This window comes from Bombyx mori, chromosome 3 (genome assembly GCF_030269925.1).
Source record: "Bombyx mori chromosome 3, ASM3026992v2".
Lineage (NCBI taxonomy): Eukaryota > Metazoa > Arthropoda > Insecta > Lepidoptera > Bombycidae > Bombyx > Bombyx mori.
The window spans coordinates 13,415,721-13,974,077 of NC_085109.1; the positions used below are offsets into that span (position 1 = coordinate 13,415,721).

Sequence of the window (558,357 nt, forward strand, 5' to 3'; positions counted from 1 at the left end):
TCCGACTTTTTATTTTATTAATATAACTAGCGACCCGCCCTCGCTTCGCTTCGGAAACATTAAAACACACATGAAACCAAAAAAATAAAATAAAATAAAAATTAAAAAAAGTAGCCTATGTTCATCAGGGACAATGTCGGCTTCTAATGGAAAAATAATTTTTCAAATCGGTCCAGTAGTTTCGGAGCCTATTCGAAACAAACAAACAAACAAATCTTTCCTCTTTATAATATTAGTATAGATATAGATATAGATAATAACGAAAATATTCATTCATCCACATTTTCAAACATTCATGCACTTAATCAAAATTCGTCTTAAATTTTTTTGGTTCTTGGCTATAATTTTTTATTTTGTAAGCGGTAAATAGTATGTTACTTGACTTATTTAGGTTTTTGACTATATTCTCATATTTATTGTTTCTATTGATTTAGTTTTTAGGAATACTGCTACGCGCTGGGCTTCGTAATAAATAAAAATTCTACCGAAGTACAGATTCACACTCTATTTATTAACACTTAAAACCCTTACAGAAAATACTTTACAACTCGTAAATCACTTCTTCCGCTTCGGACTCTAGGTGAACCGTTCGCTGATTCGCTTCGAGTAGTTCCGATTACTAACTGCCTTTGTTATTTTTTTTTTTCTGCCTAAACTGCTAGCCTTGTGAGGCTATTCTGAGCTCACGGGGCTCAAACCTGACGACGTTGCTGTACGTGTGTTTCCGATATTTGATAATAGATGGCGTTGTACTTCTCGAGTGTTCTAGATTTTACTAGTTCGTTTCTGCTATTCAACGATAGATGGCGTTGCCCTTACCGGCGTAACAGTACGTTACCAAAGTTATTTATTGGCTCATGGGCAATCTACAAATATAGATATGTGTTACAATGCGATCGTATTATTTTATTACGGGAAAATAGGCATATGCCTGAACCGCGTAGGTATTAAAAAAAAGTGTAAATCCTTCAAACCTAAAATTCTTTAGGTATTTAGAAGGAGCACCAGTTAGTGACGTCACGGGTCTCGGGGAATTAATGTCGCTAGCTTCTCAAAAGAACAATGTGGAAGTACAGTCAAAGGGAGCTTTTTGCGACAAAGCTTTTGCCTCTTACAAGGTAAGACAGTTGATTTATTAACGGAGATGTGGCGTTTAGCGATAATAGTTTTCATAAATAGCGTATTGTGAAATTTGGTGTTCAATTATTAAGAGTTGGCTGGTTCGATTTACGAATACAATATTCGAGTGACATTGACAGAATCAGTCAGCTCTATTGGTGTCATTCAAGGTAAGGATGTACGGTGTGATGTGCACGGACTCCGGTATTTACTTAAGACTAAGCAAGACGTGAGTTCATTCACCCGTCTGTGCAATAAAAAGTAAAATAAAACACTCGGTGGAAAAGCTGTTACTGCATCCATTTAGAAAAATAGTTTGTTAATACACCGACCTACCAATAGTAATGTGCAAATTCATTCAATGGCAGCAGTGGCAAGGGCAAAGCCAAGCCGCTTTTTCCCCTACCTTTGTTGATAGCCTTGAAAGGTTATATCAGCGTTGTAGGTGAGCTCTCGGGGCTCAAGCCGGAGGTGTTGCTAATACTGGCCTTAGCAAGAGCAGTGCTTCGCGGAATCTACCACGGGATCGAAAACGCGACCCACTGAGAAGATCCGGCGAGAAACTCAGTGGGCTGGGCACAAGCCTCATTTAAAGAAGAACATGTCATAGCGCTCTGGAAACTCCGTGAAGGGGAGCATATTCCAAAACCGGCTTTTTCATTCAAGCTCATTGAATTCTCGCTAAGATCTCATTAATTGTGGTCAGCGAAAATGAAACCTTTGAACATATAATCGCTGCCGCTTACGGATGTGCTCACGCCTGAACTTGCCTGTAACGTTGCGTACTCATGTAGTGTTCACCTCGGAAGCTCAGACTGAAGTTTTAACTTACCGTAAGTAGTGTCAAGTCGGTATCGATGTTCTTTTGTGAGATTTACTGCGCGCGTTCAAACTTTTGATTGCCGAACTTTCGAAAGTTTTCTTAGGCTCCATTAAAATTTGGATGATATTTCCATTTTTAACATCATTTAAGATGTGACTGAATGAATCTGGAAAAACGGAAAATTTGGACATGGAATCATTTGAAAATTATTTTTTTTTTTTTTTTTTTTTTTTTTTTTTATTGCCTTTGTAGGCAGACGGGCATACGGCCCACCTGATGGTGAGTGGTTACCGTCGCCCATGGACTTCAGCAATGCCAGGGGCAGAGCCGAGCCGCTGCCTACCGCTTAATACTCTCCACAAGCCTCGTTTGAAGAAGGACATGTCATAGCGCTCGGGAAACACCGTGGAGGGGAGCTCATTCCATAGCCGGATGGTACGTGGCAAAAAAGATCTCTGGAAACGCACTGTGGATGACCGCAGTGGCTCCAGGTAGTATGGATGAACTCTACTCCGGTGGCGGGCGGTGCGATGGTAAAAACGAGATGCTGGTATCATCTCGAACAATTCCTCAGAGCACTCCCCATGGAACATACGGTACAAAATACAGAGGGAACTGAAGTCCCTCCGCAGACCCAGAGGCTCCAAACGATCCGAGAGAATGGGATTATCGACAATCCGAACGGCCCTCCTCTGTATGGAGTCAAATGGAAGAAGCTGGTATTTGGGAGCCCAATTCCGGCAATTTGGACAGAGCGTCTATCGGGATAGCTTCTTCATACCTACGACAAAAAAAATACATGCGAACTTATTTGTAGGGAAACATTGTGTTAGTTTGTAAGTCAATTTCCTAAATTGCCTAATTTGCATATTATTATAACATAAAAGTGTTCCTATTGTTTAACTGTCAATTTTAACCCATATTCTTTTTTTTAAGGTAGTTAGATACTCCTTATGTCGGCCAACCTCTTCCCTGTCCATTATAAGGTTTGATTTAGGGTCGGCTTGCCTATTTCTACAATCTATGTGGTTTACGCCATAGTACGGTACACTTAAATTATACTCCAAATATAAATCGGATATAATGTTAGAAAAATAAAATAGGCAATTATAGTCTACTGTTGTCTACAATTACTAGTAGATGTCTACTGTATAACTAATGTGAACACCACACGGCATGCGATTATTTCACGTCATCCTACTCTTTAATCCAGATAGTAATTTTCTTGTAACGGGAACTGCATTACAAGAAAATCTTCTCAAACCTAATCGCTTTATCGGGAAATGTGTTCAATTGAATGACTTTGTGATCGTCGTTAGATGACATAGTTTAAACAAGATGCCGTCAGTACGATTAATCAGTTGACATGAAATGATAGGAGTTCAGATGATATGCGATAATCTCAGTAAAATGGTGGTTATTTACAGGGACTTTTTCAGTGGACTTTTTGGAAGATCCCGAGAAGCTACGTCCAGCGGCTTTGTTTCATTTTCCCACATTTGTGCACTTTCACAGATACTAAACAGTTAGTAAATCAACATTATTACTTAATTGAACCTAAAAAAACACTAATTAGACAAAATATTATGATAAAATTTATTGGCGGTAGGACCTCTTGTGAGTCCGCACGGGTAGGTACTACCAGCTTGTTTATTTCTGCCGTGAAGCAGTAATGCGTTTCGGTTTGAAGGGTGCGGTAGCCGTTGTAACTATACTGAGACCTTAGAACTCATATCTCAAGGTGGGTGGCGGCATTTACGTTGTGGATGTCTCTGGGCTGCGGTAACCACTTTACACCAGGTGGGCTGTGAGCTCGTGCACCCATCAATGCAATGAAAAAATCACACAGCTTCGCTCTTCGCGTTCCCGCCCAAAAGTTAATTCGGAATAGACAAAATAACATAAGAAATTATGCCATATATAAACTAAACTATTCAGACATTAATTTTTTTATGAATTTAAATTTTTTTGCAATCTTTAAACACCAACCTTATTTGTATTCATCACGTATTTTCTATTTATATTAAGCATAACTCCAGTTGACTACGAAATTTAACTGATCGTGGGCGTGAATGGAAGTTTTATGCCGACGTCGAGTTTATTTTGTCCAAACTAGTACATTTAACCATCTGATAGTGACATGGACTGTGCTATTGCTTTAGCAAAGTAAACGCGAGCGCCGGTCCTTTGACGGGGAGTGGCCCCTGTTTGTATTGGCCCGGCCACTCGTGGGAAAAGCACTGGAAATTATATTAACTTCAATACTTTATGTCTTGGTCCGCGTGTGATATATTTATTAATGTGATTATCCTGACCGGACTGTGTGCTGTGTTGTTCTAAACGCTGAGGTCACCTTCCGTAGAAAAGTCCATAAGAATATCGCCGCTTACTTTGAGATACGAGGTGTGGTTTTTATCGTTTAACTAGAAAATGATGACAACTAAAACTTTGATAGCTTAATTTTAATTCACGTTTTTTTGTCTTTGTCTATGCGCACAAAAACTACCAAAAAAAAAGAAATCGGTCAACGAGCACTACTGCAACCGCACCGACACTTCTCTCGCAGCAACCTTACGAACAACACCTGTGTACCTGTATATTAACACGGCCGCGCGGCCGTTATTTCAAATATACTTTGGAAGGAAAAATAAAACATTCATTTCGTCTGTACACCACTGCTTGCCTCCTCTTCCTCGCCAACAGTCTTCATTATATTATTAGACGTTTCCAATACTTAACAGTGACCACGAAGGTCACGGACGACTGGAGTGTTTGTTATTCATCAACATTTGCATATTTTGCTAACTACCGTCTAATCTATATATATATAAATGAATTGCTGTTCGTTAGTCTCGCTAAAACTCGATAACGGCTGGACCGATTTGGCTAATTTTGGTCTTGAATAATTTGTGGAAGTCCAGAAAAGGTTTAAAAGGTAGATAAATATGAAAATACTCGGAATTAAATAAAAATAACAATTTTGTTTTTCCTTTGATGTGTCCCCGTCGGACGGATTCCTTTTGTTTGTTTAAAGTTTATTTTATACAAAAGTTTAGGTCTTTTATTTATCGATTGAGGCACTACGAAGTCTGCCGGGTCAGTTAGTGTTTGATAAAAATTACTTTTAGACTTTTACGTTTCATTTCACACAGAACTAACCAACAGTGTATTGAGTTCTGGCAGTTTGCTTCTCAGTTAAAACTATATTTACTTATTTGTTTAGTTGCAACAAAGTGATCATCAATACAAAACAAACAAACAAACTGACAAAAGTATATGGCAGACGTCACCTCAATTAAAGGTGCAATCGACAGTGCGTTGACAACAAAATAAAAAATAAATATTACTAAAACTTGATTACATTTGATTACTTATGATTAATATATATTTAGTTGGGAAATGATCCGCGGCAAATTTTTCCTGTAAGTTAAAACTATATGATAGATATGACGTATAATGTAATGCCAATTAAAAATAGATAATAGTTTAAAAAACCTAACAAAATACGTTTTTATAGAAAATCAAACTAAAAAATAGAAAATAAATTTTAATAAATTCGAATTAAAAATAGTGTAAGAAAAAATTATTTTATTGTAAAAAAAGCGTGGGATGCTGTTCAGGATATTATCAAAATAGCCCTTCTACTCATATCTGTTCATAAAATATTTATAACTACTGATACCATGCACTACACGCTTTTTTTACAATAAATTCATTTTTTATTACACCATTTTTAATTCAAATTTATTAAAATTTATTTCCTATTTTTAGTTAGATTTTCTATAAAAGCGTATTTTATTAGTTTTTTAAACTATTATTTTTCATTTTTGAGTTGAATTTCAATTTTTTTAATTTTTTTTTATTGTTTTTTTTTCAATTTTGTTTTTTAATATCGAATTGTCATCGGTCCTTAATAAGTATACCAAATTTCGAGTTAATCCGACGTTTTGAAGGGGCTCAAAATAATGTTCCAAGATTCCATTACATACATACGTCTGAAGCTAATAAAAGCGTATTAAAAAAAGCTTAAACCGTAAGAGTAGTTTTAATTACGTCGCTTAAAGAAATAACTATTACAAACTCCTGCGCGACCCTAACCATACGTCCTTTAACTTTTGAAGTGCAGATTAAATACTTATCTAACTTACTTATACTTATATAAACTATACTTATACTTATCCTTATCGCTCTCCTCCCAGTGTTATCGTGGAATCTGTATTTACGGCGTCGCCTTATCAGCCTGCCGCGGCATGTGATAGACTGATAGATCGCTCTTATTTTTGTTGTTGTAGTGGCGCCATTGTTTATACTTATGTATTACAAGCCTTACTCATCCGCTTCGCTGGGCATTTAAAATTAACATTTTTATTTATTGTCATTATTATTAGGGAGTCCAACACTCATATAAATATTAGCCTATCCATTAAGCACATGTGTTTTCTACATGGATACCAAGTTATAAGTCAATCGGATGCACGGTTCAGTAGTTATAAGGGAACATCCGTAAAAACCACTGTAGATTTATATATTAGACTAGCGACCCGCCCTCGCTTCGCTTCGGAAACATTAAAACACACTTGAAACCAAAAAAAAAATAAAAAAAAAATAAAAAAAAGTAGTCTATGTTCATCAGGGACAATGTCGGCTTCTAATGGAAAAAGAATTTTTCAAATCGGTCCAGTAGTTTCGGAGCCTATTCGAAACAAACAAACAAACAAATCTTTCCTCTTCATAATATTAGTATAGATATATCAAAAGAAAATTCATCAATTCACTTTAATTTTTAAACTTTTATCGAAGTATTCGAAAGCTAAGCTGCGGAGTACTTTGCAAAAAAAATATAGCTTTTTCAAATAAAGCTACTTTTACGTTTTAACTGTCTTTACGTTATTCTTACAGTTTTCTTTGTCACGGACGACTAGAGGGGACTAGTCTAAGAACTTGCGAACATCGAAGAAAGCTCTAAGGTTGAGCAGGTGGGCTCTCCTACCCGCGAGAAACTAGAATATCCCCTTTGAGAATAGGTAGGTTAGAAGCAAAAGAAGAAAATAAAATAAACTCTTTGTTGCAACATAGCGGTAAGCAGCGGCTTGGCTCTGACCTCGGCATTACTGAAGTCCATGGGCGACGGTAACCACTCACCATCAGGTGCGCCGTTTGCTCGTCTGCCAACACGGGCAATAAAAAAAAACTTTCCTCCCCTATGATCCCAAAATTTTCCCTCGTTTAAATAATCATTAACTCTAATTACATGTATACGATTTATCAAACGGGCCCCAGGTGCGGGTTCCGCGCGTCTAATAAATCGCCACGGCCAATGCGGTACCCTAATTACGGGGAGCCTTTGAATCGAGGGTGTTGATGTATGGTGAAAGCGCGTGCGCCCGCGACAGATGGCAAGAAAAAAATGGGTGCTGCTCAATAGGCGTGACGCAAAGTATAGATGAAACCTTTTTTTTTAATCTAAGTCTATTACGTCCCTGATTATTGGTATTTTTAGCCCAAACTTCAACGACCCTTTACCATTGTAATAATTATTATCCGAGTAAAAAAAAGCATTATAAATTATCCTATTAAATAGCAGGTCATAACTATGGGTTCCAGTAAGCATTTACCATCAAACGAGCCCACAACTCAATACATATTAATAAATTACTTGTGAGGGTTACAAGTCTCAATAATGTTACGCCGGTAAGAGTAACGCCATCTATCGCCGAATAGTCGAACGAATATCGAAGGATCTAGTAGCGTCTAGAACGACGAGAAGTACAACGCCATCTATTGCCAGATAGCGGAAACACAAAACCCCAAATGTCTGGAATATTCTCGATAATTCTAGGGATGTGGCTATAAAACGTTGCAGAGATGGCACGCAGTCAGTCAGTAATCGGAACTACTCGAAGTGAAACAGCGAACGAATCACCTGAAGCGAAACGGAAGAAGCGAATTGAGAGTATTTAAGTTTTTTAAGTATTGAACAGTTTTGATTTGTACTTCGGTATAGATTTTTTATTTATCCCGAACACCAGAGCGTAACAATAACAAAACAAATAGATATTATTGTTTCGCAGTTCAAAACACGAGTACACTTAAAACATCACTTAATACACACAAAAAACATTTAAAAAAAAAACAATCTCGAAATAGTGCTCCCCTGAACAATGCACCAGCCGGATACGGTCGCCATTCTAAAAACCTAAAATAGAAACAATTGTGACGCTTACACATTAACGTATATTGTATTTATATTTAGAAGAATCCATTAGTACGGAAACATTTTAACTTAAAATCTCCGAATGAATGTCGTTATAGACAGCCATAGGCCTTGAATTATCAACGCAACTAGATTCACTTTCTACTTATGAACGAAATTGACTATTTTAATTTGATTTGTGTCTGTAAAAACAAACTCACGCTGTTTCAGCGAGGAATCCAGGCTTTTTTTATTTTTTTATTACTTAGGTGGGTGGGCGATCTCACGGCCATCCTGATGTGAACTGTTTATCGGAGCCCATAGATATCTACTACGTAACTGTCGTCTTTCACCTCGAGATAAGAGTTCTAAGGTCTCCGTTTTTACAGTACAACGACTGCCCCATTCTACAAAGCGAAACGCATTACTACTTCACGGCAGAAATAGGCGGGGCGGTGGTACCTACGCCGTACTTACGCGGGCTGTGTGTAGACATAATACTGACTGATCGGCTGCGAATCGTGGGCTCGGTTCTCGTATTGGACAAACATTCCCGATCCTGCCGACCGAATGGTAAACAGTCGACGTCGCCCTAAATATGTTATTTTGGATCCCTCCTATCCACTAACGGTGCTTTTAGGTATCTCAAGTACCGGCCATCGTTTTCGTCGAAGCTTGTGACGAAGGACTTGGCGAGTTTTTTTTTTTATGATTGGTAGTTACTGGTGGCCCGAAGGCCTTTCCAGTTTCACCAGGACAGGTGGGCGAGCAAAAGCTCAGCCAAGAAGGGCGGGATTTGCTAACAACTGCCCGAGCGCCTCCGAAGGAGACCTAACATCTCAAGAGCAATTGCTTCGCGAATGAATCTACTACCGGATCGGAATCGCGACCCGCTGAGAAGATTCAGCGAGAAACTCAGCGGGCTGATGCATGGGTTAGGTTGCACGTCGACCTCTTTGTCGAGTTCGACGAGTAAGGTTACCTGGATCCCTAAGCCTGCTCCTAGTATTAGAGCTGAAGGCATCTAATGCAAAGGTTATTGGATCTGATGGATCCGTAAGGACGTGTGCTTGGCGAGTAAATTAACCTACAGATACAGCCCACTGAGTCACGCGCCGGATTTTCTCCGTGGGTCACGTTTCCGATCCGGTGGTAAATTCTGCGAAGCACTGCTCTTGCTGGGGTTAGTGTTAGCAACGTCGTCAGATCTGAGCCTCGTGAACTCATCTACTTGTTAGGGTTACGCTGAAATGGCCTCTCAAGGACATCACCTTTATTTTGGTGTTTAATATAAATTTAAACGTGTATAAGTAAATACGTCTCTGATTCCCATAGTACAGAGATTCCCGGTTTGGTGCCAAATGACTACGATCTAGGGATTGTCCCTCATTATTTATATCATTATATCAAGAAATGCGGATACCGTAATCCTCCGTATTCTGCCGCAAAGCACTCACCAATCCCAAAATGAAATAGCCCTTATCAATTTCAAATAAACAATATAATTGATCGACAGTTCGACCACAAAATCGGTACAGATTTTTGCAAATTAGTACAAAATTGATGGTGTCGGTCAACAAATACTGCCAATGTTTGGGCCGTATGAGTATTGTTGAATGGGAAATTTCACCCTTGTCACAAGGGAGTACAAATTAAGGCACGTGTCGACACATCCGGTTTGTTTGTGTGCCTGTAAGTCACGATGATTGACGTTCAGAGTTCGCCCCACGTTCGGTTGTTATGTTTTAATTCGAATTTCTAATAGAAAGGGTGCGCGACTGAACGAAAAAAAAAGGGATTGAATGTCAATTATTTTTGGTTGAAGGGCCCGGTATTTGCTTTAGGTTATTGGAAATGAAAAATACATGTTTGGTTGTATGAGGCGGAGCTTCGATTACAAACTCAACATCATTTTTATCGGAACTATGAATGTAAGTTTCTTCGAGAGCATCCTGCACTAATTTTTGAAGTAATCTACATACCTAGAAGTAATCTTCCTGCCTCATTATTAATCTACCTACGTCGACCAGTCTGGAATCGATCAGGTCGTGTTCAGTAAGATTTACATTTTGATACGTGGATGTACACGGCGATTATTTCAGTCATCTTTTTCTTGAATTCATCTTCAGTCATCAGTTTCTCTTTCATTAGATGAGTGTGATTTGTTTTAGTAACGCTTCGAGTTTGACTCGAAATGAATGAAGAATAAATGGAATAAATGGTGTTAGGCGTAAGCTTTAGGCGCGTTTAGCGATTCTTAATATTCAAAAGTATTATAATAGTGGTGTTTTGTAGGGGCCTCGAAAATGGGAGGAAATGTCACCGGGTGAAATCTCTTAGTGGAACGACGGTCAAAATGTCACTCGGACTTTGTGTAATATGAGATAACTTGGAAAATGTCGTTAGTGCGATTCAGGTTTTTGTCAAAAATCTTCTTTTTTTATTTTGGAGGGATTACTGGTGGCCCGGAGGCCTTTCCAGTTTCACCAAGACAGGTGGGCAAGCAAAGGCTCATCCAGGAGGGGTGGGATTTAATAACAGTAGCCCGAACGCCTCTAAAGAAGACCTATCAACTTAAGGGCAGCTGCTTCGAGAATGAATCTAATACCGAATGAATCGCGACCCGTCGAGAAGATCCGGCGAGCAACTCAGTGGGCTGATGCTTTGGTTAGGTTGCACGAGTACGGTTACCAGGTTCCCTAAATCTGCTCCTAGTGCTAGAGCTGAAGGCGTCTAGGGGGTTATTGGGTTATTGGATTTGATGGATCCGTAAAGACGTGTCTAGGGCACCGACGGTGACTGGCTCCTGCGTGATCAGGATTCGGGGAGTAGTCAGCTGTGGCAATTTCATAAATTTTAAGTACAATTAATTTTAAAATTTACACAGGCATCAAGGACCGATGAAAATACAATGCTTTTATTAATTCTCTCTCATATCGTGACCAGTATCAAGAAGATTAAAATAATTAATTATTATTTCGGTATGCTGTTTAAGCGTGCTTATTTAGTTTTAATATTACGCTTAATATTACAAATTTCTCGAGTGTGCAGTTAAATCACTACACTTTTCGGTTCAACGAAAACGGTCCACTGAAATATTTTTTTTTTATTTATTTTTTATGTGCCTATCTGCGATCAGTCCTGGACTATGAGCAGATCCGTTGCGTGTGCCATCGCGTCGAAGAGGCTCCTCACCAGGAGACTCCTCATTAATCACTATCTGTCACCAACTCCCTGTATATCATGACGTTTCAGTCGTTTAATGTAACTGACTTTTGTCAACTCATTAGCTAGGGTGTTTGGGTGGTTTTCCAGCCGAGTTCTGTACTTAGTCCCTGTCAACCTTATCTCTTCCTTAACAGTTCTCATGTTCATGGCTTCATGGATCTCAGTGTTTGTCACAAACCATGGTACGTTTGCTATGGTTCTCAAGATGCCATTCTGCATTCTTTGCATGATATTTAAACTGGAGTCGCATGCACTTCCCCACAGTTGCAATCCATACGTCCATATTGGCTTCAGGATCATTTTGTAGATTAGGAGCTTATTGTCAGTGGAAAGCTTCGAGTTACGTGCCATCAACCAGTAAATGTTTTTGAACCGCATGTTTAGCTCATCTCGTTTTGATTGGATGTGTTTTTTCCATGTCAGTCTTTTGTCCAGGTGCATACCGAGGTATCTGACTGTATCACATTGTGGCAGGGTGATATCGCACATTTTTACCGATGCGCAGCTTCCTTTCCTAAGCGTAAATGTTATGTGGACGGATTTTGTAGTATTAGCCTTTATTCGCCATTTCTGGAGCCATTCAGTCACTTTGTCAAGGTTGTTCTGTAAGGTAGCAGAGGCAACAGCTGGGTCCGTGCTGCTTGCAAGTAGTGCTGTGTCGTCCGCAAATGTAGCTGTGGTAACGCCTTGTGTTTCAGGAAGGTCAGCAGTATATATGGTGTACAAGACGGGTCCCAGAACAGTACCCTGTGGGACTCCCGCCATTATATCGTGAATATTTGATAGCTCTCCGTCTTCTCTCACCTGGAAAATTCTATCTATCAGGTATGATTTCATCAGTGGATAGTAACTATGGGGTAAGAATGCCTTTATTTTGTATAGTAGGCCTTTATGCCACACCTTATCGAACGCAGCCTGGATGTCCAGAAACACGGCAGAGCAGTATTCTTTGTTTTCAAGGGATGATCGAATTTTTTCACAGACCCTATGCACTTGTTCTATGGTAGAGTGCTGTTGTCGAAAACCGAATTGATGTCTGGGTACAATTTTGTTTTCATTGAGTATGGGTAATATTCTACTCAAGAGAATCCTCTCAAACATCTTGGACAGCACAGGCAACAGGCTTATGGGTCTGTATGATGTGGGTTCTTCCGGGGGCTTTCCAGGCTTGTGAACCATTGTCACTATGGATACTTTCCATAATCTGGGAAAATGTTGCACTCTAAGCACACTATTGAAGAGAGTAACCAGGAAGACCAATGCCTTTTTGGGAAGCTCTGTGACAATTTCTTTGGTGATGAGGTCGAATCCAGGGGCTTTTTTTTTTTGTAATTTAATTATGGTCCTTTTCAGCTCCTGTATCGTAACTGGCCTTGGTGGGGTGGAGAGTTGCAGGTCTTGCTGCAGTGTACTTTCAACTGCATTTTCAAACTCCACATTATTGCTATCATTTGGCTTGAAGATGTTGGCTAGATGTTCTCCAAACATGTTCGCTTTCTCTGTACTTGTCCTAGTCCATCCAGAAACAGTTTTAATGGGACATTTGTATTGTTGTGGTCTGACCAGTGCCTTTGTAAATTTCCAGAGTGAATGGTCCGTTGATTTTGTGGCCGTTAGGTTTTCCAGATTATTTTGTAGCGTGGCATTATTCACATTGTCTATTAGGTTTTTCAGTTCTCTAATAGCTCTGTTAAGTGCAACCACTGAAATATAAAAAAAATATTGAAAGATGTGGTGTCGTGGGACACCAGGTAGGAACGAAGTTCCTTCGGCTAATGTAGAATCGACACAATTTGCAAAAAAAGAAATGGTGCTCAATTTTATGTAGGTTTTCTTGATTTGTCTCTTAAATTTTGCTGATTAGTTTTTATTTAAATACGGGAAAGTATTTAGGAAATTCAGTATTTTAGGAAATAATAAATTACGTAAAATAAAAAAAATAGTAATTCAAATTATCAATTAAAATAACAAAATATATCTCTTTATTTTTGGTTGACAACATAAAATTACATAGAAATAGAAATAGAAATAATTACTAAATAGATAGAGAAGGGATTAGAGAACGAAAAGAAAGAAGGAGAAAGAGAAAGGTATTATACACTACTCGCTTGTGTATGCGACTGTCGCGCCGGCGCACGTCTCATTTAACGGTTTTATTCCACGCACTTTTTTCCGCGGATTTTTTCGGACCACGGATTACGGTTTTACTATCACATTTTTTTCAGTTCGGTCGCGCAGCAAAATCCCTATCCCCTCCAAGCCTGCCGTAAGGAACTTCGTTCCAATAACCAATATTTTACTATCAACATTTTACTCTATTTGAAGAGGTCGTGGCCTAAAGGTTGATACGTCCAGTGCATTCGTATCTTGCGATGCACCGCTGTTCGAATCCCGCAGGCGGGTACCAATTTTTCTAATGAGATACGTATTTAACAAATGTTCACGATTGATAATAAAAATCAAACCCGTAAAATTATAATTTGCGTAATTATTGGCGGTAGGACATCTTGTGAGTCCGCACGGGTAGGTACCACTACCCCGCCTATAAAATAAGAAAACACCAACCTACGAACAGTCGTTCAAGTACGGACATAAATCAATTACTCCTCATAAAACATTGTACGCTGCATGGAACGCTAAAACAATGCGCCGGAACCCAAAAACAAAGAATAAACCCATAAATTATGACACCGTCAATATTAGCGTATCGAGTTCGGTTCGGTTTTCATATTATAGCTCACAATTTACGAGCACCGATCGGCGTTAAACAGAGACTATTTCTTTCGTTTGTAAATAGAAATGGGAACTGTTTCTTGGTGCATTAGATGAGTTTACGAGGTCCCGTTTGGAGTCGAGTTTTTTTAATTTTTAAGTCGGGTGGACGAGCTTACGGTCCTCCGGTAAGTTAACGGAGCCCATAGAAAACTACAATGTAACTGCCGCCATCCACCTTGAGATATGAGTTCTAATGTCTCAGTGCTTAAAGTACAACGGCTGCCCTTCGAACCGAAACGCATTACTGGCAGAAATAGACAGGGTGGTGGTATCTACCCGTGCGCACTCACAAGACGTCGTACCACCAGTAATTACGCAAATTAATATTTGCGGGTTTGATTTTTATAACACGATGTTATTCCTTCACCGTGGAAGTCAATCGAGAACATTTGTTGAGTACGTATTTCATTAGAAAATTGGTACCAGCCTGGGATTCGAACACCGGTGCATCGCTCAACCCGAAAGCACCGTCTTATCCTTTAGGCCATGACGACTTCAACACAGACATTCAGTTGTTAAAATACTCGTCACACGACTGAAGTTGTCAGACAGTCCAAAAGTCCACAGTCCAAAGGCATCTTCATATAAAATTTAACCGAAATAAGTCTACAATACCAACGCCCCTACGTTTGACCGTTCACAGGAAGCGAGTAACTGCAGCCGACAAGGCAAGTCCATTAGACGCATCGTGTACTGCACAGAGGTGTAATGTTTGTAAATAAATGCTTGACTCGGATTCTGTGTTACCAATTTAGTAAGGTTTACGACTTTTTGACTTTAAACTTCTCATATATGTAGAAATTAATAATAATAATTATAATAAAAATAATTATAATGTACACAGTAAGCTTGCAAGTGGTAAAGCGTAAGAGGTTGCACGGGTGAGTACCATTAACTCGTATGTGTCGTATAGGAGATGTATGTGCCTTGAATAACGTCAAGGTAGACGTTTTTCAAATTTCCATTCTGCTACGAAATAAAGAATTAATTGAAATAAAAAAAAAAATTAGCGGTGTCGTGGGACACCGGATAGGAACGGTGTTCCTTATTATAAAAATTTTAATTTTAAGTTCTATTCGAGGTATAAAGAAAATGATTATTCGGGTGTACATTTTTATTATGATTTTTACATTTATAAAAAAAAAAACGACATTACAAAGTTATCAACTTTGTTTTATTCACAATGATTTATAAAAAATATATAATAGTAACATACAAAGAAATAGCTATTTATATGAATAATAATAATAACCGTCATCACGTAGATTATACATTAGACACTGTATAGCCATCATACTGAGACTACACATAAATAATAAAAATCTTACGTTACGGACGTTTTTTCCCTGTTAGGGTACCCCTCCGCATCGTCCCATAAGGAACTTCGTTCCAAAAACATACTAAAACAAAACAGTGCTATATTTTCGCTGTACGTACAAAAGAAGCAAGACTTTTATTTACTCAGCGCCGTGCATAACACTATATTATTATAGCTCTAATGCATGAACGGCATCTGTTTGTTGATACTACTCATGCATCCCTAATCGTACGAATGTAATATTATGTCCTGACTTTCCCTGAACGAATTAAAACTAATTACGCGATTGAATCTTAAATTTTTTATTGTCGTCGCTAGCCTTGAGAGGCTATTTCAGCTTCACCCTAACGTTTGTAGGTGAGCTAACTGGGCTCAAACCGGAGAGTTGCTAACACTGACCCTAACAAGAGCAGTGCTTCGCAGAATCTACCACCGGATCGGAAACGTGACCCACTGAGAAGATCCGGCGAGAAACTCAGTGGGCTGTGTCTATGGGTAGTGGTCTCACAGTCGTCTGTGATAAGTAGTTTTAACGATGTCTGCTTCTTGCAAAAACCGACAAAAATAGTTCCCTGATGTTCTAAGAATATATTTAGAAGGTCTCAAGTAAATCGGATACACCAATGTTGTAACGTTAGCGAAAGTATGGGTGTCAGACGAGAATATGGTATTGGTTTCAGGTAGTTATCCATCCAAGTAATCCGCATCTGATATTCCTGAACTTCGAGCTTTATTGATCAAAGACTTCGAGGATCTGATGAAAGTCTGAGTTTTGATTGCGGTATGAATATTGGTAACTGACTTTATAATTGTTGCACGAAAAATAATAATAATTGGTTGTTTGTTTATTAAGTCTATCACGGTCTACTTGGTGTCGAGTGGTCATTGGAGCTCACAGTCATCCCAACCTATCGAGAGACATAAGTTCGAAGCTCAATTTTATTGTAAGATGGCTGTGGCAGAAATAGGAAGGACTGTGGTAATTCCGTGTGGAGATTAAACCTTAGAATAAAGCTTCTTTTTTTGCACCTGGTGCTAAGTGGTTACTGGAGCCCATAGACGTCTACAACGTAAATGCGCCACCCACCTTGAGATATAAGTTCTAAGGTCTTAAGTATAGTTACAACGGCTGCCTCGCCCTTCAAACCGAAACGCATTATTGTTTCACGGTAGAAACAGGCAGGGTGGTGGTACCTACCCGCGCGGACGCTCGAGAGGTCCTACCACCAGTAAATTGGTGTCTGTATTAGTTAGGCTCAAAGACTTGTATTACAAATATTTTTCTCCCCTCTCAGGTGGCTTACACATGAGCAGATGTCCTGAACTTGTGTTGTGAGAATATAATGGGTTGATTAACTTTTAGTTAAGTGAACTCTGTGTGTGTTTGTGTAGGCTGTGTGGATAAGTTTGAATTATTAGGTGTTTAAATTAAATGCGGCTTACGGCATAGTGAGAAGTCATTCTTCTGTTTAGTCGTAATCTAAATCATAAAGATAATTTGCTACTGCGTATTTAGATTGGGTCTGTATGTTTTCCATACGTATTCGCTGGTAGTCTAAGAGGATATTCCAGCGAGAATTGATTGAACCGATTGAATGAGATGATTGGTTGAGAATTGATTGATGATGAATTGCTGAGAATTGATGATTGATTGGTTGAATTGATCAACCTGAGAGAATTTGCTAACACTAGCCCTAGCAAGAGCAGTGCTTCGTAGAGTCTACCACCGGATGGGAATTGCGACGTGAGAAGATCCGGCGAGAAACTGAACTGTATCTATAGGAGGGTTATAACTAGAAGGGACAAATCGTCTGCATTACTGAGTCGAGCGGAGTACCGAACAATGATTTATTCAGTACTCTTGTCAGCTATTTATGTGTTCACAAGCTTTTGCCCGCGACTCCGTCCGCGCGGGATAGTTACTTTGGTATAACGCTAAATTTTACACCCCCACTTCATTTACGTAGAAAGTGAAAATATTTTTGAATTATATTAGAATGTTAAGGAAGCTATTTAAACCCCTATTTTGAAACATTATTTATTGGTGCTCTGCTTGTATTGGTCTTAGCGTAATGTTATATAGCCTATAGCCTTCCTCAGTAAATGGGCTATCTAAAACTGAAATAATTTTTCAAATCGGACCAGTAGTTCTTGAGATTAGCGCGTTCAAACAAACAAAAACTCTTCCGCTTTATAATATAATAGGCGGCCCGCCCTCGCTTCGCTTCGGAAACTGTAATTTATTATTGATTTCTCCACTATTTAATGGATGTTATTATACATATAAACCTTCCTCTCCAATCACTCTATCTATTAAAAAAAAACGCATCAAAATCCGTTGCGAAGTTTTAAAGATTTAAACATAGGGATATAGGGACAGAGAAAGCGACTTTGTTTTATACTATGTAGTGAAGTATAGATAATAATGACGATGACGCATGATGCTGATGGTTTCTCTGCATATTCTAGCCGAAGGCCGAGAGTATCATTACGTCCCTTTGAAAAACCTATAAAAACAAGAAACGTATTCCACACTCATTCCCCTGATATGATCTAAGTATTCTCATATTATAATGTGATATATAGAACCATGCTTACTCGTTCAAATCGCGTGTAATTTGTATTCAACATACCGTTTGACCTCGTGTCGTGAATAAATTTATTCTATAACATGTATGAACACTCGATTTAAGGCCAGAATTGGTTTGAGGAAAAGGTAATTTATGTAAAATATTTCAAGTTTAGCGGAAAATGCCTCAAATACTTGAATTTCGAGGTTCCTTCGGTTGTCAGAGCAGCCAGTTATCAAGTGCACATTCCACTTTTTTTTATTGCCCTTGTAGGCTGACCAGCACACAGCCCACCTGATGGTGAATGGTTACAGTCGCCCATGGACTTCAACAATGCCAGTGACAGAGCCAAGCCGCTGCCTACCGTTAAGTACTCTCCACAGGCATCGTTTGACGAAGGACATGTCATAACGCTCGAAAAACACCGTGGAGGGGAGCTCATTCCAAAGCCGGATGGTACGTGGCAAAAAAGATCTCTGGGAACGCAGTGTGGATGAAACGCAGTGGCTCCAGGTATTATGGATGAACTCTACTCCGGTAGCGGGCGGTGCGATGGTACAAACGAGATGATGGAATCATCTCAAACACGTCGAATTCCAATTCAAAATATCGGTCCCAAGTTAAGCCTTCCTTCTATGTGCGGTTGCCAGAAATACACAGACATCGATACCTAAATAAACTTCATTAGATTACGCCGGCGACAGGAAATGTAACCCAAGCTTAGCTGAACCGCTGTCGTCAGTTTAATGTCTCATTAAGAGTTTGCAATTGTGAGCGTTCCTGCTGGTGAGGCCCGATAAGAGGATTCATGTTTTGATAAATCTGCCGCAAGGACATCATTCCAGTGCGAACAGCAGATCAAATGTCTTTAGAGCCAGGGATCATGGGTGATACTGACGCTAAGACATAAATAGGCTCCATTATATGGCAAAAAAAAAACAATCTGCAAAAGGATTTAGTTTATATTGTAAAACGGAATTGTTTACACATTTGTTACCGCATTGCACGTCTTTGTCAGTTTTTACCTGATGTTAAGGATTATGACTTGAATTTCGCCACCCATTCCGACGGTCGCCTTACCCTACGAACCAGAATGCACAAGACCACACAAAATTTGTGATTTCCGAACATCATTTCAATACGATGTTTTTTTTATTTATTGCTTAGATGGGTGGACGAGCTCACAGTCCACCTGGTTTTAAGTGGTCACTGGATTCCTTCACCGCGGAAGTCAATCGTGAACATTTGTTGAGTACGTATTTCATTAGAAAAATTGGTACCCGCCTGAGATTCGAACACCGGTGCTCAACACGAATGCACCGGACGTCTTATCCTTTAGGCTACGACTACTTTGATTTTCATGTTTACGTAATAATACGGTATTTAAACTGTGGTCTCAGTGAGGAATATTTGTTCTAGTAAAATAAGCGTGTATTTCAGTTCAGGGTACGTCTCTGAGAGAAACGACAAAGGAGACATCCTCCACCGAGCCGGTGATATTGCTCGGTAGACCGACGCTCTAAATGTTATCGTTCGGAACTTGCATATATATATAAACTCATATTGAAAATCTCGTTGGCGCGATTCAAGCATCTGTCCAATATATTATATACATACTTATCTTCTATCCTTTTTTTCCTACCTAGGTTGATAGCCTTGAGAGCTATTTCAGCTTCTCTAACCGGGAGTGTTGCTAACACTGTCTCTAGCAAGAGTAGCGCTTTGCAGAATCTACCACCAGATCGAAAACGCGACCCACTGAGAAGAACCGGCGAGAAACTCAGTGGGCTGTTTCTATGGGTTGATTCACTCGTCGAGCCCTTCGTCGCAAGCGATGGGTTCGACGGGGACGGTGATTGGTGCTTGTGGTACCTAAAAGCACCGTTAATGGATCGGGAGAATCCGTAATGAAGTGTTTGGCGACGTCAACTGGTTACCATTCGCTTTAGAGGATCGGGTATGTAATTTCCGGCGGCCACGACACGGTTTTCATGTCGTGCCGCCTTCTCGAAGTGGCGCAATCATGCTGACTAGATACTTACTGACTGAGTCAAGCTCCAGGTCATCATGGAGATCCACGTTCCTTAGGAACCATGGTGCTCCGACGGCTATCCTGCAAATCTGACCTATGATAGTTACCGCCAACCAAATTCTAGAGTATACACTTGAAACAACAAAACAATCAGTTCAAACTTTAGCAAGTGAGCTTCGCGTCTTTAGGGTCGTGCCCAGAATAAAAATGAGTAGTTTTCTCGGTATGAACTACATACTTGACCACACATATTATCGAATTATTAAAAGTGCCGCCTTCATAACTATTAATACTGCGCTGCGCGGACGTGATCTGAAAGTTTAGTGGTCGTTCATGTCAAAGACATGCTGATGTTTCTCACCGGCGTGATCCGAGTGAGTTTCGTATAAGTATTGCGAAGCATTCAGTCCCCGAATCGGTTATTACGTATCTTACGGGTATTTTATATATTTTACTGGTAGTAGGACCTCTTGTAAGTCCGCACGGGTAGGTACCACCACCCTGCCTATTTCTGCCGTGAAGCAGTAATGCGTTTCGGTTTGAAGGGTGGGGCAGCCGTTTTAACTATACTGAGACCTTAGAACTTGTATCTCAAGGTGGGTTGCGTATTTACTATGGGCTCAAGTAATCACTTAACATCAGGTGGGCTGTGAGCTCGTCCATCCATCTAAGCAATAAAAAAAAAAACTAGTATGCTCACGAAAGTTTTCCACGATGAAAAAGTTAGCCATTTTAACAGAAGCTGTAATATCTATATGTTAATACGTGAAGCAAAAACTTTGTATCCCTTTTTACGAAAATTGCGCGGACGGAGGAGTATGAAATTTCCCACACTTATAGAGAATATAGAGAAGGAGTGCAGAATGTTAATATTTTTTTAAATTATGCAAAAAAAAACCATTAAATCAATAAATAAAAACATTACACATACTACCATGTATTTGACTCACACACGCATGCATACTATTTGTTTATTGTCAAACTTTTCTTACCGATTGCTTATAGTCTGTGGTCGAATTGGGAGTAAATTAAATATTAATTGTCTCAATTAATATTTGTCTGAAATGTAGTCTTAGCGAAATCTGTGATTATCGAAGTATGAACCTCAATAATGTTCAAACTTATAATTTCAATTAATTAAAGTCGAATTTCGACTACCGGGGGGTTTTTATAAATTTGCGTACCTAATTGCCGGTGGTGAATACGTACAGTTATTCTGTTTGCTTTTGCCGCGAAGTATGTTTCGGCTTTCATGACGAGTCTATTCAAAGGACTCTCAGTAAAAGTACATGAGCTCTTCTGCATGACAATAAAATAAATAGCACGCAAACATTACAATCAATGAAATATATTCGTAAAATTTGTAATTTAAAGAATTAACAAAATTTGTATACGATTTATTTATTATTGTTTAACTGGTCCGCACCGAATTTTTTGCGTTAGGTCATAAAGTGCTCTGAGAAGACACCTGACAGCGTAAGAGCATATTGATGGCGCGGCTGAACGAATGGCCATACAAAAAAACGGTCTAGAAAGAGGGTAGACCGATTTAAGTGTTCCTAAGATCCTACCCGCAATCTCCAGTTTACCCACGATCATTGCGCTTGTAACAGCCTTATGTAGATTAAATAACACAACTTAGTGAATGTCTTTATAACTAAAGAGACACACAACGAAGTGTAGTTTGAACAACTTGCTCTGTTCTATAAAAGGGTCAGTTTCTCCATGACGCCGGCGTCCAAACGCCATATAAAGATAAGATTTCTGTGCAGCTTAGAAAGAAACAAATCGATCGAGAATATTTTGCGTCAAGCGTCAGGAACTCTTGCAAGGAAAGTTCTGCGATGATTTGTGTAATGTGTGAACCGTTAATACTCGTTGCAAATATTTGAGAGTGATCTAGTTCTTTCTGTATGTGGTATCGCGTGTTCCACTTTATTATGCGTATCATAAGCGCACGTGTAATTATAAGTGTGGCTATCTGTGTGTATTGTATAATGTATGTGCATATTAATGCTTTGTGATAATGTCATTTGGATGTTGTTTTTTTTTCAAAGTTTTACGGTATTTGAAGATCTAATTTTTTCTATAAATGCTTACAACAAATGTTTACGTTTTGAAAAACGGATGAAGTAAAAGAAATCCCAGAGAAGAAATAGAAAAAGTCCGTCCGTTTATGGCACGTGGCTATGAATATATTTATTGCCCTTGTAGGCAGAGGAGCATGCGGTTAACCTGATGGTGAGTGGTTACGTTACCGTCGCTTTTGGACGTCAGCAATGCCAGGGGCAGAGCCAAGCCGCGGCTTACCGAAATATATGGTCGAAGTGCTCCAAGCAATTGTTTCATCGCTCCGCCCGCTTCCGAAGAAATTATGCGTTGTCTATACTAATATTATAAAGGGGAAAGATTTGTTTGTTTGTTGAAACTACTGAACCGATTTGAAAAATTATTCACTGTTTGGAAGCTACACTATTCCCGAGTGGCAGAGGCTATAGTAATATTTTTTGAAAAAAATTAGGGATCCTTACTAAAACTCCAATAATGTAACCCAAGGTGTAAAAAAATACCTAAAATATTCTATGCATCGCGTGCCTTGCGAAAACTATTGATGATAGAATAAAATAATGTACTACAACTTTGTAGACCACATTATTATTTACAAAAAATGTTACGACAGCATATGTCTAACTATTATAGTTATGCGGCAATAAGTGTTCTTTTATTTAAACATATAAAACAACGTTAAATATCATTGAGATTTTTGTTAAAGACCCGAGCGGAGCCGGAGCGGGCCGCTTGTGTCTTATAAAGTTGTATAGGCGTTTTTAAGTGAAATTGGTATTTGAGTTCATTTAACACGAAAGTCACATCTGTCCGCGTATACAAAAATAAATTAATTAGGTAAGTAATTGATTTGCGTTGCACAATCTCGCAAAAGCTATATTAAACCCATCTGTCGTGCACGACATGTGTTAACAATGTTATTAATTAAATTATTTCTGAGTGTTCACCCCAGTTCAGTCATTATTCGACGTGGTTCATTTATTTTTAATTAGCTAATTTATCTGTAACGGCCCGTGGCTTAATTGTTTTTCTTGTTTTATATTTAAATACCAAAATGTGGAAGCCTAGTTTCGCCGTGTCTATCAGTCTCTGATAAAACTCAAATAGTCTGTAATTGTGAACTTATTGTGATGAATAATAATTGATAAACAAATTTATATATGTTTTCATATGTATATATTTATTATATGTATATCTATATATTTATGTATATGTATTTATTTAAGTACGAGTATTTGTATCTATAAATATTATGTATGTTATATATACACATATTATGTTTAAGTAATATCACCTTCACACTGCACCTACCAAACTTCATCTCTGCACTCCCCTAAGGTAGACTGTTAGAGAATGCCTATGGCATTAAGTCCGCCTTTATAATTTCTAGTATAAGAAGTTATAAATAAATAAATAAATAAAAAATAATAGATGAGGTTTTAGATCATTAATAAAAAAGTATCCTTTTTTGTATCACTGTTTCCGTGAAAGAACTTCAATTTTTATTGACCAAATAATGGTAAATGTATTTGTACTGGGCGTGGTTCAGTCAAGTGTCCAGATACTCGGACACTTGGTCACTCCATCTTTTTTGGCGCCGACCTCTGGATCGTCTTCCATCCACTTTACCCATCACTATGAGTCTCTCCAGGTTGTCAGAGGGTTTTCTGGCTAATTGGCTAAAATACTGGAGCATTCTATGCGTATGGTGGATAGCCTCTGGTTATTTTTTAGCTGGTTGGGAGCGTTCGTCCGGAAAACCATCCAAGGGATGCGCAACATGCGCCGCCAGCACCACATCTCAAACGCGTCTATGCATTGTCTGTCAGACTCTTTTAAGGTCCAGGTCTCAGCGCCATACAAAAAGATTAGGAAACCGGCCCTAAACACGTCATTACGGATCCTCCCGATCCATTAACGGTGCTTTAAGGTACCACAAGCACCGGTCACCGTCCACGTCAAACCCATCGTTTGCGATGAAGGGCTCGACGAGTAAATTAACCCATAGACACAGCCCACTGAGTTTCTCGCCGGATCTCCTCAGTGGGTCGCGTTTCCGATCCGGTGGTAGATTCTGCGAAGCACTGCTCTTGCTGGGGCCAGTGTTAGCAACACTCCCGGCTTGGGTCCCGTGAGCTCACCTATGACTATCAGCATAGTTAGGATAAAAAAAAGGAAAATGAACGTCTCAAAAATTTGCACTCTTCTTGAGTATGTTCCGATCCTGATATTAGCTCATGTGACCATTAAACACGAAGATGGACAGTGGGCTTGTCTCCTTATGCACAACAATAGCATCCAGTTATTTGTATCTTTATTCAGCAAGTCTGGACAGGTTTGTAACAAACAAGAAAGTGCGTAAGAACGTTCTCAGAGTCAGATGGAAGCGAGCGATCACGAGTCAATGAATAAACTATATCAATTACAAAAAAGGTCTGTTCTACTTGTTGCTGTGTATTTTAACAATTAAATTAGCTAATTTTTAATTATGTTTGCGAGAGACAAAGCTATTGTTGAGTTTTATTTTTATGTTTACTTCGATTCGCCGTCATGTTGGCAACTTATCGATCGAAACTTGATGTAATGAACTGTTGTGTTTGCAATCGCCCGCACGTCTCCTGGTGTCAAACAAAGTAAATTTCATTTTTGTTCATTTAAAATTTCTTGAATAAATAAATCTTCTCACTCGTTTGCACTCTTCGCAGAGTGGTCGTGCTCAGTTCAGTGAATAAAAATATGTAGAGACACATAAATTTTACGTAATATTTAAGGAATCCCACTTACGCGACTTTGTGAGACTGGAATAAAATTTTACCAATATGTGTTAGGAAATTGTGTTTTTCAATCTAAAAATTACGAGCTCACTGCTCTCGTAATGCTAAGTGATTATCGCAGCGTATAGACATCACAACGTAATTCCGCCACCCATCTTGAAATTTAAGGCATGACCTCTCTATTACGCAACATTTTCACGGATTTGATTTTTATTAAACGATATTATTTCCTTCATCGTGGAAAACGTTCATGAGCGATTCGTAGGCAAAGAGTTCGACAAGGACTGTGATTGGTAAGGACGACGATCGTAATTTTTTTATTTTTATTGCTTAGATGTGTTACCGAGCTCACAGCCCACCTAGTCTTAAATGGTTACTGGAGCCCATTGAAATCTACAACGTAAATGCGCCACACACCTTGAGATTTAAGTTCTGAGGTCTCAAGTATAGTTACAACGGCTGCCCCACCCTTCAAACCGAAACACATTACTGCTTCACGGCAGAAATAGGCGGGGCGGTGGTACCTACCTGTGCAGAGTCACAAGAGGTCCTACCACCAGTAAATACGCAAATTATAATTTTGCGGGTTTGGTTTTTATTACACCATGTTATTCCTTCACCGTAGAAGTCAATCGTGAACATTTATTAAGTACGTATTTCATTAGAAAAATTTGTACCCGCCTGCGGGATTAGACCCCGGTGCATCGCTAGTTACGAATGCACCGAACGTCTTATCCTTTAGGCCACGACGAATAACTAACCATATTAGAAAAATTACATCTATATATTGATACCTGAAACAAAAACTTTGTACCCCTTATTACGAAAATTGCGCAGACGGAGGAGTATGAAATATCCCACACTTTTAGTTTATATAGATAAGGAATGCAGAATGCTAATACATATTTTTTTTTAATTATGCATAAAAATGCTTTAAATCAATAATAAAAACATTACACACACTACCACGTATTTGACACACACACTCGACACACATATAATATAAGTCTTTGACAATAGACCCTTAATAACGTTCAAACTTACAAGTAAAATTAATTATAGTCGAATTTCGACTACCGGCCACAGGGCGACCACTAGTTATAATAAAATGATGTCAATGATCGTTCAAAGATAAAGGCATATTATGCATATAGCCTTTTCCGGATAAAAATGTTCCAAATAACTCAGCAAGCTCTGAGTCAATTTAGTTATTATATCGACGCTTGAAAGGCAAACGTGACTAAGCGACAATAACTGCTCTGTACATAAATGATAGGCAATAACCATATTCGATGCGCAAAAAAAATATATTTCTAGGTCTATTAAAATCATTTCAATCCTACAGCCACTAGCTAGATTCTACTACAGCTAGATTCGTTAAAATATTTTTTTCTTCAGGTATTTCAACTTTAAATTAGTCTACTGTAAAGTTCACGCATTGTCGCTTAGTCAAGTTTGCCTTTCAAGCGTCGATATGCAATGGAAAATTACCTTTTAAAATTAGAGGAGCGAAGATAAGCTTCATTCGTTTAACTAGTTATTTTATAACAACTTATACCACGCACAAAATAACTGTTCTCAGTCTAACACCTATTATAATGCTTTAGGTACTAAATTAATAACATGTCAAGTAGCTTGACAAGAAAGCAATAATACACACCTCCTCATTGAGACGAACAACGCTGCTCAGTACAGAACCGATCTACTGAATCATGTTGTTAAGAACAGTAACGTAAGAATGATTTGAGCGAAGAAAAAAGTTTTTTTTTTATTTATTATTATTTCTATATGGGTGGACGAGCTCACAGCCCACCTGGTGTTAAGTGGTTACTGGAGCCCATAGACATCTACGACGTAAATGCGCCACCCACCTTGAGATATAAGTTCTAAGGTCTCAAGTATAGTTTTGATGTAGATCCTTAAGTCCAAGCTTAATTACGACATATACTATAAAATGAGTGCCAATGCCAATGCTAAACACATGCTTCAGATATGGTAGAGTGGTTATAACCTTACCAAACAATATCGGAAAGTACATCGCTGTCTGTAATGGTCGGCTAGTTACGCCGCAACGAAATATTTGGTTTAAAGCTCTGTTTTCTTTGCAACAGTGTATTATTTTGTACCACGCGGAGAAAAAGTATATCTATATGATTATTTGCCGCTAAAAAGTACTTATTATCATAATATGATTTATACCGAGTGTTGATTGGTTGATTTACGTATTTATAGTTAAAGAATTGCTACACTTTTACAAAATGGCTTTCTTTAATTTATTCATATTAATATACATATTATATATCTTTGTGCGTGCTAGTCTCTAAGGAATCCAAATCTAAACGAACGTAATGTCCAGCAAGGCTCTACAAAATTGTAAATAGCAGATCGTTCCTTCAAATGCAAAAATTTAACATACTGCATCTCCCTGCATAGGGTAAGAAAGCAAAGCGTATTAATATATAAGTTGAGACAGACAGACAGCGCTTGCAATAACGAACGCTTTGATAGTCTCTCAGGAACAGATGTTTGTATTCCTGAATTATCTTGATAAATGCTGTTCACTGCATCCACGTTGTGTATAAATAAACACTTGAATACCGCCGGAAGTACAAAGGAATTGTCACCTAAGAATTATTTACATTGATGTACTTATCGTTCATTTTATTAAGTCAGCTGTAGTGAGCTTAGATTTTAATAGACAGTTTTGTTCATGAAAAACTATCATAGGTTCTTGGGTGAAATTTGAAAACTACTAATTTCATTGTAGAGTAAACGCATATGCGCTGAGCGATTTATTACTTAAGCGATACCAATTGACTTGGGACAGCGTTTGAAAAATAACGTCGTAACATATTTTCTTCGCGTGTGTCAGAATATTTTAAAATGTTCTTTAATATAAGCATCCTTAAGGTCTTTAATATATACATCCTTACTGCCATACGTACATGACATACGGAAAGGAGAATAAAAATAATTCCATCATTTTGAGCCACTTGTCCACAGTCTTTACCATACTGGTGACCTCGCATGGGTAGGCACCACCTCCGTGCCCATTTCTGCTGTGCAGCAGTAAGGCGTTTGGGTTTGACGGATGGGGCAGCCGTTGTATTGTAAAAATTGAGACTTTACAAACTCACGTCTCAAGTTTAATGGCGGCATTTGCGGTTGTTGATGTCTATGAGCTCTGGTAATCACTTAACACCAGGTTGTCCGTGAGCTCGTCCATCCATCTCAGCAAAAAATATTGCAACCGAACGTAAACCGACGGCAGAATCACTTTTCTCATCTACGCCGTTAAGACAGATGTATCATGACCATACACACCATTAGCACTCACCAATAGTTCTACTAATCAAATCAAAACTATAACATAACACTGATCCTGTAAACTGAAGCCGTCGAGGGTTAATTAAATCGATCTCATCTCATTTACTCGGAGGACAAAGGCTTGAATCCCTTTCAAGGACGGAGACCCGATATTCTCCGTCGAATACCGAACTATACGTAACTATCAAACAATACCGTAACTGATTGACTATGAGACAACATGAGGACAAGTGAATTAACCTGGAAAGCTTAAAGGAAATGCGCCTAGAATATATTATGTAGTTTTTTTTTTCATTCGGAAAATAAATTGATTATGAAAGTGTTTCTATTTTGTAAATAATGTTATAGAGAGTCAGTAGATAGTAACTAGAGAAAACAAACTTTTCTCTAGTTCCGTTTAGAATAACTGAACCAATTTGAGTTTCCTTATTACGTAAATAAATTAGTTCGTTCTATATTAACATTATCTAGAGTTAACTTAATGGATTACGACTATATAACGATTGTAACGTAGGAACTTTACTGACTTGTCTATATATTAATACGTGAAGCAAAAACTTTGTATCCCTTTTTAAGAAAATTGCGTGGACGGAGGAGGATGAAATTTCCCACACTTATAGAGAATATAGAGAATGCTAATATTGTTGCTATGCACAACGCTAATAATTTTTAAAAATAATACATAAAAGATACATTAAATCAATAAAGAAAACATTACACACACTACATACCATGTATTTGATGCACACACGCATGCCTACTATTTATTGTCAAACTTTTGTTCTTGACGTCTGTGGTCAAATTTGTTTGTCTTTGTTAATATTTTTTATAGTGTAGTCTTGGCGCAATTTGTGATTATAGAAGTATAATATACAATCATAATAGTGTACAAACTTACAATTCCAATTAGTTATAGTCGAATTTCGACTACTGCGGGTCCTCTAGTAATAAGAAATAGATTTTTTATTATTTAGCGAAAAAGTAAATGTAGAAATGTAAAACCATAAGCAGAGTGAAAATATATTCAGAGATTAATTAGCTTACATCTCGGTGATGGGGAGCTTGTTAAGCAAAAAAAGATTTACAAAATCGATCATAGCATCATCATCAGCATCATATTGTAAGCTCAACATGCGAAATAGAGAGAGGAAACTATACTTGAGACCTTAGAACTTATATCTCAAGGTGGGTGGCGCATTTACATTGTGGATGTCTATGGGCTCCAGTAACCACTTAACACCAGGCGGGCTGTGAGCTCGTCCACCTATCTAAGATCTAAAAAAAATAAAAAAAGGAAGAGAGAAATTTCCACTACACTTCCATGTTTCGTGAGGAAACCAATATCATGAAACTAACCCCAGAGTTTTCCAACAATTTCTGAATAAAATATAGAGTACAAAAAAAAAAGAATCATAAGAAACATTCATACTTCTCAATTCGACTGTATGTTTTTTTTATGTTTGTTACCTCATAACTTTTGACTGGGTGAATCGATTTTGATGATTCTTTTTTTATTAGAAAGCTGACGCTTCCCGTGTGGTCCCATTTCTCCAATGTGGTCCAATTTAGTCCACTTGGTATCTATGAGAAAACCACATAAGTCTTAAATTTGCATTAAGTACGTGCGCGACAAATAGATGAATAACTCAATATCACGCCAACCGATTTCGATGATTATTGTTTTTAGTGTATATTAATTTGTTTTGGAATTAAAAAAAAATCTAGTTGAAGTCGGTTTTTGTTAAAGCATATCTATTTACAATTATATACACATACATTTTTTAATTTTTTTATTTCCCTTGTAGGCAGACGAGCATACGGCCCACCTGATGGTGAGTGGTTACCGTCGCCCATGGACTTCAGCAATGCCAGGGGCAGAGCCAAGCCGCTGCCTACCTAAAACACTTAGCTACATATATACGAGAAAAGTTTCAGGAAAACTGACAACAGAAATGACATATGCAAGCCTGTGTGTTGGTTCAAATAAACTTTATTATCACAAAAATAGCAATTAATATTCATCGATCCATAACTACATCAGGTTATTGAACCGTATATTATTGACCGCAAATAACAAAGGGGGTGGACAGAGCCCACGTGTTTTGAAGCACGTGCCACTTATGCATTATAATTACATCCTGTATGTATATTTTGTTTGTTGTCATTTATTAATGTGGGAGTCAATAATGAATAGTTTTTATTCGAATGTCAATGACCCATATCATATTTTGTTGATATCGTTCGGTTAGTACAAGGTTCAAATGCTAAATGCTGGTGTATGCTGTGAATGGTATAGTGAAAGGGTCACAAGAAGCGCTACTGGCTAAATGGAAGGTAGCTAAGTGTGTTAGGTAGGCAGCGGCTCGGTTCTGCCCCTGGCATTGCTGAAATCCATGGGCGACGGTAACCACTCACCATCAGGTGGGCCGTGTGCTCGTCTACCTACAAGTCCAATAAAAAAAATAAAAAACCTCCCATGTGAGAGTTCGTTAGTTTGAGACTGCCAGAGTATGCTCGTAAGTGGTCAAGACTTGGATCTGGTCTGCACTATTTCAAAAAGGACAGGCGAGGTAAACCTTTATTTCGTTGGCACCGTGGCTGCCTCACCCTTTGATAAGAAACGATTAAGTACTTTTTGGGAGAAATAAAGATTTTGCATAACTGCACTTTTCACTCATGAAGATAACCAAACCAAACCGTGTGGCGTGTAAGGGAGTAACTAGAAGCATATTAACTAGGACGCCAGGAAAATAGCTAAGGACATTGTTAAAGAATTGTATTTGTTAAATTGTTAAAGAACTGTATCATCATTATCCTGCCCTTCTCCCAGTCACCTGGGGTCGGCGCAACATGTTTTCTCCTTCCATACTCTTCTATCATATACCATTTCTTCGCTCACTCCCCTCTTACCCATATCGTCTTTCACACAATCTATCCATTTCTTCTTAGCTCTACCTCTTCCTCTATATTCTTCCACATTCATAGTTAACACTATCTTACCAACCTCATTTTCATTTCGTTAAAGAACTGTATATTAGTACTAATTTTTTAATGTCCGCTTTGAAAGGCATAACGACATATTGAGATTTCGGGCTTGTAATTCAAGAGGGACTAATAAAGTATTCACTTTGCGTTGTCTATGGGTTCGGGCGTGCTCTTAAGGGTCCTTATCCAACTGAAGCAATATAATGTAGTGTGATTAAGGGTCTTCGATCAGAATTGAATCGGGCGAGATTGTTTTCCTCTTTATATTAGTATAGAAAATCTTGTTGGCGCGGAAAAGCTTAAAGTATTGTTACGCCAATAAGAGTAACGCCATCTGTCGTCGAATAGCTGAAACGAATAGCAAAAGTGCAGTACAGTCGAAACCACTCGAGAAATGCAACGCCATCTATTATCATATAGCGGAAACATATATCGAAACGATTCGACTTATCGGGAATGTTCTCGATAATTTTAGAGTTGTCGTGCCAACTATAAAAGAGGTGCAGAAATGACACGAAGGCAATTAGTAATCGGATCTAGTCGAAGCGGAAGAAATGAATTACGAATTGTAAAGTATTCTGTAAATGTGTTATTTTTTTATTATTTTTTATTGCTTAGATGGGTGGACGAGCTCACAGCCCACCTGGTGTTAAGTGGTTACTGGAGCCCATAGACATCCACAACGTAAATGCGCCACCCACCTTGAGATACAAGTTCTAAGGTCTCAAGTATAGTTACAACGGCTGCCCCACCCTTCAAACCGAAACGCATTACTGCTTCACGGCAGAAATAGGCAGGGTGGCGGTACCCACCCGCGCGGACTCACAAGAGGTACTACCACCAGTATAAGTTGTTAAGTGTTAAATAGAGATTTAATTTGTACCTCGGCGGATGTTTTATTTATCCCAAGCCCCAGCGCATAACAGTATCTACAATAGTAATTTCTATCTACAATGGGATACTACAAAGGGCAGATTTTTACACATTGCGATTTTTTATTCCGTAGTCTGTCGGACTTTTAGTGTTGGTAAAAACTTATATACCTATATATTCAGACGAGGTATGTTTGATTGTTGACGTTTTTTTTTTTCTTTATAGTTGTGTTAATATATTGCTTCGTGTCTTGAAAATACGTGCTGCGGTATAATCTGTGTCCTTTAGTTCGATTTTCAAGTACTGGTTTTATTTTTCAAAAGAACCATTTTCAAAAAGTACATTGTCTAAAAAACTAAAGTGTTCGTAATTTGACTTCCCTTCTGTCAAGGCCGTATAGGATCCGAGCGACTTACGCATTCACCAAATAAGAATGGTTCCTTATCTGTCAGGGGATAACGGAATCGATCAGGGAATGACTCCGCGTTCCTACATCACATCACTAGGCAAGTACGCTACAGATAATATAATTAGTAACTTTTTGGCGGGAACGCGAGGAGTGAAGTTGTGTGATTTGTTTTATTTTGTCTATTTAGTGTTACTTCAGGTTTAAATGTGTAAAAACGGTGGTTTATTAACTGTTCAATATCTGTAAAAGTGAACAAATGTGGGAAAATGAAACAAAGCTGGACGTAGCTTCTCGGGATCCTCCAAAAAGTCCACTGATAAAATCTAAGTAAATGACCACCATTTTACTGAGATTATATTTCATCCCATATCATCTCATTTCATCCCAGTTGCTTAATGTCTCAAATTAATCATCTTCATTTCATTTTATTTCACTCCATATTATCATTTTTCATAAAAATAAGGATATCAATTAAAATAACACATGACCATAAAGTCTTAGTTACCGGGTCATAAAATCCCTTAAAAAAATAATAATAATATAATTAAGAGTTTTGCAGTTAGGAAAAAATAGAATTTTGTCATCACAGGAATAAATGCGGAATTTAAGGTATATTTTTAAACATGTTTGTACATAAGAAAAGTGACAAAGCTTTACATCTTTTACGTAGACTTCGAACACAAAGGAATAACGTATGGTATTTAATTATGATAGACAGTATTTTTATTTGAACTATTACAGTTGGTAGGTCATATTGTGAGTCTGTGAGTCTACATGGGTACCAACATATTACCTGCTACGCCAGCACATACGAATAAGACTTCAACACAATGCGTAGATTAGTCACCACTGAGTTTGAATTCTTGACGATCCGGTGGTCATCCGTGAAAATAATCTTAGTGGACGTTATCATTAACTCCAAACGCTAGGTAACCCGATTCCCATTCACATTCAAATAAGCCTTTAGTAAATCATTTGATATTGGCTCGGTTACCGCTAAACCCTTTCCATTGAATGCCTACCGCGTCCTATTTACATAAAGATAGATAGATAACCTCGTTCGTCTAGTGGCTAATGAGTGGGTCCGACTTTAATTCTCGGTCATAATTGATATCGCACTAGGGTTTCTGGGTGAATATCTTCTTATCTCGTATTTTTCTGACACCCCGCGGAATAACTTCCTTGGCCGGGGCCTTGAATAAGAAACGGTTTTTGAACCGTAAGCTCATTTAGCATTGGCGTAATTTGGGACACGCTGGAAAAAAAAGACGACAGTAAAGAGAAATAAACAGATGCATCTATAGGATTTAATATACGAGAGAGCAAGATAATAGGGTTTTCATGTCCTCAATTCGTTTTTTTTTTTTGGTAGGGTTGAACCCGAGCGGGTTAGCACCAATTTATTTTGTGAGAGCGTCCATTTGTCGTTAGGATTGGCTAACCTGGGCAGTGGCAATCTCATTATGACGCTACCAGGCTACATAGATAACACACATAAATTTGTTATAAGCAACTCAAGCACTCAACAAAAATGTTTACGGGCCTCGGTCACTAGATGGCTTCGCTTCGATTAGTTTCTCATTGCTCCTGTAGATGGCAGTAGCATATTAACTTTCCTATATTTTATTTTTAAAGAAGGATTTTGTAAATTTTCAAACACCACAAATTGATAAAATTTAGTCAATTTGTTTATATAACAAATAAATACTTGTATGATATATTTTATTTTTATTTTTTGTGTTTAGTTATAAAATAATTAAATGCCTAAGACACTTTTAACAACTTTAACAGCATATCATTTTAGGGACATCCGCTACAAGATGTCGATAGTTTCTATAAATTTTTTTTCTATTCTATCAGCCCATGGACGTCCACTGCTGGACATAGGCCTTCTCCAAGCCTCGCCACAAAGACTGGTCCTGCGCTACTTGCGCGAACCTCAATAGGTCGTCGGCCCAGCTTGTGGGAGGCCTACCCACGCTACGTCTTCCAGTACACGGTCGCCACTCAAGAACCTTCTGGCCCCAACGGTCATCCGTTCCGCGAGCAATGTGTCCTGCCCACTGCCACTTCAGTATCGCAATCCTTTGGGCTATGTCGGTTACCGTGATTTTCCTGCGAATCTCCTCATCTCTGATTTGATCTCGCAAGGAAACTCCGAGTATAGCCCTCTCCATTGCTCTTTGGGTGACCTTGAGCCTTCTCATAAGGCCCATTGTGAGCGAACACGTCTCAGTGCCATATGTCATCACTGGCACACACTGGTCAAAGACTTTCGTCTTGAGACACTGTGGTATTTGTGATGAGAAGATTTTACGTAGCTTTCCGTATTCTATAATATAATATACGAATATTCTTTGATAATTCATTCACGATTCAGGCGGTTCGATTGTGGAATGCTCTGTCAGATGCAGTGAGAAGTGCTCCAACTTTAAACTGCTTTAAAAGAATAATGATGGAACATTTCTTGTCTGCTTAGTGTTGTTTGTTTATATCATTATCATTTATTATTTCCATACTGTTCATTTATTGTTTATGTGTATGTAAGTATATTAGTAGGTATGTAAGTATATATATTGGTATATACATCAAATAGCTATTTCACATTATATGTAAACGGTATATATCATTTTATTGAATGTATATATGTCGGCGCGTGTTTTTATAAACCATTAGTTCATGACTAATAAAGATGGGACGACAAACAACACGTGCAAGCATTCATCGAAAACAACACGTGCAAGATAAGAGTCGTAAACAACATCGTCCCACTACGATACCTTGCTATAAAAACGCTCCGTTGTTGTCTCTCGAGCTCGCCACTTCGATAAAGCGGCACGACACGAGAACCCTCTCATCGTGGCCGCCGGTAACTACATTCCCGATCCTGCGGACAGAATGGAAAGCAGTCGACGTCGCCCAAAACACGTCATCTCGGATCCTCCCGATCCACTAACGGTGCTTCTAGGTACTTCAAGCACCGGTTACCGTTCTCGTCGAACGCGTCGCTTGCGACGAAGGGCTCGACGAGTAAATTAACTCTCAGACACAGCCCACTGAGTTTTTCGCCGGATCTTCTCAGTGGGTCGCGTTTCCGATCCGGTGGTAGATTCTGCGAAGCACGGCTCTTGCTAGGGTTCGTGTTAGCATCGTCGTCAGGTTTGAGCCCCGTGAGCTCACCTACAAACGTTAGGGTTACGCTGGAATAGCCTCTCAAGGCTACCAGCTTAGGTAGGAAAAAAAAAAAAAAAACTCGAGCTCAGAAGCGAGCGAGTCGCCGTGTCGGACGGAACGCTCCTGCGTGATATACGCTCTGAGTTAATATTTCTGGTTTTATTGACTTGCGAAGACCACCCGCTTACCATGTCGCTACCCGAAAGTGGAAATACTCCAACATATACATATTTTCTATATTAATGTATTGTCAATAGTACTTCGAAACATACCTGCCATGCCTTTATATTTTTCAAAATTTCTGTAAATTAAACCGTAAGAGACCGCTTTTAGCGATAAAACCGCCTATTGTACAAATGTATTCAGATTTTTGACTGTTTTTGAATGTAAATTGTGTTTTGGTGTGCAATAAAGTGTATTCTCTCTCTCTCTCTCGCTCTCTCTATACAAATATAATTAAATATTTCTCGATATAACGTTTCATATATCGTTTCTGAGGTTTACTTCCAAATAACGTAATTAAATTGTATTAATGAATTAAATAATGGACGCTACGTTCTTATATTAAATTGATATTAATGTTGCTAATTAAAACTTCTATTCAAGGACTTAAATAGACTAAGAACTAGGTCGGTATCTCACTAAAAATATATTATTACCTTAATATAGGACAGACTTTGCCGACACAAAGACATGCCGTTTTACTTTGGCAAGACGTCTGCTAAATTAGCGTTACGTCAATTACGTGAGAAAAATAATTAATTTCACAAGCGTGCTTAATATTTATAACGATATACTGCGATCTTATAAGCTTAGTAGTGAGAACATTACAAAGTTATTTTTCGCGATCATTAGATCTTCAAAAGAAGTCGATGTGGAGGACAGCTTCCACCGCATCAGACTGTCCCCCGATCTTAGGAATCTCTTAAGAGTTAGGAACGCGGCAATCCGGGCCTACGATCGTCTTCCCACGCATTCAAACCGGATTCGGATGCGTCGTCTACAACGCGAAGTCCACTCCCGCTTAAGCGACGCGCGTAACGATAATTGGCATAGTTATTTAGAACAACTCGCGCCCTCCCACCAAGCATACTGGCGACTAGCTAGGACTCTCAAATCCGAAACTACCGCTACTATGCCTCCCCTCGTACGCCCTTCAGGCCAACCACCGGCATTCGATGACGATGACAAGGCTGAGCTGCTGGCCGATGCACTGCAAGAGCAGTGCACCACCAGCACTCAACACGCGGACCCCGAACACACCGAGTTAGTCGACAGGGAGGTCGAGCGCAGAGCTTCCTTGGCGCCCTCGGACGCGTTACCCCCCATTACCACTGACGAAGTTAGAGACGCGATCCACAACCTCCAACCTAGGAAGGCACCCGGCTCCGACGGCATCCGCAACCGCGCGCTAAAACTTTTGCCAGTCCAACTGATAGCAATGTTGGCTACAATTTTAAATGCCGCTATGACGCACTGCATCTTTCCCGCGGTGTGGAAAGAAGCGGACGTTATCGGTATACATAAGCCGGGCAAACCGACAAACGAAACTTCTAGTTACCGTCCGATTAGTCTCCTCCCGACGATAGGAAAAATTTACGAACGGCTCCTTAGGAAACGCCTCTGGGATTTTGTTACCGCGAACAAAATTCTCATAGACGAACAGTTCGGATTCCGCTCTAAACACTCGTACGTACAACAAGTGCACCGCCTCACGGAGCACATCCTGATAGGACTAAATAGGCGTAAACAAATCCCGACCGGCGCCCTCTTCTTCGACATCGCGAAGGCGTTCGACAAAGTCTGGCACAACGGTTTAATTTATAAACTGTACAACATGGGAGTGCCAGACAGACTCGTGCTCATCATACGAGACTTCTTGTCGAACCGTTCGTTTCGATATCGAGTAGAGGGAACTCGTTCTCGTCCCCGTCAACTGACTGCCGGAGTCCCGCAAGGCTCGGCGCTGTCCCCGTTATTATTTAGTTTGTATATCAATGATATACCCCGGTCTCCGGAGACCCATGTAGCGCTCTTCGCCGATGACACGGCTATCTACTACTCGTGTAGGAAGATGTCGCTGCTTCATCGGCGACTCCAGATCGCAGTAGCCACCATGGGACAGTGGTTCCGGAAGTGGCGAATTGACATCAACCCCACGAAAAGCGCAGCGGTGCTCTTCAAAAGGGGTCGCCCTCCGAACATCACTTCGAGCATCCCACTCCGTAGTAGGCGCGCAAACACCTCCCCCGTTAGTCCCATCACTCTCTTTGGCCAGCCCATAGGTCTCGAAGGTCAAATATCTAGGCGTCACCCTCGACAGAGGGATGACATTCCGTCCCCATATAAAAACGGTACGCGACCGCGCCGCGTTTATTCTAGGACGACTCTATCCAATGCTTTGTAGATTTTTTTTTTTTTTTTTTTTTTTTTTTTTTTTTTTTTTTTTTTTTTTTTTTATTGCTTAGATGAGTGGACGAGCTCACAGCCCACCTGGTGTTAAGTGGTTACTGGAGCCCATAGACATCTACAACGTAAATGCGCCACCCATCTGTAGTCGAAGCAAACTGTCCCTTCGCAATAAGGTAACTCTCTACAAAACTTGTATACGCCCCGTCATGACGTATGCAAGCGTAGTGTTCGCTCACGCAGCCCGCACCCACTTGAAATCCCTTCAGGTTATTCAATCACGATTCTGCAGGATAGCCGTCGGAGCGCCTTGGTTCCTTAGGAACGTGGATCTCCACGATGACCTGGAGCTCGACTCATTTAGTAAGTATCTACAGCCGGCATCGCTGCGCCATTTTGAGAAGGCGGCACGACATGAGAACCCTCTCATCGTAGCCGCTGGAAATTACATACCCGACCCAGTAGACCGAATGGTAAACCGTCGACGTCGCCCAAAGCACGTCATTACGGATCCTCCTGATCCATTAACGGTGCTTTTAGGCACCACAAGCACCGGTCACCATCCTCGTCGAACCCGTCGCTTGCGACGAAGGGCTCGACGAGCGAACTAACCCATAGACACAGCCCACTGAGTTTCTCGCCGGATCTTCTCAGTGGGTCGCGTTTCCGATCCGGTGGTAGATTCTGCGAAGCACTGCTCTTGCTAGGGTCAGTGTTAGCAACACTCCGGTTGAGCCCCGCGAGCTCACCTACTAGCTCGGTTAATCTATAATAACCCCTCAAGGTTACTAGAATACGTAGGAAAAAAAAAAGACGTAAGTTAAATTATTCGTGAAAGTAACCCTCTTTAACAAAAACGACCGTTAAATCAAAGTTATTTGAGACGTCATTTGTCTCTGAGTGCTGCACGACAATTGGGGTGGTTTTTTTTTGTTCCAGCCGTGGGGTGGTGGGACGTGAATGCAGATGGTACGCCCTTAATCACGTTGTTTGTTATTTTCGGGTCTTTATGTTTGTTTATTTTTGTATGTTTTCTTAGATTAATTGAGGAAGAACTTTTTATTTATTAAAAACCTTTTTTATGATTGAGGAATTACTGGTGGCTCGGAGGCCTTTCCAGTTTTACCAAGACAGGTGGGCGAGCAAGGGCTCAAACAGAAGGGTTGGGACTTGCTAACAGCTACCCGAGCGCCTCCAAAGGAGACCTAACAACTCAAAACCAGCTGCTTCGCGAATGAATCTACTACCGGATCGGAGTCGCGACCCGCTGAGAGGATCTGGCGAGAAACTAATCGGGCTGATGTTTAGGTTAGGTTAATAATGATCTGTAAACGACTCATTTATACACTGATCAACCTCAAGCTAGTGCTAGTGTAAGCTAGTGCAAGGTATTTCCCATATCTTACGCAGTAATATAGTAGTAACCTTATTTTGTAAGTATCCTCCTTGCCTTTATCGCTGGTATCCTCTTTGTGGGCAGTGCAACCAGTCCTCTTTTTCCGTTGAGGCCTATCATGTGTTATCTTATAGTTTTCCAGTCCATCCAAGTAATTTTAAAGACGCCCCCTTATTTTCTAAGCATCTTGCCTGTTCCAGCCTTTCTTTTTTTTACCTATTCGTTGGTGGCCTAGAGGCCTATTCCAGCCAAACCGGGACGGGACCGTTCTGCTTTGAAGAGGATAGCCTTTTTATATAATACTATATCATCTCCCGCGACCGGACCAGAGTTCATACAAACTATAACCGCTTAGTTCATCCTCATCATGTTACGTTTCCAGAGATCTTTTTTTAACAGGAACTATCCGACTCTGGAGCGAATACCCCTCTACGGTGTTTCTCCAGGTGCTCTGACATGCCCTTCTTCAGGCGAAGTTCGTAGAGAGTCTTCAGCAGTAGCAGCAGCTTGACCCTGGTATTCCTGATGTTCATGATCGACGGTGACTACTTACAGTATGGAATATGACTTTTGATCGCAATCATATACAGAATACGGAGTTCCAGTAAATTTAAAGTGACTTTGCGAACTCGTTATCAGACCCTCGGACCGTTATTTCACCCGTCATAAAGAACATGCGAGCAATAAAATTACAAACGTAAATTCAAAAAAAAACACATAGATACAAAAGATGCTTTTTTAATCTGAATAGCTGAAAACCATCATCTATTAACACCTCACCCATGATACTCTTTGTCGTCTAAAAACGAAATTCGAAGAACAGTCGTTTCCTCTATACCAATAAAGGCGATATTGGCTTAATTGACATCACAAATATATGCCCATTTTGCCCCAGATACGTGTTTCATCGCGACACTCCATTGTCACATCGGCGGTTCATTCTTGAAAAGTGCTCAAGTGTTAAAAGATCTGGGTATTATGTACTGTTTGTTATTTTAGATAATTTTTGTGTTTGGGAGGTCGTTCTAATAGCCGTACGTCAATAAAGAAATCTTTTTATCTTCTTTATCGAAATGGTGCTGAGAACAAATTTTCATTTTAGTTCAATTAGTGTTTTTATAATTTCACGACCGGTTGTTAAGAAGACACAGGTATAAGACTCGATCTTGTTACTGTTGCTACTGTGATGTTGATGATATTTGTCCTATCCTTTTCTATTACATCAGATGGTGAGCTTATTAGTTGAGACGTGAAGTACAAGAGAACTTCCGTGCTTTTCAGGCCATAGTTCTTGAAGATGAGATGGTCGGACCAACTTGTGCTTACAATACGCCCATTTGAAATTTTGGAACTTGGTATTATTACGTGGCTACCGGAGCCAGTCGATAAATATCCTTGGGCCCGCGGTCTGCTTCCAATATCTTTAGACCGTCAAGTCCTACATATCCCGCGTGCCCCCTAGGCGCGGATACCTTGTTAGGAGTTCGGCCCTCGACCCAAAAGGCCCATTTATGTATATCAGTAACATAAATGTTAATCTATACTACTATTATAAAGAGGAAAGATTTGTTTGTTTCGAATAGGCTCCGAAACTACTGGACCGATTTGAAAAATTATTTTTCCATTAGATGCCGACATTGTCCCTGATGAACATAGGCTACTTTTTTTATTATTTTTTTTGTTGGTTTCATGTGTGTTTTAATGTTTCCGAAGCGAAGCGAGGGCGGGTCGCTAGTAAGTTATATAAAAGCCCATATACCACCTCGAGACATGAGTTCTATGTCTCAATTTTACAGTACAACGTCTGCTTTACCCTTCAACCGAAGCGCATTACTATTTCACGGCAGAAATAGGCATAGTGGTCTGTGAGATGTAATTTAGTAGGTAACTAATTCTTATCATGAGTACTGGTGGAGTGTATTAGGCTTGGTACCACCATCCTGCAGCGGTCCAAACACGCGTTCTGGTTTGAGGAAGTAGGCATACATGTTGTAGTTTTGTACAGAACTGCGGTAACTGATTTGTCGCCTGTAAAATTGTAAAATGGTCAGGACCGCTATTTGATAAAAAAAATCACCCTCTATGTCGGAACACAAAAGCGCTAAGGGATTTTGAAAGGGATTAAATTTTGAAAGTACGAAGCCCTTATTTACGGTTCTTAATACCCCGCTTATGGTAATTTTATGGACTCCGTTCTATTATATTTCAATTATATGTGTATTTTGACTGAACGCTTTCAAAAAGATTTAAGGATTAGAATGTTGATTTCATTCACTTGGTTGAATGACTATCGTCTTATTTTAAACTGTTTAACCCATAGATACAATCCATTGAGTTTCTGGTCGGATCTTTTCAGTGGGTCGCGATTTCGATATGGTAGTAGATTCTACGAAGTACTAAGGGCTCGTGTTAGCAAATTCTCTCAGGTTGAACCTCTGAGCTCACCTATCAGGCTACCAGCGAATAGGTAGGGAAAGCAGTCGACTGAGTTTCTCGACGGATCTTCTCAGTGGGTCGCGATTCCGATGCAGTGGTAGATTCTGCGAAGCACTGCTCTTGCTAGGACTAGTGTTAGCAAATTCTCTCAGATTGAGCCCATGAGCTCATCTACCCGAACGCATCAATCAGGCTACCAGTAAATAGATAGGATTTTTTTATTATTATTTATGCGTGGATAATATATTTGCAAATTCCATTGTGTGTTGTAATATTAATGTAAATTTATTTATTTTTATAGAAATCAAGTTTGTATGAATAGAGGAAGTTATGTGCGTTCTGAAACCATATATCGCAGTGTGATGAAACTTGCTACAGTTGTTGTTGGTAATCCAGATAAGACTTCTGTCGTGGTACCATCATCGTGAAATACATGACCCTAGTGTGAATTCAAGAAATGAATATCTCTTTTTTTATGTCTTAGATGGGTGGACCAGCTCACAGACCACATAGTGTTAAGTGGTTATTGGAGCCCATAGACATGTACAACCTAAATGCGTCACCCACCTTGAGATATGAGTTCTAAGGTCTCAGTATAGTTACAACGGCCGCCCCATCCTTCAAACCGAAACGCATTATTGCTTCACGGCAGAAATAGGCAGGGCGGTGCTATCTACCCGTGCGGACACACAAGAGGTCCTACCACCAGTAAGAATTCTAGCATTCCAGTGTCTAAATCAATTAGCAAGTCACATACGTGTGCCTATCTTTGTTTATTTGTATTACTTGCTTGAGATGATACTGTTGTCTCCTGATCGCACCTCCCGCCATCAGAGCAGAGTTCGTCCTCCCTAGAAACGCTTTATTGATCCACAGTGTGTTTCTGGATTTTTTAGGCCATATGTCATCTGGTAATAAAACGAAATTTCTTCCACGGTGATTCCTGAGTAGCATGACGTGTCCTTCTTTAAAAGAGATCTAAGGATGGTAATCGCGAGGAAGCGGCTTAGTTGTACCCCTGGCGTTGATGACGTCAACGAGTGACGGTGACCCCTCAACAACAGTTTTTTTTTTTTATTGCCTTTGTAGGCAGACGAGCATACGGCCCACCTGATGGTGAGTGGTTACCGTCGCCCATGGACTTCAGCAATGCCAAGGGCAGAGCCAAGCCGCTGCCTACCGCTGGACTGTAAGCTCTTATATCCACACACATTTATTTTATTTTTAAGCTTATGTTTGAAATTAGCTTAATTATATTCTCCCTTGACGTATGGAGTCGAAGTCTTTGTTTTTTTGTAATGTATACATATTTAAAGGTATTAATGTTTCGCAGTAGTATTAAACAAGATAATAACGCGAATCAAGAATTACGTAATTACATTTTGTGGTATTGTTTTTTTGGTAATACGGTAATCTTTCCTCGTGTAAGATTTTCAATTCGTATTTTTTTAAGCTAGAGGCCCCGCAGTAGTCGAAATTCGACTATAATCGAATTGGAATTATAAGTTTGTACACTATTATGATTGTATTTTATACTTCTATAATTACAAATTTCGCCAAGACTACACTATAAAAATATTAACAAAGGCAAACAATATTTAATCTATTCTCAATTTGACAACAGACTCCAAGAACAAAAGTTTGACAATAAATAGTATGCATGCGTGTATGCGTCAAATACATGGTAGGTAGTGTGTGTAAGGTTTTCTTTGATTTAAAGTATCTTTTAAAAAAATATTAGCATTATGCACTTCTTCTCTATATTTTCTGTAAGTGTGGAAAATTTCATACTCCGTCCGCGCAATTTTCGTAAAAAGGTATACAAAGTTTTTGCTTCACGTATTAATATATAGATACATAATCTACTTAAATTGTTTTACTAATAACAGAAAAATTGTGATGTTGTTGTATAAAATATTGGAAAAAAAAGTACAAAAAGGATTAAGGTCACGACCGTGACAGGACTCGAACCTGCAATCTTCGGATCCGAAGTCCGACGCCTTATCCATTAGGCCACACGGTCACAACAGCCTATGCTGAAAAAGAACTACATTTTCACTTGAAAGTTACATTAAAAACTTCATATTCACATGCAGATTTGCTATTGTTATTAGTTTAGATCGACGGATTAGCTCACGGCCCACTTGATGTTAAGCAGCTATCGCAGCTCATAAGTACCGCATTGTGAGACAAGATTGAAGTCTCAACTGCATTGATCCAAAGGATGCCCCAATCTTCAAAACCAGAGCACATAGCTGTTTTGTGGCACACACTGGGAGTCTGTACCTAGCCATACGCAAATTTGAGACCTTTCGGATCCATTCAATCCACTCTCGGTCTCTTCCTCAGTTGCGATTCCAATGCCGTGGTAGATTCAGCGAAGCTAGGGAAGATTTTAGCAAACTCTTCCAGGCTGAGTCCCATGAGCTCATCTACCTGTCTACGTGACTAGAATTAGCCCCCTAGGCTATCGGCGAATAGGTGGGGGAAAATACTATTTACTATCACGCGTGGATAATATACCTATATTTACATAATATGTTGTGTGTTATTATCATGTAACAATGTTGTATGAAAAGAGAACGTTCTTTTTTTATTGCTTAGATATGTGAACAAGCTCATAGCCCACCTGGTGTTAAGTGGTTATTGGAGCCCATAGACATCTACAACGTAAATGCGCCACCCACCTTGAGATATAAGTTCTAAGGTCTCAAGTATTACAACGGCTGCCCCACACTTTAAGCCGAAACGCATTACTGCTTCACGGCAGAAATAGGCAGGTTTGTGGTACCTACCCGTGCGGACTCATATCTTGTTGTGTGCGTTCTGAAGCTTGCTACAGTTGCTATTGGCACACCAGAGCCATGGACGTCACAGTGTCACAGTGAGAGTCACTGTGACGCCAGAATAGCCCCGCGAGGCTATTGACGCATAGGTAGAAAAAAAGCAAATTTATAGTTTTTACGGATGAATTATTTTTTATACAATGTTTTTCCATAACGTCAAAGTCTTTTGCGAATGCTTATTAAGTGAATCTGTTCTTAGAATAATTGGTACACGCCTATGGTTACAGTAGCCGCATGATACAAGTGAAGGCGTTTTTATCCATATCGCCATAACGTATAAATACTAAATAGAGCTAATAGGTACTAATACATACTTGACTTATTAGCACTTATTCAAGTTTAAATTACGCAATAAATATGTCGCATACGTAAAAATGATTCGTAGCTGTTTGGCTATTTAAGTGCGTTTCGGCGTGGACCCAATATGTCTACGGTTCGGCGCCGGCTACCGTGTTACGGCGCGGCGCCGCCATCGTTGACACGGCGCGGCGTCGTGCCGTGTACGGTGCCGCAGCAACGGCACACCATCGCTTCCAATACAGTTTCTGTCTTAACATGGATCGCGAAAGACGTATTATTCTGCTCCTTTTGCTAATTTTGATATTATAGGTTATCTTTATTTTTTATTGCTTAGATGGGTGGACGAGCTCACAGCCCACCTGATGTTAAGTGGTTACTGGAGCCCATAGACATCTACAGCATAAATGCGCCACCCACCTTGAGATATAAGTTCTAAGGTCTCAAGTATAGTGACAACGACTGCCCCACCCTTCAAACCGAAACGCAATACTGCTTCACGGCAGAAATAAGTCAGGGTGGTGGTACCTACCCGCGCGGACTCACAAGAGGTCCTACCACCAGTAATTACGCAAATTATAATGTTGCGGGTTTGATTTTTATTACACGATGTTATTCCTTCACCGTGGAAGTCAATCGTGAACATTTGTTAAGTACATATTTCATTAGAAAAATTGGTACCCGCCTGCGAGAATCGAACACCGGTGCATCGCTCAACACGAATACACCGGACGTCTTATCCTTTAGGCCACGACGACTTCCGATCTAATCTATTTGATACTAGCTGACCCGGCATGCTAAGACAGAAACTGTATTGGAAACGATGGTGTGCCGGTGCGGTGCACCGTACACCGCACCGTGCCACGGCACGACGCTGCACCGTGTCAATGACATTGATATTTGTTATTGACATGTGTCCATGCCCATTAACAATATCGAGGGCTGAAGGGCTATTTGATTTAAGCGACGTTTCGCTTAATAAGCGACATTAATCTTTGTAATTAAAGGTCCGTTTTATTTGGTATTAGCGTCAACAGTTCGATGTTTTTAATTGAATTTCAATTAAGCTTATTTCATTCAAATAGCTGAAGAAGTTTTTTTGATTATCTTGTTTTTCCAAATTTTAAACTTTAAATGACTCTCCTATAAAGTTCACTATTCACTATTCCTATAAAGTTCCTATCACCTTTCGAATTATATTATAATTTGGTACTATAACGGAACGTAATTTCCGAACGTGCGATACCGCCCCCGCCGCCGCCTTACCGCCCGCTGAGACAGAGCTCTCTGAGCGCGAAAACACACGCCCTCAGCGCGCGCGACGACGACCAGTAAAATATTGCGAGTCTTAGTTTAACTGTACGATTCTCAACTCATTTTGTATTTATGTTAGTTATTGTGTCGCTTTATATATTAAAACCTCATACCAAATCAGTGTAAACATTATTTCTATATCATCTTCGCCAACAGCCCGGAACAACGAACTCACACGAAAACTCACAAAAGCCCGCTAGTCGGACTTGTAGTGTTAAAAATGGCGCCCGAACGTTTAGCTGTGAAGTGATATTTATAAGAAATTATTGTGCCTGCATGAACGATTTGTGTTTTCCTGACTTTACCGACTAAACCGTCCTCAAATAATGCCGCCAAAGAAGATGCCGAATTCCGAGGAGCGCGACGCGAGAGCCGCGTCGCCGCCCCACGCGCCGTCGAGTGACGCGCCGCCCGCCAGTGTTTGCTTCCGCCCGGAAGACATCACCATGCTGATCGACACCCTTCAACGAACGCAGCTAGACGCGTTCCGGGAGCTGTTAGATAGCGTCAGGCAGTCGGCGACTCCTACATTCGACCATCGGCCCGCCAACAACTTCAGCCGCTGCAAATCTGTATTCAGCGGACGCGCAGACGAGTCAGTAGAAGGTTTTATCGACGCAATAGAATCGTACAGAGACGCCGCCAATGTTCCCGATGACGTAGCCGTAAAAGGCATCTCCATGTTGCTTACACACACCGCCGCTACCTGGTGGCAGGGTATCAAGCATCAAGTTTCTACATGGGAAGACGTCATCTCAAATCTACGAAGTGCTTTTGGTGATCGCCGCCCACCCCACAGAATTTATGTCGACCTATTCGCAGACGGCCAGCAGCCTATGGAGAAAACCGACCTGTTTGTCGCCAGGGCTCGAGCACTCCTCGCGAAGCTACCTCGAGGCGACCTATGTGAAAAAGTGGAGCTCGATATGATATACGGATTACTGCATCATAAAATTCATAAACGCCTTCGTAGAGAGGAAATCACCAGTTTCAATGTTCTCCTGCAAAAAGCACGAAGTATTGAGGATTCTACGAAAGAAGCGCATACTTCAAACGCCGTCGCCGAGACATCAAAGGGTGCCGCCGCCGCCGCCGCCCGCGCTCGACTCGAGCCGCCGCGTCCTGCAACGCAGCGTGTACCTACGGCCGCTGTAGAAGTTTCCCCGCGCCAACCTTCGTCAGGCGATAACGCCGATGCCACTCCGACCGCCGAAAAACCCGAGAAACGTCGATACTGTGTTTATTGTAAAAGTTACGGTCATACGCGTGATCAGTGTCGTAAATTGTTATTAAAACAAACCGCGAATGACAGTAATGACAACGTAGTTAGTAAAGTAAATAATATTAAATGTTACGGTTGCGGCGCGAGCGGAGTCATACGTTCTAATTGTTCCAAATGTAGTTCAAATTTTAGCGCGATCGATTTTATTCAAATACCGCGAACGCGATCGCGAGGTACAACGACCGCTGAGACATCAGCTGTTGGTAAGCCGTCCGCCCAGGTGAGTAATTTGGCAAGTTTACCTATGGTTTTTACTGGGGCTGTACCTGACTTGTGTTTATCCAGTAGTGTTCATACCGAGCGCCCAAATTATGTTCATTCATCGCTACACACTGCTCAGCCAAGTTTGGTATCATGTAATAATGTAAGTACACCCCCCGTAAATAATAATTTTGCCCGTAAATGTAATGTAAACTCGCCCCATAAACGTGTTGATAAACAAATTGTTTCAAATTTGCCGCGTTCCGATGATACGCCTTTGTTTACATACTTATCTCGTCCTGTTAAGCAGGGGGAGTGTTTTAACCGCACTCATGTACCTAGCGAATTGAAATCAGTATCTCCTAGGGAATTTTGTGTTAATCAGTGCGTCGTAAATAATAGACATAAATGGAAAACGAAACGTTCTCATCAGTGTCCATCACGTGGTCCGTTACCAACTAGGGCGACCATGATTTTTTCAGGACAAAACCAGAAATTCGATAATAAAAGTAGGGTGACCAAAATTTTTTCAGGACACAACCTGGAAAGTTGTGCACCGGTTAAAGGGACCACAAATTTTAATTGTGATAGTTTTGTCACCTTTTCGTCTGTAACTTCTTCGCAAAATGGCAACGCGCGACGACCTATTTTAGGTATAGAGATTTTAGGAATCCGAGGTAGGGGTTTAATCGACACCGCAGCCAAGCGAACTGTTGCCGGTTCTTCACTTTACGCCCTACTGCAACAGCATAATCAACCTTTTGTGCGTAGTTCTATGCGTGTTAAGCTCGCCGAGGGTTCAATGCAAACACGACAAATGCTGACAACGACACTTGACGTGAAGTTATTACCGTGTAAGATGATTCTCACAGAATTCGTCGTATTTCCGGACGCCCAGGATAATGACACATTATTGGGTGTAGATTTTTTAGTAGCAGCTGGTTTAGCCATTGACTTCGATACTTCGACATGGCGCTACCAAGGTTCTGAACGAGTTTTTCCATTGGAGTTCGAGTATCCCAGTGACCTCACGCCTTGTTCTGCTGCTGATTTCTTAAGAGAAGACGAGGGAACTATGCTGTGTCCTCCCGAGCGTGACCGCCTAGCTACTCTTCTGCAGTGCAACGAGGATATCTTCAGACCAGGGGGAGACCCAACGCCGTACGCTGAACATCGTATTGATACAGGAGACCATGCGCCCATCTCAGTCCCGCCGTATCGCCTCACACCTGCACGTAGAGATGTCATGAAAACTGAACTTGACAAAATGCTTGCGGATGGTATTATTGAGGAATGCGAGTCTGCATGGACCTCTCCTGCTGTCTTAGTTCCCAAGAAGGATAACGGCATCCGATTTTGTGTCGACTATCGAAAGTTAAATGCTGTCACTAAAACTGATAATTATCCACTTCCGCTCATAGACGAGCTTTTGCAGCTGACGAAGCGTCATTGTTTTATGACTTCAATAGACCTAAAGGCTGGCTATTGGCAAGTCCAGGTGCGCCCAGCTGATCGCGATAAAACTGCATTTATAACGCCGTTTGGGACGTTCCGTTTCACGCGAATGCCATTCGGATTGAAGAACGCACCGTCCACGTTCCAACGTTTGATCGATCGGTTCCGTTCTGGCTCTAGTTTACAAGGTATTGTACTGCTGGCTTATTTGGACGATTTATTAATTATTTCTGAGGATTTTGAAAGCCATCTGGAGGACCTACGAAAAGTATTTGAACGTCTGCGTCTATTCGGTTTAAGGGCCAATCGTGCTAAGTGCTTCTTTGCTCGTCCAGAGATTAATTACCTGGGCCACGTGATAACCCCTGAAGGTATCAAGCCGGATCCCTCTAAGGTCGACGCAGTCCTACAAATGGCTAGCCCTAGAAATTTGAAACATATAAAGTCATTTTTACAGACGTGTTCATGGTTCAGAAAGTTTATACCAAATTTTTCGCAAGTAGCCCAACCATTAACTAAACTCACTCGTAAAAACGAGTCATGGAGATGGGATAGTCAGCAGCAAGAAGCATTCCAGTGTCTAAAGGATAGGTTGACTTCGGCACCCATATTAGTTCAAGCAGACTATAATAAGCCTTTTGTGTTGCGGACAGACGCTAGCAACTATGCCTTAGGGGCTGTGTTGTTGCAAGGTGAGGGCATTGACGAAAAACCCATCGAGTACGCCAGTCGATTGTTGATTCCAGCTGAGAAAAATTATACCACCACCGAGAAGGAGGCTTTAGCGGTTGTTTGGGCAACCGATAAGTTCCGTGGTTATTTGGATGGACATCCGGTTTATGTAAAAAGTGACCATCAGCCTCTCAAGTGGCTCTTAACTCTCAAGACGCCCAATGGACGTCTCATCAGATGGGCGATGAAATTGCAAGCCCTGGATATTCACTACGAATACACGCCTGGTAAGGCCAATGTTGTGGCTGACACTCTTAGCCGTCCTCAGTGCGATGATGCCATCCTTGACAGTTGTGATGTCTGCAATGTTATCGTCGATTTACCACGTATAAGTTCCGCCGATTTACGTAAAGAGCAGTTGGATGACCCAGAGGTTGCCAAAATCATCACTAGTCTTGAAGACCCCGAACCGGTCAGCACTCAATGGTTGGATAGAGGGTACCTTATGAACCAAGGTGTTTTATACCGTTATCTTCCAGATTCGGATAGTGATCAACCTCAGCTCGTGGTGCCCATTACTATGCGTGAGAAGATTTTGCAAGAATTTCATGACGCTCCCACAGCCGGCCACCAAGAAGTGGAGCGGACCTTTAATCGGATCAGTCATAATTATTATTTCGTTGGCATGCGCAAGTATATTGCAGATTACCTCAAGAATTGTGAAGAGTGCCAGCGTTACAAGGCATCCAATCAAAAGCCTTTTGGACTCCTACAGACACCAGTCCTCAATCAGCGTGGAGAAGTACTCGCCATCGATCTCTTCGGACCCTTACCGGAAGGCGAGCGTGGCGAGAAATGGGTACTACTAGTTGAAGACACCGCCACCAGGTGGGTGGAATTGTTCGCTCTGACAGAAGCCACTGCTGAAATTTGTGCGCCCGTACTCATTAATGAATACTTCCTTCGATATGGTTTCCCACGCCGTATTATCTCAGACAACGGTGTCCAATTTATTTCCGCCACCATGCAACAATGCATGTTTATTCTTGGCATCAAGCAAAACCTCATTCCTTTATATCATCCAGAAGCAAATCCTGCTGAAAGGAAGAACCGGGACCTACGTACTCAGCTCTCGATATTGGTCAAAAATGAGCACCGATCATGGCCTAAATTTTTGTCTTCCGTGCGATTTTCCATGAATAGTGCCACGTGTGCCACGACAGGTGCCAGTCCCGCTCAGGTTATGTTTGCCAGAGAAATGCGTACCCCATTCGACGCGCAGCGTGATTTAAGGGGCATACTAGATAAAGAGAATTTCCTTCCTCAAATTACTCCGTATCTCCGTAGATTTTTAGATAATTGGGATTCAATTAGAGATAGGGCTGAACATCATCAGGATGATAGGAAGTTGCAATCCGATAAAAGTCGATTATCTGGTCCCAGTTACCAAGTAGGTGATCTAGTCCTTCTCTCTACGCACTTGTTAAGTGATGCCGCCAAAGGTAGAACGAAGAAGTTCATGCCTAAGCGTGACGGACCCTACCAGATTAGTAATATCGTTAGTCCTACTACCTATGAGGTTACTGATTTGAATTCGCAGGTTTTAGGGAAATTTCATGCTTCTCATTTGAAGCCGTATCATAATCAAACCGGTCAGGTCTCAGCTCCAGTACAGCCTCGACGCCTGCGTGGACGGCCCCGTCTTGTTGTTTCTGCCGAGCCACTAACGAGGCGTTCTAGTGACTCGGAGGGGGAGGATATAACGGAACGTAATTTCCGAACGTGCGATACCGCCCCCGCCGCCGCCTTACCGCCCGCTGAGACAGAGCTCTCTGAGCGCGAAAACACACGCCCTCAGCGCGCGCGACGACGACCAGTAAAATATTGCGAGTCTTAGTTTAACTGTACGATTCTCAACACATTTTGTATTTTATGTTAATCATTGTGTCGCTTTTATATTAAAACCTCATACCAAATCAGCGTAAACATTATTTCTATATCATCTTCGCCAACAGCCCGGAACAACGAACTCACGAAAATTCACAAAAGTCCCGCCAGTCGGACTTGTAGTGTTAAAGTACCCAATATTTGCAAGTGAACTGATCCGTTGTTAATTTGTTGAATGTGTCTCCAATTAAAAGCCCCCAATGTTATATATAGAGAAATATTATTCTTATTTTGATGCCAAATTGCTACAAGTTTGCGCGTTATAATTTAAAAATTAATTCAATCGATCAGCACGCAAATCGATTGAGTAGGTAATAATTAAAAACAAATAGGTTAATTGAAATGTACGTTGCACGCGGTATATCATTTTAACAGTCGCATTAACATCGTGTTCACGCGCCATTGCAACGTTCAATTGTCCGCCATTACGCTATTACGTGATCGAAGCGTACACAAAATGGCCGGCACTTGAATGCGCGGGAAATTATACCCTAATTTACTTCGTTAATGAAACGTTTCAAGGCTTTGTGTTTTAATATATTTCTCTATTAATAATTGATGAATACCAAATTTTGTTATTTATTCGTTCATTTTTATATAGGCAGAATGAAATGTATACTGATATGATATATTATGATCATGACCTGATGTTAAGCAGTTTCTTATTGGAGGTCATACACATTAATATATACACATAAATACTTTTCTACGTAAATACGTAGTTATAAAAAGGTATTCACTGACGTTTTAAAAGATCTACCCCAACAGTGGACGTCTATGAGCCGGTAGGAAGTACCTAGTCAGGTCATAAATTCTGTCACATGTTTAATGTAAAATAATTGAAACAAGTTTATTCATTATGTAACCATTCATATACCAAAATGAACTTAACAAAACATAGATTCTTATGACACTAAAGTTTATTCAAAATGACCTCCGTGATTTTGAATACAGGCCTTCAATCTGCGCGGCCAGTCGTCTATCGCAGCACGAACGAGGTCCATGTCAATATCGGCGGCTGCCTTAATCAAAGATGTCTTGAGTGACTCCAAATTGGGATGAGGCTTTGAGCACGCCTTTTCCTCCAAGTGTTGCCATATCTTGTAATCTAACGGATTCAAATCTGGACTGGAGGAGGGCCAGTCTTCGTGCCGGATGAAGTCGATTTCACGCGCCGCCAGCCAATCTTGTGTGCTCTTCGCTCTATGAGCTGGCGCCGAATCTTATTGGAATACCCAGTGCCTGTTATTGAACATGGTATGAGAAACAGGTTCCACAAGGTTCGTCAGGACTTTATTTTGATACACAACTGCATTCGTTTTTACTCCTTTCTCACAAAAATGTACCTCTGTTAAGCCCCAATAAGAAACTCCCAACCATACCATGAGCGAGGATGGAAAATGACCTCGTTGGACACGCGGAATACGGTTGCTCGCTTCTTCACTACTGTGTGCGTACACCTTATCATTTTGTTTGTTGTAGCTCTCTTCTACGGTAAACATTTTTTCATCCGAAAAAAGAATTTCCCGATATTTTTTTCCCGCGTACCGCTTCAACAAAGCGCGGCATCTCTTCAGTCTCAGGTCCATTAGACGAGCATTCAAACGATGTCCTGTTTTTCTTCGATATGCCCGAAGCCCTAAGTCTTCATTTAACACCCTTTTCACCGTGGTTCTGCTTAACCCCATCTGAAGGGCCAACAGTTTCTGCTTACGTTTGGGATTTCTTTGAATTCGCGCCTTCACAGCTTTTATCACTGCTGGAGTCCTAACAGACCGAGGGCGACCACTTCTTGACCTGTCATCTACACTAGAGTCTTCATTGTATCGTTTGATGGTACGATAAACGAATCTTATGGTTATATTAAAATTTTTCAGTATGTTAAAAATTTGAATTGGCGCGTAACTGCAACGATGCAACGCAATAACTGCAACACTGTCTTCTTTAAGCGTCCACTCCATATTTAAAAATTAGTAAAAATTCTAAAAGTATACGTAGTTATTTTCATGAACAATTCGAAATTCGAATTCAATAAACTTTTTTGTGGCCAGCATTCCAAAAGAAAAGTTTTTACTGTGTGACAATACTTATGACCTGACTAGGTATATTTCAATAAAATTAATTGTCATTTACTCCTTTTTGACGTAGAAAAACTAGCAGCCTGTCTAGACTTCACAGCTTGTATGACTTGGAATCCATCATCAGTGAGCGTCTGAAGATCCCCGGCCATGTTGATATAAATGTTCAGTTTTAGTTGAATAACTATTTACGTTGATATATAAGCCGTCGAAATTTTAAGGCATTAGTCAAAACACATGTTTTATGACGAGGCATTAAAGTTGATTTGTCCCTAATTTTATGTTTTGGCAGTTCAACGATAAATTTTTATTGTTTTGTGCACGGCTTGTTAGACATGCGATGGCCGACCACACGTGAAGTATTTGTACATCTGATGTATATACTTTTAATACTATATACATAATTATGAACTGACTGATTAAAATAATCATTTTGTGTCCTGACCATTAAAATTTAGAATTAGATGTATAGATGTAAAACAACCTTTTAGCCAAGACTTTTTAAAATGGTTGGAGTAGGAGGTTAGTAGGTGGTAGGGCGTCTTGTGAGCCGGCATAGGTAGGTATGATCACCTTGCCTATTTTTGCACCGAAGGAGTAATGCATTTCGGTTCAAATTGTGGAGCAGCCACTGTTATTTTTTTTTTATTGCTTTGGTGGGTGGACGCGCCCACAGCCCACCTGGTGTTAAGTGGGTACTGGAGCCCATAGACATCCACAACGTAAATGCGCCACCCACCTTGAGATATAATTTCCAAGGTCTCAAGTGTAGTTACCACTAAACAGTGTTAGCCCTAAACACGTCATTACGAATCCTCCCGATCCATTAACGGTGCTTTTAGGTACTACAAGCACCAGTCATCGTCCTCATCGAACCCGTCGCTTGCGACGAAGAGCTCGACGAGTGAATTAGCTCATAGACACAGCCCACTGAGTTTCTCGCCGGATCTGCTCAGTGGGTCGCGTTTCCGATCAGGTGGTAGATTCTGCGAAGCACTGCTCTTGCTAGCAACACTCCCGGTTAGAGTCCCGTGAGCTCACCTAAACGTCAATTAGTAAAAAAAAGCTATGTTATAAAAACTGAAATTTGCGCCGGTGGCGGAATTTACGTCTTTGATGTCTACGGGTCTGATAACCACTTAACACCAGGTAAACTGTGAACTTGTTCACTCATCTAAGCAATAAAATCAGATTTCGTTTCTACACGATACTTGTAAGAAAGGGTTTGGTATGTATTGACTTAGACAAATTAGTATCTCTTGGCCAGATATGAAATCTAGGATATTTGCATTTGTTGGGCTCCAGTTGACCACGATTCCAAAAGAAAATTTTTTGTTTACCTCTAACCTTTTCATCGACAAACTCCGATTTGCGAGAGAATGTGGCGAGCGCGGAAATGACATTAAATGAATATAGAAAATTCGTGATGGTTTTTAAAAACATGTATTTTCTCCTAACTCCTCTACGCTTGCAGATAATCATTTATCGAATCAAAACGAGTCATTCAATAGCTCCGCAGTACCGAATCCACCCATACATCCTAAAACTGCACCAAAAACCATTCATTACCAGCGCGACTTCCTCAACGGTCGAAACTGGAACGAATTTCACAATCATTCATTTTACGACAGCGAATCGTAAGTAAAAATGGTACAGTCGTATTTTCATTAAGCCGTTTCTGTGATGATATCGTAAACTTTACAACATTCACCCACAGAAGCTCGTAAAACATATTAAATGTTCGACTTTCCTTTCTTTGGTTTTTATTGTGTGTGTATGTTTGAAGAAAGTCTTCTTTATTATTTATCTAAGTAGCCAAATTTTGATTAATGTTCGTGTTATTTAAATGTAAATACAGTTTATGATGAGTGGTTTGTGGGACGATACGATGCTCAATCCCAGGCTAACTCAAGAGTTACCAGGCTAGGAAATTGCGAGAAATATTATACCATTTTACAATTGTTTTATGTCAAATAACAACGTTGATTCCGGACGGTCTCTAAGCAAGTCGTCGTTGTCTAAAGAACAAGATAGTGCATTCGTATGAAGCGATGCACCGGTGTTCGAATCCCGCAGGCGGGTACCAAAATTTTCAAATGAAATACGTACTTAACAAATGTTCACGACTGACTTCAACGGTGAAGGAATAACATCGTGTAATAAAAATCAAACCCGCAAAATTATAATTTGCGTAATTACTGGTGGTAGGACCTCTCGTGAGTCTGCACGGGTGGGTAACACCACCCTTCCTATTTCTGCCGTAAAGCAGTAATGCGTTTCGGTTTGAAGGGTGGGGCAGCCGCTGTAACTATACTTGAGACCTTAGAACTTATATCTCAAGCAGGGTGGCGCATTTACATTGTAGATGTCTATGGGCTCCGGTAACCACTTTCTCGTGAGTCTGCACGGGAAGGTACCACCACCCTGCCTATTTCTGCCGTAAAGCAGTAATGTGTTTCGGTTTGAAGGGTGGGGCAGCCGTTGTAACTATACTTAAGACCTCAGAACTTATATCTCAAGCAGGGTGGCACATTTACATTGTAGATGTCTATGGGCTCCGGTAACCACTTAACACCAGGTGGGCTGTGAGCTCGTGCACCCGTATAGGCAATTAAAAAAAAAACTGTGGAAGGACTTTACAGGAGGATACCGATATCCTCTTGATAAATTTCCTCCCTCATTGTCATTCGGCATAGATTAGCTTTTCTTGGGCCAGTGTCTTAAAAGTCTTTCGTTTTCGAAGTGCGGTATCAAGACGCGAAGAATAAAAAAAAGCGACATTAAAAAGAGACAAACCTTTCTGAGTTTTAGTCTACAAGACACTGAGTTAGAATGCTGCTGTGTAATTTTCAAACATGTTTGTTCATATACCATGTACCTAGCTTGTAGGTACATATTATGTCTTCAAACTTTAAGGAGAACTAGATATATCATATCTTAATCGATTGTGGAGAATCTCAGACTATTCGTTGGTGTAGATAGAGAGACAAGTGTAAGATGTTCCTGATATTAAGCGGTTATATGAGGCAATATTTTTTTTTATTGCTTATGTAGGTAGATGAGCTCACAGCCCACCTGTAACGTAAATGCGCCACCCACCTTGAGATATAAGTTATAAGGTCTCAAGTATAGTTACAACGGCTGCCCCGCCCTTCAAACTGAAACGTATTACTGCAGAAATAGGCAGGCAATATACTCATATGTACATTGTTGCGGGCATATCACAACGTACCTTAAAACATGTCAGCGAGACTACTAACATAATACAGACTTTGGCCATATCTTTGCAGAATTTCCCAGATTTAACGCAGTAATCGAAGGAAACAATAGATTATTTTAATGTAATAATAGTTATTTTCTTTGAATCTACTTGTAAGTATCTCTTTGTAGTTAAAAGTCAATTTAATTTGGTATTACATAATATCAACAATTCTATATTTTTAATTGAACTTATATTAAGTTTACCCCATTCAAATCGCTGAAGAAGTTTATTTGTTATGATATTTTTTCCAAATTTTTATACTTTAAATGGCTCTTGTGTAAAGTTGCAAAAATGTCGCTAACGTATTATCTAGTGTATCATGACATGTATCTAAATGGACTTGATCCAGTTGGTACGAGTTATTGAATACAACAAAATAACCTATTACCTAAATCTTGTAATCAATCAGTTGGTAAGAAAGCAAAGGGCGGGGTCTTCACGACGAGACACGTTGTGATTGATGCGTCGTATTAAAACGTCACTACGTACACTGATGACAGGATTGTAACAATCTTTCAAGTTGTAATTTTTATTTAAAGAGTTTAACAGCTTACATGGCTATTAACATTAACGTGGCTCTGGTAATTGCGATTATTTGGGTACTAATTATTTGAAACTATCGTATAAGAATTTTTTTATGATTGAGGGATTACTAGTGGCCCGAAGACCTTCAAGTTTCACAAGGACAGGTAGGCCAGCAAGGGCTCGGACCGGACTTGTCGCTGCCGACTGTCGTGGCTGCGATGCTCGGCAGCGATGAGTCCTGGAAGGCGATGCTCGACTTCTGCGAGTGCACCATCTCGCAGAAGGAGGCGGCGGAACGAGAGAGGGAGAGCTCATCCCTCTCCGCACCTATCCGTCGCCGCCGAGCCGGGGGCCGCAGAAGGGCTTTTGTCCGACTTCGGCCCCTGTAAGAGGCGAACTCCCCCCGGTGAAGGTCAAGGGGCGACCTGAGGGGGTGAGGCCGCGCGGCGCGCTACCAGCACTCTAGCGCGCTGCCATGGAGTAAATAGAGCGACCGGTCGACGGTGTATCGCGTCCCGACCCGGCAGGCTGGTTCTGGTCCAGCGGGGTATTCCGGGACACCAGCGGCACCGTCTGGGCGGCCCGACGGGCTGCCGTACCGAGACGGCCGACGTTTCAGAGCCTTCGATTCGCCTCGAAGGCTCCGTCGGCTGGGCGTCCTTGGGGTGAGCCGCGCCGTCTGGTTGTAGTGTTGACCGCGGTAACCCCCCTACCTCATCCGGGTTCTGACCTCGGAGGGGATCGGACGTCGGGTGTAAGAGTGCAGGGGAGTCGTTTAGTGGGTGGGCCCTAAAATCCTTGGTCCCGCGGTCTGCTCATAACACCATGCAGATCGTAGAGTCTCACATACCCCGCGCGCCCCTTTTGCGCGGGGACCTCGTAGGAGGTTCGGCCCTCTACCCGAAAAAAAAAAAAAAAAAAAAGGCCAGCAAGGGCTCAGCTAGGAGGAGTGTGATTTGCTAACAGGTACTCGAGCGCCTCCAAAGGGGACCTAACAGCTCAAGAGTAGCTGCTACGCGAATGAATCTACTACCGGATTGCGACCCGCTGAGAAGAACCGGCGAGAAACTCGGCGGGCTGAGTTTAGAGCTAAAGATGTCTAATGCAAGGGCTATTGGATCCGATGGATCCGTAAGGACGTGACTAGGCACTAGTGACTGGGAGAAGGGCAGGATAATGATGATGATGATGATGACTTTATTTGAATTTGTTTATTGAAAACAAACTTCTAATCTTTCTCGGGAAATTCAAAATGATATCCATACATAAGCTATCAAGTATGCTAAAATCAAGGCTCTGTAAGTAGTCTACTCTGCTAGTACTGGGTTTGGCGCGTAAATATTCGCAGTAGAGTATATGGGGCGATCATCAAGCATTTTCAACAAAGCACTTTGCCTGGCTGGACGTGAAATGATACAACTGAGTATATTTACTTACAACACACTTCGATATATGTACGTATCGTTTTAACACTTCAATTCGAATTCATATTTCGGCGTGCAACCAATTTATTTCATTGAAAGCTCGGCCATATTTCAACTGAAAAAAGGCTCCGCTTTCGGATCGACTGGCAGGCTTTGTTCATCCCCTTTTGTGTAGCTAGCTACCATCCATGGTTTTGTTTGGGATATTTACGGCTTTTAAGTAAAGAATAAAATTTAGCGATCGAAATTTTCATTTTTGCCGTGATTAGAATTCCGTGGACGGCCAAGAGGACAAATAAATCTATCCTGGATCAGCTTCGCATCCGAGTCAGGCTCTCGACAATCTGTTACCAGAAGATCCTCAGCTACTTCGGTTATATTGCCCGCCGACAGTCAGATAACTTGGACAAAGTGATTGTGACGGGCAAAGTAGAAGGAAAGAGACCCCGCGGCCGATTACCTAGCCGTTGGTGTGATCAAGTAACCGCTCTAACTGGGTTGCCAGTCGCAACCGCCATTCGAGCAGCTGAGGACCGGACGAGATGGAAACAGCTCACGAGACAGGCAACAGTCAAGTTTCAAGGACACGACCTTCAGCAATGAAGAAAGCGACGAAGAAGAAGAAGAAGTTGTGTTATTATCACGTTTTATGTATTCTTGTTCCTTCAAGTGACAGATAGTACAAGACTTTTTAATGCATTTTACGAGGCTATGTCTATGAAGTAGTTACTGGAGTCTATAGACATTTACAACGTAAATGCGCCACCCACCTTGAGATATAAGTTCTAAGGTCTCAGTATAGTTGCAACGGCTGCTCCACCCTTCAAACCGAAACGCATTACTGCTTCATGGCAGAAATAGGCAGGGTGATGGTACATACCCGTGCGGACTCACAAGACCGACTACCACCAGTAATTACGCCACTTCTCCCTTATATTTACGTGAGCGATTCTCTTTCATTCGTTCTCCTGATGCTCCATGTAGGTCCAACCAACGTTCTGTCTTGTTATTCCCTTCCCACAAAACCAGTTTCTATTCTCACTCCTTTACTGTGCACGCAGTCAGACTGTGGAATTCGTTGCCGGCTGACATCCGAGTTTGCAAGTCTGTTTCTGTTTTTAAATACAAGGTCAAACAATTTTATCTCTCATCAACCGAATGATCATGGTTCTATACTCTTCGCTTATACGAGTGTTACTGTGTTACTTATAATATTTGCTATGTGTATGTGCTATAATTCTCATGTTGTATTTGTTATTGTAGTTATGTGTTATTTGTTCTACACACACTTATCACTTTTTATTATTATTCTCATTATCCTCTCGCAGGTCTGCTGGAAGAGATTTCTCAAAGAAATAAGCAGTGCCTTTGTACATAATTTTCCTATCACTCTGTACTGTGTCTTGTTTTCTGTGTGTACATAAATAAATAAATAAATACGCAAATTATAATTTTACGGATTTGATTTTTATTACACGATGTTTTATTCCTTCACCGTGGAAGTAAATCGTGAACATTTGTTAAGTACGTATTTCATTAGAAAAATTGGTACCCGCCTGCGGGACTCGAACACCGGTTCATCGCTCGATACGAATGCACCGGACGTCTTATCCTTTAGGCCATCCTTATATATGCCAAAGCAGGCTCAGAAGTCTTAATGGGCTGATAGGACCAGATACGCTCTGCTCTCAACATCTCAGTCCACGCGGCCGAGGATAAGCTGGACTGGCGCTGGATAGTCTAGCTATTCAGGGAGACCATGACCCTAAGCATTGAGGATTATCACCGCAAGAAGAAGAGCTCCCAACACAATAAAATGAAGACTTCCACCCCAAATCTAAAGGGTGGTCTCATTCGCGATATACCCTTGATTAGATAATAATTTTTGACCGTCCTCCTCCTTCAGTCGATCGCTCATTGCTGAGCATCGTGATGCGCCCGCCTAAGACCTTTTTTGTAATTTGTAGCCACTTATGTCGATCAGTGGCACAGTGAAGTGCGCGGCTCAACCTCATGTCCAGATACTCAGACACTTGGTTACTCCATCTTTTTCGGCTCCGACCTCTGGATCGTCTTCCATTCACTTTACCCGTCACTACATACTTTTTGACCGTACATAAAGCTTAAAAAAGGACAAACATAAAGGCAGGCTCCCTTTCTTAGTACGTTTAACTTTTATATTCATCCCATTTTATATTTAATTGAAACCCTGACGGCCGATAAATAAACCGGAATAATTTCACAAAGGACCGTCCAAATAAACGTTGAGTTACGAAATCGTTTTTGTTTCAAATTTTCAATTATTTAAAGAATTTCGAACCAAAATAGGTCCTAACAGATTCAAGGAGAGAAAAGGATTATTTTCGATCGGTACTATTGCCATTTACCGGTGGTAGTAGAACCTCTTGTGAATGCGCGCGTGTGCGTACCACCACCTGGCCTATTTCTGTCGTGAAGCACTAATGCGTTTCGGTTTGAAGGGCGCGGCAGCCGTTGTAACTACACTTGAGACCTTAGAACTTATATCTCAAGTTGGGTGGCGCATTTACGTTGTAGATGTCTATGGGCTCCATAAACCACTTAACATCAGGTGGGCTGTGAGGTCGCCCACTAATCAAAACAATAAAAAAAACCTGTATTACTCTTCAAACTAGAACCAATGAATGTTTCGCAATATCCCTAACAGCAGAAAATGGCATTTGATTGTAGCAACGCTCAGAGAACGTTGCTGTCAATTCTCCAGTGAATCTCTTACTCACTTTACGATCCCCACAGCACATGAAGGCCTGGCGTCACATCACACAGCTAAAACTGGATCATTAGCAAACGGTTCGTAAGCTCGTTGACAAAATTAATATTTAAATACGTACCAAAACACTCAAATCAAAATCAATAGAAAACAGGAAGATGTCTCTTGACCGTATGAAAGACGAGGGGCGAACGGAATACATAGGTTCAAAACTGAATACAGATGTTCTTATTATAATGAACACTAAAACCTTTGATCCACGAGGATAATTAGAAAAAAAAGATGTGCTAAATTTATCAAAGAGCATTTGCGCGTTGTATTCTTTCAGTCATTTTTTGTTAGTTTTGTGCGGCACTCATGATGCTTGAGACTCGTAGTCATAGAACCTTTTGTTTCACTTGAGGCTCAAAATCACAGGTATACAGAAATAGCGCTATATATTATATCGACTGGTGAAAGGCTATTTCGCTTAAGCGAAATTTTAGCGTCATTACAGGAGAGCCATTTATGTATAAAATTTGGAAAAATATCGTAACAAAGACACTTCTTTTATCATTTATATTAATGTTCAATGTTAAAGTTTAATTATAAACATCAAATTGTTGATACTAATATCAAATAAAAGGTATCTTTAATTACAAAGAAAAAGGCGGCGTATTAAGCGAAATATTTCTTAAATCAAATTAGCCTTTACCCCTAGATATAGTTTACTAGCGATCCGCCTGGCTTCGCTTGGGAAATAGCGCATGCAATGTAAAGAATTTTAGGTAATTTTTTTACACATTGGGTTTCATTATTGGAGTTTCAGTAAGGACCTCTAATTTTTTTGAAAATGTAATAAAGATAGCCTATGTTAACCGGGGATACCGTAGCTTTCCAACAGTGAAAGAATTTTTTAAATCGGTTCAGTAGTTTCGGAGCCTATTCAATACAAACAAACAAATCTTACCTCTTTATAATATTAGTATAGATAATTTTATAACATTATTTGTTATAGAGTGCTCTGAGGAACGGTGTGAGATGATTCCGTTATGTCGTTTTTAAAATTGAACCACCCACCATCGAAGCACAGTTCATCAATACTACTTCCATAGACACCCACTGAGTTTCACGCCGGATCTTGTTAGTGGGTCGCGATTCCGATCCGGTGGTAGATTCAACGAAGCACTACTATAGCTAGAGCTACTGTTAGCAATTATTTTCAGGTTGAATGAGTCGCGAGCTTACCTAGCAATCCGCGCGTAGTTGGTATAGTTCCTTAAGCTACCAAAGATTACGTAGCTAAAAAAAAAAAAAAACATACTGACTATTTAGAAACTCTACGTTCATCCACTATGCGTTTCCAGAGATGTTTTGTGCCACGTACAATCAATGGGACTACGTTATCGCTTACAACGTTAAGACGTCGACTGTAAAAGCGTTGCAGAGATGATATGAAGTTAGTTAGTAATCGGATCTACTCAAACTTTATTTTTTATTTTTTATTGCAGTGATGGTTGGATGAGCTCACGGACCACGTGATGTTAAGTGGTTACCGGAGCCCATAAACATCTAGAGCGTAAATGCCGCCACCCACCTTGAGATATGAGTTCTAAGGTTACAGCGGCTGCCCGCCCTTCAAACCGAAACGCATTACTGCTTCGCGGCCTAAATAGGCAGGGTACCTACCCGTGCGGACTCACAAGACGTTCAGTAATTACGCAAATTATAATTCGGTGTAATTATGAATAAAATATTTTTTTGTGTATCTCAGGAATGTGGACAAGATAGGACTATCATAACAAATTACATTATCATACTGCACAATTGCCTTGTGTGTGGATTGCCAAAGTGTAGGATAGTGATTGTTTAAATTCATATTATGGTAAATATGGTAGTGTCGACAATTGTTGTTTTTTTATATTGTTGGTTATCAATATGTGTAATTTTCAGATGCCTGATGAAGGTCTAATAAAAGACCGAAACGTTGCAAAAATAATAATGTAATTTGTTATGATAGTCCTATCTTGTCCACATTCCTGAGATACACAAAAAAATATTTTATAATAATTATGGACGAAAATATTGATAATAGTAATTATCAATATTTCGGTGAAAGTTTTATTTTATCTGGAACCCCAGCACGTAACAATACTAAAGTAGCTTGAGGCAGCGTAAATGCCACGACACAATAAGAATTCTCGTCAATCGCTCCAAGCGCTCACCGGTAACCCAGTAATAAACTCCAAACACACAATTGCGATGTGGAAGCAAAACCAAACAGAATCAATTCGCCACGACTGGCATTTAGACACGGGCGAAGCACGAACGTACTGTGTAAGAAGGGCTTAATAAATACTTTCACTTTTGGGTTCACTTGTCGATGATTTTGTGTTTTTTTATTCCTTTGAATACCGTGTTGTAGGTCACCGGTACCCTACGCGGCGCACTGAAGTAACTATGTTGATCTATGTTACTAAGGCGCCGGTATATCTAGTAGACTTTGGGAAAGACGAATCCGAATAATCTTAATGAATCTATTTATAGGAGATGTAAAAGATTAAAGCACTCATTAAAAAAAATAATTACATGTGTGCAATTCACACGTGGTAGAAGTGAAACCTTCCAAAATTAAAATACAATTATCCTAAACGTCTTAAGTATATATAAAATTTTGTCATTAGTAAATAATTGTAAGGTAGCGCCCTCTATGAATTGATATTTTAATTTCACGTATAATCCTAAATTAAAATTCACTACAAGAGCTTTCATACACACGTTAGTATTAAAAAATCTCACAGATGGCGCTGTATTAAATAGTATGTATATTTCTGTCTCATTCTTTGCTGGCTTCATCCTACACATTTTTGTATTTGTGTCTCTTACCTGTCGTTTTTTCCGTTGCATCCGGTTTGAAATCACAACGATTCTAAAGAAGTTTTCACTTCAACAAAAAATGTGCGAAATCAGGCAATCCAAGCGCCACGTAGGTCATCGATGACCTGTATAGCTGTTAAAGGGTTATGGTACCCCAACCGGTAGCTGTGGACCGAATGGTAAACAGTCGACGTCACCCAAAACACGTAATTACGGATCCTCCTGATCCACTAACGGTGCTTTTTTGCGAGGGAGAGCTCTTCTTCCCTCTCGGCGCCGTGCCGCCGCCGTCGGGCCGGGGGTCGGAGGAGGGCGTTTGTCCAGCTCCAGCCCCTATGAGGAGGCAGTCTCCTCCCGGTGATGGTCACGGGGCGACCTAAGGGGGTTGAGGCTGCGCCGCACGCTACCGTCACTCTAGCGCGCTGGCACCAGGAGGACGGGACGGCGCGTCGGCGGCTGCGGACTGCGATGCAGTCCGCATTTTCGTCGTCGCTGTCGTCGCCGAACATACTGTTGAAGAGCAACCCGGTCGGCGGTGTATCGCGTTCCGACCCGGCAGGCTGGTTCTGGCCCAGCGGGGTATCCCGGAACACCAGCGGCACCGCCCGGGCGGCCTGGTAGGGCCGCCGTACCGCGGAGACTGACGTCGTTGGTCGTCGACTATCGCCTCGACGACCCGTCGGTCGGGCGTCCTCGGGGTGGCGCCGCGTGTCTGGTTGTAGTGTTGACCGCGGGAACCCCCCTACTCTGAACGGGTTCTGACCCCGGACGGAGATCGGACGTCGGGTGTAAGAGTGCAGGGGAGTCGTTTAGTGGGTGGGCCCTAAAATCCTTGGGCCCGCGATCTGCTCTCAACACCTGCAGATCGTTGAGTCTCACATACCCCGCGCGCCCCCTAGGTGCGGGGACCTCGTAGGAGGTTCGGCCCCCGGCCCGAGAAAAAAAAAAAAAAAAAAAAAAAAAAAAAAACCCCAACCGGTAGCTGCGGACCGAATGGTAAACAGTCGACGTCGCCCAAAACACGTAATTACGGATCCTCCTGATCCACTAACGGTGCTTTTTTGCGACGAATGGTTCGGCGAGTAAATTAACCCACAGACACAACCCACTGAGCTTCTCACCGGATCTTCTTAGTGGGTCGCGTTTCCGATCCGGTGGTAGATTCTGCGAAGCACGGCTCTTGCTAGGGTCCGTGTTAGCAACAACGTCAGGTTTGATCCCCGTGAGATCACCTACTAGTTAAGGTTACGCTGATATGGTCTCTTTAGTGTAGGAACTTAATGTACTGTACTTAACTATTTCATCATTATCTCTTTATGCATACGTAGTTTTCATGGAGAGAGTTTTTATTTATGAATTTATTAACAGACTTCGACAGCCACTCATAACATTACCACTGTACTACAGGCAATGTTTCTCTATTCACCTATCAAGGTTCTAACTCAGCTCGATGATATGCCCTCAGCACTTTCGCATGTCTATTCAAAGAGACTAATGGGACCCCCCTTTAGTCAGCAACATGACTGTGTTATTGGTATTTTCGAAGTCTACCTGGCCTAAAGGATAAGACGTCCAGCGCATTCGTGTTGACGGGTACAATTTTTTTTTATAAAATACGTAGGTACTAAACAAATGTTCACGATTGACTTCCACGGTGAAGGAATAGCATCGTGTAATAAAAATCAAACCCGCAAAATTATTATTTGTGTAATTACTGGTGGTAGGACCTCTTGGGGGACCGCGCGGGTAGGTACTACCGCCCTGCCTATTTATGCCGTGAAGCAGTAATGCGTTTAGGCTCGAAGGGTAGGGCAGCCGTTGTAAATATACTGAGACCTTAGAACTTATATCTCAAGGTGAGTGGCGCGTTTCCGTGGTAGATGGGCTCGTCCATCCATCTAAGAAAAAAAAATTTTTTGTTGGTATCCAATGAGTACATATTAAGAATCTAGTGGATTCACTTTTCTGTGTAAGATAAAAATATAAACATTTCTTATTAACAGAATAATAGAGATAAAATAAGTTTTAAACACTCAATTATTGAAAACAGTTATTCGGAAGTCTAAAAATGAACACTTGCCTTATATTTATGATTCAGATACCGTTTGTTAGTCTATAAAACGTAATTAATTTTGTAGTATCGTAAATGTTCCGTATTTAGAAGTGAACATACAAAACTTAGCTGTTACCAAACATTAATAGCTTAATTTGAATGTTTAAAATGTTGTGCGCCACGCGTGACCGTACGGAGTGTGGCCTAAGTCAATTACTTTAGCGTGCTGGGGAAAATTGCACATTACTTTATTTAAAAAAAAAAAAAAATTTGTTTTTATTCAACATAAATGAATGTAGGTAGATACTTGTTGAACGTCAAAAGAACTACCGCCAATTCAAAAGAACTAGCCTCCGTCCTGAGAAGAATTGGAAAGAAACTCAGCGGGCATGTCTTTTTTTTTAATATTAGATTATTTTTTTAATATTAGATTATTTTTTAATATTAGTTTTTTTTTTAATATTAGATTTTTTTTAAATATTCTTCATTTCGTTAGAAACCAAAATTACTTCAAATTTCATAAAAAGCTGGCACTACGCCGTCACCTTGTACTTACAATCGCCCATTTAAATACGATTTAAGTGTACGAGGTTTGTAACGAGTTATTTTAGCTGTAATTCGATTTGAATTCAAATTATTGAAAGTTTCTTATCGTTATTATTTTATAAACAAACCAGGTTTCGTTTTTAGCTGTGTTTTAAAACCAGACATTTCATTTTTTTTATGTATTATGTATAGTAATAAGCAGAAGTGCGACCTATCTTACATCAATAATGCCGCAGACACTGCTAAGGTAGTGCCTACAATATTTCTTCATGTAATACTTTTTTTAGTGCCACAATTGTACTGTAAAAACCTTAGCACACATGTCTCGAGGTGGGTGGCGGCATTTACGTTGTAGATGTCTATGGGCTCCGGTAACCACTTAACACCAGCTGGAGTGTGAGCTCGTCCACCCAACTAAGCAATAAAAAAAGGGAAGCTTATTCTAATCGGTGTTATTTAATAGTCTTTAATATTTAAATTATGATGACTCAAACATCTAAAATTATACCTTTGACATTTCTTCTAATTTAATAGATTCGCTTATACATAGTATTGTCACATCATACTATCCGTTTATTTCTGAAGTACAGCTACACGGCTTTTTAATATACTATATGAGTCGACTATTATCAAAGCCGGCAATGTGACTTTTGGACAATTATTGGTAAATCAGAAAAACGAATTATTGACTTTGTATTCCATTGGCAGTCACAAAACTCTTCTGAACGACATCTTAGATAAATAACAGGTTAAGTATTAACCTTTATTTAATGCAGGTTTTGAACTGTATTCTTTGAAGGAGACGATTATATTCAAATCAATCTGTATTGACATATCAATAACTTTTTTTGTCCAAATGCACAGATTGCCACCTTTGATAATAGACGACTCATATATTGCACTATAACGAATTGGTTAGTAGGGATCATAGTGGATGTCACGAAGTGAATTTCACAGTACATAGCTTTAAAGTTTAATACTAACGGCTTGGCGTTAGAAATTAGTAGGATGTTGCTACCAGCGTGAGCCTACAGTTTGACCTATCATTAGTATAATAAGCGCTTCAGTTTGTAAAGTCGCATACAGTAATTGAAACTTCTTTGACATATGTAGACAAGGAACGATGTCTATGGACTGTGTTAAACAATTTAGGAGGGTAGAGAGCTCGCCTTATTGATTAATATTGATTTCACTAATGACATTTCAGGTGTCATTTTTAATAGCTTATTCTTATAACTTGGTCCACACACTGATGCATAGGGATAGAGGAAGGTGAAATGCACAAAATTATCATACTATAACGCTATTGTCCCGACACGACTGTTATGGGCAAATGCATCCGTTTTCCTAATACGTAGGCCGAAGCGTACTTTTTTTAACAAGAATATATTTTTTTACTAAAATAAAATGAAAATCTTATTACTGGATAACTAATTGTATTTGGATCTAGAGATGCTATCGTACCCGAGTCCAATCTAAAAATTATTTTGAAAAGAAAATAGAGAATATTATTTATTTTAAGGGAATTTTATGTATATACTCTTACTAGAGTCTAGAGTATATCACTCTTAGTAGAGTGCTAATGGTTCGATACTGCATCCTCTTTATATCCATTATAATAATAATAATAATAATATTTTATTCAAGCCTCTTAAAATGCAAACACGTACAAGAATTCTTAACACTAGTATAATAATATACATAGCTTTTTTATGAGGTATACGATAACAATATTCCCTGACTTTTATGCTAGGAAAACCTGTGTTACAAAAGTCAGTGGTTCAGTGCTAGGTCACCTTGTGTTTCGTTTTAGTGAATAAGAGAGTTGATCTTACTTAGAGGATCTTGCACTGATAAGTCTTACCTACTAGACCTCGCGTAGTTCAAATAGCCTTGTAGACTATAAAAGATTAGGTAAGGGAAAAAAAGATAAGTATGTGATCCCGAGATATTGCTACGTCATTTATTTTTCGCGGTACCAGTATTTTCTCAATAATTATCATCTCCTCTCTAAAGTTTTCCTCTTTGTCCCTAATTAGTAAATTAGGGACAAAGAGGAATAGCTAATTTTCATGGGCCCACGATGCACCAGGTGTATATATACCACCTTGGTCATCACCCTACCTATTTTTATCCCAAAGGATTCATGCGTAGGTAGGAAAAGCGTATAACTATTATTACGTCTTCTCACATTCATCTCACGCGACACGGTTGGCGACGATATTCACTGTATGATATCTGCGGACTCATGTAATATTACATTATACAAATGCAATTTAGTTTTCGACTTGAAATATCACTTTTTGATTTTTTTATTGCCCTTGTAGGCAGACGAGCATACGGCCCACCTGATGGTGAGTGCTTACCGTCGCCCATGGATTTCAGCAATGCCAGGGGCAGAGCCAAGCCGCTGCCTACCGCTTAATAGTGTCCACAAGCCTCGTTTGAAGAAGGACATGTCATAGCGCTCGGGAAACACCGTGGAGGGGAGCTCATTCAATAGCCGGATCCATCAGCTGATCTGCCTTTGCCACGGATGACAATAAATAAACAAATGCTTGAATTTGTGTTCACCCTATTGGTTTTACTAATTCATTTGTAATGTATATTGCGTATGGACATACTATGAACTTAAAATCAGTATGTGACAGAGACACAGTATTACAAATATTTTTCAATAATTTTCATCAATATTTTAGTGATCGAGAATTGTAAAGCTTTTTTAACACAGCAAAAAATCTATTCAGAAAACAGATTACAATTACTTTTGGTAGGATGTCTTGTCAGTTCGCACGAGTAGATACCACCACCCTGCCTATTTCTGACGTGAAATAGTAACGCGTTTCGTTTTGTAGGGTAGGGCAGCTGTTGTGCTGTAAAAACTGAGACATTAGAACTCAAGTCTCAAGTTGGGCGGCGACATTTATGTGGTTGATGTCTATGGGCTCCGGTGACACTAAACACCAGGTGGGCCTTGAGCTCGTCCTCCCATATTAGCAATAAAAAAAGGATCTAATATAATTCCTATTAATTCCACACATAAACACATTCCTCTTCCTTTTTTTTTTATTTTTTATTGCTTAGATGTGTGGACGAGCTCTCAGCCCACCTGGTCTTAAGTGGTTACTGGAGCCCATAGAAACCTACGACGTAAATGCGCCACCCACCTTACATAGCCTAGTTTGGTAAGAACCTAACGTATGCCTTTAGATGTTCGTTTAGGTATACAAATGTTCACGATTGACTTCCACGGCGAAGGAATAACATCGTGTAATAAAAATCAAACCCGCAAAATTATAATTTGCGTAATTACTGGTGGACCTCTTGTGAGTCCGCGCGAATAGGTACGACCACCCTGCCTATTCCAGCCGTGAAGCAGTAATGCGTTTCGGTTTGAAGGGTGGGGCAGCCGTTGCAACTATACTTGAGAACTTAGAACTTATGTCTCAAGGTGGGTGCGCATGTACTCCAGTAACCACTTAACACCAGGTGGGCTATGAGCTCGTCCACCCATCTAAGCAAAAAAATAATAATATAATTTAGGGAAGCTCTTACGTATTACTTTCTTTAATTAGGTTATTCATATATTACGCTGATATACCACGTGCTCCCACTTCTACAGTACCCAAACTACCCACGCATCAATTTTCGGTTAGTTCGTCCGTAAGATCACAACTAATATCAATCGTTTTAGATTCTTTGTAAACATGTTTTTAGATTTGATTAAAACATTTCTCAAATACGGACAGACGTCGGCTGCAGGAAATATCTGCGCGACGGAGCTTCCGAAGATTTCCAGACACGTCAAATATGTCCGCATCGAACCGTAGTATGCCCGCGCGCTCTATTGTCTACGGTAGACGACCTCACCTCATTCAGCTTTATTGAATTTCTTTTATAGTTCTACTTTTGCTAAAGGTTTATATATTTTAAAAAAAAATCCACCAAAGTACAACTAAAAACTGTGTTCAACATTTACAACACTTAAAACACTCAACTGAAATTTTAAAATTCTCAATTCGCTTCTTCCGCTTCGCTTCAGGTGATCCTTTCGCTGCTTCGCTTCAAATAGTTCCGATTACTGACTGCGTGCCATCACTGCAACGCTTTTAAAGTCGAGACGTAATCTCTAGAACCATCGAGAATATTCGACAAAAGCCTTGTATTGTGTGTTTCCGCTATGTGACAATAGATGGCGTTGTACTTCTCGAGCGTTCTAGATGCTACTAGATCCTTCGATATTCGTTCGACTATTTGGTGATAGATGGCGTTACTGTTACCGGCGTAACAATAATACTATGGAGATTTGGATCGGGCGTCTTATATTGGTTGATGCCATACATCTCGTGATACTCCTAGTATATTTTTGTCCCTAGCTAATTGCTGATAGTCTAAGGGGCTATTTCAGTTACGCATGGTTCGCTAGGTCAGCCCGTGAGAACTTGCTAACACTGGCCCTATAAAAACTCAATCAGTTTCTCGCCGGATTTTCTCAGTGGTTTACGATTCCGATCCAAAGGTAGATTTCTGCGAAGCCCTACGCTGATGAGAGCGGTGAGGGAGTCGTGGAGAGCCGAGAAGCACCGAGCAGGAATAGGCAGGGTGGTAGTACCTACCTACCTGTGCGGATTCACAAGACATCCTACCATCATAAATGCTTAAACTTTTCCCATTGAAAACTCTGATGTAGACCGTAGCGTCAAAGTTTTTTGATAGTAATTTTTTTAATACAAGTCAAGCCATCAATAATCCGGAACATAAATCTCGATCGAGTTGAAAACCTTTGTCCGTCCAAACGGATATAAACAATAAATTTATGGGCTTTGTTACCGGCGATGGTTTTATCGTTGTTAATGTCATTGTTGAGATGGATGTTTCAATTTATCTGAGTAGTCGCGACCTTTTGTAACTGGACATGGAAAAATATTGGCGTACTTGGATCGTCTGGCTGGTTGAGTGACTTGACTTCTGCACCACGGGTCCGGCTTCTATTCCCCTAGTATTTTGCGAATTATATCGTTTGTTTTAGCAGGATCGTAGTTATTTTAATACAATTAGATTTCCACTTGATTTCTAAAGATGGATTTTTTTTATTGTCCGCGTACGCAGACGAGCGTACGGCCCACCTCATGGTGGATGGTTACCGTCGCCCATGGACTCCAGCAACGCCAGGGGCAGAGCCAAGCCGCTGCCTAAATACTATTTAGTAGTAGTGTTGTTGCTTCAGTAACTTAGCATCAACCTTATGAAAGACTAGCTGTACCCGTCCGCTTCGTTGAGCATTTAAAATTAACATTATTATTTCTCACCCCCACAAAGATTCTCATCATTAACGCCCCCGCAACTGGTGTAGGGAGTCCAACACTCATATAAATATTAGCCTATCCATTAATTACATGTACTTTCTACACGGATACCAAGTTTCAAGTCAATCGGATGCATGGTTCAGTAGTTATAACGGAACATCCGTAAAAACCACTGTAGATTTATATGAGTGTATTAGTGTAGAAGAGATCAGCCATGACCAACTTGAAGTTAGCTAGTTTGCTTACTTAATTACTCATTTTATTTGAAAATAGGTTTTAGGATTCATAAAAAATGCCTTCCTTTAATATCTCAGCAAACGCGACGTCAATACACGAAATTCAGTGCACTCAGCGACTCGCCGGTTTGTTCAGTATATCTAATAACGTTGCAGACATCTGTACAGTCCGTGTGCTTCTGTAGACTCGGATGCGACTCGTATAAATAGATTTTTGGTAGAAAATACAAGCGTTAGCGAGTAATGGTGACGTAATATTTGACAGAGTGAAGTTGTTAAAACATGTATTCTTTATTCCCCAATCCGCCTAAATTTTGAGGATTGAACCAATTTTTTTACGCGTCCGGTGCGGATCAAACTGAAAAGAGAAAATGAGTTAAATTATTTGTGGTTACATCTAGTGCCTTTTGTGTACTGACAGATGGCTATAATAAAGCCGCTGTCCACGCTATTTATGCAATAAATGCTCATCTATGCAATAAAAAAACCTACTGCACTAGCTTTGATTAGATAGAATATAGACATACAGTCCACTTTATTCAATGTGGTCACCGTTATTTAGAAACACAATAGAACTGCAGCCAATAATATACTAATAGTTATAGTAGCCCCTTATGCTACAAACAAATAGGTAGGGAAAAAACCATATCGCCAAGGTAGTTCAGCTTTGACAATTCGTAAATATAATCGCTCGAATGTCATAACATAAACCACAAGCCGTAGTCTGTAATGCGATTTAGGAGCGCGATAACTTGGTCGGTGCGAGAAAGAATTATATATGTCGAGCTTCTGTACATGAATTTACATGTTTCTTCCATACAAAATGTCAGTTCATGAATAATTTTACGAACGCGTTAAACGTATGAAAAATTCACTTAATTTCATTATGAAGAATAGCTCTCTCTCTTCTCAGCTATTTATCCCACATTGTGGTGGGGTCAGCTTTCCTGACTTTACTCCTCCACTTCACTCTGTCTTCGATATCCTCGTCAGCAACATTGCATTCTCTCTTGTCCTTCAGCACTACGTCCCTCCACCTTGTCTTGGGTCTACCTCTAGGTCTCCGACCGGGGAGGTCGAGCAGTAGCGCCAAATTTCCGACGTAGTCAAGCGGCTTCTTTTTCACGTGACCATACCATCTCAGCCTACTCTACTGCATCTTGTCGGCGATGTCCCGTACATTTAGACTTCCACGCACGTACTCGTTGTGGATTTTATTGAGCCTAGTCACGCCGCACATCCACCTCAGCATCTTCATTTCAGCAACTTGAATGGTACGCACGTTCCTTTTGGTTGCCGCCCATGTTTCGCTGCCATACATAAGAACAGGCCTTATTATGGTCTTATAAATGAATGTCATTATGAAGAATAGCGAAGAAATAAAATCTTTTTGCACTTGATATGTGGGCGAATTCACAGCCCGGCTGCTGTTGTGTGACTACTGAAGTAAATAGACACGACAATTGGAATTTCATTTATTACATTGCATTGCATTGCATTGACGTGTGAAACTATTTCGATGAAATTAATGGAATGTCTTCAGATTAACCGACTGGGTGATCCTATGTAGCTTAGTAGCGGTCGGTTCTAAGCTAAATCAAAGCTCTTCAAGCTTCACGCTTGTCAGGCGTGAGTGGTTGCTAAATGGATTATTTTTCCTGCTACTGAAAACAAGCTGTTGCGATGGATGTGTGGAGTTACAAGAATGCATAGAATACGGAATGAATATGTTAGAGGAAGTCTGAAAGTGGCACCTGTGATAGAGAAGCTGAGAAGTGCGCGTTTGCGATGGTATGGACATGTGATGAGGCGAAATGAAAATGAGGTTGGTTAGAGAATGTTAACTATGAATGTGGAAGGACATAGAGGAAGAGGTAGACCTAAGAAAAAATGTATGGATTGCGTGAAAGACGATATGGGTAAGAAATGGTATATGATAGAAGAGTATGGAAGGAGAAAACATGTTGCGCCGACCCCAGGTGACTAGGAGAAGGGCAGGATAATGATAATGATGACTGAAAACAAGCTGCTATAAGAAAAGAAAAAAAACTACATAAAGAATAGTGATTTTTAGGTTCAGCAGCATCTTTCTTCACGTTACAAGCATTTAATCTTAAACTCGACGATACCTATTTTGTAGAATCAGCGGAACCCTTAACATCGGTGTCAGATGGACTTCTGCCTTTTGGGCGGTAACGATGCTTTAGTAATGCGCTGACTCGTACATTCATACTTAAAAAATATAGTTAAACAAGAAATGATATCTATAAGACAAGTGCTGTACTCATAGTGAGTAGCACTGAAAATTCGTAGGTATACCTTTTAAGCTCAAAAATGGTGTCTTCAGGATCCGGTAATTAACTATGAATACTGTTACGCGGGTAAGAGTAACGCCATCCATCGCCCAATAGCCGAAAATAATATCAAAGGATCTAGTAACGCTTAGAGTGCTCGAGAAGTACAGCGCCATCAATTGTCAGATAGCGGAAACACACACATCGAAAATACTCCACTTGTGAGGAATATTCTCGAGGATTCTAGAGATGTCGTATCGACTATAAAAGCGTTGCAGAGATGGCACTCGAAGCGAAACAGCGAACGGATCATCTGAAGCGGAAGAAGTAAATTGTGAATATTAAAGTGTTTGTAGAGTGTTTTAAGTGTTCTAAGTGCTAATACAGCGTTAACTTGTAATTCGGTAGAATTTTATTTATCCCGAACTCCAGCGCGTAAGAATACTAATTTAGATCTAAAATAAAATAAAAATGATTATCGAATAAACTGTAAATTGGTTTTAATTATGAGCGACGTTTACAAGCGAACTTCATAACAAAACAATCAGCTATGACTAAAATCTAAGCCCACGCGTCAAGTCGGGGTCGCTAACAAAAATAAAGTGATTGTATCGTACATGAATATTGCATTAGCCGCACGTTTGACGAGCTGCGTTTTAGGTTTTAGTTTAATAAAAATACAGTGTAAGTAAATTGTCAGTCGTCTTAATTATATTTTACAGCGCGCTAAGTTTTCCCCTACCTATTTACTGGTAGCCTAAAGGGCTATTCCAGCTACGCATGGACGGGCAGGAGAGCTTATGGGCTCAACCTGAGAGAATTCACTAACACTGGTTCTAACAAGCGCAGTGCTTCGGAGGATCTACCACCGGATCGGACCCACTGGGAAAATCCGGCGAGAAACTCAGTGGGCTGTGTTTATGCGTTAGTTCGCTCGTCGAACTCTTCGACTAGGGTCAGTATTTTAGGGGAGGGTGATGGGAGAGATGTGCTCCACACTAAACGCTTCACTCTTGCCTTTTCATGAGTTCTGTTTCATGCGAGGCTCGGACGTGGGTTGTTGAGCGACAGGAGGTTTTAGTGGGTTCGACTCAGACATACCCCGCCCGCCATCCCCAGTGGAGGGTGGGAGTCCGGCGATTTCCTCCAGACAAAAAAAAAGGGTCAGTATTAGTTAATACTATGCAATAGAAACTTAGACCTCGAGATTCAAAACGGATTGTGGCTCATTCGGCGGTTCACGTTACGATGTACACAAATTCTTATAGCAACTGCATGAAGTTTTTAAGTCGTCGTGGCCTAAAGGATAAGACGTCCGGTGCATTCGTATCGAGCGATGCACTGGTGTTCGAATCTCGCTGGCGGGTACCAATTTTTCTAATGAAATACGTACTCAACAAATGTTCACGATTGACTTCCACGGTGTAGGAATAACATCGTGTAATAAAAATCAAACCCGCAAAATTATAATTTGCGTAATTACTAGTGGTAGGACCTCTTGTGAGTCCGCACGAGTAGGTATTACTGCCCTGCCTATTTATGCCGTGAAGCAGTAATGCGTTTCGGTTTGAAGGGTGGGGCAGCCGTTGTGACTATACTGAGACCTTAGAACTATATCTCAAGGTGTGTGGCGCATTTACGTTGTAGATGTCTATGGGCTCCAGTAACCACTTAACACCAGGTGGGCTGTGAGCTCGTCCACAAATCTAAGCAATAAAAAATAAACAAAAAATGAGCTAGTTCATCCGACTATGCAATACTATATGTCGGAGACGGTCATTAGTTTAGTAGCTAAACGAGACGCAGTTAATACTGTCCCTATTGCGGTGAGTGTACGGAATTCTCCGTGACAGATAGTACTGCTCTATGTGATCGTTATCATTCACGATTGACATTTAATTAGTTCAGTCTCCATTTTTATAGTTCATTTAAATCACTGGGTTACGATCAGTGATTATTTATTAGTAATAAATTCATATGTGCTATACTTCGGTTACATTCATGATGTCTGAGTCTTAACCCGACATATACATAAAAAGACAACAAAGTCCAAGGGGGCGACACTTAACCGATACGCCTTATTAAAATAAATATAAAAATCAACATTTCTCCAACGTTAACTTACTGCGAAATATATGGACTATGTCAGTTTTGTGTTAGCTGATTTCTAAATGAAGATGCCTTCGTAAAGTTGTTCTCTTCGTTAAAAGCTAAAAGTTGAAATGATTCATTGTTTTTTTGATATTGGTTGCATTATTACATAGATGTTGCAGGCTAGGTTCACTCGATATTACTTATAGATAATTATGATATTATGACTAGGAAATTTTCCACGGATTGCGTGTACCTAAACTACTTAACACTCTCCTTATTTAGAAGCGTTTGATGAACCCTTATTCTTGTATATTGACACTGTTTTTATACGAAATCGAAGTTTCAGTAGTACTACGATTATCCGACCAATCAAAACAGAACGCTGTGAAAATGAATGCTTAGCAACCGATCGGATAAATGATTTCTATTCGTGTGAACTCACAAATACTCCTTACCACTGCTTGTTACGCATATTTAAGTACAATGCAAATACGATTTTTAGTACACGATGCTACTCCTTTATCGTAGAAGTCGTTCATCAAGTAAGAGCATATTATTTTATCATTATATATTATTATTGAAGTCGTCGTGGTCTAAAAGATAAGACGTCCGGTGCTTTCGTGTTGAAGCGATGCACCGGTGTTCGAATCCCGCAGGCGGGTACCAATTTTTCTAATGAAATACGTACTCAACAAATGTTCACGATTGTCTTCCACGATAAAGAAATAACATTGTGTAATAAAAATCAAACACGCAAAATTATAATTTGCGTAATTACTGGTGAGAGGACCTCTTGTGAGTCCGTACGTGTAGGTATCATCGCCCTGCCTATTTCTGTCGTGAAGCAGTAATGCGTTTCGGTTTGAAGGGTGGGGCAGCTGTTGTAACCATACTGAGACCTTAGAATTTATATCTCAAGGTGGGTGGCGTCATTTACGTTGTAGATGTCTATGGGCTCCAGTAACCACTTAACACCAGGCGGGCTGTGAGCTAGTCCACACATCGAAGCAATAAAAAAAAGTAGAAGTCGTTCACTAGGTAAGAGCATATCACCTTATCAAACTTAGTTCCTGTTAGAATTTGGGCACTGGTAGAGTTACACTGGTGAGTACAGTGGGTGTCTTATCTTTTAGGATGGATGTTTTTCGTTTCCCTCTGCTAGAAAACCAATACAGCTCCCTCCCACGTTCTCCTGATCTGATTTTTTCCAAGATCTTGCAAGCTGAAGCTGTATCAGATCACTTTTTCTGGGTTGCCAAAACTCAATGGTAAATTGACCGAAAATCAGAGCTATATGCCCTTAAATCTTAATAAAATTTATAAATAGTGAAGAACACGAAATCAAGATGGAGGAAGACATGATAAGGGCGTTACTGAGATCCCGTAACGTAAAGTGAATTATCCACGTCTTGGGCCAACAAGGGAATCCGAAAAGCGTCGTTGAAATTTAATGTTCTATCTGTTGTTGGTGACTTATTTCAGTTACTTGTTTACTCAGATAGAAAAGTAGTGTCCGCGTTCGGGACAAATAATAAGTCGGTTTGTGGAACTGATGTTATATATTAATTTTAATCTCATAATAATTTAAAACATAATAAAATTATGTGGTGTCGTGGGACACCAGGTAGGAACGAAGTTCCTTCGGCTAATGTAGAATCGACACAAATTGCAAAAAAAATCGTGCTCAATTTTATGTAGGTTTTCTTGATTTTTCTCTTAAATTTTGCTGATTAGTTTTTATTTAAGTACAAGAAAGTATTTAGGAAATTCAGTATTTTAGGAAATAATAAATTACTTAAAATAAAAAACATCGTAATTCAAATTATCAACTAAAATAACAAAATATGTCTCTTTATTTTTGTTTGACAACATAAAATTACATAGAAATAGAAAAATAGAAATAAAAATAATTACAAAAAAAGTTTATTATTACTATTCTTTTGTATTGTGTTTCTCGAAATACTTAAGATATTTCGGTATAATGAAGATCACGGGCCTAAGCCAAGTGAGCTTCATTTTCTACTTGCAGAATATTTAGGTCTTCCTGCAAGAATTGACGGACTATACGGCATGTGTTTAATATTGCGGCTTTTTGCATGGTCATGTACGTGTTCTCTGCTATGTCTAATATTTTTAAAGATTGGAGTAGGTGTTTAGGTATAACGCCTGTACTGGATAGCACCAGAGGTACAATGTAGACTTTGTTCATTTTCCAGATTCTTAAAATTTCTTCCTTTAATTCTGTATATTTATTTACTTTTTCAGCTATTGATTTCTGTATATTATTGGTGTTAGGAACGGCTATGTCTATTAAATGCACTACTTTATTTATTTTATCAATTAGAGTTATATCTGGCCTATTATTGTGTATAGTTTTGTCAGTTAGTATGGCTCTGTCGAAGTACATCTTGTGCGTGGCGCCCTCCAGCACAGGTTTTGGGGCGTATTGGTAATATGGTTTCAGTGTGCTTTCTAATAATTTATGTTTCAGAGCTAACCTTTGGTGAACTATGTGAGCTACCTGATTGTGCCTATGTGTGTAATCGGTTTGTGTGAGTGTCGGACAAGCACTTGTTATATGTTGGATGGTTTCGGAATGACGATTACATTTTCTGCATTTATCATTTTGTAAATTAGGGTCTTTGATTATGAATTTTCTATAATTTTTTGTATTTATTACTTGATCCTGAATTGCGACCATAAAACCCTCAGTTTCTGGAAATAAATATCCTAATTTAAGCCATTTGTTTGAAGCTTCTGTATCAATGTGATTTTGTTCTAGATCATGTATGTGCCTGCCGTGAAGTTCCTTCTTACGCCATCTATCTATTTTTTCTGTTTCAAGATCTTTTGCTGATTTATATTTTATGTATTTTTGTTTCAGATTTAGTGGTGTATATCTATCGTCTAATTCTTCAATAGCTTTGTGTATAGTACTAGTATCAGATTTTTTATTAAAGAACTCGCGCAGATTTTTTAACTAATTGTGCCATAGTATTTTTAAATCTATCAGTCCTCTTCCACCTTTCTCTCTTTTTACTGTCATTCGCTCTATTGCTGATTTTGGATGTAGGTAATTATGTTTTGTTAAAGTAGTTCTGGTTTTTATTTCTAAACGATTTATGTCGGTTTCTGTCCATTTAATAATGCCAAAGGAATACGTCAGAATCGGTATAGCGTATGTATTTATAGCTTTAATTAGATTCTTTTAATTTTATTATAAGTAATTCTTATTAATTAGTCTCGTCATCAAATTCTATTGCTGAAACTATTGGCTTGTGGTAACTAAAATATGATACATATTATGTTTGTGATTCTATTTTATGCAAATACCTCGAATAAACTAATACTTACGTATTTAATTCTTTTGCACTGAATAATTTCCCACTATTATCACTGTCAATTGCATTCAAGTCACTTGTTGGTTCACTTGCCATTGTTACTATATTTATTATTTTGACGATTTGAAATTATATGAAAATAAACGTGGCTACTCACGAGTAAAATGTATCTATAATGTGAGTATTCGACACGTGCTTGTCCATGAATTCATGAGTATATACTATGCATTGGCGGGGTGGAGTGGTAATAGAAAGAGAATGGATGAGAGAACGAAAAGAAAGAGGGAGAAAGAGAAAGGTATTATACACTACTCGCTTGTGTATGCGACTGTCGCGCCTGCGCACGTCTCATTTAACGGTTTTATTCCACGCACTTTTTTCCACGGATCTTTTCTTACGGTTTTACTATCACATTTTTTTCAGTTCGGTCGCGCAGCAAAATCCCTATCCCCTCCAAGCCTGCCGTAAGGAACTTCGTTCCAAAAAAATAGAAAATTAATAAAAGGGGCGCCAAAGTCGTGAGTGATTGAAAAATGCACAGATAATATAAAAAAATTAGCATATGCGTTTCATTTCACGCTGTGTAAATCTTAAACTTCTAAGTACTCTGTATTTCTTTAAGGTTCGATGAGTTGTTGCTACATTGTTTTAATTAATTATACTCCAAGCTCGATTGTTTTAAGCCTCATTTAATAATATCCACTCTCAAGTGGAATTTACCACACTTACCTATCTCTAGTTTTAAAACATCATATGTAAACTCAGAGTTGACGTGCAATCTCTAAATATTCTCATTGCAGATCTGCAATAGTATTACATACATTAGGGTGTCGAGAGGCCGGGCTGCGTTATGATAATCGCCTTATCGTTGCCGCCGCTGACTACTCCCCGAATCCTGATCACGCAGGAGCCAGTCACCGTCGACGCCCTAGACACGTCCTTACGGATCCATCAGATCCAATAATAACCTTTGCCTTAGACGCCTTCAGCTCTAACACTAGGAGCAGGCCAAGGGACCCCGGTAAACGTACTCGTCGAACTCGGCAAAGAGTTCGACGTGCAATCTAACCCATGCATCAGCCCACTGAATTTCTCGCCGGATCTTCTCAGCGAGTCGGAATTCCGATCTGGTAGCAGATTCATTCGCGAAGCAGCTACTCTTGAATTGTTAGGTCTCCTTTGGAGGCGCTTGGGTAGCTGTTAGCAAATCCCACCCCTCCTGGCTGAGCTCTTTCTCGCCCACCGACCCTGGTAAAACTGGAAAGGCCTCAGGGCCACCAGTAATCTCTCAAACATAAAAAAGCCGGGCTCTCGCATAATATGGTTGTTGATACATGAAATCTTTAGTACAGGAATCCTTTGCGCTGAACTTAAGAAAACCTTAAAATATCGTAGGCCTTAAGATCAACTTATCGCTATTTAAATTTTACTGACGCTTAATATTTTTTTTTTAATTACTTAAATTACTTAAACATTTTTATATTACAATAACAGTTAGTGATTTAGAGTCAATGGGTTAGTGAATGACCACCGCGTGTGACCGTTGTCAACAAGACAATAGAATTACTTGACATTCGTCCGCCATGACAAAATTAAATGCAACTGCATTCGGTGTTACCCGCTCTGAATTAAAATTATTTTTTTTTTTTTTTTTTTTTTTATTGCTTAGATGGGTGGACGAGCTCACAGCCCACCTGGTGTTAAGTGGTTACTGGAGCCCATAGACATCCACAACGTAAATGCGCCACCCACCTTGAGATAGAAGTTCTAAGGTCTCAAGTATAGTTACAACGGCTGCCCCACCCTTCAAACCGAAACGCATTACTGCTTCACGGCAGAAATAGGCAGAGTGGTGGTACCTACCCGCGCGGACTCACAAGAGGTCCTACCACCAGTAAAGATCATCATTATCATTTAGTCTCTTAGCGATGAGAACGCCTATTGTACTTTTTGTTGTTTAAATCGGCGCAAAATTAACTACTAAGTTACTTAGTTAACTAAGATTAGTTAAAGTTAGCTGTATTCTTAACATTGACGTTGTTGGTTAACTATTGTAAGTCCAACACGTGTAAGCAATTGCTTAAGACGGTGTTCCTAAAAATTCGTGAGTAAGCTTACCCGCACTTTCTACTATAAATACGAGTGACTATTGTCGTACAAATACCTTGCGGCCCTAGCAGTCGAACCGAGACACGTCCTTACGGATCCATCAGATCCAATAACCTTTGCATTAGACGCCTTCAGCTCTAAGACTAGGAGCAGGCTTAGGGACCTCGGTAACCGTACTCGTCGAACTCGACAAAGAGTTCGCCGTGCAACCTAACCCATGAATCAGCTCGCTGAGTTTCTCGCCGGATCTTCTCAGCGGGTCGCGATTCCGATCCGGTAGTAGATTCATTCGCGAAGCAGCTACTCTTGAGCTGTTGGGTCACCTTCGTAGGCGCTCGGGTAGCTGTTGGCAAGTCCCACCCCTCCTGGCTGAGCCTTTGCTCGCCCACCTGTCCTGGTGAAACTGGAAAGGCCTCTGGGTCACCAGTAATCCTTCAATCATAAAAAAAAGTCGAACCTAGCGGAGCTATCTGTTGTTATCGCCCTAAACACCTATCTTAAATAATATTTTGTGGCTTCAGTTTCGGTAGGACTTATTACAGAGCCGCACGTGTAGGTTTCAGTATCCTACTTATATCTGCCTCGAAGCGGTCGATTGTTTGAGAGCGAAACAGAAACAAACAGCGGTTTTAAAATACAATTAGGATTACGACTTTATGTCTTATATCGACCGGTCCTTGTCGTTCCGGCAGGAATATTTTTTTATTTTTTTTTATTGCTTAGATGGGTGGACGAGCTCACAGCCCACCTGGTGTTAAGTGGTTACTGGGGCCCATAGACATCTAGAATGTAAATGCGCCACCCACCTTGAGATATAAGTTCTAAGGTCTCAGTATAGTTACAACGGCTACCCCACCCTTCAAACCGAAACGCATTACTGCTTCATGGCAGAAAAAGGCAGGGCGGCGGTACCTTCCCGTGCGGACTCACAAGAGGTCCTACCACCATATTAAAAAACTTCTGTTTTTGTTATACTACATTATTTTATCTCTACTGTATGTATCGTTAAAATATCGATAGGACAGTTTGTTTGTTGAACCATCCAATCTACGTAATGCCATACATATTGTATGGGCTCGTAAGTTCCCCAGGGCTTGCAACTTCTGTATTATAAATTATGTAGAAATCTTGATATTATAAATGTGAATGTTTTAATGTTTGTTACTTTATCACGCAGGATCTGTCTACTGAGCGAATTCACTATGCGGTTGAAATTACTCACCAAGATAAGTTATTTAACATGCATGATACTATACTGTTGTAAAAGCCATGGCCCTGGCAACACCGAATATATCTGCTGAATAAATTTAACGAATAAAATTAACGGCCGTCTGGTGTAGTGGTAAGTGACATGGTCACTACACAAGGGGGTCGCGGGTTCGAATCCTGCCAGGGGAAGATATTTGTATGATAAATATAAATGTCTTTTCCAGGGTTATGGATGTATATTAAATATGTGTATGTGTATAATAAAAAATCGTACATTTATTTCCGTTATCTGGTACCTGTAACACAAGTTCTTTACGAACTTATCACGGGACCAGTTAACGTGGCGTGATTGTTTTAAAAAAAATGTATTAGAATTTTCGCTGGTTGATAATATTATTAACAATGGAACTATAAATAAACTGACAAAGAGTGGCATATTATATTCGTACATATCTTTTTTCCGGGAATTTTAAACATCTAACTAAGTAATTTAACTTTCATGAAAACGCGGCGTATGTTTAGTATAATTTATGTTTCCTGAAACTCCTGAGTTTGAATAAAAAAAAATCAATTTCATATTTCGATAGCAGAATCTCTGTCCTATTCAATGATAGGCAGACATCGTAATCCATAAAACAATCCAAACAATAATTCTTCTAATCCTGAAAAAGTTTAGAGTTCGCGACCTGATCTCATAAATTTATCCGTAATTGCCAACCCTAAGCTCACACATTTTATAATACTCAAGAGTACAGTTGTGTATGCTTCGAGCAAAATTTTTCGGGGCATAATATGATAAAAGGATTTTTGGGCCTGACGGAAAATGACAGCTAGCTTGAATTACGCTTATAGTTAAGTAAGTTTGTTAGTTTTTATTTCATTATTTTGCTGCATAAACAGGTAAATTCTTTAAAGGCCTTCTTGATGTAAAGTGTATACTTAAAAATCGAAGCCGGCTGAGGCCCAACTATAATTTCGCATGGCCACTTTATTCAGCCCTGAACACGTCATTACGGATCCTCCCGATCCATTAACAGTGCTTTTAGGTACCTCAAGCACCGGTAACCGTCCTCGCTGAATCCGTCGCTTGCGACGAAGGGCTGGATCGACAAGTAAATTAACCAATAGAAACAGCCCCAGTTTCTCGCCGGATCTTCTCAGCGGGTCGCGTTTCCAATCCGGTGGTAGATTCTGCGAAGCACTGATCTTGCTGGAGCCAGTGTTAGCAATACTCCCGGTTTGAGCCCCGTGAGCTCACCTACTAGCTCGGTTAATCTAGAATAACCCCTCGAGGTTACTAGAACAGGTAGAAAAAAAAACTATTCAGAGACTTTTTTGTTCAGGCGGAAATAATTGCACTTCCGCATACGTGTGGGAGACAGAATAAGTACTCTGCATACAGGCATGTTGGAACCGTTGGAGTAGAACCGACTAAGCTTCTTTGTTGCTTAATAATCTGCTGGGCACGCTAGGCAGACGTCATCAGAAAAGTAGCAGGCATTCAATGGCTGCAAGTGACACAGAATAGAAAATACTGGTCACCTCTGGAGGAGGCCTTTACCTTTCGTAAGAGAGGGTTCTTGCTAACAAAACGATATTAAAGTATAAATCGAATTAGTGAAAATTCTGGATACACAATGTTCTTTCTTTCTAATTTTACCATGTAAAAACTAGAAATAAAAGGCTTTTTATTTTATTTAGTAATCCGCATTTGAGCCTCAGGTGAACTCACTCGAGGTAGTGACTGGGGGAATGAGGTACTAACTGCGTGAAACGTATATCTCTCCGCTACGCTGTAGTCACTGGACGTCAAATTGCTAGCACTTGGTACCTCTACTACAGAGTCTAATAGTCGACGAGCTATCCGAAGCTTATCCAGAATGCGCTGCCAACTCATTTTACCGGATACCTTTTCGGGTAGAAGGGCGAACCTCATACGAGGTGTCCGCACCTAGGAGGCGCGTGCTATATGACTTGACGGCAGCAGATGCTGGGAGCAGACCGCGGGCCTCAGAATGTTTTTAAGGATACCCTAGGAGAGTAATAGTGCAGGTCTGGGAGTGTAGTCATTCGTCAACCGGTAGCTCTTTTGAAGGACACGTTTTTATATCAGACCGTTTCCTTGGGTTTCCTTCACTAGGTCCTAAGCTTGCATAGAGAAGGGGCCCAAAATACTTAGGGAACCAGGATTCGGGTAAGATTCCTATTCTAGTTTTTGTCTCGATGGAAATGATTTGTTTTGGAGAGAGAAAGGCGATCTCTCTCATGCCGCGCCAGCTGCTTCAGGAAAATGGTGTAGTTGAGCATCGCGAGATAGGACTTATTGCTCGGCGTCTTCTTCTTCTATCGATCAAGGACACAGCGCCGTTACTTCTACGCGGGCATGGAAATAATTCGTATACCTTATTTCTATGGGCGATGCAAGGACTTAGATTGGAAAGATAGGTTAACATTTTTCAGTTCTTGGGCTTTAACCTTTTTCTTAGTCTGCGAAATTATCGAATAAAAACAAATCGAATTGCACAATCTAGTTCATACAGATTTCCAATAGGGAAAATCGACATCAACATAATCAAAGGGCAAAATAAATGATAAAAACGCGTTGCATAACAACTACCATCTCAATGCAACCACGCTCTATTGAATTCAATACTATTCAAGGATGTCACTAATTTTTTTATTCGAACAAAAACATGATTATTCGAACGTCAATAAAGGTCAGCTAATAACCCTGACGGTTGACAGTGCTGCTTCAAGTCTCGCGTTTGTAGCTCGTGTGAAAATAATGTTACAGTTCAACGAAAATTTCCTGCTGCTTCTCTTGGGAGTGGTAGCCCTAAGTCGTGGCCTTTATATTGTAAAAGGTAGGTTTATTAATATTTACTACTAAAAATGAAACATCATATTTAATGTAAAAACAAAGTCTTGGCATATGTATATAGAGCGAAGTGAATTTATTCAATTCTTTTCTTATAAATCGGTAAATTGTCAAGGATTTTTTCAATTTTTTTGTCTCTACACTTCCCCGCTTCTATACAAGGACCTTTGCTGTATGAACGAACTAGGCCCTTACTGAAAACAATGAAAACAAAATTTAATTTAATTTCATGTTTTTTTTTTATTGCCTAGATGTGTGAACGTGCTCACAGCCCACCTGGTGTTAAGTGGTTACTGAAACCCATAGACATCTACAACGTAAATGCGCCACACACCTTGAGATATAAATTCTAAGGTCTCAGTATAGTTACAACGGCTGCCCCACCCTTCAAACCGAAACGCATTACTGCAATGCATTAACAAAATGCTCAAAGGACGCACAGACTGACTAGAAACATATTGTTCATAGCAGCAAGATGTCGTAGATACATTAAAGGTAGGCGACATTATACATTACAACTATTATGGCATTTTGTTGAATTTTTAAATCACCTTTACGAAAAATACCAAAAATAATAATTTGTTTCAAGAGAAATTACTGTTGAACAAGGAACAGGAACAACCTGCAAAAAATCTGGAAGGAAGTTACTACAAGGAAGTTACTGGTGTTAGGAAGCTCTACTGGTGGTAGTATTGCTTGTGAGTCCGTATGAGTAGGTACCACCGCTCTGACTGTTTCTGCCGTGAAGCAGTAATGCGTTTCGGTTTGAACGGTGGGGCAGCCGTTGTACTTTAAAAACTGAGACTCTCATGTCTTGAGGTAGGTGGCGTCTTTTACGTTTACGGTAATCACTTAAAACCAGGTGTGCCGGGAGCTCGTTCACCAATTTAAAGAAAATAAAATAATAAAAAATTACGTATTGCAATTATGTATTCTTTTGGAAAACCGCATACTTACATTACGTATGGTCGTATTGTATGAAAATATTCAATCTAGGAACAATTATTATGTAAGGCGATATCTATGGCCCCGGTAACAACTTTGCACCAATGAGGTCAAGAGCTTGTTAATATGCAATTAAAAAAATTAGGAAGGAAAAGCTACGTCAGATGTGTTAAGGTAATGCTGTAGCGGTGGATATAGGTGAACATGGCTTTTTCTACTTAAGCTAATGGCCTTGATAGGCTTTATCAGCGTAACCAAGCGAGTTGCTAACACTGACCCTAGCAAGAGCAGCGCAGAACCTACCACCGGATCGGAAATGCGACCCACTGAGAAGATCGGGCGAGAAACTCAGGGCTAGGGCCTGGCTGCTAACAATTGTTGAGTCTGGACCAACTGTTATAAGTATATAACCCTCTGAGCTAACAACGACTCGTCGAAGTGAACAAAATGTATTATTACTCGCAGTAACAGCCGTCGACGCAATGCTTGAACTTCTTTGACAATGTTCTAGTTCTTTCCATTTTGCTTGACGAGGTCCAACACGTGTACTCTTCATAGAACTGACACGGCTTGTACACTTCGTTTGTGCCGCATTTATTTACTGATGAAATCATTAAGGGATATTAAGATTTTTCAAGCCATTCTGTTTCGATTCTGTTTTATAAAAGGGCTTTAGGAGGAAATAGGAAAGGATTTTAGAATAGTTTGACGTCGTCGCGGCCTAAAAGATAAGACGTCCGGGGTATTCGTGTTGAGTGATACATCGGTGTTCGAATCCCGCAGGCGGGTACCAAATTTTCTAATGAATTACGTACTCAACGATTGACTTCGACGGTGAAGGAATAACATCGTGTAATAAAAATCAAGCTCGCAAAAATTGAAATTTGCGTAATAACTGGTGGTAGGACGTCTTGTAAGCCCGCATGGGTAAAAAAAAACACCACACCGCTTATTTGTGTCGTGAAGCCGTAATACGCTCTGATTTGAAGGGTGGGGCAGCTGACGTGTTCTAAAAACTAAGACTTAGAACTCATATCTATTTCATGTCTATTCATCATGGCGGTATTTACATTGTTGATGTCCATGGGCTTCGGTAACCACTTAGCACCAGGTGGGTCGTGAGCTTATCCACCCGTCTAAACAAAAATATTAAATTAAGATTCTTTAATTAAGACTCTCATAATGTGTTGGAAAGTAAAGTTTCTAATTTAAAAAAAAACGCGTGTGGCACTCTGGGACTGCCGCGGTAAAGCTATTGCATAGCATTTTTTATCAACTTATGCAATTATAATTAGATAATAATAATATAATATTAAAATAATAATATAAACACTCATAAGCTAGACTGCGCGAGAGAAATGGACAAACTTTTCATGATGCGCATGCAACAAGCGTGTGAATATGTTGTTAGGTTTTATTTTCGTTACGGAATTTCTTGATTCGTTCAAAGCCAAAGTAAAAGCTATGCAATAGCTTAAAAACCGGTTCTGGGTCGTTCGTTTTCAGACCAAGCGACAAGAGATCTTGCGAAAAAATCTGTAAGCAATTAGGACTTACTCAATGCGGTGCCCTCAATTAACTTAGATGCAAACGAGGAGAACAAAACGATTCCCCACAAAACCTTCATTTTGCAGCGTAATTATCGCTAGTCGATACAAAACCTTGTAATTGAAATAAACTCATAAAACATTCGAACTGTTATAGCAATCGTAGCCTACTGGAATTTTTCATGGCCGTCACAATTAATCACGCTTAGTGATTTTAAACGGAGGGAATATAGCGATTCTCCCATTATTATTTGTTGTCCTGAAGTGCCAATTGATTTTTTTGCAAGTTTTGCGTGGGTCACAAATGCATGTGGTGAAACAATTATTTTAAAAGGGATTTTATTGGCATAGCAAAAAAAACGCGACCCGCACTAGGTTCTATCGATAATACAGACAAGTGTGCAATGGCTGCCCCGCCCTTCAAATCGGAACGGATTACTGCTTCGCTTAAAAAATTTGCAGGGTAGTGGTACCTACCCGTGCGGGCTCACGACCCACTTGGTAAAGTGGTTCCCGAAGCCCATGGACTTGAGACATGAGTTCTAAAGTCTCAGTTTTTATAACATGTCAGCTGCCCCACCCTTCATATCAGGACGGCACAAATAACCGGAGTGGTGGTATGTATCCATGCTGGTTTACAAGACGTCTTACCACCAGTGAACACGCAAATTAGATCTTTTGTAGGTTGATTTTTATTACACCATGCTATTCCTGCAACGTGGAAGTGATTCGCGAACATGGGTTAAACACGAAAATCATTATAAGCATTAGAACCTGTCTGTTGGGTTTTTAAAACCGGCAAAGTCACATCGCTCAATGTGAATGCATCAGGCGTCTTATCCATAAAGCCACGACGACTTTAAAATCTCGCCGAAACTGGCTCGCTAATTCTTAACGCGAAGGGCTTAACGGCCTTCCGTATTTTAAATAGCTGCTATTAAAACTAACGATTACTGAAGTGTTAAGTTATCGGTTAATTACACGCTTTATTATTCAGACATTACGTTGTTTTGTGTTGTTGATTTAAACAAGAGATAAGATTCATTCTTGCTTTTCCGTGACAAACAAAAGTGTATAGTGTAGTGAATATCTTCTTATATATATATATTGTTACGCGCTGGGCTTCGGGATAAATCTGCCGAAGTAAAACTGTATTAGTAGTACGTAGAACACTTAAAACACTTCACAAATACTTTAAAATTCTCGATTCGCTTCTTCCGCTTCGCTTCAGGTGATCCGTTCGCTGTTTCACTTCGTGTAGTTCCGATTACTGAATGACTGCGTGCCATCTCTGCAAGGCTTTTATAGTCGGGACGAAATCCCTAGAAACGTCGAGAATATTCCACAAAAGTCGAGTATTGTTTGTTTCCGCTATCTGACAATAGATGGCGTTGTACTTCTCGAGCGTTCTAGATGCTACTAGATCCTTCGATATTCGTTCGGCTATTCGGCGATAGATGGCGTTACCCTTACCGACATAACAATAAATTTTAATCATGAAATGTTGTGTTTTTCTTTATTTTTAATTTGGGTACTGCCTAAGAACTTTTTTTATGGTTTTTTTTTATTTTGAGTCCCCAATAGCTCTACTATGAGGTGTTTCAGGATTATCCACTCTTTCTGGGACACCCTGTATATACCAAACGTACACATAAGTGCCAATGTTCCTGCAAAGCTTAAAGAAAGGTAGATAAGCTAATTTTAAACGACTTTAATTATTTTTTCTTCTATATCTTTATTAGACGAATGTCCTCCAAACGAAGAGTATTTGCTGTGCGGGTCTGCGTGTCCGTTCAACTGCAGCTCCCCCTCAGGCCCCGTGGTCTGTTCCGATGACTGCGTCGAGGGCTGCTTCTGCAAGTCAGGGTTCCTGAGGAACGAGAACGGCACCTGTGTCGGGGTCGATCAGTGTATTGGCGGTCAGTATTTTTTTCAAAGAATAAACGTGCCTTCTAAGGGTCTGCGTTTGGGACGGCGGGATGGATGTAATGTGCTCTGCGTCAACCCTGTCCCGCCGTCTCAATAGCCCCGACTGGGCTCCGGCCTGGTCCGGGGTAGGGCGCCGGCTGTGAGCGGCAAGAGTTTTTAGTGAGGTTCAACTCCCACATACCTCACCTGCCACGCGGGTGGGGATCCGGCGATTTTCTCCTGTGGATAAAAGGGTCTACGTTCCCGCTTGATGAATTTGGCAGTCGTTGTAGTATAGAACTAATACATACAACTCATGTCTCAAGGGAGGTGACGGCATTGAAACTGAATGTATATAGGCTCTGGCAACTCCTTAACACCAGGTGGACATTGAGCGCTTAACCGAGAGCGGTCACTCGTCAAAAGGCACTCAAGTGTTAGTAGTAGTGGTCGTAGTCGTAGTCGTAGTCGTAGTAATAGTCGTAGTCGTAGTCGTAGTCATAGTAGTAGTCGTAGTAGTAGTTGTAATAGTAGCCGTAGCAGTAGCATTAGCAGTAACAATAGTGGTGGTGGTGGTAGTAGTAGTAGTAGTAGTAGTAGTAGTAGTAGTAGTAGTAGTAGTAGTAGTAGTAGTAGTAGTAGTAGTAGTAGTGGTGGTGGTGGTAGTAGTAGTAGTAGTAGTAGTAGTAGTAGTATAGTAGTAGTAGTGGTAGTAGTAGTAGTAGTAGTGGTAGTAGTAGTAGTAGTAGTAGTAGTAGTAGTAGTAGTAGTAGTAGTAGTAGTAGTAGTAGTAGTAGTAGTAGTAGTAGTAGTAGTAGTAGTAGTAGTAGTAGTAGTAGTAGTAGTAGTAGTAGTAGTAGTAGTAGTAGTAGTAGTAGTAGTAGTAGTAGTAGTAGTAGTAGTAGTAGTAGTAGTAGTAGTAGTAGTAGTAGTAGTAGTAGTAGTAGTAGTAGTAGTAGTAGTAGTAGTAGTAGTAGTAGTAGTAGTAGTAGTAGTAGTAGTAGTAGTAGTAGTAGTAGTAGTAGTAGTAGTAGTAGTAGTAGTAGTAGTAGTAGTAGTAGTAGTAGTAGTAGTAGTAGTAGTAGTAGTAGTTTTTTTTTAAATCTCATGCAACTAACAAGTTCATTAGCTTGTTTTTTTATTTATTGCTTAGGTGGGTGGACGAGCTCACAGCCCACCTGGTGTTAAGTGGTTACTGGAGCCCAGAATAGTTACAACGGCTGCCCCACCCTTCAAACCCAAACGCATTACTACTTCACGTCAGAAATAGTCAGGGTAGTGGTACCTACCCGTGCGGACTCACAAGACGTCCTACCACCAGTAAAGTTAGCAGGGGATTTTGAGTTCGTGCCTCGAGCTAAAAGGTTAGGTTCGAAGATGGATTCGCGTTGAAGTTTGACGTTACCTGACATTTGACATCAACAATCGTGGCCATAAACCAAGCCTCTCTATTTCAGAGCAATGTCTAAACGAGAATGAAGTCTACGACATTTGTAACGCGTCCTGCGAGCCGACTTGTGCTGATCCCGAACCGATCTGTACCAAAATCTGCGCCGGAGGCTGTATCTGTGCCGACGGACTCCTCAGAAACGACGCCGGCGATTGCGTCAGCATCGACAAGTGTCCCGGAGGAAACTCAACCGATCCGGGCTTCTTGAATAAATATTTGGAAGTTATTAACAAAATTTTGCAAGTGTGAGTTTTCTTGTGAATTTGGATTCTCAGGCGGACAGCGCGGCTGGTGTTAGGTAGTTTACGTCAAAAATTGATTGCAGTCGCGTGTGCTTGTAAAGGGACGCTTCATAGAAATTCGATTGTAGGAGGCCGCCATTGTCCATGGTTCTTCATCGCTCGACAATCTCTTCCAGACAACCATCAGGTGGAAAAGAATCTTATGGAAACGTACACGCGGTGTACCAATCAATTGAAATTTATACTTACACACACACACACACATACATACATATACATACACAAATTCCTTACATATCTCTATATATAAAAATGAATTGCTGTTCGTTAGTCTCGCTAAAACTCGAGAACGGCTGGACCGATTTGACTAATTTTGGTCTTGAATTATTCGTGGAAGTCCAGGGAAGGTTTAAAAGGTTTAATTATATAAAAACAAACAATTTTGTTTTTCCTTTGATGTGCCCCCTTGATGTGTCTTTTATTTATCGATTGAGGCACTACGAAGTCTGCCGGGTCAGCTAGTATACAATAAGAATAAAGAATTTACATATAAAACATACTTAAAAAGTTTCTGTTCAGATTTAAAGCTTTAGCTTCAAGAGGGGCGGCGGCTTTTACGTTATGATACCTATAGACTAGAGTTACAGCTAAACACCAAACATCAAGTCAGTTGTGAACTCGTCCACCCAAAACAATCCTTGCTGCGTATCTATGAAAGCATTTGGAAAAACTGAAAACATTTGTAGAAAACATATTCAGGCAAAAAATTGTGGCAAATTTTTGACATGCTTAATGCGTTCGTAAACTGCTTATCCAACTGTGACGAAGCTTCGTATAGTTGATGGTGCTTCAGGAAACATTTCTGTCATAGTACCACATGGCGTGGGTGGAACTTCCATAACAGTGTGCTTAGTGCGAGTTTTTTAACGTTCTCGATAGCGTAAAAGTTAACTCAAATTTGTATGGAGTTGGAACGTTTGCCTATGTTTGCCGCTAGGGGCGCTGTTCCAACTGCATACAAAGCACACAGAAGGTGGCCAAGTTTCATTAGTTTAAGGTCTGTGTAAGCGTAAATATTACGAAAGGAAATCTAGGATGTCAACATTTTGTTTCAAGTTTCAATGTATTTGCGTAACATTTAGCATAGTCTAATAAATTGTAATAATTATTTAGGGTTTGCTTGGAAAATTGGTTTATCGCTAACGCCATCTAGTGGCTGGGTAAGGAAACAAAGAAAATGTATGAAATCAAAGTAGGTAATATAAACTTAGTTTTAATTAAGATAATAATATTATATAGTTATACAATTTATTTTAATATAACATTGAGTAAATAAGTAAAAATAAACATTGAAATCGCGAGCCAGTTTTGGTTGAGTTTAATTCCGTTGTTCGTCATTGGAAGAGAAATAATATTTTTGATCTGAAACAAAAAAATGTATTAAAAATTCGTCATTCAAAGTGCCTAACATTGTTTTCAAGTATTTCCCAACTTTCTTTGAAAATAAATAAAAAAATATCCTGTAATAGTTACACGATCTTTAACACTAGATAAATCTACGCATTAGCAATATTCCCTAGCAACATTAGTTAAAAAATTACCAAATTTTTATTAAAATTTAATCAAGAACATATTTATGGTATTGTCAAGCTTAATAAAGATTTTATTTAAAATAACTAAAAAAAACTTAATTCAATGCATTTATCGCCATCTGTAATAAACTATACTAACCAAAATTATTGAATAAAAATTGGAAGTTAGTTTATAAAAAACCTAATAGATGGCGCTGGCATAAAGTTTTCAATGGTTAATTTCTCCTAAGCCCGAATCCCATTCACTGACCTAAGCCCCACTAGACACTTGCGTCACCTTTCTATACTCCTCCTCCCTGATGCCATACGTCAAGTAGGAGTACGCCAAGAAGTCCGAATGATTCGAGACCAGCTGGAACGCCACAGACTTTGACCCACTTTGTCCTCTGATGAGGTTGAAATCCACTTCACCCAAGGCGTCTACTGTTGCTGTAACTTCTAAATATGAGATCACGAAGCCTTTCTGAAAATATTAATGAAGTTAATACAAAACTATTTTAAATAACATATCACAAGCTTCTCTTTCGCAATGTTATATACTAGATAGAGAGCATCACTACATAGTATAAAACAAAGTCGCTTTTTCTGTCCCTATATCTGTCTGTCCCTATGTATGCTTAAATCTTTAAAACTACGCAAACGGATTTTGATGCGGTTTTTTTAATAGATAGAGTGATTGAAGAGGAAGGTTTATATGTATAATAACATCCATTAAATAGTGGAGAAATCAATAATAAATTACAGTTTCCGAAGCGAAGCGAGGGCCGGTCGCTAGTTATAAATAAATAAGTTTAGAAGAATTAAGTTATTCCAAGATCCCCTTTACTACAACACATTTCGCTTTGAGATGTGAGGTCGATGGTTCAGTTTTAAAGTACAACGGCTACTTAAGGTAGTGACGAAAAACACACGAACAGTGATATTAGATGGACTAATATTGAACTCAGTATAAGGGACAACGGACATCTGCCATTGCAATTGAGGTTCCCTCTTCAATTCTCACTATATGAATGGACTGCCAAACTATTTTGGGCAAGGACCCCTTTTCCGAAGTGAATTGATGACTTAGATTTCCATTCGCATATTACTTTACAAATCCTATCTAACTTTGTGCTTGGTAAGTCCATCGTGCGTATAAATTGAATATCCCCTTGGTACCGGTACTTGGGAATCTTTGAAGAAGCTGACCTAAAATCTAGGTCAGTTAATATGATCACAAAATTCTTACCTTGACTGTCGCGTTGACTGTGACGTAGAAAGGATCATAGTTGTTCCTGTGTCTGAACCTGTCAGATCCACCCGTCATCGGTAGCGAATCTATAATTAGTTAATCATTGTTTATAATTTCAAACAGTAGACGTAAAGAAACAGTATACGTATGTCGTATCACTCTTGTCAGAGCGGTCGTGGTCGTTTTTTTTTTTTATTGCATGGATAGGTGGACGAGCTCACAGTCCACCTGGTGTTGAGTGGTTACTGAAGCCCATAGACATCCACAATGCGCCACACACCTTGAGATATAAGTTCTAAGGTCTCAAGTATAGTTAGTTACAACGGCTGCCCCACCCTTCAAACCGAAACGCATTACTGCTTCACGGCAGAAATAGGCAGGTGGTACCTATACGCGCGGACTCACAAGAGGTCCTGCCATCAGTAAAAAATCATCGTCGTCGTTCAGCATCATTGCTGTGGGCAGATGTTATGCGCCTCACGTGCAATCGCCACTCCTCGCGGTTTGTGGTGAGCCTGGTACACTCATGCAAACAGCCGCCAACTGCCGACTTGATCTGATCGGTCCATTGCATGGGCGATCTTCCACGCGGTCTGGTGCCTTCTACTTTGCCCTGAACAGTAGATGTAGTTATTACTTGTCTACCTATTCGCTGGTAGTTTAAGAAGCTATTCTAGTTACGTGCCCGGTGGGTGAGCTCACGGGTTCAGCTTGAGAGAATTTGCTAACACTAGCCCTAGCAAGAGCAGTGCTTCGCAGAATCTACCACCAGATCCGAATGAGACGACCCGGCGATAAACTCAGTGGGCTTAAGTTATAGTGTGTGGATAGAACACACAACAGCTGATTCATCCTTCGACAATACTCACTACTTTTTAGCCAGTGGATAGTATCATATTAACACTATACGCTCGTTTAAGCGAATGAATTTGATTATTTAAAAATTTAACGAAATAAAAGGTTAGGACAATAATGCCACATCGCCTTGACTTTAATAGTCGTTGATTCCGCCGAGCTATTCCCATCGAATTACTTCTAAAAGTGTAGACGAAGATTGTAACTTTTGATTGACTGTGAAAATTTTCTCTTTTTTCCTTTTTGTAACTAATCATAGGATTGCTCCGAGCTTTCTAAGCTTTTGCTTCGAGAATGATTTAATATTAATAAGTTTCTATATTACAACATTACAGGCAGTAATCCTGTCGCAATTAACTTTCGAAGATTACTTTATGTTTTAAGAGGCTGATAGTTTTTTTTATTTATTTCATTGCATATATGGGTGGACGAGCTCACGGCCCACCTAGCGTTAAGTGGTTAACGGAGCTCCTAGACTTCGACGACGTAAATGCCGCCCATCCACCTTCAGACCTGAGTTGTAAAGCCTTAGCCTTAGCCTATATTTATATAGCCTATTTTTATAGGCCAACGGCTGCTTCACCCTTCGAGCCGATACGTATTACTGCTCCACGGCTGAAATAGGCAGGGCGGTGGTAGTACTTACCCATACTGGCTCACAAGACGTCCTACCACCAGTAAAATTTTCATAATTATCAAGCATCAAAATAAAACTGTTTTTAAGTTAACTGTAGGTATAGACACGACTTTAACACTGATTCAAAAGACAGTTTTCACTGTGAGAACGATCGACAGGAAACCCTGGATTCACATATTGACATTGCGAGGTACTGGTGTGTATCGGTGTCAATAATCAACTGACACCAGATGAGCTTGGAGTTACCAACACATACCAGACTCCGAATACTAATCACGCTTAGCAAAGGAAGTAACTGAATTGGAATCGAATCCGTCCTAAGGCCAGCAAAGAATTTGCGGGCTTGAGAAACGGAACTTGGTTTACAGTTCTGGGTTGAGGTCGTGTATCAAGATGGGCGGCAGACACGTAACACCAGGTCGGATTTGGGTCTTGAACAAAATAGAAACATTACTCACTGTCATACTCTATTCCGATCTTGAACTTCTTCGTCTCGAACAGCTGGGGGAAACTGACCACCCCGACGATCACCGTCCCCAGCAGAAGACAGCTCGCGTACATTATACGTGCGTATATCTGACTACTTCGGTAGGAAGCTGCGTAGCGAATGCGTCTTATCTCAACAGTTTTCACGTTCGATAACTTCAACCCGAGATTGTGATTGAGTCATTGGTACTTACTGCTTTTGATAAATTTAATTGTGGTTACTTTTGATATTTGTGAAAAAAAAAACACTATTTATTTTTTATTGTTTATATGGGTGGACGAGATCACAGTCATCTGGTATTAAGTGGTTACTGGAGCCCATAGACATCTACAACGTAAATGCCCCACCCATCTTGAGATATAAGTTCTAAGGTCTCAAGTATAGCTACAACGGCTGCCCCACCCTTCAAACCGAAACGCATTACTGCTTCACGGCAGAAATAGACAGGGTTGTGGTGCCTGCCCGAGCGTACTCCTGGTCCTACCACTAGTAAGTAGTATAATTCTTAGTATATCACACACTAGTAAAATTCTTCGCTGTTTATAGCTATATGAAAAATATTTGTAAAGTATGAAAAATATCGATTTCTTGAAACTACTGGCGCTCCTACCTATTATTGATGTTACTATTTGGGAAATGTTTCTTGAGGTGCAAACTGCCATTGTACCAAGCATCGTATTCTGATGAAAGACTTAGGAACGCGTTGAGGATAAACAGTCAACATAGGAACATTGATTTTTATTGATAAAGAAATATCTGTAGGCTATATTCTCACAGTCGTCGAAAACAAAGATAGGTATTTTGTTATTTCTGAAATAAATACATTTAGAAAAACACATTTGGCATGTTTTAATTAGCTCTAATGCTTGTGTTATGACTAATTATGTACACTAATATTGTTCTTTTTCGGTTAATTAGATAAATAATAGAAGTTATTGAACCAAAATAAAGACACCGCGCTGAAATTCATATCCACAAAGCAAGTCTCATCATCACAAGTTTCTTGACCTCTAGATGGTGCCGTGAGTGTTCACGATTTTTCTTTGTTTTAGATCTGGAACTTTCTAATGGTCTTCCGCCGAACTTTACAGTCAAGGTTACCAAGTTAATGTAAGTCAATAAAGCAGAACAGAGCGATCTCTTAAACTGTGTTTTTATTAAGGAATTTTATCAATATTTCAAGATAAAATCCTCTTATCAGATGTAGCATTGAAAATGAAACGAAATGATTTCGTCATTCGTTCGATAAAACTATTATTATCTTTGCAACTGTTATTGCATGGTTCTTTTTATATATTTCGATTGTATTGTGTTGGATTTTTTTTGCTAAATCTATATATATATGTCGCCGCAACGATTTTTAGAAACTTGATTTTAAGTTTATTCATTATAAAATTATTGTTTAAATTATTTGATGACGATTTGTTGATTTGTGAACAATGTTGCAATGTCAATGTCGTTAATAATTAGGCGTTGTATTACTACGAGGCCGAATTCCTTTAACTACTTCCATTTTTTTTAAAATGGTGGTAGTCAAATTTATTGTGATTGGTCAATTCTAAGACATGAATTACTTTCGCTGATAGATTATTTTAGTGCTAATATTTTAAAATCAATTGTAATAAAATCAAATCAATTTAACAAAGTAAAACTGCATCGATTACCTTAATAATTATTTTGTAAAAATATTGTGGGTAAGACTAAATGTTATGATGTTGAACAAATGGTATAAAAAGGGAGTGAACTGCGTCACACCGGCACTTTTGCTCCAGCTCTCGGAAAGGAAACATTGTGAGTACAATCTATGTCGGTTTGCATTTAAAAATGTTTAACTAGGTAATTCTTGTGAGTTCATAATTAAAAGTTGTGAAATAATTATGACTTGCTTCTCATTAGTAAAATTCATTTGCATACCTTCCTTCCAAGCCACGATTTAGTGGTTTGTATTTCATGTAAATTACATACATTGAAATCACGTCTTCCCTTTTATTTACACCCATAACCTCATTTTATTCGACATATATATAAAAGAAAGTCGTGTTAGTTACACTATTTATAACTCAAGAACGGCTGAACTGATTTGGCTGAAAATTGGTGGGGAGGTAGCTTAGGATCAGAAAAAGGACATAGGATACTTTTTATCACGTTTCTGTGGGATGTGACATAAAATGTGGTATAACAAAACGCAACAGATATGGAATAACAAAACGCAACTGACAGCTAAACGTAATGTAGTTTATGGTTAATTATAGTAGAATTTTGAAGTTGACCGGTTGATGTGTTTATTTCGAGTTTCGATTAGCTTAATGTGCCGAGATAGGTAATCATTAAGAAAGCCATGGCCGCGACCAACACGATCAAATCTTTCCCGACGAAACCGTAATGTAACTAGGATTTGAAACTTTGCGAGTGAAAATAATGAAGAAGAACAAGAAAATATAATAATAATAACTAAAATACATGGCCAATAAAGAATCATTAAAATACTTGCTTTTTTAATTCACATTAATTATCAAAAAAAAAAATTGACCTTGATCAAAAGTCTGCTCATTTATTGCCTCTAAGTCGGAACAAAGTTCGCCGGGTTCGCTAGTTTATAAATAGTTTGGAGATTCTTGGTAAAAGCATGTTAATTATGAGAGGTAATTATGAGAGGTCAGTAGGCAGCGGCTTGGCTCTGCTCCTGGCATTGCTGAAGTCCATGGGCGACGGTAACCACTTACCATCAGGTGGGCCGTACGCTCGTCTGCCTACAAAGGCAATAAAAAAAAAAGTTTTTATTGTCACTTATGAACATTTTAGCGAGATTTCTCTCAATTTTAATGTACAACAATTGCCCTAATCCTCAAACTTGAAGACATGACGATATAGCCAATTAAAACATTAAGTGTGAAATATGATAAGCGCAAAATTTTCGCGCGCTTTTCGTGTCTACCACAGATTATATTTGTGGGGTAGTGAACGATGGCTGTACCTTATGTAGGTATTTGCCTAAACACCACTGAATTAGCTTTGTTATTTTAGTTGTTTATTTAAACATACGCAGACCGACTTAATGAATACATTGCGAATATTATAATTAACAAACGCACGGCGCTTACTGTCTGTAGACATTGACAAGGGTTCTATTTCGAACTAAAGCATTCTATGTACATATGATATGCAAATTAGAAGTTCAATTAGAGGTGTATGTTTATTAATGTTCGTCGCTCTGTTTTAGTGGTTAATTGTCCAGATTATTGTTCAATGAGGTACAGGTTCGATAACCGATGAGAGTCACAGCCCACCTGATGTTAAGTGTTTACCGGAGCCCATAAACATCCACAACGTAAATGCGCCATCCACCTTGAGATTTAAGTTCTAAGGTATCAGTATAGTTACAGCGGCTGCCCCACTCTTCAAGCCGAAACGCATTACTGCTTTACGGCAGAAATAGGCAGGGTGGTGGTACCTACCCGTGCGGACTCACAAGAGGTCCTACCACCAGTAAATACGCAAATTATAATTTAGTGGGTTTCATTTTTTATTACACGATGTTATTCCTTCACCGTGGAAATCAATCGTGAACATTTGTTGAGGACGTATTTCATTACAAAAATTGGTACCCGCCTGAGATTCGAACACCGTTACATCGCTTAACACGAATGCACCGGACGTCTTATCCGTTAAGCCACGACGACTACTTAGAGGTATATGTTTATTAATTAATGTTCGTCGTTCTGGTTTAGTGGTTAATTATTGTTCAATGAGGTAAAGGTTTGATAACCAACCAGAGTCACCATCCATTGTCGGGTGGATCTAGTTTTGAATCTGCGTTTTCTGGAAAACAATGAATGTTTTCCGTTAAGAATTTTTTCAATTGCTTATTTACTGTTAAATCTGATGTCGAAGTCACTTTTGTATTATATAGTGATTGTTTCGTCTTTGAAATCCGATCATATCAGCTTCGCGACAGAACTAGGCGAGATGGGAAGGAATTAGGGGAGATTTTTTAAGACATTTTAACGAGGCTATGCCTGACCTGTATTAAGTAGGTACCGGGGTCAAAGTACATGATAACATTTTTTTTATTGCTTTGATTGGTGGACGAGTTCATGGCCCACCTAGTGTGAAGTGGTTACCGGAGCCCATAGACATCTACCACGTAAATGCCGTCACCCACCTTGAGACATGAGTTTTAGGGTCTCATTTTTAACAGTAGAACAATACTTAAACATACACCATTGTCAGTGGTAAACCAGGGTGTCAGGAGTACTTGTTATAAATTAATGTACATCTTTGGGTTTCCAAGTGTGACACTAAACACCTCAGATCCAAGTACTTGATGCTTCACGTAGCTCAAACACAAAACACTTTCTCGTATATTTTGTTTTGAAGGGTACATACAGACCCACCCTTGCCGGGTACGTATCACCCCCGAAGGGTTCTTCGGAATTTACGTTAACGGTACGTAATTTTTCATTAAAGTGACGTGAGGGTAATGTAGAGTTTTTGGGTTCGAATAAGTAGAGACACATTGGCTTAACAAATACGCGGTTTGGTTGATTTTGTCACATTCCTCAATCAGGATTGCATCGAAATGCATGGGTGGAAGAGCTCACGGCCCACCTGGTGATAAGTGGTTACCGGAGCCCATAGACATCTACAACGTAAATGCCGCCACCCACCTTGAAATAAGAGTTCTAAGGTCTCACTATAGTTAGAACGGCTGTCCCACCATTCAAACCGAAACGCATTACTGATTCACGGCGGAAATAGGCAGGGTGATGGTACCCACCCGCGCGGACTCTCAACAGTTCCTACCAACAGTAAATAGTATCACCGTGTTCCCATCGTAACGCAATCGTTGCTTCTTTGTAAAGATCGGTAGGATGGCACGCAAATAAATGAGTATTATGCCATATAAATGGCGAAGGAAACGCAGCGTGGAAAAGTTTATTTAATACACACCGAAAATACTCACAGCTCGTTTCTAACCTTCAACGTATTGACTCACGGATTGTATTTTAGAAGATCTCATTTTAAAAAAAACTAAATATTAATTGAAGCTGTTTTTTTGTTGTTGATGAATTCCATCGATGTTGCCGCGGTATTGGTTGGATGTGAAATTTTAAATGGAACTTGCAATTTAGAATAGAAATACGTAGGACATGACCTCTGCTGTTTTATAAGGGGATTTAATTGAATCGTGTGGTTAGTGCGAGTTTTTTAACGTTCTCGATCAGGTAAAAGTTAACCACGTTTGGTAAAAGCTTGCCACGTACCATCTGGCTATGGAATGAGCTCCCCTCCGCGGTGTTTCCCGAGCGCTATGAGATGTCCTTCTTCAAACGAGGCCTGAGGAGAGTATTAAGCGGTAGGCAGCGGGTTGGCTCTACCCCTGGCATTGGTGAAGTCCATGGGCGACGGTAACCACTCACTATCAGGTGGGCCGTATGCTCGACTGCCTACAAGGGCAATAAAAAAAAAAAAAGTTGGATACCCTTTCTGTATGACCAAAGGTTCATCTAGTAATTTATACCAATAACAAAAAATACACGCCGTGTATTCATGTCCTTGATATTTAAAAAAAAAAGCGAAAACATGGGCTCTTCTAGTATTCCAGGCAATAAAACAGACAACATCACGACAAAAGAAAATAAACACAGATCCGACACTAACCAAGATTTAAGAAGTATTGACTGAATAAAATGCGCGCCGACGTCTTCCTTGTTCTGTTCAAATGTATGTAATCTATATAGGTATTAATACGTGAAGCAAAAACTTTGTAGCACTTTTTACAAAAATTGCGCGGACAGAGGAGTATGAAATTTCACACACTTATATAGAATACAGAGAAGGAGTGCACAATGCTAATATTTTTTTTAAATAATGCATAAAATATACTTTAAATCAATAAAGAAAACATTACACACACTACCATGTATTTGACACAACACATACATAAAAATATACTCTTTGTTTACTGTCAATTGGGAAACTATTGTTACTAGAGGTCCAGCAGTAGTCGAAATCGACTATAATTAATTGGAATTTTAAGTTTGTACACTATTATGATTGTATTTTATACTTCTATAATCACAAATTTCGCCAAGGCTACACTATAAAAAAATTTAATAAAGACAAACAATATATTTCATCTATTCTCAATTTGACCACAAACGTCAAGAATAAAAGTTTGACAATACTATTATGCATGCGTGTGTGCGTCAAATACATGGTATGTAGTGTGTGTAATGTTTTCTTTATTGATTTAATGTCTCTTTTATGCATTATTTAAAAAAAATATTAGCATTGTGCACTTCTTCTCTATATTCTCTATAAGTGTGGGAAATTTCATAATCCTCCGTCCGCGCAATTTTCGTAAAAAGGGATACAAAGTTTTTGCTTCACGTATTAATATATAGATAAGAGAAACGTGTTGGTAGTTTGGTTGTCAATTCAAGAACACAAACCGCCTTGTCAAAACTAAGTTACTCGGATAAATTACAGAAGTTCCTGGGTAATCTGAAACTATAACTTGCCTCGCAAACGTTGTTCGGATCGTTTCGAGCCTCTGGGTTTTGCACCGTGCTTTCCATGGGAAGTGCTCTAAGGAATTATTTAAGACCAGTTTTTGCCCGCGACTTCATCCGCGTTGAATAGTTACTTTGGTATAACGCTAAATTTTACCCACCTCTTCATTTACGTAGAAGTAAATGCTACGGTAGGCAGCGGCTTGGCTCTGCCCCTGGCATTGCTGAAGTCCATGGGCGACGGTAACCACTCACCATCAGGTGGGCCGTATGCTCGTCTGCCTACAAGGGCAATAAAAAAAAAGTAAGTGTGTTTTTGAATAATAGAATGTTAAGGAGCTATTTAAGGTACCAAAATCATGCTTTTTAGCCAACTTAAAAAGAGGAGGTTATTAGCTCCGTTCGTGTTGGTTTTAGCGTGATGCTATATAGCCTATAACTTTCCTCAATAAATGGGCTATCTGATACTGAAAGAATTTTTCAAATCGGACCAGTAGTTCCTGAGATTAGCGCGTTCGAACAAACAAACTCTTCAGCTTTATAATATTAGTATAGATAATTCTGTCATCTCCGTTTTCTTATCTCACCGCCCGCCGAGAGAGTAAAGTTTTTTAACACTATCTAGCTGCTTTATTCCTCCTCCGTGCTTTTCTAGATATCATTTCTGTGACGTACCATCTGATTCTGAAAATAATTGTCCTCCACGGCTAGGTGTTCTGAAAGTACTATGACATGTCCTTCTTCAAATGAGGTACAATGAGAGTCTTTTTTAACGGAAAGTTAATAGAATCTATCATCGTTGTACAAAATGTAACTGTCTCAGCTTCAATATACTTTAAACAATCACATGTTGGTCTATCATGGTGTAAATTGTTGTTCTGACTAAATTCCTGTCAATTATCTATAAGATATTCGAGACATTGATTCCGTAGATAAACCATCGGGAGCGTTTTTAAAAGCTATTAATTTTATAAACTTACTAGCTGACCCGGCAAACGTTGTTTTGCCATATATAAGATTTCTAGTGAATTAATAGTGTAGAAAAAAAAAAAAACTTATTGTAAGTGTGTAAGGATGTGGTAAATGAGTGAAAGAGGCATGTAGCGCTGTGAATGATGAGGGAATATAAAAATAACAAAACCTCATTGAACCACATAATGCCTGATTATAAAAAAAAAATGTCCTAGAAATAAAAAATAAATATTATAGGTGGACAAGCCTTATCACTTTGGGGTGTGAAAAATAGATAGTAGCCGATTCTCAGACCTACTGAACATGCATATAAAATTTCATAAAAATCTGTCAAACCGTTTCAGAGGAGTATGGTAACTAACATCGTGACACGAGAAATTTATATATTAGATTAAATATTTATATTTACTAGAGGTCCCGCAGTAGTCGAAATTCGACTATAATTAATTGGAATTGTAAGTTTGTACACTATTATGATTGTATTTTATACTTCTATAATCACAAATTTCGCCAAGACTACACTATAAAAAAATATTAATAAAGACAAACAATATTAAATCTATTCTCAATTTGACCACAGACGTCAAGAACAAAAGTTTGACAATAAATAGTATGCATGCGTGTGTGCGTCAAATACATGGTATGTAGTGTGTGTAATGTATTCTTTATTGATTTAATGTATCTTTTATGCATTATTTTAAAAAAGTATTAGCATTGTGCACTTCTTCTCTATATTCTCTATAAGTGTGGAAAATTTCATACTCCTCCGTCCGCGCAATTTTCGTAAAAAGGGATACAAAGTTTTGGCTTCACGTATTAATATATAGATATTATACGGGACCGGCATGATGTCGAAGTTCATTTATACGACTGAAGTTACTTCACGATTTCCACAATCGTTAACCGCCAAAACAATCTCTTAAAACGTTTGGGTAAGAGCACAATTTTGACGAGAATCAACTAAACAAACCTACGAGTGTAGACGAGAGTTCCCGTTTTTGTGATACAATATTTTTTAAAATTTCTCTGCTCTTATTTCTTTCGCAAAAGGCTTCACAATATAACACAACGGCCGTCTGGTGTAGTGGTAAGTGACATGGTCACTACACAAGGGGATCGCGGGTTCGAATCCCGCCAAGGGAAGATATTTGTATGATAAATATAAATGTCTTTTCCAGGGTTATGGATGTATATTAAATATATCTGGTACCTGTAACACAAGATCTTTACGAACTTAGCACGGGACCAGTTAACGTGGCGTGATTGTTAGTTAATATTTATTTATAAAAAATAAAAAAAACTCCATACCAAGATATAGTTCAGTCTCATTCTTTGTACGAGTCTTTAGAGTCTGCTGGAATTCAAGCAACCCTAATTTAGCCTTCATCTCGATTCGCTAATAAAAACCCAATTAAGATAATGCAGTCATTTATTCCCTCGTTACATTCATTTGAAAAAAAGTATTGCCTTTGTCTTTTGTTGGAATGAAACAAAGGCTAATATACAGGGACGTCTTAAACTAGGATGGGGCCCTTGGGCACACAAGAATTTGAGGCCCTTTTGGAATGTAAAAAAAGCGAATTATAGTAACATTTTTTTACTGAGTGAGACCATTTATTATAGGTAATCAAATACAATATGATATAATATGTCATTTATGATATTAGAATGCTGCTGGTTTTTTGGTTACGATTTCGATAACGGTTTCTTTCGGGATTTCTGTTGAGCAAAATCTTCTATTATAGGCATAGTATATGCCTTGTTAATACCTTCTGATTACTGATTTGCGAAAAAAGTGTAATGTGCCCGACAAAAATGTTTTGAGAATAAACGTGTGAGAAAAATTGTCGGTCTTTCGGGGCCCCCTGAGAATGGGGGCCCTGGGCACGGGCCCCGTGTGCCCTTATGGTAAAGACGGTATTGCTAATATAGAGTAGCGATAGTATGGCAGTGAATGTCAATATTAGATTAGTACGTGACCATCTAAAGCTGTGGTTTGGATCGTCACACCACGACTCTATGAGAACAGTGACTGTTTTCGGCACCAACTAAAGTTTCAAATTCGGATATTTATAATTTCGTATCGAAATGAGCATATAGGGGCTTGCTTAGTATTTTTGAATCCACATTCAATGCTATAATTTAATTTAATTTCTAACACAGGAGAGGTGTGTTTTGCTAACAGCTGGTGGTAGGACCACTTGTGAGTCCGCGCGGGTGGGTACCACCGCCCTGCCTATTTCTGCCGTGAAGCAGTAATGCGTTTCGGTTTGAAGGGTGGGGCAGCCGTTGTAACTATACTGAGACCTTAGAACTTATATCTCAAGGTGGGTGGCGCATTTATGTTGTAGATGTCTATGGGCTCCAGTAACTACTTAACACTAGGTGGGCTGTGAGCTCGTTTAGCCATCTAAACAAAAAAAAAAGAAACCTAACTGCTCAAGGACAGCTGCTTTGGGAATACATCTATCTACTTCTTCTTATCAGCCCACATACGTCCACTGCTGGACATAGGCCTCCCCCAAGCCTCGCCACAAAGACCGGTCCTGCACTGCTTGCATCCAGCGGATTCCCGCGAACCTCAATAGATCGTCGGTTCATTTTGTGGGAGGCCTACCCACGCTACGTCTTACTACATTTACTACCAGGTCGGAATTGCGACTCGCTAAGAAGATCCGGCGAGAAACTCAGCGGACTGATGTTTAGGCTAGGCTTCTTTGCCAAGCTCGACGAGTACGGCTGAAAGCGTCTAATGCTAAAATTATTGGATCTGAAGGACCCGTAAAGACGTGTCTAGGTCATTAATTCATATGTAGAGTTTTTAAGAATAAGGCAGATGATTGTTTTTATTTTTATATTTATAGATGTGTTTTTCTCTCGGTTCGCTTGGCTGATATTACAACGTGAATAAAGGCTCTGAATAAAATCGAGACATGAGTTCAAATTTTCAATTTAATTTACAAAAGTTCTTCCCCCACCAATCAAATCAGAAGGCACGACTGCTTTGCCGCAAAAATAGGCCAGATGGGAAACAAATGCCTTCATACCAGTATATCTTCATTCTTTATTCAAGTTGTTGAGATAGCCCTTTAGACATAGATTCTGAAATGTAATCAAAACAGTAAAACATATTAACAGAGTTGGTATGAAAAATATCTCATGTGATTTTTAAGTTAAAAAATTTTCGTCTTTCGTTGCTTTCCTCAAAGTGCTCTTTCGCATGACAAAGCTGTCTCATCATCATTATCCTGCCTTTCTCCCAGTCACCTGGGGTCGGCGCAACATGTTTTCTTCTTCCATACTCTTCTATCATATACCATTTCTTCGCTCACTCCCTTCTTACCCATATCGTCTTTCACACAATCCATCCATTTCTTCTTAGGTCTACCTCTTTCTCTATATCCTTCCACATTCATAGTTAACATTCTCTTACCAACCTCATTTTCATTTCATCTCACCATATGTCCATACCATCCCAATGTATGACAAAGCTGTCTATCTTAACTATTAATTTTCAGTTGACTAGTTACAGTTTGTTGGACAACATTAATTACATTAACAATAATTTCTGGAAGTATTTCAAGTAATGTTTTTAAGGAGTGTGGGGATTACGATTATTTTAAATTTTTGTTACATTACTAGATGTAATCGTTGATGGTTTTAAGACTGTAAATTTTTATTGTTATCGATTTAAAAGTTTTCTCTCGAGAAAAATCTCTCGTTGTCAAGGTCGGGAGCGAGATCGTAAAATCGATTTTCTTTATCGATTTCAGCATCCCGAATTAGTTACGATACTATTTTTGTATGTTTCCGCGAGTGTGTTTACTTGTATGTGGAAGGTTATGGAGTGTATGAATTCGATTTTGAAATGGTTGCTTTGGACACAAATTATATTCGTATTTTAGTTGCGAGTGAGCGAATAGTAGCTGGTGAATGTATTAAAAAAAACGCGCTTTGATAGTTCTATAAACTAAATAATTCAAATACTGTCCCGATAAGCGTAAATCGAAATATTATAATAAAATGATTGTACAGTCTTCGATGATTTCATACGTGTGAAAATTAAAAGAATGTAAACACAAGAACAAAAAAAAACAATATTTTTGTGTGTCTATTTCTTACGGCGAATCTCCAAAGCCGCTGGGACTGAGATTAGAGATATTTAGCTACAAATTGCCTGCAATTAAAGAAAAGACCACCATGCTCAAATAAATCCGATGTTTGAACCGTAACAACTCAAGATTACATTTCCTTACGTTAAATCAGAAAGAAAAAAAAAAATATTTTTATTCTATTTTTGCTTTTAAAACGCTCGGATTGACAATGCTCACATCCAACGCTCTCATTCGTTGAATTCTCTAAAACAAACATTCGAAATACAAAATTTCTAACAGCCAGCAATTCCAATATTGAAAAATAAAAGCGAAAATTCATTCAATTTTGAATTCGAAATAAACTTCAAATTTGGAACACAAGCGGTCCATCATAGTTCTGGAATTGGTTGAAAGGCGCAAGGAGGTCAACTGCAGTGCAGGCCACAGGTGGGGATGCTGATGCCAACCCCTCAGTATCGGAGTTCCAGCCTTCGGGGTCGGACGTGTCGATCGGGCGTAACTTTGTTACACGCGCGCCAAAATACGACACGATTTTTTTTTCAATTATTATTTTGTTCATCTGTGATTGTGCCAGTGCTGTGATTTACTCAAATGATTGTGTCGTAGTGATCGTTCATGAGCCGGTATGGATGGTGAAAACCGTATCATCTTGAATGTTGGCGGTATAAGGTGAACCTTAGAAAAATTTTGATGTATTATTAAAAGTAGCTTCATTAAAAGTATTATTAAAACTTGCTTTTAATACCAGATAAATTTATCCCTCTTGTTTCCTTATCTTATTTATTGTCAATGGTTTTGTTATTAGAATTATACTTATTGATAATAAAGCACGTGTGAACTTAAATAAAACTTATAGTGTAAGATATTTAGTGAGGTCTCCTGAAATATTTTTAACCATCCTGAGTAATATATTAAACTAATGTTAAGTTAACGCGCTTAAAGTGATAAGTTAGCAGAGCATTTACTGCCACAAAATGTGTTTATTTCGTAATTTGCCAAATCCTACTCTAGTTTTGTATTTCACGTAAAGCACACAAGGGTAGAGCTCGCTCTACATTTTTCTCTATGTAATAATTATGTCCGATTTTCTACTCGTGATATAAGATTATTTTCATAGCGCACTGTATAGTTGTAGACGTAATTAATATTTCGGTTTAATCTCGCTTTTTTCTACTCTTATTTCACCAATTTGAGGTGAAAAAAAAAAATAACTTTCAATAAAAGATGTGACTGCTTATTTAATATCCGGAATCCTCTTTTCGAGAAGATGACATCTGAAGACACGTTCATCTCTATTATTACTGTAATATCAATAAATACGTTTTTATGTTTCAAATCTTTTAAAAAATCGGAAATTATATTTAAAGAAATGAATAGATTGTGATCACAATTTCAAGATTCAACTGTTAAATTAAAGGTAATGATATACTGGTTCTATACCTATCTTCTTCTTCTTCTATATATATAAAAATAAATTGCTGTTCGTTAGTCTCGCTAAAACTCGAGAACGGCTGGACCGATTTAGCTAATTTTGGTCTTGAATTATTTGTGGAAGTCCAGAGAAGGTTTAAAAGGTAGATAAATATGAAAATGCTCGGAAATAAATAAAAATAACAATTTTGTTTTCCCTTTGATGTGTCCCCCGTCGGACGGATTCCTTTTGTTTGTTTTAAGTTTATTTTATACAAAATTTTAGAGGTCTTTTATTTATCGATTGAGGCACTACAAAGTCTGCCGGGTCAGCTAGTATTGTATATTTCTTTCTATCATTATGAGTTGTAATATCCGAGAAAAGTTTTAACAATAAGTTAGTAAAGAAAAACTGGTGGTGGTTAACTAATCAGCATGGTAGCTTTCTTGTTGTTTACTTTCGCTAACAAACCAGTAAACAGGTTACACGCGACGGTCGATCGTGCTATTGACAATGTTAATTGTGGGCAGGTCATGAACACCAAAAAAAAAAGGTCATCAATTATCAATGAGTGTGAATGAATTGATAAATTTTCATATCAGTCAATTGTGGTAGGGTTTTTTTTTATCTACAAATTCGCATTCTTTCTTTCACAAAGCTATGCGGTTTGAAGCATAGAACAAACATATTACAATATTTGAGATATCATTCCCATCAAACTCAAGTTGAGAATTACTCTGATCCTATGGATTCCAGTGGCCCCTTAAAACCATATACATGGTCGTGCATTTATCGATTTCACTAACAATCGTTTCCACTCTTGTATTTTTCAGCCAAACAAATATTCAAATTGATGCATATGTCGGCAGCGAAAATAGTTCGAATTCACAATATGCGGGCCGGCAGTCAGAATGTCAAGTCTCAAACTAGGTCGGAGCTAGTATTTGGGTTTTTAGATTTATTAATTGCTTTTGGCTTAATTAAATAATAACAAAAAAATAAAGGGGGTTGGCATAATTTATTCCTTCTCTAACTTAAGCAATGGTCTTATAAGTCTAATTTTAGTATTTATTGGCATAAATTGTAAGATCATTGTCAGAGATGCAGAAAATTTTAAGGATTGTAAAATCTTTGGTTTTAATTCAGTCAGTAGACGTGATTTGCATTTTTTTTATTGCTTATATGGTTGGACGAGCTCACAACCTACCTGGTGTTAAGTGGTTACTGGAGCCTATAGACATCTACAACGTAAATGCGCCACCCACCTTGAGATACAAGTACTAAGATCTCACTATAGCTACAACAGCTGCCCCACCCTTCAAACCGAAACGCATTACTGCTTCACGACAGAAATAGGCAAAGTGGTAGTACCTACCCGGACGGACTCACAAGAGGTCCCACCACCAGTAATTACGCAAATTATAATTTTGCGGGTTTTATTTTCATTACACGATATTATTCCTTCATCGTGGAAGTCAATCGTGAACATTTGTTGAGTACGTATTTCATTAGAAAAATTGGTACCCGACTGCGGGATTCGAACACTACCACTTACCTACCACAGGTCCTACTACCAGTATGTTTGCGACAATGTTCAATAACGAAACTGGAGAGGAATTGTTTTACGTAAATGAATTGAAGACTTGTTGTATGGTAGAATTTCGATTATGGAATACTAGTACTTAAAAATCTAAAATCTGCTCAGTGGCGTGCAATTGCAGAGGCCTATGTCTAGTGGTGAACTCCTCTCATCATATAGGCTGATGATGTGATGTGTTTAAAAATCAGTTGAGATTTTTTATTTTTTAATTGTTTCTTGGTCTAATGCGCATTCTTGAACCTTTCGATTCGTGATGTTCGATTTAACCTCGGAGCCTGGAATCGTGTAGGTATTTCTGCGTGTCCAGTTACTAATCTGAAAGTTTCTATAACTGTTTTGAGAGGCCTTGAACCCGGTCGACGTCAGAACTAATGTTCAGTTTTCCTAACCAGTATCCTACGTATCCATACGTTTCAGACTTTTCTCGAACAATTATTCCAGATCTTCTCTCGATATATCTAGCTCGATCTTTGTGTTGTATAAGTGATTAGTCATTAGGACCAATGTATTTTCTTATGAGGGTTGATTTCATAGAGATATTGACTTGGATTTGTGTGTCCTATAACGCGGAAGTTGTTTATAGGTATAGGCTGTAAATAGGTAAATGACGCTATGTAAAAAAATCAAGTCTGGAAACATATAGTCCTTCTTTATTCTTTATTATATACATAGTTAATATAATATAGTAATTGCGAAAAGTAATAAAATGACGAGCTTAACTCAACAATTGAGTTATCTACCAGCTAACCGTTCATAAAGAAGGAAAGCTTTACATGAGTGGGTAGAAGAGTAAAATCTAATCAATTAACTTATTGATACAATACACAATAACAATAATAAAAATAAAAAAACACTAATACATAATACATAAGACTATATACATACACAATTACACACATAATTAACATAAACATATACATACATGTACATATATAATGAAATATACACGAACATATATAACGAAATACATATATAATGGAATATAGATACATAAGTCGCGAAGTGCTTACAGGCAAATTAAAACTTTTCTCTACCTATTCGCTAGTTATCTAAGGGACTAAGCTTCCAGCTTTGTGCGGATGGCTAAATGGGCTTACGGGCCTACCTGAAAGAATTTGCTAACAATAACCCTAGCTAGAGCAGTACTTCGTAGGATCTTTTTTTTATTACTGAGATGGGTGGACGAGCTCACAGCCTGGTGTGAAGTGGTTACTGGAGCCCATGGACATCTGTCACGTAAATGCGCCACCCACTTTGAGGTATAAGTTCTAAGGTCTCAGTATAGTTACAACGGCAAACCCACCCTTCAAACCGAAACGCATTACTGCTTCACGGCAGAAATAGGCGAGGTGGTGGTACCTACCCGTGCGGACTCGCAAGAGGTCCTACCACCAGGAAATCTACCGCCGGATCGTATTAGCGACCCATTGAGAAGATCCGGCGAGAAATCCAGTTGGCTGTGTCTATGGGTTGGTTGCCTCGTCGAACTCTTCGTCTTAATCGATAAGTTTGATGAGGATGGTGATCGGTGGTTCAAGAGTCTAAAATTACCGAGAGTGAATACGGGGGATTCGATAAGACATGTATCTGAAGACGGTGGCCTTTCGTTGCCCCGTCCGTCGCCTGGGTCAGACTTACTTACTGGGATGCACTTACGTTATGATGTGTATGGGCTCAGATAGTAACGGAATTTTTCACTTGTATAAAAAAAACCTACCTTAAGACATGAGGTTAAAGACCCAATTGCGTTGCATAATGGTTGTAACGCCAATAAAACTAGAACGCATATTTTCTCATTATGTATGTATCTTTAAACATATGGATATGTGCTGACATGATCCTTCGCCTAAAATGTTGCTCTTCGAGATTGGGACGAGACTACGTTATGCCCATTATTGCCATGATATTTGTCCTTGAAATGTATATATGAATTTAGTACGAATTCGTCTCTGTATACATATTTTGTTTCTAAAATAAGAAGTTTTCCGTCTGTCTGTCTACAAAAACGACTGCCAAAATTTTCAGATTTGTTTTTCTCCCTCAAAAATAATGGTGGGTATTATTTATCATCGTGTAATCCCAAAGGCTTACTCCCACGTGTCCAGCTCGCAGTAGTATGATCCAGCGATTAAAACACCCCGTAAAATAAAGTATGCTACAACCAAATGAATAAATAAAAACCTAATTGCCAAAAATGTATTTCTTGTTTTATATTTTATTTCTATGTTGCACAGTTAAGAGAAACTGTGTGAGTAGCTAACGTAGAACTGTGGTTTCCCACTATAACTCCCAGTGCAATAAACTGGACGATTTGAGGTTATAATCAAACGTTATTTAAAGATCCTGACCTTTTAGAAGACCTTTAACCCTTTCTGGTAGTTCTATTGTCGGGACATCAATTTTTGTTTGCTTACGCTTCCTAGTTTTTCAGAAGCGTTTTATGTGCCTTAGAAATTTTGTCGAGCGCGTCCGAGAAATCTCCCAAAATACGAAAATTGATAAGTCAAGATGGGCTCATAGATAAGACGCCCGGTGCATTCGTATCGAGCGATGCTATTGTGCTAGTAAATTCCGCTGCTAATTACCATTTTTTTAATTGAATTTTCTTCAACCGACATTCGCGAATGACTTCAGCGGCGAAGGAATAACAGCGTGTAATAAAAATGAAGCCCGCAAAAAATGTAATTTGCGTAATAACTGGTGGTAAAGCGCTTTGTGAGCCCACATAGGTACAAGCCTCGCCAGTGCAGTCTTCTGCAGAACTAGGATTAAGAACTCGTGTCTCAAGTTTGGTGACGATATTTAAGTTGTTAATGTCTATTGTCTACGGTAACCATTTAATACCAGGTGCACCATGAGCACCATCCGTCTAAGCAAAAAAAGCCCATCAGTTTTATCAGCATTGTCAATACAGATTACGCATTACGAAATTCCCCTCTCCTCGAAGGCATTTAAAATATTCAATGTATCCGAGCCGCTAAATGCGAGGCTATAAATGAATTTACGTAGTTCTTGCCTTAGAGCTCACGTGTCGACATTTTATTACGTCCCCCGGGAGGTCGCCGTTTCCCGAGGATATATAAAAGGACCTTCCCAGTCGAGAGACACCGCGCGAATCTATTTTAAGATTTTATATTAAAGAAAAATTATACACAGCCGTTTGACTTTCGTGATTATTTTTAAGTTTTAATGCGGAATCGGTTCATTCATACGGAAGTCCGGAGACGCGGTTAATTAATAGTGAGCTCTGATTACCGCTAAACAAAAATACAGACAAACAAACAACGGGTACTGCCCCAATACCATAACGATTAACACTGCCGTTTCACAGGGTTCGATGCTCTCCCCCACGATTCCCATCCATGACAGCGTGGAGGATCCGTGGTACCTACATCTTTTTTTTTTGCCCTTGTAGACAGAAAAGCATACGGCCTACCTGACTGTGAGTGGTTACCTTCGCCAGGGGCAGATCCAATCCGCAGCCTCCCGTTAAGTACTCTCCACAAGTCTCGTTTGAAGAAGGACATGCTATAACACTCGAGAAACACCGTGGAGGGGGGGAGCTCATTCCAAAGCCGGATGATACGTGGCCAAAAATATCCCTGGAAACGGAGTGTAGATGAACACAGTGGCTCCAGGTAGTATGGATGTACTCTACTCCGGTGGCGGGCGGTGCGATGGTAAAAACGAGATGATTGTATCAATCAATTTAAGGTTGAATTTTCCAAAAATCGAAGACGAATGTCCCGTTAACAATGAATATAATATGGGCTCGCAATTTAAAATCAATTGCGATTAAAATCAATCTATCCTTTAAAAAGAATTAAAAAAAATATCGATTTTCGAAATCTTTCCAATGAAACTCCAGTTCATCAATTGAAACGATAATAAAAAATCGATAATTGAAGTTTGCGTCAATGAGATTTTATTAGCATCTCGTTTCTTGGTCAACGTGGGGTTAAGGAAATCGAATTGGTGATCTTTCGATGGAAAAACGAACTTTGCGCTATTACTAGATGGTTTATTGTGGCATAAATGTCAGGAGTTTCGGAGGAAATGTCGTGTGGTCTAACTGCTGAGCGACCAGCGGACGTGTTTTCAGTATTCTGTGGTGCTATATGATGATGCTGATTTTTTTATTTGGTCGACTTATTCGATTGGTAGTTTCTTTTTGTACAGCTAATGTTACAATGATAAAAACAAGTTAAATAACTCTTTGAGTGTCTATGACCAGAGTGCTTTTTTGTCTTTTGGATGAATGAACTATCTCATGGAGCATTTAGTGTTGAGCGGTTACCAGAGAAGATATATGTACATCAAAATTGTCAATGCCATCACTCACCTTGAGACATGAGGTCTATGGTCTACGTTTTTATAGTACAAAGGCTGCCCATCAGTCAAACCGAAACGCATTACTGCTTTGCAGAAATAATTTGTTACTTGGTTTTAAATCATACTTTAATATTAGGCATCTATAAAATGATTTATTACCTAATTAAAAAACCTACACATGAATGACAGAGATTTTTAGAAAAAAGTAAACCCGAACTAATATTCACCCGGTACAAAATTGAATATAAAAACCTAAAAAATCGAGGTTAATCGTTTTCGCGAAAGCTCAAAGCTAAAGCCTTCAAGGCCATTGTGCCCAAAAAATCTTGCTCGTCTTTGACGTCATCAAAGATTGATTGAACGTCGTGACTTTTAACGGCCCGAATCCACTACCATTACTGGATATTAGCTTTTTATGAGCTTAAGCCCACGACAATTGTATATTATAAAACATGGATTTTTTTAACAAAACGTATGAATCTAAGGATGCGCTTTTTTAGATTCTACTCACAGCAAGTTTCACCATATTTAATGTATTTAAAAAAAATACTAATTTTGTAGAATATCGAGTTTACGGGATCCCCGATGGTAAGCGGTTGCTTATGGACCTAAACAATTCCAGGTGCACAGCCAAGTCGAAAATTACTAATTATTTTACAGATTGAATAATCTAAGACAATCTTTAGGTTACAAGTCACACCGGCTGATCGTAGTTAATGAATACTGAAAGAATATAAGCAGATTTCAAGTAAAAAATGTGTCGAACAAGATAGTGGGTTCGGCATAAATCAAATTCTAGCGCAGGGGTTCGGGATAAATCAAATTCTACCGAAGTACAAATTAAAAACTGTATTCAATACTAAAAACACTTTAAAATTCTCAATTCGCTTCTTTCGCTTCGCTTCAGGTGAAGCGTTCGCTGTTTCGCTTCGAGTAGTTCCGATTACTAACTGACTGCGTGCCATTTCTGCAACGCTTTTACAATTGAGACGAAATCCCTAGAATCTTCGAGAATAATCCACAAAAGTCTAGTATTGTGTGTTTCCACTATCTGACAATAGATGGCGTTATACTTCTTGAGTGTTCTAGATGCTAATAGATCCTTCGATATTCGTTCGATTATTCGGTGATAGATGGCATTACTCTAACCGGCGTAACAATAGTAACAAATATGTCGGTCTGAACCTGTATGCTTAGAACAATTTTTTCCCAAAACAAAGTTTTCGATCCTTCATCTTTGACTGACTCCGTGGTGTATCAATTAGCGCCCTTGACTGTTACGCCGATGGTCGTGGGTTCAATTCCCATATCGCGCAAACATTGTGTGATGAACAAGTTTGTTTGTTCTTTGTCTGGCTGTTTATTATGTATATACGTATATATTTAAAGATATATAAGTATGTATCTCAGTCTCTAGTACCTATAACACAAAGAATCTAAAATTAGGGCCGAGTAAAAAAAAAGTGTGCTGTCGTGGGAACCCGGATAGGAATGAAGTTCCTTATTATAAAAATATATATTTTTTTAAGTTCAATTCGAGGTATAAAGAAAATAATTAGTCGGGTACTATGATTTTTTTATTGATAAAAATAAAACAAAACTACTTTACAAAGTTATCAACTTTATTTTATTCACAATGATTTATGAAAAATATATAATCATAATATACAAAGACACAGCAGTAATAACCGTCATCACGTAGACTATACATTAGACAATGTATAGCCATCATACTAAGACTGTACATAAATAATAAAAATCTTACGTTACGGACGTTTTTTCCCGGTTAGGGTACCCCTCCGCATCGTCCCATAAGAAACTTCGTTCCAAAAACTTGCGTAGCCTTATTTAGACGTCTTTGAACTATTTTTATATTCTTAAATGACGTATAGAAACGCGAAGATCTTCGAACACATGGAATTAAACGTGATATCAATTTTAATTTCGCCACATTGCGGCTGTATCGCTTCGCATTAGGCCGTCATCGGGTACATCAAACACATTGTTTGTTCTATTCAAGTTTATTTAAAGATTTCCTCCACTGAATGCTAGACTGTCGAGCGTTTTTAGCTGATTGCTGACGAGAGCAGAGTGTAACTGGTGTCACGTGTGTAGAGCCTTTGAAAAGCTGACTTGATGTCTCAGTTTTGGTGAAAATACGTAAGATTTTGAATTAAATTGCGGCTTAAACGTTTATAAGGTCATTGTCAAATTTGGTTGAAACATTTATCTTTTACAATTTCCAGTATTTTAAGCTTTAAGTGGTGTGGTTTAACTCTCACGTGTGTGTACCACCCTTCCCTTTTCTTCCATGAGTCATTATTCTGTAAAAACGGAGACTTAAAAATCATGTCTTAAGATGGGCGACGACATTTATGTGGTTGATGTCTATGGGCTCCGGTGACCACTTAACACCAGATATACCATGTGCTCATCCACTCGTCTTAGCAGTAAATAAAAAATAGTCATTTGTAAGTTTCTATGACGGTTAAAAGCGTTTTTTTTTTTAAATTATAACGTATTCGTGAAATTTTATCGCTTAGCTAGACTATGTGCACAGGCCGATTCGCTGCCAATTTGTGTTCAACCTAGGAATAACACAACCGAGAGTGGGCGATAAAATCAACCAACTTGTAAAAGTTTTTCTTGTTAATTTTTAATCAATACAACATAAACTAGACAATTTAAAATTTTACTGTTTTCAATTACGAATACAACATAAACTAGACAATTTAAAATTTAACTGTTTTTTTTTTATTGCTTTTTTTATTTTATTGCTTAGATGGGTGGACGAGCTCACAGCCCACCTGGTGTTAAGTGCTTACTAGAACCGATAGACATCTACAACGTAAATGCGCCACCCACCTTGAGATATAAGTTCTAAGGTCTCAGTATAGTTACAACGGCTGCTCCACCCTTCAAACCGAAACGCATTACTGCTTCACGGCAGAAATAGGTAGGGTGGTGGTACCTACCCGCGCGGACTCACAAGAGGTCCTACCACCAGTACAGTTTTCAATTAAGAGGTTAGAGTTGTCGTTGAATACATTTAATGTTGTGTTTTTAAATTATCTCTATATACTAATGTAGAATTGGGATCGTGGAGCATAAAATAAGACTATATAGGTATATCACGGTTGCACTTATATTGTTCTTTTCCAAAATCTTATTTATTTATAATAATAAAAAAATACTGCCACTTTTTACGCCTTGCTCATTAAATCGCCTTCGCCATCTTGCTTTTCTCTGTCATTATCTTTCCCTTTCTTATAGTTCTCTCTCTCACTCACATCTTAACGCTCCGTTCCACATAATTTTTATACGTTCCGTTCTCACCAATCATACACTAATAAGCTATATACGACATACTAGGCGTTCCGATTTTCCCATTTCGCAGGGTTTCCCAAATCCGTGTTTTTTTTTAATTTTTCATTCAAATAAAATTAAATACATTACATTCCTTCCGAGCTTCTGTAACTCTTTGGTTTGTAATCAGATGTACCCTTTGCCTAGGTGACGTCGCTTACTGTTTTTTAACGTGTTTTTAAATAACGACTCTAAATAAGGATTTATTCTTGCAACACTAAAGCGACAATAACATGTACAATAACATACGAACGCACTGACGTCAACAGTGGTCCTAAAAAGTTAATCTTTTACTTTCTTTGACTTTCTTAGTACTCTTTGGCGCCCGGTTTTGATTTAGGGATTCTGAATGGGAAGCAGCGGGCTCTGTTGACGGGAACTTATTGACAGGGCGTATTATGTTTATTGTTATATTAATTTTTAGCGTAATTAAATAAATAAATAAATAAATAAATACTTAATGATAACCACGCCACTGGAAATCTATTGGAGAGGCCTGTGTTCAGCAGTGGACGGCGATAGGCTGAAATGATGATGATGATGATGAACCACGCCACGTTAACTGGTCCCGTGCTAAGTTCGTAAAGAACTTGTGTTACAGGTACCAGATAACAGAAATAAATGTAAGATTTTTATTGTACACGTACATATGTTTAATATTTAATATACATCGATAACCCTGGAAAAGACATTTATATTTATCATACAAATATCTTCCCTTGGCGGGATTCGAACCCGCGACCCCCTTGTGTAGTGACCATGTCACTTACCACTACACTAGACGGCCGTTAATTATTTTTATTACACAATTTTTTTCCTTCACCGCGGAAGTCATTACTGAAAATTTTGTTAGCTACGTACGTTATGTATTTCATCAGAAAAATCGATATTTGCCTTCAGGGTTCGAACACCGGGCGACTACTTCCTTGTAAGGGAAAATGTGTACGGTTCACCTAATAGAGACTGATTGCAATAGCTCGCAGATAATAGCAATACCAAAATCATTAAGAAGAAAATAAAAAAGAAAACTACTCCAATTATCCAAACGTGGTTCGAATTGGGACGTGTCAGTGGCGAACCAAACATGTGGTCATTCTTCATTATTAAGGTTTAACCGCAAACGTTTTTGCAATTTAGAATTTCCAATTTCGTGTTTTCAATCATGCGTGTACTAACCCAGCCAACTTAATAAAAAAATATTGATGATAAGGGATTAAAAAAACTTCAGAGGTGTCAAGGGACACCCGGATGGAACGAAGTTCCTTTCGATTAATTAGTGAAGGAATTGTAATTTTTTTTTAAGTTATAATAATAAATTACGGCATTATGAAGAAGAAAAAAACAATACTATGCTAAATTACTATTGTTGAAACGCTATCTCGAGAAACTGTACTCATTACACGGACCAATCGGATACGAGCAATGTCACGCGATAAGCGCCTACACGTTGATTGGTCAGAATGACGGATGTAAAAAGTGTCGTGACAACTTTTCGTAAGAATTTTTTCCGTCTAGCCCCCTTTCACAACGCGCGATAAGGAACTTCGTTCCAAAAATTAATAAATAACTCGGAACAAATCACGCACGGTCATCCGCCCCTAAATTAAGATTTCCTGTATTACAGTCACCATAGACTGACTATATTAAATATATGCATATTTATATACGTTTAAATATATATTATTATGTTGGTGTAACGTCACTATTTAGTTAACTAAAAATAGTTAAAGTAAACTGTTTCCTTAATGTTACGTATGTCAACAACTGCTTAAGATGGTATTAAAGATAAATCATGATTGAGCTACTCCCACTTTCTACTATAAGTACAAGTGACTATTGTCGCACAAAACATTCCGACTCGAGCAGCCGACTGAAGCGGAGCTCTGTGTATTCATCGTTATACACTCGAAATAAAATAACGCAATTCATTGGAAAAGTGAGTCTTAATTACTGTCACTATGGAAGGCAATATAGGCCTGAAGGCATGATAATGATGAAGAGAACGGCGTCATAGACGCTGACGTCATCATTTTAAAAACACCATGCAACCAGCAATCTCTGTCATATACATTAGATAATAAAAACCCAGAAAAAGAGCAACCAAACCTGTTTGCCGATGTGGGAATCGAACCTACGACCCTCAGCGCATCCGTAAGGAGCGCTAGCTACTACACCACCAAGTAAGACATTTAAACGACTTAACTCGTCCTAAAATTTAAACTAGTCTTTCGATATTGCTCTACAACATAAATTATTTTTATTTGCTTTCTATTGCTATTGCGCTTTCACATTACAATATCGCGGTCTGTATAATGTCCATGTGCCTAGCCCCCTTTATTATGGTGGCTGGTAGAATTCACATTGCGATATATATAGGTTACGCTAACCACTTATGATAGCGCGGGAAATGAATAGATCAAACTCCCAAATATACATATTTTTTTTTGCAAATTTGTGTTTCCCGGACAAGCTCACTAAAAATGTAACACTCATTACTTCTAATGGAAGCTCATATAATTTGAGGTATGTTTTATTTTTACAGCTACTGAATGCTAATTGTGTTACGTCAGTAGCTGTCTGGTATTTAGGCCTTACCGAGTAGTTATTCATATGAGGTATCAATGGATGGCTGTTAGTGCCTTTACCATAATATTATGTTGTGAAGATTTTACTGCTTGCTTCGAGAGGAGTATTCTTTTGATTGGTCTTTTACCTTCTACATTGACAGATATATTGGCCTTTATCTACGAATACAGAAAGTTAAAGTATTTTATACCTTTTTCAATAAATATATGCATCCATGGGATCGATGGATCTCTACCAGCGCAGTGGTAGTTTCTCAATGCTTTTTTTGAAAAGCATGTTGTACTGAGCTGTAGAAGTTTTCCTAACTTCGGAAAAAGAGGTAATTTGTCGGTACAAGGTCTGGTGAGTACTACAGATGACGCAAAACTTCGGACCTCTTGAAGTTAGAACCCATCTGTGCTATATGATATCGAGCGTTCTCGTGTAAGAACAGCAGGGGCGATTGACCACTCCCCTTCTTCCTCTCAGGAGGCGCCGGAGTCCAACATAGCCCGGTCCGTTACCCCCCTCGACAGGGTATCCGTAAATGGATTCCGCAGCGATAAAAAAAAGGGCGATTGACCAATGCTGACCGGAGATTCGAAAGCTTCTCCATCATTGCGTCCAGTTCCTCACAATGCACATCAGGAGTAGCGCTGGTGCAAATTGGTAAGAAACTGTGATGAACTATAACGGCAATAGACCATCAAAACAGTGACTATGATATTTTGAGGGGCAGCTTTTCATTTGGGGCCTTACCTAGGTCCTGTGACTCAGCGTTTAACCAACATGATGACCGGTTACGATTATCAAAAAGAATCTTTTTTTATTGCAAGTGACAAATCGGTTCAAAATCCCTTCGTTTCTGCGTCTGTGAAGCAATCTAAAGCATTTTAAATTTACCGTTTTGACGCGAATCGCCCAGTATTGTTTTAACTTTGAAAGCTAAAACAATATTAGCAATTAAAAGCTGCTTCCAACTGTGATAGATTGAGTATCGTCAGCTTCCACTATCGTATGTCAATCTTTGTTGTTGACTTTAGTTTTAGGGCGACCACAGGGCCATTTTTTAGATCAAAATTTCCATGTCGGAAGCTTTCATTCGTTTGCAATGTTTACATCGCACACGTCATTAATGTGAGCAGTTTGTGCGGCATTGCTACCGCGACTGAACAAGTATTCAATACTTACTAGTCTTTTTATCGTGTCCATATTGATAAAAAAAGATACAAGTGTAGTGATAACCAAAACATTTATTTATTCGGTACTTGAACCATTGTACCATGGTTCACTTGCGGACTAAATAATAATAATAATAATAATGGTTGGTTCGAAGTAAGTATCAGTTGAATGGAATATTTGAAATGTATTCAAATGATAATTACTTTTAATAAATGTATCTTTTTTATTTGATTGGTTTTGTTAATTTTAAGTATGTTTCAATGATACCATTTTTTTAAATTTTTTTTATTGCCTAGATATGTGGACGAGCTCACAGCCCACCTGGTCTTAAGTGGTTACTGGAACCCATAGACATCTACAACGTAAATGCGCCACACACCTTGAGATATAAGTTCTAAAGTCTCAGTATAGTTACAACGGCTGCCCCACCTTTCAAACCGAAAAGCATCACTGCTAATTATAATAATTATAATAATTACAATTTACACATGTGGACTTGTTGTTGTCTGTAATAAAATAATTCATTCATTCATTCATTCATCAATAAACAAATGACTGAATTGGAAAATATAGCTCCATATTTTTCAAAATAAAATTCATTTGAATTTAAAATTTATTGCCAGCCATACATAAATTACGTTTCAAATAATTCCGGTCACGGCCAGTAGTATTCTGAAATGGCAATTTCATAGTAGCGAATTGTTACCACAAAAGAGTTCAGTTAGTATGAGGCTTTGCATATATCTAACATCATCACACGAAGCTCGCCCCATACTTTGAATAATAGTAAATAGTTCTAAAGGCGTCAATTTTATTTCCTCCTACTTCGCTGCGTTCATGAAAATAAATCGCGTTTCATTACTGAGAAAAGCCGTGTTACTTTTTTAACACTACTGCGAATGAAGAATACAAAAAAAAATAAACATTCGTTTTATTAATATTAAATAAACGGGAATTCACACGAGATATTTGACTTTAAAAGTTCTGAAGAAGTGATACAAAAATATAAAACGGACACGGCCGGGCCAAGGTCTTGAAGTTAGGGCTGCCGATGCAATTAAAATCTTTTATTCATGTTTTAAAATTAAAATTAAAATAAAATTACCGGTGGTAGGACCTCTTGTGAGTCCGCACGGGTAGGTACCACCGCCCTGCCTATTTCTGCCGTGAAGCAGTAATGCGTTTCGGTTTGAAGGGTGGGGCAGTAGTTGTAACTATGCTGAGACCTTAGAACTTATATCACAACGTGGGTGACGCATTTACGTTGTAGATGTCTATGGGCTCCACTTAAGATGAGGTGGGCTGTGAGTTCGTCCACCCATATAAGCAACAAAAAAATATAAAAAAAATTTATTACCGACGAAGGCAGACAAAAATGCGGATAATCTAATAAAACTCTCGGAACACTATGCTAAGGGCACAGCTAAACATTTGTCTACAGATTTTTCTGAAGAGCCCATCTTAAATAATAATAATAATAGAGCCCTTTATTCGGAAAACAGATATAAAATTAAGTTTCTTATATTACTGCACTTATACTGATATATGTATATATATATGTATTTTAGAAAATTAAAATTGGTGTATTTGGTGCTTGTTTACTCTCTGTAAGTCCGTTTGCCAGTTGGCAAAGGCCTCCTCTAACCTACTCCATTCTGATCTCTCTCTGGCTACTCTACTCCATGTTATGCCCGCAACCTGCCTGATATCATCGTCCCATCTTTTTTGTTGCCTGCCTCTTTTCCTCTTGCCTTCCCTTGGGTACCAATGTGTAGTTATTTTGCTCCATTTTTCTTTTCCTCTGACCATGTGTCCCGCCCACTTCCATTTTAGCCTTTTTATTTTTAGAGTTACGTCTTGTGTCTTAGTATTTTTCCTAATGTTAGTGTTTCTTATTTTATCCTTCCTTTTTACTCCTATCATGCTTCTTTCCATTGCTCGTTGGCAAATAGCAATTCTATTGGTTATGTTTTTTGTTAAGGCCCATGTTTGGCTTCCATACATTAAAATTGGTAGAATGCAAACATTGAATAGTTTGCCTTTTGTTCCTATATGAAGGTTTTTATCTTTCATTATTTCTCTCAGATCCCAATACCTCTTCCAACTGTTTGCAATTCTTCTTTTGATCTCTTTGTTTATATTATCTTTAGGTGATATCAGCTGTCCGAGGTATATATATTCTTCGACATAGGTAATTTCTGACTTGCCTACATTTATGCTGCTTTTGGTTCCGTTGGTCATTACTTTTGTTTTTTCGGGATTTAATTTTAGTCCTACTTTTTCACTCTCCGAGGCTAGTTCGTTTAACATTCTATTTAGGTCTCCCGGTGTTTTTGCGAATAACACAATGTCATCGGCAAATCTTAAGTGTGTTAGTGTGCGGCCGTCTATATTTAAACCCAGATTCTCCCAATCAAGGCTCCTGAAGATCATTTCCAAAACAGAGGAGAAAAGTTTTGGAGAGAGAGGATCTCCTTGTCTTACTCCTTTTTGTATCTTAAACGAATCTCCTTTCTTTTCTAGCTGAATGCACGCCGAGCTGTTTTTGTAAACATTTCTAATCAATCTTATATATTTTTGTTCTATTCCTTGTTCTCTTAACGCCTCCCAGATGTTTGCATGTATTAATGAGTCAAATGCTTTGGTGTAATCGACAAATGCTAGATAGTATATGAGTTGATATTCTGTATATTTTTCAATGATTTGCCTAACAGCATGGATATGATCAAGTACTGAGTAGTTTCTTCTAAAACCTGCTTGTTCTATTGGCTGTTGCTCGTCGAGTTTGCCCTCCATTCGCTTGAGCAAGATCTTTGCAAATATTTTGTACAGGTTGGACATTAAACTTATGGGTCGGTAGTTTCCAATATCGTACTGATCACCTTTTTTGTACAGAAGGATTATATTGGATTTAGTCCATTGCTGGGGAATCGTTTCTGTGTTGATGATATCGTTGAAGATTTCTTTGAGAATAGGTGTTATTGTTTGTTTCGCTTGTTTTAGTACTTCGTTACTTATTCTGTCGGGTCCTGGAGCTTTATTGTCTATTTGAGTTTCTATAGCGAATTCTATTTCATCCTGTATGATGCTGGGCACGGATGAGAATTCCAACAACTCTATTTCTTTTTCCTCTATGTTGTTTTCATATAATTTCTTGTAGTAAGATCTAGCAATTCCTAATATTCCTTGCCTTCGATTTTCCTTCAAGCTATTACTATCTTTCATCTGTACGATCCAGTCCTTTTTGTTTGATAATTCCTTATGTGCCTTTTTTATACCTCCTGTTTGTAAAATGTGTCTCTCTATTGTTTCCATTCTTTTTTGAGTTCTATCTTTTCTAATACTTTCTTTAATTTCTTTGCTGAGTTTTGCTATTTGCTTTCGATTATCGTTACTATTTTTTTCTTTAATTAAGTTAGCTCTTTGTTTGAGAAGGTTGATTGTTTTGGTAGTCATCCACTTGTTAGATAGGTCTTTGTTATTAGTCCCTTGTTGAATAGCTGCTTTGATTGCTCCTTCTAACCAGTCGTATTTTTCTTGCACCTCCATGTTTGTTGTCTCTTTTTTGTAATCTATAAGTTTTGTCATTACAGAGTTGGCTATTTGGGATATTTGGTATTTGGTAGGTTTTGTGTTCATCATATTGTTTCTTGGTCTTGAGTTTTTTGGCGGGGTTGTCGTTAGTTCTGCTCGAATAATTCGATGGTTTGTATTGAAGTTGAAATTGCTTATAACTTTCATGTTAGAGAAGTATCTACTTTTATTAGACATTATAAAATCTATTTGGTTTTTTGTTTTCCCGTCTGGTGATGACCAGGTCCACATCTTACTTTCTTTCTTCTTGAACACTGTGTTTAAGATTCTCAAGCCATTCTCCTGTGCAAAGTTTACAAGTCTTTCTCCGTTTCTGCTTCTGGCCTTTTTTCCATACACAAATGGTCCCAAGACTGTGTCTTCTTCTGGTTGTCGTTCTCCAATTTGGCCATTGAAGTCTCCTATCACAACAAGGTTTTTGTAAGCATAGTCTTGGATTGTTTTATTTAGGTCTAGGTAGAATGACTCTATTGATACTGTATCGGATTGTTCCGTGGGTGAGTATACTTGTATGATAGTCCATGGATCTTTGTACCCAGGTAGCTTAAGATTCATCAGTGCTATGCGTTCTGATACTCCTATAAAGCTCTCAACATAGTTTGTGAGGTATTTTTTTATAATAAAACCAACTCCATACTGACCTGGGGTCGTTCCTATATGGTATAGAAGGAAGTCTGGATGGGAAATAATTCTTTCTCCCATTCGCCTTACCTCACTCAGGCCGACAATGTCCCATTTAATCTGTTTCAACGCATATACTAGTTCTGTAAGGCTTTCATCGTTTTTCAGTGTAAGTACATTGAGGGCTGCAATATAAATTTTTGATTTCGTGTAGCTGTTTTCGCAATTGATTTCTTGTGTTATTGGGGGGTTGTGGTTCCTATCCCCCACCAATCGGCTTGGGGTAGATCTAATATTTGGGGTTGCAGTATCTAATTTTTGTTTTATTGTTAGAGGGTGATGGTCTAATCCTCCCTCGGTGACCAGCCGTCTTGGGAGTATTTGATTTTGTTGTTTTAGCTGTGACGTATTTAGTTGTAGTTCAAATAAATGTTGACTTGGATTGTTTGTTGTTGTCGGTTGTAATCCTCCGGTTCTTGATGGAGTATTAGTTTTTGTTTGTGTTTTTTTTCTGAAAAGGAGTGTGATCTCTGTCGTAAGTATTGAAAAGCATCTATTTTGTGCATCTTCGTATTTGTTGCAATTGGGTTGCCAGGACTTGGAGTTTCAGATCTTTTCCTTTTTTCTGTGTCTTTTTTGCTGTCGCCGGAATTTTTGTTTTTATTTCCTTTCTTGGCTAGAAGTACTTCCTTTGGTAGATCGTGCGTGATGTATATGTCAGCTTTCAATTTCTTTTTATTTTTCAAAATCTGGATTTTCCTCTGTAGGCTCGTGGTAGCAAGCAAAATTGGTCTAGTTTTGCCATCTCTGGATCCTTTTTTCCCTAGTCTCTGAAGTATGTTAATATCTTCTGTTTTAATTTCCACTTCGATTCCGCGCAATGTTGATTTTACAAGGTTACTTAGATCTTCGAATTTTTCATCATTTTCTTCAGGTAAGCCATGAATTAATATATTGTTTTTCCTGGTAATAGACGCGAGGGTAAGAATCTTTTTGTTTAATGTCTCAACTTCCTGCTTCAGTTTTTCGTTCTCCTCTATGATCGGTTTTATTTTTTCGTCGACTTGGTGTAATATGGCTGCAGTTATATTTTCCGTAATTGTAGCAGTTTGCAAGTTCAATTGTTCCGTCATTTTAGATAAAAGCAGTGACATCTCAGGTGACAACGACATTTTTATGTGAAACGAAACGTAAAGTTGAGCGGAATTTGAAACTAGTTTCTGAACGTAATGTTGTTTTTTTTTTTTTTTTTCTTTTTCTTAAATTGGTATCGCTGTTGCGGGTAGTAGCACAATTTGTCGCTTTGACAGATCTCGAACAATGTTAACTAGATTTTGAGTACAGGATTTATCACTTTTTAAATGTGTTTTTAAGTTCACTATGATTCATAACGATGAACACACGTTCCATAAATATTTGGTGTTGCACTATTTAAAGGTGGGCTTATTATTTCTCACTGATTTTCACTTGTTTATCGGGAGTGTTTAGCAAACGTCTAGCGTACAAGACAACCGGAACCGGATTTAGCGACTGGTAATCGTAAGATAAGACGCCCGGTGTACTCAAAGCATGCGAAGCGATTATCCCGGTGTATATGTCACTCAGGCAGCTAATATTCTTTCTTAATAAATACATACGTATGAAAAACGTGGTAATGAATGACTTTCAAGATGAAGAACTAACACAATTATTTTGATCTACAGTCTTAAAAAAAAATTATAATCATTATTAATTACTATATTGCTTATTATTAGCAAGAAGCAGTAGTGATTTTGAAGGATGGTCCAATCTTGCTTTGTAGACATTGTTCACTGTCACTTTTAATGTCTAATGTCTTAATATATCAAGACATTGGAGTCATTCACGTTTATGGGTTCCTGGTGAGAATTCAACGAGAGATCGATGGAGATTACTTGTTGTCCATCAAGAGCAAAAACAATTGGATGAAAAATAAAATAAAAAATTGAAATGCTGTAACAACTGGAGTCATAGTAATAAAGACTTCTCGACAACCGCGTAAAAGTTAAACCGATTAAAACCAAGCAAACCCGCAAAATTATAATTTGCGTAATAACTGGTTGTAGTACCTCTCGTGAGTCCGCGCGGGTAGGTACCACCACCCTGCCTATTACTGCTGTTAAGCAGTAATGCGTTTCGGTTTGAAGGGTGGGGCAGCCGTTGTAACTAACTATACTTGAGACCTTAGAACTTATATCTCAAGGTGTGTGGCGCATTGTGGATGTCTATGGGCTTCAGTAACCACTTAACACTAGGTGGACTGTGAGCTCGTCCACCTATCCAAGCATTAAAAAAAAGTTGAATAATATTTTTTCTCGTCAGAACCAACCCTGCGTCCGAATGTAAAGCGAAATACTTTTTTTTTTAGACGAGCGAACTATGAGGTAAACATGAACAAGAACTGAAAAGGATGACTCTTTTCAAAATATCCGTCTGTATTAATTTCATTTTTGAATTTTAATTTTAAGATCTTACAGAATCGGGCTTTAGAGATTTTTAACGTGCTCATCATCCCGCTGACTTTTCCTTTTCAGTTACTTATACAGCTTTAGTTCTTCTCATTAGTTGTATACTCTTCCATTTAATGTGCCATAGAGGCATTTAGGGTTGTGTCGGGAAGAATACAGAAGCATGTTTGTGAAAAATTGTATTTTTGAACAATCTACCACTAGTCAATGAATAAGTAATCAAGCTAAAAAATTAAGTTTGTAAGTCAGCTTTAGTAGAAAAGCTCTATCATGCAACGTTCATTTCTGAGATAGAATTTCTATTCAAAACAAAAACTAGTCAACATATTCCAACGCACGTAAAACAGCACAACTATCATACTCTCTGGGTAGTTTTCCACAGAGACTTGAATAGACTAGACGCCCTTATGAATCAAATAATAATTTCTCTTTGTCTAAAAGAAATTAAAACATGCATCTGCTTTTTAATTGAATTCTTTTGCACGGATTTTTTCCTTTTTTTAAAAAATGCGAGTAGCGCAGGGCTGCTCATTATGACGAACTTTGGAGGAGGCTTTTGTCTAGCAGTGGACGCCTGTGAGCTGATGATGAGTATATTTAAAACAAATTACTGGTGGTAGGACCACTTGTGAGTCCGCGCGGGTGGGTACCACCACCCTGTCTATTTCTGCCGTGAACCAGTAATGCATTTCGGTTTGAAGGGTGGGGCAGCCGTTGTATCTATACTTGAGACTTTAGAACTTATATCTCAAGGTAGGTGGCCCATTTACGTTGTAGATGTCTATGGGTTCCAGTATCCACTTAACACCAGGTGGGCTGTGAGCTCGTCCACCCATCTAAGCAATAAAAAAAAACTAGTCGTAAATCGCCCTCACACTCGTTCCTTTTGAATCTACGTGAAATATTTATTATTTATGATTTTCATATTAGTTTTACAAAAAAAAAAAACGTCAAATGAATTTAACGCTCTCATAATATAAGAATATTGAGCTGAGTTCCAGACAGTACTTAGGATTCAGCTCACGAACAGAACCTTCAGAGGATAAGAAATACTATAATTCCGATTGATTTGCCAACGGTACGTCCTCAGAGTATTGACTAACTCCGAAAGGACAACTAAATATTCAAATTTATATAATTAACTATTATTGATGGTCGATATATTAAAATAATAAGATGATAATCACTACATAGTATAAAACAAAGTCGCTTTCTTTGTCCCTATGTATGCTTAAATCTTTAAAACTACGCAACGGATTTTGTTGCGGTTTTTTTAATAGATAGAGTGATTGAAGAGGAAGGTTTATTATGTATAATAACATCCATTAAATAGTGGAGAAATCAATAATAAATTACAGTTTCCAAAGCGAAGCGAGGGCGGGTCGCTAGTTTTAAATAATGATTTAGGTAACCTTGTACTTTTGGTTGCCAATGATATTATTGATTCAGTGTCAATTATTTTTAACAAATTCTAGAAAGTCTAGAGAGACCACATTTTATAGTTATAGTAGGTACTGATGCACTTTTTTTTCCAGGTGGAAGGGCTCGATCAGGTTATGCATAGTAATATAGCATAAAGGACCTTTCGAGGTCAAAAGTCAGGCCGAAATCAGTCGTCAGGATCTTTCAAGTTATGATGAGATGAACTGGCATCAAACACCGCTCAACGTTAAGAAAATGACTAATTCAAAAGATCACAAAGTCGAAACTGCTTTCATTTTCCTCCGTTTTCAGTTTAAATTATAAATGTTATGGGCTGCGGTAGTCCTTAAGCCATTTACTTATCTGAATGAGTACTGATTAATAAATGAGTGTAAATAAGTATTGGCATAACATAAACTTGCCAATGTCCATGATTACATAACGTTCTCAATGGTTTACCGAAGTCAAGTTTCGTTGTTTTCTCGATGCTCTGATTTCCCTCGAGTACACCTGGAGATTCATTTGGTGTTACCAGTGTGTATTTTTATTATGCTTTTTCTTATATATCATATTATTTCTGGAGAGGCTTCTTGTTGTTTGATCTTCCTGATATAATTTGGTTAAGTGGGCTAACGATGCTGGAGCTTGATATTACAGTCTTAGACCGGTATTTACGTCCACCCAAATATTGTTCAAGTATCAAGTGAGTGCTAACTTGGGGTTTGAGGTCACACTTTGAAGTTGCACGTTCGCCGCGTTCACTGGATGTACATAGAAGTAACTTAAATTTTACCTATGAAACATAGCAGAAATTGAGATAGGAATAAGGGTAGTCCCAACAAACGGATGGGTATGTGATGATGGTGATGGGTGATGGAGGAGCAGCATTGGTAGATTAGGCACGCTGGGGGCGTACATGGTTAATGAACGTACTAATATGATATTGTAATTTAATTATTGTAATGCAATATTCGAATATGGAAAAGTGAAATTTAAAATTTTACTTTTGAATACATTAACTGGAGTTACAGACCAGCTTATTCACCATTGGCGATTATGACTATTGGTTGATTATGAGATTTTAAGGATTTTAAGGTCAGAAGATCATGAAAGATTAGCGATTCGAGATACGGATATGCGACTCTTGTCACATTCAGATTCTTCGCCTAAGGCTTAAGCGAAGAAACTGAATGTGACAAGGGGTCCTAAGCCTTTCGTGCTTCTTCTTAATTACCTCCATCTTCCCAAATTCTTCCTAGCCCACATTCATTTTACAGACCTTATGACTTAATCCAAGTCCGTATACTATGGGATTATGGTATACTCGTCTATTACTTTTGCTGCAAATTTTTCATGTGTTTCAGTCTGAAGAGAAGCGAAGAATAATTGTTTATCAGTGGCTATCATAGAATAGTAGTGATCAGAAGTAACTTAGACGGAACAAAACCTTGCAACTCATGTTGCTCAAGACGTTGATATTGCAGGGTTTTCTTGAAATACTTCTTAGAGAAATTTAAGCTTTTGCCCGTTAAATTCATTGACAGCTACCACTACACGGGATTTGTTGACCATCATTGATTAAACATCACTATTTTAGACAAGTTTATTGTCCGGTTTTTTTACTTATTAAGGAAGGATTACTGGTGGCCCAAAGGCCTTTCCAGTTTCACCAGGACAGGTGGGCAAACAGAAGCTCAGCTAGGACTATTCTCCTGATGTCATAGTTGACTAAAAGTAAGAAAAGTTGACACTGGTTAATCTTTTAAGCCGTATGTGCCCAAAATAAATTAGAATCTCTTATCATAATTCAATCTGAAGCGTTTCCTGTAAAAACCTTAAGAGTACATCTTATTATCGAATTTAAGGAGAGCTTCCAAGTCTGTCAGTCTGCTCCGTTTGAAGGTTCCCAATAAAGTGGCTGCTACAAATTGAGGTGTATTTTCAAAAGCACTTACCAAAAACCGTTTGTACTTAGCTGACTTGAATAGACCACGCTCAAGGTATTTCTATGAATTGGCTTTTTAATAATAAGAGATTATGGGAAAAATGGAGGTCTGTGCGAAAAGTAGATTGGCGTTTCTCAGTGCGAGAAGGATACTTCATTAACTTATCATGATAGAAATAATGGAAGTGTTACTAATAGCTTTACTTAATCTTTCACAATACCATAAATATTTCAGATGAAACTGTCGATAGCGTTGACTAATCAAAACAGGTTTTAATATTACCATGGACTTTCTCTTGAGCATTTATGAACGAATTCATAATAGGTAAACATGAGCAAGTTGACTTGATCTTCGAACGTTAATTAATCATTATACTGGTGGTAGGACCTCTTGTGAGTCCGGGCGGGTAGGTACCACCACCCTGCCTAATTCTGCCGTGAAGCAGTAATGCGTTTCGGTTTGAAGGGTAGGGCAGCCGTTGTAACTATATTGAGATCTTAGAATTTATATCTCAAGGTGGGTGGCGCATTTACGTTGTAGATGTCCATGGGCTCCTGTAACCACTTAACACCAGGTGGGCTGTGAGCTCGTCAACCTATCTAAGCAATAAAAAAAATTATAACCCTAATCATCAGTTAACTCAAAGTATCGTCTATGATCACGAACACTAAAGTATTGGAAAAGTCATAAATCAATTAATTTAATAACAAAAAAAAAACGCGTAATTAAACTGTAAAAGCAATTTAAATTTAAATTTTAAATTTAGATACCAGTTCCATCCAGATTCAGCTCTGATTATTCGAGCAACCTTTCTCAGTGTACTTCGTCGAGATACTCCTACCACTTCTCCGAAGTCCACCTGAAGTAATGAAACTCTCACTTGAAGTCGTCGTGGCCTAAAGGATAAAGACGTCCGGTGCATTCGTATTGAGCGATGCACCGGTATTCGAATCCCAGGCGGGTACCAATTTTTCTAATGAAATACGTACTCAACAAATGTTCACGATTGACTTCCACGATGTAGGAATAACACCGTGTAATAAAAATCAAACCAGCAAAATTATAATTTGCGTAATTACTGGTGCTAGGACCTCTTGTGAGCCTGCTTAGACAGGTACCACCACCCTGCCTATTTCTGCCGTGAAGCAGTAATGCGTATCGGTTTGAAGGCGAGCAGCCGTTGTAACTATACTTGAGACCTTAGAACTTATATCTCAAGGTGGGTGGCGCATTTACGTATTTACGTCCTATAGGTATATGGACTCCAGTAACCACTTAACACCAGGTGGGCTGTGAGCTCGTCTACCATCTAAGCAATAAAAAACAACCTCGTTTCCAACCAATTTAGTCCACTATTATTTAGATTAAGTAGATATGGGTGAAAAGGTTTTTTGCATGGTCATAAGTTGAGCTGAAAGTAGATTTTGTTTTTAGATACGAGACTTACAAGGCGACCTTGAAGAAGATCCCCGCGACGCGACTGTCCCGGCTGACGGAGGCGCTCGCCAACTACGACCCGGTGCTCAACGAGTATTTCTTCGACCGGCACCCAGGGGTCTTTGCCCAAGTCCTCAACTACTACAGGTAACGGTAATTTATGTAAGGAAAACCAGTTGCTACATTCTTAAATCTACTTCTTATTGACTCTAGTAGATCTTTTGACGTAACAACGTCTTATAATTCGATGGATCCGACTGCACGCACGAAAAAACATGACTCATGTGGCGTTACCTCGCTCTAAGGCGTTCCTTTTAAGACTTGAAGTGCAAGCGAGAGCGCGCAACGAGCGACAAAGAGGCACAACCGGCCTCCGCTTTCGGCAGCGTTCGACATCTGTCTCTCTCCTACTTGAGTGAGCGATGCATCCGCGTGGACAGCTGCTATACAATAATACATTTACATGTTTTCGCCAAGTATGAAGTTCAGTGACAAGTGAATGTGGTGTCAATTGTTTATAGCAACGATAATTGCGATAATTGAAAAATGAAACCATTCCATCAGTATTTTCTTATGACGTTGTCACGTTCAACTATCGTCAGTAAACCGACTTTACAGACAACCGATTTATTTATTGCTTAGATGGGTGGACGAGCTTATAGCCCACCTGGTGTTAAGTGGTTACTGGAGCCCAAAGACAGATATAAGTTCTAAGGTCTCAAGTATAGTTACAACGGCTGCCCCACCATTCAAACCGAAACGCATTACTGGTTCACGGCAGAAATAGGTAGGGTGGTGGTACCTACCCGCGCGGACTCACAAGTGGTCCTACCACCAATAAAATGATTAATGTGTGTAGGGACCACAAATATCCCTATAGCAACTAATAATAATATGTATGTGTTAGCGATAATTATATTGCAGTGATGCTACCATCAGTCTCGGGATTGTCGGGCTGTCGATAGCACGTTAGGTTGTAATCCCAATATACGTTAGTCACTTAACTGAACACGTGTCTTATTAATCCTTGCCCGATATAGAGTCTCAACATCATCATTGTCCTGCCCTTCTCCCACCTGGGGTCGGCGCAACATGTTTTCTCCTTCCATACTCTTCTATCATATACCATTTCTTCGCTCACTCCCCTCCTACCCATATCGTCTTTCACACAATCCATCCATTTCTTCTTAGGTCTACCTCTTCCTCTAAATCCTTCCACATTCATAGTTAACACTCTCTTAACAACCTCATTTTCATTCCGTCTCATCACATGTCCATACCATCCCAAACGTGCACTCCTCAGCTTCTCTGTCACAGGTGCCACTTTCAGACTTCCTCTAACATATTCATTACGTATTCTATCCATTCTCGTTACTCCACACATCCATCGCAACATTCGCATCTCGGCGGCATGCAATCGCCTTTCATCCGCCACTTTCGTTGTCCAACAAGCAACGATATAAAGACTCAACATGTGTATGAAATGAGATTACCATGGCCTTTATGAACAGAATACTTAGGTACGATTGGTGAAAACTCGATCATGGTCACTCACACGCTAACCATTCCTTAGACATAAGGCTGAACCTTTGAATGGTCTATAACGGCTGTCTTATCTTTTTTAACGGGAATGAATGCTTCGCGGTAGAAATATGCAGGATAGTGGTACCCATTCGTGCAGGAGTACAATGCGCCCCGTCTATATATTTAAAAATGGATTGCTGTTGGTTAGTCCCGCTAAAACTCTTTTTTATTTTTATTGCTTAGATGAGTGGACGAGCTCACAGACCACCTGGTGTTAAGTGGTTACTGGAACCCATTGACATCTACGACATAAATGCGCCACGCACCTTGAGATATAAGTTCTAAGGTCTCAGTAGAGTTACAACGGCTGCCCCATCCTTCAAACCGAAACGCATTACTGCTTTACGGCTGAAATAGGCAGGGAGGTGGTGGTACCTACCCGTGCGGACTCACAAGAGGTCCGACCACTAGTAATTCCACCAGTAATTCGAGAACGACTGGACCGATTTGGCTAATTTTGGTCTTGAATTATTTATCGAAGTCCAGAGAAGGCTTAAAAGGTAGATAAATATGAAAATTCTCGGAGTTAAATAAAGTTTAGGTCTTTTATTTATCGATTGAGGCACTACGAAGTCTGCCAGGTCAGCTAGTCACCAATAAATACACCTTGCCTATTTCTGCCGTCAAGCAGTAATGCATTTCGGTTTGAAGGGGGGAAAGCAGCCGTTGTACTGTAAAAACTGAGACCTTAGAACTCATGTCTCAAGGTGAGTGGCGGCATTTAAGTTGCAGATGTCTTTGGGTTTTTAACCACTTAAAATCAGGTAGGCCGTGAGCTCGTCCACCCATTTAAGCACAAAAAAATCGCTGCTGCTCATCCCCCGATGAATTCCTTGTCGCCTTTTACGACACCCGGGATAAGAGATGAGGTGATGATATTTTATAACTTGCATCACTAAGTGTGAACCGGAAATGTGTCAAGTGTGTTATGAAGCTACCAAAAATACACTAATTTAAACAGTATTCCGGACGATAGTATTCTATTAAATACTTTTACATCAGTTTACTCACGGAACTAATGGAAAAATGTACGTTGTCTTGCTCAAGAGATGATCTAAACAAGCATTCGTTTGCCTGTGATCACGATACAACGTATTGTGAAACAAAAATAGTATATTGAGAGAGAGAGAGAGAGAGAGAGAGAGAGAGAGAGAGAGAGAGAGAGAGAGAGAGAGAGAGAGAGAGAGAGAGAACTTTATTGCACACCAAAACACATAAAATCAGAAAACAGTCAACAAGCAGATACGTTTGTGGAATAGGCGGTCTTATCGCTAAAAGCGATCTCTTCCAGACAACCGTTTATTATTTTTATTATTTTATTTTTTTATTCGAAAGAGACTTGTATGAGGAGTATTAAGGGTAGGCAGCGGCTTGGCTCTGTCCCTGGCATTGCTGAAGTCCATGGACGACGGTAACCACTCACCATCAGGTGGGCCGTATGCTCGTCTGCCTACAAGGGCAATTAAAAAAACTCGAAAGTCTGGACAGATAAAGATACAGCAGGTATGTTGCGGTGTACTATTAACAACACATTATTAAAGAAAATACATACATATTTCTCCTTATAGAGCAACTCAATTTGTGCTATAGTTTTACTAGGCTAAGCTGTATTTTGATGTAAATAAAATAATACGTTATAAAACAATATTTAAAGCTATACCACTTTTACCACTACTACTTTTTACTACCACTTTTTTTATGTTTTTTTATTTCAATATTCCAAAATACTTTTATATTTCTAACTAGCGACCGGCCTTGCTTCGCTTCGGAAGCTGTAATTTATTATTGATTTCTCCACTATTTAATGGATGTTAATATACATATAAACGTTCCTCTTCAATCAGTCTATCTATTAAAAAAACCGCATCAAAATCCGTTGCGTAGTTTTAAAGATTTAAGCATACATAGGGACAGACAGATATAGGGACAGAGAAAGCGACTTTGTTTTATACTATGTAGTGATGTTCCTTCTTCTAATATTTCTATATTCAACATTCCATTTATGTCACCTTTATAAAATATTAACCTCTTTTAAGATAAATCGTATAGATGTTACATTGATGTATATATATATATATATATACCGTTCTAGCACATTGATGTGGCTTCAGAGTTATCACGAACGTGGATGGGAACGTGACCCAGCAGCAACGAATATTGCGACAAACTTGCAATACGTGGAGCCCTAGACTTTGTTCTGTCAAAATATCATTATTTCCATTACCTACTCACCATGCAACTGTTATCAATATCGGCACATAAAACATTATGTCGTCGTGGCCTAAAGGATAAGACGTCCGGTGCATTCGTGACGAGCGATGCACCGGTGTTCGAATCCCGCAGGCGGGTACCAATTTTTCTAATGAAATACGTATTCAACAAATGTTCACGATTGACTTCCACGGTGAAGGAATAACATCGTGTAATCAAAATCAAACCCGCAAAATTTATAATTTGCGTAATTGCTGGTGGTAGGACCTGAGTCCGCACGGCTAGATACCACCACCATGCCTATTTCTGCCGTGAAGCAATAATGCATTTCAGTTTGAAGGGTGGGCCAGCCGTTGTAACTATACTGTGACCTTAGAACTTATATCTCAAGGTGGGTGGCGCATTTACGTTGTAGACGTCTATGAGCTCCATTAACCACTTAACATCAGGTGGGCTGTGAGCTCGTCCACCAATCTAAGCAATAAAAAAAAAAGAATTTAAATGATTGATTGAACTTGACTTGTACATCAGTCGGAATTACGTTCACAACTGAACCTTCTATTGAACTTCACATCCGATTGGCATAATTCAGTTATTGAAAATTCCTGTGGAGACCAATCGAAAGAATATTGAAGAATTCTACCGGACGAAAATCTAATATTCGACTCTAAACCAAACGCCATACGAACGAGAATCATTTAAATATTTTTTGCAGAATTGAACTCGGAATAAACTGAAGGGAAGTTGAGCTTTTGTACTGAAGACTAAGCTCTTTTGTGTTCTATAATGATTCGAGATCCCATTTCTACTGAATTATCTGGTCAGAAATATTCTTTAGTGGCATCGTCTATTAAAGAAACTACATTATTTTCTAAAGTATGATTCTGTTTAACTCACAAACGCGAAAATTACCATATTAGTACGTGAATTAGTAATAAAATAAATAAATTAATTACGTAATTTTGGTTTTTGTTAAGGGATGCTATTTATTGCTTTATCACGGAAATTGCTCATTGTCACGTCTTAGGATATATTTATATATCTATATATACATGAAGCAAAAACTTTGTATCCCTTTTTACGAAAATTGCGCGGACGGAGGAGTATGAAATTTCCCACACTTATGGAGAATATAGAGAAGGAGTGCCGAATGCTAATATTTTTTTTTAAATTGTGCCTAAAAAATACATTAAATCAATAAAAATAATACACATTACCATGTATTTGACGCACACGCGCATGCATACTATTTATTTATTGTCAAACTTATGTTCTTGACGTCTGTGGTCAAATTGAGAATAGATTAAATATTGTTTGTCTTTGTTAATATTTTTCTATAGTGTAGCCTTGGCGAAATTTGTAATTATAGAAGTAAAATAGTATTTGAAAATAGCATAATAATAGTGTACGAACTTACAATTTCAATTAATTATAGTCGAATTTCAACTACTGTGCGACCACTAGTATGTATTTAAAAATCGTAGTACATAATGTTTCAGTTTAAAATTAACTTAATCATTTATCGAGGTTTTTATGTTAAGCAATTAACGCACTCTAGAGACGCAGTTAGGTGATGAATTTTTTTTATACAAAAAAATTCCTTAAAATTTTTATAAATTGTAAATACTTATTTACTGCACGAGCCATTATTTTGACATTGTTAATGTCGCGCCCTTTTATAAACGAGACGAGTGAAATAGGATTATATTTTCTCCCTAGTAATGGTTCGCTGTCAGCTAAACTCATAAATGAGATAAGCTCACCTTTGTACGATGAGATATTCTTTTAAATATGTATATCGTAAAGTATGATAAAATATTCACGTGACGCTTTAGAACAAATATAAATCAGCATATTTTTTTCTAATTTTAATTATATTTAAACTTAATATTATAAAGCTGAAGAGTTTGTTTGTTTGAACGCGCTAATCTCAGGAACTACTGGTACGATTTGAAAAATTCTTTCAGTATTAGATAGCCCATTCATTGAGGAAGGCTATATGCTATATAACATCACGCTAAGACCAATACAAGCGGAGCACCAACAAATAATGTTTCAAAATCGGGTTTCACTAAAGTAATGTATGACAGAATTGTTACCCTTTAAAAGATCTAAAAAAAAGTCCGCGACAGCATATTATGTCTATATGTTAAGGTTGGCTCACTATAACGTTTTTTATGCTAACCAAATTTGTTCTAAAATAAAGCATTATTGTGAACTATTCCACGCGGACGAAGTCGCGGGCAAAAGGTAGTATCTTATATTAATTAAAATACGTTATGTCGATGAATGTGCTTCTGCCTTATCTGGACTTGAACGATTATCGGAATCCATGGTCTCAATCTTTGAATCCTATTGTGTAACTATCTATCTAACTATCAATGCTGCCTCTCACAGAAGATGTAGCAGCAGGAGTCCTAATCTGCCCAAGCGTCCACTGAACTATCCAATTTCTTAATTTAACGTACCGTCATCAGAAGGAAGAATCCACGATGCATTCGAAAAGTCTGTTGAAAAGTTTGTTTATACATTACAAATTTATATTACATACAAACAGACACGTAAACATATTTAACGGTAGCAAACACACCACGCCAAGCAGTACATGTAAATGAAACGCATACAAGTAAATAAAGCGGGTTGTTTCAGTAAACCTTTAATAGGTTAGAGCACGAATCATTCGAACTTAAGGAAATTAAGACAATTTTTTTTAAGCTATTGCGTAGCTTTTATCGCGGGCTTTGAGCGCGGCGACCGAATCAAGAAATTCCTTAACGAAAATAAAACCTAACACTCCTACTGCACCTACCATGTGGCGTTCAACACATTCACACATTGCGCTTGTGTAGTGTTTGTGAATAAGCACGCGGCGTGACGTCGCACTGCATGCGCATCATGAAAAGTCTGCCCATCTTTCTCTCGGGCGGTCTAGCTTATGAGTGTGAAGGGGACAGTTAATGTTTTGCTTTTGTTAAAGTTCGTAATTATGGGTCTTATTTTATTATTGTTTCAATATTAAATTATTATTGTCTAATTATAATTGCATAAGTTGATAAAAAATGCTATGCAATAGCTTTACCGCGGCAGTCTCCGAGTGCCACACGTTTTTTTAAATCCTATCTCATCGTGACGAATTTGATTTACTTTTTTTCCTACTTATGCTGATAGCCTTGAGAGGCTATATCAGCGTTACTCTAGTGTGTAGGTGAGCTCTCGGGGCTCAAATCGTAGATGTTGCTAACACTGGCCTAGCAAGAGCAGCGCTTCGCAGAATCTACCACCGGATCGGAAACGCGATCCACTAAGAAGCTCCAGTGGTTACAATCATTCTGTTTTTTCTGCAATCACGCATCCCAGTTTAAGGAGTAGAATAATCATCATTAAATCTAATTAAACTTGGATTCCGTGTCCCACAACGCATGACAGTAATAACACGTTGTGTTGTCTATTCGAATCCGATTATAACATAATGTCTACTCAAATAGATCAGCCAGCACAAAATAAGATAGGCAACGTTTCCACATTAAGACTTAACACTAACTGAACCATGTTTCCCAAATAATGACCCAAAAATATCACAAGTTCACATTTTACGTACCACGAATTCTATGTAACAAGCTTTTTAATGTGTAGATTCGGTCACAAGACGTGTAAATATTATCGCCAATAAAACCGTATCGTCGGTTGGTTTTATGCTCTGTTTAATCTGTATCGTTTTTATTACGTCTACTGTTTACCTTCATTATTGGATTTAAGGTTAATTAGAAATACGTGAACGGCTTGCCTTCGTCTTGTTAACTATAAAGTACTTTTTGTTTTGTTTCTTGCTACTTAAAAAAGGCAAGACAAAATCTTTTCTCGTTTGCTATATTCTATTAAATATAATATGGATTATATTTTTATATTGTTCGATCAAGCTAGCGATGGAAGATGAACTAGGGGAAAGATTAGGTAAGTATATGGATTAAAAATTAGACAAATGATTTAGTTGGAGCATCAGTAAGGTTAGGTAGGTAAATGGATTAAAAATTCGATAAATGATTCAGTTGGAGGATCAGTAAGTTTCAGTAGATAAATGGATTAAAATTTTGATAAATGTTTTAGTTAGAGCATCAGTAAGGTTTAGTAGGTAAATGGATAAAAAATTAGACAAATGAATGAGTTGGAGCATCAGTAAGGTTAGGTACCGATTTTGAAACATTATTTATTGGTGCTCTTATTTTAGCGTGATTTTATATAGCCTATAGCCTTTCTCAATAAATGGGCTATCTAACACTGAAATAATTTTTCAAATCGGACCAGTAGTTCCTGAGATAAGCGCGTTCAAAAAAACAAACTCTTCAGCTTTATAATATTAGTATAGATTAGTTTGAAGTTGATGGAAAGTGTTAAGTCGAGTTTGTCGGTGTTGAAGCTTTTGTTCTTATGCAACCGCATTATCAGAGCTTAGTTCGTCCGTAGCATCTAGAATCACTGGGTATAGCTTACTTTCCTCCTCCTCGCGTCGTCTTCCTCATTACTGAGGGTCGTGACTCCCCCGCTGCATCAGTTTCTTCCGTACGATTTCCCTCCATCTGCTGCGATCCTTAGCTTCATAAAGGGCATTAGCTTAGCATAGCTTACTTTAAGAGATCGTTTATGCTCTGCACGATCAAGTTCTGAAATAAACTTTTCTCCAAATCGGTGTGTTTGACATGTTGTTTTTTCCAACCAAATTCAAAGAGCGATTTCAGCAGTAGAGATCTGCTTGGCTGTTCCTTTGGCATTACCAATGTCTATAAACGATAACTATCACTCAATTCCATCATCATGCACACCTTCATGCGTGATGAAAACAGATCTTGTATATACTTTATTTACTCGATAAATAAAAGACCTAAACTTTATTTAATTCCCAGAATTTTCATATTTATCTACCTTTTAAACCTTCCCTGGACTTCGATAAATAATTCAAGATTCGGTCCAGTCGTTCTCGAATTACTGGTGGAATTACTAGTGGTAGGACCTCTTATGAGTACCTAGCCGTGCGGACTCACAAGAGGTCCTACCACCAGTAATTACGCAAATCATAATTTTGCGGGTATGATTTTTATTACACGATGCTATTCCTTCACCGTGGAAGTCAATCGTGAACATTTGTTGAGTACGTATTTCATTAGAAAAATTGGTACCCGCCTGCGGGATTCGAACACCGGTGCATCGCTCAACACGAATGCGCCGGACGTCTTATCCTTTAGGCCACGACTGCTTCTTCGTACAGTTCAGATGCGGCTATGATCTCAGTCGTAATTTTCTGCGTTTATTTTGCGAATAAACTCTGTCTCGGATTAGTCGCCAGCTCACGTCATAGTTGCTTCTTAAGATGGCTGCCATTTAAATTGCGAATCCGCTTCACCGAGTATTTAATGTATAATTCATAAGGGGAACAAATGTTCGGACATAACACGGGTACGTTATGTCAAGCAGCAAATTTCTTTTGATGATCTTAAACGTAAATGCCATGCTATGTTTTAATTTAAAAATAATAATATGGATATGGAGTATGGATGGATAGTAAGACAATAATAAGACATTTTGTGTACTTGGATAGTGTAACGAGTTTATAGAGGTAACGGCAGGTAGTGAAACTACAAAAAAAAATGTATGAAGACCTTTTTTTAATTATTTTATTGATTAGTGGACGAGATCACGGCCTACCAGGTGTTAAGTGGTTACCGGAACCCATAGACATTGACGACGTAAATGCCGCTACCCATCTTGAGATCTGAGTTCTATGCGACTTTGGAGCTGTCCTTTATTATAACATAACATATGAAGACGATAGATTCCGCATGTTAGTTTTATTATAAAAATAAATATAAATAAAATAATAAGCCTTTTATTTCCTGCTAAAATACAAAGTAAATAGGTATACATATAATAATTTTAATAATTTTAATATTCTTCACTTATGTTTGGCAGGAACCCATTAAACATGGTGAAGGCCTCCTCCAAGTCCTTCCATTTGGTTCTATTTTGGGCTACCTGTATCCATCGAGGGCCAGAGATAGCTTTTATATCATCCTCCCATTTTGATATCGGGCGACCCTTTTTTCTTTTCCCTTGTGGCCCTTCCCATGCAGTTATTCTTGCAGTCCATCTCTGGTCCTTAAGTCTGGCAAGTTAGTTTTATTATTTATATTTAATTTTACGTTGTGATATTTACTACTATATGTAAGGAATAAGTAGTCATATAAACAGCTTTTGTTAATGGAAATGGTTGTACGACGTCAACAATGATTAGATGGCGGTTTTAATTAATTATCTTCGGTTTTTTTAAATTTTTAAACTATAAAATTTTAATATACTTTTGATGAATACACCTTGGGCCCGATGATTTTCAACAAATCAAGCTTGTATTGATGTAAAATAATTGGAACCGCGCCGAAATCTCGTCCCAATGTATATTGTAAGCGAAATTTAAACGAGAAAAACACTTAAGTAAAATTTTACGCATATTTCGTCCCGCAAAAACGTAAGTAAATTAGAGCTGTTTGTTGCTGACGCAAAAAACTCAAGTTGAGCCTTCATTGTACAAAATGCTGTATATTTTTCTTTCAATTCTGTAAATTTTATTCAGTATTTCCCACAGACACAGCCCACTGAGTTTCTCGCCGGATCTTCTCAGTGGGTCGCGTTTCGGATCCGGTGGTAGATTCTGCGAAGCACTACTCTTGCTAGGGCCAGTGTTAGCGTCACTCCGGTTTCAGCCCCGTGAGCTTACCTACTAGTTAAGGTTACGCTGAAATTGCCTCTTAAGCTTAGGTAGGAAAAAAAAAAACAGTATTTATTTATTGTACTCTGTAGGGTGGGATTGGTTGGACATGTGTCACCTTTTGATCTAGCACCTGGTGGTATTAGGCAAGGTCCCTCCAGGTCGCGCAGATCTCCCTAAAGGTAGACCGACCAAGCCAAGGCTGCAATAAAATTGCCTACACGTAAGTACCAGACGCGTAATCAAAAGGGAGAAGTGGCAGTGGGCACTGAACGGTGGTTTATTGGTGGTAGGACCTCTTGTGAGTCCGCACGAGTACCACCACCCTGCCTATTTCTGCCGTGAAGCAGTAATGCTTTTCGGTTTGAAGGGTGGGGCAGCCGTTGTAACTATAATTGGGACCTTAGAGCTTATATCTCAAGGTGGGTGGCACATTTACGCTGTGGATGTCTATGGGCTCCAGTAACCACTTACCACCAGGTGGGCTGTGAGCTCGTCCACCCATCTAAGCAATAAATAAAAAAAAATTCTACAAGTTCTTTCTATACTTATTTTATTCAATAGAGGCAGGGATCAGAAGAATAATGTTAGATCGATAAAGATAGAGGTATAGAAATTAGAAAAAAACCTAAACACGTTTGGCGAGATAGAACGAGACATAAAAATATTTCATTATGAAGAACCAGCCTTGTGATTTTTGCACATAAAATAACTTTACAGCCCCCGAAACCCACAGATTGAGGTCTGTGGCAGTAAAAGTTATAAATCAGACCGTCTCAACAATTCCCACGAGGGTTCATTCCTGTTAGGGTGACCATCAATCTAAGCTAACTTATAAAGAAACACGTTATCTCCTATTACCAAGAAATTCGATTGGGGGTAAAGTACTTTAACTATATATTGGTGAAGGTATGTAGAAAGATCTATAAAAAATGTGTGACAAATATGTATTAAAATTTATATAGCATCTCGTAATAAATTAGGTATGTGGCTCGCAAGTATTTATTTCATTATCTTTAATGACATTAATTTCTTTTAAATAACTAATAATTACTTATGGAAAAAAGTTATATAATATTTATCAAGCAATGGAATATTCAAGTTTTGTGAACTCGCAATTCAAATATTATCGGTGGTCGGCCATGCGACACGAGACTACGCCGCCGCGTTTTGGTAAAATTTTAATTGTTACACTGCAGTGCATAAAGCATGTGTAATTTTGGATTGGTATTTTAATATGCTACCTTAGAAAATGCTAGCTACTGGGTCGTTTTCAATTTTGCGGCCAAAAAAGTAACGATTTCATGATTTTAAACTTACTCTAATTTTCCATTTTTTTTTTTGTTTTTAGTCATGTTCTGAATAAAAAAATGTTTCATCACAGAGTATTAAGCGGTAGGTAGCAGCTTGGCTCTGCCCCTGGCATTGCTGAAGTCCATGGGCGACGGTAACCATTCAACATCAAGTGGGCCGTATGCTCGTTTGCCTACAAGGGCAATCAAAAAATATCACAATGAAGTCAATCACTCATTTATTGATAATATTATTAATGTTCATTAATATTTTTCATTTTACGCATTTGATAACGCCAACACGGATAACAATTTAAATAGAAACTTTTTTTTTAAGTTTAGAAATCGTACTTCTTTTGTTTTTAATAATGTTCTAATATCCAGTTAGTTTTCCTTCATTATTGCATTATATACTAATTGGATTTGCTGAAATTCAAACCGCATTACTAGAAAAATAGCAAAACAGTTAGAATTTGAATTTCGAACCAGCGATACGAATGAGATTTGGGGTAGTTATAAATGTAGGTATAAGTCCTAATTTAGTAGTATTTACGAATATATAGTTATAGGACTATATATTCTACTATAGCTGGGAGCTACTAGCTACTATCTACTATAGATAGGACCACGTGCCTGTTGTCATGACAACAAATTTACTGTACTTATAATGACGGTAACATTGAGGTTATGAGAACTAAATCAAATAACTCGCTTTTGGCCCCAAATTTGAAAACGACCCTACTAGAGAAGTATCGTCACCGTTGTACTAAGTTTAGAGATATTGTATGCAAGGATATGTAAAAAATTGTCTGTTTTATACGATTACATCCAAAATGAAGCTAAATGTTTTCAGTTTTTCTGTATGTATTTGAATTTCGTTCTCCACTTTAACTTTATTACTGGTGGTAGGACCTCTTGTGAGTCTGCGCGGGTAGGTACCACCGCCCTGGCTATTTCTGCCGTGAAGGCGTAATGCGTTTCGGTTTGAAGGGTGGGGCAGCCGTTGTAACTATACTTGAGACTTTAGAACTTATATCTCAGGGTAGGTGGCCCATTTACGTTGTAGATGTCCATGGGCTCCAGTAACCACTTAACACCAGGTGGGCTGTGAGCTCGACCACCCATCTAAGCAATAAAAAAAAAACTTTTATGAACACACAAACACGTCATGTTTGAACACAAACAGATTGGAGTTAGTGAATAATTGTTACATTTCAAGTCTAATGATTGCAGAATCAGTTTTAAGTTAAATCTATTATAATTATTTAATCCTTCAATCTAATGTAGCTTTAAATTAGAATACCTTAAAGTTTTAATTAAAATACTCATTAAAATTTTGAACTTTAAGTTTTGATCAGAACTTTAAAAGTTTGCCACTTCATAAATTCTCAATTTTAACTTTCTTATTAATCTTATAATAGTCTACGTGGAGTTTTTTTTCGAATAATTTTTGGAATTTAAAAAATGTATTAAGTTCCATAAAGTTTTTTGTAATAGCTAAGCTAACAATGGATTATTAATCGTTTTTTCATCGAATTTAAGATTTTTTACGGAATCTACATGGTATTTGAATTACGTGGTTTGAATTCTGTGGTCCATGGTATTTAAATTATGATGTGTTACATAGTACCCAAATCTTTTTGTCACAAGTTTAAAAAAACACAGAACTGTTTGAATTTTTTTTTATGTCTTAGATAGGTGGACGAGCTCACGGCGCACCTGGTGTTAAGTGGTTACCACAGCCCATATACATCCACAACGTAAATGCCGTCACCCACCTTGAGATATAACGGCTGCTATAAAATTGGTACTTTGCTTGCGGGATTCGAACATCGATGCATCGCTCGATACGAATGCACCGGACGTCTTATCCATTAGGCCACGACGACTTCAAATGCCCATTAATGTCCGGTTTACTTCTATGTCGCCACTTAGACATTTTTTATAAGCATCCCTAAGCTACTAGTGCGTGGACGTATTTATTTCTACACGTACGTCGGCACGAGAGCAATACCAATATTAAAAGAAGAAAATAATTCTAAGAGGGTCCACGAAAAACGTTGTTACACCACCAGACCCCGATACAGAAAATGGGCTCTGTCTAAATAAATTTAGAATTTACGTCACCCGAACAAGCCAGCTCCACTTAGGACCTTTTCGATTTACGACGCGAAACCGAAATTATGGCCGTTATGTTGGTACGAGGTTTTTGTTCTTTTTGTAAACGAATTGTGCAGTGTGCCAAATTTCGAAATTCGAAAATATAGGGAATGAGGCGTTCGCTCCTGGCTTTTTCACTTTTCATTATTATTAAAAAAAAAATAATTGTATTTTTGGAATGAAGTTCCTTACGGCAGGCTTGGAGGAGATAGGGATTTTGCTGCGCGATCGAACTGAAAAAAATGTGATAGTAAAAACCGTAAGAAAAAGTCCGTGGAATAAGGCCTTGTTTTCTGCACAGCGATATTTCACAGCGCGATTTTTTTCTCGTAATTCTTTTTTTTTTTTTTATACATGGAACTTCGTTCCTATCCGGTGTCCCACGACACCACACATCTTTTTTTGACCTGTTTTTTCGTTTATTGTAACTTTTTTTACTTATTTAAAAAAAAATATTGTAAATATTTTTACTTATTTAAAAAAAAAAAAAATTGAGAAAAAACAATAAAAAAAGCCCGCTGAGTTTGTTTCGCCGGTTCTTCTCAGGACTGTAGCTTTTTTTGGAACCGGTGGCAGAGTTAACATTGTTATTTATATTTTGACATTCAACAAGTGCGTTATACTGACATCTAAGTTGAAATAAATGATTTTGAATTTGAATTTGAATTTGAATATAATATGTCGGGTTAAGACTCAGACATCAGGAATGTAACCGAGATATAGCACATAGGAATTTATTACTAATAAATGAGGCTGTCAACACTAAAACGGCCTAACCCACAATTTTTCATAATCATACTTATATTAGGTATATTGCAATTTATCTAAATTATAATAAAATTAGGTACATAACCGGCCTATCCATAGTTTCACCCATAGATGACGGATGACTTTGTAAAAATTAATATTGCTTGCGCGTATTGTTCGTTTGCCTACTCAAATTCGTGAAAACTTAAGCCTCATTGCTCCACAATAACTATGGTAAGCTTGGGCCATTTTTGCGTTGACGGCCTCAAATGATCATTGATCTTAACCCAGTAATTTAAATTAACTATAAAAGTGGAGATTGATCTAATTAAATGACAATCGTGAGTGATCGTGAGTCTTACTTTGTTGGGTGGACGAGCTCACAGCCCACCTGGTTTTAAGTGGTTACTGGAGCCCATAGACATCTACAACGTAAATGCGCCACACGCCTTGAGATATAAGTTCTAAGATCTCAGTATAGTTACAACGGCTGCCCTACCCTTCAAACTCATTACTGCTTCACGGCAGAAATAGGCAGGGCGGTGGTACCTACCCGCGCGGACTCACAAGAGGTCCTACCACCAGTATAATTATAGTCCATAGTCAATTTCATCTACATTGAGACCACTAGTTAGCATAAAAGCCTATCTTAAAATAAGTGAATATAACTTCAAAGCCATATTTATTCATACTACGGTTCATCGGCGGATCCAGGGGGGTCATGGGGGTCATGACCCCCCCCTGAGCTAGTTCCAGGACTTGAACTAACTTGGACTAATTGAGGAACATCATGATTTATTTATTATCTATTGTTATCAAAATTAAATTATAAGTTCTTAACTTGCCCACGACTATGTGACCCCCTCCTGGCGCCAAAGCTGGATCCGCCCTTGCTACGGTTAAATACAACAATACTGTGAGGTTTCCAAAAAAAACATTGGGTTCTATTGAACGAATCTATAGATTATTTGTGTGGTTATCTGTTACGGACAGACGTCCCGAAACAAAGCCATTTGTGTACAATAGACAGAGAAGGTCAAGCGACAGAGAGATTACAAGTTCGAATCTAATCTTAATATTTAAAAAAAAAGACATTAAAACTAATTTTACGGTTTAATCTCGCATTTTTTAAATTGTCATTGTTTCCGACGTTTCGGATACTTTACATTTTTCATGATCACGGATGATTAAGGTGTTATATTATGTCGACATATGAATATTGTACTAGCTGTCGTCTATAACAATAATTATATTACAACAAATTTTCTTTTCATTTCATTTTTCTTCTTCTTAGTCGAATACTTCGTGGTCATGGCCTTGAAACAGTTTGTTTTTTATAATGCACCGCCATCTGTTCCTATCTGCAGCTGAGTGCAGAGCATCGTGCACTGTGGTATCAAGAGCTGCACGAATCTGGTCCGTCCAACGGGTTAGGCTCCTGCCTCTTGGTCGCTTGCCCTCGACCTTTCCAGTGACCACAAATTTCTCCAAGTTAGAGAAATAGGCGGGGTGGTGGTACTTACCCGTGTGGACTCACAAGACGTCCTACCACCAGTAAAAGTATCGCGCAGGTTCATGCTTTCAAGTTCAAGCTTGGGTAGCATAAGGCAAAAATGAACTGTGGACCTGTGATGCGTTTATTACATACGTACATATATCAATATGTGTACTGTATTATACATAAATAAGCTTCTGGCATAGCCTAAAGTAATTATAGGCGTGAATAAGTCTTTTTTTTAGAAAACCTTAAAAACGTGTCTCGAACGTGCTACCCTCATTAACACAGTCAAAAAGTCACCGAGAGCTTTCAAAGCTCCAATAATTTAGTACAAATGAAACGAACCGGAACTTTGCGAGTCTCAAGAGTCGCGTGAAAGTACAAGAAAGAAAAGCTTTTTAATGTTGAACTTTAAGACTTTAATTCCGGTTACAAACGATAATGAGGCTTTGATGATTGTCGGAAAGTTTGCTGTCTTATTGATTGTTAAAAGCCTGTTAATATTATTGACAAGGCAACGAGCATGAGGGAAAGGTTGTTTTAGGATTTTACTGGTGATAGGCCGTCTTACACTACAAATTGCAATAGATGGAGATAGATCATAACGGCTGCAGTATCTATATATTAATACGTGATCGACGCAAGGAGGAAGAGGAGGAGGGCTGTGAGCTCGCGCAATTATCCTGGCAGCTTCAAAATGGCTTGAGAGGTAGAATAGCCCTTATATATCGAGGTTGCGACCTTTTGACTCACAGTGGGTGCTATCATTCAAGTTCTAATATCTTTGAGCTCCACTAACTACTTAATACCAAATGGGTTTTTTATTATTATTAAATTCTTTATTTCAGATTATCATCCATATAAATGTTAGTAGCAGTGATTCCTTAAAAATAAGTTATTGAGGACACAGTTGAAGTCGTCGTGGCCGAAAGGATAAGACGTCAGGTGCATTCGTATATGCATTCGTATGCAACGGTGTTCGAATCCCGCAGGCGGGTACCAATTTTTCTAATGAAATACGTACTTAACAATTGTTCACGATTCACTTCCACGGTGAAGGAATAGCATCGTGTAATAAAAATCAAACCCGCAAAATTATAATTTGTGTAATTACTGGTGATAGGACCTCTTGTGAGTCCGCACGGGTAGGTACCACCACCCCACCTATTTCTGCCGTGAAGCAGTAATGCGTTTCGGTTTGAAGGGTGGGGCAGCCGTTGTAACTATACTGAGACCTTAGAACTTATGTCTCAAGGTGTGTGGCGCATTTACGTCGTAGAAGTCTATGGGTTCCAGTAACCACTTAACACCAGGTGGGCTGTGAGCTCGTCCACATATTTAGGCAATAAAAAAATAAAAAAATCAGTAATAAAAGAAAACAACAACATCCATACTAAATACGATTGCAATAGCTTAGCATGGCTTAGCACCTGGCATGCTCATTTACACAAATGAAGATTATAATTTGAAAAAACCTAATTAAGAGCTCTTATAGTTTCTTTATAATAGCAAGTTCTCCTCAAAACCATTTAATCAAACATGAATTCCTGTAAGCTGTGTATATGTAAGGTTAACTTGAATTTTCTCAAATATTTCGACGCCTCCAATGAACACTACTCTAACTCAACATTTTGAAATTTTCTTTTTTCGCGCAAATCGCTTCACTATTTTAAAAGTATTACCAAATTCATTATTAATGGGGTTCGAAGCAAGAGTAAATCAGCTAGTTACACAAGAAAAAACCATAAAATCTTTATTATTGCAGATACATTTATCAACTTTTTTCGTTTAAACTCTCCTCCTGTAAACCTACGAATTTAGAGTTAAAGTAGTGTCCATTGGAGGCATCGATTTCTGAGCTACCGAATCGGAATCAGCTACGGATAGAGAGAATTCAATTAGCAACCGTCAAAACTTTAGTAAAAGGCGATAAACGGTTTATCTCGCCTCCGGTCAAACTGAAGAACGACTAACTTTAATTCAGAATGCCGACTCCATTGACAATAACAAGGCTTGACAACGTTAGAGAAGTCAGCGTCCACCACCCCGCCTGTTTCTACCGTGAAACAGTAAAATGTTTTGGTTTGAAAGTGGCACAGCTGCTGTACCTGTATTTTTGATGTATAATGTTAATGTACCATATTGTTGATCTATAATAATAATAATATTAATTTTAAATCCTCGATACTGCACGCATTGTGAGGAGGTTTCTCACTCTGGAGTCCTAACCACTGGTGGCTTGTGTCGTAGACACCGCCATCAGCGGCAATCTATTTTTATATAGTGTTTTTTAAAAATTGTATTTTTCATATCTTTATTAAAAAATATTATGTAACTAATAAGATTTTAAATAAATATAAATAAATAACAATAATAAACATTTATTCTAAACATAACACAACCAATCATTATCTGAGCTTAGAATAACAACAATAATAAAAACAATGGAATACATATATTAAATTATAAAAAATTACAATTGCAATGCACAATTACAACACGGAATAGTTAAAATTGATGTTTTCGAAATTAATTTGCATATTCAGAAGATATACTTTTAAATTTGCTTTAAAAGAACTTTTAAGTTCTCTGGTGCCGGATAGGTGGAGGAATATATTGTTCCAAGATTTAGAAGCCAAATCATGTAATTATATTGTTGATGTCTAAGAAGAGCTCCGGTTACTACTAAACTCCTAATAGCCGGAGAGCTCTTTGGTCTATCTAAGCTATAAATAAAAAAAAACATTAAAATAGTCCACGAACAGGAAGATTAGAAACTTATCTAACTTATAAATAATAGTAAGCGGTCATCGATGGCTTAGAAATGTCTGAGGCATACATAATTCGCTAAGACAGGACAGTTTTCAAAATTAGTTTAAAGATTTCACAGCACTTGAAGAATACTGTGAAGGTGGGTTAATTGCAGACTTAGGTGGTCATCATCATCATGTCAGCCTGACCACTGTCCATTGTTGAACATGAGCCTATCCAAGTATGGAGGTATTTAGCCTACTGTACCACGCTGGCTAGACGGATTAGTACAGGGTTTAATTTCGAGTTTTCCTTCTTTTGCTCTGATGTCTTGTGCATATTCCCTTAGTCAGTTCTTACGACTCCCTGCGATAGTATAGGGGTGGTGACACATTGTATTCTTACCCCGTCACTACACGGCCACGATTTATTAGGTGGTATGTCGGAAAAATTATAACTTCCAACCCAGTACTTCGAAATGATAGGGATGAATTCTGCTATCGGGATGTATTATTAGATTGTACAAGTAAAAAGAAGATTATGGTACTACGTATCCATCAATCCAATCAAACCAAAATCAACAAACATACTTTGTAAGTCCTAATGGAAAGGTTTCGAATAAAAATAATAAATAAGGAGATACTTCATGAAGGGATCTCAATATTGAAAATCCCGATATTTTAATTAATTGAGATTTGTTTTTATTTGTGAATATTGAAGAGAAATTCACAGAAAACTGTTCATATTTTACATCAACATCTAATCTGATTGCTTCGTCCCAATCATTTTATATCTTATTGAGGAAGGAGCGCGAATGCCTATTTTCATTACCACCAGTAAATGCTAATAAACTTAATAATAGCATTAAGATAATGTTGTCGACTGTCCGGAAAATCTATCAGCTACCTTTGACGACACCCACGGAAAAGGGTGTGGTGGTGCTATTCTAAATCAAAACACATCATTCTCTTATTTTTATCTGTCTTTATTAAACCAGAAATATATATGTTTTATTGTACTTTTTATTATTTTATAAGCGATGATTGAGTTTTATCAAACAGGAGACTCTATCGTGAATTTCATAATCGAAGGACGAGAAATTGAATTGTGAATCAATATTAACAAGATTATATTTATTTCACGAGTGGATAGAATTTCATTTATTTGAGTCACTTGTATATTCTTAGTTGATTTAGATAAGTGAATGTATTCAATTTCAGATATAATCTAGAGATAGTGAAAGAACGGAAGATCTCATTGCCACTTGGTGTTAAGTAGGTACCCGAGTCCATAGACTAAATTGGAATTATGGCAGCCATTATTTAATATATTACAAATAAGACTCACATTGCAATGTCTATGGCGGTGATAATCACGATAATGCTCGAAGGATCATCCATTATATCCACCTGAAACCCAACGGCTAATTTCGGGTAGTCAGCGTACCGAAACGTGGCATAAATAACAGTTGACATTCACAGCTGGATGGCGGAGATAGCAAAAAATGACAAAATTAAATTTATTGGGAGAGTCAATAAAAAGTTATTTACGTCGGTCGTTGCTAATTATTGAGGTTGGCTGCGGGATATGCAACTGATATGAATGGGGACGTACTCAGGATATATTGCTACAGATGCTCATTCTGTACCTTGGTCTATCGGACGTCATATACGCCTAATACTGGTGGTGGGACCTCTTGTGAGTCCGCACGGGTAGGTACCACCACCCCGCCTATTTCTGCCGTGAAGCAGTAATGCGTTTCGGTTTGAAGGGTGGGGTAGCCGTTGTAACTATACTGAGACCTTAGAACTTATATCTCAAGGTGTATGGCACATTTACGTTGTAGATGTCTATGGGCTCCAGTAACCACTTAACACCAGGTGGGCTGTGTGCTCGTCCACTCATCTAAGCAATAAAAAATAATAATAATAGAAATAAGCTTGCCATATCTTATACTCTATTTTCTTTTATAGCACATAGCTGCTTTACGCCAAATCAGATAGTTTTCAGTAAACCTTCGGTAAATATTATCTATAAGTCTTATTTGGAGTTCAAGGAAATTTTAAACGTCAGGAATCTTTATGTTTTTCATGACAAAGTTATTCCAATTAAGCAACCTGGAATCCAACACTGCAATTTAAATGACTTTTATTCGACCAAGCGGAAAAGTTGGGTTCGTAGCCGGATGAGAGGGGCGTTAGGGTTCACATCAGGTTCAGGGGATATTAATTCCTTAAAATGGGATTAAGTATTGGAAATTTTAAAATGCAATATTTAAAGGAAAGCTAATTTTTCTTTTTCCTACGTAAGTTGATAGCCTTGAGAGGCTATTTCAGTGTAACCTGAACTAGTAGGTGAGCTCACGGGGCTCAAACCGGAGTGATGCTAACACTGACCCTAACAAGAGCAGTGCTTCGCAGAATCTACCACCGGATCGGAAACGCGACCCACTGAGAAGATCCGGCGAGAAACTCAGTGGGCTGTGTCTATGGGTTGATTCGCTCGCCAAGTCCTTCGTCGCAAGTGACGGGTTCGACAAGGACGGTGACCGGTGCTTTTGGTATCTAAAAGCACCGTTAATGGATCGGGAGGATCCGTAATGACGGAAAGCTAAGGAATTTATTCGGTGTATGAATGTATTGAATGAATTCTACAAGGGTCCGTTAAAAACTAAGACTTAGTCGAACTAGAACAATTAATTTTATTAAGATTATACCAGAATACGCAAATTGATTAGTGAATAATTTTCGTTGTACGTAGCGAAATTCTTAAAAAAAGGATTTCTCTGATGATGATTTCTCTCTCATTCACAAAATCATGAAACTAAGAAATGTAAGTCAGATATGAATCATTCAGAGAGAGCCAGTATATTTTTGGTACTGAATAAATTGATTTTGCGACAGACTATTCACGGACGGGGATATGCAAGAGATAATAAGTATATGTATATATATTTTTTAATACAAATTATTGAGTTATTGATATAGATAGCTTATTATTAAGCTAGTCAGAGCTCGGATCCTGATTAGCCCAAAATTATTTTTTCAGTTTATTTTCGCATTTAAAAGCCAGATGTTTGATATTGTTCAAGTAATTTAATCAGTTAGATCGGTATTACAATGTAAATTACTTCAGACTTTGCCTGTCTTTTGCATTCTTAAAACTAATAAATTGTGTTTGTTTCATGGCAAACATAGGTAGAACAGTGTTACATATCCATTCCATCTATACATACCTTATCAAAAGTAATTACGTAAATCTTAAAAAAAAAATTTTTATTCCTTCAGAATAAAAGTTTTTTGTGTATACTTATTTCTTGGGAAACATTTGTTACTTGTTTGCTAGGTTTCCATTTCAGCATAGTTTTATTGAACCGGGTGCTCTTTAAACCACGAATGTTTGAAATCCTTTACCATGAAATTAACGTTCATATAAAACTCTAAACATGTTCACAGTGCTCACGATTGGAAGACTCGCGGTATGGGTAGCACAATCTCATTTTACAGAGATAGATAAAATATAAGTTAAGCTAAATTTCCAGAAAACTCAAATACGTCATAAAGAACTGGTCAAGAAACTATATATACCCTTTTCTTGATTTACGTTGATTGAGCCACTCTCGCATACCCCTATCCATATTTCCTCGGCGGCGAGCCTGATCGAATTTATGGAATACGAACTGATAGTTATGTTCACGACAAAAGCGAATATTGTTTATTTATTGAGCTTGTTACAAAATATTTGTCCTTGCTTTATGCCCAAATCTTTTATAGGTCATGTTTTACTTGGTGCAAAGAGGATAATAATAATAATAAAGCTTTCTTTATTCCACACAAAAATACTTAAATACAAACAAATTGAACATACATTAATGTTTTTTTTATTATTATTATTAATTTTAATATTATTTACATTATTTCTGTATGGACCCCCTTCGGGTAAAAGCCTCCTCTAAGGTACACCAACCACTTCTTCTAGTCCTAGGCGGTGTTCAGCCAATCTTTACCAGCCACTGTTATAATTTCGTCTACCCACCCCCGTAAAGAGGATACCAGCTTATATGTGTACACTTAAGTGATCCTCCCATTATGAGACCGGAGGCCTCTGTGTATTGTTTGACGGTTGTTCAATTGTGTAAACTAAAATATTTGACCCGGTACTTAGCACTGTGGTTGTATAATACGCTTCGATACGTCTATTGACGATTCGCTGTTTCTTTGTTTAGTAGTAGAATAAACAAACAAACAGAGCTTCGCATTTTAGTATAATATATTGTTAAGCGCTGGGGTTCGGGATAAATAATTATTCCACCAAAGTTTTAAGTTGTAAAACTGTATTTATCACTTCAAACACATACAGAACACTTTAAAATTCTTAATTCACTTCTTCCGTTTCGCTTCAGGTGATCTGTTCGCTGTTTCGCTTCGTGTAGTTCCGATTACTACTGACTGCGTGCCATCTCTGCAACTCTTTTATAATCGATACGACCCTACAATTATCGAGAATATTCCACACAAGTCGAGTATGGTGTGTTTCAGGTATCGGACAATCGATGGCGTTCTACTTCTCGATCTTTCTTGACCTTACGAGTTCCTTTGATATTCGTTTCGGCTATTCGGCAATAGATGGCGTTTCTCTTGCCAGCGTAACAATATCAAAACTAAAATTTGTCGTACCTTTCATAGACCCTATAAACGTTTCATTAGAGGTCATTCATGATAATCCTCAAACCCAAGACTCTCTCTTGTTTCAGAACGGGAAAGCTACATTATCCTACGAATGTGTGCGGTCCACTCTTTGAAGAGGAGCTGGAGTTCTGGGGGCTGGACTCCAACCAGGTGGAGCCATGCTGCTGGTCTACTTACAGCATACACAGGGACACGCAAGTAAGTCCTCGTGTCGTGGTTTTATTTACTATACACACGCAAACAGGATCACGTGTCGTTTTGCGTTGGTAGATTGATTAATCCATACAAAATCAGTTTGGGTTACGCTCAACAAAATAATATGATCTGTGAATTCGTTTGCTCATGGATGCTAAAAGCTAAATTTAAGCGTATTTATTTGTTATGTGAATTTGTTAATATATTCCTTTGAATGTGTATATGTGTTTGTGTATATATGATGTATACCTAGTCTTGCCATAAATACTGAGACAAAGGAAAAAACAAAAATTTCTATTGCGAATAACATTTATTACTTTTACAGTGTGTTAGTTTAATACATAAATATAAAACAATTTAAAGTATAAAAAGCTTATTCGAAAGGGTCTCCATTGGCTGCAATACAGTCCTTTAAACGTTGAGGCCAGTTATCAATAGAAGCACGCACTCTTTCCATGAGAAAATTTTTCACTGCCAATCGTACGAATTGTTTTAGGGACTCCAAATTATCATGGCGTTTAGAGCAAGCCGTACTCTCTAAAACTGATCATAAATCATAATCCAGCGGATTAAGATCGGGACTAGACGACGGCCAGTCTTCAGTTCTGATGAAGTCCGAAACGTTCGTTTCCAACCAAGACTGCGTAGACCGAGCTTTATGACCTGGCGCCGAGTCTTGCTGGAAGGACCATTTTTGATTATTGAACATGGTGTTCTTAAAGGACTTCACTACCTTCTCAAGAATGGTAACTTGATACACTTGTGCCGATGTTTTGATACCTTTTTCACAAAAGTATGGCTCATTCACTCCTTCATAGTTAATACCCCACCAAACCGTCACTGAAGTCGGATAGTGCCCACGTTGCACTCTGTCTACTAATTGGGAAGCTTCCTTAGAGCTTTGAGCATGAATACGGTCATTTTGTTTGTTAAAATGTTGCTCAATTGTAAAAAAATTCTCATCCGTAAACAAAATTTTTCTATGACCTCACTTTGTGTACCACTTCAGTAGTTGTTTCGATTTTACCACCCTATTCTCTTTTAAATTATAAGTTAAGAAATAGCCAGTACGTCTCTTACAGGCTGCAAGTCCTAAGTCATCTTTTAAAATACGCGACATGGTTCTAGGTGCTATCTTCATCTCCCGAGATAAAATGTTTTGCTTTCGGATAGGATTTCTTCTAATTCTTTCCCTTACTGCTTTGACTATCTTTTTCGTACGAGCACTACGTGGACGGCCAGATCTTTTTCTGTCACAAACAGAGGAGGTCTCATTGCATATTTTAATAGCCCGGTATACAAACATTTTACTAATACCAAGCGTATGGAGAGTTTTAAAAATTGCATTTGGCTCCATACCTACTTTGTGTAATGCAATCACAGCGATTCGGTTCTCTTTATCACCCCACTCCATTTTAATATCGCAAAATATTGTACAATGTATTGGCGCCAAAATGAGAAAACTCAATGAGCAATCATATGAAAATGACAGATTCCAAATTCAAATGTAATATTTTGTTTATTTTTAATTGTAACAGTATTTATGGCCAGACTAAGTATATACCTAGTCAGGTCATAAATTCTGTCACATGTTTAACGTAAAATAATTGAAACAAGTTTATTCATTATGTAACCATTCATATACCAAAATGAACTTAATAAAACATAGATTCTTATGACACTAAAGTTTATTCAAAATGACCTCCGTGATTTTGAATACAGGCCTTCAATCTGCGCGGCCAGTCGTCTATCGCAGCACGAACGAGGTCCATGTCAATATCGGCGGCTGCCTTAATCAAGGATGTCTTGAGTGACTCCAAATTGGGATGAGGCTTTGAGCACACCTTTTTCTCCAAGTGTTGCCATATCTTGTAATCTAACGGATTCAAATCTGGACTGGAGGAGGGCTAGTCTTCGTGCCGGATGAAGTCTATTTCACGCGCCGCCAGCCAGTCTTGTGTGCTCTTCGCTCTACGAGCTGGCGCCGAACCTTGTTGGAATACCCAGTGCCTGTTATTGAACATGGTTTGGGAAACAGGTTCCACAAGGTTCGTCAGGACTGTATTTTGATACACAACTGCATTCGTTTTTACACCATTCTCACAAAAATGTACCTCTGTTAAGCCCCAATAAGAAACTCCCAACCATACCATGAGCGAGGATGGAAAATGACCTCGTTGGACACGCGGAATACGGTTGCTCGCTTCTTCACTACTGTGTGCGTACACCTTATCATTTTGTTTGTTGTAGCTCTCTTCTACGGTAAAAATTTTTTCATCCGAAAAGAGAATTTCCCGATATTTTTTTCCCGCGTACCGCTTCAACAAAGCGCGGCATCTCTTCAGTCTCAGGTCCATTAGACGAGCATTCAAACGATGTCCTGTTTTTCTTCGATATGCCCGAAGCCCTAAGTCTTCATTTAACACCCTTTTCACCGTGGTTCTGCTTAACCCCATCTGAAGGGCCAACAGTTTCTGCTTACGTTTGGGATTTCTTTGAATTCGCGCCTTCACAGCTTTTATCACTGCTGGAGTCCTAACAGACCGAGGGCGACCACTTCTTGACCTGTCATCTACACTAGAGTCTTCATTGTATCGTTTGATGGTACGATAAACGAATCTTTTGGTTATATTCAAATTTTTCAGTATGTTAAAAATTTGAATTGGCGCGTAACCGCAACGATGCAACGCAATAACTGCAACACGGTCTTCTTTAAGCGTCCACTCCATATTTAAAAATGAGTAAAATTCTAAAAGTATACATTTTTATTTTCATGAACAATTCGAAATTCGAATTCAATAAACTTTTTTGTGGCCAGCATTCTAAAAGAAAAGTTTTTACTGTGTGACAATACTTATGACCTGACTAGGTATATATTTACAGTTACGTATGTTATATTATATATGTTTTTGTGTATGTACGTATTTGTAATTTAATATAAATTTCAAATGAACGAATTTGAAATGAATTGAATACGCTATTACTATGGACTGGTGATGTGAAAGTATTTTACTTGAAAGAGAGATCGCAAACTCAGTGATTATTAAGCATTATACGTTTTCATAATATTTTATAACTATATCGGAGACGGTCATTAGTTTGATAGCTAAATGAAACGCAGAACGATTCCCGAGAGATGGCAGCACGATTGCGGTATCGTCGGAACTCGGCTAACTTCGTGCCACGACAGAGCCGAGCCGATGGAGGCGCGTAGACGCCATAGCACTTACCAACCAGTCTTCTTGAAGAGCGGTGCCTCCGTCCTAAGAACTGTTAATCATTTTCGTTAACTAACGTCAAGAGAAGATTTCTGAATTGTTCTAAGACAACAAAAGTGTTTGTTGTATTCAATTTTCTCTTAGCTCGATCACCCTATTCGCCCCTACGATATCTGACAATGGTGTTAATAATTGTGACTTCTTCGAAAAATATATTATCGTTTCCGCTTATTCTATAGCCCGTCTTCTGTATCAGCTGGAACAACCTCACGATCGTAATGTTGATATGCATAACTTCCATCTCAGCGATTCGACATTTACACTTATCTGCTGCGATGACGTCATAATCTACACAGGCGAGCTTTGTAGGATTTCGTTAATGACAGTAAGGCGCAGTCATTCCGTGACCGCGATCAGTATATAAGATCTTTTGAGTTCTCGTGTTTATTTTTACGTATTTTTTATTTTTATTTTATACTTATTTAGTATTTAAGTATTATATTTGTGCTTTTTTATTGCTTAGACGGGTGAACGAGAACTTGGTGTTAAGTGATTATTGGAGTCCATAGACATCAACAACGCAATTCCGATCTAAATCAAACCGGAACGTGTAACTGCTAAGAAATAGATGGGGTGACACCCACCCGTGCCAATAAGCTTTTTTTTTCTATCCTACCTATACTGATAGCCTTGAGAAGCTATTTCAGCTTTGCCTTGACGTGTAGGTGAGCTTACGGAGCTCGAATCGGAAGTGTTGTTATAACTGGCCCTAGCAAGAGCAGTGCTTCGCAGAATCTACCGCCGGATCGGAAACGCGACCCACTGAGAAGATCCGGCGAGAAACTCAGTGGGCTGTGTCTGTTGGTTAATTTACTCGCCGAACCCTTCGCTTGCGAGTACGGTGACCGGTGCTTTAGGTACCTAAAAGCACCGTTAATGGATCGGGAGGATCCGTAATGACGTGTTTAGGGCGACGTCGACTGTTTATCATTCGGTCCACAGGATCGGGAAAAAGTTTTATATGTTTACGTGTTCGTATCGATTTTTTGAAATTTCTGTGACTTTAATTAAATATATGTACCTATCATTTGTAAGCCTTTTACGAGAATTCATCACTTTCGATTTTATTCTGATATTCCTCTCACGAGTCTGCTGGAAGAGATTTCATGTGTATAATAAATAAATCGGTTCTACACACATACATTTTTATTAAAATTTTACTTGAAATTTTTTCCATTAATGCATATTAGATATATGTATTTGGGCCACTTTAAGATCCTGTTGTCGAGACATATAACTAATATCTCATTTGATATTGGTTTAGAAATTTTATTTCATACTAGCTGACCGGGCAGACTTCGTAGTGCCTCAATCGGGAAATAAAATACCTAAATTTTTGCATAAAATAAACTTAAAAAAAAACAAAAGGGAACCGTCCGACAGGGGACACATCAAAGAAAAAACCAAATTGTTTGTTTTTATATAATTCCGAGCATTTTCATATTTATTCACCTTTTAAACCTTCTCTGGACTTCCACGAATGATTCAAGACCAAAATTAGCCAAATCGGTCAAGCCGTTCTCGAGTTTTAACGAGACTAACAAACAGCAATTAATTTTTATATATAGAGATTAAAAATTTAATCTATAACGCATTTGTGCCGTCAAAGCTGATGTTCTTCTGAGTTGTAATTCTGTAATTTCGACGACACATATTAGATTTTAATGTGGCATTTATGTCTTATAATAAAATTACACATCATTACGTAATAAAATGTCTATTTGCAATCTATATTTTTTATTGCCCTTGTAAGCAGACGAGCATACGGCCCACCCGATGGTGAGTGGTTACCGTTAATTAGTGGTTAATATAATATTATATCATATCTTCAATCCGTCTTCATGGTAAGATATTTTTAGCGATTGCGGCAAACGTTCATAATACGGTGTCACCATTTACCAGTTACCATTTACTGCTATATAGATAAACTAGTATGTAATAAAATAAAATAAAGTTGTCTGTAATGTCGATTTACGGACTATAGTTTTACGAGATAACGTCAGTAGCGGAACTATTTGAACGGCTAGCTCTGTAGTCACGTGAGAACAAAGATACCTAAATGTGCACAACCCAACGCTTGGGTCGATCGTGTCTCTCTATCGCTTGTTCCTCGCTCTCGCTTGCACGCTCAAGCGTAACGTGACACTTTTTCGTGCATACAGCTGGTGTTCATCGTTTTACAAGACGTGGATACTTTTCTTGTCAAAACGAGGATATTTTTCTTGATTTAAAATTGTCCATGTAGCACTGCTAATGTACTCGAAAACTATTGATTAAGTAACTATCAATTAGCATAATATAAAGGTGTGGTGAGTCTATAAACAAAAAAAAACTTCAGAGTTGTCAAGGGACACCCGGATGGAACGAAGTTCCTTTCGATTAATTAGTGAAGGAATTGTAATTTTTTTTAAGTTATAATAATAAATTACGGCATTATGAAGAAGAAAAAAACAATACTATGAACTAAATTACTATTGTTGAAACGCTATCTCGAGAAACTGTACTCATTACGCGGACCAATCGGATACGAGCAATGTCACGCGATAAGCGCCTACACGTTGATTGGTCAGAATGACGGATCTAAAAAGTGTCGTGACAACTTTTCGTAAGAATTTTTTCCGTCTAGCCCCCTTTCACAACGCGCGATAAGGAACTTCGTTCCAAAAAGAGTAGTTAGTTTAAGGCTTAAGTTACCAAAATAAGGGATTAAAAAAATAAAGGTTTAAGCTATTTAAACATATAAATTTATTCAATTCCAAATCTCCCGCTATTTTAGGGGCCATACAACTAAAATAAACCATAATAGACAAATGCTTCCGTTGTAACCGCGCTCGTAACTCGCTCCGCTTGTGATGTTACGAGCTGTCGCGTTTTTATTGTTCTTTTATCTAGCTCGCTGTACTGTTTTATAGCGTTTAGCGTTCGTCACGCTTATGAAATTATTTTTTATAGACTGAACAGGTTGTGGTTACAATGAGGCCACGATAACATAAGTGAAGAGATAAAAAAAAAACAATTACCTTCAATATTTTTTATTAACTGTGTAAGTCTTTGGAGACTTTATAATTGCTTTATTACTAACGATTTCATTTCTCTGCCACTGTTTTTGGGGTAGACGAAGTTTGTATGAATATTGAGCCTCACAGAAAAATATATTATTAAAAATCAGAGAAGATTAAAATGATCTAACTTTTTACGTTCAATTTAAAAGGGTACTTATAAATCGGTGTCACATATTCCCATACAAAGTCTATATATCGAGAGGTCAAAAGCTATTTTTTTTAAGCGACATTTTTGCAACTTTACAGAAGGGCTATTTAAAATTTAAAATTTGGAAAAAATATTTATAACAAAAAAACTTCTTAAGCTATTGGAATGGGGTATTTTTTTATTTTTGGAGTTTACTCCTTTAGAATCGATTTACATATATAGGCCCGGGGTATGAAAATTATGGGGACCAAAATCGTACTAGCATGTCACACGAAATGCGTTATGCGCCTGATTGGCTCCTGATTGCGTGATGCGTGCGCGCGCCAATCAGGAGCCAACGCGCGGCCGCGTTATCGCAGGTGACGCCGGGCTGCTGCGCCGGCAGTCCGCCACAAAGCCTCGTACTGATCGCGCGTTTCTCTCATTATTGTATTTTCATATATTTGTTAGTCGTTTGTTTTGTGTCTCGTTAATTTGTTAATAATCTGTAGTGTATCGTGTTGTCGTAATATAGAACTATTTCTCGTATTGTTTCGTTTAATTTTTTATATCCAGTAAACTCCAGTCGTGCGTCGGAGCGGACACACACACTTTTTTTATTTTGTTTATTGCTTTTTTAGGCCGACGAGCATAAGGCCCACCTGATGGGGAGTGGTTACCGTCGCCCATGGACTTCAGCAATGCCAGGGGCAGAGCCAAGCCGCTGCCTACCGCAAATCTTAATTGCAGTTGATCTCTTGCCTTCCACGCGGCCTAGGACTACCGGTCTCTATTTATTGTTGTTACTTCGTCCTAATATCATGAGCAGAAAAAGCAGGATAACAATTAATCAATTATTAGTTCAGGTTGTAGATTCAGAGTTTTTATGTTTTGTATCTACTAGAGGTTTTTACTGGTGGTAGGACCTCTTGTGAGTCCGCACGGGTAGGTACCACCGCCCCGCCTACTTCTGCCGTGAAGCAGTAATGCGTTTCGGTTTGAAGGGTGGGGCAGCCGTTGTGACTATACTGAGACCTTAGAACTATATCTCAAGGTGTGTGGCGCATTTACGTTATAGATGTCTATGGGCTCCAGTAACCACTTAACACCAGGTGGGCTGTGAGCTCGTCCGCACATCTCAGCAATAAAAAGAAAAAAAAAAAAGGTCCCGCAGTAGTCGAAATTCGACTATAATTAATTCGAATTGTAAGTTTGTGCACTACTATGATTGTATTTTATACTTCTATAATTACAAATTTCGCCACGGCTACTCTATAAAAAAATATTGATAAAGAAAAACAATATTTAATCAAATTTCAATTTGACCACAGACGTCACGAACAAAAGTTTGACAATAAATAGTATGCATGCGTGTGTGCGTCAAATACATGGTATGTAGTGTGTGTAATGTTTTATTTATTGATTTAATGTATCTTTTATGCATTATTTAAAAAAAAATATTAGCATTGTGCACTTCTTCTCTATATTCTCTATAAGTGTGGAAAATTTCATACACCTCCGTCCGCGCAATTTTCGTAAAAAGGGATACAAAGTTTTTGCTTCACGTATTAATATATCTAATCTATAGTAACTTATTTTATTTGTTTTAATGACAAGCTCACGTATCATTTGATGTCAAACGGTAGCCGGAGTACGCGGAGGTCACTAATTGAAAAGTGCGATACAATCCCACTGATACAATACGCTGATACTTCCTAAGCACAGAGATTCTCTTTCCAGTCACGTCACCACGGAGCAACTCTTCATGTATTTTATCATACAGTAAAAAACATGTCTACTATATTAGAGTTAAATAATTAATCGGACGAATCCACGAGGCACGTCTAGTTAATTTTGAAATTGAGTGAGTATTTTTCGCCGCCAAAATATTTCAGTTTGCTTAGCTTAAAACCAGAATGATATCCGTAGTAACGAAATAATCTCAACCGTAAGACTAAAAAATAAAGTTGAAATTAGATTGGCAAGACGATGAAAGCAATGTTTTTCATTATGTGCGATTTACATAATGCATTAGGGATTGTCACTCGATTATCAGCTGTAATGAATTTCAGATTAAGATTGCATTCGCTTGGTATTAAGTTGATGGACTTACTGAATATTTATCACTATTATTTAATCAGATGCTTTCTTAATATATTATACTTGGAAAAACGGAAAAATAATTTGTCGAAAATATCTTCTGTTAGTGAGAAGCGTAATTATTAATGCTTGGGAGTAATTTTATTTATTTATTTATACTTTATTGCAGTTTTTTTTAAACCATAACTTTTCGGTAGTAAGAATTACTTATAATCTATGTTAGTAACTTAAAAAATCTAACACTTAACTTTCATTATATACATTTTATATAATTAAATTTGTTTTTTTTTTCTTATAAGTGCCTGCTGCAAAGGCTATTAATCAGCAGTCTCCCTGTTTTTATTCATTTAATTAGTTTCAGTTTTTGTTTTCTTTATTGGTCTATACATACGATAAGATGATCTCACAGTCCACACACCGTCCACACAGAGTCCACTTACTCCTAAGTGGTTATACACATGAGGTCGAAGCTTAAATTGATAGTCCGTAGGACGTGTTGTGAGTCCGTACGGGTAGGTACACCACCCTGCTTATTTCTGTCGTGAAGCAGAAATGCGTTTCGGTTTGAAAGGTGGGGCAGCCGTTGCACTGTAAAAACTGAGATCTTAGAACCCATATCTCGAGGTGGGTGGCGGCATTTACGTTATAGATGTCTATGGGTTCCGGTGACCACTTAACATCAAGTGGGTCATGAGATTGTCCAGCTATCTAAGCAAAAAAATAAATAAAAAAAAACAGGTCTGTGTTGTTTTAATCTTGTGACAAAAAAATTGTTGTCAAACGCTCCTAGTTCTACACACTGAATACGCTAAACTTAAAATATAAAATTCTAAATTGTTTCTTTAGTTACATCTACGTTTATGAGCTACTTTGTGAGGGTGACTTGTGATTCGCTAATTTGTGGTTCGCTAGTGTGTAAATTTTGTAAACATGTTCATTAATGTTTTCCGATGATGTAGGAATAACACCGAGTTAGAGAAAATAAGGTACGTGCTGTAGTAGGGCCCACACATGTACTTTTTTTAATTTTTTTATTGCTTAGATGGGTGGACGAGCTTACAGCCTACCTGGTGTTAAATTGTTACTGGAGTCCATAGACATCTACAACGTAAATGCCGCCACCTCGAGATATGGGTTCTAAGATCTCAGTATACCTACAACGGCTGCCCCACCCTTCAAACCGAAACGCATCACTGCATTAAACTCTAAGATGTTTGAGTCCGTGATGCGATATCTTAGCAGAACAAAGAAACACTTAACCTCCTCACCTACCCTAGGAAAGTAATAGTACCATAACATATTTAGTAGTAATAAGTAGTAATAATAAGATATCCGCGGTGTACTCGTTATTGTCTCGCACGTGTTTTTCCTGTATCCATAACAGGAGAGAATAATCTGAACGTGTATTGGCCCAATATGGAAGGTATTTTTCTTTATACATTTAAATATACTAGCTTTATTGCAGCTTCCCCTCCGTGAATTACATTTTGTATCGCATGAGCGAACACAACTTCTTGTTTTATTTTATTTATTTATTTGGAAGTTTTTATTTATTTATTAAGCTATTGCATAGTTTTTATCGCGGGCCTTGAGCGCGGCGACCGAATCATGAAATTCCGTAACGACAAAAACCTAACACCCCTCACCCCGCCTACCATGTAGCTCGCGTTCAACACATTCACAAGTTGCGCTTGTGTAGTGTTTGTGAATAAGCGCGTGGCGTGACGTCACACTGCAAAGTCTGCCCATCTCTCTCTCGCCCGGTCTAGCTTATGAGTGTAAAGGGGACAGTTAATGATTTGCTTTTATTAATGTTTAATATAGCCTGGTCTTGTTTTATTATTGCTTTAATATTAAATTATCATTGTCTAATTATAATTGCATAAGTTGATAAAAAATGCTATGCTTTACCGCGGCAGTTCCCGAGTGCCACACGTTTTTTTTTTGAGAGTTCGACACGCGAGGTAGCCCAAAGCCACAACACACTGAGTTTCTCGCCGGAATCTTCTCAGTGGGTCGCGATTCCGATACGGTGGTAGGTTCTGCGAAGTACTGCTCTTGCTGTGATTACTGTTAGTAAATTATCTTAGCGAATACGTTTAAAAGAAATAGAGGTACTTTCGTATTTCAAATAAGGACGATTATGAAACCTCATTTGGTATACCGCCACACAGCTTGACACAGAAGATGAAAAACAATAAAGATATATACGGAATTACAATACGCTGAGCCACAAGTCAAAATCGCCAAATGTATCGCCACACATCACTTAGTCGTAATATACAAACTTATTGAGTAATTTGTCATCCTTTTATAAGATTATATATGAAAATCATAATTCTTAATCATTGTTATTAGTCACTTAGTCAATTAGTCACTTACTCATGGACAAGAGTCCATACGAACCGTTAAAAACAATAAGTCCATTGAACGCATTAAAACTGTACCCAACTATTCGGGCTAAGTATCCAAAAAGCACCGAACTTGAGTATTATCGCCAAAGTTAAGTCAATATGGCCTAAATCTTAAGTACTGGGTGAAGCTACGATCAAGGTTCATGGCTTAAATCCATTTAGGGCACCGATTTAAAGCGAAGGACTTAATAACCCTTGAAGTTTTTTTTTGCTTAAATGGGTGGATTATTTCACGGCCAACCTAGTTCAAAGTCTCAGTATAGTACAACAGCTGCCTCTCCCTTCAAACCGAATCGCATTACTACTTCACGGCAAAAATAGGTCGGGTAGTGCTACCCACCCAAGTGGACTCACCAGACGGCCACCATCAATGGTTACGCAAATTATAATTTTGCGGGTTTGATTTTTATCACACGATGTTATTTCTTCATCGTGGAAGTCTATCGTTAACATTTGTTAAGTACGTATTTCATTGGAAAATTTGTTACCCGCCGGATTCGAACATTGGCGCATCGCAAGATAGAATGCACCGGACGTCTTATCCTTTAAGCCACGACGACTTCGAGTGGAAACGTCAAGTTTCTTGCTACCTGATGCTATGTTGCACGAAACATATGATAAAAGACTCGTTTTTATTGTATACTAGCGGACCCGGCGAACTTTGTTTTAACCGCTTAACGGTTTGTTTCAAACACATCAACCAGTGAACTTCCAAATTCTACTATAATTAACACAATTAACCATAGAATATATTACGTTTAGCTGTCAGTTGCGTTTTGTTATAGTTACCACGATTTATGTCAAGTCCCACGGGAATGTGATAAAAAGTATCCTATGTCCTTCTCCTGGTTCTTATCTACCTCCTCACCAATTTTCAGCCAAATCAGTTCAGTCGTTCTTGAGTTATAAATAGTGTAACTAACACGACTTTCTTTTATATATATAGATTTGGATGTACCAACATTCCCATCTCGAAGTATGATTATCTCATAATACAATTTCAGAGAGAACATTCAATCTCTATAAAAATATAGGGAAAGGCATTATTAGGTTTTCAATTAGCTGACACTGCTGAATTAATAAGCAACCTAATGGGAACACTAGCTAGATACAATAAACGCGTTCCCAAAATTAGCACTTGCGATCACGTCCATAACTAGAATCTGTACGGAATATAGAAAAATTGGAACTTGCTCCAAGATCGAACCACGAAATAGTCAAGTAAGAAGGCACGTATGACACTACCTGGCCGCGGATATAAGCATTGCATTATCCTTTATACATGAGAACCGAGAGGGGATAGGAAGCGCAATATTGCGACAAGTATTTAAAAAAAAATCAAACACATTTCTATAATCAAATCGTAAGATATGTAAAACGAATTTTCGTCTTTGATTAATGGATAATAACTTATGTTCATACGAATCAAGCGATGCTACTATCCCGGTATTTAAATCCCGCAAGCTGGTACCGATCTTTATGATCGAATACGCATTTAGCAAATATTCACGAATGACTTTCACGATGAAAGAATGACATCGTGTAATTAAAAGAATCCCGAAAAAATTGAATTAGTGTAATAACAACGGGTTTGGTGGTTTTATCAGCCCGAACGGGTCGGCATCACTGCCAATTTTTGCCGTGAAGCAGTAATGCATTTCGATTTGTAGGGCCCCCTGTTGTAATGTAGAATTGAGACTTAGAATTCATGTTTCAAGGTGGGTAGCGGCATTTACACTGTTGTATCTATGAGCTCTGGTAACATCTTAAAAGCAGGTGAGTCCTGGGCTCTTTCATTCGTCTAAGCGATAAAAAAGGATATGAAATCAAACTTCAAACGAATTTATTTGGGAAAATATATAGAAGTATGTATAAGAGGTCTCGACCAAATCGAATAATTCGCAGCACGAAATAATTTACCGAAAGACGAACGAAGGATGTTTAATCATATCCTCAAATATTACGTTATGAGTGTAGCAATAAAACACCACTCAAATATGGAGGTAATAATACTCTTCGGCCTTTCGAAGGGAATTATGTTTTTCTGAAAGTACCCAGTTTTATTTACCATATAAGTACAGGGAGGTAGCAGAGTAATTTCGCTATGGGATAAGAAAATGTTTTCTTTTAAAATGTGTTTTCAATCCTTTAGAGACGAACAGTCGAGTTGCAAGCTGAGGATATCGAAAATAATAACAAACGTGTGGCACTCGGGAACTGCCGCGGTAAAGCTATTGCATAGTATTTTTTATCAACTTATGCAATTATAATTAGACAATGATAATTTAATAATAAAACAAGACCAGGCTATATTAAACATTGATAAAAGCAAAACCTTAACTGTCCCCTTCACAATCGTAAGCTAGACCGCGCGAGAGAGAGATAGGCAGACTTTTCATGATGCGCATGCAGTGTGACGTCACGCCACGCGCTTAATCACAAACACTACACAAGCCCAACGTGTGAATGTGTTGAACGCGAGCTACATGGTAGGCGGAGTGAGGGGTGTAAGGTTTTTTTCGTTACGGAATTTCATGATTCGGTCGATTTATCGCGCTCAAGGCCCGCTATAAAAGCTAAAAATGCAATAGCTTAAAAATTTTTCTTTTAAAATCTGGTCTCATTGGTTTAGAGACGAATAGTCGAGTTGCAAGCTGACGATATCTAAAATAAGAATAGTTTTTTGTAAATCAAAAGATTCGGGTTATGCGATATTCAAAATCACGCAAGCGTGTGCCAATTTTTTATCAACTATATTTTTAATACGTATTTTACGAACAAATTCTACGATGAAAGAATAAGATTGTGTTATTAAAAGTAAACCACATTATATTCCGCGTCGCTTATGATATTTAAGCGTTACCAATATGATTGCAATTAGCATGATTCGTAGCTCAGTTTTTTACCTTTAATTAAGATTTTTAAGAAAAATGATCTAGTAGGCTGTGAAACTGTTTTGAATTTATGATAATTTCATTCTATCCCAATGTCAGATTTGATTTCAAACGCACATCAGCACCGAAATAGATCAAAGCGAACACGAATGTATCAGAATTGAATACTCAGTTGTCGTGTTTATACTATCTTCCAGCTTTAGACACTGGACGGGTAAGTGACGGGCGTGCTTTCGCTTGAAAGATGCGTAATCTTTCTTGGGAATCCAAGGCAGAATAATAATATACAGATGTGAAATAAATGGAAACAAAGAAAAGTCGGTTATCGTGTTCCATGATGATGGAGATTTTTGAGTCATTCACTATCAAGGATCATCCAGGCTATCGTTTCCCCAGGATTATCCTTGAACTATAAGCTGGAAGGCTTTGAAATAAAAGTTTTTTGATTTTGCAGACAAACTACAGTAGCTAATTCTTAAGGTTATTATATTTATGAGCTTTGATGTGAACTCTCCTTCTTCTCGCTTCGGTTTCCTCGGTGCTGAGAGTCGTGACCACCTCCTCGCAACAAGAGCTTATTGTGGATCACTCTGTGTCACTTATTCCTATCGGCCGCCAAGTGTAAAGCATCGTGAACTGTGATGTCGAGAGTAGTGCGGATCTGGTCAGTCCAACGTGGTGGGTCTCTACTTCGAAGTGTTTTTCCGTCCATTTTAATCTATATATATATAAAAATGAATTGCTGTTCGTTAGTCTTGCTAAAACTCGAGAACGGCTGAACTGAATTGGCTAGTTTTGGTCTTGAATTATTTGTGGAAGTCCAGAGAAGGTTTAAAAGGTAGATAAATATGAAAAGGTTCGGAATCAAATAAAAATAACAATTTTGTTTTTCCTTTGACGTGTCCCCCGTCGGACGGATTCCTTTTGTTTGTTTTAAGTTTAGTTTTATACAAAAGTTTAGGTCTTTTATTTATCGATTGAGGCACTACGAAGTCTGCCGGGTCAGCTAGTAAGATAATAATTATCAGTAAGCAATAATACAGCCGATATCTGTTATATCGGCTGTATTATATAATCCACTAACAGACGAATAAATCAACGTTTATTTACGAACAATAAAGATTCTAAACCCAACTTCTGGGCGTCTAAAACCAGTGTATAGTGTTTACAGACAAAATTTATAACAAACGTTCGATAAAGCAATTCTTAAACATTCAATTAATGAAATGAAATGCATCGTTCGTATTTATGTATGTTGAATATGGAGCATTAATCACGTCTATACAGCGCGCGGGGGAAATAAAATTCATGGATTCAGACATTTTTATATTTTCGTTGCAGTCAATTTAATATTAGGTAAATAGTTGTAGTTTTGAATTTATGAATACACTTGAAGTTAGCGAAACGAAATGAGCACGTGCAGTAAATTCGAAGTTTCTATTCACATATGAATTGGTGATCAATTTTAAAAGAGCATTGAATTTGAAAATTTATTCTTTTAAAGCTTTAAAGATAAACAAAAGTAAGACAATAAATAAAATTATACAGCCCTTCAAAACAACTTTGTTGCAGTTTTATTTTCGAGCTTAAAAATATGTATGAAATTACCTCGCGTATAAGCTGGCATATTATTCATACATTGTGTTACCTTATGAATAAATAACTTACTGTAGCATTAGTCTCTGCTTCTAGGATTGATTATACAATTGAGTCTTCAACCCCTGTACCAAGGTGAGTGGTGGCACTCTCAATACCTCTGTTTATTTACTTTTTATCAATTGAAAAGAACTTTCAGTTCATTTCTAATGGAGTATGTTCAGAATAACGACACCATCACAGCGATATACAAAGTTTTATTTATTTATTCATATGTGGTCTAAAGTCTAATCTACTTGGTGGTATATTGTCACCGCTCAGAGACATCAGCATTGTCAGCCCAGCCAAACCGACACCTCACGCTGTAGCCTCTTCTCAAAAAATGTCCACTGGGAACGCACTTCTAATAACTGCCATGGGTCCAGGTATTTTTTTTTCCTACCTAAGCTGAGAGCCTTGAGAGGTTATATCAGCGTAGTTAACTAGTAGGTGAGCTCACGGGGCTCAAACCTGACGACGTTGCTAACACGAACCCTAGCAAGAGCCGTACTTCGCAGAATCTACCACCGGATCGCAAACACGACCCACTGAGAAGATCCGGCGAGAAACTTAGTGGGCTGTGTCTGAGGGTTAATTTACTCGTCGAGCCCTTCGTCGCAAGCGACGGGTTCAACGAGAACGATGACCGGACCAGGTAATAAGGAACAAGGTCTGTGGTCGTGCGATATTAAAAGCAGATTCCAGAAACAGATTCCACGCGCCATTAAACTGAACAATGATGAGTGGCAGCACTTATATAATAATAATTATGTATGTTCTCCCATTGTGTGGTGTACCTACGCGTACTGTGGTCGTTTACTTTGTTCAGTAAACAAAACAACTCGAACATTCAAACACAAACAAAGTTTTTCATCTAACATTTGGGACAGTAATTAAATTTGCATTTGTTATGAAATGGAAATTTTCACGTTTATTATTATTGAAGCAAATGGACTGACAAGTTCACGGTCTACACAGTTAACGAATACACCACCAGGGAATCGGATAGCCAAACATAATTGTCGTAAAAGACAAATAAATGGATATGGAGGAATCTGTCTCAAGCAATCCACAGTGCTTCTGATTTCTAAGCCGTAGATTTTAGGTAGATTTTTGTTACTGGCTCAACAGTTTTAAAAATACTTTTAACACAAAGTTAACAGGCATACATTTATCTGTCTTATTTAGTTAGTGACATTGGAACGAATTTGACATGACACTGCTATTTCAGGATTTTTTTTGTCACAGGTATTGCTGTGAAATCAATTTCCATCTAGAGTGTTCCCAGAATACCCTAAAATAGAATCTTCTACGGTAGTTAGTAATGAGTCCGCATGGGAACTTGACTTGTCACCATCAAGGTAGGGCCATCAGCTTTTGGAGAAATAAAAATTACAAAAAGACGTAGTCAGTGTTAACCGAAAAACTGTCCTAAGCCTTAACCGATATATATACACAATTGATACTCCAATAAACTCCACTATTGGGATTGATTTAAGTATTATCAGAATCATAGAAACAGTTAGATATGTAGGTTAGTTACAGAATAAATAATGCGCCAATGGATAGTAATAATTTGGGTCATATCCGAGAATAATCTCAGCAGGTTAGGAGTCTGTTAGCTTGGCTGTCACTGTGTGAATTTTGAACAGGGCTAATGGATTCCTAAATTGAATAAGAGGTAGTTTCCATTTTAGATTTTAATTGAAATAGACTGATTTATGGCACGGCAGGCATAGACACAGCGCATGGCAAAGTATTTATTGAATATTTAGTTACTCGTTTTATTGAAAATTTGTTTTGCTAAAGGTTTGCAGGTGCTTTTAAAGTTGCAAATGCTCATGAAGATTTTAAAAGTTGGTTAATTTTCATTGTTTAAAAGGAGCCGATGAGCTCTTGGCCAACCTGATTATAAACGGTTACTAAAAGTTGTCTTTGGACATTTTTTTTTTCCTAACTGAGCTGATGGTCTTTAGAGCCCATGTCAGCGTAACCGTAGGTGAGCTCACGGAATTCAAAGCTGACGATGTTGCTTACACCAAGAGCCATGCTTTGTAGAATCTACCACCGGATCGGAAACGCGACACAGTGAGAAGATCCGGCGAGAAACTCAGTGGGCTGTATCTGTGGGTGGATATTGTTATTGTTCTCTAAGCCATCGTACGAAAATGATTTGTGGAACAAATAGTAAATATGGCATCGGTCCGTTTAGTATCAATATTTGCTTGACCATGAGAAAAATTGTCCTTGTTGGGGGGTACATAATCTAAATGACAACTAACTATCTCAAGGTAGGGGGGCGGAATTTAAGTTGTAGGTGTCTATGAGCTCCGGCAAACACTTAACACCAGGTGAGCTGTGAGCTCGTCCACCTATCTATGCAATAAAAATAAATAATTGTAAATATACATGCTTTAACAAAAACCGACTTTAAATAGAAAAAAAAAAATCCAAAGCAAATTAATATACACTAAAAACAATAATCATCGAAATCGGTTGGCGGGATATTCAGTTATTGAGTTATTCATTTATTTGTCGTGCACGTACTTAATGCAAATTTAAGACTTATATGGTTTTCTTAAGGATACCATTATTAGAACTGGACTAAATTAAAATAGGACCACACGGGAAGCGTCAGTTTTCTAATAAAAAAAAGAATCATCAAAGTTAATTCACCCAGTCAAAAGTTATGAGGTAACAAACATAAAAAAAAGATGTGGTGTCGTGGGACACCAGGTAGGAACGAAGTTTCTTCGGCTAATGTAGAATCGACACAATTTGCAAAAAAAAAAAATTCGTGCTCAATTTTATGTAGGTTTTCTTGATTTTTCTCTTAAATTTTGCTGATTAGTTTTTATTTAAGTATAGAAAAGTATTTAGGAAATTCAGTATTTTAGGAAATAATAAATTACGTAAAATAGAAAGAGAATGGATGAGAGAACGAAAAGAAAGAGGGAGAAAGAGAAAGATATTATACACTACTCGCTTGTGTATGCGACTGTCGCGCCTGCGCACGTCTCATTTAACGGTTTTATTCCACGCACTTTTTTCCACGGATTTTTTCTTACGGTTTTACTATCACATTTTTTTCAGTTCGGTCGCGCAGCAAAATCCCTATCCCCTCCAAGCCTGCCGTAATGAACTTCGTTCCAAAAATACAGTCGAATTGGGAATCACCTCCTTTTTTGAAGTCGTAAAAAAAACTATCTGGCCATTAATCACAAAACACGATAATATGGTCTATATACTCAAACGCAGAACTTCGGGGTACTTATTGTGTGTGCGAAATTCGCTGTGTATCTATTTGTTAACTATTCCCTTCGAGCCCGGAGCGATTTTGACCCTCTACACTTACATTGTTTCAGTTTGAAGATTGCCTAAATCAATATAAGCATATTGTTTAGCTTGAATTGGTCTTGTCTGGGACTGAATATTGTGGTGTGTAATAATTGAATTTATTAATATTGAATCACATATTATTTTATTAAGTTATTAATCGTATGTGTCTTCTGTTATAGTTTCTATTATAGAGATCAGAGGAATAGGCAGTATAAAATCCATTTAGTAGTAAAAAAGTTAACGATGTTTTAAAGTTCACAACAAGTATAATTAATCGTTCTAACTAGTTATTCACGAGTTGTACGCGCTAGGGTTCGGGATAAATAAAATTCTACCGTATTACAAATTAACACTGAATTTATCACTTAGAACACCCACAGAACATTTTAAAATTCTCAGTTCACTTCTTCCGCTTCGCTTCAGTTGATCCGTTCGCTGTTTCGCTTCGAGTAGTTCCGATTACTAACTAACTGCGTGCCATCTTTGCAACGCTTTTATAGCCGAGATAAAATCCCTAGAATCGTCGAGAATATTCCACACAAGTCGAGTATTGTGTTTTCGCTATCTGACAATAGATGGCGTTGTACTTCCCGAGCGTTCTAGGTGCTACTAGATCCTTCGATATTCGTTCGGCTATTCGGCGATATATGGTGTTACTGTTACCGGCTTAACAATATTATAAGAATGAAATGGCTTTAAAAAAATTGTGGTTTTAATGCAGTTTATGATTTCCACCGTTTCAAATATTCTCACACATGAACACACAGAAGCTTGCATTATGCGAACCATCGTTTAACTCTAAATATGTTTTACGGCGTTTATTTTTCTTAACACAGAACTAATAGTGTCTCGAAGTCTGTATGTCTGACCCTCACTTGCGTCATGTCTGATGACAAGTTTTGATGTATGAAATATCCTTCTTACTGGTGGTAGGATGCCTTGTGAGTCCGCACGAGCAGTGACCATCGCCCTGCCTATTTCTGCCGTGAAGCAGTAATGCTTTTCGGTTTGAAAGGTAAGGCAGGCAATAACTAATGTCTCACGTTGTAAATATCTATGGGCTCCGTAACTACTTAACATCAGGTAGACCGTAAGCTCGTCCAACCATTACCAACGTAATAAAAAAAAACAAAAAAAAACACTGTCTCTTCCTGCGCTCGTCGTAAAAGCTTATAAGGTATTCAGGGGGACATGAGCAGGAATCTTCTCTCTATTATATCTGTATACGGTATCACATTTACTGGTAGGACGGACATGTAGATACGGCCGTCCTGTGTTTCTACCGTGAGATATTCATGCGTTCCATAGTTAAGGGTGGTACAATCACAATAGAGCATAAATTTATACCTCATGTCACGTTGTGATATTTATGAGCTCTGTGACCGTTGCCGAATTAAGGCAAAAGAAAAATCTCAAGCACGTTGTATGCGGACACAATCGCTTCGAATCAGGCCGTCGTGGAGTCGAGATTTTGATTTGATATTGGGCGGAATATTAGATGGTATCAGGAAGGAAATGAATGTGGTTATCGAGTACAAGAACAATTTGTTTTCAAAAATAATAGTTATAAATGTTTTTTGTAAAATAGAATTTTATGAATACTAGTGGTCCCGCAGTAGTCGAAATTCGACTATAATTAATTGAAATTATAAGTTTAAACATTATTATGGTCTTATTGTTACAGATTTCGCCAAGACTACACTATAGACAAAACTCGTAATATTGAAGATAAACAATACTAACTAACATATTTTCAATTTGACTATAGATTTTAAGCAATAACAGAAGTTTGACAATAAACAAAGAGTATGTGTGTGTGTCAAATACATGGTAGTTTGTGTAATGTTTTCTTTATTGATTTAATGTATTTTTAATCCATAATTTAAAAAAATATATTAGCATTCTGTACTTCTTCTCTATATTCTCTATAAGTGTGGAAAATTTCATACTCCTCCGTCCACCTATTAATATATAGGTTGTTCCTCAAGACAAATGTAACGGACTGGGCGAATTGCAACCGAGGACTCTTTAATTGTCGTTATTGAGCATCACGTCTGCGATGTTTAGCTCGCGAGTGTTCCCGGGCATGTATGAGGCAGCTCTCCCTCCACAAACTCGTCACCTTTGATCCAATCAGAAAAGAACCCTTCTACATTAAGTATTTCGAAGCCTTTAAGTATATCAGCTTGAGGACCGCCGAGGGTGGCACAGGAAAACTACGTATATGTTATTACGAAGCGTATTTTTCCCGTCAAACCCCTCGACGAAGAGCTTGGCGAGTAAATTAACTCACAGACACAGCCTGCTGGTGTTCTCGCCAGACCTGCTCAGTGTGTCGCGTTTCCGATCCCTTGGTAAATTCTGCGATGCACTGCTCTTGCTAGGCCTAGTGTTAGCAACGTCCTCAGGTTAGAGCCCCGTGAGCTCACCTAGGTACTTGCCCGGTTACGCTGGCATATCTAGGTTACCAGCTTAGGTAAAAAAAACGTATAATGTGAATGATTAAAGGTATTTAAATTATATTTTAATTAACTTCGATCTCAGGTTCATAGTGAAGAGTATTATTTGTTTTTCCTTGCTTCTGATTAACTCCAGCAAGCAATATATAAATATATGTATATGTATCTATGTAATTTAAAACAATGGATGCCTTTTATGTTGGCTCTCTCTTGTTCAAAACTATCCTTGTTTATATTAGGAAGAATAAATACGGTTTTCGCTCGATTCGATTTGATTATAAATTACGTGTCTTGATTTCGTTTATTGTTTAACGGATGTTGAAATTGTCGAAGGTCTGTTCTAAAATAAATCACGGCTATGAGAAGAACTAGGGGAACTAGTTTACATACAGCGGACCCCGGGCCCAGGGATGGTATTTAGGGACCTAACCACTAAACGATTCCCTTGCACTTTCACCCAAGAGTCCGATCCTTCGAGGTCAGAGCCCGGCGATGGTAAGTGGATTACCGCGGTTATATGTAGGATTGTTAAGAATGGAACGTATGAAAAGAGTGTCAAGATATGAGTGAGAGAAAACGGTATGAAAGGGAAAAGAGAATGACAGACAGAGTGACAGGGAAAAAAAAGATGGCGAAGATGGTTGAATGAACAAGGCGTAAAAGGTGTCAGTTGATTTTTAACTATTATGATAAATGAGATTTTAGAAAAGGAAAATAAAAGCGTGGTCAGCAGTGGAATAATTTTGTTTTATGTGCTAAGATCCCAATTCTACATATTATATGTATGAAGTGTCAGCCCTAGCTATTTTATCTTCTTTCTGGTGTCATATTGTATAGAAGATTAAAAATGGCATTTGCCCTAAATTCGATTGGTCTAAAATTCGATATTCTCCGAGCACAATGACCGACGAAATTAATGAAATTTTAAGGATTCCACTTAATGTCATTTGGATGCGTAAGAGAAAAAAATCATTTCGAGTTTCTTACGTCTGTCTATACATTTCTTGACAGCGGCTTTTTTAGGAACTAATGATAGAACGTAGAATGAACGTAATGATTCATTACTTTTTTTTTTTATTGCTTAGATGTGTAGACGAGCTCACAGCCCACCTGGTGTTAAGTAGTTACAGGAGCCCATAGACATCTACAACGTAGACGCGCCACCCACCTTGAGATACAAGTTCCAAAACCTCAGTATAGTTACAACGGCTGCCCCACCCTTCAAACCGAAACGCATTACTGCTTCACGGCAGAAAAAGGCAGGGCGGTGGTACCTATCCGCGCGGACTCACAAGTGGTCCTACCACCAGTACTTTGCCAGTTATAAAATGTTTTTTCTTCTTCTTCTTCCAGTTCCTTCTTCAGCTTTCTATATTCATTTTTATCAGCAGCCAGCTGGAACAGCTGTTCGACGGAGGCAATACCGGTCCACTCCCGGAAAAATGTTTCACTACTAGTAATTAAATTTTTTTTATTAGTTTAATAATTCGTATTCGTATGTCGTATCACTCTTGTTAGAGCAGTCGTGGTCGTCGTCCAGCATCATTGCTGTGGGCAGATGTTATGCGCCTCACGAGCAATCACCACTCCTGTCGGTTTGTGGTGAGCCTGGTACATTCATGCAAACAGCCGCCAACTGCTGACTTGATCTGATCGATCTCATGGGCGACCTTCCACGCGGTCTGGTGCCTTCTACTTTGCCCTGAACGACAAGACGCTCTATGGAGCTATTTATTATTAAAGAATACATTAATGATTACTTCATCGGTGTTGTTACCGTCCAACGTTGACAGTGACCAAGTTCAGAACCAAACACCATACAGCTAAGGTATTGTGTCCAAATTGATTTAAAAGTGGCGTCTCAAAGCAATGGTTTATGTAAAGAAAGGGAGGTTTATTGTAGAGAACTTATCAATTGAAATTGTTAATTGTATTTAAAGACGGATTTCGAAGTAATCAAAATTGGGTGTTACGTTACGCGCTTCTTAATTAGTGACCCGATCGTTTTTCTTACGTAAAGATATCAGGGGCTTTGTATAAATTGGTTTCCATGTTAATTAACACCGCTTATCATGGTAAAACCTGTGAACTTTGTTCGAATGTTACTTAATTTTTTGATTGTGTAATTTGGACGGACGAACTGATGGTTGGACCTCTTGAGAGTCCACACGGGTAGGTACCACAACCTTGGCTATTTCTGCCGTGAAGCAATAATCCGTTTCGGTTTGAAGGGTGGAGCAGACGTTGTAACTATACTGAGGCCTTAGAACTTATATCTCAAGGTGGGTGGCGCATTTACGTTGTAGATGCATATGGGCTCTAGTAACCACTTAACACCAGGTGGGCTGTGAGCTCGTCTACTCATCAAAACAATAAAAAAAAAGTCATTTGTCCTTAGAGAGAAAAAAGTTAAACTATTGCTCAATAAGCTTACCGAGTGTATCCGAGTCCAATTATGAATCAAAAATCTCTTCGCACACCAACAAACGAAAAAAAACCACATTCCTCTTCTTAAGCATGCGCTAACGAACAATAAAAGGGACCAGAATCGAACCGAACGCCATCTGCTAATGGAAGACGTTGATTTACAAACGGACCGAGCCCTTCGGACCTTTGTTCACGGTCAGCTGAATTTGACCCTCCGACACGGAAAATCTTAAGGCCCATACACATAGAAATATTTTCTTGGAGCCACGCCTATATTGGAAAGTAACGATCGAAAGAATTCAAGCGATCATCGTGAAAGCGTACAGAAAAAAAGACAGGCTACCATTTAAAAATACCATATACTTACTTATACTTTTCTTTCCACAAAAACACGAGCGAAGCCTTGTGTAAAGGCTCATATATAGTTATAAGAACTGGGAGAAAATATTGATAAATGATAATCTTAGAAGCTGTTATTGTGCTTATGTGTTACTCCAGCTACTCCGGACGGATAGGTGTGCTCACGGGCTCAACCTGAGATAATTTATTGATACTAGCAAGAGCAGTGATTCGCAGAGTCTACCAGCGGATCGAAATCGTGACCCACCGAGAAGATTTGTGGAGAAACTCAGTGGATTAATATAGAGACACAGATGCAATAGATGATAAGAGAACAGTCTTCAAACGAGACGCGATCTTCAGAAATGAAGATGACGACTTGGAAGAATAAGAAGAATAGCGCAACGATAACGTCGGAGTCCTCGATCTGTTGTGTGATGGCTTTCTTGTCTTTCAAACTACAATACGTGGTTTATTTCTGGCAAATAACGTGTAGAACAGTGGTACTTACCTATACCACATAATTTACTACTAGTAAATCGCTGTATGGTAGTATAATATAATAAATACCTGAAGAACGTTTTTGACTAGTCATTTACGAAACCCAGACGAAAAGATAAGCCTTAAAGTGTAAAATAACATTACATGCTACGCAACTGGAAAGCCAATTATCGTATCTTGATATCTCTCGATTCATCCGAGGCTGAAGGTAATAATCTGATCTGAGTGCTCGTGTACCAAATCCCGGCCAGTATTCCTGGCCGCATCGTTTTAGGGCCTGTTTGTGTAAGCCTGCCTTTATATTTGAGAAAAATATTAGTCAGGTGCCTCCAGTCAGGGATACAATACAAGATTTAGGTCCTCGGAGAGCATTTTTATGGGTTTTCTTGGAAAAGACGAAAACAAAGCCGTTTTTGCATTAAGATATGCCATCAGAATAAGCTTATAAAATATGAGCGACTAGCCGACTCATCAAATTATAAGTTTTTGTTGTTTGTTTGCATTGAAAAGCATGACCGGATTCTAAAAGGATTTTATATTTACCTAAGCTTCAAAAAAGCTTAAAAACTGCCGTTACGTTTCAGAAGTTGTTGACTAAGCGCAGCGTGATTGCAGTAGTGTGTTGAAATCCATGCCATGAACATTAACACTGCACAGAAACACTGTTTACCACCACAGCATATGAAGTCTTCTGCTGCCGTGGGCACTCTGATATCGCTAAAAGTAACGCACTTTCAACCCATTTGAGTGGATAGATATTAATAATTATTCACTTATGTAATTATCGGTAGTGCGTATTATGACCTAGAGAATGGTATTACAACTTTTTCTATAACATGGAAATACAGTAGTGATGACGGCATCTAGGTTGATATTGACCCATGTATGCCATAAAGAAACCTTGTCAGAACGCTTATTACGCAGTACATTGAAGCGAACAGAAAACGATTTTCCATTCGATTAGGCCTAACAAAATATTACCATAAATCATCAAAGCAGGCCTTTACTATTTCAATAATTCGAAAGTCAACCGACCTTGGCATTCAGATTACAAACGAACGGAACCACGCTTTTGCAACCCGGTCCTTTGCTAATTGGGCGATTTTTGAACGAACATAATAATTTTTGCCGTCGACAATCAAAGTGATAAGTACACCAATGTGGAATGCCTCAGAAATACCCCAAAGAAGCAGCCGTCTTAGCTAATTGTTTTTAGGGTTTCTCAAAATTCAAAATTTTCAAAGACTGGTTTTAATTCGGTAGGCATCGGCTTGGCTCTGCCCCTGGTATTGCTAAAGCCCATGGGCGACGGTAACCACTCACCATCAGGTGGGCCGCATTCTCGTCTGCCTACAAGGACAATAATTTTTTTTTTTGTTTTGTTTTTAACGCTCTGATAATATTAAATAATCGCACGTTTTTTACTGCTTTCGTATTAAATGATATTGCTTCTGCAATATGGTAGAAGATGCTACCTTGATTAATAATAGCATGTTTTGATTTAACTTAAAGGGTTTTTCTAGCTTAGCGCTAGATATTACTAAAAGAGATTCATCCGTATTTTGATCCTATTTATAATGGTTTTCGGGATATGTCACTTGTTTTGGTAATTATCAGTATTGCTATGGCACAGATATTTGGAGAACAGGCAAGGTTATTAATACTGCTCCATACATTTATGGAGACTTTACGATGACTAGTCGAGGTATTACTATGATGTTTGGTCATTACTTTGCTCACTGGTTAAATGTCCCTTGCGTTGTCTCTTCATCTACTCCGGTTGGTAAGGCTGCTGGCTAACTAGAGTTGTAGACTGTGTTCAGTTGCGTTACCATTTGGTCTCAAAAAACTTGAATTTAGGACAATGTCTAGCAGTGGATGTCTATGGGCTGAAATGTAGATAGAAACTTGATTTTTTATTTTTTTTATTGCTTCGAATGTTGGACGAGCTCACAGCCTACCCGGTGTTAAGTGGTTACTGGAGCCCATAGACATCCACAACATAAATGCGCTACCCACCTTGAGATATAAGTTCTAAGGTCTCACGTAGTTACAACGGCTGCCCCACTCTTCAAACCGAAACGCATTACTGCTTCACGGCAGAAATAGGTAGAGTGGTGGTACCCACCCGCGTGGACTCACAAGAGGTCCTACCACCAGTAATTATGCAAATTAAAATTTTGCGGGTTTCATTTTTATTACACTATGTTATCCTTCACCGTGGAAATCAATCGTGAACATTAAATTTGTTGAGTACGTATTTCATTAGAAAAATTGGTACTCGCCTGAGATTCGAACACCAGTGCATCGCTCAACATGAATGCACTGGACGTCTTATCCGTTAGGCCACGACGACTTCGAATTTATCTATATCGTTTTAAAGTCAGTCGCATTTATAATCATTATTACATGTCAGATCACATTTAAAAAGTCTATTATTGCTATTAACTGCGACAGCGTTTGTCTTCATTAAATCAATGCCTTTCACAGACCTCGTTGATATTTTAGAAAATGAGATATTTCAGATGACTAGAGTTATGTCATTTATATTGTCATTTAGTAATTTGTATGAATACTAGTGGTCCCCCGGTAATCGAAATTCGTCTATAATTAATTGAAATTATAAGTTTGTACACTATTATGATTTTGTTGTGGAAGCCTATTATACTACTGTAATCATTAATCACAGATTTCGCCAAGACTACACTTTATACAAACATTAATAAAGACAAACAATGTTTAATATATTCTCAATTTGATCACAATAAATAAATAGTATGCACGCGTGGTGTGTGTAAAATACATGGTAGTGTGTGTAATGTTTTTTTTATTGATTTAATGTATTTTTATTCATAATTTAATAAAAATATTAACATTCTGAACTACTTCTCTATATTCTCCATAAGTGTGGGAAATTTCATACTTCTCCGTTCGCGCAATTTTCGTTAAAAGGGTATAAGGTGTTGCGTCGGAGGGATATATTTGTAATCAAACCAACGAGCGTCCGAATAATACTCCTCTTTATTTGATACACACTTAGTTTATATAGGATTACACTTACGATTACATTAGGTAGGTTAACATAGATTATATGGGAATGTTTAATACATCACATCACCGTACCTAAAGAAAAAGAAAAAAAATTACAGTTTTTTTTTTTTTTTTGTTTATGTATTGAACTTAAAATTAATATAGGAATTACATGTCTAGTGATTAATAAGAAAAAATAACTAATTAATTAATAAGAAAAATACAAAATAAGTGCATTTTTATAATAAGGTTTTGTGCGATTCTTATGAATTATGTCTTTTTTTCCATATTTGTTTATAATTTCTACGTTTGGTGGTATATCTTTTACTACTATATATGGACCAGTATACACGTTATCTAATTTGTTGCTAGGTATTTCATTTTTAACAAGTATTAAATCATTTTCCTTATAAGTTATTGGATTAATATTTTGATCGTATCTAATTTTTCTACTAACTTTACTATTTAATAAATTATTTCTTGCCTCTTTTTGAGAAAGTTGCAACCGGTATTTTAGTTCACAGGGATAATTTTCAAAATTATATAATGGTTCTAAGTCTTTTGATAAATTACTGGGTAGAGAACATTTCTTACCGAATACCAATTCATATGGGGTAAAACCTGTTTCTGAGTGAACTGTCGTGTTGTAGGCGAAAGACCAAAAAGAAATCCACTTACTCCATAATTCGGGATGGTTATCAGTTTGAATGCGTAAAAATGCATTCAAGTTTTTGTGTGTCACCTCCAGTGCTCCTAGCGACTGATGATGATAAGCTGTAGAGTTTAGTTGTCTAATATTAAGTAATTTACAAACCTCCTGGAATATTTCTGATAGAAATTCTTTTCCCCTGTCTGTTGCAATTTCTGTCGGAACTCCATATCTAAGAATAAAATTATTAACAAATGTTTTTGCCACTTCCTCAGATTTTTTAGATACTAATGGATAGGCTTCCACATATTTTGTTAATTCACATTGCAACGTTAATGCGTACGTAAAATTATTGCTATCGGTCTGTAAAGGTCCAACAAGATCTAAATAGATTTTTTCAAAAGCAGTATTTGCTGTGCTACTTATAATCATTGGCTCTTTCTTTGGTATTGAATATTTTTGTCGTTGACATTTGTCACAACATTTTACAAATTTTTGAACATCGTTGTCCATACCAGGCCAATAATAATATTTTTTAATATTATTTGACATACGTCTCATACCAGCATGGCCACTACTCGGTAAGAGATGAAAGTCATTTAATATAACTCGTCTGTCGTCCTTATTATCAACTCGATCTACATCACTTAATATGCATAACCGCGGTCCTACTCTTTTATTATTCTCTTTTATCTCTTCTAATAGTTTCTTAACAAAAATGTTATTATCTTTATTTTTCAATATGTATATCTCTTCTAACTTTAACGAATTGCAAAATGCATCTAATTCTCTCACAAATGCGTCTCGCGTCATTTGCGATTGAGAGTTTAGAAATTTTACATAAATAGTTTTCTCATTATCCACATAACAAAATATCTTATTTTCATTTGATATCTTTCCCATTTTCCTTAATTTATCTAATTTACCTGCATTAATAAATCTTAATTCAACTGATTCCTTTGGTTTAATATGAGTATTCACGGCTCTCGGTTGATCAGGCCTCGAGTCTGTGTTTACTATATCTACCGCAGAATCAGGTTTATTTAGTTTTTTCGCTTGTGCTCTAGTCATTACGTTTACTACACTCTCATGCATTTCTTTTAAATCGTCTATAGTGATCCTTGACAGCGCATCTGCAGCTACATTGTCAGATCCCTTAACATATTCTACCTCAAAATTATATTCTTCTAATGTTAATCTAAATTTCATGAGCCTACTTGAAGGATCTTTCATATTGAATAGATAAACTAAAGGCTTATGATCCGTGCGTACCTTAAAAGGTCGGCCATACAAGTACGGTCGAAAATATTTTAGAGCCCAAACTATCGCGAGTAGTTCTTTCTCAATAATTGGGTAATTTCTTTCTCCTTTATTTAAACTTCTACTAGCATAAGCTATTGGTCGACCATTTTCATTTGATAAGATTATTCCCAATGCGTTTTTTGAAGCATCAGTTTGTACAATAAATTTATTTTTTAAAGAAAAATCAGGGTAGTCTAATACAGGTGGGGATGTTAATTTTTGTTTTAATGTTTCAAATGATTTCTGACATTCACTATTCCATTCAAAGGGCACACCTTTTCTTGTTAACATATTTAAAGGATATGTAATTTCTGCAAATTTTGGAATAAACTTTCTGTAATAGTTTGTAAAAGCTACGAATCTTTTTATTTCATCGATACTTTTAGGACATGGATAGTTTTTTACTGTGTCTATTTTCTGAGGATCAGGCCTTATGCCTTCACTTGAAATAACGTGTCCTAGATACAAAATCTGTTTTCTTAAGAAATCACATTTAGCAGGATTCAATTTCAAATTAACGTTCCGCAATCTTTCGAAAACGTCTTGTAAATTTTTATTATGTATTTCTAGATTTCTGCCAAAACAAATTAAATCATCGCAATAAATTAAACATTTGTCGTAAGTGAGACCCGCTAGAGCTATATTCATCATGCGAGAAAAGGAACTTGGACTCGTTTTTAATCCCATAGGCATCCGAGTCATTTGGTATTGTCCAGAATAGAATGAAGTGAATTTTCGACTATTCTCTTCTAATTTAACATTATAGTAGCCTTGATGTAAATCCAAATGAGTGAAATATATACTACCAGACAAGGATTCTAAAATGTCTGTAATATCAGGTAATGGGAATTTATCATCTTCTATACAATTGTTCAGTTTTCTATAGTCAATTACTAATCTCCATTCACTATTTTGCATTGAACTAGATTTTTTAGGTACCAGTAATATCGGACTCGACCAATCGCTTTTGCTAGGCTCTATTATTCCTTCATTTAACATTTTATCTATTTGAGATTTCACCTCATCTTTTTGAGATATAGGTAAACGGTATTGTTTTGAAAAAATAGGAATCGTATTAGGTTTAATAGAAATAGTATGTGTATAAATATCTGTAGTAGTGAGTTTGTCTCCCGGTAAATGGAATATATCCGCATACTTTGCACAAATATTTTCGATCGTATTTTGTTCTTCTTTATTTAAATGTGTCATTTTCATTAAAGGTAATAATGTTTTGACTCTATCTGAATTATTTTTTGTTTTACTGAATGAACAAATATCAAAATGACAAAGCTTTTCTATATTCGCTTCTAAATCCGTTAATGATACATTATTTTCTGTGACATTTAGTATTCGAATTGGTATTAACCCATTTTTAGGAGTAGCTATGGAGCTGGCTAAGTATACGCCTTCTTTTATTAAATCTCTTTTGATGAAACTACGCAGTCTTCTATCATATTTGTACGAATATAATGTACGGATTCTGATCTAGCAGGAATATTGAAAACAACTTTACATTCATTTACTAATGGCAAAGAAATTGGTATTTGACCGATGAAAAGTGTTAAAATGTTTTTGTAGAAGTCTAATTGAGCTTTGTATTTGTTTAAAAATTCACGACCTAAAATTCCACTCGCCTTAATTGGTAGGCTATTAAATAAATAAAACTTGTGGCTTATATTTCGATCACCCACAGTCAAAGGTAAATAAACGTATCCTATTGCTTGGACTGTGCCTCCTAATCCATTTATGTTTATGTTCTCTTTATGGATTGGAATGTTATATTCAAGCGCATCACTGTAATTGTACGCCGATAATGACGCACCCGAGTCTACTAGAAAATAATGTACTTTTCCACGACCTAACGATGAATTTAACGAAATGAAACAGTTACTATCACTAGCTAAAATCATATTATTTCTATTGGTCACGAAAAAACTGATTAGATGATGATACTTGGGGTTCCGTTTCAGTACTTTGCGCAGACTCATTTATCGTATTAACGTTGTGACTTCGCGGACCTTGATATTTGGTATTGTTGAAACGAAAATTACCTCTTTGTTGTCTGTAGCCATCAGCTCTGCCTCTAGACCATGTTCCTCGAGTATTGTAATAGTTTGTATAACCTTGGTTACGTGGCTGTCCCCTGAACGGTCTGCCACGACCTCCACGTTGTCCTCTGTAGGTAGAACTACGGCCTCTGCTCTGATTGAAATTATTAAAAGGTTTTTTATACATACCCAAAATTTCTCCAGACGTCGCAGCTGTAGAAGTCTCCTCGTCTTGAGCAGCTTGAACGGCATCTTTAAGCGAGCTATAATTCCTAGCTGACATAATTGTACTCAGCCTACGATTTCTTAAGCCATCGGCAAATCGTTTTATTGCTATTTTTTCATTATGTGGTTTTAAAATATTATAACACTGTTCATTGCCATCGGCTTGAGAAATTGTAAGGTCCACAAATAATTTTGTGATTTCTCTCCCATAATCTTCAATAGACGCCTCATTTTGTCTAATTGTTTGTAATTTATTTTGTATCGCAGTTGCAGATTTCTTTGATAATAAAACATTTTTCATGTCAATAATTAAGTCATTAACTGAACCATAGTTTAATTTCAACATTAATTTTGCTTCCTGAGACAGTCTACTTTTCAACACAAATTTTATTAAATTTTGTTTGCATGCATTATCCTTTAATATACAATCATAATATTCAATATTATCAATTAATTGTTTAGTGTTCTCCACCTCATTAGTCATAACTGGTAACAAGTTAAGAGCGGTCTTTAAATCAAACGAAGACATTTCGGAAACAGCTTCGGACTGAGCGTAATCACACAATAAAATAATATCCTTATGCAGCTCTAAAAATAAATGACAATAATTTTCTATTAATAATATATCTTCTTTCTGATAATATTGATGTTTAACTGCGTTATTAAAATCAATTAACCAATTTTCATACTGCTTATAAATTACAGCAACCTCTTTTAATTTATTTTTAATTAAATTAACTTTTTCGGTCCTTCTCTGTGGTCCCAATTTAATTAAGTAAATTCTTATTTTCTTTAAGTCTTCATAAAGTGTTAAAATAATATCCATAACTTACCACCATAACGCCAATAATAAAAATAACTAAGTATCCGTAATACATATTAAACATTAGTTTCGGTTTTAAATTATAATACGCAGAAATATCACTTATAGTCCCAAGGTTGTTTTAAGTTGGTTTCCAAAGCAATGATCTCTTATTGCATTCTTCAAAGTTTATAATCACGGGTCGCGATGCAATATTTTATTACAACTTCGATATCAGATTTAGTTAATTTATTTAAATATTGTTATTTCACATTTACTTTTAGCTTGCACTTTTTTTTTTCACTTTACACTTTTATTAATTTTACGCACTTTTTTTTTTTTTTTTACCGCACAATTGTATTTTTTTTTTTCGCTCGAAATCATTTCATTCATTATTGCTTAAACTTCTTGATCAAATTTGAACTTCTCCTCTGGTCTCGGAATTCGGGGTTGGTACTGACGACGAAAAATCGATCTTTGGTACTGACGACGAAAAATCGATCTTCTCGTAGCTGAACGGCTTATCTCTTTTACATGCCATTTTTTGTATAATTTGTATACAAAGTACAATGCACGATCAGTGTCTCTTCTTTAGAGTTTTGGGCACCCATTGTCAAAATTATTTATTATAACGCGTGATATGACAAAATAATAAAGTTTCATTGCATTCATTGTCACAACATTGAACAAAAGTTTTAATAGTCTTACATTCGCGGCGCGCAAGATGACTCCGTCGGCAGGGTCGCCATATAAGGTGTTGCGTCGGAGGGATATATTTGTAATCAAACCAACGAGCGTCCGAATAATACTCCTCTTTATTTGATACACACTTAGTTTATATAGGATTACACTTACGATTACATTAGGTAGGTTAACATAGATTATATGGGAATGTTTAATACATCACAAGGGGTTTTTTTTTGGTCAGGAGGAAATCGCCGGACTTCCGCCCTCCACTGGGGATGAAGGGCGGGGCATATCAGAGTTGAACTGACTAAAACCTCCTGTCGCTCAACAACCAACGTCCAAACCTCGCATGAGACAGAACTCATGAAGAGGCAGAGGGGGGCGCACATCTCTCCCATCACCCTCCCCCATCGTTAAAAGGGGTACAAAGTTTTTGCTTCACGTATTAATATATACATAGATACTTATTGTTGGCATTAAAATGTTCGATAAGTAGCAAACCAGTCGTTTCAACAAATTAGTTTTCGTAAAAGTGAATTTCATTCCAAGGCATGTCAGGATTCCACAAGTATCCAATAAAAGCATTCCACTATAGCTTTATACTCTCAACTATAAAGCCCCTAATATCCTTTAGCGCAGGGCAAAACATTTTATTTCCCGCAATAAAAAAACTATAATGGTATCGTATGAAATATCCATCAAAGCTGCTCCACCAAAGAATAGGAGAAGTAGTTTTTAAGAAAAATCCTCACATAGCCTAGCATTCCATTGTAGGGTTGGTACTTGAATTACTTAAAAATGGATTTAAAAAAAACAGTACCTGGTATTTTTTTATTGGCTTTCTGGCAGATGAATAACTTAAAGACAAAGTCGCTGTATTAGCATTTCAATATATTGGCATCAAACAGGCTCAACAACTATGATGAAAGAGTCAAAGATCACGTTGGAGCCCTAACTTTCTTTTTCCGAATCTTCTAAGAAGCTTGTCCTTAATTTCCATGAATTCGTCTACCTTAGCGAAACCTTAAGTGTCTTCTTTTTTTTACACCGGAGCTTTCAAGTTTTGCTTTTAGGCTGACAGCGTCGATAGTTTTTGAAGAAATTTTGTTCAGTTGGGTATCTAGTGGATAGCCTCATTTGTTGTTATTATATGGGCCTGACTACCATACAAAAGTGTTTGACCTTAATTCCCGGTGAGAAGGAACAATTTGTGTTAAAAATGGCGTCTGTTTTTTTTGGTAAGGGCTTTACCGATAGCACATAAATAAATAAAATCCTGGTTTGAGGTTACTGAACGTGGCACGATCGTAGACCTCATGTCTGAAGGCAGTTGGCGCTTCTAATATCTATGAGCTCCGGTAATTAATTAACATCAGATTGAGGGCGTGCTTGACGGCCTCTCTAAGCCTTAAAAAATGTATTTAAGACGTCATCAACAATACTAAGTTATATCTCAGAATATGGTATCAACAAAATAAAATTCACATTAAAATGAACGACAAATTTATATTTATTCGAATTCCTCTTATTAAAAATAGAAATAGAAAACTCTATAAAATAGAAACAAAATAAAGAGGACTTGGACGTCAAATTTAATGGGTTAACAAAGAATTTTTTGAATAAAACATCAGCACCAAAAATAATATTTGTCCCGAATCATATGTATAATAATGTAAGGATTTCGCGTAAACCGCCCAAACGCCATCCCCAATAATGTTGGAGCAAGCTTCGAATATCACCCTAGCGGTCGAACTTATGTTCTGATATATGAAACCCGAATATGTTACGAATTCAAATGAGTTTCAAAATCTCTGTGTTTATTGTGACGTCCTATTCAAATGAGATGAAAATTCAAGAATATTTATTTGTAGCTAAAATCGCAATAAAGACAAAAACAGGCTAAATAATCTAGGCAAACTTTCTCAGTTTTAATTGTAAATGTACCTTCCATATATTGCTTTTTGTTTCATAAAACATTTGGTGAATAAGTCGGAATTCATGAAGAACAAAACGATCTGGACCAAATAGGTAAACATACATTTTGGTGTATAGCTAACTGCGAACATACTCAAAGATAGATTTAGTCGTCGTGGCCTAAAGGATAAGACGTCCGGTGCATTCCCGTTGAGCGATGCATCGGTGTTCGAATCTCAGGCGGGTACCAATTTTTCTGATGAAATACGTACTCAACAAATGTTCACGATTGACAAAAATAATAATTTAAGGTAGGTAGACAAAGGTGCTATTTTTACTAAGCATGAACCGTTAGCTCACGGGTTCAATCTGAAAGAAATGCTAACACTGACCCCAGAAAGAGCAGCGATTCGTAGAATCTACCACCAAATCGGAAACGCAACGCATTCAGAGCTCCTCACAAAGATTTATTTATTCCGTATTTTTTGCATCCACAGGAAATCCAAGAATACATAATATGAATTTGTTACTGGTACTTACTTATATATTAAGTTAGTTTAAAACTATGGGGAATCCATTGATATCTTGACAACATTATGAACATTATGGAACATTTTGGACTTAGTTACAATTTAAGTTTTTGGCAGCCATTTTGTAACCGATTTAAACAAAAATCCACAAGAGAAATGAGGTTCATCTGTCAGTCAGCAATTGACACTTAATACCACGGGTGACTGTGCTTTTCAATGGACACATCAACTTGATTTATTTTTTGCTTAATTATCTGCCAGCCCCTTCGAGAGGCTGTTCTGGCTTAAAGAGTTATTCGGGACTAAGAAGTCTGCTAACATGCTGCCCTAGCAATAAAACTGGTGGTAGGACCTCTTGTGAGTCCGCACGGGTTGGTATCACCACCCTGCCTATTTCTGCCGTGAAGCAGTGATGCGTTTCGGTTTGAAAGGGTGGGGCAGCCGTTGTAACTATACTGAGATCTTAGAACTTGTATCTCAAGGTGAGTGGCGCATTTACGTTGTAGTTGTCTATGGGCTCCAGTAACCACTTAACACCAGGTGGGCTGTGAGCTCGTCCACCCATCTAAACAATAAAAAAAAACAAATCGGAACCGCAACGAATTCAGGGCTCTTCACAAGGGACCTGGAGGCGGAGGCGCTCGCTGCCGATTACCGGTGGCGTAGCGACCTTCGCTCTAGGGGGGAAGGGCGCCCCGGCGAAGGTGTAGTTCGAGCGCGGAGGCTCCACTCTCGGCGGTCCGTGCTGGAGGCGTGGTCTCGCCGCTTGGCGGACCCGTCGGCCGGCCTCCGAACCGTCGAGGCGGTCCGCCCGGTTCTCGCGGACTGGGTGGGCCGCGACCGCGGATGCCTCACCTTCCGGCTAACGCAGATGCTTACCGGCCATGGTTGTTTCGGCCGGTACTTGCACAAGATAGCCGGAAGGGAACCGACGGCGCAGTGCCACCACTGCGCGGACCGCGACGAGGAAGACACAGCGGAACATACATTGGCGCGTTGCTCTGGATTCGACGAGCAACGCGCCGCCCTCGTCGCGGTCATAGGAGAGGACCTCTCGCTGCCGCGCGTCGTGGCTACGATGCTCGGCAGCGACGCGTCCTGGAAGGCGATGCTCGACTTCTGCGAGTCCACCATCTCGCAGAAGGAGGCGGCGGAGCGAGAGAGGGATAGCTCTTCCCTCTCCGCACCGATCCGTCGCCGTCGAGCCGGGGGCCGGAGGCGGGAATACGCCCGTACGTCCCGGCCCCTGTAGGTGGCGGTCTCCCCCCGGTGAAGGTCAAGGGGCGACCTGAGGGGGTGAGGCCGCGCGGCGCGCTACCAGCACTCTAGCGCGCTGCCGTGGAGTGAATAGAGCGACCGGTCGACGGTGTATCGCGTCCCGACCCGGCAGGCTGGTTCTGGTCCAGCGGGGTATTCCGGGACACCAGCGGCACCGTCTGGGCGGCCCGACGGGCTGCCGTACCGAGACGGCCGACGTTTCAGAGCCTTCGATTCGCCTCGAAGGCTCCGTCGGCTGGGCGTCCTTGGGGTGAGCCGCGCCGTCTGGTTGTAGTGTTGACCGCGGTAGCCCCCCTACCTCATCCGGGTTCTGACCTCGGAGGGGATCGGACGTCGGGTGTAAGAGTGCAGGGGAGTCGTTTAGTGGGTGGGTCCTAAAATCCTTGGGCCCGCGGTCTGCTCACAACACCATGCAGATCGTTGAGTCTCACATACCCCGCGCGCCCCTTTTGCGCGGGGACCTCGTAGGAGGTTCGGCCCTCTACCCGAAAAAAAAAAAAAAAAAAGGGCTCTTCACAAAGATTTCTCTATTCCTTGTTTTTTGCATCCACCGGTAATCCAAGTAGGTATACATACGAATTCGTTTGCATATGAATTTGTTACTGGTACTCATATTACGTTAGCTTACTCGTAAAACTATGGGGAATCCATTAATATCTTGACAAACATTATGAACAATTACATTTTCGACGTAGTTATAATTTCAATTTTTGCGGCCACTTTATTTAGACAATAAAAACCAATAGAGAAATGAGGCTCATCTGCCAGCCAGCAACTACCACTTAATACCACGGGTCATTGTGTATTTCAATGGACAATTTATTTTTTGCTTAATTATCTGCCAGCGTCTTCGAGAGGCTATTCTGGGTTAAGGAGTTATTCTGGACTAAGAAGTTTGCTAGCATGCTGCCCTAGCATGAACATGCAGTTTTCCACTGAATCTACCACTGGATCGGAGTCATAACCCACTGAAAAATCCAGTGGGCTTATTAACTAATGTTAAATCATTACCTGAGTTCACACACAACGAATAATTTTCCAATAAAGAACAGATTTTCTCACATTCGCAACGAGAAGTGTTATTATACAATTGTGAACAAAAAACAATTTGAAACGAAGGATCTTTGTCACAATCCCTTTGTCATGTAGGCTAGAATGGAAATAATCTCACAGGATAAAAATATATTACCGCAAAAAACGTAGACGTTTAATTTTTTTTTACTATATTATTTCATAATTTTTTTTTAGAAAACTTAAAAATACCAAATCTTTTTACACAAAGAAATTAAATTCTATTGAGAATATACAAGAACTCGTAACTTAATAGTCGGCATCGCTGGGCTGATATGATGATATGATTCATCCGACCGATTTCGGCCATGGCGACCAATTTGACTCCTATCCGTCGATTTGGCGCTCGTGCGCTCGAAGATGGCTTAAATAGCCTATCTTCGCGGCAAAACTCCTTGCGCATTGAGGGCACGTAAGCACGCCGTTCTCATAATTATAGGTTATGGCAGCAGGTGGGCGGGCCTTCAACTGGTCGCGTTTGTAATCAAGGTCAGCTTTACGCTGATCCTCGAACTCACGTACTTTGCTGTTCACCATCCTGCGCCATTCTGGCCGTTGTGTAGCCAAGCGCTCCCATTGAGAGGGCTCTATATCACATCTCTTCATGTGTCGTTTCACGACATCCTTGTACCGCAGGAGTTCACAGGACAGAGGATCACTGGGCTAATGAGGCTGTAAAGTAATTATTTAATCTCCTTTCACTCCACCTTATCCCACTTGGTGGGGTCGGCACAGCGAATTTTTCTATTCCATTCTTCTCTATCAGCCGTCATCTCAACACTCACTCCTGTTTCTCTCATATCTTCATTCACACACTCCATCCATGTCTTGTTCGGTCGACCTCTTCCCCTCCACCTTGCACTACCATTTCCATACATTTCCTAGTCACATGCATTCCCTCTCTACGAATCACATGTTCATACCACGCAAACATGCTTATTGAGAAATAAACGTTTTTAAGAATTAATACTATCGTGGATTAGATTTAGTCACGCCAAACGACTGAGTATTATATTATGTCGAGAAAGAGAATAATACGGTATTGTCTTGGAGGGACATGTGATCACGTAAATAGCTCAGAGGGTTGACCTCCTCCGGCGGCTGCTATTCTTGGATACGACCTAAATGAACCTGACTCAGTATTGCTAATTTTTATGAACACCTAAATATTACGTATGCTAGAATGACACTAACAATAAACTGCGTCATTCTGTGGGTGTAATAATCCGTATCCTTGGCAATTCTTTGTTAGCTATTTGATTATTATAGTTAGAAATTCATTTAATGAGCAACCGTTGCCTATACTCAGGCGTATGTAGGAGAAAAACGTGTAAATAGAACTTTCAAGAGAACCTTCAAGCGTGTAACAAAAGTTCATGAAGCTTGGTTCAATGGCCAATAGCGATAAGGAAACTGAAGTCTTGCGTTGTTTTTTGGCTACATTATCAGCGATGTGTCCGATCGGTAGCTCTTGAAATGAATATGGACCAAGTAAGGGTAAGAATGAACAGAAATGAGTGACACCAAAACAATATAACCACGATACCATAGTATTAAAGATGCTTAGAAACTCCATAGTTCAAAATCTTTACAAATCGATCAAATCGTTATAATTATATAGTTATAAACGGTCAAATTAAATCAATGTTAAAATAGATGCGAACAAAATAAAATTTATTAAATAATGTAATTATTTTTTTTGCCAGTAAACACTACTAATTAACTTTTCATTAATAAAAAACGAACAACTACAAAATCATTAAATTAATTAACTAAATAAAATTTTCCTCAAACAGCACCCCCATGTAACTGGTGTTACTGGTGGTAGGACCTCTTATGAGTCCGCACGGGTAGGTTAGGTGCCACCACCCTGCCTATTTCTGCCGTAATGCGTTTCGATTTGAAGGGTGAGGCAGCCGCTGTAAATATACTGAGACCTTAGAACTCGTATCTCAAGGTAGGTGGCAGCATTTGTAGATGTCTATGGAATCCGGTAACCATTTAAATCCAGGAGGGCAGTGTGCTCGTCCGCCCATCTATGAAAAAAAAATATACGAGTATCTGCCCGAGCCTCTATCTCATGGTATATTTAGAACCAGAGCGATTTAAATTGGAGCATACCATATAACATACCATACAGAAAACATAACACATCGTAACCGCTTGCTTAGTTCGTCAACCGCTCACCTAACTCATAACCTAAATAGCTAGAAATCAGTTCGGGGGAGATCCACTTAAAATAGCTACAGTCGCGATACTATCCTACCTGTTATTCCTCGATGTATTGATGACTCGACATTTCGATAGAGATAATTCAATCACAATCGTGTTCGGCTAATGGGTTTGTGTCTGTTTTAGTAAAATACTGAATTATTTGTCTAATATTTAACGTCGCTTATCAGACTGCATACTACGGAGGAATATTTTTTTGAGGATTTTTATATCTCTCCCCCCGTCCCAGTGCTATCTGAATCTATTGACATTATTGAATCCCATTTGAATTGGATGACATCATATTGTGAATACCACTTTCAAACGATTTTTAATCTATAAAACAGCTAATCCATCCTTCAAACCGAAATTCGTTACGTCTTCGCAGACTGGTGGTAGCATCTCTTGTACTGGTGGTAGGAGTCTTGTGAGTCCGCAAGGGTAGGTATCACCATCCTGCCTATTTTTGCCGTGAAGCCGTAATGCGTTTCGGCTTGAAGGGTGGGGCAGCCGTTGTAACTATACTTGAGACCTTAGAACTTATATCTCAAGGTGGGTGGCGCATTAACGTTGTAGATGTCTATGGGCTTCCGTAACCGTAGCTGAGAGCTCGTCCACCCAACAAAGCAATAAAAAAAAAGTACACTTGTGGGCTCTACTACAGCACGTAACTTATTTTCTCTTCCTGAGTATTATTCCTACATCATCGGAAAACATTAATGAACATGTTTACAAAATTTACACACTAGCGAACCACAAATTAGCGAATCACAAGTCACCCTCACAAATTAATTAGCTCATAAAAGTAGATGTAACTAAACAAACAAGTTTGAAATTTATATTTTAAGCTTAGCGTTTTCAGTGAGTAGACCTATAAGTAGCGTTTGACAGCAATTCTTTTTGTAAAAAAAATCTAGTTGACCTACTGACTCTTTTTTCGACTGTCATTTTGGACCTTAAACTTGTGCTTGAGTTTTTGCGATAAGATACTACAGGCTCGTCGATATCGTTTAAAAAGGCTGTTTTATCTCTAATTTATCGATGGCTTTGAGATGTATCACTGCAATTTAGCGTAAAGTAATATGGATATGTAGGGTTACTTATCGTCAAGAGATGGTATCGAAATGACTGAATTCTGAGATGAAATGCGATTAAAATTTGGTTGAAGTGAAGGAATGTTTGGAGTAAATTTCTAAATGGGGTTGAGTGAATTTAGTTCATGAGGTCCAAGGACGAGCTCGCATTTAAACTCCGTAGAGAGGCTTGTTGGCCAGGGTATGGTATAAGGGAGCTATTTAGTCGAAAGAGTGTACTGTTCACACGATTCCTAAAAACACAATAAATGACAATGTAATTAAGAAAAAATAATTTCGACCTTGAAGACACAGAATCTTGGGCATTAGTTGTGATGCTACGTAATGTGGAGGCCTTCGATATTGATCGAAGGTGGAGGCCGATAAAAATAGTTCTAGCAAGGTATTGATTGAGCCCTGATCCCGAAAATCAACCTGGAAAAAATAGCAATTTGGATTTAAAAAAAAGCCCATATTTTAACCCCTTCATGATAACATTCATATCGTTTCCTTTATGAGCGGGTATGACGTCAGAACTTACCCCATTTTTATTCTCACCACAGTTCTTTTATTTGTGTTTAAAGAAATCTACTGAAAATTCTTGGCTTTTTTACATTTCAGGCGGAAATTTGATTAGCAGAAGTTTACTCTCGAAAAATTATAAGGCTCTTTATTAGAATTTTTTTTTCTTTTAATTCAACTTCGATGTGAATTTATGAATCAAATAAACTGTCGCTTAATGTAATAAAGCTCTCAAAGCCCCGGAAGCGCTCACTGTCAAACGTAATTTAATCATAAAATTATTTTTCTACTTTGCATATTTTCGTCAGTACATTTTATTTTGATGATTCGCTGTTTTGTAAATTATCTTCGGTATTATTATTTCTAATCTAATATAATATCATACTGCCGTCATTCTTTTGTTCCCTTGTAATTACAGCTGTTCTATCGTTTTAAATTAACCTGGAACTAGGAGTCAAATTATTATTAATTAGCAGAAATAAATTTGCATAGTGTGTGGATAATATTCTGACAGTACAATACCTATTCGTTAGATATATTATAACTACTTCTCAATCTTTCGTGTATAGCAATAGTCATATTTTTGTTGCTGACTCTACTTATTGATGTCTTTTTGTTGTGTTTATTTGGTGTTTCAATTCTAAGTGTATAAATAACTTAAGAGAAAATCCAAACTTAAGGACGTTGAATGTTGATATCATTGTATCTCATTTAAAGCTATCGAATATTGCTAATATGATATCCTAATCCCAACAAAAAATTGGGTTCTATTCCAGAAGAACGTGGAACAGTGGAACGCGAGTAGTTTCAAGAAATCTATGGATTTCATACATTTAGGGATAGCGGTGCATGACCGGATTATAGCAGACTCACGTCCTTGCGGATCCATCAGATCTAATAACCTTTGCATTAGACGCCCTCAGTTCTAGCACTAGGAGCAGGCTTAGAGACCCCGGAAACCGTACTCGTCGAACTCGTCAGCCCGATGAGTTTCTCGCCGGATCTTCTCTGCGGGTCACGATTCCGATCCGGTAGTAGATTCATTCGCGAAACAGCTACTCTTGAGTCGTTAGGTCTCCTTTGGAGACGCTCGGGTAGCTGTTAGCACCCCTCCTGGCTGAGCCTTTGCTCGCCCACGTGCCCTGGTAAAACTAAAAATGCCTCCGGGACACGAGTGATTTCTCAAACACAAAAAAAATCTAGTAGACTGGATTCTAGATTAGTATCACATTAACCTTATTAGAACTTGGTGCTTAGAGGCAGTCTTGTAACGATATCCATTAAAATAATCAAGCTTTTAGAAGGCAGAGTTTTTTTGGCTAATATACTCGAAAAGCCAGCCCTTAAAATAAAATAGCTAAATATAAATGTACATAAAGAGAAATACGGGAGGTTAACCAAAAGTGGTCAAGATTTTAAGGTATCTTTCTGAGGGAACGAAGTAGACAAGTTGGAATGAAACACGAGTACTTTCGTCAACAACTTTTTTGTTCAAACAAAACATATTTAATAAGTCCACTGCACGTTTTTGTTTACGAAAGTTTTATTTTACGGGTACATTGGGTAGGTATTTAAGGAAAATTCCTTGTTAAAATACTTTTGTAGATTCAACTGCTTAATCGACTAGTGATTTGCGGAATTTTCAGTTTAGTAAGGCAGGAGTTGTAAAGCCTCAAGAGTCGGTTCCCTAGGTCACCAAGAGCCAAGGCCAAACCCGGCCATGGACGCCGTCCGGGCCGGGTGCAGTGTCCTTCGCGCACATTTTGCGCACGGCCACACGGAGCTCCACCATCCGGCATCGACACATCACAGATGCAACGCATCGTGTCCCGGAACCACCCTGCCTCGCCCTCGACCTCGACTGGGTGTGGACGCATGGGCGCCCACACCGCCACCGTAGAGGCTTCCATGAGGAGCTCCTTATTCAGGCACTTCAGTGCCCACTTGGGGAATGATCGGGGCGCACCACGTGCGTGGTCCCCGTGGACATCTGCGACTGATCCATACTACCTAGAATCACTGCGTTCATCCAAAGTGCGTTTCCTGACATACTTTTTGCCACGTACCATATATGGCTTTGACATGAGCTCCCCTCTACCACGTTTCCCGAGCGCTATGACATGCCCTTCTTCAAATGAGGTTTGTGGAAAGTACTTAGCGGTAGGCAGCGGCTTGGCTCTGCCCTGGTATTACTAACGTCCATGAGCAACGGTAACCACTCACCATTAGATGAGCCGTATGGTCGTCTGCCTACAAGGGCAATCAAAAAAATACAATATTTCTTGTAGCGTTCTAAACAAATTTCGAATACTCAAAGTTAACAGATACAAGAATTATGTAAAGCTTATGAAAATTTGTAGCTCTGGCGTTACGATTAATTATTAACAATTTCAACTTCAAGTTGAGTTACGTTGAGAACTCGGTTGATTAGGAACGGAGATACCAATCATAATTATCACTTGAAATGACAGAATATTCATTAAGCTTATTGTGGAAAAACGAAATGGTTTTTTCCCGGAAACCTTTTTTTTTAGATTAAAGGATAATGATCATAGCACATACAAAACGTGAGGCCCTGGCTTCGGTTATTGCATCCCGTTATCCTTTTATTATATCCATAGGATCCAAATTCCGGGTGGTAAAAATACAGGCACGTCGAAAACCCTCACGGGTGATTAGCACCCTCCTTCTTATACCCCCGCCATGCAGTCATGCGTTCTAGTGTGAAGGGTAGGCCAGACAAAGGAAATTACAAATTGAGAATTTATTTATGTATCAAACAGGAGATAAACGTCTATGTTTCTTATTGGTAGGTGGTAAGGTTACGAACCCACACTGGTAAGGTCTGTCGTGAAGCAGTAACGCATTTCGGTTTGAACTTATATCTGAGACTTAGAACTCATGTCTCAAGGAGGGTGGCGGCGTTTAGGTTGTTGATGTCTATAGGCTCTGGTAACCATTTAAAATTAGGTGGGACGTGAGCTTGTCCACCTATAGCAATAAAACAAAAATTTATTGTGTCCAACAATCATACCAAAACAGTAATTAGTTAATCAATTTTGTTATTGAAGAGTTACTTATAGTACAGCTTGATTGTTAATATACATAGGTCGTCTATAATATTAAGCAAAAATAATCTACTTCAAGTTGAATGAATATGGAAGAACATTACAGAACAAAAGCTTATCTAACCCTTAAGTAGATCTATTCGGGTAAATAGGTCTGATTTTTTTCCAAGCTGAACAGAAACTCTCGACAGAGAATGTTAAATCGACAAAAAATTCTGTTCATTAAAATTAAATACAATGAAAAACAAATGTAAATAAAAATTCAAACAAAAAAACACAAATCGCTTCATGCTGTAACTTTTGCGACGAAGTAGAAAAGCTCGATATACATTTCCCGCTTTGGCTCGTTAAAACTTGTGGGGAACCTTTTGTTCAGCCTTCGTACTGAACTTATTTTGAACTGAAGATTTGTTTTAAGATACAGGATCCACTTGAAGGACAAACGTTGTCAAAGCTTTGACGTTAGGCCTTATAATTGTAAGGTGGAGAAGAGCACGTGACCCGGATTGTCTTTTAATTGAAAATTAAGAGGTATCTCTTGTCTGCAGAATACCCTGGCCATTTTGGACAAGCTGGACATCGACAGCGAGAAGCCTTCAGAAGAAGAAATCGCCAGGCTTTTTGGCTACGAAGAGGCTTACTTTTCTGGAGAACTTGGATTCTGGCAACGACTTAAGCCAAAAGTCTGGGCGTTGTTTGATGAACCTTCAAGTTCACCAGCTGCAAAGGTAATTACTTATGACAAATTCATGATCTCTCAATTTGGCATCATTCATGGCACTGGTAATTATAATTGCTTATACATATGCTTCATTTAATTTAATACTTGTAGTATACTGCAATAACTAGTAACTCTATCACCAATGGTTAAATGTAACTAAAAATTATAGATGTGGCACCAATGAATCTATAATTATGCACAAATGGAAAAAAACATAAAGGGGTTTCTATAGCTATTATCTTCTCTTAAATGAATATGTGAAGTAGAGAAAACACTTAAGTTTTGATAGCAAAATAGTGAGAATATTTCCGATTCATCACAAATTCAGTCAATTTATTTTTAGAATTTTCTTTAAGTAAATTGACTGAATTTGTGAATCAATTTTCTTTCTAATTCGCTGTATTTATGTACAATAAAAACAAGCTCTCTACTAAATATCAGAGAATACGTTTTTATTATCTTAACGAATCATATTTTATAATAATCAAGCATCTCATTAATGTGGAAAAATGAAATGGCCGTATTAAATGTAATTACAGTGACTTATAATATAAAGAAATTTCTGTTTCATTTTAAAATGAATAGTTTACGAGATAGTAAACGATCACTTAGATATGCATTTTAATGTAGATTCCTTTCTAAGATTAATGATGTATGAGTTTTTGTTCAAAAGTAGGTGGTGCTGTTTTAATAGCTGAATTTTCGACATTACGGGCGGTTTTTTTTTATATTGGGCGTATATTGCGTTTCACTAGTTTAAACATTTCAAAATCGGTAGTTTTCACCAGAATTACTAATATAGGAAGCGGATAACCATATTCCTGTTAAGTAGGCCTTAAGGTCGAGAAATAGTTCGGGCAATGGAAAATGAAGTAGCCGCTAAACCGTCCCATTGATGGGAGATCGGGATTTCGATCTCATGTCTCAAGATTATTTTCAATGGGCCGTTTCTAATTATTTAAAGCCAGAAATGCTGTAAGCTCGGCTGCTTAGAGCATTCTAAACTTACAATAATAAGAAAACCTAAACTTATTACTAAAAGCAATTAAATTAAAATGCACGAACCGAACTTTCGCAAAATTCATTTCAGCAAAACTACCCTGCAGAATCTCATAATAATTCAAATTTACCTGAAAGCTGAATCCTAATTGTGAAATATGAGACGTCTGAGCTAATTGAATAACGGTTCTGCAGCGAATCATTAAAATTATGAAATTAAGAGAGGACAGACATTAGAAAGACGTGTATATTTAATTTGTTATTTAGTTTTGTGGAAATGAATTGGCTCACATAAAACAGTATACTGTTCGTGCAGACTATAAAGAGAAATTAATGCATATATTTGGAGATGCTTAACGACAAAGGGAAGATCTTCCACCGAGCGGGTGATATTTGCTCGGTAGATCGACGGTCCGAATGTTGTTGCTTGGAACTTGTATATATGCAAGCTTATCTTGAAAATGTCGTAAGCGAGATTCAGGCATCTGTCAAATATCTTGCATTGTATGATGGCTACCCGCCACATATACCATACCATAACCGATACAACGCATTCTTTATTGTGATTGCCGATTCCAAAAAAACTTGACACTTGAGATTGAGGACTGTCAAATCCTTTACCGTACAGTATGTGCTTAATTACCTTTTAAATAAAACGCAGCTGGTATATAGTTTTTATAAAAAGGTGCCTGCGATAGAATTTGAATCTTTTTTTTTTTTTCCTACCTAAGCTGATAGCCCTAGGGGCTATGTCAGCGTAACCCTAACTTTAGTAGGTGAGCTCACGGGGCTCAAACCTGATGACGTTGCTAACACGAACCCTAGCAAGAGCCGTGCTTCGCAGAATCTACCACCGGATTGGAAACGCGACCCACTGAGAAGATCCGGCGAGAAACTCAGTGGGCTGTGTCTGAGAGTTAATTTACTCGTCGAGCCCTTCGTCGCAAGTGACGGGTTCGACGAGAACGGTGACCGGTGCTTGAAGTACCTAAAAGCACCGTTAGTGGATCGGGAGGATCCGAGATGAGAATTTGAATCACTACATCATAGAACGTCTTACAGATTATGCCCAAAAAAGTGTGCGCTTTCTGAAAATACGTAATGTAAAACACAAAAGTTTTTTGTTTATTTATTGCTTAGATGGTTGGACGAACTCGACTCGACACGACATCTACAACGTAAATGCGCCACCCACCTTGAGATATAAGTTTTAAGATCTCAATAAAGTTACAACGGCTGCCCCGCCCTTTAAACCGAATCGCATTACTGCTTCACGGCAGAAATAGGCAGGGTGGTGGTACCTACCCGTGCGGACTCACAAGTCGTCCTACCACCAGTAAAAATTTTGTCCACCCGTCTACTTAACGTATAATTGATATGTATTCCCAGTTTAGCGGTGGAATATACATAAGCAACATCTCAAGTCTATAGCGTGAGGTGTTGCAAATCCTAGATTCAGATAGCACTAGTAGCTTTTATTTGTTTTGCGAAAAGTATATTCTCTCTTTCTCTCTCTCTTACAGTAAGCTGTCGTCAGACATTCAACCGTAGTTTTGAGAAAAACAATTTCTTAGGCGGTGCATACACAATGTCTGTTGACATGTCCATATCAATTAATCTACAGTAGATCTAGTAGATCTTGAAGCACTCTTCTTCTGAGTCTTCTTGTAGTCCAATTTGGTTGTCCATTAAATGCTTAATTGTCTCTGAAATTTTGTAACTAATATTAACATTACTAGATGATGACCGAGCTTTGCTCGTTTTTTTTTTATAACGCCATCTTGTTATGTCTTTAAAGCGGTTAGTTGCCCTTAATTAAGAAAAATAGTATTATTATTCGCCAATAGAATCAGATGTTGGGGAGAGTTGGTTATTGAAAACACGAATAAAACAAGATTTTCTGAAAATAAATCGTAGCTACATCGATTTATCGCCCCCGAAATCCCCTTGGAGCCGTTTTCGAGATTCAGATTATATACATATTATTATTTATTAATATACAAGAATCGCTCGTTTAAAGGTTTTTTTTTTTGTCTGGACGAAATCACCGGACTTCCGGCCTCCACTGGGGATGGAGGGCGGGGCATGTCGGAGTTGAACCGACTAAAACCTCCTGTCGCTCAACAACCAGCATCCAAACCTCGCATGAGACAGAACTCATGAAAAGGCAAAGGGGGGAAAGTGAAGCGTTTAAGGTTTGCACCGTTCAAGTCATTAATTCTACGTTTACAACTTTGAGATTCTGCATTGCATTCTATTTTTGTCAACGTTAGTAATAATCTCATAAAAAATCGTTAATCATTTACACCCTTTTTTTTTTTTTTTTTTCGGGTAGAGGGCCGAACCTCCTACGAGGTCCCCGCGCAAATGGGGCGCGCGGGGTATGTGAGACTCAACGATCTGCATGGTGTTGTGAGCAGACTGCGGGCCCAAGGATTTTAGAGCCCACCCACTAAACGACTCCCCTGCACTCTTACACCCGACGTCCGATCCCCTCCGAGGTCAGAACCCGGATGAGGTAGGGGGGCTACCGCGGTCAACACTACAACCAGACGGCGCGGCTCACCCCAAGGACGCCCAGCCGACGGAGCCTTCGAGGCGAATCGAAGGCTCTGAAACGTCGGCCGTCTCGGTACGGCAGCCCGTCGGGCCGCCCAGACGGTGCCGCTGGTGTCCCGGAATACCCCGCTGGACCAGAACCAGCCTGCCGGGTCGGGACGCGATACACCGTCGACCGGTCGCTCTATTCACTCCACGGCAGCGCGCTAGAGTGCTGGTAGCGCGCCGCGCGGCCTCACCCCCTCAGGTCGCCCCTTGACCTTCACCGGGGGGAGGCCGCCACCTACAGGGGCCGGGACGTACGGGCGTATTCCCGCCTCCGGCCCCCGGCTCGACGGCGACGGATCGGTGCGGAAAGGGAAGAGCTCTCCCTCTCTCGCTCCGCCGCCTCCTTCTGCGATATGGTGGACTCGCAGAAGTCGAGCATCGCCTTCCAGGACGCGTCGCTGCCGAGCATCGTAGCCACGACGCGCGGCAGCGAGAGGTCCTCTCCAATGACCGCGACGAGGGCGGCGCGTTGCTCGTCGAATCCAGAGCAACGCGCCAGCGTGTGTTCCGCTGTGTCTTCCTCGTCGCGGTCCGCGCAGTGGTGGCACTGCGCCGTCGGTTCCCTTCCGGCTATCTTAAAGAGGTACCGGCCAAAACACCCATGGCCGGTCAACATCTGCGTCAGCCGGAAGGTGAGGCATCCGCGGTCGCGGCCCACCCAGTCCGCGAGGACCGGACGGACCGCCTCGACGGTACGGAGGCCGGCCGACGGGTCCGCCAAGCGGCGAGACCACGCCTCCAGCACGGACCGCCGAGATTGGAGCCTCCGCGCTCGAACTACTCCTTCGCCGGGGCGCCTTTCCCCCCTAGAGCGGAGGTCGCTACGCCACCGGTAATCGGCAGCGAGCGCCTCCGCCTCCAGGTCCCAGGGTGGCGCCCCGGCGAGCAAGCACGCCGCCTCGAAGGAGACGGTGCGGTATCCTCGGATCGCCCTGACCGCGATCGCGCGCTGCGGACGTCGCAGCGCCGCGACGTTCTGGCGGGTCAGGGCGTGGCACCATACGGGCGCGCCGTATAGTGCCATCGACCGCACCACCCCCATGTAGAGGCGGCGCGCCACCTGATCGGGACCCCCGACGTTTGGAAGGAGCCGGCTCAAAGAGCCGGCCGTTGCCATCAGCCGAGGGCCCAACTTCTCAAAGTGAGCGCGGAAGTTCCACCGACCGTCCAGTTCGAGGCCGAGGTACCGAAGACCGGTCACCCCGACCCCGACGCGGACGCCTCCGATCACGAGGTGGGCACCCACAGGCGGCGCTCGTCCCGGCCCGTGAAAGAGCAGGGCCTGGGTTTTGTCGAGCGCCACCTCGAGCCCCAACCGTCGGATCCTGGTGACGACGTGTGCCACGCCTGCGCACGCCAGACGGGCAGACTCCCGGTAGTCCCCCTCCCCGGAGCTACGACCAACGTGTCGTCAGCGTAACAAATTACGCTGAGCCCGGGGAGGGGTCCCCGAATGACGCCCCGCAGGACCCAGTCGTAGCTGATGTTCCACAGCAGGGGGCCCAGGACGGACCCCTGCGGAACACCGCGCTCGACGGGGAAGCGGTACATCGCCCCACCGTGTCCGATGCACTGGATCGACCTGCCCTCGAGGTAAGAGCCGATCAGTCGGCGGAGGTATGCGGGGACGCCGTGATACTCCAGCGCCCCCGCGATCACCGACCAGGGCAGGGTGTTGAAGGCGTTCCTTACATCTAAGGATAACGCCATCGCCACCCCGCCCCGGGATACGGCTTCATCGGAGAGGGCCCGCACGCGCAGAATTGCGTCGATAGTCGAGCGGCCCTCTCTGAAGCCGTATTGCTCCGCCGAAAGATCGGGACCCGTCTCGGTCAGGTGCCGGACGATGCGGGCCGCGACGATTCTCTCGAGCATCTTGCCCGCTTCGTCCAGCAACACGATGGGGCGATAGCCCGCGGGTGAGTCCGCAGGGCGCCCGTCCTTCCGCAGAAGGACCAGTCTGCCCGTCTTCCATTTCGACGGGAACCGTCCCGACTCCAGGCACGCTTCGAAAAGCCCCCCGAGCCGGTCCCCTAGGGCCTCGAAGGCCAAGCTCCAGACCCGGCCGTGAACGCCGTCATGGCCGGGGGCCGCGTCCTTCGCTCTCATTCTGGACACGGCCGCATGGATCTCCGCCCCCGTGATAGGGGGAGGGGGCTCCTCGGCAGCGGGAACGCTGGGGCGACGCGGAGGCGTGCCCCACGTGGCGTCCATCTGGGGAGGCTCAAAGTCCCCCCCCGCTGCCGGCGGGAAGAGTGCCGCAACAATTTCCCGCAGCTGCCGAGTCTGGAGCCGCTCGGTCACCGGGAGCGCCCACGGTTGCAGTTTCCTGCGAACCATCTTGTATGGGCGCCCCCAGGGATCTTCGTCGAGCGACTCCAGGAGAGTCTTCATGCTCTGCTTCTTGGCCTCGCCGATGGCCAGCTGCAGCGCCGTCTGCTTTTGACGACAGTCAGCGTGCAGCCGGGCCGCCGTCTCCGCGAACGTAGCGTCGCGACGACGGCGGCGGCAGTGGCGTGCGCTCCGGCGGCGCGCCCTCACGCACTCCTCACGGAGTCTCGCGATCTCGGGCGACCACCAGAACGCACCCCCACGTGGTGCTCGGGGGCCGACCCGGGGCATGGCGGCATCACAAATGTTTGCCATGGTGCCCCGGAACCAGTCGACCTCCGCATCCACGTCCGCGAGCCGCGCGGGTTTTGGCGCCCACGCAGCAACAGCGGCCGCCTCCATCAGCAACTCCTTGTTCATTCGTTTCAAGGCCCACCTGGGGAACGAACGGGGCGCACCTTGCGGGAGCTCCTCCTCACCGCGGGCGCCCGCGGCTGACGACGACGACAAGGAGGAGGCGGAGAGCTCGAATCGGACGTATCTGTGGTCCGAGAGCGTCTCCGCCCCCTCGAGTACGCGCCAGCCGCGGGTGCGGCGCACGGCGGACGGGGACGCGAACGTCACGTCCACGTGAGATTGCCCGTTCCACCGCACGCAAGTCGCGACCGTGCCTCTGTTTAGGAGACAGAGGCCGGTCGCGATCGCCCACTCCGAAAGGGCCTCGCCTCTCGCATCCGTGCGGGGGGAACCCCAAGCCGTGCACTTGGCATTGACGTCCCCCGCGACGATGACAGGGCGGGACCCGAGGCGGTGTAAAAGCGCCTCGAGCCCGCCCAGAAACCGCTCGAACTCGGCGAGGCTCCTGTTCGGAGAGAAGTACGCCCCGATCACGACGGTCCCGTCGATCCTAGCCGCGACGTACCCGGGTCCCCTGGCCACCATTTCCAAGGGGGGTAACGCCGCGGACTGTCTCAACACAATGGCCACGGAGCCGTCGACGTCCCCCATCCAGCAGTCCTGGTCGGTGGGGACGAAGTACGGCTCCGCGGCGACAGCGACGTCGATTGACCACTCCGCCATGGTGTGGACGAGGAGATCCTGTGCCCTGGCGGAGTGGTTCAAATTACTTTGGAGGAAGCGATGGACGCAACCCATTACGGGGCTACATCCATCGCTCCCTCGTCTGTCCCGCCTTGCGGCTGCACTGGTGCCGCGGCGGGAGCTGACTCACCGGCTGCCCTTTTTGCAGCCGGCTTCTTTTTCTTTCCGCCCCTCCTCGTTTTTGTAGAGGAGGGGGCGGATTTACACGCCGGGCCCCCGGCCCGGTGGTCGGCCTTCCTTTTGGCCGCGTCGCACAAGACGCAGTGCGGCGCGGCTGTGGTGCAGGAGGCTGCCTTGTGCCCCGGTTGGCCGCAGCGGAAACACAAGCCGCTGCGGTCCACGGTCGAGGGGCACTTGGCGAGACCGTGGCCGGTGCCGAAGCACCGAAGACAGCGCCACGGCCTGGCATCCTGCAGCTGCACGTGAGCCACTACCCAGCCCACGCGCAGCCTTCCTGGGCTGTCGGAAGGCCGCCCCTGTGGAGGGGTGGCCAGGAGGGTCGCCGTTGCAATCGGGCAACGCGCCCACGCCGTCCGGGTTCCGGAATATGTCACCCGGAGCTCTCCGACTTTGACGTCGGCGAGGGCGCAGTTGCCCTGCGACGCGATGGCCGCGGCGACCTCCTCCTTAGTTGCGCACTCGTCGAGGCCCGTGATTTTGACTTCTCCCATCTTCACGGGCCGCGCGATGCGCACCACCTCGGGGTCCGGCAGAATCTCCCTCAGCCGGGCCGCCAATTTTTCGGCCGCGGCGTTGGTGTTCGGGCCGGGGCACTCTATGAGACGGGCCCCGTTGGCCGTCTGCCGGACCTTGATGCCCCCCTCCACGCCGAGGGCGTCCACATTCACGCCGCCGCGCGCCTGGGTCATCACCTCGTGGTAGGTGATGCCCTTTTCTTTGCCGGCCGGCAGCAGCTCCACTAGCACTGCAGCCGACCGCGGGGCGCGCGGCCTCCTTCGTCCATTTCGGCCCCTCGGCTCCGCTCGACCCTCTTGGCGGGGAGCGGTGGCCGCAGGGGCGGGCTTGGGACGCGGCGCAGGAGGCGCCGCTACTTTCTTAGGCCCACGCCGCACTACCGTCGTCCAGGCCTCATCCATATTTGCTGGGGCCGGGGGCAGAGGGCGGGGCTGGGGAGTCGGTGCCGGTTTGGCGGCGTTGACGCCCCCCTTCTTTTTATTCCGGCTCCTGCCGGGCCCCACCTTCGCAGGCTGGGACGGGGCAGGAGCGGCCTTCTGGGTCTTGGGCTGGCCGGTGATAGGTGCCCTTGAGGGGGCGGGTTTTGGTGCCCCCGTATCCTTTGCCGATGATCCGGGTTTGGCCGGAGCAGCAGCTGAAGCGGCCGAACGTGCCGCTGGTGTCGCATCCTTTTTGGGACCGCCATATGTTTTTGCGGCCATTTTCTTTCGGGGTGCCGGTGTGGGGGCAGCGCCTTTCGCCTCGTGAGCGAGGGGCGGTCTCGCACGCTCCACCTTGGAGCTGCGTGCCTCCGAGATTAAGAGTTGCCGCCTCAGCTCTTCGGCCTCGCTTTCATCTTCCACTTCGGGCGGAGGGGGAACGGGGGCCGAGCTGCGCTGCTTCTCTAGCAGGTCGTTGACCACCGTGCGCAGCTCTGCCATATCGACCTTGATTTGGCCGTTTTCAGCTCGCAGGTGGCCGTTCTCTTCGCTAACCTGCGCAAAGCGGGCGTGCATCAGGTCCAGCTCTCGCCGCAGGTCCGCGTTCTCCTTATCAGTCGTGCGCTCCACCACCTCCACCAATATCTCCTCCATCGAGGCGGCTGAGGATTTGAGGGCCCGTAGGTAATCACCCTTTAAGCCCGCGCTCGACTTCGTCGCCACCGCAGACACAAGTTTCTGGATAATGTTCAATCTACGGAGGGGGTCATAGGGACCCACCTCCGTCAGGGAACGCTCCAGACGCTCGACCTCTCCTACCTCTGTCCCGTTCTTTGCCTTGCGGCAGGCGGCCCTAGACTGCGCCGAGGAGGCAGCGTCCAGTCCGCGGGAAGAAATGTCACAATTGGTGGCAGGCGGCGCCGCAGCAGCCGCCGGCCCTTCCGCCATCGCCATATATTTGGCGCTGGCGGGCTCACCCTCCGAGGAGTCGGACGGAGCGGAGGACGCCGGCCGACGAGCCGACTTCCGCTTCCGCCGAGTCCGCTGCCGAACGCAATCGGCAAACAGCGCTGGCGTCTCCCGCCCACTAGACGCATCGCCCCTTGCGGAGCTCCGCGCCGAGTACAGCGAGATCAGGCTCTCGCAGCGCTCAAGGCGCACGGTGGGGACTCTGTCCCTTACGCGACCCGTGCTGTCGCCCCCTTCCTCGTGGCAGTGTTTGCCCCCCCCAGAAACGGTGGGGCAGCGTGCGGCCGATCGCTCGACCGCACGGAGGGATTCTCCCCCCGCGGAGCGGGAGGTACCCTCCTGGGGTAGTACATTTTTAACAGTTGCCATTGTATCCATGTTTCCTTTTTGATTAACCAGGGGTCGGTCCCCTGGGGTCTGGTTGGTACCCTTGGGACTGGACTCCCTCCAGCCATTCATCCCATCGCCGGGCACCAGAGCTTAGGATTGGGGCATTTTTTAAAGAGGTTTACGTCCTCGCGGCCCCGTGCCTCGCGGCAGCGGCCCCCGTCCCCCACGCGGTGAGGATTACGGGTTGGCCGGCGGCCCGCCGAGTGCAACGAGCAACACGGCAGACCACCGCCCGACGCTCAAAAGAGCAGCAACGACGAAGCCACGCCGGTATACCGGTACCCCCCTCTGGAGGGCGTGCCCCTGTAGCCGAAGCCGGGGACATGGCGACCAGCGGCCGGAAGATGCGTAAGCAACGCCGGCTCACTTCTCCATCGAAGGGCAGGCCAAAAGTGGCCCACCACCACCCATGGGTTACGTCCGAAACGGGTCGGACGTCACCCGAAAAACAAAAAGGGGGAAGAAGGGGGAAGAGAGAGGGAGCCCGAGCGTCTCCAGGAGGAACACCCTTCGGCGAGTGAAGGGCGTGGAGAGCCCGCAACTCCCCCTGCTGGTTTTGGTCCGCGTCATCCGATCTCTTTCGTTGCAAAGCCTAACTAGGCTATCCTACACCTACAGCTAACCTACCTCCCTAACACATAAGAATCCTTGCAACGAAAAATATCGGACGATACCCCTGGGAGTGGGACTGTTTCCAGAGGATCCCGTTATCCGCCACCTACGGACGCGCCCGGTGGAAGTCCAGCAAAACTCCCCCACAGACGGAGCCCCCGGCCACGCAGAGTGCGCGCCGGGGGGCCCGCCCAGGTCCCTCGGGAATCATTTACACCCTTTTTTTTTTTTTTTTTTTTTTTTTTTTTTTTTTTTTTTTTTTTTTTTTTTTTTTTTTTTTTTTCGGGTAGAGGGCCGAACCTCCTACGAGGTCCCCGCGCAAATGGGGCGCGCGGGGTATGTGAGACTCAACGATCTGCATGGTGTTGTGAGCAGACTGCGGGCCCAAGGATTTTAGAGCCCACCCACTAAACGACTCCCCTGCACTCTTACACCCGACGTCCGATCCCCTCCGAGGTCAGAACCCGGATGAGGTAGGGGGGCTACCGCGGTCAACACTACAACCAGACGGCGCGGCTCACCCCAAGGACGCCCAGCCGACGGAGCCTTCGAGGCGAATCGAAGGCTCTGAAACGTCGGCCGTCTCGGTACGGCAGCCCGTCGGGCCGCCCAGACGGTGCCGCTGGTGTCCCGGAATACCCCGCTGGACCAGAACCAGCCTGCCGGGTCGGGACGCGATACACCGTCGACCGGTCGCTCTATTCACTCCACGGCAGCGCGCTAGAGTGCTGGTAGCGCGCCGCGCGGCCTCACCCCCTCAGGTCGCCCCTTGACCTTCACCGGGGGGAGGCCGCCACCTACAGGGGCCGGGACGTACGGGCGTATTCCCGCCTCCGGCCCCCGGCTCGACGGCGACGGATCGGTGCGGAAAGGGAAGAGCTCTCCCTCTCTCGCTCCGCCGCCTCCTTCTGCGATATGGTGGACTCGCAGAAGTCGAGCATCGCCTTCCAGGACGCGTCGCTGCCGAGCATCGTAGCCACGACGCGCGGCAGCGAGAGGTCCTCTCCAATGACCGCGACGAGGGCGGCGCGTTGCTCGTCGAATCCAGAGCAACGCGCCAGCGTGTGTTCCGCTGTGTCTTCCTCGTCGCGGTCCGCGCAGTGGTGGCACTGCGCCGTCGGTTCCCTTCCGGCTATCTTAAAGAGGTACCGGCCAAAACACCCATGGCCGGTCAACATCTGTGTCAGCCGGAAGGTGAGGCATCCGCGGTCGCGGCCCACCCAGTCCGCGAGAACCGGGCGGACCGCCTCGACGGTACGGAGGCCGGCCGACGGGTCCGCCAAGCGGCGAGACCACGCCTCCAGCACGGACCGCCGAGATTGGAGCCTCCGCGCTCGAACTACTCCTTCGCCGGGGCGCCCTTCCCCCCTAGAGCGAAGGTCACTACGCCACCGGTAATCGGCAGCGAGCGCCTCCGCCTCCAGGTCCCAGGGTGGCGCCCCGGCGAGCAAGCACGCCGCCTCGAAGGAGACCGTGCGGTATCCTCGGATCGCCCTGACCGCGATCGCGCGCTGCGGACGTCGCAGCGCCGCGACGTTCTTGCGGGTCAGGGCGTGGCACCATACGGGAGCCCCGTATAGTGCCATCGACCGCACCACCCCCATGTAGAGGCGGCGCGCCACCTGATCGGGACTCCCGACGTTTGGAAGCAGCCGGCTCAAAGAGCCGGCCGTCGCCATCAGTCGAGGGCCCAACTTCGCAAAGTGAGCGCGGAAGTTCCACCGACCATCCAGTTCAAGGCCGAGGTACCGAAGACCGGTCACCCCGACCCCGACGCGGACGCCTCCGATCACGAGGTGGGCACCCAGAGGCGGCGCTCGTCCCGGCCCGTGAAAGAGCAGGGCCTGGGTTTTGTCGAGCGCCACCTCGAGCCCCAACCGTCGGATCCTGGTGACGACGTGTGCCACGCCTGCGCACGCCAGACGGGCAGACTCCCGGTAGTCCCTCCCCGGAGCTACGACCAACGTGTCGTCAGCGTAACAAATTACGCTGAGCCCGGGGAGGGGTCCCCGAATGACGCCCCGCAGGACCCAGTCGTAGCCGATGTTCCACAGCAGGGGGCCCAGGACGGACCCCTGCGGAACACCACGCTCGACGGGGAAGCGGTACATCGCCCCACCGTGTCCGATGCACTGGATCGACCTGCCCTCGAGGTAGGAGCCGATCAGTCGGCGGAGGTATGCGGGGACGCCGTGATACTCCAGCGCCCCCGCGATCACCGACCAGGGCAGGGTGTTGAAGGCGTTCCTTACATCTAAGGATAACGCCATCGCCACCCCGCCCCGGAATCATTTACACCCTACGATTCTACGGCATTATGAAATTTTTTAATGAAAAAAAAAAAAATCCCCCCTCTAATGGTCCTTCGTCGCCAAGCGGTTTTGTTCTGAGGCTGATATATTGCGGTTCTGGAGACTCTCAGAATGTGTGAAGCTAAAATGGCGCTTAGTGAATTGTTGGGGTTGGTAATGTCGTAAAAGAATTTTTTTTTTCCTTAATTAAATATGAGTTACGAGTCTCAGTTTTATAGTTCAACGGTTATAAGGCCCCTTCAAAATGAAACGCATTACTGCTTCACAGTAGATGTAACTAGGGTATTTGTTCTTACCCGCGCGGGATAACAATACAACATTATTTTTCATTAATTTACTGGTGGTAGGACCTCTTGTGAGTCCGCACGGGTAGGTACCACTACCCTACTTATTTCTGCCGTGAAGCAGTAATGCGTTTCTGTTTGAAGGGTGGGGCAGCCGTTGTAACTATACTGAGACCTTAGAACTCATATCTCAAGGTAGGTGGCGGCATTTACGTTGTAGATGTCTGTGGGCTCCGGTAACCATTTAACACCAGGTAAGCTGTGAGCTCGTCCACACATCTATGCAATAAAAAATATAAAAAAACAACATATCACCACTAAAGTCAAATTTTAATCAGAAATGTTTATTTGGATATACCTGCGGTAAATTAAAGACGCATATCTTGATATGCCACGAACTGACATAAAAGAAATATCTTAAAACAATTAGAAGCAATACAAGCAAATGATCGGAGACGCTGGCGGGACATCACAAGGAGTAAAGTCATGTCGAATTATAATGGTCACGACCCTCAGCAGTGAGGAAACGACGCGAGGAGGAGGAGACAAGCAAATACATTAGAAATAATTTTAGACTGAACTGAAATCGATCTCCAGTAGATATTACTCTGGGGAGGCTGAACGACAAAGGGCAGATCTTCCACCGAGCGGGTGACATTGCTCGGTAGACCGACGGTCCGAATGTTGTTGTTCGGAACTTGTATATATGCAACCTTATCTTCAAAATGTCATAAGCGAGATTCAGGCATCTGTCAAATATCTTGTGTTCTGTTATGGCTACCGCCACATTACTATCTCTTAGTCATATTAAATGGACAAAAAACACCGAAAGAAGGTTGTTTACATTTTATGTTTTTATGACAATATTTGGTGTTAGGATTATTAATAATTTTAAATTTTATACTTATATTTAAGTTTATATTACCTGTATTATATGTAGTTTAGTCAATAAATTATCTTTTACAATAGATAGTGGAATAACGGAAAATAAAATATAAAAAAAACTAGGAATAAAAAACGAATTTAAAAGTAAGCAGCATTTTAGCGGTCTCAACCTGGCGTGAGGGAGTAACTTGATTAATCTTTCTCACATTTGCTCGCCCGGTCACACGTTTAGGGGATTAAAATTATTTGAACGTACGTAACGTGTTAAGACACATCAGGAAATTACTTTTATAAGAAAAAACGTTTCCATTAGAGATAAATAAAATGAAAAAAAAAATACGAATTGAAATAAGAAGACTTTAAGAAAAAGAAGAATAAGAATATATATTATGTTAGAGGAACTCTGAAAGTGGCACCTGTGACAGAGAAGTTGAAAAGTGCGCGTTTGGGATGGTATGGACATGTGATGAGACGAAATGAAAATGAGGTGGGTAAGAGAGGGTTGACTATGAATGTGAAAGGATATAGAGGAAGTGGTAGACCTAAGAAGAAAGGCAAAAATTGCGTGGAAGACGATTTGTGTAAAAGGAGCGTGAGCGAAGAAATGCTATATGATAGAGAAGTATGGAAGGAGAAAACATGTTGCGCCGACCCCAGGTGATTGAGAGAAGGGCAGGGGAATGATGATGAAATAAGAAGATTTTTGATTCTAATATTAATTTATCGTTCTTTTTTGTATGCGTAATAAATTGAAACGGAAACGTGGACGGCTTTAAATATTTTTTTCGTCAATCAAAAAAGAGACGTTGAATTTGGATATCATTATAAGATTATTTGATCTCATAATTACGTTCTAGGACCCGATAAAACTTAGGCAATGATGGTGGTAAGCCCAGGTAAAAAGTAGTGGCCATACGTATTTGCACACTGATTTTGAATTCCTGATACTTTGGCTTTAATAGGCCTGAAAAAAAAAAACAGTTTGTAAAGTATGGGATAAATCGGTCCATAACTCAAAACTTCTGTAGCCATTTATCTGTTATTCGAAGTTACATATTTGTGAGCAGTTGCGGTTTCCGTGAATTTGTCACCGGAGTCACCCTGTCCCCGACTCGCAATCGCAAACTTAGTTTGCGCTGATGAACCAAAATTTGGGAAACTAAGATTTGAATTGAATTTTTTTTTCCCCTAAAACTTTGTCTTGCATTTTAACTGCGAAAACATCAAATACATACATTTTTTCTTTTACAAATGTATTACTACTACTAATCATAATATACTCGTACATAAACGATTTGAACTATTTTGACGTTGCCTTTACATTGGATAATATTATATTGCCTACATAACATTGCTTTAGAAATAAAAACTCGTCATCTGACATATTCGAAGGATTTCAGCATAAAACCCTTATATCAATTTCAAAAATATATCCAAAACAGTCATCGCATTTACAGTTTAACCCAAATATTACGTCCCAATGGAAGCTGTGAGTATAAAAATGCAAATCACTGACAGTAACGAGCGAGATACTTTTACAAGTACGCCATAAGAAGCAAGATGAGTAATGTTTTTGTTTATGTTGATGACATTATTATAGCGGTAATTTTTATAATGGATATTTATACTTTTACGAAAATAACTTATACTAAAACAATTTTTAAAAGTAACGACACTAGTTTCCAACACCAAACATTAAGATTGCACTGGGTGTTGGGTATAGGTAATGCATTGAAAAATATAAACATTTTCGTTTTCTTTTTACGCAGTTTTTTTAGCTAAGCACATTGCTAATCTAAGGGATTTTATGACATGGTAACTAAGACCTTTAGGTCAAGTCTTATTTTAATTTTAATGACAACTTTTTTATATGAAATATGATATTACCTATGAAATGAAATGAAGTTGATTATTATGATACATGGCATGACATGAAATGAAAACGAAACGAAATGAAATGAGATGATATGGGATGAATTATAATCTCAGTAAAATGGTGGTCATTTACTGAGACTTTTTCAATGGACTTTTTGGAAGATCCCGAGAAGTTACGTTCAGCAACTTTGTTTCATTTTCCCACATTTGTGCACTTTCACAGATATTAAACAGTTAATAAACCACCGTTATTACACATTTAAACCTGAGGAAACACTAATTAGACAAAATAAAACAAAATCACACAACTTCAAAAAGTCCGAGCACATTGCAAAGCCTGTTTACTGATAGAAAAATAAAATAAACAAATGAATTTAATCATAATATGTATAAAGTGAAAATTTATACTTGAGTAACACGAGTTAGAGTTAAACTTTAAAATTCATTTATTCTGACACAAGAATAATCCAGAAAGTCTTATTTGAAACATCATGACTTTCTTACAAATCGAAACGTATTCATGTTAGTGCAAACAGATGAAGAGTTTACTGAAGGTAGTCGACTGCCAACGATGGTCGTTTGAACAGCCATTGAACAATTGTTTGCTGACACACACTCGAGATCCGCTTAGAATACGGAGAAAAGTGTGCTCCGAGAGAATTGTGCTCGGAAACCAATGGAGAGGGAATGTAGCTGTGTGTTTATTGAGTCTCGAAATGAAATTAATTAGCTCATTGTGTGTGATGTGCACTACTAAAGATGTTTGTCTCCAAGGTATTCAGTAGTCAATCAATCTTACTAAGAACGTTTAAAAAGAAGCATATAGAAAATAATTAATTAAATTAAGAAACGACGACACAGCACTTTTTGCGTCCAACGAAGAAGGAATGTGCATCCTGCTGGGCAAATTGGAACAAACCAGCAGAGAAATTGGGCTTTTCATAAACAGAGCAAAGACCAAAGTTAATATGGTGGTCCATCGCAGCCATTCGTTCACTATGATCAATAAGCTAAACCTGGAAGTTCGTAGAGAATTTCATTTATCTGGGCTCCGTCATAGCTAGTAATGGATCCTCCGAAAAAGACATCAGAAGGCGGATCAGTATGATAAAGAAAGCTATGTCCCAATTGGACCGTGTATGGGCGGACAGAAACATTTTGAGGAATACCAAGAAGCAGCTCATCACCTCCTTCATCTTCTCCATTTTTCTCTACAACGCGTGTAGGATGTAGTGCTGGAGGAAAATGCTGGACTCATTAGACAGAACACAGAACCAACGAATCCATTTTTACCGAGCTCAAGATTCCGATGCGTCTCAGTACTATATGCGCGCAGAGGAGTTTCGAGTTCTTTGGAAACATCGCCAGGAAGAGAGGTGACAATTTGGAAAAGCTGCTGGTAACAGGCAAGGTATGCGAAAGAAGGCCGAGAAGAAGAAGGCCTAAGCGTCGGTCGGACCAGATACGCTCCACTCTCAATACTTCAGTCCACGTTGCTATCTACACAGCCGAGGATATGCAGGAATGGCGCAGGATAATACAGGAGTAAGTGGTTAGAGGAGGCCACGACCCTCAGCATTGAGGATTATCGATGCAAGGAGGAGGAAATTAAGAAAATTTGTAATCCGAATAGTGCAAGCAGCTTTTCATAATCTTCAAAATATTGAGGAATCTAGTTGGGTGAGTTGAGATATTGATTTACATTTAGAAAATGTAGGAAAATTTCCACTAATCTGTGAAATGAGTTCGTCGATATTTGACTAATGTGATATTCAGAGCAATTTTAATTATGTTTGTTTTTGATTTAAAAAAGTGAGGAGATGATAATAAATATCAGAGAACTTCAAAGACCAGCTTCAATAGCCACGTCAGCTAGCTATAATAGACCTCTGATAATGTTTACACATCGCAGTTCGGTGACAAATTATTCCCATGAAAGCTGTTCTAATTCACAAGAAACAGCGTACAATAAACCCTTCAATCGACATGTAAATGTAATCAACGAAATTCGATTAATTAACATGACGATACTATGGCATCTATGCTATGCTATATATCGGATCAAATCTTAGCAAAAATAGTTTTTAAGAGTATAAAATTTTTGTGAATTTTTACCGTGCAGATTTGGAACTTTGAGATGACTTTTGAATTAATTATTTAAAAAAGCTTGATCTAAAATTATGTGTGACCACAATATGCTTAAGGGAATTAATTATAAAAAGGTAAACTAGAATAATTGTGTAGAATAATAATTCGGCCTTTTGGCTAAGACACACTTAGCTGGTCTGTATGTAACTTTCGTTCGTGTTAAGTTTCCATTTCTAGATTAGTGTCATACTTGTCATCATTTCAGCAAAAAATGCTTAAATATGTCACATTACCTGAGTCATAAAAATACTTGGTAATAATTCATGTCGCTTCAAAGTTTCGTTACGGCAAAAAATGTAGGTCACACTCAAAAGTACATTTTCTTATTGTAACATTGGTATATTTCGAGGTTGCCTAAATTTTGAGCTAGCTAATACAGTTCAGTTTCCAAATGTGACAGGATAAACATGGGAATAAATCTTAGATACAATAAAACCACTATTCTGCTATCATCTCACAACTTACTGGCCTGACCGGTAACTGTCAAATCTCAATATAACATCATGATGGATGGCACTGCGTAACTTTTTGCACGGAAAACCTGGATTTTGACGCCAAAACTGCTATGAAAGAAATGGATTTCCTTTGTCGGGTAAATGATGAGCACTTTTTTGTTTAAGTGATGAAAGATAATATAGTGGAAGTGAAAAATGAATGTTTACAAATTTACGGTATAACGTAGTAGATATTTTACTTTTTGTGTACATTTTTGCCCGGAATAAATCATAAATTTGTTATTAATTACACTCCTGTTTTCACACAGATTGTAAAAACAAATTCGAAGATAATTAAGCCTATTTTGCGGACTTTTTTTTTGTTATTTTTTTTAATGCCAAACCCCACGGATATTACAACATAAAAATATCATTGGCCGTCTGAAAACAACTTTTCAATGGCAAAAGGCAGTATTATTCTACATCCCATGCAGACTAACATTCATTTAACTTTCCCGGTTTTATCATTCAATTTTGATCTCTAACAGATTATTTCTTTTTAATGGAAGTCATTCACAAAGAACGTACCATTCGCGTATTTTAACTTTATTTATTTATTGCTTAGGTGGGTGGACGAGCTCACAGTCCACCTGGTGTTAAGTGGTTACTGGAGCCTTTAGACATCTACAACGTATATGCGCCACCGATCTTAAGATATAAGTTCTAAGGTCTCAGTATAGTTACAACGGCTGCCCCACCCTGCAAACCGAAACGCATTACTGCTTCACGGCAGAAACAGGCAGGGTGGTGGTCCCTACCCTTGCGGACTCACAAGAGGTCCTACCACCAGTAAATATACCACCAGTAACGCCAGCATGACCCGTATCACTTCAAACGAAGACTCCAGGTATCTTAACTATCAGAACGCCAGATGCGTCAAACACATCAGCGTTGTATTGAAAGGAAAAACGTCGATTGCTTGAAATTTGCCACTTCAAATTTTTGCCACCAATGTCAAACGGTATATCCCATCAATAAAGTCGTCGTGGCCTAAAGGATAAGACGTCCGGTGCAATCGTATCTAACGATGCAACGATCGAATCACGCAGGCGGGTACCAATTTTGACAAATGAAATATGTACTTAACAAATGTTCACGATTGACTTCCACGGTGAAGGAATAACATCGTGTAATAAAAATCAAACCCGCAAAATTATAATTTGCGTACTTAGGTGGTTGGTGGTAGGATCTTTTGTGAGTCTGTGTTGAAGGGCGGGGCAGCTGTTGTAACTATACTGAGACTTTAGAACTTATATCTCAAGGTGGGTGTCACATTTACGTCGTAGATGTCTATGGGCTCCAGTAGCCACTTAACACCAGGTGGGCTGTGAGCTCGTCCCCAAATAAGCAATAAAAGTTTCTATGTTGGGTACTGAGTAAATCGAAAGGTGTCTCTTATGGGGTGGATATAATAATGGATGTGGGAAGTTCATTTCATTGGTTTCCATTGTTTCAGGTGATATCTGTCATATCGGTCTTCTTCATCTGCATATCAGTGCTCTGCTTCTGCTTGAAGACCCATCCTGATCTCCGAGTGACGATGCCTACGATAGCGCCACCAGAAAGTAAACCCTTAGACAATTCTACGATACTAGAGACTCTCCTTTGGCTCGATAACGGAAAGCCACATATAGCTTTCTTCTACATCGAGTTAGTCTGCAACGTGTGGTTCACAATCGAACTACTCATCAGATCTGTGGTGAGTTGTATTGTGCGTTATTGTCTAGAGAATAGAGATTATTATTGAAGTGAAAACTTCTTTAGAATCGTTGTGATTTCAAACCGGATGCAACGGAAAAAACGACAGGTAAGAGACACAAATACAAAAATGTGTAGGATGAAGCCAGCAAAGAATGAGACAGAAATAACATACTATTTAATACAGCGCCATCTGTGAGATTTTTTAATACTAACGTGTGTATGAAAGCTCTTGTAGTGAATTTTAATTTAGGATTATACGTGAAATTAAAATATCAATTCACAGAGGGCGCTACCTTACAATTATTTACTAATGACAAAATTTTACATATACTTAAGACGTTTAGGATAATTGTATTTTAATTTTGGAAGGTTTCACTTCTACCACGTGTGAATTGCACACATGTATTTTTATTAGAAATATTTAGAATACCTTTCAACATAGAATTGATTTAGTTTTATTTGATACAAAGTTTTCACTAACCTAATGGTAATAAATTATTGTTTTTTTATTATAGTGTTACTAATACACACTAGGTATCATTTTGTGCGTTGCAAAAGCAAAAACTTATATATTACTATCTGGCCCGGCAAACGTTGTTTTGCCATATAAATTATTTCTAGGAAAGATAAATAACCTAGATACCGTCTGCAGCGCCATCTGCCGGGCTGATTTGTAAATCTAAACCATTCTCTGGTGGTAGGACCTCTTATGAGTCCGCACGGGTAGGTACCACAACCCCGCCTATTTCTGCCGTGAAGCAGTAATGCGTTTCGGCTTGAAGGGTGGGGCAGCCGTTGTAACTATACTGAGACCTTAGAACTTATATCTCATGGTAGGTGGCGCATTTACATTGTAGTTGTCTATGGGCTCCAGTAACCACTTAACACCAGGTGGGCTGTGAGGCTCGTCCACCCATTTAAGCAATAAAAAAAAACTCGAATTCACCTGAAAGTACACAGAAAATTTCATTAAAACCGGTCCAGCCACTTAGGAGGAGTTCAGTAACAAACACACGCACAGAAGAAAAATATATATAAAGATATGTATATTGATATTAAAATCGTCCACGCTGTCCTTGCCGCAACAGTAAAGAATACCTAACCTATATCTTCCTTAACCACTTAATACAAGGTTGCCCGTCTCTATAAAACAAAGAATAAACCTAAAATAAGGATAATTAAAGTCCTGTATCGCTACTGGCACGCGTTAGTTACTTTCCCGAAATTATGTACTTTATATTGCTCTACACCAAGGTAGTGAAATCTAATTTTCATTCCATTTTTTATACCGTGAGAAGACGCAGTGTATTAACTAGATATATTATTTTGCCGCGAAGATAGTCCTTCGAGATCATTGACCCCATGCATCAACTAGTTATAATAATGCCATTTGTATAACAGGGCAACACTTGAAAACGACTCGATTGATTTCTTTCTAGTATTCAAGATTAGCAGGGCAAGTTGCTTATAGGAATATGCAAGCCTTTTTTGGAAAATTCACTGAGATATATTCCCAAAGCGGATCGTGTCCAAAATATACTAGTAAAATATATATTTTAAAATTCAGCACTTGTACAAAACTAGCATCCATTTTATCTCTCGAAAAGGGTATCATCTTCACCATGTGAATATTATACGTCACGTTTCATTTACTTCTGATACTTTTAAGAGACGAAATTGAGAAAATATTTTCAGCAAAACCATATCAGAAAAGAGCTTTTAGCTTGAATATTACGAAAACAATGTCAATGTTTCAGAAGACGAATTTAATGGAGCTCTGAAGTTAAAAACGTGCTGCAGCAAGCTGTCATAAAATTGAAGCGAAACAAATTGAATTAGAAGTTATTGGTGAAAGGTTTTGGTATACTCGTGAGATTTCTAGACGGTTTTTGCCCACTGAGTTTCTCGCCGAATCTTCTCAGTGGGTCGCGTTTCCGATTCGGTGGTAGATTCTGCGAAGCACTGCTTTTGCTAGGGCCAGTGTTAGCAACACACCCGATTTGAGCCCCGTGAGCTCAACTACTAGCTCGGTGAATCTAGAATAACCCCTCAAGATTACTAGAATAGGTAGGAAAAAAAAGACGGTATATTGACTTTTCTCCTCTCCTTGCGCCGATAATTCTCAATGCTGAGGCTCGTGGACTTAAAAACTCCCTTAATAACTTTCTCTTGAACTATTTTGCCCTAGCTCTGCCTATTACCCTCGGCTGCGTGGATGGTATCATGGACTGAGATTTTGAGAGGAGAGCATATAAATATAGTGCGACCAGCTTATTAGATTTCTGCCACTGGGCCTTCTTTCGCATAACTTGCCTGTTACCAGCAGCTGTCCTAAATTATCACCTCTCTTTCTGGCAATGTGTCCAAGCACGAAACTCTCTCGCGCGCTTATACTGCTGATCTAAAACGTAATCTTGAACTCGATAAGGCTGGATTTACACAGCACCACATCTAACTCTATATTAACTTTTAAAAAAAAGTAAGTAATTATTTTAGATGTATTATTCGCGTTGTTTAACCCACTGAGTTTCTCGCCGGATCTTCTCAGTGGGTCGCGTTTCCGATCCGGTGGTAGATTCTGCCGAGCACTGCTCTTATTAGGGCTAGTGTTAGCAACGTCCTTAGGGTAGAGCTACGTAAGCTCACCTACTCATTCAGTTACGCAGGTATAACCTAAAAAGGCTAGCAGCATAGGCAGGAAAAAATATATTAAAAAAAGCATTGTGTGCCTTAGAATCAATGTGTGTTAGAGTCAACTAAATCATGTTATATGTAAAAAATACCAAATTAATTTTATCACACAATAAACCATAAGATATTACTACATTTATGTTTACACTTTCCTTAGTGCACGCCCTAGTGAACGCTTCCATTAGCCGCTAATATACAATCCTATCCACTTATACCGTGTACATTGCACATAACAATGTAATGGACCATAAATTTTCTTGTAACGAGACTAGTTATAATATTGCAGTGCTGAAAGCATGCGTTGGAAAATGTTGGCCTTTAACTTAATATTAAGATGAAGAGTTATTACGAAGAATTGACTTGCAGCTGAAACTATCAGGAAAGTGAATAATCCAGGCGTAATCAATATATCCCGGCGTACTAAAAATTCTCCAAACACCGCAGCATATCTATACATATAAAAAAATGGGAGCCTCTGTTTGTAATATTGAAATAACCGCTTTTTACTACATGCATATGAATATATATACGGCACATACACCAAAATAATATTTTTTACAATTTTTGTCTGTCTGTCTGTTTGTTCCGGCTAATCTTTGGAACGGCTGGGCCGATTTTGACGAAACTTTCACTGATAGCTGATCATATAAGGAGTAACTTAGGCTACTTTTTTAAGACTAGCTTCGCCCCGCGGCGACACCCGCGGTACGACAATAACCGCGGGTAACATCGCGGGACTCAGCTATCAATAATAAAATTTAATGTTTCCGAAGCGAAGCGAGGGCGGGTCGCTAGTATTCGCTAGTATTAGTAGTCGCTAGTATACTAGAAGTCGTCATGGCCTAAAGGATAAGACGTCCGGTGCATTCGTGTTGAAGCGATGCACCGGTGTTCGAATCCCGCAGGCGGGTACTAATTTTTCTAATGAAATACGTACTCAACAAATGTTCACCATTGACTTCCACGGTGAAGGAATAACATCGTGTAACAATAATTTGCATAATTACTGGTGGTAGGACCTCTTGTGAGTCCGCACGGGTAGGTAACCTGTAACCACTTAACACCAGGTGGGCTGTGGGCTCGTCCACACATCTAGGCAATAAAAAAAATTTTTTTTTACTAAAATCAGAAGACAAGATTCTGATTTCGCGCAACCACAATCCCCAGATAGGTCAGCATTGGAGCCCGCAGTGAATCGAGTCGAAGCGAACGATTTATTCATTCATAATTAATTTTAATTGCTTCGTCGCCATCAATAGCTAACTCTCTATTGTGTAAAGATGAATGGTTGGTTTCCGACGACACGAACAGAGTCGGTTCGATTATTGTGCTGTATGATGTTTTGTAACAAATATTTGATGATCAGTGAGAGAACTTTAGTTATTTGGTAAAAGTAAATACATTTTTTTTATTGTTAATAATTATCATTTCTAAAAAAAGAACTATGGCAGTTACGTTTTTATTTATACCTTTGATGGATAAGGCAAGCTTGCGACCCACTTGGTATTAAGTGATATCTTACGTATACATGTTAAATATACCCCATAGACATCAAAATGAAAACACAGTCGATAGTCTGGCGCTCCGTTTACAACGGGATTTTTGAACGGAACTTGGCGCCAGATTGTACTGAATCTGTGGACTGAGACCTTAGAACTTATACTAGGCTGCACTAAAAGTATCGGGAATGGAATATTTCCACTGTTCCTGTCATATTAAAATCTTTTTAATTGCAAACTCCTTGGTTTTAAAAATCGAATACCATTTATTTATTTAAAAAAAGATTCTCGGTCTTGTCATGAGGTTTTGTCAAACTTGTTTAGTCGTTGAGAAAATGGAATTGACTCGTGAAAATTCAAGAGCGATGATTTATTATGACTTTCGAAGTGGTTTAACACAAAAACAGTGTGTTGACCGGATGATTTCTGCATTTGGTGATGAAGCCCCATCCAAAACCACAATTTATCGCTGGCTTTCTGAGTTTCAACGTGGACGTGTCAAGCTTAGTGATGATCCCCGTCAAAGTCGTCCAAAAACTGCAGTCACCCAAGAAAACGTTGATGCTGTGCGTAAGCTGATTGAGGAAGATCGACATGTGACATACCGCGAAATTCAGGCAACTTTAGACATTGGCATGAGTTAAATACAAATAATCTTGCATGAACAATTAGGTGTAAAAAAGTTGTTTTCCCGATGGATACCGCATTCGCTCTGTGAAGAGCAAAAAGCGGCTCGCGTTACTTGGTGCGTCAGAACTCTCGAAAGATTCCACGCAAGATCCTCAAATGCTGTATACAACATTGTATCAGGTGACGAATCCTGGATATACGTGTATGAACCCGAAACAAAAAACCAGTCACGAGTTTGGGTGTTCGAAAATGAGTTAAAGCCAACAAAAATTGTTCGTTCACGGAGTGTTGTAAAAAAAATGGTGGCCACGTTTGTCTCCAAAACCGGCCATGTTACGACTATTCCTCTTGATGGACAAAGAACGGTTAATGCAGAATGGTATGCTAGCATTTGTTTGCCACAGGTCGTTTCTGAACTCCGTAAAGAGGACTGCAGCCGCCGCATCATCCTCCATCACGACAATGCGAGTTCTCACACCGCGCACAGAACAAAAGAGTTTTTAGAGCAAGAAAACATAGAATTATTAGACCATCCGCCGTACAGCCCCGACCTAAGCCCTAATGATTTCTATACTTTCCCTAAAATAAATAATAAATTGCGTGGACAGAGATTTTCATCACCTGAAGAAGCTGTGGACGCCTACAAAACGGCAATTTTGGAGACCCCAACTTTCGAATGGAATGGTTGTTTCAATGATTGGTTCCATCGTATGGAAAAATATGTCAAATTTCGCGGAGAATACTTCGAAAAGCAATAAATACATTTTTAAATAGTAATGTGAATGTCACTTCGTTAATTCCCGAAATTTTCAGTGCCGCCCTCGTATCTCAAGGTAGGTGGCGCATTTACGTTGTAGATGTCTATGGGCTCCAGTAACTACTTAACACCAGGTGGACTGTGAGCTCATCCAACCATCTAAGCAATAAAAAAAAATAAAAATTGGTAAACACAAGATTAAACGGTAAAAGTAATTTTAATTAGGTTTCCTATTTGCGATAACCTAATAATACTAGACTTTTTATGACTACACATCGACTTTTTTTGGGTTGGGAATAAAGATTTTTTTTACTATAAGACACTCGGTTTTCTGTTAATTATACTACACGAACAAATGTTTTTTGGTCTTAATTATGAGAAAAAACTTCTGAAAATAAATTCCGTGTAGTTAAATAATAAAGAGAAAGTAAATTTACAAGGAAGACCTCTCAGTGTAAACAAATACCCATAATTCGAAATGGTATTTTTTTTTCGTTTCTACAAAGGGCTTGAGCCTCGGGTGTAGTTTTAATGTTACATCAAAATGTATTTAGGTTTCTTTAAGATAATGATTTCTTTTATTCTGTCTAAAAACGAAGTATGATTATTGGAGAAATATTCATGAGAATTTATAGTTTGTTATTTTATTTAGAACGCAATTGATATATAGGTTTTTCATCGGTTAAATAAGACTATTTGAAATGCTTTTATTTATTTATTTTAATGTACAGATGTTCAAGTAGCCTATTCTAGCCTATTTTATGTCTATAAATGCGAACTAAGCTGCTGATTGGAGTCGTCGGAGTCAATGTCAAAAACAATGGTAACAAAGACAGGCGCTCAATTTGCTTCCACAGAATTATAAGCACAACACTAGTTCCTAGTAGAGGGGGAAGAGGTCGACCGAGGAAGACATGGATAGAGTTGGGAAAGACGATATGAGAGAGAGAGAGAGAGAGAGAGGAGTGAGTATTGAGGTGACGGCTAACAGAAGAGAATGGAAGAGAAAAATTACTTATGCCGACCCCACCTAGTGGGATAAGGTGGAGAAAAAGAAGATTAAGAACACTAGTTCCTTCAGGGAGTTAGTTAGCTGCCTTGAGCTGCTAGGAATTTCAGCAACCTTGGTGATCCCAGGTGTGAAGCCCGATCGTTGACTAATTTTGTAGGCTACAGCAGCACACGACTATATGCCTCCTCATCATCCATACAGGGCTTGCAAAGACGAGTTTCCGTCAATAACAAAAAAAAATCGACATTATAGGCAAGGGTTAAACAGCGATTTAAACTTTTGAATTTCCATTTTTACTGTTGGTAGGTCGTATTTGTAAGCCCGCACGGGTAGGAAACATAGTCTCACGTATTTTTGCCATTAAGTGAAAGATGTGACTATCCTTAAAGAGTTTCTTTCAAACAAACAGACAGAATTGAAAAGATTGATAAAATCAAGAAGGCTGCTTCGTATATTCAACGAACAAACGTACCAGTGCTTTCATAATTTTATTATAGTTATAAAACAGAAAAGAATAGATATATTATGAATCATACTCGGAAATTCTGTAACAAGACATGCATAATAGAAAAACGAATAAAGGTCACGTTTGACAAATTGTAAGGAAATCGTCATGTGACAGGGGAGATTCGGGTGAAAAGGGTACGCTTGTCCGTACAACACTCTTTTTTTATCCCGTTAATATTTACTGCAAAGAACTCCAAGGCGATTTTTATGTATATCCCTCGATTTTTTCAACAAATCGTTTGAGATCTACCGGCTTTTTGCGCACGCAAGAGCTCTCTTTGATTTGGCGTCGTCAAAACTATGATAACGTCATTCAAATTTTGATAATTTCTTTATCTACTGAGCTGGAAATTGATGCGCTTGACTTAAACTCATTGGACCATCTGTTAGAAAACGTAAAAAAAAATTAGACAAAAAAGTAATAATTAGACCTTATTTAAAAATGATTAACTTGTCAAAATGATTCATTCATTAGCTCGTTTGAACAGCGGAACGAAAAAAAAGATACTTCCCTCGGTAAATAAGAAATATTAAACAAAGCGAAAATCCCTTTGCTACCGAAATTAAAAATGAGTAAAATTTAAAAAGAGAGAAAGAACTCAGTTGTTTTACGAGCGCCTCATTAATATCCTCTGGCGACTGGGAAACTCAACGTGTGTCGATGTGTACAGGAAATTTCCTGTGAAATTTCCCAAAATTTGACTATTGTCAATTGACCATAGTCACTTTTGGGAAAACAATGACGCTTAGTCTCTCGAGGCTGTCGACGATAATTAAATGAAAAATAAATAATTGGGAATGAATCCGGTCCTAAATTAGGATTCCCTGTGTTATGTTTGAATTTGAATTTGAACATATATTTACGTTCAAATATATAGGTACATTTGTAGATAATAAGCACCTAGCCAGAGAACCTAAACCAGTTCATCATACGAATGTTTACCCGGAGTGCGAATCGAATCCACAACATTTGGTGCAACAGTCAGGGCTGTTAACTACCACACCACCGAGTCAGTCAGATGATAGAAGACACGGTTCATATTTATGATTTTACTAGTAGAAAAATCATCGGTATCTGCTTCATTTAGAAATTTACCGGGAGGGAGAACAGAAGTCCCAAGGTGGTGTTGGGTTTATCGTCCACAAATCTCTCATAAACAACATTGTGGCCATCGAAAGTGTGTCGAGTAGGGTAGTATACCTTGTCCTCAAAATCTCAAAGCGGTATTCGCTGAAGATTGTACAGGTATACGCCCCATCGACGTCACATCCAGACGATGAAGTGGAAGCTACGTATGAGGACATTAGTAGGGCCATGCGTAACTCCCAATCACATTTTACCGTTGTTATGGGAGATTTCAATGCAAAACTGGGCCGTAGAGGCGATGATGAGTTGAAAGTGGGGCCATTTGGATTTGGGCAGCGGAATCCCAGAGGACAGATGCTGGCGGACTTTATGGAGAAGGAAGGACTCTTTATGATGAATTCTTTCTTCAAGAAGCCACCACAACGGAAATGGACCTGGTTGAGTCCCGACGGTGTAACAAGAAATGAAATTGACTTCATCATGAGCACCAACAGACAGATATTCAACGATGTCTCTGTGATCAACAGTGTTAAAACAGGAAGTGATCACCGAATCGTCAGAGGCATGTTGAATATCAATGTCAGACTGGAAAGATCGCGTCTGATGAAGTCAACGCTTCGACCGTCGAATGCACAAATCCAAAACCCCGAGAGCTTTCAACTCGAATTGGCTAATCGCTTCGAATGGCTAAACAGCTGCGCATCAGTGGACGATGTAAACAGCAGGCTGGTAGAGACTGTCCGTACGGTAGGGTCCAAATTTTTCAAAACCAACCGTAAGAATAGACCTCAGAAACTATCCGACCGCACCCGAAACCTCATGGCTAGTCGACGTTTGATGACGCTCCAAACTTCGGAGGACACTGAGTCATATAGGCAACTCAATAGACATATCATGAAGTCCTTCGACACGACCTACGCTCCTTTAATACTCAGCGTATCAAAGAGACGATTGAGCGAAACCAAGGCTCTAAAGTGTTCGCAAGAGACGCTTCTATTGGGCAAAGCCAGCTGACGAAGCTGAAGACCGAAGATGGACGTGTAACGTCGAATAAGTCAGAGGTCCTGCGGGAGATAGAGAGGTTCTACGGGCAGCTGTTTACCTCGGTCTCAGCTGAACCGCAAGGTTTAGCTGCAGACCCTAGAGCCAAGCTAACCCGACACTACACCGAAGACATCCCGGACATCAGCCTGTACGAGATTAGGATGGCTCTCAAACAGCTTAAGAATAACAAGGCACCGGGCGAGGATGGAATTACTACGGAGCTTCTGAAAGCGGGCGGGACGCCGGTACTGAAAGTCCTTCAGAAGCTCTTCAATTCCTCTTTGCTCGATGGAAAACCGCCACAGGCATGGAACAGGGGTGTTGTGACCCTGTTCTTCAAAAAAGGTGACAAAACCTTATTGAAGAACTATAGGCCCATAGCACTGCTGAGCCATGTCTACAAGCTGTTCTCGAGAGTCATCACGAAGCGCCTCGAACGCAAATTTGATGACATCCAGCCTACCGAACAAGCCGGTTTCCGAAAAGGCTACAGTACCATAGACCACATACATACGCTGCGGCAGATTGTACAGAAGACCGAAGAGTACAATCGGCCATTATGCTTAGCGTTTGTGGACTATGAGAAAGCCTTTGATTCCGTCGAAACATGGGCGGTCCTTAGATCTCTCCAGCGGTGCCGTATTGACCACCGGTACATCGAAGTATTGAAGTGTTTGTATAATAACGCCACCATGTCAGTCCGAGTACAGGAGCATTGCACGAAGGAAATCCCTGTAAAGAGAGGAGTGAGACAGGGAGATGTGATATCTCCGAAACTGTTTATCACTGCTCTGGAGGATTCCTTCAAGCTTCTGGAATGGCAAGGACTTGGCATCAATATTAACGGCGAATACATCACTCATCTTCGGTTTGCCGATGACATCGTGGTCATGGCAGAGTCGCTGGAAGATTTAGGGCGTATGCTCGGTGACCTCAGTAGGGTTTCTCAACAAGTGGGTCTTAAAATGAACATGGACAAAACAAAAATCATGTACAATGTCCATATTGCACCCACCATAGTTACTGTTGGGAGCTCTACTCTTGAAGTTGTTGACGAATATATATACCTAGGACAGGCAGTCCGATTAGGTAGGTCCAACTTTGAGAGAGATGTCAGTAGACGGATCCAACTCGGCTGGGCAGCGTTCGGTAAACTGCACAACGTCTTCTCGTCCAAAATACCTCAGTGCCTTAAGACAAAGGTGTACAACCAATGTGTGTTACCAGTGATGACTTACGGCTCGGAGACGTGGTGCTTCACTAGGGATCTTTTTAGAAGGCTCAAAGTCGCGCAGCGAGCTATGGAGAGGGCTATGCTCGGCATTTCTCTACGTGATCGAATCCGAAATGAGGAGATCCGTAGAAGAACGAAGGTTGCTGACATAGCCCGTAGAATTAGTGAACTGAAGTGGCAATGGGCCGGCCACATAGCACGAAGAGAGGACGGTCGATGGGGCAGAAAGATCCTGGAGTGGCGACCACGTACTGGCAAGCGCAGTGTGGGACGGCCACCTACTAGATGGACCGACGACCTAGTAAAAAGCGCTGGGTCTCGTTGGATACAGGTGGCAATGGACCGGTCGCACTGGAAATCTATTGGAGAGGCCTATGTTCAGCAGTGGACGGCGATAGGCTGAAATGATGATGATGATGATGAGAAATGAGCTTAAATATTGGTAGATAATAATAATAGAAAATTCTAGTAGTAATTTTGTATTGCTGTACATTGGCAGATGAGTTCACGGTCTACCTCCTGGTCATTTGTATCCATAAACCACGTAACCCAAATGCTGCTAGTGACAGCCTTTGTCCTATCTTGGTTGAGCTCCTGTTTTATAACAGATTTCCTACCTTTCAAACTGAAAAGTATGACTACTTCACGAGTGGCCGCATTCTCGATTTTATTTATTTATTGCTCAAATGGATGGGCGAGCTCACAGCCCACTTGGTGTTAAGTGGTTACTGGAGCCCTTCAATATCTACAACACAAATGCCGCCACCCACCTTGAGATAAGAGTTCTAAAGTCTCAGTATAGTGTGAAGATCCCTTAAACTACCAGCTTAGCGCCGCTGTAGCAATGGGAAAAACTCCATATTATACACACCAGCCCAACGATCCTGCAGGATTCATTACTAAGACTGAAGGATCCGCCCAAAAAAAAATGGATTAAGCCTTCGTCAAACAGAACGCGTAATTAGCGCGCGTCAGAGCGCTATGCTGACGCCGCGCTATGACGCTGAGATGTGTTGTACTACTATGGTAACATACCGTCAAACAGAGCCCCAGCGCTATAAGTACGCAGCGCTCTGTCGCGGCGTTGGGACGCTTTGACGTCAGGCGTTGTAATTTTTTACAAATTTTATTTTAGCGTCCGAGTGAATGTGTATTAAAATACTAGATAAAGCCCGAAAAAATGATATAAATAGTTAGAAAATACCCATGCTTATACAATGCCACATCTGAATCACTCGATTTCTTAATACTTTTAAATTTTCACACTGCTATCGAAAGGCACTATGATTTGGCGAATGCGTTGCGTCAAGGAGCAGACTCATCTAGTCAATTTGAAGAGCGCGACGTTAAGTACACGGCGCTAAGTACGCGTTCTGTTTGACGAAGGCTTTATACCCAGGATAGATATATTGGTTTCGTATTTATTGGCAATGTAAATAGCGTGGACAATGAAACATAATTATGTTATGTGTCTTTATTTTACACATATTCTTTAATTTCACAAATTAAGGACAATTAATTTTCTTTGCCAAAAAATCCAAAAAATGTCGAATGAATAATTACCAAAAAAATCATCTAATGAAAATTTGTTAATCTACTTTCTAATCTATTGAGGGAGGTGCTAATTAACGAGCCCTCTGCAAATTGAGGCACTTAATCTTTGAGCTCCTTTCCTCTGGGTGCTCTAAGTCCTGTTACAACTTTCAAGTTCTGTCTCGTTATCTTGACTAAAGTTTTTGGAGATAGTTATTTTTTTGGGGATAGTTTAGATTAAGAAAAATGTTGTCTTTTATTTCTTTTCTTTCAACGCGTTAACGATTTGGCTGCCCGTCTGACGTTAAATGGTTACCGGAGTCCATAGACATCAACAACATAAATATCGCAATGTACCTTGAGACAAAAGTTCTAAGTCCCCAGTTCAATAGTACAACGGTTGCCTCACCCGTTTTTTGTTTGAGTAATATAATAATATAATTCACAAAAATAGCATATAATGATCATCACATTTAAAAAATGATTTATTAATTCATATCATATAACAACAACGTTTATAATTTTTTACTTTAATTTATAGTTCAACCCACTACATTGTCGAGATGTTCGCGTTATCAAACCTTTTCAAGTTAGGCTTACTATCTTATATGACGTCAGAAGCTAGAAAATTTCTTCACAAAGGAAGCGGTTTAGTCTTTAGGTCTTCTTAGTCGTTTAAATTTTACAAAAATTCTTATTGTATTATGTGTTTAATCTATATATTAATACGTGAAGCAAAAACTTTGTATCCCTTTTTACGAAAATTGCGCGGACGGAGTAGTATGAAATTTTACACACTTATAGAGAATATAGAGAAGAAGTGCACAATGCTAATATTTTTTTTAAATAATTCATAAAAGATACATTAAATCAATAAAGAAAACATTACACACACTACATACCATGTATTTGACGCACACACGCATGCATACTATTTATTGTCAAACTTTTGTTCTTGACGTCTGTTGTCAAATTGAGATTAAATATTGTTTGTCTTTGTTATTATTTTTTATAGTGTAGTCTTGACGAAATTTGTGATTATAAAATACAATCATAATAGTGTACAAACTTAGAATTCCAATTAATTATAGTCGAATTTCGACTACTGCGGGACCTCTAGTTAAAATTAATTATTTCAAATTGTCATATTAAAAATCACAAGCTGATCTACAGCGAGCGATAATAAATGATTTTCCATATAATGGTCTAATTCCTATGGCCATATTACTTAATTAGTTATTAGTTGATATATTTATCGAATAAAACAAGACTGGCTTGCGTTCATCAGTAATGCGAGAATTCGTAAAGCCACTACTTAAAGCCGAGGACTCTTCAAACTTAAATAGATCAACGGAATGTTTTAGCACCGCGTGAGACCGTGAAAGAGTTTATTTAAGTGTTAGTTCTCAAGAGTAGGTCAGCCTTATGTCACACTGTTGGGCACGGTATTGAAGTTAAGGTCTGGTAACATTATATTATCGAGACCCATAAATGTAACTCTAAAATTCTCTGGCCTAAGCCTAAGCTTGCCGGAAGGGATAGTGATAAATCGTTGATTATTTTATGCGTATAATGTGCGTAAAATACGTATGCATACGCGTAATAATCATAATGCGTGTATCGGCGTGATTTTAATTTACCTAATTAGATATTGGGTCTGGGAGTTCAAAATTAAACGGCGGCTTGGTAATGAACAGTGGTGTAATAATGAAAAAAAATTAAATCCTAATATAATAAAAACTAAAATGTTGCCACTTTATGAACAATGAGTGAATGATTGTTAAATAAGGCCGGTGCTAGACACGACAATGCGTACAATACCAAGTTGACTTTTTGGCGGGAACGCGAGGAGTGAAGTTGTGTGATTTGTTTTATTTTGTCTATTTAGTGTTTCTTCAGGTTTAAATGTGTAATAACGGTGGTTTATTAACTGTTTAATATCTGTGAAAGTGCACAAATGTGGGAAAATGAAACAAAGCCGCTGGACGCAACTTCTCGGGATCCTCCAAAAAGTCCACTGAAAAAATCTTAGTAAATGACCACCATTTTACTAAGATTATGTTTCATTCCATATCATCTCATTTCATTTAATTTCATCCCAGTTGATTAACGTCTCAAATTAATCATTTTCATTTCATTTCACTCCATATTATCATTTTTCATAAATATAAGAATATAAATTAAAATAAGACATGACTTAAAGGTCTTAGTTACCAGGTCATAAAATCACTTAAAAAAACAATACCAAGTCTGATTCCCATACACTGTTACGTTATAGTGTATTTGTCTTATCCGACCGGGACGGGGCAACGTAAGGCCACTGTCACCCGAAACATGTCTTGTCGGATCCCCTGGATTCACTCTCGGTGCTTTTAGGTCTCTCAAGCACGAACGACGTTTTCTACGAGCGCACTAAATCATAGACACAACCCACTGAGTTCCTCGCCGGATCTTCTCGGTGGGTCGCGATTTCGATCCGGTGGTAGACTCTGCGAAGCACTGCTCTTGCTAGGGCTAGTGTTAGCAAATTCTCCCAGGTTGAGCCCGTGAGCTCACCTATTCGTCCGGGCGTTGCTGGAATAGCCCCTTAAGCTAGCAGCAAACAGATAGGGAAAAAAATAAAGTATATTTGTTCGACATGTCTTGTTTCTGCTTCGTATGCTTTTATGGGAAAAAATATATGTATAATATGAAAATTTTATTGCTTAAATACGAGAACGGGCTTCCAGTCTTACTCGTACAAAATGATTACGGGAGCCCATAGACATCTGAATGCAGCTACCTAACTTGTAGCGTGTGGTCGAAGTATCAACTGTATTTAATTATGGCTGTTTCGCGGTAGTAATAGGTAGTATGGTAGTACCTGCTTAGACTGATAGCAGTGAATGCCGATTGATGAGCGCAGATTCTGGTATCGTAGAGAACCTCACCCCTCTTATTTTGTCACCCACGGGAAAGACAGGGTGTTGCTAGTCTAGACAAACGCCACACAACCAAAGTCATACACCATATAGCTATAGTTTTATTAATGACAAGCGGCCCGCTCCGGCTCCGCTCGGGTCTTTAACACAAATTTCAACGATATTTGACGTTGTTTTATTTTTTAAAATAAAAGAACACTTATTGCGGCATAACTATAACAGTTAGACATATGCTGACGCGACACTTATTGTAAATAATAATGTCTTCTACAAAGTCGTAGTACATTATTTTATTCTATCATCAATAGTTTTCGCAGGGCACGCGATGTAAAGAATATTTTAGGTAGTTTTTTTACACCTTGGGTTACATTTTTGGAGTTTTAGGAAGGATCCCTAATTTTTTTCAAAAAGATAATTATAACTTATGTCACTCGGAAATAATGTAGCTTCCAAACAGTGAAAGAATTTTTCAAATCGGTTCAGTAGTTTCGGAGCCTATTCAATACAAATAAACAAACAAATCTTTCCTCTTTATAATATTAAGTATAGATATAGATTAGTATAGAAAACATTTAGTATAGTATTTATTATTTAAACAAAGCTCTCCTGTTAAAGCTGTAATCAATGATTACGAACGGCGAGTAAGGTTGAAGCGTATCTCATAATAAATTGCGTAATAACGTATTAGGTAAACGTATAATATATTTATGAGATTTCTGAAGAGATTATGTTTTATACGTTGCTCATGTTTATTCATTCGTGTTATTACGAAAGTAATAATGGATATTATATTATCCAACGTAATCGCGCTCACCATTTAGTAAAATACGATGTGCGTAAATAAATTGTGATTATTTTAATTAAACTTCTCATGAAAGCTTTGATCGTATAGTTTTACAATTCTACAGAAAGCGTTCAAACATAAGCTAGCCACGCGCTACTAACGGTACGCAGCGGCTTGGCCCTGCGCCTGGCATTGCTGACGTCCATGGGCGACGGTGACCACTCATCATCAGGTGGGCTGTATGCTCGTCTGCTTTCTTCTTCTTCTGAGTCGGTCTCTTCATTGCTGAAGGTCGTGTCAAGCTGGAAGCGTCACTAGATGCCCCATTGTTCGCCCACGTCTCACTGTCTATGTTTCTTATTTGCAATCGTATGATGAGCCTAAAAAGAAAAAGCTAGGTAATTGGTATCACTCACATTGAGATATGCGCTAGAATCTGGAATACTGCGGCAAACTGATCGTTTCACCCCTAAGCCGAAACAGATTACTGTTTTGCGGCATAAATTGGAGGTCGGGGGTATCGACAATGGCCCCACCATCAGTAAAAGCATCTGCTGCGAAACAATGGTGTGTTTTTTCAGTACTAACTGGAGTTAGTAGTGAATAACCTCCTTTTTTTCTACCTATTCGGGTAACCTCGAGGGGTTATATTAGATTCACAGAATAAATAGGTGTGCTCACGGGGCTCTAACCTGACAACGTCGCTAATACTAGCCCTAGCAAGAGCAGTGCTTCACAGAATCCACCACCGGATCGGAAACGCGACCCACTGATAAGATCTGGCGAGAATTTTTTTTCTGGTGGTAGGACTTCTTGTGAGTTCGCATGGGTAGGTACCAACGCCTCGCCTATTTCTGCCGTGAAGCAGTAATGCGTTTGGGTTTGAAGGGCGGGGCAGCCGTTGTAACTATACTGAGAGCTTAGATTTTATATCTCAAGGTGGGTGGCGCAATTACGTTGTAGATGTCTATGGTTTCCAGTAACCACTTAACACCAGGTGGGCTGTGAGATGATCGTCCATCCATCTGAGCAATACAGAAAAAAAAACACTGGGGTGAAAAATCTTTAGGAGACCATCTCACCATCTTACACATCATGACCATAATTTATTCACAGACCCCGCTAACCACTTAGCGTCACGTAATTAAAAAAGACAATGACCCAATTTAACTTCCGATTACGTTTTGGGACCCAGCTGAAAACGGCCGAAGATACAAGTGTCCCTATAATTTTGTACTTAACACGAAATTCATAAACTTTCAGAGTGCTCAGTGTATATTTAAGGAGATCTCATGAAACTGTAAATATGTTGTGAAAATTTCCAAGTCTTCTTCGCGCCTTCCGTTTCCTTAAGCCGGAAACGAGTGGTTCAAGTGAGGAGCTTTAAATTTGATACTTAAACGAAGTAACAGTAACCTTTGTGATATTGTATATACGACTAACACTCAACCTAGTCTTTTGATGTTAAGATTACTTTATCACGTTCTTATATTTAATTTATGAAAAATACATGTAGATAGAGAGAAAAAGGGAGAGAGAGAAGAGAGAGAAGAGAGAGAACATACTTTATTGCACACCAAAGCACAATCAGCCATTCATTTCCCATTCTTTTAAAGCAGCTTAAAGCAGTTTACATATATCTTACATTAATATTCTTTAGTTACAACTTGTGTAAAATTTATATTAGATTAATGTTCTTTTGATATTTTTATTATGTAACTCAAATTCGTTTACCAAAAACGAATTAATTTCTAAATTTAATTTAATAGTTTAAGGTTAAAACTAAAAATAAATGCCGCTACCGTCTTTATATCAAGAGTTTCAAGACTTAATTGTAATTACTACTATTCTCCCTTTCATACGAATGCGCACTTCGCGGCATAATTAGCCGAAGCGGTGTTACCTCCTCCTACCAAGGGAATTAATAATTATAAAAAAAAGTTGTGCGTTTAATTTTCTTTTGTTCCTTTACCGCGGATTTTGGGATCGCGATGGATGGGAATTACGCATGACGACAAGCCCTTAGTTATGTTACGCTCTAGGGTTCGGGATAAATAAAATTCTACCGAAGTTAAAACTGTATTCAACACAAACACTTTAAAATTCTCAATTCACTTCTTCAGTTTCGCTTCAGATGATCCGTTCGCTGTTTCGCTTCGAGTAGTCCCGATCACTAACTGACTGCGTGCCATCTCTGCAACGCTTTTATAGCCACATCGCCAGAATTATCGAGAACATTCCACACATCTCTAGTATTGTGTTTCCGCTGTCTGACAATAGATGGCTTTGTACTTCTCAAGCGTTCTAGATGCGACTAAATCCTCCTATATTCGTTCGACTATTCGGCGATAGATGGCGTTACTCTTACCGGCGTAACAGTCACTTGTAAAAAAGATTACAACCCACCTGATAGTAATTCGTAAAGGTCGTTCATGAACAATAGTAATGCCTCTCAAATCTCATGTGAAGAGGGGCATTCCGAAGCCCTATATTTACCGATTGCAACTACATCGATCACAACTTTTAACCCAAGCCTCGGAACACTAGTGACGTGACCACGAATTGATTCTTATAACATGTACCAAACGCGAACCCGGAACCGCCCGCTAATATAATTATTAGCTCTGGTAGCGCCAATGTTCCAACATATGAAAATTCTAAACCTCGCTCCAAAGAAACTTAATCTTTAATTTCTCTTCAGAATTTGTATTACGTTTATCTCGAATAGCATATTGCAGAGGAAATTGTGCCACGGAATTCCCATCTCTATTTTGATGAGATGATTTTTTTTACTGTTGTTTAAATTCGATAAAATCGTAATAACTATACAAATTATTTCAAAGATTTCTTAGTGGCGTATCTGATCGCCACCGCATCGATGCCTTCGAGATGTGGTGCTGGAGGATGATGCTACGAATCCTGTGGACAGTATATCGGACTAACACATCCATATTAAGACAGCTCAATATCAAAACCACGCTATCTACAATCTGTCTCAAGAGGACATTTGAGTTATTCGGTCACATTGCCAGAAAGAGCGGTGACAATCATGAAAAGTTGATAGTAACTGGCAAGATTGCAGGCAAAAGATCTCGAGGCCGCAATTCAATGCGCTGGTCCAACCAAATCCGCATCACTCTGGATACCAGTCTACAATGCCATACACACCGCTGAGAATAGAGGAAGATGGCGAAACATCATCCAGAGAAGGATAATGGGAGGAGATGGTCATGACCCCCAGACATGAGGAATGTGACACAGGGAGAAGGAGGAAGCTGACGTATTTTTTTTCTAAAACATGTACTTTGTAGTCTACTGAGTTGTTACTACTACTGAGTTGTTAACATATCGTGGTCACATCGTGTCAGGAATACGGATGTTTTAAGAAGAGCCGGTATTGGCGGTATAGAGGCTTATTTAATGCGGCGTCAGTTGCGCTGGTGCGGCCATGTGATGAGAATGTCCGACGAGAGGATAACAAAGCGCATCTTCTACTCTGAACTCCAGACTGGAAAGCGAAAAAGTGGCGGCCAATTCTTAAGGTATAAGGATGTTCAGAAGAGGCATATGAAGAAATGTAACATTGACCCCTCTCTTTGGGAGGCCCAAGCACAGAATCGTTTGGAGTGGAGACGCTTGGTACAGCGGGGCGTGCATGTCTTTGAAAACGACAGGAGGCGGGAACTGGACGACAGACGAAATAAATTGAAAAATAGACCGCCTTCCACCATTTTACAACTTCGTGGGTGGCGTCCTTACGTGTAGCTTCTGTTTGCGCACGTTTAAGAACAAGATAGGCTACCATAGCCATATTAGAGCGCATGAGAGGCGCGGACATTAGCTTTTAAGTTATTGAACTGAAAATTTTGGTCGCCGTTGCCGAAACCGGCTTGGAACCATGATGATGACTAAGTAAATACAGGTTTTCCAAAACGTATTTATAAACAATTGTTTTGACATTAACTGAGAATGAAGGTCAATTCCCAATAGGTCAATGATCGCTTATACTGTTTCAAAACTTTTAGACATATAGACCTTCATCGAATACGCTCTAGTTAGTAAAAACGTTCTTCCCGGAGTTATTTAGTTCGTCTGCATCCTGGTGAAACTGTGAAGGCCTTTGGGACCTAACATATAGAAATCCCTTCAAACCGGATTGCAATTTTTATTATTATTTATATTTTATATTGTTTATTCTATTATATTAGAAATGCAATTTTATAATAAAACTAGCTTTTGCCCGCGACTCCGTCCGCGTGATATAGTTACTTTGGCGGCATAATACTAAATTTTACCCCCACTTCATTTACGTAGAAAGTGAAAATATTTACGAATTATATATAATATGTTAAGGAGCTATTTAAACCCCTATTTTGAAACATTCTTTATTGGTGCTCCACTTGCTTACACTGTAGATGTCTATGGGCTCCAGCAACTACTTAACACCAGGTGCACTGTGAGCTCGTTCACTAATCTAAGAATAATAAAAAATAAAAATACAACCTATGTGTGCTGGCCCACAAGACGACTTAGCACTAGATCGGCCACCATTTCCGAAAATTTCAGTTATAGAATCTAGTACTGCACAGCATAGGCAATTTTCATAACTAAAACACAACCAACTTAATGCAGATTATCCTGAAAGCCATAAAGCTTTGAGCATTTCTCGGAGTGTATGTATCCTTCAAGGTAAATCGTATTTTCTCTACACAAGCCGGTTAAGTGTGAGTCTTGAACGAATTTAGTCGGAATATTACAGTACATATATATATTAGACTATACCTATATATTAGACTGTAGACTGTAGCTCCAATTTTTATCCTAATTTTTTATTTATCTCATCTCAAACGCCCTGTTGCGACTTATTTCAAAGCCTTCAAACCTCCATCTCTATACTTAGGTAGAGTTTTACAATTATTTTCTCGTACGAATATTCACGCTCTGTGGTCCAAAAGGATTCAGTTACACGAAAAGGGTGTCCTAATTGCCAGGTTTGTTTACTTCGTTACACAATGTTAGGCCACGAAACGAGCGAGGAGGAAATTAAAAGGAGGGATTAAGAAAAAAATAAGGCTTTTAATGGTGGTGGCTAAAATCGGTGGTCTACCAGCCTTCTATTTTAATAAGCTGCAGTAACCATTTGTGATTGAACAGGGGTTGGCCAAGACTGTCATCGATCGAAAGTTAAAATAAAGCGATTGGGAAAAAATGCGCATTTAGTACACAAAAATAATTTGCGTATTTAATGGTGGTAGGACGTCTTGTGAGTCCGCACGGGTAGGTACCACCACCCTGCCTACTTCTGCCGTGAATCAGTAACGCGTTTCGGTTTGAAGAGGCAGCTGTTATACTATACTGAGACCTTAGAACTCATATCTCACTGAAGGTGGCGGCATTTTCGTTGTAGATGTCTACGGGCTCCGGTAACCATTTAACATCATGTGGGCCGTGAGCTCGTCCACCGATCTAAGGAATAAAAGAAAAAAAAAAACAATATTTCTCTCAGAATTGCTCATTATACTTTTTCATGAGAATTTCTAAATACCGTTTCAGTACTTTTAACCACAAGCGACATTCCAATTGTTGACTTTAATTTATTAAAAAATTATATTCAAGAATAATATAAATAAATTTCGTGGCCAAACACTAATCGCTTTACGCTTTAAAGCTGACGGTACTGAAAAGCAAAATTTCGTGTTAGCCTACATTAGTTATTGGCCCATAAGAATAATAATTAGCATTCGTGAATTTACTGGTGGTAGGACCTTCTGTGAGTCCGCGCGGGTGGGTACCACCGCCCTGTCTATTTCCGCCGTGAAGCAGTAATGCGTTTCGGTTCGAAGGGTCCCCACCCTTGTAACTATACTGAGACCTTAGAACTTATATCTCGAGGTGGGTGGCGCATTTACGTTGTAGATGTCTATGGGCTCCAGTAACCACTTAAGACCAGGTGGGCTGTGAGCGCGTCCATCCATCTATGCAATAAAAAAAATAAAATTAGTCGAAGCCGAGATTTTGACGGTCGCCGATCCGACGTAAGCTCCAGCTTCACTCGTTTTCTACGACTGTAATTGTTCACTGTCTGCTATATTCTAGATCTTCTTTTATTATTTATGTACATTTGTTTGTAAAAATGTCGACGGTGTAAATAAATTTGTTAAATCGTCATGTTATAAAGCAGGGGTGAGAAATCTTTTTAATAAATGAACCAATTTAATTTTTAATTTTTTTTTGGCGGGCGGCGCGTATTTTATCTCTTAATTTAATCATTTACGAAACTTTATTTATAATAAATATGAGAATAAAAAAATATATACATAACTAAAAAAAAAGTTAAGATTTTATATACAAATTTTAATGTAAGATACAAACAAACAAGAAAAGAAGAGAAAAACGAACAGAAATGAGAAAGTCGATAAAATAAATTCAATATTAGAAATGCTTGGTCTAAACTCTAAAGGATGCGACACCCGGTGTACTATTAAGCGCTGAGGCTATGCCGGTCTTCAAATTCCGCAGCCTCCAACCTAATAACAACAAAATTGACCTCAAATCTCAATTTAGATGACGGTATCCCACTTTGAAGTCTTTGGGTAGTAATTACTTAACACTAGGTAGACCATAAGTAATATAAAAAGAGAGTAAAACACTTCAACTCCTGTAAAATAGTGCAACTAAAAACGCATGTCACGAAAACACAAAATTACGACTGAGCTTTTAAGGTTCATTCGAAACCGGAACCGGAATTCGATAAAATTACTATGCACTATGTTCAGAGCTTATGCAATAGTTCCCGAATTTGGGGATTAGCCAAACAGAGGCTTTCTTCTTTCTTCCGAATACAATAGGAGAGCTTAAGGTAGAGTGACTATGATAATTAAAAGTAAATAATTTTAAGGTTTTTTTTAATTGCTTAAATGAGTGGACGAGCTCAAAGCCCACCTTGTGTTAAGTGGTTACTGGAGCCCATAGACATCTACAACGTAAATGCGCCATCCACCTTGAGATATAAGTTCTAAGGTCTCAGTATAGTTACAACGGCTGCCCCACCCTTCAAACTGACGCGCATTACTGCTTCACGGCAGAAATAAGCAAGGTGGTGGTACCTATCCGTGCGGACTCACAAGAGGTCCTACCGCCAGTAAAAGTTTTGAAGAAAAGAATTTAAATTAAATAAGACTTGGGGTCGGAAGCGACATGTGACATGGGGCTTGTTAAAATATAGCTTTAGTTCGAAAACAGGAATTACGTGGGTGAATTTAATGTAATTTTTGAATTAGCATAAAATGTCGAAGTGTTTTATTCATATTTTCCCTTTTTCGATACACCAACATTGAGACTACCCAAAGGTTGAAAATTAAAATCACATTGTGGTTTTATGGGTCCTAGGAACCGCTTAGCCCCAGCTGAACTGTGAGCTCGGCTAACCGTCAAGAGTGATACAAAAACAGAAAAACGATGTCCATCTTTAATGTAACGTTTTGACACACTATTGTTGGCTCAGAGCTCGCTGGCTTTAACATTTTAATCTTTCAGCTAAGTGTTGCATGCCATTTGTGTTGAGCGATTGTAATTGTGTTACAGTTTGAATGTTTCTTGAATATTGAAATAGAATAGATCTGTCATTTAAAAGAAAACATTGATCATTTGACCTTTGTCTGTAGAAAAGGAAACAAAATGGTAAAGATGCTCAACAAATTCTGGCATCATGCTCATTTAAGTCCTCAGATCAGAATTTGACGAACCGAATTTTCATGTCTGCGTGGCTTAGCGTGTCACTCGCCAGTCATACAAAGTACAAAAAAAGGCTCCGGAAACCATTTTGACGTTTTTCTGTTTCTACATATTAATAATTCAGCTCCAATTGTACTTTTTCATACTACGAGAATTTCACTCTAAAATTCCACAACAAGAACTTAAACAGTGCACTTTGGCTCTACCAAAAGCTCAGTAGCGTAGCCCCACAAAAGCACAATAGAGTTGTTCTCGACGATTCATTACATATTCTCTGTTTACACCTGCTCTCTGCGCGATATTAACGGAGTCGACATGCGAACCTTCAGAGATGGAGTTAAGTATTTTCCGGCGGATGGGCTAGGTTGTTTTGAAATTTTGTGAAGTCAGAAGTGCCAACGTTATTGTTAAGTTAGATTCAGATAATTTCAGGAGTTTGAATTTAAAAAAACAAAACGCAATTGAATATAACGAGTTTCATTTAAGTTTACGTCATGGAGTGCCACCTCTTTGACTATATCCTACAATGATCAGGACATATAACCTACAATAATTAGAAGACTTAAACTAAGACGGAGACTTGACGTTGGGGATTTTTTTTAATACGCTTTTATTATACTTATATATATATATATATATAAAAATGAATTGCTGTTTGTTAGTCTCGCTAAAACTCGAGAACGGCTGGACCGATTTGACTAATTTTGGTCTTGAATTATTTGTGGAAGTCCAGAGAAGGTTTAAAAGGTAGATAAATATGAAAAAGCTCGAAATTAAATAAAAATAACAATTTTGTTTTTCCTTTGATATGTCCCCCGTCGGACGGATTCCTTTTGTTTGTTTTAAGTTTATTTTATACAAAAGCTTAAGTCTTTTATTTCTCGATTGAGGCACTACGAAGTCTGCCGGGTCAGCTAGTTATATATAAAAATGAAAATATTTTTAACAAGTATAAATATTTGTTTGTAAAAAGCATTATTGCCATTTGAAAAGAAACTAAAATTATTAATTTATTCCGTTTTAAACACTTCTTAATGCGTCCCTGTGAAAGTACTCGGGTGCAGTAATAACTCGCGAGTCTGCACAAAGGGAATGCATGGCGATGCATGGGCATAGACTTTGATGAGGGTTTGAAAAGAGAATCATAATATGCACTGAAGTTGCAAATAAAACTAGGAGACTCTTATTCCTCGGATTCATTAACTTTGGATATTAAAATGTACACACTTCCTTAACATTTGTGAACTTCTCTATAGTCTCACTGTCAATCGATTACTTCAAGTATTTTTGTTATTCAAAATAGTGAAATATTAATTAAAGGACTTGATATCAAGCAGCGTCTGCGTTTTAAACAATCTTGGGAGGTATTTGGCCACATTTTACGATCATTTTACGATGAGATAACCAGTGCTTAGTACGACCCGCTCCGTTCACGAAATGGTGGACGGTACAAGACCAAGCAGAAGGTCACCCTTACGGGAGACCGACAGGAAGTCTATAGTGGGGCGTCCCATGAATGTAGTGGCTAGCCTCGAACAGAGAAGAGAGGCAAATCTACAACCATCAGTAAGGATGACGATCACTATATCTGGTCTGGTTGTCTGGGAGAGATCGCTCTTACCGCCAATTGCACTCTGTTTTTGTATTTAATGATTCGCATTGCTTATTCATTTTGTGTACAATAAAGAATGCCCTCTCTCTCTCTCTCTCTCTCTCTCTCTCTCTCTCTCTCTCTCTCTCTCTCTCTCTCTCTCTCTCTCTCTCTCTCTCTCTCTCTCTCTCTGGCAAGACTGTAACGACTAAGAAAACAACTGGCAAATAATTTCCCATAATAGCCCAGTTATTACAGTATCTATGTTAGTATGAGCACGAATTTATTCGATTTTAGTAAACGTATATCTTGCAGTGACAGACCTATATGCACTGTATATCATTACTAAAATAACTATTGTATACATTTCGTTAAAAAAGAAATAATTTTTATTACTGGAATCAGCAAAAATACATACCTCATAGCTGGTTAATGTTTTTGATCACAGTTTTAAATTTTTATTTTTTATTTTCTTAGCCTTTTCTCGTATTTCATATTAATTTTTTGCTCAAAGAACTGACAACTTTTTTTTATTGCTTAGATGGCTGGACGAGCTCACTGCCCACCTGGGGTTAAGTGGTTACTGGAGCCCATAGACATCTCTAACGTAAATGCGCCACCCACCTTGACATATAAGTTAGTTCTATGGTTAATACGTTCTATGGTCTCAAGCATAGTTACAGGCTGCCCCACCCTTCAAACTGAAACGCATTACTGCTTCACCGCAGAAATAGGCAGGGCGGTGGTACATACCCGTTCAGACTCACAAGAGGTCCTACCACCAGTAAAAACTGTATCTTTATTACTAAAAGATAATTAATTCATTTGAAAGCGAATATTAATATATTATATTCCGAAATAACATAATTTTCGCCGAAAATTAATGAGGCGTGTTTCGTATTTCGAACGCAATTGAACATGTAAATTAATTAATACCAATTAATTTAACTTCGTGGACGTGTTTGTCGAATGATTTGCGCGGTATTGAGAAAGTTTTGTTTGATTTGTGCTTAATAAAAACAAGCGGTTTTCTGCTGGACGTATACTAAAAACTTATATTGTTTCTCATACCAAGCGATTGTGTGTTTAGCTGCAAATATCTGTCCGAAAGACTATAGATATATAGGACGCTTGAAAGGCAAACGTGACTAAGCGACAATAAATGCTTTGTACATAAATGATAGGCATTTGAAGTCGTCGTGGCCTAACGGATAAAACGTCCGGTGCATTCGTGTTGAGCGATGCACCGGTGTTCGAATCCCGAAGGCGGGTACCATTTTTTCTAATGAAATACGTACTCAACAAATGTTCACGATTGACTTCCACGGTGAAGGAATAACATCGTGTAATAAAAATGAAACCCGCAAAATTATAATTTGCGTAATTACTGGTGGTAGGACCTCTTGTGAGTCCGCACGGGTAGGTACCACCACCCTGCCTATTTCTGCCGTGAAGCAGTAATGCGTTTCGGTTTGAAGGGTGGGGCAGCCGTTGTAACTATAATTGAGACCTTAGAACTTATATCTCAAGGTGGGTGGCGCATTTACGTTGTAGATGTCTATGAGCTCCAGTAACCACTTAACACCAGGTGGGCTGTGAGCTCGTCCACTCATCAAAGCAATAAAAAAAAAAAAGGCAATAAACTTATTCGATGCGCAAAAAAAAAAAATTCTAGGTCTATTAAAATCATTTCAATTCCTTCAGCTACTAGCTAGATTCTACTGCAGCTAGATTCGTTAAAATAAATTTTGTTTTCAGGTATTTCAACTTTAAATGAGTCTACTGTAAAGTTCACGCATTGTCGCTTAGTCACGTTTGCCTTTCAAGCGTCGAATATTATTTTTCCGATGCATTCGGGTCTAATTGTATATGAAGATTGGTGGCGGTGGTTATTAATGGTTACAAATCAGCTTAATTTTCTTTATTAGCCATGGATTCGGTTGTTTTTTTTAGGGTGGGGTGGGCGTAGGTGGGTAGGGTGGACGAGCTCACAGCCCACCTGGTGTTAAGTGGTTACGGGACTCATGCTCATGGTCGCGTAAATGCGCCACCCACCTTGAGATATAAGTTCTAAGGTCTCAAGTACAGGGTGGTGGTACCTACCCGCGCGGACTCACAAGAGGTCCTACCACCAGTAAAAAATATTATTAATAAATAAATAAACTATCATACGACATCACAGTCATAGAAACACAACGATTGCTAAATGAGGTGATTTTTAAATTTGTATCGGTTTAAATAGATATCGCTTTCTCCACCTTAAATAACAAAATTGTTGATGGTAACTACATGTTTTGTTTTAGAAACATAACCGTATCTACTATCACTACTTACAGATTGGAATTATTGGAGCCTATACACCTAAACTTCAATGCACCACTTACCCTAACAGTTTTTTTTTTTTTTTGTTATTGCTTAGATAGCTGGACGAGCTCACAGCCCACCTGGTGTTTAGTGGTTACTGGAGCCCATAGACATCTACAACGTAGACGCGCCACCCACCTTGAGATACAAGTTCTAAAGTCTCAGTATAGTTACAACGGCTGCCCCACCCTTCAAACCGAAACGCACTACTGCTTCACGTCAGAAATAGGCAGGGCTGTGGTACCTATCCGCGCGGACTCACAAGTGGTCCTACCACCAGTAATTACGCAAATTATAATTTTGCGGGTTTGATTTTTATTACACGATGTTATTCCTTCACCGTGGAAGTGAATCGTGAACATTTGTCGAGTACGTATTTCATTAGAAAAATTGGTACCCGCCTGTGGGATTCGAACACCGTTGCATGGCTTCAACATGAATGCACCGGACGTCTTGTCCTTCAGGCCACGACGACTTAAGACGTGATATGTGCCTGTTGCCTTGTAAAACGTCAAACCCCCTTCAAACCGAAACGCTTGACTCACAACACGCCCTCCCATCAGTCAAGTATAACTTGAAGCTTTAAACTATCTTTCTATTGTTACAGGTAGCACCGAACATAATAGAATTCGTGAAGTCCCCAGTAAATATCATAGATTTTATAGCAACGTTGAGTTTTTACATGGATGTCGTGGTAGAGCTAACAATAGTTAGACAGTACGTTGATAAAGCAGAGATTTTGGAGTTTATCTCTATCATCAAGATCCTGAGGCTGTTCAAGCTGACCAGACACAGTCCAGGGCTGAAGATCTTGGTGCACACCTTCAAGGCGTCAGCAAAGGAACTGACGCTGTTAGTGTTTTTTCTGGTCCTCGGAATCGTGATCTTCGCGAGCTTGGTGTACTACGCTGAGAAATCGCAGGTAATTAACGTAATTAATTTAGTAATGACGAAGTTTTTGAAATTTTAAATTAATTAGTTAGTTTGTTTTTCTAATTAAACTTTGTATTTAAAAATACTTGTCTGACATTACATTTATAAAACCAACAGACGATATTTTTTAAATTGTTTGATTTAGCATAATTCAATGAATATCGTGAGATAGGCTTCGCATGTCGATCAAAAAACCGACGGTAGGTCGAGAATTATTCTTGAAAGATGGCGAAAAGCACAGCGCGAAATGTAGTCCCGTCAAATGAACAAGCAGCGTCCATATTAGTATACTAACAGTAATTACCGCAAATACACATATACATATAAATTATTTATTTGTTATTTTATGATATATGTTTTAATAAAGCTATACACATATCTCTAAATTTGGAATGAACTACCCTCCGTGCCATTTTCTGAAGACATGACATCTCTTTCATCAAACGAGATTTTTGGAGATTGCTTAGCGGTAGGCAGCAGCTTGGCTGTGACCCTGGCATTGCTTATGTCCATAAGCGACGATAACCAACCACTATCGGGTGTGTCGTGTGCTCGTCTACCCAGAAAGGCAAAAAACATACTTCGTGGATATTCTTTTCGAAGCACGTTCTGAAATATTATGTTTATTTGATGAGATAATTAGTCACTTACCTTTTTATTAAATATGTGGTAGGTAGAACTACCCACATTCCACCTGGTATTTAAACATTACCAGAATCCGTCGATTTTACGATGTAGATAATTATTATCAACCTTTATTTACTCTTAGACACAGCCCAGTGAGTTTCTCGCCGGATATTCTCAGTGGGACGCGTTTTCGATACGATGGTAGGTTCTACAAAGAGATGCTCTTGCTAGGGCTAGTGTTAGCAACGTCGTCAGGCTTGAAACCCGTGAGCTCACCTACTAATTATGTATAACTAGTATGAGTCTCTATTAATGTATCGATGAGACATAGGCAATGCACATTATGGACTTTGGAATTATACAACTACTTTAACTCGCGTATACTGAAACTAAATACAATTAATTAATATAGATCCTTTTGAAAAACTAGTACTGGCTGGTTTATTTTTTCTTTAATGACCCCGCACAAATAGAAAATTGAGTAAAATGTGTATGTCACGTCACTAAAGCATCAAAAATATAATTAAGATATTGAAATTACATCACACAATCCGACATTTTATTTGAAATGTGATCGTAAAATTTAAAGGATCTATATCTCTGCGAATGATTTCCATTTACATCGAACGCGCTTCCGCGTGACGCTGTAAAGTACCCTATACGAATTCATTTGGGTGGTAGTTGATATACAAGCAGAGGTATAGTTTTGCTTTGAATTTGTAATATGCGTATATAGTAAACTATGAACCTTACAGTAAGCATGTAAAGAAAAATCTTTATTATTTTTTTTTGTTTTGTTTTTAAAAAGGATTTTTCTTTAGCGTCATTCAGTGAAGTCTGTAATTCAGGAAAAATAAAGTTCAGATTGGTTTAATACATCAATACTGATAAAAATATTAATTTAAAAGAGATTAAGGACTTTAAGTATTGTTTTCTTATTATACATATAACAGAAAACGCAACTAAGTATTTTATTGTTAATTCATTTTGAAGTATTTATTCCCTGTCATTATAAATATAAATTTTAATTAATGTTTAAATTCTTTTGTTACAGCTAGAGCATGTATTGATAAACTTGCAATATCTTTAAGAATAACGTCAACCCGGTTCCATGTTAACTAAAATTTAAATTTTTGAATAAACAATAAAAACAGATTTTATATTTAGCTAATTTAATACCAAGTCAATATACAAAACCGTAAAACCACAGTAACAATATAATAACAATGATAATTTATTTATTTACAACATAATACATAAACTCTTAAATCATGACCTAGAATACTATTTTCATATGGTGCTTCCCGCTTCCGTAGGTTTAACCCGCGATTCCCTACAAGTGACCCCTGGGTGGTGCAAAACGGGAGCCGAATACATAATCGGTGGTAGGACTTGTCCGACTGGCTGGCGACCACCCTCCAACTAGAGTCCGCCGCCAAATAGCCTAGCTGTGTTCCGGCGTGTGGGTTGGAGAGCCAGTTCTATTCCTTCCCTTTCCCCTTCCTTGCTGGGGGTGAGTCTTGGTGATGCCTGGAACATGTGGAGCAGACGTGCGTGCGAGCTCACGGGGCGTGATTATTTGACGGGGGTATAGGGAGACCTAGTGAAACGGTATCCGCTGCCGCCCGCCGGTCAGTAGGGGACCTGAACCCGGGTGTCTCTACTAAACTCCGCCCCGGGAAGCTGTCCCGCCAACCGGTGTAAAATCCTGTCGTGCGGTCGTCGTGCCGGAGTCGGAGACCGGAGTGGATCCCGGCGATCGTACGCAGGGTGGACTGGGGGCCCTTCCATGCCCTGCGTCAGTCTCTCACGCAACCCGTGGTCGAGCACGTACTATGTTCCACGCTTCATTCAGGTGTTGCCTCGATCTCACCTCCAACATCCTACCTCTCCTAATCCTACTCTCCAGAAATATAATTTATGAAGTCGAAAAAAAAGAAAAGGGTTTTACAGGCGGTTCCCCATTCCACATTTAATGTGGATTTCAGCAATGTCAGGGGCCTACATAGCAACCTTGACACCGTACACCACCACCTTGAGACGGCGCAGCCTGCCCTGCTTTTTTTAACGGAGACGCAGATATCTGCTCCGGACGATACCTCATACCTTGAATACCCCGGCTACGTATTGGAGCACAACTTCCTACGTAAAGCCGGGGTGTGCGTATTCGTTCGGGCGGATGTCTGTTGTCGCCGTCTTCGGGGCCTCGAACAACGGGACCTGTCCCTATTGTGGCTGCGCGTGGATCACGGGGGCTGTATCCGAATCTACGCGTGCCTGTACAGGTCCCACAGCAGTGATGCAGGTTCAGCTCTGTTTGAGCATGTGCAAGAGGGGACTAACCGCGTGCTTGAGCAGTACCCATCTGCGGAGGTGGTGGTTCTTGGAGACTTTAACGCTCACCACCAAGAGTGGTTGGGGTCCAGAACCACTGACCTCCCGGGTCAGACTGCCTACGATTTCGCCTTGGCCTACGGCTTCTCCCAGCTGGTGACACAGCCCACCCGTGTCCCAGATATCGAGGGGCACGAGCCTTCTTTGTTGGACCTTCTGCTGACCACAGATCCGGCCGGATACAGTGTGGTGGTCGACGCTCCGCTTGGATCGTTTGATCACTGCCTTATTCGTGCTGCCGTACCACTGCCGTACCGTCGAAGGACGACCGGGTATCATAGAGTTTGGCGGTATATGTCAGCAGATTGGGATGGATTGCGTGAATTTTACGCATCCTACCCATGGGGGCGGTTCTGCTTTTCCTCTGCTGATCCTGACGTCTGTGCGGACCGTCTTAAAGACGTGGTGCTCCGGGGGATGGAATTGTTTATTCCCTCCTCTGAAGTGCCCGTTGGGGGTCGCAGCAGACCCAGGTATAACAATGCCAGTAGGGATGCTGCACACCTCAAGCGGTCCGCATACGTGGCATGGAATAATGCCAGGAGACGTCGGGATCCTAACATCTCAGGGGAAAGGCGGAAATATAACGCCGCTTCCAGGTCCTACAAGAAGGTAATTGCCAAGGCGAAGTCGGAGCACGTTGCTAGAGTTGGCGAGCGATTAAAGAGCTATCCCTCCGGGAGCCGTGCTTTTTGGTCGCTCGCCAAAGCTGCAGAAGGAAACTTTTGCAGGTCTAGTCTCCCACCACTGCGCAAGTCCGATGACACTCTGGCCCACAGCGCGAAAGAGAAGGCTGACCTTCTGGTCAAACTCTTCGCCTCGAACTCGACTGTGGACGACGGGGGTGCCACACCACCGAACATCCCCCGGTGTGATAGCTCCCTGCCGGATATCTGCTTCACACAGTGTGCAGTTAGACGGGAGCTCCGACTCCTGGACGTCCATAAGTCGAGTGGGCCAGACGGCATCCCCGCAGTGGTTCTGAAAACGTGCGCCCCTGAGCTGACACCTGCGCTAACGCGATTGTATCGCCTCTCTTATTGCGCTAAGAGGGTTCCGTCTTCATGGAAGACCGCCCACATCCACCCTATCCCCAAGAAGGGTGACCGGTCGGACCCGTCGAGCTATAGGCCTATCGCGATAACTTCCTTGCTTTCCAAGGTGATGGAGCGAATAATAAATACACAACTCCTGAAGTATCTTGAGGATCGCCAGCTGATCAGTGACCGACAGTACGGTTTCCGTCACGGTCGCTCAGCTGGCGATCTTCTTGTATACCTTACTCACAGGTGGGCTGAAGCCTTGGAGAGCAAGGGCGAGGCTCTTGCTGTGAGCCTTGATATCGCGAAGGCCTTCGACAGGGTCTGGCATAGGGCACTTCTATCGAAGCTACCATCTTACGGAATCCCCGAGGGTCTCTGCAAGTGGATCGCTAGCTCTTTGGATGGGCGGAGCATCACGGTCGTTGTAGACGGTGACTGTTCTGATACCATGACCATTAACGCTGGCGTTCCACAAGGTTCGGTGCTCTCCCCCACGCTTTTCATCCTGTATATCAATGACATGCTGTCTATTGATGGCATGCATTGCTATGCGGATGACAGCACGGGGGATGCGCGATATATCGGCCATCAGAGTCTCTCCCGGAGCGCGGTGCAAGAGAGACGATCAAAACTTGTGTCTGAAGTGGAGAACTCTCTGGGGCGAGTCTCCGAATAGGGTGAATTGAACTTGGTTCAATTCAACCCGATAAAGACACAAGTTTGCGCGTTCACTGCGAAGAAGGACCCCTTTGTGATGACGCCGCAATTCCAAGGAGTATCCCTGCAACCTTCCGAGAGTATCGGGATACTTGGGGTCGACATTTCGAGCGATGTCCATGTTTTACCATCGCACCGCCCGCCACCGGAGTAGAGTTCATCCATACTACCTGGAGCCACTGCGGTCATCCACAGTGCGTTTCCAGAGATCTTTTTTGCCACGTACCATCCGGCTATGGAATGAGCTCCCCTCCACGGTGTTTCCCGAGCGCTATGACATGTCCTTCTTCAAACGAGGCTTGTGGAGAGTATTAAGCGGTAGGCAGCGGCTTGGCTCTGCCCCTGACATTGCTGAAGTCCATGGGCGACCGTAACCACTCACCATCAGGTGGGCCGTATGCTCGTCTGCCAACAAGGGCAATAAAAAAAAAACATATTTAACAAATTGAGAGATTACGAAGATTATCAACAATATAATATTAACCAATGATCCTCACACTAGGCATAGCTTGTATCGTGAGGACCGAAATACGATTTACTATGTATATAATCGATCTCAAAACGACTTCACTATTATTAATAATTATTACGCTCAAAAACATTTGATATATAATATAATAAAAAAAATTTAGTTACATAAATAACACATCAAATAATTACACATATGTATGTGCGTACGTATTATGAGCGTTTTTATTTTTTATTTTTTTATTGCCCTTGTAGGCAGACGAGCATACGACCCACCTGATGGTGAGTGGTTACTGTCGCCCATTTACTTCAGCAATGCCAGTGGCAGAGCCAAGCCGCTGCCTAAGCGTAGACATAAACAAATATAAAATAAATTAATAAGAAAAAAATAACAGTAAACAAAAAACAGGGAATTTCTCTCCGGACGTTCGCTCTTTGAAATAATAAAAAGCTCGTCTCAGTGGTCCCAACGAAATGTCAGCCAATTAAACCCTGATCGGTTGACTTATTGAACTCACTCGACTGGCTAACGAAGTTGCATATTCATAACACGGCTGTAATGAAACTCGCTTGGTTAGTTGCTCGTTTGATTTCACTGTTTTGTTTGGTAGATCCATACGTTAATAAGTCTGTGGATTAGGAAGATTTTTGGCTATCGTAAATTTCGTGAAGTCTTATAGGCATAGATTATACACTTAATATATTTGAGACTTATAGGCGTCAACTTTCAGATATAAAGTTAGTCCGACCCTAAGAAGATGTATTGTTTTCTTTGCCAGATAAATAAGTAGGACAGTAATATTGTTTATATCTGTATAAAATACATCCTATTTTGTAAAATTCGGTTTCTATAGTCGACCGCTTTTACACAAAATAATTTGTAAATATATTATTAAAATAAACGCAAAAAAAGTTTCTAACGTTTGGAGCTGTCAAAATATATACATATACTTATATCAATGCGGATACCAAGCGTTAATTTAAGGCGACGCAAAACGTATCAGTGTTTACTTTTGCACGCAAGTGTAAATACACTGCGTGACATTGTGAAGGGAACTGCGGCGCGGCTTGCGCAGCTGACGCTCTTGTGAAAACTTTGACTATACAAACGAAATGTTACCATGTTTTGCGAATTGAAGAAATTGTAAATATTTTATTATTTGAGTTTGCAAGCGTCTTTGTTTTATTGTTGGCATTGATTATTTTTATTTGATAAATCGTTATTGGAGCCCATAGATCCTAAAGCGTTATTGCGGGACGTCATCTTAATAAGACATGATATTCAATAGTAGAAATTTAAATTTTGGTTGCAACAACGGCTATCGCAATCCGTACTATGTGTATGCTTTCTGACAACAATAGAGTATAATATTATGATAAATATGTAGTCAGTTTCAAAAATATTCTAGTGGCAACGAAAGTAAAATGTAATGGTACTATTAGATACATAATAATTTCAAAACATCAAAAGAACTATCTCTGTGTGCTATGCATCTGTCTTTATGTCGCATCCAATCTTTTATTAAAAATAGATCGCAGTTTTATCGGTCGACCATTTTTCGAATTTAAAATATAAGCTAAAACCCAAACTCCGTACAAATTTTCACTAAAACCAGTCTCACGAAAATTCAGTAACATCATTAACTAAACTCGATAAATTTATTAATGCTGGCCACATTTTCGTTATGGCACATAAATTATAACCGTTTTTGTATTAACAGTACTTTGAGAAATATTTTTAGCTGAGTTTAGAAAAGAAAAAGAAAAAAATCATGAAGTAAGCTCATTCCGGTATAGAGATTTCGACTTCGAGCCGAAATTAATCTTGGAAATGAGCTTGGAATACTATGGCGTTGTAAACAATTACTAAGACTAGAAGGTCCCGCAGTAGTCGAAATTCGACTATAATTAATTGTAATTGTAAGTTTGTACACTATTATGATTGTATTTTATACTTCTATAATCACAAATTTCGCCATAGCTACACTATAAAAAAATATTAATAAAGACAAACAATATTTAATCTATTCTCAATTTAACAACAGACGTCAAGAACAAAAGTTTGACAATAAATAGTATGCATGCGTGTGTGCGTCAAATACATGGTATGTAGTATGTGTAATGTTTTCTTTATTGATTTAATGTATCTTTTATGCATTATTTTAAAAAAATATTAGCATTGTGCACTTCTTCTCTATATTCTCTATAAGTGTGGAAAATTTCATACTCCTCCGTCCTCAAAATTTTCGTAAAAAGGGATACAAAGTTTTTGCTTCACGTATTAATATATAGATTATATTGCAATTTCTACAGTAAACAAATTATACGACTCTTTATGAAAACCAATGAGAATGCTATTCTGTCAAGTATTACGGTTTGGAAACAGAATACAATAATCAGGTGGTCAGAATGATTTTCATTTAGTTATTTATGGTAGGTTTTTTTAATAGCAAGCTCTGGGCATTGATATATGTATGTTTGTTGTGTATTCTGTCCTAAAAACAATAATATACATACTAGTGGTCCCGCAGTAGTCGAAATTCGACTATAATTAATTGAAATCATAAGCTTGAACACTATTATGGTTCTAATGTCAAAGACTTGTGATACTTCTGTAATCACAAATTTCGCCAAGACTACTAAAGAAAAATATTAATAAATACAAACAAAATTTAATCTATTCTCAATTTGACCACAGACGTCAAGAACAAAAGTTTGACAATAAATAAACAGTATGCTTGCGTGTGTGTGTCAAATATACGGTAGTGTGTGTAATGTTTTCTTTATTGATTTAATGTATCTTTTATGCATTATTTAAAATATATAAAAAAAATATTAGTATTGTGCACTTCTTCTCTATATTCTCTATATGTGTGGAAAATTTCATACTCCTCCATCCGCGCAATTTTCGTAGAAAGGGGTATAAAGTTTTTGCTTCACGTATAAAATATACATATTCCTATTTAAGAAGGGTTTTAAAATTGATCTTATATTATTTAATTGTTTAAGTATTTTAATGTCACAAAAATCGCTTTGAATATCGCTCGCTAAATACAATGTGTAGTTATATGTAAAAATACCTGTTTGTTATAACCACAATAGAGCAACATGATGTAAGATAACGCTACAATGACAAACGTCTTCTTTGAAACATCAACAATATCTGTACAAAGTTTCTTCTTAACTGGATAATGAACGCGAGAGCACACAGACCGCAAACAAACACATTCATTTTATACATTAGATTTTAAGTTATTACACTGTAGACTACCAACCAGACTTTAGTTATCTTCCATTATACTTGTCTATTTTCAGTTTTATTGAATCAAATTGTTTCGAGCATTCATTGACCACATGAATAGACACATTTCACACATACACAGACATATTTTTGACTACTTTTACTTCCTTTGTGATCTTATTTATCAACATACTCCCTTACTTTTTTTTATTTACTTGCGTGGCGATCTTTATTTCTCTTGTCCACCTTTTTGTTACATTTTAATGTTCGAACCATAATTTTTTTATGTATTTTTTTGTTGTTGCTTATATGGGCTGACGTGCTGACAGCCCACCTGGTGTTAAGTGGTTACTGGAGCCCATAGACATCTACAATGTAAATGCGCCACCCACCTTGAGATATAAGTTCTAAGGTCTCAGTATAGTTACAACGGCTACCCCGCCCTTCAAACCGAAACGCATTACTGCTTCACGGTAGAAATAGGCAGGGCAGACTCACAAGAGGTCCTACCACCAGTCAACTTTGATAAGAAAACTAAGTTTGTTTTTAATTTTGTAAATTGTGCGTTTTATACGAAAATGAGTTACACTTTCTTTCTTATTTTCCACTAATCAAACTTTCTCTATTATCTATATATTAATACATGAAGCAAAAACTTTGTATCCCTTTTTACGAAAATTGCGGAGTATGAAATTTTCCACACTTATAGAGAATATAGAGAAGAAGTGCACAATGCTAATATTTTTTTTAAATAATGCATAAAAGATGAAGAGACATTAAATCAATAAAGAAAACATTACACACACTACATACCATGTATTTGACGCACACACGCATGCATACTATTTATTGTCAAACTTTTGTTCTTGACGTCTGTTGTCAAATTGAGATTAAGTATTGTTTGTCTTTGTTAATATTTTTTATGGTGTAGTCTTGGCGAAATTTGTGATTATAGAAGTATAAAATACAAACATAATAGTGTACAAATTTACAATTCCAATTAATTATGGTCGAATTTCGACTACTGCGGGACCTCTAGTTATATAAAATATGTATAGTGTAGTTTTGGCGAAATCTGTGATTATATAATCAATACATATAAATAAAATTGGAGTGTCTGTTTGTAACATTGAAATAACCACTTTTTACTACGTGCATATGAATATATATACGGTACATACACCAAATTATTTTTTTAAATTTTTGTCTGTCTGTCTGTCGGTCGGTCTGTCTGTCGGTCGGTCTGTCTGTCTGTCTGTCTGTCTGTTTGTTCCGGCTAATCTCTGGAACGGATTGACCGATTTTGATGAGACTTTCACTAATAGGTAGCTGATGATAAAAGGAGTAACTTAGGCTTAGACTAGCCACACCCCGCGGCGTCACTCGCGGTATGACAATAACCACAGGTAACATCGCAAGACTCTGCTATTAATAATAAAATTTAATGTTTCCGAATTATAATAGTATTTGACAATAGAACCATAATAATGTTTAAACATAAAATTTCAATTGATTAAAGTCGAAGTTCGATTACTGCGGGACCACTAGTCTATAGAATTTCGGAAATTATACGTTTTGTTAGTAAATAGCAAAAAATCTTTCCAGTTCGGTGTCAACAAGTGATACTATACACTTCAAACCAGTTTAAAAAATTTCACGGTAGCTACAAAATTCTGTTTTTACAAAAAAGTAAGCATACAAAAAATAATTATTCTGCTGTGCTATTATTGTGGCCGCCACTGTACTCGATGCGTTAACGTCAAAACTTTCGTTTGCCGATATTTAGAGACGGGTTAGTGATCGATACTCCTTTGTTGTCGGAATATTCTATTAATGTATACTTTTGTAACACATTTGGGCTTTGTGTGAAAAAATAATAATGCGTGTTCGCGTAATGATAAAGTGGATAAATGTTGTTGTAATGTAAAAGTATCTAAAGGTCAATTTGCTCTATGATTATTGTTCATTTTTGTTTTTTTTCCTACCTAAGCTTGAGTGGCTATTTCAGCGTAGCCTTAACTAGTAGGTGAGCTCACGGGGCTCAAGCCGGAGTGATGCTAAGACTGACTCTAGCAAGAGCAGTGCTTCGCAGAATCTACCACCGGATCTGAAACGCGACCCACCCACTTAAAGGGTTCATTTCGCTCGTCGAGGCCTTTCCTCGCAAGCGAAGCTTGTATTTTCAAAGATCCGGCAATTTGATGCTTTGTCAAAAACATTAATTAATTACAATTAAAAATATGAATCTATGAGTTAAACATGGTCAGGTGAAGTAACACGCTTTTAACAGGCCGTAACAGTTCCAGTTCTAGTTCTAGCACTAGTTCCAGTGCTAGTTCTAGTTTTAGTTCCAGTACTAGTTCAAGTTCTAGTTCCAGTTCTAGTTCTAGTTCCAGTGCTAGTTCTAGTTCTAGCACAAGTTCTAGTGCTAGTTCTAGTTTTAGTTCCAGTGCTAGTTCAAGTTCTAGTTCTAGTTCCAGTTCTAGCAGTAGTTCTAGTGCTAGTTCTAGCACTAGTTCCAGTGCTAGTTCTAGTTCCAGTTCTAGTGCTAGTTCAAGATCTAGTTCTCGTTCTAGTTCCAGTTCTAGTGCTAGTTTTAGTGCTCGTTCTAGTGCTAGTTCTAGTTCCAGTTCTAGTGCTAGTTCAAGATCTAGTTCTCGTTCTAGTTCCAGTTCTAGTGCTAGTTTTAGTGCTCGTTCTAGTGCTAGTTCCAGTTCTAGCACTAGTTCAAGTTCTAGCACTAGTTCCAGTTCTAGTGCTAGTTTTAGTGCTAGTTCTAGTTCCAGTTCTAGTGCTAGTTCAAGTTCTAGTTCTAGTTCTAGTTCTAGCACTAGTTCAAGTTCTAGTTCTAGTGCTAGTTCAAGTTCTAGATCTAGTTCTAGCACTAGTTCAAGTTCTAGTTCTAGTGCTAGTTCTAGTACTAGTTCTAGTTCTAGTTCTAGTTCTAGTTCTAGCACTAGTTCAAGTTCTAGTTCCAGTTCCAGTTCTAGTGCTAGTTCTAGTTCCAGTTCCAGTTCTAGTGCTAGTTCTAGCACTAGTTCTAGTGCTAGTTCTAGTTCTAGTTCTAGTTCGAGCACTAGTTCTAGTTCCAGTTCTGGTGCTAGTTGTAGTGCTAGTACTAGTGCTAGTTTAAGTTCTAGCACTAGTTCTAGTTCCAGTTCTAGTGCTAGTTCTAGTGATAGTTCTAGTGATAGTTCTAATTCTAGTTCTAGTTCGAGTTCTAGTAAAAGAAACCGGCCGCCCCGTCTATAAACCGAAAGGCTTCAAGGCGGCTTGACTTCCATGGTGAATGATTAAGATCGTGTAATAAAAATCAAACCCGCAAAATTATAATTTGCATGTTCACTGGTGGTAGGACCTCTTGTGAGTCCGCACGGGTAGGTACCACCGCCCTGCCTATTTCTGCCGTGAAGCAGTAATGCGTTTCGGTTTGAAAGGTGGGGTAGCCGTTGTAACTATACTGAGACCTTAGAACTTATATCTCAAGGTGGGTGGCGCATTTACGTTGTAGATGTCTATGGGCTCCAGTAACCACTTAACACCAGGTGGGCTGTGAGCTCGTCCATCAATCTAAGCAATAAAAAAAAAAGTGTGCAGATCGCAAACACGCACGAGACAAGTGTGAAACATATCCAGACTGCGAATCCTAAGCATCTGCAAAGAAATTATACCATCAGATTGGTTTCTTAACTTTTGTTTTCCTAAAAGGAAATTTAAACATAAATATTGGCTTGCGGACAGATCAGTGAAATTAAACAAACACAATCATTCGAACTCATTAAAGTTTAAAGATATAAATTGGCTTCGTACAGATTGATATCCTAATCAACTTTCTAAATGGAAAATATATATTTAATTAATTAATTTATTTATTAGGCACACAATACAAATCACAAGCTAAAAAGATACAATAAAAAACACAAGTAAAAAGAAACAAATCTGACTTGCAACATAAGTTATGTGCGCACGACAAAACAAGACATAGTGCTAAATTTGTACACAACGTTCCTCACAACTATAAGACAAAACAACACGATAACGAAAACTAATCTAACTTATAATGTAAGGAAATAATTTTATTCACAATTAGCTGACAACTAGTATAAAATAAACTTAAAACAAATAAGAGGAATCCGTCCGACGGGGGACACATCAAAGGAAAAACAAAATTGTTATGTTTATTTAATTCCGAACATTTTCATATTTATCAAACCTTTTAAACCTTCTCTGGACCTCCACAAATAATTCAAGACCAAAATTAGCCAAATCGGTCCAGCCGTTCTCGAGTTTTAGCGAGACTAATGAACAGCAATTCATTTTTATATACCTAGTCAGGTCATAAATTCTGTCACATGTTTAATGTAAAATAATTGAAACAAGTTTATTCATTATGTAACCATTCATATACCACAATTAACTTAACAAAACATAGATTCTTATGACACTAAAGTTTATTCAAAATGACCTCCGTGATTTTGAATACAGGCCTTCAATCTGCGCGGCCAGTCGTCTATCGCAGCACGAACGAGGTCCATGTCAATATCGGCGGCTGCCTTAATCAAGGATGTCTTGAGTGACTCCAAATTGGGATGAGGCTTTGAGCACGCCTTTTCCTCCAAGTGTTGCCATATCTTGTAATCTAACGGATTCAAATCTGGACTGGAGGAGGGCCAGTCTTCGTGCCGGATGAAGTCGATTTCACGCGCCGCCAGCCAGTCTTGTGTGCTCTTCGCTCTATGAGCTGGCGCCGAATCTTGTTGGAATACCCAGTGCCTGTTATTGAACATGGTATGAGAAACAGGTTCCACAAGGTTCGTCAGGACTGTATTTTGATACACAACTGCATTCGTTTTTACACCTTTCTCACAAAAATGTACCTCTGTTAAGCCCCAATAAGAAACTCCCAACCATACCATGAGCGAGGATGGAAAATGACCTTGTTGGACACGCGGAATACGGTTGCTCGCTTCTTCACTACTGTGTGCGTACACCTTGTCATTTTGTTTGTTGTAGCTCTCTTCTACGGTAAAAATTTTTTCATCCGAAAAAATAATTTCCCAATATTTTTTTCCCGCGTACCGCTTCAACAAAGCGCGGCATCTCTTCAGTCTCAGGTCCATTAGACGAGCATTCAAACGATGTCCTGTTTTTCTTCGATATGCCCGAAGCCCTAAGTCTTCATTTAACACCCTTTTCACCGTGGTTCTGCTTAACCCCATCTGAAGGGACAACAGTTTCTGCTTACGTTTGGGATTTCTTTGAATTCGCGCCTTCACAGCTTTTATCACTGCTGGAGTCCTAACAGACCGAGGGCGACCACTTCTTGACCTGTCATCTACACTAGAGTCTTCATTGTATCGTTTGATGGTACGATAAACGAATCTTTTGGTTATATTCAAATTTTTCAGTATGTAAAAAATTTGAATTGGCGCGTAACCGCAACGATGCAACGCAATAACTGCAACACGGTCTTCTTTAAGCGTCCACTCCATATTTAAAAATGAGTAAAATTCTAAAAGTATACATTTTTATTTTCATGAACAATTCGAAATTCGAATTCAATAAACTTTTTTGTGGCCAGCATTCTAAAAGAAAAGTTTTTACTGTGTGACAATACTTATGACCTGACTAGTTATATAGATATTTTAAGCTATTGCATAGCTTTTATCGCGGGCTTTGAGCGCGGCGACTGAATTAAGAAATTCCGTAACGAAAATAACCTGACACCCCCACTACTCCTACTATGTAGCTCGCGAGACTAACGAACAGCAATTCATTTATATATATATATATATATATATATATATATATACATTAAACAATTACACCACTTAACCTATTATTAACGTGGAGGTGTCCTTGAATATTTTTATAAACGTCACTAACCTACACAAATAAAAATATCCAACTCAGTTAACGACCTTGCTTGCCTTAAGCCGGAACATTTTACCCGACTAGATCTGAAAGAGGATATTAGTTGAATACATATCATTGCACAGGGTGTAAAACCGCTAAGATCACACACGATTATCACTTAACATCAAATAAGTCGAATGATCGTTCATTTATCTATGCAAAAAAAAACCATAATCAACAGTTTCCCTGGTTGTTGAACTCTAAATATGTTTAGCTATACTTCATCATTAAAACACATCACATCAGCTGATCTCATACGAGTAAACGAACATTGGATCCCATAGATGCTACAACGTGAGTGATGGTGCCCATCTTCAGGCATGAATTGGACTTTTTAATTTTCTTCCAAAACAGAATGTTTTTACAATAAAATCATTTTTTCTTACACTATTTTTAATTCAAATTTATTAATATTTATTTTCTATTTTTTAGTTGGATTTTCTATAAAAGCGTATTTAGTTTTTTAAACTATTATTTATTTATCATTTTTTAGTTGAATTTAAATTTTTTCAATTATTTTCTTTCAAATTTTTTTATTGTCATCGGTCCTTAATAAGTATACCAAATTTCGAGTTAATCCGACGTTTTGAAGGGGCTCAAAATCATGTTCAAAGATTCTGTTACATACATAGGTACGTGTGAAGCCAATAAAAGCGTATTAAAAATAATTTTATTTCGCAGGATAACCCAGAGAACCAGTTTAAATCTATACCCCTCGGTCTTTGGTGGGCGATCGTCACGATGACCACTGTCGGGTATGGAGATATGGCGCCCAAGACTTACCTCGGGATGTTTGTGGGCGCTCTCTGCGCCTTGGCTGGAGTGCTCACTATCGCGCTGCCCGTTCCCGTGATAGTATCCAACTTCTCCATGTTCTACTCCCATACTCAGGCAAGTGGATAGACAGTAGAAACTTTATTTTGTTATTGATTAGCTTTTACAGTTACAGGAATGTTCGACTCTGAGCAAATTGAACAGAGTTTTATAGTACCCAATTTTTGTAAGGAATTGTACGTATTTAACAGATGTTCACGATTGACTTCCACGGTGAAGAAATAACAAAAATCAAAAAAATATAATTTGCGTAATTACTGGTGGTAGAAGGTATTGTAAGTCCGCACGAGTAAGTACTACCACTCTACCTATTTCTGCCGTGAAGCAGCAATGCATTTCAGTTCGACGGGCGGGGCAGCCGTTGTACAGTTAAAAGTGAGATCTTAGAACTCATGTCTCAATGTGGGTGGCATTTACGTTGTAGATGTCCATGGGCTCTGGTAACCATTTAACATCAGGTGGGCCGTGACCTCGTCCACCCACCTAAGCAATAGAAAAAAAAGCTTGCTTGGTGTAAGGTATCCATTGATATCACCATCTCAATCTGACCTTGAGATAGAAGATCGGATTGCATTTAATAATGGCGGTTCCAGCCTTCAAACTAGAAGTAATAATAATAATAATAATAATAACTCTTTATTTATATAACACCTTAATATGTACACAGTAAAGTAATAAAACAAAAGTCGGTATATAAATCGGCGGCCTTATCGCTGAAGAATAATGACTACTATACGGTAGAAATAGACAGGATAGGAAATAGCGAACTTACACATAACCGGCAGTAAATAGTACGACTGTAGGTAGGTCTTAAGACTTAATCAATCCCATCATTCTCAGGAATAACAATAACAGAAGCAATTCAAAAGTGTCAAATTCGCGTATCTTCGAAGTACCAAAAAGCCTTGAGTTTTGGTTCAATGTTTTTATTTTTATTGCCTAGATGGCTGGACGATCTCACAGTCCACCTAGTGTTACTGGAGCCCATACGCATTTACAACGTAAATGCGCCACCCACCTTGAGATATAAGTTCTAAGATCTCAGTATAGTTACAACGGCTGCCCTACCCTTCAAACCGAAACGCATTACTGCTTCACAAGAGGTCCTACCACCATTAAAAAATGTGCGTCAAAAATGTTTGTCTTTTGAAAACAGTTTATAAACCATTTCGAACGAAAACGTAAATTTTTTAATGAAAAGTTCCGTGTAATATTTTCATGTCGAAATACGTGGTTCAGAAGTTTAAATGGACCGTGAAAAGTTATCTAGTGTCGGATGTAGAACGTAGTTCCGAGAATGTAATGTGTGGGAAAATTTAGTTTCTGACATGCTAAATGGCATTAAAATACATTTGTTTGTTTGGGGAAATTGAATTTTAGTTAGACGGCTTTGTTTCTGTTTTACTGTGTGCCAATTTATGTGTCTTGTCAAGAAAAGTTTTTGAAGGTTTTTTTATTAGGAATTTAGGTCACTGTATAGTGGCTCACAGTAGTCATGCTACCGACACGCTAAGTTTGCCCCACCCTTCAAACAGAAACGCATTACTGCTTCACGGCAGATATAGGCAGGGTGATGGTACCTACCCGCGTGGACCCACAAGAGGTCCTACCACCGGTAATTACGCAAATTATAATTTTGCGGATTTTGATTTTTATTACACGATGTTATTCCTTCACCGTGTAAGTCAATTGTGAACATTTGTTGAGTACGTATTTCATTAGAAAAATTGGTACCCGCCTGAGATTCGAACACCGGTGCATCGCTCAACACGAATGCACCGGACGTCTTATCCTTTAGGCCTTTAGAACTTTTTTTTTTTTTTTTTTTTGCCCTTGTAGGCAGACGAGCATACGGCCCTATCAATTATCTCAAGGTGGGTGACGCTGACGCATTTACGTTGTAGACGTCTATGGGCTCCAGTTACCACTTAACGCCAGGTGGGCTGTGAGATCGTCCACCCATCTAAGCAATAGATATAATATATGCTAGCATTGCTAGCTGCTTTAATGGATGTTTTAGCTGCTGCAAATTAACTGGAAAATTAATGTTAACGTAATCCACTAGGATATATCGGATGGTCATAGATTAGCAAACGCTCAGAAATCTAAACGAATTGTTATTCTTCATTAGAAATAAAATTCTAGATAAATAGAAATCTTTATTGCACAAACCAATTACACGGTGTAGATAAAGAAAGAACCGAATAGCCATAAACTACAGCCAATGCATGCTAATTAGATCATTAACTGAAGAAAGTACTGGATGTGGCATCTCTTTAATTAGATTCGAGATTACAAAGTCTTTAGTTACAAAGATTTACTGTAAACATGTGATTGCAAGCGTATGTAGCTAGTTAGCTGTAAGAAACATTAAGGAATATAGTTTCGTACGGTTTTTCTTGATGTATTAAAAAAGTGGCTTTAATTAGTTAACGAATTAGAAAAGGAGTATTATCTCCTGCTTTTTTTATTGCTTTGAAGGGTGGACTAGCTCACACACAGCTCAACTTGTGTTAGGTGATTAAGGGCACATAGACATCTACAACATAAACGCTACCAACCTTGAGATATAAGTTCTAAGGTCTCAGTGTAGTTACAACGGCTGTCTCACCCTTCAAACCGAAATGCATTACTGCTTCACGGCAGAAATAGGCAGGGCGGTGGTACCTACCCGTGCGGACTCAAGAGGTCCTACGACCAGTAATTATGCATATTTAAATTTTGCGGGTTTCATTTTTATTGCATGATGTTATTTCTTCCCCGTGGAAATCAATCGTGAACATTTGTTAAGTACCTATTTCATTAGAAAAATTGATACCCGCCTGGAATTCGAACACCGGTGCATCGCTACATACGAATGCACCGGACATCTTATCCTTTAGGCCACGACGACTTTTTTTGCTTCTCGATACTTCTCCATAGAACTATTATAAGAACGAAATTATAACATTCGAATTGTTAAAGAATTATTTATTTATTTATAACTTTATATACTAGGTAACTAGACAGTATAAAGGCGGACTTAATGCCATAGTCATTCTCTAACAGTCTACCTTAGGGGAGTGCAGAGATGAACCTTAGTAGGTGTAGTGTGATAGTGATATTACTTAAACATATGTGTATTTATAACATACATAATATTTATAGATACAAATACTCGTACTTTTTTATTTTTTTATTGCTTAGATGATTGGACGAGCTCACAGCCCACCTGGTGTTAGGTGGTTACTGGAGCCTATAGACATTTACAACGTAAATGCGCCACCCACTTTGAGATATAAGTTCTAAGGTCTCAGTATAGTTACAACGGCTGCCCCGCCCTTCAAACCGAAACGCATTACTGCTTCACGGCAGAAATAGGTAGGGCGGACTCACTAGAGGTCCTACCACCAGTAATTACGCAAATTATAATTTTGCGGGTTTCACTTAGTAGTAGTAGCGAAAGTACGTATTTCATTCATTAGAAAAATTGGTACCCGCCTGCGGGATTCGAACACCGGTGCATTGCTTCAACACGAATACACCGGACGTCTTATCTTTTAGGCCACGACGACTTCAAAACTGAAATAAATACATATACATAAATATATACATATAAAATACATATAAATAAATATTATCAATTAGATGACTCTGATAACTCTCTGAGAAACAGTTCTCGAACCGTCGTCTTAAACGTAGTGGCCGAGATTTAGATTTCAAGATTCTTGCGCTTTAAAAAGTATACTTGAATATAGCAAATTATTTGAAAGCCAAAACTGCTCAAAAGGATTCTCAGAGGTCGTTAGCCGCGTAACTAGCTACAGAGCTACACAGAAAGCAGGCTGCACGCTGCCATCCGTGGCTGGCTAATGAACCGGAAAATTCATTCAGTCAGCCTTTTATAGCAACTACCACATAAATAATAATAATAATATAACTCTTTATTTAACACCACATGTACATAGTAAGCATTAAAAACAAATAATAGACGGTGACATATATTGGCGGCCTTATCGCCGAAAGCGATGTCTTCCAGGCAACCCTGCAGGGAGAGGAATAAGCAAACTACCATGGACGGTGCTATATCTTAACAAACTTACATAAAAATATATACATAAATACACATGTAAAAAAATACAATATAAGATAGACTTACATACGATTAAATACAAATAAATACTAAAAATAGGCAAGTAAATAAAAAAATAAGTAGCTAGTTATACAGTTATATCGTAAGAGCCATATTATTATTATGCAAGGTAGTGCGATTTTAATCTGAACTTGAAAATTTCCGAAAATTATAATACTTGATGGAACTCCAATTTATAATAATCCTCGAAATAATACTTTTTTATTTTACTTTTTATAAAACTTTAACTGCTCTGTCGGTCGCCACTTTTATCTGTTTATCATTTCACAAAAAAATGCAAATACAGAAGATTTTACATTACAGTTGGTCCGATCTAATGCGAACATTATGACATTACTTTCTTCACATAAGAAACAAGCCCTGAGCAGCTGGACTGTGTCTCTGGATTTCCTAATAGGCAAAACCGTTAATGGCTCCAATAAATAATCTTTAACAATGCAAAAGAACGAGAATCAACAACAAAAAAGAAGCACATTTGTCCCAACATTTAACTTCGAATCAGCAATTCGCAAACCGCGCTCCCAGTCAATTAGAGACTCGTAAACTTTTGCGACACGATTAATGGGCCCAAAGAGCCCGACAAACGATCCAAATTGAAAGATATAACGCCGACAAAAGATTTATTGCATTTGCTTATTTACTTTGTCGTTCGTTTGTTCAAACAGCTTAACGTATTGATATTAAATTTGTTTTGTATTACACGAAATAAATTATTATTTATTATAATGATCTGGCCACTGAATCACTAAAAACTAAAAACACTAAATAGGTGCTCGAATCGTCGAGAATATTCGACAAAAGTCGAGTATTGTGTGTTTCCGCTATCTGACAATAGATGGCGTTGTACTTCTTGAGCGTTCTAGATGCTACTAGATCTTTTGATATTCGTTCGACTATTTGGCGATAAACGGCGTTACTCTTACCGGCGTAACAGTACGTATACTGATATAAAATCATAGGAATAGAATCATAGTGTAATAATAATTATAACACTATAAAAATATGCGTTGTTTTTACTAATTATTTATTTTATTCATTAGGAGATTATTTCTTGAAAACTGTATTAGCAGATTTCATAGTTCGCCATGATTTATGTAGATCTGGTACTCTACAATCCTCGCACAATAGTCTACCCTTGATTACGGCTTTATCCAACAGCACTGTATTCAATTTTGACTTCCCCTTTTCTACAACATAAATCATGTAATACATTCGAGGTTAGAAGCAAAGGCGATGCGGTAAAAGCGTTCAAATTTGTATTTATCAACTATGGCGTGGGGTCAACGTCCTACCGACAAGGATGGCGTCCGTCATTTGAATTTCAAAAACTATGAAAATAAGGCAAAAAGGGCATTTGCCTATTCTGTATGCATGAACGTTCTTTTTTTGAAATTGTTTTTTGTTCGTCACTGAATTGACAATGTTGAATTTTTGTTTTTATGCCAATTTTGTATACATTTTTTTAATCAAATTTATTATGAATATTTGTTGAGTACTCAGCTGTATTAGCTCATACCCAGTTAGTATGGATGGATTATGATAAACAGAATTTATATGAAGCCTAAGGTTTACGGTTTAAATAGCTTGTATTACTCGTTTTTGAAGCCGCCATTTTAAATACAAAACGGTTTAATGATGAAAAGCCTTTTTTCACATTATATTAAACTTTAGGCTCAAGAATAAACATACCTACATATTTTCCATTTACATTAAGATAAATTGTACCGTTTTAACTTTAGGAATGTTTTTTTTTAAATCTAATTTTATAGTCTCATTTTGCTATATAATTTTGACGGACCCGATAGCTTAGTAATTAGACCCTGGCTGTTGGGCCGGATCGAGTTACCTGGGTTCGATTCTCAATTATGGTCAACATTCGTGAGATAGAAAGGTTTCGCATAAGGATATTTGGAATAATATATTTTAAACGTATATAAATATATATATATCAGTTTGGTTTCCATAGTACAATGAATCCTAGCATGTTACCAGGTAGGTGTGTAGCAGTGATTTGATCCAGATTAATAATGTTATAATATTAGGTAGTAATTATTACGACATATGTCAGAGATGTACTTTAAGACCTCTTGTGAGTCCGCGCGGATAAATACCACCACCCTGCCTATTTCTGCCGTGAAGCAATAATGCGTTTCGGTTTGAAGGGCGGGGCAGCCGTTGTTATTATACTGAGACTTTAGAAATTATATCTCAAGGTGGGTTGCACATTTACGTTGTAGACGTCTATGAGCTCCAGTAACCACTTAACACAAGGTGGGCTGTGAGCTCGTCCACTCATTGCATTAAAAAAATGTCTCCTTAAATATTTCTCGAAACATCAATGGGAGAATTAACATTTGCAGAACATGACATGCGTATAGATAAATGTAGACTCATTAGAGACGGGGATGTCTACAATATTTCTATAATCACGGCCCGTCACTAATTACCATGTGCATCCTTCCAGAGAGCACCATCATTAGAAGGCATTCAACATGATCTACGGCTTTAATCGGTACGCGAAATTTCCATTTGAATTTTGCTCAAAAATAGGACAGAGATGAAAAAGCAAAAATCTAACACGAGGCCAAAGGACTGAAGAGCCATTATTTCAATGCTACAGCAATTTCGACCTTAATATCTATATATTAATACGTGAAGCAAAAATTTTGTATCCCTTTTTACGAAAATTGCGCGGACGGAGGAGTATGAATTTTTCCACACTTATAGAGAATATAGAGAAGAAGTGCACAATGCTAATATTTTTTTAAAATAATGCATATAAGATACATTAAATTGATAAAGAAAACATTACACACACTACATACCATGTATTTGACGCACACACGCATGCATACCGTACTATTTATTGTCAAACTTTTGTTCTTGACGTCTGTTGTCAAATTGAGAATAGATTAAATATTGTTTGTCTACTATGTGATTTTATGGCCTGGTAACTAAGACCTTTAGGTCATGTCTTATTATAATATTGTTCGTCTTTGTTAATATTTTTTATAGTGTAGTCTTGGCGAAATTTGTGATTATAGAAGTATAAAATACAATCACAATAGTGTACATACAATTTCAATTAATTATAGTCGAATTTCGACTACTGCGGGACCACTAGTCCAAGATAAATTGTAGTTGGAAGTTAATAAGTGAACATATTTCAACTAAGTATCAAAACTAAGCTTCCGTGGGGATTAACTGTATGGATGTATACACACACACACAGACAGTATGTGTACGTGAATAGGGAAGCTACTCTAATCTTTAGTTAGATTTATTATACAATTCTGTCTTAAGTGGGCTTATTAATATAAAAGTAGATCTGTCTGTCTGTTACGTTGTAACTTGAGCCGCTGAACCGATTTTGATGAAAACCAGCACGGGAATTCTTTGAAACTTGATCAAGAAAATGAGACATTTTCTATTATTGGGCACGGATCTCGGACCACGTTAAGCAATGATTAGTAAATTTTATTGATTTTGCTTGGGCCCCGAATGATTTAGATTTAAATTTGAATACGGTATGTGGCCTTGCAATCATTTTTTTTTGGCATGTTAACGTCTTTAAAAGCTCCTAGTTTAACATTATAAATTGTAATTAAAGCTTGTCAGTTGATTACTGAACCGGTTTTGTTAAATAGCGTTTACAAATGAAATCTCTAGAGTTTACTTGAGCTTTTTTCTGCGGACTTAATGAGAGTTAAACAGGTCAATCATCCAAGGGTGCTCGCTTCGAAATACTCGCTGGAAACCTTAGGTCGCTGTGGCTGGAGAAAAAAAAGTAGGTACGAAATAAATTTTCACCCCAACTCTCTGTTCAACGCAGCATGTTAAAATTCTGACTGTTTAATTAAAAATTTCTCCTCGCCTATTTATTTTATCTTGCGTGCTAAAAACTGTTACAACATCATTTTTGGTATTTCAGTAATCTATTTTTTTTTATTGCTTACTTGGGTGGAAGAGTAGGAAGGCGCATTTACGTTGTAGATGTCCATGGGCTCCAGTAACCACTTAACACCAGGTGGGCTGTGAGATTATCCACCCATCTAAGCAAAAAAAAAAGTTCATAGCCCACCTGGTGTTAAGTGTTTACTGGAGCCCATAGATATCTACAAAGTAAATGCGGCCACCCACCTTGAGATATGAGTTCTAAAGTCTCAGTATAGTTACAACGGCTGCCCCACTCGTTAAACCTAAATGCATTACTGCTTCACGGTAGAAATAGGTGGCGTCCTACAACCACGAATATTAAATTTGCTTTTAAACACAGATATAAACTAGTATTTGGGGTGTGGGGTCAAAATTTGCGCAATCTAGCCTCAGTAGCGTTTGAGTTTACCGAGTACCTACTATTTCGGTATGGACTACACTTTGGCATGGAAAAGTTTGGAACGCTTAGTCCATCTAGATCTTTAGCCTCAAAATCTTGTCTTGATGGTACAGCCTCTTCAACTTCACGACCGGAAACAAAATGTCTTGTAGAACACATTCCTAATTTTTGGAATATTTAGTTTGTCAGGGATTAATTAAGAAACCAGTTGGTAACGATCTGTATTTAGATTTTCCAATCTGAAGTAAATTTTATGTCAAGTGAATTTGATGTGCCTACACGACTATATTGAGTTCTCTTAGCTGTGTTCTACTAACAAACCCCTTTTTCTTAACGCTGGGGAATTCATTTACGGATACCTGGTCGAGGGGGTTACGGACAGGGTTATGTCAGACTCCGGCACCTCTTGAGAGGAAGAAGGGGAGAAGAGAAGGACCGAGGTCCTCCGTCTCCCCAATTTCTCACAGGAGACTTCGTCTTGAAAAAGATGCGCGAGGCACTTGCTCCGCAGAAGTCGTCGTGGCCTAATGGATAAGACGTCCGGTGCATTTGTATTTAGCGCTGCACCGGTGTTCGAATCCCGCAGGTGTACCAATTTTTCTAATGGAATACGTACTCAACAAATGTTCACGATTGACTTCCACGGTGAAGGAATAACATCGTGTAATAAAAATCAAACCCGCAAAATTATAATTTGCGTAATCACTGGTGGTAGGACCTCTTGGGAGTCCGCACGGGTAGGTACCACCACCCCGCCTATTTCCGCCGTGAAGCAGTAATGCGTTTCGGTTCGAAGGGTGGGGTAGCCGTTGTAACTATAGTGAGACCTTAGAACTTATATCTCATGGTGGGTGGCGCATTTACGTTGTAGATGTCTATGGGCTCCAGTAACCACTTAACACCAGGTGGGCTGTGAGCTCGCCCACCCATCTAAGCAATAATAAAAGAAAAAAGAAAAAAACCGACCACCGACTAAGCCCCATCAAGCTCCACCACACCGACTACACGAAACTTACGGTACTGCAGTGCGCGCCGAAAATCCCGTTTATTAACCGTTTCATACCTGTACTAAGACATGCCCTAAGCTTGGATCCACAGATTCGGTAGAATCTGGCGCCAAGTTCCGTTAAAAAATCCCGTTGTAAACGGAGCGCCAGACTACCCACTGTGTACTTACTGTAAGCAGAACGGTTTTTTGAGGTTGCGAAATTTTATTTAATTTTACGGTACTTCTGGTTCCTAAATTGTACATTATATCAATCACTCACAACTTTATTTTACTGATATTAACTAGTTATATCAATTACAACAATTAATCTACTTGAAATTATTAATTTTATCACCACAAACTATAGCTCGCTCAAAAATTTCGATCCTGACTTTTTTCGACGTAAAAAGTGACATGCCACAGACTATAAATATTCGAGAATACATGGTAATCTACGGCCGCCAGGGTGCGCTGGAATTAATCCTACATTTGTAATGGATTTTATGACCTGGTAACTGAGACCTTTAAGTCATGTCTTATTTTAATTTATATTCATATTTTTATGAAAAATGATATTAGGGAGTGAAATGAAATGAAGATGATTAAAATGAGACATTAATCAACTGGGATGAAATGAAATGAGATGATATGGGATGAAATGTAATCTCAGTAAAATGGTGGTCATTTATTAAGATCTCAGTGGACTTTTTGGAGGTTTTTTTTTTTGGTCAGGAGGAAATCTCCGGACTTCCGCCCTCCACTGTTGATGGAGGGCGGGGCATGTCAGAGTCGAACTGACTAAAACCTCCTGTTGCTCAACAACCAACGTCCAAACCTCGCATGAGACAGAACTCATGAAGAGGCAGAGGGGGGAAAGTGAAGCGTTTAGTGCGGAGCACATCTCTCTCATCACCCTCCCCCTCGGGACGCCGGACCGGCGGTCGTCGGCGCTACGACCACCAGCCCTCGATCGGCAGGCTATCCGAAGCCCGCCTAGATGGCGCCGGTTAGAGTGAGCTATCCTACGGAATACGTGTCGCAGAACTGATGGCCGATGGAGCAGACGTGGTCTGGACTGGAGACCGCGTACCGGTAAACGCAGCGTTGGGCGTCCCCCTGCCCGTTGGACCGATGACTTGCGGCGATATGCTGGGAGAGATTGGATGCGGAAGGCGGAGGATCGTTCATTGTGGCGGACTATGGGAGAGGCCTACATCCAGCAGTGGAGAGACACAGGCTGATGATGATCCTACGGAATACCCCGCTGGACCAGAACCAGCGTGGGTCGAGGATAGCCGGTCTTCCATCACCCGGATGCTCTTGCGTAAAACGCGTGCAGAGCAGGTTTCACGTCGTCTTCTTAGGCCCCCCTCGCCAGTCCCCACACCGACATGTGAGGGGGACCCGAAACACTTAGAGGACCAGGACTTGGGCGAGATCCGCCTCCCTGGTCGCCGCTCGACGGCGGCGGGCTTGCGCGTCTCTCACGCGCCCCGCCGCCTCCTTCTGCGAGACGGTGCACACGCAGAAGTCGAACATCGCCTTCCACGACTCGTCGTCGCCGAGCATCGATGCCACAACAATCGGCAACGACAAGTCGTTTCCTATTTTTGCGACGAGGACACGGCGCCACCCCTTCCATGCGGGGCAGGCAACGAGCGTGTGCTCCGCAGTGTCCAAGTAGCAACCACAATGGTGGCACTCTGCCGTCGGCTCGGCTCCGATCCGGTGCAGGAGTTCACCGAAGCAACTATGCTCAGTGAGCACCTGCGTGAGCTGGAAAGTGAGGCGTCCTCTGTCACGATTCACCCAATCCACAAGGACCGGGCGAACCGCCTCGACGGTCCTACGACCGGCCGAAGGATCAGCCAGCCGCCTGGACCATGACTCCAGCACGGACCGCCGAGATTGGGCCCTCCGCGCTCTGACCACACTGGGGCTGGGACGCGCCACGCCCCGGGCATGAAGGTCAGCCCGCCACTGATAGTCAGCGGCGAGGGCCTCCGCTTCCAGAACCCAAGGCGGCGTCCCAGCCAGTACACACGCCGCCTCAAAGGAGATAGTGCGATAACCACGGATGACCCTGACCGCCGATGGTGCGTTGCGGCCGTTATAGCAACTTCGCCACCCCCGCGGCCAGGGACTGGCCCCACACAGGCGCCCCGTATAGGGTCATTGATTGCACCAACCCCGTATAGAGACGGCGCGTCACCTGGTCAGGCCCCCCGACGTTGGGCAGAAGCCGGCTTAACGCGCCGGCCACCCCCAACAAACGAGGGACCAGGTTCTGAAAGCGAGCACAGAAGATCCAATGACTGTCCAGGATGAGGCCGAGGTACTTCAACTGCACCCCGACCCCTATACGGACGCCTCCAACCACGATATGGGCATCGACAGGTGGGAGGATACCGAGAAGTTACGTACAGCGGCTTTGTTTCATTTTCCCACATTTGTGCACTTTCACAGATATTAAACAGTTAATAAACCACCATTATATATTATTACACATTTAAACCCGAAGAAACACTAAATAGACAAATTAAAACAAATCACACAACTTCACACCTCGCGTTCCCGCCAAAAAGTCATTATTCCTACATAAGCTGTAGCTTCAAGGGGATAGTTTGCAATTCTTATTGAACGGTTTATACATTATATAATGTTAATGTTGTTACTGTTAGTATTTTAGTATATGTACTGCCGAAGCAAGTACTGTTGTTACTGTTGGAGGGACAATTTTGTTTTGTAATGTATTACCGAAATAGTTAACGAGATGGCGATACAAAAAATCCCTCCCCAAAACTATAAAACCGTTGTGATTGTCTACGAATAAATAATATTTATTCTTATAAATAATATTTATTCGTATAATTAATAATATTATAAATAATATTTATTCGTAGGTGATTGTTTAAGATGCTATGAATATTTCGGTTTTGATTTCATCAAAATAACTTGAACTTTACTATTGAATTCCGAAGAAAATTCTAATTAAGGCTGAGTTAAGTTCAGCTTTTTATTTAAGCCTTTTACTGTAGTTTTTAAATTACATTTATGCGGATTGATGTTTCAAGGCTTTCAGATTTTAATTTTAAAATCTGAAATAATTAAGAACAGCGTCATCTGCCCTTCACATTTGAAACAGAATTTAATTCGGTTTAAATTTGTAAAAGTTGATGTTGATTATTATTACACTGTAACGCAGCGTTCCGTTTCGCGGGGCAACAGCAGCCAAAGGGAATGTGACTCAGGTCCGTGCCGCGACGACCCACCCCGCGCTACCCGCGCCCGCGCATCTGTTGCATCATTCGCACCCCCAATTAGTGCGCGCCAGACTTTGAAGCGGAATACACGCGTCCCCGGTCGATACCGGAACTGACAACCCGAGAGTCTCATGCCAGTCGGGCACCTAACATTAAAACACTAATTAATTGAGCGTTTCATTAGCTTTTAAGCTGAGTGACTATTTATAATTTATTTTTATTAAGTAATAAATGAGCAAAAAATAATACTTAACAAAAAGATATGAAATCCGAACAAAAACAGTTTCACTGTAAAAAATTGCGCCAAGTCCACGTTTATAAAACTCATCTCAATAACATTTGCACTTTACAAAAAAAAGAAGACTTCAATAGCTTTCATTCTCTACAAAAATATGTGAAATACAAAAAAAATACCAAGAAACCGTCATAAAATTGAAAAAATTAAAAAAAAAATTGTTGAAAATTTAAAAATAAAATAATAAAATTTTTATCGTACTTGGCGCGCGTCATTGAGTACCCCAATTTTTTTCAGGATAAATGAACATCCTTTCAATGTTTAGAAATTTATAAGTAGGTCAACCTATGAAATGCATAAATGTAATTAATGAATTATTATTTCATAATAAGTTTTACAAAAGTTAAGTAAAATCGACATCTCATACGTATGTTATTTGAATTTTTTTAATTTCCCACTCAGCTTTCACTGTATATTAAAGCAAAATGGTTTTTTTCTCGGGGTGAAATTCTTCCGAAAAATTTTGGGGTACTCAATGAAGCGCGCAAAGTACGATAAAATTTTTATTTTTTTATTTTCAAATTTTCAACAATTTTTTTTTTAATTTTTTCAATTTTATGACGGTTTCTTGGTATTTTTTTTGTATTTCACATATTTTTGTAGAGAATGAAAGCTATTGAAGTCTTCTTTTTTTTGTAAAGTGCAAATGTTATTGAGATGAGTTTTATAAACGTGGACTTGGCGCAATTTTTTACAGTGAAACTGTTTTTGTTCGGATAGATACTACCACACTACATATCTCAGCTATCCGCTATAGCTGTTCTCAAAGGAAAAGCAAGAATATTATTCTAGAGAAATATACATGCGTCTATAGTCCCTTGAAATTAAAAAAAACACACACAGACACAAACCGTCTAGTCATTTACTAGTCTTCATGAAAAGCACAGTAATAAAAAACGAGTCACAAACCAATAAACACGTACGTAAATCATAAACAATCCAAACTACTGTTACAAATAGCAATAAATTTTCATAACACAATAAAAGATCCACAATCCACGTTGACAGAACGTTATCGGAATTTCTCTGTATTTGTTTCCATCTCTCATCGCTTGACGGATGTCGTAAATAATCCTATGGGATGTATTTCAACCTTATTTGCTTTCTTTGCTAAGTAATATTTACCTTTTTTTCATGATTTAATAAGGTCAAAGTAAACAAGTTTAGATATTTTAAAAAATAAAAGAAATATTACATTAATTAATATTAAAATTTGAGGCCATCAGCGCAAAAGTGGCCTAACCACAAGTTTTTGGAACGAAGTTCCTTATGGGACGATGCGGAGGGGTACCCTAACCGGGAAAAAACGTCCGTAACGTAAGATTTTTATTAGTAACGCACACAGTGTATGACTTAACTTTGTAATAACGTACAAATTAGTAATACACTTATTGTACGACTTAACTTTGTAATAACGTACAAAAAATTACATATTATTTTTCTATCATTCGTTGAACACGATCTCAGAGCGTTCGTTTGCGCAATACACTAATTCTTATGCAAACAACCGTGAATGAAGTGTACCACAATAAGTTCGCACGTTACCGAATGACCGTGGGTTGTTGCGAAACCTCCAGTTTTATTTTCTTTATACCTCGAATAGAACTTAAAATTAATATATTTATAATAAGGAACTTCGGTTCCTATCCGGTGACCCACGACACCACACATTTTTTTTTTGGATTCGAATTTGTTTAAAATATTATAAATTTTTATGCAAAACCGGCCTATCCATAGTTTCACCCATAGATAACAGATAGCTTTGTAAACATTATTTTTGCACGTATTGTTTTTTGCTTACTCAAATTCGAATTCATGAAAGTTCAAACCTAATTGCCTCCATGCTAACTATGGTAAGCTTAGGCCACTATTGCGCTGACGGCCTCATTTGTGATAAGCTCTGGTATGCATGATTTCATAATAACCCCGTTCTGAACAAAACCATAACAGTAGTAGTAAACTAGAATCTCACCGATTTTATGGTAATCGCACTGAGTAATAATATTTCTAAAGTATAGATGATGTTAATAGCAATGCGGTTCTTAGCTCGCCGCTGCTATTTTTTTTTTTTTTTAAATTTATTGAAAGCATTGGCAACACGGCCATCAGCTTAAACTAATTTTACAAAAAAATAGTACATGAACTGCGCCGCTGCTATTTCACAGAAACAGATTATCCAGCAGATGTTTATTGCCATCTTTAAAAAATTCATAAAACAAAATTGAACATAAATTAAATATGTAAATTAAAAGCTGAATGTAAGCTTGAAAAACATAAGGCGATCATGTTTATAGCAAATTCAACGTGGCTGTTCGAGACACGAATTTATGAACATCTCTAGTGTATCAAAAACGTTTTATGTACTTGGTGTCTTAAACGTTCGATTAGACTTTATTATCTTAAGAAGAAAGTTTGAATTCATTTGTTAATTTTGCACTGTTGTTTTGTTTTAAAGTACCGAGGCCTGCAAGAAATTACGTCAATAAACAGGCAACGCTTAGATGTAAAATGTGGCATAAAAACAGTTTTGTTAACAATTCTACTAAAGCTATAGCAACAAAGAGAAACATTAATTGAATGTGCCAGCTAATTTAGGATAAAGCGATATTATTTTGATAAAATGTTTTAAACGGTTTGTAACAGTTACGTAGCAGCTACGATGCTACGATGCTACGCAATTGTCGTAGTATAGCGCTACGCCGTAGACTTTGCGACCAGTGTGCTTAGTGCGAGTTTTTTTACGTTCTCGATAGCGTCAAAGTTAACTCAAATTTGTATGCAGTTGGAACAGCGCCCCTAGCGGCAAACGTAGGCAAACGTTTCAACTCTATGCAAATTTTAGTTAATTTTTACGCTATAAGCACAGAGACTATTGCAGCAGACCTGATTTTGTGTAAAAGCATCAATATTCGCTTTTATTTATAGCCATATCATTTGGAATTGATATTTGTAGTTCAAATAATAGGTACACGTATAACCTTTTAACCAAGATTAAAATGGAAATGAGGCCACTGCAGCCGCTCTATTTAGGTCTTGACTGAGAAAAAAACGAATCTAGAGTAGTGTTTTTGGAATAATCCAGTCGATATTCTTCATTTGTTGAAAATTAGCGGGGAAACGGGGGCAGGTAAAGGGAAAATAAGGACTAAAATGTAGAGAGCCTCCAGTACTGATAATGAAGGGAATGTGGTAAATGTAGTTAGATATATCCGATTTTGGTGATGATGATAGGTTGTCGCGGTAGATTCTTATGACCAGAAACTAGATATATGTTTGTTATGCGCTGGGGTTCGGGATAAATAAAAACTCTACTGAATTACAAGTTAACACTATTAGCACTTAGAACACTTAAAACACTTCACAAACACTTAAAAATTCTCAATTCGTTTCTTCCGCTTCGCTTCAGGCGATCCGTTCGCTGTTTCGCTTCGAGTAGTTCTGATTACTAACTGGCTGCGTGCCATCTCTACAATGCTTTTGTAGCCGATACCACATCCCTAGAATTATCGAGAATATTCCACACATTTCGGGTATTCTATTTCCAATAACTGACAATAGATGGCGTTGTACTTCTCGAGCGTTCTAGGTGCTAATAGATCCTTTGATATTCGTTCGACTATTCGGCGATAGATGGCGTTATTCTTACCGGTGTAATGTCTTTTAGGCTTATAAGAGTAACAAGTTGTTTTGTGTTTAACGAGCACAGTCAACGTGAAGTTGGCGATAGGAATTAAACATACACTCAGCATGACTATTAAGAACATTTGTATAGGAAATGGATGTTCAAACCAAGATATCTCTTGTCCCAAGTGTCAAAAGGTCTTTTATCCTAAAACAATAGTACAGAATCCATGCGACCTGTATTTGATGGCGAAGAGTAGAGAACAGAGACATGTTCCAACAGATCCCAGGAATCGGAGTATCAAGCGATTTCTTATCCAACCTCTAATAGCTTTTAATAAGAAAATGAACAATAGCGATACAAATTCTCAAAAAAAAGTATAAAACAAAAATCGATATAAAATAATTTTGATACATTACGATTTGTTGAACACTTAAACTTTCCCTGTCAAGAAAAAGAAATATGAAAGTGTGTGCGGAAACACTAATCCACGCAGTTCACTGTTCAATGGCGCGTGAAACTTATTTCACAAAACGCGCACATTTTCACGAAAATCGAAGAAAATCGACTACGTAACGGCAGTTTCCGTCTCGCAGTTCGGAAGTTTCTTCCTAATTTTGATACTTTCATCACTATTGTTTTTACGCAAATTTATTTTGAACAAAAACAAAATATTGACTTTGGTCTTCTAATATTTAGAAACAAATAGGTAGTCTATTTTTTTTTTCTACATTATGGGTGGACGAGCTCATAGCCCACTTGGTGTTAAGTGGTTACTGGAGCCCATAGACATCTACGACGTAAATGCGCCACCCACCTTGAGATATAAGTTCTAAGATCTCAAGTATACTTACAAACGGCCCCACCCTTCAAACCGAAACGCATTACTGCTTTTACATTTTTGTGTTTGACAAGGCTCAAAGTTTCTTACCGATTTATCTCAGTGGTGAAACCGCACATTGAATCGATGCTAGCCGTGACTATTTTGAAACTCTAGTAATACTACTTTAGTAAAACCTTTTTGTTATTTTGACTCTTTAAACTCCCTCCCCTAAATAAAGATTACTGCAATATATGCTTTTAGGTTATTTTGAAAGATAGATTCAAGAACTTTGTGTACCTATCTAAGTAAGCGCATATGCTTTAATTTGTGATCCGAACAACAACTGTAACAGATGTCTTGACTAATGCTCGGCATATCTATTTCTTTTAGTTCAAATCATCTTTATTCTATCTACAAATACTATAATTTAACAATTGAAAATATTGTGTGATGTACATTTATTAAAAAAAAACTTCGACATTGTTGCCGAGTCATTTCAATCTCATTTTTTTATTGCTTAGATGTGTGGATGAGCTCACAGCCCACCTGGTGTTAAGAAGTTCATGGAGCCCACACATATCTACAACGTAAATCTCTCTCTCTCTCTTCCTCTCTTACTCTTTCCTTGGTTTGCTGAAAAATACTCATGTACAAGTTGAAAAGAATAATTGATACAGAATAATAGTTAAGATAAGTATACCAGTATGGTTCATCTGAGTAAATGCGGTCGGCGAAGAACACAGACACCATTATCGTAAAACTAATTTTTTTTTTTTTATGTAGCAATTTGCAGCATAATGCAATTAATAATAACAATTGTGAATTTTCTCACAGTAAAGCTCTTAATTAAACGTATATAAAATAAAACTAAAGCCTGTGTAGAAACTAATCTGTAGACGTAAAATTTAAGAACACAATTAAACTGTGTACATATTCCTTTCTCGAACATAAAAAAAATATGTCTGCAAATAAATAAAAAATTGGATCAAACAGAAAAACACTTTGTGTGTCTTATGTAAAAAGCCAACACTTGATTCGCTTAAAAATCTGAATAAAAACCACCTTTTCAGTATTCCATTTGGTTTTGTTGGAATCTCCGCTTCATCCTCGCAAATCTCTGGATGCAAATACAAAGAGACTGGAAGAGGCCGGGCTTTCGTGGCAAATTGAATTGTTTTGAAAGTAAGCTGTGCATGATTCTGAACTATTGATCTGATTTTTATGGAACTGAAATTAGATTTAATGCATAATTCCTGGTAATAGGCAGTACTGGTAAATACCATCAGCATGTCTACTTGCGCCGAGAAGTAGTGATAAGTTCCAGTCCTGGTCTATTTCGAGCAAGCGTCACGACACGAGAACCCTCTCATTGTGGTCGCCGGTAACTACATTCCCGATCCTGCGAATCGAATGGTAAACAGTCGATGTCGCCCAAAACACGTCATTTCGGACCCTCTCGATCCACTAACGGTGCTTTTAGGGACCCCAAGTACCGGCCATCGTTCTCGTCGAACCCGTCGCTTGCGACGAAGGGATTGGCGAGCAAATTGACCCATAGACACAGCCCATTGAGTTTCTCGCCGGATCTTCTCAGTAGGTCGCGTTTCCGATCCGGTGGTAGATTCTGCGAAGCACTGCTCATGCTAGGATTAGTATAAGCAACGATGTCAGATTTGAGCCCCGTGAGCTCGCCTACTAGTTAAGGCTACGCTGAAATGGTCTCTCAAGACCATCAGCTTAGGTAGGAAAAAAATAAAAACGGGTGCAACTAGAGACTAGACCTCATCTCACAAAGTAGTGGCCTTCGGATTGTGATTTCTAAGGGCTCCGGTAACACTAAAGTCTAGACCTGTAAGCTTGTTCTAACGTCTATGTAATAAAGATTAAAAAAACTTTGTAAGTCAATACTATCATATTATTATAATATTAGATCTTTACTACGCAATCACCGTTTAGTTTACAGTATATTTATTTTTTATTTTTTTGTTTCTATCAATCAAGTTAAAAATGATCTAGAAGATGCTTATAGCATGAATGCATCTCCTACAGCAACTAGAAATTATTGCCAGACAAGTTTCTAAAGTCCGGTATGGTAAAATAGCATCTTCACAGGTAAATTACTGGTGGTAGGACCTCTTGAGAGTCCGCGCGGGTAGGTACCACCACCCTGCTTATTTCTGCCGTGAAGCAGTAGTGCGTTTCGGTTTGAAGGGTGGGGCAGCCGTTGTAACTATACCTGAGACCTTAGAACTTGTGTCTCAAGGTGGGTGGCGCATTTACGTTCTAGATGTCTATGGGCTCCAGTAACCACTTAACATCAGGTGGGCTGTGAGCTCTTCCACCCAACAAAGCAATAAAAAAAAAGGTAAGATCCATTATTGTTTACGTGTAAGATGGCGCGTAAGTATTTTCATGGCCTTAAATGGTAATTTTTGTATGGTAAAATGCACAACGCGCCTTTGGCCTTGCAACAGTTGAGTCAAGATTTGATCTTTCATGTTTTAGAAGTTCATTGACTTCGCCGGCGATAAAAAATAAGTGCTTTAAATACCATGAAAAACATCTAGTATAAAAATTTAAATCCACAATCAGCACTCGCCTAAGCCAATATAAAACTTACGTTTCATTCCGTCGCTGCCGGGAGAAACGGATCTCCTATAAAGCACCGTCTTTTAATTGAAACTTAAACACCGGATTTTGAACTTTAACGTCGTTGCATAGAAAGCTTTTTTCCGTTGTCAGATTCACGAAGTGCTCAAAATCCCGCCACGAATTGACGACAACAGCTAAACGTCATTTTATTTGAACGGTAGGAAATGTGGCGGAAAATCTTATTTGTGACATTATCCGACAAATTGGCAGTATTTAATGTAATTGATAATATTTGTTTTTACATGTTTTTATATGTATATATTTATGATATGTATATATATGTGTATATCTATATATTTATGTACATGTATTTATTTAAGTACGAGTATTTGCATCTATAAATATTATGTATGTTATATATACACATATGTTTAAGTAACATCACCTTCACACTACACCTACCAAGCTTCATCTCTGGCACTCCCTTAAGGTAGACTGTTAGAGAATACCTATGGCATTAAGTCCGCCTTTATACTTTCTAGTATAAGAAGTTATAAATAAATAAATAATTAGAATTCATTATTGTTTTGACTCTAGTAGGTATGATCAAAATATGTCTCGCAGTAGTATGCTCGCGTTATTCCTGCTCAACACAGCGGAAATTTCCTTGGATTTTCATTATTTATTTCTTCCTCGTTAGATCTTTCTTCTAACTTATTCTAATTTCCTATATTAATACACGTTAAGATTCTATTATTTTTTTTTATTGCCTAGATGTGTGGACGAGCTCACAGCCCACCTGGCGTAAAGTGGTAACTGGAGCCCATAGACATCTACAACGTAAATGTGCCACACACTTTGAGATATGAGTTCTAAGGTCTCAAGTATAGTTACAACGGCTGCCCCACTCTTCAAACCGAAACGCATTACTGCTTCACGGCAGAAATAGGCGGGGCGGTGGTACTTACCCGTGCGGAGTCACAAGAGGTCCTACCATCAGTAATTACGCAAATTATAATTTTGCGGGTTTGATTTTTATTACACGATGTTATTCCTACACCGTGGAAGTCAATCGTGAACAATTGTTAAGTACGTATTTATAATAATAATTTATAATAATAATAATTTATTTATTAACCATGATACATTTACACATAACAGTTTGCTAAAAACTCTCCACACTAGGCACTGCCTGTCTCGTGGAGAGTTAATTTCATTACAAAAATTACCAATTTTTGTCCCACCTGCGGGAATCGAACACCGTTGCATCGCTATATACGAATGCACCGGACGTCTTATCCTTTAGGCCACGACGCCTTCAAATTATTTAGTTAATATATTAGACAGCTGTCATCTATGCAGAGTATATTTTGGATATACTCAGTGCGTGATATAATTAAAGTATTAACTCGAAGTAGATATTTTATTAAACTAATCACTAGGTGTAGTATGAAAATTGAATAGAATACAATTTGATGTTTACGTGTTATATGATAAAGTTTATTTTTGTATTTTAGGTATAAATGCAGAATAAAGATTATTTGGGCACTTTAGATTTCCTGATTTGAGAATCTCCTAAAGGAGAAATTGTAAAGTTCGATTTCTATTGATGCATTCGGGATAAACATGAGGTCATGGAACTAAGTTCCACGCGTCGATGTAATAAATAATTGAGGCTTAGGCGCGTTTGGAAGAACAGCTTAGAATGTATTTTAAAGTTTGACAAACTGTGTCTTATAGAGATTGGTATCAAGATTTGAAACTGTATTACATACTTATAGTATATTTGTATCCCTTTTTACGAAAATTGCGCGGACGGAGGAGTATGAAATTTTCCACACTTATAGAGAATATAGAGAAAAAGTGCACAATGATAATATTTTTTTAAACGAATGCATGAAAGATACATTAAATCAATAAAGAAAACGTTGTACACACTACCATGTATTTGACACACACACGCATCATACTATTTATTTATGTCAACTTTAGTTCTTGACGTCTGCGGTCAAATTGAGAATAGATTAAACATTGTTTATCTTTATTAATATTTTTCTATAGTGTAGTCTTGGCGAAATTTGTGATTATAGCAGTATACAATAAAAACGTCTCGGCAAATTTTGTTCTCATGTTGAGCTGACAAACAATTCAATTGAGATAAAAAAAGAATAACATCAAAATGCACACACACACACACGCGCGATTTATAATCTAATTTGATGTCAGTCAAATATTTTTTTCTTTTGACAGTAACGTTTATCCGTGTTCTATTCGTTCGATAACAGAGAGAAAAAACCTCTTTCTAAGGAAGTCGGTGAAAAACTGACACGAAACGTAACAAAAGTCCTTTGTGCATTAATGAGTAATGTTACAGCGAAGACATAGGCACAGTCAGTTTAAGATTTTAAAATTTACAACGCGTCTACTTGGTATTCTCACACTGGTAGGAACTCTGATCCATAAAAATGTCTACAAACCTTAGAATACGTGACGTAAATTTTTAAATACTCTTATATTATATACGTATGTACGGGTTGTTTGAACGTAATTTTCATCGAATTCAGAATGTCTGATTAACTTGAACATTTGCCAAGCATAAAGCACCAGTTGAAGTACCTCGGCCTCGTGTTGGACAGCCGGTGGGCCTTTCGTGCTCACTTTGCGGAGCTGGTCCCCCGATTGATGGGGACGGCCGGTTCTTTGAGCCGGCTGCTCCCGAATATTGGGGGACCGGATCAGGTTGTGCGCCGTCTCTACGCGGGGGTGGGGCGATCGATGGCCCTGTACGGTGCACCTGTGTGGGCTGAGCCGCGCAACCGGGCCACTATGGCTCGGTTCCTGCGCCGGCCGCAGCGCACCGTTGCCATCAGGGTCATCCGCGGATATCGCACCGTCTCCTTCGAGGCGGCGTGTGTTTTGGCGGGGACGCCGCCATGGGAGCTGGAGGCGGAGTCGCTCGCTGCCGACTATCGGTGGCGCAGCGAGCTTCGTGCTCGGGGCGTGGCGCGTGTCCCCGAGAGTGAGCTGCGGGCGCGGAAGGCCCATTCTCGGCGGTCCGTGCTCGAGTCGTGGTCGAGGCGATTGGCCAACCCCACGTGGGGGCTACGGACCGTCGAGGCGGTTTACCCGGTCTTTGATGACTGGGTGAATCGTGGCGAGGGACGTCTCACCTTTCGTCTGGTGCAGGTGCTGACCGGGCACGGATGCTTCGGGAAGTACCTGCGCCGGATAGGGGCTGAGCCGACGACGAGGTGTCACCATTGTGGACACGACCTGGACACGGCGGAGCATACGCTCGCTGTCTGCCCCGCTTGGGAGGTGCAGCGCCGTGTCCTGGTCGCAAAGATAGGACCTGACTTGTCGCTGCCTGGCGTCGTGGCGTCGATGCTTGGCAGCGATGAGTCATGGAAGGCTATGCTCGACTTCTGCGAGTGCACCATCTCGCAGAAGGAGGCGGCGGGGCGAGTGAGGGAAAGCTCTCCTCACTACGCAGAAACCCGCCGCCGCCGAGCAGGGGGTCGGGACCGGGGTCGTATCCGTGACCTGGCCCCCTAAGAGCTAGGGGTCCCACCCGTTTTGTGCGGGGAGGGACCCAGACGAGGGGTGGCGTGCTCTGCACGCTCACCCGCAATAGGAAGCCGGGTGATGGTAGACCGCGTTCCCCCGACCGCTCTGGGGGAAGGTGTAACGCGGCGCCATCAAAGCGGGCTCTCGGCCCGCTGAACGAGGGAACCGGTGGTCGTTTCGCTGGCGGCCACCGGTCTGGCGTCCGTGGGACGGTGGGATGGATGTAATGTGCTCTGCGTCAACCCTGTCCCGCCGTTTCAATAGCCCCGACTGGGCTCCGACCCGGTCCGAGGTAGGGCGCCGGTTGTGAGCGGCAGGAGTTTTTAGTGAGGTTCAACTCCCACATACCCCACCTGCCGCGCGGGTGGGGATCCGGCGATTTTCTCCTGTGGAAAAAAAAAAAAAAAAAAGCATAAAGCACCAATTATAATACAAAATTTTTGCTTTAACAATATCCTCACTAGTCAATAATTAGGCTAAAAAAAAGATCAAAACCAACCGTTAGTTCTGCTTAATAGTGAAGCGTTCTTTTTGACGTGAACGTCTTATAAATCGATGAGCACTGGCTGCATGCACGAAAAAGTGTCACGTTCCATCGCGGAACAAGCGATAGAGAGGCACGATCAGCCCAAGCGTTGTTGGCTTGTGACACATTTATCGCTCTTTTGGTGTGATGTCAGAGTGATATTTTTATTGCTTATATGGGTGGTCGAGCTCAATAATATTCTCTAAATATATTATAAGGTCTCAGTATAGTTACAACGGCTGCCCCACCCTTCAAACTGAAACGCATTATTGCTTCAGGGCAGAAATAGGCAGGGCGGTTGTACCTACCCGTGCGGACTCACAAGAAGTCCTACCACCAATAACAAAGGTTCAAATGGGTCTGCGATTGACGTCATCACGTAACACTATCGTCCATAAACCAACCTTACAGGCAACTAATATTTTTTTTATGCTTTTAAGTTACTTTTATTTTCGTATACACCTCATACACCCGAAGTACTAAACTTGTCAAACAACTCTCATACTTTATGGCACACTTAGTAATTTCACTAAGTCTTGTTCACACTTAATAAATGATTCAGAATGAACCGCGTCGCCGGAAAAAGAGCTGGTAATATAGAATTCATATAGGATAGAAAGAGACAGACTAGCGTGCGTCCAACAATGCGAACCCTTCAGTTTTTAGGCTTTCTAGAGCACTCCGGAGAGCCTTTGTTTTGTCTAGTTTGTGAGCTACACTTTTTATTTAGCTTTATTTTTTGTGCTTTTTCTAGGACCCTCCGCATTTTTTCTTTTATTTGAATCCTGAATATGATGATGAACTGAAAAAGGGTACAATAACACACAATATCCTCGGGTCTACGAAAGCTGAGCAATTGTAGCAGGTATAATTATTAAATGTTCCCTACGGTGTATCCCGAACGCTATGACATGTCCTTCTTCAAACGAGACTTGCGGAGAGCACTTAACGGTCCTTGGGCCACGGCGACCATTCACCAACAGGTGAGCCGAATGCTCGTCTGCTTAGAAAGGTAATAAAAAACTTATGATAAAATTGGTTCTGAAGCTTATTGCTTATAAAGTTATACGAACTTACTCCCTGATCAGTCTTGTTCTTCATGATTATACCCTTGGCAGAGTGTAATGGCCATTGTGATTTTAGTGACACACCTATCTTTTGTCCGCGCGTCTATTGCGTACCTGCAGGAGGCAATTCCTTGCAGCCTTGATTTAGTCAGTCCATCTTACGGGTAATTTGCCGCGTGATCTGATACCCTCTGCTTTTCCCTTTGCTACTAGGCGCTCGATGGCGATTTCAAATCGTGCGACGAAGACACGGTACCATAAAATTTACATAAAATAAATGTTCTGTATCTTAAGTTTTATATCTTTCAATATTGCAATAATTGTTATATTATAATACTCATTGTAAAAATGAATATTAAAAAAAAAAATCTAATATTAAAAAGAAAGGCATGCCTGCTGAGTTTCTTGCAGTTCTTCTCAGGACGGAGGCTAGTTTTTGTGAATTGGCGGTAGTTCTTTTTGACGTTCAATAAGTATGTACTTACATTTATGTTGAATATTTTTTTTTTTTGATTTGGTTTGATAAGCTGCCCCTCAATTTATAGTGCTCGACAAAACACCTAACTTACCCAATTTAAATACAGCCTTCATCCCCTCTCGTAAACAAAATAAAGTATTAAACCACTGTCAGTAAAAACAGAAACAGGATTCCAAAAAATATTCAATTTAGGTCGAACCCTTAGGACGTTACGTGCCGGTAATACGTAACATACAGATTAGGGCACACGTAGGCGATCTAAACTTTATAATGGCAGTCCGGTTTTTTTTTTGTTTGTTACAAAGGTTCATACATAATTTTATTGGCTCGAACTGTTAAGAGATTATTTGTTTTAATGGTAAGATAATTGAATATTGTTTTGTTTTTTAATGATATAAAAAATACTTGTTCTGTGAGTTGAAATGTAAGGAAAATGTAGTCTACTGTCTTAAATAAACGCCTACGTTAAGGGCATGTATATGATATCTGCGTTGCTGTAGATTGTCACTGGTTCGAAGGATCAATGCACTGTCGTCGATTGTACCTATAATTGAGGTGACATCTGCCATGAACTTTTGTCAATTGTTCAATGTTTTGTATCGATGATCACTTTGTTGGTGCAACTTAATAAATAAATAAATATATTATATTGTTTATCTTTCTTTAACTAGTTTTGTGAGGTGAGCTTCTGCTAATAAAGTTTCTAAAATTTAAATACAACAAATAGATTGAACAGCTCATAAGTCATGTTGGATAGGAAACTAATTTGACAGTAGTTAAAATAATCCCACCCGCAAAGCTATCTCACCAAAGAGGAGCCGACTTTTTTTTCCTACCTATGCTGATAGAGCTGACTGAAAGTGTTGCTAGCATTGGCCCTAGTAAAAGCAATGCTTCGCAGAATCTACCGCCAGATCGAAAACGCGGCCCACTGAGAAGATCCGGTGAGTAAGTGGGACCGACAACAAGTCTCCGTGTTTTAATGTGATTTAGCTCACTTAACCGGTCTACTAATCTTGAGGGCTAAAAACCTTGGATTGTCAAATTAGGAAAGCTAATACTTCATGTAATGCAGGCTAGTAAGGACAGATGATAGCAAAGTTCTGATTTCAGTAAAACAGTATACGAACGCACGATCAGCCATCAACCATATTCTTTTCATTTTTGGTCGTTATTTGGGGTCGGCACAACTTTATCCTTTGTTCTATTCAGGTCTATTGTACGTCAACCACAACCTTCTCTCACAAATCCTCGTTCACACTGTCCATCCAAGTCATTTTAGGACGCACTCCTCACATTATCTTCTACTTTCATACCGAGGGTCTTTTTGGCCATATGGTCATACTCTTTACGCATAATAAGCCACGATAACCTTCCACTCTATATTATCTTTGTTACTGAGGCTAATTTTAGATGTTCGCTTGTATAGTCATTTCTAATTTTATCCATTTCAAAATGCGCATTCCTGGTGCATTTCTCTTTCATCTATCGCTTTGGCAGCCCAACACTTTAATACACAAGTGTGTAGCTACGGGACTCCATAAATTTCACAAAACTGTGTTATACTAATTTTTTACCTTTCCGATTGAAACGCAAGAATGTTAACGAGTACAAATAAATAACGAATTCACCCAGCTTTGCTTACATTTTTAATATTATTGTCCGATATTTTTTACACCGAATTAGGTACAGCTCTTTCTAATACTTTTGAACGCCGTTTATCAAAATTAATTTCAAATTAACTCGACCTTAAATGTACACGGACCAAAGTTTAATGTAAAATGTTTGAAATATTTCTCGCACAGAGAGAACGATTTATTTTGTATGTCAAAAAAACCTTTTTTTAAGGTTACTCGCGAATCCCATCTGAAATTCCTTTTGATTATTTGCCCGTTTAAATTGAAAATAATGTTTTTCGGGTGCGTTAAAGTCATACAATATTAATTATTTATCCTATGAACTAGGTTGCTTTATTCTACCACAGAAATAAGCAATATTCCACCACACACCAAGCTATTCAGAACACGGGCTACCGCTATTTCAATCTTAAATCAATGGTACATCGACGCTTGAAAAGCAAACGTGACTAAGAGACAATAACTGCTTTGTACATAAATGATAGGCAATAACCATATTCGATGCGCAAAACAATTTATATTTCTAGGTCTAGTAAAATCATTTCAATCCTACAGCTAGATTCGTTAAAAGTTTTTTTTTTCAGGTACTTCAACTTTAAATTAGTCTATTGTAAAGTTCACGCATTGTCGCTTAGTCACGTTTGCCTTTCAAGCGTCGACATGAATATGAGTTGATCAAATTTGATAGTAATATTGCTTTTGCCCATGGAAATGGAAGCTTATTCATTAAGATATCTAGTGATTGACAGTAGCCTGATGTTGGTATGTCAGCTTTTCTAAAGCTCTAAAAAGATGGTGCAGAAAGAAAAGTCATAATTTTCAGAGTTAGGTCAAATGCAACCTCGCGTCCTGCGGGCCCAAAGAATTACCTTCTGTGGCACTTAAACATTACTGTCTCTACGTGACTCGCCCGTAAACTGTTCTAGAACTATACTTTGTATACCGGTTGTAAGGATCCGTTTTCATTGAACGATCCTCTTTATAAAACCCAAACGATAATTTTTATTTAAGTTAATGTTTTGTGTAACACAATTAGAAAACAGTTAACACAGCGGGATGCACAATCACGCATGACGGGCGCCGGCTTCTTCATATTACGAAGTTATTTAAAAAAAATGATTAGCGTAACAAATTCGTATGGTTTTCATCAATAATAGCTGAATAGTGCCAGAAATACCCTCTTGATGATGATGGGCATGAGTGACCTTTCGTGAGCATTTTTATTGGTGGTAGGACCAGTTGTGAGTCCGCACGGGTAGGTACCACCACCCCGCCTATTTCTGCCGTGAAGCAGTAATGCGTTTCGGTTTGAAGGGCGTGGCAGCCGTTGTAACTATAGTGAGACCTTAGAACTTATATCTCAAGGTGGGTGGCGCATGTATGTTGTAGATCTCTATGGGCTCCAGTAACCACTTAACACCAGGTGAGCTTTGAGTTCCTCGTTCACCCATCTAAGCAATAAAAAAAAAACCGTAAAGTCGATACTTTCCTGTGAAGATGACAACATGAAGTGAGTTTGTTTCGAAGACTGTTGGCAAAAATGAACTCTGCGTAAGAGCACTATTTAAGCCTTCAAAAGCAGGTGAGAGATGAGGTTCAGTGGAGTTCCTTGCAGAGCCGGGTCTTGCATGAAAAAATACACTGTGGATAAGCGGAGAGGTTCCAATGAACTTTTCTCTGGTGGCGGGTGGTGTCGTGGTGAAGAGAGTTGAAAAGAGAATAAAGAGCGAGAGAGAAGATGAACAAGTCATTTCTAACAATTCAACAATATTAGCGCTACTTCGAAACTAAGTACGCACTAGTGTGATTCAAAATCTGTATCTGGATAATTCTGCTAAATAATAACAAAACTTTTTTTGGTAATCGGCTCGAAGAAATAATATAACTTGTTTTTTTGTAGGCTAAGACCGGAACAACAGAACTGCGCATCGAAAAAACTGAAATTACATTTTCAAAGGCCACTTAACTGATATTTTTGCTTATCACAATACAAAATGGGGTCGTAAAGATTTGAATAATGGCGGATTTATAATAAAATAAACAGTTAGCTCTCGAGTATCCTGAATGTTTGAGTTGAAAGGTCAAAGAGTATCGTGACGTTTGCGCTAAAGGAAAACCCTTGTTGATATTTCGTGAAAATAATTGGACTTCTCTAAAATTCGGATTGAAATTGTTAAAGTTTTTTCGTAAATGTGTAAGCATAAATTGAAAATGACAAATACGAAATCGATGGGTGAAAGGCTAATTTGGTTTATTTTATACTAGCTGACCCGGCAGACTTCGTAGTGCCTCAATCGATAAATAAAAGTCCTAAACTTTTTTATAAAATAAACTTAAAACAGACAAAAGGAATCCGTCCGACGGGGGACACATCGAAGGAAAAACAAAATTGTTATTTTTATTTAGTTCCGAGCATTTTCATATTTATCTACCTTTTAACTCTTCTCTGGACTTCCACAAATAATTCAAGACCAAAATTAGCCAAATCGGTCCAGCCGTTCTCGAGTTTTAGCGAGACTAACGAACAACAATTAATTTTTATATATATAGATAGATTACCATCAACATTTCGATGTTTTTAATTGAACTTCAATTAAGTGTACTCCATTCAAATAGTTGAAGGAGCTTTTTGTTATGAATGTTTTTCTAAATTTTAAACTTTAAATAGCTCTCCCATGATTTTGCAAAAATATTGCTTAAGCCAAATATTCTTGGAACCCTCGAAATTATTTTCAATTGGCTACATTATCAGAGCATATTGTAGGTCTGAGTGCGTTATCTGATTGATTTTATTATAAGAGTAAAAGTGTCACGTTCCGCCTGAGTCTGAGCGTGCAAGCGAGAGCGTGGAACAAGCGATAGAGAGGCACGATCGGCCCAAGTGTTGGCTTGTGACACATTTATGTCTCTTCTCGCGTGACGTTAGAGCTAATTGTTCGAATAGTTCTGCTACTGACGTTATCACGTAAAATTATCGTCCGTAAACTGACTTTACAAACAAACAATTAATTTTTCCGTAAAAATGTTTCCACAAAACGGCATTGCAATTGGGGCATTATGATGCTTTTGCAGTGGATTGCGTCACAACATTTTTTTATCGTTTTTCATGTTGTCCCGCTGTGGAATTTTCTGCAGAAGATTTTTGAGACTGTCACAATCTAATAGATTAAAATTTCGATATTGGCTTATCGCGACAAACGTGGTGTTATGAGTATCCAGCGAAATGACTAAACTTGGCGTTCAAAATTAATATAGTTATTATTACTTTATCTATACTATAAAGTGATAAATATGATCCTTTTGTATATATCACAGCAGATCGGTGGGTAATATCAGATAAAATAAGATAGTTACTTCTTGGTCTATAAATGAACTATAATTTGCTAGTTAGGTTAAAAATTTTTAGCAATTTTGGAGCAACATAACAAAACGTATAAAATAAGCGATGCCCGAATATTGAAAATTAACACGCTGCTATCGATACCGATGACCACGAATCATGTATAAGATTTTAAATATTACTTAAATAAATCGTAGGTTGTAAAATTTCGTCGCAACGGAAAGAATTCCGAGTTTCTAATTATGCGTCAAAAACTTTGCTAATAAGTGTGACGCAAAATGGCGGATACTTTCGAGACAAGTATTTCGCAATACGCATACTTTCGGATAAACTCTAAAGAGCTTAGGTATTGAAGTATCCTTATTGTGTAGAATATCCACTTTTGTGTTTCGTACCTAATCATTATATTCTTTCCAGTAAGACGTTCTCAAAATTAGCATATTTTTTGTGCTAGTTCAAGCAGCCGTAATATTTTCAAAACTTGGCGTGTTATTTTTTTTTGCGTGTGAAATGTTTTTTGTGAAGAAGAAGAAGAAGAAGAAGAAAATCTTTATTCGCCAGAAATATAGTTTACAAGATATTGTGGATATAGGACATAGCTTCATATATTTCGCCTGTTTAGGCATGCGAAAATTTAACTTATTTTTATATTAATTCTAACACAAAATTTACTAAATCTATCTATTTTTACATTCTATCACTTCTTATTCTAATATTTTATTATGTACAACATTTATCATCTAAAAATTCTTGCACACTTTAAGCGTTATCTATTAGCCATAAATATAATTTTCTTTTAAATTGAGTTAGTGGAAGATCTCTTATGCTGTTTGGTATCTTATTAAATATACTTATAGTCATAGGATAACAGTTTGTATGGTAGTAGCGAGTATTTATATTTGGTAACATGAGTTTAGTAGGGTATCTTGTATTAAATTGACAGTATTCACCATACGATTTATATAATTGTGGGTGCTTTTTAACAAACAAACAACACTCTTGTATTATATGGATGGTGCAGTCAAAATATTATGTTTTTGGAAGAATGGTTTACAAGAAGTCAGATGATGAATATTGCACATAGCACGAACACATTGCTTTTGTGCAATGAACACTCTATTTATGTGACTAGAATTTCCCCAGAGGGGTATACAGTATCTGATATTTGAGGCGACATATCCATGATAGGCCTGTAATGCAGTTTTTAGATTACATATTTTTGTAAGTCGCCAAAGTGCATATGAGAATCGATTAATTTTACTACAAATAATATCTATGTGAAGATTCCAGCTACATTGATTATCCACATTTAATCCTAAAAATTTTATGCTATTACATTCATTTAGTGTGTTATTATTTTAAGTTATATTTAAGTTATTAATAAACTTGTGTCAATTATAGAGTTGCATATATCTTGTTTTGTCTAAATTAGCTTTTAAGTGTGGCATATTGACTTTTTTTTAAATCCCATTTTTTTATTTGACTCATAGTATTTACATGATGTCATCAAGAGAAAATTGTGGAAGATAATAAAAAGCAAACTAAACCTCGACTTGGTATATTAGAAGTTAATACTCGAAGTTTGTACAGATAAAGCAATACATAGTCATTCTATGTTTTCGGTCAAAACCATTTGTTGAGCAAACACACTTCAGTTGCTAATACTACATTCACCTGAGTTAGGGTTGTCGACGAATTATTATTTTTTATTACACGAATTCACAGGTTATCTGGTGTTAAACGGTCGAAGCCTATCAGCTATCATCAGCCATCAGAACCAGGTACTAGTAATGGTACCACCGCCCCGCTAATTTCTGCCGTGAAGCAGTAATGCGTTTAAATTTGAAGGGTGGGGCAGCCGTTTTACTGTAATAACTGAGACTTTTGACTCATGTCCCAAGGTAGGTGGCGATATCTACGTTTTTTTTTTATCGCTTATGTATGTGGACGAGCTCACAGCCCACCTTATGTTAAGTGGTTACTGGAGCCCATGGACATCTACAACGTAAATGCGCCACACACCTTGAGATATAAGTTCTAAGGTCTCACTCAGAATAGTCACAACGGCTGCCCCACCCTTCAAACCGAAACGCATTACTGCTTCACGGCAGAAATAGGCGGGGTGATGGTACCTACCCATGCGGACTCACAAGAGGTCTTACCACCAGTAATTACGCAAATTATAATTTTGCGGGTTGTTATGACTATGGACTCCTATAACCACTTAACATGTGAGATCGTCCGTCCGCCTTAACAACAAAATGTCAATTGTGAGTGCAACCGCTATTCTACCCTTACTCATGTTTGCTTCATCTACTAAAAAAACAAATGAGAAAGAATCTTAATGGCGGTCAAAATAAAAATAAAGTCTTAAGACAGACCAGCCCACGATCCTTTACCAGTTAACTTCATGATACACTTATAAATAGTCACAAATAAACCTGATTTAAAAAAATATATTTCAATTTAGCACTAAAGGAATGTGCGATCATTTCAGTCAGCTTATTATGCGTGAAAAACAAATGAGAAATTAGAAACATACGCCACGTGGTAACCCTAATTTCAACTTTCTTTTTGTTGTTTCCCGCGTTGTTTTTTCACGGGTAAATAGAAACGGGGTGCTTCGTTTGGTTTGCGGTCCACTGATCGCTAGGATGTTACTGTTTATTGGTTAAAGAGAGGGCGGTATTTATTCAAAGTCGATATAATAGGTTGGGCAAAAAGTCTTTTCGCGTTATGGTATGTATGAACTTGAAATAAAATCTCCTTGGCTATACTATTTGTATCTGGCTGGTTTTGGTATCATTAAAAGTTTAAATTTTAAAGAAGATAATTCCATATTCAAATTAGGAACATGTGAGATTTTTATTTATTTTTCGTACTGTCAAGATGAGTGAATCTAATGAAGAAATTCGATACATTTTAAAATTTTACTACAAAAAGGTAATAATGCAATGCAAGCCGCAAAAAAAATTTGCAATGTTTATGGACCTAGTGCAGTGTCTGTGAGAGTAGCACAAATTTGGTTTAAGCGTTTTCAATCGGGAAAGTTTGATGTCAAAATGCACGTCGCTCTGGTCGCCCTGTTACGGATAAAATGGATGCCATTTTTGAAAAATCGGAGCAAGATCGGCATATCAGTAGTTACGACGTAGCTGAGGAACTGGGAATTGACCACAAAACAGTTTTGGCGCATTTGAAAAAAACTGGGTACATAAAAAAGCTCGATATTTGGGTACGTCACGAGCTGTCTGAAAGAAACCTAATGAACCGTGTAATCATTTGTGATTCTTTATTACGACGTAATTTTATATCATACTAGAGGTCCCGCAGTAGTCGAAATTCGACTATAATTAATTGGAATTGTAAGTTTTTACACTATTATGATTGTATTTTATACTTCTATAATCACAAATTTCGCCAAGACGAAGGGCTCGACGAGTAAATTAACTCTCAGGCACAGCCCACTGAGTTTCTCGCCGGATCTTCTCAGTGGGTCGCGTTTCCGATCCGGTGGTAGATTCTGCGAAGCACGGCTCTTGCTAGGGTTCGTGTTAGCAACGTCATCAGGTTTGAGCCCCGTGAGCTCACATACTAAAGTTAGGGTTACGCTGATATAGCCTCTCAAGGCTATCAGCTTAGGTAGGAAAAAAAATATATATATTGTATACCTCATAAAAAATCCATGTATATTATTATACTAGTGTTAAATATTTTTGTACGTGTTTGTATTTTAAGAGGCTTGAATAAATATTATTATAAATATTATATTATTATTAATAAATAGTATGCATGCGTGTGTGCGTCAAATACATGGTATGTAGTGTGTGTAATGTTTTCTTTATTGATTTAATGTATCTATTATGCATTATTTAAAAAAAATATTAGCATTGTGCACTTCTTCTCTATATTCTCTATAAGTGTGTAAAATTTCATACTCCTCCGTCCGCGCAATTTTTGTAAAAAGGGTTACAAAGTTTTTGCTTCACGTATTAATATATAGATTAAATCGTATATATTATTATGTATTTTTAGCGTCACATCGAAAACTATCAGTAGGACGTGTCCAAATATTTATAAATTCAAATAGTCAGTCGATCTCACAATCTATGTGGACTTACTAATTAAGAGCTAAACGAAGTTGTCATGAGGGCTCATGGACATCACTACATCATACGTCGAGACATTATCTCGAAGGTGGTATTCGCATCATGTATCTATGGACATCTGTAATTATATACGCCGCCGAGCCGTGCAAGAAAAAAAAAATCTACACAAAACATAGACATTTGAATTTTTCTATCATTTATTTGCAGCTTTTTATTACATCAAGACGGTCAATTTGTTATAATTGTGTTTGAGACAGTTTTATTGCCACGAGCAAATCTTGTTGTGCTCTGATTAATGATGGTTCTGGTTGTCTCATCGTTAGTGTAATTAATGTAGTCGTTGCGTGGATAATTATGAAGACATTTTAATTTAGCGGTTATGTGGTCTTTGGTGGTAGGAGCTGAAGATTGTGGGGGAATGGATTGAGGGAGACTTATCTTCAGTGCAGTGAATGCCTGTGGACCGATGATGATGATGATATTGCTATGGGTGGACGAGCTCACTCACTATCCCACAAGTCTACTCACTCTAACCGGCGCCATCTAAGCGGGCTTCGGATAGCCAGCCGACCGAGAGGGCTGGTGTTCGTGGCGCCGAAGGGGAGGGGAAGGGTGATGAGAGAGATGTGCTCCACACTAAATGCTTCACTTTCCCTCCTTTGCCTTTTCATGAATTCTGTCTCATGCGAGGCTCGGACGTGGGTTGTTGAGCGACAGGAGGTTTAAGTCGGTTCGACCCCGACATGCTCCGCCCGCCATCCCCAGAAGAGGGCGAAAGTCCGGCGATTTCCTCCTGACAAAAAAAAACCACACGTCTAAACCGTGATAACACATTGATTCAATTCAATTCAAAGTTATTTTTCTTTTCTCGCGAATTATTTATTTTATTCAGTACGAAGCTCGAGGCATTTCAGAGATTCTTAATATTATATTTCATTATTATATTTTCAGAATTTCAAAAGAATCATAGTACGTATTTTCATTACAAAGCTTTTTCGAACGTCGGCCAAAATGAGGATAGTCTTGCTTTATTTAAAATAACTTGATAAAGCTACGAATTCTACAGAGTACAAAGTGCGTTCATCTATACATATACATAAAATTGGAGCGTCTGTTTGGAATATTGAAATAACCACTTTTTACTACATGCATATGAATATATATTATATACGGTGAATACACCAAAATAACATTTTTTACAATTTTTGTCTGTCTGTCTGTTTGTTCCGGCTAATCTCTGGAACGGCTGGACCGATTTTGACGGGACTTTCACTGATAGGTAGCTGATGCTATAAGAAGTAGCTTAGGCTACTTTTTTTAGACTAGCTTCGCCCCGCGGCGTCACTCGCGGTACGACAATAACCGCGGGTAACATCGCGGTACTCACCTACTTATGAATAAATATAGGCTGTGAAATTTTCGATTGTGTCGCCGTGATTTTTCAAGTTTGGATCAACTTACTGCCCCCTGCTCTCGTCAGTCGTTATCGGCTGGCTATCCCACTGGTACAAACTCGAGCAGGATCGCAGTATGGAATATCATACGTTGTTGATGTCCAAAGGCTCCAGTAATCACTCAACAGAACCATCATATAAACATTAGTTCGGTTTGCTATTAGAGTTTTTATTTTTAGTTTTTGAACGACATTAAAACAATATTACATTTTGTTTGTTTTTTTTTGTCTTACTAGGAATTTATCTGTATATGTTATTAATTCAACTGTGAAAATCTTTGCCAACCCTACTTTGTGTATTTATCCATTTAACTGAACAAAGTTTTAACAACCCTAGTGGAATACTCGATAATATTCCCGCGAAAGACATTAAAACTATACGCAGAACAACTACCGTATCTATCCTACACAAGTTTTAATCCATTGGGATAGTTTGTGTAGTTTAATAATTTGAATACTCCGAAATACGCACGTGCTTGTGTTAGTCAAACAAACAAGGGATTAACGGATGACACATGCGTATATTAGCCCAATCATTTGTCTTTTACACAATCTCGTCTCGTCATTTATTTGAGTTGACACTCATTCTTGAACAAAACTTCTTGGTCACCTTAACACACACGAGAATCGTGATAGTCGAATAGATACTTTTTAAAATCTTGGTAATTCTCTCTCTTTCTCTCCATTTCTCTCTCTCTCTCTTTCTCTCCCTTTCTCTCTCTCTTTCTCTCCCTCTCTCTCTTTCGCTCCCTCTCTCTCTTTCGCTCCCTTCTCTCCCTTTCTCTCTCTCTCGTCCTAGCTATTCACCGCACGTGGTGGGGTGCTTTCCTTATTTTTCTCCTTCATTTCGCTCTGCCTTCGACATCCTCATCAGTAGCATTGCATTCCGAATCATATCATTGTAGATACGTAGAAACTATAAAAGTCCTTTAACTTTATGACACAAAAACATTACTATCAAGTTTTGTTAATCTTGATTCTTTTTCTTCTACCTTAGAATTACATTTTCCGAAATTCCTCCAAATAAACTCGTTAAGCGCCCCGCGGGTGAAGTTTCGGTTCGAGTCGCGCCTGGTTATCCGGTAATGCGACACGAGTAAACCGGATAGCCCTGTAATCCGGGCGGCCGTGTAGTTGTAGCCAGCGAATTGTACGGATAATAACCGTCTAGAAACCGGTTTTAAGATCCTTAATACGTTTAATCCTTGAATTAAATCTATGGCAACGCTGTAATGGGCAATTTTAGAAAGGCAGAATGGAATTAATTTTATTTCGTAGAACTGAAGTTAAAGATTTCTTTGTGTGTTTCATGACAAATGCATGGAGCACCACTTACAACACCTTGCTTTTTTTTAATTCATGTTCTGGTCTAATCATTTCCCTATCGACTTTATCACGCTTCTAAGAAACCTGCATCTCAGAACGAATTCCCATTCTGCGGAACTTTTTAGGTATTTTTCAGCTTCATTTTGCTGTTTTATTCCTGTGAGCAGCTGTATACTTTTCCGAGCGAGCATGAAAGATCGTAAATACGGCTACCTCCTTTGGGACTTTAGTTCAAAGCTTCCATTGTATAACGGCTGTGCCACTCTTAAAACAGGAATGCATGACTACTTTGCTGCACATACAGAGTAATCTACCAATACGAGCTCACGATATTGCAGACGGGAGCTTGGCTGCATACCTGCCATTACTGAGGTCAGATGAGCAGCACATTCGTCTGGTCGTACTGGTGGTACCTCTTGTAAGTCCGCGCGGGTAGATACCACCACCCTGCCTATTAGAAGCAGTAATGCATTTTGGTTTGCAGCCGTTGTAACTACTTAAATTGAGACCTTAGAACTTATATCTCAAGGTGAGTGGCGCATTTACGTTGTAGATGTCTATGGACTCCAATAACCACTTAACACCAGGTGGGCTTTGAGCTCTGGCCGAGCCCATCGAAGCAATAAAAAAAAAGTTGAAAAAATGTTGTATGGCTAATTTACATACATAAATTTGACCTTCATCATAGATATTATATTTCTTTTGAAAAAAATATCTGTACCATAGCATTCTTCGATAGAAATGTACCGAATGGCATACCTATCAGCCCATGGACGTCCACTGCTGTACATAGGCCTCCCCCAAGCCTCGCCACAAAGACCGGTCCTGCACTGCCTGCATCCAGCAGATCCCCGCGAACTTCAATAGGTCGTCGGCCCACCTAGTGGGGGGCCTACCCACGATACGTCTTCCAGTACGCGGTCGCCACTCAAGAACTTAGATTGGCATACATTAGGCTATAACTATTTAACTTCCAATTAATCTTAATTTAATTTCAATTACATTTATATTAAGAATGCCATTATTTTTCCTTTTATATATATTACTAGCGACCCGCCCTCGCTTCGCTTCGGAAACATTAAATTTTATTATGGATAGCCGCGACGTAACCCACGGTTATTGTCGTACCGCGGGTGACGTCGCGAGGCAAAGCTAGTCTAAAAAAAGTAGCCTAAGTTACTCCTTATAATAATATCATCAGCTATATATATATCAGTGAGAGTCCCGTCAAAATCGGTTCAGCCGTTCCAGAGATTAGCCGGAACAAACAGACAGACACAGACAAAAATTGTAAAAAATGTTATTTTGGTGTATGTACCGTATATATATTCATATGCACGTAGTGAAAAGCGGCTATTTCATTATTACAAACAGACACACCAAATTTATTTATATGTATAGATTAAGAAAAAAACATCGCACTCTTCGAATCTGAGCACTTATTTAAAATGAATCGGCAAACGACATAATTCGTGGTGAAGCCATCGCATCAAGCCCTCCGGGTGTCATAAATAAGAGTAATTGCGTGGAGTACTCTCGTGTATAGGAGGAGTAACGATTTCCTTGACGATTACACGGTCTTTCGAAGCACATAAAATGTTTCTAAATTATAAGAGACAGCGGGTTTTGTTTGTACTAACGACAGCCGAGCATTTGGTGGGCAGCGGCTTAGCTATGCCCCTGGCATTGCTGATGTCCATGGGCGACGGTAACCGCTTACCATCAGGTAGACCGTATGTTCGTCTGCCTGCAAAGGCAATAAAAAATCATCATCATACATCTCAATGAGTCACTTCTTGTATTTTTATTGACCGATATAGTCTTTCCAGGTCTATGTGGTTCCATTCTTGTCTACTGATATTAGATCGAAGTTTAATGGTTGGCGGCTATTGAGGTATTTGTACCAAATCGGATTTTGTGCCCAAAAGGATAAGACGCCCGATGCACTCCTGTCGTAAGCGATGCAGCTATGCCAGTATTCAAATCTCGCAGGCACAGTTTTCCCAATAAAGCACGTGCATGACACGAACTGCCGATGGCTTCCACGATTAAGGAATAGCATCGCGTTAGCAAACACGTAAAAATTATAACTTAGCTGTATATTCCAAGTTGAGGATGCCTTGCAATCAAAGCGGGTTTTGGAGAGTTACCAATATAAAGTTATATAAGATAATCCTATTTTTTTCATTATTTTTTTATTGGCTAGATGGGTGGACCTGCTCACAGCCCACCTGGTATTAAGTGGTAACTGGAGCCCATAGACAACTACGACGTAAATGCGTCAGCCACCTTGAGATATAAGCTCTAAGGTCTCAAGTATAGTTACAACGGCTACCCCACCCTTCAAACTGAAACGCAGTACTGCTTCACGGCAGAAATAGGCAGGGTGGTGCTACCTACCCGCGCGGATTCACAAGAGGTCCTACCACCAGTAATTACGTAAACTAAAATTTGCGGGTTTCATTTTTATTACACGATGTTATTCTCGTGGAAGTCATCGTGAACATTTGCTGAGTACGTATTACATTAGAAAAATTGGTACCCGCCTGGGATTCGAACACCGGTGCATCGCTCAATACGAATGCACCGGACGTGTTATCCTTTAGGCCACGACGCCTCCACAATTTTTTAACATTTAACATTTTTTTAAACACCAACACATTACCAAATCCAAAATACCAAAAAGCCCTCTTTCTCACTCTCAATGAATGCAAAGCAAATCTCTCCTATGTTGGGGAATAATTGAAGGATTTAACTTGGAATCGCCTGAAGCTCATGACTTGTACAATTGGATCGCTTTTTCTCTCTAGCGCATTCGCGGGGCCCAATGTATGTGAATCGAAGGCGGTCCCATAAAATTTCATAAGACTTGCGGAAACAACGAGTTACTTATCGTTGGTATTCAGACATTTTCTTTCCATAAATTTATTGAAATACAAGCTGATCCGACACTTTTCATAGTGCCTTAATCGATAAATAAAAGACTAAGCTTTTGTATAAAATAAACTTAAAACAAACAAAAGGAATCCGTCCGACGGAGGACACATCAAAGGAAAAACAAAATTGTTTTTTTTTTTATTTAATTCCGAGCATTTTCATATTTATCTACCATTTAAACCTTCTCTGGACTTCCACAAATAATTCAAGACCAAAATTAGCCAAATCAGTCCAGCCGTTCTCGAGTTTTAGCGAGACTAACGAACAGCAATTCATTTTTATATCTATAGATTTTTTTTTCCAATAAATTTGTGTATTCGTCCCGATTATAAGTGTATTTATAAAAAAAATTGTCAAAGTTTGATATATATGTGTATAAGCATATTTATTTTTAAAAAAAATCAGAGTTTGTCCAATGTGCAAATGGAGTTTTGCCAAAAGTCTAAATTTTAATTTTAACCTGTTTCACCTTTATGAAGTATGAATCCAATGTGCTTTAACTAGCCAAGATTGAGTAGGATAGCATATTATATTTTTATGTTACTTCTACGCAATCGAGTCGTCTTTTATGGTGGAAGTTTCACAACTAAGGATTTATCATAAGACTAATTGTCCTCTTATTAACCAGAAAATAGACAAAACTAGTCCCCTTTGGTTGTTGCCAGTATTATTTATTAGCTATAGTAAGATAATCATTTTAGTTACTTACTACTCCATTCTAATTTCACATGAAGAAGGATTAGCATTTTTTTTTTTTTGAAATCGCGTTACTTGTGGTAGCAAGTCTTTTGAGTCCGGACGGGTAGGTACCATCACCCTGCCTATTTCTGCCGTGAAACAGTAATGCGTTTCGGTTTGAGGGGTGGGGTAGCCGCTGTAACTATACTGTGACCTTAGAACACATATCCCATGGCGGCGTTTACGTTGTAGTTGTCTATGTTCTCCGGTAACCACTTAACATCGGGTAGGCCATGAGCTCGTCTACCCATAATGCAAAATGTCATATTATTCAACATATAGCAAATACGTTTCATTGTCCTTAAAGCAAAAATTTAATGAGGCTGAAGAAACCAAGTAACAGCTGCAGGTAATGAATGAAAAGTCTGAAAACTAAGATTGTCTGGAGCTACCACTCAGGAACCACGGCCAAAGAATGATTTACCTGTCTCTTTCTCGCATACTAAAAAAACGTATTGCTCCCTCTGTTCCGAGGGTCTTGAAGCACGTGTAGTTTGAGAGAGCACTGCTCGTTAGTCAATCCAATTAGAGGGGCGCCAATTACTTTTTAATTAAGAACTTTTGGAAGCCTTAATTTAAAACGGCTATCTAGAATTTATTTTAATTAGCATATTTATAAATTATTTCCAGTCAATCCTGATTTAAAACACTACATCGGATCTAAAGTCCGCTTTTGCTATTTATTCATTTGCTACTTCTTTCTACCTCATGTTTCAACGTGGAGTCGTGCGTGCTAAAGAGATCCACTTTTTTTATTACTTAGATGGGTAGACGAGCTCACAGCCCACCTGATGTTAAGTGGTTACTGGAGCCCATTGACATCTACAACGTAAATGCGCCACCCGCCTTGAGATATAAGTTCTAAGGTCTCAGTATAGTTACAGCCCCGCCCTTCAAACCGAAACGCATTACTGCTTCACGGCAGAAATAGGCAGGGTAGTGGTACCTACCCGTGCAGACTCACAAGATGTCCTACCACCAGTAACTAATTATTCAAAACACTAATCTGAGTCTGAGTCTTTACGAAACATACAAAATACCAGTACACAGTTCAACACTGATTCAATAAAAAAGGCATTGAGCCAACACAGGACTTTTGTAATCAAACAAACGGAGATAAAACTTGATTGATTGGATAGAGCCATTACTATAATAGAGTCGTCTGTACCTAATCCCGTTTTCAATCACACGCCGATAGATTTTCATTAAAACCGCGTTATTCAAAAGTGGAGCTTTGCAAAGACTATTTCCGTGATCGGTTATGTTATCGGAAATGGAATGTTGTCTGGTAATTTTTTTTGCGGTAGTGCTTACTTTACCAATATTTACCGTAAAACAATTACGCTGTCCAGTTTGATCAGTGGGCAGTCGATATATCTTCACATACATGGCGATGCCGTGATTTATGAGATCGTAGATTGAGATCAGAGATACACGGTAGAGTGCTGCGAGGTCTCGACCCACTTCGGTCATCCCATTACCTTCAAGCAGAATGATGGTATTTACCTACCCGTGCGAACTTACTTTACCATTACCAAATGCCTACTGATTTATAACCAAATAAGCAATATCATGATTAATTATAATTTGTATATTCCCCTTGTTGAGTATGGCGGTCGAATGAGCGTGGTTACTGATTTTCATGGGCCACCAGACGGGCTCGGCTGGATCGCATGCAGCGTACGTACTGATAGTCTGAGTAATAAAAGCACTGACTTCTTATGAACAATTGTATTTTGTCTGAATTACAACATTTAATTATATTCAAGTCTGATTGAAGAGTACTGAAGACGCGTCCGTTCGCGTGAGAGGCGCTTGGGCAGAGAGCGAACAGAGTAGTTGAATGACAAAACTGAACATTAGCATAGATTATTACGGCTTCGTACTGATCTAATACAGATAAGCAATTTCGTTTCTACAGAGTAATAATTACAAGTGAATTTGCGTGAACACCCCTAAACATACCTGCATAAACCACCCAAATACACTTCGTAACCGATATCCCTGATTTTTAGCTCACGTGAAAATTTATACAAAACGTGTGATCCGTATCCTCTTATTGAGAACACAAATCACTTGAAGGTACGAGGTGAATTTAATCAAACGTGACGCAGATTGCCGCCACTAGTATAATTTATGAGTCGCTGATAGAGTGAGGACGAACCTTAGCCATATGTTGCCCGTAGGTACATAGAAAAATGGGAACGGATAAACGATATTTTGATAAATCACTGTAGGTACGTGCACTTTGTTGTACCGTAATAATCATGACTAAAAAGTGTCTGCTAATTCTAACTGCGTAACTGGAAAAGAAAATTGATTTGTTTTTGTGATTTTTGACCAATTTACCAAATACAATGGTATTTAAATGCCGGGCAATATTGCACAGGACTTTTTTTTTATTGCTTAGATGGGTGGACGAGCTCACAGCCCAGCTAAGTGAGTTAAGTGGTTACTGGAGCCCATAGACATCCACAACGTAAATGCGCCACCCACCTTGAGATATAAGTTCTAAGGTCTCAAGTATAGTTAAAACGGCTGCCCCACACTTCAAACCGAAATGCATTACTGCTTCACGGCAGAAAAAGGCAAGGTAGTGGTACCCACCCGCGCGGACTCACAAGAGGTCCTACCACCAGTACCAGACTAACTGTTTATTTGCGACACCGGGCCTGCCTCAAAGCTGGCATAGGTTTCAGTGGGAAGAATAACCGCGTCACGGTATGACCAGGGCATAGATCTCATGGGTCAAGCTGGCTGTCGATTCTCACATTTTTATAACCATATTCCGGCATCTACTTACAACCAGGTAGTACGTGAGTGTAAGGACCACAAATGTCCCCATAGCAACTAATAATAATATGTATGTGTTAGCGATAATTATATCGCAGTGATGCTACCATCAGTCTCGGGATTGTATGGCTGTCGATAGCACGTTAGGTTGTAATCCCAATATACCTACGTTAGTCACTTAACTGAACACGTATCTTATTAGTCATTGCCCGATATAGAGACTCAACATGAGCTTCTTCTACTAGAAGCAATAAAAAGTGCCTTACATACTTTTGAATTTCATCTTGAGTTTATGGCATTAGGGGAACACAAGCTTGGGTGGTGATTGGTTATCGTGGCTCAATGAATTGCAACGATATTATCACCACCCACAAGGCATGAAGTTGAAATCTTAATAATTTAGGGTCACTGTTATCTTATTCTTCAAACAGAAACGCTATATCTTTTGGAATAAGTTAGAATTGTGGTATGCTATTTTAGAACTAGTGTCAGTTTGCCTGTAAACATCTAACTCCCCTTTCGTAATAAAAGAAAACATAGGGTGGTGCTATTTTAGACCACTAAACAGCCATCTAGAAGGATCTAAAATGGAAACAGTATCTATATATTAATACGTGAAGCAGAAACTTTGAATCCCTCTTTACGAAAATTGCGCGAACGGAGGAGTATGAAATTTTCCACACTTATAGAGAATACAGAGAAGAAGTGCACAATGCTAATATTTTTCAAAAATAATGCATATAAGATACATTAAATCAATAAAGAAAACATTACACACACTACATACCATGTATTTGACGCACACACGCATGCCTACTATTTATTGTCAAACTTTTGTTCTTGACGTCTGTTGTCAAATTGTGATTAAATATTTATTGTTTGTCTTTGTTAATATTTTTTATAGTGTAGTCTTGGCGAAATTTGTGATTATAGAAGTATAAAATACAACCATAATAGTGTACAAACTTACAATTCCAATTAATTATAGTCGAATTTCGACTACTGCGGGACCTCTAGTTCTTTATATCAATACAAGACAGTATCTGCGTACGTCGGATCTTAAAAGGCCGGTTTGGTGAATAGTTTTCTATAGGATAATATAAACAATGCTAGGACTGTAGCACTGGCAGTCTGGATAAGTTGTGTCATAATACATTGTGGTTTAATTAACCGATTATATAATACTCGTAATAAATGTCGATGACGCATGACGTATAAATTTCATCTGTAGTAAAATACTTTTTGTAATAAAATAAATTACTAAAAAAATTTTGCTAAATGTTTTTGCGAATAATCTTTTTCTTACTGTAAAGCAAGAACCTTCTTTAGATTTCACGATTTCGATTCCAAATTAATTCTGAAGTCATGTCTGTGTCAACTTTTATCTCTCAGGGTATTTTTGTTGACTTTTTTTCATCCTATTTGATGCTAGGAAGTATATGGTACTTGTAAAAGTATTACCTGCAGTTGTCCGAGGTTATGAAAAATTAATACAATTGCATTAGTTCAACAATAGTCCTACGCTCTAGACATGACTTCGGCACCAAGATATGCAGTACCAAAAACAGTAAATAGGTATAATAGGGGAAGAAGTAAAGTAGAAAAGAATAAGGTCGTCGGCTGTCTCATAGATTTTTTTTATTGCTTAGCTGGCTGGACGAGCTTACAGCCCACCTGGTGTTAAGTGGTTACTGGAGCCCATAGACATCTACAACGTAAATGCACCACCCACCTTGAGATATAAGTTCTAAGGTCTCAAGTAGAGTTACAACGGCTGCCCTACCCTTCAAACCGAAATGCATTAGGTACTGCTTCACGGCAGAAATAGGCAGGGTGGTAGTTCCTACCTGCGCGGACGCATAAAAGGTCGTAGCCATATTATAATATATAATATCCATCTCATATTATGAAACTCTTTCATCACAAATGAGGCAAAGATCGAAGAAGAAGACAAGAAGAATAAAATTACATTTCACGCCATTTAGTCAAAGCAGTAAGCCTTGTTTTTTTAATCAAATATTTTTTTTCCAATTCAAAACCACATTTATATTTTTTTAAGTTCACGTGAATATAAATTGATTTACCATTCAGTCGAATTCCTTTCCAGCCTGAAAGAAATATTTCTTTAAGAAAATTGGCTTATTTTCTGAAGTGGGAATATAAGCGAAGGACTCTTTAAAAAACACTTTGTCACAAACGCTTGTGATGTTTCCTGACGAAATTATGGAGAAAAGGCTTGACGAAGATTGGGATTTTTCGAATTGCAATGACAGGATTTGTTTACCTACATTCCACTTTGTACGTTATTACTTCCCTTTGAACATTTTTTTGGAGCTATTCGTATTTTATACGTGATGTAACAAAATAAAATACCAGTGTGGTCGTTTCATAGTATAAAAAAAGAAAGATCTTTACCATGGTCTAAGGTCATAACGGCGCAAGGTGGCTCCTGTGCACTGCCCACGGTGTATCACGAGACGATGTCCTTCGGAATCTCTCCGGGCATAAAACCCCGTCCTATCAGCAGGACGGGTACTGGCGAAGGCGGACTTTCGGCGAGCACTATACAGTTCCGAGGGTTTCACCAAGTCTGAGTAGTGGAGCTCGATGGGGTTAGTCGGTAGTTAGTTTTGGGGGGTCGGATTTTGCTTGGCTTACGTCGTGCGGCTCCTTGGACACCCTTTTCAAGGCGTAGTCTCCTGGGAGGAATCAAAAGAAGAAAAGGACTTCCCTCTTCTTCTCTAAAGGCGTCGGAGACCGATATGGTCCTGGACTCCCCAGACTTAAACAAAAGGCTTCATGTTATAGGAAGTTTTCAAGATCTACCTTATAATTTTGCATAAGATCTTGGGGAATTAGAACAGTTTATTGGCCATACAACATGCTTATCGTCTTCTCTATTTTTCTAGACACTGGATAACCTATTATTGGTGATAGAAAAAGAAACTACTATATATAAATCCGTGTAGGCCGACCATACCTACAGTGGTAAATATTAGAAATCTCTTGAAATTAGACCATCAATAACTTTGGCAGGCTTGCGAGAGAAGATTCATTGCAAACGAAGATTTTAGATGTGGCAATAAACAACCGACCAGCTGTGGTCGTACATGCTGATCGTTATACTAACAAAACTGAGGCAATTCAGGAAAACAAAAGCTCTTGATTAACTTCCAAAATTTGATATGCAAAAAGACTCTTGTAAATACAGAAATTTAATTATCCCTTCAATTCTTTATGCTATTACCAGAAAGCCCTGAATAGCTATTGAAGTAATACCGTATCTAATCCATTAATCTCGTGCCTACGGATGATTATAACGTTGTATCTCGGATTTCCATTAGCCAAGAAATGAAAAAAGAGATTACATAAAAGCTTATTGGAATACCGAATGTAATCACATTTCAAACCTTTACGTACTATGTCTTGCAGACTGTAATATCCCTTTGACCTTCATTAAACATACTTTAAAATAAAAGTTTTAGAAAAAATGTTGATCTCATTGGAATTTTTACCTTCAGACGCTTGGTCAATATTTCCATAGCATAAAAACAGAATAATAATCCATAGCACAAAAAGAATAACAGCTACTTTGTAACGGAAAGTCACGATGACCTCGTGACAAAAACATACAAGGCTATAGCATCTTGCTGCATGGATGCGAAATATGGAAGGTAACCAAAAAAAGAGGCAGCCGACTTAGCTTTTACCAAGCGCTGCTTGCGGCAAATATATTGGCATTTTCTGACCTGAGAAGAAATCCCAAGAACGCACGTTGAAGGCGTATCGGAAAAAGTCAATTGACAAGCAGATCGTGCGTTACTAATGGACATGGATAGGCCACTCTCTTAGATCGTACTACACACATCCCGAGGCAAACCCTGGAGTGTACCCCAAGGCAAGCAGAAGTTAGGTCGACACAAACATTCCTGACGACGCACTATGGCTGATGAAGACAATCGGAATAACCTGGGCCAAAACACACCACACCAATAAAACCTCACAAAAGCACATAGCCCAAGAACGATCGCGGTGGCGAAATACTGTGAAAGCCCTCTGCCCCAGCTGGGAGCCTTAAAACTAAACAAACATAGCATCTACCCATTCTAACTTACAATACGCTCTAATTTTAGTCAAAACTATAACTAAGATGTGGGTTTATAAGGTCTACTATGATAAACAACTGACTAATTATTTTGCCGTCTAAAGCAAATAGCTCTGAATATTTTCGCAACAAAATAAACCGACTTGTTCGGTAACAAAATATCCACAGACATTTGATTTGTTACTCTGTGTCCACAGTAAGGTTCTTTTATATCCAATCTCCATTAGCCTCACCAGGGGCTGGTTATTGTACGCAATCATTGGAACACATTTGCGTTCAAAGTTCCTCTGACGGATGACCTGCGGTGTTACTGCCGGCGTTTTATGAAACAGCTTTGATTGAAAAACGATTTTTAGGTTTAATTCCGGCATCATTTTATTTACATTTCTCTAGCCGAGTCTGTTTGTCTGTCTGTCACATCTACCGAAGAATTTTCGAATGAATTTAATTTCTTTTTGATTTAGTGGAAGAGGCAATTTTATTGCGGAGTCAGCGTTCTATTCTCAGTATATAGATTTGTTAAATACATTTGTTAATGGATATCTAAATGTACTTATGTATGGTCTTATCTCGTATGCGTATATATTTTGAGTTTCCTCTAAAGGACAAAAGGCTTGCGATGATTATAATAAAGCTTTAGTGTCGCATGGGTCACTAAAAGAATATACTATAAAATGTCTCTACCATTCGTTGATTTTAAATACATTTTTTCTCATTTTTTTTGTTGAAAATACAGGCTAAGCGAGAAGTTGTCAAGTTAATAACTGATAACTACACATTAGTAATCGGTGATTTTCGTAATTTTAGGAAATTTTAGTCTTGTTCGATTAATAAAATTTTACATTGAATTGCTACTTGAATTTCTTGGAATCAAATCCATAAAATTTGGTAGTTTGCGTAATTGCTATACCAATGACACTTGAACCTCAAGCTTTAAGGTACTTTCCGAATATGAGCGGTGGAGTTTACATTGTAATGTGACAGTTGACATAAAAAAACACTAATCCCAAAAAATGTGAAACTCTCAGGCTCACTGAATATTATTATTTATATAGACATATTTATATAAATCGCTAACACTATAAACTCAACCCGAAATATCCAGTTACATAGCGTGACACGATAAGAGGGATAAAATCCCTTATTTTTCACCTATCACATTGTTTCCACTCTACTCTGTCTCTGGAAACATACGTGTTCTTGCAATAACAAGTTCTAAATCTTCTAACTCTTAACTTAGATTTATGTAGCCTTGAACGATCAAAACTTGTGGTATTAAAAAACTTTTTTTATTTATTGCTTAGATGTGTGAACGAGCTCACAGCCCACCTGGTGCTAAGTGGTTACTGGATCCCATAGACATCTACAACGTAAATGCGCCACCCACCTTGAGATATAAGTTCTAAGGTCTCAGTATAGTTACAACGGCTACCCCACCCTTCGAACGAAATAGGCGGGGTGGTGTTACCTACCCGTGCGGGCTCCCAAGAGGTCCTACCACCAGTGATTACGCAAATTATAATTTTGCGGGTTTGATTTTTATTATTTTTTTTTTTTATTGCTTAGATGTGTGGACGAGCTCACAGCCCACCTGGTGTTAAGTGGTTACTGGAGCCCATAGACATCTACAACGTAAATGCGCCACCCACCTCGAGATATAAGTTCTAAGGTCTCAGTATAGTTACAACGGCTACCCCACCCTTCGAACCGAAACGCATTACTGCTTCACGGCGGAAATAGGCGGGGTAGTGGTACCTACCCGTGCGGACTCCCAAGAGGTCCTACCACCAGTGATTACGCAAATTATAATTTTGCGGGTTTGATTTTTATTACACGATGTTATTCCTTATAAAACTTACTTATGCTTTATAGTATTTATAGTAATAAGCTGATTTTTTTTTGTATATTTATAAATTGTCTGTAGACCACATACACGCGGAGAGCTTACAATGCCCTACGTGTCCAATATAATAATGCGTTTAGGATGATGTTGTCACTGCCGCGCTTTTGTAGTGCATCCACAATGTTTGCGACATCTCACACTGATGACTTCTTTGCAATAATGCGGAAGAGAAGTGCATCGTTATTGCGTCGAGTTCGTGACAGTGGCAACAGTCTTTTGAGAATCATATCGAGCAAGATCGAGGGACTGCTGATCAATAGCCTTTGCAGGAAGCACATGGAAGGAGAAAAAAAATATATATAATGGTATAAAATGTATATAATGATAGTTATGTGTTAGATATTTTTTTTAAGTTACTAACATAGATTATTTATTACTAACAAAATGTTATGGTTTTAAAATAAAAAAAAACTGAAATAAAGTATTAATAATAATAATAATAATAAATTAAGATAGTTACTGTTATTGTATTCATAAATTCGCGGATTATTCTATTTCTATTACATGAAATCGTCAAGATAACAAATTATTTATGGTCGTTGTAAATGACAATAATAATTCCAAAACTTACTTGTTAAATTTAACTTCTATTACATGAAATCGTCAAGATAACAAATCATTTATGGTCGTTGTAAATGACAATAATAATTCCAAAACTTACTTGTTAAATTTAACTTCTATTACATGAAATCGTCAAGATAACAAATCATTTATGGTCGTTGTAAATGACACTAATAATTCCAAAACTTACTTGTTAAATTTAACTTCTATTACATGAAATCGTCAAGATAACAAATCATTTATGGTCGTTGTAAATGACAATAATAATTCCAAAACTTACTTGTTAAATTTAACTTCTATTACATGAAATCGTCAAGATAACAAATCATTTATGGTCGTTGTAAATGACACTAATAATTCCAAAACTTACTTGTTAAATTTAACTTCTATTACATGAAATCGTCAAGATAACAAATCATTTATGGTCGTTGTAAATGACAATAATAATTCCAAAACTTACTTGTTAAATTTAACTTCTATTACATGAAATCGTCAAGATAACAAATCATTTATGGTCGTTGTAAATGACAATAATAATTCCAAAACTTACTTGTTAAATTTAACTTCTATTACATGAAATCGTCAAGATAACAAATTATTTATGGTCGTTGTAAATGACAATAATAATTCCAAAACTTACTTGTTAAATTTAACTTCTATTACATGAAATCGTCAAGATAACAAATCATTTATGGTCGTTGTAAATGACAATAATAATTCCAAAACTTACTTGTTAAATTTAACTTCTATTACATGAAATCGTCAAGATAACAAATCATTTATGGTCGTTGTAAATGACACTAATAATTCCAAAACTTACTTGTTAAATTTAACTTCTATTACATGAAATCGTCAAGATAACAAATCATTTATGGTCGTTGTAAATGACAATAATAATTCCAAAACTTACTTGTTAAATTTAACTTCTATTACATGAAATCGTCAAGATAACAAATCATTTATGGTCGTTGTAAATGACACTAATAATTCCAAAACTTACTTGTTAAATTTAACTTCTATTACATGAAATCGTCAAGATAACAAATCATTTATGGTCGTTGTAAATGACAATAATAATTCCAAAACTTACTTGTTAAATTTAACTTCTATTACATGAAATCGTCAAGATAACAAATCATTTATGGTCGTTGTAAATGACACTAATAATTCCAAAACTTACTTGTTAAATTTAACTTCTATTACATGAAATCGTCAAGATAACAAATCATTTATGGTCGTTGTAAATGACAATAATAATTCCAAAACTTACTTGTTAGATTTAACTTCTATTACATGAAATCGTCAAGATAACAAATCATTTATGGTCGTTGTAAATGACAATAATAATTCCAAAACTTACTTGTTAAATTTAACACCCGTATTTTCCGAGAAAGGCACGTATGCTGTTCCTAAGTGGAAAACAAGATAAGAACTGAATTCTCCTACTTTATTTCATTACTTGCTCGAGTGGTGTCACTGTATAACATCGTGAAATCTCCAACATGCAAATCTGGGTAAGAACGTATTAAGATTGGAGGATTCGTTTCTTTTGGGAAAAGCAACAAAAAATTCTGGTAATGCGACAGATATGAACATTGATTTAAATTTATTATTATCGAATTGTCGCGTTTTATGACGTCCCATCGACTTATTGGATAATCACCAAGTCGGAATATGATGGGATGTGGATTTTAAATGGACCAAAAGTCTCCGGTATCCCTTTTCCACTTCATCCAAGTTCTACCGCAATGAAAACAACGGTCAACGAATGTCGCTACCCACGTGAATAAGAATAAGTGACTGCTCCTATTAGGTAAAGTAATTGTGTAAATCAGGGGTGAGCAACCTTTTTAATCAATGGGCCAATTTTAATTTTAATGTTTTTTGGCGGGCCGCACATAGTTTAACTGTTATTAATAATTTCCGAAACATTATTTGTAATGTATATTAGATTAAAAAAATATGAAACTACAAAAAGAAGAATTAAATAATACAAATTTTAATGCAAGATAAAAACAAACAAGAAAAGAACAGAAAAACAAATTGATGGGAGAATGTCGATAAAATAAATTCAATTTTAGAAATGCTTGGAGTCCCGCATGTTGCTCATCCTTTATGTAAATTAAAAATTAAAACTCATGTTCAATTACAGAACTAGCATATAACCACTTCTGTTCTCCTAATAATACAGATTTATACTTTCAACAAAACACCAACAAACATAAAAGGTAGAAAATGAAATGTGAGTTATTAAAAATTCAATTCAATCCAAGTAAATTGGTTCGCTCGCCACATCATTACACTGAAACCCAAAAAATTGTATCAAGAGCAAATTCCGAGGCAGCCTACGTTTGACTGGCTCCGTGTGCAGCGAATAATATTTCAACACATATGTTCATATTATTATGTATGTATATTTGAGTTGGCAATTCGTGAAAATAATGTCGGAATAAATTAGTTTCAATTTCATTTTCATTAAAATTAATTTCATTCATTAATTCAGTTTGATTAAAAGAAAAAATTTTGCTCACAGCCCACCTGGTTTTAAGTGGTTACTGGAGCCCATAGGCATCTACAACGCAAATGCGCCACCCACCTCGAGATATAAGTTCTAAGGTCTCAGTATAGTTACAACGGCTTACTGCTTACTGCTTCACGGTGGAAATGGTGGTACCTACTGTGCGAACTCACAAGAGGTCCTACCACCAGTAAAGTTAAAGGCAAAGCCACAGTCGTACCTATTTCGGTAGCGAAACAGTCATGATTTGCGAACAACTAAGCTACGCAAATAAATTTAAAAATTAAATGAAAAACCATTCTAAATCAGGTTTACGACTTACAACACACACTAACAGCCTGGCCACGGGACATTCGCCGATGCGAATATTCGCGCGGTGCGAACGGCGAAGCGTCTAGCGACTAAAACAAGCGCATAGAAATGTACCTAACAAGCCACGCGCACCGGCGACCGGCGAAGCGACCGGCGAAATGTACCGAGCGAATCGCGCGATGCGGCGGGCGAGCAAAACAAATGCATGAATACGGACGGCGCGAGCCACGGAGTCGAGCGGTAGTCGCGGCGAATAGTACAGTGATTAAATGAGTTTAGTTGTTTTCGCCGCGAAAAATTAACGCCGAAATTTTTATATTTTTTATTTATTTTTTATTTTATATTTTTAAAGTCGTCGTGGCCTAACGGACGTCCGGTGCAATCGTGTTGAGCGATGCACCGGTGTTCGAATATCAGGCGGGTACCAATTTTTGTAATGAAATACGTACTCAACAAATGTTCACGGTTGATTTCCACGGTGAAGGAATAACATCGTGTAATAAAAATGAAATCCTCAAAATTATAATTTGCGTAATTACTGGTGGTAGGACCTCTTGTGAGTCCACACGGGTGGGTACTATCACCCTGCCTATTTCTGCCGTGAAGTAGTAATGCGTTTCGGTTTGAAGGGTGAGGCAGCCATTATAACTATACTTGAGACCTTAGAACTTATATCTCAAGGTGGGTGGCGCATTTACGTTGTGGATGTCTATGGGCTCCAGTAACCACTTAACACAAGGTGGGCTGTGAGCTCGTCCACCCATCTAAGCAATAAAAAAATAAAATAGCTGAAATATTAGCTAGACCAGCTATTTGGAAGTCTAGCCACCCAAAGTATTTCTCGTACTTCTTGTGGAATTCTCCATCTATAGGTATACTCCGATTCTTATTCAAATCATGTACTTCACAATCTTTTCCAAATACCTATTATTTGGAACCAAAAAACTATTAATTTGTAAGCAATATCGAGATAATTTCGATATAGACATTTCGCTGTCGGACTTCCTTACTAGTCGCGGCGGCGAACGTGAGTACCCGTGGCCTGCAAACGGTGCTGCGCGAATGGTCGCCTCGCCCACCGCTTCGCTGTTCGCACCGCCGATCCCCGTGGCCAGGCCGTAAGCTAGTGTCCGTTTATTTTTTTTGTTATCGACGGGAAAACGATCTCGGTGCAGTGATGCAGTGGTCGCTGAAGCCCGTGGATATGATAGAGTGACAACCACCATCAACCTTGAGAGGCTCAAACGCGTCTTGTACGAATAAAATAACATATCATTATCAAATCAAAATAGACTGAAAGTGACACCTGTGACAGAGAAGCTGAGAAGTGTGCGTTTGGGATGGTATGCACATATGATGAGACGAAATGACAATGAGGTTGGTAAGAGAATGTTAACTATGAATGTGGAAGGACATAGAGGAAGAGGTAGACCTAAGAAGAAATGGATGGATTGCGTGAAAGACGATATGTGTAAGAGGGGAGTGAGCGAAGAAATGGTATATGATAGAAGAGTATGGAAGGAGAAAACATGTTGCGCCGACCCCAGGTTACTGGGAGAAGGGCAGGATAATGATGAGTAGACTATTGATAACCGTAATAATCCTTTAATATTTATTTGAGCTAATTCCAAATTTTAATTGATTTCACTCGATATCTTGTCTGATATTTAACGCTGAATAAGGATTTAAACACTAATTAATTAATCAAACGAGATTTGCAGGTTTGACGGCACTTGGAATTGGTTTATAATTGAGTGATCCATGCTTATTCGACAGGGCCGTACTCAGGACGAAATGGTCGGGTTGAGAGCGTGTAAAATTTAACAGAACTAGAGTAATAATTTATGCTACGGTTTTCTGATGCTTTCAAACGAATTATTAGAAGAATTCGCTTAATTTGGAACAAGAAGTAGACTTCCTGTAGTGGAAATAATAAATTTTTTTATTGTCCTAATCAGGCGAGCATACGGCACATCTGATGGTAAGTGGTTACCGTCACTAGTAGACGTCAGAAATACCAGGGACACAGCCAAGCCCCTGCCTACCGCAGATTTCATTTATAACTTCAAAATGACCACCGATAATAGTTTTTGAAGTTACTTAAACAGTTAAAAAGCCGTTACCTTTATTTTAAAAAAGCTTAATAAAAAACGGAGAAAAATAACCACTGGAGGTACGTTACCATTATTATAAAAAAGGTTAATAAAAAAAGGAGAAAAAATAACTGCTGGGCGCACATTAATATTAATATCGAAAGCTTTTTTTATTACATCTTATCTGACGTCATTACTCTTAGCGAAGTAAATGGAAACCAGTAGGCTTAATTAAAAAATTTAACTTGTTTCTTTGAATTTGTATATATATTTTTGGGGCGACTCATCGATGTTCAATTGCGAGATCCAAAGAATGAAGCAGAAAGCAGGTATGCAGACTTGTCAGCGTCCAACATTCTACCCGCAGTCCTTGGTCTGTGTCATAATGAAGAGCTTTATGGTGGTCGCTACAGACAATATAATAAGAGCGCGATAAGATAGACAGAGAGAAAGCCCACTGAGTTTCTCACCGGATCTTCTCAGTGGGTCGCGTTTCCGATCCGGTGGTAGATTCTGCGCAGCACTGCTCTTGCTAGGGCCAGTGTTAGCAACACTCCGGTTTGAGCCCCGTGAGCTCACCTACACGTCAAGAGAAGCTGAAATAGCCTCTCAATACCAGCATAGATAGAAAAAAAATAATGGGAGAGAGATTTCCATGGATTTTCTCCAATTACTTTCCTATCTTCTTTCATAGAACACTTCTCAAACACTTCACTAAGACATTCTTATTGAGCAAACTCAAATATAATCAAAGCCTTCAGTTCGCGCGGACTAATTAAACAATAAAATGCTTTTCATTAAATTTTTGCGTTAAATTTAACTTTACGAAGTAACTCAAAAGGAAAATCGGATCAAAGGCTAACAATTGAATTACAAATGCTGAACCCCCTTTAACCAATTTTAATAAGTGTTCTGAATTAATCAATGTCGGAAATGGCGAACGGATAAAAATGGAATGGATTTGATGCCACTTTGACCACTTACTCAATTGATAAGGGTGGTTTTGCATGGGCGCAAAACGAAGTTACAGTCCGATGCTTGTAAATGGTGCTTCTTCATCATGTGGCACTCAGAATACCAATCAATTATTTAAGCCAGCGCTTATTCAAGACAGGTCTGAGCAGTTATTCGACGGGATTGCAAGTCCACTCACCGATTAATCAAAGTTAAGATTAATCGATGACACCTTGCTTCTTCCCAGATATCTGATTGATCAAGATTATTTTGAACAATGTGTCGTGTTTTCAACAAACGCTTCGCAAGAAAGATAGGCTTTTATACCAATACGCATGCCCACAAAACGGCTGCCTATTCATATATATATTTGTCGGAGACGGTCATTAGTTTGGTAGCTAAACGAAACGCAGCGCGATTCCCGAGAGATGGCAGCACGATTGCGGTATCGTCGGAACTCGGCTAACGTTGCGCTACGACAGCTCACACTTACAAACCAGCCTTCTTGAAGAGCGGTGCTTCCGTCCTAAGAACTGTCATTCGTTTTCGTTAGCTAACGTCAAGAGAAGATTGCTAAATTGTTCTAAGACAGCAAACGTGATTGGTATACTCAATGTTTCTCTTAGCTCGATCACCCTATTCGTACCTACAATGTCTGACGATGGTGTTAATAATTGTGGCTTCTCAGACATATAAAAATTCACCCAAGTGGATTCCGAGTGCGTACCTGGATTGTACACGTGCCGCGAAGACAACTCGGTTAAATCGGTGTATACCATTAATTACACGTGTCAACTCGAATGTGTGCTTAATAGAGAATTCATGAATTTACGTCTTTAAAGAGATATCTTTGTCACTGTCTAATTTAATTCAGAGGACTAAAGTATGACGTTGGACTATAGTTTTTTTTTATCGCTACATACTTTACGCTGCTTAATTTGTTTTGCAATCTAATTTCCCTTCTAGGATGTATGTATACATATACGTCGTAAGACGAATCTTCTTCTTCTTCAACCCGTGGCCACCTGAGTGTAGACTTTATAGGCAGCAGCTTGGTTCTGCCCCTGGCATTGCTGAAGTCCATGGGCGACGGTAACCACTCACCATCAGGTGGGCCATATGCTCGTCTGCCTACCAGGAAAAAAAAAAGGTTTCTTCAAAATAAGGCGAATAATTACAAAAAAGATGTGTGTTGTCGTGGGACACCGGATAGGAACAAAGTTCCTTATTATAAATATATTAATTTTAAACTCTATTCGAGGTATTAAAAAAATAATTATTCGGTTATATATTTTTATTATGATTTTTTTTTTTGATAAAAATAAAAAAAAACTACTTTACAAAGTTATCAACTTTATTTTATTCACAATGATTTATAAAAAATACATATTAAAAGTATGTTATTTTTTGTACGTTATTACAAAGTTAAGTCGTACCCTGTGTGCATTACTAATAAAAATCTTACGTTACGGACGTTTTTTCCCGGTTAGGGTACCCCTCCGCATCGTCCCATAAGGAACTTTGTTCCAAGAAAATAGAAATCTTATGTTACTGACGTTTTTTCCCGGTTAGGGTACCCGTCCACAATGCCCATAAGGAACTTCGTTCCAAAAAAAATAATTGTTTATATTACAATCCAAAGTTTAAAGTACAACCCAAAGCTTGAAAAGGATTAATGTTGAAATGTTTTCAACTTAATGTATGCAAAGCCGAGCTTGAGCAGTCATCGTTTGAGGTTAATCACGGAATTAGTTTTATGGGAATCTGCAAACCCTCTTACTTGATGATAGATTTATTCACAATTTCCACCGTTGGGATGGACGGATTAACACTTAACATGTTTATCTACACAAAACACACTTAATATATTCACATAGAACTCGTATATATATATATGAATATAAAGCTTCCCGTTTATTATTAGGACTTTTATTGCTTTATGCAATATTGCTGGCTCCTAAATAACGTCTTCCCGGATACATCGTTTAGGAAAACACAGCGGCTCAGGCCGAAAGAGAGATTGTGAAAAAAAAAATGATAATTTCGTCGCTAATTTCCCATCACTTCTACTTCTAATTTTTTTTTTTTTTTTGTTGCACCGATCGGCGAACGAGCTCACAGCCCATCTGGTGTTAAGTGGCTACCGGAGCCCATAGATATCTACAACGTAAATGCCACTACCCAGCTTGAGATATGAGTTCTAAGGTTTCAGTAGTTACAACGGCTGCTCCACCCTTCAAACTGAAACGCATTACTGCTTCACGGCAGAAATAGGCTGAGTGGTGGTACCTACCCGTGCGGACTCACAAGACATCCTACCATCAGTAAAAAAGCATTTTGTCTGGATAACTATTATCTAAGATTCTTGTCTTTTCGACAGGCATCGTGAACACAGAATATATGATACATATGTCCAACCTATTACTTAGTCTGGCCATAAATACTGTTACAATTAAAACAGTTTCAGTATTCTTCTACAATTATTAAATACAATACACGAAAGGCGACTCAATCCCTTATGACTGTGTCAAACGAAAATCGAGGCCCGACAGAGGAGGTCTCGCACAATACAAGTTAATACCCAGAGCCTTATTTTGGGTCAGATTACTCTCAGCCTCCGACCGAATGGGTATTAGCAGCTTTATACAGACGCGTATTACACACCCTGACATTAGAACAGATAATCCGCTTTTTTAAGAATGAGAATCGAACCCACGACGTTCAGCTCAGCAGTAAGCTACTACGCTGTTCGCTTAACCTTGATAAAGAGTACCACACAACCATCTAGGCTAGGTTGCGGGTTAGCGGAGCCTCCGGCATTTCTGACGTCGTATGCTCGTCTGCCTACAAGGGCTTTTACTGGTGGTAGGATCTCTTGTGAGTCCGCGCGGGTAGGTACCACCGCCCTGCCCATTTCTGCCGTGAAGCAGTAATGCGTTTCGGTTTGAAGGGTGGGGCAGCCGTTGTAACTATATTTGAAACCTTAAAACTTATATCTCAAGGTGGGTGGCGCATTTACGTCATAGATATCTATGGGCTCCAGTAACCACTTAACATCAGGTGGGCTGTGAGCTCGTCCAACCATCTAAGCAATAAAAAAAAGGGCAATAAAAAATATACGCAATTAATAAACTATAATCTTTTAGCAAATTGTGAGCCCCTAGGTAGGCCCGCAAGTACCACCGTCCTGGAGACTTGTTTCAAACCAAGCTTCATTCAGCGGCCGATTAAAAAGATTGATCATGAATTCGACTCTATCTGTTATTTCAGTGGGCTCACGTGAACATGAAACCACAGATGGGTCGTGAGCCTTCCAACATAAACAGTACAATAAAATAATATGGAAGACAGAAAAGAAAAATATTGACATTAAAAGAAATTGATAAAAAACTTCACTAACATTATTATACAACTAGAGCCATCTATCCTCAGGCGCGGTCAAAGCTTCCTAAGAAACGGAGGCGAGTGCTACCAGTTGAACAGCCTCGAAGGAAACGCGACGCCAGCGCCTCCAATCGACGCGTCAATGCTGTAAAACACCCGGTCGTAATCAAGGAGTTTTCGCCGGGAGCTAATAAATTTGGTAAGTCTTCACGAAAATGTCCATAGATGGCGCTGTTCGCAAAATCTCGGTTTCGAAATACTTCGAGAAAATCTTCATAGATGGCATGCAAGTTCGATTCAATGTTTGAGTTTGAGAGGTTTTATGTGCTTTTAAATAACTTACACAAAGCAATTTTAGTAAAAAAGTCAGGCTTGAATAGCAGTGTTATTTACATACAATACTCATTATAAAGCATCAAACAAATACTTTTTTTTTAGTAAATTCACGTAATTCATAAAACCTCATTGTAATAGTGACATTACATCCGCTTAAGAAGATGTAATTCATTTCATATATCTCAAATCATCGATTTAAGTCCATAAGTGTACGTAATATACACTCATCTACGCTCATAAATTTCGTCAGATGCTCATTCGTCTACCTCTAATTTATACAAACTACTGGTGGTAGGACCTCTACTGAGTCCGCATGGGTAGGTACCACCACCCTGCCTATTTCTGCCGTGAAGCAGTAATGCGTTTCGAGTTAAAGGGCGGGGTAGTCGTTGTAACTATATTGCGACATTAGAACTTATATGTCAAGGTGAGTGGCGCATTTACGTTGTAGATGTCTATAAGCTTCAGTAAGTACTTAGCACCAGGTAGGCTGTGAGCTCGTCTACCCATCTAAGCAATAAAAATAAATAAATAAAAACGTTTATTATTAAAATTTATTAAAATACGTTTTTAATTTTCCTAAAAGGAAATCTGGAATTAATTTATTTCTATTTTACCATTTCCAGGTGTGAATGGAATGAACATGATCAGTCTGGCTCTACAGGGTCCACCAAACCTCCTGCGGCCACCTTCGACCCAGCCACTCCAAGCTAGGGCTCCTATTGGTAAAGCACAACTTTTTATGACACCAAATATGTACAAGGAGCTTTGAGCTATACTTAAGGGACACTAATGGATTGTATTGCGAATTCAATAAGCCCATTTGAATAATAGATTATTTAAATACCGCCAATAAGAATTCGTGGCTTAATTTTCGTATTATGAACAAAATAGAAATAATCATAATAATATAATGATAAATTGTCTTACAGTATGTCATTGATGATCATTATGAGACAGAGATTTATTCATTACAGTCAAAATTTAGGAGTAAAAAGAAAATTTTATTCCAATTTTGATTACGAACGGAAAAAAATATAATTTGTTACATTTAAGTTGAAACATTAAAATACAAAAGTCAATAGGGAAATTTTAGGAACGAAAAAATCCTTCGACTTTCCCTAAGGCCAAAGCATTTTCATTTCGATGCATAAAATTAAACAACAGTCAGCTATTTTTATATTCTGTACTATATTTTCTATGTTGTTCAATTAATTTCCTTTTTATTTTATTTTACCTACCATTTTATAAAATCTGACTAGATCAATAAAAAATAGAAATATTGGAACGAAGTTCCTTATCGCGCGTTGTGAAAGGGGGCTAGACGGAAAAAATTCTTACGAAAAGTTGTCACGACACTTTTTAGATCCGTCATTCTGACCAATCAACATGTAGGCGCCTATCGCGTGACATTGCTCGTATCCGATTGGTCCGCGTAATGAGTACAGTTTCTTGAGATAGCGTTTCAACAATAGTAATTTAGTTCATAATATTGTTTTTTTCTTCTTCATAATGTCGTAATTTATTATTATAACTTAAAAAAAAATTACAATTCCTTCACTAATTAATCGAAAGGAACTTCGTTCCATCCGAGTCTCCCTTGACACCTCTGAAGTTTTTTTTTTTTTTTTTCAAAATGTGATTGATTAAACAAAGGCTTTGTAAAACTCTATTCGTATTTACTACAAAACTCTTCCACCTTTTTAACAATATTCTGAGCCACTCATTAAAAACCAATTAAAGAGTACTAACATTAATTCCCATAATCCGATTTTAATGCACGATAAGACAATTCTCCTCTGTTTTCCAGTTGAAAGTCCTATCATTCACACACAATCGGGGGCGATATCGTTGGCGTCTCTGCAACCGCCTCTCCTGACCGCACCGCCCCTGCAACCACGCCCTGCAACCACCGGCTCCTTAGACCTCATGCTGCCGCTACAACCGAAACTACTTCCAGGCTACAACCTGCAGTCTTCGTATCTCTCGAACACACTGTCGACAGTTCGACCGCCAGATTTCGATAAAGAAAAAGAGTTCAAACCGAAAGTAGAGATAATAGTTGAGAAAGTAGAGTCGATCGATAGTGACAGTAGAGACAGTGAAAATAATTGTGTCGATAGTGTTTGTAAGGACGAAGTCAATAATGTTATTGATAGTAGAACGACGAATAATTACAGAGATAACGAGAATAGTCCTAATAATAATTCATAATGGTTGCGTTGTGTTGTGAATATCGGAGCCAGTAATAATATTTGCGCTGTAATCAAAACAGACGGTTATAGAACATGGCGAAGAATGGTGATAATTAATTTAATATTCGAAGCGATTCAAATCCCAATGAATGTAAGTAAACTGAAGATAATGCGCTAAATATATTAATATATTAAAAAAAGCACTAGCAATTCTAAACATAAAGTTTTTATTACTATTTTTTGAATTCTGAAATAGAATAATAATTTTGACAACACAGTCATTGTAAATCAATCAACGATTCAGGTCGTACGTGCACGTGTTGTATGTAACTAATTAAAATAAAATAAAAATAATCTTCTCTCTGAATATATCTAATTATTGAAGCGACCAGCACAAAATACAGTCCACGCTCTACACACTTGGTACTCAAACACCCTATATAATATTTACATATAAGTTCAAGTCGTCACTCATGAATACAGAAATGTTAGAGGCAAGCCAGGGTGCCGCTTTTAGCTAAGATGTCTTTATTCTCCTGCTACATTGGGTAGAATTGTGCATAAGTTCGTTTGAACGCCGAGTGACTAGTGGATAATAAATTTTAAATGCACTGGCAATTCTCATTGTAGTCCCAAAATAGACTGGTCTGGTAAAATATGTTAGTAAAAAAAGATCGGACTCCACATAATTATTCACCTAAATTTTTCCTATAATGTGTTCGTTGTAGATGAACGAAATACGAGGATCTGTAATTCTATAAGTAACATCGCAACGATATATATGAAAATCAAGCTAAGTAATAACATTATATAGTTAGTAAACGCTTAAGCGGCGTAAATAAGTTGGCAGCGTCTTGGCTCTGACCCTGACATCGCTGACGTCCATGAGCGACGGTGACCACTTACCATCAGGTGGGCTGTATGCTCGTCTGCCTACAAAGGCAAGAAATTTTTTTTTTTTTTTTCATAAAAATGTTGCTAAAAGTATATTAGGTCCGATTCCTCTTTTCCACTAATGTCGCGTCGTGGTCACTTGTGAAGCAGGCGCGGTATAAGACTCAGTTGGATTCAAATAGAAGTCAAACTACTATTTAATTCGATAATCCATAAATTTGTGGCCGAAGCAAAATAGTGGTCTCCCCTCGCCCTCAGGGTACCTCAACACGCCCTGGGACTCATGAACAATATGATTCACCTACTTATTTAAATCTTTCAAAATTATTAACTGGCTCACATTTGTACATAGATTGATACATACAAAGATTAACAAATATAAAGCATATACCTATAAAACCCCATACTATTCGAATACTAATTAAGTTACTTGAAATATGAGAAAATTTAGTTTTGTAAAAATTGTAAGATTAATCGAATTAATTGTAGAATATCTAGTCATAGAAAAATGTGTCAAATTTTAACATTTACTGTAATGAAGGTTACGTTGTTTTTTGTTTGTATTGTTGAAAGGAAAATAAACCTACTGTTTCATATTTTAAATACGTATTTCGAATTAGAAGACGGAGGCCGATTAAGTACCTAATTAATAAAAAAAAAAAAAAAGATGTGTGGTGTCGTGGGACACCGGATAAGAACGAAGCTCCTTAATATAAAAATATTAATTTTAAGTTCTATTCGAGGTATAAAGAAAATAAAACTGGAGGTTTCGCAACAACCCTTATTGTGGTACACTTCATTCACGGTTGTTGCGTAAGAGTTAGTGTATTGCGCAAACAAACGCTCTGAGATCGTGGTCAATGAATGGATAAAAAATATTATGTTATTTTTTGTACGTTATTACAAAGCTAAGTCGTACACTGTGTGCATTACTAATTTGTACGTTATTACAAAGTTAAGTCGTACACCGTGTGCATTACTAATAATAATCTTACGTTACGGACGTTTTTTCCCGGTTAGGGTACCCCTCCACATCATGACATAAAGAACTTCGTTCCGAAAAGCATTCAAATCAAGATATATGTGGTAAGCTGTCTGTTTTCAATACATCACTACACTTTTTTTGTCCTTGCCTAATTATAATGAACAAACAGTTTAACGAACTAAAATAAATAGTAGTTTAAAAAAACTAACAGAAATACGATTTTTATAGAAAATCTAACTAAAAAATAGAAAATAATATTTAATAAATTTGAATTAAAAATAGTGTAAGAAAAAATAATTTTATTGTAAAAAAGCGTGGCGGTGCTTTTCAGAAAATATCCTGAACAGGTTATTTTGATAATAATCAACCCTTCTACTCAGATATGTTCATAAAATATTTATAACTACCGATACCATCCATGCAGCCCACGCTTTTTTTTTTAAATTAGTTTTCTATTTTTAGTTGGGTTTTCTATAAAAGTGTATTTTGTTATAATAGTTTTTTAAACTACCAAATTTCGAGTTAATCCGACGTTTTGAAGGGGATCAAAATCATGTTCAAAGATTCCGTTACAAACATACATAGTCTGAAGCTAATAAAAGCGTATTAATTACACTTACTCTTTAGGCATAATAATATGTTATGAGAAATACCCAATCTTAGTGTATTAAAGATGTGATATTGCCACAAATTAGTTTTGAGTGAAAAAGCGGTGCAAGTAAAATCAATATTGTTAGTTTTAACGTATTTAAAATGTTTCTTGTTCACCACTGCCCTTTTTTTTTATGCTGGGGAATCCATTTACGGATACCCGGTCGAGAGGGGTAATAGACCGGGTTATGTCGGACTCCGGCGCTTCCAGAGAAGAAGAGGGAGAAGAGGAAGACCACTGGTAGTAGGACCTCTTGTGAGTCCGCGCGGGTAGGTACCACCACCCTGCCTATTTCTGCCGTGAAGCAGTAATGCGTTTCGGTGTAAAGGGTGGGGCAGCCGTTGTAACTATACTGAGATCTTAGAACTTATATCTCAAGGTGGGTGGCGCATTTACGTTGTAGATGTCCATGGGCTCCAGTAACCACTTAACACCAGGTGGGCTGTGAGCTCGTCCACCCATCTAAGCATAAATAAATAAATAAAACTCCTCCTCTTCTTCCAATTCCTACCGGGAGACTACGATTACCGTTAAAATGGTGTCGCATTACCAATAATCTACCTAAATCTAATTTCATATGTCAATGAATTTAATTGAAATTCGTGCCAAATTATAAAAACAAGCTTTTGTGAATCTCAAGTGATATTTAATTAAGTAAAAAAAACAACTTTTTAATCCCCGCAATGTGCCAAAATGTAGATAGAACTTAAAATAGTTTTGTGAAATCTAGTCTCTAGTGAAAGCGGTTGTTTGAAATTAGTAATTTAATGTTAGTAATTGTATTATATTTGCGTTGAAGCACTTATTATTACTGAGTCGTCTATTATCAAAGGTGGCAATCTGTGCATTTGGACAAAAAAATGTTATTGATATGTCAACACAGATTGATTTGAATATAATCGTCTCCTTCAAAGAATACGTTTCAAAACCTGCATTAAATAAAGTATTAACTTAACCTGTTATTTATCTAAGATGTCGTTCCGAAGAGTTTTGTGACTGCCAATGGAATACAAAGTCAATAATTCGTTTTTCTGATTTACCAATAATTGTCCAAAAGTCACACGGCCGGCTTTGATAATAGTCGACTCTACTAAAAGATGAATGCGATCTAATTTAAGAATCTAAGTACACACATACATATAAGATTATTAGGTATGTTGTTTTATTTATATGTATTATATGTTTATTAAAATAAAACTTCAATGTGTTGCTCCGAAATAACAAAGAAACGACATTTAGAGTTTATTTATAATCTTGTTAGAAATTATTTTTCATAAAATTTTATACAATGACATAATATTTATCTGTCAAGGCTTCTCCACTTAACAGCACATGCGCGGACGTTCCGGCACATGTCGACAGCGCATGCGTGACATAATTAAAATTAAAGAAAGGAATAACTTTCTTTACATACATATAAAGTTCGTATAATCTAACACACTCCCAGTACATATACAAGACACGCTGAAGTACTCAAGTCATTCAAATAAATTAGCGTACATTATTTATTGGATTAATTGTCAAGTTGTTGATTTTGTTACTGTATTTTTTTATATAAAATGTAAAATAGTAAAGTTAATGTCTACATAATTTAAGAACAGATATTACATTAATCATTAGTAATTATTATATTTTAAACTCTATCTTTGTGTATATAGCTATATGTTTTTTTATTGTCCTTGTAGGCAGACGAGCATACGGCCCACCTGATGATGAGTGGTTACCGTAGCCCATGGACTTCAGCAATGCCAGGGGCAGAGCCAAGCCGCTGCCTACCGATGTATGTATGATGTATATATATTGTTAACTTATTCTATGATATTTTGATATTCAAACTCAATGCAACTTCAACACATAATACGATTGATTTCCTTAGATTATTCTTGGCTATGATAGTTATCTGTTTTAAACAATAGGTAAATAGAAATTCCAATGTAGAAGAATAAAGCCAATTTACAGAAAAAAGTAAGAGCCAAACACGAATCCGCATAAGATTCTTTTTAGTATTATCGTTCATCTGCAATGGGTATTAGGAATGACACAGTAGAGATATAACTCAAAAATACAAAATGCGATTTTAATTTTTGGCTTTAATATTTGTCCATTTAGTATCAACGCGCTACTAGAGCCCATGGCGATTATAACGTGATCACCACCAAAGATACGAAGTTATATATGAACCTCGATAACCACTTTTTTTTTTTGCTCTTGTAGGCAGATGGACATACAGCCCACCTGATGGTGAGTGGTTACCGTCGCCCATGAACTTCACCAATGGCAACGGCAGAGCCAAGCCGCTGCCTACCGCTTAATACTCTCCACAAGCCTCTTTTGAAGAAGGTCATTACAACTTGGACCACTAGGGCTGTGAGCTCGCTGGCTGCCCAGAACAAAAACACTAAAACTTTAATGCTGGAGGATACGTTAGTCTATGGATTGGTACTACCAACCTTCTTATTAATCAAGCATGCAGTACATTTTAGGGGAATAGAATAGCCGCTAATTCCTAAACCTTCATGAATCGAGAGCTTTTCTGCCTATCTATCCTCATGCATTCACATTCAGTCACGCCCGAATTCTCTCCTTGGTATACCTATATGTATATAAAATGTTTGTATATAAAATAATCATAGCTACATAAACACTTCTATTAGATTTAGAATATTTTTCTAATGTCACTGAATTATAATTACATTTATTTTGAACTTGTACGTGTTTCCTGTAAGTCTTTGTTCGAAAATGAAAATAAATTGGGAAGTTTTTAATGTTTGTTTCAATTTAAAAAAAGATCTTTGTGTTAATCTGAAACACTAATAATTAGGTAAAAGGTTTTTTGTTTCCGCACCAAAGCATCGAAGTCGTCGTGGCCTAAAGGATAAGATGTCCGGTGCATTCGTGATGAGCACCGGTGTTCGAATCCCAGGCGGGTACCAATTTTTCTAATGAAATACGTAGTCAACGAATTTTTACGATTGACTTCCATGGTGAAGGAATAACATCGTGTAATAAAAATGAAACCCGCAAAATTATAATTTGCGTAATTACTAGTGGTAGGGTCTCTTTTGAGTCCGCGCGGGTAGGTACCACCACCCTGCCTATTTATACCGTGAAGCAGTAATGGGTTTCGGTTTGAAGGGTGGGGCAGCCGTTGTAACTATACTGAGACCTTAGAACTTATATCTCAAGATGAGTGGCGCGTTTACGTTGTAGATGTCTATGGGCTCCAGTAACCACTTAACACCAGGTGGGCTGTGAGCTTGTCCACCCATCTAAGCAATAAAAAAATTAAAAAAAGCATTCGTGTGTGTCTACTGGGTGGAACGGCTGTGTGAATTTCGTTTCTTGTTTCCAAGGTCTATGACGTCATTCATGTTGTGATTGATGTCTATGGGTCCCGGTTCGTGGACTTACAACAGGTTGTTCGTGACGGGGCCATGAAACTGCCATACTTTAAGACAAATATGTTTTTTTTGTATGGAAACTAGCGACATCTTGTAGCGGATGCCTCTAAACTTAAATGTTGTTAAAATTAAGGTACTTAATTATGGTATAACTAAGCACCGAAAAAAAAAAAAAATGTCTTTATTTGTTACAGACAAATTGATGAAATTATATCCTTTTTGTAGTTTCTGAAAATTTACAAAATCCTTCATTAAAAATAAAATATTGGATAGGTAATGTGCTACTGCCATCTACAGGAGCAATGAGAAACTAATCGAAACGAAGCCATCTAGTGGCCGACGCCCGTAAACATTTTTGTTGAGTGCTTGAGTTGCTTAATTATAACTAATTTATGTGTATTATCTATTGTTCGTGATCTGGTACGCACAACTTGTAAAAATAAAAGGAACATAGACGGTTGAACTTTTAATTAAATAAAAATAACATTGACCTTAGGCCAGATATATTCATAAGCAACTTTTGGTTGATTATTCAAAGAAGCCTTTGCACGAAGTTGGTGTCCATATAAACCTTTAACTAAGTCCCAAATCGGAGCTCTGTTGGTCCTAAAATAGCTGTGTAGACCGGCTATGTTTGTTCACGTATTGATTGAACGCTATCCCAAAGCAATTTAATTATAACGTACCTGTCAGCGTTACGCCAGGGTTTTCACACATAAAATCTATAACAATGAAAATACAATACAATTATGTAAATACTAGCCGTACTCGCCCCTTTCGCTGGGCATTTCAAATTAACGTTATTATTTATTGTCATTATTATTAGGGAGTCCAACACTCATATAAATATTAGCCTATCTATTAAATACATGTATTTTCTACATGGATACCAAGTTTCAAGTCAATCGGATGCATGGTTCAATAATTATAACGGGACATCCGTAAAAACCACTGTAGATTTATATATTAGTATAGACATATAATTTACAATGAAATTCATTAATTACAATGAAAATACAATACAATTTTTGACGTAACAACGTCTTATAATTCGATAGAGCCGGCTATACGCACGAAAAAACATGACTCATGCGGCGTTACCTCGCTCTGTGGCGTTCCATTTAAGACTTAAAGTGCAACCGAGAGCGCGCAACGAGCGACAAAGAGGCACAATCGGCCTCCGCGTTCGGCAGCGTTCGGCAGCGTTCGACATCTGTCTCTCTCCTACTTGAGTGAGCGATGCATCCGCGTGGACAGCTGCTATACAATAATACATTTACATGTTTTCGTCAAGTATGAAGTTCAGTGAAAAGTGATTGTGGTGTCAATTGTTTATAGCAACTATAATTGCGATAATTGAAAAATGAAACCATTCCATTAGTATTTTCTTATGACGTTGTCACGTTCAACTATCGTCAGTAAACCGACTTTACAGACAACCGATTTTATCAGAAATCTCCAAACGCTTGAAGGAAGGTACACGTGATACTAAGGCTGGCTGGTACATTGCAGAGAGAGTGAGTCTGGCTGTCCAACGAGGTAACGCAGCCAGTATCTTGGGAACTGTATCTCCTTTAAGTGCATTGGAATATAAGTTAAAGTAAAAAATATTAAGTTTAAATTAAATTGATTTGTTCTACTGTATGAATTGATTAATGTCAAATTATTTTGATTTGTTAAAAAAAATTGTATATTGTAATTATTTGTTTAATTTTCAGCAATCGACCTTTTTTGAAGTTCTTTAGGCGCGTTATGAAAAATTGATGAGAGTGAAATTTTACAACGCGCGCGCACCATGACACAAAATTAACAGAATGAAGTTGCCCACTAAATCGCTCATTACAATACGACCGACGTAACTTGGCGAGTCTGAATATAGCCGCAGGTGAACTTTCGCGCATGTACACTCGTAAAAAAAGTGTTATTAGCATCCATTTTTTAGTAATATAAATGACAAAATTATTATTTAATATAATTCATACTAAATATTATTAAATTATTAACGTTAAATATTTATTATTAATTATAAAATGTAAAAAAAAAATTATAATAATAAAAAAAAGTATAAATTCTTACGCGCGTACACGCACCATTTTTTTTGAGTTCATTGTTGATTCTTGTTTCATACATCTTGTCGACATAATTACTTCAGCGCGCCGCGTAGGACACCGGTGACCTATACCCCAGTTAAATGATTAAACGATAAATAAGCCCTAAATATCATAGTTGTAATGCTACCGTGAACCATTAAGTCATGATCTAATAATATCAATTGTACTAAAGGCGCGACAATAGTCACTTCCTTATGATATCGCGATATAGCGACATATCGTATCAGCTAAGATTAACCTTTTTAAATGTCACGTAGATAAGTGATCGAGTGATCTAACTAATCTTATGTGGTCACAGGACATAGATATGACAATGTGAATGCCACCAACCATTTTAAGATTTAAAGTCGAAATCACAATGGAGTCCCACCCATCAGAAAGAATCACATGACAGTTTCGTGGTGGAAATAGTCTTCCTGATGGTACCTATTGAAGACTGGTGGAGGCTTATTAAATGCTCCATCACTAACAAACCGAGATATGAAAAGAGGGAGAGGTGAATCTTCTTGACGCATACACGAAGCATTGGGTCAGTATTTAAATATTTTTGTTAAATATAAGTATAGATAAGGATAAGTAATAGTCTTTTAGTATAGGCTTATATCAGAAAGGAATTAAAAAGCTTTCCATGTTATTATTATTATATCCGTTAATTGTCAGCTTTCTATAGTACATGACAAATAAACTATTTAATTAATCAAAGCGTGTCTCTCGTTTGGAATCCGTTTCGGTATTCAGCACTCACACCTTACCCGGATTAAATTAGATCCTATGTTATTATCCGGATGGCTGTTGTCTTTGAGTTTGGGAACTAGTGGTTAACGGGGATTACAAGTTGATAGTATGCCGGTTAAATTATTAAAGGCGGGTGGGTAATTAAGTACACGACTTTCTTGATTGTTTCTCTTCGGGGGAAATTAATTTGAAGTTTTTGCATTACAGGAAAAAAGGTGTATCTACTAGCTAATGGCTTGACGTTTTCTGATAAGTATTATTTTTATTTTCTTACATCGATGAAAAGACGAGCTTGCCTGAAGTGGATACTGGAGCCCATGCAAGTAATTACCAGAGAGCTCGGCATTGCATTGGAATATAGGAATCGATTAGAGGTTCGTGGACAGATAAGATGGCGGAGCAAAGATGGCATGAAAGATAAACCAGTCGTAGAAAGATTCCCTTGAAACGCTAACCTCAAGATTTGAGATAGGCAGTGGGTTTTACGTTGTGATAGTGATCAAATATTGGGTGAGGCATGAGGAGACAGGAACACCTAATATTGAATGGTCGCTGCCACTCAAGGATGTCAAATCCCAAAGGAACCCCCAAGCACCGTCAGTACTCTTCGTAAGCCTCGTTTAAAAAGAAATTCCGGTAAAAGAAAAACACTGTTCCACTAAAGACATGATAAGTACAGGATTAAGTTATCGATCTATTCTCGAATGCTGCAGTCTAGTGCAGTGCATGTACAATATTGAATTAGCTTGGAGCTCGCTTATGTACACTAGCCCTCGTAACTGAATTACGTTCAGGTATAGATCGATTAGTTGACAAATACTCGTGTAGCATCGTGAAGAAAATGCTATCAAGATTTTTGTTTAAGAAAATTATCTTAAAACATCAACCGATAATTTTAAATTTTAAATTTTAAAATAATAAAGCAGAATTGGGATATTCTGTAGCTCTACTCCTGAAAAGCTGAGATTCACAACTGGACCACACGAGAATGCTCTGAACGGTGAATGTGTTACGCCAATAAGAAATGATAATTTGTTTGGAACTCCAAAACGAACTTAATCAGAAGACCTGTAGATAGTCTGTAAGAATTTCGAATCCTATTTTCTTCCCCATTAATTGGAAGATATTGATAATAATTGGCACGAATATGACCGTCTTGAAGTATTATATCAGTCTCATATAAAATATAATATCGGAATACATGATCTGCTGTGGAAATCGACTGTGTATAAGGCCATTCAACAAGGTCAGAAAAGCCGTGTAGATTTTTCTTGAAGTCCATCAAAGGTGACTCTTTGTACACTTACTGATAAGCTCTGGTATTGAACCGTGCGGACTCACAAAAGCTATCCTTTCCAGTACCAAGTATCCAGTCAGCGTTTCTTGGAAAAATGAAACTCGAAGAAAATAAAACGGACAAAATTCCTATAGCGGTTGTTAAAAGCAAAGCTGAGTCGGTGCTGTATAATTGGCGCTCTTGCGGCTTTCATTAGCAGTTCCACCCACTACTCTGAGTTAGGCCGCGTTCATACCATATGAAAATAATTTGTGATTATTTAGGACGTGGCTGTGAACTTCTTGTAAGACTCAATGAATTTCAATTTAGCTGGATTAACTAATCTGACCAGAATTTTTCTACCATTCATACCATAATTCACTGATGTTTTTTTTACTTATTATTTTTTGTGTAAGTATATTTTTTTAGCTTGTGATGTGTATGTATTGTGTGCCTAATAAAAAATAAATAAAAATAGATCATGAGCATTTTGTACCATAAAATAGTAGAAAATTTTGGTCACCATTCTAACCTAACCACTAATGCTAAAGATGACGTTTTGTAATAAAATGCTATTGCAGCCACCTTTCTTGTGAATGGATATATCGATGATCTTAATTATGAAATTGGAACAGCCGATTGCTTACTATTATCTCAACGGCTTGCTATTATCTTAATGTATCTCAACAGGCTCTATAGAGAATTATGTTAATTATAAAAAACAAAAAAAAACACTATTTTCCGTAATTCACAAATCCTGGGACTGTTTGACCAGAAATAAACAGCGATTATTTTAAGACTTGTTTTAGTCATTTTGGTATAACAATAAAAATATTTTTTTCTTATGCGGTCGATTTAGACGTTTTAATCAATGAAATTCTAATGTTTATTTTTTGAGGTAAATAATCTTCAACCCACAAGAATTTTAGTTATTATTACGAAACACTGTGATGCGTAGAGAGAAGATGCATGTGACTAGGAGATGTATGGAAATGGTAGTGCAAGGCAGAGGGGGAAGAGGTGGATGGATTGTGTGAATGACGATATGAGAGAGAGAGGAGTGAGTGTTGAGATGACGGCTGATAGAAGAGAATGGAAGAGAAAAATTAGCTGTGCCGACCCCATCTAGTGGGATAAGATGGAGAAAAAGAAGATTATGAAACACCCCCTTCATAGAATATTTTTAACAGCTTTTGGAAATATTTTGAATTGGATGGCCAACACTTTCACACCTCCATATGCCTCCTCGCTGGCTATGGAAGGTCAGCTCTTATCTTTCCCAAGGCACTGTAGAAACAAAATTTATGATGCAATTTTTCTAACAATTCCTTGCGGAATTTGTAAGCTACAGCTTTAGTTAAGTTAATATTTCGAGGATATTTCTCAGTACTAAATAATCTAGGCGGACTACTATTAAGCTTATTATTTCCTGTATAAGTTTCGGTTGGAATCTCAGCTGTGTGTCCTAGAACTAAAGTATTTATTTTCCTCAACTTAAATTTAACTTGTTACTTAATCTCTTCCATTTAACTTAGTTTAATCCATATTAAACTCAATCCATACTAAAATTATAAACGTGAACGTGTGTATATTTGTTTGTCATTCTTTCATGTTGAAACGAACCAATGGATTAAAATAATTTGGACAAAAGTGTCATAAGCTACCTATTATCACTAAAAAATATCCCATCACTAGCTGACCCGGCAGACTTCGTAGTGCCTCAATCGATAAATAAAAGACCTAAATTTTTGTGTAAAATAAACTTATAACAAACAAAAGGAATCCGTCCGACGGGGGACACACCAAAGGAAAAACAAAATTGTTAGTTTTATTTAATTCCGAGAATTTTCATATTTATTTACCTTTCAAATCTTTTCTGGACTTCCACAGATCATTCAAGACCAAAATTAGCCAAATCGGTCCAGCCATTCTCGAGTTTTAGCGAGACTAACAAACAGCAATTCATTTGTATATATAGAGATTATGGGATACTACGATGGCACGTTTCCATGACCATGCAGGCGAAGCCGCAGCTAGGTAGTTTAAAACCCTTAAAAATAACTCACACCGAACCATTTAAAACTCTGCATGAAATGTCATCTTCATTTATTATGCGATTTATTATTCTTTCTTTTCTAAAATTAATAAATCTTTTTTATAAAAAAAAAAACTCGTGAATTGTTTTGGCTTTGATTTATACTGAACGTTTCCTGAGCATTAACAGACTCATATTAAAATGATGATAATGATGATGATGAACATTTCTTGAGTATTAACAGACTCATATTAAAAGAGAAATTGTTTTTATGTCTGTCAGACCACGGCTTAATGCGGGACACATCTTCAATATGCATCGCGTAGCCGCTACGAAATGCTAGTGCACTCATAGAACCACCGAATGTAACCATTAACATAAGTTTTGCGGTAAAACACTATGTTGTCTTGTAGACGATCTTACTGTGTTTTCCTGCTTAAGTTTATAGAAGTGTTTGAATGAGGATGTAAGTTTCACAACAAATATGGTTGGAGCTGTAGATTTTTGATTATTTATTGTGTGTGTATGTGTGTTTTTTTATTGTTTTATGGGTGGACGGGCCCACAGCCCACCTGGTATTGAGTGGTCACTGGAGCCCATGGACATCTACAACGTAAATTTCGCCAATCACCTTGAGATATAAGTTCAAGGTACATAGGCTGCCCCACCCTTCAAACGGAAACCCATTACTGCTTCACGGCAGAAACACACGGGGCAGTGGTACTTACCCGTGCGGACTCACAAGAGGTCTTACCACCAGTTCTTAATAAGCTATGACAGGCAGACGAGCTCATGACTAATTGTTTATCAAAATGCAAGCCTAAGTGGTATTACGGCCCGCCTACCCTTGAAACCGATACCTAAATAAGTAGGGCGTTAGTATCTACCTCATATTTTTGTACTTGTACGCATAATGCTGTACCATTTCTATAGAACTCATGTCTCAAGGTAGGTGGCGGCATTTAGGTTATTAATCCCTATGGACTACGGTAACCACTTAATACCAGGTTGGCCATGGTCTCGTTCAATCGTCTAAGCAATAAAATAATAATAATAATATCTCGTATTACTGGGATAACTTTTTTTTTTTATTGCCCTTGTAGGCAGACGTGCACACGGCCCACCTGATGGTGAGTGGTTACCGTCGCCCATGGACTTCAGCAATGCCAGGGGCAGAGCCAAGCCGCTGCCTACCGTTTAATACTCTCCACAAGCCTCGTTTGAAGAAGGACATGTCATAGCGCTCGGGAAACACCGTGGAGGGGAGCTCATTCCATAGCCGGATGGTACGTGGCAAAAAAGACCTCTGGAAACGCACTGTGGATGACCGCAGTGGCTCCAGGTAGTATGGATGAACTCTACTCCGGCTAACTGAAGCGATATCGAATATAATCATCTTAAATAACGTTTTAACGACCTTTAGTGGAACAAGAGTGAAATTAATTTAAAAGTTTTTCAATTAAAAAACTTTCATGAATTAATTGTCCGGTTTGTTGGTAATATATGAAAAAAGTTTCGATTATTTTTTTAAATTTGAATTCTTTGACAATGAAACCATAATCATGCGGTAATTCGTTTTAAAATTTACCCTTAGAGAACCTTTCAACTGATTAGACAGTAGCTCGTTCGTTTGCTTGCATGCCTTGAGTGTTTAAGATTAAAGTCCATAATGTACTGAAACAAAACTTTTCCAAAAAGGCGTAACAGGGTCCCTATTTTTGACGCTTATTAATTACGCTAGGGTTTAAAAGGCTGCTTGTACAAACGGAGCCTGTGGGTTTATGCCGGGATTCTCGTTCTCTCTGTACTTTTAAAAAAAAAAAAAAAACATGAATAGCACTCTGAAGGATTATTTCGAGAAATCGTGTCTTAGTTTTTTACTTGATTTAAGCTGTATTCCAATATTTTATTGCGTCGCCACAAACTTATAAATAAGCCATATTTTCTGCGCTCCAAACCTCTATGTCCTAATACACAATTTGCTCTCATAATGGCTCATAGCGCCCCACCGTATATTTTAATCTCTATCTATGCTTATATAATATAAATGAATTGCTGTTCGTTAGTCTCGCTAAAACTCAAGAACGGCTGGACTGATTTGGCTAATTTTGGTCTTGAATTATTTGTGGAAGACCAGAGAAGGTTTAAAAGGTAGATACATTTTAAAATGCTCGGAATGTAATAAAAATAACCATTTTGTTTTTCCTTTGATGTGTCCCCCGTCGGACGGATTCCTTTTGTTTGTTTTAAGTTTATTTTATACAAAAGTTTAGGTATTTTATTTATCGATTGAGGCACTACGAAGTCTGCTGGGTCAGCTAGTTATTAATAAAACAAATTTAAGTAGATTATAACAGCTCCTGTTAGAGGCAATAAAAATAAATTAAAATAACAACATTAAACTCCACTTCAACGATTGAAATGACGGAATCAAATCCTGAAGAAAATATTCAATTATTGAACGATTTTCCAATTGCAGTCTGAACATTTCTTAAGGGGGAAAACGGAAATTCTTGGAAATTCAAAGACTTCACTGGTGATTGCTAATTAGGAACTACGTAATCTGCTATGTTTGTGTCAAGTGGAATTCATTTAAATTGGTTTATTATTAACTAACTAAAGCAATGTTAACTGAAAATGTGTGTACAATGAGCAATATTCTTTTTTTTAAACGTTCACGCCACGTTATCTGATCCCGTGCTAAGTTCGTAAAGAACTTATGTTACAGGTACCAGATAACGGAAATTAATGTAAGATTTTTATTATACACATACATTTATTTAATATATATCCATAACCCTTGAAAAGACATTTTATATTTATCATACAAATTATCTTCCCTTGGCGGGATTCGAACCCGCGACCCCCTTGTGTGGTGACCATGTCACTTACCACTACACCAGACGGCCGAAAATTACAAAAATACTTTATTTGTTTTATAGTTTAATTACTTCGGTGAAAATTGGCTTGGCGTCGTTTCACGAATTCAACAATTCAGAAATAATACTCATCATCATTATCAGCCTATAGTCGTCTAGTGCTGGTCATAGGCAAGAAATGGCTGAAGAAAGTTGAAGATCGGGCTCAGTGGTGTGGATTGGGAGAGGCCAAGACTAAGATCCATGATGATGATTGATACTTGTAATGAGCCATAATTGAGAACCCTCACGCAATAAATAACAAATACGACCCAGCTTTTTTCTGCTTTGGAAAGCACTAGTCTAATCTTGCGTGGAGTACTGCTCTCATCTCTAGACCGAGGTTCCCATATTTCGACCAATTTTATTTTTAATTTCAATTCTGAACATCTCTCGAGTTATAAGAGAAGAATAATTTATATTCTCTGAAAAACCCATTTCCAAGGACCAGTTTCTCATTTTAGTCTCGGAAAAAGAGTGATTTGTTGATATTCGTCACATTTATCAAATGTATTTGTAACAAATTATTCAATACGTTACGTTATGGAGCTCATAATATGTCTATGAGCGTCAAAGCCACCGTCCATCTTCAGACATGAGCTGTTAGCCTCAAACGTATTATACAAAGGCCATTTCACACTTCGAAAAAGAACTTATCACACTGCCTTACACAAGAGATAAGCGACCCGTGCGGACTCACAATTATCACAGGAATATCCATATGTGCATGTGCATGTTTGATTTTTATCACACCGTGCTATTTCTTCATAACAGAGGTCATCGTTTCTATAAGTTAAGTAGGTTTCATTAAAACCATCACAGCAGGATTTGAATACCAGCAAAGTTGACTCGCTCCAGAGGATTTCACAAGGCGTCTTATTCTTTAGGCCACGGCTACAAACTCTGGTCGCTCTCAATGCTCCTAACCAAGCACATACTGAGTATTTATATGCCAACTCACGACTCACGTGCTGTTAATTGGATACCAACAGGATTGCTGTCGACTCCCTTAGAAGAAGAGATTGTAGTCATAATAATTACACAGTAATAGTGGCTTTAATCTACCGGAACGCGCGATTGCTTCATGGCAGAAATAAGCAGAATGGTGGTATACATAATTATAGGGGATTCCATTATCAAATGAATAAATAAAACATAAAAAATACATATCCATTCCATTTAACCCTCGTGTAGTTTTAAATCTACGATATGACGTCACCGGATTATGGATGCGCGATACTATCCTCTAGAAAAATCTAAAATGAAATTCAATTTTTTTTCCACAACGTCCCATCGATGTGCCGGCGAGCACATTGTGGCGGACTGCCCGAGGCCAAGGGATGGCCCATTATCCTGCGCTAATTGCGGGAAGGACCACGCCGCCACTGATCGGCGGTGTGTGGTCTACCGCAAGAGGGCCAGGATGATGGGAGTAACCATCCCCCCTCCTGTTCCACCGGTGCCACGGCCCAGGAATGTCCCAGCACCAACTGCTCCTGTCGTGCCTGTACCTGTACCCATCCTCAAGGGGAAGGGGAAGGGGAAAGGGAAATCTTCCCAAACCCCAGCCCCTCCCCCTCCTAGTACCTTCCCGTCTGTCTCGGTAGTGGAGGCAGCGCCGTCAGCGTCCACGCTGATGGCGCAGGCCAACCCGCCGCGACAGACTAAAAAGCCCACTCCTACTCCTCGTGGCCGAGCCCAAATTGAAGCTGTCAATACAGCCCACGTCACTCGCCAGACAGCAGGCCCAGCCACTAAGACGTCAAAAAATAAAAATAAAAATAAAAAAAAGAAAGAGAAGAAAAAGCTCAAAAAGAAATTGGCGAGAGAGCTCAGTGTCGCCAATATGGAAGTCGACCAACAACCTCAGGAGGCCATAGAGGCCAACGTAACCGAAGACACCATCCCTCCACAATTGGAGGGTCAAACCATGCCTCAAGCCCAACCCGAGACGTTGGGCAATACTCTGCCCCCTCTTCCTCCCCGCCCTCAGCGCGAGCAGCGCAGCGGTCGGCAGGCCTCACAACCTGCCGGCTTTGCTGCATGGCTCCTCGCGCTCTGGGAGAAATTGTCCGAGGTGGTCTCCGGAGTGATCCGCGAGATCGCCTCGGGAGCCAGCCCTTTCGGGGCTCTCTTGTCGGGGTTCTACCGAATGATTGCGCAGTTCAATGGCTAGCCAGGAACTGCGCATCATTTATTGGAACCCCGGCGGGGTAAAAACCCGCAAGAACGATCTCTTGGTTCTCGCCCGGGAGTACAACCCTGAGGTTGTGCTCCTGGGCGAGACCAAGCTACGTCCTCGGGATGTGTTCAGGATTCCAAACTACTTCATGTACCGACGTGACGAGGTGAGTCCTGCCGGGACGCCGTTCAGGGGCACTGCGGCGCTCGTCAGGCGAGACGTGGTACATGATCAGTTGGATTTGCTGGCCTTCACATCGACAAGGTCGATCGGTGTGAGGATCCACACCTCGGGGGGAGATATGCGGGTTTATGCCGCATATAGACCCCCGGGGCCTGATTTTCATCCCGGGGACATAAGACGGGTCCTGAATTGCGACAGCCGCCCAGCTCTGCTGGTCGGGGACCTCAACGCGAAGCACGTCGCGTGGGGCTCCCGACTTAACTCAGCAGTGGGCAGGCGGCTGTTAGAAGATGCCGATAGGGGCGACTACTCTGTGGTCGGCCCCGACGAACCCACGCACATTCCGACCGCCGCGCAACTCCAGCCCGACGTGTTGGATGTGTGCGTTCATAAGGGGCTACGGTGCCCCTTAACTATTGAGGCACTGTACGACCTGGGTACCCCCCATCTCCCTATCCTGGTCACACTGGGAATGGGGCTCACCCGGGTTGCGACCTCGCCCCTACGACCGAAGGTCGACTGGGAGCTCTTTAAGAGACGCCTAGTCGACCTTCCCGCAATTCAGGACCCCAACACCCCTGAGGGGGTCGACGACGCGGCAGTCCGCCTTGTCGACTCCATCAGGGGAGCGATCGACCAGGCGACGACTCTTGTGCCCAGCGGCGGGCCCAGAGGTATACTCCCGGCCCATCTGAAAGCGATTATTCGCCGGAAGAGGGGCCTGAGGAGGCTCTGGGCGACAACTCGTTGTCCCAGGATCAAGCGCGAGCTTAATGAGCTGGAAGCGGAGTTGGCGGCGAAGATTAGCTCCTATCGGGGCTATGCGTGGGAGGAACGGATCGAGGAGGCCCGTGAGGACCCCTCGTCCGTGTCCCTCCACCGACTTTGCCGCCAGCTCTCAAATCGGCCTGCCCCGACTTGTCCACTCGTGGACGAGAGGGGCAACCGATGTTTCTCGGCTCAGGCCCGCGCCGATGTCCTGGCCGTAATGCTGGAGCGGCAGTTCGCTCCAAATAACTCTGCACCCTCAGAGGCCGCATTCCACCAATCGGTGGAAGAGAGCGTAGCAAGCCTACTCTCCTCCCCGGTGCCACCGTTGGGAGATGGAGATTTCATCACTCCCAGTGAATTGCGCCTCTCCATCAAGCGGATGAAGAGGCGCAAGGCGCCGGGCGAGGACGGTATTCCCTCCCTCGCATTTTTCCACTTCCCCGAAACGGTCGTGTCATTCATGACACGACTGTTCAATTCCATTCTGTCCACAGGACACTTCCCGGGAATTTGGAAATTGGGCAAGGTTATTGCCCTGCCCAAACCCGGCAAGGATAGGAGAAATCCCTCCAGTTATCGTCCGATCACTCTGCTGTCGCATATGGGCAAGTTGTTCGAGCGGCTGCTGCTAAGAAGGGTGTCGCCGCACATCCTTCTCAGACCCGAGCAATTCGGGTTTCGCAGCGGTCACTCGACAACGCTGCAATTGGTCCGCGTTATGCACCACTTGGCGGATCGATCCAACGCGCGCCAGTACACGGCCGCAGTCTTTCTCGATATCGAGAAGGCCTTCGACCGTGTCTGGCATGCGGGACTGATCTACAAGCTGTTGCAGAACACGGACCTCCAGCACGCCTATGTGCGACTGCTGGGGTCGTACCTGGAGGGAAGATCCTTCCTTGTCGCGGTCGAGGGCGCAAAGTCGTCGGTGCGCCCAGTCACGGCCGGAGTTCCCCAGGGAAGCGTCCTGGCACCAGTCCTCTACGCTCTCTACACCAACGACATTCCCACGCTTGAGGGCAACCTCCAAGCGTGGGAAGCCGACGTGAAGTTGGCGCTGTTTGCTGACGACAGCGCCTACTTCTCGTCCTCTAATTTCCCCTCTGCGGCCATTTCGAGGATGCAGAGGCTGTTGGACCTACTGCCCCAGTGGCTGGACCGATGGAGGGTCGCGGTCAACGTGGGGAAGACCGCGGCTATCCTCTTCGGTCCGGTCCGCACAAGAGCCGTCCCAGGACAGCTCAGTCTCCGTGGAGTCAATGTCGAGTTTAGGCCCAGTGTCCGATACCTGGGAGTCAGTATCGACCGGAGTTTGAGGATGACCGCCCACGCCAAGTCGGCGTTGGCGGCCGCCCGCTATGCGAGGTTTCTCCTCCGGCCGGTGTTGGCCTCCAGGTTGCCGACCAGGACTAGACTCGGCATTTACAAGACGTATGTTCGTTCCCGTATCACGTACGCAGCTGCGGCCTGGTATCACCTCATCCCGCAGATCATGCGGGTGAAGTTACAGGCCCAGCAGAATCTGGCTCTTCGCACGATAGTCGGAGCAGGGCGTTACGTCAGAAATGACGTAATCGCCCGGGATCTAGATGTGGAGTCGCTCGAGGAGTTCATCCGGAGGCTAGCTCGTAATATGTACGAGCGGGCTGACGGTGGACCCCACGAGCATCTCCACAATATAGCTCCCTTGCACGCCAGACCACCTGATGGTCAGGCGCTACCAAGGGAGCTACTGGAACCCCCGGCTATGGTAAGATAGTCGGCTTAACCGGAGTGATATGGGAGTGCTCATAATGAGTGCCCCCATGGGACTGAGCTGTCCACACTCTTCATCTCCCCCCACACTGTTGGGGTGCCCCCCTATGGGGACCCATTTCTACCGCCCGTTTGGGTGGACCACTCCCCCTTAAGGGGAGTGATTTACGTCGGTCCCTCCCCGCGACGGTCTTCCCCTTCTGGGGAGCCCTTAGCGGGTGAGCGCCAAACTAGTGCCGCGGCTCCCCCTCTGACTTGTAGAGGTGGGGCCGCGGCATGGGGCCGGTGGCGGGCCCCACGGTGCTGACTGTTGTTTTTTGTAGTTGTAAATAGTTAGTATAGTTAGTTAGATTAGTTTTAGTTAGTTTATAGTTTAGTAGTTAGAGAAAAAAAAAAAAAAATGTGTGCGTGTACTAGTGTACACACGTAAGAAGTGAAACTTGTTTATGGCCTTATTTTTCGAAAAATGATCTACATGCAACTTTCTAGAAATTGGTTAAATAAAGTTAAATTAGATAAAGTTTAAACAAAAGGATTTTATTATCATAGACATGAATACAAATAATACAATTATTTCACTTTACCTTTTTGCTACTAAGATTATTACAGCATTTTAATAATACATCTCTTTGATATCATAATACCCTGGTACTTTTCTTCCTATAAATTAATAATAATAGCACGGTCCACGTGGTGTTAAATGGGGTTCCTGAGGTTCGTGAAGTTTGACCCACCTTGAGACATGTGGTCGATTTCTCAAATCCGAAACCATGCTTCAGAACATACCGCCGTTAATTATTAATAAATCTCTTTGCTATCATAATACCCTGGTACTTTTCTTCCTATTATTTTACGTAATAACAGTAATAAATAGCACGGTCCACGTGATATTATTAAGTGGGCTCCCTGAGATTATTGGAATTACAAAATGATTTCCGTAATCCACCTGGAGACATGAGGTCAATTTCTCAAATCGGAATCCATACTTCATAACATACAGCCGTTAATTAATAAAGAAGGCTGTACGTCAGAGTAAAGTTATAATAATACATCTCTTTGATATCATAATACCCTGGTACTTTTCTTCCTATTATTTTACGTAATAACAATAATAGCACGGTCCACGTGATATTAAGTGGGTTACCTGGGATTATTACAAAATGTATTCCGTGACCCACCTTGAGACATGAGGTCGGTTTCTCAAATGCGCATCCATACTTCAGAACATACAGCCGTTAATTAAAAGATGGCGCGTAACGGAAAAATGTGACGCGTAACCGAAAAATGTGACGGTAAATTTTTTTCCAACGCCGATAAGGAAGTTTCACTTCAAAAACAAAAAAAAAAAAAAAAAAAAAAAAAAAAAAAAAAAAAAAAAAAAAAAAAAAAAAAAAAAGGAAGCAGAAGACAGCAGCCGGCGCCGGGGAGACTCCTCCGCGGGCATCACTCCGTCCAAGAGAACCAAGCCCATCGTATTATGTATATGTATATATGTTTTGTCGATGTAGTGCGGCCGTGCACGCTGCGAACAGCGTACCTTCCCCTAGTCCTCCCCGCATCTACTTCACCCCTGCCCTATGTGGCAGGGAGCTTCGTCCCGGGCAGTGGGGATTGCCCCGAGGCCCGTTCCGTGCCCCCCAAAGGGGGTACGACGACCCTTCTTGTCTTGTCAACGTCCCATACGATTTTCCGCTTTGAAAAAAAAAAAAAAAAAAAACCAGACGAGCTTCTAAAATACTAACATGAAAATTAGTTACCATTCAACAGTTAATTTTTTTATCAGCTAAATCTGTCGATGAATAAGTGACCTTCACCATTTGGAATCTAGAATCATTTTCGTTTACAAACAATGTTGATGATTCCCCGACACACTGGTGTAATCACCGCGGGATATGACACGGAATGTAGTATCTATATATTAATACGTGAAGCAAAAATTTTGTATCCCTTTTTACGAAAATTGCGCGGACGGAGGAGTATGAAATTTTCCACACTTATAGAGAATATAGAGAAGAAGTGCACAATGCTAATATTTTTTTCAAATAATGCATAAAAGATACATGAAATCAATAAAGAAAACATTACACACACTACATACCATGTATTTGACGCACTCATGCATGAATACTATTTATTGTCATACTTTTGTTCTTGACGTCTGTTGTCAAATTGAGAATAGATTAAATATTGTCTGTCTTTGTTAAGATTTTTTATAGTGTAGTCTTAGCGAAATTTGTGATTATAGAAGTATAAAATACAATCATAATAGTGTACAAACTTACAATTCCAATTGATTATAGTCGAATTTCGACTACTGCGGGACCTCTAGTTTTATTAAAATCACACCCTTGTCGGGCAATGCTTTGTTCACTTCTACCGCGAAACAATCACTGGTTAAGGGATTTAAAACGCTTCCCTTCACAACCCTTCGTGATTTAACTTCTGATTTTGACCTCATATCTCAAGCTGATCGGTGGAATTCATGTTGTTACATATATGGGCCTTAGTAAACATTTAATACTACATAGATAGATCACGGACTCGATGAGACCATTGGCAATACAAAAAAAATATGCCCTGGGCTTCACGTATGAGTCCTGGTCGCAGTTTTTATATTGACAATTCGGAATCTTGGCGTACCAGTTATTATTTCCGATGTGTTTCTGGTACAAATAACACTGGAGAAAACTTCAGATTGGGTTCGCAAAGCACATGGTCTGTTTGTTTTGTACTTAGTGCTGTCCTTATTTTTTTTCTTTTTCTTTTATTAATAAACACTATTACTACACTAAAATCTTCTCTGAATCATCACTCACAGAAGTAGCTATAATATATCTGTAGGTAGTCGATTGTGAGTCCACACGAGTAGGTACCACCACCCTGCCTATTTCTGTCGTGAAGCAGTAATGCGTTTCGGTTTGAAAGGTGGGGCAGCCGTTGTAACTATACTGAGACCTTAGAACTCACATCTCAAGGTGAATGGCAGCATTTACGTTGTAGATGTCTATGGGCTCGCGTAACTACTTAACACCGGGTGGGCTGTGAGCTCGTCCACACATCTATGCAATAAAAAAAAATTACACTAGTTACAACGGTAGGCAGCGGCTTGGCTCTGCCCCTGGCATTGCTGAAGTCCGTGGGCAACGGTAACCACTCAACATCTGGTGGGCCGTATGCTCGTCTGCCTACGCGGGCAATAAATAAATAAAAAGTTAAAATATTTAAAACAACTTTTAAGGTTTTAGATTCGCAATTATTATTTGCAAGGTTTCGAATGTTTTTACAGTTTCTGTGGTTCGTGGTCACTCGGACTAAACTGTAAAAATAGTTTTATTTTTGATTACGACTCGCAAAAACCACAAAAAAACCGAGCGAAAATGTAATTAGAATGACCACTATTTAATTCCAGCTTAGAGCTCATTACGTCGACACTTCAAAAAGTCATATTCCAACGTATTTACAACTGTATCAAAGCGCTGGGCTTATTTTTAATTTATTATAAAGCTTTTGGCGTTCGTGAACACAGACGGAGCTTTCAAAAGGCTTCTGTACAAAACTTCAAAGTTCGTAGACCGCCCACGGTAACAACGAAACATGTTGGAAATGAATGTAATATGCTGTAATATAATGCTATCATATATTTTGTAAGTTTGATCTGAGTGTGTGTGTGTAACTCAGTCAAATGTATTTACAAACTGAAATGGCCTGAATGTGGGTAAATTAATAAATACAGAAACCCATTTCATTACTTTGTTATTACTACCTACTCTTACAACGTAAGTTGGGACCGGCGGAGCACTGGATCAGTACGTATCTAAAGCTTAATGGCGGCACTCGTATTTTGATGTCCATGGGCTCCGATGACTTTTTTCAGTATATTTAAAAGAAACCTTAAATATTTTCAGCTTTTCTTCTTTTTTTTTTGTTTTCTTTTCCGGAAATTACAAATTATACTTCAAAATACCACAAAGTGAGTTGAACATAAAAAATAAATATACAAAAAACATCCAACTGCAAAAGGACCCTCACGGTTTCCTTTTAAATTTCAAAGGAAAAATTACCTTATACAGCTTTCTTTAAGAATAAAGATACATTAGCAAATTCTACAAATGAAAAAAATGTTTTTTTCCCTAAAGCCGTGTAAGTACCGTATTAACTCGAACCCGGCACGGTTTAAAAGGGAAAAATTAAATTGGCCTCTTCAGAAATTAATAGGAAAATATTTTATTGAGGTTATTGAGCAGGGAATAATATGTGAAATACATTAATTTATTTAATTTTATGTAATTACTAATAATCCGCGTATACTCGCAGCAGACGGGTTAATAGTGTTAAATGGTCATTTGGCTCAAAAAAATAATGACATCGTCATTGATATTTAGAATAATAGCAGTTTTCAGTCGTGGCCTAAAGGATAAGACGTCCGGTGCATTCGTATCTAGCGATGCACCGGTGTTCAAATCCCGCTGACAAGAACCAATTTTTGTAAAGAAATACGTACTTAACAAATGCTCACGATTGACTTCCACGGTGAAGGAATAGCAGCGTGTAGTAAAAATCAAACCCGCAAAATTATAATTTGCGTAATTACTGGTGGTAGGATCACTTGTGAGTCCGCACGGGAAGTTACCACCACCCTGCCTATTTAACTATACTATAAGACCTTAGAATTCTTATCTCAAGGTGGGTGGCGCATTTACGTTGTAGATGTCTATGGGCTCCGGTAATCACTTAACACCAGGTGGGCTGTGAGCTCGTCCACCCAACTATGCAATAAAAAAGACAACATTCTCGCTACATCCTGTCTCTATGTAACTGTATTATAATTAAAATCTAGGACAAAACTGTGATTTCTTCTTCTCAGTCGTGTCACTCTTGACAGAGTGGTCGTGATCGTCATGTAGTGTTGGAAGGGGCAGACTTGATGCGTCTCACGATATCGCGCTATCTCTCTCTTTTTTTTTGCCTTTGTAGGCAGACGAGCATACGGCCCACCTAATGGTGAGTGGTTACCGTCGCCCATGGACTTCAGCAATGCCAAGGGCAGAGCCAAGCCGCTGCTTACCGCTTAATACTCTCCACAAGCCTCGTTTGAAGAAGGACATGTCATAGCGCTCGGGAAACACCGTGGAGGGGAGCTCATTCCATAGCCGGATGGTACGTGGCAAAAAAGATCTCTGGAAACGCACTGTGGATGACCGCAGTGGCTCCAGGTAGTATGGATGAACTCTACTCCGGTGGCGGGCGGTGCGATGGTAAAAACGAGACGTTGGTATCATCTCGAACAATTCCTCAGAGCACTCACTCCCCATGGAACATGCGGTACAAAATACAGAGGGAACCGAAGTCCCTCCGCAGACCCAGAGGCTCCTAACTGCTCGAGGCCATTCTACTACACTCATTTAGGGGACCTACCACTGCAGTTTTAATTTGGTCGGTCCAAATTATAAATAAAACTGTGATATTCCGATATTCAATATTAACACACCAAACTGTTTCCTACGAATATCCGTTGCTTGGAACATTCCAGTGTAATTCATTAAGCGACTGCAATGCGTATTTTCTGGTTTCGACGTTTTAAGCTAGTGAAAACTCGGGCTTTTGTAACAATTGTCCATAGACAGCACCACGTGACGAGGCAAGAACGCGGTACCGGCACGTGCAAAACTTACCCAATTAATTAACTACGCAAATTCGTTAACTTTGTAGCTTGTATTTGTTCCTAAATTATAAATAGCCATTTAATTTGTATAGATAATGATGGCGGCTTTGTGGGTACAAACGGATAAGTGCCGCAGTCGTGCTTCTTTCTGCCGCGAAGTGACGCGAAGTGAAAAGTGATACAGCAGTAGCACAATGCAATTGAAACTTCGATCTCAAGCAAGTTGAATGTATTCATGTGGTACTACTGCCTATATATTATGCTGCGTCTGGCGCATTTTTATTTTATTTTTTATTGGTTAGATAGTTAGACGAACTCACAGCCCACCTGGTGTTAAGCGGTTACTGGAGCCCATAGACGTCTACAACGTAAAATACGCCACACACTTTGAGATACAAGTTCTAAGGTCTCAAGTAGTTATAACGGCTGCCTCACCCCTCAAACCGAAACGCATTACTGCTCCTAACGGCAGAAATAGGCAGGGCGGTGGTACCTACCCGCGCGGACTCACAAGAGGTCCTACCATCAGTAACATCTATAACAAAACAGTAGCTACGCAGCGTCCTTAAAACCATAATCCCCCATTTACGCAGTCGGGTAATAAAATAAATAGGACAATTACAATAAAAGAATCCTTACAGCCGGTTCTCAGTTACGGAGTATTCCGAAAGGATGGCTTTACAATTTAATACCAGATTAACTCGACTTTTAAAGGCTACAGTCATTTTACTTGCTTAATTATACGAATAATGTTGAACGGTTAAATTTTAATTAGTTAAATCTTTGGAACTTTATTCTTTTTTTATTTTATTTATTGCTTAGATGGGTGGACGAGCTCACAGCCCACCTGGTGTGAAGTGGTTACTGGAGCCCATGGACATCTACAACGTAAATGCGCCACCCACCTTGAGATATAAGTTCTAAGATCTCAGTATAGTTATTCATGAGTTAGGTTGTATAGATTAGGTTGTTTCTATTAAATTTCAGACTACCTTCGTGTTTCATAGCCTCTGTGGTCCAGTGGTTAGTTACTATGTATTCTATAAGTAAGATCCCGGGTTTGATTCTCATAGTGTAGAGTTGGTATTTTTGTTATAACACCACGGGTCGTACTTACATTTGTCTAGTTCTTTCTGATTTTATTATTTTTTCTTTTCATTAAATTTTTAGCTGACCCGGCAGACTTCGTAGTGCCTCAATCGATAAATAAAAGACACATCAAGGGGACACATCAAAGGAAAAACCAAAATTGTTCGTTTTTATATAATTCCGAGCTTTTTTTATATTTTCTCACCTTTTAAACCTTCCCTGGACTTCCACGAATAATTCAAGACCAAAATTAGCCAAATCGGTCCAGCCGTTGTCGAGTTTTAGCGAGACTAACGAACAGCAATTCATTTTTATATACATATATTGATAAGTAGATAGATTTCTTCGGTTCAGTTAACTTGAATAGAAAACACATTGTTACAATAAAATCATTTATAGGCGTTTATGAGTCAATGGATTCGAAGTTGCCTTCCTACAAACGTTCTTTTGTACAAATATAGAAAATATCTTTTATCACAAAAACACATACCAAAACTGATTTAGTCCGAGGTTTATGTGATAACATGACCCAACGAGTGTTCTTAAAACTTAACTGACTCGAAGTCAAAACAAAAACGAAAGGTATTTTTGTTTTAAAGCAATACGTAGTAAGTAGGTAGGTTTTTTTTATAGGCGTTTTTGATTTAATGAGTTCGAAGTTCACGTATCAACTTTTCGAAGTATAAGTGCGTACCTACAATGTACTCACGAATGAATTTCGCGATTAAGGAATGGTTTCCGGATCCAAAAACAGCCTTACGACAAGCGGACAAATGAATTCAGTATATTATATGATGAGATGTGGTGCTGGAGACGCTTGCTGAGGATAAAGTGGACTGCTCACCGCACCATTTTATCCATCCTCAAAGAGCTCCAAATCAAACAAAGGCTTTCTTCGATTGTGCTATTGCGAATCCTTAATGTTTTTTTTAATTTTTTTATTGCTTAGATGGGTGAACGAGCTCACAGCCCACCTGGTGTTAAGTGGTTACTGGAGCCCATAGACATCTACAACGTAAATGCGCCACTCACCTTGAGATATAAGTTCTAAGGTCTCAGTATAGTTACAACGGCTGCCCCACCCTTCAAACTGAAACGCATTACTGCTTCACGGCAGAAATAGGCAAGGCGGTGGTACCTATCCACGCGGACTCACAAGTGGTCCTACCACCAGTAATTACGCAAATTATAGTTTTGCGGGTTTGATTTGTATTACACGATGTTATTCCTTCACCGTGGAAATCAATCGTGAACAATTGTTGAGTATGTATTTCATTAGAAAAATTGGTACCCGCCTGAGGTTCGAACATCGGTGCATCGCCTCAACATGTATGCACCAGACGTCTTATCCATTAGGCCACGACGACTTCATTTGGACATATCATTCGTAATGAAAGCTCATTGGAACGTTTAGTGGTTCAAGGAAGAGTAGACGGTCAACACTCTCGCGGCCGATCATCCACAAGGTGGACAGACTTGATTAAGTCATCTACGAAGTGTTCCCTTACTGAATGTACACGTACCGCCACAAATATAGAGGGATGGAGAAATCTCTCAAAAGCCGCAACCAAGCATTAAGACATACGTAATCACGACCACCCCGCCAGGAGTGTACGACTGAGAAGAAGAAGAACACTAGATGACCTAAAGGAATAATTTGTTACCTACTTATAGTCTTTCAAACGGTGGTCGTTTTATCCAATGACACAATATGTTTCCAAACTTTATTCAAAATATTAATTGTGATAAATTTAGATTACTTCATTTAACTCACGCATTGCTGTATGACGTGTTCAAGTGAAAGACCACATAGACAGAACCCACTGAATTTATCGCCGGATCTTCTCGATTCCGATCCGGTGGTAGATTCAGCGAAGCACTGTTGTTACTGGAGCCGGTGTTAGCATTTCTCTTAGGTTGACCCCGTGATCTCACCTACCAGTCCGCGCTAAGTTGAAATAGGGGCTTTTCTTTTTTTTATTGCCCTTGTAGGCATACGAGCATACGGCCCACCTGATGGTGAGTGGTTACCGTCGCCCATGGACTTCAGCAATGCCAGGGGCAGAGCCAAGCCGCGGCCTACTGCTTAATACTCTCCACAAGCCTCGTTTGAAGAACTTATCGCTAAGCTTTAAGCTACCAACGTTTAGGTAAGGGGAAAAACTTTAAGCTTCATTATTTCACCTATGAATGATTATTCAACATAAACAGTTATACTACTTGATATTAACTTGCAATACAATAATTTCGAAGATATGCGGGATCAGGTAAACAAACATACAAACGGAAAATAATTTCAAAAGTCGCCAGGCTATGTTCCAGTAATAGAACCTGTAGTTAACTCTTTCTAAATTATTACTTTCTCCCAATTTACAAGCATGCCGGATTCTTCTGCCTTTCTTAGATGATATTGTAGATATTCATTTCTACCAGGCACACTGACCAAGGTTCAATCAAAGAACTCTAAATAGTTTATCTCTTCTGTTAGATACTATACAATTTTCAAATCCTATGTAAATAGATCGAGGTGTGATATTTCTGTTTTAAATGTGTTTTTTCCATGTCAAAGAGAGACCTGAGTATTTTTCTAGCTTAGATTATTGTGCACCGTCATAGCTATCATTTAATAAATGCATATGAACACAGGGTTACAGGAATCGCGACTCGATTAAAATTCAAATGCACGTGGCCGTCATTAGAGGGATAGGGACAAGAAATAAAACGCAGTCCTCACGTGACAAACGAAATTCGACCTCTCGTCGTCGAGTTAAATGTTGTTTTAGTTTGAGATACATTTTCGGTTCGTTACAGAACGAAATGTGTCTGTGAATTGTCGGAGCGCATGCGTTGGAGGTTAAAGGGGGTTAGTTCGTTCGCGACTGCCGGCCGCTTCGGTCGCCAAGAGCCGCCCCAGCGGCATCAATCAAAGCACTAATAATGCACGAACCAACACACCGAAATACGAAGCCTCGAAAATTTAAATCCGTGTATTTTTGACGAGTGTTTTTTTTTTAGTGTTTTATTCTTTTAATTTTTTTGTTTTTTTTTTTAATGTGGATCGTAGTGCGATTTTAGGAGAAACGAAGGGTCTACATTTTAATACAGGTTCGTAAATTGAATTAGTTTGTTGCGTGTCGTTTAGTTGAAGTAATATTTTTAAGTAGCACGTCGTGACGAATGTTGACCGCGGCGGACGTGTGGCAACCTAATTAAAAAAGGGTCGAATTTAATGCAGAGGGTTGAATTTTTACTTAAGCCTTTCGCTCGAAAAAGCTCTTCGTGAAAACCTTTAATTTATTTCATCGAAACAAAATAATGAAGAGGTTTCAGTAGCGTCAGCAAATTAATAAGAAATATCTGAAACACAAAAACAAAAGTAGAATAGTACTTTCAGGTAGTATAAAGAAAAACCTCGCAACAAAAAGTTTCTAAGTACTATTATAATCTATATTTTAAATATAACAATCAAACATAATTCATATAGAAAAACCTAATCAAATTCTAATTTCGGAATAAAGTTTTCACTTAGTATGCGCGCTGTCACTAGCAAAAAAAAAATGATTACTGTAAAATTAACTGTGCCGAAAATAAGGTCAAGAAAAGTCAGTGACACGGAAAAAATGCAAGCTCGACTTTATTCGTCTGAAACATTTGAACAACAAATCAATTTGATAAATTTCTAACTTTTTTCAACTGATGGTGAGTGGTTACCGTCGCCCATGGACTTCAGCAACGCCAGGGACATAGCCAAGCCACTGCCTATTGTTAATTACTCTCCACAAGCCTCGATTGAGGAAGGACACAAAAATACCGTGTAGGGGAGCTAATTCCAAAGCCGTGTGGTACGTGGGAAAAAATATCTATGGGAACGCACTGTGGATGAACCCAGTGGCTTCAGTTAGTATGGATGAAAACTACTCTGGTGGCGGGCGGTGTGATGGTAAAAAAAAAAACAATTCGCATTTATTACAGACAACATTTTTTTCTAAACTTTTACAATAGTTTGCACGATTTTAACAATATCTCTGCACCAATCTCACCTGAACGTAAGTTTTTGGCGTCGCTCACGCATTTTAGTAATGGTTACGACACAGCCAAACCACTGCCTATTTTGACTACCTGACTTTAACTACTTCAAACTTCATTCAAAGAGAAGAATTTCTTAGTTTTCAAAAAGTATCCTGGATGGATTTCATTGTAAGGCCTTATTGTACATGCCCTACTATACATAGCCGGAAAGGCCTCAGTGAATGAACTGCGGATAGAAGACGTTAAAAGCCACATCCACGATGGGAGAAGCACTTGTGGATTACATCCTGAAAGGCCAAGGGAACTGAAATTTGGATTTCTATGGGCGACAATAACCAATTAACCTTCTAGTGAACTGAGATATGCTCATTTACGATCACATATCGGTATTAAGTAGTTATCGGAGCTCATAGAAATGGCAACGTAAAGGGCTTTGAGTTTATCCTTTAATCATATAATTCGTGTAGTTGTGTACACGACAATGAAAGCTTCGATTTTATATATCTAAGTGGATGCCGTATAAGCTCATTTACCCACTGTACAAAAAAAAAATACAAACTTTTTAATTATTGGTATAGATAAACTAAAGCTTATTGGGTAAGTGCTGGCCCACACTTCAAGCTGGAAGATTTGATTACTTCCTAGCAGAAATAGGCAGAATGGTAGTACCTCTCCAAGCAAAGCTTAACGTGTAACAATTATCGGTAGTTCTAGGCTCTAACATTACCGATATCTGTATAAATGTTCTTTAAATTAACACTTAGAACTTTTCTATAAAGAGGAATGACCGCATTTACCTTGTTGACATCTACGGGCCCCGGTAACTATGCAAGACCAGATGGACTGTGAGCTCGTCCATGATCTATCAACGCTGTCCATTCCCATCCAGTAAATACCTCTTATCTCGATGACTAATTGGAACTACTCAACCATTTGTTCTTGGCAAAGCCTTTTGCTCTTAATACCGAGATTATTCTGAAGTAGGTGTGGTACGATGTCAACGTGTTAAGACTACGACTAATAGTTAGCAGTTTGTCAAATTTATCTGTAATTATCTTCTTCAAGTAGAGTATTGGAGGTCATTGAAGCCTCAGAGCTCTAATCAAACAGCCCCGGCTAAGTGTTTGTAGCTAGAAATTAATTCAGTAACGCTAATGAGATACTAATGCTCGGGTTTTAGTGAAAATTGGTCGAACTAAGAAGGTACACAGATGTTCGTCATCATACCAATGTTTCCTTGCACTGATTTGAAATTTTAAATTAGACAAAAAAATCTGAATAGGTATTTTCACTCGTCTTTGAAGTCGTCGTGGCCTAAAGGATAAGACGTCCGGTGCATTCGTGTCGAGCGATGCACCGGTGTTCGAATCCCGCAGGCGGGGTAGGTACCAATTTTTCTAATGCAATACGTACTTAACAATTGTTCACGATTGACTTCCACGGTGAAGGAATAACATCGTGTAATAAAAATCAAACCCGCAAAATTATAATTTGCGTAATTACTGGTGGTAGGACCTCTTGTGAGTCCGCACGGGTAGGTACCACCGCCCCGCCTATTTCTGCCGTGAAGCAGTAATGCGTTTCGGTTTGAAGGGTGGGGCAACCGTTGTAACTATACTGAGACCTTAAAACTTATATTTCAAGGTGGATGGCGCATTTACATTGTAGATGTCTATGGGCTCCAGTAACCATTTAACACCAGGTGGAACGAGCATTTAAGCAATAAAAAAAACTTATTTCAAACTTAAGACTTTAATACAGTGTCTAATAAAAAGCACATTTCAATATTTTTTAGCAATTTCATTATGTGAACGATACATTTAATTGGTTATGAAGAGTTAATAAATCGTGGTGCCCTTTGTTGTATCACGTAATTAAGTTATTAAGCAACGTAAATGTGCCACCCACCTCGAGATATAAGTTCTAAGGTCTCAGTATAGTTACAACGGCTACCCCACCCTTCGAACCGAAACGCATTACTGCTTCTCGGCGGAAATAGGCGGGGTGGTGGTACCTACCCGTGCGGACTCCCAAGAGGTCCTACCACCAGTGAAGAATTCTGATGAAGCTTCACAATGTGATAGATTATACACACCATCACAATACCATGTAGGCTAAAAGATTATTGATCATTTTTTACTGGTGGTAGACCGTGCTGTAAGCCCGCATGGGTAGGTACCACCGCCCTGCTGATCTCTGCCATGAAGGAGTAATTGCCAGGAAGGAGAATTTATATCTCAAAGTAGGTGGCGACATTTACGTTGTAGATGTCTATGGGTCCCAGCGACCACTTCACACTGGGCGGGCTGTCCTTTTTCATCTACGCAAAAAAAAAACTGAAAAATATAGTCTATACTCGTAAAACTAAAAATAATTTGACAATTGTTTGTATTATCTAAAATTACGCGATTAGTAACATAGTTATATAAAAGAGAAAAGTCGGATTTCACCCAAAAAACCAAAACTAAGTTAATGATCCTTCAACATCGTCGAACAGGTTATGATTAATATAACAATAGCAGGACTTAGCGAGCCTCCTGACAGTGACAGGTGATTAATCAGTGGCTACAATTAAGAAGTTGAATCCACGAACGCTCCGAGCCACGCTAACCCGATAATCGGACGTTTTATAGTACTGTTGTTTCAATGTGTTACGTAAAGTGGTACCTAAAATGGATTCCATTTTATTATGAACTAGCGGCCCGCTCCGGCTCCGCTCGGGTCTTTAACAAAAATTTCAACGATATTTGACGTTGATTTTTTTTTTAAATAAAAGGACACTTATTGCGGCATAACTATAATAGTTAGACATATTCTGTTGTGACACTTTTTGTATATAATAATGAATTCTACAAAGTCGTAGTACATTATTTTATTCTATCATCAGTAGTTTTCGCAGGGCACGCGATTTAAAGAATATTTTAGGTGATTTTTTTAAACCTTGGGTTACATTATTGGAGTTTTAGTAGGGATCCCTAATTTATTTCAAAAAGCTTCCACACAATGAAATAATATTTCAAATCGGTTCAGTAGTTTTGGAGCCTATTCAATACAAACAAACAAAAAAATCTTTCCTCTTTATAATATTCGTATAGAAGTATAGATATATATCTCTGAAATTTGTGGAATGAATGACACTTCACCTTGCTTCTTCAGCACTTTCTCTTCTCTATCTTCAGACGATGTTTGGAAATAGTCTCCAGCTGAAGGCAGCGGTTTGGTTAATTGCTCGGCTTACAGATGTCCATAAACCAGTCTTTCCCAAAGTGGGCGATAACGCCCCTTTGTGGGCGCTGTAGGCCTAATGGGGAGCGATAAAAGATCCAGAAAAAATGGGGGCGTTGTGTAGAGACTTGGGAGGCGATTTTTAATTTCATCTAGGAGGACTCTTAGACACGATTGAGCTCTCGCTATAGTAGTTTTTGAGGAGGTAGAAAAAATTGGGGGCGCTAAAAAATAATTTATTCTCATAGTGAGCAGTAGACAAAATAAGTTTGGGAACCACTGCCATAAACGATGGTAACCACTGACCATTAGATTTTGTAAGCTCCGCCCTATTTTCGCCATAGCAGCAGCTACTGCCAGTATTCAATGAAGGAATCCGAGGTAGAGCTACGCAAGTGAAAATCCTACAACAGACAGATGATAGAGAAGTACAATAAAATTAACAATATTCTCGGGATAGCTCAGGTCGTTTTCTTGATTAAGGATTGAGGAATCAAACAAAAGTGGTCTATGAAAGCAGAAATAAATTTGGGGTACCAAAGATATAGAAACTCCCAATTATATCTCATTTCGTATTTGCTAAAAATATCTTTATAAAACATAAATTTATATGTTTTAAATTTCATTGAGATATCTTTAAAAGGAATTAGTATTTTTATTATCTCTGAAAGCTCTGTCACACACACTGATGCGTTTTTACGTTCATCTTTAGTTTTAAAAGAAAGTGCTAAAGAATATGTTTTGCTTGTATCGAACGATATAACAGTATTTATTACCTCGAGTAGAAACAAGTCCCTGATCGCGAAGAAACTTCAGAGCGCAGCCCTAGCTCTAGGACAGTGGTTCCGAAAATGGCGCATAGACATCAACCCAGCGAAATGTACTGCGGTGCTATTTCAGAGGGGAAGCTCCACACGGATTTCCTCCCGGATTAGGAGGAGGACTCTTACACCCCCGATTACCCAACCCATACCCTGGGCCAGGAAGGTCAAGTACTTGGGCGTTACCCTGGATGCATCGATGACATTCCGCCCGCATATTTTTTTTTTATTTTTTTTTATTGCCCTTGTAGGCAGACGAGCATACGGCCCACCTGATGGTGAGTGGTTACGGTCGCCCATGGACTTCAGCAATGCCAGGGGCAGAGCCAAGCCGCTGCCTACCGAGCCAAGCCGCTGCCTACCGGAGCCAAGCCACTGCCTACCGTATATAAAATCAGTCCGTGACCGTGCCGCGTTTATTCTCGGTAGAGAATCAGCTCGCTGAGTTTCTCGCCGGATCTTCTCAGCGGTTCGCGATTCCGATCCGGTAGTAGATTCATTCGCGAAGCAGTTGCTCTTGAGTTGTTAGGTCTCCTTTGGAGGCGCTCGGGTAGCTGTTAGCAAATCCCACCCCTCCTGGCTGAGCCTTTGCTCGCCCACCTGTCCTGGTGAAACTGGAAAGGCCTACGGGCCACCAGTAATCCTTCAATCATAAAAAAAAGAAAAAAAGTATTTATTACCACACGAAATATAATAAAGGTTTGTTGAATCGTGAATGCAACACGTTTAGTCTTTCATCGCCCACCAATAACAAAGGTAGATCTTCGATAAATTTTCTTACGACAACAAAAACTTTTTCGCTTGGAGCCGCTAAAAATTCAATAGCCCAGCCTTCGGAATCGCGAACAAAAGGTTCCGCCGCGTTATTATAACGAAACAGGACCGATGCCCGAACAAAACAGGCGACGAACGCAAACAAGGATATAAAGGACATCGGGAGACGTATTGTACTCTAGACGGCCTATCCACGACTAGGGTGTGTATTTAAGAGCGAAGGGTCACGTAACAGGGTGGCGGTAAATTAAAAAATCCAAATTAATCAATTTTTATTTTGCACTAGGTGACCCGGCAGACTTCGTAGTGCCTCAACCTATAAATAACATACCTAAACTTTTGTATAAAATAAACTTAAAACAAACAAAAAGAATCCGTTTGACGGGGGACACATAAAAAGAAAAACAAAATTGTTATTTTTTATTTGATTCCGGGTATTTTCATATTTATCTAACTTTTGAACCTTCTCTGGACTTCCACAAATAATTTAAGACCAAAATTAGCCAAATCGGTCCAGCCGTTCTGGAGGTTAGCGAGACTAACGAACAGCAATTCATTTTTATATATACTTATATATTATTATATTATATAGATTAAGATGGCAACGCAGCTCCACTGATGCATACGGCGTGGACGCTGAATATATACAGTTCTAGACGACTATACTCAACAACTGCTAACCGTGTAGAGACAACCGTCGGGGCGGGACAAAGAGTTCTTGCCACTTCGCCTTGATCCGTCGCATTCGTGTTGTAGTAATGTAAATGAATTGTAAAAACACTATCCTACTTTCTGATCAAGAAGGCATAATTGCTTAGCGGTTGAAATGTGCAGTATAGAGGTATCTAGAGTAGAGGTATCTATCCGTACAGACCGACGATATCCCTGGTAGTAAGTAACTTAGACCGTTAACTCATCTCCAAATAATAACTTATCAAACTAAAGCTCTAAAGTAGTTATTAATAGTTCCATAAAAAATCTACATTTACAACAACCAACTTCATATCTTAAAACATATCAAACTAAATTTAGTTTGATACTGCAACGTAATCAAGATAACATTTAATCATAAAAAATTTTCTTCCACTTTAGCTAGTCGTACTCATAATTAAGACTATTGTTATAATATTCGTAAATGTATTCTTCTTCTTCTTTTTCTCCACCTTATCTCACTAGATGGGGTCGGCACAGCAAATTTTTCTCTTCCATTCTCTTCTATCAGCCGTCATCTTAATACTCACTCCTCTCTCTCTCATATCGTCATTCACACACTCCATTTATGTCTTTTTGTATGTATTCTCATTATATTAATTCCAACCTTTCAGATACTTTACAGTTTTCGTGCACCAGTACAACGTCAGTACGTAGCCATTAAAGCTATAAAAGTAGTTTTAATTACAATATAATACATTAATTATTGGGTCATCCAAAGACGCCCGCGGTTCCTTCGTCGTAACTTAAGTTATAAAGTTCAAGTTGAAGTATATTCTGCTAGAATAAATTCAGTTAAAAGTCAGTTAGTTTTCTCGTCTATCTGCGGATTTAGGTTATTCTAAAGTTAACAATGTAACGTCCAGCGGGGATTAGTGTCGGACGAAGCGGATACCCGAATATCCGATGATTTATTGATGGAATTTCGGCGATTTCGTAAAACAAGAGCTGCAGTTTCGTTCCGAATATTTGATGGGAATTCCAGTAGCGATTTGATTTTAATATGTTCTCCGAACTGATCGGTATAAGTGAGAGATCACAGATTTGAAAAAGTACAACTGTACTTAAAAATTACTGGTGGTACGAACTCTTGTGAGTCCGCGCGGGTGGGTACCACCACCCTGCCTATTTTTGCCGTGAAGCAGTAATGCGTTTCGGTTTGAAGGACGAGGCAGCCGTTGTAACTATACTTGAGACCTTAGAACTTATATCTCAAGGTGGGTGGCGCATTTACGTCGTAGATGTCTATGGGCTCCAGTGACCACTTAACACCAGGTGGGCTGTGAGCTCGTCCACTCACCTAAGCAATAAAAAAAAATTTTTTTTGAAGTGAACAATTCTTCTACGCCGTTGTATGATTAGAAACTAGACGAAACAGAAGTGATACTTGAAACGCGATAAGATTCAAATATTTATGTGATTTAACCTACGAGAAAATGAGACAGAAAAACTCTGAAGCATTCACTTCTATGACGTGTAACTGGCATTTTTTTGGTCTATTGTAGATACTCTTCGTGTCAACAAAAATCAATAGGGTGCATAATTGAAGTCTCTAGACCGTCTATAGCCGTTATACTATAAATTTAAGACTCCAAACCTCATGTCTGAAAATAGCTTAATTACATAGAATCCAATTCACGAACCCACACTCTTCACTAATGACTAGAATCCATAGGCACTGCGTTTTTTTTATCGGTACCCTGCTTGACACTAGAAGTTTGGATTTCACCTTCAGATACCTATGAGTTGGGTTGACCAGTTAATATGAGATGAATCGCGCGTTGGTGTATACCAATCAATCCAATGTCAGTCTATGAATCATACGTGAATGCTTGACGATAAACAGTTTTTGAACAATCCTAATAGCTTAAAGATGTTGTTAGATACCCAAAAATACTTAAACACAACAGTGTCCATCGCACCTGTCTATCGCACATTTAATCTCTAAGCTATCATATAAGAAGGATCAGCAAAATTGCGATTAATATCGGAGTAAAATATTTTTACAATAGAAAACGACTATGCCATAAATACCTTTCATGTGTAGAATCGCGGAGATAAATTAAAACAGAACACTCTCTTTTGTATATTATACTAGCTGACCTAGCAGACTTCGTAGTGCCTCAATCGATAAATAAAAGACCTAAACTTTTGTATAAAATAAACTTAAAACAAACAAAAGGAATCGGTCCGACGGGGGACACATCAAAGGAAAAACAAAATTGTTATAATATTTTTATTTAATTCCGAGCATTTTCATATTTATTTACCTTTTAAACCTTTTCTGGACTTCCACAAATTATAATTCAAGACCAAAATTAGCCAAATCGGTCCAGCCCTTTTCGAGTTTTAGCGAGACTAACGAACAGCAATTAATTTATATAAATATACATATATATAGAAATTTCGCCGTTTTAATAATCTCTAATCTATAGCGCAAAATATATACCTAATCTTCACTCTTTAAATATTTATTTGACAACTCCCCCCCCTGTTTTGACATCGCTGTCACAACTTGTTTCTTATCGCGTTGCTTGGATGAACGAAATTATGTCAGTCATCATATATATTATTATATACGAAAGCATTTTTTTTTACTTTTCGTTATTTTATCTTACCATCTATCTACTATTGTAACCACCAAATTCTACACATTCATTCTTCTTCGTCTATTCGTCTACACATTCATCATTCCAATTGAATAGTCACATGGCGTTCAAAATTCCTTACGATCCAACGCATTGCTACCATCACTCTCTGCCTATTTCCTCTGAAAAGATATTTCAACATTAATTTGTCGCTTTTAAGTTTTTACAATAAATGAAACTCATTATTGAAATTAATTTTTAAAGGTTTATTCATAAGGTTCCTTTTTTTCCCAAATTTATTTATAATCCCCACTTATGTTTTTTATTTTTATTTATTGCTTAGATGGCCGGAGGAGCTCACAGCCCACCTGGTGTTAAGGTTTATTGGAGCCCATGGACATCTACAACGTAAATGCCGCCACCCACTTGAGATTGCTATTCTAGGCTACTCAACTACTCAACCACGTCAAAACCAGACAAGAACAGACGAATCAATATTTCGATTCGCGTGCTCCAACACAATAAGCTAATCTGACGATCGGGTCCCACACGAGTTTACCATTGACTCAAATTATAGTACCATAAATCAGTCTCCCAATGGGATTTGTGCTGTTGAGGGCTTATCGTCTTTACGGATATACGTTGTGACGTCATCCCAAGTTTAGCTACTAGCAGCTGACGTTTTGTTATTTGGGAAGCATGAATGTATCCCACTTTTTACTTCAAAGGGGAGATCTTCCGGCGGGTGCGTCTTTACTCAGGCGTGCGTTTCTATTCGTTCGGTTAACCCGACCGTACGTCCGACGGTCCAATGCGCGCGCATCGATTTTAGGATATTAGCTGATAGATTGCCTAAATTTTTTGCTGAAACTCGATATTTTTAACGGTACTTTTTGCAGCAGAAAGACTTTTATTGGTGGTAGGACCGCTTGTGAGCCCCCCGGGCAGGTATCATCAACCTGCCTATTTCTGCCGTGAAGCAGTAATGCGTTTCGGTTTGAACCTATTGTAGCTATACTGAGACCTTAGAACATATCTCAAGGTGGATGGCGCATTTACATTGTAGATATCTATCGGCTCCATGGACACTCACAGTACGGTTTGTCCGTCAGCTCAAGGTCGCTCAGCGAGCCATGGAAAGAGCCATGCTCGGAGTTTCTCTGAAGGACAAATCCAAAATGAGGTTATTCGACAGAGAACTAAAGTCATCGATATAGCTCAGAGTCAGCAAGCTGAAGTGACAGTGGGCTAGACATATATGCCGGAGGACTGACGATCGCTGGAGCAGACGGGTACTTGAGTGGAGACCGCGCAGCGAAAGATGTTACGTGGGACACCCCCTAGCTAGGTGGTGCGATGACCTTCGAACGGTGGCCGGCAAGAAGTGGATGAGGAGAGCCGTAGACCAGGCTCAATGGTGTGGATTGGGAGAGGCGTATGGCGTATGCGACTGTGGGCTGTTGATGATGATGATGATGGGCTCCAGTATCCACTTAACACCAGTTGGGCTGTGAAATCGTCCACCAATCTAAGCAATAAAAAAAGAATAAAAAAAATTAGATATTTTCCTGTAACCAATACTAATACAGAGAGACAAGATCAGTTGAAGACGCCAGGTAAACATCCTAGCAATGTGGGCGCATTAAAGCATTTTTACGATGCAATAATGTTTAATCCTTGGCAATAAAAGCAGATTTTTGTCTTTTATAGAGTCGTAAAGTGTGATCTTGCAGCGATTCTGTGCGGTTAATACTCGGCTTGAATGATTAGTTCGATACGGGTTACATTGTGGCTCGACTGGACGACCAGATTTGCTTTAATACTAACGAGCAGCCATCTTGGCTTTCGGTAGGCAGCGGCTTGGCTCTGCCCCTGGCATTGCTGTCCATGGGCGACGGTAGCCACTCATCATCAGGTGGGCCGTATGCTCGTCTGCCTACAAAGGCAATCTATATTATAAAAATGAATTTCTGTTCGTTACTCTCGCTAAAACTCGAGAACGGCTGGACCGATTTGACTAGTTTTGGTCTTGAATTATTTGTGGAAGTCCAGAGAAGGTTTAAAATGTAGATAAATATGAAAATGCCCGAAATTAAATAAAAATAACAATTTTGTTTTTCCTTTGATGCGTCTCCCGTAGGATTCCTTTTGTTTGTTTTAAGTTTATTTTATACAAAAGTTTAGGTCTTTTGTTTATCGATGTACCTCACTACGTAGTCTGCCGGATCAGCTAGTAAAAAATTTATAAAAAAAGGCTTGAACTTATTAAAAAGGTAACCTGTGACGTCATAGGTGAAATGTATTGCACAGTTTTAAAATGAGCATTCGCTTTCAACCTGTAATGTCTATGAACTCTTGTCCGAGAATTTACACTAATAATAAACCAAAACAATAAATTAAACAAGCAAATGTAAAAACATAGGTATCGTATCGCAGATGCCAGGAATATAATTATAAATCATATTTAGCTAAGACTTAGTTGCAATGTTATTCCTTATTCCTTTCAGCGTAACCTTAACTAGTAGGTGAGCTCACGGGGCTCAAGCCGGAGTGATGCTAACACTGACCCTAGCAAGAGCAGTGCTTCGCAGAATCTACGGATCGGAAACGCGACCCACTGAGAAGATCCGGCCAGAAACTCAGTGGGCTGTGTCTATGGGTTAATTCACTCGTCGAGCCCTTCGTCGTAAGCGACGGGTTCAACGAGGACGGTGACCGGTGCTTGTGGTACCTAAAAGCACCGCCTTATTCCTGTCGACTTATTTACTTTCTGAGTATTTATTTTATTGCGCTCGGCACATAGACGATCTAATTTATTAAGGGAGTCACTAGGAAACTTAAGATATCTTCAAAGTCGACACACGTTTAGAGACATCAGATCAATTTCAATATATCTATCTTATAAAAGGTGAAGTCGTAGTGGCCTAAAGAATAAGACGTCCGATACATTCGTATCTTGCGATGCACTGATGTTCGGATCCACCAATTTTTTTTATGAAATACGTACTTAATGAATGTTGACGATTGGCTTCCACGGTGAAGGAATAACATCGTGTAATAAAAATCAAACCCGCAAAATTACAATTTGCGTAATTACTGAGGTAGGACCTCTTGTGAGTCCGTACGGTACCCTTCAAGCCGAAACGCATTCATTCTGCTTCACGGCAGAAATAGGTAGGGTGGTGGTACCTGCCCGCGCGGACTCACAAGAGGTCCTACCACCAGTAAATATGTAATAATAAATATGTATTAATGAAGTATTTTCTATTAAAAAAAGCGAGTCGTAATTAATTATCTTATTATATATTTAATCGCGCGTTTATCTATATATTAATACGTGAAGCAAAAACTTTGTATCCCTTTTTACGAAAATTGCGCGGACGGAAGAGTATGAAATTTTCCACACTTATAGAGATTATAGTGAAGAAGTGCACAATGCTGATATTTTCTTAAAATAATGCATAAAAGATACATTAAATCTATAAAGAAAACATTACACACACTACCATGTATTTGACACACACACGCATGGATACTATTTGTTTATTGTCAAACTTTTCTTTGCAGTCTGTCAGTTATAGTCTGTCAAATTGAGAATAGATTAAATATTATTTTCTATTTATTAACATTTGTCTAAAGTGTAGTTTTGACGAAATCTGTGATTAAAGAAGTATAATAGAAGTATAATAGTGTACAAACTTATAATTTCCACTAGTTATAGTCGAATTTAGACTACCAGGGGACCACTAGTTATTATTATTATTTCCGTATTTGGAATACACATACAATTTTTGTGGACACAAACGACGACAACTTAACTTTTTTTTTTTTTTTTTTTTTTTTTTTTTTTTTTTTTTTTTTTTTTTTTTTTTTTTTTTTTTTTTTTTTTTTTTTTTTTTTTTTTTTTTTTTTTTTTTTTTTTTTTTTTGTCAGGAGGAAATCGCCGGACTTCCGCCCTTCACTGGGGATGGAGGGCGGGGCATGTCGGAGTCGAACCGACTAAAACCTCCTGTCTCTCAATAACCAACGTCCAAACCTCGCATGAGACAAAACTCATGAAAAGGCAAGGGGGGGAAAGTGAAGCGTTTAGTGCGGAGCACATTTCTCCCATCACCCTCCCCCTCGGGACGCCGGACTGGCGGTTGTCGGCGCCACGACCACCAGCCCTCTCGGTCGGCAGGCTATCCGAAGCCCGCCTAGATGGCACCGGTTAGAATGGTCTATCCTACGGAATACCCCGCTGGGTCAGAACCAGCGTGGGTTGAGGATAGCCGGCCTTCCATCACCCGGATGCTCATGCATAAAACGCGTGCAGAGCAGCTTGCACGTCGTCTTCTTAGGCCCCCTTCGCCGGTCCCCAGGCCGACATGTGAGGGAGACCCGAAACACTTAGAGGGCCAGGGCTTGGGCGAGATCCGCCTCCCTGGCCCCCGCTCGACGGCGGCGGGCCTGTGCGTCTCTCACGCGCCCCGCCGCCTCCTTCTGCGAGATGGTGCACTCGCAGAAGTCGAGCATCGCCTTCCACGACTCGTCGTCACCGAGCATCGATGCCACAACACTCGGCAACGACAAGTCGTTTCCTATTTTTGCGACGAGGACACGGCGCCACCCCTCCCATGCGGGGCAGGCGACGAGCGTGTGCTCCGCCGTGTCCAAGTCGCAACCACAATGGTGGCACTCTGCCGTCGGCTCGGCTCCGATCCGGTGCAGGAACTCACCGAAGCAACCATGCCCAGTGAGCACCTGCGTGAGCCGGAAAGTGAGGCGTCCTCTGTCACGATTCACCCAGTTCACAAGAACCGGGCGAATCGCCTCGACGGTCCTACGACCAGCCGAAGGATCGGCCAGCCGTCTGGACCATGACTCCAGCAACAACTTAACATAACATAATATCAATGTTGATTTTAGAACTATATGGAGCTATTTAACGAAAATTCGTAAAAGTTTTCATTTAATATATTTCTTATTTTCTTTATAAATTAATGTAAATATAATAATGTACTCTTACCCTTGCTTATTCATATCCCATCTCTCAGGGGAACCTTTACCCGAAGCATGTTTGAATATGAAAATCGTACACTTATGAGCATAAAAACTGCACTCATATATTTTAATAAAAAATACATGTTTCGAGGTTGTTTCTAGGAACGAAGTTCCTTATGGGACGATGCGGAAACCTAACCTGAAAAAAACGTCCGTAACGTAAGATTTTTATTCTTTATATTTTGGCTAAACGTCATCTGTTGACAGCAGCAAGGGCTACGCAATCCTTTGTTTGGTTGGGATTTTATCACTTCAACACAGTTTTTTTAGTTAGTAATATGTGGCTCTGTACTATATTTCATGAAACTTTTAGAATTGATTCAAATAATGGGGGTACTAATATTAAGATATTTTTTTTGTTTTTTATATTTATCAATAAAATAATCATAGTAAAAATGTATACCCGAATAATTATTTTCTTTATACCTCGAATAGAACTTAAAATTAAAATTTTCATAATAAGGAACTTCGTTCCTATCCAGTATCCCACGACACCACACATCTTTTTTTTTTTGTTAAGCTCAGGCGAGCTTACCTAGACCATTAAATGCAGCGGTAGTGCGATGAGTAATTGCAGATAAAAACTATATTTTGATCTCTGTCAGTGTCTATATCCATATAGCAATGATACGAAACATAGCAACGATCGAGTTAACCGAGTGTCTTCTACTAATGATGTTTCGCTATATCACTTCCACAGCTATATTTCTAACCCATGTCATTGCTAAGAGTTTTTTTTTTTATATTAAAGCAGCGTTCCGAGATGTCATCCCAAGGCGAAAGGATTAGGTAGCCTTTACTCCTTCTTTTTCTGCATAATACCATTTTTTACAATGCTTTGTTACATAAACTGACCGATTGTTTTGCTAAACCGAATTCATTAGTTAATACTTTAATTCATGAATTACATAGAAAATGCAGTCAATTTATCTATACTAGAGATCCCGCAGTGGTCGAAATTCGACTATAATAATTGATTGGAATTGTAAGTTTGTACACTATTATGATTGTATTTTATACTTCTATAATCACAAATTTCGCCAAGGCGAATATTAATATAAAAAAATATTAATAAAGACAAACAATATTTAATCTATTGTCAATTTGACCACAGACGTCAAGACCAAAAGTATGACAATAAATACTATGCATGCGTGTGTGCGTCAAATACATGGTATGTAGTGTGTGTAATGTTTTCTTTATTGATTTAATGTATCTTTTATGCATTATTTAAAAAAAAATTAGCATTGTGCATTTCTTCTCTATATTCTCTATAAGTGTTGGAAATTTCATACTCTTCCGTCCTCGTAATTTTCGTAAAAAGAGATACACAGTTTTTGCTTCACGTATTTTGATTATTTACACTTACATTATCCAGTTTTTTTGGAAGTATTTGTACGATTAAGGCCGATGAACTCGTATACTTCGGTACCCATAGGATACGATAAAACAAAAGACCGGATAAAGGATGGATAGTACAAACGAAAACGAAATGCTAATGGAAACGTCCGAGATTTAATCTAACAATATTTCAAATTTGTTTTATTAGTAAATGAAGATCCGATTTAATTGTTGTGTGATGTAAAGACATTTATTTTGCGATTTAATCAATAAAGTGAGGTCAATCAATATTTGACTAACTCGGCGATGGAGTAATTGGCGCCCCTTACTGTTGCGCCGAGAGTTGTTTTTCGATACCTACACCGGGCAAACATTATGTGATAAACTGTAACTTTGTCAGTACCCATAACATTGAGAATCCTGAATTAGGACGTGATTCTTTCCCAGTTATTATTATTATTATTTGCATTCAAAACCAAATTCAATGGAATAATCGTGAGAAATCGACAACATATGTCAAATTATCCAGGATGTATACGAACTTTGCCGGAAGAAATGAAGGAATCCATGTTCGGACAATATTCAAAAGGCTTGGCTGAACCTCTGGTATTAGCAAACGGCAACCATTATCACTCAGCCGCAGTTGAATCGTGTGATATCCAATGACGGTAGCTTAAAGACGTGATCCTTGATCGCAGGGGTCGTTGATCCCAAACATCAGCTGACTTTAATTATGTTATAGTGATTATAACTTTCAAATGGTCCCAGCTCATGGCTTCCTATTGCGTTGTAATACGAACAGCTCATTGATAATTAGGTGGCTAAACATACCGTTTTCTTCAAGTTCTATTTATTATTATTAAGTTTACTGATTCAAAATCTTTGTAAATATTCTGCGCTATGTGCACATAATTTGGAAAGAACAAGCCCTGAGCTTCAAAGCCTACTAAGAAACATTTTGATGTTGCCACACCCACACGGGGAACAAGCTCGTGCGAAGTTAATCCAAACGTCCAGGCCCCGTCTTTAGGACCGGGACCACTGTGTCATCCACATTAAATTTCGTACTATGTTCCGCCATCTTTTTCTGGTATAAACCTCAGCCCACACCGTTTCGCAAGCGCTATGACATGCACTTTCTATTTAATTTATAAATAATAGCTTAAAAAAAGAAAAAAATACGCATTATAGAAATATCCAACTAAAAAACAGAAAATAAATTTTAATAAATTTGAATTAAAAATAGTGTAACAAAAAATGATTTTATTATAAAAAAAAGCGTGGGGTGCATGGTATCAGTAGTTATAAATATTTTATGAACAGATATGAGTAGAAGGGTATTTTAATAATAATCCTGAAAAGCACCCTACGCTTTTTTACAATAAAATCATTTTTTCTTACTTCTTACTTCTACTTTTTATTCAAATTTATTAAAATTTATTTTCTATTTCTTAGTTAGATTTTCTATAAAAGCGTATTTTTTTAGGATTTTTAAACTATTCATTTCTTAGTTAAATTTCAATTTTTTACAATATTTAACTGTAATAAGGTCCTTAATAAGTATCCCAAATTTCGAGTTAATCCGACGTTTCGAGGGAGGTCAAAATCATGTTCAAAGATTCCGTTACATACTAACATACATACGTCTTAAGCTAATAAAAGCGTATTAAAAATACCTTCTGTGATGCTTTAAGCGCCTATCCCAAAATATGCAGTGACAGATCCAACAAGTCGAAAATGTCTCTTCGGATGAATACCCAGTTGCTTAGTTAATTACCGTCGAAATTATACCCTTATAATACTGATATTATTTTGTTTAGATAGGCGCTGCTGATAGTAACATTGTGATCCTGTTAAGAATTGCACTTCTGCGCTAAACAAAATAGATAATTCATGATCAATCATCATTTAGATTGAACTATTAACAAGTTTTTAATTAAACCAAATTTACGTCTCAAATGATTCCAGATTCTCTGAGTTTCGCTCGTCGTAATAAAAATAACCTCAGCGTATAATCGGAATAGTAAATTAGACCCAACTAAATAATTGTTTGAAGCCAACGGCGCATGCTAATTTTCGAAGTAAACTATTTTCTTATAAACATTTAAATGTTGTGTTTATATCCGAAACGCGAGAGCGCCGTGTTGAATGCAGTTCATAAATCTACGAAAATGGACAACTCGGTCCAAGAGAGGAGATATAACGATCTGCAGAAGAGCCAAAGCTTAAAAATTTGGAAAAAATATCATAACACAAAAAATCTTCAGCTATTTTAATGGAGTAAATATAATTGAATTCGAATTAAGAAGATCAAACTGTTGATGCTGATGCCAAATAAAACGCACCTTTAAATACAAAGATAAATCGTGTAGTAAGCGAAATTTCGCTTTAACTAAATGGCCTTTCACCCTTCGATATGTTTGATAAATTGCATAAGAAATATATTATTGTTTAACAAAAATATCGTAACAAAAAAATTATCTTCAGCTATTTTAATGGAGTAAATTTAATTGAAGTTCAATTAAGAAGATCAAACTGTTGATGCTGATACCAAATAAAACGTACCTTTAAATACAAAGATAAATGTCGCGTAGGTAGTAAGCAAAATGTCGCCTTTTTTTTTTTTTTTTTTTTTTTTTTTATTGCCCTTGTAGGCAGACGAGCATACGGCCCACCTGATGGTGAGTGGTTACCGTTGCCCATGGACTTCAGCAATGCCAGGGGCAGAGCCAAGCCGCTGCCTACCGCTTAATACTCTCCACAAGCCTCGTTTGAAGAAGGACATGTCATAGCGCTCGGGAAACACCGTGGAGGGGAGCTCATTCCATAGCCGGATGGTACGTGGCAAAAAAGATCTCTGGAAACGCACTGTGGATGACCGCAGTGGCTCCAGGTAGTACGGATGAACTCTACTCCGATGGCGGGCGGTGCGATGGTAAAAACGAGATGCCGGTATCATCTCGAACAATTCCTCAGAGCACTCCCCATGGAACATACGGTATAAAATACAGAGAGAACCGAAGTCCCTCCGCAGACCCAGAGGTTCCAAACGATCCGTGAGACTGGGATTATCGACAATCCGAACGGCCCTCCTCTGTATGGAGTCAAATGGAAGAAGCTGGTATTTGGGAGCCCCGGCCCAGAGATGGGAGCAGTACTCCACGCGAGGCCGGACTTGTGCTTTATAAAGCAGAAGCCTTTGTCCAGGCGTGAAGTACCGCTTCGCTCTGTTGAGGACTCCCAGCATTTTGGACGCCAACTTGGCTTTGCCTTCCAAATGACTCCGAAACTGGACATCGCTCGAAATGTCGACCCCAAGTATCCCAATACTCTCGGAAGGTTGCAGGGATACTCCTTGGAATTGCGGCGCCATGACAAAGGGGTCCTTCTTCGCAGTGAACGCGCAAACTTGTGTCTTTAACGGGTTGAATTGAACCAAGTTCAATTCACCCCATTTGGAGACTCGCCCCAGAGAGTTCTCCACTTCAGACACAAGTTTTGATCGTCTCTCTTGCACCACGCTTCGAGAGAGACTCTGATGGCCGACATATCGCGCATCCCCCGTGCTGTCATCCGCATAGCAATGCATGCTATCAATAGACAGCATGTCATTGATATACAGGATAACTTAACCAAATAGTCTTTCACCCAACGATATGATTGATAAATTGCTTAAGAAATATATTATATGTTTAAGAAAACCATCAAAGCGTGTGTGTATGGTAAAACATATTTCAAAGTCAGTGCTAATATACAAGATAGTTCGAAGTGAGAATGCAATGCTCACTCCAGCCATTTGATTCTTGATGTTTTTCGTCAAATCGTCATAATACAACATTGTATTGGATTTATAGTTAATAATTACTTCATATATACTGGTTCTTAATAGACATTATCATTGTGTCTCCATTTTATTAGCGTGACGTAGCTAAACTATAGACAAGTAAAAGCTTATTTTGAATAAAACGCTTTAGTTTTAAAGTTCTTCAGTTGGAAATTTGGTCAAGAGGTTGATGACCATACAGGTCTGAGAACAATTACCTGTCCAAATCGATATCGTAGTAAATTTTCAATAACTATACTGAGACCTTAGAACTTATATCTCAAGGTGGGTGGCGCATTTACGTTGTAGATGTCTATGGGCTCCAGTAACCACTTAACACAAGGTGGGCTGTGAGCAGGTCCACCCATCTTAGCAATAATAATTTAAAAAAAACATACATAGATGTGTTTTTATTCAAAAAGCCTATTGTACTTACTGGGTGCTGTTTTATTTTATGTTGACTATGTGTTATTCATTATATCTAAGCATTTTTTTTTTTAAATCTTATTCTCTCGCAGGCTAACTCCTATAGATATACGTAATATATTTATCTCTTTTTAGTATAGCTTCTTTATTTTGCCGAATTTCGAATCACAACGGCGCTAAAGAAGTTTTCACTTAAAAAATTTGAGTAAATTTTAAGCTCGTATAAATTGCACGAGCATTTCAGTTTAATAATTAACATACTCGCAAAAAAACTTGACTTTTCCAATTTCTGCGGCATTCCGTATTTTACTTTTATTACATTGAAATAAGACTTAAAATACTTTGTACGTTTTGGTGGGTACAATTTGGTTGTGGGTTGCGTTTTGTATTTCGGAACTACTAGAAAACCGGGCTTGAGTTGTGGAGCTAGACTGAGCTGGTTTTAATTTATTACTACTAATACTATACTATAGATTTATAATATAATCTATGTAGTAATCTAGCCAGATGGTTTTCGTGAACTTTTTGGCGGAAACGCGAGGAGTGAAGTTGTGTGATTTGTTTTATTTTGTCTATTTAGTTTTTCTTCGGGTTTAAATGTGTAATAACGGTGGTTTATTAACTGTTTAATATCTGTGAAAGTACACAAATGTGGGAAAATGAAACAAAGCCGCTGGATGTAACTTCTCTAAAAAGTCCTCTAAAAAAATCTTAGTAAATGACCACCATTTTACTGAGATTATATTTCATCCCATATCATCTCATCTCATTTCATTTAATTTAATATAAATTAAAATAAGACATGACCTAAAGGTCTTAGTTACCAGGTCATAAAATCCCTTAAATAAATGGTTTTCGTGTCAGAATAAACGTTTTCTATTCTGCGTTTTTATCATTCTCCTAAACAACTTGATCCTTCGAGCCTTACGATCTTAAATAGCACTGATGGATCATTTTAGATGCCAAATGTGAACTTACTATTTCATACGCTAAACAGAAGCTTGTCTATCGTATTTACGTTGCTCTACGCCGTGTGACTATTTGTTTTATTCTTTTTCTTTTGGTACGTGAGGAAATGATGATCGAATCAAACTCGACTTATTTTGTGTGAAAAATATTTTTGTTGCTTATACACGAATACTTTTTACACTTTACTATAAGCCGTTACATGTGTATTGCTACGTTGTATACATTTTGTTATAGTTCAAAAATTTTGGTCCCAATCACGTTTACAGGGACGCTGTTCCAAATTAGACTCAAGATAAATCAGATTTGATTGCTTCACGTACGCCTTCTACATCTACGTTCATTCGTGCTCACCCTAATCTACCTAATGCCTGAAAGCTATAAGACCAAATATCTCAAGGTGGGCGGCCGCAATCACATTCTATGGATTATATGATACAATCACAATCTACGAACTGGGGTAACCAGATTAAACTGGTTGCGCCAAAAAAAAAACAATTTGCATAGAAAACGCTTCGCGCTCATGATTGTACGCCTCAATTACGCTTGGCCTCCGCCTTGGCGTACCCTCATCACCTGATTCGTTTCTTAAGATATCTAAATGTGTTATTTTAAACGGAAAGTTTTCTTTGGGCCAGCGTTTGTTTGTCTGATCGACCTTCCCGATGTCTGACCAGATTTTCATAGCTCGATTCCGTTTTCCACGTTCACGGCTATTATGGCGTTTCAATAATCACAATGACTGGATGCGTAGAACCGAAGATCGGGTTCAGTTGCGAGCTTTGAGGGAGGCATATGTCCAGCAGTGGACCGGCGCAGGCTGATGATGATGAATAATCACAATAAAAAATGCTGACGTGATGTCAGATGATAATGTATATGTGATGATTATATATGTCATATATATGTATATAAATATGTTTAAAATGGTTAAATTTTTAGCTTTCCCACTGAGTTTCTCGCCAGATCTTCTCAGTGTGTCGCGTTTTCGATCCCGTGGTAGATTCTGCAAAGCACTGCTCTTGCTAGGGCCAGTGTTAGCAACACCTCCCGTTTGGGCCCCGGGAGCTCACCTCTACGTTAAGGTAACGCCTGATATAGCCTATCAAGGCTATCAGAATAGGTCGGAAAAAAAATTTAGTTTCGACTAGTGGAATTGAATGCAATGTTTTTTTAGCAAACATTATATTATCGTCCGGTTAGATGAAGAAGAACATTTGGTTGAAATCGAAAATTTAATTCTTTCAACGACCGCGTTCGTAAACAAAAATACCGAAATAAGATTTTCTAACGCACATCTACAACAGATTTCAATTGTTCCAAGCAAATACCTACCTTTAACGTATTTATGGATGACTTCCACAATGAAGGATATGAAATCGCCTAATGAAAAATGAAATGCGCAAGATTTATGAATTTTTATTTACATATACTCATGGGGGAGCGTTTTTAGGAGCCTGCACGTTTTCCACTTATACTTATGTTTAGGTACCAATCACTTTTATTATTAACTCAATTGCTAAATTTGTCCGATTCATATTGGAAGAATAAAATATCCGGTTCTTGCGTATAAATAATACATTTCCTTATTGAGTACAGGAAAACTATACAAATATTGTGTCGGAGACAATCACTTAGCAGATATGTTATCCTTCTTATATTGTGTGATATACATGTGAATTCCAAGCAAGCTACCTTGCCCCTATCGGTAAATGTACATAGGTATCTAATTCATTGAATTATTTTCTCTGCTGATGCTGATATAACGCCAAAAACCTTCCCTAAGCGAACAATGGTAAGTAGAAAGTTTCTAAGATAAATGTCGGACCGAATAGAAAAAACAATTAAATATATTACAGTAACGAACATACTAGTTTTTTATTGCCTCGAAAGGAAGAAGCCGATGATTGCTCAACATGAGGCTAGTCATCTGATGATATGGGGCAGAAATGATAGTAACGCACACTGGATGAGCACAATGATTAATAGATAATTTAGAACTCTTGTGCGGTGATGAGTCGAAAGAAAGGATACTGCACCATCTCAAACTATATCTAAGTACACTCTTACTTTATTAGTTTTGCTTATTTCTGGCGTACAAGGATTATGTTATCTGGAAGAACAGGATAGTTTTAATTACAATACAATTGAAACTTTCGCCCCATGTCACAACACACGTGAGGGTAAGTGTTGTCTTGGTGTTGACTCCTGCGCGCCTGCTCGAAGCTGTCATCAATATAATTATAGGTTACCTTAAAAATTCTCGCATAATCATCACGAATATGCGACTTTCTACCTCTACTGTAGAGCTTTGTTGTAACCAGAGAAATTTACAATTTTTTATTGTCCTTGTAGGCAGACCTGAATACGGCCCACCTGATGATGAGTGGTTACCGTCGCCCATGGACTTCAGCAATACCAGGGGCAGAGCCAAGCTGCTGCCTACCGTTAAGTACTCTTCGAGTCTTTCTTTCATCTTCAAACATAGCTTCGCCTGAAAAAGGACTTAGTATTTAAATTTATTTTGATATAACTTATTGGTTTGCAAAAAAAAAAAAAACAAAAAACCAAAGATTTAACGACACGAAATCGCCCACGACAATCTCAATCTCATCCTCCAATACCCTCGTAAAGATCAAATATTCTTTCATCTCGGAGCAAACTATGTATAATAACGTCTCGTTTGAACGACCAGTTCACTTCAGCCAATATTTTCCTGGTCAATTGAGTTTGAGGATCAGAGGATATTAGATTTTTATATCACACTAGTGTGGCTCCGACACGGTCCGCTATTTGGAGTTACTGATCGTGAATTTACCAAAAAAAATTCTTGCCTCACTCAACTTTGTCCTGATATAAAAATATGTAGTTAAAAACATACGCTTAAGAGGCAAACTTAAATAACCATTAGCTTCATATTTGTTTATCCTATAGATATTGGTCAGGATATTAGAGCGAATTACTTTATGAGAGCGATTAACTGGTGGTAGGACCTCTTGTGAGTCCGCGCGGATAGGTACCACCACTCTGCCTATTTTTGCCGTGAAGCAGTGGTGCGTTTCGATTTTGGGGCAGCCGTTGTAAGTATGCTGCGACCTTAGAACTTATATCTCAAGGTGGGTGGCGCATTAACGTTGTAGATGTCTATGGGCTCCAGTAATCATTTAACACCAGGTGGGCTGTGAGCTCGTCCACCCAAATAAGCAACAAAAAAAAGAAAAATCGGTTGTCTGTAAAGTCGTTTTACTGACGATAGTTGAACGTGACAACGTCATGAGAAAATACGCCTCAGAGCGAGGTAACGCCGCATGAGTCATGTTTTTTCGTGCGTGCAGCCGGCTCCATCGAATTATAAGACGTTGTCACGTCAAAAAAAAAGTTCTTATTCTTTTTAGTTCTATAATAAACTTCTTTCTAACTCTATAATAATCTTCTAAAAACAATAATCTTCTATGATAAACAATAATTTGACTACTGAACAAAAAAATGAACAATTTTCTACTTCTCTGAAAATATTATATTAAACATTAGATAACATTTCCTCTCACGCGTCGCATCGTATTGAGACTGCCTGTGAAATCCGCATCACCTGATTTTTCATCAGACCAATCCGATCCGACCATTGAAAGGTGAAATTTAATTCGATTTTCCGATACAGAACATTCATTTCTTGTTCGCTCATAATAGGTAGGTATCTCAATATGGTTCAAGCAATTTTCATCTACATAAATATATTATTATATGTAGGTATAAAGGATGTTGCTGCCCTTATTATTTAAACTAATATTCGCTCTATCAGCTAAATTTTTTTCAGTTTGAACCTTATTGCATATGGTTTTTTCCATATTTGATACCTACAGAATTTGTATCTGTAATGAATTTTTACGCTTTTTTTTTATTGCCTAAATGGATGGACGAGCTCACAGCCCACCTGATGTTAAGTGGTTACTAGAGCTCATAGACATCTACAACGTAAATGCACCACCCACCTTGAGATATAAGTTCTAAGGTCTCAGTATAGTTACAACGACTGCCCCACCCTTCAAACCGAAACGCATTACTACTCATTGAGCCGATATAGGCAGACTACTGTTATTTTCGTATTATGCTGTGCATGTTTCCGTCACTGACAGCATTGGAGAAAACCAAAGCTTGGCATCATCTAATCTACGCAGGTGAATAGCACGCGTTAGTGTTATGGCGATCACCATTGCTTACTACACGAATTACGAACGTCTGTCCAAAGAGATTTGCGTCACTGTAAGAAAAATAGCATTAATAAATCATTTTGAGCGTAACCGAAAACAGTAACGAACAGCCCGAGGGAATTATAATTTGAGGAATTGTAATACATAATATAAACAAAGAAATATGTTTTCTTTCTACTCTTGTAATTACATTTATTTACGTTAATTGATATTCGGCGTGGCCCTGGTTGTATTTAGATGAAAATAATATTGAACATTGGACTTAATTGGAAATACGAAACCATGCTTCTAAGTTCTTTTGATAGCATTGGGATAACACAAAACCTCATGGCCTTCGAAAGCCTTAGACGAAGGCCTTGAAGTCGTCGTGGCCTAAAGGATAAGACTTCCGGTGCATTCGTGTTGAGCGATGTTCGAATCCCAGGCGGGTACCAATATTTCTAATGAAATACGTACCTACTCAGCAAATGTTCACGATTGACTTCCACGGTGAAGTAATAACATCGTGTAACAAAAATCAAACCCGCAAAATTATAATTTGCGTAATTACTGGTGGTAGGACTTCTTGGGCTCCAGTCACCACTTAACACCAGGTGGTAAGCAATAAAAAAAACATCCGAACTTGATGCTAACCCACCTCAAAGTATCAATAGTACTGTATTATCTCCCTTCATATTGAAACAAATAACTGCTTTGCGCCAAGAACAACCAAGATGTCAGACCAGTGGAGGCTTCCATTATGCTCTAACCAGTTAACGGCTGTTATAGATCGCAGTATGCTTGCACAATACAGTTGGCCATTTTCTGTTGATTCCCTTAGTTACTTATTAAGACATCCACAAGAAGATATGGGGCGGTGCCATTCTAGACTGTAAAACAACCAAAATAGACTGCGATATTGTTTCGTCGTGTGACAATTATAATCTATACTAATATTATAAAGCTGAAGAGTTTGTTTGTTTGAACGCGCTAATCTCAGGAACTACTGGTCCGATTTGAAAAATTATTTCAGTGTTAGATAGCCCATTTATTGAGGAAAGCTATAGGCTATATATCATCATGCTTAGATAGGAGCAACAATAAAGAATATTTCAAAATCGGGTTTTATTCCCTTTTGAGAGCTTCTGCTGCGTGCGCTGCAGAAACGGTTTAAGTTTCGCTAAAATAAATTTTTGTTATTCCACGCGAACGAAGTCGCGGGCAAAAGCTAGTAACAGAATAAATTAGAACAGAAAGCGGCTTATAAATATATTATTTTGTAGCCAAAGAAAATGATTAAAACAAATGTTACTTCCGTTTGATCCGATCAAAAAAAGAATTTCCCGTGAACAACGACTCAGGTCCATTAAATATTCTATTAGAGATGAAGAAAAATAAAGACTTCCTTTATTTCAAACGACTTCGCGATTAAGGGCTTTTTTCTTTAATTGCTTAGATGGGTGGACGAGCTCACAGCCCACGTGGTGTTAAGTGGTTACTGGAGCCCATGGACATCTACAACGTAAATGCGCCACCCACCTTGAGATATAAGTTCTAAGATCTCAGTATAGTTACAACGGCTGCCTCACACTTCAAGCCGAAACGCAATACTGCTTCACGGCAGAAATAGGTAGGGCGGTGGTACCTACCCGCGCGGACTCACAAGAGGTCCTACCACCAGTAAACACTATTTGGTTAACACATTAAAACTTCACTAATTTCTATTCGATTCGGGCAATCCAGTGGAACATGTTACTGTTTAGTTTCAACCCCTCGCTCTGAGCCTACGAGGAAAGGGGGTAAATGTAACCCCTTTGTTGTTTCCAAGGTTCGTATACGCACACACGGATTGTTCTTATTTGTTATGTTAAATTTGTGGAGTACCTTCGGGGAATTGGTGTATTTCGGACTTCCTAAACACGTTTTTGGTATACATTAGTGGATGAGCTCACGGCATTATCTTATCTTATACCTTTAAACGAGCAATTCTTGTATATATTATTATATATAATCTGAATCTCGGAAACGGCTCCAACGATTTTCATAAAATTTAGTATACAGGGGATTTCGGGGGCCATAAATCGATCTAGCTACGATTTATTTTCAGAAAATGTCGTTTTATTCGTGTTTTCAATAATCAACTCTTCCCGACATCTATTGGCGAATAATAATACTATTTTTCTTAATTGAGGACAACTAACCGCTTTAAAGACAACCACAAGATAGCGTTATCAAAAAAAAAACGACCAAAGCTCGGTCATCAGCTAGTTTGTACTAAGTGTGCATAGATGTCAATTAATGGAACCTACAATATGAAGTCAAAGTTTCATTGTCCCGCCTTCCAGATCAGAACTAATGACGCCATCGCGCCATATATGTATATACAGACTTTTTAGATTTTTTTACTGGTGGTTGAATGTCTTGTGAATCCCCCTGGTTGATAGCACCACCCTGTCTATTTCGGCCGTGAGGAAGTAATGCATTTCGTTTTGAAGGGTGGAGCAGCCGTTTTACTGTAAAAACCGAGACCTTGAAACTCATGTCTTGAAGTGTGTAGTGGCATTTACGTTGTAGATGTCTTCGGGCTCCGGTAGCCACTTAACACCAGGCGGGTAAGCTCTTTCACACATCTAAGCAATAAAAAAGTACAAGAGTAGAAGAGACCACGGTCACTTCCGGTCATACCTGCTTAGAGCGATCCCTAGAGCCTAGATGGCTTCCTCCCAGTTCAAGTACCAGCGCCTAAGACTGACCAGACCATGATCTTATGTCTTGTACATTATTTAATATCATAAAAGAAAACTACATTTCTATTTGCCCCTCATCAAACAGCGCGCCGAATTACTGATACTAACCTACCTATAAGTACCAAAAGCAAAAGATAGGAAAAACTAACAAAATACTTTCCCAGTGAATTTGGCAGGCCGACAAATTCTTAGGCATTATTAGTTCTTAATAAGAATATTAGAGTAGAAACTTGCCCAACGAGATTTAATCTAAGTTCCCCGAGACCATCTGGTCACCGAACGACGTAGGATACATAATAATGAAGAGCATGAAACAGCAAAACATTTGCTTTTTGGAAAGAAATATTCTACTTATTTTCCGCGCCAATAAGGTTTATTTTCCCATGAAATCCTACGTACTAAATAATGTACGATATAAGTCAGTTCTCGTGCCTCGTAGCTGAATCTTTATTCAGAGGATTGTACTGCTTATGTATTACCTCAATATGATCTAGTTTTCCGTGAATATTTTTTCGGTTATAGTTTTACAGCTCCTGAATATGTTTCTGTGAAATAGTCTACGTCACATTTGTTGCTCGAATGATGTTCAAATTGATTGATAGACGGATAGTTTTATTAATAAAATGATTGATTTATACTCTTTTGTTTTCAGACGAAGCGTTAATTGGCTTGTTCGAAAATTATTTTGAGAGTAGCCGTGGCACGTAAATATTTAGATTACTCAATGATTACATTATTTTCTTGCAGACTTGAAGAAGGGCTGTAGGGTAAATTTCAGTTTTTTTTTTGTATGCTTTTTTTGCTTAAATAACGAGACTGGTGGTAGGACCTCTTGTGAGTCCACACGGGTAGGGACCACCATCCCGCCTATTTCTGCCGTGAAGCAGTAATGCGTTTCGGTTTGAAGGGTGGGCCCTTGGTCGGGTTCGACGAGAATGATGACCGATAGCATCAGTACTCACGATCCTTTGTTAAAGAACCATCTCTTCGTATCCAGGCAGTCCTATTCCTAATTCCACACGGCACGGTTGGCGTCATTGTCGTCCTAATCCTTTATATTTCTATTTTATCAATAAAATCATTTTTAAAAAGATCTTTTCTCAATTCCGTATAACAGTTCGTTGTTTCACTATAAGTGTCAAATTTGAATCTAAGCTACCGAACTTGTAAGCTCGTCTCTCTTTATAAGACAATGCTGATCCAAAGCTATAACACAGATATTTTCCCCTTCCTAGTGGCTATTAGCCTAAGGGCTATTCCAGCTACGGCCGGACGGGTAGCTGAGCTCACGGGTCCAATCTACACACTAAACAACAACTATTCATATGAAAATCACTAGCTTTTTTCCGCGACTTCGTCCGCGTGGAATAGTTACTTTGGCATAACGCTAAATTTTAACCCCACTTCATTTACGTAGAAAGTGCAAATATGTTTTTTATTATAGAATGTTAAGGAGCTATTTAAATCCATATTTTGAAACATTTTTTATTGGTGCTCCATTTGTATTTTCCTTACCGTTATGTTATATAGCCTATAGCTTTCCTCAATAAGTGGGTTACTGAAAGAATTTTTCAAATCGGACCAGTAGTTCCTGAGATTAGCGCGTTCAAACAAACAAACTCTTCAGCTTTATAATATTATTAGTATAGATTATCTGAGTACGTTTTGGGAACGCCCGCATACAGTATCAGCCGCAACTCTTCGACATTCCGAACCAGGTCAGACTCACCGCCCCATTCGGCATTACCTATTAGCGAAATAACTATTTCGTAACAACATAACAATGGATCCCGAAATAAGTTTTTGCATAAACAAAATTATGCTATAAACATTTTCATTTCGGTGTATCGATTTATTTGTTATAAGAATTTTATGAGGAAACCATATTTCCTGTGTTTGGTTCGGTTATTTGTATTATATATAGTCTGCATTGTATTTGTTCGCGTGATCTTAGTTGTTGTTACGTTCGATAAGGCTCTCGCGAGACGTAGCTATTTACAGAAAACTTTTTATCGTTCGATATCTTATCGTGGCCTCTGGAAGTCACGTGATTTGACAGTTAAAATACTCTCTTACATTTCGTTCGGTTAGATTTACGTTTTAGTTACCTGTCTCCAGAGAAACCGCAACATGGCTGACTTATGAATAAATTGAAAAAGAAATATAGTATTTTTTTTTTTTTTTTTTTTTTTTTTTTTTTTTTTTTTTTTTTTTTTTTTTTTTTTTTTTTTTTTTTTTTTTTTTTTTTTCCTACCTAAGCTGATAGCCCTAGCGGCTATTTCAGCGTAGCCTTAACTTTAGTAGGTGAGCTCACGGGGCTCAAACCTGACGATGTTGCTAACACGAACCCTAGCAAGAGTCGTGCTTCGCAGAATCTACCACCGGATCGGAAACGCGACCCACTGAGAAGATCCGGCGAGAAACTCAGTGGGCTGTGTCTGAGAGTTAATTTACTCGTCGAGCCCTTCGTCGCAAGCGACGGGTTCGACGAGAACGGTGACCGGTGCTTGAAGTACCTAAAAGCACCGTTAGTGGATCAGGAGGATCCGAGATGACGTGTTTAGGGCGACGTCGACTGCTTTCCATTCTGTCCGCAGGATCGGGAATGTAGTTACCGGCGGCCACGATGAGAGGGTTCTCGTGTCGTGCCGCTTTATCGAAGTGGCGCATGGACGCCGACTGCAGATACTTACTGATGGACTCTAAGTCCAGGTCGTCATGGAGGTCGACGTTCCTGACGAACCACGGGGCTCCGACGGCTATCCTGCAAAAACGGGATTGAATAATTTGAAAGGATTTTAAGTGTATGCGGGCCGCGTGAGCGAACACTACACTTGCATAGGTCATGACGGGGCGTATGCAAGTTTTGTAGAGTGTCACCTTATTTCTAAGGGACATTTTACTTCGCCTACATATCATCGGGTAGAGACGTCCTAGGATGAAGGCGGCACGATCGCGTACCGTCTTGATGTGGGGGCGGAATGTCATCCTACTGTCGAGGGTGACGCCTAAATATTTGACCTTCGGGGCCCACGGTATGGGCTGGTCGTACATCGTGATTGGGCGAACGGCGGGGGCGGGGGTGTTGACGCGCCTAGTCGGGAGAGGGATGCTCAGCGTGGTGTTCGGAGGGCGACCCCTTTTGAAGAGCACCGCTGTGCTTTTCGTGGGGTTAATGTCGATGCGCCACTTCCGGAACCACTGTCCCATGGTGGTAGCTGCGGTCTGAAGTCGTCGATGAAGCAACGCCTTCTTCCTACACGAGTAGTAGATGGCGGTGTCATCGGCGAAGAGCGCCAGATGGGTCTCCGGAGACCGGGGTATATCGTTGATATACAAACTGAATAGTAACGGGGAGAGGGCGGAGCCTTGCGGGACTCCGGCTGTGACGTGACGGGGCCGGGAACGCGTTCCCTCGACTCGATATCGGAACGAACGGTTCGACAAGTAGTCTCGTATGATGAGCACGAGTCTGTCTGGCACTCCCATGTTATACAGTTTGTATATCAAACCGTTGTGCCAGACTTTGTCGAACGCCTTCGCTATATCGAAGAAGAGGGCTCCTGTCGGAATGGGTTTCCGCCTGTTCAGCCCTAGTAAGATGTGCTCCGTGAGGCGGTGCACTTGATGGACGCACGAGTGTCTGGCGCGGAATCCAAACTGCTCGTCTATAAGAATTTTATTCGCGGATACGAAGTCCCAGAGGCGTTTACGAAGGAGCCGTTCGTATAGTTTGCCTATCGCCGGGAGGAGACTGATGGGGCGGTAACTCGCGGTTTCGTTCTTCGGTTTGCCCGGCTTGTGTATGCCGATAACGTCCGCTTCTTTCCACGCCGCGGGAAAGATGCAGTTCGTCATAGCAGCATTTAATATGGTGGCCAACATCGTTATCAGTTGGGCTGGTAACAATTTAAGCGCGCGGTTGCGGATGCCGTCGGAGCCGGGAGCTTTCCGTGGTTGTAGGCTATCGATCGCCTCCTTAACCTCGGAAGTGGTAATGGGGGGTAACGTGTCCGAGGGCGGCAGGGAAGCTCTGCGCTCGACCTCCCTGTCGACGAACTCGGTGTGTTCGGGGTCCGCGTGTTGAGTGCTGGTGGTGCACTGCTCTTGCAGTGCATCGGCCAGCAACTCTGCCTTGTCATCGTCATCGTAAGCCGGTGATTGGCCTGAGGGGCGTACGAGAGGCGGCATAGTGGCTATAGTTTCGGACTTGAGGGTCCTAGCTAGTTGCCAGTATGCTTGGTGAGTGGGCGCGAGTTCTTCTAAATAACTATCCCAGTTTTCGTTTCGGGCGTCGCTTAAGCGGGATTTGACCTCCCGCTGTAAGCGACGCATCCGAGTCCGGTTTGAATCCGTGGGATATCGATCGTAGGCCCGGATTGCCGCGTTTCTGATTCTAACGAGGTCCCTAAGATCGGGGGAAAGTCTGATGCGGTGGAAGCAGTCCTCCACATCGACTTGTTTCGAAGATCTTATGATCGCCGTCGAGACGTGATCAGTGAAGATGTTTATGGATTCGACGGTATCCTCGGGGGATGGAGTTGAATCCGGGCCGCAAGGGAGGATTGGTGGAGCGGTGTCGGCTAAGCACGTGCCCAGCTTCTTCCAATCCACCATGGTCCTCGTATCTGGTTCGCGGTTGAGTGGGCGACCGAGCTGCATGACGACAGGTCGGTGGTCTGAGTCGAGTTCTGACATTGCCTCGATGGAGCGTAAGCGCAGAGTTACGTTCCTCAGCAGTGCCAGATCTATTGTGCTCGGACGACGCGCGGCGTTGTACGGATAGTACGTGGGGGTCGGGGGGTTGAATATTTCGAATGTGAGGTCGTCTATGAACGCGTCGAGACGCCTACCGTTCACATTCGTGCGATGGCAGTTCCACCTAGTGTGGTGGCAATTTAAATCGCCTGCCAGGATGACCGCGTCCCCCATACCGAACAGTGTCTCGAGGTCACTGCTCAGGAGGGGTTTGTCAGGGGGGAGATAAACGGATGCGATGACGATCGGCTGGTGTCCCGTCAGCGCGATGCGGCACACTGACGCCTCGATATGTAAGAGCGAGGGAGTATCGAGAGGGACGCAGTGCAGGGCCCTCCTATAGTAAATGACAGTCCCGCCCTTGCGGGCGGAGAGTCTGTCATTCCTAACCATGACGTAATTCGCGACTTTGGGGTCGCGACGCGAGGGCTTTAGGAAGGTCTCCTGCACCAGAAGGATGTCGATGAGATTGTCGCGAAGAAACTCATAAACTTGATCGCGCTGACGCGCGAGTCCGTTAGCATTATAAAATGCTAACTTTAAGGAACGCGGTTTTACCCTACCGTTGTTGGCCATTGATTACCGGTAATCAAGCCAGCGTACGCTGGACGGACTCGATGACGTCCATATGGTCGAACGTCGCGTATAGGCGGTCGTCGGCCGTGACTGCCCTGCGCATGGCGTCGGCGAACGAGCGCATGCGATCTATATTTATCGCGGCGATATAATCACGCACGATTGAAAAGTCGTTTACGGCAGGCCGCGCGGGGCCGGGGCGAGGCGCGGGACCGGGCGCGAGGGCGGGACGCGGCGCGAGCAGGGGCTGGGGTGCCGGTGGTTTCCCTGCCAACGTGAGCGGCAGCGGTTTTGCCCACGCGGAGACGGTGGGCACCGGTGCCGGCACGAAGGCAGGTTTCGGCGCGCGGGGCGCCGAAGTCTTGGGGCCGACGGTTTTAGTTGGCGCGTTGGCCAGACGCTTCCGCGGGGCCTTGGGGCATCCGCGGTAGTTGGCTGTGTGGCCCTGCTTCTGGCAGAGCACACAGCTCGGCGGTTCGGTCGCGGTCTCTTTGACCCGCGAACAGTCGGCTGTCGCGTGGTCACCGAGGCACTTCACGCACCGCGGACGCGCGTGGCAGTTGCGTGCGGAGTGGCCATACAGTTGGCACCTATGGCACTGACCGGGAGTGCCTTTTTTGTGTGGGGCCTCGACGGTGACCCCTGTTAACCCGCAAACGGTGCGGAGGCTTGAGGCAATTCGTTTGCCTTCGGCGGTTGGTTCCAACGCGACGAGAACCATGTTATACGCGAATTTATCGCGCCAATATAGTATTACTATCCATGTATGTATTTATATGTGTACTAGCTTTTGCCCGCGACTTCGTCCGCGTAGAACAGTTCACAAATAATGCTTTATTTTAGAACAAATTTGGTAAGCATAAAAAACGTCATAGTGAGCCAACCTTAATATATAAACATAAGTTGTTGCGGACTTTTTTTTAGATCTTTTAAAGGGGAACAATTCTCTGATACATTTCTTTAGCGAAACTTTAACCGTTTCCGCATCACACGCAGTGGAAGCTCTCAAAAGGAAAAAACCCCGATTTCGAAACATTATTTATTGGTGCTCTGCTTGCATTGGTCTTAGCGTAATGTTATATAGCTTATAGCCTTCCTCAATAAATGGGCTATCTAACACTGAAAGAATTTTTCAAATCGGACCAGTAGTTCCTGAGATTAGCGCGTTCAAACAAACACACTCTCCAGCTTTATAATATTATATAGTATAGATACACGATTCCAAAGCGGTTGGGTCGATTTCGATAAAAAATTCAAGGTATGTTCAGATTGGTCTGGCAGGTGATCCAATGAAATTTGATAGCGTTTAGATCAAAGTCAAAACAAAGATTGGTCACTGAAGAGGGCCGAGTTGGACTAGTAGGTATATATTACTAGAATATAATATAGTATTATTTAGTTTTCTTCCTCGACTTGTGTCGGCTTTGATAAATATCCCGTCCCGTTTCCCACAGGAAAAAAGTTATCTCTACCCCAAAATTTTAATGAAATTTTATGTGAAAAAAAAAGAAAAGACTAAATGATGGATAGAACCCCAGCGTGTGTTAGTGTGTGTGAGTAGTGCCTCTTCTTCGTCCTCGTCTTTATAGTATTATATTATACTATAGTATTATATTACTAGAATAATAATATCAGTACTGATCGCACAACATTATCTTAAAATAATACGTGAAGCAAAAACTTTGTATCCCTTTTTACGAAAATTGCGCGGACGGAGGAGTATGAAATTTTCTACACTTATACAGAATACAGAGAAGAAGTGCACAATGCTAATATTTTTTTTAAATAATGGATAAAAGATACATTAAATCAATAAAGAAAACATTACACACACTACATACCATGTATTTGACGAACACACGCATGCATACTATTTATTGTCAAACTTTGGTTCTCAACGTCTGTTGTCAAATTGAGAATAGATTAAACATTGTTTGCCTTTATTAATATTTTTTATAGTATAGTCTTGGCGAAATTTGTGATTATAGAAGTATAAAATACAATCATAATAGAGTACAAACTTACAATTCCAATTAATTATAGTCGAATTTCGACTACTGCGGGACCACTAGTTATCTTAAAACAACAAAAGGCACTCCAAAGAAAACCAAAACGTAAATATTCATTGAGAGAAGAAAGCCCAATGGGTTTGAACAAACGCTTATAATATTTTAAGGCACAGCGCCTTCAACGAGCTCACAATTTAATTTTCGCACGTAAATAGCTCTCACAATATATTTGCATACCGTCATAATATTATAAAAGCTGACACATGTACGTCGAGACGATAATTTTGTTTTGAACGACATTAAAATTTTGGCCAGTACCAACATTTGAGAGTGGTCCCGCAGTAGTCGAAATTCGACTATAATTAATTGAAATTAGAAGTTTTTTTATTGTCCTTGTAGGCAAACGAGCATACGGCCCACCTGATGGTGAGTGGCTACCATCGCCCATGAACCTCAGCAATGCCAGGGGCAGAGCCAGGGCGCTGCCTACCGCTATATGTTTTTTTGAACTTTATTATGGTTCTACTCGATTGTCAAAGACTTTTATACTTGTATAGTTACAAATTTCGCCAAGACTACACTATAGACAAATATTAATATAAACAATATTAACCTATTCTCAATTAGACCACAGACTGTAAGCAATAACAAAAGTTTGATAATAAACAAAGGCTATATGTGGGTGTGTCAAATACATGGTACTGTGTCTAATATTTTCTTTGTTGATTTAATGTATTTTTGAATGCATTTTTTTTAAAATATTAGCATATTCTGCTCTCATTCTCTATATTCTATATAAGTGTGGGAAATTTTGTACTCCTCCAAACGAAGTTTTTGCTTCATGTATATTAATAATATAGATTTAAATGGAATTATTACGACGTAATGAAGATAGATTTGTTGAGATGGAAACGCGTCTATCACTGAAGATTTGCGGTAAATAGTTATGGCGCTGTATCCGCAGAAGTAATTGGGATTTGAGGTTCCCGTTTTAGGTTTGTTGATGCACTACCCAGGATACATGTACACGATCGTGTCGAATCGAAATGCTCGCGAAAGACACTGTAAGAATATTCAGTTTCAGGTTTTAAGTTCGATTTGATTCCCAAACTACAAACTAAGCCCCACCACTCGCAGAGACGGATTTTTTTTTCCTACCTAAGCTGATAGACTTGAGAGGCTATATCAGCGTCGCCTTAACTAGTAGGTGAGCTCACGGGGCTTAAACCTGATGACGTTGCTAACACGAACCCTAACAAGAGCCGTGCTTCGCAGAATCTACCACCGGATCGGAAACGCGACCCACTGAGAAGATCTGGCGAGAAACTCAGTGGGCTGTGTCTGAGGTTTAATGTACTCGTCGAGCTCTTCGTCGCAAGCGACAGTTTCGACGAGAACGATGACCGGTGCTTGAGGTACCTAAAAGCACAGTTAGTGGGTTGGGAGGATCCGAAATGACGTGTTTGGGGCGACGTCGACTGCTTTCCATTCTGTCCACAGGATCGGGAATGAGAGACGGATGGAGTTTAACTTCAACATGAGACTTCTTCTCACTTATAAAATAAACCCAAATGACCCATTCTAAAGCTATAATTCAGAATGCCTATTATGAACTACCTTCCTCAATGCTACTGAATGCAATCATGACATGTTACTTTAGAAGGCAACAGTTTGGCTAAGCCCTCGGCATTGATACCGGCAATGAGCGACTATTACTTCATTATTTTGCTTTGTTAGATGGTTGTACGGCTCATCTGTTGCTAAGTAGTTATTAAGCTCATAAATATCAACAACGTAAGTGCCGCTACCCACTTTAAGTCATACGTTCATCATCATTCCATAGTCCAACCGTTGTGGGGCAGCTTCAAACCGGAACGCTACTGATCCACAGCAACAATGGGCGGGGTTATGGTACCCGTGCGGGCTTACAAGATACCGTGTCATCAGTTGGCAACTCTGATATGATACTCAGAAAACGCTGCTTATATAAATGCTGCTTAAATAGTCTCTTTTTACGAAAGGCACGGGTATCAACAGTGCTACTCTTGGCAGACACAAGTCAGCACAAAATAAATGTCCTACGATGTTAACTCCGAGGAGAAATCAAGTCTAGATACTGTAAAATGCCCTAAATACTGGACCAATGAAGTGAACTATAATGGCAAATTGATATCCTAATGGAAATCGTAGTAACACGTTGAATTTGAACAAACACTACAGCAACAACAGCTAGCCCTGCTGCTGATAAAATACGTCTTCCGACACCCACGTAACTCAAACAATCACTCATCGTTACAAATAGCTAGTACTATGAGAAACATCAACACAAAACCATTATACGAATGTAACAAATCGAACGTCAATCTCGGAAAACCCCCAAAATCCAATGAAAAACGATTCTGGAGAAATCGATTTAATAGAACAAATTTTTTGTATATTTTAAAAGCGGATTATTTTAAAACGTATACATTCTAACTGGAAACTGAATAGTGTACTAAAACATAAACATAATGTGGCGATTGCTTTATGCGTCCTTCGCACGTAATGCGCGAGTTTGTTTTGTGCGTAATAATCACTGAGAGCACGATTTTATTAGAATTTTCCATTCGGTTTTGAATTTGTAATTATGCTTAAGAACATACTTTATTACCAATATATCTAATATTTGTTTTAATGAAACATCAAAGAATCTTCTAATTCCGTCGGCAGTTGTATTAGTAACGCAAATTATACAAAGAGCAAACATGCATGTATTTCATTAGCCTCCTAGTCATCCATGTTAGTTAGTCATGACTAAACAAAAATGAAGTAAATAAAACCAAAATCAATGCATCTAAGGAAACGATTAATAAACGGATCATATTCAACAAATAATTGGCCCTTTAGCGGTTGATTTCTAACACAGCCGTGATACATGTGATGTCATAACATAAAATGGTTCTTACAGCCTCCAACGTCTAATACCTTGACTATATATTACAAGCTCACATGATTGTTTAGGGCTCTGCCTTTAGCTGAAAAAAATCAATTAAAAAAATTCCCTATATCCAATGTAGTTAGTACTGCCACAAATCTCAAGGTAAGAGTGACATTAGATTACAACATATTGTTTTTGAAATATTTAAAATAATCCCATTAAATCAATTAGACGAACTCATCTATACTTTTACGTCAAAACATTACTGCATTTATATAATATCAATCATCAATCAATCAAAATAATATTTACAAAATACGCTCAAAATAACTTCTACCCTTACGTATCAGTCTGGTTTCAATATAAACGCTGAAAAATATTGATTCAGTAACTTATATTTAGAATCAATTTTTTTGATGTAGTCACAATCCAGGGTCTTTCGGATTTAGCTGAATGTTTTCGAACAATGCATTATGATGATGTGTTATTTTAAGGCTGGTTTTCTGAGAAATTTTTAATAACGTAGTGGGAGTGATAAACGAACATCATTGTTTTTTATGTTTGAGTCCTAGACTACGATTAGTTTTTGCGTTCTGGAAACAAATATAATTCTCTGTCCCTAGCCTTTATCCTACACTAGCGACCCACCCTCGCTTCGCTTTGGAAACTCTTAATTATTATTGATTTCTCTACTATTTAAGGGATGTTATTATACATATAAACCTTTCTCTTTAATCACTCTATCTATTAAAAAAAACCGCATCAAAATCCGTTGCGTAATTTTAAAGATTTAAGCATACATAGAGATATAGGGGACCGAGAAAGCGACTTTGTTTTATACTATGTAATGATGGTGGTGTGATCAGTTTCTTTATTTTCTTTCAGCCTCTTTATTTTTCTTTTTCATTTCGCTTCGTCTTTGACATATTCGTCAGTAACATTGCATTTCCTCTTTTCCTTTAACGATACGTCTTTCTACCTTTTCTCGGGGAAGACCCGATCTAGATCTTCGACCGGGGAGATCAAGCTGCAGTGTCAAATTTCCGACGTAGTCTGGATTTTCGAAATAAATAAATATCACAAAATGTAATTTAACAAAGTTAGATATGACTCCGACTAGAAATTTGTATCTGTACCATTATCAGAGACACACCCCACTAGATAAAGACCTTCAAACGGTTCCTGAAGTCAATATGGTAATAGTAGTTTAGTAAGTCGTCGTGGTCTAAAGGATAAGACGTCCGGCGTATTCGTGTCGACCGATGCACCGGTGTTCGAATCCTGCAGGCGGGTACCAATTTTTCTAATGAAATACGTACTTAACAAATGTTCACGATTGACTTCCACGGTGAAGGAATAACATCGTGTAATAAAAATCAAACCCGCAAAATCATAATTTGCGTAATTACTGGTGGTAGGACCTCTTGTGAGTCCGCTCGGGTAGGTACCACCACCCTGCCTATTTCTGCCGTGAAATAGTAATGTGTTACCGTTTGAAGGGTGGGGCAACCATTGTAACTATACTGAGACCTTAGAACTCATATTTCAAGGTGGGTGGCGATATTTACGTTGTAGATGTCTATGGGCTCCAGTAACCACTTAACACCAGGTGGGCTGTGAGCTCATCCACCCAACTTAGCAATAAAAAAAAGAGTAAACTTATTAGAAAACGCTCATTTCATTCATTACTAGTGAAATCAGATCACTTTTCGCTGTAATAATCTATATTTTCTAAAAATAATCGATTTTTTATTACTGAGGCCCCCTATATCGATAGTACGACAGAAACCTTCCCTGAAGGAGCTCATTAGCTCCGCAATTTAGTTGTTGGATTTCTGAAGAAAACACTGAGCTCACTGATTGCCTTATATTAACAGTTCGAAGTTTCTCTTAAATTTGTTACAGTGTTGGCTGATACGTGGTTTGATTGTTAATTTGTTACAGCTAGGGCTTGATTTAGATAAATCTACTTGGAAAACTCTGAATACTGGTGGTTTTGGTCGACCTGCATTGCTCTGCTTCGAAAAATCTGTTAGTTATTAGTTAGTTAATTATCTGCTAATTAGCTAAGCGTTATTATCATTTAAAGCACGCATAGACACAGGTCATCATTTTCTTCGAAGGAATGGACATGATACCCAACCCCACTGCATTAGTCTACTGAGTTTATTAGCAGAACTTCTGAGTATGTTATGATTTCAATTAGTAGTAGATGCATCCGCTAAGCAACTGACTTGCGTTATCCTTCAAAGCGTTCTTAGATGGAGCTCGGGTAGTTGTTATTGATCTGTATGATCTCATGTTCCTCTACCCATCTAATTAAAGCTGAAATGGTCTAGAGAAAAATGGTAATACCGTCATCATAAAAAAACCACGGACTTTGATGTTTAGAAGCAAAGACGTATTCTTCTACAAGGGATATTTGGAAAAACCATTTGTCAGTCAGATAGTCGTATCTCCAGCGTTGTTCTTGAGCATCGATAGTTCCAACCCGAGCGGTAGACGCACCTACCGTATCAATCTATATATATAAAAATGAAACCCGTTTTCCGTTGTCACGACATAACATGAAAACGGCTTGACCGATTTGGCTAATTTTGGTCTTGAATTATTTGTGGAAGTCCAGAGAAGGTTTAAAAGGTATACAAATATGAAAATTCTCGGAATTAAATAAAAATCACAATTTTGTTTTCCCTTTGACGTGTCCCCCGTCGGACGGATTCCTTTTGTTTGTTTTAAGTTTATTCTATATAAAAGTTTAGGTATTTTATTTATCGATTGAGGCACTACGAAGTCTGCCGGGTCAGCTAGTGATGAATAAAACCAACCAAAACAACGAAAATGATTTTCGTTTAATCATCAAACCTCCAGTTAAATTCAAAGAAAACATTGTTAAGGTTCGTTTGATTCGAGTTCAACTTATCAGAATCTATTACATTATGTTGTTATTCAATTTTCTGATGTTTCCGAAGGCGTATCGAGATGTGCCTTTTAATCTAGTTAGTACAAAATTTCAAATTGATATTGAATCTAATCTAATTAAGTAACTTCGATTTATGTGTGTGTCATATTGCCCGCCGACAGTCAGATAACTTGGACAAAGTGATTGTGACGGGCAAAGTAGAAGGAAAGAGACCCCGCGGCCGATTACCTAGCCGTTGGTGTAATCAAGTAACCGCTCTAACTGGGTTGCCTGTCGCAACCGCCATTCGAGAAGCTGAGGACCGGACGAGATGGAAACAGCTCACGAGACAGGCCACGGTCAAGTTTCAAGGACACGACTTTCAGCAATGCAGAAAGCGACGAAGAAGAAGATTTCTGTGTGGAACTGCATTATCAGTTACTTGTTTGTTTGTGCTCTACGCTCATGGAGATTGGCAATAGCAGAGGCACAGCCAAACTCTTGCCCAACAGCTTAAAGCAGTTAGAAAATAGTACGGATGTAAGTTTATTACAGTACACTAAGGCATATAGTACCTGTGACCGTTGTAACTTTTGGTCTATTCAGAGTCTGGTACCTTTTGTGTTTTGTACCATGTAGCACGTGGAGTACTTAAAATTTACTACCGTATGGTATGGAGCTCATGGCTCACCTGGTGTGAAGTGGACACCATAGCCCAAAGACATATAAATTTGGCCTCGATAGGAGATTAAACTCTCAATTGCTTTGTAAAACGACTATCTCGTCTCAACCTTCAAAACTGTCTGCTGGATTTGAACCCCGGCATAGTCGCATCGCCTAATACGGATAAACTAGGCATCTTATCCGTTAGACTACGATGACTTCACAAAATGATGATTTCTTCTGCTTTTTGCCATTGGAGAGCATGATTAAGAGAGCATGTTTAAGATGGCTATTCTACAAACCACTATCCGGCTCTGGAATAATGTTCATTTTTCCTTACTGCTATGATATTTCATTATTCAAATAACGTATGAAAAATCCTTGCATCACTTCTGTCAATGAGCGACGAAGTTGCCATTTAAAGATCCTTGGACTTAAAGATGCCAATTCATAAAGAAATGTCGTCTAAATCTAAAAATTTGCATTAACTATTTGTAGAAAACCCCAAAAACTTTATTTAATTCAATTAAATTTCTCAACGACACAACTCCGAACCCTCCGAAATTAATTAAACAAATTTTCGTAAAAAGGGTCACACGTAATCCTGTATAATTTAAATATTCTCGGTATTATCCCGACAGACGCTCTGAGCTCTTATCCTATTACATTACTTAGATCAAATGCCAAAAAAATTGTGACACAAAAAAAATTCGAGAGAAAACGTCATAATCTCATTTGAGGTGAGCCTTCGTCTCGACAGCTTCTGAAGTATCTTGAATGAGGAAAAAGACTAAAGCATTACAAAATTACCTTATTTATTTTTAAAAGACTCGTAATGCTAAAGAACCTTAATTAGTTCATCGAGTAGATTATTACTACTTCTAGTAGATTATTATTTCAGTAAAAGGGATCACTTGGTATTTATGCTATTGTTAAAGTTTTTTATTTTATTGCTTGGATGGGTGGACGAGCTCACAGCCCACCTGGTGTTAAGTGGTTACTGGAGCCCATAGACATCCACAACGTAAATGCGTCACCCACCTTGAGACATAAGTTCTAAGTTCTCAGTATAGTTACAACAGCTACCCCATCCTTCAAAACCGAAACGCATTACTGCTTCACGGCAGAAATACGTGAGGTGGTGGTACGGACTGACAAGAGACGTCCTACCACCAGTTTAGGGCTCTGTACAGTATCAAGGCTTGCTTACTCGTTAAATAATAGTGTTTATAACACAACAATATGTTAGACATACGATCTCATAAAGCATCTTTTTTTTTCTTTTTTTTTTTATTGCTTAGATATGTGGACGAGCTCACGGCCCACCTGGTGATAAGTGGTTATTGGAGCCCATAGACATCTACAACGTAAATGCGCCACACACCTTGAGATATAGTTCAAAGGTCTCAGTATAGTCACAACGGCTGCCCCACCCTTCAAACCAAAACGCATTACTGCTTCACGGCAGAAATAGGCGGGGCGGTGGTACCTACCCGTGCGGACTCACAAGAGGTCCTACCACCAGTAATATATTAGATCGGTTATTTCCATTGTTACAAGACAAGACAAAACACATGATTTGAGTCACACGGCGCATATCGTAAGTTTGATTGCATTCATGTTTCTTAGCACGATTGAATCGCATACTTTATGGTACATAATCCCTACTAATATATAAATGTGAATGTAAGTTTGTTTATTACGCTTTCACGCGAAAACTAATCAACCGATCATCATGAAACTTTGTACACATATTCTTGGAGGTATTAGAAGTAACATAGGATACTTTTGATGAAGAAAAATTTTTTTTTTTACGAAAATTTCAAAAAAATTTTTGTCAAAAAATCTCAAAGTCTAGCTTCTTCAACGCCATCTACCGATTCAGTAATGAAGTTCCAATCCTGAGTACTGTAAATGAAGTCGCGGGTAAAATTTAGCGTTATGCCAAAGGAACTAACTATCCCACGCGGACGAAGTCGCGAGCAAAAGCTTGTATATTATAAGCAAGATTATGAACGAATTTTGTTTGAAGTGCCAAAAGTCACAAGTGGCTTCGACTATTTGTGAGCGAATAGATTATACGTTTTTATTTTATTGGAAACTAAAAGCTTTTATCTCTTCTACGCTAACGTTACGATGCACTTCAAGTCTTAGTGCTCCGAACACATTATTGCAAATTGATCTTGACTGCGTTAACGGCTGGAGCCACTGCGTTCATCCACAGTGCCTTTTCAGAGATATTTTTTGCCACGTACCATCCGGCTTTGGAATAAGCTCCCATGGTGTTTGCCGAGCGCTATGTCATGTCCTTCTTCAAACAAGGCTTGTGGAGAGTACCTAACGATAGGCAGCGGCTTGGCTCTGCCCCTGGCATTGCTGAAGTCCATGGGCGACGGTAACCACTCACCATCAGGTGGGCCGTAAGCTCGTCCGCCTACAAGAGCAATAAAAAATAAAAAAAACGCCTACTAACTTTCGTATCGCAGCTTCGCCTGCGTGGACTGCACTTTATTTCATGTAAACGGAAGCCATGATACGAGTTCACAGCCCACTTGATGCTAAGTTAGCGGATCCCATAAACATCAACAACGTAAACACGGTCACTCACTTTGAGTCATGGACCCAAACTTTCAGTTCTACAGTACAACGGCTGCGCTATCCTTCAAACCGGAAGGAATTACTGCTACGCGACCCTAATAGGCAGGATAGTGGTCGGCTCTACACAGCTACAGCTACATTTGACAGAGCAGTTCAAATATGATGATTGAATATTGCAGTTTATTAACGAAAATTGTTCTAATTTTTTCAATTTGAGAGTTCATTTTCCTTTTTTACCTGGGAGAGAGAGAAATTATTTTGCAAAGGTTTTTTTATTGCCCGTGTAGACAGACGAGCATACCCACCTGATGTTGAGTGTTTGCCGTCGCCCATGGACTTCAGCAATGCTAGGGGCAGGGCCAAGCCGCTGCCTACGGAAAGTTTCTCCCTAGTAATCTTCTCCTCCCTAAATTTTTCCTGCCCACCATACCTAATATTACGGGTTGTAGGACGCATTGCAGTTAATATGCGCACGTTTTCCAATTTTTGTCGTGAAGCAATGATCTTCCAGCTTTGATTAGCAACTCTTTTCTTTTGTAAAGTTGCCTCTTGCCGTCACATAGCCCGAAACCTCATCTACCTAAATATAAAACAATTGCTAAATCTGTATTCATCTCACATAAGACACTATTTAATAAAGTGTTATACGTACCACCTCAAGTAACATAACGAGTGTGTGTGTACATTAACATAATCATAATACACTAAAACATAATGTTCACCCGCCGTTATCTGTGATATAACCATAACGAACTTAGCACTAATTTGAATTTCATTTAGCTTGTTGATTTTATTCTGCGTAGGCGAGTGGAGAGGTTATTAGTTAATTATTATTGAAGAGGCTATGAAAATCTTCATTGAATGCAAGATGAGGTAATATATATGGCAAGGTAAACATGCGCGGAGTCATATCTACCTAGCCAGAGATCCTGAATTCAAGAATACTTGAGCTGCGAGTCCAAGATAGCGATTTTTCATCCTTATGATCCTTTGCTACCGGGGTAGCTAAACAACTTCAAATTATAAACAGCCTGACAGATTATGTTCATAAAGGCTCATATAATTACCATGACACAGCAGAAAATGTAACTAATTGCCATCAATTTAACGACTAATCTCTATCAGTCGAAAAATGGACCCATTAGAATGTTATAAAGAAGTCATTCGTTGGCCTGAATTTGCAAGTTTAAAACCTTAGGGTTTTGTTTTTTCATAGCTTCTACGAACTATTTGATTAATTCATGTTTCATAAAACAAATTTACTAAATGAAGTTGAAGATTTTTACAGTTTTTGATTTGCAATAAGCATATAATTTTCAATTTAACAATCCAATGCAGATACATAAAATCCATATTAAATTTTTTAAGCCCATTACCTTGTCAGTTTTCATGGATGGACGGTTCCTTTTTGTGTGTAATAATCCTCTGGTAAATTAAATATTAAATATTACAGAAGTTCAGAGACTGCAGCTCATAACTGTTTAACCATTCTATCACAATGGAAAGACAAAGTTAGATTCACTGGCAGAGAATCGCATTAAACTTTGAACAGTCAAATATACAGTGAGTGTAGAGCGAATCAAACTCTGCAACTCCCAATTAGCGGACTTTGAATGTATGATTTGACATGTAATGGAATTTAAAATAATAATTCATTGTGGAACTGTGAAAAAAAAAACGGTGCGTAAAAGAGACGCTGATCAAATGGGATTATTGTAATTTGCTAAGTAATACGTAGATGTTGCGTTGCAGACTGACAAATAGACCAGACCATAAGACCAGGTATTATGGTGAGGCTTGGGAAAACCTATGTCCAGTATTGAACGTCTGTAGACACACAAAAAAGAAGAAGAAGAAGAATGTAGAAAAAATCCAAAAAGTGCACTTAGCAAATATTGTTTTAACAAAGACGCAATGTATTGTTTTAACCTCAGCATCCATCAGATGAAGGATCCGAATCCATTAGCAACTACAATAGGCAATAAATCTCTTTACTGCAGTCTTTGTGTATCCGTAATGTCGTAAACCTTACCAAAGCCAATGAAGGAGACAAGGACTTGCAAGAATATACATGAGTAATGAAATACTGGTACTGTATTCTCGGTCTGATTCCTATATTTGTAGTTTATTATTATTTGGTATTTCATTTCTGTCTTACAAAAACGATGGTCTTACAAAAACTCCGCCAAGACGTGTATTGGCACCCGTACTATATAAAGTACTCTTCGGAATGAGGCCAATTGATTTTGCAATCTTCTAACACCTTAACATACGTCCAATTAAACGGCGCAAGCAAATCTCTTTGAGAGTGGATTATTTTATCCGCCTAATACAGCGTACGTATGTATATAAAAGGTAGACTTACTGCCCCAAATAAGGGCTGGAAGGTCACGCAAAAGGGAAGTATTGAGGGCATCATCACACGCACGTTGAGTTTCAGTCGTGGTTGTCATAGCAACGCACCATAAACACCACGGCCCATGTCGCGAGTTTCATTGTTTGAAACATAAAACCGGCTTTTTTGTTTGGAATTAAGATTTGGTTGGGAAATATTTATTGGCAATGGTAGTAATATTGCATAGTTTTCATTGTGGGTACACCCCAATCATTGATGGTAAAAGGGGTTCGTTTGTATGTAATATTAGTAATATGTACTAGACAGTTCGGGTTACAATATCTTATTAAAAAAGTTCTTTTGTTATGTTGAATTATGAGTTATGAGTTACTTTGGTGTGATTGTAGTGTTATAAAGTTTTATATAAATAAAATACCTACCTAAAATGTACTCATAAACAGTCTTTAGCTATGTTAAATTATGAGTTATGAGTTACTTTGGTGTGATTATAGTGTTATAAAATGTTATATAAATAAAATACCTAAAATGTACTCACATACAGCTCCAAAAGAAAAAGCATCGTGGAGGGGAAACTACGAAATCAGAAATTCACTTCGTATATATTTTGGGCAAGTTTGACACTATTTTTGCTGTGATTCAACCATTCTTCAATGAAATCGTCGTGGCGTAAAATAGGTAAAATGTCTGCTGTATTCATATTAAGTGATGAGGTTATGCCGGGGCTCAAATTACGTTGGCAGATATCAATGTTTCTAAATAAGTAGCTAATGGGTCTTCGACTGAGAAATAATATGTGAGAAAATACCAAAGTAGATTGTGATTGTGCCCACACGAGTTAATAGAAACAGTCTACCCAATTATTTTTTTGCTTACCTATTTGCTGGTAGCCTAATGGGCTATTACGCTACGCCCAAACGGGCAGGTGAGCTCACGGGCTCAACCTGGGAGAATTTGCTAGCCCTAGCAAGAGCAGTGCTTCCCAGAATCTACCACTGGATCGGAACTACGACCCACTAAAAAAATCCGGCGAGAAACTCAGTGGGCCGCATCTATGGGTTAGCCCGCTTGTCGAACTCTTCGTCGTAATTGACGAGTTCGACGAGTGACCGGTGCTTGAGAGGCCTAAAAGCACCGAGAGTGAATCCGGGGATCCGACAAGACATGTTTCGGGTGACGTCGATTGTTTAGCATTCGATCCAAAGGATCAGCTATGCTATTTCCGGCAGCCACGACAAGGGGATTTATTGCACCACCTACCTACCGACTAATAAATACTCTGCTAATTGAAATCGAAGCTAACACCGTCTCGCGGTCAGGTTGCTGACGATCTCGCTTTTTTTTTTTTTTTTTATTGCTTAGTTGGTTGGACGAGCTCACAGCCCACCTGGTGTTAAGTGGTTACTGGAGCCCATAGACATTTACAACGTAAATGCGTCACCCACCTTGATCGCTTTGTGGTAGAGTGACCATACCCCGTCGCAATGGGATAAGAGTCTACCTCTTCCTGCCGCGAACTTGTCATAAGTTCTACACAGCTGGCTGGAGCAGATATTACAAAATATCATTTGTGCTTCGACTCTATATCTCAAGGCTTGGAAGTCGTGGGTGGCAGCACTGATGCCTGTGGCTTCCACTACGTATTTAAGCAACTAGTATTTTGTTTAATGAAAAACAGCTAAGAGCCTTTTTGTATTACAAATTGAACCATATCGCAATTCACATAACTACAGAAGGTATAATGTAATAGATAGACAGACAAGCACACAGTTCTATTTTACAAATAAAAAAGGGCTAACAAAAAATGGAATATTATACAAAACCATAGCGCCTAAAATGCTATCTAAAATACATTAATAGCTATAAGGTTATAGGCAGACATACAGGTTTGCACACAGATATAAATAGAACTTTAAAACTTAGAACGTCTCTCCTTACATCAGGGACAAAAGATAGAGCATTACACAAACCGTAGCGCCTTAAAAGGGGCGATCTAAAAGTAGATTGACTCGTCTAAACGACCTTGTACCCGACTTGTTATTTACATGAAAGCACGACTTGAAAACGTGAGCTTCCAAAGATTTAGTAGTAGAAATAGAGTAGAATAAGCTTTAAAGTTTTTCCGAATTGTGTTTATATAAAATGAAAATGATTTATGTTGTGAATGAAGAACGACCACTAAGAGTGTAAACTGGTTCTACGAATGAAATTTGTTCTTCTTCTCAGAAGAAGAAGAACAAATTTCTTGAACAAAGAAGAACAAAACAATGAAGAGACCGACTCAGAAGTCGGTCTCTTCATTGCTGAAGGTCGTGTCTAATCTGAAATGTGGACCACTCGATGAACAATGGTTCCCCACGTCTTCATGCCTCGGTGGTCTTTATAGCCTCGGTTATTGGCAGGCCGGTGAGCGTCTTTACTAGATCAGACCAGCGGGTAGGTGAGCGTCCGCGTGATCTTCTCCCGTCAACCTGACCAACTACCATCAGCTTCTCTAAGTTATCGGGGCCTCTACGAGTGATGTGGCCGAAGTACGTAATTTGTTCTACGACAGGACAATATTCTATTTTTTAACGAAAATGTGAGCGAAGATTTTGGAAACATTTTCTGAAACAGAATCGATATAATGTAAATGCAAAAAAAAAAACTTTTACGAAGAAGGTAGAGCGATGACCTGACGGAAGTTACTAAAACTCACTGGATAGGGTCAAAATCAGTCGTTTTGGCAATGATCATGCCAATGACCAGGAATGGACGCCTCAGGGCCGATGGTGATCCAAGGCTAAAATTAAATCATATCACACTATTAAACGTACTATTTAAAAATACTAGAAAGCTTCAATACAATCAGAATTAAGTTAACTTAATGGAACTTTACAAAGAGTTGCATCTTCAAAAACGAGGTGTTTTCTTTTATTTTTATTTATTGATGCACAAAACAAATTACAATCATTACATTACATATTAGCTAAATCGTACAAGTAGTACCTAAATCTAATCTGGATTGCAATGTAAATGACATATATGCACTCAGCAAACCCGTATTAATGTAATAATTACCAAATACAAATAAAAATTAAAAATTACAAATAAAAATAGAATTACGAGAAAAAAACTGTATCCACATAAGAAGATAACAATACAACCAACACAAACATTATATTGATTACTAGCGGTCCGCTCCGGCTCCGCTCGGGTCTTTAACAAAAATTTCAACGATATTTGACGTAATTTTATTTTTTTAAATAAAAGATCACTTATTGCGGCATATTTATAATAGTTAGACATATGCTGTCGTGACACTTTTTGTAAATAATAATGTGTTTTACAAAGTCGTAGTACATTATTTTATTCTATCATTAATAGTTTTAGCACGGCACGCGATGTAAAGAATATTTTAAGTTACATTTTTTTACACCTTCGGTTACATTATTGGAGTTTTAGTAAGGATCCGTAATTTTTTCAAAAAAGATTATAGCCTATGTCACTCGGGAATAGTGTAGCTTCCAAACAGTGAAAGAATTTTCCAAATCGGTTCAGTAGTTTCGGAGCCTATTCAATACAAACAAACAAAAAAGTATTTCCTCTTTATAATATTAAGTATAAGTATAGACTAGCTATTGTTAAATAACCTACCCACGCGTACTTCCAATATACCCTTCTTCTTCTTCCTAGTCGGATACTCTTGGCAGAGTAGGTGGTCGCGGCCGTCGATGGAAAGGGTAGCGTCTCGTCATCGCTGCTCGCTTTCAAGGCCGCCGCACCTCCAGCGATGTTCCTCCATTGGAGGCGGCTATTAGCATTGCGAGCTCATACTGCGGTAGTTTTCATAGTAATGTTGATGAGGTCAAATATACCCTTATCACCAGTAAATGTCAGTTAGTGATCATAGAACGGCGGTATAATACACTGCGGATTCTCTAGAGAATCCCTTAGTGGGCGACTAAGGAATTCACCAGATTCTCTCTTGCGAGAGTTCTGAACTCTCTCGAGTTCTCTAATGCTGACATCTTTTGCTTGTCACTTGTAGCATATAGAAAAGCTATTTTAAAACTTTTATAAGATGATTTAGCCCGATAAGTAGTATAGTTGATGTATAAAATAATATGTGCGTATTGTGTTGCTTTTGTTTTTTTGTAATTTAAATTTCTTAATTTCCCTTCTTGTTCACTCTCTACTTATATGTGATTTTGATTGTGGAAACATTTTTGGTTATTGTTTTAGCTATAATTTTTTTAAATATTATATGTTTGTATTGTACTGTTTGTTTCCCAAATAAATAAATTAAATTTTCAACAAAATAATTAGGTAATAGTAATGATTTCACAAAGAATTAAAATGGTATCTTTTGAAGGTTTCCTTCGACCATCACGCGAAACGGTTATTCGAAAACACGAATCTTATTATCCGTGAACTAACTTTTAGTTTCTAATATTCTGTAACCGGTCACGACATAGCCGAATTAACAAATGACTTTGACTAGGTAAATGTGTCTATTAAAGAAATTACTTTTGTTTTTCCAAATCATATACCAAGTCGTTTGCCGAAGCTACACAGTTTTATTAGTTTGGGTCTTGTATTAAATTCGACTGATATTAAAAACGCAAAAGTTTGTTAGAATATATGGATGTTAGTTTTGTTAGTCTTTCACGCAAAAACTGCTGGATGGATTTTGATGAAACTTTACATTAATATAGCTTACACATCAGAAAAACACATAGGCTATAATTTATAAAGATATAGTGTGAAATACCCAAAATATAACGATAGGTGTCAAGTAAGTAGGAAAAAATCAGCCATCTTATTTTCATAATCAATAGTAAATTACAATTCCATAAGCGATGTAAGGGCGGGTCCCTAGTTGCTTATAAATGAATGAATGAATGGCTTGTATTGTTTAAAAATAAATTTATAGTTGCTGATCATTTCTTTTTATACTACTGTGTGAGTCACACGGATTTCATTTTTTGTTGTACTAGTTAAATAGTAAGGTAAAGGTGATAACCCACCAGGTGTATTGGTCTCCATTGATATCACGATACTACCACCATCCATCTTGCAACATGAGGTTGAAGAACCAAATCCTTTATAATGTAATTGCAAGTAATTGCAACCGTCAAACTTGGATACATGACAGCTTCGCATCAGAAATAGACCGCATGGAGCTTGTTGGCTTACTTTACGCCGTACCATTACAAATTACGGGAATTATTGTAAATATTGCGGGTTCGATTAATCATCACACTTCAAACATTTGTAACAACGATACGTTTGAAATCTATTCATTTGCTGGAACTATAGTGCGCTGTTGATCGAAGTTTTTCACTCAAGTACCAACATCAAAATGAGAATAAACACGATTCTAGACTTTGAATAAGACCATACAAATACTTGGTATAGTTAAATGTGGACCTTAACAAAGATATATTTTTACTGGATGTGGGAGAAAGAGTATGACGCTTGAGTATTATAATAGTGACTGCATCGGTAAGAGTTATAAATTACACCGATTTTAGCCATTTATATAAAGGTTACAGCAGTTTTTATTTGAAAATATGAGCTGGTTCGTTTTACTGCAACACAGGCAAAGATCGAATATCATTACTGAATTTCCAAAAATATCAGCCATGCTTTGTGATAGACAACTACAATTTTATATTTTAGTAATAACATTGCCCCTATAATTCTCCCATTCATTTTTTATTTTCAATGAATCCCTCTCTGATCTCTATATTCAAGATTAATCTGTATAAATAAAATTTGGTTTTTAAACTTATTTAAAACGCAATACAGAGACCAGACAGGAAAGTAATTGTCAAATCAATTGGTATTAATTTTATTTTAAATTTGCTAAACCTGCTTACATCATATACCTAGTCGAAGTATCTGAACGGGTCTGCGTTTCTTCTCAAGTTCCTCAGCAATATTCGGTAGCAGTAGTAAAAAATGTTTGGTGGGAGCATTCTTAAATTAGGATATCTATGGGCTCTTGTAGCTCGATCTATGCCGAAAATTCCAAAAGAGGTTATAAAACCTAAATTTGTGATACATCATCAGTTATATCCAGTATCTCTAAGGCCACGTCTCGCGTACACGTCTGAGTCTACATCCGCACAATTTGCAGGGTGAAGGTCGTGGATGTTTGCCCGCGTTATTTGCCGAGCCTCGCCCAACGGTTTATAGACAAATCTTGCGTCAGTACTTCCATGCTTCATTTTGTTTTACTTTACTGCGCCCCTTTCGTTGGCCGGTTTTATTTTGCATGACCGTGTCAGAAAATTTGCTAAGTGACATCAAAAAGTTACTAAGCACAGTAATACTAAAACATCTCCTAGCTTTTGAATAAAAATGAGAACTGCTTTTCGATGCTTTAAGGACGATCGCAACAGCAGCTAATTTGATAAAGATGGCAAAGATATTTCAATAATGATGACAATATTAGTCTTCTGAATGTCTACGCACATTATGAGCCCTTGTCTTACTTAATTTTATGGTACGTACGCTTCAAACCGAAACGCGTTACTGCTTCACGGCAGGAATAGGCTAGGTGGTGGTGTATAGGCTGTCTCAAGATGCTCTGCTACTAGTAAGAATGTGACTGTCGGCTCTTACCTTACGAGCTCATCAGCCCATGTATGACAAACAAATACCCAATTCACTTCTAATACAACGTTTTCTTTGTTTCAGCTTGGAGCTCAGCACAGCTCCTATCAACGGCGTTCTGGATCGCGGTAAACACGTAAGTTACGATCCACTCGCAATGTTGGTTCGAGCATTTTATTTGCAGGATTCCGGGTCAATGGACCCGGTCCCAGCGTGTACTTCCGGGAAAGTTACGGCGGTCGAACAGTTTTATATTGCGTACTGGGCGTAAGTCATCCGAGCGACGGCCAAATTCAACCCTTGAGATTAAATCTTTTAAAGGTCAAAATTTAACCTAGACTCCTTTTATTGTTTATAGAACGGTTAAAATTAGTTCAACCTTGAGCGGTTATTGGTATTGTGGTTAGTTGATATTGTGTGTTCTTTGATCAGTCAAAAGAATACTGTAACACTTGCTCAGACATATCTGTTTAACAGAATATTCATGAATGTTTTGAAGGATATAATATAAATTCTACCTTGAAACATCAGGTTAGAGTATCAGCTCCGTTGCGACTATCCTACCCTTAGGGCTGAAACGAACGCAAGGTTGCTTCTCGGCAAAACTGTGGTATCCATGCGGTCACCTAATTGAACTCTTTCAAAATCGTTCAGAAATTTGCAGGTATAGACCCCAGAATTGGTACCAAAGCCTTGGTTGCATCAGCCAACCAAAGTAGTCTAGGAATCTTAAAATATTAAGCGAAGATCATATTCCCTTGATAATTCATCAGAAAAAACTTCTCTAACTTCAAACCGTTCAATTTCATTTCGGAAGACTCAACTCTGTGGCGGCGTTTCTTTTATTAGCATCGTCAACATGACAACATGTTAGCAATCATGAGTAATCTCGAGGGTGCACTGCGACACTCGTAATCTTTATCGTCTTTTCTGTTGTGATGTCAGTTTTAGGGTTCTGATTTATGTGCGGTGAAACCGATCGCAACTTTAAGGGCCAGGATTTAGGTCTCAATTTCCTTTGGAGAAATAAAACTGTGGTTCTGTCTTTCCATCTTTTTGGACCCAAAATCAAATGTTCAATGAGGTAATCGCTCAACAATTTAGACCAACCACAAATAACGCGTCCTTCCACAAAAATTAGGAAAGACAAGACTTATTTGGAGAGTGGGATAAAGTCTCAGATATGAAATGCTGAAACAATCAAGATTACTGACACGCGGCAGATGACAACATCTTGTATTTGCTAGATAAAGTAATGATGGCATATTGTACATTATGTAGTACTTTTCTTTTTACCTATACTTTGGAAGCCTAGAGGGCTATGCCAGACACACGCAGACGGATGAGCTCACGGGTTCAACGTGAGAGAGTTAGCCAAAACTAGCCCTAGCAAGAGCAGTGCTTCGCAGGATCTACCTTCACCGGATTAGAATCGCGACCCATTACGAAGATCCGCGGGAAACTCAGTGGATTGTGCCTATGGGTTAGTTCGGTCGTCGAACTCTTGGTCGTAATTAACGAGTTTGACGAGCTTAAAAGCGCCGAGAATGGATCCAAGGGATCTCACAAGACATGTTTCGGGCGATGGCGGGTTTGCGTTACCCCGTCGTTACAATCTTACTGAAGACCTTGATCTTGTATTTATTATATTTTGTACCACATATGCAGTTCAGAGGAGCATAATACATTCCGATAGAGGCACCCGTCACGCGCGGACGTGCTCATCGACCACTCGATCGCCCGGCCTTTGTTCGCCCGGCTTTTGTTAGCCCGGCCATTGTTCGCGCGGCCTGTGTTCGTGGTACATCTGCCGACCAAGTGTTTTTCCTGGAAGTTTTTATTTGTTTGGTTTCCTTTTGTTATTTCTGTGTTCGTGGTACATCTACCGACAAATTGTCTTCCTGGAAGTGTTTAATTGTTTTGTTTCTTTTTGTTATTTCCGTTTTGTTGTGATTTTTCTTTGTCCTGCAGTAATCGTGCCGCATCGCCACCTGTGTTCAATAGAACCGCTCACGTCCGAGAAGTTGGGGCCTCGCCGCAAGGCGAGTGTTTTCTAAGACCCAGGGTAGCCCCACCTGGGCACATAGACATCATGGACGCTGTATTTGCGGAATTTCTCCGGCTTCGCTACCCAAAGCTCACTTCCGAGTTTCAGGCCTTCAAGGCCGATCACACTGCGAGCCCTCTCGTGGACTCCACCGAGCTCGCTGCTCCTGCGTCGCCTGTACCTGCGTGCAAAGTTTCTGCATCGAGCACCGCAGCCTCCGTCGTGCCTGCCGTTCCCGCGTCGCCTATACTGGCGAGTAAAACTGCTGCGTCGTCCGCCGTGGTCACCGTTCCAGCAGCGCGATCATCGGCGGCCTCCGTCGCGCCGTCCAAAACACCTACTCGTAGGTCACCTGCGCCCGCCTCCTCGTCCTCCGACTCTGACTCGGAGATGGAGGTCGACCTCGCTCCCGCCTCATCGACGGATGGATTCACCCTGGTGCAAAAGGGTAAGAAGCGTGCCGCGGAGTCTCGAGCTCCCGCGGCCGCTAAAATTAGCAAAACCGCGAACGCGTCGCGCCCCCGCCCTCAGACTCCCGTTGCGCCTCCAGCCCGTGCCACTCCGTCGCCGTGTCCGGTGGCACAAAATAAAGCCCAGACCCCTCCCCCGGTAATCCTTCAAGAGAAGGCAGCTTGGGATCGAGTTTCCCTGGCCCTTAAGGCCAAAAATATCAATTTCACGAATGCCCGTAACCTCGCGAACGGCATTCAAATTAAGGTTCGAACATCCGACGACCATAGGGCCCTCTCTTCTTACCTCCGTAAGGAGCGTATAAGTTTCCACACATATACGCTCCAGGAGGAGCGCGAACTCCGTGCCGTTATACGTGGCATCCCTAAAGAGTTGGATGCTGAGCTCGTCAAGGCCGACCTTCTCGAACAAGGCCTACCGGTTAACTCCGTACACCGCATGCACACAGGCCGCGGAAGGGAGCCATATAATATGGTTTTCGTCGCCCTCCAGCCTACCCCCGAGGGTAAGCAAATATTCAACATCCGAACGGTCTGTAGCCTTTCCGGAATCGCAGTCGAAACCCCACACAAGAAAGGCACACCTAGCCAGTGCCATAACTGCCAATTATACGGGCATTCTTCCCGTAACTGTCACGCGCGCCCCCGATGCGTCAAGTGCTTAGGCGATCACGCCACGGCCCTATGCACTCGCGATCAAAAAACCGCGACGGAACCGCCTAGCTGCGTCCTGTGTCGAACACAGGGTCACCCCGCAAATTACCGCGGATGCCCCCGAGCCCCGAAAATAAATCGCCGCGTCGCCCGCCAAAACCGCCTCCGAGCTTCCGGCCCAGACATCAAAGCCTCGGCACCCTCTGTGTCGCAGGCTAAGCCAGCGTTCGTTCCGGCGCCGGTGCCCAGTGTCTCGGCCTGGGCGAAACCGCTGCCGTACATGAACACGGCTACAACTCCCTCCTCCGCGATTCGTCCCGCCCCCGCGACTCGTCCCTCTCCCGCGACTTGCCCTCCGACCGCGTCCGACAATCTCGCTTTAGCGATCGACTTCTTTCAGTCGATCAACTTTGAGCGCGTTAACGCTTTGGGCGACGCCATTCGCTCTGCCTCCACTGCACAACACTTTATCGCCGTTGTGCAAGAATACGCCGACGTATACGCGTCATTAAATACGTACGTCCTCCCCTCACTCCGCCGGTAATCAATGGCGTATATAAGTAGAATAAAGCCCCTATCCGTAACAATAGGATTTTTTAACGCTTACGGTCTCGCAAATCAGCGTGATCAGGTTTCTGACTTTTTGCGTGACCATCAAATTGATATCTTTTTAGTGCAGGAGACCCTACTTAAGCCCGCGCGCCGTGACCCTAAAATCGCGAACTATAACATGGTCAGGAACGACAGGCTCTCTGCTCGTGGTGGTGGTACCGTCATTTACTATAGAAGAGCCCTGCATTGCGTCCCACTCGATCCTCCCGCGCTCGCTAATATCGAAGCATCAGTGTGCCGAATCTCACTGACGGGACACGCGCCGATCGTTATCGCGTCCGTTTATCTTCCACCGGATAAGATCGTTCTAAGCAGTGATATCGAGGCGCTGCTCGGCATGGGGAGCTCTGTCATTCTGGCGGGCCACCTAAATTGTAAACACATCAGGTGGAACTCACACATCACAACCCCGAATGGCAGGCGGCTTGAAGCGTTAGTCGATAATCTCGCCTTCGATATCGTCGCTCCGCTAATCCCGACTCACTACCCGCTAAATATCGCGCATCGCCCGGATATACTCGACATAGCGTTATTAAAAAACGTAACTCTGCGCTTACACTCGATCGAAGTAGTTTCAGAGTTAGATTCAGACCACCGTTCCGTCGTTATGAAGCTCGGTCGCGCTCCCGATTCCGTTCCCGTCACGAGGACTGTGGTGGATTGGCACACGCTGGGCATCAGCCTGGCTGAATCTGATCCACCATCGCTACCGTTTAGCCCGGACTCTACCCCGTCTCCTCAGGATACCGATGAAGCCATAGACATCTTAACGTCACACATCACCTCGACATTAGATAGGTCATCGAAACAAGTTGTAGCGGAGGACTTCCTTCACCGCTTCAAATTGTCCGACGATATTAGGGAACTCCTTAGAGCTAAGAACGCCTCGATACGCGCCTACGACAGGTATCCTACCGCGGAAAATCGTATTCGAATGCGTGCCCTACAACGCGACGTAAAGTCTCGCATCGCCGAAGTCCGAGATGCCAGATGGTCTGATTTCTTAGAAGGACTCGCGCCCTCCCAAAGGTCTTACTACCGCTTAGCTCGTACTCTCAAATCGGATACGGTAGTAACTATGCCCCCCCTCGTAGGCCCCTCAGGCCGACTCACGGCGTTCGATGATGACGAAAAAGCAGAGCTGCTGGCCGATACATTGCAAACCCAGTGCACGCCCAGCACTCAATCCGTGGACCCTGTGCATGTAGAATTAGTAGACAGTGAGGTAGAACGCAGAGCCTCCTTGCCACCCTCTGATGTGTTACCACCCGTCACCCCGATGGAAGTTAAAGACTTGATCAAAGACCTACGTCCTCGCAAGGCTCCCGGTTCCGACGGTATATCCAACCGCGTTATTAAACTTCTACCCGTCCAACTCATCGTGATGTTGGCATCTATTTTCAATGCCGCTATGGCGAACTGTATCTTTCCCGCGGTGTGGAAAGAAGCGGACGTTATCGGCATACATAAACCCGGTAAACCAAAAAATCATCCGACGAGCTACCGCCCGATCAGCCTCCTCATGTCTCTAGGCAAACTGTATGAGCGTCTGCTCTACAAACGCCTCAGAGACTTCGTCTCATCCAAGGGCATTCTCATCGATGAACAATTCGGATTCCGTACAAATCACTCATGCGTTCAACAGGTGCACCGCCTCACGGAGCACATTCTTGTGGGGCTTAATCGACCAAAACCGTTATACACGGGAGCTCTCTTCTTCGACGTCGCAAAAGCGTTCGACAAAGTCTGGCACAACGGTTTGATTTTCAAACTATTCAACATGGGTGTGCCGGATAGTCTCGTGCTCATCATACGGGACTTCTTGTCGAACCGCTCTTTTCGATATCGAGTCGAGGGAACCCGCTCCTCCCCACGACCTCTCACAGCTGGAGTCCCGCAAGGCTCTGTCCTCTCACCCCTCCTATTTAGCTTATTCGTTAACGATATTCCCCGGTCGCCGCCGACCCATTTAGCTTTATTCGCCGACGACACGACTGTTTACTATTCCAGTAGAAACAAGTCCCTAATCGCGAAGAAGCTTCAGAGCGCAGCCCTAGCCCTAGGACAGTGGTTCCGAAAATGGCGCATAGACATCAACCCAGCGAAAAGTACTGCGGTGCTCTTTCAGAGGGGAAGCTCCACACGGATTTCCTCCCATATTAGGAGGAGGAATCTCACACCACCGATTACTCTCTTTAGTCAATCCATACCCTGGGCCAGGAAGGTCAAGTACCTGGGCGTTACCCTGGATGCATCGATGACATTCCGCCCGCATATAAAATCAGTCCGTGACCGTGCCGCGTTTATTCTCGGTAGACTCTACCCCATGATTTGTAAGCGGAGTAAAATGTCCCTTCGGAACAAGGTGACACTTTACAAAACTTGCATAAGGCCCGTCATGACTTACGCGAGTGTGGTGTTCGCTCACGCGGCCCGCACGCACATAGACACCCTTCAATCTCTACAATCTCGCTTTTGCAGGTTAGCCGTCGGAGCTCCGTGGTTCGTGAGGAACGTTGACCTACACGACGACCTGGGCCTCGAATCTATACAGAAATACATGAAGTCAGCGTCGGAACGGTACTTCGATAAGGCTATGCGTCATGATAATCGCCTTATCGTAGCCGCCGCTGACTACTCCCCGAATCCTGATCATGCAGGAGCCAGTCACCGTCGACGCCCTAGAGACGTCCTTACGGATCCATCAGATCCAATAACCTTCGCACTAGACGCCTTCAGCTCTAGGAGCAGGCTTAGGGACCTCGGTAACCGTACTCGTCGAACTCGACAAAGAGTTCGCCGTGCAACCTAACCCATGAATCAGCTCGCTGAGTTTCTCGTCGGATCTTTTCAGTGGGTCGCGATTCCGATCCGGTAGTAGATTCATTCGCGAAGCAGCTGCTCTTGAGCTGTTAGGTCTCCTTCGGAGGCGCCCGGGTAGCTGTTAGCAAATCCCACCCCTCCTGGCTGAGCCTTTGCTCGCCCACATGTCCTGGTGAAACTGGAAAGGCCTCCGGGCCACCAGTGATCCTTCAAACATAAAAAAAAAAAAAAAAAACATAATAATATTATGCTCTACTATTTGCAAAGGTATTGAACACATTGAAACGCAAAAGAGAAAAAAACAGTTATTTAAGTCATGAAAATACTAGCTCTTTACAGTATAATATCATAATTATATGCTATAGCAACCAAAAATCACATAAAGTAACTTATTAAATTCTAAAAAAGTGAAGACATTTTTGATCTAAAACGCTACAACACTAAGGTTCGGTTTTGAATATACCCGAGTAACATAAAAAAACTGGAGATTGAAAATATCTTTGTTTCGCCTGGGACCTATTACATCTTATACCTCTTTTGAACATCTGCCACGCTTTTATATTCACTACAGAATCGGACTCAGGGGGTTTTGGTTTGGTTTGGCTTTACGTTTTTATTTTATTTATCACTAGTGAAGCTTTGTTTAATCGCTTACCTGGTCATAATTTACCATTCATCTACCTCGGGATTTGGGCCCAATATACAATCAGAGATCTATTTCAAATATTTCATATTTCTAAATCTGGATTATGTTTATGGAAGAGCTCTGGTGACCCAAATTCCAGCTTCTCCGTGACGAGTTGGTTAACCCAAGAATCCAACTGAACAGCTACTAACTACAATTGACCTCGAGGTGGCTGGCTGGTCTAGATGTAGTGTTAAGTATATAAAATGTATCATAATTTTCTTCAGTAAAATTATTTCATACGAAAATAATTTGAAGGCCTTTCCTTAAACGCTCCTACGCCGATCCTGTACTCCCGAGAATATTGTGTAACCTAAACGAAAAATAACATCTCTCCCTCTGGACAGACGGAAAAAGTACATATTTCCAAGAGTCACCCTCTTAATATTTTCATAGAGATGTTAACTTGAAACTGAGAAAGTTTTATTATCTGCCTACTTTTTGCTTTAAGGGACAAGTTCGAGACTATTCTTTGGTTTAAGATTGTTTATTAATTTATTTATAAAGCTGTTGTTTATTTCTATTATTTTGTTTGAAATGGATCAGTCCTTGTGAAGGATACGACTTATATCTCAAAGCGGGTAGCGCATTTACGTCGTAGATGTCTATGGGCTCCAGTAACCACTTAACACCAGGTTAACTGTGAGCTCGTCCATCCATCTAAGCAATAAAAAAAGAAAAAAACGTATAGTTGAAAATGTGTTCGTTGTAATTTCTTTTTTTGCCATCTCATTATTTTCATAGAAAGCAAACTATAGAGTATATAGTATAGTATAGGGGCTCAAACAGGGAGCATTACTAACACTGGCTCTAGAAAGAGCAGTGCTTCACAGAATCTACCAACGGATTGGAAACGCGACCCACTGCGAAGATGCGGCGAGAAACTCAGTGGATTGTGTCTATGGGTTAATTTACTCGTCGAGTCCTTCGTCGCAAGCGACGGGTTCGACGAGAACGATGACCGATAACTAAAAGCATCATTAATGGATCGGGAGGATCCGTAATGACGTGTTTAGGGCGTCATCGACTGCTTACCATTCGGTCCACCGTATCGGGTATGATCTGTCTAAGGTACGAATCCAACTAACAAATATTTTAAGAAATTTCATACATTTACTAGTTTTCGATTACAACATTTGAACGATACAGCTTTAGTTCCATTTAGATCATTATTTTTATCAGCATCTTACACATATATTTGAATCTTGGATTTCGTGTTTCAAGGTAGGTGGTAGCATTCGCGTTGTGAAGTCTATGAGCTTCGGCAACCATTTAAAACCCAAATGGACCATGAGTTCGTTTACTCATCTGTCCGGTAAAAAAAGCAACAACATTTTCTAAAATCAGATTTATTTTTAAGCCGTATCGTAATATGATAGCTAAATTGATATTTTTTTCAAAGGATTTTTTTTTATAATACTACAATATTAAAGTAGTAAATATAGTATAGATGTTAATAAGAGTAGACTGTTGGGTTCCATGACTGCCAAGATTTTGGGCTGGCGGTCTGCTCAAAATATCTGCAAACCGTCAAATCCCACCCCATGTGTCCCCTAGGCATGGACCTCGTAGGAGGTTAGGCGCCCTACTCGAAAAAAAAAATCATAGCTTCCATTGTTTCTAAAGTTGACAACCGTAAAGTTGATTAAGCAGCTCAACTACCGAACTGGGCCAACATGAAAGAACAATCAATATAAAAAGGTTTTTCTTCTATAAAATTGATAATGAATGTATAATGTTGAATGGTAGTACAGCCATTGCATAGTGGACTTATAGCATGACTGCATTTACGATCTGGGGATCTGCTATAACTACAAAATACCCATATCGACGAAAATCCTTACACTGCTCCTCCAAAGTCTACCAGCTACATCCGTGACATCATTAACTAGACCCTTCGTAACATTAAGCTTATTCTGAATACGAAGTATTTCTAACTGGCGGGTTTGTTCGTGACGATGTCCGAATTAAATTTACGTAAACTTCGGCGATTCCTAAAATTCTACGGTTAAGAGCCTTATTTAATGAAGATAAACAGGAATTAAATTTCGTAATAATTTTAATCCTCACTGCTTTAATGGAGTCGGGGATCGTGAGGTCGAGACTTGAAATGGTGTTTTGTTAAGCGTTAAGATATTTGTAATTAAATGGATTAAGGGTCTTGAGATCTTGAGATAATGAGACGGTAATTAGGATTGGTACCGGAAAAAATGGACTTTTGCTAACGCTCACGACGGTGCCTCTTGCGCCTTTCTCAAGGCGTAGTAACCTAGAAGGAATTGGAAGCTCTTCTTTTCTGAAAGCACCGATATCCAACAAAGCCCGATATTTTATTTTTTTTATTGCTCAGATGGGTGGACGAGCTCACAGCCCAGCTGGTCTTAAGTGGTTACTGGAGCCCATAGACATCCACAACGTAAACGTGCCACCCACCTTGAGATATAAGTTCTAAGGTCTCAAGTATAGATACAACGGCTGCCCCACCCTTCGAACCGAAACGCATTACTGCTTCACGACAGAAATAAGCAGGGTGGTGGGACCCACCCGCGCGGACTCACAAAAGGTCCTACCACCAGTAAAAAAATATACTTTGCAAATACTGTCCAACTCACTAAATTTCTTAATAGAAATCCTTGACACAAAACGTGACGCAGTCTACAGCAAATATAAAAAAAAAAAAAACAAACAAAAGACCAGCGTTTATTTATGTACCAAAATCTTTGGTCATTTTCATCACGCCCAGCACATAAATAAAATCGATCAATGAACCGACCGCAATCAATGAAGTACCGTACAACAGCGACAAATATTATGAAGTATTGATTGATACACACCGAAGCCTCGGGGTTCACCTCGATAAATTGTGAATTAGGAATCGTTAATCACGACCGCGAAAGACTTTTATTGGTCGACTAGCAACCCGCTCCGGGCCCGCTCGGGTATTTAACAAAAATTTTCAACGATATTTGACGTTGTTTTTTGGAACGAAGTTCCTTATCGCGCGTTGTGAAAGGGGGCTAGACGGAAAAAATTCTTACGAAAAGTTGTCACGACACTTTTTAGATCCGTCATTCTGACCAATTAACGTGTAGGCGCTTATCGCGTGACATTGCTCGTATCCGATTGGCCCGCGTAATGAGTACAGTTTCTCGAGATAGCGTTTCAACAATAGTAATTTAGTTCATAGTATTGTTTTTTTCTTCTTCATAATGCCGTAATTTATTATTATAACTTAAAAAAAAATTACAATTCCTTCACTAATTAATCGAAAGGAACTTCGTTCCATCCGGGTGTCCCTTGACACTTCTGACGTTTTTTATTACTTTTTTTAAATAAAAGAACACTTATTGCGGCATAACTATGTATTCTACAAAGTCGTGGTACATTATTTTATTCTATCATCAATAGTTTTCGCAGGGAACGCGATGTAAATAATATTTTAGGTAATTATTTTATGCCTTTGGTTACATTATGGGGGTTTTAGTAAGGATCCCTAATTTTTTTCAAAAAAAAAATTATAGCCGGTGTCACTCGAGAATAGTGTAAATTCCATACAGTGAAAGAATTTTTTAAATCGGTTCAGTAGTTTCTGAGCCTATTCAATACAAACAAACAAACAAATCTTTCCTCTTTATAATATTAGTATAGATGACATAACGTCGAGTCGATAACGATGATGTACTAGAGACGACCCCAGCTTTGAAATCCGGGGTAGATAAAGACCAGTTTTGTTGGTGTTTAGACTGTTCTGGTCAGTGTATGATTTATTGCTTTGATATTACGCGGTTTTTGTTTGCATCTCACGCCGCTCTGGTGTTGAAAGATAATGAATTGACCGAATGCTGACTCTTCTTGAATATCAGTTTGTCAACTATGAATATCTGGTACCCTAAGTAAGTAATTCAGTGTAATTGATTTCGTAATGAAAATTAAAAAGATACGGTTAGTTCACTCGTCTAGTAATCTGCGTACTAAGTTAAAAACCAAAACCAACAAATTGTTAAAATGTATTTCCATCTTTTAAAATTACTATATGATGACCGGGCATTGCTCGGTTTTTTTTTTTGATAACGCCATCTTGTTGTGTCTTTGAAGCGGTTAGTTGCCCTCAATTAAGAAAAATAGTATTATTATTCGCCAATAGATGTCGGGAAGAGTTGATTATTGAAAACACGAATAAAACAACATTTTCTGAAAATAAATCGTAGCTAGATCGATTTATCGCCCCCGAAATCCCCTGTATACTAAATTGTATGAAAATCGTTGGAGCCGTTTCGGAGATCCAGATTATAGATTATATATACAAGAATTGCTCGTTTAAAGGTATAAGAAAGATAGGATTTGAGCTATGGAAATTAACGACATTTTGTACCTTAAGTTCCCTGAGGAATTGATTGCGATGCGAATTGATCACATCCTTTTTGCTATGACATCACCGAATTTATCCGAGCGCTATGACATGTTCTCCTCTAAACAAAGTTAGAAAAAATCGTCAGCGCCCTTGAATCTGCTGCTACTAAAGTTATGGTCGCCAGTGTCGGGTAAACTGAACCATTTGCTTTCATTAGATGTAAGAGAGAAGAAAATAACTTTTACAAGAGCGTGTACTTTGTGACGTTCGTTATCATCAATAGACACATTTCCAACTGTAGATACTTATGAATTTCAAACTCCACAATTCGCCATGATTCCTTTTGTTTCCTTCTAGTGAGCTGTTATAGAGTAATCAGTCGTTCGCAGTCAAGAGAGATAACTCATCTTATGTCATTGCCAGAAATTCTATTGAGGAGCAGAATAAAAAAAAATTGCGCTCGAAATAACACATTCCATTTTTGAAGTCGTCGTGGCCTAAAGGATAAGACGTCCGGTGCATTCGTATCAAGCGATGCACCGATGTTGGAATCCCGCAGGCGGGTATCAATTTTTCTAATGAAATACGTACTTATTAATTGTTCACGATTGACTCCCACGACGAAGGGATAACATCGTGTAATAAAAATCGAACCCGTAAAATTATAATTTGCGTAATTACATACATCTTGAGTCCGCACGGGTAGGTACCACTACCCTGCCTATTTCTACCGTGAAGCAATAGTGCGTTTCGATTTGAAGGGTAGGGCAGCCGTTGTACTGTTAAAACGGAGATTTAGAACTTATGTCTCGAGGTGGGAGGCGGCATTTACGTCGTAGATGTCTATGGGCTCCGGTAACCACTTAGCACCAGCCGTGAGCTCGCCCAGCTAACTAAGCAATAAAAATATATAAAAAAAATTCAAAATTTTGAGGGTTGAAATATATGGCTACTCAAGTTGATAACCTGTTAGAACGACAAAATAAAACTCTTTAAACGATTTTCACTCGGCAGCCATTATGCAAGTTATAATTGAAAACTTAACCCTATCGAATTGTAATCAGGACGGCCCAGGGCGACCCAAACTTAGTTTATCAACCGATGCCAGGAATGTACCCGGCTACTTTTTTATTTTTTTTTATTTTGCGTGAATTTCAAGAGAATTTTTTTCGACGACACGCCTACATTATAATCGGTGGACCACTTGAACTTCTTTGATGGTTCAAAGGAAACTTTTGTGTGCAAATAACAAAGTTGAATTCAAATTGTTAGAGGTATTGACTGTTTTTTATTTGATTTAAATAATAGTTACTAATATAGAAGTGTACTTTATTAATCTATTTAATAAAAGGTGAAGCAAAAACTTTGTACCCCTTTTTACGGAGATTGCACGAACAAAGGAATATGAAATTTCTGACACTTATGGACAATACAGAGAAGCCGGGCAGTTTTTTTTTAAATTATGCATGAAAATACGTAAAATCAATATCTAAATAAAAACATTACACACACTACGACGATACCGCTACCACGATTTGACACAAACACGATACTCTTTTATTTTTTGTAAGGTCTGTGGTCAAATTGAAAATAGATTAATATTGTTTGTCAATAATATTATTTGTCTATAGTGTAACCTTGGCGAAATCTGTGATCATAGAAGTAATAAAATCTTTGACGATAGAATCATAATAATGTCCAAGCTTATGATATAAATTAATAGTGATGGTCGAATTTCGACTGATGGGTGACCACTAGTAAGTATTAAATTGGCAAAAGTATTCTAGTGTTCTATGGACTCCGATCAAACATAAATGGAAGTGTGAATTTTGACTTTTCACTGTCAAAAATAAACGAACATCATCCAGAATGAAAAGCTGCAGTCGTGCCAAATAAAAAACACAACTGGTACAAACAAAACATTTTCAAATAGTCCCTCCCATAAAACCTAAGGTATAACGGCCGACTTCGAAATACCCCGAAACACAGACACATTACGAGAAAATTACCCACTATCTATTTTATTGTGAAAACGAAACAAAACTTCCAACTATGGATCGTAAAATTACACATTCGCTTAATGTATCGCCCAATCAATACAACTATAGCGTTCAAATGAAAGTCGACCTAAATCGTTCGGTGTCAAGGTCGAATTTTACGACCCCCTATCCTATCGTTTGCTGTTAATTGTTTTGTAACTAAATAACTTCGAGTTAACAAGTTCTAAGGAATTTCATTGTACATTTACAATTCCATCCTATCTCTAAATGTACGTGCGACTTAATTATTAGAAACACAATAATATTGAAAAGAAATAAATTATTCTACTAGGTATTCGTTTGAAAAATTAGAATTCTTGGAATGGGAATTTATTAGATTGGATAATCGATTTTTCAGTGCAATCGATATTTTTACTCTATGCTTTGAAATGTACAACAGTACAAATTATCCCATTCTTTTTTCTTCTATCTAGATATTATATATTATTAAACAGTTCATTATCTAGTCGAAAATTAGTTATTGAGCTTCGTCTACGATATTATAAAAAGCATTGTAAATATTACTTTGAAGTCGTCGTGGCCTAAAGGATAAGACGTCCGGTGCATTCGTATCAAGCGATGCACCGGTGTTCGAATCCCGCTGGCGGGTACCAATTTCTCTAATGAAATACGTACTCAGCAAATGTTCACGATTGACTTCCACGGTGAAGGAATAACATCGTGCAATAAAAATCAAACCCGCAAAATTATAATTTGCGTAATTACTGGTGGTAGGACCTCTTGTGAGTCCGCACGGGTAGGTACCACCGCCCCGCCTATTTCTGCCGTGAAGCAGTAATGCGTTTCGGTTTGAAGGGTGGGGCAGCCGTTGTGACTATACTGAGACCTTAGAACTATATCTCAAGGTGTGTGGCGCATTTACGTTGTAGGTGTCTATGGGCTCCAGTAACCACTTAACACCAGGTGGGCTGTGAGCTCGTCCACACATCTAAGCAATAAAAAAAAAAAAAAAAAAAAAACATTATTCGCATAATCTACATAATAATCATCCCGATATCTTGTAAGGTGAAAGTGGCATAATGTCCACGAACCAACCTTTTTCGAGTTCTTTTTTTTTTTTTTTTTTTTTTTTTTTTTTTTTTTTTTTTTTTATTGCTTAGATGGGTGGACGAGCGCACAGCCCACCTGATGTTAAGTGGTTACTGGAGCCCATAGACATCTACAACGTAGACGCGCCACCCACCTTGAGATACAAGTTCTAAAGTCTCAGTATAGTTACAACGGCTACCCCACCCTTCAAACCGAAACGCATTACTGCTTCACGGCAGAAATAAGCAGGGCGGTGGTACCTATCCGCGCGGACTCACAAGAGGTCCTACCACCAGTAAAAAGTTCTCAAGGGGATTGGGGCGCTTGGGTGTAAAATCGATAGGCTTGTTTGGTAGACCTTTTTCCTTCAGCCCTAAGACATGGGCTGGTAATCCAGCGGTTCGACCGTCATTTAAAAAATTATGTGACAGGTTAATGATAACTTTTCACAGTTGAGACATTGACAGCAACGAAACAACAAAGCATTCTCAACCTCCAGCACATTTCAAGTTGTGCATACTTAAGTATATGTGATCGATTTTCGAACAAGTAGAAAAGAAGTAAATTAGAGAAAAAAACACGTGTATATTGGCTTACACTGGCAGAACCGAAATTTAAACCAAATGTTAATGTTATTAACAATTTTATCAACCAATAGAACCGTGAAAACCTAACCCAACACTTCGAGAATGGAGCACACATTACAACTAGCAATAACTACGGATCCAAATTCCAAATCAGAAAACGTCTTGCTTTAAACGCCACCCACTACTGTGATCCCCAATTATTCATTACATAGTGTGGCGGTAGCCATCATACAACGCAAGATAATTGACAGATGCCTGAATCTCGCTTACGACATTTTCAAGATAAAGCGCATATATACAAGTTCCGAACAACAGCATTCGGACCTTCCTGTCCTGGTGAAAGTGGAAAGGCCTCCGGGCCACCAGTAATCCTTCAATCATAAAAAAAAAGCATTCGGACCGTCGGTCTACCGAGCAATATCATCCGCTCGGTGAAAGATCTTCCCTTTGACGTATATACCTACCCTACAACTGGTGACCCCGACGTGATCTCTTTCCGTTTGTCGTTTAAGCTTCCCAAACTCCAGTTTGGAGGAATATATATGCGAGCTTATTTTAAAAATGTCGTAAGCGAGATTCAGGCATCTGTCAATTATCTTGCGTTGTATGATGGCTACCGCCACAATAGTTTTGTTCACGGTAAACCTACTAAAAAGTTATTTCTATTCTAGGATTTCCACGACGACCAGAAATGTCAGTACGGGGACGATTTGGTGCGCTTGAAGATGACTTCATAGTGGTGATGTCCAGAAGAGGCCAAAGCCGATCACCGTAGCTGACTCTTTGGTCTGAGAAGGAGTAAGGAGATTGCGAGTAATTATCCTATTTGTTTATATAAGTTGGTCACAACTTATTGATTTCATTGACAAAAGCAATAGAAATTTTACTGGTGGTAGGACCTCTTGTGAGTCCGTGCGGGTAACTACCACCGCCGTGCCTATTTCTGCCGTGAAGCAGTAATGCATTTCGGTTTGAAGGGTGGGGCAGCCGTTGTAACTATACTTGAGACCTTAGAACTTATCTCAAGGTGGGTGGCGCATTTACGTTATAGATGTCTATGGGCTCCAGTAACCACTTAACACTAGGTGGGCTGTGAACTCGTCCACCCATCTAGCAATAAATAATTAAAAAATTGGATAATAGGCAATACCGTATATCCCAAGAATAGTGTCTATTTTAAGTTTTTAATAAATAGTTACCTTTCAATAAATTTCGCTGTGAATCACCTATTAATGAACTGAAAAAAAAAGCCAAATTAAATTTTCAGAAAAAAAAAACATTAGCCAGTTCCTAAATATGCCCAAGTAGCGAAAGGTTAATTGACATCCTGTGAAGTAGCTTCGTTCGGAATCTTTTGAATTATTCACGATTTCCATTAAAACGATCAACACGTTTACAGAGAAGCCTTCTCGGCTTACGAAATTTCCGAATTCCAGCTTGTTGAGTACCTACGCGGAATTACATGACACTCCTCAATTGCGTAATAAAGAATGCAATGCATAGGGTCCCCGGAGAAATCAAGGGCACTTTGGTAAAAGCAGTGACCGGTACAAGAGTTTGTGTGAGACTGAAAATTCTCAATATACTGAGTGCATTAATATCAAGCTTGTATTCAATAGTTCATTGGACATAAGAGAAGAGTTACCTCAATGGAAAAAGAGAAGCATTGAAAAAAAAAGATAGAATTAAAATATATTTTAAGGCGAATAATTTATTATAAAAAAAAGAACATAATATTCCTAAATAACCTAAAAGTATATTTTATTATCCACAACACGCTTAGAGTAGTAAGTAGAGTGTCAGACAGGCTCACATCTCTTTTGTAGTGGGACAGATTTTATATTAAAATAAACATTGAAAAAATTAATCCCTTTCCTTTTTCATTTGAGCTTCATTGCTCATCCGAACTAAATCACTTAATTTTATTTAAAAGGATAAATGATGTTTATGACTAATTAAGACAAAGGAGAAGAAACTTAATCAGTGACCTTTGTTACAGTTTCAACGTTAATTAGATTGTAATTAAAAATCCAATAGCAACGAAAATTAAATTTTTCCCGCCAGAAATGAATCTTCTAAATATGGACGCGGAGAATCGCGTCGTGCTGAACGTGGGCGGTATCCGACACGAGACTTACAAGGCGACCCTGAAGAAGATCCCCGCGACGCGGCTGTCCCGGCTGACGGAGGCGCTCGCCAACTACGACCCGGTGCTCAACGAGTATTTCTTCGACCGACACCCAGGGGTCTTCGCGCAAGTCCTCAACTACTACAGGTAAATTTGGTTTTGTAGCGTATAAAACTAACTCAACCGACCAGACTACACGCCTCTGAATCTTACTGAAATTTTATTCTCGATTGAAACACCAATTATCGTACAACAACAAAGCCGCTGGACGTAGCTTCTCAGGATCTTCCAAAAAGTCCACTGAAAAAGTCTCCGAAATTATAAACACAATTTTACTGCAGTTATTTCATCTCATCTCATTTCATTTCATTCCAATTGATTAATGTTTCGATTTAATCAACTTCATTTCACTCCATATTATCCTTTTTCATAAAAAAGAATATAAAAGATTAGGCTGTATGGTATGATACCTTTGCCTTTGCATTTGGAAAAATAGAACTACTGTCAGATTCGCGCGCCGTTTTAAGTTTAAGATAAAATTAAAATCTTTGTAATGGATATTAATAACATTGTTATCGTCTGGTGCCTAGCCTCGTTTTCTCCGTTTCCTGTAAATATTATAATATTGTACACATCCAAAACATTACAAGTGTTTATAAAATAGTGTTTCACTTATGTATTTATTTTGAGTGCAAATTTCCCGCTAATAGGAGAGAGCAAAATAATTCCAAATATTTGTGACACAGTGTATTTTTTATTTTAAAATCCACGTTCTTTACATAAAAATTCAGTTAATGAATCAGTCGCTAAGGGCTCGACCACAAAGGTCGCACATCGGTGGTTGACGGGCCCTAGGCCCATAAATATCTGCTGCAGTATATTAAAGACGTCTAATTTTTAGTTTTTCATAATACTTAACAATAAAATAAATTTGGTTCAGTGGAGTTCTAAATTTTATGTTAAACCTCTATCATCGACTTCTTAATCTATCCATATTTAAGCCCATCCATAAATATTAAAGCAAAAACCAAAAATATTTTATCCATAAAATGTCGCTTCGCCTGACTCATTCGATTTTCACCAATACCGTCGCTTCCTTTAAACATGCGCCTATCTTGGAGCCTTTCAAAATTCCCAAGTCGCTACAGAAATTATTTTCAATACATTCAAACACAAAGACTCCAAGCTCTATTCATATAAACGGTAGCAGCATTGATAACGTGGAACAACGAATGATCGATGTAGATGCCTTTTGTTTGATACATGATCAAGTGGTCTATTTGAAAACACGACATGTGCTTCATCTTTCCGATTATGATTCAGATTAAACAGTATTTTATTTCCGAAGACTCTTATTCAAATAACTATTGACCTAGCAATGTTCGAGATAATTCCATCATCTCGTGTTTACCTTCAGTCCTCATCATCGTACCACCCGCCACTGGAGTAGAATTCAGCCATACTATCTAGAATCACTGCGTTCATCCACTGCATTTCCAGAGACCGTTTTTTGCCACGTACCATCCGGCTTTGGAATGAGTTCCCCTCTACGGTGTTTCCCGAGCGCTATGACATGTCCTTCTTCAAACGAGGCTTATGGAGAGTATTAAACGGTAGGCAGCGGCTTGTTACTATCCCTGGCATTGCTGACGTCCAGGAGCGACAGTAACCACTCACCTTCAAGTATGGTCGTACGCCTACAAGGCCAATTAAAAAAATATACATTCAAGATGCAAAAATAATGTAATATAAAAAAATAAAAGAGCTAGTTATAAAGTTTGTGCTCGCAACGTCGACCTTTCTTCTATTGTAATAAATCGTAGTAAGGTGTACCGTACCGCACCAACAGGTACCATAGTCCTCTCTATTCCTGTCACCAAGTATTTTTGCATTACAGTTTGAAGTGTGGAATTTCCATTATAAAATACAGTTGAAACTTTCATTTCGTATCTCACGTGGAGAGCTCCAGTAAAATCACTTAACCAGGTGGGGTTTGAATTTATTCGGCAATTAAAAAAACTTATCTTCCGAAGGGTGTAGTAACTTTATGATGTGTCTTAAGCTCTAATAGGAACCTCATTCCGAGTTGTCCATTACCTACCTATTTTTGCAAACAACAAAATACGCTGAATTTAAGCAAGTAAATTTATCAAGCTTTTGTCGTTTTTAATCTAATTAGGGGATAAAAAGATTTGTCGAAATTGCTCTCTAGCTGAGAAGCTGGCAAAAATATTACCTTAAGACGGAAATTATCTAATTAAATTATTCCAGCTAAGTTGTTAGATAGGGTAAACGGATCACTTTGTAGTCAAACCTCAAGTTTATTCCATTTATTTCGTTATTACATTTTAAATGTTTCGACTTATCATTGCGCTATATAACCTTGATCAACTGTTGTGACGTTATTGTCTTCTTCAAGATTGAAATAAAGCCTCAGTAACAATTTTCGATCTCGGTAAAAAGTTCGACTTGCAACCCAACCCAAACATCAGCCCACTGAGTTTCTCGCCGGATTTTCTCAGTAGATTCTCGTCAGTAGATTCACTCGCAAAGCAGCTGCCCTTGAGTTGTTAGGTCTCCTTTGAAGGCACTCGGGCAGCTGTTAGCAAATCCCATGCCCATCTGGCTTAGCCTTTGCTCGCCCACCTGTCCTGGTGAAATTGAAAAGACCTCCGGGCTAGTACAAGTACTAGTTAATTCCTAAAATATAAAAAAGTTAAAAATTTTTACTAGGTAGGTCTTAAAGATTGGTTTGTTTTTTGAATTGTAATGTTTATATTTACTTGCAGCTCAGTTTCACTATTGTAAATCCATTCGACAAAACTATGAACGTAGACATTAGAGTAAGCTAAAAACAAATATTTATATATATATATATATTTTTGGGATTTCAACGAATTTAACTAGAAAATTGAAAAAGTCGTAAAAACGTCATAACTTAGATGCCGATTTCTCTCCCCGTAAAGCTAAAATAGTGTTTATCCTTAGATCCTTATCCGTTTATCCTTAGTGCAAACCATTTACGAATTTATGTACATAATAATATGTATAATGTGACTGTACAATTTATTCTGTAATTTTAGCAAAGTAAATGTCTCTCCTCCAATTTCATTGAAAATTTCTATCTGTTTACTCAACCACAAGATCATACTACCCTAAACGTCGTCTATCTATCACAGACTCTAAACATTTACACTATCGCTAACCTCTATGTATGTCTGGTCCTATAAAAGGGTCTCTTTCAACAGGCCCTTATACCGAGAGAGCGAAATTAATTCTATTGATATCCATTCGTGAAACTTCGCTTAGATATATTGGTAAGTTTAAGACTTAAATTTCGGCACTGACCTGGATTGGGCTAATCACCGTTCTAAATTCATTGAAGTAGTGTTAATTTATCTCCCACTTTGACTTTAGTTCAGAACAATTGTAATCATGTTTAGAGATGTATAATCATTACATGTTATAGGAACACATATATTGTGTTTTGTCTTTGTCATGGACATTCTAGTTCACAGAAGATCGAGAGGGACAAAATACCGTGTTAGTTACATCGCTTTCATTAATAGCGGGCATAAAGGTTAACTCCCATTGGAATACAAGAATTAATTGAACGTAGTTTCACGAGGTAATTGTTTGAAGAAGCGATGGGAAACCGAAATGTTTGCGGTAGGGGATTTTGTGTTCCCAGAAGAAAATACATTTTTCCTCTTCAATTATAGAAATCAATAAGAGAACGTTGCTTACACCTATTCGTATGACGTGATTATACTGGAGTCCAATCTTGGTAAAGGTTAACCGTGAGCTCTTTCATCCAACCTGTACAAGAAAACGCTACTTAGACAAAGTGGCGCGACACGGAAATCCTCTTATCGTGGCCGTCGCTAATTACTTAGGTGACTGTAATCCGGTGATAGATTCTGCGAAGCACTGCTCTTGCTAGAGCTAGTGTTAGCAAATTCTCTCAGGTTGAGCCCGTGAGCTCACCTACCTGTCCGGCCGTAGCTGGAATACCCTCTTAGGCTACCAGCGAAAAGGTAAAAAAAGGTTTTGTAACAACCCACGGTCATTCGGTAACGTGCGAACTTATTGTGGTACACTTCATTCACGGTTGTTTGCATAACAGTTAGTGTATTGCGTAAACAACGCTCTGAGATCGTGGTCAATGAATGATAAAAAAATATGTTATTTTTTGTACGTTATGACAAAGTTAAGTCGTACTACACTGTGTGCATTACTAATAAAAATCTTACGTTACGGACGTTTTTTCCAGGTTAGTGTACCCCTCCGCATCGTCCCATAAAGAACTTCGTTCCAAAAAAATACAAGAAAAACTGCGCCGTGATGTCTTTGCGCTGATAACCCTAATTTCACAAGCTCCCCCTGCAATTATTAACCGACCTACAATAATAAAACAATTTTAATATTCATTTATTTAACAGGACGGGCAAACTGCACTACCCAACAGACGTTTGCGGTCCACTTTTCGAGGAAGAGCTGGAGTTCTGGGGTCTGGATGCCAACCAGGTGGAGCCGTGTTGTTGGATGACTTACACACAGGTAGTACTAAAGATAAATAATATAAGCAATACAGCACAGTCATTGACCAAACCAGTAGCTGATGCTTGATCTTTTATTGCTTAGATGGATGGACAAGCCCACCTGGTGTTAAATGGTTACTGGAGCCCATAGATTCACTCTGCGGACTCACAAGAGGTCCTACCACCAGTAAACAACGAAAAGCAATGTTGTTTGATTATTACAGCCAAATAACGAAAAGGAATTAAAATCTGTTATAATAGACAGAGAAAACACTATAGTGATAACATTAAAGTTCTTATACGAAATTAGCCTTCTGATAAATATAACTTTAAACGCATATATCCTAAGAGCTTTGTCATTTATTTCTTTCAACTTTTGGTATGATTGTCATTAGCTCAAGCACTGCTGGATATGGCAATCGAATATACTTCGCTTCGAATTATTATGTCCAAAATGCACAAATTTATCGAAACTCTATAAGATATTAATCGTGAGCTGATATGATTGATGGATATCCAAGTGATTGTATTTAGTTGAGTTTAAAACCATGAAGACACAGGCTTACATCCACCGCGGAGGAAGGCCGTTTGTCATGGCACTCTCAATTTTATGGATACCTGCACCCTATCAAGAGTTTTAAAATATTTAGGTTCGATATTTCTATGTTCAGTATCGGAGCCATTCGGAAGCCAAATTGACTGCTGTCTTTACTAAGCTCGAGTACCCAAAAACTAGTATTTCCATTTGACTCCGACAGAAAGTCGTTCGGATTGTCATTAATCCAGATCTCACGAAACGTTTGGAATCTTTGGACTAATGTGGGAATTATAATGTTCTCTACATTCGGTACCACACCAATTCCCCCCGAGACATATTCATTCCAATCACCTGAAATTACTGGACATCACTACAGATAAGATCGAAGATCACTTCTGTCTAAGCGTCGAAGAAATCCTCAATATTAAATAATAGCCGTATTTATATATTTATATAGGGGGGATTAAGGAAATTATCGCAGAGAATAATTAACAGTCGCACGAGTACTCTGTGGATAATTTGTAATCCGCATAATATGATACTCAAATTTCCTTTGATCTACTAAATAATTCGGTTACCTCATTTCCCAAGTGAAATAGTATTGGAATTCTCAAACACGCGCTTCACGGAGATACGCCATAGATCGTACGAAATAAAATTAATACACTAAAAAAAGCGGCGGGTTAAGTTTGTCTGAAGAGTTAATTGGTTTTCTTCAGATAACTCTTTGTCCGAAAAACTCAAGAGACTTGGTAAATTGTCTCATATTGTCATTTGTTTCTGGTTCTGACTCAGCAGAATGTTTAATGTAATGCGCTTCTTTTTCCCTACCTATGCTGATAGCCTTGATAGGCTATATCAGCGTTACCCTAGTATGTAGGTGAGCTCTTGGGGCTCTCAAACCAGAGGTGTTGCTAAAACTGGCCCTAGCAAGAGCAGTGCTTCGCAGAATCTACCACTGAATCGGAAACGCGACCCACCGAGAAAATCCGGCGAGAAACTCAGTGGGCTCTGTCTATGGGTTAATTTACTCGCCGAGCTCTTCTTCGCAAGCGACATGTTCGGCGAGGACGGTGACCGGTGCTTGAGGTACCTAAAAGCAGCGTAAATGGATCGGGAGGATCCGTAATGACGTGTTTAAAGCGACGTCGACCGTTTACTATTCGATGGCGCTGACAATCTCGCTCTGTGGTAGAGTGGCGTAGAGATGCGCTTAGCACTAAAGGCACGCATTGTGCATCTCGTTTGGATTTTGTCTCATCTAAAGACACTGGTTATTGAGCGACATGCAGTTTGATAAGCAGTTTTTTACTCTACTCAAGTCCAAAATACCTCGCTTACGGAAAACCCAGGGGATGAACAATTAATTAAAAAAAAAAATACTGACCACAGAATGCACTACCACGAATTTTAAATATTGCAACAATAGTTAGAAATCACCGGGGTTCCGTACTCATATACTCTGAAGAGTAATCTAACAGACTATTCTGAATATAGATTTTACGAAAGACATATTTGAAAACGCGATGAAAAAAACCACACAATCCTGCTATGGCAGTAAAAAAAAAAACAAGCAAATTTAATAACGCTTGGAATATTGCGAAGATACACCGGTGGCTGCACCAATTTAATATCAAACAAAAACTAGCACGTTGTTCGTAAAACCTCAGACGTAGCAAAATCCTCCACGAACGAGAAAAGGTATAAAGCACTGAAACTCTATGGTAAGTTTTAACAGCTATTGACTTTCCGATAAACTATTTGATGACTGAAAATTTACTGCATCAATGAATATGTTTGAGCATTAAATAGCAGAAAAGCTATATTATAAAGGATATCGTGCATGACGATTGTAATTTGTGGATCCCGTAGTTGAAATATCTATTAAAAAGTAATAGTACCCTACAGTCAGTGATAAGTCTTAAGCAATGAATGAAATGTAATCAAATGTTAGCTGTAATTTTTTTTTTATTTTTGATGTTAATGCACTGTCGATTGCACCTATAATTGAGGTGACATCTGCCATGAACTTGTCAATTGTTCAATGTTTTGTATCGATGATCACTTTGTGGGTGCAACTTAATAAATAAATAAATAAATAATGATATATTTTGAAGTCGTCGTGGCCTAGCGGATAAGACGTCCGGTGCATTCGTGTTGAAGCGATGCAACGGTGTTCGAATCTTAGGCGGGTACCAATTTTTCTAATGAAATACGTACTCAACAAATGTTCACGATTGACTTCCACGGTGAAGGAATAACGTCGTGTAATAAAAATGAAACCCGCAAAATTATAATCTGCGTAATTACTGGTGGTAGGACCTCTTGTGAGTCCGCGCGGGTGAGTACCACCACCCTGCCTATTTCTGCCGTGAAGCAGTAATGCGTTTCGGTTTGAAGGGTGGGGCAGACGTTGTAACTATACTCGAGACCTTAGAACTTGTATCTCAAGGTAGGTGGCGCATTTACGTTGTGGATGTCTATGGGCTCCAGTAACCACTTAACACCAGGTGGGCTGTGAGCTCGTCCACCTATTTAAGCAAGAAAAAAAAAAAAAAAAAAAAAAAAAAAAAAAAAAAAAAAAAAAAAAAAAAAAAAAAAAAAAAAAAAAAACTGAAATTATAACTATAATAGGCCAAGACAAAATGGTTATGTGGCTTTTTTTCCTCTCATTGCCAAACGATTTTTGTTAGTAGCTATTTACAATGTTAAGTAAGCTCAAATGCGATCTTGTTTAACTATTTCTCAAAGCAGAATACTTATCATAGATAATACATATAAATTAGTTATAGTTAAGCAACTCAAGCACTCAAAAAAAATTATTATGGGCGTTGGCCACTAGATGGCTTCGCTTCGGTTAGTTTCTCATTGCTCCTGTAGATGGCAGTAACAAATTACCCATCCTCTATTTTATTTTCAATGAAGGATTTTGTATATTTTCAGAAACTACAAATTGATAAAATTTAATCAATTTATCTATAACAAATAAAGACTTATTTAGATTTTTTTTTATTTCTGTGTTTAGTTATACAAACATTAAATGCCTTAACTTTAACAACATATAAGTTTAGGGGCATCCGCTACAAGATGTCGCTAGTTTCCATACAAACAAAATATTTGTCTTAAAGTATCGCAATTTCAGGGCCCTGATACTCATTTTAAAAAAATTCCTCAATTTTCTTTTTTATTTATTTAAACCCACGTTCCGGCAAAACGTTATTTTGCAATGCATATGCTTTAAGTCCTTTTATCGATGTAAGTGAACTTAAGCCGTTCCGCTGCATTGTGCTTAAAGCTTAAATGCGCTTTAGCGGTTCTCGAAAGAGGAAATGAAATTGAATTTTCTTTGTTTCCCGTTTAGCATTGAAAGGGGAACTAGAGTGGAGATTATTTCCGCTGGAAAAAATTGCGGGATGAAAGTTGAACTCAGCCTGTCGGCGTTTCGGTCTTTGTGTTGATGCGAAGGTTTTGTCTCATGCTTACATTTAATTTTGTTTTGGTGGTGGCGTTCCAAGTTTCTATCTATATGACGGTGTGAGCGGTGACGTCAGAGACTGATGGCGCCACATTATTATTACGAACGACCATTTTTTTTATTGCTTAGATGGGTAGACGAACTCACAGTCCTGGTGTTAAGTGGCTACCGGAGCCCATAGACATTTAAAACGTAAATGCGCCACCCACCTTGAGATATAAGTTCTAAGGTCTCAGTATAGTTACAACGGCTGCCTCACCCTTCGAACCGAAACGCATTACTGCTTCACGGTAGAAATAGGCAGGGTGGTGGTACCTACCCGCGTGGACTCACAAGAGGTCCTGCCACCATTCTGTTAGTTGTTGTCATTATCTTCCATCGTGACAGTAAATAAGACTCACTTCTCCAATGAATTCCATTTATTAAATTTCAAGCGTACAACAATAACAACGGAGAGCTCTGCCTCGTTCGGCTGCTCGAGACGAAATGTATTGTGCGACAATAGTCACTCGTATTTATGATTGAAAGTGTCGGTAGCTTAGTCATGAATTATTATGAATACCGTCTTAAGCAATTTTTTACACGGGTTGGACTTACATTATACAACAATGTCAATATTAAGGAAACAGTTAGCTTTAACTAATCATAGTTGACTAAATAGTAATGTTGCGCCGATATATACAATTCAACTATAGCAATAACACAAGGCCCTAGAAGACACTCCTTGCCCTCATAGAAATACTGGTTTGTCGAAGTTCTCGGGATTTAATTTAATATTATTTAAATTTTCATTTAACACTAGCTGACCCGGCAGACTTTGTAGTGCCTTAATCGATAGATAAAAGACCTAAACTTTTGTATGAAATAAACTTAAAACGAACAAAAGGAATCCGTCCGGAAAGAGAAAACAAAATTTTTATTTTTATTTAATTCTGAGCATTTTCATATTTATCTACCTTTTAAACCTTCTCTGGACTTCGACAAATAATTCAAGACCAAAATTAGTCAAATCGGTCCAGCCGTTCTCGAGTTTTAGCGAAACTAACGAACAGCAATTCATTTTTATTTAAATACATTGCCTTATCGCTTACCGGTAGTAGGGTGTCTTGTGAGCTCACCCGGCTTGGTAACACTACCCTTCCTATTTCTGCCGCAAAGCAACAAATCGTTCTAGTTTAAAGGGCGGAACAGCTATTTTACCACACAAATGAGACCTTATGTTTCAAGGTGAGTGGAATTATACTAGTGATGGCTATGGTTTCTGGTAACCACTTAACACTAAGTGGACCGTGACGTCGATTACTGACCTAGACAATAAAAAAAAGTTGAGTGCTTTGTTTTTTAATGAAACAATATTTTTTGCGGTCACAACCAATCGACTACACGAAATGTATCGTTTTAAATATTGAGGTTTTAATTCATATGGAAAACCAAAGAAATTTGCGGTTCGTTTTATTCGTTCATTTTACTGTTCGAAATTTTCGAAATTATTTTACTGGTGGTAGGACCTCTAGTGAGTCCGCGCGGGTAGGTACCACCGCCCTGCCTATTTCTGCCAAGAGTGAAGCAGTAATGCGTTTCGGTTCGAAGGGTGAGGCAGCCGTTGTAACTATACTTGAGACCTTAGAACTTATATCTCAAGGTTGGTGGCGCATTTACTTAACTTAACAACAGGTGGGCTGTGAGCTCGTCCACCCGTCTAAGCAATAAAAAAATACCGTTACCATCCTATTCCCAAAGTAAGCTAAAGTTAATAATAATAAAGGACAGTTATGAGCAGGAACTGTAAGCATCAAAATATATATTAGAGCACAGACATGAACAAGCTTATGCAGACCCTAATGTCACATCGACTCACATCGACCGGGAATAGAACATGTGTCCCAGTAGTTAGTCATATCACCCTTTGGCTTACCTTAGCACATGGCATTATCCAAGGATTAACAAAGCACACATACATAACTTTTTAAGAATAGCTATTTTTGAAGAACTATTTATGTACAACAAAGAATTAATCTTACAAGCTTCGAGCGATCACGACAAAGAACAGACTTATGGAGGACTTATTCTCCTACGAGCAAATTAACCTAATAGCGTAATAAAAACAATCCTAATGGATTACAAAAGATGACATAAATACATTCATGCGTCATGATAATCGCCTTATCGTTGCCGCCACTGACTACTCCCCGAATCCTGATCACGCAGGAGCCAGTCACCGTCGTCGCCCTAGACACGTCCTTACGGATCCATCAGATCCAATAACTCTTGCATTGAAGTCGTCGTGGCCTAACGGATAAGACGTCCGGTGCATTCGTGTTGAGCGATGCACCGGTATTCGAATCCCGCAGGCGGGTACCAATTTTTCTAATGAAATACGTACTCAACAAATGTTCACGATTGATTTCGACGGTGAAGGAATAACATCGTGTAATAAAAATCAAACCCGCAAAATTATAATTTGCCTAATAACTGGTGGTAGGACCTCTTGTGAGTCCGCGCGGGTGGGTACCACCACCCTGCCTATTTCTGCCGTAAAGCAGTAATGCGTTTCGGTTTGAAGGGTGGGGCAGCCGTTGTAACTATACTTGAGACCTTAGAACTTATATCTCAAAGATGGGTGGCGCATTTACGTTGTGGATGTCTATGGGCTCCAGTAACCACTTAACACCAGGTGGGCTGTGAGCTCGTCCACCTATCTAAGCAATAAAAAATAAAAAAAAGATACCTTCAGCTCTAAAACTAGGAGCAGGCTGAGGAACCCCGGTAACCGTACTCGTCGAAATCGACAAAGAGGTCGACGTGCAACCTAACCCATGCATCAGCCCGCTGAGTTTCTCGCCGGATCTTCTCAGTGGGTCGCGATTCCGATCCGGTAGTAGATTCATTCGCGAAGCAATTGCTCTTGAGTTGTTAGGTCTCCTTCGGAGGCGCTCGGGCAGCTGTTAGCAAATCCCACCCCTCCTGGTTGAGCCTTTGCTCTGCCACCTGTCCTGGTGAAGCTGGAAAGGCCTCCGGGCAAACAGTAATCTTTCAATCATAAAAAAAAAAAAAAAAAACTTTCAGATGTGGAATATTCTAACTCTAACTCCAATGGTCAAACTCATTAACCACTAAACAACCAATTGTGTTCTGATATAAAAGAAATCGTTTGGAGTGGATGTTCTGTTCTATATACTATATCTATATTCTATATAGAAAGCACATCTGAATGTTGATCTTTTTAAGTGCAGCTATGTAGCTCTATTTGATGGACAGAAGATTTGAATTCCTACAAGATACTTAATTCAGGTTTTTCGTTTCCTATATACACTTGTTATCTTCGTCTTCTTTCTTTCTTTCTTCTTCAGGTATTTTGTCTTTCGCATCCAGTTCCTTCACACTGACCCGCTGCAAATTATCATACTACTACTGAGCTGGCGCTATGACCCCGAAGTGGGTCTTGGCCTCCGACAATAAACTTTGCCATTAATCCCGGCGCTGCGCAACACCTTGCCAGTCCGACACATGGAGCTCACGTAAATTTCCTTCCACAGCGTCAGACCAGCGGTACTTGGGCCTCCCTGCGAGGCGGCGTCCCTCCGGTACACCCGCGTACACCCGTTTCACAGCCTGGTCCTGCTCCATACGCACTACATACCCGAGCCATTCGAGCCTCCGTGCCTTCATCTCCCCCAGAATATTTGGCTCACCAAAAATCCTCTCCACATCCTTATTTTTCCAGACGTGCCAAGAACCGTCTTCTTTCTGAACTGGTCCTAGTATTTTTCTCAATAATTAAAATTATCATGTAGGGAAATAAAAATAGTCAACACGCTCCTCATCTCAATCTCTGAATTTCACTGATCCTGGGCTACTTTACAGCACCGTGACACTCAAGAAACCCTGGCCGTCCTGGACCGCCTCGACTTGGACACTGAGAAGCCCACTGACGAGGAGGTCGCCCGTAAGTTCGGGTTCGAAGAAGATTACCTAAAAGGAACCGTTAGCTGGTGGCAACATCTGAAGCCCCAAATGTGGTCGTTATTCGATGAGCCGTACAGTTCAAATGCTGCTAAGGTATGATACTATTTACTATTTTTTTGGCCCTTTTGGCAATTTTTATCACTTCAGCGGATTCTGCAAACATTTTTTCGGATGACTTAATAAATTTATTTATTGGAGGTAGGACCACTTGAGAGTCTTCACGGGTAGGTACCACCACCCTGAATATTTCTGCCGTGAACCAGTAATGCGTTTCGGTTTGAAGAGTAGGGGCAGTCGTTGTAACTATAGTGAGACCTTAGTACTCATATCTCAAGGCGGGTGGTGGCATTTACGTTAAGGATGTCTATGGGCTCCGGTAAACATTGAACACCAGGTAGGCCGTGAGCTCGTCCACCAACTTATGCAATAATATATATATCGCAAGTGGTGACTGTCGTTATTGGAATCAAACTGCTGTGTACCGCGGACAGCTCGATTGAAGAAAGAAAAGTCATAATATTCGAAAATCGTCGCACCGAAAGAGGATTTTACTCCAAAGCAGAAGAGTGGTGAATCGGTCACTTCAATCTTATGTGTCGATGTGGGCATTCAATTTTTCTTTGTAGTATTCGGCAGCTAGATAAATTACCACTTAACCACCAGTAATAGTAATAGTAACTAACGCTTTTTTTTTGCTTAGATGGGTAGACGAACTCACAGCCCACCTGGTGTTAAGTGGTTACCGGAGCCCATAGACATCTACAACGTAAATGCGTCACCCACCTTAAGATATAAGTTCTAAGACCTCAGTATAGTTACAACGGCTGCCCCACCCTTCAGACCAAAACGCATTACTGCTTCACGGCAGAAGTAGGCGGGGTGGTGGTACCTACCCGTGAGGACTCAGAAGTCCTGCCACCAGTAAAAAAATTAAGAATTACGAGTTTGAGTATTAAATCGTATATGTATGTATATGAAGATCTGACTATCGCTGATCTATAATCGAGAACTGATATGTAGTAGTTTTGATTAATATTCAAACAGAGTAATAATTCATTTTACACAATCGGAAACAGACATTCCCTGGTAGGAAGGATTGTGAGCCCACATGGATGAATACTGCTTTCTTGGCTTTTCCTGTAGCGAAACAAAGCAAACAGTAGCGATGCAATAAAATTTGGACTTTGATTCCATGTCGTAAGGTCGATAGTGGTGCCAACGTTCCATAATCATAAAATACTAAGAAGAAATTGAATATCTCTTTAAACTCGATACCCTCCAAGTTAATGTTTAAATAAAACGTATACTGAATCGTTTTGTGAAAGGAATTCACAGTTTAGTACAGAAAAGTCCTTACAGTTTATTGGCAGTTAAATTGTCAACTAAAACAGTTATCGTAGATAATTTTAATTCAATTTCATCGCATTTTTATTTAGCTCCGGCCACATTTTAATCATCATTAACCGTGACGAGGAAATTGTCTCTGTTTGCTTCGAAACCAACCCACATTTAGATTTCAAGGGACTCACATATCAAAGTGAGGTTTATAGATATTCATACTTACTAGAGCAAAGTGAACTTTGAAGTTTACTATCAAAGCTTTGTATACATTTAAAACTATAGTTTGCATAGTTACTAGTATATTATACTACTATATACTAGTAACGCGGCGGATGAAAGGCGATTGCATGCAGCAGAGATACGAATGTTGCTATGGATGTGTGGAGTAACGAGAATGGATAGAATACGGTGTTCGAAACCAATCCGTGGGTATTTGAATTTTTACCACGGCAATACGGGTCGCGATTTGACGGTGCCTACGGTAACGATTTTCATTATCACTAATCCTTATCCATTCCTGCCCTAAACCCTTCTCCCTAAGTGATACGGCGTGAGACGACAAGGTCATCAGTTCCGTTGAGTGATCAGATGATATTTTGTTAAAATAGTACATAGGACGCCGCGGATTGCGGCACATGTTCGACGGGCACCTCGTGCTGGTTTCCGGAGCCCTAGGCTGTCACGAGGACGCTGGGTTCGGATCGAACATACGGAATGAATATGTTAGAGGAAGTCTAACAGTGGCAACTGTGACAGAGAAGCTGAGAAGTGCGCAGTTGGGATGGTATGGACATGTGATGAGACGAAATGAAAATGAGGTTGGTAAGAGAAGGTTAACTATGAATGTGGAAGGATACCGAGGAAGAGGTAGAACTAAGAAGAAATCCATCCAGATTGCATGAAAGACGATATGGGTAAGAGGGGAGTGAGTGAAGAAATGGTATATGATATAAGAGTATGGTAGGAGAAAACATGTTGCGCCGACCCCAGGTGACTGGGAGAAGGGAAGGATAATTAATGATGAGTTAGTAGTATATTATAGTATCGTTTTACACCGCGCCAACTCAATAACTTGCTTTTCTTAAGAAAACTTTGCTGACAGGATTAAGTATAATAAAATTTGAATACGCGTTCTTTTTTGTTTTCTGTACCTGAAAAAACAGCCATCACGAAACTGTTGCAAGTCCAAATCCAAGTAAATGTTACGACTTAAAAGGATACACCGCTTGCTAGTATTTACCTTCAGCGGATGAAAAGAAAAAAGGTTTTTTTTTACCTATCAAACAAATACGAGTCCTCGTTAACCTTCCCGAGTAAATGATAATTTCCATAATTTCTTTTCGTTAGAGTCGCTGAAAATACTTTAGCTTTGTTAAAATTTAAATGCTAGCAAACATTCTGCGCTCTGCAGATAGAATGAAATTATTACCTTTTCTTATTAACGTTTTCAGCTTGTTATTTTGCTTGTTTTTCTTCAACGAAAGGGTGAACGTGTTGATGCGAAATGTTTTTCATTTTTGTTTATTTTTTTTTTTACCTCAGAACGTGAAACCTACGAACGAATTATCGTAAAATCCCTTGTGCGTTTCAAGCTTAAGGAAACTGGTAACAGGAATAAGGTTAAATGTTGGTGCAACAGTTTTGTGAATAGAATTTAGGACTATCATAAAAAAAAAAGTAAAAAAAAAAATAAAAAAATTAATTGCTGTTCGTTAGTCTCGCTAAAACTCGAGAACGGCTGGACCGATTTGGCTAATTTTGGTCTTGAATTATTTGTGGAAGTCCAGAGAAGGTTTAAAAGGTAGATAGAAACATGAAAATGCTCGGAATTAAATAAAAATATCAATTTTGTTTTATCCTTTGATGTGTCCCCCGTCGGACGGATTCCTTTTGTTTGTTTTAAGTTTATTTTATACAAAAGTTTAGGTCTTTTATTTATCGATTGAGGCACTACGAAATCTGCCGGGTCAGCTAGTAAAAAATAAATTATTTAATTTAAGAAACTATCATTATATTATGGCATATGTTATATAATATCGATTCTAATAGAAAGTTCTATCCTATGATATCACTGATAGATTTCAATTGTTACTCTATCTGAACTAAAATTCTATGGTAATCTGGCTCTATATTTAATATTCTTGTATCAGTAAATTATCCCACTATTCTCTGATGTTATAACCAGTAGCTTATACACATTTATGTGGTAATTACCAATCACTAAAGATAACATGTAATTAACCCTGCTTCTTTTTCCAGATAATCGGTGTTATATCAGTGTTTTTCATTTGTGTATCGATAATATCGTTCTGCCTAAAAACGCATCCAGACATGAGAGTGCCAGTGATCAGAAACTATTCAGTCACGACTGCGAATCAAACGCAGAGCTGGGCGCTGGACAAAGTGCAGACAAACGCCCACATCGCGTTCTTTTACATCGAGTGTGTGTGTAACGCGTGGTTCACATTGGAGATCCTAGTCCGTTTCATATCCTCTCCAAATAAATGTGAATTCGTCAAATCCTCGGTCAACATCATCGACTACATAGCCACAATGAGCTTTTACATCGACCTCATTCTCCAAAAGTACGCCTCTCACGTCGAGAACGCTGATATCCTCGAGTTCTTCTCGATTATCAGGATTATGAGGCTGTTTAAGTTGACAAGACATTCGTCTGGCCTCAAAATCCTCATCCAGACTTTTAGAGCTTCTGCCAAGGAGTTGACACTGCTAGTGTTTTTCTTGGTACTGGGTATTGTGATTTTCGCAAGTCTGGTGTACTACGCGGAGAGGATACAGACGAATCCTCACAATGACTTCAATAGTATACCGCTGGGACTATGGTGGGCCCTAGTGACTATGACTACCGTTGGATATGGTGACATGGCGCCGAAAACCTACGTCGGAATGTTCGTTGGAGCGCTCTGCGCCTTAGCTGGGGTAAGTTTAATTGCAGCTTTCCTTTAATACCAGACGTAAGATATAATTATACCTAATGTGTTGTGATTACCACTGTATGTAAAACACAAAAGTCCCAGGGTGGAATAGCTGGGAAATTGTTGGTACTGCCCCAAACATCCAACCATAAACCTAAGGTAAAACTACCGTCTGACACTAAAACCGTTTCAATGGCTTCAGCTCTTTTATAAGTGGTTTTAGTACAAGCAAGAGATCTAAAGGCCTATAATATGTTGTGTGACGTCATTGACACAATGGAAAATACGGTCTAGTTTGACACAAAAACATGAGATTCGATATTTAAAGCTATAAGTCCAGAGCTGCCAACCGTTAAGCAATTTCCAGTTGTTTCAATGTGAGAAACCTTTTGTGTAATAGGTACTGACGATAGCGCTCCCAGTTCCAGTTATAGTATCGAACTTCGCCATGTACTATTCGCACACGCAAGCGAGGGCCAAGCTCCCGAAGAAGCGGCGAAGAGTCATCAATGTGGAACCAACCAGGCCGCCTCTCCGTGAGTTTAAATACCATAATTAGTATATAGATCATATCGTCGCTCGAGTAGTAAGTGACACTAACTACTATACCACAGGTTAAATTTTCATTCGACACTTTTTTTATTGCTCATGTGTGTGGACGAGCTCACAGCTCACCTGGTGTTAAGTGATTACTGGCCCATAGACATTTACGACGTAAATGCGCCACCCACCTTGAGATATCAGTTCTAGGGTCTCTAGTTACAACGGCTACCCCACCCTTCAAACCGAAACGCATTACGCTTCACGACAAAAATCGGCAGGGTGGTGATATCTACCTGTGCGGACTCACAAGAGGTCCTACCACCAGTAATTACGTAAATTATAATTTTGCGGGTTTGATTTTTATTACACGATGTTATTCCTTCACCGTGGAAGTCAATCGTGAACATTTGTTGTGTACCTTGAGTTTGAGTACCTTGGTTTTTTTTTCTTGTCAAGTATGTTTGTCATTAATTTCAGTGCTAGTATTTTCAGTTCACTATAACACAGAAGAAAATTCTAATTCGGAGTTGTTGAAGTAAAAAACTTATTACTTACTAAGCAATATACTGCCTGGACTACAGACATGTTTTTCAAAAATTCCGTCACTTCGACTTTTTTTTTTTTTTTATTGCCCTTGTATGCAGACGAGCATACGGCCCACCTGATGGTGAGTGGTTACCGTTGCCCATGGACTTCAGCAATGCCAGGGGCAGAACCAAGCCGCTGCCTACCTAAATTCATTCAATTGTTTGGTCGATCATCACAGATTTCTCCAGTGAAGAGTAATAAATTTGTCATCAGTAGTGTTACGTGCGGCAGTACCCAATTGTTCCCAATCAAAATTGTCTATCTATTTGCAATCTCTTTATCATTCGTCTAAATGCATAACCTAATTTATTAAGCAACTAGCAACCCGTCCTCGCTTCGCTTCGGAAACTGTAATTTATTATAGATTTCTCCACTATTTTATGGATGTTATAATACATATAAAACTTCCTCTTTAATCACTCTATCTATTATAAAAAACCGCATCAAAATCCGTTCCGTGGTTTTAAAGATTTAAGCATACATAGGGACAGACAGATATAGAGACAGAGAAAGCGACTTTGTTTTATACTATGTAGTTAAGCAATAGACATATGTATTTACTATAATCATTACATAGCATTTATCTTGTAGTAAATCAACGATTTCATTTAAATCATAATGAATAAGCTTTATGTGTACTAACATGTTAACAGTAAATAGTTTAAGGTTTTGAAATCTCCATTTCTGTTTTATTTAATTAATACTTTGTAGGCAGCGGCTTGGCTCTGCCCTTGGCATTGCTGAAGTCCATGGGCGACGGTAACCACTCACCATCAGGTGGGCCGTATGCTCGTCTGCCTACAAAGGCAATAAAAAAAAAACATTTTTATAAATCATTAATAGCATTAAAAATGTCCGTAATTTCAACTTTACATTTTAAATTGTAGTGACTAATAAAAAGTATAGTCACTGGTAGTTTAAATATAGTCTGAGGTCGAGACTCCAAATTAAAGTGGAGATGTTAATGGATATTACGTTCCCTCTGCATTTGACCCTGTTTTAAAATATTTAATACAAAGTGTTTGTTTCGAGTTTTCCTCAAAATTCAAGAGATATTTAATAATAAAAACTCTAGAAGCAATGATCTAACAGTATGTAGATAAAAAAGTAGCTTATTGAAACTAAGACTATCTTTAGGTGCCCCAGGAGTGACCGCCCCAGCTGGACCAATGGCTCCTGGCTTGGGACCTCAAGTCGTCAATCGACGTATGAACGCAATTAAGACCAACCATCCTAAAGATATGATGGGACCTAACATGGGTAATGATGAGTTTGAACCAAAACCCTTATGAGAAACAGACTATGGATATTTAAATAGTATTACAAGAATACAAGACGGTTTATTTTTAACAGCGTTCGGGTATCGGTTTCCGAAAATAGTTTGGGTAGTTGATAGGCTACAGCAAAAGTTACCTAATATTTCATTTAACAATATGCATGGTCTGATTAACAACAAAATTGTGATAATTAATCTAAGCAATGATTGTACCATATAACTAATAACAAAACCTTTTGGAGACTAATTTACTATCCAAGGCGGTCGTAAATAACATTTAAATCGTCTAGATACCCTTAAAAAATACCAATGAAGTACCAACGGGTATTTGAAAATGGGCGAAATAAAGGTTATTTGCTACGCTACCAAACTTGAAGTTTTTAACAAATTCATTTAAATAAAAATGAAGTATACAAAATGAAGTATTGAATGTATTAAATATTTTTTACATTGTTGGTGTAGTGAGCGAATTTTATAATATAGTCACTCATCTGCTTGCGGCCTAGCTAAACGTGATTAGTCTCCAAAAAACCAACCACTTGTAGTAATAAGCACTCTGAGTGTATGATAACACGTTTTAGAATATCTTGTCAAAATTTTAAAGGAATGAACATAAATTGGCTGAAATCACGATAGAGATTGACAAATCACTACACAAATGGTTATCACTAAAATGTTAAACATCTAATCGACTTAACAAGGTACGACGCATTAGGTGTGATTATGGATGTACATTTGAAAAAGATATTTTCTGTAGTAGTATTAAATCTTTAAAAAACTATACAATAGTAAAAGTATCATCTTTTTTCAATACTTAATATAATGTAAAACTGTTTTGCTTTATATTGCTTGAGTTACATTTACTGGTGATACAATTTCTGTCAAGCCGGTAGGTATGAAAGACGAGTCCATTTAAATCCTCACAAAAGATACTTGTGCGAACTGCCTATAATCCGGATCCTACTGAGCTGATCCCCCTAAAATTGGAACTTTCGGGTCTACGAAGAGACCTCCATTTTCTCCTACTTTATTTTTGCTGAAAAAATCCATGGGTTGTCCGGTCCATTTGATAAATTATTTGAAAATATCACCACCCTCAAGTTTATTTACAATTTCACGGATGTACTTGAAGACGATTATTGCATTAGAAAAGAATTAAAGGGCCTCCCACTGTAGTCCTGATTTGATCGATCCACTACATTGGAGACCTCCCTGTGAGGGACCATCCACTCTTCCCAGCAAGACACAAAGCAAAACTAAAACAGTCAGCTGAAAAACAGTGCTCCGAAGTAATGAAAATCAAGAATAACTCAAGTAAAAACAGAAAATATCTTGATCCAAGTAACAAATGTTAAACATGAACTCACAATACTAACTGTAGCTTATGCAATGTAATCCTCCACAGATGGTGATCGTAGCGAGCTTGAAGCTATGATCCAAACAACACCAAACAACTGCAAAAGAAAAAATTTAAACATGCTTTAGAAAGCAACACAAAGACGCCGTTGGGGTGAACGAACGGGCTTTGTATTTCGCCTGCACATACGGATTTGCTTACAGGAATGCTACCTTAGTCATCACTAACTAATCATCATCATTTGCACGTCTTTAAGCACACGGAGCCATCAAATAGGGTCCCCCATTCATCGCGGATGGAACAAAGGTCCGGTTACACGTATATATACCTATTTGAATCAGCCTAGCTTCGTCGTAGAATAGTGGTGAACGCCTCGAATTGTTTTATTATTTGCGTTTGTTTCCGTGTCACTGTCGATGAGTTTTTAGTGAATTTCTTCTGATTTCTTTGCAGGCAATTACATCACATCGATCAATTTTCAAAACAGTAAACCTACAAATGAAGTATCAATAAAACAGACAACTACAGCGGTACACTTTTGCTATACACGAAACTAACATTGACTTTAATCATGTTAATATATCAGTTCTCATTTTTTGCATTTTTAATGTGAGGTGTGAAGAATGTGTACGTCAGCACTTGGATGTTGTGTCATTTGTCTTACTGTGGACTGTTGTTTTGTATTGCTCAGTATTTTTATTTCCTTTTAAACAATCAGTACTTTCATTGAATTCAGATTGAAAACTAAAACATTCTGTTTTTGTGATCTGATACTAAATCCAGATATTTTTTTAAAATCTATTAACACACTATTTGCATGTCGACGTCAAGTTAGATATTTCATTAATAAAAACAATTAAAATCGTGTTTATCACCAACAGTTGCAACTCTAATGCCCGGAATAGATCTCTCAGTTACCACACGATTAACGCCGAGCCCCCGGGACATGTCACCGGCACTGGCCATAGCTCTTCCCATGATGAAATCAGTTAACATCGTCCCAGTCCAGTGCTTCGACAACATGGCCTTCCATAACGACAAAGTCGAGGAGGTCAACAACGAAAATGACAGCAAGTCGTCGAGCAGAGAGGACTCAGTCGATAGCGACAACACCATTCGCGTGAACATCTACAAAAACGAAAACTATTTGGAAAAGATGGAGGATAAATCAGACGCCAGGACTCCGTTGTTACGTGAACACAAGAACGAGTCTCTAGACGAGACTAAATTAAGAACAGAAACGAAAATTGAAAAGAGAAAATCATCGGCATCAACATAACATTACATTAATGGTAAGATGTGACCAATAATAACTAAGGAAATGAAAAACTATAGTAAATTCTTCCTTTATTCGAAGGGACTATGTTGCTGAAATGTCTATGAGTCGTGCTATACTAATGTATGCAAATAGTATCGGAGACGAATGATCATGAAGTGAAAAGTATTTAATAAAAACATGATTTAGAATCTCCGATACTATTAATACCTAGATTTTGTCATATAAGTGCATTGAAGGCCGTGATAGAATTAATAATAATATATGTAGCTAAGTGTTTAAAGCACTTTACGATAAACGTTTTTATAAAACACATCATAAATTAATCATAATATGCCTATCACAATTAGATTTTAAGTTTTGGATTGTTATTGGAACATGCTCTTTTAAGGAATCACACACATGCATTTAGAAACAGGAAATCTGCATTTTGATATCGTGTAGGTACAAAAGCAAGAAGATCTTTTCCCTGACGTGACAACTTTCCCTAAATTTCCGAGATGTTAACGATTTATAAATTTATACTATCTTCTAACTACATCGGAATGTGAACAAAAATAGTTTTAAGACAGACTTATACTAAAAGGTAAGGAAAAAATAATACAAAAAAAACTAATGGATTGTGCACTATTGGATGCATACTGAGACTTTCAAGATTTGAAAATAAAGAATTAAATACCATAATAATTATATTATTTAATGGGCTTATTATTTATATTATTATTTACCTAGATTTTTTCGTGATCATGTGGCTATCAAGGACCTTAAACCATCTGTCCAACTACTAATCAGAATATATTATGCGATCCCTAAGCTAACACACAACATATCATCAGAGGGATAGGTACAAGAAGAATTAATACTAACTTAAAAAAGCCTTTTTCCATGATCCAAAAAATACTTTTCATACCTTTGACTTTAATAGACAAAGATTTTTAGACCAGTTTATTATTCTTAAAATGTTTACATCTCACACCCTATTTATTAGCCAATAAATTAAAGTTAATATTAACATAATTGTAAATTAATAATAAAGACTATATTCAAATTAACAACTGTATGTATGAATTCGAACCCAGAATACGAGAAAAGCCCAAAATACCAAATAACAAAAGCCAGAGCATGTTCCAGTACTAATCCAGCTTGATATACATAATTATCATTATTGACCAGTATATTCGTATTAGTAGTTAAAGATTAACAGTCCACTAGTGAGAGATGTGACTATTGTTTGATTTGTGTGCGTTTGGTCTTTAACGAGTCTTAATATCAACGAGTCCATTTTTTTAGAGATTTTATGACCTGGTAACTGAGACCTTTAAGTCATGTCTTATTTTAATTTATATTATTCCTATTTTTATGAAAAATGATATTATGGAGTTAAATGAAATGAAGATGATTAATTTGAGACACTAATCAACTGGGATGAAATTAAATGAAATGAATTGAGATGATATGGGATGAAATAATATAATCTCAGTAAAATGGTGGTCATTTACTAAGATTTTTTCAGTTGACTTTTGGGAGGATCCCAAGAAGTTACGTCCAGCGGCTTTGTTTCATTTTCCCACTTTTGTGCACTTTCACAGATATTAAATAGTTAATAAACCACCATTATTACAATTTTAAACCCGAAGAAACACTAAATAGACAAAATAAAACAAATCACACAACTTCACTCCTCGCGTTCCCGCCAAAAAGTCCCTCAACGAGTCCATCAGTGGAGTATTTAAACTACCGATGTTTGAATTTAATTGAATTCATTTTCAACCATTGAAGGCAGTCATCATTATACGTAGACATTAAGAAAGCCCGGTCAGTCCTGTATCTATCGCCGAGAATTTTACAAATACAGTTAGACAAGAAGAACCCAAGGTACGTGACAAAAATTGTCTTTGTAAACGCTAAAATCCCATCCGATCGCAGGCTGAACAACATTGAAAAACGAAATTCATTAAAAAAAATACATCTCAGCTAAAAATTACTGAGCGCACACATCAAATAAATACTATCATATTATAAGCCTGTATATACTTGTGTACAATTAGAATAAAACGATTTTATATATCTACAGTTATATCTTATTAACTAATAAACAAAATATATTATTAATTAAACAATATATTTAAAATAAATGAAAAAAAAAACTTTCAAACGAATCACCGTACAACATATCAACAGCACTTTCTATAAATCTTGATGTTATTTAATTGTAAATGTAAATAATAATTGCATAATATATTTATCAAGAAAAGTAAATCAGTAATTAATAGATAGCTAAACAATGAATTGTTTTTTTTTTTTTCTTACGTACGATACAATGTTTAGTTTGAGACTTAAATATCGAATGGAGTTATCGAATTTTCAAAGTTCTTTTTCGGAGTGAATATTTTTAATGGGACGAAATATTTAGCTTAATAAAATATTGTTCAGTCATATGGTAATGTTAGGACAGGGCCTCTTTGAGCAGAAAAGTTCGTAGAGAGGTTCAGATATATGAGTCCAGACGCTACCACCTTTAAACATAAGGTCGAACATTGAAAAGTATTGCAATAGTTCGGCGAAAACTTCTTTCATATTTTCAAAGTAAAAATTTGCAGTAAAATAACTTTCATTGTTCTGTGTCTGACTAGTTTGGATATTATTAAATAGACATTTTAGAAACAGAAAAGTAAAAAGATTATTCCATCTAGCCCGCCATTTTTCTATTATTTTTCTGAAGCCAAAATGACCGAGAGAGAGATAACATAGCAGCTTTCCCATTCGCGCATAATTTCGTCACGGCAGAAATAGATAGTCTTCAAAATCAGTCACATTTTCTAAACAATACCGTCGGGTCCTAAAGAAAGATGCATTCGGTAGCAAACAAGTGGTTTATCAACAACAATATGATTCCATAGTGAAGAAAAGAATTGAATATGAATCGATCGAGATTAAATTATTTGATTTTTTTATTTTTTTATTGCCTTTCTAGGCAGACGAGCATACGGCCCACCTGATGGTGAGTGGTTACCGTCGCCCATGGACTTCAGCAATGCCAAGGGCAGAGCCAAGCCGCTGCCTACCGCTTAATACTCTCCACAAGCCTCGTTTGAAGAAGGACATGTCATAGAGCTCGGGAAACACCGTGGAGGGGAGCTCATTCCATAGCCGGATGGTACGTGGCAAAAAAGATCTCTGGAAACGCACTGTGGATGACCGCAGTGGCTCCAGGTAGTATGGATGAACTCTACTCCGGTGAAATTGGATGAAATCGATTAGTTCAAGTTTATTTCAATATTAGATTGGCAAATACGGCTCACCGGGTGTTAAGCTGTTACCGGAGTCCAGTATGGCGGCTGTTCCAACCCTTCCAACCGGTGAGAAGGTCGCGTCAGAAATAGGTATTGGTACCTATTTCTGACGCGACCTTCGCTCGCACCTACCCGTGCGAGCTCATAATACGCCCTACTCGAGTCACTATCCCCTAATATGAGTGCTAGTAGAAAAATCGCTTTACCCAAAGTCACCACACGATCTCTGTCAATCTTTATAATGTCAAAACCGACAATATCCAATTTAACACGTTGACTGCCGTGTAGGTCAGCGGCGCCCTACGTGGGGCACTAAAGTAATTATGTCGATTTCTGTCTTCGATCTTCTTACTAAGGCGTCGGAATATCTAGTAGACTCTAGGAAAGATGAATTCGAAGATACTAAGATACATAAATTAAAAACAAAAAATACAAAGTTAGGCAATTCCGGTGCTCACTAACAGAAATCGACATAATTTCTTCAGTGTACCACGTAGGGCACCAGTTACCTACATGGCAGTCAAAGGGTTAAACACGTTGTTTTTATTTAAAAAATCCACTGCTAAGATATGGCCGATTCGATTACCGAATTTAATATTCCGTATTTATTAAGCCGCGTCGCCATTTAAAATTCATGTCTGATAATTGCGGGATTGTCGTTACACAATAATCCTGTATTCGTGGCGGTCTTTCTCGTCGTCGGAATGCTTTACTTTTAATTAAAATACACCGAAACACAAATCCGTTTAAAACGACATTAATTATTGTGGCTCCGGTCATTCCGCGCTGCTCCAGTTTTTGTTATACCTACACAATTTTAAAGTGATGACGTCATAAAGGTATACTTTAAATAGGGTGCAGTATTGAAAATAAACGACATTAGGTTTTTTCATTGCTTAGATGGATGGGTGTGTTCACAGTTCTAGCAGTAGGCAGCGGCTTGGCTCTGCTCCTGTCATTGCTGAAGTCCATGGGCGACGGTAACCATTTACCATTACGGACGTCTGCCTACAAAGGCAAAAAAAAAAAGTTCACCTGGTGCCCATGGACATCAACAACGTAAACGCTCTACCTCACCTTGAAGCATGAGGTCTAGGTCTAAGTCTTATAGCACAAAAGCTGCCCCGTTCTTCAAACCGAAACGGATTGGTGCTTCGCGGCAGAAATGGACAGTGTTAGGCAGTGGTGGTGCCTACTTGTGGGTTGCAAGACGCCATACCACCAGTACTAACGCCACATAATTTTTGCTTGCTTAAAACGGAGAATACAGTACTACTAGCTGGCTCGGCAAACGTTGTTCTGCCATATGAATTGTTTGTAGGAAAGATAAATAACCTAGATACCGACTGCAGCGCCATCTGCCGGGCTGATTTGTAAATTTAAGCCAATCTCGAATCCACCTGAAGGTACACAGAAAATTTCATAACACACGCACAGAAGATATATAATATATATAAAGATTAAGATAAGATAAGCTTTTTTCATTAACTTCTGCGTTACAAGCCACGGAACCTAACTTTTTTATTTTGCTACGAACCCTCCTCTCCGTAACACTGCTCTGCTCAAAAACACTGTTTCTACAAGACCACGGTATTTAAAAAGCTAAGAAATTTCGTCTCATTATAACTAAAAAAAAAGTATGTTACGTTTATGAATTGCTTTGTTATTATTCCACTTACGCATATTGTGTTTTAAGTCCTATATATATAACGTTGCCTAGCAACAAATAACGCTTAGCACTAAAATAGTAGTCGGCTGATAAAGCTGACTGTCCCGAGCTTGATTTCCTATGAAACCTGCTGTCACATAGCGACCATCGTGTTTCCTTAAATAACATCACTATGGTAGTTTTCCGATTACAGAGCATAATGCGACTCAGTGACGCACAATGCCGAATTATGCTGAAGCTAAATTGGAACGTGAATTAGTTTTCAAATGCATCAGCAGAGTGCGCTAAGTTAGCACAGTTTTAATTAACATTGATTCTTTCTAAGAAACTACGACGAAACGAAAGCCTTTGCAATTTTTTTCAACATTAAATAATATTACTAACGATAATATAAAAAAAAATTCGATCAATGCCAACTTAAAGAAAAAACACTAGTCAATTTTCTGTCACTGAGTCGGTATCGATTGCGAGTATCACGCGAGAGCAGTACTATTGAGAGTGCTCGATTGCGAGTATCACGCGAGAGCAGTACTATTGAGAGTGCTCGATTGCGAGTATCACGCGAGAGCAGTACTATTGAGAGTGCTCGATTGCGAGTATCACGCGAGAGCAGTACTATTGAGAGTGCTCGATTGCGAGTATCACGCGAGAGCAGTACTATTGAGAGTGCTCGATTGCGAGTATCACGCGAGAGCAGTACTATTGAGAGTGCTCGATTGTGCGAAGCGTTGCTGGAACATTGGTGGAACGTTTGGTCATTCTCTTTTTTCCGTGCTCTTGTACGCGATTTATAATTTTTTTTAAATATACAAATTTTATACGTGCAATCCTCGCGAGTTTATTTATCAAGTTCCTTGCCCATCCTAATCATACAGTCCACTACATAAATTGGTACCAATGGAATGGATGGGCAAGGGACTTCATAAATAAACTCGCGAGGATTGCACGTATAAAAATTTGTATATTTTTAAAATTTTATAAATCGCGTACAATAGCACGGATGAAAAGAGAACATTGGAACATTCAACGTTGAGCATTTTGCCGCATAATGCGCTCTTGTGCTGTCATTGGAAAACTACCGGTATAACATACGTATTTTATAGAAACAAGCTGTTTCGCAGCGTCTGCTTTAAGCGCTATAATGTTTATTTATATGTGACGGGGTGGTTATCTAGGAAGGGTTTAGCTCTGGGAGTTTTAAGGTTGGTTCTACATTACATCATTTCTGATATAATATTACAATTTACTTAGACGTTGTTACTTAAAATTTGTAAATCGCTTCTGATCACAAACACTTGAGTCGTAGTCTAAGCCGATTTAAGAACAACGTCCGTCTGATGTAGTGGTAAGTGACATGGTCACTACACTAGGGGGTCGCGGGTTCGAATCCCGCCAAGGGAAGATATTTGTATGATAAATATAAATATATTTTCCAGGGTTATGGATGTATATTAAATATATGTATGTGTTTAATAAAAATCTTACATTTATTTCCGTTATCTGATACCTGTAACACAAATTCTTTACGAACTTATCACGGGACCAGTTAACGTGGCGTGATTGTTAGTAAAATATTTATATTTATAATATAACAATAAAGAATGCAGTATTAAATCGCAAAAGCAGTTTGAATTACGAATAGCGAAAACTGAGGAAAATCTAGTTCTCTATCATTTTATAAAACACTAGATGATGACCGAGCTTTGTTCGGTTTTTTTTTGATAACGCCATCTTGTTGTGTCTTTAAAGCGGTTGGTTGCCCTCAATTAAGATAAATAGTATTATTATTCGCCAATAGATATCGGGAAGAGTTGATTATAGAAATCATATAAATCGTAGCTAGATCGATTTATCGCCCCCGAAATCCCCTGTACGCTAAATTTTATGAAAATCGTTGGAGCCGTTTCCGAGATTCAGATTATATATATATATATATACAAGAATTGCTCGTTTAAAGGTATAAGATTTGTTTTATACAAAATCAGAAAATTTAAACCGTGATTCCATAACGTTACTATTTTAAGGCGTGAACGAATGAAAGAGATAGATTGTACTACTGATCCACTTTTATTCTGACTTCCATGCTGTTGCCATAATGGAAATAATTTGAAATAATTTCTGTTTTCGTGTGCTCAGAAGAAAATTCACAATAAAAATAAGATATGTACATATGTGTATTAGAATTGATTGTAATGTAGATGAACCTTAAAATGCATTTTAATAGTTTCCAAGCTATAATATACAAACAAATAATATGTCTGACTTTTGGGACCTTGTTATATATCGTTATAAATTTAATATTATTAATTTTAACATATTTTCATGGCCGAACCCAAATTCAAATTTTATTCGTGATCTAAGCTGTGTGAATTATTACCGCGTGATAACAATAAGGTTGACGCAATAAAATGGACACAACATGGTTGTTACAAATGTTATTTTGAAAAGTATTTTACAAATTTACTTTAAGATTAAAAAGCTGTTGTACAAGAAAATATAAACACAAAATATTAATTCAGTAAAATTCAAAGTGACGTATTAAGATTAAGATAGCCTTTATTAACAATCCAATTTGAGTTACAATTTTTTTTAGTTATTTTAATAACTAGGTCACCAGCGCAATATATATTATGTAATCAAAAATCTGAATCGCATTAACGACATTTACAAGCAACGCTTGCACAAACTCTAAACTCAGCGAAAACATCTTCACCACTTCCACTGACTTTCTCGCCGGATCTTCTCAGTGGGTCGCGTTTCCGATCCGGTGGTAGATTCTGCGAAGCACAGCTCTTGCTAGGGTTCGTGTTAGCAACGTCATCAGGTTTGAGCTCCGTGAGCTTACCTACTAGTTAAGGTTACGCTGAAATAGCCTCTCAAGGTTCTCACCTTAGGTATGAAAGTAAAAAAAAACACCAGAAAAATATAATTTAAGCAGTAAAATTTTTACTTACGCCAAAATTTATACCGGAGCGGAAGTCTGATCTAAATTGTTGCTAATTTATTCGTTCCTATTCGTTTCGGCATTAGCCAAAGCATTCCTTCTCTGAACTTCATCAGAGTTGCAGACCATTTTCTTTATAGTCCTTTAAGGCAGAGTCAGAAAGCCAAAAAGACAAGAAAAGCAAATTTTAAGAACTACCTGAGGCAGAAGTCCAATATGCTGGTCAGACCAGATAAGCTCCACTCTCAATACTCCAGTCCACGTTATAGCGCTCGTAGACATGTTATAGCGCTCGGAAAACACTGTTTTGGAAGGCTCATTCCAAAGCCGAATGGTTCTTAGCACAAAAGATACCTGGTAACAGACTTTGGATGAGCACAGTGGTTCCAGATAGTATAGATGAAATATGCTCTAATGCTGGTCGTTAGTATCGTAAAAAGAGATGATCTAAAACAATTACTCAGAGCACCCCTCTAACAGACTATATCTACACATAATATACATCAGCGGTCGAATGAAACAAAAGGCAATATCTTTCTTATTTACTCAGGACTTCCGCAGCTCCTCGACCACAATCTCGTAATACACACATGCATTGGTAATGTAACGAGAACAATTGCTATTGTCTACTAAACTTTGAACTTTGACCGAAGTATATAAGGTCCGAATTTCTTGTTGAATAAATATAACAATGGACCGTTGGTCCGTTGCCCTTTCAAATAATTCATGATTACAGCGCTTTAAGCCCCGGGGCCTTCGATTCAACATTCGTAACGAAATTCGTTCGCGACCTAAAACTTTTAAATACCCTAGATTTTAATATAAAATACATCACAAAACTTGTATAACGAGATAGAAAAAGAATACAAAAAACGAAGAAACGACAATGAATTGAGTAAATCAACAAACATACAAGCAAAAGTAGGTACGTCGGAGTCCGCTACAAACACATAAAAATTGAAAATGGATTTCCAATCAAATGGCCAGAATATTGTCAAGCCTTCCGCTCTCCACTGGGGATGGAGGGTGGGGCATGCCAGAGTCGAACTGACTAAAACCCCCTGTCGCTCAACAGCCAACGTCCAAACCTCGCATGAGACAGAACTCATGAAGAGGCAAAGGGAGGAAAGTGAAGCGTTTAGTGCGGAGCACATCTCTCCCATCACCCTCCCCTTCGGGACGCCGGACTGGCGGTCGTTGGCGCCACGACCACCAGCCCTTTCGGTCGGCAGGCTATCCGAAGCCCACCTAGATGGCGCCGGTTAAAGTAAGCAAGCTATACCATAGATTAGTATTATTGATGGTACAAGTAACAGCAATGCTGTGTTCATTGCGCTCAATTATACTCACAAAATCAATAGTTCGAATCGGAAAACCGAATTCACACATTTTAGATCATTTTTTAAACAGAAATAAATCAAGGAAGTCGAACCAAGTGAAAAGACAGTTTTACGGCTTATTAGCAACTTACTTTACAGCGACATGACGAATAGAGTTTTCTGTCCCGGATTCATTTTTAATACTTGAATCCCACCGGATATTAAGTGGTTAGCGGAAACAGATATTGAAAATGTAAAATCCTCCTTTCATCATAAGACCAGAGGTATATGACCTAATTTGATAGTATAACGTATGTTCAAACCCTGAAATGCACGACTGATTTGCGGTAGAAATAAACATAGTAATGGTACCTACCCTGGTGCAGACATACAACATGTCGTACTAACGTAACACAATGTACAAACAAACAACTATCTTTCTTTGAATCTTAATGCTCATGCTTAATAATAATAATAATAATAATAATGTTTTTATTTCAAGTATCCATGACTCATATAAATTGTTAATAAGACTTAGACCTATGTTAGTAGTTATATTTACATCACAATGAATTAATAAGCTTAATGAGTCTTAATGCTCTGTTAGTCTTGTGGCTAATACATTGCGGCCTCCAAGTTTTTGCGTGAGAAATATAAAATTATAGCCTGGAACACAATATCCCAGAACACAGTAAAGGATATTATGAATTATTTGCCTCGATTCAATGAGCAACATATACAATTATTATTATTATTATTTTTAAACCCTAGACAACCTAGGAAAAATGGTAATTTTGATTTGGATCTTCGTAATTAGGAAAATATACTATTTTATTTATACAACATGTCTAAAAGCTATCAGAAAAAAATTGTTGGGATCCTTATCCTGGTATGGGATTCAATGTAGAGATATGAATACTACAGACATATCTAGTAAAATGAGCACAAGAAAAATCCGTAAAACTGTCTTTCGTTCGCTTTTATTCTCGTACGAAGAAGAAGTTGGACTTCTATGGGTTTTGCAAAAATAACATTGTAATTAGCATCAACTCTTTTTAATAGATTTATTTCCAATATTGAAAACATACTGTGTAAAATCAGCAAAAGGTTTGCATCTAAAAAAATCCTGCAAACTCATCCATTTGTCACGATTTATTTAAGAAATACCTTATTTACATGTAAATATTTTTTTAATTAAAAAGCGCACTAATCGTTTAAGTTTATTTAATATTAGTATTTTATAGACTATTTTCCATTTAGGAACACGGCCATTATATGAATTACCTGTATACTATTTCGAAAACTAAAAGTTGAATTGATTAATTGTGTTTAAATTGTCAATTGAGTTTTTTTTCTTCTTTCTTTTTTCAGTATAGCAATAGGCTTTTTTCGTAGCCAAAGTTGCCATTTTGTAAAAATGACTTCGTTCCTCGCGTTCCCACTAAAATGTAATTGACATATTGGTGCCTAGTATCTCACTAACGCGCGAATGATTTCACGCGAAACATTTCTCGGCGAATTCGCCCCTTTCTGGACTGGTTCTTAAACCTCAAACTGGGATTCACGATTACTTCGTTAGGCTTGACGATCATATCTATAGACGCGACAACACCCACCGGCGCACCGTCAGATAATGTATTGGGGAAAGCGATTAAAAAACCAGAGGAACATATTACGTGCAAAGGCTGAGGCAAAATGAACAGTGCTATTAGCCGCGGTTGCGTTCTCATATCTTCTCTATTAATAAACTCTTATAATGCACATCTTCTATTCCTAATCTAATCCAGATTATGTAATGTAATGACAATTTAATTTATGAACACTGCAACTACCAGTCTTGACCTGTTTTAATTTTGACTCATTACCGGTACTCCAGTGGCTAATATGTGACGTCATAAGTCAATATTTTTTGAAATTACACGTATCGTCGTAGTTGCCGCGTTCAAAAAACTTACTTCATGACTACAAAATCACCCTTTAAATATCGAACCGTAGGAAGTTTTAATTGCTTATTCAAAATGGAAAAAATTCAATTTTAAACTTTCTCTTCGTGTTTCAACGAAGTTTTCTCAGTGGCTGCCCATCGCTCGTACTTTGTATTAAAAGGAAACTGAAAACATTCTATTGAATGTTTTCTTAACACGGGAAAAGACTAAAGGCATTGTTCACTTTGAAACATTTGAAATAATGTAAAACGTCGGTTATTGTCATTTGTTTTGAAGTTATACTTCTTTAGGCGCGTTATGAAAAATTGATGAGAGTGAAATTTTACGATGCGTGCGCACCGTGACACAAATTTAACAGAATGAAGTTGCCCACTAAATCGCTCATTACAATACGACCGACGTAACTTGGCGAGTCTGAATATAGCCGCAGGTGAACTTTCCGAACCGTACCGAGAATTACCGAATTTATACGATGTCAAGAAAAGGGATGTCCAATATGCGTGTTTGAGGATGTTGTTTAACCGATTTTTTATCAAATTGATAAAAAAAAAAAAACTTAATAAAAATAAAGTATAACTTATTACGCGCGTACATAAGTACACGCACCCTTTTTTTATTAGTAACATTGGCGTCTCAGTTCCGCCCGCCCAAAAATACGCCAGATAGGCTGCTTCTGGGCTGATGCCCGACACCGACTGTGACCATTCGACATCACGTGACCGCAAGTTGTTCTTCATTGGAAGTCAATACTTCAAATAGCATAAGACATTGTCAGCCAGCATTGAACATTGGATATGTATAAACTAAAATAATAATTAAAAAGGAGAGTCATAAGCGAATGCGTGTAATAAATCGTGTAATAAAAATCAAACCCGCATAATTATAATTTGCGTAACTACTGATGGTAGGACCTCTTGTGAGTCTGCACGGTTCTGACATGAAGCAGTAATGCGTTTCGGTTTGAAGGGTGGGGCAGCCGTTGTAACTATACTGAGACCATAGAACTTATATCTCAAGGTGGGTGGCGCATTTACGTTGTAGATGTCTATGGGCTCAAGTAACCACTTAACACCAGGCGGACTGTGAGCTCGTCCACCTATCTAGGCAATAAAAAAATTTAAGATTGAGTTTTGTGTTTAATCTTATTTCTGCCTCGAAACAATCTCAAATCGATGGTCATTGAATTGACACGTCAATCTCTTCTCAAGCTCAATCTCTCACTCATCTACCCGTCTTAGGAAATAAATCAATTTCAACTTTAAGTTATTTATTGTATTACTTAATTTTACAGGTATTATATATATAACTTAAAGGTGTGTTTCATACATAAGATTTTCCAGAATCAGGAAAAAGTTATGTTTTTAAAGAATGTTTATTACAAATATTTGTTAAGCTGTGTTCCTTTGGAAAATGTCTAAGCTCGTGAAGAAATTAGTTGTAAGGCTTACGTTGAATAAAAACAGGGCTTGATGAAACATGTTGGATTAATATAATATACATATATATATAATATACAATTTTGAACAATACAATGACGATTTACTTGAAATATTGTTCATTAAACATGTGAATTTAATATGTGTTTTATTTGATCCCCCACGAAATTTGGCATCGATTTGGGTAAGTGTTCTGATTGAAATAATAATTTTAATGTATTAATTCGCGAAACTAGTGGTTACCCTGACCCTGATATTGCTGACGTCAATGGGCGACGGTAGAAACTAACCATCAGGTACTCTTCTGCATACAAGGCTAATAAAAAAATACTTTAAGTATAAGTCTCAATTTACCATCACTCTCTTTGGCCAGCCCATACCGTGGGTATTATTACTCGAAGGTCAAATACCTAAGCGTAACCCTCGACAGAAGGATGACATTCCGTCCCCACATTAAAACGGTACGCGACCGTGCTGCCTTTATACTAAGACGACTCTACCCTATGCTTTGCAGACGAAGCAAACTGTCCCTCCTTAATAAGGTAACTCTCTACAAAGCTTGCATACGCCCCGTCATGACATATGCAAGCGTAGTGTTCGCTCACGCGGCCCGCACCAACTTGAAACCCCTTCAGGTTAGTCAATCCCGATTCTGCAGGATAGCCGTCGGAGCGCCATGGTTCCTGAGGAACGTGTATCTCCACGATAACCTGGAGCTCGACTCCGTCAGTAAGTATCTACAGTCGGCATCGCTACGCCACTTTGAGAAGGCGGCACGACATGAGAACCCTCTTGTCGTGGCCGCTGGAAACTACATACCCGATTCTGTAGACCGAATGGTAAACCGTCGACGTCGCCCAAAGCACGTCATTACGGATCCTCTTGATCCATTAACGATGCTTTTAGGCACCACAAGCACCGGTCACCGTTCTCGTCGAACCCGTCGCTTGCGACGAAGGGCTCGACGAGCGAATTAACCCATAGACACAGGCCACTGAGTTTCTCACCGGATCTTCTCAGTGGGTCGCGTTTCCGATCCGGTGGTAGATTCTGCGAAGCACTGCTCTTGCTAGGGTCAGTGTTAGCAGCACTCCCGGTTTGAGCCCCGTGAGCTCACCTACACACGTTAGGGTGAAGCTGAAATAGCCTTTCAAGGCTATCAGCATAGGTAGGGAAAAAAAAATAATTACGGCAGTCCCACAGAGAAATTCCCGAATGCAATATGGCAGAAAAAAGTAGCATTATCTTATGACTTGTCGAACAACGTTGAATCCAGTTTTAAAACCAAGTACGCTATAATTAAAGAGACAGATACGAGTATATAAATATATCTTTCTTGAAATTTTCATTGTCCTCGATGACAGGAAAACACACCATTCATAGAAACAATAAATAATTTAAGAATAAAATAAGAAACACACACCCTGGCACCCAGAGGCGGATTATCCATAAGGCAAACTAGGCACGTGCCTAGGGGCGTATGGTTACAAGGAGCGCACGAGTTCAGAATTTTTAAATAAATAAAGAAAATAACATATCGATAATTAAGAACTAAATGCTGATCTATAATTTAAATCTATAATAGATCTACTGAAGTCTTTGTGGCCTAAAAAAAGATAAGACGTCCGGTGCTTTCGTGTTGAAGCGATGCACCGGTGTTCGAATCCCGCAGGCGGGTACCAATTTTTCTAATGAAATACGTACTCCACAAATGTTCACGATTGATTTCCACGGTGAAGGAATAACATCGTGTAATAAAAATCAAACCCGCAAAATTATAATTTGCGTAATTACTGGTGGTTGGATCTCTTGTGAGTCCGCGCGGCTAGGTACCACCACCCTGCCTATTTCTACCGTGAAGCAGTAATGCGTTTCGGTTTGAAGGGTAGGGCAGCCGTTGTAACTGTACTTGAGACCTTAGAACTTATATCTCAAGGTGGGTGGCGCATTTACGTTATAGATGTCTATGGGCTCCAGTAACCACTTAACACCAGGTGGGCTGTGAGCTCGTCGACCCATCTAAGCAATAAAAAAAAATTGCACAAGCATCAATATACTCGTATTATGCAATATTCCAAATCAAAAATTCTTTCACCTGTAGAAAGCTACGATATTCCCACGATAGCGGGATCTACGCGGGTGAAATCACGGGACGTTCTCTAGTGATATATTCATAACACACCATCATCGGCCAACACACATATACATTAAGGCCTATTTCCCAGAGCAGAGAGGAATCATGAATTTCGATATGTCCGTTCTGTCGTCCCTCTTGATTTCTTCACGGTTATGACGTCATATTTCATTCGCGCATTAGCGTAAGTACAAGGGTCCTGGTCTACTAAAGTCTAGGGTTTGGCGATACAACGTCATCGTAATTGCAAAAGCAACTAGTTAAAATTTATAGTTTTTTTTTATTGCCCTTGTAGGCAGACGAGCATACGGCCCACCTGATGGTGAGTGGTTACCGTCGCTCATGGACTTCAGCAATGCCAGGGACAGAGCCAAGCCGCTGCCTACCGCTTAATACTCTCCACAAGCCTCGTTTGAAGAAGGACATGTTATAGCGCTCGGGAAACACCGTGGAAGGGAGCTCATTCCATATGATGGCCATTTATGGCCGGTACAGGGGCGCCGATAAAGTGATTGCCTAGGGCGCTCTGGACCTTTAATCCGCCACTGCTGGCACCAGCAAATTAATAAATCATATTGAATTATTTTACCTTCCCGCGTGCAAATCGTACGTAAAAACGTGTTAAGTATGTTTTTCCTTATAAGATCAATACCTGTCTACCGCGCGGATTCACAAGAGGTTCTACCACCAATTAAAATACCTAAAATTAAATCAAAACTTAATTCGCCGTGCCCTTTTCTAATACACCAATACAATAGTTGATAACCTGCGAATTCATGCTTCCACCTAAAACAACGTCCAATTAACATTTATTTGATTCTTTGATTGTAACACCCAACTTCTAAACAGCTTTTGAACCTTAAATTATTATAACAAAAATGGTGATATTAACATCGCTCGCTAACTTTAATTTAGAGTTCACAATTAAGCGACTGGGGAGCAGGCCTAAACTAAAATTAAGGTTAACTTTAAATTGTTCAAAGCTATAATATAATAAAGCTATAATAGTATTAGTCGCGTAAGCTACTTATAAATGGGAAGACGATCTCACGGTCTTACTGAGGGGGACTGGTGAGAAATCAATCTATATATAATGAAAAAATGTTGAAAAAATGCTGTTCGTTAGTCTCGCTAAAACTCCAGAACGGCTGGACCGATTTGGATAATTTTGGTCTTGAATCATTTGCGGAAATCCAGAGAAGGTTTAAAAGGTAGATAAATATGAAAATGCTCGAAATTAAATAAAAATAACAATTTTGTTTTTCCTTTGTTGTGTCCCCCGTCGGACGGATTCCTTTTGTTTGTTTTAAGTTTATTTTATACAAAAGTTTAGGTATTTTATTTATCGATTGAGGCACTACGAAGTCTGCCGGGTCAGCTAGTATATACTTTTTTTCCTATCTATGCTGAGCCTTGAGAGACTATTTCAGCTTCACCCTAACGTGTGTAGGTGAGCTCATGGGTCTCAAACCGGAGTGTTACTAACACTGATCCTCGCAAGAGCGGTGTTTCGCAGAATCTACCACCGGATCGGAAACGCGACCCACTGAGTAGATCCGGCGAGAAACTCAGTGGGCTGTGTCTATGGGTTAAAGAAATCAATAGATATCTCAATTGTATTTTATAAGAATCTAGAGGAAAAAAATTATAGGAAAAATCTCATCACTGGCAAAATGGAAGGAAAGAGGCCTAGGGGGCGTGGTCCCATGCGCTAGTCCGATCAGATTAAGACGACTTTGGAGTCCAGCATCAATGTCGCTATCCGCTGCGCGGAGAACATGAATAAATTGAGGAACATAGTCCCAACAAAAGTGCCCCGTAAAGGTCACGACCCTCAGCACTAAGGAATACGACGGGGATAGGATAGAGAGTTGATGGCTATTCACATGGGTTTCCCAGGCTCACCACAAACCGGAATAAGTTGTGATTGCTCGTGAGGCACATTGCATCTGCCTGCTGCAATGATACTGAATGACAACCACGACCGCTCTGATTAACGTGATAAGACAAAGAAGAAATATAGGAATAAAAATAATTGGGAACAATTCACATACACCGTCATCTGGCCCTTAATTTAGGATCCCTTGTTTTATGGGTACCAGAGACTGATAAATATACTTATATACGTTTAAGCATATGTACATATATAAGCAAACATATTTGTTCATCATACAGCGTTCGCCCGATGTGGGAAACGAACCCACGACCCTCAATGCAATAGTCAGGGGCGCAAACCACTGCACCACCGTGTCAGTCAAAGAATTAATACACATTAATAATAAAAAAATATGATTTTTTTAATATTTGTTACTGGATCACGCAAAACGTAAACGGTATTTAACTGTTTATTGTATGTATTTATTTTCTATAATAATGTATTGTCTATGGTACACTGCAATATACCTGCTATATTTTTATATTTTCCAGAATTTCTGTAAATTAAACAGTTGTCTGGAAGAGATCGCTTTTAGCGATAAGACCGCCTATTGTACAAATGGATCTGCTTTTTGACTGTTTCTTGAATGTATATTGTGTTTTGGTGTGAAATAAAATGTATTCTCTCTCTCTCTCACCCAAATAGTATCTCAATCAAATTTCGATAAATAGTTTATATGTAACTCGGCCGGTCCATAGAACGCCTCGTTGTACAGGGAAGCGTTGATGGTACAAGACCGCGCGGGAGGCCACCAATGCGGTGGACCGACCAAATTAAAACTGCAGTGGGAGGTCCCCTAAATGAGTGCAGTAGAATGGCCTCGAGCAGAGAGAGATGGCGCGACATCGTGAGACGCATCAAGTCTGCCCCTTCCAACACTACATGACGATCACGACCACTCTATCAAGAGTGACACGGCTGAGAAGAAGAAGAAGAACTCGGCTTAACATATACACAGAATGCTTTTAATATGACATGTCTGTTCACTGGTTCGTGAATTTTACGTTTTTTTTTTGCTTTGATGGGCGGACAAGCACAACCCACCTGGTGTTAAGTGGTTACTGGAGCTCATAGAAATCTACAACGTAAATGCCGCCACCCACCTTGAGATATGACCTCTAACTCTATTAGTACAACGGCTGGCCCACCCTTTAAACCGAAACGCATTGCTGCTTCACGGCAGAAATGGGCGGAGTGGTGGTACCTACCCGTGCGGACTAACAACCACCATTAATAATTGATAATTAATTGATCTACAAATCGACTAATATCGCATTGACTGGAGTAGGATACAATGATCTGTATGTAACGTGCTTCATATCACTGGGGGATGATGTCCTGTGAACTATAAGACGAGGAGACTCCCTCCAGGCTGAACCTTCGAGCTTGCTGTCCAGCCTGATGACCAGCGAAGCTATACATGTGACTGGTGTCGAGATTGAGCAAATATTAGATACGACAATGGTTGCTAAAAACTTACCGGAGTTGATTAAGAGAAAAGATAATGAGTTGTTAATAAAGTATTGTTTAAAAATAGCAAATAAAATCTTATAGCAAACTATGATAGCAATATATAGTAAGTATAAATTGTATATCATAAAAATTGTATTAGATAGTTAGACTAATTGTCTGCCGACCCCACTTTTTTTTTTTTTTGGTCAGGAGGAAATCGCCGGACTTCCGCCCTTTTCTGGGGATACTGGGCGGGGTATGTCAGAGTCGAACTGACTAAAACCTCCTGTCGCTCAACAACCAACGTCCAAACCTCGCATGAGACAGAACTCATGACAAGGCAAAGGGGGGAAAGTGAAGAGTTTAGTGCGGAGCACATCTCTCCCATCACCCTCCCCCTCGGGACGCCGGACTGGCGGTCGTCGGCGCCACGACCACCAGTCCTCTCGGTCGGCAGACTGTCCGAAGCCCGCCTAGATGGCGCCGGTTAGAGTGGGTTACCCTACGGAATACCCCGCTGGGCCAGAACCAGCGTGGGTCGAGGATAGCCGGCCTTCCATCACCCGGATACTCTTGCGTAAAACGCGTGCAGAGCAGCTTGCACGACGTCTTCTTAGGCCCCCCTCGCCGGTCCCCAGACCGACATGTGAGGGAGACCCGAAACACTTAGAGGGCCAGGGCTTGGGCGAGATCCGCCTCCTTGGCCTCCGCTCGACGGCGGGCCGACCCCACCTAGTGGGATAAGGTGGAGAAAAAGAAGAAGAAGAGTTAGACTAATTGTGTTAGCATAAGAAATATAACCTAAAAAAATACCATTATCTAAAAATTTAAACAATTTATAAAAATAGATGTGTAAGCTGTAAGCTTGTAAGACTGTACAAAAATTAAATTAAGTAATAGCTCCCGATCCATAGCCCATACCTTAGGTAAAAAAAGAAAGAAAAAAAATTCAAATGTAATATTAAGAGCCATGTCAACGACATGGAAAATAATTGTGAAGGCAAAAATTTGAGGTTTTAGCTGGTTGGAGTCCAGCACTACCCGAGCCCTCGATTCTCGGGTGTCCATGATGGATTTTCCCTCCTGTTTAGTCCGTATTTAGAAGAAAAAATAATATGTTGCTGGTGGGACTGTTTCAAAAAGCACCAATAACCTGAAACGCACGCTACTTAATCCCTCCCAGAAACATTAGACTCGTTTAAATAGCTTCGTATGTCTTTAAGTTATTCCCGAAAGCTGACACCAGAGAGAACGGTGACAAACGATAGGAATTAACATGTAATGGAGTCATTTTGCGCTCGTAATGAGATTTGACTTTGCAGGGTTATTGCTGGCGTGATGCTCTGACAATTTTAAATTATTCGATTACTTTACCGAGGGTTGTCAGTGTGTAATATTTTTTAAGCTATTGCATAGTTTTTTAAGCTATTGCATAGATTTTAACGCGGACTTTGAGCGCGGCGACCAAATCAAGAAATTCCGTAACGAAAATAAAACCTAACACCCCCCACTCCGTATACCATGTAGCTCGCGTTCAACACATTCGCACGTTGCGCTTGTGTAGTGTTTGTAAATAAGCGAGCGGCGTGACGTCGCACTACATGCGCATCATGAAAAACCTGCTCATCTCTCTCTCGCCCGGTCTAGCTTATGAGTGTGAAGGGAACAGTTAATGTTTTGCTTTTGTTAATGTTTATAAATATAACGTGGTCTTATTTTATTATTGTTTTAATATTAAATTATTATTGTCTAATTATAATTACATAAGTTGATAGAAAATGCTATGCAATAGCGGCAGTCCCCAAGTGCCACATGTGTTTTTTTAACTTACTAGACGCACTAGCTAGGTACGCGGTGTGAGACATCGCGGGTGTATTAAGTGACTACAATTCTGCGATGATAACGATTTTTTTCTAATTGAACACATCCCTAACAAGTGCTCGCGAACTACAGATAAAAGAATCACATCAGACAAATATACAAATCTAAGTAATCATGGTCGCGATATGTTTTTCGAAAGATTATTTTTTTTCATATCAAAATACATCAATTTAAATATTTTCACTAGGAAAAAATTCAACCAATTTTTTTCTTTCGTAATAAGATAATTTTCATCATGAGATAAGGTTATTTAACACTAAACAAGGGTGCTTGGGAGGCGCTTGGGAGCGGATAGCCACTTCAGATATAAGTCGAGTGTGCTCAACTACATTGATACCTCGGATATCGGATAAAACTGTTGTTCTGATAAAACTGATGCATTATGGATTGTTTTTCGGTAACATATTTTCACTGAATTATGAAACTTTGATTATATGTTCTTTTTCCTGTTTTTGTTTAGCAAAAACTCACTACAGTCTATTTGTTAAAAAGTGGTTACTAGATGTATAGATAGGTTTTTAGTACTTTATAATGGAACTTTTTTTTCCTACCTATGCTGATAGCATTGAGAGGCTATTTCAGTCCCGCCTTGACATGTAGGTGAGCTTAGGGGGGCTTAAACCAGAAGTGTTGCTAACACTGGCCCCAGAAAGAACAGTGCTTCGCAGAATCTACCACCGGATAGGAGCCGCGACCCACTGAGAAGATCCGGCGAGAAACTCAGTTGGTCTATGGGTTAATTTACTCGTCGAGCCCTCGACAAAGCACATCATATTTAAAGAAAAATTCTACGCTTTTTAAGGTTTATATTTTTGTCGTGTTATCGTCAATGCCTACTTATTACAGGTTACAAATGAGGCTGATGACATTTAACAAAATACGAAAGAAGTACATATTGGGAGCAAAATCTATGTTCTTGTAATTGTAATTTTCTTTATTTGTCTAGAATCTCAGTAATAACGAAGATATAAGAGCTTTTGTTGTTAAGGGCAGCTGTTTTTAAATTGAAACTCAACATTATTTAATATTGCATTGCTAATTGCGCTATTTATACGTATCTGCCTGAAACTCAAAAAAAATAAGTTAATATTGTTTGAGAGATGAGATACCATCATCTTCTTTTTACCATCGCACCGCCCGCCACCGGAGTAGAGTTCATCCATACTACCTTGAGCCACTGCGGTCATCCACAGTGCGTTGCCAGAGGTCTTTTTTGCCACGTACCATCCAGCTATGGAATGAGCTCCCCCTCCATGGTGTTTCCCGAGCGCTATGAAATTTTTTTTATAGGTAATTCTAAACGAAAAGTAATTGCTTTTCTGAACAAAACAACAACAAAAAAACTCATCTATTTTACCATTTCAGTAGACAAAGACATTATCATCGCGATCAATCTATCATTTTATTAAACTTTCGACGACAAACTAAGCCGCGCTCGTTAATAAACCTTTGCTGATTGATCGAATCATTTCTGTTTGCAGCTGTATAAAAGTCAAACATAATTTGAATATAACTTTTGGCGAAGGAAAAAAGGTTTTTCGCTTTTATTTATTAACTCTGAATGAGCGAACGGTATCTAGTTGTTTTGTCCTTGAGAATCTATGTCCGTTGTAGATTCGCACACTTCAGTTTTCAATATTAAGCAAAAAATTTAAGGTTTCCATTCCTTTATGATTTATTTCCGATTCTTCTGCGTAGCTCCTGAAACTCTTTCTCGATCTTTCCGCGAGTCCGTTGTCTTTAAGTGGCGTTTCTTGATTGTTGTTTCAATAATGCCACTCAGGGGTAGGCAGTGGCGAGAACCGTCCATGATCTTGGATTTAGGTTGATCTACTTTTCCAAAAGACCAGCGGTATAACTCAGTGAACTTACATTACTGTATACAATCTAAGCCAGACTTCTCTTGGGCTGCTACGAGTTTTAAATAAAATTACAAGAAACGTGTGGGGTTTTTTTGTAATTAACTATACAAATTTACATCAATGGACATCAGTGGGAGAGGCCTATGTTCAGCAGTGGATAGACAGGCTGAGATGATGATGATGATCAGATGATGATGATGATAATGATGATGATATACAAATTTCGATTATTCGCATTTGTAACTACGGTTTTTGTGGTCAAGGACCAGTGAAATGTGATCAAGAAATGTGAAATTAATAAAAGAAATGTCTGATTGATTCGTGAAACTTCCAACATTTTTATTTGCTTAGATTAATGATTGAATGAAATTACCAAGGCTCTTAAGAACTCTCTGCCTCAACAAGATCGAGGCGCTGTGATTTCTTGGTTAGTTTTAATAATAGAGTAGCACTAATGTTTTTTTATGGCCCTTGTAGGCAGACGAGCACCACCCATCCACCTGATGGTGAGTGGTTACCGTCGCCAATGGACTTCAGCAGTCCCAGGGGCAGAGCCAAGCCGCTGCCTACCGTTTAGTACTCTCCACAAGCCTCGTTTGAAGAAGGACATGTCATAGCGCTCGGGAAACACCGTGGAGGGGAGCTCATTCCATACGGTACAAAATACAGAGGGAACCGAGGTCCCTCCGCAGACCTAGAGGTTCCAAACGATCCGTCTTCGTAGGAATCTCCCCTTCAAATCTCAAATCGCCATGAAATGTGACGTATAAATAATGGCTAACATAATGACTATACTACGCTACTAATGGAATGGCATAACTGAGGCTGACTAAAGTTCAAAACAAACAAGATACTGGTGAATAAAGGATACTCGTATGGGTCGATAATTCTCTCCACTATTAAATTTCAAACTTAGATTTTTGTGCGTTTTTTTTTTTTGTATTACACGAAATTATTCCCTCAACGTAGAAACTGTTAATGAACACATCTAAAATACTTACTTACTGTGAGAAAAAAAGAAATACCCGTGGGTCCTATCCTTTACGACATGGATGTTATTATATATGACAGGCACTTCGTAGATCAGATGCGAAGGAAGAATAGGATATTACAACACATGCAAGGAATAAAATTGTATATACTCATATGTATATATTTAGAAGTCGTCGTGGCCTAAAGGATAAGACGTCCGGTGCATTCGTGTCTAGCGATGCACCGGTGTTCGAATCCCGCTGGCAAGTACCAATTTTTCTAATGAAATATGTACTTAACAAATGTTCACGGTTGACTTCCACAGTGAAGGAATAACATCATGTAGTAAAAATCAAACCCGCAAAATTATAATTTGCGTAATTACTCGTGGTAGGACCTCTTGTGAGTCCGCACGGCTAGGCTCCATCATCCCGCCTATTTCTGTCGAGAAGCACTTATGCGTTTCGGTTTGAAGGGTGGGGCAGCCGTTGTAACTATACTGAGACCTTAGAACTCATATCTCAAGGTGGGTGGCGACATTTATGTTGTAGATGTCTATGGGCTCTGGTAACACCAGGTGGGCCGTGAGCTCGTCCACCCACCTAAGCAATAAATAACAAAAAAAAAAGTAGCTGAAACTCAGTTACAATGTAATTCCTTGCACCTGCCGATTAATAATAGGTAGGTTATTTCGAAGTATCATCATATCTAGGGGTGAAAAGTTTTTTGGCGACATTTATCTTTCTTTGCATTAAACTTAAAGGAACATTTTTGTTGGTATTAGTATCAACAATTCGATGTTTTTAATTAAACTTCAATGAAGCCTACCCCACTCAAATATCCGAAGAAGTTTTTTGTTATGACAATTTTTTATAAATTTTAAACTTTAAATGGCTCTACTGTAAAGTTGTAAAAATGCCGCTTAAACCAATCAGCCTTTCCTCCCTCGATAATTTGTATCATCGATACTTTTGCTGTAAATGCCGAACATGGACACACATATTAGGACTAAAATCTTTCTTAAATAATTCGGATCCGGCTTGAAAAGAAAACAAAAAATCATAATAGTCTTTCGCATAAATTTAACATTTAATCGGAACGTTTAGAGTGAAAGGGATGAATGTATGAAGAAGAAAGGGACGGAGGAGAAAAGAAAAAGATGGCGATCGGACGTCAATTAGGTGTGTGAACATTTTACGACGTGTGTTATCTTATTAAATTTTGTTACTTTTCCCAAGAAGTGTTATTTACTTTGAGCTAATCCCACATAAGTATTTTCAAGAAAACTTTTGAAGAAGGAATCATAAAGAGAATTATTAAATCTACGAATGTAATAAAAAAACGAAGAGTATGATATTCTTATAGCGTAAAAGTTATTGCGAAACCATAAGGCGTAATCCATATCGCCTTTGTTCGTCCAATTAATGTAATTGTTGTCGCCGCATCCTCCGGGAATCTCGAAGGATAACGAGCAAGAAATATTCCTTTTCAATGAAAATATAAATCCATTTTCTATCTCGCTAAATTTATTGAATTCTTAAAGGTATGCTTTTTCCCCTACCTATGCGTTGGTAGCCTAAGGGGCTTTTTCAGCTATGCTTTGACTGATAAGTAAGCTCACGGGGCTCAACCTGAGCGAATGTGCTAACACTAGCCCTAACGAGAGCCGTGCGTTGCAGAATCTACCACTTATCAGATTTTAAGACCGCCCATAAACATGTTATATGTAAAGAGTAACGCCATCTATCGCCGAATAGTCGAAGGATCTAGAACGCTCGAGAAGTACAACGCCATCTATTGACAGATAGCGCAAACTACTACTCGAGATGTGTGGAATAATCTCGATAATTCTAGGGATGAGGTTCTAGGCTATAAAAGCGTTGTAGAGATGGCACGCAGTCAGTCAGTAATCGCAACTACTCGAAGCGAAACAGCAAACGGATCCCCTGAAGCGAAGCGAAACAAGCGAATTGAGAGTTTTAAAGTGTTCTAAGTGTTAAATACAGTTTTTTGTTGTACTTTGATGACATTTTATTTATTCCGAACTCCAACGCGTAACATTAATAACAACAATGAACATTAGTCCAGCTCGTCAAATTTGCCTGTCTCAAGGTGGCCAGCAGTATATATAGGTCTATAAAACTGTAAGAACACCCTAACGTTCAGAAGACTGATTATTAAATAAACATTAACCGGAAAAAGTATTAGAACATCGTTGCTTGTAATAAATGGAAATATTTCGTATGTTGTTATTTTCATATAACATAATAATGATGTACATTTGCGGAGAACCTAATTACTTGTACCCGAAGCTTGTTACTATCGTTGTACAAGTTTTGAAAGTGCGTAGCCCCTTCCGAAGGTAATGATCGTTAAAATTGGCCATGACCTCTCGATGTTAATAGTCTAATATAAATAATTCAGAAACAGGGGAATCGTACATGATTGAAATTAGAAAATTTGAGATCTACCTGGAATTGTAGCATAAAGTAGAAACTTCAATGACTTTGACCTGCAACCAAACCATTAGGATTAGGATAGGAGCACTAGGAACTTTCTAGACTTTAGGAACTTTCTTTACTATTAGGAACTCTTGTTTACTTGTGGTAGGATCTATTGTTAGTCGGCACGGGTAGGTTCCACCACCTTGCCTATTTCTGTCGTGAAGCAGTAATGCGTCGCGGGTTTAAAGGGTGGTGCAGCCGTTATAACCATACTGAGACCTTAGAACTTATATCTCAAGATTGGTGGCGCACTTACGTTGTAGATGTATATGGGCTCCAGTAACGACTTAACACCAGGTTGGCTGTGAGCTCGTCCACCCATCTAAGCAATAAAAAAAACTTCATACAATACAATTGAGATTTCGCAAATTATAATTTTACGGGTTTTATTTTTGTTGGACGAAGTAACTCCTTCGCCGTAGAAGTCAATCGTGAACGTTTGTTAAGTACGTGTTTCATTAGAAAAATTGGTACCCGCCTGCGGGATTCAAACATCATTGCATCGCCAGATACGAATGCACCGGACGTCTTATCATGGCGACTTCAAAAGTCTGCCCCCCACCCTTCAAACCGGAATGCCTGACTGCTTCCAGGGAGTTAGAAATATTAACATGATATTAACACTACTCGAAAGAATATAAATATATAAAATAAAGACACTAAAATATTTCCATTTACTATTTGGTACTATTAGTACAGTGTAGTTCACAAACTGTGGTTGCAGATAGCGTTGCATCTGTTAAGCCGTAACCAACTGAAAGCTTCCTCTAATTGTCTCCGAGTGTGCCTGTTACAGGCATCGGGCGAGGACGTCTTAGATAAGATATCGCGATCACGAAGTGATATAAAAATATACTATCACAATGTTCTAATTCACAAACGGGTATACTGGCAAAATCTGGAGTGACCCGTCGATTGGTAAATCTGCGAAATCGCCTGAGATCGATTTGGGCACCTTTTCTTATTGTTTAGATGGGTGGACGATCTCACAGCCTTTCCTGGTGCTAAGTGGTTACTGGAGCCCATAGACATCTACAACGTAAATGCGCCATCCACCTTGAGATGTATAAGTTCTAAGGTCTCAGTATAGTTACAACGGCTGCCCCACCCTTTAAGCCGAAACTTATTACTGCTTCATGGCAGAAATAGGCGGGGTGGTGGTACCTACCCGTGCGGACTCACAAGAGGTCCTACCACCTGTCAATAATTGTCAATAATCATTCAAAAATACTGCTCCATTAAATCAAATTAATGAAAGACTGATATACGGTGGGGTCGGCACAGCAATTTTTTTTTCCATCCTGTTCTATCAGTCTTCATCTCAACACTCACTCCTCTCTCTCTCATATCGTGCGCACTCCATCCATATCTTCTTCGGTCGACCTCATCCCCTTCTACCTCGCACTACCATTTCCATACCCATCTCCCAGTCACATGCATCTTCTCTCTACATTTTCAAACCATTACGGTTAAGTATTAAATCCTCTCCGCTCCTCTCGATAATGTGGTCCCAGTCTAATATTGGTGTACAGTGTCACACACAGTACCGGGCTTGTAATAGTGGTCGGGTACATCCGCAAACAGAGAATTAGAGCTTTTAGACGCAATTTACAGACACTGTTTGATCACGTACCTTATATGATTCTCTGATTCTCATTATATCAGTATTTAATGAATTTGATTTAAGAGAGCAGTATTTTTGAATGATTATTGACAATTATTGACTGGTGGAAGAACCTCTTGTGAATCCGCACGGGTAGGTACCACCGCCCTGCCTATTTCTGCCATGAAGCAGTAATGCGTTTCGACTTTAAGGGTGGAGCAGCCGTTGTAACCATACTGAGACCTTAGAACACGTATCTCAAGGTGGGTGGCGCATTTACGTTGTAGATGTCTATGGGCTCCAGTAACTACTTAGCACCAAGTGGGCTGTGAGCTCGTCATTAGAACACCTTTGCTTGTTTCCATGGAAGCTCAAAAAAGAACGCTAGGTCCCATCTGGTGTTAAGTTTTTACTGAAACGCATAGACATCACGAAAGGGCTTATAAGAGACATCGTGCAAATTATTCTTGTCAGAGCGGTCGTGGTTGTCGTTCGGTATCATTGCCATAGACTTGTACCGAAATAGCGGTATCATTGCTGTACCGAAATAGTTTTCACATATTATATTTGCATTTATTTAATCATCCCAACTACATAATCAATATACACAAAAGTACTTACGTGTTTTATTTATTTGTTTGCTTATCAGTGGTCTATGTGGACGGGTTTGTTTTACTTGTTTCGGTTCAAAATTTGTTCAGTTGTAGTTATAAAACACTAGCTGACCCGGAAAAAAAAAAAAAAAAAAAACTGACCCGGCAGACTTCGTAGTGCCTCAATCGATAAATAAAAGACCTAAACTTTTGTATAAAATAAACTTAAAACAAACAACATCAAAGAAAAAACAAAATGGTTATTTTTATTTAATGCCGAGCATTTTGATATTTATCTATCTTTTAAACCTTCTCTGGACTTTCACAAATAATTCACGACCAAAAATTAGCCAAATCGGTCCAGCCGTTCTTGAATTTTAGCGAGACTAACGAACAGCAATTCATTTTTATATATATAGATAGATATAGATTACTATCAGGTATGGTAACGAATGACCGGTATAACCAAGTCTGTGTTTGTGATATTTCGTGGTAATAATCACACCGAAAACGGACTACGCAAAAAGAATACAAATTAAATGTCAACTATTCAGAAATGTTTCCACCTGGCGCCGTAAAACACAAGGTGAGAATAAAAACGCAATTTATCTCAAAAGAAAAACGTCTAGACATGTTGACAAATAGTTAGTTGTTGACAGGTTTCCGAGCCTCGGGACGCGTGGACGAATGGGATAATTATCCAGGGTCGTAAGAGGCAAATACGTATAATAAATACGGCGGTGAATGGTTGCTTTGTGAAACTGTTCTCTTAGCCCTGCGTGTTTCTGCTGTGAAGTATTTTTGGAGCGAAGTTCCTTGTGGAACGATTCGGAGGGGTAGCCTAACCGGGAAAAAACGTCCGTAACGTAAGATTTTTATTAGTAATGCACACAGTGTACGACTTAACTTTGTAATCACGTACAAAAAATAACATATTTTTTTATCATTCATTGAGCACGATCTCAGAGCGTTCGTTTGCGAAATACACTAACTCTTATGCAAAGAACCGTGAATGAAGTGCACCACAATAAGTTCACACTGTTACCGAATGTCCGTGAGTTGTTGCGAGACCTTCAGTTTTATTTTCTTTATACTTCGAATAGAATTTAAAATTAATATTTTTATAATAAGAAGCTTCGTTCCTATCCGGTGTCCCACGACGCCACACATCTTCTTTTTTTTTTATAAACACCCAAGCATTTTTTTCCTTAAACAACCAATCCGATGTTCAGACGCGGCGGTTTCTAATTTTTAACCGGCTTGAGTCTCTTTCTTACATTGTGAAACAGATGTAATGTGGTCACCGAAACCTATAGATTTCAACTTGATTTCACCTTGAGATATGAGTTCTAATGTCTCAGTATAGTTACAAGGGCTGCCCCACCCTTCAAACCGAAAAGCATTACTGCTTCACGGCAGAAATAGGCAGGGTGGTGGTACCTACCCGTGCGGACTCACAAGAGCTCCTACCACCAGTAAAACGTTTGTAACGCACTACCTTTCGATGCGCAACTGGTTTGTGACTATAGACATAGACAACGGCAGTAGACAAGCTCCACTTTTTTTTTATTGCTTAGATGGGTGGACGAGCTCACATCCCACCTGGTATGAAGTGGTTTCTGTGGTACCTGGAACCCATAGACATCTACAACGTAAATGCGCCACACACCTTAAGAGATATAAGTTCTAAGGTCTCAGTGTAGTTACAACGGCTGCCCCACCCTTCAAACCGAAACGCATTACTGCTTCACGGCAGAAATAGACAGGGTGGTGGTACCTACCAGTTCGGACTCACAAGAGTTTCTACCACCAGTAGAAATAATGTTTTATTAAAAATTGAACCTCATATCTTAAACAAATATCGTAATAAAAATAAATACACACCTACATCATATACCAAATGTGAATCAATTTATTAAATGCGACGTATATTCTTATCTGTACTGCCCCGATTCCTATCTATTCAATCGATAATAGATATCTCTTTGTTCGAGCAACTGCGAATCGATATACACATATTCGCTTTCAATTCTATTAATACAAATTTATCGGTAATGTTTTTCATCACTTTTCTGTAATAGACCTTAAACGTTTACACGTCTAAACAATAAGTTAGTGACAGTAACATAAGAATCTACTTCTTCCCCTGACTATTCGCTAGTATTCTATATGGAGACGGATGTTGCGAATCCCATAGACAGCAAGCACGCCGGACCTACCTATCCCTTCTGAAGGAGCTCGGTATTGCCACATGGCTGTCCGCTATCTGCTTCCAACGTATTCTCGCGTACTTCAGACACATCGCTCGTAGAGGCCCCGATAACTTGGAGAAGCTAATGGTAGTTGGTCAGGTTGACGGGAGAAGATCACGCGGACGCTTACCTACTCGCTGGTTTGATCTGGTTAAGACGCTCACCGGCCTGCCAATAACCGAGGCTATAAAGACTGCCGAGGACAGGAAGACATAGGGAAGCATTGTACATCGAGTGGTCCACATTTCAGATTACGACATTCAGCAATGAAGAGACTGACTCAGAAGAAGAAGATTCGCTTGTAACTTAGAGGGCCATTCCAGCTACGCCCGGACGGGTAGATGAGCTCACAGATTTGCTAACACTGAGAGAATTTGCTGACACTAGCCCTAGCAACAGCAGTGCTTTGCTGAATGTACTATTCGCCACCCACTGAGAAGATCCGGCGAGAAACTCAGCGGGCTTAGTCTATGAGTAACAAATCTACATAAAACCGAGTTAAAACGCGTCATAAATATATGCGATCCTCTACATAGTGGAGTTAACAAAACTGGACACACAAACTGCGAATGTACTGTGCTGTAATATTTAAGTGAGTATGACGCTAATTAAGGACCGACCAAGGGCTACATTGTTAGCCTGTATCCTATTGGGAAATTAGCGGCAAATTGCAAGTAGTTTCTCGTGTTACACAGTTTAAGTGACACGATTTAGCGATTAAGTTCTCGTTTGAATTATTTCACATCAAATTCTTTTTTTTTTTTTTTGGAACAAAGTTCCTTATGGGACTATGCGGAGGGGTGCCCTAACCGGGAAAAAACATCCGTAACGTAAGATTTTTATTAGTAATGCAACACACACAGTGTACGGCTTAACTTTGTTATAACGTACAAAAAATAACATATTTTTATTATATATTTTTTATAAATCATTGTGAATAAAACAAACTTGATAACTTTGTAAAGTACTTTTTTTTATGTTTATCAATAAAAAAAATCATAATAAAAAATGTATACCCGAATAATTATTTTCTTTATACCTCGAATAGAACTTAAAATTAATATTTTTATAATAAGGAACTTCGTTCTTATTCAGTGTCCCACGACACCACACATCTTTTTTATTTTTGGTAAGCTTCACATGCACTTTTAAATCATAGTTACTAAACCACTAAAAAGAATCGTCAAGGGGCTTTGTTCCATTTCCAACTCACTCATAACGAAACCCTGACAACCCATAAAATATTTTGGAATCAGTAAATTTAATAAACATGTGTTAAACTATAGAGTTAAGGAGCGCTGACATGCTAACGCAAAGTCTATTGTGCCATTTACTTTGGAAATTACTAAATTAGAGGTCTTTGTTTTTCAGTAGATTTCTATCTATTTTTCATTGCACTTAATGTGAACCAATGACATTAACATGACAACGTGATTGCCGCAGTCGAATTGAATTAAAAAATTCAATGAATTCTACTTTTCCTGAAGAAAGAGGATATTTGCTCGCCTTGTGCTCAGTAGGCACAGAGGTTCGTTAACATCAGTACGTGATTGTTTCCGCCTACCTTCAAACGTGGAGTGGAAGTCTAAAATGGGTATTTCTCTCATGCATTAAACTGGATACAATATAGGAAGAAATTAAATTGTTCTAATAGAATATAAAAACTATTTTAGCGGTTAAATAGACGAAATGTCTTGTCGGAGATAATATTTATTCTTTTACTGACTGTACTCTTCGTAAGACAGTGCTATCGAACGTGACTTTTGATCTAGAGAAGTGGGATTAGGGCAGAACATTTTACAATTGCTTCGTTAATTAAAACTATTACTTACTTATTGATAATTTCTTGAATCGTTAATTATAACTAATTACTTTATGATAATTTCTAGTTGATTAGTTTATAAGTTTCGATAAGTCCCATTCCAGAGTTTGATATCCCCATTTCTTTGTATAGATAAAAAAAGTTTTACTATTTCTTGTATAAATCACATGTTAGGTTTGGATAGGACCAAGCAATTTACCAGAAAATAAACTATAAGCCTTAAAAACTTACACGAATTTGCTATACAAAGAAATACAAAGAAAAACAATACAGTATAACAATAGCAGAGAGTACAAAATAGGAAATATAACAAATTGCGAAGCCATCTCTATATACATATATATTGTCTATAAATAGAGATTCAGAGTAACACAAAAAAATATGGTACTAGGGACACTCAAATCTCTCAAATATTTATAAATTTCAGCCTGACCTCACTATCCTACTAAATAGACAGCTTCAGGCGGATTTATGAACACATATATCTACCAATCTCCACTTCTTGTAGCAATAATCACGGAGGCTTACTAACCAAATACAAGAAATCAACATCTCAAACCCAACAAATTCTTTCGAAAGTCGCTCGTTCAAAAACATTTCCAAAAAAGGGACTAAACATTTTTTTTTTTTTTTGTGCAAACTTCCACAAACCGACAGAAATTATTATCGCAAGTGAAAAAAAAAGTTTTAGAAGCCCATCAAAACGCAATAGAAAAAACTTCTCAAACATTTAACGAATGTTCAGTTTGAGTTGATAACTTAACAGAGAACATATTGCCAAATCACGAAATTAAAAACATTACTGATCTGAATTAAAACCGTGAAATTGTTAAGCAATTTATTAAGCTTTTAGGCAGCGGCTTGGCTCTGCCCCTGGCATTGCTGAAGTCCATGGGCAACGGTAACCACTCACCATCAGGTGGGCCGTGTGCTCGTCTGCCTACAAGGGCAATAAAAAAAAAGTTAGGTAGGTAGTTAGTTAGTTAGTAAGCCATCACTTTTGTGGCAATATCTGAAGATATCCAGCGAACAATCTAGCTTTAGAGTTGTAGCCCACTGAGTTTCTCACCGGGTCTTCTCAGTGGGTCGCGTTTCCGATCCGGTGGTAGATTCTGCGAAGCACTGCTCTTGCTAGGGTCAGTGTTAGCATCACTCCGGTTTGAGCCCCGTGAGCTCACCTACTAGTTAAGGTTACGCTGAAATAGGCTCTCAAGGCTATCAGCTTAGGTAGGAAAAAAATTTAGAGTCGCGCTTACAATAATTATACAAAATCTTGAGAAGTAACAGACGGTCATCTGTGTAGGGCTACGAAACTGATAAGACAGCTGCCCACGGTCTACTGTGTGCGTACTACAGTGTGAGGAATTTGGAACTCCGACCTCGTCGAATACCTCAAGCGGCTGACTGATTGTCAGTCAACCCCTGAAGGGTCTCAGCTCAGGCAAAATAGGCGCCATATCTTCGAATTGCGAAAAATTAATTTACGAGATACTTTCCGAACCTTTAATTTTATTGTGGCAGCAATCTGGACGATCACAAAAATCCACGGAGGTTTACCAGTTACCGGACACATCAACACTCCCTATGCAATAAAATATTTCTTTAACTAACAAAATACTAAGAGCAACATAAACATACTGTATCTGATGATACAATGAAATCCCGTTGTTTTCTATAACGAGACTATATTTTATATTTGTACAATAATTTGTTTAGAGTAGAGATGTTTAGTTTGTATATTTGATGAATTAAATGAAGTAATTAAGTAAAGAAGCAAGAAGCTTGTATAAATTGAATTAAGTAGGTAGAAAAAAGGCGGGAATTGATCCTCGTAAAAGTGTTAAGCGACAGATTATATTTTAATTACAGAGTAGTTAGCTTAATATAGATTATAGACGACACGCAGATACGGCAAAGGCGTTAACACATACTATAGATTTATGGTAGTTAGTAAATTAATTGGCTTATCAAATGACAATACAAATACAGTTAAAATGTGTTAAATGTAGTCAAAATTACTGTGTTCTGTAATTTTTCGACTAATTGGCATTTATGGTAAATTCAAATATCATACGTATTTAATATTTACATTTAAAACAAAATACATAATATATGGTATATAAGATTTTTCATAGTTCTTGTGCCTGTGATTATTTTCTGATTGTGTCTCTTCAAATATCTACTCATGTGTCTCCGCTTAGTTTAAAAACTCTCACTTTTCCCGTTTAACCCACTCCCTGTAAGTTCGAAAAAATGTTTCGTAAGCTCGGCTTTTATTTGTAAACAGCTTTTTTGTTGGGTTTCAAAATATACGGCATCCTTTGAAATAACTTAAGAAGTTTAAAAAAACACTTGTTTATTTTGTGAGCTTTTGAGCAAGTAATGTGCACAGAAATATATCAGCTCATTTCGTAAATGCTTTTTGTTTAATTTGCTTGTTTTAAATACCAAGTTAAGAAATTCGGAGTCAGGAAGAACCGCCCCCCATCAGAGCACAGTTCTTACGGATTGTTTGCAATCTCTGAGTCTGCGGAGGGACTTCGCTTCTCAGAGGTATCATGTACCGTATGTTCCATGGGGAGTGCTCTGAGGAATTGTTGGAGATGATACCATCATCTCAATTATTATTATATTATGATACATTGTGTATTAATTGTATGTATATTTACGGATATATGTATGTATGTATGTATGTGTGTATGTGTATATGTATGTGTACATATATGCATATGTATTTCACTGGATTGGTACACCGCGCGTAGTTCGTTTCCAAATGATTCTTTTCCACCTGATGGTTGTCTGGAAGAGATCGCTCTTAGCGATAAGACCGCCAATTGTACTTTTTTGTGTTTAATGTATCGCACTGTTTATTTGTTTTTTGGTGTACAATAAAGAATACTCTCTCTACCTCTCTCTCTCTCTCATCTCGTTCTTACCATTGCAGCGCCTGCCACCGGAGTAGAGTTCATCCATACTACCTAGAACCGCTGTGTTCATCCACAGTGCCTTTCCAAAGATCTTTTCTGTCACGTACCATCCGGCTTCAGAATGAACTCGTCGCCTCCACGTGCTTTGATATATCCTTCTCCAAACGAGGCTTGCGGAGACTACTCAACGGCAGGCAAAGCTTAAATCTACCCCTAGCATTGCTGATTTTAATGAGCGACAGTAACCACTCACCCCTAAATGGGCCAGACGCTCGTCTCTACAAGAGCAATAAAAAAATCAAAGTGGTCCCAGCCTCTCAAAACTAATGCTCAAACTATATTCCAAAATACTCTTTTTTTATTACCCAGTAGTAGGCAGACGAGCATACGGCCTACCTGATGGTAAGTGGTTACCGTCGCCCATGGACTTCAGCAATGCCAGGGGCAGAGCCAAGCCGCTGCCTATCCTTAAGTAGTTTCCACAAGCCTCGTTTAAAAACGGACATATCTACCGTAAAATAATTTCCTTAACCGTCCGTTGACGGAGAAATAAATCTAGATTTACAAATAAGCAATAACTTAAAAGAATTACCAGATCTAAGAGGACGTTTAGCTCGAAAATTGTCCCTAACTATAACCAAAAGCATCTAACAAATTATTTAAAATATCTCAGGCACATGACTTCCGAACAAAATACAATGACACTTAAATTACAAAACTAATATACCTCCAACATGCTTTATTGAAGCCCTTTTTTAATTACGGACACACGGATAAACATCAAAGGGAATCTTTGAGAGACACAGCGTCCTCAATCATCCCTCTTCTTACTATGTAGATACTAAGAGAGGTAAACATACAAACAACCTTATATTGTTCGCGTCCCTTAATATATTTCTCCTCTTTGATGCACTATATATAGTGAACAAACAGGCTTTTGTCTATTTATGAGTGAAGTCGAAGAATTTCTTTATAAAACTCAACGGCCGTCTGATGTAGTGGTAAGTGACTTGGTCACTACACAAGGGGGTCGCGGGTTCGAATCCCGCCAAGGGAAGATATTTGTATGTTAAATATAAATGTATTTTCCAGGGTTATGGATGTATATTAAATATATGTATGTGTATAAAAAAGCCATTAAGACTTTCAAGCGGGGAGATAGAATACTTCCAGCGTATAACAGAGTCCACTCTAGGGACAGAAGACGTAGCGGAGCACACAACTGAACAGCAGTGGCTGGTCTTTAAAAGACATATCAGCGAAGCTGTTGAATGTATCAAACAGCGAAACCACAAGGTAAAAAGAGAGGCTGGATCAGTGAGGATACTTGGACCATCATTGATGAAAGAAGGAAACTCAAAGCAAATGGTCTTACAACACCCGCCGAAAAGGCAACGTACAGAAGTTTGTGCAAAGACATCCAAAGACTTTGTAGGAAGGACAAAAACTGCTTCTTCACGAGTATTTGTGCAGAAGTACAACAACACGCGCATAAATATCAAACAGCGGATCTTTTTAAAAAAGTAAGACTATTAACACGACAGTTTAACGCTCAGTCGTGGGCAATTGAGAATAGAGATGGGGAAATCATCACGGAGATCGATAAAGTTGCAGAGAGATGGAGTGAATATTGCGCTGATTTGTATCATCTTGACCACGCTATGGATGGTTCTGATCCTCTGGAAGGATGCAATATACACAACATGGAGCTGGAGCCGGATATTCTATACACAGAAGTAACTGCCGCTATTGGAAAATTGAAACCAAATAAGGCAGTCGGCATCGATAATATTACCGCCGAAGTTCTGAAGGGCCTCGGAGAGAAGGGAGTTGCGAAACTTGTAGACTTATGCAACTCAATATGGCGAAGCTGTGAATGGCCGAAGGATTGGACTCACTCTGCGATACTGCCATTACACAAAAAAGGCACTACCAGGAGGTGTGACAACTATAGAACGATTGCCCTGACATCACACACTAGCAAAGTACTGCTGCATGTCATTAACTCAAGGCTTAGACACTTCCTAGACTGGAAAATTCCACAAGAACAAGCAGGATTTGTTAAGGGAAAGGGTACTCGCGAACAGATACTCAACGTAAGGCTTATCATAGAAAAGTGCTATGAGTATAACATCCCGGCCGTTCTATGCTTCGTCGACTACCAAAAAGCCTTTGACTGCGTTAGTTGGAAGCATTTATGGTACGTGCTTAAGGACATGGGCGTTCCCATGCATCTGATTCAGCTGATGAGAGCCCTGTACCTGTCGGGACGGGGATCGGTACGGATCGGCCCAGCACAATCAAGAGAGTTCCGATTTGAGAAAGGAGTGCGCCAGGGTTGCATCGTCTCGCCCATACTTTTTAACATCTATGGCGAATACATAATGCGCAAAACCCTAGAGGAGTGGGATGGTGGCGTCACAGTTGGGGGCGTAAAGATCTCGAACTTACGATACGCTGATGATACCACATTAGTGGCGTCATCAGAAGAGGAAATGGAGGAGCTGCTGCGACGTCTGGTTATAGTTAGCGAGGAAATGGGACTAAAGATCAACCAGTCCAAAACAAAGATCATGATCGTGGATAAATACGGCACCCTTAACGAGAATAATATTCTTAGCCAATACGACATCGTCAAGACTTTCGTGTACCTCGGCTCGATTATTTCCAATAGAGGTGGATCGGAAACCGAAATAAGGCGACGCATCGGAATGGCCAAATCCGCTATGAGCCAGCTAAACAAAATATGGAGAGATCGAAACATAGTCAAGAAGACGAAAGTGCAAATTGTTGAGACGCTCGTTTTCTTAATCTTTTTGTATGGGGCTGAGACCTGGATCTTGAAAGAGTCTGACAGGCGACGCATAGACGCGTTTGAGATGTGGTGCTGGCGGCGCATGTTGCGCATCCCTTGGACGGCTTTCCGGACGAACGCTTCCATCCTCAACGAGCTAAAAGTTGACCAGAGGCTATCCACCAAATGTCTATATAGAGTGCTCCAATACTTTGGTCATATAGCAAGAAAACCCTCTGACAACCTGGAGAGACTCATAGTGACGGGTAAAGTGGATGGAAGACGATCCAGAGGTCGTAGCCGAAAAAGATGGAGTGACCAAGTGTCTGAGTGTCTGGACATGAGACTGAGCCACGCACTTCACTGTGCCACTGACCGACATAAGTGGCTAAAAATTACAAAAAAAGGTCACAGGCGGGCGCATCACGATGCTCAGCAATGAGCGATCGACTGAAGGAGGAGGAGGATGTGTATAATAAAAATCTTACATTTATATCCGTTATCTGGTACCTGTAACACAACTTAAAAAAAAAAAAAAAAACAATAATCAGGCTCAGCTATGCGGATATTGCCACCACTTCGATAATACATTCGAGATACGCTCCAATATAAAACAAATAATTAAATTCAATCCTGTAATTATCATAGTTCATGAATGCAAATTTCCTCTTTCGAACCTAACTGCCAATTTGTTTTTGGTAATCAAAATTTAATCTTTAATTAAAACTGACTCGGTATTGGAGTAGTTAGCGGATCTGAGTATCGCGCCGAGGGTCCTGGGTTGGATTCCCGCAACTTTATGTGATGAATTGGTTAGTTTGCTCTGTGTCTGAGTATCTATATATGTATATATTTAAACGTGTATAAGTGTTTAAATCTGTCTCTAGTAACCCATAACAAAGGGTATCCTAATTTGGGGCCGGATTACGGTGCATGATTTGTTCCCACTTATTAATTATTAAACTGCACGTTTTTAATTTTTTTTTTATTGCTTAGATGGGTGGACGAGCTCACAGCCCACCTGGTGTTAAGTGGTTACTGGAGCCCATTGACATCTACAACGTAAATGCGCCACCCACCTTGAGATATAAGTTCTTAAGTTCTAACGTCTCAAGTATTATAACCGAAGGGTGGGGACCCTTCAAACCGAAACGCATTACTGCTTCACGGCAGAAATAGGCAGGGTTGTGGTACCTACCCGCGCGGACTCACAAGAGGTCCTACCACCGGTACAAAAGGTCGTACCACCAGTGGTATCCCCTACTACCCCTCACCATACTACCAATTTTCTTGGTTCTAAAAAATTGGATAGATTTAGCTCCATACGTACCAATAAAAGTAAGACATCATTCCGATTTGAGCAACCGACGCGCGTGGACGTGCTCATTGTTCGTTCGATTGCCCGACCTCGGTTCGTGGCACATCTGGCGTCCAAGTGTTTTGTCGGAAGTGACTACCGGTGATAATAGATCATTGTTCGTGGCACATCTGAGGCCCAAGTGTTTCTCGGAATTTGTACCTGCGCCTAATTGCAAGGCATTGCCGCCCGGGAACTGTGCAGTGGTTCTATTCACTCTAATTCTATTATATTTATTCTATTCACTAAAATTTCTAAAATTCCTAGAATCGCTTCGGCCAATTTAGTGTTACCGACGCAGGGGCCTCGCCGCAAGGCGAGCGCGTGTTTAAGTCCCGGGGCAGCCCCCCCTGGGCAGTCCGAAGAAATGGAGTTCTCTCCAACCAACACACTGCTCGCGGAATTCTTAAGCGAGAAATACCCGGCCCTCGAAACAGAATTTTTAGCTTACAAAGCTAAACGCGCCGTGAACTGTTCTGCCGTGCCCGCCGCGACCGCCGTTTCCGCCACGCCTGCCATTCCCGCGTCCCCAGCAAGCGCGCGCAAAACTCCCGCGCCGTACACCGCAGCCTCCGTCGCGCACAGCACACCCGTGTCCCCCATACTCCCGCGAAAAACTCCCGCGTCTACCGCGGCAGCTTCCGTTATACCTCAGCGATCGTCTGCGGCCTCCGTCGCGTCCGCCGCTCCCGCGCCTTCCTCCTCGTCCTCCGACTCTGACTCGGATATGGAGGTTGACCTCGTTCCCGCCTCATTGACAGATGGATTCACCCTCGTGCAAAAGGGTAAGAAGCGCGCCGCGGAGTCCCGAGCTTCCGCGGCCGCTAAAATAAGCAAAGCCGCGAACGCGTCGCGCCCCCGCCCTCCGACCCCCGTCGCTCCCTGTCCCCGTGCCACGCCGTCGCCGCGCCCGGTGGCACAAACGAGAAATCAGGCCCCTCCTCCGTTAATTCTTCAAGAGAAGGCTGCTTGGGACCGTGTCTCCCTGGCCCTTAAGGCCAATAACATAAATTTTGTCAGTGCCCGTAACCTCGCGAACGGGATACAAATAAAAGTAGCAACACCCGACGACCATAGAGCCCTCTCAAGCTACCTCCGAAAGGAGCGTATAAGTTATCATACGTATACGCTCCAGGAGGAGCGTGAGCTCCGTGCAGTCATACGTGGCATCCCCAAGGAGTTAGATGCCGAGCTCGTAAAGGCCGACCTACTCGAACAAGGCCTACCCGTAAACTCCGTGCACCGCATGCACACAGGACGCGGGAGGGAGCCATACAATATGGTTCTCGTCGCCCTCCAGTCTACCCCCGAAGGTAAGCAAATCTTTAACGTCCGAACGGTCTGTAGTCTTTCCGGAATCACCGTGGAAACCCCTCATAAAAAAGGCACTCCGAGCCAGTGCCACAATTGTCAGTTGTACGGGCATTCTTCCCGTAATTGTCACGCGCGCCCTCGATGCGTCAAGTGTTTGGACGATCACTCCACGACTCTTTGCACTCGCGATCAAAAAACCGCGACTGAACCACCTAGCTGCGTCCTGTGCCGAACACAGGGTCACCCCGCGAATTACCGTGGATGCCCCCGAGCCCCTAAAATAAATCGCCGCGTCGCGCGCCAAAACCGCCTCCGAGCTTCCGGCCCTGACATCAAAGCCACGGCACCCTCTGTGCCGAAGGCTAAGCCTGCCTTCGTGCCGGCGCCGGTGCCCAGCGGCTCGGCCTGGGCTAAACCGTTGCCGTACACGAACACGGCTGTAGCTCCCTCCCCCGCTATTCGTCCCGCCCCCGCGATACGTCCCTCCCCCGTGATTCGTTCCTCCCCCGCGACCAGCACTCCGACCGCGTCCGACAATCTCGCTCTAGCGATCGACTTTTTTCAGTCGATCAACTTTGAGCGTGTTAATGCTTTGGGTGACGCCATTCGCGCCGCCTCCACTGCACAACACTTCATCGCCGTTGTGCAAGAATACGCTGACGTATACGCGTCGTTAAATACGTACGTCCTCCCCTCACTCCGCCGGTAATCAATGGCGTACATAAGTAGAATAAAGCCCCTATCCGTAACGATAGGATTTTTTAACGCTTACGGTCTCGCAAATCAACGTGATCAGGTTTGTGATTTTTTGCGTGACCATCAAATTGACATCTTTTTGGTGCAGGAGACCCTACTTAAGCCCGCGCGCCGCGACCCTAAAATCGCGAACTATAACATGGTTAGGAACGACAGGCTTACTGCTCGTGGTGGTGGTACCGTCATTTACTATAGACGAGCCCTGCATTGCGTCCCTCTCGACCCCCCCGCGCTTTCTAACATCGAAGCATCAGTATGCCAAATCTCACTGACTGGACACGCGCCGATCGTTATCGCGTCCGTCTATCTTCCACCGGATAAGATCGTTCTAAGCAGTGATATCGAGGCGCTGCTCGGCATGGGAAGCTCTGTCATTCTGGCGGGCGACCTAAATTGTAAACACGTCAGGTGGAACTCACACACCACAACCCCGAATGGCAGGCGGCTTGACGCGTTAGTCGATGATCTCGCCTTCGATATCGTCGCTCCGCTAACCCCGACTCACTACCCGCTAAATATCGCGCATCGCCCGGATATACTCGACATAGCGTTATTAAAAAACGTAACTCTGCGCTTACACTCGATCGAAGTAGTTTCAGAGTTAGATTCAGACCACCGTCCCGTCGTTATGAAGCTCGGTCGCGCTCCCGATTCCGTTCCTGTCACGAGGACTGTGGTGGATTGGCATACGCTGGGCATCAGCCTGGCTGAATCTGATCCACCATCGCTCCCGTTTAACCCGGACTCTACCCCGTCTCCTCAGGATACCGCTGAAGCCATAGACATCTTAACGTCACACATCACCTCGACATTAGATCGGTCATCGAAGCAAGTTGTAGCGGAGGACTTCCTTCACCGTTTCAAATTGTCCGACGATATTAGGGAACTCCTTAGAGCTAAGAACGCCTCGATACGCGCCTACGACAGGTATCCTACCGTGGATAATCGTATTCGAATGCGTGCCCTACAACGCGACGTAAAGTCTCGCATCGCCGAAGTCCGAGATGCCAGATGGTCTGATTTCTTAGAAAGACTCGCGCCCTCCCAAAGGTCTTACTACCGCTTAGCTCGTACTCTCAAATCGGATACGGTAGTAACTATGCCCCCCCTCGTAGGCCCCTCAGGCCGACTCGCGGCGTTCGATGATGACGAAAAAGCAGAGCTACTGGCCGGTACATTGCAAACCCAGTGCACGCCCAGCACTCAATCCGTGGACCCTGTTCATGTAGAATTAGTAGACAGTGAGGTAGAACGCAGAGCCTCCTTGCCACCCTCGGATGCGTTACCACCCGTCACCCCGATGGAAGTTAAAGACTTGATCAAAGACCTACGTCCTCGCAAGGCTCCCGGTTCCGACGGTATATCTAACCGCGTTATTAAACTTCTACCCGTCCAACTCATCGTGATGTTGGCATCTATTTTCAATGCCGCTATGGCGAACTGTATCTTTCCCGCGGTGTGGAAAGAAGCGGACGTTATCGGCATACATAAGCCCGGTAAACCAAAAAATCATCCGACGAGCTACCGCCCGATTAGCCTCCTCATGTCTCTAGGCAAACTGTATGAGCGTCTGATCTACAAACGCCTCAGAGACTTCGTCTCATCCAAGGGCATTCTCATCGATGAACAATTCGGATTCCGTACAAATCACTCATGCGTTCAACAGGTGCACCGCCTCACGGAGCACATTCTTGTGGGGCTTAATCGACCAAAACCGTTATACACGGGAGCTCTCTTCTTCGACGTCGCAAAAGCGTTCGACAAAGTCTGGCACAATGGTTTGATTTTCAAACTATTCGACATGGGCGTGCCGGATAGTCTCGTGCTCATCATACGGGACTTCTTGTCGAACCGCTCTTTTCGATATCGAGTCGAGGGAACCCGCTCCTCCCCACGACCTCTTACAGCTGGAGTCCCACAAGGCTCTGTCCTCTCACCCCTCCTATTTAGCTTATTCGTCAACGATATTCCCCGGTCGCCGCCGACCCATTTAGCTTTATTCGCCGACGACACGACTGTTTACTATTCTAGTAGAAATAAGTCCCTAATCGCGAAGAAGCTTCAGAGCGCAGCCCTAGCCCTAGGACAGTGGTTCCGAAAATGGCGCATAGACATCAACCCAGCGAAAAGTACTGCGGTGCTATTTCAGAGGGGAAGCTCCTCACGGATTTCCTCCCGGATTAGGAGGAGGAATCTCACACCCCCGATTACTCTCTTTAGACAACCCATACCCTGGGCCAGGAAGGTCAAGTACCTGGGCGTTACCCTGGATGCATCGATGACATTCCGCCCGCATATAAAATCAGTCCGTGACCGTGCCGCGTTTATTCTCGGTAGACTCTACCCCATGATCTGTAAGCGGAGTAAAATGTCCCTTCGGAACAAGGTGACACTTTACAAAACTTGCATAAGGCCCGTCATGACTTACGCGAGTGTGGTGTTCGCTCACGCGGCCCGCACACACATAGACACCCTCCAATCCCTACAATCCCGCTTTTGCAGGTTAGCTGTCGGGGCCCCGTGGTTCGTGAGGAACGTTGACCTACACGACGACCTGGGCCTCGAATCAATTCGGAAATACATGAAGTCAGCGTCGAAACGATACTTCGATAAGGCTATGCGTCATGATAATCGCCTTATCGTTGCCGCCGCTGACTACTCCCCGAATCCTGATCATGCAGGAGCCAGTCACCGTCGACGCCCTAGACACGTCCTTACGGATCCATCAGATCCAATAACCTTTGCATTAGATGCCTTCAGCTCTAATACTAGGAGCAGGCTTAGGGACCCCGGTAACCGTACTCGTCGAACTCGACAAAGAGGTCGACGTGCAACCTAACCCATGCATCAGCCCGCTGAGTTTCTCGCCGGATCTTCTCAGTGGGTCGCGATTCCGATCCGGTAGTAGATTCATTCGCGAAGCAGCTACTCTTGAGTTGTTAGGTCTCCTTCGGAGGCGCTCGGGTAGCTGTTAGCAAATCCCACCCCTCCTGGCTGAGCCTTTGCTCGCCCACCTGTCCTGGTGAAACTGGAAAGGCCTCCGGGCCACCAGTAATCCTTCAATCATAAAAAAAAAAAAAAAAAAAAAAAAAAAAAAAAGTAAGACAAATCGTTTAATGAAGATCAAAACTTCGCGTCGCGGTAAGTCACTTTAATCAAAGACCGTAATGGTAACTATAAATCAGAATAAACACGAAGGGAAAGTTGCTACTGCTATACAAAAGCGCCGATTTGTTCATTTACACTCAAGAAGAGAACTCATTTATATTGTTATTCGATCCTTAATATCGAACCGAGAATGTCTGAAATCCACCTCGATCCGTCTTTGAAAATCAAGCAATACTTCATAATTTATACGGGAGCCAAAAGCTCGAATCTAATGAAATCTACAGATGTTAATGGCAGTGATTTTTAATTCAAATTAAAATCTAGAGCAATTCGTCTCAGAAAATTGAAGTTGTTCGTCTTTTTTTTATAATTTCTTCGAGTTACTTCGCTGAGCAGTGATATCTCTTAGAAAAAAATTCAATTAATTCCTACGGTACGAAATACGGTTTTAATATATTTTTTTATGAATTTTTGGCGGTATTCAATCAGCGACTATCCTCCATCGTTCAGGGTCGCATTTTCACTTTCTTCGGACATATCGTCTTTTCGCATTAAAAGTGTCCATTTTCTAAAAGTATTCGAAATTGAGTTAATACGCGGAAGCATTTGGTATCACTAGTATTTTTCTCATAAATACTGTCAAAAGAGCGTAGGTAGTTTAGTTTATTTTTATTTTTTTTAGTTTACCTATATTTTGACTACTATTAACAAAATTAATACGTAATTTTATCTTACTTTAAAAGATAGATAATGTAACTGATAAAAAATAAAAAATTAATGTTGCAAAAATGATTTATATAAAAAACTAGCTGACCCGGCAGACTTCGTAGTGCCTCAATCGATAAATAAAAGACCTAAGCTTTTGTATAAAATAAACTTAAAACAAACAAAAGGAATCCGTCCGGAAAATTGTTATTTTTATTTAATTCCGAGCATTTTCATATTTATCTACCTTTAAAACCTTCTCTGGACTTCTACAAATAATTCAAGACCAAAATTAGCCAAATCGGTCCAGCCGTTCTCGAGTTTTAGCGAGACTAACGAACAGCAATTCATTTTTATATATATAGATATCACATGTTAAACCTTTAAGACGCTCTCCTGTAAAATTAGTAAGTTTTGAGATTATACAGTTTTAATGCGAGAAGACGATGTGTCGCGACGGGGTGACGGCTCAGTTGAGCGCCTTGTGGTGCAGGGCATGATTGAGGGTACAAGACCGCGCGGCAGATCACCGTCACGATGGACCGACTAAATAAAGGCATCTCTAAACGGTCCCGTTAACGAGTACACAAGAAGGGCCGCGGTACGCGAGGAATTACGACTTCTGGTGAAGCGCACCACCACCCGAAGTGATGACCACGACCACTCTGCAACCAGCAACCAGACATAAATTTTTCTAATGAAATACGTACTTAACAAATGTTCACCAATAACTTCCTTGGTGAAGGATTAACATCGTGTAATAAAAATCAAACCAATATAATAAAAAAAATTGTCTAATTACTGGTGGCAGAACGACCTGTGAGTCCGCACGGGTAGGCACAACCATTCTCTCTGTTTATACTGTGAAGCAATAATATGTTTCAGTTTGAAGTGTGGCACAGCCGTGCCATACGACTGAGAAGATAGCGGTAAAAGTTAGTGACATCTCTATCATAAAATTTAACCGATAAAATAGATTTTGAATCGATACGGATGAAGGCACGGGGGATGCGCGATATATCCCACTTACATAGTATATAGGCCACCACAACTTCGCTTAGAGCGTGGTACAGGAAAGTCGATCCTATTGCCGGTAGCTAAATCCTCACGGATCGCTTGGAAGCTCTGGGTCTACGGAGGGACTTGGGTTCTCCCTGTTTTGTATACCGAATGCTCCACAAAGAATGCTCTGAGGAATTGCCGAAGATGATCTCACTATTTCGGTTTTTACCACCGCACCTATTTACACAGTTTCTAGACTCGCCGATGTATATAGATAATTGATTATCACATAGAACAAATACACCTAGATGTGATTTATTGTAAACTAGCAACCCGCCCTCTATCATTTATTATTGATTTTATTGATTTTTTTTTATACAAATATGAACCTGAGAAAATGATGTATTATAGAATATTGTATAGTGGATTGTTTGTAGTACCACCATTAGATTCTACCACGTGGCTTTGAAAATACTTTGTCAGCACTGCCTCTTCCCTATCTATTGCCTAGCCTATTGCCTATTCTGGCTGCTTCTGGAAATTCTTAGAGCTACAAATGTACTTTACGCCCTTTCAATTGATACACCATTTCAATTGAAGCATGCCCACTATTTTGCTACAGACAGGTGTTGGTAACAGTTCATTGTTTTTCAATACTTACTTATCTTGAAAGTTGGCATAAAATTTTCTTGAATAGCTTTTGTAGCTCCAAATGACGTGATTTAAAAGCAGTTATTGTATTGCTGAATATGAGTCAAAAATGTTTAGAATCTGGTCTTTCTGGGTGGAAAATTTAAGTATCTCCCTAACAAAACTAAGAAAAATACCAAAAAAGTAACTGTGTTAATACAATATTAAAATAGATTACAAAACTTTTGATATTGCATTTAATAATCATTATAAAGATTCTACGTGAGACCCTAAACTTGCATAATCAATTATGTACGTGGAAAAGTTTTCACTCAATTAAGGATCTCATTAATGATTCAAGCATCAGGTCCAATTAAACTGGTTAATCTCGCGCGATTCCGAAGAACTTTGAAGGACTTTTATGTTAACTATGAGCGCGCTCGGAACCTTATCATGGTCGCGTGCTCCGTAACAATGGAACTGGGAAAGTGATTTGAGTTTGCAAGTGGTTCGTATGAGCCCTAATACGCGAGATACCTAAATCTCCGCCAAAAAATTGTCATGAGTTTTTCTTCGAAGCCATTGAACGATAGCTATAAGCTTTTTGCAATATAATGGAGAATTTGCTTAGATACATGTCTTTTAGAACTGATCTAGGCCTAATGATAATAGGCGTGGTACCATCAAATATTTGCGGTATAGTCGCATACCGCAATTCGAAACCCGCAAAATAGTACTTGATTGCCAAGACTAATATTTACTTAACAAATGCTCGTTGTCATAAAAATCAAATCCACAAAAGTTATAAATTTGCATAAATACTAGTGGTACGGTTTCTGTAGTCCCGAATTTATATTTCTCGCAAAGCTGTCACGTCTTCCGATTTGAAGGATGAGACTGTCGAGCTTTCGACTGACTTTGATGTCATAAAAATGTTTCGAAAAATTAATACAATAATTTATTTTTATTTTCTTCAAAATTCAATGCACTGGACTCTCTACATGACCCTTGGTTGACTGACAGAAAATGACTGACTGAAATTAATTCCGCCATTGTACCATTGTACATAAAGTTGTAACCATAATATATAAATTTAATGTAAACAATAAATACCAGAGGAGTACTCTAGGAACAAAAATATGGCAAAAAATTAAATTTCAAATTGTATCGGGATTCTGGATTTGCTTGAGAAGCTCAGTATTCGTAAGATAGGACTCGGTGATTCATAATAATTAAATTTTTATCTCTCTTGAATCACTTATTAATAAAGCATTTAGGCATCTCATCTCAGCAACGTAACCGATCCATTAACGGTGCTTTTAGGTACCACAAGCACCGGTCACCGTCCTCGCCGAACCCGTCGCTTGCGACGAAGGGCTCGACGAGTGAACTAACCCATAGACACAGCCCACTGAGTTTCTCGCCGGATCTTCTCAGTGGGTCGCGTTTCCGATCCCGTGATAAATTCTGCGAAGCACCGCTCTTGCTAGGACCAGTGTTAGCAACACTCCCGGTTTAAGCCCCGTGAGCTCACCTACACGTCAAGCAGAAGCTGAAATAGCCTCTCAAGGCTATCAGCATAGATAGGAAAAAAAAGCAACGTAATTTTCCACGTTCCAATTGTTTTAGCATTCAACGAACGTATACAGCATTCAACTGAGGTTTTGATTTAAAAAAGAGCCTGGAAAACGAATCGGGTATTCGCAACAAACCGTAGCGATATTGGAAACGCTAAACGAACGAACTATAGTTACTGTGTATGCGAAATGGCCACAGGAAAAACTAACTCAGCCTATCTCTAATAGAGAAATAAGACTGTGTGTACTGAAATCGAATTGCTATTAAATTAAGTGCGTAAATTAAGACGTGGTTACGAAGAGGTCAGTGACTTGATTCGGATAAAATATTACGTATAAAACGTTGACATTTCTCATAAGAAATAAAAGGTTTCTTTGTAAAAAGGTTTCTTTCTCCTCTTTTAAGCCATAATTTAAAAGAGGAGAAAGAAACCTTTTTACCTCATATTCATTTCCTAAGTCATAATTTAAAAGAGGAGAAAAAAACCTTTTTACTCCTCTTTTAAGTTTGGGCCGCATTATGGTCTTTGGCAAAACAGATTCGAATTTATTTTTATTATAAGATAGCTAGTCGCCAGCTGTAAAAATAATGTGTTTAACTATATTTGTAATGTAAACATTTGAGACTATATTTATCTAAGTAATATCTATGAGTAAAATTCAAAATCAATATACCTAGTCAGGTCATAAATTCTGTCACATGTTTAATGTAAAATAATTGAAACAAGTTTATTCATTATGTAACTATTCATATACCAAAATGAACTTAACAAAACATAGATTCTTATGATACTAAAGTTTATTCAAAATGACCTCCGTGATTTTGAATACAGGCCTTCAATCTGCGCGGCCAGTCGTCTATCGCAGCACGAACGAGGTCCATGTCAATATCGGCGGCTGCCTTAATCAAGGATGTCTTGAGTGACTCCAAATTGGGATGAGGCTTTGAGCACGCCTTTTCCTCCAAGTGTTGCCATATCTTGTAATCTAACGGATTCAAATCTGGACTGGAGGAGGGCCAGTCTTCGTGCCGGATGAAGTCGATTTCACGCGCCGCCAGCCAGTCTTGTGTGCTCTTCGCTCTATGAGCTGGCGCCGAATCTTGGAATACCCAGTGCCTGTTATTGAACATGGTATGAGAAACAAGTTCCACAAGGTTCGTCAGGACTGGATTTTGATACACAACTGCATTCGTTTTTACACCTTTCTCACAAAAATGTACCTGTGTTAAGCCCCAATAAGAAACTCCCAACCATACCATGAGCGAGGATGGAAAATGACCTCGTTGGACACGCGGAATACGGTTGCTCGCTTCTTCACTACTGTGTGTGTACACCTTATCATTTTGTTTGTTGTAGCTCTCTTCTACGGTAAAATTTTTTTCATCCGAAAAAAGAATTTCCCGATATTTTTTTCCCGCGTACCGCTTCAACAAAGCGCGGCATCTCTTCAGTCTCAGGTCCATTAGACGAGCATTCAAACGATGTCCTGTTTTTCTTCGATATGCCCGAAGTCTTCATTTAACACCCTTTTCACCGTGGTTCTGCTTAACCCCATCTGAAGGGCAACAGTTTCTGCTTACGTTTGGGATTTCTTTGAATTCGCGCCTTCACAGCTTTTATCACTGCTGGAGTCCTAACAGACCGAGGGCGACCACTTCTTGACCTGTCATCTACACTAGAGTCTTCATTGTATCGTTATTTATTTATTTATTTATTTATGGTACGATAAACGAATCTTTTGGTTATATTCAAATTTTTCAGTATGTTAAAAATTTGAATTGGCGCGTAACCGCAACGATGCAACGCAATAACTGCAACACGGTCTTCTTTAAGCGTCCACTCCATATTTAAAAATGAGTAATATTCTAAAAGTATACATTTTTATTTTCATGAACAATTCGAAATTCGAATTCAATAAACTTTTTTGTGGCCAGCATTCTAAAAGAAAAGTTTTTACTGTGTGACAATACTTATGACCTGACTAGTTATATAGTTATGTAAACGAATTTTGTGTACACTGAGTTAGTGAATATTTAAAGAATATTTTTTTAGTAATTACATAAATATAAATATTATAGTTAATATTATAGTAAAATATAAATAAACAATTTGACGGAGCATAAATAGAAAGATAGCGTAGATTTCCAGGTAATCACACATAGCATCTGCTCAAGTCGAAACATTGAAATTGAAACACGGAGCTGAAGCTTTAAAGTTCACATATTTTACTTAATATCGCCGACTATGAACTAAGTAAGCAATCTTTCAAAAAAACTGAAACTGTGATATAATAATGTTATTGAAGGTAGGTCATTGTGGCCTCAAGGATGAGACGCTCGGTGCGTTTTTATCGAGCGACACGACTGGGCGGGTGTTCGAATCCCGCAAGCAGGCATAAATTTTTCTAATTAAATACGTACTTGGCAAATGTTCACCCATAACTTCCTTGGTAAAGGAATAACATCGTGTAATAAAAATCAAACCCGCATAATTATAAAGAATTGCCTAATTACTTGGGGGCAGAACGACCTGTGAGTCCACACAGGTAGGAACCACCACCCTGCTTATTTCTACCGTGAAGCGTTTCGGTTGGAAGTACAAAAAATTTAGACTTAAGAAAGTATAAAAATGCTTTAATGTATTGAAAAGGAATATTGGATTACATCAAATTACTATCTTCAAACTAGACTACAACACAAAGTATCACATAGCAACACCGACATACAAAGCTTAACATCCACGAAAACCAATAAGGGTACCTTACAAAGCGTCAATCAAGGGTAATTACCGGTAGGGGCTGCCACAAAAGGATGAGACCCAGTCGGGTCGACCGCGAACCGAACTCATTCACACCTCACCGGACTATTGATGTGACAGCCCTACGATAAGAGGGCTTACGGACTGCTTTTGTAACTCATAGGTATCGCTTTGTAAATTGCGTTCTATTTGACATGAGTGAAGCTCATACAGGTACAGAAAACAGTTTTGTTAACATTAACCTTTATACGATATGGAGGAAATTCGGTGCATATCTGATTCTAAAACAATAGAGAGATTGCCGCGCGCGTTTTGATAAATGCAGTAAAATATACAAGACCCAAGTTAATATATAAGTAATGTGTGATTCTGTTAAATTAATTGACCAATAAGATGATAGTATAGGTTTGCGCAAAGCAAACCGTTGTACTTTTGGACGCCTAACCATCTAAATAAACGTTTTTTTTTTCCTCCCTATGCTGATGGTCTTCAGAGACCATATCAGCGTCATCGGGCGAGTAGGTGAGCTCACGAGGCTCAAACCTGACGTTGTTGCTAACATGAAACCTAGCAAGAGCTATGCTTCGCAGAATCTACCACCGGATCGGAAACGCGACCGACTGAGAAGATCCGACGTGAAACTCAGTGGGTTAATTTAGTCGCCGAGCCCTTCGTCGCAAGCGACGGGTTCGACGCGAACGATGACCGGTGCTCGAGGTACCTAAAAGCACCGTTAGTGGATCGGGAGGATCCGAAATCTCGTATTTTGGGCGTCGTCGATTGTTTACCATTCGGTCCGTAGGATCGGGAATGTAGTTACAGGCGGCCACGATAAGAGGGTTCTCGTGTCGTGCCGCTTTATCGAAATAGTTAATGGAATAAACGACGCGATATTGAAACTTGCAACTTTGCCAATCCGCATTCAGATGCCGTCCATCTTGATACATGAGTTCTATGTCTCCGTTTTTACAGTACAACGGCTGCCCCATCATTCAAACCGATACGCTGCATTAGTGTTTCACGACAGAAATTGGCAGGGTGGTGGTAACTAACCGTGTGGACTCACAATACGTCCTACCACCAGTAATTATGAAAATTATAGTTTTTGCGGGTTTGATTTTATCACATGATGTTATCCCTTCACCGTGGAAGTCATTCGTGAAGTAGGAATGTGAACTCGTTATGGTTAAGGATATGGTTAAGGATGCAACTCTGCCGATGCTAGAATCCCAGTGGCAACTATCAATGATTCTAATGAAATGCATACTTCAAACACGTTGACGAACCACTTCCTCGAAAAATTAATGACTTCCAGTTAATAAACATTCTATTGTAGTATAATGTTTTTGTTTTTTAGAAATAGTCGTCGCCTAAAGGATAAGACGTCCGGTTCATTCGTATCTAGCGATGCACCGGTGTTCGAATCCCGCTAGCGAGTACCAATTTTTCTAATGAAGTACGTACTTAACAAATGTTCTCGATTGGCTTCCACGGCGAAGGATTAACATCGTGTAATAAAAATCAATCCACAAAATTATAATTTGCGTAATTATTGGTGGTAGGACCACTTGTGAGTCCGCACGGGTAGGTACCACCACCCTGCTTATTTCTGCCGTGATGCGTTTCGGTTTGAAGGGTGGGGCAGCCGTTGTAACTATACTGAGACCTTGGAACTCATATCTCAAGGTGGATGGCGGCATTTACGTTGTAGATGTCTATGAGCTTCGGTAACCACTTAACACCAGATGGGCAGTGAGCTCGTCCACAAACCTAAGCAATAAAGATCGATTGATTTCGAACTAGACACAGTTATTTGAAGCATTTATAAAAAAACTAATAGTAACATCATACTTGTAATACACAGAGATGTGTGTGTGGTGTGAGTGTGTTGTGTGAGACAATAGATTTTATTATTATTTTACGTGGGCGGATTTTACTGTAATATAAATATATATTTTAATTTCGAAATAATGCGTAAAAGTAAAATGTCCCTAACCAGAAAAGAAATGCGTGAAATAAGGCGACCCTTGCGACGCCCTATTTATAGCAGCGGACCACGCGGCAATAATTTGGCCTTTTAGTGCCGCATTGCAGAATCGATAACACTGGACATTCAAAGTTACGCTGAGCTGACGGTTATGTTGCGTTGCGGCTCACGAATGCCCTACGCAATAAGGAATAGTATCGTATACCAAAACAAAAACCTGCAAAATTGACTCGCAAATAATTTAATTAGTGGTATTTATTATTTGGTTTATTTAGTGGAGCGTATTGTGTGCCCACATGTCAATCGCTGCCTAGAAACAATCGTGTTTTCCGTATTGAGGCTGTCATAATAAAATACAATTGAGATATCTGATAAATGTCTCGAAGTACATGCCGCCACGTCACGTTTGTATGCATTATGAGGATTGTGGATTACGGTTGAGCCTAGGCAACAAAAATAACATAAAATAAATTAGATTTCAACATCTGAAGGGGGAAGGTATTCATGCTGTTTTTTTTTTTTTTTTATGCAAAAAAAATGTGTGTTGTCGTGGGACACCGGATAGGAACGAAGTTCCTTATTATAAAAATATTAATTTTAAGTTCTATCTGAGGTATAAAGAAAATAAAACGGGAGGTTTCGCAACAACCCACGGTCATTCGGTAACCTGCGAACTTATTGTGTTACACTTCATTCACGGTTGTTTGCATAACAGTTAGTGTATTGCGCAAACGAACGCTCTGAGATCGTGGTCAATGAATGATAAAAAAGATGTTATTTTTTGTACTTTATTACAAAGTCAAGCCGTACACTGTCTGCATTACTATAAAAATCTTACGTTACGGACGTTTTTTCTCGGCTAGGGTACCCCTCCGCATTGTCCCATACGGAACTTCGTTCCAAAAAAATATATTTCTAGATCAGAACTTATTTGCATTTTAATAATAAAATGCCAAATATTCAGTAACTGGAAAGCCAGGAAGGGATTTCAAGGTTAATACAGTTGCAGCTGTGCCGTGTACACTTGCAACCATTAATACTGTGAAACGAACCCTACTCATTTAATTACGTGTACTTCATCGTTTGCCTTCTGACTGAATATGACGGTAGTTTTTGCGTTTAATATTCCCGACATTAACGGCGGAAAACGATTTTCTTTTTATTGCGATGCATTTTTAGAACGTGATATTTTTCTACCTTTATTATTAAGGTTGTTTAAGGTAGAAACCGTATTATTTGGTCTGCGTTAATAAATATCTTGTTTATCAGGTTAAGTAAATGAAGACACACCGGAATTATTTTGAGATGTTAAACTTCTACATCATTAGAATTTACACATAACAATACAAATATAAGTATATAGGATCCGGCGTAGAAATTATCTTGTTGAACACCAAGTTTTTTTTTTATTGCTTAGATCGGTGTACGACCTCACAACCCACCTGGTGTTAAGTGGTTACTGGAGCCCATAAACATCTACGACGTAAATGCGCCAACCCGCCTTGAGATAAGTTCTAAGGTCTCAAGTATAGTTACAACGGCTGTCCCACCCTTCAAACCGAAACACATTACTACTTCACGGCAGAAATAGGTAGGGTGGTGGTACCTACCTGCGCGGACTCACAAGAGATCCTACCACCAGTAATTACGCTAATTATAATTTTGCGGGTTTGATTTTTATTACACGATGTTATTCATTCACCGTGGAAGTCAATCGTGAACTTTTGTTGAGTACGTATTTCATTAGAAAAATTAGTACCCGCCTGAGATTCGAAGACCGTTGCATCGCTCAGCACGAATGCACCGGACGTCTTATCGCTTAGGCCACGACGACTTCGAATTTCGTTGAATTGCCTCTAAAATAATTAATTCAAATAGTTTTAACTTCTGAAATATTCCTCTAGTTTAATTACTATTCCATTTAGATGCAGACATAGATTAGAAGTGCCTACCCGCGCAGCCTGGTCTTACCAGCTATCTCTAAAGGCAGCAAAAAAAATAATTGGATCTCAATCAAACCACATCAAAGACGTAATGGCTATATCATCTGAATATTTCTGCAACGACAATGAAAAACGAAGGCTGGAAGCACAATACAGAGATGAGCGACTCGGACCGTCGGAGGTTTCATTAAGCGGGTGAATCGTCTTATTGGAAATTCCTATAACAGTGCAGCCGCGTTTTGCTTTCGTCATCGTTTTTCATTTGCTGAAACAGAAATGGCCATTATCGGCTTTTAAATAGGTTGTATATTTAGTTTATTTCAAACTTGCATAAAAATTATATTTCTCGAAATAGATTACTGCGGATTTTTTGAAGTTATACTTCTTTAGGCGCGTTATGAAAAATTGATGAGAGTGAAATTTTACGATGCGCGCGCACCGTGACGCAAAATTAACAGAATGAAGTTGCCCAATAAATCGCTCATTACAATACGACCGACGTAGCTTGGCGAGTCTGAATATAGCCGCAGGTGAACTTTCCGAACCGTACCGAGAATTACCGAATTTATACGATGTCAAGAAAAGGGATGTCCAATATGCGTGTTTGAGGATGTTGTTTATTTGATTTTTTTTTTTCAAATTGATTAAAATTTAATTAAAAAAAAGAAATAAATTTAATAAAAATAAAGTGTAACTTCTTACGCGCGTACATAACTACACGCACCTTTTTTTTTTTGTATTCGAACAAACCTATTCCTTTTTTTTCCTACCTATGCTGATAGCCTTGAGAGGCTATTTCAGTTTCACCCTAACGTTTGTAGGTGAGCTCACACGGGGCTCAACCGGAGAGTTGCTAACACTGACCCCTACTTCTAACCCACCTGAAGTCAAGAGTTAGGTCTAGAAATATTCACTGTATTCGAATGTCACCACTTCAAACAGAAACGCTTGACGCTTCGCGGCAGGAAGAGGTTTCACGGTAGGCTGTGGCTTGGCTCTGCCCCTGGTAATGCTGATGTCCATGAGAGACAATAACCATTCACCATCAGCTGGGCCGTATGCTCAACTGCCTATAAGGGCCATAACAATTAAAAAAAAAATCGATTGTTACTGTGCGTAATGCTACCACAAATAGTAATGGAATACTTACTTTGATTAGTGTTTGCGTGTAGTGCAAGCTGATCCGGATATCATAGCACAAATTTCTGCCAAAAACATTCTAAGGTCCCAGTTCGAAAAGTAAACTACCATATTTATAATACCGTTGGGACTTCCCGCTTATCTCAAGGCAGTCAAAGGCACTTGCGAGAGCTTGTTCGTTCGTCTACCTATCTAATAAATAAAAAATTTTTTTTATTGCTTATAGCTCACAGCCCACCTGGTTTTAAATCATTACTGGAGCCCTTAGACACCTACAACGTAAATGCGCCCCCCACCTTGAGATATAAGTTCTAAGGGTCTCAGTATAGTATTATTATCAACACCCTAATTTTACTATTAAAAAAAAAATATAAACGATATAACCTAGACAGAAATCACTTTAATTATAACCAACAATGTAAATTAACTAAGGTTAACAAAATGCAACTAAATCTTGACAACAACTAAACTTTGACAATAATAACTTTGAATAATAAAATACAACGATTGTGCAACGATGTGAACGTCCGTCCGTCCCGACTGTCGCAAGCAAAAGAGAACGATGTCTTGTGCCAACGCGCCTCGAGCCTAAACGCGCCCCTCCAACAATATCTCGCCACGCGCCTTCCCGACATCACACCATCCTTGACGTCACTTAGGCCACGCCTCCAATGTCATCATCATCTTCTAACACGGCCTCTCCTGACGGCGGAGCGTCCTCGCCCGCATTAATAGGTCCGTCTAGAGGTACTATGTCGTCATGGCGGTGTGATGGACCGGCGACAATACCTTCCTCAGAGCTATTCTCATCACCTAAAAATAGATTGTTTGCATTAAAAATGACACACAGAAATACAATATTATGTTGCTGACCGTTGGGAAGTTGTTGTTCAGTGACAATTTCCGTAGCATGTCTTCACAAATTCTTCCAGTGGCAGAGCCCTCAGGTTGCCCGAGACAGTGACCGCAGTATATCTCAAAATAAGTTAATTTATACAGTGGCAGAGCCCTCAGGTTGCCCGAGACAGTGACCGCAGTATATCTCAAAATAAGTTAATGTCTTATTGTATACAGTGGCAGAGCCCTCAGGTTGCCCGAGACAGTGACCGCAGTATATCTCATAATAAGCTAATGTATACAGTGGCAGAGCCCTCAGGTTGCCCGAGACAGTGACCGCAGTATATCTCAAAATAAAACAGGTGTCAGAGCCCTCAGGATGACCAACAAGTAGTAAAGACCGGCTTCATTTATGCCAGTTAAATGACAAAAAGAAACAAACCCAATTACTGTTACAAATTATGCTCACACTCGAAAAATGCGGTGCACACATCCGGCGTCCACTCTCCGTGCCAGGCACTTATAAATTCGGCAGCAGCTTCCGTGGTCTTCCCAAGTGAGCCAGAAAGAAGCTTCAGTTCATAACGTCCATGTGGCAGCGCACGCACTATTTTGTACGGGCCACGCATACCAGAATCCAGCTTTCCAACAGACTGGCTATTCTTATGCACGAAGACCACGTCGTTTTCATGGAAAGTACGCGGGGGTTTGCGCCGTTCATTTACTCGAGTGTCCTGCTGTTTTCGGTTTTTGTCCAGCAGTTGAGAAGCTCTTTGTCGGGCAAGCTCGCGTAAGGTTTCTCTGTTGGCACTTGTTCCTTCTAGAGCCACATCGCGTACAACGGAACGAATGACGGGCGTCACAGCATCGCTACCAATTAACAAATATAAAGGTGAATATTGAGTGGACTTTTGTTTCGTAACGTTCAGGGTGAGCTGCAGTTTCCACAAAACTTCTGACCAATTTTCGTTTCTGAAATTTACCTCCACACGAATCATATTAAGAACTGTTCTGCAATATCTCTCAGCCTGACCGTTACTCTGGTGCATCTCTGGCGTTATAAAGAATAAATTACTACCTACGTCTGATACCCATTGTCTAAATGATCTATTTTCGTACATTCTACCCCTATCGGTTACAATCTGCCTAGGTGCACCAAATAAAGATACAGCGTTTTCAAATACTAATTTTAACTCTGTTGCATCCTGCTTACGCATAGGATTTAGTAGACAGAACTTACTATAAGCGTCAATTATCAAGACAACAAATTTGTAACCGTTCGATTCGGGAAGAGGACCCAAGACATCACTATGTACCGTGTCAAAGGGTACGTCCGGTTTCTTCCACGACTCGATCGGCTGCAAGGGTTGACGTGGTATTTTTTTGTGTGAAAGACATACTATACAATGGCGTACATATTTACGAACAAATTGTCTTAGACTAGGAAACCAAAAATGGTTTAATATTAGATCAAGCGTCTTATCTACTCCAATATGATGATGCTCATCATGAAAGATTCGTAACAAACTGAGGCGATGTCCTCTTGGAATATAACATAATAATTTACTAGGTTGGCCAACAGAATCAAATTTATAATAAAGAACATCATTTTTAGTTACATAGCGTGTCTCATCTAATTCACCGTTTTGTAACTTTTGTATTAAATTCCGAGTTTCTTCATCAGCACTCTGTGCTATCTGTGCCCAGTTATGCGGTCTACCAATTTCACAAACATTTATAGGATTACGACTTAGATAGTCGGCATGAGATAGCACAGCGCCCTTACGATACTCTAACGAAAAATCATAATCTTGTAAGTAGATCCACCACCGAGCGACTCTCGGTAGTAAATCTTTTTTACGTTGGGTAAGCTTCAAAGCGTTGCAGTCTGTAACTACCTTGAAATGTATACCTATGAGGTAGTGCCTGAAATGCTGCAGAGCCTTGACCACAGCGAGTGTCTCCAGCTCATAGGAGTGATAGCGTGGTTCGGCGCCTTGGGTAACTTTACTAAAATATCCCACCACGCGTTTATTATTATTCCCATGAGTCTGAAGTAAAACAGCTCCATACCCTCGAGAAGAAGCATCAGTGTGTACTTCTGTTAATAATGATGGATTAAATATATTGAGGACAGGTTCACTGGTTAAACGCGTAATTATATACTGGCGTACTTGTTCCTGTTCATCACCCCATTTAAACTCAACACCTTTACGAAACAGATTAGAAATACAAGCTGTCTGCAACGAATATGCAGGAATATAGCGCCGAAAATAACCCGCTAGACCTAAAAATTGTCTAGCTTGTTTAACATTACCAGGCTTCGGGGCTCTTGTCAATGCTTCTACTTTATACGCACTCGGCCTAACCTGACCATTGCTGATAGTTCTGCCCAAATATTCAATTTCGTTAGCAAGAAACTTGCATTTTTTTAAATTAATTGAGAAGCCCGCCTTAGTTAGTGTTTCAAAGATTTCACGCAGAGTATTTAGGCCTTCATCAATGGTCTGACTAGGTATTAAAACATCATCGATATAGATTAAAGCCCTCCCTGTCTCACTAAAGGCTTTCAGAGTATTAGTTATAATACGTTGATAAACAACCGGGGCATTGGCTAACCCGTAGGGCATTTTAAGGTATTCAAAATGACCTTCGGGTGTCACAAAACCGGTTTTGTGAATGGAGTCGTTTGCTAAAGGAATCTGGTGGAAACCAGTGGCCATATCGAGGCTTGTAAAATATTTTGCGCTACCTAACCGGTCAATGTGATCGTCTATTAACGGCAATGGATAGCGATCCTTCACAGTATTCGCATTAAGAGCCCGAAAGTCCACGCACATCCTGTCACTGCCGTCCTTTTTCTTAACTAGCAATATCGGACTCGAGAACTCCGATTCAGACTCCCTAATCACACCTTTATCAAGAAGATCTTTAATAATTTCTCTAACGCGAAGTTTTTCGCTAAATGATAATTTGTAAGGTCTGTAAACAATAGGAGTTTCATTGCTGAGTCGAATTTGCATGGATCCAGTTGTAACAGTACTGGCCGCGGTACCAGTTATAAGGTATTTTGAAAATTTTCGTACCAAAGCTAATAATTTATTTTTTTCTTCACCTGTTAATGAAGTATTCACGGTAGGGATTGAATTAAGTTCAGTTGTCTCAGCAGTAAAAACCTTTTCTACCCGAGTTAAGCGCTGTATGCCCTTTTTCCTAATATACGTGACACCTTCCCGATTCAAAACGTCAGTACCGATTATGACTGGAGTATTCATGAACTTGTCACTAACAATTTGAAAGTCTATTTCTAGTGTGATTTCGGGAAACTCAACTGTCAAAGTAGTAAAATAGCGAGATTCAGTATCACAGTCACCAATTCCTCGTAACACGCAAAATGAGGGTACTCGTTTACATTGAAAATGTTTTACAATTGATTCAGACATAAGCGAGACTGTGGATCCACTATCTATCAGGATATCGACTGGTACACCCTGTACGATCGCAGTAGCTATATCATTTTTTCTATAGTCATTTACAGTATCACGGCAAAAATTCACGTTAGATTTTCCTCGAGCTTCAGAACGCTGCTTAAAGAAACACTGCTCTACTTTACGGCCCAGCTTTTTACAAAAAGAACAAGGTTCAGGCTTCTGCACAGAGGAGCTGGCAGCGGGTACAGATGTGAATCTATCATTCACAGTAGGCGAACGTTTTCTCGTTCGCTTAGGGCAATTCACTTGTCTATGGCCAAATGATCCACATACGTAACAACCGGTTCTACTAGAACTATGCTCTCTTTTACGTGATGAGAATTGTGTATTATGAAAGCGACCAGCTACAGTGCGAGTATTATGATTTGTTTTTGTTTGAGGTGTAGGCTTTACATATATGGAGAAAAACTCAACTAAATCGTTAGGCAATAACCTCGCGTTTGTAGCGGCCGCACGAATTTGTGGATCAACGATACCTCGGATCACTATTGCTGAAACTAATTCGTCACTAAGTCCATTTACTATACGAAGACGCAATAAAGATCGCCTAACATATTCCGCGTATGTAGGATAGTTGTTGGAATCGGTTTTCATAACATCAAAAAGGATATTTGCAACATCTACCCGACGGGGACACAACGGCTTAAACTCGCGTTTAAAATTAGACCAGCTACGGTCATTGGTGACCCATTCATTTAACCACACACGAGCATCGCCTTTAAGGCAATTACCAATATGAGATAAGCACTCCCTATCGGTCCACCTATAAATGACACGTGCATGATCAACTTCATCACACCAAACATTAATGTCATTTAAATCGGGATCAAAGTTTGATATATAAATATGGTTCGGCCTTACCAGATTCAATTCATTAATTGCGCTTACAATTTTACCGGCTACCTCGGCAGCGACGCAATCGTCAGCGGAAACTCGTGGAACCGGCGTAGGCACCAATGGCGGTGTCGTGCTTTGCTCAGAAGCCAGAACCACGCACGGCACCACAGCACTGCCCGCCGATCCCGATGACTCCACCGCAGGCTGCCTCTCAACAACAGTCGCTATACCAGACCTTGAATTGTCTTCCAACGCATTCAGGCGAGATACAATCGCTTGAAGTTGTTGGTACAGTCCAGGATTCGGAGAACGTTCACGTGTTTTATTATTTTTACCTCTACCTGTACTTGACTTTGACATTTCGACTTTGTTTTAGAACAATGTTTCAGAATAGCACAGTAGGCTTAAGGATATACACAAAGATATGAAAACTTTATGCGTATCCCACTTCTGATATTATCAACACCCTAATTTTACTATTAAAAAAAAAATATAAACGATATAACCTAGACAGAAATCACTTTAATTATAACCAACAATGTAAATTAACTAAGGTTAACAAAATGCAACTAAATCTTGACAACAACTAAACTTTGACAATAATAACTTTGAATAATAAAATACAACGATTGTGCAACGATGTGAACGTCCGTCCGTCCCGACTGTCGCAAGCAAAAGAGAACGATGTCTTGTGCCAACGCGCCTCGAGCCTAAACGCGCCCCTCCAACAATATCTCGCCACGCGCCTTCCCGACATCACACCATCCTTGACGTCACTTAGGCCACGCCTCCAATGTCATCATCATCTTCTAACAGTATATATAAAATTTCTTGCATTTAAAATTTTAAGGTTATCTATATTTGTACATCTATATTTATTATCTGTTTGTGTATTTGAATATTTTGTTTCATAATCATACCCTATAGTGATTGAATTTGAATAGAACCGAAAATCAATTGTCTATCGCTGTAAAGGAATTTTTCTCAGTCTCCAAACTGTGAAAAATTATGTTAATACCATTTTCGTTATAAAAATGGAACGCATATTTTTCATATCGTAAAAGAACACGAAAGCGAACGTTGTTCTTTTGAAATAAACCACGGACAAAAGTGTCGCAGATAATGTTATTTCAAAAGCGAGAGAAGTCCAATACGTTTAAAAATACAATCACAGTCAATGGAGTTTGAAGTTATTCTTGCGACAGCGAAAACTGTGGAGTGTATAAATATTAATTTTATTTTTACGCTTCTCTATCTTGATCTAGTGGTTATGGAGTTACAATTCACACAGACTTAGATTCGATTCCCGATTGTAAATCATATTCTTGAGGAAATCATAATTTGGTATTTTGAATCCATCGGTTTGTATCTAGTATGTATGTAACCTATATACGATTTATCTTAAAAGAGGTTAATATGTTATAAAGATGACATAAATAGAATTTCGAATATTGAAACATTAGAAGAAGGAACATTAGATATATAAAAGCATTTTGAAATATTGAAATGTAAAAAATATAAAAATAGTGGCGAAGCAATAGCTTTAAATGTTGTTTCTCTTTATAGAGCAACTAAATTTCTGCTATAGTTTTATTAGACTAAACTGTATTTTGATGTAAATAAAATAATACATTATATGCAACGATATTTTATATGTAAAAAGAAGCAGATATGTTTCAAGCGCACGTCAAGTGAAGACTCGAAAACAGGCCAATTGGGACGTTTCGTCTTTGGTCGCGTCTAAACAAATGCAATAATAATATAACAAGTGCAATCGTTCCAATTATAGCTATCTTTTTTACTCACGCGCTTAGGCCCGGGACACCAGTGCTACGAGGCCCCTACTGTGTTGTGCTGTGCGGATAGTGAGTGCCCAAAGCGTGCGTGTTGTTATCTAGCGGTGTTGTTTCGGCGCGGAGACGTTCCGAGCAACGTAACGCAGGACCCGGGACCAGGTGAGTTGTTCGACACTTTCTTTCCTAACATTGGTTAATTGCGGGTAGTTGTCGTTCAGCCTGGAAAAGCTGCGTACTCATTTTATTCTAAGAATAAAAACCGAGTTACGTTAGCGCCTTCGAGTCTGGCCATCTGTGTCCGTTCCCAGTCCTCCCCTACCCTTAGGGGCTAGGAGGGGCTGTTACTAAACCCGCGTAAGCCGATTTACGGTGGTGGATCACGGCAGCGTCGGGAACCCCGTATACAGTTTGTTTTTAGATATAGTAGTTCATAGTAGTTTTCTCTATTCTTGCTTTATTGTTTTTAAATTGTTATTATTTCTATTACTAATTATTTAAACTAATTTTGAGATATTAATTATTATAATTCCTATTGTAATCACCCACTAGCGCCACTGTGGCAGATCTAATTACTATAATTAAGTTTTTCAAATATACCCTCCATAGTCTTAATATTTTAAATTCATGTAAATATAAATTTAATTTTTACGTTTCCAATATTGGCGAACCGACCGACCCTTGTAAGTGGTCATTTCATTTTTCTTTTTAATTAATTAATTAGTACGAAACACGCTGTAGGTTTTCCCGTCGTTGCCGACTTACAGTAGTTTGTTTTTCTTGTAGATTGTAGATTAAATTAAATTTATGTGGCTGCTGGAATTCTATCCCCACCTTACTACAAGCTGGGGTGGAATCCTGCAGGTCCATGGATATACATAATTGTTAATAGTCTCTTTATTTTTCTTTTATTTTACACCAAATTATTATAGTTTATTATTTATTAGGTTAAATATTTTACAACATTTAGACGCACATAAATAGGAACTCGAGTCTTCAATAGTAAGTACATTGTTAATTTTGTAGATTTTTATTACCTTATGTTAATTTTCCTACGCACACTACAAGTGGCCGGCTGCGGCGGATGCCTGCAGGGTGGACCGTTGCAGATTATTTAGTGTATGTTCATTTCTTGTTTTCTCTATTAGTTTAATCCAATTCATTATTAATTTATAAGTCTTTTCAAGTAGTTTAAATTATGGCATTATTGACCAGTTAATTAGTTTAGTTCAGTTCATTATAAGCACCTATTGTTAGTTAAAGCCAACAAATACATCGGTCGGTTAGCGGAAGTATATAGTTATATAGTAACTATTACGGATGTACCGACAGTCGTGGGGACCCGTTAAAATAATCGGCTAAAACATGTCTGGGGGGACATCACCCCCCATTATCAGCACCCCCGGCCCGTCCCGCAAGGGACGTCAAGTTATGTCGAGTCTAAGATTCAGACCAGCACCAGCAACCCGTACAGTCTCGATGGGACTCGGGACAGACAGCCGGCCCGGGCCTCCGGTCGCGGCCCAGAGGACTCCGAGGATCGAACCGGAGGAAGATGTCCTTCCCCCGTTGACCGATCCCTCTGGGCCCCCTCGGCCGCGGAAGAAGGCCAGGTCCGAGTCTGACCGAGGCTCATCGAGCGAAAAGGACAAGCGTCCTAGAATAGGCCCCTCATCTAGATCGGAAGGAGAGGAAAGTGCGACCACATCCTCTGCACACTCCTCAACCGAATCGGTCACTCCTTCCTCAACTAGGTCTTCGTCCCCCTCTGGGAGTCCAATCCCAGCCCAACCAATTCCGAAGCCTAGGGCTCCCGCCAGGACAGGGATAGCCCCAAGGCAAGTAAGATCCCCTCCTCGCTCTCCTTCCCCAACGCTGTCTCCAATCCCGGTAGACTCAACTCGAGGTGCCCCCGCCCTAAGCGGCACGGCGGGCAACCTGGACTCGACCAGGTACATGGACCTCGAGTCTACCAGACCTCAACAAGTCACTAAGCCCAACCCCACTCCCTCCACCTCCTATGCTGCCATGGCAGCTAGGCCAGGTATCCCTACCGCCCAGAGGACTTCCCAATCCTCACGAGTCCCTCCCCCGAGGCCGAAGGGTCGCGCCCAGGAGGAACTGCGCCGACACCCGCCAATTATGGTGGAGGCCCTTCCAAATTGGTCCCGCCACATGGCGGCCATAAGGGAGCGCCTAGGCCGCGCCCCCTCGGCGCGACCCTTCGGCGCCGGCTTTAGATTTCTGCCGACGTCAGCTGAGGAGTATAGGGCGGTCCAGGCCTACCTGTCGGAGGCCTCTGCCAGGGACGGTACCATTAAATGGTACTGTTACGCCCTGGCGGAGGAGATGCCTTCGAAGGTGGCAGTCCGGGGCCTCCCTGCCGACACCGACGAGGCAGAAATAGTCAATGCCCTGAAGGAGCTGGGATTCCCGGCTCGATACGCCAGGTGCATTAGGTCCCGGAGAGGGCGTCCGGGCTGCGTTTTTCACGTAGCCCTGGACCACCTCTCGAAGGACGACCTCGCCCGCTTGTACGCAGTCAACGAACTGCTGTACCTGCCGGGGGTGACGGTCGAAGGATGGCGTCCAATCCGAGGGCCTGCGCAGTGTCATCGCTGCCAGGCCTTCGGACACGCCTCCTACAACTGTCATCGCGCGGTCCGTTGCGTAAGGTGTGCCGGGGAGCACATCGTAGCGGACTGCCCGAGGCCGAGGGACGGCCCGTTCTCCTGTGCCAACTGCGGGAAGGACCACGCCGCCGTCGACAGACGGTGTGCGGTCTTCCGCAAACGGGCCAGGATGATGGGAGTAACCGTCCCCCCTCCTGCACCACTGGCGACTCGAGCCGGGAGTGCAGCTCTTCCGGCTTCAATACCTGTAGCAAAGGGGAAGGGGAAGGGGAAAGGGAAAACTTCCCAGCCCCCTCCCCCATCCCACTCCGCTCCGTCTGCTGTGGTGGTGGAGGCACTGCCATCGGCGCCTACGCTGATGGCACAGGCCAACCCACCACGGCAGATAAATAAACCCAAACCCACTCCTGCTCCCCGTGGTCGTACATCTGCTGGTATACCAGTGCCTAAACCACTCCCGACTAGCGGCCCTACGTCCACTAAAAGGGAGAAGAACAAGAGGAAAAAGGCCAAAAGGAAAACAAGAAAAAGGGAAGAAAGTGAGAGACTAAGGGGTACATCTGAGCCCACAGTGCCAGAACCCCAACAAACCAACATAGAAACTATGGAGGTCTCCGAGGCCCCCCTTACTGCCCAACAACCGACATCAAGCCAACCACTGCCTACAGCCCATCCGGCCGAAGGCAAGCACGACTTGAACAACCAGCCCCCCCTCCCCCCCCGCCCTCAGCGCGAGCGCCGCAGCGGTCGACAGGCCTCCCAGCCTGCCGGCTTTGCTGCATGGCTGCTCGCACTGTGGGAGAAATTGTCCGAGGTGATCTCCGGAGTAATCCGTGAGATCGCCTCGGGAGCCAGTCCCTTCGGGGCGCTCCTGTCGGGGTTCTACCGAATGATTGCGCAGTTCAATGGCTAGCCAGGAGCTGCGCATCATTTATTGGAACCCCGACGGGATAAAGTCCCGAAAGAACGACCTGCTTGTTCTCGCCCGGGAGTATAACCCAGAGGTTGTGCTCCTGGGAGAGACCAAGCTACGTCCTCAGGATGCGTTCAGGATTCCAAACTACTTCATGTACCGACGTGACGAGCTTACCCCTGCCGGGCGGCCGTTCAGGGGCACTGCGGCCCTCGTCAGGCGGGACGTGGTGCATGATCAGTTGGATTTGCTGTCCTTCACATCGACAAGGTCAGTCGGTGTGAGGGTACACACCTCGGGAGGAGATATGCGGATTTATGCCGCGTATAGACCCCCGGGGCCTGAATTTCACCCTGAGGACATAAGACGGGCCCTGAATCACGACAGCCGCCCAGCTCTGCTGGTCGGGGACCTCAACGCGAAGCACGTCGCGTGGGGCTCCCGACTTAACTCAGCAGTGGGCAGGCGGCTGTTAGAAGATGCCGATAGGGGCGACTACTCCGTGGTCGGCCCCGACGAACCCACACACATCCCGACCGCCACGCGCTATCAGCCCGATGTGCTGGATGTGTGTGTGCACAAGGGGCTACGGTGCCCCGTAACGATCGAGGCACTGTACGACCTGGGTACCCCACATCTCCCTATCCTGGTGACACTGGGAATGGGGCTCACCCGGGTTGCGACCTCGCCCCTACGACCGAAGGTCGACTGGGAGCTCTTTAAGAGACGACTAGTCGACCTTCCCGTGATTCAGGACCCCAACACCCCTGATGGGGTCGACGATGCGGCAACCCGCCTTGTTGACTCCATCAGGGGAGCGATCGACCAGGCGACGACTCTTGTGCCCAGCGGCGGGCCCAGAGGTATACTCCCGGCCCATCTGAAGGCGATTATTCGTCGGAAGAGGGGCTTGAGGAGGCTCTGGGCGACAACTCGTTGTCCCAGGATAAAGCGCGAGCTTAATGAGCTGGAAGCGGAGCTGGCGACAAAGATTAGCACCTTTAGGGGCTATGCCTGGCAGGAGAGGATCGAGGAGGCCCGCGAGGACCCCTCCTCAGTATCCCTCCACCGGCTTTGTCGCCAGCTCTCAAATCGGCCTGCCCCGACTTGTCCACTCGTGGACGAGAGGGGCAACCGATGCTTCTCGGCTCAGGCCCGCGCCGATATCCTGGCCGAAATGCTGGAGCGGCAGTTCGCTCCTAATGACTCTGCACCCTCAGAGGCCGCATTCCACCAATCGGTGGAAGAGAGCGTAGCAAGCCTGCTCTCCTCCCCGGTGCCACCGTTGGGAGATGGTGATCTCATCACTCCCAGCGAATTGCGCCTCATCATCAAGCGGATGAAGAGGCGCAAGGCGCCGGGTGAGGACGGTATTCCCTCCCTCGCTTTTTTCCACTTCCCTGAAACGGTCGTGTCATATATGACACGGCTGTTCAACTCCATTCTGTCCACAGGACACTTCCCGGGAATTTGGAAATTGGGCAAGGTTATCGCCTTGCCCAAACCCGGCAAGGACAGGAGAAATCCCTCCAGTTACCGTCCGATCACGCTGCTGTCGCACGTGGGCAAGTTGTTCGAGCGGCTGCTGCTGAGAAGGATGTCGCCGCACATCCTTCTCAGACCCGAGCAATTCGGGTTTCGTAGCGGTCACTCGACAACGCTGCAATTGGTCCGCGTCATGCATCACTTGGCGGATCGGACCAACGCGCGCCAGTACACGGCCGCAGTCTTTCTCGACATCGAGAAGGCCTTCGACCGTGTCTGGCATGCGGGACTGATCCACAAGCTGTTGCAGAACACGGACCTCCAGCACGCCTACGTGCGACTGCTGGGGTCGTACCTGGAGGGAAGATCCTTCCTTGTCGCGGTCGAGGGCGCCAAGTCGTCGGTGCGCCCAGTCACGGCCGGAGTTCCGCAGGGGAGCGTCCTGGCACCATTCCTCTACGCTCTCTACACCAACGACATTCCCACGCTCGAGGGCAACCTCGAAGCGTGGGAAGCCGACGTGAAGTTGGCGCTGTTTGCCGACGACAGCGCCTACTTCGCGTCATCCAACTTCCCCTCTGCGGCCATTTCGAGGATGCAGAGGTTATTGGACTTACTGCCCCAGTGGCTGGACCGATGGAGGGTCGCGGTCAACGTGGGGAAGACCGCGGCTATTCTCTTCGGTCCGGTCCGCACAAGAGTCGTCCCGGGACAGCTCAGTCTCCGTGGCGCTAATGTCGAGTTTAGATCCAGCGTCCGGTACTTGGGGGTCGATATCGACCGGAGTTTGAGGATGACCGCCCACGCCAAATTGGCGTTGGCGGCCGCTCGCTACGCGAGATTCCTCCTCCGGCCGGTGTTGGCCTCCAGGTTGCCGGTCAGGACTAAGCTCGGCATTTATAAGACGTATGTCCGTTCCCGTATCACGTACGCAGCTGCGGCCTGGTATCACCTCATCCCGCAGGCCATGCGGGTGAAGTTACAGGCCCAGCAGAATCTGGCTCTTCGCACGATAGTCGGAGCAGGGCGTTACGTCAGTAATGCCGTAATCGCCCGGGATCTGGATGTGGAGTCGCTCGAGGAGTTCATCCGGAGGCTAGCTCGTAACCTTTACGAGCGGGCTGACGGTGGACCCCACGAGCATCTCCACAATTTAGCTCCCTTGCACGCTAGACCACCTGATGGTCTGGCGCTACCAAGGGAGCTACTGGAACCCCCGGCTATGGTAAGATAGTCGGCTTAATCGGAGTGATATGGGAGTGCTCATAATGAGTGCCCCCATGGGACTGAGCTGTCCACACTCGTCACTTCCCCCCACATTGTTGGGGTGCCCCCCTATGGGGACCCATTTTCCACCCCCGAGGGTGGACCACTCCCCCGTTTGGGGAGTGTTTTAAGTCGGCCCCTCCCCGTGACGGACTTCCCCTTCTGGGGAGCCCGGAGCGGGTGAGCGCCAAACTAGTGCCGCGGCTCCCCCTCTGATTTGTAGAGGCGGGGCCGCGGCATGGGGCCGTGGCGGGCCCCTCGTAGCCGCTGACTGTTGTCCCCGTGTAAATAGTAGTGTAGTTTAGTTTGTAGTTAGCTTGTAGTTAGTTAGTAAGGGAGAAAAAAAAAAAAAAAAAAAAAAAAAAAAAAAAAAAAAAAAAAAAAAAAAAAAAAAAAAATTGGAGGACAACACGACGCCGGAGGATCCTGCTGCCGGGCGTCATCCCTGGAGCCATTCAAGCCCATCGTATTATGTATAAGTATATATGTTTTGTCGATGTAGTGCAGCCGTGCACGCTGCGAACAGCGTACCTATCCCCAAGTCCTCCCTGCATCATTTCACCCCTGCCCTATGATGGCAGGGAGTTTCAGCCCGGGTAGTGGGGTTTGCCCCGAGGCCCGTTCCGTGCCCCCGAAAGGGGGTACGACGACCCTTCTTGCTTTACGCGCTTATCCCATCTTTTGTACTTTTCATTAATGCTACTTGTCAACATGTGTGTGCACTATATCGGTAGGTATGTAGATATATATGGCGCGATCAGATTTGAAGAGTCAGTTACTATGAAGGTAACATATCTGTTGTATAAAAAATCATTCATTATATGTATATTTCTGATAAATTACATATTATTACTAGTACGTATGAAATTATGAATACATGATTCTATTCTTCATAGTGGAAGTCGTTTGTGCCTTTAAAATATTATGTGAATAAATTCCACAATTGGGGGGTAATAATATAAGAATGACCATCAAAACGTTACAGCCAAAATAAAATACGTGCGTTCGCCTCTCCGCCATCTTTGTTCCATGTTAGAAGTTTGCAAAAAGCAAAAACTGGATCTCTCTTTGGTTTTTTTATTCATTTCACTCGGTACGCCAACTTCTCCGTGATCTTTACAGCATCGTTATCTCCCGTTCAAACGATTATTGAAATACTATATATTTATTCGGAGTCGTCGAAGACAAGTGGTAAGATAATTTTTTATGGAAATCTTCGGATAAGTAAATATTATAGCATTGAGGCTATTTGCTTTTTTAGCTTAAGGACTTTAGAAATGAAAGTGATATTTGATTGTAACAGGGACGTGATCATTACTGCGTATTATACGCCTTGTGGTTAAGTGGCCGTCTGAGCCGACATTTTTGTTTTATTTTTATTGCTCAGATCGGTGGACGAGCTCACAACTCACCTGGTGTTAAGTGGTTACTGGAGCCCATTGACATCTACAACGTAAATGCGCCATCCACCTTGTGATATAAGTTCTAAGGTCTCAGTATGGTTACAACGACTGCTCCGCCCTTCAAACCGAAGTACTGCTTCATGGCAGAAATAGGCAGGGTGGTGGTACCTACCCGTGCGGACTCACAAGAGGTCCTACCACCGAGCTCAACGTGAGATATGAGATTAAAGTTTTAGTTTTAGTATTTAATGGATGAAATAGTGAAAAACCGGCAGCCTAGTGGTGTAGCAGTTTAGTGTGAGACACGCATTCTACCGCTGAACGACAACTGTGACCCCAATCAAATTGTCACATTGTATTTACGTCTCATAGTACAGCGAACAGTCCTTAACCTCACGCTCCTCGTCCACTATAAAGTTTATGATGCAGCAATCCTGCACCCCCCTAAGATTATTTATTCGTTGTCATTTTAAGCTTTATGTCAACGTGTTAAACCCTAAAATCGCCTTCAAAATGTTGTTGCTTGAATCTAGAATGCTACGAGGTTACATTGAGGTTAGAGTGTTTTTTTTTTAATAAAAGATTTTGCCCGTTGTATTTGAAATTCAATGAAACACGAAAAAGAGACAAACATATATTCTGTAGTTTTCACTCCTATCATGTCTGAAATGCACACACGGTATTTTTAATTGTGGGGTTCTAAGAAGTGTGAGGTCAGATAATCAGGCGTCCTACCGCACGCATCACGGGTTTCAATGATTCGCCCATCAAATTCTACAAATCAAATCAAATCAAATTCAGAGGGTACTACTACACATTTTTCTCTGACGTCCATGAGTTCATTACAGCACTTAAAGCTGCTGTTGTCGTGACAGGAGTTAATGTCGGCTCGTAATCAGGACACAGACAGATTTCACCTCCTGTTTACAATACAATGTCACTTGTAGAGGAAAATTCTAGTTTGTTTTGAGCTGAAAAGTGAATATGGTATTTTCTCCGGTATTCAAGAGTCGTAGACATTATTAAAACTACAGTTTTCGTGGTCATTTCAGTCGCTCGTGACCACGTGAACCACGGAAATTATATATTGTAATGATAATAAGAAACGGAATAAATTAAATAGTAAAATAAATTTTAATAACAGAAGTAAATGTTAGTAGGTACTCTATGGGAAACGCAATGGCTTTCTTTGCTTATTGCTCTAAATGGGCAGACGTGCTTACGACTTACCTAGTATTAAGAGGCTACCGGAATTCTACAGACCACAATATTCCGCCACCTTAAAACATGAAGTCCAAAACTCAATTTTTCTATCATAAAACCATTGTCCGGCTCTACAAAATGGAACGCATGACGCTTAGTGCCTAGATTGATCGGAATGGTGGAATCCACCCGTGCAAGAATATGCCCAACCAATAGCAATTAACGTTTATACAATTTAAAGATTCAATTTTTATAACATGATGTATTCCCGTTACAATAGAAGTTGTTCAAGAATACGTATAAAATGAGTTTCCTTAGAAAGAAATGATCCGTGTAGTCGCTTCGCTTAATCTTAATCTAGTGATTTCCAACTTCGTCCACCTCTTGCTGTTTCTGTATCTTCTTCTTTTTCTCCACCTTATCCTACTAGGTGGGGTCGGCACAGCTAATTTTTCTCTTCCATTCTCTTCTATCAGCCGTCATCTCAACACTCACTGTTCTCTCTCTCATATCGTCATTCACACACTCCATCCATGTCTTCTTCGGTCGACCTCTTCCCCCTCTACCTTGCACTACCATTTCCATACATCTCCTGTATATACTTACCTATTTAACTTGTAATTCGATTTTGTTAATATTTATTTATTATTGTCAGACATAATATAATTGTTTTGTATTATTTACGTATGAAAAATTTAGCGATTCCTTTTTTTCTTTTGTAAATCACAAATATTTTATTTAATAGTTATGCCAGGACAAATTTAAACCAGCTAAATACATAACCAACCTTAATTACGATATAACCAAATCTCAATATGTATGTATTTTGTTATAAAATAAATGAAATTTAAGTTGTAAATGAAATGGTTCGCTTGTGTTTTCATTAACATGGGAACTTAACGTGCGTCTGAATAACTGACATTTTAGAACATTAATTACTCTGTCACTTAGCGGCCAAAATCAAAAGTTCAATGAACCAAATTAGCGGTTGATTAAATCGGATGCCTGCAGATTTATTTAATTCTGAATATCCCAATAATTAATTTAATTAATAGGAACGAAAAAAAATTAATTTAACCAATTTAATAAACAAAATTTCATGATCCCTCACCGTCTTATACCACCTTTTTTTTATTGCTCTTGTAGGCCAACGAGCACCATGGCTCACCTGGTGGTGAGTGGTTACCGTCGCCCACGGACGTCAGCAATGCAATGCAATGGCCAGAGCTAAGCCGCCGCCTACCGTTAGCTTACCTATTTCTGCCGTGAAACAGTAATATGACGAAATGACTTCTTGTCAATTAAAATAGTAGTGTAGAATATCAGTGTTAGTTATTTAATAGTTAATTAAATAGTAACAATAGTCTACCGCCTCGTTGCCAAGTTTTCGAGAAGTTTCTTTCTTACACTTTGACATTTAAAATTACATTTAAAAAATATATAAAAATGCCCTAGCTATTAAATGATTGAAAGGTAGTGATTCTCGTGTATTCAGATCTTGATAATTTAAATAAGTAAGATTAATAAATAAAAAAGATTTGATCAGTAGTAGTCTACCGGGCAAATTATTAGAAATGCATATTTAATTGTTGATTCGACTCACAGGTGATATTATCATTTTATTTTGTTGAAGTATTTGTTTTGTTAAAATTGTATTTGTGTAATTGTAAAATTTAATTGTAATATTAAATATAGATATAACTACTTATTAAATTGTTAATTAGTTCATTAGACTCTTAGCATATTGGGAGACTATGGTCGATTTAAATTATTTATTCGCATTCATGCACACAATAATAACCGTTATTAAAATACATATTGTCATGAAATTAATTGTTGAGTAAAATTTTAAGCTCATAACAAGGTGGGCGATGGAACGTGATGTCCATGGACCTCGATTGTCACTGAACACTAAATAGGTGAAGAGTCTGATGCTTCATTTATAACAAACATTTCAAGAAAATCCAAACGGTATCCCGCAATTATTACATGATTGTCACCAGATCTAATCAAAGACAAGTCATAAAATGTATCCTTATGTCGCATAGGCCCAGAATGTTCGAAGTTTCACACCAATATGACACGGCGTTTTATTAGTTCCCGAATGGGCCAAGTTCGGCCGAGCAGAACTTACTTCGACCCGGGATAGCAAAGTTAAGTCTGAAGGGACATGAAGCAACACCAATAAACAGCGTATTATTACGCATCTTTCGAACCATAATATGTATCTTTATTTATTTATTTATTTATTTAAGGATTACCGACAGGGTTTACAGTAAGACATAAAATAACATTGACATGTATAGAGCAATTGATAACTGCAACTCTAATTAGAGGCAATCACAGCATGCATTACATTAATATATTAATAGAGATTTAACAATACTATTAATAATAATAAAAAATTAAAAACAAAAGAAAGACAACAAGGACAGTAATACCCGAATACTCAGACCAAGGCTGAGGCTGAGGTTCAACAACAACTTTTTATAATCTTGTTCTTAAATATTGGAAGGGAATCGCCAAATATGTCAAGGTTTTCAACTTTTCTAACTAGATTATTATAAAGGTTAGGTTAGGTTAGTTAGTTAGACGAGGAGTAGGTATTATTATTATTTAGGGAATTATCCTGCTGTCCTACGATATTTGCTGCCGATATAAAATTTAATGTTTATGTGATTTATCAGAAAGAGCATGCATGTCTGCTGGTCGTCTATGGACATCGGCAATTGTGTCTATTGCACAGAATCAGTGGGCTCAAATATATGCCTAGAAATTTTGAGATATGTGTCGACATTTCGACTTTCGTCTTTTCTGTGTCTTTTTTTTTATTGCTTTGAAGGGTGGACGAGCTCACAGCCTACCTAGTGTTAAGTGGTTACTGGAGCCCATAGACATCTACAACACGGCGTAGCAATGTTAAAAAGTAAAAAATCAAGATTTTTTTGTCATACCGTTTGAAGAGTATTTATTATTCGCCTACCCTGTACACACATTACCTATGCAAAGTCTAGCGAGGGGGTAATTTTTTTTTTATTGCCTTTGTAGGCAGACGAGCATACGGCCCACCTGATGGTAAGTGGTCACCGTCACTCATGGACGTCAGCAATGCCAAGGGCAGAGCCTAGCCGCTGCCTACCATAAATATTGTATGATACGTTTTTAAGCCTGCCAAAACCGACGACAGTGAACCAAAACTCAGCGTTATTCGTTCATTTTTATGACAAGTACAATGTAATTTTATTGTACTCTATAAAAGTTGATCGAATTAAATTTTACCATCATACAGTGCCAGCTAGCTAGCTGTATTAGAGTAGTTTCCACACTTTATTGTTCAAAATACAATTTGTATTATTCCAGATGTTTTTTTTTATTTTACTATTTTTTTTTTTTATTGCTGAGATGGACGAACTCACAGCCCACCTGGTGTTAAGTGGTTACTGGAGTCCATAGACATCTACAACGTAAACGCGCCACCCACCTTGAGATACAAGTTCTAAACTCTCAGTATAGTTACAACAGCTGCCCCACCCTTCAAACCGAAACGCATTACTGCTTCACGGCAGGAATAGGCAGGGCGGTACCTATCCGCGCGGACGCACAAGTGGTCCTACCACCAGTAAAAGTAATTATCTACTTTTTTTACTTTTAATGTAGGTTGGGCGTGTAGATTGTGTAATTTCTGGTGGTAGGGCGTCTTGTGGGCCCGCTCGGTTTAGATACCACCACCCTGCCTATGTCTGCGGTGAAGCAGTAATGCGTCTCGGTTTGAAGGGCGGGGCAGCCGTTGTACTGTGAAAACTATGACTTAGAACTCTTGTCTCAAGTTAAGTGGCGTTATTAACATAGTTGGTGTCGACAATTTCCGGCGACCACTTAACACAAGACGGGCCGTGAGCGCGTCCATCCATCTTAGCAAAAAAAAAACAATCATAATATAATGACAATAAAAAATACGAATTCCGAAACGGTAGCTTTAATTATCCGTTAAGTTTAATCAATTTTGTTTGAGAGGATTTCTAAATTAGGTCTTTTTTCTAATTTTTGGGAAATTTGTACACAAACACATAGTTTTATAGAGCAAATTCGAAGTAGCAGTCAACCGAACTCAATGAAAAATTCAATCGAAAATAATTGAAATACTTCAATTTCCGTTCGGGTGTGGAGCTTTCATGCAGCCGTGAGCTTACAAACGCGCAAAATATGTATAACCATATAGTTACAGTGACTTTTTTATAATGAAGTCGTACCATTCCTGGCCAATGGTACGAGGCAATAATGACAAATAAAATTACTTTTATTGCTTTCGCAGACAGGCGAATATATGACACACCAGTTGATAATGGTCACTGTCGTCCACGGACATCAGCAATAATCGTCAAACCGCTGTCTACTGCTAAAGGCTCTGCTCTAGCTTCGTTTAAAGAAGGATACGTCGTAACGCTATGGAAATATCGTCTAGGGGTTTGTTCCTTCCATAATTGGTGGGCGGCAGAAAAGATCTCTGGAAACGCTCTGTGAATAAATGCAGTGGACCAGATATGTATGACCTTCGCTTCAATGATAGGCGGTGCGATGGTAAAAAGGCAATGTAGTGATCATCTCAAACAATTCTTCTTCTTCAATTCCAACTTTCGATTGACTCAACGGTTTTTTTGTAGGCAAAGCATTTACTATGATGGAGGATGGTGTGACGGTAAACATTAAATGAAGGGATCAACCTCAAACGACCTCACAAAGGTCAAAGAGACGTCGCTTAATTACTTATTAATTGTCGTGAGACGCATCAAGTCTGCCCCTTCCAACACTACATGACGATCACGACCACTCTGTCAAGAGTGACACGATTGAGAAGAAGAAGAAGAATTACTTAGATCGATGGACGAGCTCGCATTCCACCTAGAGTTAAGTGGCTACCAGGCCCATAGACGTCTACATCGTAAATATCTCAGTTTTAGACCATGACGACTTCTAGACGATTTAGATAAGTAATAAAAACAAGCTAGTGACCTTGCTTTATCTCGAACCAAATATCCCGTCTTTGCAACTAGTTATTACTGAACATCGCTACGCCAACACCGTTCGCAAGACATCCACGTTTTAAGTTACCATTTGGTTCGTGAACGACAAATCGGCTTTCGGATTATCGGTTCAGCCTACATTTGAACAAGGAGAAATAATCTGACGTATTGTGAATTGTATTCACTATATTGGCACCTACGGTTGTGAATTGCAATTTAGGTAGATGTTGAACAAGGGAACGATTTTTTCGCGCGAAAAAACTGTTTTTTTTCTTAGTACGTGAGCCAATGTATATTATTACCTGTTCGCTTAGAAAAATAACCTGAGGATTTGAACGCCTCTAGAATCGCATATGAAACAGTGAGCGTCTTACTCCGCGAACTTTCCGGTTTTCTACACGATTATAAAATTTTCATATAGCTGCAGTTGCTATGTACAATCAAGCACAAAATTCTAGCTTCAAAACGCTGTCATCAAATTTTCAAAAGCTACCATTGCCTTATTGCCATTCCTAAGCGCGAAAGTTTGTTAAAATCTATGGATGTGTGTTTGCTACTCAACACGCATAAAGTGTGAATTACAGAAAACATAATGATAAGTGATATGTGTAAGCCATTATCGCCATTTCCGAAGTCGTTGTGGCCTAAAGGATAAGACGTCCGGTGCATTCGTATGTAGCGATGCACCGGTGTTCGAATCCCGCAGGCGGGTACCAATTTTTCTAATGAAATACGTACTCAACAATTGTTCACGATTGACTTCCACGGTGAATGAATAACATCGTGCTATAAAAATCAAACCCGCAAAATTATAATTTGCGTAATTACTGGTGGTAGGACCTCTTGTGAGTCCGCACGGGTAGGTAACACCGCCCCGCCTATTTCTGCCGTGAAGCAGTAATGCGTTTCGGTTTGAAGGGTGGGGCAGCCGTTGTAACTATACTGAGACCTTAGAACTTATATCTCAAGGTGGGTGGCGCATTTACGTTGTAGATGTCTATGGGCTCCAGTAACCATTTAATATCAGGTGGGCTGTGAGCTCGTTCACCCATCTAAGCAATAAATAAAAAAAAACGCCAAAATTATAAGATTACCATTAATATAAGAAGAGAAAAGATTAGATTTTGTTATTTGTTACTCTCAGAACTAGATTTGTATAAAAAAAAATTCAATAAGATCAATAATAAATTATAGTTCCCGAAGTGAAGCTAGGATGGGTCGCTATTACAATATAATGTACACAGTAGAATTAGCAGTAGGCAACGGCTTGGCTCTGCTCCTGGCATTGCTGAAGTCCATGGGAAACGGTAACCACTTACCACAAAGGCCTACTAAATCTGCCTACAAAGGCAATAAAAAACAAAAAAAAATGCACAAAAATTCAAAACAGTTGAATTCCCGTAATGTTTTTATTTTTTTATTTACAGAGAAACTTTTTGCCTAAAAACTACATCAAAATATTCCCACGTCTACTGAAACTAACCTCATAATAACTTCCAGTATCAAACACGTTATGTTACTTGTGAAGTAAAAGTTTTCCCGACGTGTTTCCACTGCACCTGTCGAAATCGCGATTTCCCTACACATAACTTAAATTTGAAAAGTCTCGCGTTCAGATTACTTTGCACCCGGCTATTGGATACTATTCGGATTTCAGTTTTGTTTGACGTATCGTAATCATACGTATGTGAAAAATATTTAGCGCTTCGAAATCATAAAGTCGATCTTGGGACCGGTTCGGTTTCTGAACAAGATTGTTAACGTTATAAAAAAACATTTAATTTTGACAACCAACTTGAGACTCAATAGGTTTTTTTTTATTGCTTACATGGGTGGGCGAGCTCACAGCCCACCTGGTGTTAAGTGGATACTGGAGCCCATAGACATCTACAACGTAAATGCGCCACCCACCTTGAGATATAGGTTCTAAGGCCTGAGTATAGTTACAACGGCTGCCCACCCTTCAAACCGAAACGCATTACTGCTTCACGGCAAAAATAGGCAGGGTGGTGGTATCTACCCGTACGGACTCACAAGAGGTCCTACCACCAGTAATATTGTGGATATTGGATATATATGGACTGGATATATGGAATGGATATTGTCCAGTATTATAAGTGGGGAACATTATGGCGAGATAAGAACAATTATTACAACAAAAAAGGTCACGCACCCTTGCAAGGCGGCGATGTACAACGAAGTGCTTGTTCATTATCCATATATTCACGACGAATACATTACTAAGTGTAATAAAATGGAATCCAAACTACTTCAACACTTAAAATCATCAAGACTGTAAGCTCACTGACCAATGTAAGACAATCTCTCTCTCTCTTCCCAGCTATTTATCCCTCATGGTGGTGGGTCAGCTTTCCTCACTTTACTCATCCAATACGCTCTGTCTTCAACATCCTCGTCAGCAACATTCCCTTTTGTCCTTCAGCACTACATCCTTCCACCTTGTCTTGGGTCCACCTCTAGGTCTCCGACCGGGGAGGTTGAGCAGTAGTGCCAAATTTCCGACGTAGTCAGGTGGCTTCCTTTTTACGTGACCATACCATCTCAGCTTACTCTTCTGCGTCTTGTCGGCGATGTCCCGTACACCGAGGCTTCCACGGACATACTCGTTGCGGATTTTATCGAGCCACGCCGCAGTATTATAGGTATAGGTGTAAGTATTGTAGGTTTCATTGACCAGTGTAAGCCAATAAAACCTACAACACTGTTACGCCGGTAAGAGTAACGCCATCTATCGCCGAATAGTCGAACGAATATCGAAGGACCTAGAAGCGCCAAGAACGCTCGAGAAGTACAACGCCATCTATTGACAGATAGCGGTAACTACTAGAGATGTGTGGAATATTCTCGATAATTCTAGGGATGAGGTATCGGCTATAAAAGCGTTGCAGAGATGGCACGCAGTCAGTCAGTAATCGGAACTACTACTACTACTACGCGAAACAGCGAACGGATCACCTGAAGCGAAGCGGAAATGAGAGTTTTAAAGTGTCTGTTAAGTGTTTTAAGTGTTGGATACAGTTTTAAGTTGTACTTTGGTGAAATTTTATTTATCCCGAACCTCAGCGCGTAACAATACTTATCGGTTTGCGAACAGACATCTCCAATAATCGATATAAATCGATATTGCTTGTCCAGAAGTGCGTTATTCCCAAATTACTTATTCCACATTGTTTCCAGCACATTGAGCAGCATCGTGTCGTGGCAAACAAACCAATCTAAGTTGTACACACGACACGAAAGTACAAGCACGCTATTACACCGTAATGTAACGCAAACTAGCCTCTAATATAGTGTTTCCCAACGTGGGCCCCACGCCCCACAAGGGGGCAATTTGATACTTAAGGGGGGCAATCGCACTAAGTTAATATAGAAATACTATATTTAAATTATTTTGAATTTGAATTTCAGTTTTTTTATTATATGTTTTAAAATATTACTTACTTAATTTTATTCCTAAAACCTATAAGTTATGTTACTTAAGTGAACAAATCAATTTTTTATTGTCAAAAATGATGTACGGGTGGCATAAAAATTTTAGAAATGTTACAGTGAGGCATGGCACAAAAAAGGTTGGAAACACTGCTCTAATAGATACAGGGTCTTCCATTACAAAAGAAATCATCGAAAACAGGAGTATATTTTGACATATGTATTTTCAAAATCAAATCTGAAAACTCTTTCAAAACAAATAAAGCTCCAAGGTGGCCCGTTTCAAGCTGGAATGCTTGCTTATCCTAACACGGTGACATAAAACTTGTGGACTCGGATCTGTACAAAGGACTACTAATTCTTTCAGGCTCCGTCATTTCCTTCTCTGAAATGATAAACCTATGTAACTTTACTGGTGGTAGAACCTTCGGGACGGGTAGGTATAACCATCCTACCTATTTCTGCCGTGAAGCAGTAATGCGTTTCCGAGGTCCTACCAAAGTAAGGAGTAAAGGAGTAATTACGCAAATTATAATTTTGCGGGTTTGGTTTTTATTACATGATGTTATTCCTTCACCGTGGAAGTTAATCGACAACATTTAATAAGTACGTATTTCATTAGAAAAATTGGTACCCGCCTGTGGGATTCGAATACTGTTGCATCGCTACACACGAATGCACCGGACGTCTTATCCTTTAGGCCACGACGACTTCAAAACGATTTAACTCACTATCAATGAGAATAGAAATGCAAGGCGAACTATTTACGGTTGGTACAGATCCGTGTTAAAACGGGCCACATTGTTGAATGTCGCCTCATCACGGTCTCACTTGCTTTCGAACCTTACAAGCATCGATTTTCGTCACAGATTCCGTTTTCTAAGATTTTACCATCGTGTTTGTTACCTACCACATTTAGGTCATTAAATCAAGTTCAGACAATTTTATAAGATGATGCGTATGAAATCAAAACGCATATATCACAGAATTTCCCTCATTAATCTACAATGAACTTTCTCTCTAATATTGTGCATAGATTTTCAGAAAGTACCCACGCAGAATTATTTTTACAAGTGAATACATTCCTAAAATCCATAATATTCTATGCAGACTTCCCCTTTATTGAGTCGTGAACGTAAATTTATCAGACCTGTTGTAACAATGAAAGTTTTACGAGTTTATTCGCTTCTTCAGGCTCGTCTCTCGTGCCGTGAAATCTTATTTGGAATATTCTGGGAGTTAGATTGAAAGTAGAAAACACCACTAATAAAATTACATTTTGTCTCTAATATACACCGGTAATTCGGTAAAAGTTCCATAATTTTTCTTTGAGCCCAGATATGTACCTACATGACATTATAAGCGCGAAAGTTTGTTAGAATGTATGGATGTGTGTTTGCCGGTCATGACATATGGCGCTGAAACGTGGACATTGACCGTAGGTTTGGTTCGTAAGTTCAAAGTCGCTCAGCGTGCTATGGAAAGGTGTATGCTCGGAGTTTCTTTGCTGGATCGAGTCAGAAATGATGAAATTCGTCAAAGAACCAAAGTAACCGACATAGGCCTAAAGATTAGCAAGATGAAGTGGCAATGGGCCGGACATACGTGTCGCAGAACCGATGGCCTGATGGTGAGTGGTTACCGTCGCCCATGGACTTCAGCAATTCCAGGGGCAGAACTAAGCCACTTCCTACCGCTTAATACTCCCACAAGCCTCGTTTGAAGAAGGACATATCATAGCGCACGGGAAACACCGTGGAGAGGAGCTCCTAAAGCTGGATGGTAAGTGGCAAGAAATACCTCTGGAAACGCACTATGGATGCCCGCAGTGGCTCCAAGTAGTATGGATGAACTCTACTCCGGTGGCGGGCGGTGCGATGGTAAAAACCAGATGATGGTATCATCTCGAATAACTCCTCATACTATTATTTTGGATAAAAACGGCATCACAACGACTTTTTCGCTATTCACTAATTTTTAACAGATAAAAAGATGTACGGCGGCTACAAAGTCCACCACCACGTCCAGGGTGAATGGTATTATTTGTTTTATTACCTTAGCAGGCAGAGAGGATAACGTCTCATCCAGTGGTCAGTGGTTACCATTGCTTATGAACGTCAGCGGTATCAGGGGTACAGTAAAGTCACAGCCTGCTTCAACTTATTTGGAGGAAGCTAGAAAAGAGGTACCGGAAAAGAAGATAAGAATTAAATATGACAATGAAAAAGAAGGTGACAAGGAAAAGCGGATAGTAATATAAAATACTATATTCACAAACGCGTTTAATTAAGAAGACCCTAAATGAAGATGTTTCAATCTTATGTTTTGAACATATTGTGGACCTTAGCCCTTTTCTAGAGTAGCCTCTCTTTCTTTCGCTTCCAAAAGAAAAGGGGCTTTAGCCACAAAACTGTAAAATCGCAGAACGCCTTAAAAGTCATCTTCTTCGCCATTAGTTTATTAAATCCCGGAATCCTAATCACTTGTAGTGGATCTGGTATGTACGTAGCTGAAAACTAACCATTACCAAATTTACCAATCGGGATAATAACAAAGGAGGCTGCAACTAATACCCGTTAACCTCTTCGAACTCGCACCACCATTAAAGAAGGTTTTATTAACACTAGATTTAACGAGGTGATTTTTGACAGTTTATACTGGTAAGAGTGTAATTCAAATGTTTACGACGATTCCTCCCTACGTGCATTCAGTTTTATTGGATCATGCTATCAACACATGGGACAAACAGTCCACCTGCTCATCACTCGTGCAGTATTCTCAAATGTTAACTTGTTATTTAATTTGTCATATGAAATTGAATTTGGAAATTATCTACGTAAAATAAAATGTCACAATATGATTCCTGCATGATGATAATTATTTGTGTAACCACTTTTAAATAATTCGAGTACATTCCATTGGTTTTTTTATCTTACTTATGCTGATTTAAAAGGCTATGTCCAGCGTAACCCTAACAATTAGGTGAGCTCACGGGGCTCAAACCTGACGACGTTACTAACACTAACCCTAGCAAGACCCGTGTTTCGCAGAATCTACCGGATCGGAAACGCGACCCACTGAGAAGATCCAGCGAGAAACTCAGTGGGCTGAGTCTGAGGGTTAATTTACGCGCCGAGTCCTTCGTCGCAAGCGACGGGTTCGGCGAAAACGATGACCGGATTGCACTAGTTGTTCGATTTTCGTAAAACTATTTTTTTTCGCCAAAATTTGACTAAATGTTACTAGACCTTTGTATCCAAAGACAGTCAATATTATTATGAAACAACAAAAATATTATTTTCTGCGATCGTGTTTTTTTTTTAATTATTATATTTCACTATTTAATGGATTTTGATCACTTAAGTACCATGTTTTTTTGTTTTTAACTTCCATTATTAGAATCCTAATATTACCTCTCACGTGCCTAACAAGTAAACCGTGAAAATGTTTGGAAACATCTCGTCCATTAGCACATTCTTGCATCATTGCCATTAAATTACAAAGAATGAAAAACAAATAATATTTACATTTGAAAATGATGATGTAAGATTCAATCATTTCGTTCAGTATGTAAGTACTCTAGCTCTTTAAGATATCAAATGCTAGATGTATTGTTGTCTCGTGTGATATAAATAATAGGGACATTAAAAACAGTGGTTTGGCCGCTACACTAGCTAGCTGTTGAATACGGCAGCTTCAAAATTGTCTTGCTTTGGCCCAAGGTACAATTGGAGAAGAACCTAAATAATTAGAATAATAAACAGTGCTGTGTGCATGATCGATCCGATATACATAATATACACACAAAGGTAAATTTAGTAATAAGTGTTTTAAAAATATAATAATACCAGATAGGGCGTAAGAAACCTTTCTTAAAATTAATACAACTAGCGATAGGATGTATTCTAAGCCCGCACGGGTAGGTACCAACATCCTGCCCGTTTCCGCAGCAAATCAGTGACGTGTTTCACGGTAAAATCCGTTGTTACCACATTACACAATACTACATTACTAGTGGTAGGACCTCGTGTGAGTTGTCGGTTTGAAGGGGGCAGCCGTTTTAACTATACTTGAGACTTTAGAACTTATATCTCAAGGTGGGTGGCGCATTTACGTTTTAGATGTCTATGGGTTCCAGTAACCACTTAACGCCAGGTGGGCTGTGAGCTCGTCCACCCATCTAAACAATAAAAAAAAGGTCCTACCACCAGTGTTAGCCCCTTAGGCAACCAGAGAATAGGTACGGAAAAAAAACAATAATTAATTGCAGTGAAGTATATCTGCTCCTCACTAGTTGAAGTCTATTTTCATTTCGACCCAAACAGTTAAGTCTGTCTACTTGTGGCTTTGTTCGTTTAAATCTGCATGAATTTGTAGTGGGGATATTAAAGTGAAACAGCTTTTAATAAAACGTATATAATATATATTATATATATACTTTTTTTTATTGCTTAGATGGGTGGACGAGCTCACGGCCCACCTGGTAAAGTGGTTACTGGAGCCCATAGACATCCACAACGTAAGAGCGCCACCCACCTTGAGATATAACGACGCTTGAAAGGCAAACGTGACTAAGCGACAATAACTGCTTTGTACATAAATGATAGGCAATAACCATATTCGATGCGCAAAAAATATATATTTCTAGGTCTATTAAAATTATTTCAATCCTACAGCTACTAGCTAGATTCTACTACAGCTAGATTCATTAAAATAAATTTTGTTTTCAGGTATTTCAACTTTAAATTAGTCTACTGTAAACTTCACGCATTGTCGCTTAGTCACGTTTGCCTTTCAAGCATCGATAAGTTCTAAGGTCTCAAGTAGAAGTAATGAAAATATCATGATACCCTTTGATTGTTTATTGCATTCAATATACAGTTTCCAATATTCTAATTTATAGTTATTATACCTACATAAACAAGCAACGAGCTCACAGCCCATCTAGTGGTAAACAGAATCCTTTGGGACTACAATAATGTCCACGGTAGCGCGGTCTCCGTCAATATTCATTTGGAGTTGTCCGATTGCGCTGAACAAATTTTAAGGGAAATAGATGTTTTTTCTAATTGTCTCACAACATACAGGAAAAATCTGTCGCGGACCATTTCCCAATCAAATATAAGTTGATCTAAAGCAATCAATCAAATGTAATCAAGTTGTAGTAATAAATATATTTTTTATTTTGTTGTCAATGCACTGTCGATTGCGCCTATAATTGAGGTGAAATCTGATATGACATTTTGTCAGTTTGTCAATGTTTTGTATTGATGATCACTTTGTTAGTGCAACTTAATAAATAAATAAATGGTAACCGAAGCCAATAGACATCATAACGTAAATACGTTTTATTCAATTTTGAAATTTCTCATTTCAGTTTTCCACCATAATTTCATGCGCACCAAACATTCACAGAGAACCCAAACATGAAGCTAAATTCACTATTGTGTTTTCTGATCAACATATCCTTGTTACCGGATTCGAAATCCAGCATCAGGTACTGCGATTTCACTACGAATGACCGTTCGAAATATTGCTATGCAAAGGAAATATTGCTCGCGATCACTCACAGCCCGAATCAATTAGCCGTTGATAAATCATCAAACACACTGTATTTTAGTTTCGACATGGGCCAAGGGGATTTCGTTCCTGCTGTATTCAACATGGACAATAAAAAACTAACCGTATTGAATGGCGTTAGGGATGCTTTCGCGTTAGCCAGCGACGACAGCAGTAACATCTATTTCGGAGGGAACAACGGCATATACAGATACGAGAAACAATCTCTAAAACAATTGAACATCAAAAACTTGGACATTTGGTGGCTTTACATACGGAACAATATATATTTTATAAAATTTCCCAATTTGGAAGCACACTACTATAAGAACATGACCGTGAAGGAGTTACCCGAACTCAAAGGGAAGGTAGTGCATCAGTTCGTGTTAGACAAACAAGGTAACGTATTTTTCATAAACGGCTCCGGTCTGTATGGAGTTCGACGCGGAAGACATCGCGATATCATGCTGAGAGACAACCCTAAGTTCGTGGGAATGGCCACGGACAACAACAGCGATGTGTATGTTTGCAGCGAAGACGGTATATACGTCGTCAGCAAGATGGTGATAAAGGTTAAAAAAATCGTGAACGTTCAAGGCGTACTGGGACTCACATTCGACAAACTGAACAACATCGTGTACACGAACGCGTATGAGATAGTTCGTCTTGTGCCGATGACTAGAAAAAGATCTTTATTTAGCTTTGTATAATCTGCTAAGATTCGCATAGGCTTAACAAAGAACACGTAAAAATTACATTTGTGTTCATAATATAAGTAGTTATAGTTTTAATCTGTACGATTTGTCCAAACAACTCTCTGTTGTGAAAGTGATTTTTTTATAAGATTGAAGGATTACTTGTGGCCCGGAGGCCTTTCCAGTTTCACCAAGACAGGTGGGCGAGCAAAGGCTCAGCCAAGAGAGGTGGGATTTGCTAACAGCTACCCGAGCGCCTTCAAAGGAGACCTGACAGCTCAAAAGCAGCTGCTTCGCGAATGAATCTACTACCGGATCGGAATCGCGACCCCCTGAGAAGATCCGGCGAGAAACTCAGCGAGCTGATTCATGGGTTAGGTTGCACGGCGAACTCTTTGTCGAGTTCGATGAGTACGGCTACCGGGGTCCCTAAACCTGCTCCTAGTGATAGAGCTGAAGGCGTCTAATGCAAAGGTTATTGGATCTGATAGATCCGTAAGGACCTGTCTAGGGCGTCGACGTTAACAGGCTCCTGCATGATCAGGATTCCGGGAGTAGTCAGCGGCGGCACGATAAGGCGATTATCATGATACCAACTCTAATGTTTGAGTAATTATTTATTGATAAACTTATAGTAACATATTCCACAGGAGTGAATGGAAGAACATAGTCCTAACAAAAGTGCTCCGTAAAGGTCACGACCCTCAGCACTAAGGAATACGACGCACGGAGGTGGATAGTAATTGTTTGATGTTTATTTGATAAAAATGATTTTATGCGAGTACCAGCCCACTGAGGTTCTCGCCGGGTCTTCTCAGTGAGTCGCGTTTCCGATCAAATGATAGATTCTACGAAGCACTGCTCTTGCTAGGGCTAGTGTTAGCAACACTTCCGGAGCCACGTAAGCTCACCTACACGTCAAGGCGAAGCTGAAATAGCCTCTCAAGGCTATCAGCATAGGTAGAAAAAATTTAAAATAATAAATGCGGGTACCCAACCTCTTCTTACCTCATGGTGGTAAACGAATTGACTGGAAAATGAATGACTTCAATATAAAATGCATCCGTATGCAATATAATATGCGTGCTTGCTCGTACATAATCTATCAATAATACATGAAATTAGTTAATAGTATTATCATTGTTTTTTTTTTTTATATCTAACTAACTGACCCGACAGACTTCGTAGTGCCTCAATCGATAAACAAAAGACCTAAACTTTTATATAAAATAAATTTAAAACAAACAAAAATAAATCCGTCCGACGGGGGACACATCAAAGGAAAAACAAAATTGTTAATTTTCCGATTTTTAAATTGTTAATTTTCTGATTTAATTTATTTCCGAGCATTTTCATGTTTATCTACCTTTTAAACCTTCTCTGGACTTCCACCAATAATTCAAGACCAAAATTAGACAAATCGGTCCAGCCTGTCTCGAGTTTTAGCGAGACTAACGAACAGCAATTCATTTTTATATATAGAGATTACCATATAATGTATAAATAGTAATAAGATATTTACCGAGGAACCTTTATAAAACTATATAAATAAACAATCGATTCCTTCTATCCGGAATGTAGCAGAAACAGATTGATTCTTCGATCTGTCAATTTGCAAACGTCGAGATGATAATGGACATCTCCCACAGAGAGCGCTACCGAGTACATTGTGCAGAGCAAACACATATTTACCTTGAATTCGGGCGATCTTTGAATTTCCGTAGCGATTTATTTACTAGCGTTCGATTTATTTATAGTTACACTCGTTAGTCGTGCGTAGTATGCATCAAAATAAACAATGTGTCGTCTACTGTCTATGTTTTATTTATTTCACCCATATAACTTTTATTGGAGCATGCAATTTGGTTGGTTGAATGGTTAAAGTCGTTGTGGCCTAAAGAATAAGACGTCCGGTGCATTTGTGTGGAAGCGATGCACCGGTGTTCGAATCCCGCAGGCAAGTACCATTTTTTCTAATGAAATACGTACTCAACAAATGCTCACGATTGATTTCCACGGTGAAGGAATAACATCGTGTAAAAAAATCAAACCTGCAAAATTATAATTTGCATAATTATTGGTGGTAGGACCATTTGTGAGTCCGCGCGGGTAGGTCCACCACCCCGCCTGTTTCTGCCGTGAAGCAGTAATGCGTTTCGGTTTGAAGGGTGAGACAGCCGTTGTAACTATACTTGAGACCTTAGAACTTATATCTCAAGGTGGGTGGCATATTCACGTTGTAGATTTCTATGGGCTCCAGTAACCACTTAACACCAGGTGGGCTGTGAGCTCGTCCACCCATCTAAGCAATAAAAAAAATGGTTTAATTTTCGTGGGTCATGGCTAACACTATGACTGCGTATGTAAACAAAAAATAGCACTAAGGGTCGATTCGACCAAACAAGAGTAAATCTTATTCTTAGAATAACTCGTCAGTTAATCGAGAGTAAATCAATTTTACGTTTTACCAACTACAATTCTAAGAATAGTGGGCCTATTCGGGAATTGTTACTATACCGCCGTTTCGCACGGAATAACGGAGCTATTCCTAGAATAAAGTAATGGCGTCTGTCAGTCCAACATCTGATTTCTGTCATTTCATAAATATTTATTCTGTTTTAATTTCAAGTCAACGCAATGCACTAAATGATTATTAATAGTCTGAATGCAACGTTTAAACGAAAAAAGATAAAACCACACGACAAAACTTGACAATTCCCTCAAACAAACAAGAAATAAAAATAATACGTTTGACAGCTGGATATCTTACACAACAGCTACTTTTTCACACTAAAATACGGCAAAATCGAGTTGACGATTTGTATGCTCTTACACTATGCCGTTGAACAACAACATTTATTTGCCGGATTTTATTTTTGTTCACCATTCACTCTGCTATTCGCGTATTGTTATTCCTAGCGCAAGTATACGTGGAAAAACGACTATGAATTTACTCGAGATTAAAATCATGGAATAGGTTATTCCTCGTATAGTTACTCGAGTTTAAATTTAAGTTTGGTCGAATCCGCCCTTAACCATTTTCAATCATATCTATGTCACGAAAACTTCAAAAAACCACTACCTATTGGCTCAAGCGAAATCAATAATACAGCAATACCTCTGACGGCGCGTTGCTTCAACGCGCCACGTTCTAAATAATGGAGAATGCAAGCTGCCAGACGTTATGACAACTGTCTACATATTATTAACATTTCAAATTCCACTTCTAATAAATAAAAAATAGGTGACATACAATGATCAAAAAAATAGGTGATGCTTATTCAATTTCTTTATTGACTAGACCATTGAACCAGGTGGTCGCGAGTCAACTGATTTAAAGTATTTACCGCAGCCTATGGACATGACAATGTCAATGCCGCAACCCACCTTGTGACATGAGGTCTCAAACGAGTAATCTAGCATTAAAACTATACCGAAATCTTTTTCTAAACCCAAAAAAAATTACCGAAAATTTTACACAAATTTTTGTTGGGTGATGAATTTTATCAATTGAAACAACGAACAATGAACACAAAGGAGTAAAATGAGTCTGACACTAACGATCCCAAAGACAATCCAAGTGTAATGCTGCAGAAATTCACCCATCTACAGACGCACACTTGACTACCACTAAACGACCTACATACAAAAGTAGAAATAAAATGTTTTTTCTTTAACCAAGACGAAACTGTTTTTAACTTTATTTTAGTATAGACAAAGCGCTCCTAGTATTTAGTCCACTATGATCGAATGTACTCGAAACGCTTCGAGCCGCCATACCTGGAAGCGCATTTCCTGGAGGGCGGTCCTCGGAAGTATGGTAGCCCACTGAATTTCTCGCCGGATCTTCTCAATGGGTCGCATTTCCGATCCGGTGGTAGATTCTGCGAAGCAGTGCTCTTGCTAGGGTTCGTGTTAGCAACGTCGTCAGGTTTGAGCCCCGTGAGCTCACCTACTAGTTAAGGTTACGCTGAAATAGTCTCTCAAGGCTATCAGCAGAGGTAGAAAAAAAAAGTAAGTATGGGCGACCTAACGGGTGCTTCTGATATACATCGTTAGCGCAACTACAAGCACTCTGACTAGACTGTCCGACCCAGAAGAGAAGAAGAGCATTTTTTCTCCTACCTACGCCGAAAGTTCGGTTTTCCTACCGCTGTACAGGGAAGAAAGTGTAACTTTTCCTCCCTGGGTACTGACAAGTGCGCATGCGCGTTAGTGTCTACGTCTGCTCTCACGCACCTAAAATTCTCCGCCATTGTTGTGCTCGGGTAATTTGCAATATTGTGTTTAGTGTAAAAGTGAAATAAAATAATGAAGTATTAAACAAAGATGAGTTCATCAGACAGTTCTTATTCAATTAGTAGTAGTTTTTTTTTTATGTGTGGGTGGGCTCCGCCCCCCTCCCACCCCCGCCAGGGCTTCACCCCTGGACCCCGGCTCCATACTCCATGGGTGCTAAGTTTTTTACAATGTCGAACTTTTGGCCTGGTAGGGGAAAAAATAGTATGTGCATCGCGGGAAAAAAGTAACACATCTCAATTTTACACGCGGGAGGAAATGTTCAGCTTTTCTCCCTTGGTGCACAATGTACTATATAGTATTTATTACTCCTATTGAGGTGACACCGAAAATGCCTTCAATATTTTCCGAGCGCCCTTCCTCACTGACAACCCTTCTGAGAGGACGGCAGTTTGGTGTGGGCTTTTAAGTATGTAGCTCGCTTTTGAACATACGAAACTAATTCTTGAGAATTTCGATCAGTTGATTTTACATGGTCACTCCTCGCTTCTGGCCTACGTGTCGGAAGCAATTCGTTACAGCCTTGACTTGATCAGTACACTGTTAGGAATATGTGCGTGTGCCTACGCATCCTGGGATTTATTCGACGAATATAGGCCAGTGTGTAACTAGCAAGCAAGTGTTTCACTCGTCTATCCCTCGTATATAACAGTGGTGACGAGGATGGGATTTGAACCCATGGAAGATCGGCCACTTTGTCTGATACCCTCAATTACCCCTTGCACTACCAGACGCTCATCTGAAAATACGTTAAGTAGTCAATAGTTTTCAAAACGTGATTGATCAAACGTTCATTAGATGACGAAATACTCAAACAGGACAGTCACAACTTTGACATGGACTGTCCATCACATCCACACTCCTAAAAATTTGGCCACGTGCCCAACCTCAACATTTTCTTCCGAATTATACCTCAATGTTCGTGTCATCATTTCCCTTCCCCAAAACCGCGGATTAATTCCCCTGCCTGGCAACACTGGTACCATAGATTATTGTTTTAACGTGAAATCTGTTAATACCCGTGTTCCATAAATACGGGCTTTATTATCAAGGAAGGCATTGCTTCGTTAAAAGCACAATTTGACGGGCTGACTGCTATCGTATAATGCGAGCACGCCGGAGACCCAATCAGATCTTAATGATACGGTAATCGCATATCTGTTCCTCAATTTGGCTGTGTAATGACGTCAGTATCGAATTACATTCAGATGCTTGATGTTTCTGTTCAAGTTAATTCACATTGCTATGCAGCCATACATAATTATTCTACTCGTAGTGACGGATCACATCAGTCAATTGTAAGTCAGTCATTCAAAGAACTAAACAGAATTTAATACTAACATTTTTTACGGTATAGTTATGTAAGCAAGCCCTTTTTTTATTTATTGCTTAGATGTGTGGACGAACTCACAGCCCACCTGGTGTTAAGTGCTTACTGGAGCCCATAGACATCTACAACGTAAACGCGCTATTCACCTTGAGATATAAGTTCTAAGGTCTCAGTATAGTTACAACGGCTGCCCCATCCTTCAAACCGAAACGCATTACTGCTTCACGGCAGAAATAGGGGGGGTGGTGGTACCTACCCGCACGGAACCACAAGAAGTCCTACCACCAGTATAAATAATAATATCTCCAGGTGTGTGGCGGCATTTACGTTGTAAATATCTATGGGCTCCGGTATCCACATCACACCAGGTGGGCCGTGAGTCCGTCCACACATCTAAAATATAAAAAATAAAGTAATAAATGAATAAACATCATAATCTGATTCATTCATCATTCATCATAGTATAGCAGCTGTTTCGTACTTCAAATCGGAAAGCGTGACTGCTTTCCAGCATTAAGAGGCAGCATGGTACCTAATTAAGCAGGCTTACAATAAACCACCAATTAGCGACGCTACACACGGAATGAGATGGGAAGATTCTACACAGCCCATAATCTCAAGTTTTAACAATTTCCCTTTTTTTAGACATCTACGACGTAAATGCGCCACCCACCTTGAGATATAAGTTCTAGGGTCTCAACTATAGTTACAACGGCTGCCCCACCCTTCAAACCGAAACGCATCACTGCTTCACGGCAGAAATATGCAGGGTGGTGGTACCTACCCGCGCGGACTCACAAGAGGTCCTACCACCAGTATATCCCTGTCAATTTCAACCGGATATTATGTAATATGGTGTTTACTTTAAGTAATCTAAAACTCAAAGTTAATATAAAACCGTTTTTACAATCCGGGCCACAATGTACTTTCGCTAATGACGCGATTGTTTGAACGGGGTAGTTGAATATGGTGACGGTCCAACCCTTTCGTCCATTCTCGGTACATGTTCGGGCGACCTTTCTACAAATAACCGTATAAATAAAATTTTATTTCCATTCTGTACCGTCCTTAATTTAAAATACGTGGACGAAGGTCCCATTTTTTTTGTAGCGGTCATTTGAATTTCGCACCGAATTTCGGTTTGATCTGAACCCTTTGGAAGCCGCAAACCTTTATTTGTATACAAATACAATATTTACGGAGTTGTCTATTTTTATTATTTAAGGTATAAATCGGAGCAAATATAAGTATTCATTACTGGAGGTCGGTGATGGAGTGTCTCGTGGGCCCGCATGGGAAACTGCCGGTCTTAGAGTGGGCCAATCGTTGTACTGTTAACTGTAGAACTGAAACTTATAGCTCATGTTTCAAGGCAGAATTAACGTTATTGAAGACTATGTAATTCTGGTAACCACTTAACACCAGGTGGCCATTGAGCTCGAATAAACAACTAAGCAATAAAAAATAACATGGTGCCATCGCTATATGTATAACAACTGCGTACTGAATAAAAGCTTAAATGGGATCAAAGTATTGCAATTGTTCTTTGATCACGGAACATCATATTGTGAATAATGGCCCGGATTAACCGTGAGCTCTTTCGTTTGGGCAATAAAAAATGTCAGATTAAATGTGTATAATTAGCGGCCTTTTGGTTCATACACTTGTCAATTTAGTCTTAAGCTGTTGAGCATAGACTGCAGTTTCCTTGTGATCACGGATTACTGATGTTAATGAGCGATAGTGAGCATTCATGCAGTATTTCAGGTATGTCGTCTGTATGAACACGTATTATTCACGTTTTGGTGCTAAGACTTTAGCAGAACCAATCTAGGCAAGCACTCACCTACTCCTCGTCTAATTAACCTTTATAATAATCTAGTTAGAAAAGTTGAAAACCTTGACATATTTGGCGATTCCCTTCCAATATTTAAGAACAAAATTATAAAAAGTTGTTGTTGAACCTCAGCCTCAGCCTTGGTCTGAGTGCTCGGGTATTACTGTCCTTGTTGTCTTTCTTTTGTTTTTAATTTTTTATTATTATTAATAGTATTGTTAAATCTCTATTGATATATTAATGTAATGCATGCTGTGATTGCCTCTAATTAGAGTTGCAGTTATCAATTGCTCTATACATGTCAATATTATTTTATGTCTTACTGTAAACCCTGTCGGTAATCCCTAAATAAATAAATAAATAAATAAATTTGATTTATAGTTATTTCTTAGCAATTTAAGTAGTGATTTGATTATGCTCGGCATTGTCAAAGTCTGTGGGCAGTGCTGACAGTTCACAGTTAAGTACGATAGTATAGTCACCGTTAGTTTGCCATTAAAACTATATATTGGTTAAGTCTATAGGTACATTTAAGGCCACATGATACTAATTTCGTCAGCTAAAGATAGTTAAAGAAAGAGACAAATATAAGCTTACAAATTAATCTACAAAGCCATTCGTCTCGGTTAAATTTCCTACCCAAATTCTAAATTCAATTTAATCTTGCATCTTAGACATAAAGAGAACTCAAAAAAAAATAATAAGGAGAAAATGATTACCGTCATTATAAAATTCAAAACAAGAGAAAATTGTTCATGAATAATACGTCAAGGCCGTTCCAACCGCAATCCTAAGTCGATTGCCCAAAACAAGGAATTACGACACGCATAATTTAATCTTGAAGATGCAGGCCGGGCCTCGTTCCCGCCACAAATGGCGGAACCGACAAAATGGCGGAATGTGTAAAATGTCGGAAGAGACGAAAGATGTGAAACGCAACGTTTTTATATATACATAGTACCCATTATGCCACAAGATTTCTTTTTCTAGAATTTCTTCCTTTTTTTCGGTGAAGCCTGAAGGACTTTTTAATTGGCTGTGATTTTTTAATAAATATTGTTGTTTAAAACTTATAGAGGTACAGATGTATCTAAGTATACCACTACTAGTTCTACAATTTTTTTAATGAAAATACGTAAATTACATGATATGTCTATGTAATTTTTTTTTAAATGTAATATAATAATAAGTAGAAAAATAATACTAAGCGAAATTAAATTAATTTATCTGAAATCGTGATCAATTAGGAAGATATTAAATGAAATAGTATGTAATGATACGAGATAGAACAGTATAATGTCTCATTAAAATGGTCAGAATTTACTGAAACTTCTTTGGACTTTTGAACGAAGCCAAGTTCAGCAATTTTATTTCATTTACTCTCACACTTGTGTTCCTTTACAGATTCTGAACGGTTAATAAGCCACAATTAAATATGAATAAACATTAACAAAATACCTTAGCTCCTCAAGTTCTTGCCAAAAATACATGCAAGATCTTTTTGAAATGATTATCACCGCGATACATGTTTCTGTCAAACTTTTGTTTTTGATAAGTCGAATTGTCAACTCCCACAAGAAAAGTTATATTTATTTCTACTGTGAAGCCTTCGTTTGTTTCAATTTGCATGGAACAGCCATTACGAAAGGCATTTGAGGCTCCGACTTCAAACATGATGGCATTTACGTTGAGACGGCCATAGGCTCCCGTAACCAGCAGGCGTAGCAAGACCTTATCTATGCAGAAAATTTTACAATACCCCCTACCGTATGAGTAAATAGTTTAACGTAATGTAAGCATAAAGTAACCGCCATATCGGTCCCGAGTGTACGCGACGTAAATGGGAATGCATTACGACTAAGCCGAGGGTAGATTCTTTGTGGAATTTGTCGTAACAGGTGATATAAGTGCCCCATCACGTTTCATTACCTGTCGCTTAGACGTGCTGTCGAAATGTCAGAACATTAAACGTCACGAATTACGATTCGAGAATAAGTGTTTTTAGACATCAATTGAGAGATTGTGTTGCAGAAAGTTGAAAATTTAGAGTCTACCAAAAATTTTCATTGCTCTAGTTGGGCATACGATCTCTTGGTCCAAAAGACCAATCCTCTTGGTAGCAAGCAGTTACCAGAGCCAATAGTATGCTGCCATACACTGCGATATGAGATTAAGGGGCTGCCTAGGAGAATGGCTGTCCCATCCCTCAAACTGCTTTCCGGCAAAATAGGCAAGATAGTAATCTGTGCCTCTTCGAGCTCACTATACGCACCACTAATTTTAGCTACCCAAGCTAGCTACTCCATAAATGCGGAAGTCATTCGTAAACACACGCTAGGTACAATGTGTCTAAATTTGTTGTTTAGGCAACGTCGGTCTATATAAATTGTTCCTGACCTAATCCAGTAATGTAGGGGACCCTAATAACTCATATTAGAGTAACACGGACCCGCAGCTTACGTTGCTATAAATTATATACTCACTGTTGAGGGTTCAGACTGAATTTTGATAATAATTCAGTTGTCCACTTCATGCTATTCGCTTTTATTAAAGTGAAGGCTTGAAAATGGTATTCATGTTAAAACCTCCATGGTTTGGTAACCAATGACGGAGTTAAAAAAAATACGAAATGTTATCATCGTCAAAAATCAATCCAATAACACAGTGAAGGCATCAATTTAGAAGTCGTCGTGGTCTAAAGGATAAAGCGTCCGGTGCTTTCGTATTTTGCGGTGGAACGGTGTTCGAATCCCGCTGGCAGGTACTAATTTTTCTAATGAAATACGTACTTAACAAATGTTCACGATTGACTTCTACGGTGAAGGAATAGAAGGAACATCTTGTAATAAAAATGAAACCCGCAGAAATTATAATTTACGTAATTATTGGTGGTAGGACTTGTGCGTCCGCACGGGTACGTACCACCGCTCTGTCTATTTCTGCAGTGAAGCAGTAATGCGTTTCGGTTTGAAGGGCGGGGCGACCGTTGTACTGTTAAAAGTGAGATCTTAGAACTCAGGTCTCAAGGTGGGTGGCGGCATTTACGTTGTAGATGTCTATGGGTTCCTATTACCACTTAACACCAGCTCGTCCATCCATCTAAGCTACAAAACGCAAAAGCTACAAAGCTACATTACGTGAACATTTAATATTCGAGTAACTTTTATGGAACGCACTATTCTTTTGTCAAACACGGATTGTATAGTCAGAGTATCGCTTTCAGTTTGATATTGAAAGTAATGTGGTCTGCATTGTGTTTTATCTCTTTACCATACTTTTTCTACACAAGTATTGTTCTTTGGTTTATTAATTGAGCTTGATATTACATCGAAAACAAAAGGGTAAACAAAAGATAATTCTAAAACATAAAACATACCCTTTGAACATCGACATTCTAATTTCCCCAGTAAACAGAATAAAGTGAATCTTAAAGCCATAAGAAACTCGGCCGTTTTATACTCATATTCAAACACGCTATAACTCAATTTTAATATTCCACGAGGGGTCTCTTCATATGTGACGACACGATTTTAAAACGATTTTCTAAAATTTTACTTACCATTTCCCCTATGCAGACGGACAAACTCCGTTATTAGAGCCCAAACCAAACAATGCAAATAATGGACAAAGTGTATTGTTTCAAGCCATGCCAAGATTAAAACGGACCTACCGTGATGTGAGATGGTATATAAATTAATTATTAATAAAACGGTTTCAATGGAAAAAAATACATTTATGTAATAAGAGATACGAAATTATTTGAACTTCCAGTGAACAATATGTACCTGTGTATCATCACTACATAGTATAAAACAAAGTCGCTTTCTCTGTCCCTATATCCCTATGTATGCTTAAATCTTTAAAACTACGCAACGGATTTTGATGCGGTTTTTTTATGTAGATATATTGATTGAAGAGGAAGGTTTATATGTATAACTAGCGACCCGCCCTCGCTTCGCTTCGGAAACATTATAACACACATGAAAAAAAAATTTAAAAAAAAGTAGCCTATGTTCATCAGGGACAATGTCGGCTTCTAATGGAAAAAGAATTTTTCAAATCGGTCCAGTAGCTTCGGAGCCTGTTCGAAACAAACAAACAAACAAATCTTTCCTCTTTATTATAATATTATAATTATAATATTAGTATTAGTATAGATATAGATAACATCCGTTAAATAGTGGAGAAATCAATAATAAATTACAGTTTCCGAAGCGAAGCGAGGCGGGTCACCAGTATTATATAAGCAACTAAAATACATATTAATAAGAATCTATACTAAAGTTCTCATTATTCTTTAAAAAAGTTTTATTTAAAGACCGATGCATTTTTAATTATTATTTATATTAATTATTTTTCACAGTTCTTGTGAACTGACTTCCACTCTCCCCACGTCTTCCACGAGCGAATGTTTTACACTTTTATTTATACGAAATATTGTGTTATGAAGTTTGCGAAATTCAATATTCGTTTTAATGTTTTGAGATTTATGCGTTCAGTTCGATGTACTACCAGAGATTTAGATGCCAAAACTGAAAAACGACTAACGCAACATATTCTGTAGCAAGAATTCATTCTGACTTCATTAATATACCTTGTGAATGAAAAACGATATATCCATTGAGTTATTTATGATGTAATACTAGCAGTATTTGAAAGAGATAATCTTTCAGTAGAATAAAGCTTTACTTCAATTTTTTTATTTTTTTTGCTGGTTACCAATATCCAAAGTAATTACTTATTATCTAATGCTCATCTGCCTCTAAAAACGTATATAACATATCTTTTTATTCCTTCCTAGCTGACCCGGCAGACTTCGTAGTGCCTTAATCGATAAATAAAAGACCTAAACTTTTATATTAAATAAACTGTAAACAAACAAAAGGAATCCGTCCGACGGGGGACACATCAAGCGGAAAACAAAATTATTTTTATTTAATTCCGAGCATTTTCATATTTATCTACCTTTTAAATCTTCTCTGGACTTCCACAAATAATTCAAGACCAAAATTAGCCAAATCGGTCCAGCCGCTCTCGAGTTTTGGCGAGACTAACGAACAGCAATTCATTTTTATATATATAGATAGATATAGATATAGATTTGTGTGAATAAGCTCATGGCCCGCTGATGTCAAGTGGTTACCGGAGCCTATAGACATTAACAATGTAAAAGTCGCCACCCACCTTCAGACATGAGTTCGAAGTATCAGTGTGCTTAGTGCGAGTTTTTTAACTTCTCGATCGCGTAAAAGTTAACTCAAATTTTTGTATGGAGTTGGAACAGCGCCCCTAGTGGCAAATTAAGGGAAGCTGTTCCAACTCCATACAGCTTTATAGTAACTGCGGCTGTCCCACTTAATGTGTGGACGAACTCACAGTCCACCTGGTGTTAAGTGGCTACTGGAGCCCATATACATCTACAACGTAAATGCCGCCACTCACCTTGAGATATAAGTTCTCAGTATAGTTACAACGGATTCTGTATAGTTACAAGTTCTCAGTATAGTTACAAGAGATATAAGGTCTCAGTATAGTTACAACGGCTTCCCACCCCACCCTTCAAATCGAAATGCATTACTGCTTCACGGCAAAAATAGGCAGGGTGGTGTTACCAACCCGTGCGCGCTCACAAGACGCCATCAATAATAATCTTCTAATTCGTTCTGTATTTGTCAGAACCTAGTTGAAATAGGGAAATAGAAAATAGATTACTGGTGGTAGGGCCTCTATTACTGGTGGTAGGACCTCTTGTGAGCCCGCGGGTGGGTACCACCACCCTGCCTATTTGCCTATAAAATTTGACAATAAATAAGTTCCAAAGTCACTTAAAGAAAAAACCTAGAAAATCGCGTCCGTAAAAATGAAGCTACCTTTCAGGGAAAATTAAACCCAGCTTGTCTACCAAGCGGTTTCTCGGCGATTTTACCTGAAACTGTAACGCCACGTCGTATCTAAACAAGCACGTACCCAAATGTCTTTGTAAACACAGGTAGAACTAGCCAGCATACATGGTTTAATAATCGAATAACGTGCTCGGTAACGATAACTGGGGTTTTAAAACCACTATATTTTAAATTCGGTATTTCTTAAAGTCAATAATAGTTTGAATTTAAAATGGAAGATAGCAGTGAAGATAACATTTCACTGCTATCTTTTGTTTTTTTTTTTTTGTTACTTAGATGGGTGGACGAGCTCACAGCCCACCTGGTGTTCAGTGGTTACTGGAGCCCATAGACATCTACAACGTAAACCCACCTTGAGATATAAGATCTTAGGTCTCAAGTATAGTTACAACGGCTGCCCCACCCTTCAAACCGAAACGCATTACTGTTTCACGACAAAAATAGGCAGGGTGGTGGTACCTACCCGTGCGGACTCCCAAGAGATCCTACCACCGGTAAAAAATCTCTATCTATCTTCATCATCTATTGTTTTGTTTGGTAGACCAATTCAATTTACCATCATTATTACCCCGATATCCGATAGGGCTATATTTCCCGTGCGTTAGGCGTGGTGTTAGGTAGGCGACCATGCATAAGACCTTAAACCTGTACGTTTTGTCCCGGACCCACTTTTTTGCATGCACCGCCCACCCAATGTGAAGGAATTACTGTAGCAATGGGCATCACCTCATGAGCGCTACCACTCGGCTTTAACACAAAATTCAAGTCTATATTTTAATAAATACAATATATTTCGTCCTTTAAGCACTTTCTTATCCTTTAAACATTAACGCACGACAGCTTCGTGGCAGAAATAAGGATGATGGTATAAATCCACGTGAGCTAACAAGTCCCTACTACATACGAATTACGTAAATTTATGTACCTGTATAAGAACTTTAAGGACGCGTTATCTTTAAATTCCCGTTTACTAACATAGATACAACTTGTAACAACAGCTCGAGGTTCTTTTTTTATTTATTGCTTAGATGGTTGGACGAGCTCACAGCCCACCTGGTGTAAAGTTGTTACTGGAGCCCATAGACATCTACAACGTAAACCCACCTTGAGATATAAGTTCTTAGGTCTCAAGTATAGTTACAAAGGCTGCCCTACCCTTCAAACCGAAACGCATTACTGCTTCTCGGCAGAAATAGGCAGGGTGGTGGTACCTACCCGCGCGGACTCACAAGAGGTCCTACCTCCAGTAGGAATAGTTACATCTATATTGGAATACAAAGCATTAAATTAGATACCGAATTGAGGAGACATTAAATAAGGAAAAACAATAAAGGAGACAACACACTCTCGGCTACGATCTAGAGCATTATCACAGGGGCATAAGCGTCTATTAGTGAAACGTATTGCAGAGACAAATTGGCAATTAAATCGATCCCGGGATTATCTGACACTGTCCAATGTTGGAATTATCCAGAGCTTTTGACTCGCGAATTAATCGTAAGCTTACAGTGAGCTTATTCACACTTGGAGCTTTTAAGTGTCGTATTGTGATTTTGTTTTTGCTGTTTCTTTAGTACACGGTTTTATATTTGTATTTACATAAGCAGTGGGATGTGTTAATTTATTTTTCATCAATTTCTGAACATTGTATTTATAACCTGAGAACTTTATTTTTGTATTTCTGGTAACAATTTAGATATGAAATTAGGCAGATTCAGAACCTTTCAATATCATGTAATAACTTCCATTACCGGTGGTAAGACGTCTTGTGAATCCGCACGGATACGTACCACCACACAGCCTATTTCTGCCGGGAAGCAGTGTTTCATTTCGGTTTAAAAGTTTAGGGCAGGCATTGTGTTGAAGGGGGTCGGAGGAGGGCATTTGTCCAGCTCCGGCCCCTATGAGGAGGTAGTGTCCTCCCGGTAATGGTCACGGGGCGACCTAAGGGGGTTGAGACTGCACCGCACGCTACCGCCACTCTAACGCGCTGGCACCAGGAGGACGGGACGGTGCGTCGCCGCGTCGGCGGCTGCGGACTGCGATGCGGTCCGACTGTCTGCGAACCTAAGACTGCGAGGCGCGGGGACTTCGTAGAAGGTTCAGCCCCAGGCCCGAAAAAAAAAGTCATTGTATTGAAAAAACTGAGACCTTAGATCGTGTGTCTCGAGGCGGGTGGCAGTATTTACATTGTAGATATTTATGGATTACACTTTACAGATTACATTGTAGACTTAACCTAACCTAATCTATCTTAAGAAGGAGGGAGCCTGGAGATCAGTAATACAGGTCTTTGAACCTAGTACAGACTTCAGCTCTTTCAAAGGCTTACAAAATAAATTATAAGGTTAATTTATTTCCATTTGAATTTGTATGTACCTTGTACCTTTAAGAGAGAAATAAATAAATTATTATTATTATTATTATTATATTATGGGCTGGATCCGGTAACCACTTAACACTATTTAATTTGTCCACACATCTAAAAAATAGATAAAAAATATATTTTTTTCTTTCTGTTAGCTACAGTTGTGACTATAGTTGATGGGGTTGCACTTAGCCATCTCATCCCGATTGTAACTACAAAAATAACGAATTAGTGTAACAAGGTGTGTCAAAACGTTCACACTGAGGTTTTCTATTAGCATCTGATCTGGTCTTATTCACCCATCACAGTCATATTCTTATGCAAATAAATAATTTAAAGCAGTTACTAGGCACTATTAATATTATTCAAAAAAAAGAACCACATATTCATTTTATTTCCACATTGAAACACCGTTTTTTACATATTTCATTAAAAATCTTCCACACTTTAATGGCCAATAAATATTTACGTTGACGTTGTCCTTTTAATATAATTCACTTGTATTTTCTTGATGCTTGAACGTTTGTTCGTTGTGTGTAAATGAAAACTGTTCCAGTTAAGTTTCGCAAAGTTCGAGATGTTTCCAGGAAGATCCGTCTGCCGTTTCATTGTGAAATCCAATAAATAAGTACGTACAGTTCTAAAACTTGAGTCGGCTGGTGTAAGATTATGATTAAAATTTGTTAATTCAGAACTTAGCGTGTTTTAATTTAATTTTGTCGTGTCTATAGAAGAGCAAGCGATGTGTGTGGCCATTAGGCAGGCGATCTTAGTTATTTTCTCATATTATTTTATCATGATAACATGCCTTCATATAATTAAATATGGACACCCCCGATTACTCTCTTTAGACAACCCATACCCTGGGCCAGGAAGGTCAACCTGGGCGTTACCCTGGATGCATCGATGACATTCCGCCCTCATATAAAATCAGTCCGTGACCGTGCCGCGTTTATTCTCGGTAGACTCTACCCCATGATCTGTAAGCGGAGTAAAATGTCCCTTCGGAACAAGGTGACACTTTACAAAACTTGCATAAGGCCCGTCATGACTTACGCGAGTGTGGTGTTCGCTCACGCGGCCCGCACACACATAGACACCCTCCAATCTCTACAATCCCGCTTTTGCAGGTTAGCCGTCGGAGCTCCGTGGTTCGTGAGGAACGTTGACCTACACGACGACCTGGGCCTCGCATCTATCCAGAAAAACATGAAGTCAGCGTCGGAACGGTACTTCGATAAGGCTATGCGTCATGATAATCGCCTTATCGTTGCCGCCGCTGACTACTCCCCGAATCCTGATCACGCAGGAGCCAGTCACCGTCGACGCCTAGCCGTGTCTAGCGTCCTTACAGATCCATCAGATCCAATTACCTTTGCATTAGACGCCTTCAACTCTAACACTAGGAGCAGGCTTAGGGACCTCGGTAACCGTACTCGTCGAACTCGACAAAGAGTTCGCCGTGCAACCTAACCCATGAATCAGCTCACTGAGTTTCTCGCCGGATCTTCTCAGCGGGTCGCGATTCCGATCCGATAGTAGATTCATTCGCGAAGCAGCTTCTCTTGAGCTGTTAGGTCTCCTTCGGAGGCGCTCGGGTAGCTGTTAGCAAATCCCACCCCTCCTGGCTGAGACTTTGCTCGCCCACCTGTCATGGTGAAACTGGAAAGGCCTCCGGGCCACCAGTAACCCTTCAATCATAAAATTGTGGTTTATTCATATAATTATTTATAAAATAAAATCACAGAAAACTGTTTACATTTTATTTTAATTTGGTTTTTATCAGAGTACATGCACATGGCGTTTTACTGTTTTCTAAATTATCAGTTTATCGCAATCAATGATTTGATCACAGTGGAGTGTAATCGCAACATAAGTGAAGTGTACGGACCACTCTTATAGCTTTGTTCGAATGTAATTGTATGTCACTTTGTTCTACAAAAATATGATCAATGTAATTTTTTCGTACTCTGTTCCAGGAAGCTTAAGGGAATCAGTTCCTAGTAAATACAATATTTACTATTGTTTAATACTAATATTTTATTACTATTATTATCACGATACTCCGTCTTTCTCTTAATACTGTTACGCGCTGGGGTACGCGATAAATAAAAACTCTATCGAATTACAAGATAACCCTGTATTAGCACTTAGAACACTTAAAACACTTCACTAACACCTTAACATTCTGAATTCACTTCTTCCGCTTCGCTTCAGGTGATCCGTTCGCTGTTGCGCTTCGAGTAGTTCCGATTACTAACTGACTGCGTGCGATCTCTGCAACGCTTTTATAGCAGGTACCACATCCCTAGAATTATCGAGAATATTCCACACATTTCGAGTATTGTGTTTCCGCTATCTGACAATAGATGGTGTTGTACTTCTCAAGCGTTCTAGGTGCTACTAGATCCTTCGATATTCGTTTGACTATTCGGCGATAGATGGCGTTACTCTTACCGGCGCAACAATACGTTTTGCCAATACGTTTGTAAGCTAGTTTCGTGGCCACTATTGTCCTCAACGAGTTGTACAGGGCCGCGCGCTTATCGTGCAAAACATAAATCTCTGATAACGTGTCACCTCAGTCGATAGCGGCTTAACTTAGTGGAAAAATGGAGGCAGGTCACAGGGAGCGATGTGTTGTACCCTTACGCCTGAAAACCTCTTACAAAGATATGCAGTCTTATTTATAACTGTCGATTATGTCGTGTCGTGTGAAGGAACCTAAGCCGATAGTATTTTGTTAATGTGCTATTAGTAGTTTAGCTAGTAATAAGTTTCAAAACGGAACATGCGTCATATATAAGTCGACTACCTTTATTTTTGCTTAGATGGTTGGACGAGTCCACCTGGTGTTAAGTCGTTACTGGAGCCCATAGACATCTACAACGTAAATGCACCACCCATCTTGAGATATAAGTTCTAAGGTCTCAGTATAATTACAAGGGCTGCCCCACCCTTCAAACCGAAACGCATTACTGCTTCACGGCAGAAATAGGCAGGGTGGTGGCACCTACCCGTGCGGACTCACAATAGGTCCTACCAACAGTAATAATGGGAATATTTTTGGGTATTAAACATGATTGTTTCAATTTAAACTTGCAATTTGTATGTATCTCCTATCTTTGCAATGTTTATAAGCTACTTTTATATTCATCGATACTAATAACGGCCGTCTGGTCTAGTGGTAAGTGACATGGTCACTACACAAGGGGGTTTCGGGTTCGAATCCCGCCAAGGGAGGATATTTGTATGATAAATATAAAATGTCTTTTCCAGGGTTATGGATGTATATTAAATATGTGTATGTGTATAATAAAAATATTACATTTATTTCCGTTATCTGGTACCTGTAACACAAGTTCTTTACGAACTTATCACGGGACCAGTTAACGTGGCGTGATTGTTAGTATATATTTATTATTATTATTAATGTATGTGCCGAGTAAAATGGAAACAATTGTACCTACCTCGCTTTGTCACACCAAGTCCTGTTGCTTAAAACACGTTTATACACAACTTATCTTATTGCATTAATATAAGATGAACAAAGTTAGCATTGAGAAACAGTTTAAACTCTCAATATCCGTAGGGTAATCTGAAGCAACGAGAAATGCAATCAAGCAACTAATCCAATCGATACGAAATTTGCATGCAAAGCAAGAGTTATGAGCTGCAGGTATTGGATATTGAAAGCTCATTATATTCATGGTTTCAGACAAACACGCCAAG

General features: G+C 39.5%; 5 protein-coding genes, 1 long non-coding RNA gene and 1 other non-coding gene across 9 annotated transcripts; 4 read left to right on the top strand and 3 right to left on the bottom strand.

Annotated features, from left to right (window-relative positions):
• Window positions 1-43,858: 43,858 nt before the first annotated feature.
• Window positions 43,859-43,931, bottom strand: TRNAR-UCG (transfer RNA arginine (anticodon UCG)). The gene has a single exon. It is a non-coding gene; the product is annotated as a tRNA-Arg (tRNA).
• Window positions 43,932-86,763: 42,832 nt separating this feature from the next.
• LOC101737291 (serine protease inhibitor swm-1) lies at window positions 86,764-94,342 on the top strand. The gene is made up of 3 exons (XM_038021701.2): window positions 86,764-86,868; window positions 91,117-91,293; window positions 92,740-94,342. Exons 1-3 carry the CDS (start codon window positions 86,790-86,792, stop codon window positions 92,979-92,981), a joined length of 498 nt encoding a protein of 165 aa, XP_037877629.1. The 5' UTR covers window positions 86,764-86,789; the 3' UTR covers window positions 92,982-94,342.
• Window positions 86,910-89,552, bottom strand: LOC101737148 (uncharacterized). The gene is made up of 3 exons (XM_004924335.4): window positions 89,385-89,552; window positions 88,287-88,428; window positions 86,910-87,076 (listed from the first exon to the last, which is right to left on the bottom strand). The coding sequence occupies exons 1-3, from the start codon at window positions 89,452-89,454 to the stop codon at window positions 86,959-86,961; spliced, it is 330 nt and encodes a 109-aa protein (XP_004924392.1). The 5' UTR covers window positions 89,455-89,552; the 3' UTR covers window positions 86,910-86,958.
• Window positions 94,228-98,132, bottom strand: LOC101737434 (uncharacterized). Its single transcript, XM_004924337.5, has 4 exons — window positions 97,748-98,132; window positions 95,795-95,883; window positions 94,844-95,029; window positions 94,228-94,396 (listed from the first exon to the last, which is right to left on the bottom strand). Exons 1-4 carry the CDS (start codon window positions 97,848-97,850, stop codon window positions 94,283-94,285), a joined length of 492 nt encoding a protein of 163 aa, XP_004924394.1. The 5' UTR covers window positions 97,851-98,132; the 3' UTR covers window positions 94,228-94,282.
• An 11,697-nt stretch (window positions 98,133-109,829) lies between these two features.
• Window positions 109,830-335,989, top strand: LOC101745659 (potassium voltage-gated channel protein Shaw). The gene is made up of 10 exons (XM_012688852.4): window positions 109,830-110,047; window positions 135,338-135,487; window positions 159,091-159,223; window positions 204,754-204,933; window positions 224,505-224,747; window positions 252,745-253,059; window positions 268,158-268,367; window positions 328,211-328,361; window positions 329,125-329,223; window positions 330,309-335,989. Exons 1-10 carry the CDS (start codon window positions 110,004-110,006, stop codon window positions 330,710-330,712), a joined length of 1,929 nt encoding a protein of 642 aa, XP_012544306.2. The 5' UTR covers window positions 109,830-110,003; the 3' UTR covers window positions 330,713-335,989.
• A 24,219-nt stretch (window positions 335,990-360,208) lies between these two features.
• On the top strand, window positions 360,209-453,776 carry LOC101745515 (potassium voltage-gated channel protein Shaw). Of its 3 annotated transcripts, XM_062676788.1 has the most exons (11): window positions 360,209-360,447; window positions 413,487-413,538; window positions 429,392-429,533; window positions 430,785-430,995; window positions 435,291-435,408; window positions 443,267-443,461; window positions 446,969-447,649; window positions 448,046-448,181; window positions 449,914-450,036; window positions 451,458-451,715; window positions 452,291-453,776. In XM_062676788.1, exons 4-10 carry the CDS (start codon window positions 430,787-430,789, stop codon window positions 451,535-451,537), a joined length of 1,542 nt encoding a protein of 513 aa, XP_062532772.1. In that variant the 5' UTR covers window positions 360,209-360,447; window positions 413,487-413,538; window positions 429,392-429,533; window positions 430,785-430,786; the 3' UTR covers window positions 451,538-451,715; window positions 452,291-453,776. The 3 variants fall into 3 exon arrangements, with proteins under 3 accessions (XP_062532772.1, XP_037876245.1, XP_062532773.1); XM_038020317.2 differs by lacking the exons at window positions 449,914-450,036; window positions 451,458-451,715 and adding an exon at window positions 451,863-451,939; XM_062676789.1 differs by lacking the exons at window positions 449,914-450,036; window positions 451,458-451,715 and having other exon boundaries at window positions 360,214-360,447; window positions 429,392-429,518; window positions 451,863-453,776.
• Window positions 453,777-482,210: 28,434 nt separating this feature from the next.
• Window positions 482,211-483,445, top strand: LOC134200822 (uncharacterized). Its single transcript, XR_009975881.1, has 2 exons — window positions 482,211-482,280; window positions 482,732-483,445. It is a non-coding gene; the product is annotated as an uncharacterized LOC134200822 (long non-coding RNA).
• The last annotated feature ends 74,912 nt before the right edge of the window (window positions 483,446-558,357 follow it).

Bases quoted from the DNA above. Each gene is read 5' to 3' on its own strand.
- LOC101737291 (XM_038021701.2), top strand. From the start codon at position 86,790: ATGTTACAGTTCAACGAAAATTTCCTGCTGCTTCTCTTGGGAGTGGTA. The intron at 86,869-91,116 runs GTAGGTTTATTA...TATCTTTATTAG, and splicing joins TGGCCTTTATATTGTAAAAG to ACGAATGTCCTCCAAACGAA. The intron at 91,294-92,739 runs GTCAGTATTTTT...TCTCTATTTCAG, and splicing joins GGTCGATCAGTGTATTGGCG to AGCAATGTCTAAACGAGAAT.
- LOC101737148 (XM_004924335.4), bottom strand. From the start codon at position 89,454: ATGAAGGTTTTGTGGGGAATCGTTTTGTTCTCCTCGTTTGCATCTAAG. The intron at 88,429-89,384 runs GTAAGTCCTAAT...TGATTTCATCAG, and splicing joins AATTGAGGGCACCGCATTGA to TAAATAAATGCGGCACAAAC. The intron at 87,077-88,286 runs GTAATAATACAT...CATTGTTTTCAG, and splicing joins GTCGACGGCTGTTACTGCGA to TAAGGGCCTAGTTCGTTCAT.
- LOC101737434 (XM_004924337.5), bottom strand. From the start codon at position 97,850: ATGTACGCGAGCTGTCTTCTGCTGGGGACGGTGATCGTCGGGGTGGTC. The intron at 95,884-97,747 runs GTGAGTAATGTT...AACTAATTATAG, and splicing joins GATCGGAATAGAGTATGACA to ATTCGCTACCGATGACGGGT. The intron at 94,397-94,843 runs GTGACGCAAGTG...TTTTTGTTTCAG, and splicing joins GGGAGGAGGAGTATAGAAAG to ATCAAAAATATTATTTCTCT.
- LOC101745659 (XM_012688852.4), top strand. From the start codon at position 110,004: ATGGATGGTGAAAACCGTATCATCTTGAATGTTGGCGGTATAAG. The intron at 204,934-224,504 runs GTAATTACTTAT...CCATTGTTTCAG, and splicing joins CAAGTTCACCAGCTGCAAAG to GTGATATCTGTCATATCGGT. The intron at 328,362-329,124 runs GTAAGTCTTCAC...TACCATTTCCAG, and splicing joins GCCGGGAGCTAATAAATTTG to GTGTGAATGGAATGAACATG.
- LOC101745515 (XM_062676788.1), top strand. From the start codon at position 430,787: ATGAATCTTCTAAATATGGACGCGGAGAATCGCGTCGTGCTGAACGTG. The intron at 430,996-435,290 runs GTAAATTTGGTT...TTTATTTAACAG, and splicing joins CAAGTCCTCAACTACTACAG to GACGGGCAAACTGCACTACC. The intron at 443,462-446,968 runs GTATGATACTAT...TTCTTTTTCCAG, and splicing joins ACAGTTCAAATGCTGCTAAG to ATAATCGGTGTTATATCAGT.